Here is a 522,802-nt window from a genome sequence, read left to right as displayed (position 1 = left end):
GTCCCTCTGATGAATTTTTTAGAAGAGATTCCCAGAAGGGAATTAGACAAAGTTAGGAACAGTTTTAAGGCTTTTGATACTTTCTGATAATTTACTTAACAAGATTTGTTGCAAAAATTTACTTACTCTCAGAAACGTACGTTTTAAATAAATGGAGGAGAGTAGAAAAGCTACTTCAAGAGTAACGTTGGTGCCATCAAAGATATGAAGGTGAGTACTCTTATAAAACGTATTTAGGGAGTGATGAATGCATACGTCTGACTAGGGCAAAGGAAAAGACTAAAACCAGACATTGCAGCCAGATCAGAAAGAGCCTTTAATGCTTTCAGATATTTTCCCATAACACTGGAGCCATTTAAGGTTTTTGAAAAGGAAGGTGACTTAGAGCAATTGTGTTCATGTTCAATAAAATCAAACACTGAGGATTTTCCTTTCGCCAGCTTCCTAAACTGGAATGTCAGTAATTCTTTGTTTAAGAAACACTGTGTTAATTTGTATGGAAACACAAAAGACCCCGAATAGCCAAAGCAATCTTGAGAAAGAAAAACGGTGCTGGAGGAATCAGGCTCCGGACTTCAGACTATACTACAAAGCTACAGTAATCAAGACAGTATGGTACTGGCTCAAAAACAGAAATATAGATCAATGAAACAGGATAGAAAGCCCAGAGATAAATCCATGCACATATGGTCACCTTATCTTTGATAAAGGAGGCAAGAATATACAGTGGAGAAAAGACAGCCTCTTCAATAAGTGGTGCTGGGAAAACTGGACAGCTACAGGTAAAAGAATGAAATTAGAGCACTCTCGAATACCATACGCAAAAATAAACTCAAAATGGATTAAAGACCTAAATGTAAGGCCAGACACTATAAAACTCTTAGAGGAAAACATAGGCAGAACACTCTGACATAAATCACAGCAAGATCCATTTTGACCCACCTCCTGGAGAAATGGAAATAAAAACAAAAATAAATGGGACCTAATGAAACTTAAAAGCTTTTGCACAGCAAAGGAAAACATAAGACGAAAAGACAACCCTCAGAATGGGAGAAAATACTTGCAAATGAAACAATTGACAAAGGATTAGTCTCCAAAATAAACAAGAAGCTCATGCAGCTCAATATCAAAAAAACAAACAACCCAATCCAAAAATGGGTGAAAGAACTAAATAGACATTTCTCCAGAGAAGATTGCCAACAAACACATGAAAGAATGCTCAACATCACTAATCATTAGAGAAATGCAGATCAAAACTACAATGAAGCATCACCTCACACCAGTCAGAATGGCCATATCAAAAAATCTACAAACAATAAATGCTGGAGAGGGTGTGGAGAAAAGGGAACCCTCTTGTACTGTTGGTGGGAATGTAAATTGATACAGCCACTATGGAGAACAGTAAACATAGAACTACCATATGACCCAGCAATCCCACTACTGGGCATATACCCTGAGAAAACCATAATTCAGAAAGAGTCATGTACCACAATGTTCATTGCAGCTCTATTTACAATAGCTAGGACATGGAAGCAATCTAAGTGTCCATCGACAGATGAATGGATAAAGAAGATGTGGCACATATATACAATGGAATATTAGCCATAAAAAGAAACAAAACTGAGTGATTTGTAGTGAGGTGGATGGACCTAGAGTCTGTCATACAGAGTGAAGTAAGTGAAGTCAGAAAGAGAAAAACAAATACCGTATGCTAACACATATATATGGAATCTTAAAAAAAAAAAAAGTTATGAAGAACCTAGGGGTAGGACAGGAATAAAGATGCAGACATAGAGAATGGACTTGATGACATGGGGAGGGGGACGGGTAAGCTGGGACGAAGTGAGAGAGTGGCATGGACTTATATACACTACCAAATGTAAAATAGCTAGTGGGAAGCAGCCGCATAGCACAGGGAGATCAGCTCAGTGCTCTGTGACCACCTAGAGGGGTGAGATAGGGAGGGTGGGAGGGAGACCCAAAAGGGAGGAGATATGGGGATTTTATGTATATATATGTGTGTGTGTGTGTGTATAGCTGATTCACTTTGTTATAAAGCAGAAACGAACACACCATTGTAAAGCAATTATACTACAATAAAGATGTTAAAAAAAATAAATAACAACAAAAAAAAGAAATACTGTGTTAGACTGTGTTAGGCTTACAGATTGCTGGAAGGGATTTCCAGAGGTTATCTGATTGATCTCTTTGGCACAAGCCTAGTAAATTATCTTTAAGTCTTTTTCTCTGTCTCTCTCTTCTGTGAAGGCAGAGAAGTTCTCAGTGCAGTGCTTGTAATACCACATTATGATATTTGAAAACAGCATCCTTTCACCTTCATTTCCTAGGCTTTAAAAACTCATTTTCACTTGATAAAACCACTCTAAGTCTCAAGCAATAGATACAATAATATGTGGCTTTACCTTTTGTTTTTCACTGCTGAACCCATCATCTTTTTAAAGTCTCATTTGTCCCCAGTTGGCTTGCTTCAATCCCCCTCATTTGGCCTTGTCTCCACCTGCCCACCAACTCCTGACTGCGATTCAGACCTTTGTGGGGTTTTTTTTAATTTATTTTTTTGGCTGCGTCGGGTCTTAGTTGCGGCATGCGGGATCATTGTTGCGGCGCGCGGGCTTCTCTCTAGTTGTGGCATGTGGGTTTTCTCTCTCTAGTTGTGGCGCATGGGCTCCAGAGCTAGTGGGCTCTGTAGTTTGAGGCGTGGGGCTCTCTGGCTGAGGCGCCTGAGCTCAGTAGTTGTGATGCATGGGCTTAGTTGCCCCACAGCATGTGGGATCTTATTTCCCTGACCAGGGATCGAACCTGCTTCCCCTGCTTTGGAAGGTGGATTCTTTACCACTGGACCACCAGGGAACTCCTGATTCAGACCTTTGAGTTTGCTGTTTCCTCTGCCTGGAAAGCTCTTTCCTTAGGTATCTATACAGCTAGCTTCCTCATTTATTTCAGATCCTTACTCAAAATCTTCTTCTCAGTGAGGCCTTCCTCACAAATTACGGAGCCTCCCTACCCTCACCACCAGACTCCCACCCCCAACCCTGCCCCCCTGCCCATGGGTTTAGGCAGCTGAGGTAGCCAGCCTGTGTCCTGTGCTTCAAGCGTTCTTGTACCTTATTCCTCTTTTCTCACTACTTCTAAAATTCAACTTAGATTCTTTTTCCTTTAATGATATCCCAAGCATACTATGAAAGAGGGCAGTGCAGCCTCCTTTCAAGCGTGAATATCTTGGGTCAGGGGCTCAACTGAATGAATTGCCCTTGGCTTCCATACCCTTTTAGGGACAGCCCTGCTCATCACTATCTATTTTGTCTTACTTATCCTGTATATCATGTTTATTGTCTCTCTGCTTCACTAGAATGTAAGTTCCACAGGGCAGGGAGTTTTGTTGCTTTTGATCATGACTGTATCCTCAGGACGTAGAAAAGTGCCTGGCACATAGCAGATTTTCAATAAATATTTGTCGACTAAATGAACATTGTTCATTTATTTGCATGTCTATATCTCTTTATACTTTAAAATCCTTGAGGAATTTTTAATAAAGCTAACTAATAATATATACATGTTTGGATCACTTACTGTGGGCCAGTGCCTGTCACAATGCCTTGCATAAAGTTATACAACCAATCAGTATTTATTTAAAGGATTGGATAAAAAAGTAAAAATCTAATAACTTTTTAACCATGTACTCAAGCAGGGCAAAGAAATATTATACAGGCGAAAATTGTGTCTATCACTTACTTATACAGACTTTTTAAAAAAGCACTGTGCTGTGAGTTATATCTCAGGAATGCCTCTCTGTGTGAGGCATCTTTTGGGATCTTCCCCTTCTAGGTGATGTTCCAACAGCCGTTTGTAGCTTGACCCCGGTAACAGGCCTTCTAAAATCTAATGTGTGGCAGAATGCATCAAAGTTTTAAACATGTGTATAGTCTTTGACACAGAAATTCCATTTCTAGGAATCTATTCTAATAAAATAATCAGATAAGTGACAAATGGACAAAGGTCTCTAGCAATGCTGTTTATAAAATGGGAATCTGGAAACGACTCTGCATCCATACATTAGTAAGTATGATATGTACAGATATCATATATCATACTTTATAATGGGATATAAATCATACATAAATATAGAATGGTTACTTCTGGTTAAAGATGGTAGAGTAAAGGGACTTTTACTCCACTCTTCCTCAAAAGTCATTCAAAACAAAAAAGATTATAAAGAGGAAGAAAAATTTTTCTCTTCAAGGAAGTAGGTACAACCTCTAACTGGGAAGCATACTCACTAAGTACTGTGAAATCAGGATTCAGTGAAGGAGGAAGATGAGACTTGACATGCTCTCCCAGAGCTAGACACTTTCCTAAACGTATCACAGTTCTGAAAGATTTATCCAACAATCCTTTGATTAGACTGAAGCGATCTTGGTCTGTAGGCAGCTTCAGGATGGAGAATGTCCCCACAGGGCTCAGGTTAATCATTCAAAATGGCGGAGGAGGTGGAGCTGAAGGAGGAGCCAGGCAAGATACACCAGCGGAGGCTGCTGGAGGTACCGCATGGTGAAGGAAGGCGTCTTAGATAGCTCGGGCTGCCGTAAAAAATACCATAGACTGAGCAGCTTAACACACCTTTATTTTCTCACAGTTCTGGAGGCTGAAAGTCTAAGATCGGGGTGTCAGCATGGTGGATTTCTCGTGAGATGTCTCTTCCTGGCTTGTAGATGACCACTATCTTGCTGTGTGCTCATATGACCTCTTCTTGGAGCAAATGCAGAGGGAGGGAGGGAGGGAAGGAGGGAGGGAGAGAGAGGGAAAGAGAGCACTTTCTGGTATCATTTTTAATGTTTATTTTATTTTTGGCTGCATCAAGTCTCAGTTGTGGCACGTGGGATCTTTCATTGTGGCATGTGGGCTTCTCTCCTGCTGTGGCGCAGGCTCAGTAGTTGCAGTGCACAGCCTCTCTAGTTGTGACGTGCAGGCTCCAGAGCACGTGGGCTCTGTAGTTGTGGTGCCCGGGCTCCAGAGGATGTGGGCTCTGTAGCATGTGGGTTGCAGCATGTGGGTTCTCCAGTTGTGACCCACGTTCTCAGTGGTTGCGGCATGTGGGATCTTAGTTCCCAGACCAGGAATCAAACCTGCGTCCCCTGCACTGGAAGGTGGATTCTCAACTACTGGACCACCAGGGAAGTCCCTCTGGTGTCTCTTCTTATAATGACTAATCCTATAGTATCAGCCTCCCCCCCACCCCATGAATTCATTTAACCTTGAATGAGTCCTACCTCCAAATAATGTCACACTGGGGCTTAGGGCTTTAACATATGAATGGGGGTGGGGGGAGGGCACAATTAAGTCCAGATCCGGTGGTGAGAAGGCAGCTCACCTTGGCTCTATGAGCCCCATTGCAAAGGAAATAACGAGAGTATTCAAGACAACCAATCTAAATCAAAGTTGCAGATTGCCCTAGCTTACAGTTCCTCTTTCTATATTATGTTTCAGCAAATAACAAGCCCTATTAAAAAAGAGCAATCAGAAAAGATCCCGAAGAGGATTGCTTTAGGTCAGGGTCTCTAGAAACAGAGCTTTAGAGAGGAATGGTTGTAAGAGTGATTTACTGAGGGAGTGCTCTCTGGAAGCAGAATAGGTCAGGGGAGAAAGTTAATCAAAGATGGCTTCAGCTGAAGTCTGGCCTCAGCCTGATGCCACAGGGAGCTTTGGAGCATGAATGACACCAGAGAGGTATGCTCTCCAACTTGGAGGCAAGGGACCAGGCCTTTGTGCTCTCAAATCCATCAGTCATTGGCCATGGGCCACCCTCAGGGGAACATAACCTCTCAGGCATTGTAGCTCCTGTCACTTAGAGCAATTCTCAGGAGAAAAGACACTTGTGAACCATTAGCAGCCAACACTCACAGCAACTGGCAGATGGATGCACTGATGTGGAAAAAGGATCTGGGCAGAACACTGACGGCATCCATAGTAACAATAGTTCTCAAAGTGTGGTCCCTGGAACAGCAACCTCCTCCTCATCGGAGAACTTGTTAGAAATGCAAATTCCCTAGCCCAACGCCAGATCTATTGAATCAGAAATTCTGGTGGGGGAAACCCATGAATCTGTTTTAACAATCCCTCCAGGTGATTTTGATGCATGTCAAAGTTTGAGAACCATTGTGCTATAGGGACCTATGACTAGAAACTATAAGACAAAAAGATGGGAGGGGGGCCCAGAAAAATAAGGCAGTTACAGGACACTCATTGCAACAGAAATTACACAAAGAACACATCAAGAATGGAGACCCAATAGTTATCTCTCAAAAAGAGGGACGTCCCTGGTGGTCCAGTGCAGGGGATGAGAGTTCAACCCCTGGTCAGGGAACTAAGATCCCACATGCTGCAGGGCAACTAAGCCCACGTGCTGCAACTACTGAACCTGCCCGCTCTGGAGCCCATTCGCCACAACTAGAGAGCCTACGTGCCACAACTACTGAGCCCGCATTCTCTAGAGCCCACGTGCCACAACTAGAGAGAAGCCTGCCTGCCGCAACAAACAGCCGTGAGCCGCAACGAAAGATCCCACATGCTGCAACTAAGGCCCAACACAGCCAAATAAATTAATTAATTAAAAAAAAAAGACAGAGAGCTCAAAGAGGTGCGAAGATTTAAAGAAAAAGAAGACGCAGAAGATGAAAATTGAGCTGGCAGAGCTGAGAAAAGAAATGGAAGAGAAAAATAAACTGTTTCAGAGGTGAAAGCCACATAAGAAGCAAAGGGATGATGATGATAATTGTAGCAGTCAGCATTGAGTTAGGAAAACTGAAATCAATCTAGATATTTAGTTAAAGCTGGGAAGGAAATGATGCAGGCAATTTGTTACAAAGTGTTGAAAAGTCTGGGAAAACAAACAGAAGATGAGAATGTAACCCAGAGCTGAAGCCCATGGGCCACACTCACTGTTGATCAATGGAAGCACCATTACTGCCTCTGAACAGAAGCCACTCCACCACCATGGCTGGTGATCCTAAAGCAGCTACCATGCACAGTCTCCTGCAATCCCTACAGCCAGAGATGGAGAAAATGACTTCTGCCTTCTGCCCACCTTTAATCTCCACCAGTGCTTCGTATTGGCAGAACCTAACCAGAATGCAGCGTTCAGGCTTCTACCTCCTGAAACCCAGAGGAGAGTGTGGAAGAGTAGGAAAGAGTGAGAACCAACAAGCCGTACCTGGAACAATAACAAACACAACTTAAGAAGAATCAGGATCAGAGGAAAAATTTTGAGAAAAATCACAACATGGAATTGAAAAGAACAAAGATTTTAAAAGTTATGGAGAAGATAATAGTTATGGAAGAAAAAAGGATACAACATACCCATAATTGTAGTCCGTGAGTAAGATAATAGAACAAAAGCAACAGAGAAGATGTTCAAGGCAACAAAAAATGTCCTTGAAATTAAAAAAAAAAAAAAAAAGAAATCTTAAGATCGAAAGAGGATGTCGTATTTACCTTAGTCCTTTAGGTCTACTATAACAAAAATAACATAGACTGGGTGACCTATAGATCACAGAAACATTTCCTACAGTTCTGACAGCTGGAAATCTGAGATCAGGGTGTCAGCAAGGTCAGGTGAGGGCCCTTTTACAGGGTTACAAACTTCTTGTATCCTCAGATGGTGGAAGAGGGCAAGCCAGCGCTAATCCCATTCATGAAGATTCCACCCTCATGACCTAATCACCTCCCAAAGGCCCCGCCTCCTGACACTATCACACTGGGCTTTCAGATTTAGCATATGAATTCTGAGGGGACACAAACATTCAGACCACAGCAGTAAATTGTGACATAGAACAACCAACGCTAGACTACGTCTTGGTGAAGTTACTGAACTTCAAATATGAAGAAAGAATCTGACAAGTTTCCAGGCAGAATAAAAGCAAGTAAGTGTCCGGGGAAATAAATGAGGCTGGCCTCAGACTTTTCCTCTCATGACAGCTAGGCAACAGTGGAACAATGTCCACAGATCTCTGAGGTAGAGACTGAAACATAAGAATCTGAAACCCAGCCAGATATCTTTCAGGCTTAAGGACAACAGCTGGTCGTTAGAAGCATGTAAGACTTCAGGGAATACAGGATCCACGAGCCCTTCTTCAAAAAACTGCATACTTGAGACTTTCAATGATGTAATCTATATGGCCAATTGGATATCCTGGAATCGAACATCTAACGATGCTGGATAAAATATTTTAATACACCTTTTGAAGTTAATGGCTGAACTTAGCAGAAATAAAGTTTTCTGTGGCCAGGAACCAGTTGAGAGCCTGACTCTGGGGAGTTGAACAAGCATTAAAGTCACTGGGCCACTCCGAGGGCATCTGCCAATTTCTGAGAGTCAGAGCCTGAGTTTCCTGGGCCTCCTGCCAGGCACATAAGGCAATGTCTTGCATCAGCTAGAATGGGGTGTAGGCTCAGAGTCCCACGTAAAGCCAGGTACCACAAAGGTCATCACCCTTAGAGAACAAGTGAACTAAAAACGTAAACCCTCCTACTGAAAGCAGACCGGCATGGTATTTTGAAGACGATTCTTCAAATCAGTTGAAGTTCTGAAAGCAAACTGTACTCAGAGTGGGACCAGACATTTTAACAAGCTTCTTTTACTTCCTCTGGATAACAAGATCATTCTTGTTATCCAGACCCAAAGAGGTCACCTTCAAATAGAAAAGCCCTTTCTTGATCATGAATTAGAAGTGAATTCAAACTTCTTGCAGTCTCCTGGGCAGGTTTTTTCCCCACCTTTGCCCATGCTGTTTAGCCCACTTGAATGCTCTTCTCCCTTCCCATACTCTTCAGGCTCCCATCCCAGATTATAGAAGTCCTAGGGATCCTAGAAGGCCAAGCCCAGAGGCTCCCACCCCCACAAAGCTTTCCTAGACGCACCTAGCTCAGAAGGGCTGCTCTCTCCTCTGTGCTCTCTGAGCTTTAGTCTTCACTCTAACCCATCAGAGTCCAGCTTGAATTATGGTTATTGCAGTGCATGTCCACCCCCATCCCCCCTGCCCTAGGAGGTTAAGCTGCTGGAGGACCAAAGCTGGACTTTGTCATCTTTGCACCATCACTCAGCACCCAGAAAAGAATCAGTGCTCAATTAATGTCTGAAGCATTACATTGAAGAGAATTGAATTGGAATGTTTGGGATCTATTTTAGCTTTCTGAAAACTCCTCAGTTCCAGCTACTATTATGTGTTTAAAACCGGGATATTTCTATACACTTATAGACGTGAATTGAAGGGGGCCCAAGGGGGCCCAAGGAGGCCATTGTGGAACAATAACGATAGTAACCATAAGAGCCAACACTTCGATGGCATTTTCTCCAAGTCAGGCACAGTTCTGAGTGCTTTATTTATGAGTCCTCTGTGGGGTAGGCCCTATTGATACCCTGTTTTGTAATAGTTCAATATACAAAAGCAGCCAACACACAGCCAACAGAGAGCACAGCTAGGACTCTGGTTTGAAGTTAGAGATGGGGTTTGAATCTCAGCTTGTTACTTACTGGTTCTGAGACCTTCCACAAGTTACTTAACTCTGAGCCTTGGTTTCCTCATCTGTAAAACGGGGCTAATAATCTCCTCTTTGCAATATACAGAGATTAAATAAGACTACATATCTGAAAGTGCCTGTGCCTGATAGATGATTAACAACTATTTTTTAAAAAATAAAATAACGACATTAATAATAACATGTAGCAACTAAGGCAGAGCCAAGGAGAATGTGTTTTCATGTTAGAAAAAATGCTTCCCAAGTCCATTCTATTATGTCACGTTGTGAACGTAATATGGCTCCCATATGGACGTTCTCTGGCAAGGAGCTCACAAGACAAAACCGTGTTAGACAGGTAACACATAGAGACTGAGTGTTCTTCCCTCCAAAGGAGGGCCTTCCAACATATGTTATTTTTGCTGATCAGATTACATTGGTCTATAATAAAAGCTAGAACAAGCTGACACACATTAGAAAAGACAGTGTAAATATCACACTGAAGCCATCTAAAATAGCCTGATATTTTTTAATCATTCTGTATTAGCTTACTGCATCTTGAAACATTTTCTTTCAAATCAAGTCACAGCTGTGTGTACTTTAGGCTGTGGCCGTCATAAACAAATATGAAAAGAGGCAGAGTTAAAACAGATCAATACCAATGGTTATCCATTAGTCTGATGTAATCTAACACAAATGACCATTAGGAGACTTGTGAAGAAATCAGAGAAGCAGAATTTCAGATATGAGCTTCTGCATAACTGAATGACAGCTCTGTAGTGCCTATGGTCTAGCTGGGTCAAGGTTATAATGTTTTTAGGAAGCCAGTCCTCCCCACAAGTGGCTCTTGGTAAGTGAAGATAGTAGAAGATTCCCGGGTATGGAGAGCCAGACTTCTATGAAATATATTCAAAGATGGTAAAGTGAGTACCCGCCTCTTCTACAGTAGAATTGAAGACATATTACCAGGGAAACTCATCTCTCATCACCCCCACCACTTTCTGGTTTAAATCTTTTGGCAAGGGAAGCGTTCCCATTTGTACTGTCTGCTCCCATTCCTACTCCTTTCTCTTTAAATTCCTCATCTCTCTCTAAACACCTGGAGTTATCCCCATGCTTAGTTCTAAAAACCAATCTACTTATTAAATTATCAATTCCATAAATGGCAAATTTGGTAAAATGAAGTTACTTCATTTAAGGAATGCCATAGTGGAGTGGCTGGATGTTCAGAAGGAAACCCAGGGAGTGCACCTGCTCTCACGCCGAGACGTTGTGCAATGAACAAGGTCTCCACGGTGGGGGCAGTGTGGAGTTGTACCTTCTTTAACACTCAGCTCACTTGCAGCTTCATTTTCTCACTGTAACAGTTGTTTGCTTGGATAAGAAAAATCTGGGCTAGTGATTCCGCTGGGGACACAGGTCAAGAGGTAAATGTCAGCTGGGATGGGGGGCAAGCCAAGCCTTGAGAAGACCTCTTGTTGAGCACCTAGAACTGGGGGATCTGTCCAGATTAACTGTGGAGCTTTTCCAGAACAGCACGAACTTCTTCTGGACGGTAGTTCCAAGGGCCAGGTTTACCCTGCAAGAAAAATGAGTCAGCATTTCCAGATTTCCACCTTGCAGGAATAAGTAGGTCTGGAGCTTAACTGAGAAATCTGGGCTGGTGATATACATGTGGGAGTCGTCAGGATGGTGTAGTCAAGGTAGGCACCCATGAGGTGGTTGAGATCACCCGTGTGGAGTGGCACCAACACTTAGTGGGAAGACTGGACAGAGAAGCAGAAGGAAAACCAGAGCAGGTAAAGTGAATAGTTTTAAAAGGAGAAAGGGGTCTATACAAATAAGCTTCTCTTCCACAGTCAGACCTTCAGACCAGCCTTATCTACTTCACCTCTCATCAAGTTCTGCCCACTCTACCTCAAACTACCTCTGCCTCTCCAGTCCCACAGCCCCAGTTCAGCCCTCTTCATCTTCTGCTTGGGCAGCTGCCACACCTCCCCCCACCCCCAGTCCTCAGCCCCTGCTCTCTCCAGTCCATTCTTCACCCAATAGGCCATGATCTTTCTAAAGTACCGATCTGATTGTGCCTCTCCCCTGCTCAAAACTCTTCAGTGGCTCTCTTTTGCCCTAAGATGTAGGCCAAACTCCTTGGTCCAGAATGAACCCTTTGTAACAGAAGTGCCGCCGATTCTCCACTCACACCCTTCCCTAACGTGTCTCAGTGCCTCTCCCCACCCTCTGCCCCATATTTGCAATGGTTTTCACTCACCATGTTCACGTGGCTGGCTTCAGTTGTCACTCCTCTGAAAGGCCTACCTTTCCCCGACATTCAGAAAATTTATAGTCTGAGAGCTAAATCTGTCCTGATGTCTCACGCCCTTTCATTTACATATTGTCTTTGCTGGTTTTGTGCTATAACAGCAGAACTGAACCATGTCGACAGGGATTATTTGGCCCACAAAGTTGAAAATATTTACTATCTGACCCTTTACAGAAAAGCTTTGCTGATCCCTGTTCTGGAGTCTCACAGCACTCGGGCCAAGTTAACGTTCTATTTGTGTCTTCCTTATCACCTCAACTGTGAGCACCTTGACGTAAGATGTGGGCCATTTTAAATTTGTGTTTGTGTTTACAGCGCTTTCCAGGGTAGGGACTCGGTACCTAGCTTGCCTCAATCGTGCCACTTTACTACCATGTCGCAGGAGAGAGGAAAGGAAGAAGGACCTGAGTCCTCGTGCTGTGACCCTTAGCACCCTGAGGATACATCTGCAGGTTGTTGCTTGTTTCACCTGTGTGAGTAGGGCCTGTCTGACCACGTGAACGTGGTGAGGGAAAACAGTTGCACTGCGGCATGATAGCGAAGGGTGTGAATGGAGAATCGGGGGCACTTCCGTTACAAAGGGCAGAGGAGCATCCACGTGGCTGGGCTTCATGTGCTTGCCAAGGCTTGAATCCCTTCAGCAGCTATAAAACTTAATTTCCATCCTCTCAGGGGAGGCTACCAGTGCCCACGGGGTTGGAGGCTATGCTTACTCCCCTCACCCTCGCCAGGCTGGAAGCACTGAAGGGTGGTGACACAATCACCAGAAAAGAAGCCTGGACGTAATGCCTGTCTCGAATTCCTGCTTCAGCATTTCCAGCTCCTAACTGCAGAGTTGGTTCTCTTCTGGCCTCTACACCCCCTTCCACGTTCAGGCCTGTCTCAGGGATTAGCAGCTTCAAACCCTGCCACTCCTATCCCATCCCAGAGGATTTGGAATTGAAATCAGAGCCTGTGCAGTGTGGCCTTGGGCAAGGCAGTTTCCTTCTCTGAGCGTTGATACAAAGTCCTGTCTTTGTCCTCGCCCTCCCTGGCGCCCTGCCCCAGGTCACCACCTTGTACAGGATCCTGCCGTCCTGGAGCACGTACAGCCTCTCAGGCAGCGCTGCATAGAGCTGACTGCTCTGGTTCTTCATTGTGTCCACCACCACGGGGCACTGGGGGCTCCTGTCCAGCAGCAGGCGGGCTGCCCGCAGGCGGTCCTGGAGATGCTGGTGATTCTTGATGTCCACGTTGTTCTTAAAAGCCCAGCCATCTGTAAGAGAAAGGCCGGACAGCAGCCCCACAGGCATGGCACCTACTTCCTGCCGGCCAAATACACCCCCGCCACACACACTTTTAACTGAGAGTTGCAGATGGAGGACTTCTCCAGTTTGGCACTATTGACAACTTGGGCTAGATAATTCTTTGATACGGGGGCTGTCCTGTGTGTTGTAAGGCACTGAGCATCATCTCTGGCCTCTACTCACTAGATGTCAGTAGCGTCCCCCTGCCTTCAATTCGTGACAACCAAAAATGTCTCATACATTACCAAATATCCCCTGCAGGACAAATATTACCCTCAGTTGAGAACCACTGCTGTAACACCATCTCCTCCAGGAAGCCTTCCCTGACACACCCAGCTGTGTGATATTGGGCGAGCTCTTTAAATTCTCAGTTTTCCCATCTGTTAAATGGGATTAACAGAACCTACGTTGCAGATGGCTGTGAGGCTTACATGAGAGAACATTGCAGAATTCCCAGTACTCTGCCTGGTTCATAGTAGGTGCTTGAAAGATATTGGTTTGTTTTGCCTGACTGCCCCCAAATAGCAGACAGGTAGGAAAGAAGCCGGTTTTCTTTTTTTTTTTTTTTTGCAGTTTTCATTCTATACTGCAGGTATTCTACTACTTTGCTCTGGAGATGCCCCACCCCCACTCCCAAACCAAACCCATTTAAGCTGCTTCACTTTAAATGGAAGGGGATTTTCAATTGGCCTCGTTTGCGAGGCCAATTTTAAGTAGGCCATCTGCCTACTTAAAGAGAGGGTACTCATTAGCTAATGGGCCCACAGGTTGAAAAAATAACCATAAACTGCTACTGGCCTTGCCCTTCTACTTGGGTAGAAGGTTCTTTCAGAAGCCACGTGGCTTGCATTTATACTAATAGTTGCCTCCCAGGGTAATATAAGTTGCTGAACTCCATCAGCAGAACTGGCCCCACCTGCTCCATGCTTCCGAGTCCTCTCTGCTCAGTACCTTTCCCCTAGGAAACCCATCTTTCAGGAGAAATTTCTCAGTGGCTTGAGGTGGACAGCCCTGGGTCCAGGAAAGGGTTAAACCTGCTAGTCTGATTCCAGGAGAATGGGGGAGGAGACAGGTATCAGGACCAGAAACAATTTCTGGGAGGATCCAACCCCTTTTGTTGCAATGTGTACTTTTAGAGATCAAAGCGGGATCCTCTACCACCTTATTACTCCAAGTGTGGTCCCTGCGCTAGCAGCCTCAGCACCACCTGGGGAGCTGCGTAAAAATGCCAAGTCTCAGGCCCCTCCGCAGCCCCACTGAGCCAGAATCTGAATCTTTATAAGATCACTAGGTGACTTAAGTGCACTTTAAAGACTGAGCAGCGCTGACCCCACAGGTAAATCAGCTTCGGCAGCGCTTTGGCCATCAGCTATGAGAACATCAAGGCATCGCCTCTTCTCAACGGTGGAGACCACAGACACCTGTAGGTGCCCAAGTTCTCTTTCTTTAATTGACGGCAGCTGCTCTCCCGAAGGGTATTTAACAAAGAGACACATTGTGCTTGCCTTTGCTCTCCTGATACCTATGCTGTTTGTTTTGAATTTTATTTTGGAAATGTTCAAATATATATAAAAGTAGAGAGAGCAGTTTAATGAATCTCCATGTACCTGTTACCCTACGCTAATACTTTAAGTTGCCCCAAAGCCTTACATGAGGATAGAAATGGCCAGCTAAATGAACACAGTGTTAGGTTGAAAGCAGTTCTCCAACCTCTGGGTGCACATGAATTAAGATGCAGTGGGCCTAGGGTGGGGCCCTGAAATATGCATTTTCAACAAGCAACACAGATGGATCAATCATGAGGGATCTAAGGACCACACTGGGGAAAGGGCTGCTGGACCAGCTTTGCTGAAAACTAATCAATAGCAGTGTCTACGCTTACAACACATGGATAAGCCAGCGAGGCTAATACTGGCCTAAATGCTCACTTATTCACCCAACTATTACTGAGCACTGACTCTGTGACATGTACTGTGCCAGGAGCTGTGTGACAGATGATCAAAACAGCCTCTCATCTTGTGGGGAGATGGGTGAGTAAAGGACTCGTCCCACTTAGCCACATGAGCCTTCTTGCCTTCTCCAATCTCTGGGTTTGAGACTTGGGCCAAACTCATGTGTTCAGTCCCCATGAAAATCAGGGAGACAGGGATGTGTCTGACCATCTTATAAAGTTCAAGGGGCTTAGACCAAGCTGTAGAAGTTTCAGGAAGGGACATGTCTGCCCATTGTAAGGAAGGACTTTCTCACAAACAGAGCTGTGCAGCAAAGGAGCAAGATTTCCCATGAGGTAATGAAGATGAGTCATCACCTATTAGGGGCTGAAGAAAGGATCCCAGCTCCAGGTAGAAGCTGGCCCAGAGCAATGGTCCTCAAAGTGTGGTCCCCAGTCCGCAGCTTCAGTGTCACCCGGAGCTGGTTAGAAATGGAAATTCCCAGGCCCCAGCCCAGATCTAACTCAGACTCTGGGGTGGGGTCCGGAAGTCTGCTTTAACAAGCCCTCCAGGCGCTTCTGGTGCTCACTGACGCTTGGGAACCACTGTCTGAGATGAACCACAAAGTCCCTTTGAGCTTGGAGAGGGTTGGAATGGATTTCACAGGTTGCTATAGAGCCGCCATTTCACTTGTGACATTTCAGGTCTAAATTCCTTGCGGCTGTGCTCATATTAGCTCCTCTCCCTTGGTTTCCCTATTTATCCATTCAGAATGTTAGATGCTCTCCCAGCTAGACCTGTCACTCCAGGTTTTCTGCTCTGTGTGCCTAGTTGAGAGCACAGACTGTGGAGTTAGCGAGTGGTGGGTAAACCTAGCAGGGACTGGGAGATGGTAGGTCCTCAACAAATAGCGGCTCTTTCTCTCTCTCCTCCTCTTCTCCCTACCCCCAACCTTGAGCAAAGGTGGGAGAGAGAGAGGGAAGAGATGGAGGCAGGAAATCTTTTTTTTTTTACCTGATGCATGTGCTTCTTCAATGTAAATGATGAGAAAATCTGCTATGGAACTAAAATCGTCAATAAGTCTCTTGAATTGGTCAAACTTGAAAATAAATGAAGGTCAGGTGCAACTTCCAAAATTCAGCACCAGTGGCCTGTTGCCTGAAACAAATAGAATCACGATCAACCAATAATCGACACACAGCATTTCTTTTGCAAGCACCATCTTCACTCCTGCTTTCATTCTGTTACCTTTATTTCCCCTCTAAGATGGAGCCAGGGCACAGTGCGGGATGGAAGCCTAGAGCGCGTGATTTAGCAGAGGCTGGAGCCAGTTTACTCCACTCCAAAATGAGGGGATTCTATCGGGTGGTCTCAGCAGACCACCTGCACTCACTGGGTGGTAATTAAAATAATGACAAGGAGAGTCCCTTTCATGCAGTTTATAAGGCAGGCACACATCTATTCTCTCATTGATGTAATTAGTGTACTACAAGGAGGGTGATTTTTTCCCCCTGGTTTATAGGCTGGCTCCATGTCACACAGCAGGTCAATGATGGAATTAAAATTAACATTGTGGCTTCTAGATTCTCAATTTGGTGCTCTTTCCATTCAAAGCACCTCAGTTTCCTCACCCACAAATGGACATAATACCAATACTTACCTTATAGGATTGTTCTAAGGATTAAATAAGTTAAAACAGAAAAGGGCTTAAAACGGTGCCTGCCCATAGTAGGTGCTCAATAAATGTAAGCTCTTATGTTCTTAGCTCTCATATCCTCCCTGTGAAGTGGGGAGCAGTGGAGGAGACTCCACAAAGGGGAGTGAAGCTTGGGGACTGGCCACATAATCGGCTGGGCCAGGGCAAAATGAAAATGCAGGGTCCCTTGTTCAAAAAGTGGGAGAAAGTGCCGTTAAATACATTAAAATATAAAGTTTTCTTGTGCAGTATCTCTCTTGCCCTGGCATGCTGCTTTTCAGTTGCTGTTTAATGTCATGCTCCCCTGGACACAGGGATATTCATAGGGCGAATGCAGACTCTCACAGTCACCCAGGAGCCCCCAAACTCTGTGCACATGTGTATGTGTGCTTGTGGCTGCTGGCTACCAGCTTTCCTTTCCCTCCAGCCGCCAGACCAATACACCATGCCCCAGCCAGGAGCACAGAAACTGAGCCAGACATATCATCTTCCTACCTGCCATCACCCCAACCCACAGACTGTTGCAACCTCCATGCAGGGACATGCTAGGTACCTTGATGAGGGGAGAGGGGGCAAAAAGCTTCTCCCGCCAAGTCACCCCCAGTCACTTGCCAAGTTGCTTCATGGCGCTGTCAGCCCAGGCTAGGGATAACCACCTCCACGCCCTAGTATGAGATGCGGTGGGATGCCCACACCTGACCCTAACCTTTCCCATACCTTGGTCCAGGCCCTCTCTGGGGCCAGAAGGTGGTAGCAGTCACTGGGTGGGAGCAGGAATGAGGCTGGATAGGCTGGGGCACTGGGAGTGGAGGAGTGGGCCTTAGAGAACATGTTGTGGGCAGGGAGGCTGTGGGAAGCAGGAGCCTGTGTGAGCCAAGGCTCCAAGTGTCCAGGGCATGTTCCATTGTGGAAAAGTCTTCTCTTACAAAATGCAAATTAAAGATAAAACTATTGGACTTCCCTGGTGGCGCAGTGGTTAAGAATCTGCCTGCCAATGCAGGGGACACGGGTTTGAGCCCTGGTCCGGGAGGATCCCACATGCCACGGAGCAACTAAACCCGTGCGCCACAGCTATTGAGCCTGTGCTCTAGAGCCTGTGAGCCACAACTACTGAGCCTGCATGCTGCAACAAGAGAAGCCACTGCAATGAGAAGCCTGTGCACCGCAACAAAGAGTAGCCCCCGCTCGCTGCAACTAGAGAAAGCCCGCACGCAGCAACAAAGACCCAACACAGCCAAAAATAAATGAATAAAAAAATAATACATTTAAAGAAAAAAGATAAAGCTATTAAGGATTTCAAGACAGCTACTGCAGAGCATTCAGCCCAAGCTCAGGGCCTTTCTGAACATGGCACCCTGTATGATTCATTGGTCCCGGGCCCATGAAGTCAGCCCTGGTGGGAGTCTTCTGTAACTCCCCCAGTCTAGACTGGGGGTAACTCTAGGGAGCTGCTAGCACCCCGTGGCTACTTATGACCAGAGCTGACATCGCTGAACCCTTACCGTGCACCTATTAGATAGAGCATGGCAGGTCCCGCACTGTGACGTGGCCGGTTTGTGTCTGTATCCCCCAGGCTACTCATTGCACCTGAGGGTAGGGCCTGTCCCTCATTCTTCTTCATATCCCCAACATCAAGCACACTCTCATTCCATTACAAGCATTTACTCAGCGCTCATAATGCACAAGGTTCTCTGCCACACACTGGGGATTCAGCAGAGAGCGAGAGCAGCGGGTCTCTGCCTGCATGCACTTGGAGTTCTGTTTAATGGGGAGACAGGCAGGAAGCAAGCAAAAGCATCAGTGAAGTAATTTCAAGTTGTGATAAGTGACACAAAAGAGACTATAAAGGAGTGACCTCCTTGAAGACAGGTGGGTCAGGGGAGGCCTCTGAGGAGATGCCATTTATCCTGAGAAACAGGAAGGAGCCAGCTACATATGGGCAAAGGGAGGAGAAGAGCATTCCAGGCAAAGGGGCTCCATGTCCAAAGGCCCAAAGAAGAGCACAGCTTGGTGTGTTCAAGGACCTGCAAGGCCGCTGTGACTGGAACCAGGCCAGGGGCAATGAGAGACATGACTGGAGAGGTAGGTATGGGCCAAAGCAGGCAAGTTCTCCTATGCCTTGTATAGCAGCTGGATTTTCTTCCAGGTACAAGGGGACATCATGGAGATAAAGTAAGGATGCTGGATATTTGTTACATTTTGGCTGCTCAGTCTCTAGCCCTCCTTCCTCCTTGGAATTTAGATTTTGTGTACTATTAATGGGGGAGCGCGCCCAGCCTTGCTCTGTAGAAGGCAGGGGGGCCAGGTCCATTCTCGCTCCCAGCAGCCAGGGCACAGGAAGTGACCCAGGCCGATTGGACTCTCTCACATAGCTCTTTGATTCTGGAGTTATTGAGATGGTAGAATTCATCCACGGCCCAGTGGTAGTGCCCCGTCATGATGGTGGAGTCCTATAGTGGTGACGAATTCCCATGGCAATCACAGTGACAGCAGCTTCCAGGCCCAACTGTTGATGCTAAAAGATGGTCCAGGCCCAGTGCTCCAGCTGTGGTTGATTCTGGGGAGCCTGCAACATCTTTCTAATACACTTTGTACGTGTGTAAATGTGTATGACTAAGAAAATCAGAGTGAGTTTCTGTTGCTTGCGAGGCAGAACTCTGACTGCTACAGTAGGCTGTGAGATGAAAAGTTGTCAGCTTACACTTGAAGATCACTCTGGTTGCTCAGTGGCAAAAGGACTGAGGGTGAGAATGGCGGCAGTTAGGGGGGGTTGGTGGAATCCACATGAGAAATAATGGAGTCTGGGCTAGTTTGTGCGCAGTGGGGAAGGGGAAAAGGTAGAACTGACAGGACTTGTTGATGGATGGGGAGTAGAGGGCATCTTAACTGACTTGTGGTTTATTGGGTTAGTTATTCCCTCACCTCGTTCTGCAAAGGATTTGAAGCAGCTTATACATATAATAAATAAAATTATTTATTTATACATATGATAATAAAATATCAAATAAAAGTTAAAAAAAAACATGGCGCTCTGAGAGGCACAGAACAGGTCTCATGCATTCATTATAACTGAGCTAATATTTGACTCTGAGTTTCCAGGTGGCCAAGGAAAAGGAGAAACATGATTACTTATATATTCCTCATTTTTCAGTACCTGAGGAGGAAGCAGGCCAGTTTCTCTGGAGATACAAAGTTCTCCTCGTCCTTGTCTCACAGATTTCCTCATAGGAGGCCCTAGGAGGCATTGAGAGGGCCTCAGTTGGTCGCATCCGCACCCATGTGAAGGGTTTGCCCAGGTCACAGCAGGAGAGTCTCAGAGGCCAGTCATGGCCAAGTGGCCAGCCACTGGCCCCCAGTGACCCCAGGGAGTCACCCTTCAGATAAGAACAGAGGAGATTTAAGGTCATGACCTGTGCAAAACGTGAGCTGTCTGGAATTTTGTTCTCAATTGGATAAAAAAATTTCACCATCCACTGGTTAGGACACTGGAAGAAGCAGAGCCATTTGTTTAATTATTTATAGTGTGTCTGGGTGCAGTGACCAGTAGTGAGGGCAAAGTTTAAACTTAGTTCCCTGCTTTCCTGCTAGCGGAGAGAGGAAGGATGGGCGCAAGTGGGTGGCTGTATGGGGGGCTGGCAGCCTGCCCATGTCCACAGGCCGCAGTGCAGAGGACACCAGTTCAAGAACATCAGGCAAGACTGTCAAGTTTGTTTGTTTGTATAAGTGGGAAACTTATACAAAGTTTGTTTGTATAAGTGGGAAAACGGCTCTGTGGTAGCACTAGACTCGAACCCACTGTTGGTTAACTTACTGGTTGACCCCCAAACCAGTAAATCAACTCTCTACACCAGGCTCTCTCAGCAGAGAAAGCTAGTTTATAGTTGACCCCTCATAAGTATACCTGGAGAGACTCTAGAAGATTTTAAATGGGGGCTGAAATAAATCCTGTTTCAGATTAACTGCTAGGTTCCAAGAAAAGAAATCATCCAGACTTGCCTTCTACCCCAACATGCCAGTTAATCAATGTTTTGCGGTACATGTGTTTCTGAGAGTGTGTGTATGTCTTGTGTGTGCACGTACATGCAGAGGATAAGAGGTGGCTGGGAATTGCTCTGAGCCTCTGTTGTTTTATCCAACAACAGAATGTACACTAGCTGAGAGTCCTAAGGCTCAAGGCTGGTTCTCACTCTACAAGAACTCTCTGTGTGACTCTGAGCAAGTCCTTTACCTTCCTGGGCCTTTGCATCTGAAAAATGTAAAGGTTGCTTTAGATTATCTGTAAAGAGTTTTCCAGACTTTCCAGTCTGTGACTCTCAAATGAGTTCATATTTATACCCAAAGCATACAACAGAGCTTTTTAGTGAACTGGTGGGTTTCCAAAACACTTACAGGATGTCTTTCTAATAAGCAGAACTGATCATGTTAACTTCCTGCTTGAAAATCTTTCTAGAACTCACCAATACAGGATAAAGGATACCCTCTTTGCTAAGACGCATGAGGCCCCACAAGCTCTGATCCCTGATGATGTTTCCAGCCTCATTCTTCACCCCTTCATACCTCCCACACCCCACTTCTGCCAAACTGACCGAAGCCCCTCCACATATCAGACCTCTGCTGCTCCTCCCCTCTGCACAGCTCCGGTCACCACTCTCCTCTTCCTCACCCACCTCAAGGCTTCTGTCCCTAGACCATCAGCTCACCATCCTCTTCTCCAGGAAAACTTCCCCTGGCCACCTTCCTACCCCACCTGACTCCTCCCAGAACTGCTGGGTCCCCTCTCCCGCTCCATCATCTCCCTCTGTGAGTTATGAGATCTTCCAGTTGTGTTGATTTCTGTGTCGTCAGTATCTATTATTTCAGGGGACTCTGGGCCAATGTGCTGAAAGCCAACTCTATTTTATAAATAGAGTTTTCTTTTGTCTCTCAAACTCCTTCTCTCTCCATCTTCAGTTTCAGGTGTAGCAGCAGGGAGCAGAGACAAATAGAACAGTCTTTAAAATGTACACTGGCTCACTGGAAAGTAAACAGTTAAAATAAGCAAGTGAATGCTGTGAATTGGCCGTGAGGCAAGTTGGCTTTCATGGAACTGATCACTAGACCATCAAAAGTCAGCAAATTGGCCTGGTTCTATCACAGTGCTTGGCACGAGGTAGACGCACAGTGAAGATTAGCTATTACTCTCATTGCTCTTATTATCAGTGGTCACTTAGTGAATGTTTATTGAATAAATAGAGGTCATTTCAGCACAATGGTTTAAAGTCATGAGCAAAAAACTCTCCCCCTTCTGTCTGATTGCAACACTCTTTTCAAGCTATAAAAATCTTACTCATTCTTCAAGGCCTAACTCCAAAGCCACTTCCTCCAGGAAATCTTCCAAGCCCTGTAGGCAAAGTTCATACCTTTGTCTGCCCGCCTCACGGAACTGTACGGATTTGTTTATTACATCTGTCTGTTCCGTGGAACCATACATTCCTCAAGCAAAACAGCAAGCTCTTTCCTAGCTCTGAGTCCTTGGCATCTAGCTAAGGGTCTGGCTCATAGGGAACACTCACAAATGTCTGTTGAGGTGTATTGAAAAAACAGGGTGAAGAAGCCCTGATTCTGGGTCTGACTTGGTCTCTCACTGGCCCTGTAACCTTTGCTCTCAGTTTCCTCCATTTCTGTTTTAAAATGAAAACATTGGATCAGGTCAGCCTTTCCCAGAGGTTGTCCTTTGGAACCAATACGATGATGATAAGATTTTCCTCTGGTGGAGAGTGGGGAGTTGTATGTGTATGTCAGGAAAAGTAGTCAGTGCTGTGTTAAAGTTTTTTCAAGTTTTGTTTGTTTTTAAGCTTCAGGGTGTCTTGGAGCCTTTTATATGTTCATGTGCACGATGAACTTCCAGGAGGAGAGTATAGTATGCAGTGTTTCCCAAACTATTTTGACCAGGGAACTCTATGTAGTAAAGCACATGTGTGGGATTTGGGTTCCAAAAAACATGCTTTGAAAATCACTAGATTAGCCAGCTGCCTCAGGGGCCTTCTCTACTCTGCTGTGTCTGTACCCTGAGAATTCAGAGATGAATCAGACACAGCCCTGTCCCAAGCCTCCCCACTGGGCAGAAGGATGACACTTGAGCTGCGGTAGCCGGGTGCTGGGTAGGAAGGATCAATGTCCAGGAGAGGTGCAGGCAGAGATCCATGAGTTTAGAAGGGAGGGAGAGCGGGCCTCAGTGTAGGGATCTGAGCTGGCTTCACAGGGGGAGGCACGAGAGCAGGACCCTGACGATGAGGAATGTTGGTGACAGAGGGGAAGGGCCAACAACACCAGCAAAGGCAAAGAGAAGGGAAAGCACAAAGGATGTACAAGAACCAGCAGTTCATCTGGAGGCAGTGGGCCTGAGGGGAAGCCTGCAGGTGAAGTTGGGAAGAAAAACTGGAGTCAGATCAGGGAGGACCTTCAGCACAAGGCTGAGCCTGGGTTTCATCCCAAATGCAGATGGGGGCTGCTGAAGGTTGGTGAGCTGGGGTACCAGTCATCCAGGGATGTGCTTGTGGAAGGGGAATCTGGCAGCCATCCACAAGTTCGGTGGGAAGAGATGGCAAGACGGGGAGGAGGAAGGACAAAAAGGGAAAACTGACCAGAGAGGCCTTTAAGAACCCAAATAGGGCTGGTTTGCCTGGAAGAGAGAGAGAGAGAGAGGGAGAGAGAGAATCTTCAACAAATATTTACTGAGCAACTACCATGAGCCAGCAGCAGCCAGGGGGACCTAATAGTGAGTTAGAGGCATGATCTCCACCTGCACAGAGCTTGCAGGCTAGTGAAGGGGACAGACATTAATCAAATACCCACACATGATTACAAACCACAATGGGTATGATAAAGAAAAGTTTAGGATGTTAAGCATAGAAGAGGGAGTAGGCCAGGGGACCAGGGGTTGGCTTGTCTCAGGAAGTGTCACTGGGCAAGAGTGGACCAGGTGTGGGGTGGGGGGTAGAGTGGGGCGGCAGTGAAGAGCATCCCAGGCAGAGTGACTGTGCAGTAAGAGAGGGGCTGAAGGAGCTGACAGCCAGTGTGGATGGTTTGCGGTTTGATTGCCCGGGAAGGGGACAATGCCACTTAGAAGAACAGAACCCAGGAGAGGTGCTAGTTTCAGGAAGTGGGAAGAGGAAAAGAAGCCAAAAAAGAAGCAGCTGGATTAGTAGCATTCAGGCTTTCCAACCCACCTTCCCACCCCCATCAAGCACCCCCATCCAAGCACCTCTCAAGCTTAGACCAGCTTCCTGACCTTGCATGAAGTCCCAGATGTTGCACCTCTGTCCTGACAGGCGGACCACAGGGCAGTTTGGGGCTAGACCCCCTTGCTCCGTCATGTCCTCCAGTCGCTGCCAACGGACCTTCAGGATGAACCAGAAATACTGGGCACTGAAGAAAGTAGGTATCCAGTTTTCACAGGAGAAGTGGGGATTCTTGGCCATGCCAGTCTTCTCACTCATGGCCAGGATGTTCTGCTTGACTCTCCTGGGAAACAGTGTCAGAAGCACTTTGCCCATGGCCACGTGCAGGCCCACCTGAAAGAGCACCCAGAGCCTCTTCAGCCACAGCCCTGGCAGGGGCAGCCCCATTATGGCAGAGCCAGAGCTGGCTCTGAGGCTGGTGGGCAGAGCGGAAACCGCCAGGCCACAAGGGGTGGAGCTGAACAAAGGTGCAGGGTAGCAGCAGCCAACCCGGATATGAAGAAGGTGCCAGGACAGAAGGTGTTTGCCTTCCTGTCAGTGGAATGGAAAATTCCAAGCCAGGTGCTAAAGGTCTGTTCTAATGATCATTTCTGATTCTTTGCCTTAGCCTTTGAGAGATACTTGGACTGGGAAACTTCAGATCTTAAATTCTCCCTCTGATAAATTTTAAACACAAAAACTTTAAAAGGTCACACTTAGAGGGACTCTGTGTTTCTTTAGAAAGGCTCTGCTGTAAGTAAGTTCTAATGTTAAGTAGTCTTTTAATAACGTAAATTGTTCTTTCCTACTGAAGGATGCTTTTCCCACTCACAGCTTCTAGCTGGTGGTTGAGAGTTTCTGGAGGCATAACCCTTCCCAGAGGATCTGGGTCTGGAAGCTCTCCAGGTAGACAGAACTGGGAAATCTGGAACTGCGCCTCCACTTAGCACTGGGGGTAGAGTAATAAATACAACGCTCTGCTCTCGGCAGGGTGCAGTGCGGAGCAGGGAAGCGTCAAGTAAACAGAAAATTACCATTTAGTGTATTAAGTACAGAGACGGAGGTTGAGTGGGGGCTATGGGAGCATGGAGAAGGGGCAGCTTATTCTGTTTAGAGAGGTCAAGAGGAATTCCCCAAGGAAGTGATGTCTATGCTGAAACCAGAAAGACAGAAGAGCAAGCAGTAAACCAGGCAAGTGGGGTCAGTGGTCCTGGTGGAAGGAGCCACACGTCCAAAGAACTACAAGCTAGAGAGAGCCTGGCTCATTGGAGAAACTGAGAGAAGAATCACAGAAGCTCAGAGAGGGAAAGTGTCTTAGAAAACATCGAAAACCACTTTCTTTTTTAAGCAGGGAAACTGAGGCCCAGAGAGGGGAGGTGGCCTCAGGCCAGTTCTGCCATTAATAATTTCTAAGGAGTTAATTCACAAAGCTTAAGTTTACCCCTCCTGAGACAGTTACATACCTGTGTGTTAGGGCAGAAGGAAGAATGACAGGAAAGTGGCTGTCACCTCTAAAAAGTGTCAGCCTTGGCCTCTAGCACACAAACTTTATTTAGAGAAAGAAAAACCGGCTCCGAAAGATGTTCTCTTTCTGAGCATATCAATGCAAATGCCACATGCTGTGCCCACAAAGTGCAGGCACCTGCCTCTTCAAGCCATAATAACCCTCATGTGTATGTAGCATTTTGCCAGGTACAAAGCAATCTTATATCCCTGGTGTCAGTTGTTTTTTCCTGTTTTTGTTTGTTTTTAAATAGGCTATTTTTTGAGCAGTTTTAGATTCACAGCAAATTAAAGAGAAAGTACAGTGAGTTCCCATATACCTCCTGCCCCTGCACATGCACAGCCTCCCGCATTATCCATATCCCACCAGAGTAGTACATCTGCTACAACTGATGAACCTATGTTAACACATCATTATCACCCAAAGTCCATAGCTTACATTAGAGTTCACTCTCGGTGGTGTACAATCTATGGGTTTTGACAAATATGTGATATATACGTATCCACCATTATGGTATCATAAAGAATAGTTTTGCTGCCCTAAAAATACTCTATGCTCCACCTGTTCATCCCTCCCTCTCCCCTGGCAACCATTCATCTTTTCAGTGTTTCCATAGTTTTACCTTTTCTGGAATATCTTATTGTTGGAATCATACAGTAGGTAGCCTTTTCAGATTGGTTTCTTACACTTAGTAATATGCATTTAAGAAACCTCCATGGTTTTTTTGGTTTTTTTTTTTGCGGTACGCGGGCCTGTCACTGTTGTGGCCTCTCCCGTTGCGGAGCACAGGCTCCAGACGCGCAGGCTCAGCGGCCATGGCTCACAGGCCCAGCCGCTCCGCGGCACGTGGGATCTTCCCAGACCGGGGCACGAACCCGCGTCCCCTGCATCGGCAGGCGGACTCTCAACCACCGCGCCACCAGGGAAGCCCACCTCCATGTTTTTTCATGACTTGATAGCTCATTTCTTTTTATCATTGAATAATATTCCATTGTCTGGATGTACCACAGTTCATCTATTTACCTAATAAAGGACATCTTGTTTCCAAATTTGGGCAATTACGAATAAAGCTGCTGCTATAGCCTGAATGCTTGTATCTCCCCAAAATTCATATGTTGAAACTTAATCCCTAAAGATGGTATTTGGAGGTGGGGTCTTCGTGAGGTGATTAGGTAATTAGAGTAGAGCCCTAGTGAATGGGATTAGTGCCCTTATAAGAGAGACCCCAGAGAGCTCCCTTGCCCCTTCACCATGTGAGGAGGCAACAAGAAGGTGGCTGCCTAGGAACCAGGAGGTGGACACTCACTAGATACCAAATCTACTGATCCCTTGATGTTGGACTTCCCAGCCTCCAAAGCTGTGAGAAATAAATTTCTGTTGTTTATAATCTACCCAGTCTATGTATGGTATTCTTTATAGCAGCCTGAATGGACTAAGACAGCTGCCATAAATATCTGTGTGAGGTTTTTTCGTGGACATAAGTTTTCAACTCATGTGGGTAAATAGCAAGGAACACAATTGCTGGATCTTATGGTAAGAGTATGGTTAGTTTTGTAAAAAATTGCCAAACTGTCTTCTAAAGTGGATACACCAGTCTATATTCCCACCATCAATGAATGAGAGTTCCTGTTGCTCCACATCCTCACCAGCATTTGATGGTGTCTGTGTTCTGAAATTTGGCCATTCTAAGAGGTACGTAATGGTATCTCACTTGTTTTAATTTGCAATTCCCTAATGGCATATGATGTTAAGCATCTTTTTATATATTTATTTGCCATCTGTATATCTTCTTTGGTGAAGTGTCTGTTCCAATCTTTTGCTCATTTTTAAATCAGATTGTTCTCTTTTTAATCACTGAGTTTTAAGAGTTCTTCGTTTACTTTAGATAACAGTCCTTTATCGGCTATGTCTTTTGCAAATATTTTCTCCCAGTCTGTAGCTTGTCTCCTCAGCCTTTTGACAGTGTCTTTTTCAGAGCAGATGTTTTTAATTTTAATGAAGTCCAACTTATCAATTCTTTTTGCATGAATTGTGACTTTGGTGTTGTATCTAAAAGTCATCACCAAACTCAAGGTCATCTAGTTTTTCTCCTGTGTTATCTGCAAGTTTTATGGTTTTGTGTTTTATATTTAGGTCTAAGATCCATTTCAAGTTAATATTTGTGAAAGGTGTAAGGTCTGTGCCTAGATTCATTTTTCTTGCATGTGGCTGTCTGGTTGCTCCAGAACCATTTGTCAGAGACTTTCTTTTTTCCTTTGTATTGCCTTTGTTCCTTTGTCAAAGATTACATGGCTATATTTGTGTGGGTCTGTTTCTGGACTCTCTCTTCTTTCCATTGATCTATTTGTCTATTCTTTTGCCAATATCATACTCTCTTGATTACTGTATCTTTAAATTAAGTCTTGAAGTCAAGTAGTGTCAGTCTTTCAGCTTTGTTCTTCTCCTTCAATATTGTGCTAGCTATTCTGGGTCTTTTGCCTCTTTGTATAAACTTTGAAATCAGTTTGTCAATATCCACAAAATAACTTGCTTGGATTTCGGTCGGTATTGTGTTGACGCTATAGATTAAGTTAGGAAGAACTGGCACCTTGACAATATTGAGTCTTCCTATTCATGAACATGGAATATTTCTCCATTTATTTAGCTCTTCCTAGATTTCTTTTATCAGAGTTTTATAGGTGTCCTTGTATAGATCTTCTACATATTTTGTTAGATTTATACCTAAGTATTTCATTTGGGGGGGGTGCTAATGTAAATGGTATTATGATTTTTAATTTCAGATTCCAATTGTTCATTGCTGGTATATAGGAAAGCAATTGACTTTTGTGCCTTAGCCTTGTATCATGCAAACTTGCTATAATTACTTATTAGTTCCAGTAGTTTTTTGGTCAATTCATTCAGATTTTCTTTTTTATTTTTTTAAAAATTTATTTATTTTATTTATTTATTTTTGGCTGTGTTGGGTCTTCGTTGCTGCGCGCGGGCTTTCTCTAATTGTGGCGAGTGGGGGCTACTCTTCGTTGCGGTGCGCAGGCTTTTCATTGTGGTGGTTTCTCTTGTTGCGGAGCACGGGTTCTAGGCACGCCGGCTTCAGTACTTGCAGCATGTGAGCACAGTAGTTGTGGCTCGCCAGTTCTAGAGCACAGGCTCAGTAGTTGTGGCTCACGGGGTTAGTTGCTCCGCTGCATGTGGGATCTTCCTGGACCAGGGCTCAAACTTGTGTCCCCTGCATTGGCAGGTGGATTCTCAACCACTGCACCACCAGGGAAGCCCCATTCATATTTTCTACATAAACAATTGTGTAATCTATGAGCAAAGAAAGCTTTATTTATTTCTTCCTGATCTGTATACATTTATTTCCTTTTCTTTTATTGCATTAGTTAGGACTTCCAGTATGATGTTGAAAGAGTGGTGAGAGGGGATATTGGAAGAGATTACTGAGAGGACATGACCACTGGTTAACCTGTAAGCTGGACTTGGGCAATCAGAAGCTCCTCACCTCCTCCCCTGTCTTTGGAATGTGTGTTCTGCTTGCTTTCCCCATGCTAGAAGCTACCCAAATATGCAGCCTGAGATAGTAATGAGATGTTGAGACCATCTGGATGGTATATATGATTGAACCCAGTTAAGTCCTCTGTATAAACTTTTAAGATAATGGTGGGTGTGTTCAGAGATCTACTTGTCTTGTGGCTGCCCAAGACAAGCCTCGTAAATCCCCTTGCTTATTTAAAATGCTATCCTGCCACCTACCAATCTGGAGTGATCTGCCTCTTTCTTTGGTCTCTCCCTGCCTTCTATATAAGGGGGCCAGTGTGCAAACCATCAGGGTATATTCTTGCCTTATTCCTGATCTTAGCAGGAGAGCTTCTAGTTGTAACGTCATTAAATATGATGTTAGCTGTAGGTTTTCTGTAGACGTTCTTTATCAACTTGAGGAAGTTCCCCCTTTATTCCTAGTTTGCTGAGAATTTTTATAATTAAGCGGTGTTGAATTTTGTCAAATGCTTTTTCTGCATGTATTGATATGATAATGTGATTCTTATTCTTTAGGCTTTTTATGTAATGGATTACAGTAATTGATTTTTTAATGTTGAGCCAGCTTTATATATCTGGAATAAATCTCACTTGGTCATGATGTATAGTTTTTTTTTTATTATTGTTGGATTCAATTTGCTAATATTTTGTTGAGGATGTTTGCATCCATATTCATGAAAGGTATTGTCCTCTAATTTTCTTTTCTTGTAATGTCTTTGTCTGGTTTTGGTATTAGGGTAATGCTGGCTTCATAGAATGAGTTAGGAAGAATTCCCTCTCCTTCTAATTTCTGGATGAGATTGTAGAAAATTGGCGTAATTTCTTCCTTAATTGTCCGGTAGAATTCACCAGTGAACCTATCGGAGCCTGTACTTTTTCTGTTTTGGAAGGTTATTAATTATTTATTCAAATTCTTTAATAAGATACAGGCCTATTCAGATTGTTTATTTCTTCTGGTGTAAGTTTACACAGATTGTGTCTTTCAAAGAATTGGTCCATTTTACTATGTTATCACATGTGTGGGTATAGAATTATTAGTATCCCTTTATTATCCTTTTAATATCCATGGGATCAGTAGTGATGTCCCTTCTTTCATTTCTGATACTAGAAACTTGCATCTTCTTTCTTTTTTTCTTACTTAGCCTGGTTTATCAATTTTATTGATCTTTTCAAAGAACCAGCTTTTGGTTCATGGATCTTCCCTATTGATTTCCTGTTTTCAGCTTCATTGATTTCTGCTCTAATTTTAATTTATTTTCTTCTGACTACTTTGAATTTAATTTTCTCTTCTTTTTCCAAATTGCTAAGGTGGAAGCTTAGATTATTGATGTAGATTTCTCTCTCTTTCTTCTTCTTCTTTTTTTTTTTTCCCTGCGGTACGCGGGCCTCTCACTGTTGTGGCCTCTCCCGTTGCGGAGCACAGGCTCTGGATGCGCAGGCTCAGCGGCCATGGCTCACGGGCCCAGCCGCTCCGCGGCATGTGGGATCTTCCTGGACCGGGGCATGAACCCGTGTCCCCTGCATCAGCAGGCGGACTCCCGACCACTGCGCCACCAGGGAAGCCCTCTTCTTTTTTTTTGGCCACACTGCACTTTTCATGGGATCTCAGTTCCCCGACCAGGATTGAACCCGGGCCTTTCTTTTCTAATATATGCTTTCAATGCTATTAATTTCCTTGTAGGTACTACTTCTGCTGCATCTCACAAATGTTGTTAAGTTGTATTTTCATTTAGTTCAAAATATTTCTTAATTTCTCTTGAGGTTTCTTATCTGGCCCTGTGTTATTTAGAAGTGTTTTCTTCTACAAGTATTCTGGAGTTTTCCAAGTATTTTTCTGTTATTGATTTCTAGTTTGATTCCACTGTGGTCTGACAGCACATATTGTATGATTTCTGTTTTATGTTTGTTTTGTTAAGGTATGTTTCATGGCTTCAGATGTTGTCTATCTTGGTGAATGTTCCATGTAAGCTCGAGAAGAATGTGTATTCCACTGTTGTTGGGTGAAGTGGTCTATAGATGTTAATTACATCCAGTTGACCAATGGTGCTGTTGAATTCTCCCAAGTTCTTTCTGATTTTCTGCCTGCTAGATCCATCCATTTCTGACAGAGGGGTACTGAAGTCTCCAACTATAAGAGTGGATTTGTCTATTTCTCCTTTCAGTTCTATCCGTTTTTGCCTCATGTATTTTGATGCTCTGTTGTTAGGCACATACATATTAAAGCTTATGCCTTCTTGGAGAATTGACCCCTTTATCATTATAAAATGTCTTTATCCCCGACAATTTTCCTTGCTCTGAAGTTTGCTCTGTCTGAAAATAATATAGTCATTCCACCCCTCTTTTGATTAGTGCTAGCGTAGTGTATCTTCTTCTATTCTCTTACCTTTGTTTTTGGAAAGAGTTGTTATGTAAAGTTATTAGAACTATATGATCTACATCTGCAATCACTGGCCCTATTACTTTTTTATTTTTGTTCTTTTATTGTGATAAAATACACATAACATAAAATTCACCATTATAACCATTTTTAAGTGTATAGTTCAGTGGCATTAAGAACATCCACAATGGGGCTTCCCTGGTGGCGCAGTGGTTGAGAGTCCGCCTGCCAATGCAGGGGACACGGGTTCGTGCCCTGGTCCGGGAAGATCCCACATGCCACGGAGCGGCTGGGCCCGTGAGCCATGGCCGCTGAGCCTGTGCGTCCGGAGCCTGTGCTCCGCATCGGGAGAGGCCACAACAGTGAGAGGCCCGCGTACCACAAAAAAAAAAAAAAAAAAAAAAAGAACATCCACATTGTTGTGCGGCCATCACCATAACTCTTTTCATCTTGTAAAACTGAAATGATACTCATTAAACAATAATCCTCCATTCCCTCCTCCTGCTAGCTCCTAGCAACCACAATTACATTTTCTGTCTTTATGATTTTTGACTACTGTAAATACTTAATATAAGTGGAATGATACAGTACTTGTCTGTTATGACTGTCTTATTTCACTTAGCATAGGCCTCAAGTTTCTTCCATGTGGTAGCATACTGTGAAATTTCCTTTTTTCTTAAGGATGAATAATATTCCATTGTATGTATATAAAACAGTTTGCTTATCCCTTCATCTGTTGATGGACATTTGGGTTCTTTTCACATTTTAGCTACCGTGAAAACCTGCTTTCCTTCTGGGAACTTGGAATTTAGGTACATGCTAGACAGAGGATGACTACGTGACCAGCCCCCAGTAGAAACCTTGGGCATTGTTCTCTGATGACATTCCCTGGTAGAGGATATTTCACCCATGTTGTCACAGCTTGTTGCTGGAAGAGTTAAGTGTATCCTGTGTGACTCCACTGGGAGAGAACTCTTGGAAGCTTATGCCAGGTTTTCCCTGGACTTTGGCCCCATGTGCCTTTTCCCTTTGCTGATTTTCTCTTGTATCCTTTCACTGTTAAAGCATAGCTATGAGTATGACTATATGATGTTCTCTGAGACCTCCTACAAATCATTGGACCTTGGGGTGTCCTCTGATACACCATGTTACACAGGCTTCCCATAAATATTTCAAAACTCCAGTAATTCTGTTATTTTCAGCAGTACATCAACCATCACTTTGGAAGCTGACAATTGTTTAGAATACAAAGTAGTTATAAATATGTATAACTGAAATCTAAAAAGTGGTTAAATATGTTTTGCCCTTCCTTTCCAATTGCAGATATGTGTTGGGAGTTGGGATTCTTGGTGCTATAACATCAAAACCAAAAGACAGAATCATTTTATTATTCTAGAAACTAATCCTTATTTTAAATGAAGAGGCAATGAGTTTAATATACATATCTTCATTACTGATTGATCATAACTTATTCCTTTATTCTCACTGAAAAACTTTTCAGGTATGTATTTGTATAAATCAATGCATTATTACTTTTATATCTTATTGTTTATTTTCTTAATTTTTAATAACTTTGATTTTCATTTTATTTATTATTATGGTTACATTCTATTACTGGCAAGAGATCATGGTTTTCCATTTCATGGAGTCAATAGAAGTTTCTCTTCAAAACAAATGTGTTTAAGTTTTAAAAGTGACCTCACAAAACCATAAAAAGAAAGAAGGAAAAGCGGGATCAATAGCAAAATTGCAATAAGTAAATATACATGATGGTATACGGGATTTCATTATATTGTTCGTTACTTTTTTGTGCATGCTTGGAGTTCTGAGTACCAGAAAGGTTAGTTGAGAATTTCATTTCTGGCAGTACGTCAAACTTTTGCTGACTAAACAGTTAGCTTTTCCATGAAATAACTATTTAACGTACTGCTTTCATAAGAGTTAAGGGAATACCTCCAAGCATTCACACATATGTATATACATAAACATAAATAATATCATTGGGTAAAACCAAAGTAGGGAACTGGGCAAAATAGTCCTGGGCAAATAGAAAAGTTAGAGCAGGCCTGAGAGGCGCCAGTATCAGCTCTGTGGTTGTGAAACTAAGCCCTGAACCAGCTGTAGAATAGGAGAGCTGACTCTGAAATTCCTGTATTAAGATGGAAACTCCTCGGGGCTTCCCTGGTGGCGCAGTGGTTGAGAATCCGCCTGCCGATGCAGGGGACACGGGTTCGTGCCCTGGACCGGGAAGATCCCACGTGCCCCGGAGCAGCTGGGCCCGTGAGCCATGCCCGCTGGGCCTGAGCGTCCTAAGCCTGTGCTCCTTAACGGAAGAGGCCACAGCAGTGAGAGGCCCGTGTACCACAAAAAAAAAAAAAAAAAAAAAAAAAAAGATGGAAACTCCTCAAAGGATATGGAAGTGGTCCCCTGTCAGCAGTGACTCCTGGCTTCTGGAAGATGCAATAGCAACTCCTCTATGAAGAGGTATCACCTGTATCTTGGTGTCAAAAATGACCATGTACTTTTGATAAAAGAGCCAAATAGGACTTTTTAGAAAAGACAAAATATTTAGATATTGTGGATTCACATAGATTAGGGTGAAACTAATATGAGCTCACAAAGATTATCAACACACAAAGAAACAAACCACCATGAGTGAGAATCAGCAGAAACAACAACGTTTAGATCCTCAAGAATTTCAGACATTGGAATTATCAATAAGATTATTTAAATAGCTATAACTACGTATTAAAGGTTTAAAGCACTCATAGGCACCAGGGCACCCTGACAGCAAAGATCAGCTTCCACCAGTAAGCTATTAAATCATTTGCCTTCCTGGATTAAAAAAAAAAAGCATTAATAGGCTACCCAAAATGATTTTTAAAAGAGTCAAATAGAAGTTTTAGGAAACAAATACACAATTGTTGAATTAAAGACTGGAGGGAGGGCATCCTGGTGGCACAGTGGTTAAGAATCCACCTGCCAATGTAGGGGACGCAGTTTCGAGTCCTGGTCCGGGAAGATCCCACATGCCGCTGGGCAACGGAGCCCATGTGCCACAACTACTGAGCCTGCGCTGTGGAGCCTGCGAGCCACAACTACTGAAGCCTGCATGCCTAGAGCCTGTGCTCCACAACAAGAGGAGCCACAGCAATGAGAAGCCCGCACACCACAATGAAAAGTAGCCCCCGCTTGCCGCAACTAGAGGAAGCCCGCGTGCAGCAACAAAGACCCAATGCAGCCAAAAATATATTTTAAAAATTTAAATAAAATAAATAAAGATGGGGAGAATGTGTTAAATAACAGATTAGGAGCCACTTGTTCAATAGAGTATTTTATATATATATATATATATATACGTATATAAATATATATAAATAAGCTTAAAAAGCAGACAGGAAAAAATAAATAAAATGAGTTAAAAGCAACAACCAAAATAAAATAAAATGGATGTATAACTTTGAACTAGCAAGAAAAACATAGCTAGTGAAAGAAGGGAAAGAACATGAAAAGATGCTCAACATCACTATCATTAGAGAAATGCAGATCAAAACCACAATGAGGTATCACCTCACACCAGTCAGAATGGCCATCATCAAAACATCTACAAACAATAAATGCTGGAGAGGGTGTGGAGAAAAGGGAACCCTCTTGCACTGTTGGTGGGAATGTGAATTGATACAGCCACTATGGAGAACAGTATGGAGCTTCCTTAGAAAACTAAAGATAGAACTACCATATGACCCAGCAATCCCACTACTGGGCATATACCCTGAGAAAACCATAATTCAGAAAGAGTCATGTACCACAATGTTCATTGCAGCTCTATTTACAACAGCCAGGACATGGAAGCAACCTAGGTGTCCATCATCGGATGAATGGATAAAGAAGATGTGGCACATACATACAATGGAATATTACTCCGCCATAAAAAGAAATGAAATTGAGTTATTTGTAGTGAGGTAGATGGACCTACATTTTGTCATACAGAGTGAAGTAAGTCAGAAAGAAAAACAAATACCATATGCTAACACATACATATGGAATCTAAAAAAGTAGTACTGGTGAACCTAGTGGTGGAGCAGGAATAAAGACACAGAGTAGAGAACGGACTTGAGGACAGGTGTTGGGGGGGGTGCGGAGCGGGGAAGCTGGGACGAAGTGAGAGAGTAGCACTGACATATATACACTACCAAATGTAAAATGGATGGCTAGTGGGAAGCTGCTGCATAGCCCAGGGAGATCAGCTCGGTGCTTTGTGACCGCCTAGAGGGGTGGGGTAAAGGAGGCTCAAGAGGGAGGAGAAATGGGGATATATGTATACATATAGTTTATTCACTTTGTTGTACAGCAGAAACTAACACAACAATGTAAAGCAATTATACTCCAATAAAGATACAAAAAAAAGGTAAAGAAGATATAAAGAAGTAATTAATGTGAAAAAGATGACTGAAATATCTATAGATAAAAATAAATGCATTTAATGTAAGTGAATTAGCAGCACTTCTGGAATGGAAGAATAAGAATCTCTGAAAACCCACTCCTTCATAAAAGCGTGAGAACACTGTCAAAAATTGTCAAAATCAACTTCTTTCGGTATTCTGTAAATTAATCAAAGAAAGGTTTGTGATAATCAGAGAAGTGTCTATTCAATAAAAACAGCTGAATCTTAGTAAGAACAGTGAGCTTTGTGGTGTTTTAACTTGCTCTAGCCCCACTCCCCTCTCCCCGCTCCAAGGTAGCCTTGAAAAACAACCGTTTCACAACCATGGTTGTTGCAAAAATTAACAATTTAGTAACCACTGGAAGGGGAAGAATAGGTTTGGAGCTCTTCAAAAAGTCCCATTCACAGACAATTGTCATTACGTGACTTGTCTGACATCTCCTTTGGAAAGCTCCATTCTCAGGTCTTGGTTTTATTTGAACTGACTCAGAGCTCACGCTATAAAAACAGGGCATTTGCCAAAATAATCAGTGGCAGTTCTCTAACATTGCACCTGAGACAATGATGCAAAGGCCAGCAGCCTTCTCCCTGGTTGGGCGTCACTCAGCAGGTGTTGGAGACACTTTCTGGAGCATGGCTCAGCTGTGGGGTCACCAGCTTTCCCCTGCGGAAAGCCAGGGGACTCTGTCAGGATCACATGCAGCATCTAACAAGGCTCATACTTTTCAGACCGTCCCCTCCACCCCCATCCCTGTCCATCAAAGCAAGGCTTGCTCCTCTGCTTCTCTTCCTCCCGAATTCTTCCCCCATTCTATCTAGGTGAGGGTGGGGTGGGTTCTCTCTCACTGGTTTATTCCCCTCACAGAGCAGTTAGAGCTCTAATTAGTATCATCAGCTGGGCTCACCTTCCTTACCATAGTTGGACAGATGAGTTAATATGAACATTTTGAGCTCAGAGTTTTTCAACCTTGACACCATCGACATTTTCAACTAGATAATTCTTTGTTGAGAAGGGCTATCCTGTGCATTGTAGGACGTTTAGAAGCACCCTGGCCAATAGCACCTCACAAGTCATGACAATCAAAATGCCTTCATAAGTCAGGCAGAGAAAGACAAATATCATGATATCACTCATCTGTGGACTCTAAAAAATGGTATAAAACGGACTTATTTACAAAACAGAAACAGACTCACAGATTTTGAAAACAACCTTATGGTTACCAAAGGGGAAACGTGCAGGGGAGGGATAAATTAGGAGCTTGGGATTAACATACACACACTACTATATATAAAATAGATAACCAACAAGGACCTACTGTATAGCACAGGGAACTCTACTCAATATTCTATAATAACCTATATGGGAAAAGAATCTGAAAAAGATGAATATATATATATATATGTAGCTGAATCACTTTGCTGTACACCTGAAACTAACACAACATTGTAAATCAACTATACTCCAATAAAATTATTTTTTTTAGAGTGAATGATGGTTTTTATTTTTTTTTGTTGCTTTGGGTCTTCACTGATGCACGTGGGCCTTCTCTAGTTGCCGTGAGTGGGGGCTACTCTTCGCTGCAGTGCGTGGGATTCTCATCCTGCAGAGCGTGGGCCCTAGAGGGTACAGGCTTCAGCAGTTGCGGCATGTGGGCTCTAGAGCGCAGGCTCAGTAGTTGTGGCGCACGGGCTTTGTTGCTCCACAGCATGTGGGATCTTCCCCGACCAGGGATCGAACCCATGTCCGCTGCATTGGCAGGCGGATTCCTAACCACTGCGCCACCAGGGAAGTCCCAATAAAATTCTTAAAAAAAAAAATGTCTTCACATATTGCCAAATATCCCTGGGAGCAAAATAGTCCCCAGTTGAGAATTGCTGTTTTAGTTAAACTGGTATAGTTATCTTTGATTCTTGTCTTGTTTTGAGCCAAAACTTACACATCATTATAATTAATATATCAATAAAACTTTTACTTCTGTTTCCAAGAGAAGAAATATATAGTCTAGGTGTTATCACTGCCCCGCCCCCCCGGCCTGACACACACACACTTATCACTAGCAATGGGGTTGTTGTTGCCATCTGACTGGTGAGGAGTCCGGTTCCAAAATTCCATCCTGAGGGCTGCTTTCTGGGGCCACCCTTGACCAACATGACAGTGTGGGTTCCTCATCTCATGTGAGTACTTTATTGGCAAGTGTGAGTCCAAGGATCAGAAGTGAAGGACAGGAGTTGTAAAACAGAGGAGAAAGGAGAGCTATTGCAAGGGGGAATTGCAATGCAATGGCGGAGGGGAGGAAGGAGAACCAGTGCAAGGTGCAATTCTTTGTTGAGGGTGCTCTACAAAGAATTATCTAGTCGAATTGGCCACTTCCAAAGGCATTTGGTTGTTTGATCCTGCAAGACAGTTTGAAAGCTGTATGAAATATCTGAGGAGAGTCTGAGGGGAAAAAGAGAGAAGCATGTATTCATCAGTTACTGACTCCATCGGTCAAAGATTTGTCCCATGAGGCATTGACCGCTCCCCACTTCAGCACTTCTGGCTTGCACCTGTCCCAGTGCTGAACAGTTCCAGCAGTCCCATAATCCCAAGGTATCAAGACACAAGCCCTGATGCAGAAAGCAAGAAGCCCGAGTTATGGACTTGAGGTGAAGCTCACTTAGGTTACAGCTGCTGAAGCTGGAATAAGATCAGTGGTGGTGAAATAAGCAGCTGATGAAGCCAAGAGGATCTGCCATGGGGCATAAGAAGTGTTTGATACATTTGCACACCGAATTTGTGTGTTGCAATTCATTCATGGTACACATTCAACCAAAGTACCCTGCACATACATACGCTAACTTCAGCTTTCTCTTTTTTTTTTTTCTTTTTTGTTACGCGGGCCTCTCACTGTTGTGGCCTCTCCCGTCGCGGAGCACAGGCTCCGGACGCGCAGGCTCAGCGGCCATGGCTCACGGGCCCAGACGCTCCGCAGCATGTGGGATCTTCCCGGACCGGGGCACGAACCCATGTCCCCTGCATTGGCAGGCAGACTCTCAACCACTGTGCCACCAGGGAAGCCCCAGCTTTCTCTTTATAAAATGAGGATAATCACCTCAACCTTGCTGGATTGTTCTGAGAATTAGAGATCTGCATGTATAAAGCCTGATCACAATGTCAGTTCAATAAATACGCTCCGTATGTGTGTGACTATTTATTAGTCAGATGTAATAAGGCCATTCCGATTGACCATAAGGGCCCAGTGTAGTGAGGCCAAAGTCAAAGGTTCCACCTTGTGTAGGCAGTGAATTTGGCTTATGCTGCTCAGCCAGCCAGAACTTGATCGCTCTACAGTTAACCTTCAGTGAGCAACTATCGTGTCCCTGGTTCTGGGCTGCCTTGAGGACCTGGAGACCAGAGTCATTCCTGATCCTTCCCCCCAAAGCACTCCCACGCCGGCAAAGATAGGCAAACAATAACAACTGCCATGGTTTAAGCAAGCACAGGGGACTATGGGCGCAAAAGAAGTCCTGGGAGGCGAAGGCAGGCTTTCCCTAGGTGGAGGAAAGGGTACCGACATCTGGAGGGCTGTGTAGGTGATAACCAAGCAAGACTGGCGGCGGGGCAAAATGTTTCTCACCGGCTCACTCAGTGCAACTTCACCGTCGTTTACTGGGCCCCTGCTATAGTCGAGGTGGTGGTCAGATGCCGAGGCGGGGACAGAGCGGGGAGTGAGGCCAATCTCCAGTCACTCCTCACTGCTCCAAGGGCATAAGGTAGACCGTCGCAGGAGTGAAGGAACAAATTACCACACTTACGGGGGTGTCCCTAGGAACAGACATCATCCTTCCCGAGATCACTGATTCAACACTCGAAAACTAATTGACTCGTTCTCCCTCACTGGTTAATTAAATTTTTATGGCCAAAAAAGAATGGGGGGATTGATGACATTTTTTTCTTTTCACAATCGTCTTCCGTTACGCTACTTTATATTTCAATAAGAAAAGAGGTATAACCAAACATAAAGTAAACCCCACTCTCCAGAGAATTCTCTGCGCCCCCCACCCCCGGAGCGAGGTGAGCCGAGGCGGACCCTCTCAAGTCCCCACCGGTCCGCCCAGCGCCACCTGCCTCTTTAAGAGCCGAAGCCTAGCCCTTCGAGGGGCCGCAGAGGGAGCGAGCTTTGGTACAGTTGCCCGCAGAGATCTCGGGAAGCGGCGTCTGCGGGAGGTGCTGTCTTTTTAAGGAGGCGGGGCTCTGCCCGGAGGAGGTGGAGAAGGTCTGCCCCCGGATCTCCGGTTTCCGGCAACTCGGCGGGACCAAGAGCCTGCGCGCAGAATCTGAGGCCCGAGACTTCCTCACACCAGCTGGACGCCGAGCACCCGGCGAGGTGAGGTGGAGGGGTCTGTGGGGCCGGCCCGGGACTGAGGGAGCTCGGGATCTCCTGCCCACCCGGGCCGCTGCGGCCCAGCTTCTCCTTCTAAAACACTGTGCGTGCTTCTTGGGTAGCTCTTTCCCAGACCGTCCTGGGCTCACGGTGCCCAGGCTGTAGGGTCCCCATCACTCCAGCGCCTACTAATTGCTTCGCTATGCACTAAGCGCCTTACACTTACTTGCCTCAGTTAATGGCACCCAGTATCGTGTAAGTACAATTGTGAACCCATTTTACAGATGAGGAAAATTGAGGCCCCCCAGGAGCCCACAGTCTTACGGCCAGAAGCAGCAGAATCGGGAATCAAACCCAGGTCTGTTCGACTCCAGAGGACTGTGCCCTTAAACCACTGCTAGGCTGACAGCCTTTGCTCTCCACTGCCCTCATAGACACCTGTCTCAAACCCCAGCCTCCCCTTCCTCATTCTTCCATCTCCAGGCTGCACCTGGCCCTTAACACCCACACAGTGAGATTGCATGGACCAATGGAGCCCCCCACCATTAGTTTTTTTTATAACAGTTTTAATAGTATCTGATGCTAAATGGTTATCTTTATATAAACCTATCGGATCCCACTAAAAAAGGATGCAAGGAAAAGCAATACCATTTCTAATGCTGAAATAGATTCGTTTGTAGATTTTTTAATGTTATCATATGAAATTTATTTATTTTTCCTTTTTAGAACTCTGTAAATTATCTTCCTAATAATTGGGAGAAGACCCTTGGCTGAATGGCAGCTGTAGATGACTTGCAGTTTGAAGGTACATCCGTTGGGTGCCCACCTTTTATGATCAGTATTTCTGCAGTCACAGCAGAATTTCCGTTGCTATGCTGGTGCATGTATTAAAGAAGATTATTTCAGACATCTTGGTAAAAGAATGTTTGCCACACTCAGGTTATTCTGTTTGTTCACATCAGCTGTTCTTATTTTGCCAAACAGCCCTTCAGATTGATAATATCATACACTTAATGCAGTGATTACAGAAAATGTTTATAGAGTTCTTGCTTTAGTTCAACACGCATTTATTGAGCACCTGCTTTGTGCTTAGAATTCTACTAGATACAGGAGATCAAAAGATAAAGGAGAAGCTTTTTACACTGGTAGAGTAGATAAAAGTGTAAAAAGATAATTATAATGAAATGTGATTCAGGTCATTCCTTCACTGACTCAGTAAATCTCTCATGAGTGTGACCATGAACCAGGGAATTGTTCTAGTTACCAGGGTAGAAGAGTGAACAGTTTCTTCCTTATGAAGCTCTCAGTGTAGTGAGGGAGACATTTATTTGTTAAATGATCATTTAAATATATATCTATAAACTATGAAAGTGCTGGAGGAAAAGTTCATAACTCATAACCCAGAGCCTGACCTAAGCTGGGGATTGACGAACGCTCATTTGCCTTGTAAACACTTGTATAGTATTTCCTAAATGGCAGGCAGTGTTCTAAGTGCTTTACAAATATTTACTCATTTACTCCTTATGTCAATTTTATGAAATAGTTATTTTATTCTCCCTATTTTACCAATGAGGAAACTGAAGCACAGGAAAATTAAGTCATTTGCTTAAAGGTTATAGTAAGTGGTAAAGCTGGGTTTGAACCCAGGCATCACAACATACGCTATCTTACTACTATCTAAGGAAGAGATACGATGTTTAAAGAGAAATCCACTTCATTGGCCAATACTGTCAGTTCCATCTGCAAAATACAACCAGCATCTGACCACTTCTCGTCACCTCTACCGCTATCCCACCGTGCTCAAGGTCACCATCACCTTATGTCTGGATTATAGCCCCTTACCTTCCTTCAGGTTCTTCCTGCATCCTCCCTTACCCCCCTACAGTCTGTATTTTGCAGCCAGAGTAGACCTCTAAAACCAAGTCAGATCACGTCATTCCTTCTAAAACTTGCAGTGGCTCCCATCTCACTAGGAGTGGAAGGCAGAGCCCTTTCTGTGCTTAGGAGGCCCTACATGATCCAGGCCTCCACTGCCTCTGATTTCATCTCCTGCTACTCTAGCCCTTTCTCTCTGCCTACCCACATGGGCCTCATCACTGTCCCTCCTAGATGCCAGGTACACTAACAGCTTAGGGCTTTTGAGCCATCCTTCTGTTTGGGACATTCTTAGTCCAGATAGCCACATGGCTTGTTCCCTTGCTCTGCTTAAATCTCACTTCATTCCAGAGGCCTCCTTGGTCATCCTGTCTGGGAGCACAGTGCAAGAAAGTTCAAGTGTAAAGAACAGCACGTGCAGAGTGCTTGAGAAGGGAGGAAGTCTGTTTCATTTTCTTTCCCAAGGAATTAAAAGAAGGCCAGAGTACCAGAGCACAGTTGGTGGGGGAGGCCTGTCACAAGGTGAGGTTAAGAGGAAGCAGGAGCCCAGTCACACAGGACTTTCTGCACCGTGTTAAAGACTTGGCTCTCTAGAAAAGAACAAAGGGTGCTGTGGGGGTCATGGAAGCTTCTCCGAGGAAAAATGGTAGTGTTAAATGAAAACGTGAAGGTCAGGGCCCTGCAGGTGGGGAGACATTGTGTCAGGAAAGGAACAGAGGCAAAACACAGCGTAGGATGTAGAAGCAGATAATGTTGGTGGCAGAAATAAGAAACATACAGTCTTGCCCTCAAGGCACTGAGATGGACAAGAATAACCAATACAGAGCAGAATATGTGAATAGTCACGTGCGAGGTACACACATCCTACATTAAAATCAGACTTTCCATCTGCTGTTCTTCACACACGGAACACATTTTCTGTCTTCTGGGTCTTGCTCATCCCATACTCTTTGCCTGAGATGCCATCCCCACTGCCTTCTGGCCATCCTTCTCATACGGCACCTTTTCCAAGTAGCCTTTCCTAATCCCATCAACTAGATGAGTTATCATCTCTTGAACCTCTTTGGACTTGATACCTCTAAAGTGACACTCTCTGTTCCTCCTTCTGGCATGTCATTTCCCCTGGTAAACTACTGTTTTTAAAATATGAAACTTAAATATATCTTCCTTGGACTGATTCCCTCAGGCAAAGTTATAACCATCTTTTTAAATGTCAGTGCCCTGTCCAGTCAGTAAATGATAGCAATAACAGTATTTATTATCTCATATCATCCTCAAAATCTCTCTGCGAGATAAGTATTTTCTACTTTTTATAGTTGAAGAAACAGAGACTCAGAGATACGGAGTGATTTGCCCAAGGTCATGGAGTGCTAGAGTCTTATCTTAAACAGAGGGCCCTCTCATTCCAGAGCTTCATGCTGCCAGAACATGGGGCACTGAAGCTTGGGTAGTTGTTACGGATCAGCCGCCTTATTAACTTCAGTCACTTTAATTCTCTCCATAAAACTATTTGCGTAGCTGAAAGGCAGTAAGATTGGGCTCGGTTATCCAAGAGCCCCATCCTGCTGCCATGAGTGTTCTGTTACAGTGGTGCCCTGCTGGCCTCCTTCCTGAGTCCTGCCAAATTCCACAGCTGCCCTAAATTTTATCTAAGAGCAGCTAAATAAAGTTTGTTAGGATGCCCAGAGACAGAAGTCACAATCATTGCTGGTGGACATGAATAGGTGAGGTTCTTTTGGAGAACAGTTTAGCAGTATGGCTCAAGAGCCTTAAAAATGGTCTGCACCCTTTGACCTGGTGGTCACACTGATAGTGTTCATACTAAGGCAATAACCCCAAAAGCTTTCTCCTCACAGATGCCCCTTACAGTGTTATTTGTACTAATGAAAAACGAAAAGCACCCAAACATCCAATAACAGTGGAATAATTGTGTTAACTTGGGGTGTCTCTCTCCTACTATTCCCACCTCCAGCTGATGAACTGTTATGTAGCCACGTAACTGGTCATTTTAAAGACCGATATAATATGAAAAAAATAATTTTTTATATAATCCCTGGCAGATGGAGCAGGGTACAACATTGTTTACATAGTACTGTCACATCCTAAATCAGTACGTGGTACACTGTAGGCACGCAGTAAATATTTGTTGAGTGAACGATCATCCCTGGCATGAATCTACTCTATAGAGAAAAGGAAATACACCAAAAGTTAATAGTGTTTGCTTTTATGTGGATGGGACTAAGAGTGATTTTTATTCTGTTGTTTCTACTTTCTTTCTTTCTTTTTTTTTTTTTTTTTTTGCGGTACGCGGGCCTCTCACTGTTGTGGCCTTTCCCGTTGCGGAGCGCAGGCTCAGCAGCCATGGCTCACGGGCCTAGCTGCTCTGCGGCATGTGGGATCTTCCCGGACCGGGGCACGAACCCGTGTCCCCTGCATCAGCAGGCGGACTCTCAACCACTGCGCCACTAGGGAAGCCCTCTACTTTCATTTTTGTCCTCGTGTTTTCCGTAGTGATTACATAGGACTTATTGGAAAAAGTAACTTCCATTAAGTTTTTTTGAACTTGAATCAAAGAAGAGAAGGTTAGATTGGTTACTTGCTATGGGCCAGGCACTCTGCTAAGGGCTTTGCTAAGGGCTTTACTTAAGTAATATTCCTAACTTTCCCAAAATTCCTGAAAATAAATATTATTCTCCCCATCGTATAGATGAGAACACTGAAGCTTATAGAGGTTAAGTTACTTACTCAGGCTTAAATACTTAGTAAGTAACTGAGCCAGAACTAAAATTCTGGTCTGACTTCAAATTCTGTTGTTTTCATAATCATTTTTCTTTGTCAGCTTGATTTCTAGATGAGATTTTTTTCAGAGCCTTTTGCCACTTGTCTCAGATAGGGTCTATAGCAAAGCTGAGGTTGTAACAGCTTATCTTTAAATTAAAAGTATGGCATGGGCTTCCCTGGTGGCGCAGTGGTTGAGAGTCCGCCTGCCGATGCAGGGGACGCGGGTTTGTGCCCTGGTTCGGGAAGATCCCACATGCCGCGGAGCGGCTGGGCCCGTGAGCCATGGCCGCTGAGCCTGTGCTCCGCAACGGGAGAGGCAACAACAGTGAGAGGCCCGCGTACCGGAAAAAAAAAAAAAAAATATATGGCATTTCCAGTGTGGGTAAGGTCACTGATACCCTTGTACGCTAATTGATTTCAGAATTTGGTGATACAGCCACTTCTCTAGCGGCAAACCCAGATGCCACCACAATAAGCATCGAGGATCCTGGTGAAACCCCAAAACACCAGCCAGGACCCCCAGGAGGCTCAGGGAGAGAAGAGGATGATGAGTTACTAGGAAATGATGACTCTGATAAAACTGAGGTTTGAACTTGTCTTTTAAATTGTTTCTTTCTTTTAACTTTTTTTTTAACATCTTTATTGGAGTATAATTACTTTACAATGGTGTGTTAGTTTCTGCTTTATAACAAAGTGAATCAGCTATACACATACATATATCCCCATATCTCCTCCCTCTTGCATCTCCCTCCCACCTGCCCTATCCCATCCCTCTAGGTGGTCACAAAGCACCAAGCTGATCTCCCTGTGCTATGCAGCTGCTTCCCACTAGCTATCTATTTTACATTTGGTAGTGTATATAAGTCTATGCCACTATCTCACTTCGTCCCAGCTTACTCTTTTAACTTTCAAAAACCTGGCTCATGCATTTATTCACTGTCTCCTGTGTGCCAGGTAGAATGCCAAGCAGTGGCAACACGAAGGTAAATCATGTAAATCGAGGTAAATCTGCCTTGGGGGAGAAACAGACAAGCGAACAGACCATTGTTACCCATGGGAAGCATGCTGGGGTTGTGGGAGCAGAGACAAGGGGGTTACAGAAGGCTTCCTGGAGGCAGTGACATTTAAACTGAATCTTGTTGAAAGAATAGGCGAACCCAGGAAGAAGGTGTGGAAGGTGATCTGGGCAAAGGGAACAGTTTTGGTGAAGTCACAGAGGCATGAAGGAACATGGTATAGAAAGCACATCTTCCATCTTCATGTACATTGGGAGCAAAATATAGGTGGAGACAGGAGATGAGGCTCACAGATAGGCAAGGACTCAACCCTCTGAGTATGAATTGTATTCTGAAAACTGTTGGGAGCCATTGAAAGATTTTAAACAGTATGACCAGATACGTTTAAAGATATTTAAGATACAGTGGCCCTGTGGAGTATGAGTTGGTGGGAGACGGACTAGAGGCCAGAAAACCAGGTAGGAGACTGGTGAAGTGGCCTGAACTAGAACTGGATACAGATGTTTAGCAGATGGGCTCACTAGGACTTGGTGGAAAAGGGGTGAGGAAGAGAGGGAGGATTCTATGGAGAGTTCTAGGTTTCTGCATCCGGTTGAATTTTGAATATCAGAGCTGTTTTTGATCACAAAAATTTACTTCCATGTACACTGTTGGTGCATTCCAGAAAAACAGTATTTCTAGTAATATTTTATAAATGGATCATGATCGTGATTCACTAGAGGAGTACTCAATTTATAGCAGTGTGTTCACAGGCTCATGAAATAGTGGAGTGGCAAGTGTTCTTCGTGGAATTCCATGAAATATCAAAATAAGTACCAAAGTATATGTCAAATTAAATAGCATTGTGTACTAGATATTGTGGCAAGAGCTCAGACTTAGGAGCCTGAGTTTGAATCCAGGTCTGGCCAGTAGTAATAGCTCTGTGGTCTTGGATAAGGTACTTTAATTTCCCTAGACCTGATTTCCTCTTTGGAAATATAAGAAAATAGTATACTGACTATTGTCATCATTATCATCACAACAGCTAATATTTATTCAGTGTTTAATAGCTGCCAGGTGCCATTTAAAGTTCCTTACTTGGATCATCTCATTTAATCCTTAAAACAACCCTATGCAAGGAACTATTCTCAGCTTCATTTTGTAAATGAGAAACCGGAGGCACAGAATTTAAGTGACTTGCCCCAGGACACACAACTGGCAGGTGCAGATGGAACTTTAAAGCAAGGCACTCTTGAGTCCCTCTGTATTAGAGTAGTGTATGTTAAGTGCTTATCAAAGTTGTTGGCACCCTCAGGATACAGGAATGATTTTTAGTATAACTGAGTGTATTAATTAGTTGCGGTTCTCCAGAGAAATAGATCAATAGGATATGTATATGTAGAGAAAGAGATTTACTTTTTTTTAAAATTGGTTCACATGATTGTGGATGCTTGGTGAGTCCAAAATCTGGTGGAGGATGCTGGCAGGCTGGAGACTCAGGAAAGAGAATTTGAATCCAGAGGCATTGTGCTGGAGAAGTAGGAAGAGCTGATAATTGCAGATGAAGTCTGAGGGCATCTGCTGGAGGAGTCCCTCTTGCTCAGGGGGTCACAGCCTTTGGTTCTATTCAGGCCTTCACCTGATTGGCTGTGGTCCACCCATATTATGGAGGGCAATCTGCTTTATTCAAAAAGTCCACCAATTTAAATGTAAAGCTCATTAAAAAACACCCTTACAGAAACATCCAGAACAATGTTTGATCAAATATCTGGCATCATGGCCCAGCCAAGTTGACACATAAAATTTACCATCACACGGAACAACAGCAGCCATCAAAAGTTTAAGAAGAAATGTATGGGGGAAAAAAATCTTAAAACTGAAAACATTATATCCATTCAGGGAATCGGGAAGAGGTTACCAATATTCTGATAGTGACAGAATTTCTTGACCTAGCTTATGGAACACGGGTCTCTGGTGTTCAGTATCTTGCAATATTAGAGTTGGAAAGAATCTACAGTTTCCTCTACAATAAGTCCCCTACATACAAACCTTCAAGTTGCAAACTTTCAAAGATTCGAACGTGTGTTCGCATGTCCAGTCATGTAAGTTCATGTGTCTGGCGTACATTTTCACGTGTGTGCATCCTCTACAAGTGTTTGTGCTTTTGTGAACTTTACAGTACTGTATAGAGTACAGTATCTTTATTTCAAGCCCAGGATGTCCACAAGCAAGTGTAAAAGCAGCGGTGATATAGCTTGTACAGTACTACCCAGACATCACTGGTTCGTTTTTTTAAGAGGGTAGATAGAATTGAATCCAGCAAGGAACCAGAACCTGTGCCATCAGTGGCAGGAGTGAGTGAAATTGCACCTTGCCCTCCGTGTCCTGTTGCTGAAGATCCTTCAGCTCTACCGTCTCCCACCTCTCCCTCCTCCAGTCAGTAACTCTTCTTTTTTTTTTTTTTTTTTTTTTCTTTGGTTGGTTTTTTTTTGCGGTACGCGGGCCTCTCACTGTTGTGGCCTCTCCCGTTGCGGAGCACAGGCTCCGGACACGCAGGCTCAGCGGCCGTGGCTCACGGGCCCAGCCGCTCCGCGGCATGTGGGATCCTCCCGGACCGGGGCATGAACCCGCGTCCCCTGCATCGGCAGGCGGACTCTCAACCACTGCGCCACCAGGGAAGCCCTAACTCTTCTTGCCTGTTCACTCAGTGCCAGCCCCTGTATGCTGGCTGTTATACTGTACTCCTGTACTTTTCAAGGTACTGTGCTGTACGATTAAAAATGTTTTCTTGGGCTTCCCTGGTGGCGCAGTGGTTGAGAGTCCGCCTGCCGATGCAGGGGACGCGGGTTCGTGCCCCGGTCTGCGAAGATCCCACGTGCTGGGGAGCGGCTGGGCCCGTGAGCCATGGCCGCTGAGCCTGCGTGTCCGGAGCCTGTGCTCCGCAACGGGAGAGGCCACAACAGTGAGAGGCCCGTGTACCGCAAAAAAAAAAAAAGTTTTATTTTTTGTGTTTGTTTTTCATGTATTTGTGTGAAAAGTATTACAAACCTATTACAGCGCAGTACTGTATAGCCGATTGTGTTCGGTGGGCACCTAGGCTAACGTTGTTGGACTTAGGAACAAATTGGATTTCCAAACGCACTCTCGGCGTGGAACTTGTTCGTATACAGGGGACTTACTGTATTTCAGCTTCCCTCTCAAGATATTAATGCTCTCCGTGGTCTGTTAGAAAGACAACACTTGAATACCTCTAGGAGCAGGCCGCTCATGACCGTGTAAAGCAGCCCCTACCACTTTTGGAAAACTTTAATGGTGGAAAATTTTTCCTTTACAGTGAACAAAAAATATCTGCCTATAGTACCTTCCCTCGTCTTGCAAAGGTCCTTAGAGTGCATCTGTACTTTTTGCTGTATGAATCCTCTTCAGATATCTGAGGATGGCAGTCACACTTCCTGGCATGGGGCGTGTATTCTTCTGTAGAGAGCTGTGCTCTTGGTACAGGCGTGGCCCTCCTAGTGCGCCTCTTCTAAATAGGAATTTTGGTGTTTTGTTAGAGCAGTATATTTTAGAGTGAGTCAGTATATCAGATTTTTGAGAATTCAGGTGGTGATAGTAGTGAGGATGTTGAAGCGGAGGAAGGGGAAAAGATATTAACACTGACTGCCTTCTGTAGGTACATGTTTGTGTGTGTATATACATATATATGTTGTTTTGCAGAGTAATTAAGCTAGTCCTTCCTATTATCCTATAAGGTAGATCTTGTTACCTGTACTTTTTATTTCTTTAATTATTTTATATATTTTTTTGCGGTACACGGGCCTCTCACTGTTGTGGCCTCTCCCGTTGCGGAGCACAGGCTCCGGACGCGCAGGCTCAGCGTCCATGGCTCATGGGCCCAGCCACTCTGCGGCATGTGGGATCCTCCCGGACCGGGGCACGAACCCGCGTCCCCTGCATCGGCAGGCGGACTCTCAACCACTGCGCCACCAGGGAAGCCCACCTGTACTTTTTAGATAAGGAAGACTGAGATGAGTCTAGTGATTTGATGAAGCCATCCCCTAGTGAAGGGACCAGGATTTGAAACCTTTTGGTGTGTCTTCAGAACTGATGCTTTTATGTCAGGCTGAGAATTGGGCATGGCTGTGGTAAAATTGATTGATGAATGCAGAAGAGTTTTGTCTTTCGTACATCTTGATTTTCCATTAGACCCTCTCTCTTTCTCTGGGTAGCTAGAATAAGGAAATTGCTTCTGTGTTCATTACGTTTTTTATTTTACCTCTGACAGTTACTTGCTGGACAGAAGAAAAGCTCCCCCTTCTGGACATTTGAATACTATCAAACATTCTTTGATGTAGACACTTACCAGGTTTGTAATCCAGATTTACCTTTCTTTTGTCGTATAATGCAGACTTGTTCCTTCTATGGTTAAACAATCGAGTAACGTGAAAGGTTTTGTATACTGGATATGGTCTTCAAAAGTAAAAGGTCAATTAGCATTTGAAAATACTAAATGAAATAATAAAAATAATACTAAATAAATAATAAAAGCTCTAATCACTGAGTTTCAGTTTTGCAGTGCAAACTTATTAAACTTTAAGAAAAAAAATCTTCAGTAGACTTAACTGCTGTGCTGTTTTGCAGGTCTTTGACAGAATAAAGGGGTCTCTTTTGCCAATACCAGGAAAAAACTTTGTGAGGTTGTATATCCGCAGCAACCCAGATCTCTATGGTATGTGTAGTGCTGTTTTGATTCTTTTCCATGTCCCAGCTAAGCCCAGGTGAGTGTGCGGGTTGCCTGGAAAGTCGGAGAAGCGCACTGTTGGTGGGGCATGTGGTGTTTTATTTGACTCTTCTGAGCTTTGGTAGCAACTGTTGCAAAGAATTTGGAGAAAATGCAATTGTATTTCTGTTAATGCGCTGATGACAAGTAATAGTATGTCCTTTGAAAGTCTTCAAATGACATTACAAATTCAAGACACATTAAGTCACTTGTGTAAGAGGAGATCGTTGATTTTAATTTTAGAGGATTTCGTGGTGGGGGTGAGTGTGGAGGAGCTTCTCTCATGCTTATTCATGATGTGCTGAGTTCCAGCTCTGCACAGGCTGGCTTCCCCTTGAAAGTCTATAAGAGGATGGGCCAGGGGATAATGTCATTCCGACCTCCCTGCTATCCGAGAAGGGATCAGAGGTCCATCCAGTGATCCTGAAGGGAAGGGTTCCAACAACGGTGGCCTGTGTTTGAGGGGAGAAGAGAGCCGGCGGCTCTGAGTGCTTCTGTTTGCAGGTGCCGTACGAGAGACTTGGTGCACACGGGCACACTTAATTCTTGCATCGACATTTGGGTAGGTATTATTATCCCCGTTTTTCAAAAGAGGAAGCTGGTGCTCAGTGGGGTTCAGTAATATATATGCTCAATCCTAAACATTAAGTTTCAGAGTGATTATACTTGTTGATTATAAGAGGAAAAGGAATTCAGGAGAATCCATTGTGTGCCAGTCACTACATACACTCTTTAATCCTTTTCAACAAGACTATGTATTAAGTACTCTTATCCCTGTTTTCCATGTGAGAAAACTAAAACTGGGATTTGAGACATCATGGATGAACTTGGAGGGTGTTAATGCTTAGTGAGGTATGTCAGACAGAGAAAGACAAATGCTGTATGGTATCACTTATATGTGGAATCTAAACACTAAAACAAACTAGTGAATCTAACAAAAAAGATACAGACTCACAGATATAGAGAACAAACTAGTAGTCACCAGTGGGTAGAGGGAAGGGAGGAGGGGCAAGATAAGGGGTAGGGGATTAAGAGGTACAAACTAGTTAAGTATAAAATAAATAAGCTATAAGGATATACTATGCAGCACAGGGAATATAGCAAATATTTTATAATAACTATAAATGGAATGTAACCTTTAAAAATTGTGACTCACTGTGTTGTACACTTGAAACTTACGTAATATTGCAAATCAACTATACATCAGTTAAAAAGTAAAAGTAGGGAATTCCCTGGTGGTCCAGTGGTTAGGACTCTGAGCTTCCACCGCAGGGGCTACGGGTTCAGTTCCTGGAACTAAGATCCCGCAAGTTGCACAGCATGGCCCCCCTCCAAAAAAAAAAGTAGAACTAGCTCCTAGTTCAGTTTTATGTAAAAGCCCCCATTTATTCTATTAGACCGGTGTTTTTAAGCTACAGAACCTTTTCATCAAATGGCACGGATGCCCAATATTTAAAACCAGTCAAAGTGGAGCAGCTCTGATGGAGGTTGAGGAAAGTCTCCCTTCCACTCAGCTTCCTCCTTCAGGGACAGACACAGAAGTTCCATCCAGATGTCCATGGAATTGCTGGAGCTCCAGTGAGCATAGTGTGAAAACCATTGCCTTGGCCCAGGCCTCTCAGCTAAAGGTTGCCAAGGTGGCATTTCTTTCTAGCTCTCATTCATCCTTACTTCTAACCTGAGAACTTCTTGAGAAGCAGACTCTGTGTCTGAGGAATCCACGTCGTCAGCACATGGCAGAGGGCTTGGTGCAGAGTAGGTACTCAAACAGTTTTTGAGCACCTTATTTTGTGCTAGAGACTGAGGATTCAAAGATAAAGTCATGATCTCCATCCCCAAGGAGAAAGAAGAGAGGGACCCAGCGTTTGTTGAGCAGCTAACGGGTGCCAAGCATGGAGTTCAGCACTGTTTTACTGTGTTACACTGTTTTATTTCCCACGCTCCAAGGTAGCCTTATCTTACAAAAGAGAAAAATTGAGGTTTGGGGAGGACAGCCTGCCCATAGTCACAGAGTTAGCAACAACAACAACAGTAATAGCAAACACACATAGAATGCTTGATATATTCCAGACACTGTTACTAGGGAACAACCTGTATTAACTCATGTAATCCTCACAATAACCCCAACTTTATGAGGTAGGTACTATTGTTATCCCCATTGTATAGATGAGGACACTGTGTCGCACAGAAGTCTAGCAACTGGCCTAAGATCACGCAGCTAGTAAGTGGCGGAGGATTCAAATCAGTACTGTAGCTCATAATCCATATTCTTCATCACTGTGTTTGGCTGTCTCTCGTGACAAGGCCAGGATACAAACCCAAAGCATCCTTCTTCCCACAACAGTATTAATCTCATGAGCCCATAGACGTGGTTAAAAAAAGAAGGTACAATCTCGGTAAAGTGTTTTCTAGCAGAGAGGGCTGAGCCTCGTGGGGTGGGTTGGAGGAAAATGGTCAGGAACAAGGTGACAGAAGAGCCAGTCTGCAGAATCTGAGGGAAAGACTGATGAATTTGACTACACTTAAACTAAAATTTAAAATTTCTGGGCTTCCCTGGTAGTGCAGTGGTTAAGAATCTGCCTGCCGATGCAAGGGACACGGGTTCAAGCCCTGGCCCGGGAATATCCCACATGCCGCGGAGCAGCTAAGCCCGTGCGCCACAGCTACTGAGCCTGAGCTCTAGAGCCCGCAAGCCACAACTACTGAGCCCACCTGCCACAACTACTGAAGACTGCACGCCTAGAGCCCGTGCTCCGCAACAAGAGAAGCCACCGCAATGAGAAGCCCGCGCACCACATCGAAGAGTAGCCCCCGCTCACCGCAACTAAAGCCCGTGCACAGCAACGAAGATCTAACACAGCCAAAAAAATAAATAAAAATTTCTACACCACAAAATAAACCATAAGCAAGGTAAAAAATAAATAAATAAACCACAGACCAGAGATAATATTTCAATGCACATAACCCACAAAGGATGCAAAGCAAGTGTACATGTAGGATGCCTACCGATTATGAGAATAAAACCAAGTATAAGTGCTGGGGGAAAATGAGCAATTCACAGAAAAGGAAACCCAAATGGCCAATAAATATAGGAAAAGATAGTTATCCCTACCTGAAATAAAAAATCAAACAGGATATTATTTATGTCCATTATTTTAGGAAGCATACAAATTGGCTTGTCTTCATTCATTCAATTAATTCAACAAACACGGAACACTTACTCTTCTAGGCACTGGAGGTACAGTAGTAAATAACACACAAAAATCCCTGCCCTGAGGGAGTTTATAATCTAAGTTTAACAATAGACAAAGAAAATAGGTAAAATATCAATACATAGTGTGCTAGTGATAAATGCTAAGGTGAACATTTAAAAGGAGAGAAGAAAGACAGTAAATGTTTGTGTAGGTGGGTGGATTTGAAATTTAAAAACTTTTAAAATTTATTTGAGTAAATGCCTGAAGGAATTGGGAGCAATACATATAGGTATCTCAGGGAAGAGCATTTGAAACAGAGAGCTCAGCACGTGCAAAGGCCCTGGGGCAGGAACTTGCCTCATGTGCTCAAAGAATAGTGAAGAGTCTAGTGTGACTGGGCCAAAGTGAACAAGTGTGTCTAGTGGCTGAGGTCAGAGGGACAGTGTGGAGGGGCACATCATGTAGGGTCTTGTAAGCAAGTGAAGACTTTGGCTTTTGCTTGAGTGAGATGCCATCGAAGGGTCTGAACAGAGGAATGACCTACTCTAAGTCAGCTTTTCATAAACATTGATACCAACTATTGCCAAGAATGTGGAGCAAGGCGAACTTTTGTATAATGTGGGTGGGTATGTAACTGGTGCCACAAATTGGAGCAGTTTGAAGATGCTCACACCCTACAACTTAGCAGTTCTACTCCTAGATAAATAGTCTTAGTGAAACTCACATATATACAAGAAGGCATGTAGAAGAATATTATTATTCATTACCTCAGCATTGCTTGTAATAGCAAATATTTAGAAATGACCAAAATATTCATCAGCAGAAGCATGGATCAGTAAATTATGGTGTGTTCATATATGGAATTTTGTAGGTCTTAGAAATGAATGTGATCTATAAGCATCAACATGGATACATCTCAGAACGATAGTCAATTTAAGAAAAAGCATGTTGTAGAAGGATATAAGTAGTATGACAGCATTAGAAAGATTTGAAAAAGAGGCATGATGGGTATACCACTGTTTGTTTTATCATTTTTTGGCTTTTCTGTATGTTAGAAATATTTTATAACATAAAATGCACAATACAAACTAAATTAACGCTCCCTCCCACCCCACCCCATAATTAGAGTAGGAATTTGGCAGGAACGAGGAAGAAAGAAGACAGAATGCAGCATTGTGGCAGGCCTGGTGGTTGTGCTTCTCTAGAGGCCAAGCAGGTGGTTGTGCTTCTCTAGAGGCCAAGCTTCCTGTATGCCTGAGTGCACCAGAGGCAGCAACTGTGTCTGTCACACATCACTGTGTCCCCAGCACCAGCCCAGGGCCCAGAGGATAGTAGGTATTTAGTAAATAATGGCTGACAGGATCCGATAGTCTCTGCTTTCTAGTTATGGGTACTATAATATTTTGACCGCTTGTGGTCGCATGCTTTGATGGTCTCAGCCCATCAACAGCACGTCAGTTTTGTTCATTCAGTAAAGCTTTTGGGGATTTTTAAATTATTGTTGTTGGTTGTAGGGTTTTTTTTGTTGTTGTGGTTAAATATTTTATGTGTTAGTCACTCAGAATAATACAGTGAACAGGATCTAATCCTTGGCTATATCAGGGCGCCTGCAGGCTAGTGAGTAAATGGCACTCCTTGGGAAGCTGATGTTGGTGGCTCTCTGGAGCCTCCCGGTCAAGTGCTTGCGCTCCCTTTCCCACCTTAAGGAAGCAACTTGACTTCGAAAAGTGCTCATGCATTTCTGCTAGTCATCTCCCCCAACACAATAATTTTCTTAATTTTATATGTCAAGGTGCCTGCAGTTATCCCAAAAGATATTGCAGAATATTAGTGAAATTGAAAAATGAAATTCATAAAATTTATTAAAATCTCTAAATTTAAAAATTGTATTTGTTCTAATAGTCCTTTTTCTAGATGGGGAGAAACAAGGATGGTGTTCATGAAATCAAGCGAAATAATGAAAGGGATTTACAAAGCATGGTGCACTCATCCACTTAGTGGAATTTTTTATAATCACTAAAAAAGAATTAGCTGATTTTTATGAATAGCTATAGTAGAATCTCCAGAACATAATAAGGTGGAAATACTTATGCTTGTTAGCGTTTGTATAAAGTGCGTGCACACACACACACACACACACACACACACACACACATACACAAATATGCATTTGCTTATATGTGTATAGGAATCTCTGGCAGGATTCACCAGAAACTGGTTACAGCGGTGAGCTCTGTGGAAGCAAAATGCATAGCTAGGGAACAGAGAGGAAAGGAATTTTACTTTTCTCTATATTCCCTTTTTGTGCCTTTTGAACACTGAACTATGTGCATGTATTACTTTTTGATTAAAAAAAAAAATAAAGACGCACATACACGGTGATTTGTTAGATTAAATGAACCCTTTCCTAAAGTGTTCTGCTTGCCCTACTCTTCCATTTAGACAACAAAGGACCTATCTGATTTAAAATCTTTTTCTCTGGCATTAACATTTGGTACTTATGTAAAGGAAGTAACCTTTGCTTCCTGTATCCTGATGGTGAAGGTTTAACAAAATGTCCATAAATTTTTTTTGATGTTCCTCCAATAAAAGAAACTATAAGCAAATCAGTGTCTTTATTCATCTAATCATGGAAGGTGTTTTGGTCTGTGCATTTCAATCCCCCTTGTCTTTAAGGCAGCTAATTACTGAGTTGCATGTTTGACCTTTTAAAAAAGAAAATCTCCACTAAACGAGTACTGATTCCATCTAAAATTCCTTTTCCCTTCCCTTTAGATTCCATCTAAAATTCATATTCACCTCACATGGATAGGGTGAGGGAGATAAGAAATTATTTTGTGAGAGCCTAAAAGCTGGTTCTTCATTTACTTGTCTGAATTTTCTGGTTTGCTTTGCAGGCCCCTTTTGGATATGTGCCACGTTGGTCTTTGCCATAGCAATTAGTGGGAATCTTTCCAACTTCTTAATCCATCTGGGAAGGAAGACATACCATTATGTGCCCGAATTCCGAAAAGGTTGGTGAATAGCTTGACTCATTTGGAATGCTGTTAGTTGGTAACCGTGAGTTCTTTCTACCCACTGAGCTCTTAGACCCCTGTCTGTAGGTCCTGCAGCCCTTTTTTTCCTGTATTTAAGGGCTCAAAATTAATCATCCGTCTATATAAATCCACATAGTCGTTTTATTTTCTATTGTGGTAAAATATATATAACCTACAATGTACCATTTTAACCATTTTTAAGTGTATAGTTCAGTGGCATTAAGTATATTCAATATTGTGAATCCATATACTCTTGGAAAACTGTAAGGCAAGACCCCATAGCAATCGGAATTTATCCAAAGAAAAATGTACAAAATAAGTAAAAAGCAGTGTGCATGAAAGTCTCCACTGTAGCATTATTTGTATTATCCAAATGTTGGAAACAATAGGGGCATTGTTATTTAAGGCATGATGACTCAGCTAGCTGGGTCTGTAGCCATTAATTATGAAGCATTTAGAGCAACATGGAAAACTCATAATCCACACTTAGGCCGGGGGCTTCCCTGGTGGCACAGTGGTTGAGAGTCCGTCTGCTGATGCAGGGGACACGGGTTTGTGCCCTGATCTGGGAAGATCCCACATGCCGCGGAGCGGCTGGGCCCGTGAACCATGGCCTCTGAGCCTGCGTGTCCGGAGCCTGTGCTCCGCAACGGGAGAGACCACAACAGTGAGAGGCCCGCGTACCACACACAAAATAAAAAAACAAACTTAGGCCAGTGCTGTTAGCAGCTTTGTTAAAGAGAAGTTTACAAATGGTCAGGGCCCAGGAGGGAGAATGCAGAAGTGAACGTGTCCTAGTGATGGGCTTGTGGATGATGTGCTTATTTTAAAACGTCCTTTCTTGTGGCAGTATTGGATAGCTGGGGAAAAAAAACCAAACAGCTTTGAGGGATTTGCAGATGTCAGCCACCCCAAGTTGGAGGTGTTTGGCTCTGCAGGAGATTGGCCTGTGCCACTTTCTCCATTCTCTCCTTCCCTCCCTCCGTCCCTTCTGGCCTGCTCTCCTGTTGAAAGGCTGTGTAAGAGCGTGGGCTCGGGAACCAGGCCATCGGCTTCAGGCTCCAGCTCCACCATTCACTAGCTTCTACCTTGCTGGGCAAATTATTTCATCTCTCTTGGCCTCAGATTCCTTATCAGTGAAATGCGAATAAGAATACCTATATTATAGCGCTATTGTAAGAATAAAGAAGTGATGTATGTAAAGAGGTTAGAATAGTGCCTTGTACAAAAAGAGTTCAGTAAAATTAACTATTGCTATATATGTATGTACACATATCTGTGTGTCTGTAGAGAAATGTATTTACCTGTGTGTATGTCCATGTAGCCTTCCTTTCGTCCCCTCTACCCTCCATGCCCATTTTCCCTTCTTCTCTCCTCCATTATGGAGTCAGACCTGGATTCAGTCCCAACTCCATTTGTCAGGTAACCTTGGTTTAAGTTTAACTCAATAAATGTTATCCATGAACTATCAATATGCCTTCAAGTAGCTCAGTGGTTAAGTAAAGAAAAACAGGTAAATGGATATTGCTGTAATAAATGGTATGTGTTAATTTCTATATCAGAAGCCTGTAGAGGTATATTGACAGAGAAGAGGAGTGAATCACCCTGCCTGAGGGTGTGGAAGCTGTGGGGGGAGCGGGGAGGGCAGAGGTCAGGGGTCCTTGTCTGTTCTTATCCTGTTTGGCTGGGCATCCCAGTGGGAGTCATGGGATGTATGTGCCAGTAAGATAGTCGTTGACTCGATCAATAAATATTTTTCCATTTTATGTAAAGATTATAAGTCACACATCCAAGGTCATGTCCCGCTTCTACCACTTATTAATTATTTGACCCTAACCAAACCACTTAGTTCTCTGATCCTGTTTCCTCATCTCTAAAATAAAGATATAGATTATATGAAATAATGTGTTTATATACAAGTTAACAATATAAAAAGCTTATTCTTGATTGGGCATTTATTATTTATCAATCAGTGTTCTAAATATACGTGTTTTTACTCATTGAATTCTCCTAGTAATCTTATAAGGTAGTGTACTATTATTATTCCCATTTTACAGATGAGAGGCAGGAAGGTTAAGTAACTCACCACCCAGGTCTACTCAACTGTAAGTGGCAGAGCTAGGATAAGAGTCTGCATATACAGTCTGTAGCTCTGACTGTTGAACAATGTTACCTCTCAGTAAAGCACTCAGTGTAATGCCTGACACCCAGTGGACAGCTGTAGTCACTGTAGCAGTTCCCTTCCCCTCCCTTTAGTTATTCAAGAAAAAGGCAGTATATATCAGCAGAATTACATTTGGCTTAATGCTGGAGTTCCCCATGTGAAAAAAACTGCTCTGGGAGCTGAAAATGTTTTGGACAGTCACATATCTTACCCAGAGTCTGACTGTAGTTGCTAGGAGTGCCTTTGTTCTTGCCAAGAGCGTTCAGTGGATTACCTGGTGACTTTCATCTGGGAAGGGCTGGTGTTGCGGACTGAGCCGCTTATGATCCTCCACTCCAGAAGAGGGAGGACGAATCCTCTAGGGCGTGCTGCTAGAGGAGGGGGAGGGAGGAACAGTAATACACTGAACATTGCTCCTCTGAGGAGCCGCTAAGTAGCATTTCCACCACAGAGACTGAATTATTTAAAGAAGAAAGTGGAACTGGAGACTATTCCAAGCAATTCATCGGTGAGCTGGAACTCCCTATTTCAGAGACAGAAGGAACTCTAAGTAGCACGTAGAACAAGTTAATCTGAACCCAGGTCATTTTCGTAAATTTGCTAAAGAAATCAGTGTCAGCTCTTGTTATATTAGGAAGGAAGATGTGTTCTTCCAAGGGGATAGTTGACTTGTATTTGATTGAAATGTTCTGTGTATTTAAACACTTGCAGTATGGCCCTCGGAAGTATTTCAGTTGCATAATTCAGTTGTTTAATACTGTTAGTTGTTAGTAATTAAGTGAATTATAGAAACCATAGGAAAGACTACTGGTCATCACCACAAACACAAATGCTAAAGGGGCATGGATTCAGCACATTTATAGAGCACCTACTGCTGGTTGGGTACTGTGCCAGGCTCAGGGGTTGAGACCAGTAAGACACGATCCCCTGATCCAGTGAGGCAGGTGGACACTCCTGCAGGGAGTAAGTCCAGCAGGTACCGGAAGTGCCGTGACAGTGAGTTAAAGGCATGGTGGAATTAAAACTTGTGTCCTCTCGCCCTCAGTGTCCATCGCAGCCACAATCATCTATGCCTATGCCTGGCTGGTTCCTCTTGCACTCTGGGGTTTCCTTGTGTGGAGAAACAGTAAAGTTATGAACATCGTTTCCTATTCATTCTTGGAGATTGTGTGCGTCTATGGATATTCACTCTTCATTTATATCCCCACAGCGGTAAGTACCACGCTGATTCTGAGTGAGGCCCTGTTCTTAGTGGAAAATTCAACCAGCATCATTATTTCTAGCCTAACACTGATGTGCATCTGAAAAATACCCCTTGAATTTAGAAGTTTAGTGGGAATGGAGGCCGGGGAGCCAAGTGCTTTCCCTGGATCCTGAGCCCTTTGTTAGGAACGCGTTCCCCTCAGTCTGCACGCTGGTGGCGTTTCTCTGGGCTGTTCTGGGAAACCCGAGTGGCAGCGAAGGCCCAGCTGCTGACAGGCTCCTGGGCCTTTATGAACACGTGTGCCTGGAACGAACAAATGCCTCGCTGAATGCCTCCCCCAAGCCCTCCCCGCCCTCCTTTTCTTTCAGATACTGTGGATCATCCCCCAGAAAGTGGTCCGCTGGATTCTAGTTATGATTGCCCTGGGCATCTCAGGCTCTGTCTTGGCAATGACATTTTGGCCAGCAGTTCGTGAGGACAACCGACGCATCGCATTGGCCACAGTTGTGACGATTGTGTTGCTTCACATGCTGCTTTCTGTGGGCTGCCTGGTATGGTCTCATTCCGATGCTCTTCCGGTGCACTTTAGCTGCAAATGCTAAGACCTCAAACTGTTAGGCAGCACGGCTCTTTAAAAATTGGCTCCATGAAATAAATATCGTTTTAAATAGACTGTCCTAGATGAGAAATAATAGTCATGAGAATTTGATTATAATCTCTGACTTCACCTAACTTCCGAAGTTTGGTTGAGATTTGGTGTCTGGCCAGAGGAAGTAGGGGTGGATGAGTGTCTACATATAGAGCTGGGGAGGGGAGGGTCCGGGGGGGCGGGGGTTCCACCTCTGGATGCTTTTACTGGTTTTCTGCACAGACTCAGAAAGAGTTTTGAAATTCAGCGTTTCGTAGGTAGAAAGCTCGAGAATGAAGTCAAAATAGGAAAAAGTTATCTTTAAGATGAACAACATTTAAAACAATGTTTGAATTAATGTGTTTAGGTATCTTTTTAGGGAAACCGTGTGCTTTTGAGTCAGACAGGCCCAGATTGAAGACCAGCTGTGTCACTCACTGGCTGTATGAGCTTGGGCAGGGAACCTAACTTCTCTGAATCTGAATTTCTTAATCTGCAACGTGGGTATAATAGTTCTTGCCACAGAGGGTTGTTCTGAGGATAAAATAAAATAATACATATAAAGCACTTAACATGGAATTTGTCCCATAAATTAGATCCCTTTCCTTTGATCCTAAGGAGACATGTTCTTTGTAATTTCTGTACACATTGTGTGTAAAACTTGCTGCCCATGGCCTTAACAAGGCCTGGTATAGGTTTTTTAAAAAATCCAAATCCAAGACTGTTAAGGTCATGGCTGCCCACAGGAAAATGTTCACATAGCACATGGCCAGACCCTTGGTCAGACTTTGCAGTTACAGGAGTAAAGATTTCTTTGGCACTGTTTGATCTTGAATATTTTCTGTAGACAACCATGGTCTCATTAAGTGCTTGAATAAGATCCCAATACTTTATCATTGAACAAGTCTCATAAAAAGTGCCGAGTTCTTGGTTGACATGCATTTTACATATGCCTCAACTTTAACCCCTTGAGACAGCAGAGTGACACTGTTAATGTCTGGCACTTGGAATCTCTGGGCTGATGCCTAGAAATGCTGCTGTGACCTTCCTGTGACCCTCCTGTCTGCTGAGGAAGAATGTGCTTTGCACTGTGACTAACTCTCTCGCTATAATGCCTCTCACTGGTGTCTTCCCATCTCTCTTTTGAATTTTCTGTGTGTGTGTGTTATGACCTTGTTAAGAAGTTGGTGAGGGGAAGGAGGCAGGAGAAAGGCGTTGCCGTGTTCTGTTCTGTAAAGAGTAGAGAGGCGCAAGGCAGATGGGGCTATGGAGCAGGGAGGTGTTGTTGTTATTAACACGTTTAATTTGGCACCTGTGGCCAGGATCTTTTACCTCCTAGGCCTACTCCTCCCTTTTGGGGTAAATGACACTGAAGTTAGGGTTTACCTGCCCATCTTACTACTCAGGAACTTTCTAAAAGAGAGCATCATAATGAAGTAGAAAGAGCACTCAGTGCTGCTTAGCACTGAGAGCCTAGGCTCTCAGAACTCAGAACCTGGGTTTCCTCATCTGTCAGGGAGATTCATATTTCGTGGGCTTTGGTGAGACGCAGTGAAATGGCTGTGAAAGCGCTTCGTATGCTGTGATAGTTCCTTCAGATGTAAAGAAGTTATTGAACGAGCCCTGTGTCATCAGAAACTGCTAGGGCCACTCTGCTGCCTGTTCCTCCAAGTGCCCCAGTAAGAGCGGTCCCAGGCCACAACTCTAGGGACAGTGCCCTTTCATTGGTGCCCCTCCCTGGCATCTTCCCATCTCTCTCCTGAACTTCTTACACGCGCACACACGGTTGAGAAGTTGGAGGAGAGAAGGAGGCAGGAGAAAAGACATTGCCCTGTTCAGTTTTAAGGGACTCAGGGGAGCAGGGCAGATTGGATGGTGGAGCAGGTAGCTAATTGCAGGTGTAGGACCGCTTCTTGGACGGGAGGCACAGTTTTCTTTCCTCGAGGAAGGGAACCATTTGTTTAGCCAGGGGCCCACTGGGTCTGGGGTTTTGTTGTCTCAACTCCATCACTACCTGCTTTTTTGCTTATTAGTTCACCCCTCTGGACCCCCACCTCCTCACTTAGAAAAAGAAGTAAAGATGTTACCACAAGGATGAATGATATGTACGATTACTATCACTGCAAAGGCAGGGAGAGGAAATGACAGTGAGGGGCACTGGCTGAACCAGACAGCTTGGCCTTCTCACTGTCCCCTGGGGAACACGAATTGGTGTTTTCGCCTTAGTGCAGTGAAGCATATGACAGCCCAGCACCTGCTGTGGGTCCCTTGGTGCTTGTACTTGTACACAATCTCTAAGTTGGTCCTGGAACACACCTGGCAGGGAGACTAAGGAGGCACTAGAGGTTGCATCCTTGGCTGGTATGTTTGGAGATGCACAAAACCTGTGTTTGAGGTGGTACTGCTCCGAGTAGAGGGTCTGTGCCCTAGTGTTTGTGGAATTAATTTTTATTTTCGTGGATTATTTTTTCCAATCCTTTCATTTAACAGATAAGACTTGTCCAAAGTCATAGTGTGAGTTCCTAGCAGAGCCAGGTTTAGAAGCTGGGCTTCCTGGCTTATTCCATCTGGTGAGGGTTTCCTCCAGGAACCTGGAAGATAGTCGTTGTTCTTGCATCCTGGGGGCTTCTTGGCTCAGTGCACCCACAAGATAACTGGAGGGGCCCAACGCTAGTAGCCTGGCCCCTGCCCCTGCTCGGGTTAGGGACCATTCTTCTCCTTCCTCCTGAAAACAGCTGCTGGAAGGGGCCTTGGGGAGGAAGGCTTTTAAAACTACTAGAATTGCCCAGGGGGAATGTGACAAACTAGAGGGAGTCTGCAGCTAGGAACTTTTTGAAATGGATTGTTGAAGACTTAACTCAAAATGAATTATGTTGGGGGAAACTCCAGAGTGTTGTGTTGGCGCCCCCTTCTGGCTGCTAGAGAGCAGAGCTGGTGAGATGGCTCTTGACTTGGTGGCTTTTTATCTTTTTTACCTTCCTGAGGCCCCGGCTCCAGGGGCGGAAGTCATGCGCAGGCAGTGGTCCCTGATTTACTAACGGGTTCACCTGTCCTTCGAACAACCCGAGTTCAAGGCTAAGTGAGATTGGTATTTTCCTGGGCTCACGTTAGGCTTCTCAGACCCCAAAACAGGTGGGAGATCCTCCCTGATGTTTTTCCGTTTTCCCACCTCCTTCTGAATTTTTGATAGTTAAATTGTAGATGGTGAGTGGAAGCACTTACCAAACCTTTCATTTCCAAGTTGAAGAATTAAGAGTGTGAAGGCCTGCCTAGCACTTTCTGGTGAAAGGTCTTTACGGGCAGCCGACTGGTTTGGCAGCATTCTACCTTGGTTCAGTTCATTAATTGATGTTTACACGGTGTGCCCGGCCCTGTGTGAGGGGCTGGTGACGCAGAGACCAGAAGGACACGGTCTTTGGAGGAGAGACTGTGGTGATTGACAACTTGAGCTTTGCAGTCGGAAAGACCAAGCATTTGAGTCCTGGCTGCACCACTTGCTGTGCACCTAATCGAAATGGCAGCCTCTCTGAGCCTCAGTTTCTCCATCTGTCAGATGAGGGTAGTGATAACAACCGCCACCGAGTTGTTAACGAAGATTAAGTCATAGGTAGCAAGTGCTTAATAAATGGTAGCAAAGTTTAAAACGGCAGGTCTCAGTCGAGTAAGAGACAGAAACAAGGGACAGTTCAGTGATGACCAGTGCAGTGGGGGAAGTGTAGGGGCCACGAGAGCCCAGCGGTACTGTCAGCGTGGAGTCTAGGACACGCACCTGGACCATTACTTGTTAACCACCCTCATGGGTCTCCTTTTCCTGCAGGCCTACTTTTTTGACGCACCAGAGATGGACCATCTCCAACAAGCACAGCTGCTCCAAACCAAACAGCTGCAGCAGCCAAGTCCAGCTAAAGGGGAAAGTGAGCGATTATCTTTTCATCTGCCCGCTATGAGGTACAGTAAAAATGGGCAGGGGCATCAGTCCTGCTGCTGTTAGCAACGAAAGCACTGAGAGGGCCAGGCCCTTCTATCTGTCTGCATGATTCCGTGTGGTGTGCACACGCATGTCCCTGTGTGTGTCCCCCTTGCTGAGGCTTCAGTTGGGAAGTAGACCCATCTGGCTTTATACATTTGGGAAACACGAGCTCTCAGAATTCTCCTGTAAGAGGAGTTCCTGCCTTTTAGCCCCAGCATCCCTCTTCTCTACTCCACTGTCCCCTTCCCAGCAGCACAGCATGGGTTTGTTCCATTTGATTACAGTCTAGTGGTTTTCTCCAGTTTCTCTGTGACTTCTCAGGCTGGCCTCAGACCCTGAGTGTGACCGCTCTTGAATTACTCATGCAGTTCTCCGAAGCTTACCAGTTCTCATGCCCAGTTTGTTTCTGGGCCTCTTTGATGATTCCACTGTTGTTGGTTAGCTCAGAGGGTCAGAGTACAGGAAAAAGACCCTGTTCCTTCCATGGCTAGTCTCTCGCCTCCCCGTTCCACCTCCTCTGTGTTCTGAGCCTGCAGCCATGCTGAGCTGCTTGCCAATCTCCAGAACACATCCTGCCTTTGCACTTGCTGATCCAGTTGTCTGAAATGTTTCCTTCCCTTCCAGCAGTCATCACTTACCTGTGAACCCATTAAACCCTATATTATACATCACTTTATTAGTGGTGCTCGAAACACCAGTCACTCACTGTCAGTGTGTCCATCTGCTTATCCGTTTGTTCACGCATTATTCATCTATTTGTCCTCCATGTCTCAGGGTGTCTCCCCATAAGAATGAGGAATGGGTATTTCTCTGTTTCTCTCATTGCCCACCACATGACGTGGTATATACAGTGGGTGCTCAGTAAATGTTTGTGGAATGAATGAATGAAGCCACACTCTGCACATGATCTCACTGTGGGCCAAGAACCTTTACTCTGTGTTGTAATCATGGGCTGGCCTTTCTGCCCAAGCTGCTATCTCCCAGAGCAACAGGGTGTGGTGCAATGACCAGGGCCTTTAGAGTCAAACAGAATGAAAATCCCTGCCCTACCATGTACTAACAGTGTGCCTGGGGCAAGGGGCTGACTCTCTCTGAGCCTCAGCTAACTTACTATGAAATGAAGATGATACAGTCTACAGGCATACCTCGGAGATATTGTGGGTTCAGTTCCAGACCACCACAGTAAAGTGAGTATTGCAGTAAAGCAAGTCACATGAATTGTCTGGTTTCCTAGTGCATATACAAGTTATATTTACACTATGCTGTAGCCTATTAAGTATGCAACAGTATTATGTCTAGAAAAGCAATGCACATACCTTAATTAGAAAATATCAATACTTCATTGCTTAAAAAAATGCTAACCATCATCTGAGCCCTCTTTGAGTCCTAGTAGTAGTGACATCAGAGATCACTGATCAGAGATCCCCATAACAAATAGGATAATAATGAAAAAGTTTGAAATATTTCAAGAATTACCAAAATGTGACACAGAGATGAATGCTCTTGGGAAACGTGCCAATAGACTTGCTTGATGTGGAGCTGCCACAAACCTTCAATTTGTAAAAAACAACAATATCTGCAAAGTGCAATAAAGTAACGAACAATGAAGTGAGGTATGTGTGTGTATTACGTTATAAGACTGTAGTGAGAGTAGAGATCGTGTTTATAAAAGCTGGCACATAGTTGGTGCTCAGTAATAGAATCAAGCTGCGGCCCCTCTGAAAGGGGTTAGTCATCTGTGCTGAAATTTGGTGGTTCTTACTCACTTTACTGTCACCCTTTATTTCCTTTTTGTAAAACAAATGGAGATTTTCCCTCTTAGTTGAGGAATTTAGGTTGCCGACCCTGCAAGGTGACAAGATGTGATTGGTCAAACAGAGGCCTCTCCGGTTGCCTTGTTGGTGCGACAGTCATCCTGGCCAATGGCGTGACTGGGAAACCACTGTAAATGTCAGAGCCTGATTTCCCCGCTTCCTCTCTTCACATTATAGGTGATGCTAGAATCAAAGAAGTCAGAGCCCTTGGAGATGGGATGTACTTCTCATCTTCTTTGTACAATAAGGAAGCTCGAGGCCAAGAGAGGACAGTGCCCTGCCCGAGGCCAGGTTTGGTAGCAAACTAACGTGTATATCACATTCTATGTTACAAAACGCTATCCAGGTCACTCTCATTGGGCCTCATCTTACCAGGCTTGTTGTCCCCCATTATATGGATGAGGGAAGCTGGGCTTTAGTAAGTCCGAGTTGACTAAGATCACCCCTCTCTCAGAGGCAGAGCTGGGAATCAAACCCAGGTCTTCGGGAACCAATTCCTGAGATTTTTTTCCACTTTCCCACTTTTTAGGCTGATGTTACTTTTTACCACGAAAACTTGCAGGCTCCCTGCTGACCTTTGGCTCATTTTGGGGGTGGGGAACGCCTACTTCGCTAATCTAGAGGTCTCCACCACTACTTTGATTGCACAACCTGTCAGTTAAGAATTTGAAGGACTGTATTATCTATTTCTGCCTAACAATATTGCCACAAACCTAGCAGCTCAAAAAACACACAATTCATTATCTCACTGTCTCTGTGAGTCAGGAATCCGGGCGTAGCTTTGCTTAGTTCTCTCCTTCTCCTTCTCCTTGCCTTAGTACTCTCACAAGGCTGCATCTCAAAAGTTAGTTGCCTGCGCCCGGGGTCTCGGCGGGAAAACTGGAGCTGGGGAAGGATCTTCTTCCGAGCTCACATAGTTCTTGGCAGGATTCAGTTCCTTGTGGCCTGCCAGACCAATGGCCTCCTTGCTGATGGTCAGCTGGAGGCTGCCCTCAGTTCCTTGCCACATAGGCCCCTCCATATGAGGACTTTTACTTCATCAAAGCCACAAATGGAGATAATCAACAGAGACTCTGTTAGGAAGATGCAAGTTACCGTCTATGTAACGTAATCACAGAAATGACATCCATCACCTTTGCCGTATTCTTTGGATTAGAGGCAAGTCGCAAGTCTTGCCCACACTCCAGGGGACAGGACACGTCAGGGCATAAATACTGGATCATTAGAGGCCATTTTTATTTTTTAATTTAATTTAATTTAATTTTTCAGCTTTATTGAGGATGAACTGACAAAACTGTAAGATATTTAAAGTGCACATTGTGATGACTTGCTGTACATATACATCATGTGGTTGTGTAATATGGTGTGTATACATCACATATACATCATGTGGGTGTGTATATGTGTGTATACATCACATATACATCATGTGGTGTGTATATTGTGTGTATACATCACATATACATCATGTGGGCGTGTATATGTGTATATACATCACATATACATCATGTGGGTGTGTATATGTGTGTAATAACATCACATATACATCATGTGGGAGCGTGTATATGTGTGTAATACATCACATATACATCATGTGGGCGTGTATATGTGTGTATACATCACATATACATCATGTGGGCGTGTATATGTGTATATACATCACATATACATCATGTGGGCGTGTATAATGTGTGTATACATCACATATACCATCAATGTGGGCGTGTATATGTGTGTATACATCACATATACATCATGTGGGCGTGTATATGTGTGTATACATCACATATACATCATGTGGGCGTGTATATGTGTGTATACATCACATATACATCATGTGGGCGTGTATATGTGTGTATACATCAACATATACATCATGTGGCGTGTATATGTGTATATACATCACATATACATCATGTGGGCCTGTATATGTGTGTATACATCACATATACATCATGTGGGCGTGTATATGTGTATATACATCACATATCATGTGGGCGTGTATATACATCACATATACATCATGTGGGTGTGTATATGTGTATATACATCACATATACATCATGTGGGTGTGTATATGTGTATATACATCACATATACATCATGTGGGTGTGTATATGTGTGTATACATCACATATACATCATGTGGGTGTGTATATGTGTATATACATCATGTGGGTGTGTATATGTGTGTATACATCACATATGCATCATGTGGGTGTGTATATGTGTGTATACATCACATATGCATCATGTGGGTGTGTATATGTGTGCATACATCACATATATATCATGTGGAGGCCATTGCAGAGTCTCTGCCACAAGCACACACCTTCAGTAACACGTTTATATTTGAAGCATTTACAAAGACTGTTGTCAATCCATATAGTAACTATTAAAGCTTACTTCCTTATTTTTGATGAAAAATAAATATTGATAGAAGTTCTAATATTTGCTTCCACTACCTCAGTGGGTTGTTTCTGGAGCCCCACTGCCTTAGAATGAGCACATGGTAGGTGTTTGCATTACTGTTGAATTGTCTGCACATTTGTCCAGCTCATCCTGCAAATGGACTCCATTGACTGTAGCAGAGAAGGCCCAGAGCAGGATGGATCTTCATCTGAGGTCCATGGGGAAGGGACTCTTATTCACTTGGACTCCCCGGTCTTGGCCTAATACCCGCCTAGCACAGACAGGGCGAGTGCTTCGTTAATTGCGTGGTGGATGGTGACTTTGTAAGATTCAGGCAAGAGTCAGGAATGTGGGCTTTTACCAGAAGTGCCTTGGCTCACTGCATCCTGGATCATAATTTACTTTCCTCACTCGATGTTTATTTGAGGCCACTTTGTGGCCTCTGTGAGCTGGGCACCGGGGACCTGCAAAAATCAGATAGTCTGCCTCAAGGCGCCTTGGTCATGGGTAAAACAGCTCACCAGATAAGGACCAGGCGGTGGGCCAGGCTGTGTGAGAAGTGCCATGGCCAAGTTGTGAGTTGATGGGCACTGTGGGAGCACAGAAACACTGACTCATTTGGCCTGGGGGAAGGCTTCACAGAGGGGGTCTTGCGTGAGCAGAAAGCAATTAGTTACCCGTTTTTCTGAAAAGAGTAGTCAACTTCCCGTGGCTTTAGGGAAAGTAAAGACGTAGGCTGTTCATTGAGACACAGTGATGCGCTGTGGGCTCATATCACCTAGAACAAGAAAGCCTGAGCTCAGCTGCAGAGGGACAGAGGGGAGGACACAGTGGCCACAGCTGCCTGGCTCTCTGCCTTGCCTCAGAATACCTGACATCAACCTGGAGAGGGGCTCTCTCAGCCTGATCCTGGGCTGAGACTTCATACATACAGTTCCTTTCATACATTTTGGTTATGAAGTCTCCAGACCAAGTGTCCCAGGTGCTATACACCTTCAGAGAGTCAGAAGCTGGCATCTTGGAAGATCCTGGCCCTTAGGGCCCTTGCAGACCTTCCATCCTGAATTTACACAAATTTGGTACCTATGGGCTTTGCTCAGATCTATAACTTGGGTGTCAGTGTCTCCATTTGGGGTACCAAGTCTCTAAATGAGATAGTGATGAACAGTTATCTTCAGAGCCTCCCTGGCAGAAGCAATCAATCGCTTTGCCAATGAGAAGGGCTGTCCAGAGCCCTGAGCGCTGCAGATTTATGACCTGGCTGTGCCTCCCACTGTAAGCTGTGGACTGCAGCTTTCACTGGAAAAGAATGACTTCTAATCTCACACGATAACTTATCCTCGTGTAAATCTGTGGCAGTGGAGGGCCTTAGCCTGGAAGGATTTACTGAGAGAGCATTAACCCCTTCTTTCCCTAGAACTTGAGGATCACGAGGGAGCCTCCAATTACTTGTAATATCAGGGAAGCTACCTCTACATAAGTCATTGAGACATTATAAAGAACATCTGGCTTTCTTCTTTCCTTCCTTCCTTCGTTCTTTCTGTTTTATATTAACTTATCAACCTGAGGGCCAATGCCAGTTCCTTCTCTGAGCCAGGACCCTGGTGCACCTAGGGAGTCTTACTTTGGCTTGAGAGATGGAGTATCTGAAGGACTGTATTCAGAACTGGGGCTACCTTCCCAGGGGCAATGACAAGTGGCTCTGTCCAGAGGAGGATGGCAGCAGGTAAATATACCGCAGTGTGATAAGGGCTTTAACAAGGGATGAGCAGAGGGCTTCAGGAGACTCCTTTGTAATTAAAACCCTCCTGATTCGATACACAGGGTTTATATGCAATTATCCTTTCACTCACTCATGTCAAGAGTTCATTTATAAAGCCAAAGCTTCAAATGTTCTTACTAGGTTTATACACATCAGTTCTTTATTCTGAAATCAGCTTACTAACTCAATGAATGCTGTAATCCCCTTTAACACAGTGTCCAAACCGCATGATCTCACACCATAGCTAACACTGTTTTCTACAGCCCCTTATTCTTTTCCACACCATGTCGGGAAATGTCCCTTCCCAGAGGAATCCATTTTCAGTTCCTAGGCTATTTCTTTTTCAGTTTTCTTCTTTGTTCCCTTTCTTTGAGGAAATTGGGAGAACCTGGGATGGTAAGTGGGTCAACACAATAACTTTTTATTCTTTTATTTGACTTATTTAGTGGAAACTTTTAAAACATAGACAAAAGTAGAGTGAATAGTATAGTGAATCCCTATGTACCCCTCCCCTCTTTCACTTTCAACAGTTGTCAACTCATGGCCAGTCTTGTCTCATCCATATACCCATATATTCCCCAACTCTTTCCCTGTATTATTTGGAAGCAAATATTAGAAACATCCTATATATTTCATCCATAAACACTTAAATTCTGTATCTATAAAGATACTCTTTTCAGGGACTTCCCCTGGGCGGTCCAGTGGTTAGGACTCTGCACTTTTCACTGCCATGGGCCCAGGTCAATCCCCAGTCGGGGAAATAAGATCCCACAAGCCGGGGGCTTCCCTGTGTGCGCAGTGGTTGAGAGTCCCGCCTGCCAATGCAGGGGACACAGGTTCGTGCCCCCGGTCACGGGAAGATCCACACATGCTGCGGAGCGGCTAGGCCCGTCAGCCATGGCTGCTGAGCCTGCGCGTCCGGAGCCTGTGCTCGGCAATGGGAGAGACCACAACAGTGAGAGGCCCGCGTACCGAAAAAAAAAAAAAAAAACCACAAGCCATGAGGAATAGCTAAAAATAAATAAATATTTAAAATAAGAGGCTAAAACAACCTTTAAAAAAAACAGAAAGATACTCTTCAAAACCTAACCATAGTGCCATAATCACATCTTAAGAAATAATAACTCTTGGGGCTTCCCTGGTGGGCCAGTGGGTAACACTCCATGCTCCCAATTCAGGGGGCCCAGGTTCGATCCCTGGTCGGGGAACTAGATCCCGCATACATGCTGCAACTAAGAGTTCACGTGCCGCAACTAAGAGTTTGCATGGCGCAGCTAAGAGTTTGCGTGCCACAACTAAGGGTCCGCATGCTGCAACTAAGAGTCCACATGCTGCAGCTAAAAGATCCCACGTGCCACAACTAAGACCCAGTGCAGCCAAAATTAAAAAATAAAAAATAAATATTTTTAAAAAAGAAATAACTAATATCAAATACATTTCGGTGTTTGAGTTTCATATTGCAATTGGGTGTTGTACCTCTTAAATGCCTTTTAAATTATAGAGTCCTACTCCATCTTTCTCTTTCCCTTTGCCACTTATTTGTTGAAAAACCATTTATCCTATAGTTTTTCACTGTCTGGATTTTGCTGATTGTTTCTCCATGGTATCATTTAACATATAGCTCTGTCCTGTTTTCTGTGAATTGCTGGTTGTATCTAAAGGTTTGATCAGATTCAGATTGATTTTTTTTTGGGCAAGATTACTTGATATGTGCCGTAAAACCCTTCCATCCATAAACTCATAATGTCTAATTATCTCTCTGTCTTTTTGGTATTAGTAGCCATTAATAAGCAATGCCTAGACCCATTAATTCAGTAGGGGTTTCAAAATGGTGATATTTCAGTTCTATCTTTCCTTCTTTCTTTATTTACTAGTATACTTCTTTACTAAAAATTTCCCTTCATCTGTGTGGTTCCGGTGATACAGTTTATATTAGAAAAGCAAGATAAATGATTTTTTTCTCTTTATTTACCTGCTTTCAAAATAGTAGTTGGCTCGCTAGGATCTGCAGCAATGACCAATTAGTTTCAGTCCATTGCAAATACTATGCTTATTGATGCTCAAATTGTCCTGTATTTGGCCACCGGGAGCCTCTTCAGGTTGGTCCCCGAGTCCTGTCGGCACAACCCTAGGAGTCTCTGGTAACTGCCTTGTTATCTGTTATGACCAAATGTTCTAGGCTCATTTTGGACTTTTCCTGTCCCAGACCCAGACTGAGCCATTTTTCTAAGGAGTCCTGGTCCATTCAGGGAAATAGTATTTCCAGGTCACAATTTGGATGCTAGTGGGTGCTCACTGCAACTGGCTTAGTCATTGTTTTCAGGCCTTTTCAATGTTCAGAGCTAGGAAATATGATTGTTGTTTGCTTGATAGAACATACTGTTGTGAGTTCATACTGATACTTCCAATTCCTGTTTAGTACAGTACTAAACTGCTTGATATCTTATATTCATATCTCCTTCTCCTGTACTGAGGATCTCATTTCTCACTGGACACCATCAATGATAGAATTGGGCTATCACATAAGTACTTACTTGTTTTATCCCACTGTGCCCTTACAGGGATCTAGTAGGAAAAGTACCAAACTACCTCTAAACTACTGGAAATGTTACTTTAAAATCTTTGAAGGGAATTCCCTAGTGGTCCACGTAGTTAGGACTTTGCACTTTTCACTGCCATGACCCAGGTTCAATCCCCAGTCGGGGAAACTAAGATCCCACAAGCCGTGAGGTGCAGCATAAAAATAAATAAAAAATAAATAAATAAAATCTTTCAAGATTTTTTTTTTAAGTTCTGGAATATGCTTTTCCCTCCCTTGTCTGCTTGGAAAACTTCCTATTTATTCTTCAGGGGCCTACTTCAGATACTCTGTCCTTGGTGAAGTTTTTGCTTTACTTCTCCAGGTAATATTACTTACTTATTTCTCTGGGCTATGCTACAGTTCTTTTGTATGTTTCTCTATTGTGGCCATTTTCCTTATGAACCATAACTTCATATAGACTGAGGGTTCCTTGAGGTCAGAGATTTATTTACCCAATTATAGCCCCAGCACTCAGCAGGCATTTGGAGAAAGCTTGATTTTGAACAAGCAAGGGTTATATACATACCATGTGGCACTCAAAACTTTCCTGGGATCATTTGCCAAGCTATTTGGAAACTCTTGTTCATTCATTGAGGACCTACTCTGTGCCAGGTGCTGGGCTACTGGTGGACAATGGAGATAGGTTCTTACCTTCCCAGATTTTACAGCCCAACTTTATATCTCCTGCCATCACACAGACTGGCAGACCTGCTGAGTTAAAAAAGAAAATCATGAGTTTGGGAACTTCTGATTGGAACACCCAGATCAGGCAATGGTGATACTGTCCAGGCTTGGGTTGCAGGGATGGGGGCCAGGAAGGGAGTAGGGCATGCCACAGGTGGGGAGCTAGAAGTGGCCAGGGAGGCCTTACCCTGGTCTTAGGCCTGGAAGTGGCGAGGGAAACCCTGGCTGATGGTGACATTGTGGGCCAAATCTTTCCATATTTATGAAAATAAACCTTTAGTGCCTGCCCTGTGGGCTGGTTTGTCCCTACCTTTACTTAGCATTTCAGAAACCGGAGCCCATGTTTACCAGAAGGCCAATCAGGACTTTAGGTTCTTTCACTCCAGCAAATTTACAGCATCCACCCTTCTCCAACCACTTTTCACAGCTATTTTGTTGGCACTTTTCCCTTTTCTAGAGCCAGTGGATTTAGGCAGATCTCCCCTGCCTCAGCCTCACCTTCATGGTATGCTTAAATGCTGACACTGGTTATGATATTTCCCCCGACGAGGTCGCCAGGGAGACCTGGCTTATTCTCTTAGGTGGAAGGCCATGCATTAGGGACCCCTCTCTGCCACATTCCTTAATCTCCCCTGGATTTCACCGTATCTCTAGCCTCTTTTTCCAAGTTCCCGTCTCTTGCAAATCCTCAACTAGGTGTACCAACAGATGCCTCAAATTCATTATGTTCAAAACTAAACTCATCCCCCCAACAACCAGATCCTCGTTCATTTTCCTGTCTCAGTGAATGGCACTACCAACCACACCGCCTCTGATTTCAGACTAGGTTAGATTCTTTATCATACCCTCTCATGGTACCTTATAATCGTAATCACATAAATAATGTTTTATGTATTTGTTTACTCTGTAGTTTCCCTTGCTGGACTGTAAGTTTCTTGAGAGTTAGAACCATGATTGCCTTATTCATCGTATCTGGTGCCTGGCTTGTGAGTCCTCCATCAATATTTGTTGGATGAATTAAGAAATCTACCTGGTCACCCAAGCTAGAAACCTCAGCATAAGTGTAGATTCCTCCCTCTTATCTTCCACATCTTATCTGTCAGCAAGACTTGTCTGTGCTACCTCTGAAATATTTCTCAAATCTGTCCTATCAGTACCATACCCAGCATTCAGGACCTGATCATCTCACATTTAGACTATGGTAAGAGCTTGATGGGTTTCTCTGTCTCTCTTCTCCTCCTTCTGATCCATCCTATATGTAGCCATAGGGGTCTTTGAAAATCTATAAATCTGATTGTGCTTTTGACTGCATCACTCTTCTACTTAAAAACTTTTTTTTGGCCTCCTGTTGTCTAAAGAAAACCCAGACTCCCTGGATTGCCATGATCCATCCCTAATCTGTTTGTCCTGCTTCATATCCTGCCATTGTCCCCTGTATAACCATATGTTTCAGCAACCACAAACAGCTCTCACTTTCCAAATCTTTTTATGTCTTTTTATGTAAAAAGATATTTACTTTTATCTTTCCTCCTCTAGCACCAAACACAGATCAGTCACAAAGAAGAGAGAAAGGAGGATGGCTGAAGGTAGCTTTGGGATGTGTATCAGAGAGTCATTGGGTTTCCAAAGAAATAGAGGAAAACTTTTTAAAATGTCATTTTCTTCCGTGGAGCCTATAAATCAGGGCTCAAGGCTCTAGGTTTAGGGAGCTGGTGGAGGCAGACTGCTCTGGTGTTGAAGTTATATCTCTAAATCCTTTCTGTATGGGGGCAACTTAATCTTGAAAGTTACTCTTTTTGTTTTTCAGTTCTCTTCAGTGGGTTTTGGAGTATGGTTCTTTCGGACATGGCATCCACTGCAGGAAAGCAGAACGACCAAAGCGCAGGAAAACGGATGGAATGGCCCCAACCCCCAACATCTGGGGGGTGCCACACTGAAGCCTAATCACCTATTTAACAAAAAAAAATTAAATATTGTTGAGTTGAGACGTGTCATTCAGCTCTTCTCTCTCACTGTCACTTGTCATTGTGACTGTGCACTGGTTTGGAGAGAAATACGAGGGGATGGGTGAGGCTGCTCAAGTGCCCTGCGCTTGCCTCTCATGGTCATGTGGTGTGCTTCACGTTAGGTACACCCTGAATCCCTGAAATGGATCCATCCTAACTTGGGTGTCTTTTCTCTGGATCGTGTACAGATTACCTAGGTGAGCCTCTGCTCCCCTTGCCATCCTAAAGTGCCCAAACAGCATGAACTTTGGTTGGGATTCATCAGGAGGCTGAAAATTTGTCTCTGGTGACCTGACTCTGGGCAACTGAACCTAATGGTTGCAAAATAAATACAAAATACAATAATAATAATAATAATAATAATAATGTCTGTGTCTGCACTTCGTGACTTTGAGCTCAGGTTCTTATTTGATGTTTTATCTTCAGCCTGCCGGAGGTTGCTGGGAGTCTGATTTAATGTGCTAGCTGTTGGAGTGCGGGGGTTAAAATGGACATCCGAATTTTTCTTCCTCTAAGCATGGAACAGTGTGTTTAAAGGACATGCTTACCTATAACCTATTTTGACATACAGATTTTAGAAAATTCTTTTAGTGCCCTTTGAGTGCCTCTTCAAGGTGGTGTGGCTTCCTGGCTAGAGACCATGAAAGGGAGAAACCAGTGACACCTCAAAGATACTTGTTTATACTTTGTGTCCAAAATATACACCATCTGGGGCTTCCCTGGTGGCACAGTGGTTGAGAGTCCGCCTGCTGATGCAGGGGACATGGGTTTGTGCCCCGGTCCAGGAAGATCCCACATGCCGCGGAGCGGTTAGGCCTGTGAGCCATGGCCGCTGAGCCTGCGCGTCCGGAGCCTGTGCTCCGCAACGGGAGAGGCCACAACAGTGAGAGGCCACGTACCACAAAAAAAATAAATAAATAAAAAAAATATATACACCATCTGGGAGGCTTAGCTTCTTCTAGGTCAGGATTGCTGATTTCCCACTGTTTCTGTTGTCCTCTTCAGGACAGGAGTTCCCCGTGTATTTCTGAGACAACTACAAAGACACATTTGGACTTAAAAGGATGATCATGCAGATAAAGGAAGCGGCACAGAAATTCAGGCTACAGTGACTTAAGGTCACCATGGCAAACGTCCCATTGAATGCTGACTGTTACCCCCATTACCTTATTCAACAAATATATATTGTGCACCTACTATGTGCTGATCACCTTTCTAGGTACTGGGGCAGCGAACAAAACAGACAATGTCCCTGTTCCCATGGATCTGACAGTCCAGTGATCCCTGCTAAGGGATCACCAGCCTCAGCCTCACCAAGCCAGCCATTCCTCCTGAACCGCTCCTGCTGTTAGAAGCGCCTCTGTGGTTTTCACTGATTGGTCCGAGCTCCAACCCTGGGCTCTCAGATCAAAGTCTGTACTCCTTTCCCTTTGTTAACTTCTGATGTTTGAAAGCAACTGTTCTGCACCCCCTGAGTCCTCTCCAGCTAAATATTTCTTTTGTCTTTAAGGACTCTTCAAAGAACTTGGTATTCATACTTTCCAATCACCATCTGAACTGGTGCTCTGGCTCGCTCTTTCTTTAATACTTAACTCCTGCTGCCCAAGGCAGTGATTCTTATACATGTGCATCTGTGCATTCCCCCGTACAAGCCATCTGCAACCTCCCATTCTTATCTTTTACCGAAAGTGACAGGATTTTTCTCCTATTGAAGAATAGAAGCATATTGTGAAATCATGTATATATATATATATATATATATATATATATATATATATCTCAATATATAAGGTTTCTGCCCCAGTTCAGTTCCTGACACAAAGCCCCTAAAGCCCTTGTAAATAGGGGTGCTAGAGAATCTTTTGTTCTAATATTTGGTCTTTGACCCCACTTCCTGACAGAGAGCCCTTAAGACCCCGAGTGATAGAAGTGACTGACAGAGCTCCTAAATCCTTTGGAATTTCCTGGATAGTGGAGCATTTTTGGTTCTAATTAGGAGACTCTTGGGAGCTCCTGGATGCGGCTGGTCACCCGAAAGACCAAGCCATGATTAGAAGCTTGGAACTTTCATCCCCACCCCCTATTCTCCAGAGAGAGGAGAGGGACTGGAATGGAGTTACTAATCAGTCATGCCTATGTGATGAATTCTCCATAAAAATCCCAAAAGAATGGGGTTTGGAGAGTTTCTGGTTTGGTGAATACATCCATGTGCTGGGAGGGTGGTACACCCCCAACTCCAGATGGACACAAGCTCCTGCACTTGGGACCCTCCCAGACCTCACCCTATGTATCTCTTCATCTGGCTGTTCATTTGTATCCTTTAAAATGTCTTTTGTAATTAACCAGCAGTAGTAAGTTAACTATTTTCCTGGGTTCTGTGAGCAAATTATCAAACCCAAGGGGGTGGGGTCGTGGGAACCTCCAATTTATAAGCCAAGTCAGACAGAAGTCATGGGTAACCTGGGGACCCACTGCTTGCAATTAGCATTAAGACCCCTTAACCTGTGGGTGTGCAGTAACTGCAGGCAGTTAGTGTCAAAATTGTTTTGGGTGGAAAACCCCACATATCTGGTCTCAGAAATGTTGTAAGTGTTCAAGTAAAGAAAAACAGGTTTTTTTCCAGGCAATATAAATATCTGATTTTGAGGTAGAAATTAGTTACTACTAAGTATTTTTAAGTTTGACATGACTTGTACATTTTTCCAAAATTATGTTTAGAGATTCTATGATGCAGTGGTCAGAATTTAATTTTTTTAAACTAATTTGTTTATTATTTATTTTTGGCTGTGTTGTGTTTCCGTTGCTGCGTGCGGCCTTTCTCTATTTGTGGCAAGCAGGGGCTCTTCTTCATTGCAGTGCACGGGCTTCTCATTATGGTGGCTTCTCTTGTTGTGGATCATGGGCTCTAGGCAAGTGGGCTCAGTAGTTGTGGCTCATGGGCTGTAGAGCGCAGGCTCAGTAGTTGTGGCGCACGGGCTTAGTTGCTCCGCGGCATGTGGGACCTTCCCAGACCAGGGCTCAAACCCGTGTCCCCTGCATTGGCAGGCGGATTCTTAACCTCTGCGCCACCAGGGAAGTCCCAGAACTTAATTTTTAAGTAAAGATTTTAGGCACAACCAGCATCATAAATTACCACCATCATCTCGTGAAAGAGAGGACATTAAAATGTCAAATAATCTGGAAGGGCATAATCTCAGTACTAAAAGTTTGAATAAATTTAGTTTATGAAAAACCGACTACATTCATTCTTTCTCACCTACCAAGTACCAGTGGAAACTTCATGAACGAACCAGCATCACCCTTTTGGAAGCCACTGCCCTTAGGAACCCCACGTAGCCCTTAAGAATTTCATTCAGCAGTAAAAGAACCCAGAAAAGCAGTGGCTTAAACAAATTAGTAGTTTTATTTTTCTCATGTAAATAGAACTTTGGAGATAGTCCCAGGTAAATGTTGCTGCTCCATGAGGCCATCAGGGACTCTGCCTTCTATCTTTTTTTCTTTTGCAGTCTTTAGCATTAATTTGTCATCATCTGATCCCAAAATTCCTGCTTCCTTCTCCAGCAAAGTGTAGGCAGTGAGGAGTCCGCCTCTAAGCCAAAAACCTGTGTCATATTTCAGACCCATAGGCAGTTACAAAGCTTTGCCCACAGGCCTCCCGGGAAGGTACATAGCCTGTGCACTGCACTCTCTGAGGGGATTTGCAGTCAAGGGCTCTGGCCCCATCCTGCCATCACCCCAGTCTTAGCCCAGGCTCCTTATGTGGAGAAGGGGGAGCCTAGCCATGGCCTCTCTTAGGTGTCTCTGCAGAGACCAACTTACTGGCTGTTGGAGGGGGGAGGGGGAGAAGGGGGCGAGAGTGGGGCCTTGAAATGTTTCCTCCACTCTGACTCAGTATGCAGTACTTTTTCACTCCTAGCCCTTCCCCCCTTCCTTCTCCCTGCCTCCCTGGTCTGCAAAAAGGCAGGAGCCTTTTGTTCAGGGATCCTTCAGCAGTGAGACAATCCTGGCATCTGTACTAATCCACCTGACTCTTGCCTGGCACTGTTCCAGGGAGAAAAATGGAACATTAGGGGAGCCAGCACTTTCTCCTGTTTAGTCTCTTGCTTATACTGTCACAGTAGATGATTAAATCCTTGACCGTTAGTTTCATTTTTACTACTCTACACAGATGCCTAGCAGCTCAGCTCAGCTTTTGGCAGGAAGAAAGAAGGGAAAGGGCAAAAGGGGTTGGTTGGCCAGCTGAGTTGATCTGCCTTTTGGTGAGCTTTCTCCAATGCCCCACTGATATCTTATGCTTATATCTTATTGGTCAGAACTGGATCACATAGTCATCCCTAGCTGCAAGGGAGGCTGGGAAATGCTTTTTATCTGGGCACACTGCCACACTGCCACCCAACCAGAATGGGTTTTATTTATTTTTATTTTTTAATTTATTTATTTTGGTTGTGCTGGGTCTTTGTTGCAGCAGGTGGGCTCCTTTGTTGCGCCTCACCGGCTTCTTTAGTTGTGGCACGTGTGCTCCTTAGTTGTAGCAGATGGGCTCCTTAGTTGTGGCTTGTGGGATCCTTAGTTTGCAGCTCACCGGCTCCTTAGTTGCGGCACATGTGCTCCTTAGTTGCAGCTGGCGGGCTCCTTAGTTGTGGAATGCAAACTCTTAGTTGCGGCATGCATGTGGGATCTCGTTCGCTGACCAGGGATCAAACCTGTGTCCCCTGCATTGGGAGGTGGATTCTTAACCACTGTGGCACCAGGGAAGTCCCCAGAATGGGTTTTAGATTGATAACTATTACATCTTGGAATCCCCTACTTTTAGAAAAGTTAGTAGATGGTGGTTTGTCCATTGTCTGTCTGATTTCACTGGTTGGCATTATATAAAGAATTGAGAGAAAAGCATTTTGGGAAGATAGCAGTGGCATTTTTTAATCTCCCTGAATTCCACCATTAAAAAAAAAACAAAACAAGCAAACAAACAACAACAAAAAAGCCACAGAGCAATTGGGATAGCAAAACCAAAACCTATGGACATCTATAACAAAACTGGGAGACAAGATAGCACCACAAACTCCAAAATTCATGTAGGTGGAAGCCACTGGTGGCTCGAAGACTTGCATGGTATCAGCATTTTTGTGGAAAGAAGCAGGGGAAGCAAAGAGTGTCTGAGAAATCTGAAAATAAGAGAACCCCAAAATAGGTACTCCCTGGAAAGTACAGTGGGCCAATAGGAGAACAGCAGCTGGAACTGTGGGGGGCAGGGTGTTGTACAACCCTGCTTGCAGCTGATGAGGGCAAGGGGTCCAAAGTAAGGACTGAAGAAGCTGGAGCAGCCCGGGTCCTGTGAACCCTCAAAACCAGACGAAGTGTCTTTGCAGGACACTTTAGAAAGCCACAAGGAATATACTACAAATAGGGTAGGCCAGGGATATTTTGGACAAAGGAAGGGGAAGTCCAAATGAGAGTTGGGGAGGGGAACAGAGCCAGAAGATCTCGGAAAGTATGAAGCCATACTTCTTCTGACCACTTCATGGAAACATAGACAAGGAAGCTGTAGAGCCTTGAATTTAGCAAAGCTATCCTAACTCACTCCTCCCCACTAAATGTGCAGGAAAACTAATTTCATCTAAAAATGAGCAACAGAAAGGACTGGAGTGAAATCTCATAATGAAGTTATTATAAGAAAAATGAGAACAAGGAGCAGAAAAACATCCTTAATGAAATAAAGCATCCCAGAAAGATATGCCCACAAAACCAGGTAAAAACTGTAACAGTATTTCAAAATGAGCTGAAGTAAATTAAGGAAACATTACAAGATATAAAAGAAAAGTACAAGTCAGAATTAGAAAGCAAAAATTAGGTAATCAAACTTAGGAAAGAATTGGAAAGAAAAGGGAAAATTCATCTTACAAGTGAAGACTGAACTAGAAGGAATATAAGAGTAACGTGGTTTTTGCACAACAGATAATGCCTTAAGGGAATAAAAAGTGAAAAGAAGGAAAAAATTTAAATTCCAGAATGAATAAAGAGAAATCTGAGAATTCAAGAGAAAATGACAAATATAGAAGATAGGCAAAGATATCTAAAATTGTATTACACAAGTCCCTGAAGGAGAAAAGAATAGTGGGGCAATGAAGGAGAAATAATATATTTAAAAAATCTATATAAAAGAAACTTCCCTGAAAAAAAAGATTAAAAAGACTCGAGATTGCATATAGAAAGGGCACACCTTGTGCCTGGGGAAATCAACCCAGAAGATCAATACTGAGACATATTCTAGTAAAATGAATGGATTTTAAAGAAAAACTATTTGGGGCATCCAGGCTAAAAGACAAATTCACTTATAAGGGAAAGAAAATCAGACTGTGGTCAGACTTGACAACAGCACTTTATGTTAGGCGACTATAGTGTAACAATATATCTAAGACACCCAAAGAAAGGAAACCAACCCGACCGACTTTCAGGTGTGAAGGCCACAGACAAAATGTTATCAATATGGAAGAACACAGGCACTATTCTCATGAGACCTTTCAGAGGCATCTTCTAGGGAACATACCTCAGACAACCAGACTAGTGAGACATTGACATAACAGGTGGTGAGCACTAAATATACTTACTTGTATAACTAAAAATAAGTGATGGTTATAAGGGAAAGAATATAGTTTTTAATGGTTATGTGCCCTTAAAATAAATATACAGTATAACTAACAAAATAGAAAGAGAATGGGGAGAACATTTATAAGAGGCAGACAAAGCTTGCTGATTGCCTTATAGTTATTAACCAAAATATTTCTTCCAACCCGGGGCTGGAGAAGAAGGGGAGGAGGAAGAAGTTACTAGATAATGTCAATATTGTTCATAAGAGGAAAAAATAGACAATAGTTGCCTTCCCCAAATAGAGGGGATTAAAGATGTAATACAGAGGAAATGATTAGAACAAAAGTACAAACTTTTGTAAATATTAAAACCAAAAAATGAGTGAGCAAGCAAATAAACAGACCACAGAGTGAAAAATTATTTATATAAAAGAGTTGAGGGCTTCCCTGGTGGCGCAGTGGTTGAGAGTCCGCCTGCCGATGCAGGGGACACGGGTTCGTGCCCCGGTCCGGGAAGATCCCACATGCCGCGGAGCGGCTGGGCCCGTGAGCCATGGCCGCTGAGCCTGCGCGTCCGGAGCCTGTGCTCCGCAACGGGAGAGGCCACAGCAGTGAGAGGCCCGCGTACCGCAAAAAAAAAAAAAAAAAAAGAGTAGAAATTTTCACATAGATGTGGGTGTGAATCCCTGCTTCACTTTACCTCTGTCTGCTTGGCTTCCTCTGTAAAAGTCTATATATATGTATGTAGACTTAAGTGCCTGGGAGCACATCTTATTTATATGTGTGTATGTATATATATATATTTTATATATATATATATATATATATATATATATATACACACACACACACACACACATAATATATATAATTGATCTTGAAGGGCAAGTGTTGAGAATTAAATTTATATAATATGATTTTCAGTACCCAGTATATAATAAGGGTTCAACCCAAGCAAGATCTGTAGCCTTTTCAGCAAGGGAGGGCAAAGCTAGGACTTGAAAGTAGGATTGTTCCGGCTATGAAGTGTTGCTCTTTCCCTACTGTGCTCCTCAAGGCAGCACGTATCCACTGAATGGTGGAATTACAGGATTTTTCAGAAGGAGAGATTCCATGCTTCATGGAAGACATGGCATTCAAAGACATAGAGTCCAGCTTAAGTAGAGGCATGAAAGAGAAAACAAGATGTGTTGGTGAGGAGGTGAGGGGTCTGTAAGAGATCAGTTTTAGTGGTCTTAGACCTGTCCTCATCCTTTTTCCAAGGACCACTTATAAATGAAAAACTGATAGTCAGTTCTACCAGATGTATAGTTGAGAGTATGGTTTAGGAGAATGAGTGTCTAAAGATAGGAAGGTCCTGACGGCAGCGACTCCTGCTCTGATGTACACCCCCGGGGCCAGCACAGTGCGTGGCCTACACTCAACCTATACTCATTGCTGAGTAAATGCTGGTGGGGTGAATTAATAAGGTAATACCTGAAAGATAAACCAAGTTTTTCAAGGAGTTTTCAAGCCCTCATCAGGTAACTGTATTTATCTACTCGCTATTTGTATCATTTAGGGTAGGTTAGATTATTCTACAGTAATAAACAACTCCAAAATTTCAGCAGTTTAAAACAAAAAGTTTCATTTCTTGCTCATGTTACAAGTTCATCACAGATTGGCGGGGAAACTCTGTTCTTCGTAGTCACTCAGGCCCTTGGGTTGTTGGAATGAGCACCATCTCATATGTTGTTGGTCACTGTGCCAGAGGAAAAGAGAGCTCTGGAGGGTCTCTCAGTGGCAATTAAATCTTCCACCTGTAAGTGACACGTGTCACTTCTGCTTACAATTCATTGGCCAGAAGTGTCACATGGCCATACCTAACTTTAAAGAAGGCCATGAAGTGCAATCCTATTATATGCCTAGAAAACAAGAGACCTGAAATGCTTGGTGAACAGTATTAATGACCATCACATTATCTGAAGGTGGGTAATGGGGCTCCATTTAGATAGGTAGATAGAAAGAAAGGACAGTGTACACTAGTATCCCCCCTTTTTACAGTTGAGGACACTTGTGCACTAAGAGGTTGTTACTTGCTCACACTAACCTGCTATTAGCAGGGAGCTAGGATTCAAAGCTGCATCTGCCTGACTCTGAAACCTTTACCTGCCTTTGATCCTGCCTTTGATCCTGCCTCTTCCTCATATACTTGGAGATGAGGCACCAAGTAGCCTCACCTTCACCCATGGATTTCATTTTACTGTCTCTGTGTCACTGGCAGAAGGTTAAATCAGACTTTGCGAACAACCCAGGCCAGTTTAAAAAGGAAGAAAAAAGCCATTTCTGAAGCCTGGATTATATACTTTGTTTGTACTGTGTGGATTTTCCCTCAAGGTTCTCCCTGTCTCTTCGTTGCACTTTCCTTTGAAATATAATCCACCAAACAGCCGTCAAGAGGTAAAAGCCTGGCTCCAGAGAGTGGTATCAAAGGAAGGAGGAGGAGTTTGAGCCTCATTTTCAATTTGCTAAACCTTTCAAATCTCTTCCCCAAGGCTTCAGTTTGGTAAAGGAAAAATAGTAATGACTTATGTTTATCCTGGGGAATATGTGTTTTCCATGCCCCTTAGGAAATGTCATCAATGTGTTTTGAATTTATTTTTTGCTGGATTCATCAAAATATTGTTGCACAAGAGACTTTGATGTCCAAAGAGCTGTCTTTAAAATAAATGTCTTTTATTTTGCCTTTGGAAACAGCTAATCACATTTTATCAAGAGTCAGCAGCCTTTCTTTCTTCAAAGGACTGAATTTAACACTAAAAGGGTTACAGATGGGGAGAAAGAGGGGTCATGTGCGACAACCACCCCCTAACATTAACAGGCTATAAGATGCCCCAGGGCTATACAGTGTGAAGGTTTTGAAATGAAAACTTTAGGAAAATGATGGCTCATTTAAAAATATTAGGAAAATTTGAGCAAAAAGTAATTCCCATATTCCTTACCTCGTTGGGAGAGAGTGGTGGTTAAAATGAGAGCCCAGATTCTTCAGGGCCTCCCATTATTCATATGTTAGATCATCTTTGCCTATCTTCTTTATTTATTGCTTTTTAAAATCCTTTTTTCTTTCTTTTTTCATTTTTGTTTGAAAAAATGTTCTTCCCTCTTTTATGGCATTAATCTTCTGTTTCTTTGCTCTTGAGTTCCTCCTAGTTCAACCTTCATTTCTATAGTGATTTTTCCTATATTTCTATTCTTATATTCCTATATATCTGTTTATATAGATACTCTTTCTTTTTTACAGCTATTCATAATATTTTATTTTCAGTAAGACTAGACTCGTAAGGTACTCATTTTATCATACGTGATTTTGGTATGTGTATTTACATTTTCTTTCATCTATCTCTTCAATAAACAAAATTGGCTTCGCTTATTGTCTCTATTAGGGGTCTGTTTCTATTTTCTTTATTTATTTCTTTTTTTTAACATCTTTATTGGAGTATAATTGCTTTACAATTGTGTGTTAGTTTCTGTTTTATAACGAAGTGAATCAGTTATACACATACATATATCCCCATATCTCCTCCCTCTTGTGTCTCCCTCCCACCCTCTCTATCCCACCCCTCTAGGTGGTCACAAAGCACTGAGCTGATCTCCCCTGTGCTATGTGGCTGCTTCCCACTAGCTATCTATTTACATTTGGTAGTGTATATATGTCCATGCCACTCTCTCACTTCATCCCAGCTTACCCTTCCCCCTCCCTGTGTCCTCAAGTCCATTCTCTACAACTGCATCTTTATTCCTGTCCTGCCCCTAGGTTCTTCAGAACCTTTTTTTTTTTTTTAGATTCCATATATATGTGTTAGCATACGGTATTTGTTTTTCTCTTTCTGACTTACTTCACTCTGTATGACAGACTCTAGGTCCATCCACCTCACTACAAATAACTCAATTTCGTTCTTTTTATGGCTGAGTAATATTCCATTGTATATATGTGCCACATCTTCTTTATCCATTCATCTGTCGATGGACACTTAGGTTGCTTCCATGGTCCTGGCTATTATAAATACAGCTTGTAATGAACATTGTGGTACATGACTCTTTTTGAATTATGGTTTTCTCCAGGGTATATGCCCAGTAGTGGGATTGCTGGGTTGTATGGTAGTTCTATTTTTAGTTTTTTAAGGAACCTCCATACTGTTCTCCATAGTGGCTGTATCAATTTACATTCCCACCGACAGTGCAAGAGGGTTCCCTTTTCTCCACACCCTCTCCAGCATTTATTGTTTGTAGATTTTTTGATGATGGCCATTCTGACCGGTGTGAGGTGATACCTCATTGTAGTTTTTGAGTTGCATTTTCTCTGATGATTAGTGATGTTGAGCACCCTTTCATGTGTTTGTTATATAGATATTCTATTGCTATATATTTCCTATATTTCTATTCCTATATATCTATTTCTTCCTGGTGTTCTATATCATAATCCTGAGTTTTTCTAGTAGTAATTAGTGTTGTTCTTTCATCTTTGTATCATTTCCTTAATTAATTTTATTCCATTTTGGAGGATTAGGTTATAGTTTCATCTATTTAGTGCATGTGTCTTTCTAGTATGCTTTTGGTGTCCATAGGGATGCTTTTAAATCTTCTTTTCATATAAGCCAAGAAAGATAAAGTGACTTTCCAAGATCAAATAGCTACTAAGTGGCAGAGCAGGTATTCACACACGTTTATCTGACTCCAAAGCCTGTTAATCTTCTTACTAATTATATTTATCATATATTGAAAATCTACTGTGTGGCAGACAATTTACAACAAAATCTAATTTAATACAGCATCTTGCAACATCTTTTATTATTGATGAAGAAACCAAAGCTTGGAGAGCAACTGCAGATGTTGTGGGCACTTGTGGTGGGTTTCAACAGCTCTAGGGTACTAGCTCCTTAGTTCCTGCTCAACAGAAATGGTGTGGTTTTAACAGCAGTAATGGAACTACCTCAGCAGCTGAGCACTGCATGTGGGCCGATGAGCTCTAATGCAGAGGGAGTAGCATCTTCCTGATATTTGGGTAATAATTCCTTTCTTCCTTTTGCTACTACAACCATGTTCTTTCTCCCCATGTTCTTTTAGCCCTTCCAATACTTTTGTTATCAATTCTTTGAATTAAATCCCCCTTTGATTTAAATAACAAAGTTTGTTTTCCTGAATCAGACACTATCTGATGCACTTACTTGTTTCCATTCATTATTTTGTTCATTTAACAAACGTTTATTGACTACCTACTAATGTTATGGGTATTTTGGAAACAATGATTAACAAGATAGACAAAGTCCCTGCCCTCATGAAGCTTGTAGACTAGTGGGAAGAAAGATAATAACTAAGGAGTTACACAATATGATTTCAGATTGTAGTAAGTGCTGTAAAAATAGAAGTCGGTTAAACAATAAATAATTGTCTCTCTTGTATAAATTAAGTCAGAAGGTAAAGGCAGGTAGCCCAAAATAGTATGATTGCTCCTAGTAATCAAGTCTCCTTTTAGCTCAGTACTTAATTTGCCTAGAGTGTGACCCTCTTACTGTGGTTCAATATGGCAGGCAACACATCCAAGTTCCATGCAGCTGGATAGAGGAAGGGATTAAGAAAGGGGCAAAGACCACGAGCTAGCTCTCTTTTAAGGGGAGGTTTCTGGGAAGCTACCATGCAATACTTTGATTATATTTTACTGGCCTGAACTCAGCCACCTGGCTCCACTTAGCTGCAAGAGAATCTAAGAAATGTAGCCACATGCCCAGTTAAACGTGGGAGCGGGGGTGGTCTACTACTAAGAAAGAAGGGGAGAATAGACACTGGTGTAGACAACTACTAGTCTTTACCAAAGGAACTAAACAAAGGAATATGATTGCAAGTAACCTGAGGTCTGTTTATGGACACTCATTTAGAATGATTCTTCTTTTTTTCATTATTTTATTTTATTTTATTTTTAATTAATTTATTATTTTAAACTTTTGGCTGCATTGGGTCTTTGTTGCTGCACGTGGGCTTTCTCTAGTTGTGGTGAGAAGGGTCTAATCTTCATTGCAGTGTGCGGGTTTCTCATTGCGGTGGCTTCTCTTGTTGCAGGAGCATGGGCTCTAGGCACGTGGACTTCAGTAGTTTGTGGCTTATGCGGTTCAGTAGCTGTGGCTCACGGGTTTCTGGAGCACAGGCTCCATAGTTGTGGCGCACAGGCTTAGTTGCTCAGCGGCATGTGGGATCTTCCTGGACCAGGGCTCAAAACCCGTGTCCCTTGCATTGGCAGGCGGATTCTCAATCACTGCGCCACCCGGGAAGTCCCTAGAACGATTCTTTATAATCTCTCTCCACCACCAAATAGAAGGTTTTCTTCATGGCAGAGACTTGATCTACCTTTCTATTTCCAGTTTGTCCTGCAATACTTCAGACTTGATTGATATTATCATGTTTTTGGAAGTGAATATGATATACAACCTTAAAACAACTCAAGAAACCACTTTTAGAAAACACTGCAGAGCAATATGTGTGATCTCAATTACTCTCACCAGACTATGAGTTTCTTCGAGTCAATAAATCACTGAATCTGTCTTTCTAGAGTACTGAATTTTGTCTGTGGTATGTAATCTGGGTGTTAAAATGTGTTAGCAATATGCCTCTGGGGATCTCACTGAGGCCTAATGCAATCAGAGAAGGATTCATTAAGTGGGACTTAGGCTGGTGAAAAGCCTTTTTTCTCACTGGCAGGAAATTAATGACAATATTTGTATAGCATTTTAGTACATCTTTACAACATCATCCGATGCCATCTTTATTTTTATCCTTATTTTATAGATGAAGAAACGGAGGCTCAGGGAGGGTCAAGATATTCCACTTAGCAAGTGCAGAGCTGGAGCTCGAAATCAGATCTTAAGAGACCAAATGCACCTCTAGGGAAGAGAGTTTTTCATTTCAGTAAAATTAGTACCTTTGTGGAGAGGGCCACAGCATCCTTTGATTTCACTTTCAGGAGGTCGATAAAGTAAGATCGGAAGGAATAAAGGCAAATCATTTTGCCAGGTCTTTCTAATTATAGAATTCTGATAATCGGCACTGTGACTAGAAGCTGCTTTATAAAAGACTACGATTCCCAGCATGTCACAAAGGGACCGCTGGGAAGACTTCGACCTCCCAGCATGCTGTACTTTGGAACTCCCAGTCCCAGAATGCAACGCTCCTCCTTACTCAGAGGGCCGTAGAGACTACAGTTTCCCAGCATGGAGCGCCGCCCCCAGTTTCTGGCGCCCCGCCGGACTCTGCTTCGGAGAGACGTTTTGGACTCCAGAGAGCGGGCTCTGGAGTCCCAGCCCTCTTTGGGGGGACGTGTCTGCGGGGCGGTTCTGGCCCGTTGGGCCCGTCCAGACGGAACCTCGAAGGGATGGGTTTGGGGCCTGGGCCAGGCTTCGCCCAGGCAGCGCCTGAGACAGCCCCAATGGGGCCCTCGGGGGGCCTTCCTCCCTTTGAACTGCGGTGGCGGGTGGGCTCACTGTATCCTGTACCTTTCAGAGTAGGGGCCGCCATCACCATGGCCACTGCTGCGAGTCAGCCTTACGCTGGCGGACCGCGGGACATCCTGTGGCGCGTGAGTGCTGCGCGCGCTGTGGCAGGCGCTCGGCAGCTGCGGGGGTCGGGCTGGGCGTGCGGGCGCTGGTCGCGCGTGCGCGCTGGACGGGGGCGGGGCTGGCTCGAGTGTAGTGTGGGGAGCGCGTGGGGAGGGGGGTGACCCGAGCGACTTATTTCAGGGGTTGTGGGGGGCGTCCTGAGTGCACGCTGGTTACAGAGGGGACGGGCGTGCTAGGAAAGTTGGTTACAAGTTGTGTGTGTGCGGGGCGTCCTGAGTGCAAACTTGTTACGGCGTAAGAGAGGGGTCCTGAGTGGAAGCTGGTCATGGTGGGAAGGATGTCCTGCATGGGAGTTGGCAGAGAATGGGGAAGAATTGTATGCAACTCTGCTAGGTGCACAATTAATAAGTTTTTGATTACTTGGGATAAGAAGCAGGAAGGAATTATCCGGAATCGGAAAGAATGTGGTATGACCTTAGCAGAGGCTGGTCTTGGGACTAGGTGAGCAGGGCAGGTATCTTGTCAAATTAGAGGAATGTGTGCACTGTGGGCCCGAGAAGAGGAGGTACTTCCTTGTTGAAGTCCAATCAACAGTTCTGCCTCCCTTCTGTGGAGGGCACAGAGATATAGGAGTAAGATCCCTTTTAGGACAGCGCTTCTACCCCAGCGGCACGGCCATCTACTTTGTATCCCAAGTTACTGAGTCTTACGTGTTCTTTACCACCTGTATTATCAGTCATCGATGTTCTGTAGATTGTATGTCAGAAACGTGGCTGCAGTTTTGTTTTTTTTTTAACTTGCTCTCTGCCACTGCCTTCCTTCAGACACTGACTATAATCTTTGGCTTGGGCAATTGGGCTGGACTGCCTCCTGTTTGTCTCCTGTCTATGTCTTGTCCCCTCTGATCCATCTTCATTATAGCCACCTTACAGACACAGGGGTGTTTTACCTTCCAAAATATAAATCTGATCGTCACTTGTGTGCTTAAGATGCCTCAGTATCTCTTCTTGTATTCAGGCAGTAAATCTTGTGCCGCATGTGGTAGGCACTGGTGAGTCAGACATGAATACAATGCAGTAGTTGCCCAGTAAGGAGCTCATGTCTAATAAACACAATTACAATATACTGTTGGTTCCTGGAAAATGAATACACTTTCAGATATTGACATATCAAACCTAGAGAGACAAGTATAAGTTGCTGTAAAGTACAGTTGTAAACTAATTGAAACCTCCCTCACCCCTCAAAGTGTGATATTTAATGTGACATCTGACTCTGGACTAAAACAAGCATCAGTTCACTGTTATTACAAGTTTCTGGAGTGATGTGTAGTGTTACTAATAGTAGTAACCATTAGAGTTTATCTATAGCTGCATGGACTGTGATCTGGGTGTAAATATTAGTGATCAACATCCTGTATGAAAAGATAGGATTTGCATAACTGAAATAACTGAAATAGTTTAACTGACTTCATGATTGAGGGATTTTTGTTTGTTTAATTATAGGTTTTGGGCTGGAGGATAGTTACAAGTATTGTCTGGTCAGTGCTGCTTCTGCCCATCTGTACCACAGTATTTGTCATCTTCAGCAGCATTGATTTATTTCATCCTATACAGTGGCTGTCTGGTAAGTGATACTCAGTTTGGGGAAAACAAATTTACAGGACCCACTTCTCAACATAAAAATCGCATTATGTTTTAAATAGTTTATTTTAATTGCTGTATTGACAATGACAAAACATTCACTTTGAGGTATTCTTAAGGCATTCCCTTCCTAACATAGGCCTTTTCACTATATAATAAGATTAGTAGACACATCAGAGACTGTGTAGTATTAACACATGAACAGAAAGATCGTTAGAAGACCACATAAATAAGAACCTAATTTTGTTTATTTGTCTCTTCTATTTGGCAGCTTTATTGAGGTTGTCTTTTTAAGGAAGTGAACTATTCCTTTTATATATTTAAAAATTGTAGGTAGAAAATATGACATACCTTTTTAAAAAGTCTGTCTAAAGTTAAGAATACTTTGGGACTTCCCTGGTGGTGCAGTGGTTAAGAATCCGCCTGCCAGTGCAGGGAACACAGGTTCGATCCCTGGTGCAGGAAGATCCCACATGCCACGGGGCAACTACCCATGTGCCACAACTACTGAGCCATGTGCCTAGAGCCTGTGGTCTGCAACGAAGAGAAGCCACCGCAGTGAGAAGCCTGCACACCGCTACGAAAGAGTAGCCCCTGCGCGCTGCAACTAGAGAAAGCTCGTGGGCAGCAGTGAAGACCCAGTGCAGCCAAAAATAAATAAATAAATAAAATTTAAAAAAAGAATGATACCCTGGAATCTGATACATGAAATATATTTTTTTTTTTTTTTTTTTTTTTTTTTTTCTTTATGCGTTACGCGGGCCTCTCACTGTTGTGGCCTCTCCCGTTGCGGAGGACAGGCTCCGGACGCGCAGGCCCAGCGGCCATGGCTCACGGGCCCAGCCGCTCCGCGGCACGTGGGATCCTCCCAGACCGGGGCACGAACCCGCGTCCCCTGCATCGGCAGGCGGACTCTCAACCACTGCGCCACCAGGGAAGCCCGAAATATATTTTTAAAAATTTCTATATTGTGGTTGATAAAAAAGATGAGAAGAGAGAAAAAGAGGAAAGACTAAGGAAAATAGAGTTAAACTGAAAGATTGATGAGGAGGAAAAGATTGGAGCAGGCTAATGTTTCTCCATATCCTTGTAGATAAAATTATTAAGCTCATTAAACTAAACTATTTTATGTTAATAATAGCTACCAATTATTGCTGCCTACTGTGTGCCAGGCACCAGGCTAAGTACCTTATGTATAATACTTCTTATCCTTCCTACAACCTTGTATAATAATGACATAGCATCCCTACTTAAATGAGGGAACTGAGACTCAGGTTATAAGTCTGTGCAGAGACACAGCTAGTGAATAACTGAACTAGGATTTGAATATTGGTCTCTGACTTCAAACCTATGTTTTTTCCACTCTGCCACACTAGAATTAAAGAATAAAAAGAGAGAAATGTTCCCAGAGTAGGTTTTGAAGTCTTTAAAGTCTTGCCTAAGGCCTAGAAGCACAAATACTCTTGAAATTCTTTTTTTCCCTCCCTCTCAGAAACAGTAACAATAAATTTCTTTTGCTTTGAAAAGTGGGAAGTATGTTGTTAATTTAATTTTTCTGAAGAAATGCCAATTTTCAAAGTTAAAAGCTTACCTTGTGACCCTTGGAGAGATATTGCTGCTAAAGAATTAAAGTCATTTTAAGTTTTTTGTTGAAACATATCAATCACTTCTTGGGTGAGTCTCACAGGTCAAATGAAATTAAGCCATAAGCCAGCACAAGAATGGCAAGTATTTCTGTAACCACCTTGCTGTGTCTGCATCACTCATGAGCTGGGCTGTCTAGTTGCAACCTCAGAATATTTCAATATTGTAATCTAGAGCCGTTACCAATTGTTCAGTATTGGCACTTGAGATAAACACTTTCTGCCATTTCATGGCCCAAGGGTATCCTAGTATCACTTTCTCTTCAGATTGGATTTGATTTATGCCATTTTTCTCATCAAATATTACTTGTATTCTTCAACTTTTGCTTCACAAAGTCTTTACAGAGAAACTGTAGTCCTTCCTTCCTTATTTCCAGTCACATGAATCAGTTCTTTCACTCTTTTAGCTCAGTGTAATGCTTGAGGAGTTTAATTGTGGATACTGAATAAATATTTTTCCATAATTTTGGTCACTGAATTAAAATTTTAAAAATAATTGGTTTCATTATTAAGTCTTAGTCTATTCAACAAACATATATCCTTTTATATCTCTTGTTCATGTTTTTAGGCATAATATATACGTATTTTAAGCTTGACCACATTTTTTAAATGGAATGTTGAACTACTCTAAAATGTGAATGTATTGGTATTTCATAGGGACATCATGATATTGTTTTAATTCGGCTCATTTGGATGATTTATGGATTATGCTATTTCTAGAAATGTTACTTTTTTCTAGCTGTAGGGACCAATTGCATTAATTAAGAAGAGATCTGAAAAATATTATTTACATTTTAAAAAGAAACTTTGTTGGTATATTACTAAATGCAGTACTTCTCTGTTTCATGTGATAAAATGTTTGCATATGGTATTATTTTGTCTGATGTTAACATCTGGGTCATCTAAAAGAAATTCTAGTATAATTTTTAAGGATCTGGAACTTGGTCCAAATAGCTCGTGCTGTATGTAGTTCTTGAGTTGATGTCCTATAGGACCCATCAGCAGTGTATGAGTAAATTTTTAAATAAAAGATAACTTTTAAAATTATAGTTGTGGTTCAAGCCCCTTTTCTATTGCAGTATACTAACATGACTATATAACTGAATGAACTTACTAATTCATCTCTCTTGTGTTTTAGATTCTTTCAGTGATCTGTATAGTTCCTATATAATCTTTTATCTTCTGCTGCTGTCAGTGGTAATAGTAATAATAAGTATTTTCAATGTGGAGTTCTATACAGGTGAGTTTTCAAATATTAACCATCTTTAAAGTATCTGAATTTATTCTACTAAGGGCAGACTCAATGCATTTTGTATGTGGATGTGCACATCAGAGGCTGTATTTTATGTCAAAGTTTAAAAAATGTATACAGAATTATTATATATGCTTTGAATGTCTTACCATAAAATTTATTTGACCAATACATTCTCTGTTTTAAAAAAAATAATTAGAACTCTTAGGACAAATATTGGATGATTCCAATTATATATATGAGGTATCTAGAGTAGTCAAATTGATAGAGACACAAAGTAGAATGGTGCTTGCCAGGGGCTGGAGGGAGAAGGGAATGGGCAATTGTTTAATGGGCATAGAGTTAATGGGTACAGGGGAGGATGGAAAAGTCTGGAGATGGATGGTGGTGATTGTTGCACAACAATGTGAGTGTACTTATGCCAGGAAACTATACACTTAAAAATGGTTAAGGGACTTCCCTGGTGGCCGAGCTTCCAATGCAGGGGGCGTGGGTTCAATTCCTGGTCGAGGAACTGAGATCCCACGTGCCCCGCAGCACAGCAAAAAAAAAAAAAAAGGTTAAAATGGTACTTTTTTTTAATGTGTACTTTATGACATACAAAAATTTAGACCTTTTAATAATTCACAGCTGGTGTTAAAGTTATAATTCAGCAGATATATTATAAAAATAACTCCTTTATAGAGTAAGAGATCAAGACCAGATGATTTCTAAGGTCCTTTTCAAATAGTGAAGTCTATAATTCTGTGGTTTTCCAACAAAATTTAAAATATCAGGGGCTTCCCTGGTGGCGCAGCGGCTGAGAGTCTGCCTGCCGGTGCGGGGGACACGGGCTCGAGCCCTGGTCTGGGGGGATCCCACATGCCGCGGAGCGGCTGGGCCCGTGAGCCACAACTACTGAGCCTGCGCGTCTGGAGCTTGTGCTCCACAACGGGAGAGGCCGCGATAGTGAGAGGCCCGTGCACTGCGATGAGGAGTGGCCCCCGCTCGCCGCAACTAGAGAAAGCCCACGCACAGACACGAAGACCCAACACAGCCAAAAATAAATAAATAAAATTTAAAAAAAAAAAAAAATATCATATGTTTTGCCTTGGGAGAATCACCTGTTAGATTTCAGAGCTTTTTACTTTTTCTCAATTTCTCTCCTTGCTCTTCCTGCCGTTTCAGATTCCTTAAATCTGTCTTGAGGTAAAATGAGAAGCTTTTTCTTTTTTTTTTTTTTTAACATCTTTATTGGAGTATAATTGGTTTACAATGGTGTGTTAGTTTCTGCTTTATAACAAAGTGAATCAGTTATACATATACACATGTTCCCATATCTCTTCCCTCTTGCATCTCCCTCCCTCCCACCCTCCCTATCCCACCCCTCTAGGTTGTCACAAAGCACCGAGCTGATCTCCCTGTGCTATGCGGCTGCTTCCCACTAGCTATCTTTACGTTTGGTAGTGTATATATGTCCATGCCACTCTCTCGCTTTGTCACAGCTCACCCTTCCCCCTCCCCATATCCTCAAGTCCATTCTCTAGTAGGTCTGTGTCTTTATTCCTGTCTTACCCCTAGGTTCTTCATGACATTTTTTTTTTTGAGAAGCTTCTTCTGATACTTCTTTTTTTCACTATAACATCATTCTTCTTTTTAGCTCTTTAGTACTTCCTTGTTAGATATGGTATAAAATTTCACATTGCTCTCTGGATTTTATAGTACACCCTTTTCCTTTGCTTTTCTAATCCCTCACTACTGGCTGATGGATCCCTTTTGCTATTCACGCCATCTACAGAACCCCTTGGTTTACAGCATGTGTTCTTTCACACTGTCCCATGTACCTAGGTAATCTAGATTTAGATGCCAGACAAGGGCTCTCCAGCTAGTCATTCTTTTTTTTTTTTTTGGCCTCACCATGCGGCATGCAGGATCTTAGTTCCCCGACCAGAGATTGAACCTGTGCCCCCTGCATTGGAAGCGAGGAGTCTTAACCACTGAATCACCAGGGAAGTCCCCGTCTAGTCATTCTTAAAGCCTGACTAGTCGCTTTGGCTCATTCCTTATGTATTACTTTATGCCATGCATTGTGTGGGGATAAGAGATGTATGGTCCCAGTTTTCCCCAGAGGATCACAGTTAATGCTGAGAAAGACAGTAATACATGGATAGTATGGACGTATATAGAAGCATCATTTACCCAGCATGGGGAGCTTCCTGGAGGAGGTGATGCTTGAACCAAACCTTAAAGAATGAGCTGTATTAAGTAGACACGGAAGAAAAATGATGTTTTAGGGAAAAGGTGTATCATATAAAAAGGCTTAATGACATGAGAAGGTTTGGTATGTTCAGAGTATGAGTCAGAATGTAAGTCAGTTACACAGTCAGTAGGCCTTGTGGGCATTTCTGGTGGGGAGGGGAAGGTGATAGCAGCCTCTTCCCCAAACTGTAAAGCACCTAAGCCCTCTCCCTTTATACTTAATTTTGTACTTCCCCACAATCTCTTTACTTGGTATGTATCAAAAGGAGAATGTGTACAAAGATAGGCCAGGGAACCCTGTGCCAACTGATTTCAAAAGTCAGCACCCCTCACCTCCCACCCACACTTGCTTCCCCCAGCTCACTTCTGAAAACCTTTTAGGATTGTCAGAGCGGTATTAGAAATTCCCATGTAAGCATTTATTTTAGTATTCAGTGTTATCATTATTTACCTGGTTTGTGGTTTATTTTTCACAGATGGACTATATATTGACAATTTAAAATGCTGAAATAAGGATAACTTGCTGGAGGGCAAGCACTATCTTAAAATTATTATTGTTTATTCCTTTATGGCAGTGAGGGGAGTGCCAGGGTAGGCACTATTTGAGCTATCAGGAAATCTTAATTAAAAAGAATTGAAAAATGTTAATCATACTGTACTTAGGTTTCACCTCTCTAGATCCTTTGGTTTTTCTATTTCTTTGTGCATCTGTTTGTATTGAGTCTTTTTTCAAATTATTTTAACTAAGAATTTTTAACTTGGTATTTTTCTGTACTATACTTTACAGTGACTCTGGGTTTCTTCCTGCCCTTTGGCGTATTTGTGCAAAGATGAGAGGGAATAGTTTAAGTCCTCTAATTTCATATGCTGCAGATTATAAAGCCACAGTCACGTGTTTTGTTTGCAGTTGTGCCTTCCATTCCTTGCTCGAGACTGGCACTGATAGGGAAGATCATTCATCCTCAGCAGCTCATGCACTCCTTTATTCATGCTGCAATGGGAATGATGATGGCTTGGTGTGCTGCGGTGATAACCAAGGGTCAATACAGTTTTCTTGTGGTTCCCTGCACTGTTACTGAGAGGTAATATTACATATATTTTTTCTAAGGGTGCTTGTTTAGTTACTAAGCCCAAAGTGACCTATATACATTAATAGTTTATGGACGTTCTTTACTTTCTGGACTTCAGTAAAAAGTGCTTTTTTATGTACAGTCGAATGTTTTTGATGTTTTATGTTTGTTGAATTCAACAATTTTATTAAACCATTTATTTTGTACAAGGTACTATGCTAAATGCTGTTGGATTTGTTAGAATGATTCACACATGGACTGTAAGCTCCTTGAGAGCTGAGAACAGTAGGGGATTTAAGACCTGGACGCAAATAGATATAATAGGAGAGAAATAGGAATGTATGAGAAATAGTATTTAGTAGGAAGAAAGTGAAATGTGCAGATAAAACATCTGGGGCTTCAGAAGGCAGGGAGGAATCCACACATGGCTTCTTGGAGGAGGTGGTGTTTCGGTTGGGGTTTGAAGGAAGGACAGTATGAGAAGAATGAAGAAAAAAATTTTTAATAATTAAAAATACCTTCTTCAGTAGAGTACTTTTATAATTTTGAAACTTACACAGTTCTTGACCAGATGGCATTGATGTAAATTTCAAGTTTATATTCTGACTTTAAAAGTCAAAAAAGTAATCTTAAGTTCTCTGTTATCCAGTGATAAGACAGTATTCATAGTTGCTACTGAATACTTGAATACTTGATTTCCTTTTGTCCCCCAGTTACATTATATAAGGCAAGTTTTTTTTCCTAATGCAATAAATTTTCTTTAGTGAAAAGGGTCCCCCTGAGGGATTGCCTAGTTCTAAGAGCAACACAGAGAGAAGCCCAAAGTTACAGCATCTCTATCAGGTTATAGCCTTTATTTAGAATTCTTCAGTCCAGATGCAATTTACCAACTCATAAGCACCATTGCTTACTGTCACAGGGGACTTTCTTACCCTTACCAGATTTCTGGAGGAGCAGAGCTAGAGCATTAACTAAAGGTCAAGTTCTCATGCATCAGGGAAAAGGGTTTTGTTAATCTTTTGCCCACACTTAACCCCTTTTTTTAGAATTTGGGGCATTTCTTAAGTAATTAAGTCAAAGCTTTGCCTTCAGTAAATAATAAGCCTGAAATAGTAATATGTGTCCCTGACTGTTGAATTAATAACCTAACTTTTCCTCTTCAGCTTAGATAGCCCTGCTGCACAAACCTGCTTAAATGAGTATCACCTTTTTTTTCTGCTGGCTGGAGCATTTATGGGCTATAGCTATAGCCTCCTGTATTTTATTAACAACATGAACTATCTTCCATTTCCCATCATACAGGTAAGCTATGATTTGAGCATTACTTTATGTCAGAATTTGGCAGAGTTAAAATTGCCTTGGTGTTTGTATATATAACTGGCATCACCTGATTAATTCAAGATTTGATCAGCAAAACTTAGGACTGAGATCCTCAAAATGCCATTTGGAGAGTAGATCTTTGTCTTCATGAGACTTCAGTGTCTGTTTGAGAGCTGCAGTTGCCCTTCCTGCTGCCACTCTCAGAATACCTCTTTGCTCCACTCTTCCCCTCCCTGCTAGGTAGTGGCAGTTGCTGTGACCTAGCAGGGCTGGGGGAGGATGATGATGACATTCATGCAAAGTACCTCTGTGCAGCTGCCAGCGTCTTTTGGAACCTAAGAAGCTCATAAGCTTGAGAATGTACAACTAAGTATAGAATATGTCAGTTACTGTCTCAAATCCTTTTCAGAACAAGGCTTGATGTGCATAAATAAAACAGTTTTGACTGGTTTGAGTGGGACGGGTTTTAAAAATTCTACTAGTTTGGTAGGAGCTGACTCTTCCTCTGGCAGGAGAGAGAAAGTTCGGTTGAGATTTTTCCGGTGCCATCAAGGCTTTCCCCAGCCTGTTGCTGGTATTCTTGACTGTGCTATTATTCGCTTCATGCCTGCTCTAGGGCATGCTGAGGACGGGGCTTTGGAGCAAAACTGTTAGAACCAGCCCCTTCCCACTAGGACGCAGTCCAGTAGGGAGGGAGGGGTATGTAAATAAATGATGTTCCACAAGAGTGTAAGTGTGAGAGTGTGACGGATTAGGATTCTCCTGGTTTAACTAAAATTTTCACATGCCTGTTGCATCCCTGAGAACAATCTGATGAAAATACACCTACTGCAAGGAGACAGTGCTCACAGGATCTGGCCCTTATCTGGATCTGGCCCTTATCTCCCTGCAGTCTGTGAGTGTATAAACAAAGAGTCCTATTTACAAATTCTTCACATCTTGTGAAGGTGAATTAAATTAGAGTGTCAGCTTTGCCACCTCAGAATTTCAAAAGGAGAAAACCCCCCAAAATCCTGTATAGAAATATCCATGGTGAATCAGCTTTGATCCAAACATAGTTAAGAATATAGGAAATGAAGAAAAAAAAATTAGAGAAAAATGAGATTACCCCCAAATATCTTGCTCCTCCACGGACTTGTGTTGAAAGTAACCACCTATTTAACATCACGGACGTGTAAGAGTGAACAAGGGGAGTCCAGGATTGACAGTACTGATAAATTATTGTTTCTACCATGTACTGTTACATTTGTAAAATTTGACTACTAAATTTTTTATAATAGCTTTTGATAAAATCTTAGATTCATTCTTGTGTATTCTTCCAGACCCTTTACTGTACATTTATATATATAGTAGCTATAATACTACATAGTTTGTGGGGTGGGGTTTTCATAAATAGTTTTATATTGTACATATTATTCAGTAACTACTTTTTTCATATAACAGTATGAAAAATTAGATGTTTTTAAAAATCTAGTAATTTTAACCATTTACCATTAGTCCATTAGGGTTTTTTTCTATAAACTTGCCTATGCTACAAAAACCAGTTCTATTGCCCTTATTAAATTCTTAATGACAGACTGATAGGGAAAAGCAGAACGTTGGCATGGAGTAGGGGACAAAGAAATGGATTAATGCCAAGACAGGCTTGGCAAGTTATACGCCAACAAGACTATTTGAAAGTATTAAATGAGATAAGATTTATAGAGCCTGGCACATAGTAAATATTTGAATAGGTACAGGGTAGCTCATAGCCAAATCACAGAAGAAGCCAACAGGGAATTGAAAAACACTTCAGCTTGGGAGCAAGAAGAGGGTTTATTAGCTGTTCTCTGCGAATCTACTGAAATGTCTGCCTGCTTCCTTAGCCTCTCTGCACCCTTGAGAGTGATGATGGAGGTGAGAGCTGCAGTAGGAATAGTTTAGGGACTGTGCCCTTTTTATTAGGGGGTTGAAGTGAGATGGTGGTAGCACCCAGTAACTGCATCGAATAGTGCAATTCCATGTCTTGGAGTTTGAGAATATCTGAATAAATCAGGATACTTCAAGCTGTATGGTTAGTGATCAAGCATTCATTTCACCTGGGCTGCTTTTTGTAAGATGCTGTGGGAATCTGCAGATGTGGTATGAAGACATAACCTCTACCTAAGGACTGTAATTCTTTGCTGTTCTTTAGCTTCTGAAATCCTTAGAGAAGGATCAGCCTTAATATAAACACAGAAGAAGACCAGAATTTGGGAAGTCCATCTTTGGTTCATTGGGTTTCCTTAGATACTTTCCAATGATTTAAAAATTATTTTTTCCATTGGCATTTTTAGGGCCGACAACCCTTGTTTCACGAGAAGTGTAATTTTTTCAGGAAAAACATTTCCTATTTTTTCATATTTGATTCTTTTCTCTTAGATAGTTAGCATTGGAAGGTACCCACTAAGGAGCTGTTTAGCTGGTTCAGCCTTCTTATCTCACAGATAATTAGATAGGAGATGAGGCTGACTTAATGTTATACAGAAAGAGGAAGCACTAGAACTCGGGTCTCCCAATTCTTAGTCTCGTGTCTTCTTCACTACCTCCTATTTTTCTGCAAACAGCATGTGAAATATTTTAGTGTGAAGGCAGCATACATTATCTTTAAGGTTGCAGGCTCTGAAGCCAGCCTGCCTGCATTAAAATCGCAGATTTTTCTTTTGCTAGCTGGTAACACTGGTTAAGTTGTTTACCCTCTCTGTGCCTTGGTTTTCTCATCTGTAAGATGGGGATAATAATAGAACTTCCTTCGTGGGGTTGTTGTGAGGTTTAAATGGATTAATGCATTTAAAGTGCTTGGAACACTACCTGGTATGTGATAAGCATCCAAAGAATGTTAGCTGCTATTGTTGTAATTATTATTATGTTTTTTGTACTTACTCCATCTCTGTAGTCCTTACTATAAGTATAGATTGATATTGTTAATTTTCTCATTTCTGATCTCATATCAATGAGATGTTGTATAATGTAAATATTAAATACTTTAACATCTGAAATGGATGATTTTTTTACCTCTGGAATAAACTTTGTCTTTTTATGCAGTGATTATGTTTTTGTGTGGACTGTCATAGTTATGTGCTTGCTTTGGAATAAAAAAGAACCTTTGTTTGAATGTCATTTGATTCTGGTTTTCTTTTCTTCCACAGCAATACAAGTTCTTGCGCTTCAGGAGGTCTCTGCCTTTGCTAGTTAAGCATAGCTGTGTGGAATCGCTGTTCCTGCTTAGAAATTTCTGCATTGTGTATTATTTTCTTGGTAAGAATTTCTGCTTTTTGATACAGTATATGTATTAGCTCACAGCTCAGAAAATATCAAAGTCATTCTTGATTGTATTTATATATTTCCTACAATTGTAGGTATGTGATTAGCCCAGCTGATTGCTTGTTTCGATTAAGTGTTTAGATTTAGATTCAAATGTTCAAAGACTAGTTAAGAGAGAATATTGTTACAGAAAATGTGGTATATACATACAATGTAATAATAGTCAACCTTAAAAAAGAAGGAAAGCCTGTCACATGCTACAACATGGATGAACCTTAAAGACATTATACTAAGTGAAATAAGCCAGGCGCAAAATGACAAATACTACATGATTCCACTTATACGAGGTGTCTAAAATAGTCAAGGGACTTCCCTGGTGGTCCAGTGGGTAAGACTGCAGACTCCCAATGCAGGGGGCCCAGGTTCGATCCTAGTTGGCGAACTAGATCCCACATGCATGCCACAACTAGGAGTCTGCATGCCGCAACTGTGAGCCTGCGTGCTGCAACGAAGATCCTGTGTGCGACAACTAAGACCTGGTGCAGCCAAAATAAATAAATATTTTAAAATATATCAATAAATAAAGTAGTCAGACTCTTAGAAATAGAAAGTAGAATAGTGATTGCCAGGGGCTAGAGGGAGGGGAGAAGGGGGAGTTGTTCAATGGACATGGAGTTTCAGTTTTGCAAGGTGAAGAAGTTCTGGAGAGCTGTTGTATGACAAGGTGCCACACAGTGTATATACACTTAAAAGTGGTCAAGATGGTAAATTTTATAATGTATTTTTTACCACATAAAAAGATATATCCTTTAAAAAAGAAGAAAATATTGTATATCATTTAGTCATTACTCTATAAATAACATATTCCTTTTTATAACTTTTTGTAACTTGCTAACTAATACAACAGAAATACCCCGTTGCTAAGGGGACATTGTAGAATTTATTAACATGAATTTTAAGCACAAAGATGCAGCTTATTTAATATAATGAACAGTACAAGTTGAATGGAAAACCTTAATCTCAATAGCAACACATATTAATATAAACAAAATCCAGCATTCTAAAATACTGTTTTCAGACTGTAACATTTTCTGGTCCTACTTTTTTCTGTGGAATAATTTTACAAAATTGTTCTATTTGTGCATAGGCCATTCTGTTGTCTACTTTAAAAATTTTTTAGTTTATATAATCCATTTTTCTACATAGCTTTTATAATTGTCATTTTAATGTTAACACTTTGTTGTTTTTTATTAACCTACTGCAGTCAGCCTGGATGTTCCCCTGTTGTTGTATCAATACATTTGGGCTGACGTAGCAGCTGTGTCAACATATCCATGTCAACTATTTCTTCTTTAATTCCAGTTATGTTTCATTCAGATTTCCAGTGTTAACCACTTTTCATTTCTTTGTTGCACTTTGGTCTTTTTGGCCAGTTTCCTCTTTCAGTTTTTCATTTTGGTAAAATGTCATGGAGATTTATCATGGCAGATAAGGAGGCAACACAACTACATGCTTTGCTGTCTGTGCCAGAACTGAATAACAGACGTGAGTGACTAATCACTAACAGACTTTGAAAGAAAGGATGTCCATCTGTTATCTATATACTGATTTGTGTACTACTGAAAAGCTAGAATTGCTATATTCAGTTATGCACAGCTAAGGCTACAGTAACTGAAATTTGAGTTGTGTTGTTGCAGGCTGGTGTTATTAAACCACAGTAACTGAAATATGTACATGTTGGACGTGTGCAAAGCAAGGACTGCCTGTATTTAGAAATTACTCTTTTTCTGCCCATTCCTAATCAAAGTCTAGCATTTTGACTGAGGTCTTGGTGTCTACTTGGTCATCTCATCCACCTCATGTTCCAAAGCATGATTAAGATTTGTTTCATTAACTTTTTATGATTATAGCATGGTGTTTTTTCATTTCAGGCCACATTCCCAAAGCTTGGATTAGCACTGCTATGGACCTTCAGTTAGATGAGTAAGTGATCCTGAAAAGTCTAATTTTAATGCTTTTAATTCTCTCCATCCTTTTAGATGTTTGCTACTTTCCAGATGTTTTATTTAGATTTAGCCTTTAAATTAAAAAAAAAATTGCATTCATTTTTGAATACACATAGTTCACATAATTTAAAATTCCAATGGCCTATAAAAGGCTATATGGTGAATTTGTTGGCCTCTGTCTCTAGTCACCCAGTTCCTTTCCCCAAAAATAAGCAATGATAATTCCTTTTTTGTTAGATACAGCTTTTATATAAGTGGATTTCTTGAGTTGCATGGACATACCTCTCTTTTGTTTTTCTCCTCAATAATCATTCTTTGCTATGTTGTGGTAGATGAGCACCATACTATGGTTTTACTCTAATTTTACCTGTGAGGAAACCAGATTTGAGTCAGGTCATGTGACCAGTTGAAGGTCATAAGTAGCAATGGAGTGACAGCATCGGGGTTTATTGTTCTAGTTATTCCCTATGCACTTTGCACATAGGCAAAGCTTTAATCTTTATTTAGCGAATAAATGTAAACTTCTCTATTAGTATTTGTTCTTTTAATTATTGGTTATTCCACTGTGATACTTTTGTATGATCTTAACTACTATCACTTTTGAGGAGTGGGAATATCGACATTAATGGATGTTTGAGGTATTATGGTTTCTCCAGTGTAGATTTCAAAAAATTCCTAACTTTTAAAAGTTGCTAGGTAAAATTTAGTTTTGTCTTCTGCTTAATCACTATATATGAAACCAAACGTGTGGGTCATTTATTATGTTAGCCCAGGTTTTATACTTGGTCAAATGGAAAGAGAAAAATAATAATGGTATTGATAGAAATTTAATATAATACTTTTTTCCTCCTTTCACCTAAAAAATGTTTTGTTTGTATGGCAGTGCCTGATATTCTGGACTTAATGTATGCCAGGCCCTCAGTGATGCTTATTTAAAAGCAGAAAAAAAACTTTATCATCCCCACCGCCACCCCAACCCCAAGGAATGTCAAGTACTACGCTGGGCACTCCTAACATAAACTGTTTTAAATCTCATAAAAGCCCTAAGAGGTAGAATGAAGAGATTATGCCACCATATGGATGAGGAAACTGAGGGTAGGTTAGGTCAAGTGACTAACAAAATCACAGCATTTACAAATAGCAGAGTCAGAGGTTCTAGTCCTGTTTTCACAATTGCTAAGTATGATTATAGGATTATAATGACTTTGCAAATTGAGCTGTTCAAGGTTTTGGTAAAATTGCCTGCATTCCCTTTATTTAGTATTCTAACAGAGTTTCTTAACTTATTTTAAAAGTAAAGTTTGTTATTTTTAGATAGTACTTTGTGTTCTTAACTACTATGAAACTGTTTATACATATACAGATAGAGCTGAAATCTGGTCCAGGAGAGATGCTAGTCATGCTGAATGGTTTTTAAGTATCAAGCTACAAAACAACAATAATAAAATTTTACCCAGTCTCTAGGAGAGACTTCTTCCGTCATAGAAAGTGACAGTGAAGATTTGGAATGCAAGAAACTAAGAGCTAGTTTAGGTCTGCTCTTCCCTTAAGGCTCCCTTGTGTACTTTATAAGAAGGTATTAGTGAAAGAACTGTACAGGGTACAAAAGGAGAGGAATCTATCACCATTATTATTTAGAAATAGGATTTGTTTGTTTCTTAGTGTAGGGCCTCATGTCTCTTAAATGCTTAGATTGTATTTTTCCTACAGGATTAAATAGTAATTCTGCTTTCACAGGCAGTTTCATAGGCCTCTTGACACTGTGAGTGGCCTCTTGAATCTCTCATTACTTTACCATGTCTGGCTCTGTGGTGTCTTTGTCCTGATGACTTGGTACATCTCGTGGATCCTCTTCAAAATCTATGCCACAGAGGTTAGTATTGAGTTTTTTGTCAGTACTTTTCTGTTTTGGAGTGCGGAGGTTTATTTTTAGTAGAGCACTGATCAGCATGTTGTTGTGCCCAAAGCCATTTTGAGAAGCTGGGTTTTGGTTTTTCTTCTGAGATTTCATAAGGCATATATCTTTCATAACCATCATTTATTTGTATTTTTTTCTGAGGAACAGTGTTAGTGTTCTTAATGTTTGAAAACTAATCTGAATGAACTGTTAGTGGTACTTACTATGTTTTATCTATAGTGTAATTCTCATCTTAAAGTTTCTGTTTCTCTACTGAGCGTATACTAGATCGGCCTGAATTTTAAATTAATTTTACATGCTATTGATATAGATACTGTTGATCAGTATTAAAATATTTAAATATAAGGAAGGCAATAAAATACTTGTTCTTTTTTTTTTTTTTTTTTTTTTTTTTTTGCGGTATGTGGACCTCTCACTGTTGTGGCCTCTCCCGTTGCGGAGCACAGGCTCAGCGGCCATGGCTCACAGGCCCAGCCGCTCCGCGGCATGTGGGGTCTTCCCAGACCGAGGCACGAACCCGTGTCCCCTGCATCGGCAGGCGGACTCTCAACCACTGAGCCACCAGGGAGGCCCCAAATACTTGTTCTTTGAAGGAACTTTTAAAAATTTATATTGAAGAAATGATTTTAAATGAGTAGGAATTGCATTGTCTTCATCATCCAAATGTTTGTCTTAGAAAATGAGTGTTTCTGTTTTATTTTACCATCTCTGTAGGTTTGTACCCTCCAGTGACTTCAGAGAATTTTTTCTTAAATTTGTTTCTATTATTGGAAGTCAGAGATCTAGTAAAATTGGGAAAGTAACATGTTAGAAGGTAGTGTATTTGGGTATATGTAATTTTAATGCAATCTGTTTTTGCAAGGAACACTAAAGATGTTAGTTTGGTTGTATTGTCTCCTTTATAATAAATTTCAAATAGTGCTAATTTACTGAATGTAATTAAGTCATGAAAATAATCATTCCATAGTCTTTATACTTGATTATATTTGATAGGCTCGTCTGTTCCCTGTTCAACCACCATTTTCAGAAGAGTCAGATGAATGCCTCCCGAAAGTTTTAAACAGCAATCCTCCCCTCATCATAAAGGTAGCGGAACTATGCATTTTGTGTCTTTACACAGTCATCTCTAAGTTATCTTATGGAATAGACTTAATATTTGCATAATTAAGTATTTCGATATATTTTTTGAGGTCCTAGAATATTCTAATACTGTAAAAAGTATTGTAAAAATCACCTACATGCTACATTAAATGCTGTTTACTTTTTCAGTTTTCATTCCAAGTGACTAAGATGCAAGTATATATTGCAACATATGTGTATAAGCTAGACTAATTCTATATTTAGGAGAGATATAAAAATATTTCAAGCATGAAATATAATGATATACAACCATATACATTAGCTTTTCACAAATTCTTCATGGTAGCAAAACAAAACACTGATTTTTTTTTTTTTTTTGTTTTTTTTTTTTTTTTTTATTCTGTACGCGGGCCTCTCACTGTTGTGGCCTCTCCCGTTGCGGAGCACAGGCTCCGGACGCGCAGGCCCAGCGGCCATGGCTCACGGGCCCAGCCGCTCCACGGCATGTGGGATCCTCCCGGACCGGGGCACGAACCCGCGTCCCCTGCATCGGCAGGCGGACTCCCAACCACTGCGCCACCAGGGAAGCCCCTGATTTTTTTTTAATCATTGGTTTAAGGTATATTTTCACTCATATAGAATTGTTGGCTGTTATGATCAAAGGAAGTACTTGATAGTGTGTACATATTCAATGAACTCTCTTAAAATTTGAATAATGATAATCTAAAACAAATTTTAATCAAAAGAGTCTAAAGAAGTTGCAGTACGTTTATAAATCCACCTAAGTGAGAATAAGTTGTTTTGATTTAAGTTTCATTTTGAAATTTTAAAAGTAGAACTACAATATATATGATCTTGTTAAGAGGTCATAGTACTTAAAAAAAGAATTAAAATAGAACCTAGAGTTTGGATTACACTCTAGAAAAGTTGTAAACTAATAAGAAAATGACCCACTACGGTTCTGATTACCTTTAAATATCAATTATTACTAATTTATTAGATAAACAAAAATATCAGTTACTCATTTGGTTATTTAAAAGATCTTTATTTACTGGGCAGATGTTAGTCACTGCTAGTTGCTTAGGGTGTAATGATGAATAAGACAAAGCACAGCCTAATGGAAAAGGCAGATACACAAAATAATGAAAATTTACTGTGGTAAGTGCAGTGGGAACCACTTACTCTGCTTAGGACCAAAGCAGGAAACCTTCGCAGAAGGGATGGTGTCTTGAATGATGAGTGAAGTGGTTTGCCAGGGAACAAAATGAAGATTTTGAGTAAAAAAGTACAGCATATGTTGTGTCTCTACTGTGTGCCTGGGCACTGCTTTTGGACGTGGCAGCGAGCAAGACATTGTCCCTGCCTCACAGTTTAGTGGGTGGAACCCGGTGAGACAAGTAAGCAGGCAGTTACAATAAATTATGGTAAGTACCATGGTTGAGAGCTGTGTGAGTATATGTTTTTGCCGGGGAGGCCAGGGAAGTTCCAGGAGGAAGTGGTGTTTTAAGTTTCCCACTATAAGGTGGGAAGGAACACAGAGAGTTCCGTAGTTCCTAGGTAGCTGGAGCCCACAATGACTAGGGTAGCCTACAGAGGGTAGAGGCAAGAAGGTTCTGGAAGTCTAGAAAGGAAGGTTATGGTTCTGAAAAGTATTTCCTTCATGAAAAATTTCAACTGATTTCCCCTTAGATATGTAGTATTGAGCCCCATTCATAAATAAGATTTTATATAGAGGTTAAAAAAATTAAATAGTGTGTATTTTTTTCCCTTTCAGTATTTGGCCTTGCAGGACCTGATGTTGCTTTCTCAATATTCTCCTTCACGAAGACAAGAAGTTTTTAGCCTTAGCCAGCCAGGTATTGCTAAAAATAGTAGACCTAATAGGAACTGAGTATGTGTGTGCAGAAAGTGTTCCACTTAAAGTTTTTGGTGAGCTCAATATATTTATTAAAATATCACACATCATTAAATATCACACATATTTAATAATACTTCCATTAAATGAAGTATTGATTTAAACATTATACAACTGTTTGCATTGCTGTGGTTAGAAATTATATTTCTAGGAAAAGTATTTTTAAATTTTTATATTATTTCCTTCTGTCCTCTCATTCCCTTCACCTGAAGAAATTATGAGGTAGGCTGACAGTTTTAGAGCAGAAAAGTACAGTTTAAGAATCCCAGAAGTTTTAATGCTATAAGGGGTCTTAAAAATCAGATGGTTTAATCCTTATGGAGGACCTAAGTCTCAGAGAGATTAAAATGGCTTAATAAAGTTAATGTCAGAGTTGGAATAAGAAATTCTGTCATTTGACTCTTAAGTGCAGAGCTCCCCCTTCCTGCCATGCAACTTTGCCTTCCTTTTTAAAAAAAGAAGTGAAAAGAAACTATCAATAGACTTGATGGTGATAGGCCCAAGGACACTCTTGGCAACTCTGAAACACTTCTTCATTGTTACTTGCCGAGCTCCTCCAGACTGCAGCTGGGCCAGTAGTGCTCTGCCTTGTTCCTAGAGGGAAAGCCTTCCAGCCCAGCACCAGTGGGGACAGAACCTGGGTAGCTTTACATCTCTGTAATAAGCTCTTCATTATTTTGCCAAACTCGCCAATCCCCACATTATAAAATAAACCTATAGTTACATGTTACATGGAAATAAAATCCAGTTATATGAAAATATAGATGATTGGAGCCACTCTCCTTTTGGTAGTATGAAAAATCCAGTGCTGATGCTGTGGAAAATTAACTGTAGCAATACTTTTCTAGCAGACTGAGGTTTACTTAAGAATTCTCTATACACTAAATGTTTTCACAAGATATTCAAGTAAACCGTACCAGGGTGGCATGTTCTCTGCCAGAGAACATATTATTAAAATGTAACTGGTCATAGAAATAGAGATGAGATTTGTGGTTACCAGAGGCAAGGGGTGGGGGCGGAGGAACTAGATGAGGGCAGTCAAAAGGTACAAACTCCCAGTTATAAGATAAGTAAGTACTAAGGATGTAATGTACAACATGATAAATATAATTAACACTGCTGTATGTTATATATGAAAATTGTTAAGAGAGTAAATCCTAAGGGTTCTCATCACAGGGAAAATTTTTTTTCTATTTCTTTAATTTTGTATCTATAAGAGTTGATGGATGTTCACTAAACTGAGTGTGATAACCATTTCATGATGTATGTAAGTCAAATCATTATGCTGTATACCTTAAGCCTAATACAGTGCTGTATGTCAATTATATCTGAAAACTGGAAGAAAAAAAAATGTAACTGGACCATTACATAGTTCCTTACTGGTCCTGCGATACAGCGGTAAAAAACGTTCTGGGGGGCTTTCCTGGTGGCTCAGTGGTTAAGAACCTGCCTGCCAATGCAGGGGACACAGGTTCGAGCCCTGGTCCAGGAAGATCCCACATGCCATGGACAGCTAAGCCCGTGCACCACAACTACTGAGCTGGCACTCCAGAACCCGTGAGCCACAACTACTCAAGCTGCGCACCTAGAGCCCGTGCTCTGCAGCAAGAGAAGCCACTGCAGTGAGAAGCGCACGCACCTCAACGAAGAGTAGCCCCCGCTCACCGCAACTAGAGAAAGCCCATGTGCAGCAACAAAGACCCAACGCAGCCAAAAATAAAGAAAGAAATTAAAAAAAAAATTGAGGAAAAAAAAATGTCCTGGGGCCTATTGATGGAGTATTTTGTTTGTTTTCAGGTTAAGTGTTATTCCTCTTAAGTTGTAAATGGGAAGAAAGATTTAAGGAGGGACCTAAGTGAAGAGAGAATGATTGTTTAATGCCCAGGATGGAGAAACCAGTTTTCAGTGGACTCCTCTGCTATTCTCAACGCACAGTCGATTTTTGCATGACAGCTATTGGAGATAAAGGTTTTAGAAAATCAAAAGATAATGAGAATTAAGGGAATTTTTAAGAGTGTGGATCACAGTAGTTAAATAATAAGATAGCAGATACATAAACACTCAGTATAAAGTATGATCACTGTCAAATAGTGTGTCACTTCTATAGATGTAATAGCAAATAAGGGCTCTTTTGCAAATGAAAATGTAAGGAAGCACAGTGGGTGAGCCACAGCAATTTAGAGGTCACTGGGGGCCATGGGGTGCCTCTCATTAGACATGTTCATTGTCTTAAAGTCTTCAGTCTGTTCAGTACTGCTAGTGAAGTAACCTGGGTCTTTTTCGCTCAAACTGTGGAACAGTGTTTGGCTTTATTTTAGCAACCAATTTGAGAATGGTTTTTTTTAATGGTAAAATAGCAAATTTTTGCTTGTAGACTTTTAGGAAAATTATTTCATCCAAATATTTATTGAACTCCTGCTGTGTATTAGATGGCATGAGTATAAATGGTAGCTTGACTGAGAAAAGTGGGCCCTGATGCGAAGTGTAATATAGCATTTCTTGCTGATTTTTCTCCTCATTTTGAGAGGAGACCATAAGATTATCTACATTTTAAAAGCTGGTATTTGGACCTCCTAGGTGGACATCCCCACAGTTGGACAGCCATTTCAAGAGAGTGTTTGAATCTTTTAAATGATATGACTCAGAAACTTGTGCTCTATCAAGAAGCTGCTGCTACAAATGGGAGAGTGATGTCTTCATCCTACCCAGTGGAACCTAGGAAATTGAATTCTCCAGGTAATTCCTAATACTACTAAGAGAGGGGAAAGCACTTACATTTTATTTCCTAAGGAAGGTAACCGTAGTTAATGTAAGGATATGTATATAAGTGTGAAGTATATATTTTTAGGGAAAATTGATCCAATATATGGGATATTGTACTGAATCAAGAAAAAGGCCTGGGTACTATTGTAGATTGAAAAAATTAAGTCCAGTGTGGTGGTGGTGGTGTTAAAAAGGCTAACAAAATGTTAATCATCAAATAGAGGACTTCAGCTTACTCTAGTAGAGAGCCAGGTGAATCTTTACAGGTAATACTGGATGCTGCTGTGATTGCAGTATCGCAGAGATAAAAAGTTCCTGGGCAGTGCCCAGAGAGGAGCAACTGCAATGACTCGGTGATTTGGGGATGGGGGCATCATATTCATTGTTTTAAGATAGCTTGATATAGGGCTTCCCTGGTGGCGCAGTGGTTGAGATTCCGCTTGCCGATGCAGGGGACACGGGTTCGTGCCCCGGTCCGGGAAGATCCCACATGCCACGGAGCGGCTGGGCCCGTGAGCCATGGCCGCTGAGCCTGTGCTCCGCAACGGGAGAGGCCACAACAGTGAGAGAGGCCTGCGTACCGCAAAAAAAAAAAAAAAAAAAGATAGCTTGATATAATGTTTGAAAGATGAAAGCTGAGAGGAAAAAGTACAGGTGGAGGAACCTATGCTATTTCACAAAACACCTTAAGTAGACAATACCTAGGAATGTAAGACTGATAAAAAGCCTTAATGTTCCAGTGCCTTTTGGAGCCAGGCATTTAATGAGAATGGGCAGAACTGGCTGGGTGAGGACTGTGGTAAACTTGAGAGCACAGTCTTCATCTGAAATGGGAAGCGGCGGGTTAGCTTCAGTCCATTGTTCCCATATGGAAATTTGGACCCAGTATCTGAACTTCTGGGCTTTTTTTTTCTTTTAAAGAGAAGCCTGAAGAAGTTTTAGGGAAAATCTACCACTTTTAAACATTGGCACCTAATCTTGATATTTTAAAAAAATCACTATATGGGCCAAAGCAAACACATCTCTGTCTTTGACTTCATTACTCTGCTGGGGTCATAGACCAAAAACAGAGATTACAAAAGAAAAGTGATTTAGATAAGTTCATGAATGTCAGATTTTAGAAGATTCTAGAGTGTTTCAGATGTTCTTAGCATTCAGATTAGCATTTATTTATTCAGCAAGCATTTATTGAATGCCTACCATGTACCAAGCACTGTGCTAGAAGCCAAAGAGTTGAAGATGAAAAAACATTCTTGGAACTGACCTTTTCGTGGGAGGCACACAAATGTAACTGCTAAAAGGAAGTCTGTCAAAAAGGAGTCTGAATGGGTAGGATGATGTTTGATAATGAAAGGAGGAGTTTAAGTTTTATTCTTTGGATGTGGCACTGTTAGAGAATTTTGAGTAGCTATAGTTACATCAAATTAGCATGTTAGAAAGATCATTGTAATTCTGAGTTGGGAGAGATCCTGGGCCAGACCAAATATGGATTATTCATTATTTTAAATTGTTGTCATATCCCATTACTCAGTCAAAATTTGCCTCTAATTTTGAGGAATAACTGCAAAACTTAAAAACCCCAATCTTAATTTGTAAATTGATTCTCCAAATATTTGTTATTGCCATTAACCCTTACAGAGTCATGTCATGAAAATTTGGTACTTTAAATGTTTGATGTCTTATGCCAGTTTTATTAAAAAGATAGAATACTAGTATAATTTATTTGTCTATGTGCCTTGTACTAGAGTGGCAGAAAGATGTTCTTCTATTTTTGTACAAGAGACTATAAATTGGTACAGTTATGAGATAAATTTTGAAGAAGCTGTTTACAGATCAGATTTGTAGGCAAATTAGTCTCTGGTGTGACTTCTGTTAACTTGAAAGAACTCTGGGGAAAATGGGATAAGGTTAGCACTCTCTCTGTACATTTTCACACTGTAGATTTGATTCAGCCAAGTAATAGTTACAGTAAGATCATGCAGTAACCCTGGGCATATTCTAATGCAATAAGGTTGTTGCCATTTGAAAAAAAAGTATAAGTTGATAGGTTCACTCAAAGCAGCTTAGAGTTAGAAAAATTGACCTTGAAGATGAAGATACCTGTTTAGAGAAAAAAAACGGGGGCTGTACCACCCTGACAGAAAAAGATGTATAAAGCTCCTTGAGTGGTCACCAAGTTGCAGTAGTAACATGGATGTTGAGAATGTAAACCTAAATGGAAACAATCTACTGAGCCTTGGTTAAATGAGTTAAACAAAGAATTGAGATGTGTAAAATTTGAGAACCTCCACAGTGGCCTGCTTTGATCAGGTTGCCTCTTCAGCACTGGATCTGTTCTTTTACAGAAGAAACTACTTTTCAAACCCCCAAATCTAGCCAGATGCCTCGGCCTTCAGTGCCATCATTAATTAAGACATCGTTGTTCTCCTCAAAATTGTCTACACCAGATGTTGCAAGTCCCTTGGCGACCCCATTTGGCTCTAGTGTAGTGAATCGGATGGCTGGGATTTTTGATGTAAACACGTGCTATGCGTCACCTCAAAGTCCTCAGCTTACAAGAAGAGGGCCAAGATTATGGACTTCGGCTTCTGGTGAGGACTATTTATTTTCTAAAATTTGAAATGTCATAGTTGCAGAGAATCAGGCTAAGTTTTCACCTTCTTGGGTTTTTTTTCTGTAGGTCAGCAAATGACTGAATATTCTAATCCTTCTCCATCTACCTCTGTTAGTGCTGAGGGTAAGACAGTGAGACAGCCCAATGTGATTTATTCATGGATTCAGAATAAACGTGAACAGGTAGGATGATACGGGTATGGGATTTATAGTTACATGTAACATTGAGAGAATCAAGGATCTCACTTAAGTAAGCCATTAGGAATAAATGGGACTTTGGGGATGCTTAATGTATTAAGTTGACCCATATAAAATTGCCAGTATTTGACTGGTTTTGAGTTACAGAAATTGCAATTTCATTTGGCTTAACCTAATACAGTGCCTTTGATCTGTGAATTCTTTCATTTAAGAGATATTTATTGAGCTCTTCATCTATATAGGGTGTGGTTTTAGGTATCGGGAAAACAGCAAACAAAAGTCCCTGACCATATGTTTACATTCTAGTGAGGGGAAAGAGGTGAGCAAGCAAGTGTATTATATTTCTTTGAATATAAAAAATACAGTTTATGCTTGAATAACTCGGGTTTGAACTGTGTGTCCACTTATATGTGGATTTTTTTTCAGTAGTAAATCCTACAATACTACTCGATTGCAGTTGGTTGAATCCACTGATGTGGAACTGTGGATACAGAGGACGGACTGTGAGTTATAGGTGGATTTTCAACTGCAAGAGGGTCAGTGTCCCTAACAACCGAGTTTTTCCAAGGGTCAACCTTACTATTAATTGTAAGACTTACTTTACGTACCACTAAGAAAAAAAAGTTGCCAGTTAAACCGTGACATGCTATTGACTATAAGATGCATCCTGATATGTCATGTGCAAAATATGAAAAATATATGTCTTAAAAGGGAAGAAATTTGATGTCTTACGTGCTATGTAGAAAAATAGAGCAGGTAAAGGAGACCAGTACCTAGGGGAAGAGAGTACTATTTTATATGGCGTGATCAGGGGACATTTCATTGATAGGGTGACTCTTGATCAGAGGCCTGAAGGGAGGGCAGGGAACAGCAAAATGCAAAGGCCCTCAGGTGGGAGTAGGATTGGCTTGTGTGAGGAACGTTGTGGACACTAGTGTGTCCACAGCAGAGTGAGGGGAGAGTGGTAGGTGGGTGGTGAGGTAAGACAGGTAGCAGGCACCCAGAGCTCGTCAGGCCCATTAGCCGTTGTAAAGACTGACATTTTCTCTGAATGTGATGGATAGCCACTGCATGGTTTTACCCACGAGAATGACATGATGTAACTTTACATTTTGAAAAGCGCTGCTATGTTGAGACTAGATCCTCAGAGGGCAGGAGTGGAAGCAGAGGGACAGTAGTAAAGCTGTTAAAGTAATCTAGGGGGAGATGATGGTATCTGTGACCAGAGTGGTTGTGGTGGAGACTAAAATGTGATCAAGGTCTGGATATATTTTGAAGGTAGATGTAATAGGACATGCTTATGGTTTGGTTGTGAAAGAGTCAGTGTTGATTCTAAAGTTTTTGGCCTGAGGATCTGAAATAATGTAGTTGCAGTTTACTGATGATTCTGGAAGAAGAGATTTGATAGAGGTAAGGTAGGGAAATCATGAGTTTGATTTTAGACATGTCAATTTTGAGATACGTACTAGACAACCAAGTGAAAATACTGAATAAGATATTAGACATACATCTGGAGTCTAGGGGAAAGTCCAGGTTAGAAATGAAATTTTGGAAGTCATCAGAATATAAAAGCCATGAGACTCTGTGAAAATTCTTGGGGAATATAGATATAGAAGAAGAGAGATGCAAGAACTGGGACCCTCTAATGACAAGGTCTGGGAGATGAGAAGGAATAGCAAAGGAGCACCGTTGAGGTGAGAAAGAACCAAGAAGTGTTTCAGACAGAAGTGAGTGTCAGAGATGATGCTGATAGGTAGCATGAGACTCAAACTAAGAATGAACTGTTGCGCTAGAAATGTGGAGGTCATTGAGTACTTGACAAGAGCTACTGGGTGGAGTAGAGGGGATGAACACCTGGTTGGCGTGGGTTCAGGAGAGACTGGGAGAGGAATTGGAAACCACAAGAAAAGCTAGATCTTTCGAGGAGTTTTGCTATAAGGGGAACAGAGAAATGGAGTAGTAGCTGGGAGGAGTTGAGGGGTCAAAGAAGGGTTTTATTTTTTAGGATGGGAGAAATAATATCATGTTCATTGATAGAATGATCAATTAATAGAGAGGGCAGAACTGAAGGCATTTTACAAAACTTCAGGATCCCATATGGTTCTATATGCCATAAGTACTGCTATGTCATGAATTTACTTTCAAGTCAGTTGGGGTATTTAGCTTTTAGCTTAATATTAAGAAAATTGTTTTCCCTGTAAATATCAACTAGTAGAAAACCACTTCATGTCTTAAGATCTTTTTTTTTTTTTTGGTAGGGGAAACATGTTCTTTTTTGGTATTAAGAGGTAACGGGTAAGACAGTTGTAGAGAATTGAGAAAGAATATGGTCTTAGAAAATATCACCAGAACCACTTAGAGTTCCTTTTTTATTATGACAGGGCTTAAGTTTGAGGGCTAGACATGTGTACATGGGAATGCAATTTAGGTTAGATGGCCTATCTTGGTTATCCAGTTTATAGTACACAGGTATTTATTTACGTAGTTTACCTTAAATACTGTTCTTCCTTTGTAAGATGTGAAGTGTTTCATTTAAGTTAGTGTCAGGAAGAACCTGGAAATGTGTAATATTATATTTGAGTAGAATTGCAAAATGTGCATGTGTTAATTCTTCCCTTTTTCCAACTCAGATTAAGAATTTCTTATCAAAACGGGTGCTGATAATGTATTTTTTCAGTAAGGTAAGAATATGTAGTTATAGCATTGGGAATGGGGGGAGAGGAAACAAAATAAGAATGAAGTAGCAGGTAGGATTTGACTTCTAAATATTTAGCTTGATCCTAGCAAGCCAAACAGCTTTGCATCATGCTTCACTAAACCTCCCTTTTAACAGTAGCTGCCCTAGACACACATCTCACCTTAGTGGCTTCCTGAGGCTTGGCTCTCGTTGGCCTTCTCAGTTTCTTGGCTGCAGGCAGCTTTGTGCTGATATGTAGCCCCTTGCTGCAAAATGAGTGAATCCATGGTGATGCTTCATGGCTCATTGTCCTGCTAACATCTTTATGACCAATTTGGTGTTCAGAAGAGAGATGACTGGGTTAGATTGCAGATGTTAAACTTGGGTTGGATAAAAGTTGTAATTCAGACCACAAACTAAATGACTTTCCAACTTGTCTGTCAGCTGCCCCAGCTGCTGTAGGGGAGTAAATCTCAATGGTAGAAGCTAAAAATTCATTCCTGTTTTCACTGCTACAGCTGTTGTGTGTCAGTTAATCCTTTGATGAGGAAAACCTTGCCCATTTGTAGGGGAAAGAATTTTTGTTTTAATTATTTTAATCTAGCTTCTCTCTTTCTCCAGATATTGTAGTATTAACTAATAGTGCACTCAGTCGATGCCTTCAAGTGAAACTCTGCATTGGCGTACATTCCTCATTTTTATTCTTTGGGAGTCACACTCTGGTGGGGAGAGAGAACTCAGTAACTCTGATAGAATATAGATAACACATAGCAAAGAATCCTTTCAAGTTCTTGAAACTGTTTTTTCACTGTGGTGGCAGGGAGGATCCACCCAACTAGCAATAAGGCTATCCATTAGAGCCCTGGTTAAACTATCAGACCCCTGAGGAAGGTGTCTCGTCTTCCACCAAGAGGAAGAGGAGTTGTCTGAAGTTTTACTTCAGAGCTTTGTTTCAGAAGGATGGGAAGAAAATTTACCCTTTTGTCTTCTGTATGCCATGCTCTTTTCACTTAAGTTCCCTCATTTAATCTAACAGCATTCCTGTGAGTTGTCTTTTTGTCCTCATTTTACAGATAAGGAAACCTGAGGCTCAGAGGGGTCAAGTAGCTAGCCTAAGGGCACATAGCCAGTAAGTGGCAGAGCAGAGGCTGAACAAGATAAGATCTCCTTTTTCCTTGGAAGTGAACGGCTGCTTTTGATTCTAATTTTGCAAGTGGATCTATTGTATGATAAGGAGTTGTAGACACTGCTACTTAATGTTGGGACGTGTAACATGCTGTTGTACTTAGTAGGCTTCATTGGGTGTATTATGAAATCCACCATTTACACGGGCCAGTTATTGCTCCACACCACAATACCTTGCTGTGTTAAAGAAGGTTGGGTGGTTTTTCTTTGCAGTGGGATTGAGGGCAGATGATTTAAGATAGGTAATATGTATTTAGGCAATTCTTTTGTTTAAAAAAAAAAGAGCATTCTTAATACTTCTCTTAAGTGATCTCTATGCTAATCCCCTGAGGTGGGTTGAGTTGAATATATTTATTCAACTCTTATTGTAAATGAGAAACTGAGGCCCATCGAAATTTAGAGACTTGGCAAGGGTCACACAATGAGTTGGTGGCAGAATGCTTTATTGCAGTTAAATCATACTGTGTAAGAATTTCAGGTTTTAATTCTTCAGAGGCAGCTGTGAAATATTTATTGTTATAGTCTACGTAATTGATTAGATGAAATCATCATTTCAGGGGAACTTACTTAAATGTCTTTATTGTATTTGTAGCACCCAGAGGCCTCCATTCAGGCTGTTTTTTCAGATGCTCAAATGCATATTTGGGCATTAGAAGGTAAGCAATCTCAGTGAACTGCAACTATGATTTATTTATTAGTTAAATATTGAAGTATAATCCGTGAAAGATCAGTTCTGGACTTCGATCTCAATCTTTGAATATTCAGATACATTGTTATTTCTTTGTTTTATATAGATCATTTTTCTTAGATATTTAGGTGTATTTTAATTTAGGCAGAAATTTTCCTTGTGTATAAGTGGATAAACTGAGCCTAGGGTTCTTGCTTCTCTTTCTCTATTTCAAAAAAACTGCAATTAATAGATTGTTTTTTAACCGTCAACTTACGTTGACATAACATGTTTAAGCATATTTAGCTTAGGTTAAATATGAAAATCTAGTTCCTGAAGAACTATTTCTTTTCATCTTACAGATACTGCCTTCTCAATGCTTAAATGATACTTCCTCAGAGGGGCCTTTCCTGACCACCCTATGAAAAGTATCCTCACAGCTGTCACCCTTATCAGGCTTTGTTTTCTTAGCACTTATCACTATCAAACACAATATTATTTTTAAAAATTCTTTTTCCTACTAGAACGTAAGGCAGAGACTGTCATCTTATTCAAGACTATTGCAGTTGAGCACTTTTTCCATGCCTTTTCCAGTCTTTTGCCTATTTTTCTATTGTATTACTCCCTCTTTTTTAATTTAGAAGTCTTTTTATGCATTCAGAATATTAATCCTTTCCCAAATAGACGTATTGCAAGTAGATTTGCCTAATTTTGATTCGCTTTTAACTTTTTTCTTCTTTTCCACTTGAGGTCTGTCTCACTTAGTAGCAGCATCATTTACAGAAGATAGATTTGGAGTTGTCCAGACTACACTACCAGCTATTCTTAATACTTTGTTGACGCTACAAGAGGTAGGCAATGTGTGGGTTGGGTGGAGTAGAGGTCCTGTCCCCTCCCCCTGCCCAGCTTTTTCAGTTTGTTTCTTACAAACATATGTTGGAAGTCAAAATAATGGTACTATTCTCACCCTCAGGCACTTACAATCTAAGAGGAACTAGGAAGATAAACTTTTAATTCATTTATAAGTAATAATTGTATTGTAACAAAGAAAGAAAGTATACTAAACCTGTAGGATATACCTCTGATATTAATCAGATTATTTAGGATATTGGAATTCTGTTCAGTGCTATAAGATTGCATCCTTACATAATTTGTAGCTACTGAAAGTGACTTGAAGTTAAATTACCCTGCAGATAAGAAGTTACCTATTGGCCAGAGGCTTAAGAAGATAGAGCTGGGGCCAGCAGATTCCTGTTTTCAGGCTGGGTGCATAGTTTTAAACTACCAGGTCTTTTTAGTCCTAGACTTAAAGGAAGAAAAATAAAACGTATGCTTCTTGTTTTCCATTAGGCTGCCTTTCCTAACTTCATGTTGGGTGATATGTTTTACACTGCCTTATAATATTAGTTGTATGTCAGATGAGGAATATAAACACCGAGGGCTAGGAGCATTTAGAGGTAGGGCCTTGGGTGTTGTATAGGTTTTCTGGGGGAGTGTTACTGAACTAGGCTTGAAGGATAATAAACTGGTGCATCTTTGGGTCTTGGGAAACAATTTAAGATATGAAGAGAAGACAGGCTTTACTGTTCCTTTCTTCAAATCTCAATTCATTTTACCTCTTAGAAAGTCTTACCCATCAAAACCAGTGATTTTTTTTTTTCTTCACTTTGAGTCCTCTTTGTGCCCACTTTCTCATGTATGTTATTTGAGACATGTTTATACACATGGCTAGTTTTATTATTTGGGTTCTTTTCCCAGCTGCCTTTCTCTAAAGAAAGAATTTCCTACTATTTCTCCACGACTTCTAATATTTGGCTTGTCTAACCACACAATAGGGTAACCATGATTTGGGCATATCTTTGGTACATAGCATAGTTTTTTTTTTAATCACTCTTGCTATGTAGTTTAAAATAAAACTACAGTAGAATGTTCCGTAGTCTACAGAGTGATTTCTTATCATTATTTATTTTGAACCTCAGATCTATCTTGTGAAGTGAGATGGAGGTGTTTTGGCCCTGTTTTGCACATGAGAGGGGCTCGGTAGTGCAGTGACTTACCTCAGGTCTCACACACAAGTCTTGTTAGTGGCAGAGCTGGGACTTGAATGTGAGCTGATTGCAGGGCATTAGCAGTGTAGTAGACCCCAGGGAAAGCTGCAGATCCACATCCTGTATTCTCTCTGAACTTGTCTATCATCTTCTCCTGGGCTTTTATTTTTACATAACGTTCTCTTTAGAGAGAATGGCTCTACCCTTAGAACCATGGCTTTCAAACTTTTTAGACCGTGATCTAGTACATTTACATTAGACTCAGAATATAGAGGTGTGTGGGTGTAACAAGAAACAAAAGATTCTTAGAAGAGTGCTTACCTTTTATTATGTGCTCTGCATTCTAATGCTTTCCATTCTATTTCATTAAAAAAAAAATGCTGGTTGAAACGGAATTGATTTCACAACGATCACACTGCCCTCAAGGTATTCTGCACCAAAGTTACTTTCTTTTCACCTCCCCACCATCAGAATTCCTAATTCTTCATAGTTGGTTATGGGTAGGTATGACAAGGAAAGCAATTTGTTTATTTGGTTATAGTCATTCCTACCTTTGATTGATTGGGAAGATAAGAATTATAGATTTGTCGAAGGGTCAGGCCCTATTTACTTTGAAACAGAGGAGTTGAATGGAGGATACTGTTGAGGGGCAGAGTAGAAAGAGGCAGAGGCATGTTTTTGAGAGTTGAGAAGAGGTAAATGGAACAAAGAACAGGACCAGTGATTTGATACTTTGCTTCTGAGTATAAAAACCCTTCCTAGTGTGAGGCTTCTGGCATCTGTTCTCCCCTAGGCCACACCACAGTCGGCCTTTTGGTCATGCTCTGCAGGCATCAGATTTTGCAAACTGCCTTGCAGTCTTTTTCACCCCGTATCCTGAGGTTGACTGTAGTGAGTGATTCAGTGTCCACGTGGATATTTGTCCCACACTTTGACCTCCTCGCCGGTCTTTTACATACCCATCAGTGTCAGCCTTTGACCATCATCCAGGCCTCGTCATCCCCTGAATTCTCCACCTCCAAAGCTTAAAATTCCAGGATTCTACCCTCTAAGTCAGAATCCTTAAATGTTTTTGTGCCAGAGGTCCCTTTAACAGTCTGATGAAGCCCATGGACTTTTTCTCAGAATAATGTTCTTAAATACATAAAATAAAGTCCTTAGGATTAGAAAGGAAATCAATTATATTAGAATACAATTCTGAAAGTATTAAAATTGTGATACAGTAATGTGTGCTTTTTAATTAATGCATTAAATAACAAGATCTATCAGTGAGTCTACTAACTCATCACTTTGAAGTAGTGATATGATGAATGGTATTTCAGATAATTGCAATAGTAATGTGATATGAAGATATTGATGATATCTGTGTTGGCAAAGTCACAGGAATTGCTAATGCTATTGTGATTTACTGTTTCATAATTGAAAGAAATGCTAATTTTTAATTAGAGCTTAGTAAAGATAAACATGTAATTTTTATCCCAGAGTTCTTGCACCCTGAATTCTATCCATAGATCTGTGGGCCCATGTAAGAGGCCCCCCAAGCACAGCCTCTTATGCCCTTGCTTCTTCTGTACACTTTGTCTTTGTCAATATTTTCACTTCCTTTGTTTTTTGGCTCCCTCCTAGCTACACATATGTCTTTCCCTATCCAGCTTAGACCTTATAGTCTGTCACTTCAACCATTTTGTTACCAATTTTTTTTTTAACATCTTTATTAGAGTATAATTGCTTTACAATGGTGTGTCTGTTTCTGCTTTATAACAAAGTGAATCAGCTATACATATACATATGTCCCCATATCTCTTCCCTCTTGCATCTCCCTCCACCCCACCCTCCCTATCCCACCCCTCTAGGGGGTCACAAAGCACCGAGCTGACCTCCATGTGCTATGCAGCTGCTTCCCACTAGCTATCTATTTTACGTTTGGTAGTGTATATATGTCCATGCCACTCTCTCACTTTGTCCCAGCTTACCCTTCCCCTCCCCATAACCTCAAATCCATTCTCTAGTAGGTCTGTGTCGTCTTTATTCCCATCTTGCCCCTAGGTTCTTCATGACCTTTTTTTTTAGATTCCATATATATGTGTTAGCATACGGTATTTGTTTTTCTCCTTCTGACTTACTTCACTCTGTATGACAGTCTCTAGGTCCATCCACCTCACTACAAATAACTCAGTTTCATTCCTTTATATGGCTGAGTAATATTCCATTGTATGTATATGCCACATCTTCTTTATCCATTCATCTGTTGATGGACACTTAGGTTGCCTCCATGTCCTGGCTATTGTAAATAGAGCTGCAGTGAACATTTTGGTACATGACTCTTTTTGAATTATGGTTTTCTCAGGGTATATGCCCTGTAGTGGAATTGCTGGGTTGTATGGTAGTTCTATTTTTAGTTTTTTAAGGAACCTCCATACTGTTCTCCATAGTGGCTGTATCAGTTTACATTCCCACCAACAGTGCAAGAGGGTTCCCTTTTCTACACACCCTCTCCAGCATTTGTTTATAGATTTTTTATGATGGCCATTCTGACCGGGGTGAGATGATACCTCATTGTAGTTTTGATTTGCATTTCTCTAATGATTAATGATGTTAAGCATTCTTTCATGTGTTTGTTAGCAATCTGTATATCTTCTTTGGAGGAACGTCTATTTAGGTCTTCTGCCCATTTTTGGCTTGGTTTGTTTGTTTTTTGATATTGAGCTGCATGAGTTGCTTGTATGTTTTGGAGATTAATCCTTTGTCAGTTGCTTCATTTGCAAATATTTTCTCCCATTCTGAGGGTTGTCTTTTCGTCTTGTTTATGGTTTCCTTTGCTGTGCAAAAGCTTCCAAGTTTCATTAGGTCCTTGTTACCTGTTCTTCAACTCCATGTTGCCATGTCCTTCAGTTGCACCCATGTGGCAAAACTCTAAGGGATCAATCCCATATCAACCACCCACCCTTTCTCTTGCCCATCCCTCCTGCTTCAGCCTCACTTCAGCCCTTGGCATTTCTGACCTGAATTATTACTATGGCCTTTTGCTCCTCTTATTAACAGGGATCCTTCATTCTGACTTTAGTCACTATCCTGTTCTTCCTATAAGCCCTCTACTCTAATAACCACGATGGACTATTCCGTTTTCCCCCCAAATATATTTTATTTTCTTAACCAGACTCTAACTCTGTATATGATGCTTCTTCTTTCCTTCTTTGCCTAGAACACATTTTTCTTTTCTCTGGCTCTGCCCTGTAATCCCCATTTCATCACTTTATTATACTGCATTTTAATTGTCTGTTTACTTACTTTTTTTTTTTTTTCCGGTACGCGGGCCTCTCCCGTTGTGGAGCACAGGCTCCAGACGCGCAGGCTCAGCAGCCATGGCTCACGGGCCCAGCCGCTCCGCGACATGTGGGATCTTCCCGGACTGGGGCACGAACCCGTGTCCCCTGCAGCGGCAGATGGACTCTCAACCACTGCGCCACCAGGGAAGCCCCTAGAGTGGTTTTTTAATCAAAACAAATTTTTCTTAAATTGTGTTAAAATACACATAACGTAACATTTACCATCTTAACTATCTTTTAGTGTACATTTCTGTGTCGTTAAGAACAGTCACATTGTTGTTTAACCATCAACCATCATCTAGCTCCAGAACTTTTTCATCTTTAAAAGTACTTTTTAAAGTTTTCAGAAAGCCTTCAAGTCTTTGAAAAGTCATTGTCACCTTGATGGTGGGATATCAGCTCTGTCTATTATATTTTTTGCCTTATCTGAAGGTCAAATTTTGATATACTTGGAATATTGAAGTTGACCTTTATGCTATTCACATATCCATTCATCCAATAAATGTCAATTATCAAATGGTTTACCATGTGTTATGATATAGAATGAGAAAAGGCATACATGGTACCTGCCCTCCAGGAGCTTACAGACTATAATATAGAAAATCATACAAATAAGTAACTACAATTGTAATAAGTGCCACAGTATACAAAAATGCAGGATGATCAGAGAACATAAAACAGGCGAGTCTAAGCTAGTCTTGTGAATAGATTGAAAGGAAGTGTGAAGTCATTAAAGGCCTCCCTGAGGAAGTGATAACAGAAGTTAGAAGGAAGAATGGGGAAAAGGAAAGGAATGTTCTTGAGGGCCAGAACTATGGGTTTGAAGGCCCAGAGACCCTTGACCAATATTCTTCTACAAGTCACAGTCCATTCTTTGTTTCTCTAGAATCCTATGCTACTTTACCCAATATCTGTGTAGTACTCCAAAAGAAATGCTCTTTCTTTAATTTTTGTAACAATCCCATAAAGTTAGAATAAGGCTTACTTTGCATGACTGAGGCTCTCTCAAAAAGACTGTATCTGTCGGTATGACTTAATCAAGATCATGCCAATAAATGGTCGAGTAAATTTGAAAACCAGGCTTTTAGACCTGAAGTCCTTTGCTTCCCGCCATATCAAATTACCTCTGTGAGGGCTTGGCAGGAGCATGCATTTCTTAACCTCCTTTTATTTATTTATTTACTTACTTACTTACTTACTTACTTATGGCTGCATTGGGTCTTCATTGCAGCATGCGGGCTCTTCTTTGTGGTGCGCAGGCTTCTCTCTAGTTGTGGAGCGCGGGCTCAGTAGTTGTGGCACACAGGCTTAGTCGCCCCGCGGCATGTAGAATCTTAGTTCCCCAACCAGGGATTGAATCCGTGTCCCCTGTATTGGAAGGCGGATTCCTTTTTTGTTTTGAATTTTATTTTATTTTTATTATACAGCAGGTTCTTATTAGTTATCTATTTTATACATATTAGTGTATATATGTCAATCCCAATCTCCCAATTCATCCCACCAACACCACCCCCCAACCCCTGCTTTCCCCCCTTGGTGTCCATACGTTTGTTCTCTACATCTCTGTCTCTATTTCTGCCTTGCAAACTGGTTCACCTGTACCATTTTATAGATTCCACATATATGCATTAATATGTGATATTTGTTTTTCTCTTTCTGACTTACTTCACTCTGTATGACAGTTTCTAGGTCCATCCACGTCTCTAAAAATGACCTAGTTTCGTTCCTTTTTATGGCTGAGTCGTATTCCATTGTATATATGTTCCACATGGAAGGAGGATTCTTAACCACTGGACCACCAGAGAAGTCCCAGTGCTTCTTGGATTTCAGTATTTAGGAGAAGACAATTAGAGTGAGAAAAGACAATAATTTTAAGCTCTGGCTACATACTGTTTCCTCAAATCCCTGAACCTGAAGCCTTCTTGTCCTTTGCTACAAAAGGAGATTAGAGAGAATTAGAGATGTGTTAAGGACACATTACCTCCAAACTAAGACTTTCTTCCCCAGTGTAACTTTTATACCATTAGGGGCTGCTGGACCCAATTTAATTTTTGTATTTATTTGTGAGCTATTCTACTTATTTGTAAGGATTGATATTCTATGACTTTTATTCTTTCTTAGAGGTCTTTCAAAGAACAAAGAGAAAACAGTCAAACAGAATTCACTCTTTTACAATTATCCTTTGGACCCTTTTAAAATCCAAGATGTATTATGAAATCCTAGTGATTTTACATTTCCAGTGTCTTGAAACAACTTGCTATTTGATCATCCCAGGAATTATTTCATCATTACTCATCAGTTATTCCAATTGTGGTAAAAAAGACCAATAAGAAAACAGAAGAATGATGAAATCATATAGTATTGTATCATCTTTGAAGAAAAGGTATATAGTCTGAACACACATCTTTACAGTTTTTTTTTTAAGCTATCATTGAATGCAGTTGCTAGTTCAGATTTTTAAAATTTACCACCGATGATGGTTAAAGGAAGAAAATTGCCAATATGTTAAATAATTATTTAGATAAATCAGAAGATGAATGTGGAGAGATAGCACTCTAGAAATTTACATGGTTCTTAAGTAGTTACATGCTGAAGGTATACAAAGGTGTATTCAAAAGTGATGGGAGGGGGCCTCCCTGGTGGCGCAGTGGTTAAGAATCTGCTTGCCAACGCAGGAGACACGGGTTCGAGTGCTGGTCTGGGAAGATCCCACATGCTGCAGAGCAACTAAGCCCATGTGCCGTAACTACTGAGCCTGCGCTCTAGAACCCACGAGTCAGAACTGCTGAAGCCCGTGTGCCTAGAGCCCATGCTCCACAACAAGAGAAGCCACCGCAATGAGAAGCTGCACCGCAACAAAGAGTAGCCCCCACTCGCAGCAGCTAAAGAAAGCCCATGGGCAGCAATGAAGACCCAACGCAGCCAGAAATCAATCAATTAATTAATTAATAAGTTAATTAATTAATAAACAAAAAAGTGGAAGGAAATAGGTGATACTGAAATGAAAAACGTCATGTACAATAAAATATTTTTATATTTGATTGATCATTTCAGTTCATCTTTATAAACCTAAGAATGAAAATGTTTTGCACAATTAGGGTACAAAGAAAATGGCTGAAGTCTTCAACAATATTATGAACTGTCAAAAGTTTTTTAAAATATTGTATTTTGATGTGCAGATACAAGAAAAAGAATCAGAAGTAATGATAAACTAGAACCTGTTGGAGATATATCTTCCGTTTGAAATGAGTATTGCAAGATGGCTATGTTCCCGGTTTATTCATGATAGCTGATAAGCAGCTAGTTGCATTCAAAAGACTGCCTATTTCAGACGTATATATCTTCAAAACCTGGAAAATATGTTTATAATCTTATTTAAACATCTATAAAGTTATTTTACATTATCCTGTCATTCTTATTTCTGTAAATTTTTTGTAAAAAAACTAAACTATAAAAAAGGTCCACTGGAAAAAGAAAAAAGGGGAGCTTCCCTGGTGGCACAGTGGTTAAGAATCAGCCTGCCAATGCAGGGGACACGGGTTTGAGCCCTGTTCCGGGAAGATCCCACATGCCGCGGAGCAACTAAGCCCATGCGCTACAACTACTGAGCCTGCGCCCTAGAGCCCGCGAGCCACAACTACTGAGCCCACTTGCTACAACTACTGAAGCCCTGTGCCTAGAGCCCATGCTCCACGACAAGAGAAGCCACAGTAATGAGAAGCCCGTACACCGCAACAAAAAGTAGCCCCCGCTCGCTGCAACTAGAGAAAGCCCGCGTGCAGCAACAAAGGCTTAACGCAGCCAAAAATAAATAAATAAAAATAGATTTTAAAAAAAAGGGTCCACTGGATCCAGGTGTAAATGATGATGATAATTTTGCTGGTATACTGAATGTTAATTAGAAGGTTTACGAGAAAATTGAAAAGGAAGTAACTTTTCCATTATGATTCAGTGTTATTTAATGTTGCTTAAATATGTCATTGAATACCATCTCCCATACTGCCTAAAATTATCTCAAGTTTGTCCCAGTCTTGGGAATCCCTCTTATAAGTTACTGTTGAGAGAATAAATGTTTAAACTTGCAGTTATCATGGCAGACTGAACACACGCATCAGGTCTTGTTCCTTCCCCCTAAACTCTGCTAAACTACAGTAAAAGGACTTTTAAAAAGACATAAATCCAGGGGCTTCCCTGGTGGCACAGTGGTTAAGAATCTGCCTGCCAGTGCAGGAGACATGAGTTCAAGCCCTGATCTGGGAAGATCCCACATGCCATGGAGCAACTCAGCCCATGCACCGCAGCTACTGAGCTTGTGCTCTAGAACCCACAAGCCATAACTACTGAGCCCACGTGCCACAAGTACTGAAGCTCACACGCCTAGAGCCCGTGCTCCGCAACAAGAGAAGCCACCTCAATGAGAAGCCCTCACGTTGCAACAAAGAGTAGCTCCCGCTCGCTACAACTGGAGAGAGCCTGCGCACAGCAACAAAGACCCAGTGCAGCCAAAAATAAATAACTAAATTTATTTAAAAAAAAAAAAAAACAAACGTAAATCCATAAGTAGGAGAGGAGACAACAGCAACAAAGTCTTCAAAGCTGGACAGCAGATGGTTGAGATAACTCACTTAGCAGATTCCAGAGGCAAATCTGAAGTTGGTAGTGGGGCAAGCACCAAGACCCTCTGGAACCAAGGGTGAAGGGACAGGTACCAGAACAGGGAGGTTTGGGTGAGAGCTGTTTGAAAACCAGTTAGATCCCTAGATTTTCCTAGGTGGTGCTTCTCCCTCATTCCAGCAGAAGTCGAGGTTCATCCTCAGAGAGAGTAGAGCACTGGGTCTCTGGACTGGGAGAGTTCACAGTTGTGGGTACTCTACTAAAAAGCGTAGAGGTGTGCTCCATAGCTCTGTTCACCACCTGGCTTCCCTGAGCACTGGGGACCAAGCCCCCCAGACAGGGTACTGGAAGACTTTTCTTTGGGAACTCTGATCAAACCAAGAAGAAAGATCTAAAGTTACTGAGTTGAGCACTTATCCCCAAAAAAGTCCACGCAGATCACCTATTGTGAAGCTGTCAGTAATCTCCAGTTGTGTACTCAAAGCTGTGGTCAATAATCTCCAGTACTCAGAGCTTTCGGTCAGCTCTTTAGGAGGTCCCACTCTCAGTCATGAGCCAAGGATCACTAGATTTTGAAGAAAGTATCCAATACAGAAGATAGAGACCAGAAGAAGCAAAGAGAAGAAAAGTAGCTTGGAAGAAACTATAAGACAAACAAAAAACCAAAAACATAACAAAAATCACCAAAATCCTCAGAAATAAAAGCGGTATTGCAGCCTTGAAACAAAAATAGTATGCTGAAGTAAAAAGTCACTCAAATGACATAAAGAGCTCACTCAAAAGTCACTCAAATGACATAAAGAGCTCTTTTTAAATTTTTTTATTTATTTTTTACACAGCAGATTCTTATTAGTTACCTATTTAATACATAATAGTGTATATATGTCAGTCCCAATCCCCCAATTAATCCCACCTCCACCCCCACCCCTGCTTTCCCCTCGTAAGAGCTCTTGAAATTAAAAACATGATGGCAGAAATCCTTTTAACTATAGTTTTAAGTACTTTTTTGGTGCTTACATCTGTAACTATAAATAATAGACTTATATTATTACTTCTTGTCACTTTAGACATTATCTTTCCTGTAGTAGATTGACGTGCTTATACTCCTCAGTCTTCTCCCTTCTCTTAATATAGTTTATAGCATTTAAAAATTATAATATTTACCTTTGGCTTTTAAAAATATACTTAAATCTCATACTATCAAGTGTAAATAAAATCAGTTTCACTGGTGAGTTCTCTTCCCACCTATTTTTGCTCATAGGTACTTTATCAGCTAGAATTGAAAAGGAAGATAAACTAGTATAGTAAATAACCTTACCCTTGTAAAGTATAAAGTTTGGTCTTCTTTTGGGCTGAGATTTATAATAAAGATGCTCTTACCCGTCTGTCATACATTATAAGCAGAGTAGGATATCTGTGTTTCACTTCCCAGTTTTGCATTTTCAAGGCTGTTGAAGTATAACTGCTTTTTAGAGGACAGATGTGGACTTTTCCCTGGTAACTGCTGAAGTGGCTGAACCTCTTCTCCCTGTTTTTCAAATTGTTTTGACTGTGATCCAAAATAAATATTATATGTCTGTGTGTGTGTGTGTGTATCTGTATCTATCTATCTGAAATGGAATCTCTTTAATCTTTTGGACTAAATTGGCTTTCTTGATAGTCTGAACTAACATGTTTTCTTTCTTTCTTGATGTAGGCAGTTGATAAGTACTTCAAGCTTCCTCATGCTTCCAGTAAACCACCTCGGATTTCAGGAAGCCTAGTGGACACTTCTTATAAAACATTAAGATTTGCCTTTAGAGCATCACTAAAAACTGCCATCTATAGAATAACTACTACATTTGGTGAACATCTGAAGTAAGTTTACCTGTTTTTGTTCCACGATAATTCACTCTCAGGAGTTCACCTGAGAAACAGGTATGAGAATTATAAAGGCTCATAAGTTGAAAGTATTCTTTTGGGACCTTCATGATTCCTACTGGGAACTAACAGCTTGGATTTAGATTTAATATTTACATTTTAAAATTTGGCCTATCATATAAGCTTTGGGGCCTTCTTTCAAATGGGTAAAAAAGAGGATAGAAAGTTATAAAAGCAGCAAATGTAATTATATATTGTTTTTTTTTAATTACTAAAATATCCTTAAGGGAGAAAAAAGGCAAAATGATATTTTCTTCTCCAGAAAAGCATATTAAATATGCTTTGGTCAGCAAACTAAGACTTGGGGTGAGGAGAGTATTCCATAAATGAGTCCTTGGTGCTTTGTGAATCGTGCTGGAAAAGCAATGGTAGATCATACCACCTTCAGAAACGGAACCAGAAAGAAAACCACAAATGCCAAACCTGTGTATATTTAGTTTCATTGATGTTTACTGCTTTCTTTTCATGAAATAATCTACCTAGGCAGTGTAAGGGATACTAGTTTATTAACTAAATTATTTCTGTCATAATTATAAATAAACTTCAAAAGATATAAGAGATTGCTCTGTTTTTTTCTGTATGCAATCAATAAATAGTTTAGAACTTCCTCAGACCACTTGCTTTTAGAAGCAGTAGTGTATTTCCTTTTACTTCCATGAGGCACATACATAAAGCATATGACATACATGTCAACACATACATAAGGTAGCAGCAGCAGCAAGTTTTTTTGGAACACTTTGGTTCTATGTGGGAATACAGAAGAGTTGTAGATAAGCCGCTCTCCTTAAGAGGTTTATTCATTTGTTTAAAAACAAACCAAAAAAAAATCTATTTATTGAGTGCTTCTAGATCTGCACTCTCCAATATGATAGCCATGTATTGCTATTTAAATTTTTTTTGTGTGTGTGGTACGCGGGCCTCTCACTGTTGTGGCCTCTCCCGTTGTGGAGCACAGGCTCCAGACGCGCAGGCTCAGCGGCCATGGCTCACGGGCCCAGCCGCTCCGCGGCATGTAGGATCTTCCCAGACCGGGGCATGAACCCTTGTCCCCTGCATCGGCAGGCGGACTCTCAACCACTGCGCCCCCAGGGAAGCCCCCTTGCTATTTAAATTTAAATTAATTAAAGTTAAATAAAATTGAAAATCCAGTTTGTCACTTATATTGGCCACATTTCAGGTCCTCAATAACTTCACATAGCTAGTGGCTACCGTATTGGACAGCTTAGGTATAAAACATTTCCATCATTGCAGAAAGTTCTGTTGCATAGTGCTGTTCTAGACAATACACTCGCATTTTCATTTACTCTTCTCAAAGAGCCTTTGGGGTGTAGAGATTATCGTATTGTATAGATATGGAAACTGAGACTTGGAGGGTTTAAGAACTTGCCTAATAGTGTAGTCTAGTCAGTGTTAGAACATGAACCTGAAATCAGGTCTTTCTTGCTCTTAAAATTCCACCTTCTTACCCTATACAATACTAGACTCCCTTTAAGATGTAAACTTAGATAAGAAAGGGAGATAGATGACTGTTAAAAAAATTATGAGAATGAAACTCTACCTTAGTTTCTTTCCTTTGAGAAGAGCCATATTTTATACATGTACCAAAATTGATGAGGTCAGTAGAGACTATTTTGTACAAATATAGGACAGAATGGTATAGTAGAAGTTAGATTTGGAATTAAAACATTTGGATATATGCCTGGTTACATTATTGACTATCTGTAGTTGTGGGCAAGTTACCTATTGATTTAAGTAACTGGCCTGAGATTATGCAGCTAGTAAGTTGCAGAACCAGCATTTAGACTCAAATCTTTCTGACCCTAGAATTCTATCTACAAACCTCTGGAAACCATTCTGATACTGTTTACCCTCCCATGAAAAGGGTATGTTATCCATTCCAGTTTGTTTCATTTGCTGTTAAGAGAGATAAAATGGTATCCTACATATGTAAAGCCCACACTACATTATATATTGTTGTGACAATAACTGTTACTACTGTATCATACCTGGTTTATTCATTCCCCAAAACTTCACCTCTGAGAACCAGGTATAAATGAAGTAAACGTTTGAGGTGTGAAAATTAACACAGATCAGTTACGCATTGGAGAAATTCATTTAATACCTATTTACTCTTAATTTAGGCAAATTTGATTTGCTAGTTTTCCAGCCTATAACATATTAAAATATGAGAGGAAGACTGCTGTTAGAGTCAAGAATACTAACAACAGTAAGAGATTGTACAGTGCCTGCTAGCAGAGGGGAGTCATGAGAAAAGCTGTAGACCTGGTGTTTGAAAAAGTTCGGAGCCATTTAGTGAGAGATGACAACCTCACTGGCACCTAGAGGGAGTCCGAACAGTAAAATACACTTGAGATGGTGCAGTTAGTCAGAGAGATGTAAATGTATAAGGTGCTTTAGCGTGATTTGTAGCAAAATTATTATAATAAGACTTGACACTTTTAAAAGTGGCGACCTTCAGTTACCTGGAATTTTATCATTCAGTAATGGTGTATTACTATCAACAACTAGAAAACCAGAATCTTTCAGTATATTCAGTTTCTGCCCAAAAGTTTAAAAGGAAGTTTTATACTAGTTTCAATATATATATTTGCCCCGCTTTTGTCCAGGTAATGTATTTTTGTGGCGGCAAGGGTGGGGAGAGAACTCAGTTTCCCCCTCTAAGACATAACTTACGTTCAAAGGGAAAAGTAAATCTAAACCACCAAGCTATTACCTTTGAAAACGATTAGTGGAGTCTATTGTGTTTTAACCAAACATTTTAGTTTAAAGGATTTTATATTAAAGGCAATTCAAATACTCCACAACTCAAAGATAATGTTGGAATCTGGTTTAAATAAAATAATAAAATCCAGAAAATCTACTGCAAGGCCTGGAACTGCACAGCAGGTTCCACAGCAGAGCAGGTTAAAATTGATGCCTTCACTTGTCAGTCTTAATTTGCTTTGGTCTTTTAGAAGGTAGAAGCATGCTGTTACTGAATGCAAGCCCTCCTCCTCATTAGATTAAGGAGGGTTTTCATCCAGCTTTTTCAGAAGTACTAAATATGTGAAGATTTCTATTCGTTTTTAATTGTTTTGAAAAATATTGACTCTGTGCTCTGTGGTTCACTTAATATGCTTAATGTAAAATAAAGCTTATGCTTTGAATTTATGTTTCATTTAGTGCTGTGCAAGCATCTGCAGAACATCAGAAAAGACTTCAACAGTTCTTGGAGTTCAAAGAATAGTTAAGTAATATAAACTGTGTTCATTACACTGCTGATACAACTACAGATGGGACAGTAAATGTTCAGCATTCTTGGATCAGAAGAAAATGGACTAATTAGATGCTTCCTTTGTCGTGGTGGTTGCTTTGAAAACTATACTTTAATGGGAGAAATCATGGAGAGAAATTCTCAACAGAATAACCGAAAACTGCCTTTTCTGTACCGATTACTTTTTTTGTGTGTGGCATAATAAAATCTTTATTCAATTTTACAGAAGCATCTATGGCAGTAGAAATGTTTGTAGCTTATATAGCTTAATAATAGTAACTAGAAAATTTTTAGAGTTTACTTTTGAGAGGAGTAGAGTCAGCTCAGAAGATACTGATAAAATAGGTTGACTTGATCTAGTCTTCCTTCCTAATCATCCTGAGAGTTTAGCTCTCTGTAAATTCAAAATACATAAACTTTTTTGGAGTAGTTTCTGTTTGCTAAAGGATAAAAAGGGTAACAGTGGAGAAAATTTCACAGAAAATATTGTCTGAAGGACATATTTTGTTAATCTGTTAGGTTGTGTTTTTGTTTTCAGAGACAAATTAAATTTGCATGATTGTCCAAAAAAAGTCTCAATTTACAGATGCTAACTCTATATAAAGGAATGTGGAAAAATTCAGTTCTTAAGTTACAAGATTAAACATTCACATTTGGTTTTCGAAAGACAATTGACCAACATCTATGAATTTATTTTGTATCATGCTAGTAAACAATAAGCATATGGGTATTTTCTCAACTAGTTTTGCTTTCTTTTTCTGGAACAAAACATTAAGTGATTGCCGAGTTTTTCAAGTGAGAGAAAAAGTTTTGCACGAAGTACCAGGAAACTTTCCCTTTTTTTTCCTTCCCTCATCTTCATTAGATCAAATTATTTTGTAAAGCTTAATTGGCCTCACAGAGGGAGCAACCTTTGCTTTGTTAACTGGCTAATTAAAATATATTAGGAAAATCTTTACAGCCAGAAACAACTTAGTCATCAATCAGCAAGTGAAACCAAAATGTCAGAGGGATTACTGTACTTAGGAGTATGTTGTATGTCCCCAAAGTGAGTAGGTAATTTTATAATTTATTAGATCACCTTTGGAGGTGAAAGATTGGAAATCCTACTGGTAGATATTCACTGGACTAGCTTTGGACTGAAATGCTCCCTTGTAATTCTTTTCCCATTTTTTCCCTCTAGTGTCCCCCATTTTTTTCTTTAAAGTCAGCACAGAATTGTATATGAATCTTTAATGTGGTCTATATGTCTACCATTTGTCTGATTACTTGATGTATTATATCTTGATTTATTTGTTGCCCCTTCAACCAGCACATGCCAAATTATAAATGAATCCTGCTGGACTTTAAAGTATCTTTATGAGACAGTTTCCCAGTTGTCAAGTGTTTGGAGTATTTAGGCAGTTGCCTTTTTTTTTTGCATCTGAAGTGGAGTTGATCTCTTTTTTGAATGTAAAAGTTGAATTTTGAATGTGGAAGTTACTTACAGATGACCAAAAAATTGTGACTAGGTTGACTGAGAACTGTTGAGTTCCATGTTTTAAAGCCATTGAACTTTTTATATTCCATTCTCTGCTTTCCCTGGCTGAGGCATTTTGGGAGAAAAGAACTCTTAACCTTATGCTTCCATAAAGAAGAATTTAAACTCTGACTTACTTAGATAAAATGTCTGGCTTTGTTTAGGTTTTTATCATTTCCCATATACTTTGGGCAAATGTATATTTGATGAGCAGTGTGAAAATTTCTGATGTGTTCATCCCTATTTTTTCTCAAGAGGACGTGCTGTGTACACAGTATAGTTCACTTTATGTCTGGCTGGTGGAAATTTGGAAACTGCTTCCCCAAATCTGGATTGTATTTAGTAGATAAGGAAGTCAGTTCCTTTTCCTCATTGTGTTGTTAATCTACACACCATCTGTTGGAGTAGGGTATGGCTCGATCACCTGTTATGAAAGAGAGCTCCTTCGCCTGTGTACAGGGAGGAGGATCTTAGGAAGGCCAGCAAGAGGAGAGAACCATTTCCCTCGATGAAGTCATATCCTGCCTGTGAACCCACTGATACTATACATTGGCCTGAAAATTAGAGGGTGTTCTTTAAAAGCCTTTCTCTGACTGTCAGTACAAAACGTGATTGTATCAGCTCTTGTAATGTTTTCTTGACCCTTATGGAAGGTATAAATCCACGTAACTTCTTTCCTAGAGAACTGGGACACTGTGCTAGAATGTTAAAAAACTTGTATAGTTGAGCGGACGTGGATAAGCAACAATTTGTTACTTTGCTGGGTTTATTCCTTGGTAGTTGTTCTGTGTGTCTTCCAGTAAATATGGTGATCTGTTTATATACTTTTGTATATCACTGATAACTCAATTGGGTAGAAAAATAAATTGACAGTTTTTAAAAATGGGACTATAAATGAAATATGTATATCTGTGAGGTCAGTTATTTAATTTCTGGGGTGTGTGTATGTGTGTGTGTGTGTGTGTTTCCTTAGCCATTTTAATGCAGTCTCAGAGTTGTTGCTTGTAAAACCTGAAACACTTCTTGAGAAATGAGCTTTTGCCCCTGGTTGGACTAATCTGGTAGGTGATCTGTGTTTCATGGTACCTCTAAGGAGCCTGAATTCTAAAAGCCTCTTTCTTCGTTGTCTTGGCTGCCTTTTTTCCGAAACTAAACAAAGGATGCAGGTGCTGAAAGCCATTTCTTAATAGAGTTTTCTTTTCTTGCCAGAATAATGTTTCTAAACGGATCATATTCCACCAGACTAAAAGTTTTGTCTGTCAGCTTTACTTAAATTAGTCTGAACTTCAACTCAAGGTAGTTGAGGTACTATGTATTAAGTCCCTCAACTTTCTTGTGTGCTATCCCAATCCATAGTTATGTTTCCTTAGAACCAAATAGCTTAAAACAAAGATGACTTTAATTCATCAGTTAATAATCCAGCTACTCTTAACAAGCTGCTGACCACCATTTTAAAATAAGCAAAATCGTTATCGTTTTGAGGGGTAAGAAGGGGGGATAGACAGCACGCACCCCCTAGAGTTCTCAGTCATGGTCCTAAGCAGCCTTGGCAGTTGCTGTAGTGATAGGCACGTTGATGTGGAGCTAGCTAATCATCCAAAAATACTCACTGAATGTCTATTATGGCCCAGCTATAAGAAACAAATTGACCTGTGAACAAGAGAGTCCTTGTCCTCCAGGAGTGTATAATCTGATGCAGTGGCATTTGAAACTTGGAATCAGAAGCATCAGACTCACAGGGAGTGCTTATTAAGGTTCAGAGTCTGGGCTCCACTTCAGTACAGATTCTGCTTCAGGAGGTCTGGACTGGTTCCCAAGAGATGTAGTTTGTAACCAATTCCAAGCAGTGGTCTGAGAATTACATTATGAGAAGGGTTTATCTTAGATCAGGAGATCTGATGCATTTAGCATGCATCAGAATCAGTTGGAAAGCTTGTTAAAACACATTACCGGGCCCCCTCTCCAGAGTTTTAGGTTCAGTAAGTCTGAGGTGGGGCCCAAGAATTTGTATTTCTAACAAGTGTCCAGACACTGCGGATGCTGCTAGTCAGGAGACCATACTTTAAGAACTACTGTTCTAGTGGATTTTCTCATATGTGTTGTTCTCTCAGATGAGTGTCTAAAGCATATGAACTATGATTTTCTATAAGGTGGAGTTCTTACATCTGATTCATTTGTTGGAAAGCTTGAAGAATGTGGTTAGATCCCACAGGTAATGCAGGAATGCTGAGAAATATCCAGGCGTGTGGATGATTATCTTGAAACTGCAGCAGGGATCTGACGCGAGTTGCTCTCGCACCTTTATGTGCTCTGCTCACATCGTTCCCTCTGCCTGAATTTCTGTCTTGGCGCACTTCCCATTTTTCACAACGAGCTTAGCTTTCCCTCATGCTCCTGCATAGGTTTCAATGTGTTCTTTCAATGCTTTGTCATTCTTTCTTTTTTGGACCATATCACATTGAATTGTAACTTAACTGATTAAAAATCTGCTTCCCCTTGTAGATTATGAGCTGTCTCTCCTTCCAGGATTCCCGTTACACTTTCTCAATGTATCACTTTAATATTTTTGACTTTCCATGCTTTATTCTGGGTAGTTTCTTCTGACCTGTCTTACAAGTCGTTTTCCTCAACTGTGTCTAATCAGTAAACTTATCACACTAACAATAGTTTCCTGATAACTAAGTGAAAATTAGCAGTCCTTTTTTAGGATTACTTTTAGTTTTCATCTTTAGCAGACCTTATCTACAATTCTGAAATCCAGAGGTTTTTTTATTGGTAAGTTTGGTGACAAAACATATTTGGCAGCTAAACCCGACCTTAACTGATATGAGGTTATTTGCAGACTTAATTTATTCCATGTAGTATGACTACATTTACATTCACTGTAGTGTGATTATAAGGTGCTGTTCTAGACCCCACTAGAGTGTTATGTAATATACATCTTTATTACCTTTCTAAAATCTGAAAAATTCTCTATTCGAAACATCCGGCCTCAGGAGTTTAAGACAAAGCGTTGTAGACCTGTTTTTGTAAAATGCTGTTAATTCTTCCATTTACTCATGCAGCATTTACTAACTGCCTGCTGTATACCAGGCCCTGATAGTACAAACTTACCCCCTTAGAGTTCTTCCTTGTGTGGAAGAAGTAAGTGGAGGTAACCGTTGTTTGCAAAGACCTTTTTTCTACTTATTTACAGAATTGATGTGTCTTGCTATGTGCTGTCTCATTGTTGATTGAGCATCTATTCTGTTCCTAGCCTACCCAGAATGCAGCATCTCTTTAGGTGTCCTGGTGCCCTCCCACTTTGTCTCTTACATTATTTTTCAGGAGCTGTGTGGCTCTACCTTGTCTTTAATTGCTTATGTTCTCCCTGCACACACGTATCTCTTACCAGATACTGTTGAGTGTGACTTGCAAGCGATTCTGTTGGTAAAGTAGTTCTGATGGTAGTTCTGGAAGACCTATGGGATGTCTCTGGCAGAGAAACATTGGAAGATGACCTCTGAATTACATGCTTTTACTTGTTAGTCTTGAAGATATGTTGACTCTTGATTGATTTATCCTTTTTAATCTCTCAACTTACTAGTAAAGCGGTCTACAGTCTTGAAAAAAATTTGAACACTAGTTCCTCCCTTGCTATATGATGATTCTTCGTTGCAAGGACACAGTCCCCAACTTAGCTTAAGCATAAGAAGGGGAGTTGATCCTAAGGGCACAGGAAAGTCTTGGTGAGCACAAGTATAGATTTGCTTCTGGGCCCCATGAAGAACCTGGAGAGCTCTCAGGACCTCTAAATGGTTCTTCTCTGCTTCTTAGTGCATCAAAGATTTATTCTGTCTCTCTGCCCAGTGGCTTTCTGCTACTCACTCCATCTGCCCTCTAACTCCTGAGTTTACATATAATAGATATAGACTGACTATCTGTTTCTGAATGCCAACCAAATTCCTGTTTGAAAGAAATTAGCCTAAATGGATTAAGTGTCCAAGGATCTAATTAGGCTCCAGGGACAAGGTCATGTAGTGCCAACATGGCTTCTGAGAACTTACCTTTGTTGATCAGGATAAAGTGTCAGGTAGGGGCAGTTTCCAGAGTTTTCCAACATAGGGGACAGAATTTGGGATTCAGGGTCTGCAAAGAGGGGCTGGTAAGTCCCCTTGCTTTGGGTTGGAACCCCAAAGGGCTGCAACCTAGAAGGAAGGGTGAAGAGGAAGTCGATTGCATGAGCTGTAGTTGAGTTAGAATCCTAATTAAATTGAATTGCAGTAATCTCTATTTGCCAGTGTTTCTAGCTCCTGGGAGAAGCTATCATGAATCATCTCTGGAGGAAAACAACATCCTGGGTCTCAATTATTTCTACAAATGATTTTTCAGATACAGTGTCTGCAGACAATTGAAAATAACCAGGCACAGGAAGAGACAACATGAATGAGAATAACAAAAGCAACAGACAATAGAATACACCCATAGGGACTCCAGGTATTAGAGTTATCAGACAAAGATTTTAAAAGAATTATGATTACTGTGTTCAATAAGATTAAAAAATGAAATTTTAATTCATTAGAGAACTAGAAACTACATATATATGTAGTAGAAACTACACACACATACACACACACAGATAATTTGAAAAAGTACCACAGAGAAATTCTAGAACAGAAAAATGGAATAAAATTAAGTCAATAGGTTTACCTGCAGATAGACATAGATGAAAAAGATTGACTTAGAAGATCGGTCAGAAGAAATTATTCAGAATAAAGCATGGAAAGTAAAAATATAAAAATACAGACGACAGATTAAGACAGAGATAATATAATGAGAAAGTTTGTAAATGTAATTGGAGTCCTGGAAAGAGATGGTGATCTGATGGAACAGAAACGATTTTGAAGACTTAATAGCAAAGAACTTTATAAAATTGATAAAACGTCAAGGCACAGATTGAGAAACCTCTATGACCCCTAAACAGATAAATAAAAAGTGCACACTGAGGTACATCAGTGCTAAAAATCAAAGTGTTCAGAGTAGCCAGAAGTGAAAAAAAGACCATGTTTAAATGAGCAACAACTAAACAGCTAACACTTCAAGAAAACAATTGAGAATGGAATGGAAATTTTAAAGTACTGGAAGAAATTTACTAACCTAGAACTCCATATCCAGCATTAATCTACAAAAATACTGGGGAAATTCAAACCATTTTCAGACAACAGCTGAGAAATTTCATCAACAGGTCACACTAAAAGGAACTTAATTTGTAAACACAGGGTTTTTTTGTTTTTTCAGGGATAAGAAAGGATAGAGAAGCAGGAAGAAATTAAGAACAACAAAAAGGATAAATATGAATATTGACTTATGAGACATAGTAATGTCTGATAGGGTTTTAAATATATAGAGAATTAAAGTACACAACATAATGACATACGTTAGTATTTGGGATGTAAAATAAGATCTTTATGTTGTCTGGGAAGAGAGAAAGTGCCAATAGACAAAAAGTAGACTTTGATATATTAAAGGTGTACATTGTAACTTAAGGATAACCTCTAAAAGAATAGTAAAAGTTTCAAATGAAGACAGGGAAAGAATGAAATAACAAAAAATGAAAGGAGGAGGAAAAAAGAAATCTGAAATAGGTAGGACAAACAAAATGCACAAAATAAGTTGTAGATTTAAACCCAAGATATCAGGACTTCCCTGGCAGTCCAGTGGTTAAGACTGCACGCTCCCAATGCAGGGGGCATGGGTTCGAGCCCTGGTCAGGGAACTAAGATTCCATATGCTGTGTGGCCACCAAAAAATAAATAAACCCAAGATATCCGTAATTACATTAATATAAATAAACTAATATTCCACTCAAAAAGCAAAGATCATCAAACAAAAAACCAAAATTGAACTGTTAGCTGTCAACAACAGCCACAGTTAAAGAAAGATATATGGAAAATAAAAAAATAGGAAAGAAATACGCAGACACTAAAAGAAAGCCGGTATACTTGCATTAATTTTCGATAATGTATAAGGCAAAAACCCTTACTGGAGATAAAGAGGGGCACTTCAAAGTAAAAGATTCAATTCGTGAGAAAGATAACAGTTCTAAATGTTAATGCACCTAATAACATAGCCTTAAAGTATATTAAAAATATGGGCAAAAGATTAACAGGCACTTCAAAAATGAGGATATTGAAATGGCTTATAAGAGAAGATAGGTATTCAGCACCATCTGTTACTAGGGAAATACAAATTTAAACTGAGATACCACTCAACAAAAATAAGTGTGTGTGCACACCAAAAGTCACGTTTACAAGGATGCTTACAGCAGGATTTTCCACAAAACCCCAAATTGGAGACAATTGTCTGTCAATAGTAGAATGGATAAATAAGTTGTGCTACACTTTTACAATGCAGTTTTACATAGCAAGCAAAAGAATGGACTACTGCTATGTATAACATGAATGAAGCTCATAGACATGGTATGAAGCAAAAGAAGCCAGACACAAAGGAATATATACTGTACGATTACATTTTTATGCATTTCAAGAACAGGTGAAACTTCATGTTATCATCCTCAGTCAGAATAGTAATGGAGAGAGGGGCAGCATATTGACTTAGAAGGGCATGAGGAAACCTGAGGTGCTGGAAATGTTCTCTATCTTGATTTGAATTATGTGGGTGTATACATAAAAGACTCGTTGAATTGGATATGTAAGATTTATGTGCTTTTTGTATTGGTGTGTTGTACCTTAATAAAAAATACACAAAACAAAAACTGACAGCACCATTTACAAGGAGACATAGATAAATCCACAATTACGACAAGATTCTTTACACACCTCTCTCAGTAACTGATAGAAGAAGTAGATTTTAGCAATCAGTAAGGACGTAGAATATTTGAATGACACAATCAGCAAACTTGACCTAATGGACACACGTGAAACACTGCACCTGACAACTAAAAAACAGGCATTCTCTTCAAGCTCACCTTGAACATTTACAAATCTGGCCATATGTTGATCCATAAAGCAAGTTTCAACAAACTTCAAAGGATTAAATGATTTAGAGTATATTTGTAAGGCAGTTAAGGTAGAAATCCATTAAAAATGATAATTAGAATAATTTCCATATGTTTGGAAATTAAGAAATACACTTCAAAATCTCCCACAGAAAATGACACAGGTGGGAATTAGAAAAATGATTCTAAAGGAGCGATAATAAGAATACATGTTGAAACTTGTGAGATATAGCTAATGCCATGCTTCGAGGGATTTATACCCTTACAATGCATTTATTAGGGTACTTCCCTGGTGGCGAAGTGGTTAAGAATCCGCCTGCTGATGCTAGGGCACACAGGTTCAAGCCCTGGTCTGCGAAGATCCCACATGCTGCGGAGAAACTAAGCCCGTGCGCCACAACTACTGGGCCTGCAGTGCCACAATTACTGCAGCCCGTGTGCCTAGAGCCTGTGCTCCGCATAAAGAGAAGCCACCGCAATGAGAAGCCCGCACACCATAACAAAGAGTAGCCCCCGCTCGCCGCAACTAGAGAAAGCCTGTGCACAGCAACGAAGACCCAGTGCAGCCAAAAAATAAATTAATTCATTTTTAAAAAATGCATCTATTAGGAAATAAGAAAGGCTGAACATCAGTGGGCTGAGTAGCGTCTCAAAAAGATAGAAAGTGAATTTTATCACTTTTATCTTTACCACCTGTATATCTTTTCAATGAACATGTCATAATGTATTATAATTAACCAGTTTACTTGGTCTTACTGGAAATGGTGATAAATGAGTTCTTTGGGTTCAAGGATCATGTCTTTTTATAAACCCAGTGCTTGTTGAAGTACCTTGCATGTGGTTGATAATTGTGTTTTAACTGAATTCAGTTCATCCTCAGTGCCTTAGGTTGGTCAGAAACCCAGGGTCTCGGGACTTTCCTGGTTGTGCAGTAGTTAAGACTCCGCACTCCCAATGCAGCAGGCCAGTGTTCAATCCCTGGTCAAGGAACTAGATCCCACGTGCATGCCTCATGCCACAACTAAGGAGCCCGCCTGGCACAACTAAGGAGTCCATGTGCCGCAACTAAGGAGCCCGCCTGCTGCAACTAAGACCCAGTGCAACCAAATAAATAAATAAATATTGAAAATAAAAGAAAAAGAAACCCAGGGTCTCAATCTCGAGCTTACAAAAGGCAAACAGGTGATGTGATGAGTAAGGCTGTCAGGATGGGGAACGCAGCAAACCGGAGAGCACGTGCCCCATCTAAAGGAGCGACTGCTGAGTACTATTCCATTGTGTATACGTACCACATCTTCTTTATCCATTCCTCTGTCGATGGACATTTAGGTTGCTTCCATGTCCTGGCTCTTGTAAATAGTGCTGCATTGGGGTGCATGCATCCTTTCGAATCATGGTTTTCTCCGGATATATGGCCAGGAGTGAGATTATACTCAGCCATAAGAAGGAACGAAATAATGCCATTTGCAGCGACATGGATGGACCTAGAGACTGTTATACAGAGTGAAGTAAGGGACTTTCCTGGCGGTCCGGTGGTTAAGACTCTGCGCTTCTACTGCATGGGGCTTAGGTTCCATCCCTGGTCGGGAACTAACATCCTGCGTGCCACGCGACGTGGCCAAAAACAAAAAAGAGTGAAGAAAGAAAGAGAAAGTCAAATATCGTATAATATTGCTTATATGTGGAATCTAGAAAAATGGTACAGATGAACTTATTTGCAAAGCAGAAATAGAGTCACAGATGTAGAAAACAAACTTATGGTTACCAAGGGGGGAAGGGGGGGTGGGATGAATCGGGAGATTGGGATTGACATATATACACTACTATATATAAAATAGATAACTAATAAGAACCTACTGTATAGCACAGGGAACTCTACTCAGTGCTCTGTGGTGACCTAAATGGGAAGGAAATCCAAAAAAGAGTGGATATATGTATATGTATAGCTGATTCACTTTGCTGTACAGAAGAAACTAACACAGCATTGTAAATCAACTATACTTCAATAACAATTAATTAAAATAAAGGAGCCACTGCTGTTTGGCCCTCGTTGATTGTTGCTGTGGGAGAGTGCTTGCTTGGTATGTCTCGATCTCCCCATTTGTTTTTAAGAAGGCAGAAATTCAGATTTTTGTGAAATCTCCATTTTTAAAATGTTGGAAACTAATTAATTAAAAAAAGATACAGTAAGTGCTAAATCAAACCACGCAGTCCTGTCGTTGCCAGTTTGCAACCTCTGTTTTATTTCATACCTTAAGAGGTGGGAATGTGTTTCATGTCTAAATATCTCAGCCAGTAGACTCTTGGGCAGCCTATTCCATCGTGTTTATTTCTGCCTGAAGAAAAGGGTCGTGACTGCTTCCTAACTGGATTTCTGGGTCATATCTGTAAGAGGTTTGTAGGGTTTTTTAAAGCCTTCCTTGTAGTTGGCTGTTTACCCCAGCTGAATCATACATGTGTTCCCAAAGATTTTTTTCCTCCTTTTGTTGTAATATTCTTAATGATGCCTTCTGACTTTTTCACTCTGTTTTCTACGCATTTGTCACCACTTCTGCTTTTGGATCATCATGTTGGAAAATCTGAGGCTTACATGGAAGATTGATTTTTAATGCCCCTTGCATTGTTTTTCGACTGTAACATTTGCATGTAATTATGACATTTTAAAAATAGGAGACCATGGAGTTTGAAAAAAAGAATCTTCTGGGCGGATAAGCAAATGGAAAGGCCAGCCTTTAATTTTGTTAACATCCCAATTACATTGTGGTAACCCTTGTGATGATTTCTGTACCTTGTAATGCAACACCTGGTTTTTGTTTCTGGGACACGAACCAAGCCTGGCTGGCTCAACCCTTGCTCAGTCGCGAGAGTTGATTGGAAAGCTCATGTTTTCCACTGGCCAGCAGAGGTCACTATTTCAAAGTTGTCAGAGGAAAAATGATAGTCCACACCACTTCTCTTTTGTTTGGGGGAGGTATTATTCATAGAGTACTGGTGGGAGGTTTTCTATTCATACTTTTCCGTATTTTCCAAATGTTCTAAAAAAAATCAATTTTGTAATATATATTACGTTTAAAAGTGCTGATGTAGTGATAACATTTATTGAGCACCTACTAGGTACCGGACCCTGTGCTCCACACTATCCCACTCTCTTATCTTTAATAGCCATCTATCTTCTGGAGTGGTTGTGATGCTTATACCTCAGTTTTCCAGAAGGGGAGCCTGAGGCGAGGAGCGGTCCAAGGGCACACAGCTAATGGAGATGGGATTCAGATGCAGGGAGTTTTGTCTTCAAAGCTCGGCTCTTCATTTTCTTGGGAGCTATACTTTTTCTTCAAAGAAGGAATATTTTAGCAGTCATCTGAAGCAAAACCTCAGAAATAGCTTGCTGTTTTTCCTTGCAAATGTTCTTGAAGAATATAAACTTGGCTTCTTGGTCCTCTTTGAAGATGGGAACTGTGATGTTCTGTCAGCCTTTGCTCCTTCTCCACAGGAAAACAAATGTTAGTAATACATGGTCTCCAAAAGTGTCTCAAGCTTAAGACCTATTTGGTGAGTAGTTTACTAAAAAGATTTCTAATTTCAATTTATAAATCCAAAGGAAAAACTTCCTAACTTTGACAAGAAATAAGCTGTTTGTGAATGAAAAGATAAATCTGTTTTCGTGGACTTTTATTTATTCATGTTTTTAAAAACATTAATAAATTATGAGGATTTTCCATAAAGCTGGAGAGTTATGAGAAGACAGCTGTGTTCATCACCAAATAACGAGTGGTCAATTTGACCCCACCCTGTTCTCACTGAAGAGGTCATATGAGAACAGTAAGAAAAAGCTTTGTACCTCTTGGGCTGCTATAAAAGGACATTTGGTTCTGGAGTCAGTCTTACAAATTGGTCTGACGTACTGCTGTCCATCATTCTTATTTCAAAATTTTTAATGTTTTGTGGTTGCTGTTGACTGTAATAATAATACTTTTTATGATTAGAACAGAAAACCATATACCCTTATAGATCTTCTTAGTTAACTAGTAAGATGGAGCGGGCTTATTTTTGTTGCGAGCAAATATTTAACAAGTTTCCACGTGGATGGCAAGTTGCTCCGAGTAGCAACACTACGGCTGTAGTGGGGGAGAGAGACAATGAATATAAACAAACACCATGTGACGAGTACACAGGGGAACACTTAGACAGCAGAGAGTGGGGGTGGGATTCTATTTTAGATAGGGTGGTCAGGGAACGCCCTCCTGATAAAGTGATGTTTGGCCAGAGGCCTGAATGAGGTAAGACTGGTGATATGTGGGTATCTGGGGGAAGAGTTCCTAAAAGCAGTGAACCTGGAGACCAGAGCATGCCTGATAAGTTCAAGGGATAGCAAAGAGGGCAGGGTGGCGGGGTTCAGTGGGTGACGGGAAGAGCGGTAGCTGTGGTCAGAGACTGAGGAGGGGACCAGATCCTGTCAGGCCTGGTAGACAACAACAAGGACTTTGCTCTTACTCTGAGTCAGGGGCAGCCACTGGAAAGTTCTGAGCGAAGGAGTAACGTGGACCAACTTATGTCTTAAAAAATTAAATCTGGGGCTTCCCTGGTGGCGCAATGGTTGAGAGTCCGCCTGCCGATGCAGGGGACACGGGTTCGTACCCCGGTCCGGGAGGATCCCACATGCCGCGGAGTGGCTGGGCCCGTGAGCCATGGCCGCTGAGCCTGAGTGTCTGGAGCCTGTGCTCCGCAACAGGAGAGGCCACAACAGTGAGATGCCCGCGTACTGCAAAAAAAAAAATTAAATGTGGCTGTTCTATGGAAAACAGGTAAGAATGAAAGCAGGGAGATTGGGACCTCCCTGTCGGTCCAGTTGTTAAGACTTTGCCTTCCAATGCAGGGGGTGCGGATTTGATCCCTGGTGGGGGAACAAAGATCCTACATGCCTCGCAGCCAAAAAACCAAAACATAAAACAGAAGCAGTATTGTAACAAATTCAATAAAGACTTTAAAAATGGTCTACGTCAAAAAAATCTTAAAAAAAAAAAGAAAGCAGGGAGACTAGTTAGGAGGCTACTGCTGTAAAGCAGGTGAGAGAAGATGCAGTTAACCCTTGAAAAATGGGTTCAAACTTTTGTGGGTCCTCTTTTTTTTTTTTACTCCTTTTTAAAATTTATTTTATTGAAGTAGAGTTGATTTACAATGTGTTAATTTCTGCTGTACAGCAAAATGACTCACTTATACATATATATATTCTTTTTCATATTCTAACTTTGGAATTCCTAATGGTTATCCTCTAAATGATGGTGACAGCTCTGGGGATATGGATGGATGACCTTGCCTTTGAGACTATGTAGAGCCAGAGAGGGAAGAAGATCTAAGCCAGCATTTAAGGCTGAATAGAAGATGAAGAAAGAAGGGCCAGGAGTTGCCAGAGAAGCAAGAGAAAAACCAAGGGAGTGTGTGGGTCCTCTTACACGCAGCTATTTTTCACTAAATCTGTACTACAGTACTACACAATCAGTGGTTGGATGAATCCATGCACGTGGAACCGTGAATATGGTGGGCTGACTGTAAAGTACTATGCAGATTTCCCTACTGCACAGAGGGTTGGTGCCCCTGAGCCCTATGTTGTTCAAGGGTCACCTGCAGTGACTGGGACCAGAGTGATAGTGAAAGCAATGAGAAACAGACAGGTCTGGGTCTATTACGAAGAAAGAGTTGATGAGAATTGCTGGTGGAATGGTTGTGGAGTATGAAAGAAAACGAGTCAGTGATATGGACTCTGAGGTTTTTGGCCTGAGCAGTTGGTAGACTGAAATTGCCATTTGCTGAGATGGGAGAGGAATGGGTTTATGGTGGGGTAAGTATGATGGGTTGGTTAAGTGTGGCTGCATATAACTGAAAAACTCAAAATAATGGTGGCTTAAGTAGCATAGAAATTTATACTTTTTTTTTTTCACATAAAAGGAGATCCAGAAATAGGCTGTCTCAGGATTGCTTCCTGAAGTTATCAGGGATTCAGGCTCATTCTAGCTCTCTACTTAGCTAGCTTCTCATCCTCATGGTCCCAAATGGCTGCTAGAACTACAGCCATCATATCTGTATTCCAGGAAACAAGAAGGAAGAAGAGAAGAGAGAATGGTGAATCCCCTCCCTTTCGAGGAGACTTCCTAAAAGTCCACACACTTACCCTTGTATCTTATTGGCTGAAGCATAGTCATGAGGCCAGATCTGGCTGCAAGGGAGCCTGGTAAATGCCTTTTAGAGGTTGTATGTAACTCCTAAATAAATTGGGATTCTGTTACTGGGGCTCTAAATGAATATTAACATAGGCTGTGAGCCGTCTCTTCTCCAGAGTTTGAAGTTTGATTTTGGAAGAAGCAAGTTCTAGTCTGGCATCATCCAGCTGTGTGACTTTGTGCTAAGATTTCATCACTAAACCTCTATTTCAACTGCAAAATAAAAGAATTGGACTGAATGATTTTTAAGTTCCCTTCTAACTAATTTTGCATGAGTCTTTGAGTTTGTCACATAGTAAGGTAAGTATAGTTTTCACAAAAGAGATAAGAAGTCTTAGAAGAAGGTATTATGGTAAGAAGATGTCTATCAAATATCTTAAAATTGATTTTTGTAATTGAAAGATTCATTTAAAACTTATCCACGAATACCATTCCATTCCATTTTTCAGAATGCTTTCTGCCTATAGGTATCAATTATTTTAATACTCAAAAAGAAGCATATGAATTACATAATACTAGTGTATACTGGATGAACTTGATATTTACTTTAACAAATTAAAATATTAATTAATAAAAATGTGAATAATCAACTATCTCATTCCTTACTCCATATATACATTTGTCGTAGCCTCATTTGCCAACTTTTTGACCTCTTCAAACAATTTAGTACATGTGTTCAAATCCACACACCGCTGATTATCTCTCATACACATAGAAAGTCTGTGCCTTCAAGGGGTCTATAGTTTATAATTGGGTATGTAATAAGGCAGAAAATAAATGCTCTGAGAGGGGCTTTGTGTGCTAGTGTTTGGTTGGGAGGGGAAGCCGGTTATGTGGACAAGGGGCCATTTGAGGTGAACCTTGGAGATCTGGATGGGTCCAGGTAGGAATGGTCAGCCACAAGGGCACTCTGGGTGAAAGGAAAAGAAAGGTCAGGTGACAGAGGATGTTCCAGTTCAGTTGGAGATGAGGTACAGTGGCATGACAGGAAGACCATGGCATTTAGGGTCAAGCAGACCTAGGGCTGAACCCTGAGTCTGCCACTTGCTAGTTGAAACCTTGGGCAAGTCACTTAACTTATTTGGGTCTCATTTTCCTCATCTGTAATAGGAACAATACCACTCTCTTCGTAGGTTGTTGTCTGTGTTAAATGTATATATGTAGTGTCACCTGCAGTAATTTACATAAAAGAACCTGCCACAGGGCGCGGTACTCTGTGCTTCCATAAATAACAGGCCCCTTCTGAACAGACAACCCAAACCGTCCCTCACAACTTTTCAAGCTGTCAATTCTTATTGTCTTCATTAGCAGCATTTGATGTGCATTTTATATTAAGTCTGATTCTGTTTCCCTACAAATACGATGATGTGCTGGAAACCAACTAATGTTTTTATGGAAAAGCAGTTGCATAATAATGAGTGAGGAAGGGGTATAACTTAATGACCTGTTAATTGTGACACTTTGCTTCTAGAAAATCACCCTTAAGGATGAAGAATGCCTTGGGCCACCCAGGGGAAGTTCCAAACTCTAAAACTACTTTTCTTCCAGATACTCAGCTTCTCCTTTCTCTTCACTCCCATCACAAGGCTTGTCAAGTTTCCTTCCTTAACAAAGCTGCATTCCAGCCACCTCTCCCCATCTCCACCAACCCTTGGCTTCTCAGCATTTCTCTCTGGGATTATCTCCTCACTAGTCTTCCATTATCCACACTTGCTGCTTTCTCAATCCATTTTCCACACAACAGCTAGAATGATATTTTCAGAACAGATCTGATCATGTCAGTCTCCAACCCAAAGTCCTTCACTGATTTTGCACCCAGCCCTTTCCCTTTCCCAGTCTCACCTGATGCCTTCCCTCCTCTCACTCTGTGGCTCCAATCAGACTGCCTCTATTTTGCTGCCTGGAAGGAATATTATTCCTTTCATTTCAAAACATTTGCACCTTTTGCACGTACTCCTCCATCTTCTGGAAAGCTTTTCCTCAACTATACGACAAGTAACTTCTTATCCTCTTAGATTCTAGTTTAATCATCACCTCTCAGGGAAGACTTCCTTGACCCTTTAGACTCCGTCAAGCCTCCGACCCCCGCTCCCCACTTCACATCCTCTCATAGCATGGGGCATTTCTCCTTGTTTGTAAATATGCATTCATTTGTATGATTAGTTGAATACTTTTTATTTTATTTTATTTTATTTATTGATTTTTGGCTGCATTGGGTCTTCGTTGCTGTGCGCGGGCTTTCTCTAGTTGCGGCGAGCAGGGGCTACTCTTCGCTGTGGTGCATGGGCTTCTCATTGTGGTGGCTTCTCTTGTTGCGGAGCACGGGCTCTAGGTGTGGGAGCTTTAGTAGTTGTGGCGCATGGAATTAGTTGCTCCGCGGCATGTGGGATCTTCCCGGACCAGGGCTTGAACCCGTGTCCCCTGCATTGGCAGGCGGATTCTTAACTACTGCACCACCAGGGAAGTTAGTTGATTTCTTTTTGTCCTCCACCAGTCGGAACCTCCATGAATCTCTGGCACCTAGGACAGTGCCTGGGACATGGTAGGCACTCAATCAATATTGTTGGACAAGGAAAGAGATTGGGATACAAACGGTGCTTCCTCCTTGCACTCTTAGCCATTGTCTTCTGACTTCTCTGAGTTTCTTGAGGGCCTGCACATCCTTTAACTCCTTCATTAACTTACGCATTTATTCAACCATCATTCACTGAGTGTGCATGGATGGTAGGCCCTGTGCTTCGTACTAGAGCTACAGAGGCAAGTGAAACAACTCCTGCCCCCAAAGAGCCAGGGGCACTCAGAAGGCTTTAAGCTAGGAGAGCAATATGGTTGGATCAGTGATTTGGAAAGACCACTCTGGTTGCAGGGAGGAGGATGGATTGGAAGGGCCAGGCTGGAAGCAGGGAGACCCAGATGAGAAGCTGGTCCAGTGGTTCAGGCTAGAGACGATGAGGCTTGCAAGGGCCACACATGTGGAGATGGAGAGAAGGAGCACTTACAGAAGGTACATTGGAAGTAGGAATCAGAGGCCTTGGAGTCTGAACGTAGGTGAAGAGAGAGAAAGGAGCCTAGGATAACTCCCAGGGTCCCAGCTTGGTGGTGTCATCATTCACGTAAGAGAAAACACAGGGTGAGGGGGGGAGAAAGGAGAGCGAGACAGGGAGAAAAATGAGTTTAGTAGAACTTGGCTTCTCAAGCCGTTTAACAGTTTCTATTTCTAGAGAGAGTCTGATTAAACTGAAGCTTCATTCAGAAGAGACTGCTTTTAGGAATAATCAACTTGACTCTTTTGTTTTAAATTTACATACAGTAAAATGCAATGTACATATCTACAAGTTTTGACAAAAGCATAGAATCATGTAAACACCAAGATACAGAACAATTCTCTCACTGACCCTTCCTCCCTCAAATTTCCTTATTCCCTTGCAGTCAAATTTATCTCAATTCTTAATTCCTAGCAACCATTGATCTGTTCTCGGTAATTTTGCCTTTTCCAGAATGTCACAGAAATGGAATCCATACCGTCTGTAGTCTTCTGAGCCTGGCTTCTTTTACCTAGCATAATGCATTTGAGATTCATCCACATTGTTATGAATACCGACAGTTAATTCCATATTATTGCTGAGGAGTATTCCATCCTGTGGATTTACCACAGTTTGTTCTTTCTGCAGTTGAGGACATTTGGTTTCCCATTTTTGCGGATTACAAATAAAGCTGCTAAAAATCTTCATGTACAGGTTTTCGTGTAAACATAGGTTTTCATTTCACTTGGGTAAATATTGGGAATGGAATTGCTGGATTATCTGAGTTATATGATAAGTATTAAGTTTAACTTTATAAGAAAATATCAAACTGTTTTCCAGGGTGGTTGTGCCTTTTGCATTTCTACCAGCAAGGTATGAGAGTTCCAGTTGTTCCATACCCTTGCCAGCATTTGCTATTGTCAGTTTTTTGTTTTATTTTAAAATTTTAATCATTCTGAAGGTGTGTAGTGCTATCTCAATATGCTTATACTTTGCATTCCCTAATGCTGAGCATCTTTCCATCTTCATATATTTTTTGTGAAATGTTTGTTTAAATCTTTTGCACATTTAGAAAATTTGTTTGTTTTCTTTTTTTAAGTTGTAAGAGGTCTTTATATATTCTGAATACAAGTCATTTGTTGGATAAACGATTTACAAATATTTTCTCCCAGTCTGCGGCTTGTCTTTTCATTCTCTTAACAGCCAGTATGTTTTACAGAGCAAAAATTTTAGATTTTTGATGAAGTCCCATTTAATAATTTTTTATTTTCTGGATTGTGCTTTTGGCATCATTATCTAACTACTTTTTTTTTTTTTTTTTTTTTTTTTTAGCGGTACGCGGGCCTCTCACTGTCGGGGCCTTTCCCGTTGCGGAGCACGGGCTCCGGTCGCGGAGGCTCAGCGGCCATGGCTCACGGGCCCAGCTGCTCTGCGGCATGTGGGATCTTCCCGGACCGGAGCACGAACCCGTGTCCCCTGCATCGGCAGGCGGACTCTCAACCACGGCACCACCAGGGAAGCCCTATCTAACTACTTTTTAACCTAACCTGAGATCACAAAGATTTTCTCTATGTTTTCTTCTAGAAGTGATAGCTTTGCATTTTGGTCCATTTGGGGTTACTTTTTGCATAATGTGTGAAGTACAGGTTGAGGTTCGTTTTTTTTTTTTTTATAAATTTATTTATTTTATTTATTTTATTTTTGGCTGTGTTGGGTCTTCGTTGCTGCACGTGGGCTTTCTCTAGTTGTGGCGAGCGGGGGCTACTCTTCATTGCAGTGCGCGGGCTTCTCATTGCCGTGGCTTCTCCTGTTGCGGAGCACAGACTCTAGGCACGTGGGCTTCAGTAGTTGTGTCACACGGGCTCAGTAGTTGTGGCTCACGGGCTCTAGAGCACAGGCTCAGCAGTTGTGGCACACAGGCTTAGCTGCTCCGTGGCATGTGGGATCTTCCCGGAGCAGTGCTCAAACCCATGTCCCCTGTATTGGCAGGCAGATTCTTAACCACTGTGCCACAAGGGAAGCCCTGAGGTTCGTTTTTTTACATATGTATGTGCAGCCTTTCCAGCACTGTTTGTTAAATAAAGGACTATTATTTCTCCACTGAATTGCTTTTGTACCTTTGACAAAAGCATATGGCCATATGTGGTTTCCATAGAATAGGAGTATTCTGTTCCATTGATCTATGTGTATAGTTTTTTTGCCACTATCACAGTCGTGATTCCTGTAGCCTTATAGTGAGTTCTAGAATCAAATAGTGAGTCCTCCAATTTTGTTCTTCTTTTTCAAAATTGTTTTGGCTCTTCTAGCTCCTCTCCATTTTAGAATTAGTTTGTTGATTTCTATTTTAAAAATCCAGCTAGGATCTTGGTTGAAGTTATGTTGAATCTTCAGATTAATTTGGGGAGAGTTGACGTCTTAACAATATTGAATCTTTCAAACCATGAACGCAATATACCTCTTCATTCATTTACATATTTTCTGTGATTTCTTTCATCAGTTTCATGGTTTTCAGCATACGGATTTTGCATGTTTTGTTAGATTAATATCTAAGTATATACTTTTCAGTGCTATTATAAATAGTATTTTAAAAATTTCTTTTCTAATTGTTTATTGCTAGTATATGTAAATACAATGGATTTTTGTATATTAATCTTACATCCTGCAACCTCAATAAACTCATTTATTAGTTCTAGGAGGAACCTGTTTTCGTAGATCCCATGGAATTTTCTACATAGATGATCAGGTTGCCTGCCAACAGTTTTATTTTTTCCTTTCCAGCCTGTACACCTTACTTTTTTAAAAAAACATCTTTATTGGAGTATAATTGCTTTACAATGTTGTGTTAGTTTCTGCTGTATAACAAAGTGAATCAGCTATATGTACACATATATCCCCATATCCCCTCCCTCTTGCGTCTCCTTCCCACCCTCCCTATCCCACCCCTCTAGATGGTCACAAAGCACCAAGCTGATCTCCTGTGCTATGCGGCTACTTCTCCCAAGCTATCTATTTTACGTTTAGTAGTGTATATATGTCCACGCCACTCTCTCACTGCGTCCCAGCTTACACTTCCCCCTCCCCATGTCCTCAAGTCCATTCTCTACGTCTACGTCTTTATTCCTGTCCTGCCCCTAGGTTCTTCAGAACTTTTTTTTTTTTTAGATTCCATATATATGTGTTAGCACACGGCATTTGTCTTTCTCTTTCTGACTTACTTCACTCTGTATGACAGACTCTAGGTCCATCCACCTCACTACAAATAACTCAATTTCATTTCTTTTTATGGCTGAGTAATATTCCATTGTATATATGTGCCACATCTTCTTTATCCATTCATCTGTTGATGGACACTTAGGTTGCTTCCGTGTCCTGGCTATTGTAAATAGAGCTGCAATGAACATTGTGGTACATGACTCTTTTTGAGTTATGGTTTTCTCAGGGTATATGCCCAGTAGTGGAATTGCTGGGTCATATGGTAGTTCTATTTTTAGTTTTTTAAGGAACCTCCATACTGTTCTCCATACTGGCTGTATCAATTTACATTCCCACCAACAGTGCAAGAGGGTTCCCTTTTCTACACACCCTCTCCAGCATTTGTTTGTAGATTTTCTATGATGGCCATTCTGACCGGGGTGAGGTGATACCTCATTGTAGTTTTTTAAAATAAATTTACCTATTTATTTATGTATTTATGGCCACGTTGGGTCTTCGTTGCTGCATGTGGGTTTTCTCTCATTGCGGCGAGCAGGGGCTACTCTTTGTTGCGGTGTGTGGGCTTCTCATTGTGGTGGTTTCTCCTGTTGTGGAGCATGGGCTCTAGCCGCGTGGGCTTCAGTAGTTGTGACACGCAGTCTCAGTATTTATGGCACCCAGGCTTAGTTGCTCTGTGGCATGTGGGATCTTCCCGGACCAGAGCTCAAACTCATGTCCCTTGCATTGGCAGGTGGACTTTCAACCACTGCGCCACCAAGGAAGTCCCCTCATTGTACTTTTGATTTGCATTTCTCTAATGATTAGTGATGTTGAGCGTCCATTCATGTGTTTGTTGACAATCTGTATATCTTCTTTGGAGAAACGTCTATTTAGGTCTTCTGCCCAGTTTTGGATTGGGTTGTTTGTTTTTTTGATATTGAGCTGCATGAGCTGCTATATATTTTGGATATTAATCCTTTGTCAGTTACTTTGTTTGCAAATATTTTCTCCCATTCTGAGGGTTGTCTTTTTGTCTTGTTTATGGTTTCCTTTGCTGTACAAAAGCTTTTAAGTTTCATTAGGTTCCATTTGTTTATTTTTGTTTTTATTTCCCTTACTCTAGGAGGTGCGTCAAAGAGGGATCTCACTGTGATTTATGGCATAGAGTGTTCTGCTATGTCTTCCTCTAAGAGTTTTATAGTGTCTGGCCTTACATTTAGGTCTTTAGTCCATTTTGAGTTATTTTTGTGTATGGTGGTAGGGAGTGTTCTAATTTCATTCTTTTACCTGTAGCTGTCCAGTTTTCCCAGCACCACTTATTGAAGAGACTGTCTTTTCTCCATTGTATATTCTTGCCTCCTTTATCAAAGATAAGGTGACCATATGTGCATGGATTTATCTCTGGGCTTTCTATCTTGTTCCATTGATCTATACTTCCATTTTTGTGCCAGTACCATGCTGTCTTGATTACTGTAGCTTTGTAGTATAGTCTGAAGCCCAGGAGCCTGATTCCTCCAGCTCCGTTTTTCTTTCTCAAGATTGCTTTGGCTATTCAAGGTCTTTTGTGTTTCCATACAAAGTGTGAAATTTCTTGTTCTAGTTCTGTGAAAAATTCCATTGGTAGTTTGATAGAGATTGCATTGAATCTGTAGATTGCTTTGGATAGTATAGTCATTTTCATAATGTTGATTCTTCCAGTCCAAGAGCATGGTATATCTCTCCATCTGTTTGTATCATCTTTAATTTCTTTCATCAGTGTCTTATAGTTTTCTGCTGTATGCCTTTTTATTTAATTATTTTCTTGCCTTACTGCACTTGCTAGGACTTCCAGTATGATGTTGAATAGGAATAGTGAAGGTAGATATCCTTACCATGTTCTGGATCTCAGGGGGAAAGCATTCAGTCTCTACCACTAAGTGTAGTGTAAGCGTGTGATGTTAGCTGTAGGTTTTGTTTTGTTTTTGTTTTTGTTGCTGCCCTTATCTAGTTAAGAAAGTTTCTTTCTATTCCTAAATTGGTTCTTATTCTCTAATCATATATGAGTGTACATATAAAACATCATCTTTGGCCTCTTGTGACTGTGTTCCATATTGGGGTTCTCCAGGTTTTTGTTTGTTTGTTTGATTTGGTTTTTATTTGTTTTATTTTTTTAAATAAAAAAATTTTTTAAATTCTTTTGGCTGCATTGGGTCTTCATTGCCATGCATGGGCTTCTCATTGCGGTGGCTTCTCTTGCTGTGGAGCACAGGCTCTTGGCACACTGGTTTCAGTAGTTGCAGCATGTGGGCTCAGTAGTCGTGGCACTCAGGCTCAGTAGTTGTGGCTTGTGGGCTCTAGAGCTCAGGCTCTGTAGTTGTGATGCACAGGTTTAGTGTCTCCATGGCAGATGGGATCTTCCTGGACCAGGGATCAAACCTGTGTCCCTGCACCGGCAGGTGGGTTCTCAACCGCTGCACCACCAGGGAAGTCGCTGATTTGTTCTTTAAAAGAGCATCTTCAAGTTATAATATGAATTTTAGAAATGGTAGGAGAAGTAAGGTGGGTATTTCATTAATCATCATCATTACCTCTCATTTTCCAATTGATTTTACCTTTTTCCACCTTCCCATTGAGTCTCCACAGAAGCCTGGTGGGTCAGGTACTATCACCTTTATTTGACAGGTGTAGTATCGAGGAACCAGGGATGGTGACTTGCTCGTGTCCCTCAGCTTGATAGCACCAGAGCCACAACCATTATAGAAGCTCTTCTATGGACTGACCCCAGTGAGAGCCCTGAAATGCACTGAAAAGTCTAGGCTTTGGACTCTGGTAGATAATCTTTTAAATTTTAATTACATTAAAAATTTTTATTGCAGTGAAATTCATATAACATAAAAGTAGCCATTTAAAAGTGAACAATTCAGTGTCATTTAGTACATTCACAATGTTGTGTAACCACTACCTCTACCTAGTGCCAGCATTTTTTCGTTACCTCAAAAGGAAACCTATACCCATTAAGCAGATACTTCCCATTGGTCCCTCCCCCGAGCCCCTGTCAACTACTAATCTGCTTTCTATCTCCTATGAATTTACCTATTCTGGATATTTCATATAAGTGGACTCATACAATACATGGCCTTTTGTGTCTGGCTTCTTTCACTTAGCGTAATGTTTTTGAGGTTTATCCATGTTATAGCATGTGTCAGTACTTTATTCCTTTACATATATTTTTTCACAATTTGTTTATCCATTCATCCATTCATTCTTTGATGAACATTTGGATTGTTTTCACAACAATGTTCTTTTGGGCATATACTTAGACATAGGATTGCTGGATCATATGGTAATTCCATGTTTAACTTTCTGGGGAATTGTCAAACTGTTTTCCAGTTGTGGCTAAACCATTTTACATTCCCACCAGCAATGTATGAAGGCTCAACTTTCTCCACATGCTTGCCAATATTTGTTATTTTCTGTTCTTTCGATTTTTAAAAAATAAATTTATTTATTTATTTTTGGTTGTGTTGGGTCTTCGTTGCTGTGCGCGGACTTTCTCTAGCTGCGGGAAGCGGGGGCTACTCTTTGTTGTGGTGCGCGGGCTTCTCATTGCAGTGGCGTCTCTTGTTGTGGAGCACAGTCTCTAGGAGCATGGGCTTCAGTAGGTGTGGCACGCGGGCTCAGTAGTTGTGGTTCCTGGGCTCTAGAGTGTAGGCTCAGTAGTTCTGGCACATGGGCTTAGTTGGCCTGCGGCATGTGGGATCTTCCCTGACCAGGGCTTGAACCCGTGTCCCCTGCATTGGCAGGTGGATTCTTAACCACTGCGCCACCAGGGAAGTCCCTGTTCTTTTGATTTTTAATTTTTAAAATTATAGCCATCCTAATAGGTGTGAAGTGATATCTCATTGTGGTTTTGATTTGCATTTCCCTAATTACTAATAATGTTGAACATCTTTTCATGTACATACTTGTTGGCCATTTGTGTATCTTCTTTGGAGAGACATCTATGCAAGTCCTCTGCCCATTTTTTTTTTTAACATCTTTATTGGAGTATAATTGCTTTACAATGTTGTGTTAGTTTCTGCTGTATGACAAAGTGAATTAGCTATGTGTATACATATATCCCCATATCTCCTCCCTCTTGTGCCTCCCTCCCACCCTCCCTATCCCACCCCTCTAGGTGGTCACAAAGCACCGAGCTGATCTCCCTGTGCTGTGCAGCTGCTTCCCACTAGCTATCTATTTTACATTTGGTAGTGTATATATGTCAGTGCTACTCTCTTACTTCATCCAAACTTACCCTTTCCCCCTCCGCGTGTCCTCAAGTCCATTCTCTATGTCTTTTGCTCATTTTTTTGATTGGGTTGTTTTTGTTGCTGAGTTGTAAGAGTTCTTTATATATTCTGGATACTAGACTCTTATCAGTTGCATGATTTGCAAATATTTTTCTCCCATTCTCTAAGTTGTCTTTTCACTATCTTCATAATGTTCTTTGATGCACAAAGGATTTTAATTTTGATGAAGTCAATTTATCTATTTTTTTCTTTTGTGCTTGTGTTTTTGGTGTCACATCTAAGAATCCATTGCCAAATCTAAGGTCACATAGATTACCCCTATGTTTTCTTCTAAGTGTTTTATGGTTTTAGCTCTTATATTTAGGATGTTGATCCATTTTGAGTCAGTGTTTGTATATGGTTTGAGATAGGGATCCAACTTCATTCTTTTGCATGTAGATATCCAGTTGTCCTAGCACCATATGTTGAAAAGATTATTCTTTCCTCAGTGAGCGATCTTGGCACTCGTATCAAAGATAAGTTGGCCATAGATGTATGGGAGGCAGACACTTTTGACCATGAGAACCTTGGCAAATCAACTTTGAGCTTTTAGTTTTTTCATCTATAAGATAGGAAAGATATCCTCTTTTTCTCAGAGTTGTCAGAATTAAATGAGATTACATATGGAGACCGTCAGCCGTAGTACCCGGCACATAGTGGTTTCCCCAGTGAATGTTAATTCTTCCCTTACTGCAAGAAGTAGAGGCAGGGTAAGCAGAGTAACATCTATCACCTCTATTCCTTCTCCTTCCTCATGTCTCCAGGACATAGGAGACCCTAGACATAGAAATGTCTATTTTATCTGAGTATATGCTTATAAAGGTGGTGAGGGGGGAGGTCACAATAGGATGAAGAAGCACTTAGCCAGAAATTCAGGCAAGCAAAGGAAGTAGTGGTCATTCTTTAATAATTCAATCAACATTCAATAAACACTTACCTAGTGCTGACTTTGTGCCTGAATCAGTTCTAGGCTCTGGAGTTACAAAGGCAAAAGGTGCTCCTGCTCTCAGAGAGCTCTCACTCTAGAGGGAGAGACAGATAGGTCATTATAAAGCAGTGTAACAAGTTCTGAGACAGAATGAAGCAGAGATTGCTGTGAGAATATGTAGGAAGAAAATAATTCTAGCCAGAGGATTCAGGGAAGTCTTCTGGGAAAAAGTGACGCTTGAGCTGGGTATTAAATGATTCTTAGGAAGGAGTGAACCAAAGGGAAAGTGTTAGCATAGGAAACATCATATACAAAGCTATGAAGGCATGAATATGTGTTCTAGGTTCTAGGAGATGAAAAATTTTCTAAGGTACTTGGAACATAGGATAGACCTAAGAGGTGCGGTGAGAAAATGGTTTGACTTTATTTAGATGGCCATTGGAAGTTGTTAATGAGGCTTAAACAGGGAAGTGACATGGTCAGATCTATATTTTAGAGATTTATAGGGAGACCAGTACGGAAAATGAATGATTGGGAAGAAGATGAAGCTGGAGGCAGGAAGAAGAGTTGGGAAGAGATGTAGCAGTGAGGAGTGAGGATGGAGACGAGGAGGACTATTAGGTGTATTCATGGCAGATCAGATACGGGAGTATGGGAGAGGAGGAGGAACAAAGTCAGAGAAGAAATAATGATGTTTGTTTTGGCAGATGGATACAGATGGAGTTACCTAGTAGACAGACCATATGTGGGACCAGAGGGCAAAAATAAAAACCAAAGAGGGCTTCCCTGGTGGTGCGGTGGTTAAGAATCCGCCTGCCAACGCAGGGGACCTGGGTTTGAACCCTGGTCCGGGAAGATCCCACATGCCGTGGAGCAACTAAGCCCGTGAGCCACAACTACTGAGCCCATGTGCCACAACTACTGAAGCCCGCATGCCTAGAGCCCGTGCTCCACAACAAGAGAAGCCACCGCAATGAGAAGTCTGCGCACCTCAACGAAGAGTAGCCCCCGCTCACCACAACTAGAGAGAGCCAGCACGCAGCAACAAAGACCCAACGCAGCCAAAAATAAATAAATAAAATAAATTAAAAAAAAAAAAAACAACCCAAAGAAACCCCAAAACAAGACGGACTGTGTTTGAGCAGGCACATTGGTTAGTGTAAAAAAGCACACATTATTGCCTGGCCTGCTAAAGGGAGAAGTGGACTTTATTTGTTTTGCTTTGTTTTGTTCTTGACAATTAAAATATTAATGAATTTTATTTTCATAATAAAAGTATAAGGAAAAAAATTACAGTCCGTAATCCTACTACTCTTAAATAACCCTTGTTGAAAGGGAGAGAGGAAAATATATATTGTTAGAAAATACAAACAGTTCAGAGAAGTGTAAAATGAAAAGTACAGGCTTCCCCCCAGTCCTCCATTCCCTTAACCACTGTTAACACTTCTTGTGTTTTCTTCTAGGAAAAAAAAAATGTATATACCCGCTGGATTCTGTATATCTGCAAAGAGGTCCTGCCACATACCACGTTTAAGAGGTCTGTTCTATTGAGTAGATTAACCTTCTCATTGCTTTGCCAGGCTTCACAAACCCATCCGTCCTGGTAGGGTGGAGCTGTGAGTTCACTGAGGGAAAGGCAGGATCTCCATGTCCCTAGCTCAGGCATGGGACTTGGATCAGGGTAGGTGCTCAGCAAAGAATAACTAAATGAGCTGTTGCTGCAACCTGGAAATTTGGAGATTCTTTGCCTGCAGTTCCAGTTCATTAAGTGACTTCTACAGCAAATGTTTCCTGAGTTCTGACTAAGTGTGCAGTGCTGTGCGTGTGGGTATGTGTGTGTACGTGTGGTGGGGAGGTAAGGCGGAGGACTTGGTTCCTGGCCTCACCAAAGAGCAGAACTGGAAAGGTCAGTGATCTCCCAGTCCTCTTGCTTTCTGAGGGGGAAACTTAGGTGCAGAATGAGGTCCTGATTTACCTAAAGCTGCAAGGCTTATTGGTGCCAGAACCAGCCCTAGAGCTTCAGAAGAGTGAGGAGGTGGGGGAGGAGCACCTGGTGGTGCGTTGGAGGCATTGGTGAGCTACTCTTACTCCTTCCATCCCTTCCCCTCCTGCCATATAAGTAGCAGTAATACCCAACTCCAGATCCTCGGGTAGAGGCAAGACCTTTGTGCTCTTATGCAGCCCATGGCCCTTGGCCTGTGTGCAATGCGTGGGATTGGCTGACATCCTGTACCTATTAGAGGCATCAGGCTGGTATAGAGGAAGAGTGCTGGACTAGGAGTCAGGAAGCCTGCATTCCAGTGCCAGCTCTGCCACACCCCACCATACTGTGGGCCGGTCACATCCTCTCTCCTCTGAACGTGGGGGTGGGTCTAATGAAATCTCCAAGGTCCTTCCTACCTTTATTGCTCTCTAACTGTAAGATGCTATATTTAACCAATGATAGAAATCAGATTTTAGGATTCTGTGATTCTGAAATCCTGGTTTTCCAAGAATCCGGGGATGCTGCTTGAGGTCTCTTACTCTGTGTGGACTCCTATGTTGTGAGGCCTGACTTGTTGAGTAGTAGGGAGGGGCTCCATATACATTTTTCAATTTTAGACCAAGGCCAAAGAGACCAGACCCCTCTCTTCAAAGAGTACGGAGCCAGGCAGGCTCCTTGGAGTGGGCCCAGATCACCAGTAAACAGTGTGGAGTGGGGCAAGCCAACATGAAATGCAGAGACGGTCTCAAGGACCTGGGTGGAACCTCCAGTAGCCTTGGCAAATAGACCTGGCCTGGGTGAACAACCCCATTTTACACAGGAAGAAACTGAGGCTCAGAAAAGGGAACTGAGCTACTGCTTCCAGTCGCCCTGAGGTCTTGTTCTTGGTCCAGTGTTCTTTGTACACATTGGGCAGGACTCACTGGGACACTGCTGTCTGTGAGGGGAGCCAGAATGCAGGGGAACCAGGTTGCAGGTCCTGGAGGAACTTAGGGGAGTGGGTCTCAACCCCCAGGGCTGTAAGCACCTCCTGGGGGCTCGCTAAAATTCGAGGTGCTGGGACCCTCCTCCCAGACAGATTCACAGATTCACTTGGGGTGTTTTCTAGTTGGGATCCGGGTATCTATTTTTGTTTAACTTCGGAACGAGACCCTCTAGTCTGTTTCCTTTTTGGTGAAAAACACCACAGAAACAAAAACTTAAGACAAGTGGTCTGAGAGCCATGGGTTCGGTCCCAACCTCGCTGCTGACCCGCTGTGAAAGCTGTGGGAGCTCTGGAGTGAGCGGGTTGGATTCTGCAGGAAACCTTTAAAGCACTTTCACATCCATTGTCTCCGCGGTAGCAGGGTTGGCCGGCCCATTTGACCAGGAGAAAACTGATGCTGGACAGGGCAAGAAGGGTCTTGTCTCAGCCACTGGGAAAGGCGGAAGAGAGCCAGGTTGAGCCCGGCTTTCCTGATACCCAAGGCGTTCCACCGCCCTGGCCAGACCAGCCCCGACGACAGAGCCCAGGCCCTGCAGCCCGCGGCGCCGCCCCGCGGGCCTGCCCTCATCGGCAGCCTGAGGAGGGGGGCCGCACAGCACCGGGCGCCGCCGGCCGCCGCCTGTCAAACCCTCCGCCCAGCCTTGCGCCCGGCTGGCCCTGGCCCGAGGGCGGAGGCCCCGCCCTCGCGCCGCGATTGGCCTCGGTGGGGCGGCCGCAGCGAGCCAGTGGCTGGAGAGGCTGTCAGGCCGGCCGCGGCCCCGCCCCCGCCCCGGGGTGCCGCCCCGCTGGACTCTGCTGCTGCTGGGGCTGCGGCGCCAGTGGAGGCGCGCCTAGCCTCGCGCCCCGGGAGCAAGCTGCTGCGGCCGCCGCGAGGTGAGCGGGGCGAGGTGAAAGGGGGCGCGGCCCGCGGCCCGGGAAGCGGGAGGGCGCCCGGCCAGACATCCGAGGCTGGCGTCCCAGGGAAGGTGGAATTGGGGAGCTTTGGGATGGCGCGGGGAGCGCGAGGGGAAAGGAGAGTTTGGGGGCCCGGGGCCCTTTTCCAGGAGGGACGATGGAAGGCCCAAGGCTCTGTGGAGGGGCACGCAGCGCGCGCGCGCGGGGAGTGTGAGACCGTGTGCGGCTGCTAGTGTTGCTGAGAGTCTGAGCGGGTGAATGAGGGTAGTGTGTATGGCACGTCGTGTCCCCGAGTGTGCATTTGCGGGGTGTTTGGTGTGTGTGGGAGCGGGCGTGCATGGGCTACCGACTTTGTGCAGGTTTGCACGCGCGATAGGTTCGTTTTCTCAGTTGCGCGTGGGAGTGTGCGTGTGATGGGTTCGCGTCGCTGGAGTGAGCGCCTATCCTCCGACTCCCATTTTCGCAGCTTGGGTGGTGGTGGTGGGATCTCACAGGGTCTCTCCCCCGGCCTGTGGGTGCTCAGTCCGCAGTCCCTGCGCGCAGCCGGCTCCCAGAGCGCCCACGAGGCGAGGAGTGCAGCGGGTGACCTACCCCGAGCAGTCTCCGCGGCTTCGCCAGAGCCCTGCTCCGGGAATCTCTGGTTGCCGCCCGCTGTGTATCTCACTGGGTGACGCGCACAGGCGCTGTCCCTTCTCCAGGCCTCAGTTTCCCCATTCGTCCAAAAAGGGCTTGGTGGGGGCGGATTGGGTGGCCGGGCCCTCCACAAGCCAGGGAAGAACGGCCAGCCGCTCCTGCGCCCTGGAAGGGGCCTTTTACGCGGATCAGGTTGGTTAGGGTGAGTGTCACGTTAGGGTGAGTGTGGTGGGGCGAACCCATTTCAAAAAGGAGGAAGAAACGGAGGGATGGTGACCTGACCAAACCTCGGCCTCCGGACGAGAAGGGGACCGCTCCGCTCATTCTAACGCGCCTGTGCTTTCTCCCCTCCGCAGGAGCCCGGCGCGACCTCCAGCGGTGCGCCCCGCCCCGGCGCCATGCACTGCGAGGTGGCCGAGGCGCACTCAGACAAGAGGCCGAAGGAGGCCCCCGGCGCTCCGGGTCCCGGCCGGGGGCCCGCTGGCCTCGGCCCGCACATGGCCTTTAGGGTCACGGTGAGCAGCGGGGGCTGCGGGGATGGGGGTCCGCGTGACTTGCTGCCCGCGCCACTGCGCGCCCACGACCTCCTCGAGCCCCAGAGCCCCCGAGACTACGGTCCGTCCAAGGCCTCTGCCGCCGGTAAGGGTAAGTCCGGCCCCGCCGACGTGCCTGGCCGTGGGTGTGGAGAGATTTGGGCTCTCTGACGTTTCTACCGCAGGCCTTTGTAGGAATCCTCCGGAGAAAACTTGGTAGAACTTTCTCCGGAGTTCATCAGTTTCTCTCGAGTTGTTTGGGACTCGCTTGTCATTCTGAAACGATGATTGTTTAGGAAGCATCTAATTTAAACTCAGTAGCCTATATTGGGGAAGATGGGTGTATAGACAGCTCAGATTACATAATTTTGCTTCTGTATGTTTCTGATAAAAGTTGTGTGAAACTTGTCAAAATCTTATTATAAATTAGGATGAGTAGCAACTCGAGTATGTCTATCTCTGAGGCTGCTAAAGGCATCCTTTGAAGTATTCCAGTCTCCCTCAATAACAAAAACCAGAAGCCTTCAGCAAGACCCCTCGCCTGTTGGGACCTCAGTTTCCCCATCTGTCAAGTAAGGAATTAATTATACCAGATGATTTCTGGATTCCTGATGGAAAATTTTATGAATCTATAATCTAGCCTGAGTCAAGTCCCGACTTTAACAATGGCTGTTCTGTATTTGTTGCTTCAGAAGCATAGTTTTGGGTCAAAAGTTAGTTTGCAATACCCTTCCTCTACCCAGTGAGGCTGGTGGGTATAAGGTGCAGGCTCCAGTATAATTAATGGGTCAAAGTCAGCAATGAGGCTGGATTCTCATGAACATGTTCTTCTCATCACAGTTAATTATTATTGAGCCATTATTTATAAGTTTCATGCTGACAGATAATTAACCAGAAATTGGGGAAATTGTTGAGGCACTGTGTCCTCCCCCCTGCCCTCACCTTTTTTTCCCTGGGAGAAACCAAAGCTTTGGGGTTTGATTATTTCAGTGTTTGGGACCTCTTGGTTCTATTTCCAGCTGATTCTTAAGGAAGGAAAAAAGTGTGTTTTATGGCTCTGTAGGCATCACTACTTCAGCATCAATCAGCCCCAGCAACTTAGAAAAGGTAGGGTGGCTTGCCTTTAGAGATGAGAGCTCCTTTTAGGTTAAAAACAAAACAAAAGAAAACAACCCCAACTCCCCAATGCAAAGACTAGTAAAATGAAATAAATATAAACACTTTTTTCTTTTTAATGAAAACACCTGACTTTGTAGGAGAGCACTATTTCTTGTCTCGTTGTTTTATTTATTTATGGCTGTACGCGGACCTCTCACTGTTGTGGCCTCTCCCGTTGCGGAGCACAGGCTCTGGACGCCATGGCCATGGCCATGGCTCACGGGCCCAGCCGCTCCACGGCATGTGGGATCTTCCCAGACCAGGGCACGAACCCATGTCCCCTGCATCGGCAGGCGGACTCTCAACCACTGCGCCACCAGGGAAGCCCTTGTCTCGTTGTTTTAAGTGTCAGTCTCTTCTCCAAGAGATAGAGGTCATTTTTTAAAGGGTAGATATAGAGAAAAACACCTTTAGCATATTATTACTGGAATACACACATGACGTTCTCTTTTACTAGGGAGAGAGAGGGCTGTGCAGCAAGACATGAGTAATATTTGCTGCCCTGAGCCCCCTCCCTTGCCCCACTCCATACACAATCCTCCCTTAAATAGATACCCTCCTGCAACATTTTGTGTTTTAAAAAAAAAAATAGCTGTCAATTGAAGATCGAGTTCTCTGCAGACCTAATAAATGGCTCTCCCAAACATAGCCTTTGTTCCAAGCCGTAGTTAGAGACCTTTCGTCTGGATGCATCGTGTACACCTTCTGACTTCCATTCCCCCAAATCCCAATTATTTTTATCCACACACCCCCAATGTCTAAAACATGAGATCTTTAAATCAAGATTATATTTGAAAGGGGCAGAGGAGGATAAAAGAATGTGAGGAAGCACCTCTTTCTTTGTACCTTAAGATGGTTGTACTGATTAAACTTTTTAAGATGCTGCTGTTTTCTTCATAGCCCCCAGCAAGGCTGGTGGGGTAGGATTTGTCCCACCCATTTAAAAGATGAGGAAACTGAGGCCTGGGTGCGGGGTTTCTGGCCAGCCCATTGCTTGGACCTGGCCTCTGTCCCTCTGTGCGAATTTTTCCCCACAGTCAAGACAGGCAGTGGCCTGTCACAAAACCAGAGCTGGGCAGCCCTCTTGAAAATGCCGTAAAGGAAACCTTACTGCCGCCATTCCCACCCAAATATTCCCTAGACATCGCAACCCTTTGAATATTTGGTGTCTAGCTCCAAGTCTCAGGCTTATTGGAAACAGACAGGTAAGAATACCAACTGAAAAATATTTATTGACCGTGCTGGAAATTGTAAGACTCTGCCATCCAGGATCTGTGGGACCAGGGGAAGTTATTTCCCTTCTCTGAGCCTTAGTTTCCTCATTTGTAAATCTACCGTGAGACTTACTTGGAAAGACTGAAGAGAGCATTAGTGATAGAGTGTGAAAGGGCCGCCTCAGTGCCTGGTTATTTTGGAGATTACTCTTGTAATGTGTTTAACGTTCTCAACTTCTGGTTTTCCATTTGCACGAGAGGTAATAATGCTTCCTCCCAAGGGAAAATGAAACGTTGTTGTAAGAATACTTTATAAACTAAGAAGGAAAAAGGGGTCACTTTTATTAATTCTTGTAGGGCACCGTGTTATGGTCAGCGATACTTGAGATAAAGAGGGTAGGGTGAGGAGGGAGAGAGGTTTGATTTTTTAAATGTTGACTTTAACGACTTTAACTCGGGTGCCCTAGCCAGAGGAAGCTGAGAGGAGCCAAGCTGCAGGTCTTTTGTGGCCACTGCTGCCTGGTGACCGGAGAGAAGACAGTATTGCTTGGTTTGGAATCAGGTTTCAAATGATCTGCCTTCCGTTTCGGACAGACCCTAAGCCGAGGAAGGGAGTGAGCTCTTGAATCCAGCAGCTTGTCCATAAATGTTGGGGTCCTCTGTGTTTCCAGATCTGGAGTTAGGAGGCACTGGGGATGGTGCGTCATCATGGACTAACATTGTCATCATTTACAATAAGAATCACGATCTGTTTATGACAGAGTCCTGTTTATCCAGATTCCAAACAGCTGAAAAGGCCAAATTACCAGATGCTACGTTTTTTCTTTCTTATTATTAAATACCCGACACTCTGCTTTTCGAAGTCCTGACAAGGAAAGAAAGTAAACATCTGGACTTTATGGAGGCCGTCAGCTTTGTGGCGATGGCCCGATGATGCTCGCTCCCTGTGCACAGTGCTTTACAGTTTTCAGCGTGTGTCCCCCACACGTTCCCTCATCTGTCCTCATGCCAGCTGAGCTCTGCCTACCTTGCGGGCTGTTCCGAGGGGACAGATGAAGAAGCGCTGGCTTCTTATGACTGTGATTCCCATTTTATAGATGAAGACATTAAGGTTCAAGGATGTGCTCAAGGCTACAGACAGTAAGTGGCAGTTTCTAAGGCTTCCTGTTCCAAAGTTTGATTCTGGTTCCACAACTTGTACCTTCTATGTGTGTGTGTTGGGGGCCGAGAGCTGGGTGTTCATGACGGCCTCCCGAATGTTCCCAGAGAATTTAAAATATTTTTGCTTTTGGTATTTCTTCTGTCTCGAATCTTTGGAAGTTGGTAACTAGTATCTATGCCATCATTAGATAACTTCGTAGTTTACCAGAAGATTCCGTTTGACCAGAATTACTGCTCTCAGACCAAACCAGATAATGAGCTCACTGTTTAATTCTCAGCGACTCACTGGGCCATTTTCATTGTGCTCTGAGACTAGACACATCCTAGCAATAAAAAGGAGGCTGATGATCATGACAAATGTGGACTCTGCCATTAGTAAAAGGCCATCATAACGTGGCTGAAAATTCCAAAAAGTAATTAATCTTGTAACTTAAAAAAAAGTATATATATTTTTCTTTAAAAATGAAAACAAAAAAGGAAAGCAGTTGTAGATTGCATTAGGGGCATTAGGGGCTGGTGGTGGAAAGTAAGACATGACAGTTTTGGTTGGCATTACCTGGTAGAGTTTCTTCATCTGAATCAGAAGCCACTGTGATGTTCTGGGGAGGCTTTTGAGGGGCCAGCACATCCGTAATAGAAAGGTATGAGTTATTTTGAAAGCATTTACCCCCTCCGGCTCTAGTGGGCAATTTGCTTGCATTTCATCCATTTTAAAGTGCTGGTCCTGTGATCCGGAAATAATCAGATCCAAATTTTTTCAGTGCTTGAGGTTTCAAATAAGGGGGAGAAAAACCTGCTGGCCAAATGTCAGGCTCAGTGAGACAAAGAGAAACATGTATGTGTGTGGGTACACAAATAAGATAGGAACATGTTGCGTCTACAGTCATAAGAATTATGTACCCGACAAATCTTTTATAGACATGTAACGGAAATATAATTCCCAAAGATTCCCTAAGAATCTTGTGTGGCTAGAATTCCTCTTCCCTTCCTGCCTCCTAAGCTCTCTAGAAGCTGCTAAGACTTGGCGTGCAAAATGGAAAGGGGACCAGCACATGAGATCGTAACTTAATTTAGGCTTAGTTGTTTCTGAGTCGTTTACCTGAAGTGCTCAGCTGGGCTGAGGTCTCAGGACTATCTTGGCTGTGGAATCATATCCATAGGCTGTGTTGCTCCATCTGTGATGAAAATACATGTTTCTTTATATGCCGTGGTTATACGCCGTGGTTTTCCTTCACACTTCTCCTCCTTCTGGAAAAAAAAAAAACCTCACCCCATCTTTTAGTTCTTCATCTCCCTGCGTTACAGTTGCATGAGAAGCGAAGTGAGCCAGCACACTTATTTTTACAGTGTGTTAAAATCCCATTACAGGCATAAGTGCACAATGAATCATTTAAAAAAATATATTCTTATGTTCTTTGTTCTGAATGTTGCATAATTATCATCATTTTCTTTGGTTTTATTTTGTGGAGTTTGGCCAGCATCCTAGAAAAGGGGAGAAACTAAAGTTTGGAATGGGGTTTTCAACCCTTTTTTGGATAGGAATAGGGAAAAAAAAACAACAAACAAATAAATACCAACTTTGTTTGTAAATTGACCAGTGATTGTCGCTGATGGTGACTTTTGCATAGAAAGGATAATCTCCCTTCTTTCTCTCAATTTTCTTAGAAAAGCAGTTCCTTGTTTTGAAGGTGATATGGTAGTATTTCAACAACCTCACCTTGTATCTGTGATTATATTCAAAGTTAAATTACAGTGTGTGGTTTGCTATTTTTTTTTCCTAATACAGATTTTCGTTGCAATTAGTTTAGACCTAGAGACTTGCAGTTGTTTCTTCTGGTAGGGGGTAGTCTATTTTTGTGTTTAAAGAAACAAAGACAGTCAGTTCAAAGGGGAGAAGAAATGAAACAAACTCTACCCTGGGCTTTGAAAAATTCAACTGCAGCATGCAGAAAGCCCAGCTGCGATACCAGGGCCAGGAAAAAAGAGCAACCTCCTGAAATACTTGTGCAGCTCGCCTTCCCTGTGCTAATGATTCTAGCAGTTTAAAAACGGACTTCTTGTTTATCAACAGCCGCTGCCTGAATTAATAGTTTACAATGAAAAAAAAAATGCTTTGGCGTTAGAAGCAAAGTCCGGGACTGATAGCTGAGTTACTGAGTTAAGGGAAGCAGAAAAGAGAGGCGAAAAGTTTTGTGGCTGCTTTGGTCTCCTAAAGCCTTATTTATAAGAAACTGAAAGAAAACAGAGACCTGGGGTGGGGTGGGGTGGAGAAAATACAACCCTAACCCAGTGTCTTTTAGTTTAAAGTCACTTGAAGCATCTGTTTTCTCCTTTTCCCCGTCTTTCCCTAAACTCCAAAGGGTTATTCCTTCAGAAGGTTTCCGGTGGATCGAGGCGGATTGTGTTAGCATTACGAGCTGTGTTTTTAAAGTCAGCATTTGAGTCAGATGCACTGAGAGGAGCCCTTCAGTCCGCTCACTGAATAATGCATTTCCTGCATGGCCTGAATTTTTTTGGTGGTTATGGTTGGGACTGTCTGGAGCAAACACACGCGCCATTGTACAGCCTCAATGCATGTGGGTCATGCCCTTGGCTTTGAGTCTTGGTTTCCCCATCTGTAAAATGGGAAGCAGTTCCATAGGATGACCCATAGTCTCTTCTTACTCTGTTGCTCTGGGATTCTACATGAACTTGGCTGGGGCAGTTGGGAAGGATCTAGGGTATGGAAAGAGGTCAGGTTCTAGATTTGATCTCTTTGGAACTCTTGACTCCTGAAGTAGAGCACAGAAGGAACTGGAAGAGGGCGGGAGGTCAACTAATCTTTATTGAACACCTACTCATTGCCAGGCCTAGCAGTTTATAGCTGTCATTGCACTTAATAAAGCCCAACAACCCTATGAGGAAAGGAGGCATTATTCTAAATTTACAGATGGGGGAAATGAGGCTTGGAAAAGTTAATTGATTTGTCCAAATAATGAGCTTACGATGTAATTCACAGTGACTCACTGTCTAGGTAGCAGGTAATAGAGGCTGGAATTTGAACCCAGCTCTGTCTGACTGCAAAGCCTGTGCTTTCCTCCTAAAGCACAGAGCTCTCACGGACAGCCCTTAAAACCCAAGTAGTGGCAAGGAGTCGCTGTGGCTGCAGAGCGTGCCCGAACCCTGGGGGAAGGCAGCAGAAGGCCACAGGCCGGTCTGGATGACCAGTCCCCGGAGCAGACTTCTGAGTCTCAGCCAACAGGCTGAGGTGTGATTTTAGGGGGGGCTCTGCCTCCATTGGGCTCTGCCCACTGCTCGGCTGCAGAAGTGGTAGAAGGACAGTGGTTCCTGGTTGTGACATGGAGTCCTCAGGTAAGGAGTCCGAGACTGGAGGGCCCCTAGAAGCAGCCCCTTCTCAGAAGCAGCACATACACTCATTCCGCCGGTTACTGCAGGTTCAGGTCCTTCTTTGAGCCTGTCATGCAGTTTGGGGAGCTTTGTTGCCCGAGCCCTGGCTGCAGTCGCCCTCCCATCGGTTCTGAAGACATCTGTTTGAAGAGAATTCCTCATGATCGCATCACACGTCATGTGTAGAATGCATGCTTCACTGGACATGATGGTTTGAGATCTATTAAATAATTATTTCTTATTAAACGCTTGGTGGGATGAAGAAAGGCTTGTGGGGAGAACAGGCCAGGGATCAGAGTGAACTTGAGAGTTTGTGGGAAATGGGTCTTTTGTGTCAAATGATGAATGAGTCAAATGACCCTCTATGGAAGGAAGAGGTCCCACGGCTGGGTTGTGTCTGTGGTCTTGCATGGGGGTGTGTGCATTCATGAGAATGTGAGTGTGGACATTCTCAAGGGATCATACTTCTTCTGAAGTGGAAATTGCAGGAGGCTTTATTGCCCAAAGCTTCTTTGCCTTTAGATGTTGACCCTGGGTCTGAAAGGGAGAGTATGAAGGGGTATCAGGGATGGCCTGCTTGCATTGTGGCCCAGTCTCTTCCTATTTGTGTCTTTTCTAGCAGCCAGATTACTCTTTTAGATGTTGTTGCTTTTGTTTTTAAATAACAGGTTTGATGACAAATAAGGCTTTAGCAAGAAACCAGGGCGTATTATAAACCCAGCTTTAAAAATACAGATCCCATTTGCTGTTTTAAGCTCTCCGGAGGGCCTGGAGATTGGGTTTATTTTGGAACGTTGGTGGACTGTATGAATTACTTCTCTGAGGCCTGGGTATTTAATACCTAATAGAAGTTTGTATAAGAGTTGATGATGTATTTTGCCGACTTTCCAACCCTGTAAATAAATTACACGTGCCGGTAGAGGCTGCCAGGATCCACTGTGTCAATTGAAGCTTAATTTTTATCCCAAACCACTTAATACTTTTGTCCTAGTGAGTAGAGAAAATTCCCGGGTTTCGCCCAGCAGCGGGCCCATTCCGAGATGTAGACGGTTTCATGAGCCCACGAACAGGCCTCCGTGGATTCACCGATCTTGACACAGTTTTCAGTGGTTAAGTAGCTTCAGCCCTCTCAAGTCCAACCCCCAAGGCAGAGAATGATAATATAATTTTAAGTGTATCGTAAAAATGAAACTCAATCGCTTCCACTCCCCAAACCTGTCTCGCTCCCCTTTTCTCTGGAGAAAACAGCCGTAATTGTGTGTTTAATCTCAAGACCGCCTGTGCATTTTATCTTATTTGAGTGCAAAGCCCAGGTAATAATGTTGGCATTTCCAGTGCGAAACAAAATCGGGTTTCTAATTTGGAGACACTATTAAATATTTCATGCTTCAACCAAACTCAATTCTTTTTTCCTATAATAAGTTTAAATATTAATTCTCTGGAATGTCAGATGCCTAAAGCTAGGCATTTAGTGATCTGCAGTTTCAAGTATCTCGAAGAAGGTTTATGAAACAGGATATTTCACTGGGAGGGATGAGTAGTGTGTTTCAGAGATATCTGAATTCAAGGCAGTGTCTTCTGATTTACTTTTTAAAGGGAAAGGTCATAAAATAAGTTGCTTTATGTGCTGAAGTATTAAGTGGCTTAGGCTGAAATAACAGCAGAGACTTTACTGTTTTTCCCCGTTATATTTTAACAATGCTTTTTGGGGGAGGGGGTGGGTCATTTTCCCGCCTGCTTGTCTCCTCCCCCAGCCACCCCCCCCCCCCACAACCAGATGGCTTTAATTCTAACCAAATCCCACGCTGAGGCCAAATGATTGATCAAACAGTCATTTGTACTTACGTAGCTCTCTTTGTGAGAATATCTCTGCATTGGAGCTTTTCGCCGGGCTTGGCTCATCTTTGGGACTTCAGATGGTAGATTTCCAGCCTGGAGAGGTGGAGGTATAGGGGTAGGTGGAGGGCAAAAATCCCAGACCTTCAATCCAAAGAATTCCTTGCTTAAAACCTTTTTGTTACTTCCCATCCCTGACAGCAGGGGTATCCAGGTTTTCTAAATACAAGGACAAAAATCGATCCCCTGTCCAGATAGCTGTTATATTTTTAGTATCTGTTGATGGAGAAAATACCTGGAGGTTACTAGTTTTAAGGGCTCTTTTAAATAGATTTATATTTTATCAACCACTCACATATCTGTAGAGACATCGATTTGTTCTATAGACAGTCTTTGCCTTCAAGCTCTCCCCTGAAATTACAACTTGGCATGTAGATTCACAACCAGTTGACTGATGGAAGAAATCTGAGCCCCTTGGTCTGGCGTTCAAGGCCTTCCCGCCAATCCAGTTCCACCTCTTCCTGATGTCTGCTTTGCTTGTCCTCCAGCAGCGTTGGATTTTTCTTTTTCTTTTTTTTTCCTTATAAATTTATTTATTTATTTTCATCTTTGGCTGCATTGGGTCTTCGTTGCTGTGTGCGGGCTTTCTTTAGTTGCGGTGAGCGGGGGCTACTCTTCGTCGCGGTGTGCGGGCTTCTCATTCCGGTGGCTTCTGTTGTTGTGGAGCACGGGCTTAGTTGCTCCACGGCATGTGGGATCTTCCCGGACCAGGGCTCGAACCCGTGTCCCCTGCATTGACAAGAGGATTCTTAACCACTGAGCCACCAGGGAAGTCCCAGCATCGGACTTTTCCTTGCACAGCTTCAGACCTGGAATCTTCTCTTGTCCTTCTGTCCTTACACACTTTGAGCTTCTTTTTATTCATTTTTGTGCCTTTTAAAGTCAATTTTGGAACATAAAATAGTTCATATTCAAATATTCATCTTTGTAGCCTTACATCCAGTACCAGGTCTGGCAAAGTACATATCTGAGAAGCAAATAGTGTGCTGGTTGGGGCTGTAGGTGTGGAACCAAACCACTATGTTTGAACTCTGGTTCCAGGTACAAACTTCGGGATATTGGGCAAGTTATTAAGCTCTTTGGGCCTCAATATTCTTACCTATAAAATGGGGATAATAATAGTAACAGTTTCAAAAGACTGTTACGAGGGTGAAACGAGTTAATACATGTATAAGTGCTTAAATACAGAGATTGGCACATGGTAAGATGCTCAATTAATATTGGGGTTATTATTGTTATTGTTATTGCTACCATGTAAATGTTTGGTAAACAGAATCTCTTAGAAGGGCCTTTCTTCCCTTCCTTTTCACCAATCTGACTCCTACTTATTCTTTAAGACCCAGCTCAGGTGCCACCTCTTCCTGGAAGCCTTCCCTTTCTCCCTTGGCCTGGTTATGCTAGAGCTCTGGCACCCACACCTTTATCCTTCCTTCTGCGGTAGCACAGGTCATACTCTGTGGCGATTTTCCATTTACTTATGTGTCCTTGAGGACAGGGGCAGAGTCTCATTATTCCAGCATCCCAGTGCCCAGCACAGGGCCTGGCTCAAGGTGGGTGTCAAGGAAGGTTGGGAATGGACTCCAACCCAGTCTCTGCCCTCAAGGAGCTTGTAGCCTAGAAAGGAGAAGCTGAGTTTTATGTCTTTGTTTTTCCTACAAGGTTAATCACATGGTAAGGTCTCAGCACATGTGAGACTCCAGTGAATGCACAAGGAGTTCTCAAGTACAGACACAGCCCTATTCTCCTTCCCACACCGTCTTGGGGCACTTCACAACGAGGTCTGTCCTACTTTTCTAGGTGACATTGGGCAAGTCTTCTCCCCTGTCTGGGCCTCCTTTTCCTCTCCTTTCTGGGAGGAGTTGGCTTCAGTGATCACAGATCTTTCTTGGTGGCTGCCAGGCCATGGGCCAGGTGGAGGAGCTAGGGGCCTGACGGCTGTCCCGAGTGACTGACCTGGATCGTAGGCCCACTTTGCCACACACCTGCCCCCCGTCTAGGCAAAGTCCCAGGTGCTTTAAAGTGTGTCTCATCTTATGGTTTAAAGAGCAGGTATTGGTGGTTGCAACACATCTGACCCAGATTTCTCTAAGATGAAGAAGAACCCTGGAAATGAGAGTGAGGAGCCAGCTCTTGGTCACCTGCTGGGGTGGAGAGTGATGTATACACCCTGGATCCCCACTTCAGGACAGGCTTAGACAGACCCCGGGGGGATTGTGTTGGCCTCCTGGCCCCTCTCTGGGTACTGTTGTGGTTTGAGCTTTGTTAACTGTAGAGCTCTGCCCAAATCACTATTATTCATTCAATCCCCCTATGAACAAATGGGAAAACTAAGGTTCAGAGAGGTCATGTTACTGTGCAAAGGTAGCCACATGGCTTTTGGAGTCAGAACTGAGTTCAGACCCTGATTATACCATTTGCTGGAACTTGCTTGGGCAAGTTCATTGGACTCTGAGCCCCAGTCTTTCTCATTTGTAGAATGGAGATAATGCCTATCTCAGAGTTGATGAGGGGCTTAAGGTGAGGAGTCTGTAGAGCACCTAGATCAGGGGCTGGCACATAGTAGGTATGTACCACAGGTAAGCTGCTGTTACTGCTCTTACCGAGTGGCAGAGCTGGGCCTAGGTCCCCAAGCCTGACTTGGTCTGATGCTGTTTCTCCTCTACACTGCGGTATCCCATCCCCTTACTCTGGTGTTTTGTTTTGTTTTGTTCTTTCTTTCTTTCTTTTTTTTTTGGAGAAATTAGAAGAATAAGGACTTTGGGGTTTCATAGACTGAGGTCCTAACCCCAGCACTGGAGGACACAGATCTGAAGCACCTGGGCTTCACTTAGGGTTAGGGGAAGGTTAGGAGCTGTCTATGTCCCTTGCCCAGGTGGGCATGGGCTACCTCAGCACAACTGTCTGACAGTCCTGGCCCTGGGGTCAGTCCAAGACATTCACTCAACCTGTGGTGGCTCTGGTGTCTGGCAGGAGGGGGCTGGGGCTGTTTCTGGGGTGGGTCAGGAGGTACAGACCTCCCTCCCCCTGTTCCTGGTTTATTGGGTTGGGAGTTGCCTTCAGACTCTAATATCCAGGTGAATTACCTTGCTTCTGCCTCCCAAACTCGTGATGCTGTTCCTGTTCTGCTCCCACATCCCTGTGCTTGCGGGTCTCTGCAGCACTGTGGAGGCCTCCATTTGTTGGGCCCTGCTGTGAGCAGATATCCCCTGAAGCCATTCACTCCTTGTGAGGTGAGTATCATCACCCCCATTCTACAGATGAGAAATACTGAGGCCCAGAGAGACCAAATGACTTGCCCAAGGTTCTAGAGCTGGTAGGTGGTAGCTGCAGTCCTGACTCCAAGACCCCGCCCTTTCTCACACCATGCCACCGCTCTGGGCCGTTCCCCAGGCCCTCTGAACTCTGCTGCCTTGGGTCCAGTCTTCCCCATTCATCTCGGTCGAGAAAGTGCCTCCTCCAGCCAGAATTACCGTCGCCCTCCTTCATCTTCCACTGCCCTTTGTCACTTTTCTCCCGTTGAACAGTTGGGTATTATAGATGCTTCCTCCCTGATGAGACTATGAGCTCCATGGAGCGGGGTCTGTAATGACTGCATCTCTGACTTGCAGAAGGAGTGTGGATCAGAGAAGAGAACGAATGCAGGATCCCAGCAGAATTAATCTGTCCCTCTGCAGTCCAGGTGTGGCTTCCTGGGGAGTTCCCCAAGCAGATTTTCAGGACAGCAACCCAGAGTGGCTCTCTATGTCTGAGCCTCAGACAGTGATCTCTGCCTGGCCAATTGTTAGGAGCATATGGGATGAAGTGTGGGGAAGTATCTTGAAAACGGAAGGGCTGCATCCGGGTTTGGTTGTTGCTTGGTTCGTTCATCAGTGTTTTGAATGGCTGCTATGTCCCAGGTATTGGGTTGGGCCCTGGGACACTGTGGTGGGCTAACAGATAGAGCCCGTGCCTGCATGGGGCTCTCTGTCAGGAGGGCTGGGGGACAGTGGGCAAGTGTGTGCAGGTTCCCTCCCAGCCCGGCCGGGTCCCCAGTCCTCACCTGTGCAGCTTCACCACCTCATCACCTGGCTTGCTGTCCTAAGCAGACTCCTGAGCTCCAGACAGTCTGAGACCCATGACCTCAGCCAGTCTCACGGAGCCTTGGTTTGCCAGCTTATAAAATGGAAATATTTACTAGCTAGCTCCCCTTGTGAGGCCAGCGTGAGAATCAGTAATGTCAGCAGGGAAGGGGCTGACTGCGGGGCCTCTGAGGGTGGACGGGAACAGGGGTGTGTAGAGCAGCCCTCTGCAAGGACGCTGGTTGTGGAGCCACACAGGTTACCCAGTCCTGGGGGGTGGGGACACCTTTGCCAGCCCTTTTCCTGCACCTGTTGCCACTTCCTGCTTGCATAAGCCTTCCTCTTGGAGGGAATATCCTTTCTCCTTACCTGTGGCAATAAAAAAAGGCCAGAGGGCTTCCCTGGTGGCGCAGTGGTTGAGAGTCCGCCTGCCTATGCAGGGGACACGGGTTCGTGCACCGGTCCGGGAAGATCCCACATGCCACGGAGCGGCTGGGCGTGTGAGCCATGGCCGCTGAGCCTGCGCACAGTCCAGAGCCTGTGCTCCACAACGGGAGAGGCCAACAACAATGAGAGGCCCTCGTACCGCAAAAAAAAAAAAAAAAAAAAAAAAAAAAAAAAGGCTAGAGTTTTCCTTTTGCAACATGTTCAGAGTCTCTCCTGTCTCAGCCTCACACCCCTCCCTTCTTCTCACTCATTCCAGTCTTTCATTCTCCCAATGACTCTAGCTGTTGGGTACTCAGAATACAGCAGAGCTACTTGCTAGGGAGTCATGGAGACAAGTAAATTCCCATTGTGTGATATTGGCCAGGTAGGTGGGGGCTTGGGAGCTGTTGGGGACCTTCCTTCTCTTCCACCTCCTCCTTCTCATTTTCAGTATCCTGCCGTGATCGTCTTTTGAGTACGGCAAGACATTGGATCATCTCTTTTTTTTTTAATGGATCATCTTGTAATTATCCTGTGATGTAAGTGTTCTTATGGAAGAACTTATGGCGATTTACATTTAAATTAATTACAATTAAATAAAATTAAAAATTCGGTCCCTGAGTCTACTAGCCACATTTTAGTGCTCAGTAGACCCATGTAGCTAGTGGCTACCATATTGGGCAGCAAATATAGAACATTTCCATCACCAGAGAAAGTTCGGTTAGAGTATCTTTCTTTAGTTTATTCATTTGTTCGGCAAACATTTCCTGGAGCCCTATCATATACTAGTTTCTCTGTTAGGCTCTAGAGAAGTAGGTATAACCCAAGCGCGGCCTCTGCTTTGGGGAGCATCTAGTCTAGAGGGCAGGCAGATGGACATACCAGCTTGGAGGTGGGGCCAGCGTGCTGGTTACTGGGCTCCTGCTGGGGATGCAGACGTGAGTCTTAGGGTCTGCCTGCTCTCAGAGAGCTCACAGGCTACCACTGACAAGACAGAGATCAGAGCAGCCTTCCTGGAAAGGTAGCATTTGAATGGCTGGGCCCTAGTGGATGTGTTCTGCTGATTCCCCAGAAAGCAGTCCAGAGAGGGCAGATGGTTCATGCAAGTACACCCCTGAAGCTGGAATCACGCACAGGGTCTCCTGATGGCATCCTGCATAGCCACTTAGATAGGAATGGGTTCCTGCCCTCCAACAAATTACTTGATCTTACTCCTAATCCTTCTTTGGGAAGTGGCTGACCCTTTAAAGATAATTTAATAATTGTTATTTTCCCCACTTATATCAGTAGTATATACTTATTGTAGAAAATTTGGAAACTCTAAAAACATTTAAGGATGGAAATAATCTCACACGCAGAAGTGATCAACATTTACATTTTAGTATATTTCTTTTTAGGCTTTTTTCTATGCTTATCTATATATTAATAGTTTTCATTATCATTGGTATCATTCTGAATATAAAGCCTTGTGTACTTAAACTTAACATTCTAACATAAATCTTTTCCATGCTGTTAAATTTTTTGGTAAACATTCAAAAATGTATTGCATTTTACTACATTTGTTAAATTATTTTGAATAGGTGATACGTTTAAAATGGTTCAAAATTCAGAAGACCCAAAAAAGGGTTCTTAGGAAGAGCCTTCCTTTTCTCCCCCCAACCCCCAGTTCCCCTTGCTGGAGGCAACTAGTGACACCCCCTCTTCCTTCCCCCATTTTTGTTTGGCCTCTCAGATAGTTGATGTGAGTACAAAAAAATTTGTATATATATTACTTGCGTGTGCATGATGCTTAGAGTTTTTCACCTTTTCCTTTAGTATAGATAAAGCTGCAGTGACTACCTTTCTGCAGTAATCATCATTTGCATCTATGATAGTTTTCTTAGGCTAGATTACCAGAATTGAAAATTACTGGGCCAAAGGCTAGTGGCATTTGACACACATATTACCAAATAGCTCTTTAGAAGGTTGCACGAATTTTCACAACTGCAAGCAGTGTCTTAAAGAACTTACTTCCCTGAATCTTCACCAGTGTTTCCAAAGGAATTTCCTAATTGGAAGGTGGAAGTGACAACTGGTTATTGTTTCATCTTACGTTTATTTGATCGTTGGTGTAGTGGAATATATACTGTGTATTGATTCACAGTTCATAGCTCCTCTTTTGCAAGTTGGTGTCTGTGTCGGGGTCTGAACATTTTATGTATAAAATGTAACACTTTACATATTTTAAAGTGTTCAGCAAGTTAGGTATGTTAATATTTTGTTCATATTTTTTGCTAATATTTTTATGAGTCTACTGTTTAAATGTTTTTTATGATGATTTTGAAACAAAAATTCAAAATTTTTATATGGTCTTAATTCCAAGATTTTCCTTTGTCATTTCCTCCATTGCTTTTCTTTTTGTCATTGGCCAAGTCCTATTGTTTGCTATTATTACTATTTTGGGGAGCTTGTTTTATTACCATTCTAAAAATATTTTTATTTTCAGCAAAATAATGTTAAACATAGTTTTAAAATCATCTAATACTGTTAAGACTTTACAGGGAGTTAGTCCCTTACCTTCACTGTCACACTGCTGAGAGGCAGCTGCCTTCAGCCAGGGCTGCTGGGACGCTCACTTCCAGTGGACATCACTTACCCCCATCTACGTGGATGGTGCTCCCTGGACTTGCGCAACACAGGGCTCCTGCCTTCAACTCATTTAGTTGTCATTTTCTAGTGTTTTCTCCCATTTGTCTCAGTTACAAAAATAAAAGCGATAATAGCTAAACGTGGTGCTTATTACCGTGGTCCAGTCATGCTCTAAGAGCATTCCGAACATAATGCCTTCGATTCTCCCAACAACCCCATGAAGGAGTTGCTGTTATTATCCCTGATTTGCAGATGAAGAAACAGACCCAGAGGAGGGAGCCATGTGTCCAAGGTTACACAGCTGGTGAGTGGTGAAGCCTGAATTGCTAGGCTGCACAGCCTCTAAGTAAGACTTAGGCTGCTGTTTTTAGATCGGCTGTATTCATTGGCTGCTGGCTTCTTGTATGATGGGTGAGGATTTAGTTCTCTTGAACGCCCCCCCCCCCCCCCCCCCCAGTTCTTATCCCGCTCGTGCTGGCCCTCTCCTCCCTCCTGCTCTGGTTGTAGCAGTTCAGCCTGTGCACAGGTGGGACTGTGGGGAGCAGGATGCCAGTGTGCGGATTTTGCTTGCTTGGTTCTGGCTGAGCCCCAAGATGATGGGTATTGATAATAGGCATTGGTGCTACCTTCTAGAGCAGGATTTCAGGTGCCTAAACTTAACTCTGGTTTTGAGATCCTTAACTGGCACACACTTTGAGGGTGTCAAAGGGTTGAGATGGAAGAGACGAGGGAGGGCATTTCCTTAGAGAGAGCTGTTGAGAAAGCTGTGACACTTCCTTCCCCGTGCCAGGTGGGTGGGAAGGGGGTTGCTTTCTCCTTACCCAGGACTCAAGTGAGAGGGGCTCTGAGAACCCCACTCAGAGGAACGATGTGTTTTTCCATGCCTGAAAGTATTGAAGATGAAAGCTGTAGGTGGAGCCCCTGCCTGGTGGCAGAGTGAAGGGGGTGGCTGCACTGTGGTTGTGATGGACAGAGGGTTCTGTTCCACGGGTCCTGCCTGGTGGGCATTTTCAGATTGACCCACCCTGCCAGAGAGGACTTCTTGCCAGGCAGAGGAGAGAGAAACTGGAGGTGTCCCATGGGACACAGTGGGGTTCTCTCCTGGGAACCCACGGAAGTGGGCACTGAACACGCAAGTCCAGAGAGCTCCCCTGGTACCTGGCAAGTGAGTCCCTTCTTGCCACTCCAGTAGACAGAGTAAAGGGCACTGGAGACATTGCCCCTCCACCCCTGCTCAGGGGCCCCAGCAGGAGGCAGGCCCGAGCCGGGGGAGGGGAGGAATTTGGCTGTAAATGAAGCTCAGAGTTGAGATTATTAATCTGGATGGGACATCTTAATAACTAAGATGAGACTGTTCTTAGGACTAAAAGTGTCTGGAAGATGTTTTATGATCCAAGAATGGTTCAAAGAGTTAAGGGAACTTCTAGAGACTTCACAGGGGTGGGGAGTGGGGATGGGGAACAAGTCTGCAGATCGGGTTTTAAATAAGGGCCGGTGGGGTCGGGTGGCACGGGGTAATGACATTGTTTCTGGAGCACCCTCTGGGGTCCACTTTTTCAGCGTAGGGCTGGTTACATTTGAAACAGGATGTTGAATTAAGTCATGCACTGTGGGAACTTTCCCTTTGGGGTATAGCATTTTGTTTTCCTGGGGTTAAATAGGGTCTCTTTTTTTCATTTGCTTAGTTTTATATTTATGTATCTATTACCACTTTCCCCTAAATACTCCCATCAGTTTTGTGAAACATCTGTCAGTCATACTTTCTTAAATGCTCAAATGCATCAGGTTATCTTAATTCCATTTCTCATGCACCCCAAAGAAGTGGGGAGCACTTCTATTACACCTCCTGGGTTTGTCACTGATGCTCTCCTATGTAGGATTCCCTACTTCTTGCCTCACACATGTATCACATTATCTGGCTGATTTAAGCAGAAAAGAGATTTTAGTAAAAGGATGCTGGGTGGTTCTCAGAATTACTTACTAAGATTTGGAAGCTACGTAGCTGAGAACTGTACCCCAAAGTCCGCCACAGGGCTGTGCAGCGAAAACAGTGGGTGCCAGACATTGGCAGCAGAGCCCCATCTCTGGTCACTGGCTGTTGCTGACTCCTTGGTTTTGCTTGTGTAGATGGATTTGAGCCATACCCCTAGGTTTATGCTTCTAATTGGCAGAGCCTGGGCCATATGCCCATGCCTCATCTCCAAGGGAGGCCGGGGAAAACACAATCTTTTCACGCAACATATTTTTACTGAGCACCTGCTAGGCACCCTTCTAGATGCTGGGAAAACAAGCAAACAGGCAAGAATCTCTGCACTTACATTTTAGAGGGGGAAGATACAATGATCAAATAAACAATCAAATATAATGTTTACCAAATGGTGGTACATACTTTGGAGAAAAAGCAGGGAAGGGGGCTGGGGACTTCTGCTGAGCAAAGACAAAGTACGTGAGGGATGTGACACTTTCAACTTCTGTGTGCATTTTCAGTGTGCGCGCGTTATGTGTGTGTGTGTGCATGCATGCGTGTGTGTGTGTGTGTGTGTATGTATGTGTGTGTTGGGGTGGAGTGGGGGTTTTTTGCCTTGGAAGGTGAGTGATTTTCCCAGTAGAAGAAAGGTGTTCAGATGCTGAGCACCCAAAAGAAATTCAAATGTCCTTCGCATTGTATTTTCCTTTTTCTTAGTTTAACCCCATAATTTGCTGGAGCCCATCCTCCAATGACTTTGTAAGAAAGGTAAGTAAGGGTGTTTGTCTGAAAAGTGTCTCATTCCTGATTAATAGTTTGGCTTGGGAACTTTAATAAGAAGAAGAACTAATCTTTAAATGCTTATTACCATATGCCAGGCATAGTTCTGAGTGCCTTACATCAGTTAATTCATACTCACAACAGTCCATTGACTGTTATGCCCATTTTACAGACGAGGAAACTGAGGTCCAATGAGGTTAAGTAACTTGGCCATGGTCACACAGCTAGTAAGTGTCAGGGCCAGGATTTGAACTCAGGCTGTCTGGCTTCAGAGCTCATCCTGTTAAGAATTTTGACGATAGTGTCCCATTGTCTCCCAGCTTCCCTCACTGCTGTTGAGAAGTCAATGCCATGGTGATTCCTAAAACTCCACGTAGGTCCCCTTCCCCTCCAATCTATTTTCTAGCTTTTGGGTCATTCTTTTCATCCCTGATGTTCTGAAGTTTTCTAGTGATGTGCCTTGATGTGGGTTTTTTTCCATTAATTGGACGGAGTACTTGTTGTGCCCTTTGTTTCTGAAGATCCATGACCTTCAGTTCTAGATGTTTTTATGTAGCAGGTCTTAGAAGTTTTTTTCCGTGCCGTTTGTCTATTTCTTTTCCTGGAAATTCCACTAGTTGCATGTTTTGTTTTCTGTATCCATCCTCTCATTTTCTTATCTTTCTTTGATATGTAGCTCTTTGTCTTTTTGACCTGCTTTCTGAGAACTTCCTTGACTTTCTCTCCCATTTTATTTAAAATTTTAGTTATTATTGGTTTGCAGAAGTACTTTCCAACAGTTCCCTTTCATGCATTTTGTCTCTGGTTATGGGTACAATATCTTATACCTCTCTAAGGAGATTTTAGGATTTTAAACCATCTTTTCTCATATCCCCTGTGTTCCTGTTTTCTGTTTATGGAGTTCCATTTGTTACTGTTTGGTCTCATTCTTTCAGGTTGGGGATTTCCTCCCATGCTGGTGACAATGACCTGATCTTATGAAGACATCTTGTCTACTAACCTTATCTCTTTTTTGCTGCCCATTGCCCCTTGTGTCTGCCCTCCTTGCCCAGCTTAGAGTCCATCCTTATACTTACTCCTTTCCAAGCAGCTCTTCTCACGTCAGGCCCCAACCCTGGTTCAGGCTGGACCACCTGAGCCTGCCTGTTGATGGGTGCTGGTGGAGACAGCCGTGCTGAGTGGTCGGGTCTGCATCCGTGAGCTCAGCGACAGCGGGCCTCTCTGCAGCCCGGCCACCTGCTCCTCCTCGCTGAGTGCCCACAGGGCCCCTGCTTTGGTCAAGGCCAAACCGTCCTTATTTGTTCTTCTCATCCTGTTCTCTCTCATTTTCCTCACAGACTTTGCTTCTTCACTTCCCTTTCCTGCAGTGTGAATTTCACCCTCTCTAGAGGTCATCCCCATCAGCATACAACCTGCTCCAGAACCTTCCAGCCTGAAAAGCAGAACCAACATTGCTTCCTTGAGCTCACACTCCCTCCTTCTACAGCTCCTTTCTCTGCTTCTGCTGAGGCTGAAACTTCCAGAAGGAGTCACCTCGGTTTACAGTCCTCCTTCGGTCACGTCCCAGTTTCTGTCCTCCCCTGTCTGCAGACTGCTCGTGTCAAGGTCCCTGTGGCCGGAGCTAACCATTGTGCCCATCTCCATCTCACTGCCCACGCAGCAGCATCAGTGCAGTGACCGCTCCCAGTTCTCCCTGGCTGCCCCTTCTCACTGCCTTTGCCGGCTTCTCCACCTGCAGTGCCCAAGTTCTAGAGTCTCTGGGCTCTGGGCTCAGCCCTGCGTCTCCGCCACCTGGTCCGTGCCGCTCCCCGGCACCCCTCTCCTGGGAGTTGCAGCAGTCACCTCACTGGCCCCTTGCTGCCACCCTCACCTCTCTGGAGTCCAGTGCAGGTATGAGTTAAAATGCAAGTCACGCCACGCCACTTCTCTGTTTAAAGCCCCCCATCAGTTTTCTGTTCTGTCCAGGCCCATGAGGCTGACGTGATATCTGCCCTCATACTCTACATCCTCTCTGCCTCCCTCACTGCACTCTAGCCACACTGACCTTTCTGTCCTGTGAGCATGGTAAGCTTGTCCTCTCGTGAGGGCCTTAGCACAGCCTGTTCCTGCTACCTGGCTTGCTTTTCTAGTTCATCTTCGCACGGTAGACTCAGGTGTCTACTTAAGGGTCACCTCCCAGAGAGGCCTTCCCTGACCACCCAGTTTCCTTGTGTTATCTTACTCGTGGGTTTTCATTGGAGCACTTGTTATTACTGCATGTTTTCTTTTTCTTGGGGGGGCAGTGTTGGGTCTTTGTTGCTGCACGTGGGCTTTCTCTAGTTGTGGCGAGCGGGGGCTATGCTTTGTTGTGGTGCGCGGACTTCTCATTACCGTGGCTTCTCTTGTTGCGGAGCACGGGCTCTAGGTGTGCGGGCTTCAGTAGTTGTGGCACTTGGGCTCGGTAATTGTGGCTCGTGGATTCAGTAGTTGTGGCTCGCGGGCCCTAGAGCGCAGGCTCAGTAGTTGTGGCACACGGGCTTAGTTGCTCTGCAGCATGTGGGATCATCCTGGACCAGGGCTCGAACCCGTGTCGCCAGCATTGGCAGGTGGATTCTTAACCACCGCGCCACCAGGGAAGCCCCTACTCTATGTTTTCTTGTTCATGGTCATCCTTCACTCCCAAGAAGGAAAACTCCACGAGATACAAGGACCCCACAGGGCCTAGAACAGGTGGGCAGAGTGCCCTCCCACTGCTCCTGTCTGTCTCGGCAGCGGTCACAACACTGTGATGTCTGTCTCCCAGGAAGGCAGGGCCACGCTTCATCCACCTCTGGGCTCATCTTTGCACGCGGCCTGCGGCTTCCGCAGAGGCGTGGCCACTTTTTGTAGGGAAAAAGATGCATTTCTTTTTTTTTTTTTTTTTTTGCGGTACGCGGGCCTCTCACCGTCGCAGCCCCTCTCTCTGCGGAGCACAGGCTCCAGACGCGCAGGCTCAGTGGCCATGGCTCACGGGCCCAGCCGCTCCGCCGCATGTGGGATCTTCCCGGACCGGGGCACGAACCCGTGTCCCCTGCATTGGCAGGTGGACTCACAACCACTGCGCCACCACGGAAGTCCAAAAAATGCATTTCTTGTTAATCCTGTGTGGGCCTTGGTTTTGATGCTGCCTGCAGCTGGTAGAGTAGAAAAGGTGGGGGCCATTGTGGAACTGAACATCCATACTGTTTTGAGCACTGGGGGCTGCCATGGAAGATCTCTCAGTTTTCTCTTCTGTGAAATGGGGCAATAATTCCATGCCTGGGCTCCCGTGAGGCTCAGGGGAGAAACAGGATAGGAAAGGACTTAAAAAAAAAAAAAAACCTAAAAAGAGGGCGTTTGTCTAACCCATTCTGCAGTTCAAATGCAGTGACCATTTATGAAGCACCTACTGCGTGCTGTACTAAGGGGCTGTTCTCATGTTTACATAATTCATTTAATCTTTCAACACTCTTGTGAGGCTCCTGGTGATCTTGCACCTGAAGAAGCCGAGACTCCGAGAAGATGAATGACTTGCTGATCATTTGTAGAGCTTGTGATACCTGTGTTTTCTTAGGCTCGGCTCAGTTTCCTACTAGTTTTGGACTTTGTCTTTAGACAAAAAAAAAAAAAAAAAATTCTAATTGCTGTTTCCAGTTTCTTTCTTCATTTAGTAACTTTACGGGGAAGGGGGAGGATTGGGGAAGGTAGAGGGAAATGGGGAGATCTCAGGACTTTCCCTGTCCAGCCACATACCCCAAATCCCATCCCAGCATGAAGAGGCTAAGGCCCTCAGGGGACCAGACATCCTTTTGTGAGGAAGCTGTCATACCCCCTCTAGATTCATGTCTTTTCGGGATGAATTAGCCATAATCTTAGGGGCTGTCCCCTTCCCCTCCCTTTTCAAGATTCTCTTCTCCCCTGTTTGTCTTCTCTCGGGCTCCTGAGCATGTGCTCTCTGTCTCTCTATGTACTTGGTCCCCTCTTCTTTCTGTGGCCGTCCCTATTTCCCTCCTTTTCGGTGTCTCTCTTTATACTATCTCTATTTCTGACTTTCCCGTTTTTTCCTTCTGCATTCTTCTATGTCCTTCTATCCAGGATTCTTTCTGGCTCACTTTCTGTGTTTTTTCCTTCCTTCTCTCTGGTGCTGCTTTTCTGGGTCCATATCAACATTTAGGCTCCTGCTACCTGCTGTTGCTGAAAAGTGCCCCTTTGGAGTTGTGTTTACAAAGAATCCACGTGGTGGCCCACGGCCATGGCAGCTCTTCTCTGCACCTGGACTGCCTCGAAACCAGCCCCAGTGGGCAGGTCTGAGAACGACCCTGCTGCCCATGACCATATTCAGCTCGGGGATGCTCCTGCCCCTCCCTCTGTGAAAGTCCTGTGCTGGACACCGGGACATGCCCCACCCTCAAGGGGCCCTTGCTGGGGACACGGACAGGGAAGCTGCTTGTCGTGAGCATCGCTGGGCGGTGATCACGAGTTCCACACACAGGAGTCCTGCTGGGGCTTTATGAATCCTGCTTCGGGTGCAGGTGTCTCAACAGAAGCGTTGCTTGAGCCAGGCTTTGAAGGGTGAGGAGGCCCTTTACTAGGTGGTGAGCAGGGAGAAGGCATTCTAGGCCCTCGCTACTCAAAGTGTGATTTGCAGACCAGCAGCATGGGCACCACTAGGAGCTTCTTAGAAACGCAGAATCTCAGCCCTACCACAGACCTGCTGAAGCAGAATCTGCTTTCTGACAAGATTCCCAGGTGATTCATGTGCGCAAAAGCTGGAGAAGCACTGCACCAGCCAAGACTGTGTAAAGGTCTGGTGGGAGACAGCCCGTGTGTTGGGCAATGGGGAGGAACTTGGTGTTGTAGGACATTGGCTGAAAGTGGCCAGAATGAAGCTAGAAACAGAAGATGGACTCAGGTTGTGCTGGGCCTTAAATAATCCACTCAAGATGAGGACAGAGCTGGAGCCATGCTTGCTGCTTCACAGTACCTGCCAGACCCACAGACCCACAGGCCGCTGTTTCAGTGAAGCCCTTTAGGGCAGGGGTCCCCAACCACCGGGCTGAGGACTGGTGCCGGTCTCCGGGCTGCTAGGAACATGGCCGCACAGTAGGAGGTGAGCGGAGGGTGAGCGAGCGAAAATTCATCTGCTGCACCCCATCGCTTGCATTACTGCCTGAACCATCCCCTCTCCCTCCACCTGGGACCATGGAAAAATCATCTTCCACGAAATTGGTCCCTGGTGCCAAAAAGGTTAGGGACCACTGCTTTACGGATCATCAGATCCTGTCTTCTCACGAGATGAATGGGGAGACTGAAGCCCAGAGATAGCAAGTGACTAGCTTAAGATCACACAGCAAATAAGATGAGGGATGGGATGAAAAATCATGGCTCTCAGATGCCACAGTTCTCTGACTCTTTTGGGAATGTGTTTGCTCGTAATAAGAATGACTACTGCTGGGACTTCCCTGGTGGCGCAGTGGTTAAGACTCCACGCTCCCAATGCAGGCGGCCCAGGTTTGATCCCTGGTCAGGGAATTAGATCCCACATGCATGCCGCAACTAAGAGCCCGCATGCCACAACTAAGGAGCCCGTCTGCCGCAACTAAGATCCAGTGCAACCCAAATAAATAATAAATAAATATTAAAAAAATAAATAAATGCATAAATATGATTTAAAAAAAAAGAATGACTACTGCTTATTAAGGTCATGCTATGGGCCAGGTGTGGAACTAAGTGTTTCCCATTGGATTAATGAAATAGTTCATTTCTCTAATGTGATCTACATTTAACACGCAAGAAACTAAGGCTCTGAGAGGTAAAGTCATTTGCCTAAAGACAAGTGACTTAAGAGACAGAGTTGGGCTCTGAATTGATGTGTGGCTGATTCCAGGGCCTGCTGCTCTACCCACCTGGAGGACAGGCAGAGAAATGTGAGCTTTATCCTAGAGGGGATGGGAAGTCATAGAGGCTTTTGAGCAGGGGAAGGAGCTGGTCAGACCCGGTTTTGGGGAAGCTCACACCAGTGTGGCAGTCCCTGAGGTCTTTGGATGGCCTTGGGTGAGCAAGTCCCTTCTTAGTTTCCTCACCTGTTGGGTTCTAGTAGAGGCTCTGGAAGGTCCATCCTGAGTCCGGCTTTGGGTGTGTCATGCTGTAACTGCAGAGCTGCTGGTGGGTGCTGTGGCCCTGGACCTACCAGCGTGTGGGTTGTTTCAGTCCTGGGGTGGGAGGTGGGGGGTGTGTGTCGTCAGAGAAATGCAGAAGGAGTGGTGGTTGTGCCGGGGCGGGGAGACTGACCAGCCTTCCCTCCAGCTCAGCCACCATCGCCACCTCCGTCCCACATGTGATTCTGATTAGGGGGCCTGTGTAAAAGTTACCTAAACACCACTCTAATTACTCTGTTTAGGAACATTCACATGCGTGGGAGGGTTCCTGGCCCTGGCTTCCCACATGTGCTGGGGGTCTGCGAGGAGGCACCACGTCTGCACGAGCATGAAGGCGCTGTGTCGGAGCTCCGCATTCGCCCGGGCACAGGGACCCTGCAGGACCCGCTCAGGGAGTTCTTCCCGGGCCCTGGCAGGCGGAAGGGTGGGAGTGACTGGTCTAGGCAGGCGGTTGTAGAGAAGAGCTTGTTTCGAATCTCTCATCCTCCCGTGAAATAGGTGGTGTTGTCCCCGTGAGGAGAGACAGCCTCGGAGGAAGGTATCGCGACAGAGCATGGGACTCGGAGTCAGCGAGACAGCCCGTTCACCGTACGACCTTGGGCAAGTGCCCTCACCTCTTTGAATTTCGGTTTCTTGGTTTGTCTAAGACCACCTGTCTTTCAGGCTTGTTGTGAAGATGAGATGAAGCACGTGAGAGGACTTGGACTGTTGTCTGACCAGGGCTGCCGTAGCTCACAGCTTCTCCGGGCTCCACTTGCAGTGAGAGTGCACAGGCTCTGCGGCCACACACAGCGCCTGCGTGTGACGTGTAAAAGGCCGTGGGGCTGTTTATTTCATTTACAGCCTGGTCGGGGAGACAAGACACCTTCCGGCCGAGTATGCCTTAGAGCGCCCCCTGGAGGCGGAGAGGCATGGCATTTGGGGGCCTTGGGTGAGCAGAGAGCTGCACCCAGGACTCTTTGGAGCTTCAGGAAGAAGGAGCCCCCCTCCGAGCTGAATGGGTGGTCCCAGCGGGGGTTTGCAGCTAGTGGGCTGTCAGTGTTTCCCTATTCCTGTAGGGTTGCATGAAGGGGTGTGGGCAGCATGAAAAATGATGACATAGGAAAAGGTTTCTTGTGCCTTGTGCTTCCCCTGCCCAACCTCCCTGTTCTTCTGTCCAAGGATTCCCCTCCCATCCTTCTGTACATCTGTGCGTACTCCCCTGTGCCTCCGCATCTGTCCATCCACCATTCCCCCAACAAGAAGGCTTCCAGATACCCACTGTTCTTTTGCCCACCCAGCTCCATATCCATCTTCATGCCTCTTTGTGTGAACACCCATCAGTATTTATATCCGTCTAGCTAGTCACCCATCAGCCAACACTCACCAGGCCCCATCATGAGCCCTGCTCTTCCTCTGTACTAGATTACACGAGATGAATCAGATTTGCCTCTGCGAGGAATCATTGAAGGTGGTTGTGTCTTTTTGTCTTTGACATCAAAGAAGACCATAAACTCCTTGACCTTCCTTTAAAGATGAATCAGATCAGACAGTAAATCTGAATGAGTCTTTCCCTTCCACCTTTCCTTTCCCTTCCACCTACTTGTCCATTTACTCATTCACGTGTCCATCCATCTTGCCATCTATCCACCCACCTACCCACTCACTCACCCATCTATATAACCCACCATGAAGCCATCTAACTGCCACGAACCACCCAACTATCCTGCGACCCATTCAGCCACCCAGCTACCTATCAACTCATTCACCTTTACACCATCAACAAATCTATTTTCAAGATCCCAATAGGTACGTATGAGGTACTGTATTAGATTCTGGAATACTAGCCTGATATATGCCCCGGGTCAGTTGAGTTACTGGGATTTGCTTTTAAAGTCCCTTCCAGCTCTGACATTCTGAAATACATAGAAGCAGAAGACAGGGATCCTACTCCCATTTATTCAGCAAATCCACATATTCAGCAGTTGTTGAGTGCCTCCTGTGTACCTGATACTTTCCTAGACACTTGGGATACTGTGGTGAACAAGACAGATAGCCCTCAACCTTGCTGAGTTTACGTTCTAGTGGGGGAGACAGACAGTAAAGGAGTAAATAAATTGCAGTAAGTGCCTCTGTGTGCCGGCTGTGGGTGAGGCTCCCTCAGGGAGCTTCTAGTCTAGTTGGCAGTGAGACAAGTTTGGACAAAGATAAAACTCCCAGACTCTGTCTGTGTGTGCTGTGTTCCAAAGTGGGGTGCACCTGTACAGCAGGGACTTCAGGTGATTAGAGGGGTAGCTGAGGAGGACCTCCCGGAGAAGGGAAGCCAGAGTTCAGCCTAGGACGTTACAGTACCCAGGGACTTGCCGCAACACACGGATGAGGTCCCTCAGTGCCGTCCGATTCCCGGATCCAGTGTTCAGTTCACTAAACTTGCTGGATGAAGCCAGAGCCTCACCCACTCTGAGCCCCCGGCCCAGAACCACAAAATGAAGGGATGGAATGAGATGACCTATAAAGTCTTCTGGACCATGACTCTGAGATCTATGAATTTAATTAGTAGGGGAGACATAGTTATGTCATGTTTTATGGTGGCATTCTTTTTTTTTTTTTTATTTTTGCTGTACGCAGGCCTCTCACTGTTGCGGCCTCTCCCGTTGCGGAGCACAGGCTCCGGACGCACAGGCTCAGTGGCCATGGCTCACAGGCCCAGCTGCTCTGCGGCATGTGGGATCTTCCCAGACTGGGGCACGAACCCGTGTCCCCTGCATCAGCAGGCGGACTCTCAACCACTGCGCCACCAGGGAAGCCCTATGGTGGCATTCTTGAATATACCATTTCGAGTAATAATCCTTGTAACAATCTTGTGAGGGAGGAGGTGCTACCCCCATTTTGCATATGAGAAACCTGAGTCTTCCCCCTCTATGAAGCCGCCTTTTAGCCTTTGATTTCCTTTCAAAGCTTCAGGGAGAGCTTCACTGCTGGGTGGATGGACACGTGTGTCTGGAAGCACCTGCCCTGAGTAGGGCACGTGTTAAGAGGTACAAGAGCTCTGCCTTCATCTAGTAGGTATCATCTTTGAAGATGGCAAATGCTTTTTCATTTCTTTTTGAGGGAAGAAGTCAATAAATGGTTTTGAAGTCTTTAAGAGCAGGGACACTGGAAGAGAACATATTGTAATTAACTGCTTTCCTATTAGATGAGGGTCAGACAAGATGCTGGCAGTGGTCACTTGGTCCTAAGTGGCAGAACTGGGACTCAAACCCAAGGCTGTTTGACTCCCCAAGCCTCATCCTCTTTCCCTGTCTCCATTTCAGGGCTTTCTGAAGAGCGTGGGAGAGTGCCAGGGAGGAAGGGGATTGAAAGGGAAGAGGGAAGGTTTTTATCCTATCACCCTCTCCTGTATTTTCCCTATGAGGAAAATGGGGAGTAACACTCCTTCTTTTACAAAAGAAGCTTCTTGGGCCCTCAGAGTCTTTTTGCAGTGGAGATAGCCAGTTTCTGGTCTAGCTGGGAATGCTTTGGAATGATTTAACAGGTGCTGCTGACGCAGAATCTTTTGTTGAAGGGCTCTGTGTGCACTTTCATTATGCACAGGACCAGCTCCAGTCTCTCTATTAATTATGAACATTTAGAAATGTTCCTCACTATACCCAGAGTTCCCGCTTGTGAAACTCCACACAGGTCAGAGGCCACACATGTTTTGATTTTCTTATTTGAGGTATTATGTGTTCAAGGTAGATTTATGCTGCAACCTTTGTTTATTGACTTGTACTTTTCCCTGTGAACCTAATGGAACATGACAGATGATATTTACAAGGCACGTGTTTCCGATTAAATCATGTGAGACATTAAAGCCCGATAAATGAAAGCCCCTTTGAAAGGCCAGGTTCAGAGAGAAGGAGGCAGTCCCTGATGGGGCCTGGATGGTGGAGTCGCCCCTCAGCTGGCTGCAGGAAATGCGGAAGGTGGCAGGCAGTCCCTTTGCTAGGGTGGGACCCATTTGTCACGACTTCCCACATGGGGATCTAGGCTGCATAGAGGTCTGAAAAAAATGGTCACAAAGAGCCCCTCTTACTCTCAACCGCCTGAGGAAGAAGGGAGGGAAAGAGTGCTCCCTTTTGGAGCGCTTACTGTATGCCAGGCTCTCTTGCAGAATGCTTTCCTGCAGAGTCTAGCTGAACCTCGCGACAACTCTGAGGTGGTTACCTTCCTGAAAGGGAATCCGAAAGGCATGGGGTTGAGAATGTTGACTGCAGCCCGCAGGGACTGCTTTCAGGTCCTGGCTCTGCCAATTCACTGTCACTAAGCCTTGGCTGCTTTACCTGTAAAGTGGGGACAATACCATTATTGTCTGTGCTCCATGGGACATGAGCCAGTGTTATCAAATGGAGGCACCGAGAGGCTAACTTGTCAAGGTCACTGCCAGTAGGAGATTACAGCCAGAACCCAGGCCTTCAGGTTCCAAAGCCTTTCCTGATGCTGCCCAGGCTGCTCTGATGGGGCTGTGCTGGGCGGCAGATGGCCAGCAAGGGCCTGCCTGCTGACTCCTGCACTGGGATGTGGGGTATTCCCTTGGCCTTCCTGAGACTTCCCAGGAGCATTAATGGGAAAGCTTGGTAGGCAGGATTAGCCTAATCGGGAGTCTTTCCATGGAGGTCAATTAAAGGATTTGGGTAAATATAAAAAGTGGAAACAGCTTGGGATGGGAGGCTTTCCCTGCCCCCATCTCCCTCCCTCTCTCTCCCTCCTTTCCACTTCCTCCCTACTTCTGCCTCAGAAGGGATTGGGTGGGGGTGGGGGGGTGGCTGCTGACCCGTGGGACTGAGCACAGCCGGAAGACTCATCTTGTTTTCCTTTTCTGGACACCTGGTGGCAGGTGACCTGAGAACTAATGAGAACAGGATTGGATATTTTTCATATTTAAAATTTCTTTTTAGGACCTCTAACTAGCTTAGCTGCTTTATAGGAGCAGAGACTGACAAAGAGGAGAGAAGGAAAGATGCCAACCCCCCTCCACTTCCCATAATAGAAAAGCTTGCTTTTGGAAACATTGATTTCCTTTCTGTGTAAGAGCCTTTATGGACCGTCATTGGCCATTTCCCTGGAGATTAGACATCTGATTTTCATCGCGATGCAGGGGTAAGGCAGGGATCTGTAGAGTAGTGGGGAGGCTGGCTCTGGAATCTGCCCACTTGATTTACCCCCTGGCCTTGCCACTTGCCAACTGAGCATCTTGGGCAGGTTGCTTTCTCCCTCTGGGCCTTGGTGTCCTCATATGATAAATAGTTGGTATGGGAGTCAGATGCCATAGTAGATGTGAAGGTTTTGGACTGGGGCTAACAGCACGTTAGAATTTGCCAGATCTTCCCGGGAAGCAGCAGGGACCTAGGAGAAGCCCTAAGGAGTCAAAGCCTCTTTCATTCACTGCTCAGTGCTGTAGGTGCATGCAGGGAGCTGGTGTGAGTGCAAGCTCCCCTGCTCATTTCCCCTCCCTTGGCCTCCCTTTACTCATCTGCAAAATGGGGATGAGAATCCCTCTTCTGCCTCCCAAGAGGTAGCTCTTATGAAAGTACTTGGAAAACTGCAGACCCTACAAATAAATAATGATAGCAATGATCATGCTATCCCATTGGAAGGTTATAAAGAACATCCTCCTTTAACTTCCCAACACTCGCCTGGGGTGGCTGTCATCTCTCCTCACTATGAGGCAGTACTGGGAAGGGAAGTGATTTTGGGGACTACGAGGTCCCACAGAGCCAGGAGCTAACCTGAGGTCTGTCCCACTGCAGGTCAGACCTGCTTTGTCCCCACCCAGAAGCCCCCACTCTTGCAGAGACCCTGGATGCCTGGAGTTGGGAAGGGCTCATTAAGCAGGAGGTTCCTCTAGTTCCCTTTATCCTAAATGAGCTCTCCTCTTCCCCCTCTCCCTCTTCTCTCATCCTTTCGCCTCCCCCTTCTTCTCCACAGTCCATCTACTGACCCAGGCTTAGGGTGGTGTGGCTGAGTGGTGCAAGACGGGGAGTCCACTGAATTAAAAGCTCTGTGTACGAACAGGTGAATGACACTGCCGCTAACTTTATGTGTCCTTGGGCAAGTTACTGTCTCTCTCTGTGCCTTGATTTCTCCAATAGTAAAATAGGATTGGTAACATCTGCTTTATTCCTGCCACAAATTGTTACAATGGATTTAAAAGTAGTGCCCACAACGTGAGCATGTGAGACCCAGTTAAGGAGTTGTCACACAAGGTGCCCTTATGGCACATTGATCCCTGGGAGAAGACCCTGTGTCTGCAGCCTCGGCTGTGACCAGACATTTCTAAGTGGAGAGAGAAGGATTTTAAAGCCACATATGGTCTTTTTTTAAAAAAAATTTATTTATTTCATTTATTTACTTTTGGCTACATTGGGTCTTCGTTGCTGCACGCGGGCTTTCTCTAGTTGCGGCGAGCAGGGACTCCACTTCGTTGCGGTGCACGGGCTTCTCATTGCAGTGACTTCTCTTGTTGTGGAGCACGGGCACTGGGGCGCGTGGACTTCAGTAGTTGTGGCACACGGGCTCAGTAGTTGTGGCTTGCAGGCTCTAGAGTGTAGGCTCAGTAGTCTTGGCGCACAGGCTTAGTTGCTCCACGGCATGTGGGATCTTCCCGGACCAGGGCTCGAACCCGTGTCCCCTGCATTGGCAGGCGGATTCTTAACCACTGCGCGACCAGGGAAGCCCCCACGTATGGTCTTAAATGCGCAAGTGGGACTGGGGCAGGGGGAGAAGAGTTTTATTTCTTTAGTAGGTAACGCTGATTCTCAGAACAAGCTAAATGAATCCCCCTTTACTGAAGAATGTTGCTCGAGGCTAGGCTTGATTAGAATCGGAAAATCTAAGAGGCTTAAACGTGTGCGGTTTGGAGGGATCCGGAGTGCTTTCCCTGCCCTGCGTCTCCCTGGCCATGGTTATAGGATCAGGAGGCCGCAGAGGGTCTGTGGCAGTGATCAGCCCATCCAGCACCACAGTGGGGAACTGGAAAGCCTTCTCCCCTGGGCAGGCAGAATCCACAGCACCTCCCCTGGCTCTGGATGCCCGGGTCGGGAGGTTTGTGTTGAGGGCTGCATGGCAACCAGTTTGCTCTGTGGACTCTTTGGAACAAGGGCAGTCCTGTTACTCTCAGGGACCCCAAGCCCTGCCCCCATCCATTCAAGGAGAGAGGACTCATGCTTTGAGCAGCTCTAGATGCCGGGCGTCCTGCATACGTGTCTCCGTACACCTCTCTCTGTCTTGTTCTTCTGTCTGTAAAGTTGGGGATCCTGACAGTGTCTACTTCATAGGTGGTGGCGAAGGTAAAGTGAGTTAATACATAGAAAGAGCTTAGAGCAGGGCAGGGCACAGGGTAAATGCACAGTAACATCGGCTCCCGTTGGGACCCTGCCAGGAGGGATGAATTACTTTTTTTTCTCTTGCATTATGGTTTATTTCAAGATATTAATGTAGTTTCCTGTGTTATACAGTAGGACCTTGTTGTTATCTATTTTATGTATAGTAGTTTGCATCTGCTAATCCCAAACTCCTAATTTATCCCTCCCCCATCCCCTTTCTCCTTTGGTAACTATAAGTTTGTTTTCTATGTTGGTGAGTCTGTTTCTGTTTCATAAGTAAGTTCATTTGTGTCATATCTTAGATTCCACATATAAGTGGTAACACATGGCATTTGTCTTTCTCTTTCTGACCTACTTCACTTAGTATGATAATCTCCAGGTCCATCCATGTTGCTGCAAATGACATTATTTCATTCTTTTTAATGGCTGAGTAATATTCCATCACATATATATATGTCACATCTTCTTTATCCATTCATCTTATGATGGACATTTAGGTTGCTTCTATGTCTTGGTTATTGTAAATAGTGCTGCTGTGAACATTGGGGTGCACGTATCTTTTCGAATTATAGTTTTCTCCGGATATATGCCCAGGAGTGGGATTGCTGGATCTACTTTTAGGTTTTTTAAGGAACCACCATACTGTTTTCCATAGTGGCTGCACCAGTTTACGTGGAATTACTTTTTATGTTGAATGTGGATGAAGCTGACAGAGGTGAAGTCATTCGCCCACACTGGTGAGTGGCAGAGAAGGAGTTCGAGCCTGGGTCTGGTCGATTTCGAAGCCAGAGAAGGTCTGTTGGCAAACTAGAGCTTTGACGCCACGAGGCATCTCCGGCTGCAGGAGCATCCCCACAAGGGACACGCTGTCTCCAGTGCCACTTCCCCCGCGAGCCCTGTGGGCAGGCTGGGCTTCTGAGGACGGGAGCCCGAGCATGTGGGAGAGCTTTAGCAGACCGGTCAGGGCTGGCGCTCCGATTAGAGTTTTATGGCCACGCAGAGAATGCGGCCAGAATCTTCTGTGGCTGAAGTCCCAAGGCAGATGGTCCCTTGCTGGCAACTGTTCCTCATTACTTGTTCAGGGCAGACTGCCAAGTGGAGAGCAGCCCGCACCCTTGCACTTTTGCTACCTGGGGTTGCCAGCAGGGGTGCCCTGGTCTGGGCTGTGAGTGTGACTGGGGTTGGGGGTCGGTGAGAAGAAAGCTGGCCCATGGCCGGGTGGCTCAGGGTCGGCATCTCTCTCTCCTCTGTTCCTACCACAGCCAGGAGGCCCTGCCACCCACCCCCCCGGGCTGAAGATCTGTGCTCCCCACACTTTGGAGAGGGGACAGATGCAAGGGAAGCCTCCCTTGTGGGAGCCGATGGTTACTGTACGTTCGTCCTGAGCCTGGCTCTTTTCTAAGCTCCTTCTCTGTGTCAACTCACTTAATCTTCACCGTAACTGTGTGAAGTAGCTGCTATTGTTACCCCATTTTACAGGTGAGGAGAGAGCCTTGGCATCCTCCTGGAGAGGCAGCCTGGCGAGGGGAAGGAGTACTGACCTTGGAGCCAGGACGGAGGTCTAGCGCACGTCCTGTCTTGACCCTGTAGCCCTTGATGGAAGGGAGTGGGAAGGAATTTGAGGTAGAAGCAAAGCTCCGGGAGCAAATGCAGGGAGGGAGAAATGCGTGAAGTCTGCCTGTCTCCTATAAACATTTACTAAATGCCTCCTGTTTGTTGGGCATTGTGTCGGTGGCTGGGGCACTGGGCTGACTGCAGAGGAAGCTGGGCTTTATGGTAGCAGTGATCGCAAGTGGTGGTGCAGTCCTTTAGTTTCCAAACCAAGTGTGTTCCCAGCATTGTCTTTTTTGACTCAGGAGGCAGAAGATGCTAGTGGTTAAGAGCCAGCCAGGTCTCTGGAGCCAGACTCCTAGCTTTGAACCCCAATTCTACCACTTACCAACTTGGGTAATCACTTCTTTCTGTGCCTCAGTTTCTGTATCTGTACAGTGGGGATAACAGCAGGACTTAGGGCAGTATCTGGCACATCGTGAGCACTCTCAGTAAGTGTGCCTTTTTGCAGGAGAGGAGGGTGTGGAACAGGAGGGAGAGGAGGTGGAGCAGATTCTGGGAGCCTCTAAACCCCAAAGTTATTCTTTATGGGAGAAGAGGACTATCCCTGAGTCAGGAGTTCACAGCCCTGCCTAACCACAAAGAGGTGCCGTGGCGTACCCACGAGGATGGCTCTGGTAAAAAAGACAGATGCCAGCGAGTGTCAGGCAGGACGTGGTGAAACCGGAATCCCGTACCCTGGTGGTGGGAACGGAAAATGGTGCTGCAGAAAACAGTCTGCAGTTCCTCCAGAATTTAAACATAGAGAGACCATAGGACCCAGCAGAATTGAAAACATGCGTCTACACAAAACTTGTACACGAATGTTAATAGCAATATTATTCATCGTAGCCCAAAAGTGGAAACAACCCAAAATGTCCATCGGCTGATGGATGGACAAACAAAATGTCGTCTATCCATACAAAGGAATGCTATTCAGCCATAAAAAGGATTGACGTACTGATTATGCTACAACATGGATGAACCTTGAAAACGTTCTGATGAGTGAAAGAAGCCAGACACAGAAGGCCCCATATTATATGGTTCTATTTATAGGAAATGCCCACAGTAGGCCAATCTATAGAGATAGAAAGTAGATTAGTGGTTGCCAGGGGCTGGAGGGGAAAATAGGGAGTGACTCTTAACAGGTATGAGTTTCTTTTTGGGCTGATGGAAATGTTTTGGAATTAGACAGAGGTGATGGGTGTACAGCTCTGCAAATATACTAAAACCACCAATAGTACACGATAAAAGTGTTAATAATAACACTTTAAAAATTCAATTTTTAGAAAACAAATAAGAAAAACAAAACCCCTCCCTGACTTGACCCCTTCACTCGCTCTGGGGACACATCTCTCTCTGTGCTCCAGGCAGTAAGATCTGGTGCAGCCAGGCCTGTGCTCATCTGGTTCTCCATCCCATTCCCCCTTGGCAGGCTGTCTGGGCCAAGAAGTAAACACTTCATAGATGATATCTTGGGAAGAAACCCACGGCTTTGGAGCCACCGAGCCTTGCATTTTCCCATTCGTGCCCCTTCTTCTGAGTCTCAGTTTCCTTACCTGAAAGCGAGGAGGATAGAATCTCTGGCGTAGGACTCTTGTGAGGGGGGAAATGAGGGCAGTCAGTGGCTTGGGATAGGTATCAAGAGCAGGAGCGTCTGAATTCTCCATCGTGCATTAGTTCCTCCAGGTCAAGTGCCTTGTGCATGGTAAGTGTTCCAGAATGTTTAGTGTGGTGTAGGACAGTGGCCAAGGCCCTGGGTGAGCAGATAGCTGGGCTCTGCCATCACCTGATAGAGGCAGCACCAGCTCTGAGTCCCAGCTATGAGTCAGGAAGGCCTAGATTTGAATCCCAGCTCTTCTCTTCCTAGCTGAGTGACCCTTTGCAGATGGCTCAACCTTTCTGTGCTTCAGTGTCCTCTGTAGTAGATGCGGGTTGTCATAGGCATGCTTTGGACTGAATTGTGTCTCCTCTCCAATTCATGTGTTGAAGCCCTAACCCACTAATGTGATGGTATTTAGAGATAGGGCCTCATCTAAATCAGGTTTAGATGAGGTCATGAGGATGGGGTCTTCATGATGGGATTAGTGCCCTTATAAGAAGAGACACCAGAGAGCTTTCTCTCCTTCTCTCTCTTTCATCTTTCTCTGCCATGTGAGGACCCATCCAGGAGGTGGCCATCTACAAACCAGGAGGAGAGCTCTCACTAGAAATTGACCATGTGCCACCCTGAGCTCAGACTTCCAGCTTCCAGACTGTGAGAAATAAATGTCTGTTGTTTAAACCCCCCAGCCTGTGGTATCTTGTTATGGCAGCCCGAGCAGACTACACGAAGACATTAGAAACAGTAGTGGATGTACAATGTGGAGTGCAGTGCTTGGCATGTGGCAAGCATGCCTGCTATTACTCTCAGGTGTCTCCATTTATGACTGTGATGGTCACTAGTAGCTGTGGGGCCTTGGGTGAGTCACTTGACTCTCTGAAATGTTGTCACTTCCTCCTCTGTAGAATGAGGTCAAGACGCTGCCCACTCAGGGCTGTGGCATGGTCAGATAAGATCATCTAGGTCGAGGGGCTCGTAAACTGTGAGATGGCATGCCTGTCGAAGGGGCTGGGTGTTTATGGAATGGAGCTTGGCAGACAAACGTGGGACGGAGTGTGAACAGCACCGTGATGCAGTGGGTCTGGCGGGCACTCCTGACTGGGAAGCTCTCCGTGTGGTCCTTTCAGGAAGTCTCTGTTTTGGCAGCAGCATCTGTCAATACCTATACCCAGGTGGCTGAGCAGAAGTCCCTAGGCTTGGTGTTCTGGGCTCAGTGTCTCGTCACTGAATGGGGAGCCAGGTGGAAGGGAAGAGGGGCCCGTGCCCAGAGGCGGTGGTGTGCGCTCAGGACTCGGGGTAGGGGAAGACCTGCAAACAGCTTGTGACCTTGCCGCTTGGCAGTGTCAGACCCTGAGTAGGGGAGAACCCTGAGTAACAGGGAAGCCTCACAGGCTGAGTCCAAAAGCTGCCTTTGGGGAGCTGAGGAGACCTAGAAGCACCAGCAGAGCTGCCTCCTGATCCTGCTCTGTGACATCAGGAACTCGGAAGTCTTCGGATGGAAAAGCACTGTCTGGAATTCCTTCTGTGTCATCCTCTGGAGCGCGTCCCGAGGGGCCCTAGCCCATTGCATTTGTCTTCAGAGCTGTGGGCTGAGGTCGTCCCCCAGCTCAGACGTCCCACACCGGGCAACGGGAGGGGCGTGTTCCTGGGAGAGTTTATGGGATTTTCTGGTTGGTTCTTTAATCATGTCCTGTTTGTTTGCTGTCTGGTCTGGGGCTGTGGGGTGGGGAGTCCTCGGAATGTTGGCCTGGGCAGTACAGAAGGCCTCTCTGGGGCACTGGAGGGCAGACGTCAGAAAACCGATGTGGAGACAGGGAGGTTTTCAGACATAAGGGGTAGGGGGTTTGGTTGCTAGAATAGCTCTGGTCCAGCCACACCCCATAGGTCCTTGTATTTCAGAGAGGCATTGGCTGTAGTGGTTAGAACCACTGGAGCTGAACCCAGTTCCACCGCCGATGGGCTCTGTGACCTCGGCAAGTTTCTTAACCTCTCTGTGCCTCCATTCCCTCATCTGTAAAATAACAATAGTAGCACCTATCTCATAGGTTGTTGTTAAGATGAAGTGAGGTGATACAGGCAAAGCATTTAGAACAGTGTCTGGCACAGAATAACGCTAAGTAAACCTTCACTGGACTGTGCAAGAGGCATGGAGGACAGGGCGGTCCTTCCAGAAGGACTGTTTCTCCTTCTTCTTCTGAGTTCCTGTTTCGTTCAGCTCCACTGATGCTCACTGAGCCCTTCGCAGGGGTAAGCGCTCTGCTGGGAGTGGATTCAATCCTCTGAGCCTATCTGGGAATGCTCATAGCTTGGGTGAAGGGAGGCTCAAGAACAGACAGTGGCCCCCCCCAAGGGAGGGAGGGATTAGGGAGGCGATAGTGGGCTCTGTTTTGAAGGATGGATAGGAGTTTCCTAGGCAGAGTGGAGGGGAGCAATTGCACTTGTAAGGCGACTAGGTTCTGAAGTGCAAGTGGAGAATTGGGTGACGAGGCTGGTAATCTGTTCACAAAGGGCCTTGAATGCCAAGGTAAGGAAATCTGCGCAATAGGCAGGGGAGTCATTGAGAGATTTCTGGTGTTGTCTTCCCCTAATTTTGCTTAGTGAGCCATTGCATCATTCTCAGGGTTGTATGTGTGTGGCTGTCTCCCCCACTACCTGGTTAGTGTCCCGAGGGTCCTTGTCTTGCCTCCTCCCTTCCTGGTCTTGAGGGAAATAGCCCTCAGTGGTTATGGAGTCCATCTCTTAGTTCATGCAGTGGAATTGGATGCACCTCCTGTAAAATCCTGGGCACCATGCCAGGCACAGTGGAGGGGTGTACAAAGATGAGTCAGTTGCAGGGTGATACCGTGTTGAAGGTGTTCGGTTCTAGTCAAGGTGGCTCTCCCAGGAGGCTATCACCCGAGGCCAAAAGGAGAAGGTCTTCATGAGACAGAGAATGCTGCTGGAGTTCCATGAGTGGGCGACCTGCTCCAGCTCAGGAATCGGGCATTGGTGGGAAGGGAATTCCAGGCAGCACCGTTGGTACGGGCAAAGCCACGGAGGTGGGAAAGCAGAGGGCGTGCGTGAGGAGCAGCCATGGGTTCTGCTTGGCTGGAGAGAAGGGTCTATGGAGGGAACAGAGAGAAATAAGGTTGGAGGGCCTTTTGTGCCAGGGCAAGAGGAGGGGCGAGGGGTAAGGGGAGTTTTGTTTGTTTGTTTGGAGAGCTTTTTGCTCTGGTACCCTTAATTTTTATAGACTATGATTCTTTGGAGAAGGGGCAAGGAGTGAATTTATTGGTCTTTAAGATGGGGGTGGGTAGAAAGGTAACTTGTAATGAAACCATTATAAAAATCCTCAGAGATTTCTGCCTTAATGAAGGAGGCAAGTCGTCTCCCACAGATTCTTTAAAACTTTGGTTTTAAGGGGGGAGTAGCGATACATAGTTTATTTCTCCTGGTGCTTGATCTGAGATCTCATGGGAAAGAATAGGAAGGAATTAGTGAGCTCTATATTACAATTTAATTGCTTGGAGGAAAAATATTATTTTTTATTGTTAGCCATTAGCTGCTTCTAGTTTTATTAAATTCAACCCTCTGCTGAGCACAGCATTAGCCATTTGGAGCTTGCCGGGAGGAAAACCCTCAGAATGGTCCCACCTTGTAAAGCAAGGGTTGCTGCTGGGATCCAAGTGGCCCCGGGGATTCTGGCGTTTCAGGCATCTCTGTACTTGGAGTGCAGCCTCCGGACAGTGGGTTCAGCCCTCATTCTGTCCCCTGATACCGGGAACAGAGGTCAGGAAGGGCTGAGGAAAGGATCCTGGTGCCTGGGTCGGGTCTGGGTCTCTCCTAAGATGGGTGAACTTGGCTGCGTTGCTTAATCTCACATTTTACAAACGGGGAGTTTTCATTTCTAGGGGTAATAGATAGGGATAAATGAGACACTATATGTAAACAGAATACTCTAGTATTCAGTGGTGCTCAATAAATGCCAGTTAATGGGTCCTAGTACAGCACCCTTCTCCAGGCTGTTTCCCCTCCTTTGTTCTGACTCCAGGCTCCAAGCTCTTGCCTACCGGAGCCCTGCTCCAAGGGCCAGTTCCCACCCCACTCCCCATGCACAGGGCAGAGGGGAGAGGCCCTGGCTCAGTTTGACCCCTCCACCGTGCTGGGCAGTTCACTCCCTGATGCCTGCTTTAGACAGGCCCCTGCCCTAGACAGGCCCCTGCCCTTAGGGAGCCCCCAGCTGGATGGATGAAGACAGGTGAGTGAACCACCGTGATGTGCGGAGTGGCCAGGCGGGACCTTATCCTGCCCGAGGGACGGTGGAAGGTTTCCCCACTCTGAGGGACCAGGAGGAATGAGCTCGCTGCGGGAGACTGCCTTCTTGGCTGTCACAGCACTGTGACGGCCACCTTCTGGCTGGAAGGTGTCTGCTCACCCAGCCCTGAAGGCCTCTCCCTGACCTCCACTTCCTCCCTCACCCGGCTCCTTCACTCTTCACCTACACCTCCTCTGCATTTACACACATCTTCTCGGTGGACTTTCACCTCGACCTTGGAGGCTTCTCACCCACCCTTTACAGGCGGGAGGTCACCTAGATGGGCATCTGGCCGCAGTCTGGTAGAGGGCAGCAAAGCCTGGGGCTTTCCTAGACCCCAGCGACCCTAGCAGACCACTCAGCGGGCTTTTTAACAGATATGGGCCTACTGTGGATTGTCACGTTTTCACTGACTTACCTTTTCCCCATTTACTAGGAACCACTTGTTCCCTGGCCTTGGTCCCTCCCGTAGGGGGTGGGAGAGAGCCAGTGTTTTTCTGCAGAGTGGCCCTGAGCAGCCTTCCACCGTGGTTGCCCTCTCCTCCATCCCTGCCCCACGGCTGTGGCTGCCCTCTGCATTAGAGCTGCTGCCCGCACAGCATGTCATGCTTATCGAATGACCCAATGGCCTGGAGTTTTGGAGAAAGCCTCAATTTACTCAGATAGTGAGAATTTACCTCCCACTCCCAGACACTTACGGTGCGTGCAGGACTATGCTGGAGCCTTGTGTAACCTTGTCCAGAGCGACTCCCTTTACTGCAAGTCCGGGGTCTGAGCTCGGGAGTGGCTTGCCCGAGGTCACACAGCCGCTACGAGGCAGGGCCGGGGTCCCCACAGCATCTGTCCAGCCTGGGCTTTCTCCCTGGATGGCATTCCTGCCTCATCGGTCTCCCTTTGGCATCATCTTAATTAATAGGCGGGTCCCAGTTTGGAGCCCAGAAGACTGTGTCAGCAGGGCTCTCCTGGAACACTGGGTCCCAGCCCAGGGAGCAGAGTAGGCAGATGGGGTCCAGGCCACAGGGAGCCAGCTTGTGGAGAGGGAGTGCAGAGCCCTGCGCTTGGACCTGAGTCCATGGGGGCGTGCGGGGATGGGAGCATACTGTGTGCCTTGCCCTTTGCTGCGTCATCCCTCCTTGTCACCTCCCCAGCACCCCAGCTCTCCTTACTCTGCCTCCATCTACACGTTTTTCCCCCCACCCTGCCCTGCCTGGAGGGCCCTCCCCTCCTTCTTGATTTGGCTAACTCCCTCTGGTCTTTTAAGACGCATTGCAAGACCCGAGGAGATCTGCCCTGACCCCCAGGCTGGGTTGGAGCTCTTTCTTGGGGCTCCCGCAGTCCCTGGCCCATCCTTTCGCAAAGCATTGACTCACCTGTGTGGTGATCGCTTGTCCGTCTCCCCCACCAGGCAGCAGATCTTGGGGGCTAAGACTGTGTTTATTCCTCTCTGCCCCCCGCCACCCCAGTGCCCTTCATCAGGCCTGGCACACTGGGGGAAGGCTTGTCCAACTTGATTAGTAATGATAGTCCCCTCGTGTTTGGACTGTATTGTCTGTTTTCCAAAGCATGTTCACGTCCATGGTCTCTTTGACCCACACAACTGTTGGAGAAGAGTTAGGTAAGGCAGCGGTGATAAGGTTCGGAAGCAGAAGCTAAGGAAGCTGCCCACGGTGATGGTGGTAGAGCCTGGCCTCCACATGCAAGGCTCGCTGCGCTGTCTCCCCCCACCGCGTGCGTGTGCCGCGATGGCGCCCACACCCTTGGCAACCCCGAGGCCGGGACTGCTTGTAATCAGATTGCCTTCCTCCCCACTGAGCTCATGCTGCTGAGGGAATGGAAATTTGCACCAGCGGGCGGGGGTGGCTTTGGCTCAGGTGCTGGGGGACCAGGATGAGTGGGGGGTCTGGGTGAACAGACTTAGTGGTTCTGGCCTTCGGCCCTGGGGGCTGGTGAAAACCATCCTAAGTGGTTGGCCAGAGGCCTGCTGCATGTATCTGGGTATCCAGAAGGTTCTGGATGGTCAACAGCAGCAGGGAGGTGGATCAGACTCCTCTGGCCTTTTGAGGTTAGGTTGGCTATGTTGGTGGCCTTCAGGCACTGACTGCACCAGGGAGACCTGGTTCAAGTTCTACCTGGTCGGTAATGCCACTGACTTGACCTGAGGCTATGCAAGTCACTTCCCTTCTCTGTGCCTCAGTTTTCTTACGTATAATGGGGATAGTAGTAATCTCAGAGGGAGGATTAAATTATTAAACAGTGCCTGGAGCATACTGAGTGGCACAGTCATTTCCTTTTCTGGGTAATGGCCTTTTACCTTACTCCGGTCATCTCCTTGGGTTGTTGTGAGGTCCACATGAAGCGGTCGGTACCCTGTGAACTGCTGTGCACCTGTCTTTTCTTAGAAAGAAGCAGGGTGGATGTGGAGGACAGACCCCTGGGAGCCAACCCAGGGCCAGGCTGACAAATGGGCCAGTCCAGCCAGCAAAGACTGGGCATGTCTGGCCAGAGTGTAGGCAGGCAGTTGGTGGGTTCCAGGAAGAGCTGGGGGGTTTCTCAGGGTGGCAGTGTCCATCCGTCCAGAGAACTGGGCCTGCAGGGATTCCCGGGCCAGAGTGTGCTTCCAGCCCAGTGGGGAGAAAGGAGCCTGCAACTGAGGTGGCCTGGATTTCTCTAACTTCCCCTCTCAGCCCTGCTCCTGACTGCAACCTCTAACCCTAAAGCAAGGACAATAATAGCACCCACCTGGCAGGGTTGTTGTGCCAGTTACTATAACCCTGTGAGGTCATGGAAGTAATGTGTGGAGCACACAGTAAGTGCTCAATAATTGTTAGATTATATATTTTTTGTTATTGTTACATTCTTCACATTATTGCTCCATTCTTTCCACACACATCCCGAGTACGTTGGATACCACTTGCTGTTTTATGGTTGGGCTGAGTACTTTCATCCTTCAGGCAATGGAGAGCCATGGAGGGCTTTTGAGCAAGGCTGTGACATAGAGCTGGGCTCCAGGATGATTAACCTGGCAGTGGGTTTAAGCTTCATTACGAGGTGTGGTTAGCTCAAAAAGGGACTTGTTGTTTTATGGTATTTTAAAAAATGACTTTTCAAATCCTTTCCTATTTAGTTGAGGGGAAAGGAGAGGTTGGAGGAAAAGGAAAAGAAGGTTTGTGTTAAGAAAAAAGAAAACAGTTGGAGGAGGTCAGGTATTTAGCAGAGATGGGAAGACCTGTCGAGTGGGCTGAAAGACTGGGCCTGGGGTTGCCAGTGTCCTCAGGTCAGACTGTGGTATGGAATTTCCCCACCCCATCACCCCCATACATGTGAGACTTGAGAATAATCAGAATGTAAATCATCTCTGTGCCTTCAGGGATGCAGACACCTGGGGTGGGGCTGCTTTGAACACGGAACCTGGTATTGCTCGTGGGTGTGACTCTGGATTGGGATGGGAGGAGGAGGGAGGTTGGGATTGACCATGAAAAGAATATAGAGGCCATTTAGAGAAACTGGAAGTTCGATAAGGTGGGGCTGTGCGGAAATGATGAACCCTTGGTTTTTTTTTTTTTTTTTTTAGCAACCCTGGAGCCGGGCTAGTGTATGACTTGAGGTTGGCTGAGCAGGCTGCAGGGATTGGGCTTTGGAAAAGGCAGAGGGGAGGCTGGAGGGGTGTGGGTGGAGGGTGAGGGAGGAGGAGCTGAAGAGGGAGGGAGGGAGGTTTGGGAGGTGGGGGTGGGGGTGAGCAGGGCACTCAGCTCCTCTGAATGTGTGTGCATTTGGGACCCAGGGCCTAGGGGTCTTCCCAGGCTCCTTTCTTGGTGGTTCTGACTCAGGGAGTCCAGGGTGGACCCAGAAATCTGCATTTTCAACATGATTCTGTGGACAGAGGCAAAGACCAGACTCTGAGGAACGCTGATTTAGGTTCACCTCTGGCCCCCGTGGTGGGGAGGGGGATGATGTGGCAGGCAGCAGATGTTGAGAGGGGCTGAGTCTGGGCATGAGGGGCTCCCAGTGGAGGGATGGAAGGGGTGGACCTAGCCTGGGTGGAGGAGAGGGGCCCTGGCCTGGGTGGGTGGGAGTGAGCCTTTAGAGAGCTTTGATTAGAAGCTGGTCGTGAGAGATGGTAAAACGGGTGTGTGTGTGTGGATCCATGAGTTGGATGGGGACTGGAGGGGGGTCAGACCAGGGAATCAGACTTCGGGGGGGTGTCGAGGAGCAGGGGTGCACAGTTAGGGAGACAGAGGCAGGACCAGAGCGAGCCTGACGATGGTGTGGATGGTGAGGACACAGTGGTCTTTCCCAGAGAGATGGGCTGAGGTCAGAGCAGGACCAGTAAGTCGCCCTGGGCTCCTCACTCTGGGTCCCTTAAAACCGTCACCAGCAACTGGTTGGATCCCAGAGCCTGGGCGGGGAGGAGTGTGCTGGGCTGCGGCGGTAAGTGAGGGCTGCCGGCGGGGAGCTAATGTTACAGATAGGGGGAAATGCCGAGCCTCTCCATTCATTCATCCACGTGTTTGCTCATCAAATATGAATTAAGGGCCGGGCGCTGAACAGAGTGCTTTCACATGCTCCTGTACTTTTCAGGAGGCTCCTGGAGCCTGGGTTTGCATCGTTCTTGCTCCTTCCCCTGCCAGCTGCCTTGGGAACAGTACTTGATCTTTGTGTTTCATCTGTAAAAAGGGGGAAAGAATTGTCTCCACCTCAAGGGGCTGTCATGAGGGTGAAGGGTCTGAAGCCACGCGGGGTAGTTAGAGTCGTACCTGGTCTTGATTGTCCTTGCTCCAGGCGCGCCCTTGGACAGCCCGGGCATCGTCACCAGTGTCTCTTCCTGCTGATGCCAGTCCCTCTGCCGCAGTGCCCTCTCTTCGCATCTCTGCCTATTAAGGCCCAGGTCGAGTGTGCTGCCTTCTGACTCATTTCCTTAGCTGTAAAAAGGGGCTAATCATCCCTGTCCTGCTGCCTCAGCGGGTGACAAAGGGACAAGAGACAGCCTTGGCACACTGCACGGTGCTGCACGGCAGAAGCTGCTCTGCAGTCTGACTTGTTTTCCCACGTCCCTTTCAAGGCGAGAAGTCGAGCCTGAGCGGTGCTTACTGTGTTAGAGTCCCCTCCATCCTGGGGTTTGGCAGGTCAGTTCAGGCAGAGGGCACTTTGGTATTTGGTTTTGGGAGGAGACCCTGCCGTGTCCCTGTGAGACCTGCTGAAGCTGTCCCAGCTGCGTCCCGCATTACAGACCTTCGGTGGGCCTTGGACATCACACCTTCCCAATCATGGCGCTGTCGGGGGGACTGGAGTCAGGGGTGTGAGATGACAGACACAGCCCATCCCTGCCTGTGGCCCTGGAGATGCTCCGCCATGGTGCTGAGTGGGTGAGGCTCACTTGCCCGATGCCTTTATTACAGCACATGACTCAGGCCTCAGCTGGACCTGCCTCTTTCTGATGTCTGTTCTCTGTCCCTTCTGGCTACTGCTGGATGCTGGGGACTCAGAGACAAATCAGATCCAGGCCTGTCTTGGGGAGCTCACAGCTGAGGGGTCAGACAGCTGGGTGTGAAATGATGACCACACAGAGTGACTCAGGGTCAGTGAGCCCAGAGGGAGCCAGGCCCAGTGCACGACGTGAGAAAGCTTCGTTCCAGAAGAGGTATGCTGCCTGGAGAGCCAGGAGCCCTCTGTCTTCCCTCCGTCGCTCCCGCTAATGTCTGCACCTCCCGGCCTGGCCTGCCTCTGCAGGTGGCTCCTTCTGCCCCCTCCCCTGGGGGCGAGGACACGGCTGGGCACACAGTGCCTGCTGCACTCTGCCTCGTCTGTCTTGCTGCCTTTACTCCAGTCACACTGAACGGTGTGCTCTTCCCTCACATGGCTGTGCCTTTGCCTGTGCTGTTCCCTCTGCCTGGGCTGCCCTTCTTTATGTTGTTGCCTATTTCCTACCTGCTTTTCAATATCCAGCTTAGATGTCACCTCGATGGGGCCTTCCCTGAGACCGGCTTCCCTCTAACTGGGCCGGTGGCCCCCCGGTGCTCCCACCACCCCCCTCCTTTCTTGGTGTCTGTCTAATTCACTCTCTTGAATTAGACAAATGGATAAACTGTGACTTTGGGCTGGTCTCTTAACCTCCCTCATCTCACAAGGGTGGCGACTTATGGAGACAATGAAATAACCCGAGAGAGAGCACTCAGTGTCACACAGAGTGCTGTTAGAGCCAAAGGCAGTGCTACTGTTCCTGACATTTGTGTTTTATGCCCCCTCCATACCTGGCATCAAGTTGGCCCCTGACCTGGGGGTGTGGATGGTGCCACGTGGACCCAGCTCCTGGGTCTTTGAGGGCTCTGCCAGCAGGTGCCCCTCCAGAGTCCTCCAGGTGCTCACTGAGTGAATTCTCTACCATTCAGTGACAACGGGAAAAGTGTCAGAGTGAGAACATTTATTTATTGACTCACTCGTGAGCAGGGTTTTCCTTACCGTGGTACGTGGTGCTTTATGGGGGCTGTGGGCCTGCTGTTGAGGAGCTTGTGGTCTCGTGGGGAAAGCAAGCATCCGAGAAAGGAGGAAGCTCTGGGCAGGAGGGCGTCATTCCCAGTGGGGGTGAACCCGGGAAGACTTTGTGGAGGAGGGGGCATGTGCCCATGGCGTTAAAGAATGGGAAGGGTTTTAGGGGTGGTGATGGGAGGGAGAGCAGAGGGTGGGGGGGAGGCAGGCATAAAGGTGGGAGGAGGACTGGGGGCTGCTTGGCAGCCCCAGCAGGAGCACCTTCTCTCCTCCCACCTCTTCCCTCTTCCCCACCTTTCCCTTGCTAAGAGCTCAGAGCACGTGTTGTAGGGACTAGTCAAAATACAGACTCAGACGGACTTATCCCCCGTGAGCCCATGGTCGCATTCCTGGGCACAGGAGGGGCGGCGGGCCCGTGGAGATGTTTGCAGAGAAAACAGAGCCTAATGAGAGTCTGATGAGGGGGCTCGCCGTGAACCAGGGGTGGGGCAGGCATCTCCTGCCACACACAGGGCCAAGCTGGCTGTGCAGGAAACTCTGCTTATCTGGCGGTAGGGCCACTCTGGCCTCCTGTGGGGCGGCCCACAGTTCTGCAACCTTGACAGTGTCCTGATGGCACGAGGGAGGGCGGGGAGGCTGGGGTTCTCCAGGCCTGAGATGGGGCTGTGTGGCCCCAGGTGGTCTAGTTTACCTCTGCGACTGTTTCCTCACCTGTAACTTGATGCATGCGTTGGCCTCCCCGAGTCAGGGTGAGAGTTAGATACAGCGAGGTAAGCCCCTGGCCCAGAGCCTGCACCTGGGAGGCTGTCAGTGTCTCCTGCCAGTGGAGACAGTGATCACCATCACCTGGTGATGTGGGGCTGCCATCAGGGCCTGGGGCTACCCACCCGGTTAACTGGAACCCCCATTAGCCAGCACCCCTGCCTCACTGTCATTGCCATGCAGAGGAGTGACCAGATGGTGTAGAAAAGACCCCTGGGCTGGTGGCGGGAGGTGGGGGCTTTGGTCCAGCGCCGTCACTTCTTCTCTGGGTGGATCCATCACTTGTTGAGCAAACCTTGTGGATTGAGGAAGAGAATAAACAAACACATTCTCTAGCTGGGCGACCTTGGCTTGTCATTGGGGTACGGGTAACAGGGATATAGTGGCATCTCCCACGAGGCGTTCCTGTGGGGATTAAACCATGCAAGGGCTGACACAGGGGCCTTGAATTTTGGTGAAAGCAGGGTTGGATGGTTGGACCAGGTAGTAGATGTTGCCTCCAAGTCTCCTTGGAATGGCTGGGGATGAGTGATTAGTGAAAGAACCCCAAGGGAAGGCCTCAGGAGATCCTTACTTTCTTTCCTCCTGCCTGAGAGAGTGTCTGAGAGACGAGGCGGGTGGGCTTTGGAGGGTGTGAGAGGTGATTCGAGCTGGGTCCACCCCCTCTGACGTCTGTCGAAGAGGCCGCCTTGCAAGTCCAGCTCTCCTGCCTGGCTCTGGTTCTGGCTCACACCTCCCCTTGCTCATCTGCCTCCATCCTGGGAACTTCTGCCCTTAACTCTGGAAATGCTGGGTTCCAGGCCAGGCTCTGCCCCTTGCAGGCTGTGTGACCCGGGCTAAGTCACTTGGCTTCTCTGAGCCTGTATCCTCACAGGAAGGACCCTGGCATTGGAATAGCTCTCAGGAGCCTTGTATACACAGCTCTGGAATCCTTTGCATACAAAGGCAAGGGAAAGGCTCAACACTGTCAGGAAGTTCAGTTCGTGGCAGACATAGTGATCCTGCAGGACATGGTGTAAGCTCCCGCAGGCCCTTCATGATCTGGCCCCAGTAAACTTACCGCTCCGCCCCTGCTCCATTCAGGCCATCCTGAACTTTTTCCATTCTCTGAACATACCATGTGCTCTCGTACTTCTGGGCCTTTGCACGGTCGCTCTTTCCTTGGCCGAAGAGCTCCTATTTATTGCTCAAAACCCAGATCTGATGTTCCCTCTTTGAATCCTTCCCATCTCTTTCAGGCAGTCAGTTACCCTGACTAGGTACAAGCAGTATTTTCCCCGTGTTCTAGTTTATCAGCCCTTCTCCTTGGTTCCCTCAATAGGCTTTGAGCTTCCCAGGGAGAGGAAGAGGGCCTGGTCCAGACCCCTTCTGCACCCAGCTCAGGGTCCGGCACAGACCAAGCAGGACCATTTTCCTCTGCTTATGAGGAGCTTTGCTCCATTCCCACCTGCTCTTCTTTTTCCCTTTGGAGGAAGTAGCACTGTAGGTGAGAACAGTGTGCTCTGTCTGGGAGGCATAGGAGCTGGTGGAAAGTAGAATGGGGCTGACACAGGGAGGGGAGAAGTGTGCTTTGTGGAACTGAAAGGTGAGAAGGGGCCAGGCTTTGACCTCCAGTGTGCTGCCTCCATAGTGGGCTGCAAGGGGTCTCCATTCATTCATTCAGTGAGCATTTTGTGAATACCCGACTTCATGTCCAGCATTGCTCTAGTTCCCAGGGAAACAGTGGAGAACAGGAGAGAGACCCTGCCTAGAGGGGCTCACAATCTGGTGGGAGAGATGGAAGAAACAGTGACCATAGGTGGGGCGACTGGGAGGCGGAGGGAAGCCCCCAGGACCCGGAAGCTGAGAGGAGCCAGCCGGCAGCCCGGTGTGAGAGTGAGGCAGAGCCAGGCATGTGAATGATGGGGAGACGTGGACTAGACCATGGGGTCCGGTGGAGGGGAGGGTGTGTTTCCGACAGAACCTGTGGATGCGAGTTGGTGGGAGGTCACAGGTCAGGCTGGAGGGGTCAGCAGGGACGGACGTCTGGGAACGGGGGTGGCTCTGGTGTGGCTGTGGTGTGGGTTGGAGGGGCGAGGCAGGGCAGGAGGTGCAGACTGGGATAACCTGGTTAACCATGACCAAGGCCAAGGCCACCGGAGAGAAAGGGATGGGTCAGGGCCCGCTATTTGAGACTTGGTGACTGACTGGATGTGAGAGATGAGGGTGAGGGAGACAGTCACAGGCAAGCGGGGAAGTGACAGTTGTCTCAGGAAATAACTCGTTGGAAGAGAGGGGAAAAACACAAAGAACTCAGCAGGGATCTCTGCAGCTCAGGGTAATTCCGGCTTTGGAGAGCCGGCCCTGCCAATCAGATTGTAAAAATCAGGCACCGGGGATTTTGCAGAAAATGAAGTAGATCAAAGCCAGGGTCGATCAGGCTCTGATTAAACATGGCTGAGGAGGGTCAGACTCATTACGGAGGAATGTACACAGGCCGGCAGCGCTGACGGGGGATAATAACAGATCGCACCCGGCAGCGCAGACACCACGGCGCTCTGGGGACGCAGCGCTCCGCGGCGGGGCGGCCACAAGGAATGGTATGTCCGCAGGCTCCAAGGGGAGTGAAGGTGACAGGGGGCACGTGTGCAAGTCTCGTCCGCTCTCTGTGGCCTGTCTCTTTCCGCAGCCTCTGCGTGGGGACTGCTCCATCGGCACAGGTCAGCCAGAGCGCTCGCCTTGCCGTTTTCCACCTCTGTGAGCTGGCTTGTGCCCCTCCTGCTGTGTCAAATGCCTCCCTCACCCTTTCCTGTCTTCTGTTTCCCTCCAGGACACCGCTTGCTTGCCCCTCCTCCAGGAAGCCTTCCCTGACCCCCAGCCAGGTCAGGTGTCTCCTCTGGGTCCCCACAGCCCCCCTCACTCAGGGTTGTCATCATCTGTGTCCACATGTGGCCCCCAGTCCCCTCCTGACTGTGAATCCCTCGATGGCACCGTGCCTCTCCATGTCCTACGTGTCCAGCTCAGTGCCGGGCACAGAGCAGATGTCAGGCTGTGTTCACTGATGGGGGCAGAGCCCAATCTGTGAAACCGCACAGCTGGGCAAGAGCAAAGCAAGGTCAGGCTCCACCTGCCTGCCGTGGGAGTAGTCCCAGGACTCCTGCCGAGAGGTGCTCGTGGGGTGGGGACGGGGTGCAGGCCAGGGGAAGGTGTCCCCCGGATCTCCCCCACCTGCTGCCCAGCCGAGGAGAGGCAGGTGGCTCCACCAGGCTGAAGTGCATGAAGGAGACGCATTGGAAGGGATGATGGGAGTGTGGGTGCCAGGCTCAAGAGCGTGGCCTTGACCCTCTGGACACTGGGGAGCCATTGAAGATTCTTGATTTGGGGGCAGTGACAGAAACTGAGCTTCAGCAGGAGCCCAAGTTTCTTCTGCCGTCAGATGGGATCCCTCTGCACGCCTAGCTGCCCTGGTGGATCTGACCCCCACTAGCTGCTTCACTTCGCAGTGCAAACTGAGGCACACCTGCACTGGTCTCCGTGCATGGCCTCAAGGGGCCTGGCCTGGGCCTGCACAGACAGGCCACTTCAGCCCAGGAGTGAGAGGGAGCAGGGCTGGACTAGCCTGAAATCAGGCTGAGCTTGGTTTACACACTCCAGAAACACCTACTGTGTGCCACACCTACTGTGTGAGCCCTGGGGATGCTCTGAGGTTCTGGCAGCCTGGCTCCTTCCGGAGATGGGAAGAGGAGCTGGACTACAGAGGTCTGGGAGGGGGACGCCCATCTGAGGGAGACACGGATGCCCCCAGGCCTGGCTGGAAACGTTTGGGGTTTAGAAGGAAGGAACACAAAAGCCCTTAACCTCCCAGCCGGAATGTGGACACTTCATCCATCCTGCTCTTCTGTCCCTCCTCCAGCCCCATAAACGTCCAATTTGGGGAAAGGATTCAACTCTAAGCCCTGGCAGAATAAGGTTGATTAAGGAACTGAGCTCCATAAAATTGTCCTTGCTCTGGCAGGCTGGTGGGTGGGGAGAGTCACTGGAGCTCAGGCCTGGAAAGGACGGGACAAAGCCCTCCTCCTTCTAATTCAGGCCCTCCCAGCGCCCGAATCCCTTCTGCAGCAGCCCCAGCAAGTGACCACCCGTGTGTGCTTGAGTATCTCCGCCCACCACCACATGGTGTGCCCACTTCAGGACTGTAACACTCATTACTGGACAAGCATTTACTGGGCACCTGGGCCGTTCCTTTGTTCCACGTACCTGCCCTGTGCCAGGCCTTCCCAGTGTTGGAAACACAGATTTGCTCTGGCCAGGACTGGCTTACATCCTTTGTGCACTGTGAGCCAGACACGGCGCTGACTGACTTGTGCGATGCTCTCGTTTGATCTGTGTGGGGACTCTCTGTGGTAGGTGGTACCATCGTATACCCATTTCACAGATGGGGTCCACAGAGGTAGAGTAACTCACCTCAGGTCATGCAGGAAATGAGAAGCAGAGATGGAGCTTGAGCCCAGTATTCTGACCCACGGTCTCTGCTCTCGGTCACTGTGTACCATGGCTTGTTGAGAGGGGGGCCTTTGGTGAGGGGCTCAGGCTCCGGAGACTTTCTGTCTGGGTTACAGTCACATCCACCAGATTCGAGGGCTGTAGAAAGGGAGTTATGGGTGTAAGTGCTTAGAAGAGGCCCCGCACTTGGTAGATGCTTGCAGGTGTTAGTAGCGTCTACCAGCAGTGCAGGTAGAGGAGCGAGGATTTGGACCCCAGACTCCACGTGCCAGGACTGAGCTCGTCTGATCTTCGCCTGGTGTTTCTGGCTCAGTGGAGGGCGCTGCCACCAATACCTCAGAATTGTTCTTGAGGGCAGCTCCCTACTCCCTATTCCCAGTTCCTCTGCAGGCTCTATCCTGTAACCTCCTGGGTCTCTCTTGAGTGTGTCCGCTTGTCTCCATCCGCACTGTCACTACCCCAGTCCAAGCCTCCCAGCTGGGCTCCCTGTCTCCCCTCTAGGTTGTTTCCCTCCCTGTAGTTAGGGTGACCTTTTATTTTATGACACAAATGTGATCCTGTCACATACCCTCAACCTGCTTAAGACTTCACTAGTTTGCTGCTGTTTTCAGAACAGCATCCACATTTTGCACCTTGACCCACAGGGTCCTGCGCAGTCTGGCCCGACTGCCCCCGTGGCTTCATTCCTCCCTCGCTGCCCCCTCACTGTCTGTACTCCAGCCACACTAGTTCTCTTTCCTTCCCTCCCAAAGCACTGTTATCATTGCCTTGGGGTCTTTGCACAGGCTATTCCCATGACCTGGAATGCTCTTCCTTCCTCTTCTGAAACCTTTGCTCACTTAATATTTACTCATAATTCATGTCTTGGTTCAAATGACACTTCTGCAGGGAAGCCTTCCCTGATTTTTCTCCTGTGTTCTCATTGCCCTGTCCACGCACTTCGTGCCACTAACAGAGTTTATTCTGCATCTGTTGTTTGTGCGATTCTTGGTTACTTTAGCATCCTCCCTAGGTGCTAAGCTCAAGGCAGGGACATCTGTTTGGCCCATCATTTTGTCCATAGTGTCCCATACATAGTAGGCCCGCAACCAATACTTGTTGAATATAAGTTCAAAGAAAAGAAATCAGAGTACCTGGGACCTTTGGGAGGAGAGGAAGGGGCTCCAGTGAAGCTGGCCCGGGTCTCAAGGTGGTCAGCATTTGCAGAGACCCTCCCTGTGACAACTCCACTTCTTCTTGGCACCTTGCTGGGGAGCTCGTGGGCTGTGGGCCAACATCCTCCTCCAGCTGCCGGGACCTTTCTGTGGCAGGCAGGGGCAGTGTGGACTAATGAAGCTGGCTTCAGCCTTTTTGCTGGACACCACACCTGGCCTCCTGTCCAGGTCCTGTCCCTGCCTCTCTGTGAGGCCTGGGGTAGCCCCTCTTCTTTCCTGGGCCTCAGTCTCACCATCTGTAAAATGGCAGGGTTGTCTGAGACAATCTTTTTTTTTTTTTTTTTTTTTTTGTGGTACGCGGGCCCCTCTCACTGTTGTGGCCTCTCCCGTTGTGGAGCACACGCTCAGTTCACGCAGGCTCAGCAGCCATGGCTCACAGGCCCAGGTGCTCCGCGGCATGTGGGATCCTCCCGGACCGGGGCACGAACCCGTGTCCCCTGCATCGGCAGGCAGACTCTCAACTACTGCGCCACCAGGGAAGCCCTGAGACACTCTTTGAGGTCCCTTCCTACTCTTTCGTTGTATGATTTAATGCATTACTCCTGCACTTTCTTCGGGTAGAAGACAGATCCTCATAGATTAACCATTGGTAAAAAGGCCTCTCCTAGTTCTTGTCCTCCTTGACTGCCTTCTTTGGCTCTGTGGTCATTGCTTATGAAGAATCAGTTCACAGGAGGTAGATGTACTCTAATAAGTGATGCCATATCCACCCTGGTGAAAAGTTACCAACCCGCAGCGCCAGCACTCGGCGTCACTGCTAGGGCTCTTGGCATCCGCTTGTGCCCCGACGATCCTTATGGGGACACATGTGGAAAGGTAACCCACAGAGGAAGGCCCTGTTCTGATTACGGGCAGTTTATTTTAGCCACATCTACAGGGTGAGAGGTGCATAGCCCTAGGCCATCCCCCCCCAGAGCACACTCTGAGCTCCTTGTGCAGGGACTTGGGGACCGTGCCCGATTCACCTTGCATCCCCGGCCTAGCCCAGGGCCTGCCGCCAGGTGTCAGCTCTACGGACGACTGTTATCTGCGCGGTTCAAGGAGAGAATGAATGGTTGCAGAGTGGGTCCCGCCGTGGGGCTTGTTGAAGGGGTTGCAGAGAAGGAGAGAGGCTCCCCACCTTTACAACAGGAAGCATCTGTGCAGAGTTGGTGCCGAAGCTGCCTGGAATGGCCCCCGCCGGCCAGATGCCAAGAGTTTATTGCAGGCAGCCTAGCAATTTCAAATTTCCTTTATTCTTCAAGAGCTGATGAATTAGTTGAAAGATTAAGAACACTTGCAAAGTAGCCGACAAAGTGGTTTAAGTTAGTGTAGAATAAACTCAGCACAGGAGTGTGTGCGTGTGTATGTGTGCGTGTGTGTGCATGCGTGTGTGTGCGTGCGTGTGTGTATGTGTGCACGTGTGTGTGCGTGCGTGTGCGTGTGTGTGTCTGTGTGTGTGGAGGGGGGTGACAGGGAAGGACCCAATGGCTGACTGGGTGCTTGTGGTTCTATGGAAAGAGATGATGGGAGATCGGAAAACAGGGTTTTGAGTCCCAGCTCCACCACCTACCAGCCATGTGACCTGGGGCACTTCTCTTACCTCTGAGCAGTTTGGGAGGAGGTGGGACGTCTGTCGTAAGTTCCCTGAGGGCAGGGCCGTGTCGGGGCAGAGAGGGTGCTCCACACGTGTCTGTGGGACGGCGGTGGGCCCAGGCCCTTCTACCTGCTCCTCCTTGCTAGTCCTTGAAAAGCAGTCGCCTCCCAGAGGTCTGGAGGTTTTGGGAAGTTCAGCCTCTCACTTGGTCAGCAGAGACAATGTGAATGTTCTCTTTCTTGGCCGCCTTTGATTGGAGACATTGGTCCGGGTGGGCGGCATCCATTTCTCTCATTTTGCTCATGGTTTTACAAGAATTCTCCCAAGTCTCTTTTCGGGTCCCGGTCCCTCCTCCCACCCCAGCTCTGATCAGCATATTCCACCCCACTTGGCATCATCCCTGGAGCAGTGAGGGGACCGTCTCAACAGCGCAGACAAGAGGCCGTGCAGCTCTGCCTCAGTGGTCTTTGCCCCACGGCTGCGTTCCTGGTTCTGATGCAGTTTGTGCCATGTGCCCATCCTAGTCCATTCACAGCCAGAACGCATCATGCAGCCATGAACTCGGAAGAGAACCCTGCTCTCCTGGTGCAAGTGTAGATCCCAGGGCAGCTGGAAGAGTGCTTTAGTTTTCTTCTTTGACTTAATTTAGGAGACTTGGGGCTTGGGTAGACCCAAGGCCGGGAAAGAGGGGTGTGCACGCCTCCCTCTGACACCGGCAGATGCTATCAGTGCAGTCAGGCCCCAGGCCCAGGAATCATTTACCCAGCTGTGTCCAGTCTTGAGATGATTGGGCCAGTGTCCGCTGCAGGGTGAAAGTGTCAGATGGTGGCGACGTGTGTGCCAACTTTTGGAGAAGTTCACCTTGGGTGTGGAAGGGGCGAGCCTCTTGCCCACAGTCAAATCCAAGTCCTCAGGCATCTCGCCCTGCTCTTTAAATGCAGTGTGTGTGTGGGGGGTGGGGTAGGGGGGATTTCCTGGTGGTCCAGTGGTTAGGACTCCGAGCTTTCACTGCTGAGGCCCTGGGTTCAATCCCTGGTCGGGGAGTTAAGATCCCACAAGCTGTGCAGTGCGGCCAAAAAAAAAAAAAACAGGCAGTGGGATTGGATATTTTATTCCTACTGCTCTTAGGGCTAGTTAGTCTTGGCACGCATTCAGATGGCCTGAGGAGCTTTGCTTTTGGAATATCATTTATTTATTCATTCATTCAGCCTGTATGAGGAGCATCACACACACTTGCCTATATCTAACCCTTCCCCGAATAAGACTGATTTGTTTTCTGATCATGTGAGTTTTAAAACTTTCTCTGATCATAACAGGATGGTGGCCCCTCACGTTTCCATGCTGTTTACATTTCATGCAACATCTTCCCTTCCATTATTTCATTGAATGTCCACGAGGAGAGGGGGATTTATTGTCTCTATTTTGTAGGAGAGGGAAACCGAGGCTCAGAGAGGTTAAGTGTCTTGCCCAGGGTTATGTAGCTCGGTCAGTAGCAGAGCTCTGTGGCGGTCCCCTCTCTCTGCACTGTCCCTGTCTGGTGCTGGTGCCACTGGGTGAGCAGTTCCCATGCTCATGACATAGATAGCATCCACTTCCTGCCAAAGAACAGGGATTTGTGGACAGGGAAGTAAGTTCCTAATCTGTTTGGGCCTCAGTGTTCCCATGATGATATCTGTGTGATGGAAATCTCTCTCCTTGCCCTTCCTTATGAGGACATTAAGGGCAAATGTTGTAATTGACAGGAAAAGGTTTAAAGCTATTAGCTGAGACTTGATGGACAGTCAGACCCTTCCTGGAGTGAGTGGAGGCTCCCTCCCTCCCTGCCGTCTCCCTCCTTCATTCAACAGAATGTCGGGGGACCACTGCTCTGTGTCCAGCTCTGGGCCGGGACTGGGGACCAAGAGAATCCGACCTGTACCTGACCTTGAGGAGTTCATAGAACGTGGCAGTGGCCCTTCTCAGGTGGGTAGCCTGGGGGTCGCTCTTTACAAGAAAAGACCAACAGGCTGGAGGGAGAAGTAGGGAAGTGGGCTTGTGTTGCTGTCCTGGAGCCCCCTGGAGCCAGCCCTGGGGCAGGGCCTTTCTAGATCTCCCTGACATGCAGGAAGTGGGCGTGTGCTTTCCAGCCGAGGAGGTAGGCTCAGAGCAGCACAGTGACTTGTCCAGGGCTGCACAGCTGGCATTTGAACTTTCATCTCTGAGACTCTGAAGGCCAGACTTCTTTCTGGGACACCTTGCCTCTGAGTAACCCTCTGCATCAGTGGAGGAAGCTGACAATGGAGCTGGAATGCTGGCTTTCTGGGTCCTGCACAGCCTGTGGTTTGGGGCAGGGGTCTGGGTCTCTGGGTCTTCACTGTCTTGTTCTGGGCGGCCCCTGCTCCCCAGGCGTTGCAGGGCTCCTGCCGGAGCAGCAGATGCTGCAGGTCAGACGTTCAGCCTCACATCTGGTCTCCCTCCTACTTTCATCTGAAACCCAACTCAGATTGTCTCAGTAAACAAACAGTAAATTCAACGGTACAGTCTTCTTGAAATGCCTTGTAGTTATTTTAAGGCTGTTTGGGGGTTTATTTTAATTGCGGGCCCAGCTCCCACAGTCATCCAGCTGCTGCTGGGGGCATTCGTGGCTGCTGCCTCCCTCCCCACTCCTTGTGGACCCCATCACCTTCTCACCAGGGGCCCAGGGTGGCCTGGAGGTAGTGTGGGAGATAAAATGAGGTGTCAGGCCGCTCCCTCCCAGGTCGCTGATGCATCTAAGAACTCGAGGGGCTGCAGTGGCCAAGAGGGCAGCTTTGGACCTGGGCCTGTGGGAGGAAGACACAGCGGAGGGGGGATGACCTCCCAGGCTGAGGAGAGGTCGCTAGGGAAGGAGCAGTCCGGCCCGGTTGTAGGCTTACACTCTGGTTACCAGGACCACAGTCACACCCCACTTTATAGCAGAAATGGGCTGGAGAGTTGGGTCTAAATAAGTCAGTTTCTGGCTAGGGTAGGGCCCTGGGGGTTATCTTGTCCAGTGCTTTCCTTTTACAGTTCAGGAGACTGGGGTTCAGAGAGCGAGGGGCTCACTTCCCCACGCCCAGAGGTTTCACTCTTACTCTGCTCCCTGCTAATTCTGTCTGTGTCCCGGCTGATAGCACCAGGAATGACTGACCCCATGCACACCCTCAGTGATGTTCCATTCAGATGAGTGGCTCTGGAAGCCAGAGCCTTTAAGTCCCAAGGGAACTGGGCACTCAGGGTGGATGTTAGTACTTGGACAGGCTGTGAGCCGATGTGCCATCAGCGTGTCCTGCGTTGACCTCCCCATCATGACTTGGGGTGGCAGGTACCAGCTCTTTCTCATTGGTGTGAACTGGAAAATATTGGGACTGGGAGTCTAGAGACCTGGCTTTCTCCGTGATGCCAGGCAAGTGACCTCACCTCTCTGGGCCTCTTTTTCTTCTTCCGTGTGGTGGGGAACAGCCCGAGCTGCCAGACCTGATGGGCAGTCTTTGTTGTTTGACGACAACTCCACAGCAAGTTTCCTGACAACAAGGTCGGCTCCCTCGGGGGTGTAGCGCGGGGTATGCGGTGTGGATCCCCAGGAAGGGGCGCAGACTGTCTCCAGGGCCTGGTCTGGTGGGGAGCACAGTCAGGAGTGATGGGGGTGCTCGCTGCCCCAGGAGCTTGGGAGGACAGGCTTGGCTGAGCTTCCGGCGATCCACAGCCAGTATGTTTCCCAAGGACCTGAGGGTGCTGGGGAACTGTGGGGCCGTCTCCTAAGTGCCAGGCTCTATGAGCAGGGACTTCAGGTGCTTTTGTTCTTGTAACACCTCTGGCAGAAAGACATCATTTCTCCCATTTTACACATGAGGAGACTGAGGCCCCCCTGCACCTCACAGCAGGGAGGTGGGAGGCAACCACCAGAGGCCTTGCTTCTCCCCTGGGGCAGGGGGAGAGGGACTGCGCAGTTCTTGAGGTGACAGCAGAGAAGGGGGTGGGGAGGGGAGGGGTGCAGCAGACCCCAGGGATGGCGCGAGAACAAGTGAGAAGTGAGAGTACTCTGCGTGGCGCCCTGTGCCAGAGCCAATCAGAGCGGGGCCCAGGCCCGGGGGGACGTCTGGTCTGGGCCTGGCCGAATCCCCTCTATTTATTTGTACATCACCAGATGTAAATTAATTTGTTTAGCAAGAAAAAACACATTTTTATTGCCTTCTAAACTGGGCTGGTTTTCCTCCGGTCGGCTGTCGCACGTTGAATGGCCGAGCTGGGAGCAGAACTTTTGGGAACACGCTGAGGTGTTGGTGAGGCCAGGCTGTCATTTGCGGGGTGTTTCTCCACGGTGGACCCCGGAGCCAGCACCTGGATTCCAGCCCCAGCTCGGTCGCCGCTGGCTGTGAGACTTTGGCAAGTTGCTTGGCTGCTTTGTGCCCTCATTTTCTCACCTTGGAGACAGGGATGACTGCACGTCCCGCGCAGAAAGGGGCTCTGGTACCACCAATCTTGTTCATTGGTGAAAAGCCGTTTCAGCGATCATTAACTCCCATTACAACTAATCCACGCTCTGCACCCTGTTAATGGAACCGTCAGCCCCAGAGTGAAGCCTGCCATACCCCCACGTGCGTTTGTAATTACGAGCTGTGGATAGCGGTGTGCCCTGTCCTCATATGCAGAAACAAGGGACTGTGCCCTGGGAGGGAGGAGGGGAGGAAGGAGAACTGGGGTTTCCGGGGTACCTACTATGTGCCAGTTGCTCTGCTGGGTGTAATCATTAAGTGTTTGTTTGTTTGTTTTTGTTTTGGCTGCACCGTGCGGCTTGTGGGACCTCAGTTCCCTGGCCAGGGATCAAACCCTGGGCAGTGAAAGCCCGAAGCACAAGTCTTAACCACTGGACCGCCAGGGAATTCCCAATCATTAAGTGTTTTGGAGACAACTCCACAGCAAGGTTCCTGACGACAGACAGGCTCCCTTGGGGGTGTAGTGCTGGTACGCGGTGTGGATTCCCAGGAAGGGGTGCAGAGTGTCTCCCGGGCCTGGTCTGGTGGGGAGCACAGTTGGGAATGATGGGGGCACTCACCACTCCAGGAGCAAACTAGGTATTATTGATATTGAGACCCTGCCAAATCGGTATTATTGATATTCAAATTTTGCAGATAAGGCTCAGGGAGGCCAGAGGGCCTGCTCAAGGTTGCATGACTGGTAAGTGGGATTTGGAGGCATGTTTGTCCAAAACCCATACCCCTTCTGGTGTGAGGCAGGAGGGAGAGAGAAATTTTAATAACTTCAAACTCCTCAGTGAGGCCAAGGAAGGGGTTACAGCCCTGGAAGGCTCAGCCTGAGGGTTGGAGAAGGACTGGGGACCTTGCTTGTTTCAGCCTGATTTTTCTTAAGCAATGTGTCTGTGACAGGCCCAATGGGTAGGTGATTTCTGACTGAGAGCCTGATGTGGCCAGGCCTGGGCCTGGCACGGGGACCTGCTCGCAGGGGCCCCCCCGTGCAGGTGGGAGGTGGAAGGATCGTTGGGAAGACCAGGGCAGGCTGAGGGGGGGACGTAGTTGGAACCCTCAGGCTCAGACGTTCCAAATCGGGTGGCTGTACTAGCATCGTCAGGGGTGACGCTGGGCTTTCCTGCGAGCAGCCAGGAGGCTGGTCCAGCACTCTCCTTGGCTGGAGGAGGAGATGGAGCTGGGCAAGGAGGGGTGCTTCTCAGTCCAGGCCTGGACTGCCTGCTCTTAGAACTTTAAGGAGAACCGGGACTCCTGCCTGAATGGTCTTTTTTTTTATTCCCTGTCCCTCAGATAGAGCCATTGAGGCCGATGCCTTTGGGGCCTGTGGAATGAGGTATCCCCAATTGCTGCTTCCCAAAGACTTGACCAAAACTTCAAACCCCAAACTGGAGCAAATGGTGGTAATGTGCTGGATCCCACACCAAACCCAAAGATGAATCTTTTTTCCTTGAACTGTGGACCAAGTCTCCAGTTTCTTCCTCGCAATAAAAGAAGGTTCTGTTCAAGAAGTTTTGCCTCTTAACTGTGTCTCTTTTTGCCCTTCTGCTTTTGTCTGGGGTTCCTTGGCCAGGGTCTTGGTAGCTGCTGGCTCCAGGCTGGACTCCCTGGGCCAGGTAGGGAGTGGAGGTGGAATGGGTAGGGCGGGAGGGCCGTGTGCCAGCAGTGGTTATGGGAGGAGGTTTGGAGAAAGAGGAGGCAGGACAGTGAGAGCCCCGGTGGAAGGAAGGCGCCCTGGCCCAGGAGGTCGAGTGCGGGCTTTGCTGCGGTATGCCTCTCTGAGAGGTGTGAGTCTCAAAGCCTCTGTTGGAATGGGGGAACCCTTGCAGGGTGGTGAGGAGAGATCCCCTGCAGGTGTCTGTCCTTGCAGTCAGGGTGAGAGGTGACCAGGCAAGGACTCCGCATGTTTTCACATCTCCTTGTTTCCGTCTTCTCGTTAGATTTCTCCAGACAGGCCCGGGAGACACATGGTATTTTCCCCGCTGTCTTTGGGGCATCTGGGCTCACTCAGATGGAACTGTGACTTGCCTAATCTGGAACCTCATGTGGGGCTAAGCCAGGCACAAACCCAAGCTTCTAATCGAGGGAAGCAGCAAGAGCACCGGTGGAGCACGGGCTTTGGTGTCAGACCACCCTACTCTGCCTCTCTTGAGCTGTGTGACCACGGGCAGGTCATGTAAGCTCTCTGAGCCTCACCTCTAAAAGCACAGTGATAATCCCACGTGAATGATTTTCTTGTGCTTGCTGGGATTAGCGCCACCTGCACAGAGCCTGGCATAGGGGGTGCTCAGAAAGTAATTGTCAAATGACTAAATGAATGAATGCGAATTTAAGAGTCAGAGTTGGGAAAAGAGGCTGCTTTGAGGAGGAATTCCAGGTTGCTGGAATTATCTGGACCCCCCACTTTTAACCCCAATCCAGCAAAGCAGGGGGCCCAAGAAAACCAGTTGTCACCAGCTGGGATGCTGTGGCTCCTCACCTTGAATGTCAGCTCGTGTGAGGCTCCTGGCCAAGAGCGAGTTGGCCCCTACTGTATGCAGGTAGCCTGTCCCTACTGCTCTTGTGAGGCTCCTGGCCAAGAGCGAGTTGGCCCCTACTGTATGCAGGTAGCCTGTCCCTACTGCTCGTGTGAGGCTCCTGGCCAAGAGCGAGTTGGCCCCTACTGTATGCAGGTAGCCTGTCCCTACTGCTCTTGGGCTGAGGTGAGTGAGGGGGTCCTGCAGTGGGCACTTCTGCTTGAAATCTGCTGCAAATAGAAGCCTGCATCCCAGGCTGGGTGACCTCAGACCAGTCTTGCCCCTCTCTGACCTCAGTTTCCTCCTGTACAAAATGGAACTTGCAGGTTCCTGTAGGTTCCCAGTATCCTTTATGGGGACAGCTTCAGCTCAATGCCGGGGGCATCTGGGTCAGCTGTGAGGTTTCACTCACATGACCCCAGCCACACTGCCAAGCACGTCATTACACCCGCCTCAGTGTTACGTGCCTTTATCCCGAGGCTGAGCTCTGGCGCACAGAACTCTGGAGAGCAGGCTGGGCTGTGTCCCTCCCAGGGCCTCCCGCGGGCTGTCGTCAATTAGTAACAACAGCCTGCCTGCGACTCTCCTGAGCACATTTACATGTCTTATACCCGCATTGCAGAGGTCCAAACAGCAACAGAGAACTTAAGTAACGTAGACCTATGATCGAAACTCGTGTTTCTCAAACTTTCCTATGCAGTAAAATCAGCTGACAGGCTTGTTAAGATCCAGATTCCTGGGCCCCATGTCCAGAGAATCTGTTTCAGTAGGTCTGGGGTGGGGCCTTGGAATTTGCATTTCTAGCAAGTTCCCAGGTGATGCTTATGCCGCTGGATTTTGGCCCACATTTTGGGTGGCCCCAGTCCAAACCACCCTCACACTGGTATTCGCAGTGTTCTCACTCGCATCTCCGCTGATCTTTACCATCGTAGGAGCCAGGCCACTCAGGTTTCCATTCATTCCTGCCTTCATTCAGCCGTTAGCATCTACCTTGCACCAACCATTGTGCTTGGCACTAAGGGTATAGTGGAGGGAGGCTTAATTCTTGTGCTAAAGATGAAAAATAGGCCCAAAGAGTTGAACTTTGTTTGTTCTTTGTTTTTCTATCTATCATCTATTCATCTACCCATCCAACAAAAGCCCACTGGTAGCTCCTCTGCCCCAGGCCCTGAGCTGAGTGTCCCTGACTGGGAAGGAAATCCCAGTGAAGTAGGAGATGCATGGGAAGCTCAAGGAATAGTTGGTGCCCATAAATAGGGGCTGGTCAGGGGCAGGGGGTGGATCAGGGAAGGCTCCCTGGAGGAGGTGACTTGCCTAAGACCACATGGTTGATAAACATCAAGTCAAGGCTTGAAGCCAGGTCTCCCCTGCACTGTGCTGTCTCTCTATAAAATGCTTTTGGCTCATTTTCTCAACATAGTCTAACTGGAGGCATGGATTTATTTTGTTTTTCCTCTGTGTCTGGGGCTGGGTTTTTTTCCCTGGGCAAGTGACCCCAGTGTTAATCCAGGCCCTTTCAGAGTAATTTTATCACCACTATCTCTCGAGACCACTCCAGTGTTTCACTAATAAAAAAAATTCTGTAGGGATGGTGTGGACAGGAGGTTAAAGACATTAACACTTATGGTCCTAAACTGAGCGTGGGCTCAGGGAGCTGGACCTCAGTCTGGGGACCCAGACTGGAACGAGGCTTCCATGACCACTGGCGCCTCTCTGGCCTTTTATAGGCTTGAGATGGTGGGGAACATGGCGTGCTTGCCAGCTCAGGGAATAATGCACCCAAACTGGAGTGACCTGGCTGGGCAAAGACCTGGGGACAGTCTGGCCCGGCTGGGCCTGGGGGAGGGCCCTGCACTGCTGTAGCCTGGTGGGTGGGATAAGGAGTGGCCAAGAGCCAGGCGGCCAGTCCCAGTGGAGGGGAAGGGTAGGGCCACAGCAGCTCCAGGGCACTCTCTCTGCTGTGCACAGATAGATTTGGAGAGGTGTGGTCCTATTACGTGCCCATCCCTGAGCTAGGTGCTCAGGGGCATAGAAAGGAGAGAGAAAACAGCGTTTGTGTGGGGGAGGCAGGGTGAAAGGAGCAGGAGGAAAAGCTGCTCTCAGAGGCTGCAGGGAGTTTCCACAGAGATCTGCAAATGCCATGCTGGTTCTGGGTTGGCAGAGAGGCCTTGTTGTCAATCCAGCTTATCAGTCTGTGCAGCTGGAGACACACAGCACCTGCTCCAAGGCCCACAGTCACATAAGTAATCCAGGGATAAGGGATGTTCTGAGTACTAGAGAAGAACAGAGTAACTCACTCTGGGCCCAGGGATAGGAAGTGATCAGGGAAGGCTTCATAGAGTAGGTGACTTTGGGGCTGGGCCTTAAAGGATGTGTAGCAGTTCACAGACAGGATAGTGAGAGGAGGTTCGGGCAGAACTGTGTGCAGCTTTGAGTTAGGCCAGGTAGATGGAATGGTTCCATTTTGCACAAAGGAAAGCAGGGCTCAGGAAGATGGAGTGACTTGCCCAGGGTGATGGAGGCCAGACCTCCTCCTGATTCGTCATCCGATGTTCTGCCCACTGCCCCACACTGTTTCCTAGGTCCACTCTCAGGCACTGCAGGAGCCCTGGGAAGGCTTAGGATGTGCTCTGGGCGTCTGTTCCACTTGAACTCCTGGACTAGGGGGAATGGCTGGGCAGGGTGGTTTCAGGGCTGCTTGGAGGCAGGGCCTGACCCCATTGGCCTTGGCCCTCCTACCCTGCAGGTGGGCCGCTGCCAGCTTGGCCAGGGCCTGCTGTGTTCCCACCACCACAGCTTATAGATGGAGAAGTTGAGAACTGCCTCATCCTACAGGAGGAGGAAGTCTGAATGAAGACTAGAGTGTATACGCGGGCCTCTCACTGCTGTGGCCTCTCCCGTTGCGGAGCACAGGCTCCGGACACGCAGGCTCAGTGGCCATGGCTCATGGGCCTAGCCGCCCTGCGGCATGTGGGATCTTCCCGGACCGGGGCATGAACCCGTGTCCCCTGCATAGGCAGGCGGATTCTCAACCGCTGTGCCACCAGGGAAGCCCTAGAGTATATTCTTGATAATGAAGGAAATATTTAAGAAGTTAAAGGTCGGAGTGAAGGGAAGGAGCTTTGGAGTTGGGTGGATCTGGGTTCTAATTTCTGCTCTGCCTTGGCTAGCTTTGAAAGCTTGAGAAAACCATTTCACCTTCCAAAACCTCAGTTTCCTCATCTGTAAAAATCTATGAAGATCCCATGAAATAATATGTATTTAAAGTGTATTCCAATTTATACAGGTGCTGAATAAATATAAGTTCTATTTCCCACAGCCTGCATGAAATTCATCTGCTTATCTCCCTAAAATATTTCCAGACTGGAAAATATTCTCCAGTCTGCCCTGAATACCCCTAGTGATGGGGGAGCTTTCTACTTTCAAGACAGTATTGAGCAAAATCTGACCTGTGTAGCTTCCCCCACTGATCCTGGTTCTGCTCTGTGAGGCCTCAGGCACTGGAGGCCAGTGAGCCTTCCCTTATCCAGGAGCCATATCCTTGGGGCCATCAGCTCTGGGCATCCTTCTCAGAAGGCAGGGTACCCACGCTGCTTTTAGAATTTGTTGCCAGAATCTGAGCCTGGTTCCCCAGGTAACCTAGCTGGGCCTGGGAGTAGAGTTTTACGCCTGAATATTTGCAGCAAAAGCAGCTTGAGATCTCAACTTGTAAACTCAGTGTATACAAGCATCTCCATCCCTCAAAACCCTCTATCCTTTAAAGACATCCTCTGCTATTAAGACAGGTTTCCACCTTCTTGTTCTTCTTTAAGTGACTTTTTAAAAAAAATTCTTCACTGATAACACTATAGCAATAACTAATTCCAAATGAGATGCATTCTCCCATCTGAGCCCAAGGCACTTCTAGAGTTTTCCCAGAATTACTCTTTTCATCCTTGTGTAATTATTAAAAGAGTCCCCTTTCACTATCAAAAGTGTTCCTGGTGGGGATAAGTTACAGTAACTTCCTAGTGTTAGTCCTTTTGGTTTGAGATAGGGAGGAGGTGGGAGGGAGAAGGAGGCAGCAGATTGCGGCTTGGGGCAGCAGTCTCGCTTTGGGGGGATTTATAGTCAAAAGGTTTGTTGCCTTGTTTGATATACCTCATGCTACCCAAGTTATTCCGTCTGTTTGGCCCTGCGCTGTGTGACTTGGGAAGCCATCTGCCCTCACTGGAGATGTGAGTTTGGGCTAGGAGAGAACTCAATTCTTGTCAGCTGAGCCATTCTTGGCCAGAGCTGGTTGAGTATTGAATCCAGAGAGAGATCCAGTCCGGAACTAGGATTCCCGCCTGGGCTGTGGCTGCTGAGCCGCTTCGGTTTTATGCTTTGGGTCACTTAGATAAAAGCAAGTAGGAACTTCTGTGGTCATCCAGTGGTTAAGACTCTGTGCTTCCACTGCAGGGGGCACAGGTTTGATCCCTGGTCAGGGAACTAAGATCCCCCCTATTGTGGCACACCAGAAAAAAAAAAAAAAGCAGGTAAAAAGCTTCAAGTGTCTGCTCTGCTGCTGGTCTGACAAAGCAGCGCTGGGCTGCAGGCTGCCCTGGTCAGGAAGTCCTCTCTGGAGCAGATGACGCCCCTCACCCCAATCCTTGGATGCACTGTTTGTTCATTTCAACCAGCAAGTGGTCCCTCAGGGCCAGGCTGGTGCTGGGTGCTGGGTGTGGGCACACAGAGGGGAGATAGACCCCACCTCTGCTTTCAGGGAGCTCTTGGTTCATGTGGGGCAGATACTTACCAGGCAATGACCAGGTGGTGGGAGGAGCTGGGACGGAGGGAAGTTCGGGGGCTGTGGAGCTGGACATCCTGCCAGCCCGTAGGGTCCATGAGGGCTTGTTCTCCACAGTACCTTCAGCCCTCCATGTTGCCTGGTGCAGAGTAGATGTCCAGTAGATATCTGTGAAATGAGTAACTAGGTAGCGCCTAATCCAGCCCAGGTATGCTTGTTAGGGGGGAATCAGTCATCAACCCAGTCTTACCTGGTAGGAAACAATCTTCCCTCCCTCTCTTTGTCTTTCCTTTCTCCCTTTCTTCCATCTATCCCTTACTGAGCTCCTGCTGGGATCCAGGCCCTGTGCTGGTAACTGGGTATACAGAGGGGGCCCCCAGGGAGGAGAACATGGAGCCCTGCTCTCACCCCACCCCATTCCTGTGGGTCCTCCATCGTAGCCCCCAAGACACTTCGGTGTACTTCTCTGTGTCCATGCCTCCCACCTCGAGCTCCTCCAGGATGGGCAAGGGCTTGAGCCCAGGACCAGCAGTGGAGAAGGGATTTGGGAAAGTGCTCTCGAGGGCATGGGGGTGGGTGTACATGATTATTGCCACCATCCAGGGGCTTGCCTGGGCTCCGTGCCTCTCTGTGCTGGGCTTTAAGTCTGCCGGACCAGGGTTTGGATCCCCAGGAATGACAGCAGACGGGTGGGAGGTGGGGCAAAAGATGAAGCTGGAGAGGAAGCAGGCAAGACTCTGCAGGGACCCCAAGAGCCGCCCACAGTGCTTGGACTCTGTCAACCGGTGGGATTTGGGCGCCCCAAGTCAGGGGTTGGCCCTGTCCCTGCCTGAACAGAGTGTCCAATCCAGTGGGACCCGGGATGCCATCCTGGAAGCTATCAATTAAGGGCACAGGCATTGGAGTCACCCTGACCTGGGCTCGAACTCCGGCCTCACCTCTTGCTAACTCCAAGCCCAGGTTTCCTCATTCGCGAGGTGGGAAATCACAACTGACCTGCAACTGGTGGAGGGAGGTTGCAATGCTGTCTGGGCGGTGTAGTGAAGAGCTAGCCCTGGCACATGGCAGGTGCTCAATAAACAGGCGGCTGTATGTCAATAGGAGTGAAGGATAGCAAAGCAGAGTGGGTGAGACCAGAGGCCCTCGGGCCACCTTGCCCAGCTTCAAAGCCTGGCTGTGTGACCTTGGGCACTCTGGTGAGCCCTCCCTGAGTCTCTTTTGTTTTTGTTGTTTTTAATTTATAGTGATGAGAAAAATCGTACTGACCTCCTGGGATTGTTGTATCAAATGAGTTAACGCCAGCTTTCTCTCTTCCCATTCTCTTTGAATCCTCTCCACTCAGGCTCTCACCGCCATCACAGGAGTCACCCAGTCAGGGTCAGCAGTGCCCTCCGTGTTGCTGGATCTGGGAGTGGTTCATCGTAGTTGACCTTTCTGCAGCATCTGACACAGTTGCTCACTCCCTCCTCCTTGAAACACTTTCTTTGTCTGCTTCCAGGACACCTCTTGTCTCTCCCTCCCTCTCCCTCCCTGGCAGCTCCTCACCCACCTCTGCTGGTTCCTCCTCCTGATGTCTGAATGTCCCTGTGCCCCAAGCTTCTCATCTCTGCATTCACCCTTGGTAATCTCCTCCACGCTCATGGCTTTAATGTCATTGGGTGAATTCCACATTTATACTTCCAGCGTGGATCTCACCTCTGAACTACAGACTGCCCTGCGTTTCAACTGGATGTGTCTAATCGATATCTCAAACTTAGCACATCCAGAGTTGAACTCCTGATAACACCCCAGCCTCCCCCATTTTCCTGCTAGTTGCTCAGGCCCAAAGCCTTGGAGTCCCTTCTCTCTCCAACATCCTACATCAAATTCCTCTGCCTATCTTGTTGGTTCTGCCTTCACCACACAGGCAGACCCTGACCCTTTGCATCCCGTCCTTTCCTTGCTGTCATCCTGGCCCACACCACCATTGTTCTCACCTGGATTATTGTAGTTGCCTCCTCTCTGGCTTCCTTGCTTCCATCCTGGTCCCCTTGTGGCCAGGGTCCTGTTCTGACAGGAGCCCAGTGATGTCACTTCTCTGCTCAGAACCCCCCAGTGACTGCACACCAGAATCTCCAGTGAGCTGGGCTCTCCCTGGAATGGCTACTGGGTGGACGCTGTCAGGATATTTCAGACTCTGGCTGGGGCCTGACTGAGTGAAGAGTACATTCCAGTTGTCCCTCTTTTTCTGAGCTGGCTTTCCTGCCCCCTCCCAATCAAGGGGCTAGGGGAAGGCAAAAGGGAAGGGAGGGGGAAGGGAGGGCAGGCTTGGGATGGGGCCACCCGGGCTAGTCTTGTGCTGCTCTCCCGGCTGCTTTAATAGGTGTCTGGAGCCACATCAGAGGAGGCTTTCCTTACGACCTGAGCCCATAAATCATGACTCCTTGTAAAGGCCAGTGCCTGGGGCTGCCCGGCCGCTGGCCCAGAGGGAGCCACAGCTCCGCCTCAGAACATTTTGTCCTCCTGACCCCTGGCTCCGGCACCCTTCCCCAAGAGAGACCTCTGTGGAGTAGGGGCAGCCAGCGTTGCTCCAGCTCTAGCTCCATGCCAGAGCTGCACCAGCCACCCGTTGATGTGCACTCCTCCAGCTGCCCCGACCACCCTTCAGGAAGGCATGGCTCACCCCGCCGGACAGATGAGGAAACTGAGGCACAGCACAGCGAAGGGCCGTGAGGTGGGGCTCAGGGGTCAGCCTCATCTTCCATCTGAAATCATGCTCATGGCTCACCTCTGCAGTCCAGAAGAGAACTCTCCAGCTGGTGGAAAGGAAGGAGCCTGGATCTGCCCAGTGACACAGTTGTACCTGGAGGGGTCCTCACGTGAAAGAAATGGGGTGAGGTGTGGAAAGCACTCAGTCCATTTCTGGCACCCACAAGCCATCCATTTGCTGCCTGTGGCCCCCTCCCCAGCCTTAGCAGCCCCCAGGCTGCCCGAGTGGGTTTGGCTGGGTTCAGTGTACTTGGCGCTCCTTGATGCCAGCCTGCTTTGGGCCCAGCCTTAGGCTGGGCCCAAAATTTGGAAGCCTAGAAAAGAGCCAGACAGGTCCAAGCCCTTGAGTTACTCACCCTGGGTGTGGCAGACAGGTGGCCATACGAGCTGAGGTGAGAGGTGCTGGTGGCCTGGACTAGGGTGATGGCGGTGGTCACAGAGTGGAGATGTGAAGTGCATTTAGGAGATGGGGGGGGCTGTGGTCACAGCGTGGAGATGTGAAGTGCATTTAGGAGATGGGGGAGGCTGTGGTCACAGAGTGGAGATGTGAAGTGCATTTAGGAGATGGGGGGTCAGTTTGTTGGCTCCATTATTTACCAGCTGTGTGACCTTGGGCAGGTTACTTACCCTTTTTGTGACTCTGTTTCCTCAGCTATAAAATGGGGGAGTGTTAACAGTTCTTTATGAGCTAGGGGAGATGGCCTTCAAAAGGGCTTAGAGGATCCCCACATATGTGGTGCTCACATTAGCTGTCATTGTTATTGGTGGCTGATCAGATGGGGGACTGGGGCAGAGGGAGGCATCTAGGATGATGCCTTGGGTATCTGGAGGTGGGAAAGGAGGAGCAGGTTGGGGGTGGGGTCGGAGGGAGCTTGGCTGAATCCGGGGTACCTGTGGGGCAGCCCATGGAGATGCACAGGCCCTTCTGGGCTTGGCCAGGGCTGTTGAAAATTGCTTCTCAGCCACCTCCAAACCAGGAGGCTGATGGCTCCATAGGCGACAGGTCTGCTTTCAGAACCTATGGGTTGATTATTTTTGGCCGCTTGGGGTCCCTGTGGCTGGAGATGGGAGAACAGTGATCATCACCACCATCACCACCACCATCATCATGATAATGGCAATGATAACAACTACCATTTGTGCGGGGGATTTACATTTTACAAAGTGCTTTCTCCTCCATTACCTCATTGGGAACACATGGTTCCAATAGAAGGCAAGGATGCATTTCTCCTGGGTCCTGTGGGGCCCACTCCTCTGAAAGTCTGTTTCAAATGATAATAATGCCGTGCATTTTTATAGTGCTTTGTACTTTGCCAAGTGCCCTCACATCCATGCTTACATTTGGCTCTCACTATGGCTCCTCACAAGGCCCATCAACCAGGAATGAACATCCTGTTTGACAAGAAAATCTGAGGCCCTGAGAGTTCCAGTGACTTGCTTGAGGTGACCCAGCTTATGAGGCTGGGACTTAAGTGGTAAAATGAGGGATTTGTGGGGTCTTCATTTTCAGTTTAGTCTTCCATACAGGGCAGGCCTCCCTTCTGTAGCAGCAGCTCAGCCACTTGATTACATACCTCTAGGGATGGGAAGCTCACTACCTGAGTCAAGCAGAGGTCTGTCCCCCAATCCATGATTCTCCATCCCTCCCACTGGTTCTAGCTGGTCTGGCGATGCACAGCCTGGCTGAGACATCAGGACAGGAGGTTTGTCTCTCCTGATATGCAGCCCTGGGCTGAATGACCTTTCAAATGACCAGATGTTATCCAGGTGTTCCCCCCCGCCCCACCCTGTCCCACTATCCCTGCCTATCTTGCCCCCTATTAGGACACATCCTGGGGCTGTCCCAGAAAGGGGGCAGGATAGAGACCACATGGGGAGTGGTGTGCAAAGGAGCCTTCGGCTGGGCATCTGGGGATCTGAGCTCCGCTTGATCCTGGCACGTCAGTATCTTCCTAGTCCTCCTTGAATCAGAAGGTCTTTAAGGTCCCTCCAGAGCCCAAAAACTCAGTCGTGTCCTCTCTAGCCCCTCCCTTTTAAGGGCCTTCCACCTGTGTGGGCCTGTGTGGAATAGTCTAGGGGAACTTGGAAGACCAGGCCTTTGGAGGGGGGTTCAGTGTTGAGGGATTGTTTTTGATAAGAGCAAATTAGGCTTTTTTGGGAATTTTGTTTCAGGAGAGAGCTCAAATGTGTAGCCAAGCAAACAAGCCATCGTGGTGGGCCTGGCCTGCCTTTTCAACCCTTCCTTTGTCTCTCTGCCCCAGTTCGCTGCCCTCAGTTTCCCCACCTCCATGCTCCTGTGCAGTGCAAATACCGCCTCCTCCAGGAAGCCTTCTCTGACTTCCTTGACTGGGTGAGGGGCCTCTTTTGGGCTCCTGCAGTCCTCAGTCATCTCTCTGTCACCAACCATTTGCTTTCCCATCTTCTCAACAGTCAGGGACCACAGCCTTGTCCCTGACTCCCAAAAAGTGTTAGTATTTCTCACTTGGTGCCTCTCCCAATTATATCCTATGAGCCAGGCAGCACTGAAATATATATACATGTTTGCCCACATATGCATTTATCTCCTTGCTCAATTCTACAACCTGTGGAGTGGGTATTGCCCACGGCCCCTCGGTGGGCAGGTCACAGAGCCACATTCAAACATGGCTCTGCCAGTGCACGTTCCACCCAGCCAGGCCACCTCCCCGGGGAATTGCACTGTGGCTGCTGAGTGCAGTTCCCTCTGCCCGGCTGGGAGAGCGGGCTCGCTGGTGGACTGAGCTTTGATTTGCAGTGACCCACTGCTCGCTTTGTAGTTGATCCTCCCCACTGAGCCCTGGGGGGACACATTCCTGTAAACTTGAGCATCATAGGGAGCCCCCACCTCCCCCAACCAGCCAGATGAGAAGATGAGAGGGAGGAATGTCCAGGCTGGGCTCAGCTCAGGGGTCCAAATCTGCATGCATCCCCTGGGGCCCCACGTTCCCCTCTCCCTGCCCCACTCCAGGCTGGCCCAGGCTCTCCCCTTTTCCCCACTCCTGGCCAGCGGTCAGGTTCAAGGGGACTGTGGTCTAAGCTTTCTCCCTCTTCCTGGGCGGGGGGGGGATCCTTACTCAGCATGGGGTCCCAGGAAGGTACCTGAGGGTGGAGTGTGTGCTTGAGATCCAGTCTCTTTCCTGCCACCTTACCAGAGTGGCCAGGGTCAGTGTGACCAGGGGCCAGTCAGTTCCCCTCTCTGAGCTGGCTTTCTCAGGGTCAGATGGGGTATGCTATCCCCATCCAGGAGTGGCTGTGACAGTTAGGTGAAATTACATAGGTGAAGGGCCTGGTGCCCAGAGTGCTACATAGTAGATGCTGAATAAATGTTAGCTCTTTTTACTGCGTTCATTAGAAACCAGCCTCTTTCTTGCTGAGAATGGGGGACGGCGGGGTGAGAGAGGCATGGGGGCGGGGTGCATTTGAAGTGAGCCAAGAAAGACCTCGCCAGAGGTCTGGAAGATGGGAACAAGGCAGTGGCTCCCTGGCCTCCTAAGGAAGGCCCTAATGCTTTTCGGATGTTCTCCCAAACTGAGGTGTCTGGAAAAGGGGCCAGGCTTCTCCTATGCTAGTGAGATGGCTCCCCAACTCAGAGAATGTCTGGGAAAACCTGAAGTAGATGTGAAGAATTTTTGAGCTGGCTAGGACCTTTGCGATCACTTACACAAATTGCTCACTTTAGATGAGGCAAAGGGACTCAGAGAGGGAAAGAGGCCTTCCTAAGGCCACCCAGCCAGAAGGGAGCAGAGCTGGGTCCTTTCCATTCCAGTGACTCAAATGGTTTAAAAAAAAAACAAAAAAGGCAACAACTGACATTTATTGAGACTTTGCAACATCCTGGGCCTGTTCTGAGTGATTTTTATCTTTTATTTTGTTAGTCCTCACACAAACCCTTTGAGGTGGGACCTATTATTATTTCCATTTTACAGGTGAGCGAACAAACTGAGGCTCAAAGTCGCTGAACAGCTTTCCCAGGGTGGCACAACCCTCTTGGTGCTGCAGAGCCTTGGGGTTAGGATTTGGCATCAGTGGGAAGGGGCCTGGGGGTGTCTGGGGGTGGAGTTTGCCTATAGGCCCCCTCATAAGCATCCCTGGCTCTCTGGGTCAGCTGAGGAGGGTCTATGGGGAGTGCTGTCTTGATTGGGAGTAGGGAGGACAGGGTGCAAGTCTTGCTCTGTCACTAACTCACTGTGTAACCTTGAGCGAGGTCTTTTGCTTCTCCGGGCCTCAGTGTCTCCATGTGCATAATGAGGAAATTTGGAAGACCCTCCAGACCTGAGATTCTGAGGTTACCCGATTGCTAAGTGTCTTGTGATGGGCAGCTCACTACCTGTCCAGTCAGCCCACCCAGCGCTGGACAGCTCTCCTCCATGTGGAACCAAACTCTCTGAGTGCTCCAGAGTTTCTCTGCTGCCTGTTGCCCTCCTGGTTCCCCTCATCTCTCCCCGAGTGTGACAGCCAAGCCTGGGGCCTGACCCTTGGCTGCTGCTTTGGAAACGTTTCCATCCCTTTCCTGGGCCTTCCTTGTCCAGAGGCCTTCTCCAAGGGGCCTTCAGGGCCCAGGCTCATCCCCTAGCAGCCCCAGAAGCTCAGACTCGTGTCTAGTGGGCATCAGTGCACACTACTTTGTGCCAGGCGCTTATGCACTAACCTGCCGCCATCCCTGGTCCCAGAGGGGTAGCTGTGGGCTTGCAGGCCAGCGCCCTGTGGCTCCTTGGTGCATTCTTCAGGCCTCTCTGACCCTCCTCCTCCCACAGTGCCTCCCTAACCTCCCCCTCATTCATTCAGCAACTAGCCTCTTCCTGCTTGCTCTGGCTGGGTCCCCCTGCTGGTCCCTGTCTCTGAGAGGGAGGAGAGACAAGCAACCAAGTTATAATGCCCTGGTGGAGGTCAGCTTGTCCCTAGTCCCCCAGGCTGGGCTCTGTGGATGCAGCAGTGAGTGGGGAGCGGGGTGCGTGAGCAGCACCCATGATGCACTCAGGCGAGTGCAGCTAGCGGGAGTGCAGAGGGCAGCCTCAGCACGGAGGAGGACTCTCTGGAGGAGGAGACTGTGACATCAGCATGATCTTCCTCTTCCAGGAAGTCCTCTCTGGCTACTTGGGCCCCAGTTTCCTCTGCCTTCTCTGACTTGAACTCTTAATCTCTGCTGTGCTGCTTGTTGGAGTTCTTTGTTGGAATTCAACTTATCATGTTTTCCTTTCCTCTAGACAGGTTGGGCCAGGATGCGTACTGAACTTCCTACATCATGCATTTATTTTACTAACTTATTCAATAAAACTCTATTGGATTCTGTGTCAGGTGTCATGTTAACACTGGGCAGAGAGAAACCCAAGAGTGTCTTCCTTTTCTCAAGTTGCTTCTATAATGAGAGTCAAGCGTATAATGACACTATAGGATGGTGAAGGCTAAAAATTCCCAGGGGAGGGAGCTAACAAATGGCCTGGATTTGAGCTGGGCATTGAGGGATGAGTAAGAGTTTGCCAAGAGACAACAGGGAGCAGGGCATGAGGCAGAGGGGACAGCATGTGCAGCAGCAAGAGGGGCTTGCAAGAGTGTGCTCCCTCTGCGGAATAATGAGCCTACAGGTGGGAAAGGGAGTAGTAGGCAGGGTGTTGGAGAGGTGGTCAGGACCTCACAGGGCTTTGGGCACCAGTGAAGAGGGTGGATGTGATCAGAGCCTCAGCTTATTTAGCAAGGTCACTGGAGCCAGAGGGATCTGACTAGTAGGAGACCAGATAGGAGGCTGGGAAGCCAGGCCAGGGCAGCTCTCCAGGCTGAGATGATGAGGAATGAAAGGGAGGGAACAGTGAGTCTGGGGAGGAAGGGGGCAAGGGTGGATGACTCACATAACGAGCCACCCCAAAATATAGTGGTTTAAATCACCAAACATTTCACTGTGTCTCACAGTTTTGTGGGTCAGGAATTTGGGGCAAGGCTCTTCTGGGAGAACCTTCCCACGTGACATCGACTGGGGTCACTTTGGTGGTATTCAGTTGGCATCTGGTCTGATTGGAGGGTCCAGGACAGATTGGCCGTGTGCTGACGCATGGATGAGGGTGACTGGGAGGCTGGGCTCAGCTGGGCTCTTCTGTCTCTCTGTGCAGTCTCCATGGGGTGCCTCCAACAGGGTAGTCAGACTTCTTATGTGGCGGCTCAGGGCTCCAGGAGACCAAGAGGGAAGCCACTAGTCCTTAGAAAGGCAGGCTCAGGAACAGGCTCACTTCCACCATGCTCCATTGGTCAAGGCAGTCACAGGCCAGCCCATATCCAGAGAGGGGACACAGCCCAACTCTTAGTGGGAGGACTATCAAAGAATTTCGGCCATCTTTAATCCACATGCAACTCCTCTCCTCCATCTCCATCAGAGAGATTTGAGTCCCTCTGAGGACTGGGAGGTGAAATCTTCCAGATGCTGGGTGTCAGGCACTTGGTAAAGAAGATTAACTCTGGGGCTTCCCTGGTGGAGCGGTGGTTGAGAGCCCGCCTGCTGATGCGGGGGACACGGGTTCGTGCCCCGGTCCGGGAAGATCCCACATGCCGTGGAGCAGCTGGGCCCGTGAGGCATGGCTGCTGAGCCTGTGTGTCCGGAGCCTGTGCTCCGCAACGGGAGAGGCCACAACAGTGAGAGGCCCACGTACTGCAAAAAAAAAAAGCTTAGCTCTGTAGCACAGGTTTGAATCTCTGACCTGTTAGCACACACCTCAACTCCTGAACCATTCCACACACTTGAACCTGGAGCTTATTAGCATATATAGAGATCATTAGGAGTTTAAAGCCCACCTGTTTCCTTCAGTGCCCGAACAACACACCACTGGTGCTCCAGCCTCAGCACACACCATGAGGCCCCCCAGTGCTTGAGCCCAGGACTGGCAAACAGGTTTCCGTTCTTAGCTCAGCTTCAGTCATTTGCTAGTGCTGCCTGGAGAACTGTGTTGAGCAGCATTCTGAACTTAGCAGGAAAGAGATGGTGTGAATTAGTGATGTCTGCTTTGTGCAAAACAAGGGGAGAAGCAGTATCACTCTTCCTCAGCTCACTGATTCTGTTGGCCTCTTTCCCCTTAGCACCTCCAGGAGCACTGCCATTGTAAGGATCCCTCTAGTCTAGCCAAGTATACCCAGAGGGTCAGCAGATTTGCAAATGCCTGTCCCTTTGAAAGCCTGTCAGCACCCCTCTGCCCCCAACCCATCACCACAAGCTGGACCTCCAACCCGATGGCACGTGCCTGGGTTTTGGATGCACCAGCGCACCTAGACCCTCCCCTGCCAGCTGGTACCTGAGCAGGGCAGACGCTCAGCTTGACGGTTGCTAACACCAGCCTTTATCAGCCTCACACCACATTCCTTAACTTCACCATCTCCCTCTAGCCCCCTCCGACCCCTTTCTCAACCACGGAAGGTTTAATTGTTGCAAATGGAATCCGTGTTCTACAGAAGTCCAATAAATCTGCAGTCTGTCTTCCTGGTAATCAATCACAGATTGCAAATCGCACGAGGAGAAGTCTATAAGATATGTTCTTCATGTCTAGTATGTTGGGTTATTTTCATGTCTTGTGGTTTGAATTTGGCCACTGTCATTTTAGAGGAATTTCCTGCCATCTGCGTTCAATTGAATTTTCTCACAGATTTGTGCTTGCTTGTAAATACTAGGGGCTGGCAGAAAGGGGAGCTTTGTTCTTGGTGACATTTCAGAAATCCGTTAATGCAGGCTTGCCAGCTGATCTGCAGCTCGGCCGGGAGGGAGGCGTGAGATGAAGGGAAGGTGCAGACTCCCTAATGGCAGCGATGCGTCTCTGGCTCAGGCCAGGAGACTGGGTGGAGTGGGGCGGGACGGCCAGGTTAGGGTCTCTGTCCCCTGCAGCCTTTCCTGCCTACAGCCAGGCTCCATTTTCCTCTGTGCTTCTGCTAATTATGAGGGGTGTGTGCATTTGCCCAGCTAATCCTTCCTCTTCTGCTGGGGGGCTGGGCGACATTCAAGCTAAGAGCCAACCCTTGCCCCCCAAGGAGCCAGAATTCGGGCAGTATATTCTGGCTGCACCTCTGTGATGGGGAGAGGCCACTACTAGCCAGGGCACTAGGCATCCGGCTGCCTCAGCGTGGCCCCAGCTCTGCTCTAACTTGCTCTGCGACCTTAGACCAATCACCTTACCCCTCAGAGCCTCAGTCCCTCCCATTGTAGGTGGAATGTTAGTGCCCACCTCAGTGGTTGCTGCAGGGATTAAGTGATGTGCGGCTCACGGTTGGGCCTCAACAACGGTGAGTCTTAATTCCAGCAACAGTTTGTTGCCCACTTGCTGTGTGCCAGGCCCTCTGCAAGGCATTGGCGTTAAAAGGATGACTAGACGCATGGTCCTGGTCCTTGGGGACCTCATGGTGCGGCCCAGTGATCACTAAGGTGGGACACCAAGACCATCTATGGGGTGGGGAAGAAATATTAGAGAGTGATTTATGTTTATGACATAGCTCATTTCTGGTATGGTGATGTGGATGATCTTGCGTGTCAGGCACTGTCCTGAGCACTGCTTGTGTTTTGAACTCATGTGGTCTTCACAACAAACATATGAGGTGGGTCTCTTATGGGTGGGGAAACTGAGGCACAGAGCGGTTACTTGGGCCACGTGCCCAAGGCTGCACACCTAGCATGTGGTAGAGTGTTTTTGATAATACATATAAGAAGAGTAGTTTATGTCTATGATTTAGAAATGAATACATTTTCTCCTGATAGGGATATGAGATAAAAAAAAAAGTCTGATGCCTGCTGGTCTAGAGCAGTGATTGTCATACTTCTGTGTGGGTGAGAAACATCTAAGGAGCAGGCTCAAATGCAGATTCCTGCCCCACTTCAGTGGGTAGAGGAGGTTTTTGAGCAGGGCGCAGGTGAGGAAGGAAGGAAACTCCTGGGTGACTGCTCTGGAGGTGCAGGTTAGCCATTTCCCCTCAGTGTCCTCATCTGAAAAATGAGGACAGGTCCCCCTGCCCACCAGCCTGTGGGATGTGTGGGCGTCAGACTGTGCACTATATGCCCTTCACCTGCTCAAGGACGCGGCCCCAGCAGGCCCCCTGCTCCTGCCATGTCAGCTCTTCCTTTCTGCTGAGTCATTCCCAACCCCACGTAAGCAAGCTGTTTTTTCTACCATATTACAAACAAAACAAACCTCTGGACCCACTTCTCTCTTCAGATACCACCTCAATTCTTTCCTTCAGAGCAAAGCTCTTTGAAAGCGAGTCGGCGGTTCTCTTTGTCCCGTTTCTCTTCTCTTCTCTCTGGGCCTGTGCTAGGCTTTCACACGCACAGCTGTACTGCTGCTGCTCCTGTCGAGGTCCCTGTGGTCTCCGTGTTGCCCAGGCCACCATCACCTCTCAGTCCCTCTGCCCATCAGCAGTGTTCGCCTGTGCTCACTCCCCTCCTCACCGACCCCGCGCTCTCCTGATCTCCCCAACTCTCTGCTGCTTCTGGCCCCCTTCCCTGGGTCCTCCTCATCTCACTGACCTTTCTCCCTCTCTCAGTGACCTCATCCAGGCTGTGGCTGTGAAGCGTATCCATCTGTTGATGACTGCCCATTGTATATGCCCAGCCCAGACCTTCCCCTGGAGCTCAGACGTGTACATCTGGCCGCCTTCCGTGCATCTCCATGTGGTTGCCAGTGGTTGATTATGTATGTTGCTTGCTGTCCATCTCCTCCATTAGAGTGTCCGTTCCACATGGGCAGGGGGTTTTTGTCCATCTTGTTCCCACCCTGTCTAGGTTCAGGACCCAGAACCATGCCTGGCACAGAGGAGTGCTTAGTAAGTATCCGTCGAATGGACGGGTGGAGTGTCAGGACCTTGGAAATTATGAAGTGCTGGCCTATGTGTGCAGGTGACCACCATCGCTGTTGTGCTGAGGGGTTCTCAGCCCCAAGCCGGGTGGGTTTGCTGCTGTCCCTCACAGAAGGATCCCCCTGCTTCTGGCCAGGGTGGTGGTACTTTGTCTGGGAGCCCCTTAGTGAAAACTAAGCCCAGTGGTCCCATGGTACCCATTGATTAGGGTCTGGTCCAGGTGGCACCCTCTCCTTTGGGTGCCCCCCTTCCTCCTCACCCGCTGCTGGCAGCCAGGAGGGCTGGGCCAAGGAAGTGCCAGGGGTGGGGTGGAGGTGTGATGCACGGGTAGGGTGGGGCATGGCAGGGACGCTGGTCTCCCCCTGCTTTGAGCTGGATCACAGCTGAGCTTTAGGTCATGCCCCCTTTCAACAGGGATGTCTGCCTTGCCCTTATCCTCTCTCACTGCTTACAAGCAGTGTCTCCCTGGATAAAGCATCTGCAGACACACCTGTGCCAGCTGGAAGCTAGGCTTTCACAGGGGGACTGGGAAGACAGATGGGCGATGGGGTGGAGGGAAGGAGAGAAGAAAAGAGAAGACAGAGAGAGGCCGAAAAGAGAGGCAGACACCAAGAAAGATGGATAAAGATACCCACCTACTGAGAAAAACAGAATGAGACAGAAAGTCAGAGAGTGAAGGAACCGAGAGATGTCCAGGAAGAGACAAATAGGGACAGCATGGGAGGCAGACACGTGGGCTGGGTCTTTGGGCTGTGATGCACGCTGTTTACAGGCCTTACCGTGGGGTCACCAGAAGCATGTGGGTCTGGGTGTGGGTTTTTGAGGACAGGGCGTAGCAGACTGCCTCCATGGGAGCAGAGGGGACCGAAAACTAGAGGTTTGAGTCTTGCCCACTCCTTCGTTCATTCCTTCGTCCCCAGCCATATGTCCATCCCTCCGTCTATTTATCAGTCCACCATTTACTAAGCTCCCATTCGAGCCAGGCACTGTGTCCACTGCCGCCTTTTCTTTCCCTCCACCTTTTCCAGGCTTGGCGATGCTCAGGACCCCCACTGGTCTCTAGGCTAGCCTCCAGCCTGGGCTCATCCCCCAGGCCACAAAGCCTTGCTCACAGTAGGCGCACAGTAGAAATCGGTTGCGAGATAAGAGACAGAGAGGGCTGGAGAGAGATGGGAGCCTCCTGTGTGCCCAGCACTCCTCATTCCCTTCTTTTAGGTCACTTGGTCCTCTCGGCAGCCCTGGCAGGCAGAATGGCTGCTTCATCCCCACTTACGGATGAGGAAGTGGAGTCTCAGCCCCCTCCTCCGTTTTGGTGGCCTTAGCCGGTCCTTGTGTCACCTAGGACTGGCCCCAGAGTCCAGGTTCTTCTGTGACGCCTCAGTTTTAAGAGGCCTGGGAGGCTTGTATCGTGTGGGGATAAATGCTTCCACCCAGGATGCCCTCCATCCTGAACCACAGGAAACATAGGGAAGATGTTGTTGGGGGCTCATTTGTTTATCAAGAACCATCACTGAGTTTCTGTCTTTTCCTGGCCTGGCTGGGCACCGAGGACTCAGGGATGAGTCAGACACTATCTTCGCCCTCAGGGGGCTGATGGTCACAGGGCCTGAGGGACATGGACATATAAACCATCCATCTCAGGATGGCCTGGGGTTCCTGGAGGGTCTTTGGTTGTGTCTTCCTGGCCTGGCTTCCTCAACTGTCCTGCCACCCCCATTCCTGGTCAGCACTGGTCTGAGTGGCCAGCAGCTGAGGACACCCCTTCAGGAATGGCACACGTGGGACTCACCCATGAGCCTCAGATCCCAGCCTCCTCTGCCCCTGAGCTCCCATGGCATGCCATGCCTCCCGCTCCAGCGAGCTGGCTCTCCACCGGTGCAGTGACCGATTCTTGTCTCTGCATCCTCAGCACAGAGTTGGCTCAGAAGGCAAGAAAGGGCCCAACATCAGATGACACCCTGCTGCATGCCGAGTGTGTGCTGAATTCTGTATTGACAAGGACACATCAAGTTCATAGAACAGCCCCATTTTACAGATGAAGACATTGAGACCATGGAGCCTAGGACATGGCATAGCTGATATTTAATCCATCTGTCTGACTTCTGGTCCTGCAGTCTTTCCCCTTGACCAGCTGCCCCACCGCGGGTGCACCGTCAACGCTTGCTGACCGCATGTCCCTGGAGAGGCCTTGGAGACTTGTGTTTGTCTCATCCACTCCTCGCTACTCTGGTGGAGCCTGGGACCTCGTGTGCCTCGCTCATTCACAGATGGTTGAACAAAGAGAACAGCACCCCATTCACCAGTCCATGGCACCCACGAGGCCGCTGCCCTGCCCAAACCACCTGAAGGCAGCATCATGGGGACTTGGGTCTCGGTTCTGAGTGGATCTGCATGCTCCTCTGGGTTACATGTTTCAGAACAACAACAGCAAGGCTGGGAAAATGTTCTTGGAAATTACGTGGTTAATTTCGTGTTTTTGTTTAGGCAGGGCTGGGAGTGGGAGCCCATAATTATTAGTATAAGTTTGGAAAAAAATACTGAGGCATTCACGGCCAACTGCTTAATAGTTTTCACTGAATTAATTTTAAAATGAGAACCTTGTTTCCCTTATTTAATAGTGGAAAACGACTTCCACATTCTGCCCAGTAACAGCCTGGGTTACGGGCTCTCCACAAACAATATGCACATTAAAGGCATCACTCTGCTCATATGTGGAATGAATAATTTTGTGCAAACTATTTATTATAAGCACACGATGCACTTAAACTTTTTTTTTTTTTTGATTTTCATTTTTTACTGTCGTGGTGACAGATCTAGCCCAGAACTGGAACGTTAAAAAAGACTCTGACTCTTTCAGGTTGTGAAAAAATGGAGTAACATTTGAGAAACACCATAGGGTTGAAAGGAAATTGTTAACTCACTTGGCCCAATGTCCAGGGCTCCCTGGGCCGGTGTGTGATGCTGGAGAGAGGGTGGTGAGGGGATTTGAATAGAGGCTGCACTAATTAGGCCGGTGCTAGCTGAAATGAAACATAAGCATAGGGAGAGGATGCTGGTGGATGGATGGGGTGAGACACTCATTGAGGGTCATGTCCTGCTTCACCTGTGGGTTTGTCCATCTGTCTTTCTTTTTTCCAGTTTTATTGAGATACTATTGACATATAACCCTGTGTAAGTTTGTGTGCAACATGATGATTTGATATATGTATATATTGCAAAATGATTACCACAATAAGCTTAGTTAAAATCATCACCTCACATAGTTACAGACTTATTTTTCCTGTGATGAGAATTTTTAAGGTCTGCTCTCTTAGCGACTTTCATATATGCAATGTGGTATTGTTAACTGTAGTCACCATGCTGTACATTACATGCCTAGGACTTATCTTAAGAGAACATCCATCTCTTCATGCAGAAATTATTTATTGGAGATCTGTCTTGTTCTACATGCTGAATACAAATTTAAAAAATAATATTTATTCCAGCTATAACAGAGCACGACATCACTTACTTGTCTCATGACCCCATGAGGTAGGTGGTGGTGTTCTGATTCCAGTGATTTCCTCCTGGAATGTGGTCCTTTTTAGGTATTTATGTTTTTAATCTTAAATGCATAGAATTGGATTAAAGCCCATTATTAGTTTGTGTCACTGTCTTCTTTGGTCCGTTAATGTGCTCACCTCTCTCTCTTCCCCTCTCCCTCCTCCTCACTGTCCTTTCTCCTCCCCACTCATTCAACCACTAATAAGAAAATACATTTACCTGTGTGCTCTCAGTCACTTTACTGAATTCTGTTCCTGTTATTCCATTTTAATTGTGTTTTCATTGAAGTAAATCTTACCTGTAGAAAAGTGCACAAATCATGTGTACAGTTTGATGAATATCACAATGCGGACATAACTGTGAGACCAGTACTTACTTAGGTCAAGAAATGGAATATCACCATCACCCCAGAAAGCTGGGCTCCTCCCAGTATCTACTCCCTGCCTCCTCCCCCAGGTGAATACAGGCCTGCTTTCCAACACCACAGCCTGGTTTTCCTTGCTTCTGAACTTTATATAGCTAGGGTCATACCGTACATTCTCATGTTTAGTTTCTTTCACCCAACGACATGTTTCTGAAATCTGTTCACGTTGTTGTGTAGCTATGGTTTACTTGTTTTTATAGATGTATAGTATTATAGTTTATTGATCTTTTCTTTTTTTAAAAAAAATTTTATTGGAATATAGTTGAGTTACAGTGTTGGGTTAGTTTCAGGTGTACAGCAAAGTGAATCAATTATACATATACATCGATCCACTCTTTTTTAGATTCTTTTCCCATACAGGCCATTACAGAGTATAGAGTAGAGTTCCCTATGCTATACAGTAGATCCTTGTTAGTTATTTATTCCATATATAGTAGTGTGTATATGTCAATCCCAATCTTCCAATTTATTCCCCCCTGCTCCTTACCCCCGGTAACCATAAGTTTGTTTTCTACATCTGTAACTCTATTTCTATTTTGTGGATAAGTTCATTTGTACCCTTCTTTTTAGATTCCACATATAAGCGATACCATATGATGTTTGTCTTTCTCTGTCTGACTTGCTTTACTTAGTATGGCAATCTCTAGGTCCATTTGTGTTGCTGCAAATGGCATTATTTTGTCCTTTTTATGGTTGAGTAATATTCCATTGTATATATGTATCACATGTTCTTTATCCATTCATCTGTTGATGGACACTTAGGTTGCTTCCATGTCCTGGCTATTGTAAATAGTGCTGCAATGAACATTGTGGTGCATGTCTCTTTTTGAATTATGGCTTTCTCAGCGTATATGCCCAGTAGTGGGATTGCTGGGTCATATGGTAATTCCATTTTTAGTTTTTTAAGGAACCTCCATACTGTTTTCCATAGTGGTTGTATCAATTTACATTCCCACCAACAGTGTAGGAGGGTTCCCTTTTTACCACACCCTTTCCAGCATTTATTGTTTCTAGCTTTTTTGATGATGGCCATTCTTTACTGTGTGAGGTGATACCTCATTGTAGTTTTGATTTGCATTTCTCAAATAATTAGTGATGTTGAGCATCTTTTCACGTGCCTCCTGGCCATCTGTATGTCTTCCTTGGTGAAATGTCTATTTAGATCTTCCGCCCATTTTTTAACTGGATTGTTTGTTTTTTTAAAAAAATTTATTTATTTTACTTGTTTTTGTCTGTGTTGTGTCTTCATTGCTGCGTGCAGGCTTTCTCTAGTTGCGGTGCATGGGGACTACTCTTTGTTGCGGTGCATGGACTTCTCATTGCGGTGGCTTCTCTTGTGGCGGAGCACAGGCTCTAGGCGTGCGGGCTCAGTAGTTGTGGCTTACAGGCTCTAGAATGCAGGCTCAGTAGTTGTGGCGCACGGGGTTAGTTGCTTCGCGGCATGTAGTATCTTCCCGGACCAGGGCTTGAACCCGTGTCCCCTGCATTGTCAGGTGGATTCTTAACAACTGCACCACCAGGGAAGCCCCTGTTTTTTTGATATTGAGCTGCATGAGCTGTTTGTGTATTTTGGAGATTAATCCTTTGTTGTTTCATTTGCAAATATTTTCTCCCATTCTGAGGGTTGTCTTTTTGTCTTGTTTATGGTTTCCTTTGCTGTGCAAAAGTTTTAAATTTAATTAAGTCTCATTTGTTTATTTTGGTTTCTATTTCTGTTACTCTAGGAGGTGGGTCAAAAAAGATCTTGCTGTGGTTTATGTCAAAGAGTGTTTTTCCTGTGTTTTCCTCTAAGAGTTTTATAGTGTCTGGTCTTACATTTAAGTCTTTAATCCTTTTGGAGTTTATTTTTGTGTATGGTGTTAGGTAGTGTTCTAATTTCATTCTTTCACATGTAGCTGTCCAGTTTTCCCAGCACCACTTATTGAAGAGGCTGTCTTTTCTCCATTGTATGTTCTTGCCTCCTTTGTCATATAAATTAGGTGCCCATATGTGCATGGGTTTATCTCTGGGCATTCTATCCTTGATCTATACCATTGATCTATATTTCTGTTTTTGTGCCAGTACCATACTGTCTTGATTACTGTAGCTTTGTGGTATAGTTTGAAGTTGAGGAGCCTGATTCCTCCAACTCTCTTTTTCTTTCTCAAGATTGCTTTGGCTACCTGGGGTCTTTTGTGTTTCCATACGAATTGTAAGATTTTTTGTTCTAATTCTGTGAAGAACGCCATTGGTAGTTTGATAGGGATTGCATTGAATCTGTAGATTGCTTTGAAGGTTACATTTTTTTTAAGTATGGAAATTGAGGGAGCCAGCAGTTTTTATCAAATACCATGTCCTTTCTCCACTCTCCCTTAAATCAATTCAGCGAGTGGGTCTATTTCTGCATTCTCTGTTCTGTTCCATTGGTCTGTTTCTTTTTTTGCCAATTTCACAGTCTTAGTGCAGTTTTCCAATGAGGCTTGATATCTAATAGTGGATGCCACTTCATTTTTCTTCACGATTACCCTGGCTGTTCTTGGATGTTTGGATTTTAATATAAATTTTAGAATTAGCTTGGTGATTTCCACACATGAAAAGACCCTGTTGGGATTTTGATTTAGATTGCATTGACTCTCTAGATAAATTTGAGAAGATAAATGTAGAATTTGCAAATTCATGTTTGGGATCTTTTGGTGCATGAATATGATATATCCCTCTTGAGTGTTAATTTCTCTCAATAATGTTTTGTAATTTTCTATGTGGCGGTCTTGCACGTATTACGTTAGATCTATCCATAGCTGTTGATGTTTTTTGATGTTATTGTAAATGCTATCTAAAAAATTTCTTTTTCTGTTTATTGCAGATAGACACCCAATTGATTTTTGAGGATTCAACCTATGTGTACTGACCTTGTCAAGTTCACTTATTAATGTTGATCATTTGTTTCTAGTTTCTTTTTGTCATCTGTGAATGCTAACAATTTTCTTTCTTTCTTTTTAATTCTTACATATTTTGTTTCTTTTATCCCTACCTAATGTAATTTTATGTTTGTCATTCTATTTCCTTAAAATAGTTTTATCCAAAAAATAATTTTTATCACATACATATGTGTACCTAAACAACATATTGTTTAGTTTAGTTGAATTTGAACTTTAATCTATATTTCTGGGACTCATTTTTTTAAATCCAGTGTTATGTTACTGGTCATGGCAGGTGCCTCTAGTTCATTCATTTTCACTGCTGTGTAATGTTTCATTGTATGAATATACCATTGTTATTATCCACTCCAGTTGATGAGTATTTGGATTGTTTCCAGTATTTAGGCTGTTTTCCAGTCTTGACTTGAGTTTCCTTATAGTCCCAGCTTCCTAACTCACGAAGAAGGCCTTATGTCATCCGACTCCTCTCTCCTGTTTTAGCCTCCTCTTACAGGTGTCCAACCAGACTGAAGCATTCACCTCCAGGCCTTTGCACCTGCTGTTCCATGCATGAGATACTCCTCTTCACCTCGCTCTCCCTCCCATCCCCCTTGTTCACTGCTGCATTCCTCAGGACCAAGCACAGGGTCAGGCATGGGCTGGCAGGTCAATAAGACTTGGACTGAATAAAAACTGGAAGGATTAAATAGTCTCGGGTTCAAATCCCAGTTCTGCCATCTCCTAAACTCTGTGATTATGGGAAAATTAGTTAGCTTCTCTGAGCTTCAGTTTTTCCTCTTGAGTAGAACAGAGATGATGATACTTAGTTTGTATGGTTACCATGAGATAACTTTATGAAGGCACTTACCATGGGATGGCACGGCTCTTCCTTCTGCTCTGGCCTCTGTCTCCAGGATTATGGTTAACAGGGGGTCTTGCTGTTGGACAGGGGGTCCTCACCATCGCTTGTTGCCCTGGCCTACCATCCTGCTCACTGAGGTTGGATGAGGGAGCAGGCAGGAGGAATCACTCAGTCATTCAGCAAACATTTCCTGGGCTCCTGCTGTGTGTTAGCAACTGTCCTAGATGCTGCAGCTCGATCAGTGAGTAACATAGACAAAAGTCTCTAGCTTCCAGGAGCCTATTTTCTAGTGGGTGGAGACAGTTAGTAGGAAAGGAAAATAGAGAGTATGTCACTTGGTAACAAGTGCAACAGATTAAAAAATGAGCAGGGAAGAGAGATGGAAGTGCTGGAGGTGGGTATTTGGTATACCTGAGGAAAGGCCTCAGGGTCCGTGTGATGTTTGAGCAAAGGTCCGAATTGTGGGAATAAGCCATGAAGATATCTGGGGAAGAGCATTCCAGGAAAAGTACGCAGTAAATGCAAAGGCCCTGAGGCTAGAGCATGTTTGGCGTGTGTGAGGGCTAGCTGGGAGGCAGGTGTGGCTGGAGCACTTGTTTGCTTGTTTGGTCAGTCATTTCACAGACATTTAATGAGCACCTGTATGTGCCAAGCTTTGTTCTCGGCACTGAGGAGATAATGGTGACCAACTCAGGTCAAGTGCTGCCCTCAATAATCTCATATTTTTGTGGAGGAGACGAACAATAAACTAACAAACAGGCGAGACAGTCTGCTCTCAACACAGCAGCCCGAGAGATCCTTTTATTCTGAGTCAAATCTGTCTCTCCTCTGTCATTGATCCTTTCTGTTGTGAGATGACTCCCCGTTTCACTCAGAGCAGGAGCCCGAGTCCTCACGGTGGCCTGCAGTACGATTCTGGAGCCCTCTGACCACAGCATCGTTTACTTCTCTCCTTCTTACTTCCTCCACTCCAGCCAGGCACACTGGAGTGTGCCCTCGCACTGTCTGTTCCCTTGCTGGGGCATGCCCTTCCCCCAGATATCTGCGGGACCAACTCCTCCTCTTCTCTGTGGTGCCCACCTCAACACCCTATTTTAAAATGCCCCCCTCGACCCACCCTGTCATGCCTAATCTCATTACTCTGCTCAATTACTTTTCAAATAACTTTCCACATTCTAACAGCCTATACAGTTAACTTATTTATCCTGTTTATGATGTATTATTTGTCTCCCCTTCTGGTATGTAAGCTCCAGGAGGGAAAGCGTTTTTGTTTGTTTTGTTCATTTCCCAAACATCTACTACAGCTTCTATGTATGTAATAGGTACTTAGTAAGTATTTGTTGAATGAGAAAAAAATTGATGTTGTGCCTGGTAGTATGATATATGGTGATTTATAGAAAAGGCAGGGTGAGAGCCTGGGGACTGATAGGGTGGCGGTGCTATTTTAGCTGGGTGGGGATGGACTCTCTAGGGCGGTGGCACCTGAGCACAGGCCTCAGTAGAGTGAGGGAGGGGCCCAGCGCTCTGCAGGGAACAGGCAGCCTGACCGCAGTGGGAGCTAGCGACTGGGGAGGGACAGAAAGAAACAGAGGCAGGTCTGCTGACCCTAAGTGGTGTCTTGTAGGCACATCTTCCAGTATATTTGAGTCGACCTTAATATGGATCCTTGCCCCTTCCTCCACTTTGCCTCTTTTTTCAAAACACGTTGGCCTGGAACATTCTGTGTCAGGGGAAGAACACGGGGCTTGGCATTGGGAGTCCAGGGCCGGGTCCCCAGCTCAGTGAATTACAGGCAAGTTAAGACCCCTCTCAGGCCTTGTTTCTCTCATCTTTTAACATGGAGATAACATCATGTACCTCCTAGCTTTCTTGAGGGATACACTTGGACAATAGATTTGGAAGGGCCTTGTGTCCACTTGTCAGCATCTGTCGGCTGAGGACGGTGAGAGAAGACCCACGGGAGCAGAATGGGGGGCTCACTGTGTGCAGAGCACTGGTCTGCACCCTTCTGCAGCACAAACCCCCATAGTGCTCATGGCAGCTCTTGACCCAGTTCCTGGTGCCGTCCTGACACTGTTCTCCCATATTAGAGATGTGCAGAGTGAGGCAGAGAGCCTCAATAGCTTGTCCGAATCACATAGCTAGTGAGATTTGAACCCACGGCTGCTGTTATGCTGCACCCTTGAACATTAGTGGTAGATCTGGCCTAACTTCCTCCTTCCCTAAGCCCATTGTACAGATGGGGAGACTGAGGCCCAGACTGGAGAGTAGCCTGTAAAACCACACCCATGGGCATAGCAGAGTCTGTACTAGAACCCGGGTCTCTGGGCCCCATCCATTGCACCTGGTTCAGGTGACTCAACCTACAGGGTTACCGGGAGGGCAGGAGCATCTGGGAGCCCCTTCTCCTCCTGAGTCATAATGGACCATTTCCTGTTGCTCTGAAGGGTTGTTCCAAGGGCTTGCTGGGGCAAAGGTAAAACTTTACAGAGCTTCTGGAAAGAAGAAACCTGAGTGTAAATCAGGTTTATGGCCTGGATAATAAAGTGTCTATTCCAACTGATACTTTATTCCTCAGTCCTCTTGATTCCTTCCATATGAAGCCTTCTGCTCTTGGGTCATGGCAGCCCTCAGTGGTTTCATTTGTCAGTTATTAGGAGCCGGGGCTTGTCAGTCTGAGAAGACAGGATTCAGGGGATTCAGACCACAGTCTATGGGCCTCAGATTGTCCTGCCCCTTGACTGTTTGATAGCGAGTGAATGCACGTCTTCAGCACGCATTCTCTGAGCTCCTGCTGGGTTCCAGGCCTGTGCTGGGCACTGGGGACAGAGAGCTTCTAGGTTAGGATGGGACACAAATGTGCAAACTGACAATTACAGCACAGTAGGCAAGTGTAGGTAGTTGGGGGGGAGGGCGGGGCAGCACCCAAGGCAGCCTGGCAGCAGATCAGGGAGGGCTTCCAGAGATGATGTCTAATCTGAGGCAAGAGAGTGAGCTGGAGTTAGAGCTGCAGGGAGAAGGCAGAGGAACCGGCATATGCAAAGACAAGAGAAAAGATGGAGTTTAGCTCATGTGAGGCTGGAGAGACAGGTCTTATAGTAAGGGGAGGGAGTACTTTACTATATGGAGTGCTCAGAAGGCTTCCAGGAAGAGGTGGCATCTGAGCTGGGTGTTAGAGGATGGAAAGTATCAGCATGCAGATAACCTTCGCAAAGGCCTGGAACTGTGAAGTGACGTGGTGAGTGTGGATAGCAATGAGCAGTTCTAGTTCCAGCAGGGTGTTGCGAAGGTGGGGGTGGAGGGGAATAAGTCGGCGGGGTCCCATGGTGAAAGGCCTCGTGTGCCATGAAGCAGCTTGAAACTCCCTAGCAGTGTGCTGGGAAGTCGGAGCAGAGGACCCTGGCTCCTCCTGCCTCTGACGTCCAGAACAATCTAAACTGAGCCACGCTGCTGCTTGCCCCCCATCAAAGCAAGGCGGCTCCCCTGATCCCAGATTGCTGAGCTGCTGATGTTTATAATTACAGCATCCCACCGTCAGAATCTTTGTTCATCAGGCTTCATGAGCCTGATTTGTTTGACGGGCACTGGTCCTCGCTTATAATGGGGAACAGAAGCAGGGCGGCACGCTGCCCGGGGATTCATCAGGGTGGGTGTGGCCTGGCCCAAGGGGCTCCGCTGGGCCCCTGAGGTGTCCTGGCCCTGCCCAGGTGGCCCCAGGAGCAGCCTGTGAGGCCCCATGCCTGGCAGTGTCTAAGGGGAGGCTAGACATGTGATCAAGGAGAGCTTTGGACACAGCCTAGAGTGGGAGACGCAGAAAAGACAGGCTCTGGGGTGGGAGTGCCCTGAGCGTGAGACCTGGGCCAAGCATCTCACTTCTTGGCATCAGTGGCTGTTGCTTTCTGGGGCTGGGGGATTAGCTGAGGTGCTATCTGTGGCAGCTCCCAGCACAGAACAAGTGCTCAGTGATCATTCATTCCCCTACTTTTTTCCAGCACAGGTGAGCAGACTATTCTGTCCTGGGAAGCTGGAGGTGAGGTGGACGTGTGTCAGGAGGGTGTGTTAGGAAAATCACCCTCACTGCACCACTGAGGTGGTGCCTGTCCCATCATCATTCTGTCCCCCCATTGTCCTTATCTATTTAAAGCTCCATAATTCACAAGGTGCCTCTGTACTCTCAATCTCATTTGATCTGTATGACAACCCCACAGGGCAGAAATTGTCACTCATGTTTTTTTCAGGTGAGGAGCCCAAGGCCCCAGAGAGGGGAATTAAGTTTCCCAAGGTCACACAGTTGGCAAGTGATGGAGCCAGGACTCACCTCCAGGACCTTTCCCAGAGTGCTTGGGCTCCTTTGGCCTTCTCTGCCCTCCTCCTTCCCCAGACACCGCTGGAGCACCTACTGTGGGAGCTGAGATATTCCTGCCTTAGAGGAGCTAATGCATGGGCGTCAACAAGTGGGCAGAGTTGTTTCATACTGTGCCACGCAGGGCATGAGAGAGAGGACACCCAGGAGCACAGGAGAGGGGTCAAGGAGCGTGTCTTGGAGGACGTGCACACCGGAGCAAGCCTCCTAGTAAGAGAGGGACTTCTCTGAGGGGAAGGGCTTTCCTGGCAGAGGAAACAGCATGTACAAAAGCAGGAGGCCAGCTTTTGCTGAAGGACCTTGGCCCTTTTCATTCATGGGAGGAAAACTGACATTTTTAGGACATTCTGGTTTTGCTGCTCATGGATGCCTTTGGGGTAATGGCTCAGGAAGGCAAGTAAGGCTCTTTGTCCTGATGGATGGGGTGGACCAGGGCAAAGGCAGCAGGGATCATACCAGGTCTGGGTTCAGACTGTGCCAGCTCCACGACTGACCTGTGTCTTTGGGCAAGTCTTCCTGCCCCTCTGGACCTCTCTGTGAGACATGAGGTCGAAGAGTCTCGTGCGGGAGGGAGTTATGGTCTGAGCTGCCATCAGGTGAGGCTCCTGGGATTTTCCCAGGGCTGGTGGCCTTCGGTTTTAGATTTCTCCAAGTACAAAGTGTTTCTGAGCTGCTCCAAAGGGAAATGGTTGGCCAGATGCTCCCAGGTCAGGCAAGGGAAAAGGCAGGAGGGTGAACAGGGCTTGAGTTGGGAGGCATTTCTGACTTTGTCGGGAGGAGAAGAATAGAGAACACGACAGTTTCTCTGGTTGAGTGGGGAGGGAGTGCTGGGTGTGTGTGTGATGGAGTGGGCACCTGACCCCGTGAGGATTTTCATTCTCAGAGCCCTGAGGATGTTGGATCGGGCAGTTTGCTTCTCCTGTCAGAAAACCTACCCTCCAGGAGTTCTGTGCTTGAACCTGCTGTGGCTCCCTATTGCCGCCGATAAGCCGTAAGCAGCTTGCGAGGCAGGCAGCGAAACGGCTAAATGACAGGCACTGGGGTCAGACAGACCTGGGTCTGCGTCCTGGCCTGGCCTCTTTACATGGAAAGCCCTTCACACAGGAACGGACTCTGAGTGTTCATTTTGAGGGTCCATCTGTTTGTCCAGAGCTCACACAACCACAGCGACCCTCTGGAGCCAGGAGGCCTTGATGCCGCTGGTTGTCGAGTCCCAGCTGGGCCGTTGATTGTTCAGAAGAGCTGGGGGCTCTTTCAAAGGAAACTGCAGTCAATTAGTGGAGAGTGGAATTTGAAAGGCCCAAATCCCTTTTTTCCCCCAAACTTCAAATCTGGTTTTCGTCAGTGGCTTTGAAAACAAATACTGAAAGAACCCTTTTTTTGATTATTTTTTTCCGTCTCCCCTTTTCCCTACCCTCCTTTGCATGTTCTTGTTTCCCAGGCTTTTATCTCTTTGCAGAGTCAGCTCTGGCAGCTCAGCCCGCCTGCCTGCCTTGGCCACACTATGGTGGCCAAGCAGGTGGCCATTGGGGTGGCACAGCCCCCTCCCTCCCAGTGCTGGTGGTTGCTGGGAGAACCCAGTGTGACACTTTTACCTGTGAGTTGCAGTCCCTCCTGAGCCCCTCTGGTGCATCTCCATGTTCCCCGGGCCCAGTCCAGAGAAGGGGTCAGTACGGGTGTCCTAAGGAGCAGTGGGAGGGAGGTGGATGGATAGAATGCCGTCAGGGAGCAGAGAGGACTTCACGGTGGGAGAGGCACAGAGCTTGGTCTTCAGGGAGGTGTTCTGGCCACCCATCACTGCCTCATCCATCTGCTGAGTTACTGACTCATTCATGCCACAAACATCCACTAAACATCCACTGAACATCCACTGACCTGGGCCAGCCCCTGTGCTGGGGACCCCAGGTGAACAGACACAGCATTAGCCCTAAATGAGCCAGAGCCTGCTGGAGGAGAGTATGTAACAGCTGCGTCCACCCAGGGTGAGCAGCGCTGGGATGGAGAGAGGAGCAGCCAGAGCTAGAAGAGGCACCAGCCTAACCTGTAGAAGTCAGAAAAGGCTTCCTGGAGGAGGTGGCTGATGAACTGAGTACTGAAGGATGAGTTAGGAGTTTGCCAAGGAAAAGGGTAAGGAAGGACATTCCGGGCAGATAGGTTCAGAGAGCAGAGGCCCAGAGTCAGTAAAGAGCCAGACCGCTCTGTGGGAGGTTGGGGGTAGCTGTACCCTGAGAGCAGGTCACGGTGAGAGGTGGGCAGAGGCCAGGCTGTAGAGGGCCTTGAGGGACAGGCTGAGGCCTGTGCTCTCTGCATCTTGTTGTAATTCTCTCTGCTTGACTGTCCCATTAACTCCTAAGGGCAGGGAGGCTGTGTCAGGTTCACCTCTGAAACTGTGTCATCTGGTGTAGTTTAATCTATAGGACAGCCCTGTGAGGTAGGTGTTATCCCCATTTCACAGATGAGGAAACTGAAGCTCAAAGATAATAAGGTCACAGTCCTGCTATGAATCTCAGCTGAGCCTAGACTCTGGGAGCTGCCTCAACATAGGCGGTGTGTGTGTGTGTGTGTGTGTGTGTGTGTGTGTGTGTGTGTGTGTGTGTGTGTGTGTATGTCTGTTGTATAACAGAACAGGGTAAGGGTAGGGGCAGCAGAGTGGCTGAGGGGCCAGACTGCCTGGGTTTCAAATCCTGTCATTACCTCTTTGATGACTTTGGGTCAGTTGCTTAACTTTTCTGCCTGATAACGTTCCTCCTCTGTGTAGTGGGCACAGTGCTGGTGCCCCCCACCTTATCAGGCTGTGGGGAGAAGGGAGGGAGACAGCATGAGGCCCAGACAGATGGGCAGAGCGCTGGGGATCTCAGAAACCTGCCATCAGATGAAAAGCTGAGATCCAGGGAGGGGCAGCTCGGGATTTTAGCCAGAAAAGGTATGTGGGGACAGGCCTGTTTTTAAACCAGGTGCGTAGCTTTTTTATATTCCTTCTCTTTGGTTACAACAAAAAGTAGTTGTCAACTTGTTCTGGATGCAGACTCAGATATTTTCCCTACTTACTGGACATTCTTCATGAAGGGAGTTGGTGTTTGCCTGGCCTGAAGCCTGGCCGCCCGAGGAATGGGCTGAGTTGTGCTGGGTAGGCACCTCAACTCCAGCTTCCGGGTGTCACATCCCTGCCTCATGGGATGGGGCCCAGCACAAAGGCACACCCATTGTGGTGTATCTTCTTTTCCTTTTCTTCTCCTTGACTGCCTGCCCTGGTGCCCCCTGTACAGGGGGAGGGGCCAGCAAGTCCAGTGGGCTGCAGAGAAAGCCGTGGAACCAGCTGGAGCAGGTGGCTGACCTCTTCCACATGACGACGACATGCTGTATGACATAGGATGACAGGGTCTGCAGTATGACCTTGTCACAGGGCTAGCCATCCCTTCTCTGAGCACTCAGAATATTATTAACACTAACAGTGACCGTCTATTGAATATCTAAAATGTGCTGGTCCTGGGTAAGCTATTAACGTATATTATTTTAATTTAAATCTCACCTTTCTATGATTTGTCAAGTGTATTATCCCTATTTACAAAATAAAAACGTAAACTGAGGCTTGGTGAAGTGTCAGACCTGGGGCTTGAATCCGGGACCACCAGGAGCAAAGCCTCAGCTTTTAGCCACAGCTACCCTCTGCTGGTTTCCTCAGGCAGAGCCTGGTAGGGAGCTTGAGGAAAATGGAGTCCTATGGGGGAGGGTGTCTGCACACTGGGAAGCCCCACAGCAATGCTGGCCATCCTTGCTACTGGCTTCCCCAAGCCTGGGGGTCTATTAATATGCACTGAGTAAACCTGGGTTTGCTGTCAGCCCAGGATAGAGGGCTGGAAAAAAAACCGCACCCTGTCTCCGAGGTAAGACAGGAAAGAAAATATTATCGTCACCCTCTGGTGGATCCAGGCCCGGCCCCGTCAAATTGGGAATCACCTGAGAGAGTCTGGTTTCATGGCAACCGTAGGAAAGTGCCAAGGTTCCAAGCAAAACAACGTGTGTGCATCTGCTTGGAATTTATTGATTGATTTATAGGGCGGCTCCTGCCAGCCCTGAGGAGATGGACAGGCCTTCTCAGAGTTGCCACCCTGTGGGCCAAGGGGAGAGGGAAGGAGAGAAGCCCACTGGGACCAAGGAAAATGCCTCCGAATGTGGTGAGAAAGCCCAGCTGTGGGCTGGAGAGGCTTCCCCAGAAGCCTGGCCGGATGGCCGCAGACCTGGTGCAGTTAGGAGAGGCAGCGGGGGCCTGGCAGAGCCCACAGACCACATCCTCCCTTAGCCTCCCCTGGGGTCATGCTGGAGAGTGTGGTCATTGTCAGGTAGCTACTCTGCGTCACCTGGTGTAGTTCAATCTCTAGAACAACCCTATGGGGGGTATTATCCCCATTTTACAGATGAGGAAACTGAGGCTTAGAGAGACTAAGGACTTGCTTTAAGTCACATAGTTCCCAGTGGCAGATCCTGGTTTCAGTCCTTTGTTATTCAGGCTCGTGCTGTCAGTGTGAAGCTGAAAGACCCTGGACGCAACAGGTCCAGCTCACTCCCCCTGACCCCAGTTTGTGGATGAGGAAGTCCAGGCACCAAGGTGGGATGTGACTTGCCTGAGCTCTTCTGGTGAGTCAAGGCAGCCCCCTAACCACAGCAGCCCCCTTCCCATTGCTGCCTCTGTTTTCTAGCTGCCTGGACGGGCCCTGCCTCTTCCAGTGGCCTTCCTGACCAGGTCCTCCACGGTCACTTCTGGTTTTATGTCCATTGGCTCCTTCTGCCTTTGGGCTTCTGGGTGTGTGAAATTTTAGGGGTGGAAAGGAACTTATTGACTGCCGTCTGGCCTGAGGCTGCAGTGAGAGGAGCTGGCTAGGGCCACACGATGGTGGCAGTTGGGACGTGGACACGGGACTCTTTGCTCCCAGGCTCTGTGCTGCTTCAGTGGCCCACTGGGGTTGGGAGGCAGCCAGGCTGGGGAAAGAGGGAGGACAGGCCAGGTTCAGGACTGCCGTGGCCACTTATAGACTCTGTGACTCTGCGGTGGCCCCTGGTTAACCCTGTGCGGGTCTTGGCCTTATGGGTCTGCTGAGGGAGGGACCTGGCCTCCTGACCAGCTGGGCCTTTGCTGACATGGAGGAAACCTGTCCTTTTAGGCCAGTATCTGTTTCGCTCAGTCTTTCCTTCCTGCAGCCAATGCCCAGTATAGTTGCTGTGATGGTGAACAAGCCGGCAGGCACTCTTTCCTTTGGATCTTTGGTGTCCATCACCAAGCAGGCCTGTAGTTGTTATCTGTCAAAATGAAAAGAAACACAGAAACCCCCCTTTCCTCAGAGATGCTCTCCCTGGTTCCCCTGCCACGTACACTGCCATGTACACATGCCATGTACAAGGGGTCGGGCACCCCCTTGGACATACCATGGCAGTTACCACCACAGTTATGGATCCTTCTTCACACCCAACCAGAGTGCACTCTCTAAGCCTAAACTGGACACTGGCTCTCTCCTGCCCTCAGGACAGCATCTAAGCTCTGGGGTCTGGCCCACAGGGGCCAGCTTCTCTCACACATGTCCAGTCAGCATCCTGGCATTGGATCCTCCAGCCAGTCCCCCTGAAGCACGAGGTTCTTTCATGCCCATGTCCTCTGCTCACACGTGTCCTGTTTTAGGAACTTTCTTGTCTTTCCTGTCTGCTTGGCACATGTCTGTCCATGCCTGCTTGAGTGCTCAGCAATCTTGGTGGTTATGGTGCCGCTCACGAGGGGGATGGTGACACTTCCTTCCCAGTGATGGGGTCACTGCAAGGCCTCTGTCCGGCGTGCTCTGCCCAGTGCCGGCGAGACCCTCGCGTGTTGGACTGAGTGTCTGTTCCAGCCAGGGGGTCAAGCTTGGCCCTGGGGGGATTATTTTGGATCTTGGCCAGGGTCATGGGTGAAAGTGGACAGCAGTTGAAGCTCACTTGTATCTTTCTTCCCCTAAATCTGGAACAGTTCGATTTTGCCATCCTCAGGATATAGCCCAGATTCTTAGAACCCCGGGGTCCAGGGTGGGCGTCAATGTATTGTGCAATCTTAGGATGCATTCGTGCATTTTTCTAGCAGGAGGGTTCACAGTTCCACACATTCTAGGAGCGACATCTCTGGTCTCATTTTTCCCTGCTGACTCTCACAGTGCTCTACCCGCAGGGACCCACTTGTAGCTCTTCAGCCCCAAACATCCTCCCACCTCCAACCTCCTTTAGACAATAACACCTCTCATATTCTGTAGCTCAGTTTAGAAGCCCCCTCCTCCTGGAAGCCTCTCCTGATCTTACAGGCTGGGTCAGGCACCTTCTTGCTCCCAGTGCTCTGTGTGGCCATTGTCAGCACACCAGGGAGGGGCTGGGTCTCGGCGTGCCCCTTATGTCCCCAGTGCCCCCAGCAGAGGGCCAGTATAGAGTAGCTGCTCAGTGCAGGGCAGTGGGAAGGAAGGAAGAAAGGAAGCAGCTGATATATGTTGGTGAAGCAGGAAGCCCTGCCTGGGAGAGAGTCTTGCTGCTGCTGTCACCTCCATCTACTCACTTGTCGTTTAGTAAGTGGGCTGGGACATGCTGTGTGTGAGGGGCTAGGAGCCCAGGTGGATCAGACCTGGTCCTGCCCACAAGGAGCTGAAGAAGCTGAGGTCGGGACAGTGCAGCTCACAGAAGAATTCGAGAGTGGTCCCAGCCCCCAGCGTGCAGTCTGTGAGGAAGCGTCTTCAGAAACACACCACAGGGCAGAGCAGGGAGAAGCAGAAAATGTCAGGTGACCAGTGGGTTCACAGAAGGCCCAGCAGGCATTCGCTCAGGGCGTAGGGGGAGGATTGAAGACCGGTGAAATGGAAAAAAAGAAAAGACAGGTAAAGCACAGGTTGGAATCAGAGGTGGGAGTCCTCTGTATGAGCTGGAATCAGAGAAACCTGGGTGTGGATTTCAGCTGTATTCATACAGCCTATCTTTTTATTTCTTTTTTTCTTGCCTTTCCATTCTGGCTAGGACCTCCAGAATATAATATGTAAAATTTTTATATCGCACATACTATGTAATATAGTTGGACTGGAGGATGGAGGATGGAAGTCAAGGATGGAGGGTACCCTTCTGCTTCCAGTGTCAACGGGAGGTCTTTCAATAGCTTATCATTAACTGTGAAATTGACTGTTAGCTTTTTCTAAATACTCTTTATCATAGTAAGGAAGTTCCTTTCTTTTCCAGATTGACTAACAGTTTTCTTTTAAAATCATGAATGTGTGTTGAATTTTATCAAATGCTTTTTCTGCAATTATTGAGATGCTCATTTTGTTTTTAAATCTATTAATGTGATGAATAACATTAAATGATAAACCAACTTTGAATTCCTTGAATATACCCAACCTGGTCATTATGTAGTTTTCCTATTTGTGTACTGTTAGATTCAGTTTATTAATATGTTATTTAGAATTTTCCCGTCTATGTTCATGAATGAAATTAACTTGTAGTTTTCCTTCCTCATACTGTCTTTTTTTTGAGGCTTGATATCAGGGTTTTCCTAGCCTTATACAGTGAATTGTGGAGTATTCCCTCTTCTAGTTTCTGGAAGAGTGAGTATAAGATTAGAAGTATTTCTTCCTTGAACGTTTGGTAGAAATCACTGGAAAAGGGATCTGGGCCTGGAGTTTTCTCTGTGGGAAGATTTCAGACCATTTATTTAATTACTTTAATGCCTATAGGACTAATCAGGTTTTCTATTCCTTCTTTAAGGTTTTGTTAAATTATATTTTCCTAGGAATTTGTCCATTTTGACTACGTTTCAAAATTATTGGCATAAAGACATTTAAAATATTGTCTAAGTATTTTTATGTGGCCTGTAGCATCAAGTGTTGTCTTGTTTTTCATTCCTGGTATTACTTATTTGTTCCTCCTACTTTTGTCTTGTGATCTGTCTTGTCTGTTGTTTGTCAATCTTATTTTTGTTTTCAAAGAACCAACTTTAGGCTAATTTATTGATCCCCTCTATTGTGTTTGTGCACATCTGTGTATATTTTCTGTATTATTGATTTCTGCCTATATCTTTATTATTTCTCTTGTCCTGTTTTATTTTGCTCTTTTAAAAAAAATCTTGAAATGAACATTTAACTCATTAAATCTCAACATTTCTTTTCTGATAAATGTGTTTAAGACATTAAAAACCATAAAGTTTTCTTAAGTACTGCTTTAGCAGTATCCCACAATTTTGATATGTAGATTTCTCATTATCAATTACTTCAAAATATTTTCTAATTTCCATTCTATTTTTTGACCCACAGTTACGAGGCATCTTTTCAATTTGCAAACGTATGAGATTTCGAGTTATCTTTTACATTGTGGTCAGAGAATATGTTCTATTCATTTCATTCCTTCGAAATGTGTTCAGACTCGCTTTGTGGCCCAGTTTTGTAAATATGACTGTGGACCCTCCTCTCACTTACTCAAGGACAGCACTGCTCCAATGATTCTCCACTCTTTTCTGTATCAATTTTTGCCTTCCCCCGGGTCATTCCCATCAGCACACATGCCTGCTGTTATTTCTAACTTCTTAAAAAAAAACAAAACCCAAACCCTTTCGTGACTCCATATCCACCTCCAGCCTCCTTCTCCTCTCTCTCCTTCCTATTTGTCTTAGCCTGCTTTCCCCCGACAGCAGACAGTTTCATGCTCTGGGGCAGGTAGTTTCCTCGGGAGGTGATCCCAGGGAGCAGGTATGAGAGCTGAGGGAATGAAACAGAGCGGGGAGGGGACGTGGGGAGAGCCAGTGCAAGAGTGCATTCCTGCAGACTGGTACAGCCACTATGGAGAACAGTATGGAGGTTCCTTAAAAAATGAAAAATAGAGCTACCATATGATCCAGCAATCCCACTCCTGGTCATATATCCAGAGAAAATCATAATTCGAAAAGATACATGCACCCCAGTGTTCATTACAGCACTGTTTACAATAGCCAGGACATGGAAGCAACCTAAATGTCTATCAACAGAGGAATGGACAAAGAAGATGTGGCACATATATACAATGGAATATTACTCAGCCATAAAAAGAAACGAAATTGAGTTATTTGTAGTGAGGTGGATGGACCTAGAGTCTGTCATACAGAGTGAAGTAAGTAAGAAAGAGAAAAACAAATACCGTATGCTAACACATATATATATGGAATCTAAAAAAAAAAAAAAAAAAAGGTTCTGAAGAACCTAGGGGCAGGACAGGAATAAAGACTTAAACGTAGAGAATGGACTTGAGGACACGGGGAGGGGGAAGGGTAAGCTGGCACGAAGTGAGAGAGTGGCAGGGACATGTATACACTACCAAATGTAAAATAGATACCTAGTGGGAAGCAGCTGCATAGTAGCACAGGAGATCAGCTCGGTGCTTTGTGACCACCTAGAAGGGTGGGATAGGGAGGGTGGGAGGGAGACGCAAGAGGGAGGGGATATGGGGATATATGTATACATATAGCTGATTCACTTTGTTATATAGCAGAAACTAACACACCATTGAAAAGCAATTATACTCCAATAAAGATGTTAAGAAAAAAAGAAAGATGTGGTATATATATACAGTGGAATATTATTCAGCCATAAAAAAGAACAAAATAATGCCATTTGCAGCAACATGGATGGACGTAGAGATTGTCATACTGAGTGAAATAAGTCAGACAGAGAAAGACAAATGTCATATGATATCGCTTATATGTAGAACCTAAAAAAAGGGTACAAATGAACTTATCTACAAAACAGAAATAGAAGTACAGATGTAGAAAACAATCTTATGGTTACTGGGGGGTAAGGAATGGGGGAGGGATAAATTGGAAAATTGGGATTGACATATACACATTAGTATATATAAAATAGATAACTAATAAGGACCTACTGTATAGTAGCAGTCCCCAACCTTTTTGGCACCAGGGACTGGTTTTGTGGAAGACAGTTTTTCCACAGACGGGGTTGGGGGTGTGAGGGGTGGGGGGGATGGTTCAGGGGGTAACGGGAGCGATGGGGGGCGGCAGATGAAGCTTCGCTTGCTCGCCTGCCGCTCACCTCTTTCTGTGCGGCCGGTTCCTCGCAGGCCGTGGACCGGTACTGGTCAGCGGCCCGGGGGTTGGGGACCGCTGCTGTATAGCACTGGGAACTCTACTCAATACTCTGTAATGGCTTATAGGGGAAAAGAATCTAAAAAAGAGTGGCTATATGTGTATGTATCAATATAACTGATTCACTTTGCTGTATACCTAAAACTAATACAACATTGTAAATCAACCATACTCCAATAAAAAAGAAAAAAGTGCATTCCTGAGCTGCCTCACCTTCCAAGTGGACTTTAAAATTCCTTTCAGGGACTTCCCTGGTGGCACAGTGGATAAACTCCATGCTTCCAGTGCGGGGGGCCCGGGTTTGATCCCTGGTCGGGGAACTAGATCCCACATGTATGCCTCAGCCGAGGAGCCCGCGTGCTGCAACTGAGACCCCGCACAACCAAATAAATGAATAAATATTTAAAAAAATAAAAATAAAATTCCTCTCAGAGCACTGTCTAGGGGACAGTATTTATTCATGGGCGTCCATACCCACTGGTCAGGGGCACAGCAGAAGCGTTAACCCGCCACCCACTTTAGGATCGTTGTCTGAGGTTGCCTGGCATGCGTGTGTTTTGTAGGAGATGCCGTCAGGCTGCCCCTGCCTGAAGCCGGGAAGCATGCCTGCACCTGGCTGCTGTGGCAGGGGCAGTAGTAAGACGCATGGCCGAGAGGGGTCTGGGAAGACATTTCAGCAAAATGAAAGAGCTGCCTTTGCTCAGCGTCTAACATTGCTCTCCTCCAGTCAAGCTCTCACTCCACCCTCACCTCCAAACAGCTCTTGGCTCTAGCCAAGGTTTCTAGTGCCTTCCATGCGGCCCAGTGGACAGCACTCAGCCTTGGATGCAGTTGACCGCTCTCTACTCCTTGCCGCACCGCCCTCTCACAGCTTCAGGACACGGCTCTTGCTCTTCTACTACTCGGGCTGCTGCTCGTCAGCTCCCTGACTTCTAGTATTGGCGGCCCCGGGCTTAGTCCTTGGACCGCTTGCTTTTCTGTTTATGCTGTCTCCCTTGGTGGGCTCATCTTGTATCACTTTGTTTCAAACACCATCGACTTGCTGCTGACCCAGAGTCATGTCTTGGGCTCTCATCTGGGCTCTGAACTCCAGACCTGTCAATCTAGTTGCTCTTCAGGGTCTCCATTGGCAAGTCTCAAACATACATGACCGAAACAGCTCCTGGAGTCTCCCCAAACCTGGTTCTTCTCCTGTCGTCTTCTTGGTAAATGGCAACTCCGTCCTTACATATCTTCAGGATCAAGCCCTGGTGTCATCCTTGACTCTTCCCTTTCACTCCCTATAGCTGATCTGTCAATAAATCCTGGTGCCTCTACACTCACAGTATATCCAGTCCAGCCACTCCTCACCACCCTGGCTGAAGCTACTACCATCATGTCTCACTGATTGATTGCAATAGCTGCTCAGTTGGGTTCTCTGTCTCTGCCTTTGCCCCCATCAGCCCAGTAGTCAGAGTGATCTTGTTAAAGCAGTGGTTCTCAACTGGGGGCATTTTGCCTCCCGAGGAACAATTTGGCAGTGACTTTTTTTTTTTTTTTTTTTTTGCGATACGCGGGCCTCTCACTGTTGCGGCCTCTCCCATTGTGGAGCACAGGCTCCGGACGCACAGGCTCAGCAGCCATGGCTCACGGGCCCAGCCGCTCCGCGGCATGTGGGATCTTCCCAGACCGGGGCACGAACCTGTGTCCCCTGCATCGGCAGGCGGACTCTCAACCACTGTGCCCCCAGGGAAGCCCAGCAGTGACATTTTTAATTGTCACAGCCGGGTGTGTGTGTGTGTGTGTGTATGTGTGTGTGTGCACGTACAGGCACACATGTGAGCTACTGGGGATGCTGCTAAACATCCTGCAATGCACAAGACAGCCTCCCAGAGCAAAAAATTATCCGGCCTCAAATGTCAGCAGTGCTGAGGTTGACAAACCCTGTGTTAAAATATTAGTGATGTTGCTCTTCTGTTTAAAATTCACCAGAACTCTCATCTCATCCAGATGTGGAGGTAAAGCACAAAGGTCTGGGAGGTCCTACATGATACGCACACACACACCCGTATTCCTCTGGCCTCAGCTCTTTCTTCATGCCCTCAAGCCTGCTCCACCTCGGCCACACTGGCTTCTTGCTGATCCTGGAACATGTTAGGTCTCCTGCTGCCTCAGCGCCTTGGCACTGGCTGTTTCCTTTGCCTGGATGTCCTCCCCCTACAGCCAGACATCCATATGGCTCAGCCCCCAACCCAGGTCTTTATCCAAGTGACACTTCTCAGTGAACCCTTCCCTGAGCATCCTATGTAGAAGTGCGTCCTCCCCTCAAATACTTTCAATCCCCCTTCCTTTATATTTTTCTCATTATCACGAACATACTGTATAATTTACTTACTTATTTTACTTCCCCCATTAGAAGGTGTGCTCCATGAGAGCAGAGATTATTATCTGTTTTATTCACTGCTGGATTCCTAGCACTTAGAAGAGTCCCTAGTGCATAACAAGCACTCAGCAAAAACGTGATGAATGAATGATAAATGAATAATGCTTTGTAAAGTGTAAGTGATACATGTGATATTTGTGATTATTATTACACTGTGGTGCTACTAAGGGAGATGGTAGAAACCCTGCCATAAGGGTCTTGAAAAAAATAACACAGATGGGGACAATTGGTTAACTATTTGGGGAAAAAAATAAAGTTAAATCCTCACCTACATTATCCTGCAAAATACATTCCAGATGGATTAAGGAGTTTAGTGTGAAAAATGAAACCACACAAAAAATTAGAAGGTATTATAGGGAAATATTTATCTTATGTCTGGTTGGAAAAGAACTAGCTTTACTTAAAGCCCATGGAAGTGATCTCAACTAAAGACTGTTGGATTAGACTACTTGAAAATTTAGAACATTTTTATGTGTAAAAATTTATAAACAATAATGAAAGGCAATAAGCAAAATGAGAAAAGTATGTAAGCCTGATGTATTTAATACCTAAGAAAAGCTCCCCCAAAATGATAAGAAAAATGCAGAAAGGATGGGAACAGGCATTTGACAGAAGAAGAAATACGGATAGCCAAAGATATTTTCAAATGTTTGCCCCCACTAGTAATAAAATCCAAATAAAAATGAAGTCTGATTTCAGTCTCACAAATTAGCAAAGCTAAAGGAAATCCTGTTGCTTATTGTTGCAACGTGCAGTGAAGTTGGCCCCCTCACCAGTCACTGGTGGGAATGTAAATGGGGACAGTCTTTCTGGATGGCAATTTGACAGTACGTTCTGTGAGCCTGGAAAATACTCAATCCCTTTGACCCAGGAATTCCTCTTCTTGGAAGTTGTCCCGAGGAAGCGTTCAGAGATGCAGACAGTGATTTATGTTCACGGGTGCTCATAACAGCATTATTTATAAGAGCAAAAAATTGGAAACACCCTACCTGAATGTCTAACAATGAGGAATAACTAGATAAGTTATGGTGAATTCCATGATGGAGTACTATGCAGCTGTTCAAAGGGGGCTTTTGAAGAATCCTTAGTGACAAGGGAAAAAATGCTCATGACTTGATAGTTAGTGTTACAAATACTGAAGTGTCAATGTGTAGTAAAATGTTAAATATGTGTGTGTATGTGTATATGCACAGATACAATCATACACATAGGTGTAGTGGAAAAAAATGAACATTTTAAAACCTAAGCAGTCTGAGGAAGCAACTCAAGTGTCCATCGACCAATGAATGGATTACCAAAATGTGGTATATACATACAGTGGAATATAATTCAGCCTTAAATAGGAAGGAAATTCTGTAATATTCTGCGAGGTGGATGAACCTTGAGGACATTATACTAAGCGAAATAAGCTAGTCACAAAAAGACAAATACTGTATGATTCTACTTATATGAGTGGTCAAAACCATAGAGCCAGAAAGCAGAATGGTGGCTGCCAGGGGCTGGCGGGGAGGGGAGAATAGGGAGTTCTTGTTTAATGGGTACAGAGTTTCAGATTTATAAGATGGAAAGAGTTAGGGGGATGGATGGTGGTGATGGTTGCATAACAATGTGAACGTATTTAATACCATGAACTGCACACTTAAAAATGGTTAAGATGGTAAATGTTATGTTCTGTGTATTTTAACACAATTTTTTATAAAAGAAATCTAAACTGTCTGAGAGATAGGGTTGTGGAATTTAAAACAATTTTTGAAGGTATTTCGTCCCTTAAAATTCATGACACATGAACATGGTGAGTCAGATAGGAGAGGAAAACCCAAGGCTCACATATGAATGGTCTAGGATGGCTTTCTCAGGCCTGTGTGTGTGTGTGTATGTGGGAATGATCAGGAAGGCTCTCCAGGCTTTCCAGAAACCACTTGATTTAGCAAATATTAGTCCCTGCCCTCATGGAGCTTGTGTTCAAATGGGGCAGACAGATGTGAGCAGCCAGAATACTATGTAGGCAGTGGTATGTGCTAAGAAGGGAGATGAAGCAGATGAGGGGTTAGTGAGTGGTGGGGCCTGGCGGCGGTCAGGGAAGACCTCTCATAGGAAGGGAGGTCTGAATGACAGGAAGCAGGCATCCTTGAACTCGGGGCAGAGGAGACAGCTAGTGCAAAGGCCCAGAAGGAGGAGCAACCTCCCTGAGTGGGACGAGGCCAGTGTGTCTGCAGTGGGGCTGGGACAGTGGAACAAGGAGCCGAGTAGTGCCTCCCCTTCTCCTCTGTATCTTTGGGTCATGGCCTGTTCTCCGAGACCATCTCATGCCTTGTTCATTTCTAGGACACCGTTCTGAGCCAGGTGCTTGGCCAGTGAGTCAGGCTGGCGGGAGAAGTGGGGAGAGGCCCTGAGGAGCCAACCGTCCAGTGATGGGGATAGCGGGGGCCCAGTGGGGGCTAATTCATGGAGCTATGAAGCATGGAGGAGTTCAGGGAGGAAATGTTTGAGCTGGACCTTGAAAGATAAGTAGGAATGAATTCCCCAGGTGGAAGTGGGTGAAAGGCATTTCAGGAGAGGGAACGGCATGAAGCATGGGGTGGGGTGGGCTTGCACATTCAGGGCTTATCAGGGGAACGGTAAATAGCTGTTAGGCCTGGACTATATGACTATATGGGGTGTGTGTAGTCTTGGAAGATCAGACCAGAGGAGTGGTTTGGAGCCAGGCTGTGAAGGGCCTTGAGTGTGCCAGGCCAAAGAGGGAGACCTTTTTTTAAAGTTTGGTGGTGGCCAAACACTAGGCTAGCAGCAGGATCGGCTCAGCAGGGTCCTCTGGAGCATTCATACCAGGCCGCTTCCCTGGCCGTATCCCACGAGATTCTCATTTGCTATATCTAGGGCAGGGCCCAGATATATTTTTCATAAGTCCCCCAGGTGATTCTGATGTGCCACAGAGTGTGGGGCTCACCGCTGTGGACGAAGGGTCATTGAATTGTAAAAGGGAGATCCGGGACCCTGTTTGTTCTCTGCCCTGGGAGCCTTCCCTGATGGCCGTCCCTTCTGACCTCTCAGGGTGTTGCTTGTCCCCCTAGGTCGAGAGGGTTAAATTAGTTTATAAGGTGCCTGGTACTCAGATGTAAGTTCCATGTGGGCACTATGTCTGGTTCACGATTCTATCCCTGGTGCTGGTACAGAGAGGGCACCAAAAATGTGTGAGGTGCTTCATGAATATTAGCGTCTTGCCTTGGCCATCCCCCTGCTCTTGGTAGATGTGATGCTCGTATTCAAGGTGCTGGGGCATCAGGGAATGATAAAAACAGCATTGAGCATCTCCTGGGTGGCCATGGGAGGATACAGGAATGGATACGGTCATATTTATTTGAGGGAAGCCTTCTAGGGATATATAACACAAATATAAAAATGCTATAATTCAGGGCACTCTCTTGAGGGCAGAGACCCAGGCTGGGTCCTGACATGATTGTGAGTTCAGGATGTGACCACTGAAGGCACCCCAGGCAGAGGGCACAGCAAGACTGAAGGACCAGCAGTGGAAAAGGGCACTGATCCTTGGGGCACTGGCCCCTTGGGGTGCAGAAGCTCATACACTTGCTGTCTGTCTGTCTGTCTCTCAGGTGCTCTGTGCTGTCACGTTGGGCCATCTGTTTTCCTGCATTCTTTTGGGTGGAAGGAGTAGAGCTTTGGTTTCAGGGAGGCCAGGCTGTGTGGCCTGGAACAAGTTATCTTGGAGTATCTTAGAGTCTTCATCCATAAAATGGGAACAATATTGTCTTCTTCACATGGTTGGCTTAAACAAAACAAGTCATGCCAAGCCCAGCGCCTCGCACACAGCAGGTACATAATTAATGTCGGTTCTTATGTCCCTCCTCCCTTTCTGTCCCACCTCTTCTCTGGTTGATAATCAGCCATAGGAAGTCCCGGTGGATTTCCCAGCCAGGCACGTTGGCCCGGCATTCTGCTATCTCTTCGAGATAATAAATATACGAATAAAACCGAAATCCATTATTAGCTTCTTCTAAACTGTCTGCATGATTTATGGCTTCAAAGTGTCTCTAGTTAATCTGTCGAAAGGGATTTTAAATTTCATCCGTCTTCCCTGCTGGCAGCCTCCTCTACCTTGAATTCAGCTGTTTGACATGTCTAGTACCGGGGTCCCATTTTAAAAACATTTACAGTGGGCCGGCAGGAAAAAAAAAATCAGAGATGGAGCAGCAAGCAGGAGGCTCAATTTGGCACATCTGCTTTTAATTCTACGCATCTCCAAAAGTGCAAATAACTTGAAAGTTCTCCCAGGGAAGAAGTCCGCTGTGCCCACGAGGGCTACCTTAGGTGACTTTAAAGGAGAGATGGATAATTACTGAAAATGAATTGTCACTGAAATGGAACCCTCCCGATTGGTCAGGCTGACCATCTGCTGCTCACATGTGCAGGCAGCTCTCCACACCCCCTCCAGGACAGCGGAGCACTCAGCTCTGTGGTTTTCTTAACCTCTGCCTCCTGGCCGCTCAGATAATGAGTTGTCCGACTCACGCCAACTGAGGTGGGGGCTGCACAGGGCCCATGTGCGGCTGTGACTATTGGCCTTGGAGTTAGGGCACAGGCAGGACTGCCCAGAATTCAGTTCAACAGACCGTGCGGTAAGCCCCTGTGGCTGTCAGGCCCTGGAGTATGTGTGTATGTGTGTGTGTGTGTGTGTGTGTGTGTGTGTGTGTGTGTGTGTGTATGTGTGTGCATGTGCTCGTGTACATGAGTGCCCGCTGTACTCTACTGTCGACAAAGCCCTTTTACATTTATCACAGGTGGGGAAGCTGAATTGCATTCATTTATTTATTCAGAGAAAATGTGTTCATTCAACCCCTGAGGCGTACCAGTCCCTATATTAGGTGCTGGGCACAGAGATGAATCAGCCACAGCCCGGCCTTTGGGCACCAGTGGGAGTGATTTGGGAGGGGTTGGTGAGGTCTGCACCTCTGAGAGATCTGAACAGAGGTGTCCAGGAAGGTTACACTGAGGCAGCATCACTTCAGCTGGGCCTTGTGGGATTCATGCACGTGACAGTTGAATTGTTGAATTCCTATTATTCTGAGGCAGTGCTCTCAGATCTAGGTGGTGATCAAAACAGACCAAGTTCATGAGAGCAGAAAATAAATAGGTGAGTAAAGAAACAAGACGCTTTTAAATAATGATGAGTGCTATAAAGGTGGTCAAACTGGATGGCGTGAGGGTGAGGTTCCCAGAGCATCAGGGAAGCCCTCCCAGATGAGGTGGCTTTTGCTCCAAGATGTGAATGGGGACAAGAAGTTGCACAGACATGAGAGAAGAGAGGCCAGAGAGACTAGAAAAGCAAAGCCCCTGAGGTGTGTTTGGGGACAGGGCATGTGTCTTAGCCGCTCAGGCTGCTGTAACAAAAATACAACAAACATTTAATTCTCAGTTCTGGAGGCTGGGAATTCTGAGGTCAAGGTACTGGCAGATTGAGTGACTGGCGAGGACCCAATTCCTGGTTTGTGGGTGGCCATCTTCTCACTGTGCTCTCATATAGGGGAAAGTAGAGGGAAGTACGCTCTCTTCTGACTCTTAGAAGGGCACTAATCCCATTCATGAGGGCTCCACCCTTGTGACCTTATCTAATCCTAATCACTTTCCAAAGGCCCCACCTCTAACACCATCACACAGCAGGTAGGGTTTCAACATGTGAATTTTGGGGGACACAAACATTCAGTCTGTCACAGTGGGTGTGGCAGGAGCAGAGCAGTGAGGGGCTGATAGGCAGAGAAGTTAGCCTGGCTAGCTCGGGGGTCCTCTGGACGCAGGCTGGTGACCACCAGGCCTGGGGAATGAGGGCCACTGGAAAGGGTTTGGAGCAGAAATGGGGGTCCCTGGGGTGAGGTGGCAGTGTGTAGAGCCTGTGGCTGCCAGGCTGTGGAGGACAGACTTGGCAGGAGCTCCAGAGAGGTGTGGGGAGCTGTCTCCTGGGGAAGCTACGGGTTGTGTCTGCTGTTTGTTTGACTTACTTCTAGATGGATTAACGACTAGCTGCAGTACTGGGAACTTCAGTATTTGGCCAGGGTCTGGTCACACCAAAGGGAGATGTGGGCTTGGCGTGGAAGAGGCTGGACCTTGGCACCATGCCTCCTTTGCACTCTGGGCCTGGTGTTTCCACCAGGAGGCAAAGGGACAGAGCATCTGTTGTCATGAGCGGCTAGAGAGGGGAGTCCGTAAGACCAAGCTGGTGCCCTCCCTACAGCTCCACGGTCACTCAGCCTGGGCATGTGGGGGCTGGCCTGGACCTCTGTGAGGGAAGGTGGCTCCCCCTCTGATGGGAGAGGCAAGTCACGGGCAGACAGGTGTGAGCACTCAAGGGCAGCACTGTGAACACCTGTGCCCCTGTGCAGGTTACAGGGCCTGGCCTGCAGCCTGTACTTGGGTATTGTTTCTGCACAGATGGATGGATCAATCTGAATGGGGGTTTGGGAATCAGATAGGCCAAGGTTTGAATCAGTTTCTTCTCTGAGCCTCTCATTTCTTCATCTGCAAAATGGAGAAAACATGAAAGTTAAATAAGATTTTGCTTATATAGTATTGGGCCCAGCACCTGGCACCTAATAGGAGTTCACTCTATCGTGGCTGTATATCCCAGAGAAAGAGCCAGGGCTGGGAATGCAGTGTGCCCTCTAGGCTGGGGAGACAAGAATGTCAACAGCAGGTGCCCAGTAAATGTTTGTTGAATGAATACTGGAGTCAATGAAGAACGAATGGATAATACAGTTTGCATGTTGGGACTTGGTCCAGAACTGGACCAAGTGATAGAATCTGTGACTCAATTATGATAGAGGATAAAGTCCAAGGTTACTGAAGTGGCCCACCGGGCCCCACCTGCTCCAGCCCCTGCTCATCTAATTCCTGGGCTTTTCCTAATCCCGGCTCTGAAATACTCAAAGCTCCCGATACCTCCTGCTCTTGCATGTCTGCTCCTTGCATTTTTGATGCTCTTCATGCCCTGTCTTCCTGGCAAGTAATCTTTCAGTATTTAGCTTGAGTCATCTCCTCTAGAAGGTTTTTCTGACTTTTTCCTGCTCGGAGGAAAAGGAGGTCCATACAAATGAAGCCAGGTGTGTCATCCAGACCCAGAGCTGCAGGAAGCTGGACTTGTATTTTGTTTTCTCTTCAGAACTGGCCAGCAGGAAGAAAGTCCTTCATTATAGCAGCAATCATTAGCCCTTCAGTGAGTGTCCAGTTACCCACATTCCAATAAGCCAGTGTTGCTATTGTCCCCTGGTTTTACTTTAATTTCTCTGATGATTAGAGATGCAAAGCATCTGTGGATCTTCCTATGTGCATATCTTCTTTTGAGAAATCTATTCAAGTCTTGTCCATTTTTCAATTGGGTTATTTATCCTTTTATTATTGAGTTGTGAGAGTTCTTTATATATTCAGGATACAAGTCTTGTTAGGTATATGTGTAGGGAATATTTTCTCCCATTATCTGCCTTGCCTTTTCATTTTCTAAATGGTGTTTCTTAAAGAACAAAGATTTAAAATTTCTCATCAGTCTAGTTTATCAACTTTTTCTTTTGTTTCCTGCATTTTTAAATAAACTTTTGCCTGTCTTGAGGTATACTCTATTCTAGAAGTTTTATGGTTTAACTTTAAATTTAGGTTGATGATGCATTGTGAATTAATTTTTGGGTACAGTGTGAGATAAGGGTCAAGGTTCATCTTTTCCATACAGGTATCCAGTTATCCTAGCAACATGTGTTGAAGAGACTTCTTTTCCTTATTGGTTTGTCTTGGCACTTTAGGGAAAAATCAGTTGACCATATTAGTGTGGGTTTATTTGTGGGCTTTCTGTTTTTTCCACTGATCTATGTGTATTCGTCTATTCTTATAACAACACCATGCTATCTTGATGACTGTAGCTTTATAGAATGTCTTGAATCAGATAGTGTGAGCCCCCAACTTTGTACTTCATTTTCAATATTGTTTTAGCTATTCTAGGTCCTTAATATTTTCATATATATTTTGGAATTAACTAGTCAAGCTTTACCAAAAAACTAGCTAGAACTTTGATTGGGATGACATTAAATGTAGAGATTGACTTGGATAGAATTGACATCTTAACAATATTGAATCTTCCATCCATGAACATAGTATCTCTCCTCGTTTATTTAGGTGTTGATTACTTTCTCTCAGAAGTGTTAATAGTTTTCAGTGTAAAGGTCTTACAAAACTTTAACTTTGTTCCTAAGAATTTTATGTTTTTTTGATGCTATTATATGTGAGATTGCTTTTTAAATTCTATTTCCCCATTAATTCCTCTAGTATGTAGAATTATAATTGTTTTTACATGTTGACCTTGTATCCTGTGACACTGCTAAATTAATTTATTCTTTCCATGTTTTTCTTTTTGGAGATTTCTTAGGAATTTCCATGTAAGTAATCATGTCATCTGAGAGTAAAGAGTTATGCTTCTTCTTCTATTTTCATGCCATCTTCTTTCCTTCCCTAATTGTACTAGCTGCGGGACCTCTAATATGTTGAATAGAAGTGGTGAGTATGGGCATCCTTATTTTGTTCCCAATCTTAGGAGAAAGCATTCAGTGTTTCACCGTTAAGCTTGATGTTAGCTGTAGTTTACCATTGATGTACTTTATTATATCGAGGAAATTATTTTCTGTTCCCAGTGTGCTGAGAATTTTTATCGTGAATTTTTTTCTGCATCAGTTGAGCTGATTATAAGCCTCTTCTCCTTCATTCTTTGGATTTAGTGAATTATGCTGATTAATCTAGAACCTTACATTCTGAGGATAAACCTCACTTGGTCATGACGAATCATCCTTTTCATATATTGCTGGATTTGATTCATTAGTTTTTTTAAAAGAGTTGGTATCAAATTTGATACTTTAACCATAAATGTGAAATTGTAAAGAGTAAAAGAAGTTGGTTGTAAACCATAAAAAGTACTAAAAGATACTTAAAGTAATAAATAAACTAAGAAGTAGCATAAGCAGCCCTATCACCATTGTGTGTTAATTGCTAGAAACAGACAAACTAAAGTTAACAAGTTTCTTGAGAAATTAGCAAAAGAATCCCCCCCTCCGAAAAAAGTAAGAATAGGCAAAACAGAAAAAGACATTAGATAATGATGAAGGAAATGTGTATTAGTTTCCTGAGGCTGCCGTAACAAATTACCACAAACTTGGTGCTTAAAAAACAACGGAAGTTTATTCTCACAGCTGTGGAAGATTCTGGCATCAAGGTACTGGCTCTGGAGGCTTGTGGGGAGCATGCATTCTTTGCCTGTTCCAGCTTCTGGTGGCTGTTGGCATTCCATGACTTGTGGCTGTGTTGCTCCCGTCTCTGCCCCTGTGGTCATGTCATCTCCTCTCTGTGTCTCTCCTCATATGGATCCTTCTCACTGGATTTAGGGCCCACCAGGATAATCTCTTCAGCTCAAAATCTTTAATTTCATTACATCTGCAAAGACCCTTTTTCCAAATAAGATCACATTCCTGGTTCCAGAAATTTGAAATGGACATGTCTTTTCAGGAGCCACCATTCAACCTACTGCACAATGTAACTTCAAGATTTCCTGTATGAAACACTGACATTTGAAAACTGATAATGAAATGCACTGAATAGTAAATACTAAATAAGAGGACTAAATCAACCCATGATCCTTGATTTTGACCAGCTTAATATTCTTTAAAATGCTGCTCTGAGCACAAAATCAAAACTTATTAACTAAAACTAAAACCATCTCCTCCAACACAAATGGTTGTCATCTTTATAAATGGCTAAAATAAATAAGTTTTGGGTAACTGTTGAGGTAATGTGGGAATGTAGCCACTTGGCGAAGTAATTTGTGGCTAATTGGCTTTTGATGAATTGGTCATTTGACACATTGATTTTCGGCCAGCTGGCACTTGAGAATTGATGTTCGTCAAGTTGGACAGCCTCCCACACGGGCCTGGGGCTTAATGTCTGGGGCCAGGCTGTGAGGCCCACATGGGCGCCTGGCAGGCTGAGTGCTTGGTCAGGGATCCAGAGATCATCTTGGACCGGGAGGGGAGAATCCAGAAGACCTGGCCACTCCCCAGCCTTGGCCACCCGCTTCATCCTGAGAGCCTGCTCTGGGCAAGGCTCTGTGAGATTTGGGGCATACAAATCCTAACAGAATGAGAGTGACCTTTTATTACTGTATTATAAAACGCCTGTGAGCATTGTCTCATTTGCCCCTCGCCACTGCCGGTGCAACAGGTATGATCATTTGTATCTTACAGATAAGGGAGGTTCAGAGAGGTTGGGTTACCTGGCCAAGAACACATCAGTGGGTCAACGGCAGAGTTTGGATTCCAGACCAGGTAAGTTGTCTGTCTCTAAGGCCCATGCTGTTAATCACTGGGCCAAAATGGATTGGATGTAGTTCTTGTTCTCAAGCAGCTGCTGGTGCAGTCAGCTCCTTCATCAAGTATTTCTGAGGGCCTCCTTGCAGCCGACAGTGGAGCCCTTTCCTGTTTCTCCAGATGAGGAGGCTGAGGCCTGGACGAGGTGTGAGTTTTGTCAAAACAAAAGTCACCCGGTATCTGCGTCAGAGCGAAGATTGGAACCAGGCGGGGCCTCGTTCCTCCCCACCCGGCTGCCTCCACCTCCAGCCTGGCTCCTGGATTTCTGTCTTTGTGTTCTTGTCTCCGAAAGCGGGACAGACCCCAGCGGCCTCCTGCCTTCCATCCCCCAGCCCTCCTTGTTTATGTCCATGTTAATGGACCTTTGCAGGCTGGCCCAGCTGCCGAGCGCGAGCCAGCGAGCCACCTGGAGCTGCGTCTGCCACAGAATGTTTACGGTGCATGGAGCCGAACCGAAACAACATCCATCTTGTTGACTGGTCCCAAACACTGCACTCATTCACGGCCTGTCCGCTGACATGGTCCCCGTGCTTGGCAGTGAGCTGCCGCGGCTCACCAGGCAAAACCTGGCAGTGCGATGGTGAGAAGAAAGCAGGAGGGCTTTGGGGAAATCACACCCTGAGCCCCAGGAGGCCCTCTGGCCCGTTTTCTATTCTCCCCATCCTTTAACCAGATTCACCCGTCAGGATGGTACACTGTGACGTCAGGGTTGGTCTGAAGAAAAGATGCTGGGCACTGAGCTGGCATCAGGAATGCAGGTCAGTGCTAGCCACAGGCCTCGGTGAGGACGGATGAGATCATGGGTGTACACGCGAAGTGCCACGTTGTGGAGGCCAGCGACCCAGCACCCTGGAGATGGCCGGGGCTTCACCCTAGACAGACCTGGCTTGAATCCGGGCATGGCTCTCATCACCTCCCAGACTCAGTTTCCTTATCTCTCGATGATCCCTACCTGGCAGAGCTTATGGGAGAAGCTTTAAGATACACTCATAAACCAAGTTGTCCCGTGAATGTCCCATCTCTGCCAGAACACTAGGGAGAGTGTTACCCTCTCCAGCTGCCTTTAAGAGGTAGCAGTGAGGTGCCATGGAGTGAATGCCTGATGGAGACTCTGGAGAACTGGGTCTGATCCTGACTTGGCCACTGGCTGTATAAATGTGGACAAACCCCTTGCTCTCTGTGGGTCTCAGTATCCCTTTTCTGTAAAATAGGAGGCTGAGATTAGATTATCTTTCAGGGCCATTTTAGCCCTGACATCTTATAATAGAGTAACTGAGGGATGCTCCTCAGGGAGTGTGCACTTCCTTCCCCCTAGGAATGGCCTCTCTGGGCCTCTGGGCAACCCTGTGGGTGGGGTGTGGGATGATCACTGCAGCCCTGGCTGAGGACTGTAGTCTGGAATCACCAGCCCTGTGATTGAATCCTAGGTCCGTTTCTTTCTAAGTGTGTTACTCAGGAGAAGTCATTTTGCCTTCCTGGGCCTCAGTTTCCTCATCTGTAAAATAGGCTAATAGATCTGTCTAGCAAGACTGCAGAGAGGCTTGGATGAAACATTTAGCTCTGCCCTCCAAGGTATGGACACACCACTTACATCGTATGGTAAGGGCTGCGGGGGAGTGATTCCCAGAGTGCCTGGGAGCAGCCAACCACGTGGGGAGAGGGTGGCAGAATCAGGGAAGGCTTCATGGAGGCAGTGGTCATGCTAGAGGAAGGATAACAGGAGGCAGGTATGCTCCTTCATCCTTGTAGAGGGAAGAGGATTGTGGACTTCAGTTCTGGCACTGATCCACCCCAGAGTCTTTTTCTGTTTAAGGGTTCATGTCACTCATGAGACTATGGGCTCCTGAGGGAAGCACCAGTGTCTGGCTCACCTCTGTGTCCCAGTGCCCAGGCCTGGCACACATAGGAGCTCAGAGTCGGTGGGTGGATGGGTGCTGACTTCAGCCCATTGCAGAGAAAACCGTGGGAAGTGGCAGGCCTGTCAGGTAGTGAGGAGTCCCGAATGCTAGGGCTGGCGGGAGGGAGAAGTCAGGGTCTTGTTCAAGACCGGCCCCTGCTCTGGGTCATGAGGCCTCTTGACAGGGCATTCATGATGGTTCTTTGGGGTGAGAAGAGAACAGGAACGTTTAGAGACACCTCCAGTCTACTCCCCTTGTTTTACAGCAAAGGAAACTGAGACCCAGGAGCTGGGGGCTGCCCAAGACATGTAGTGAGTCCTCTGGGAAGCCCAGAATACTGGGCTCAGCTTCCCTGTCCAGGGGCCCTTTCCCCGGACTCTTAGCCTGAAGTGTGAAAAAGGGGCTTGGGGGGCTTCCCTGGTGGTGCAGTGGTTGAGAGTCCACCTGCCGATGCAGGGGACGCGGGTTCGTGCCCCGGTCTGGGAGGATCCCACATGCCGCAGAGCGGCTGGGCCCATGAGCCATGGCCGCTGAGCCTGCACGTCCAGAGCCTGTGCTCTGCAATGGGAGAGGCCATAGCAGTGAGAGGCCCACGTACCAAAAAAAAAAAGGGGTGGGGGGGGGGCTTGGGACTGAACTCGAGGGCTACTGCACCAAACACACGAGCACTGATTCATTTATTTTGGATTGAGAACCCAGCTCCCTCCTCATGGAGTGAATTGTGACCTCGTGGACCTTTCTTCTCTGTGACATGTGTTGATGGTATGTGCCTGAATAGGCTGCCCCATCAGCTGTATCTTCCTAGACTCCCTCCCTTGCAGTCTCAGAAGTCGGGGCAGTGTGGTCCTGTGTGGGCTGGGCAGTCCAGAGTAGAGCCCAGGCTGGGCCAGGGGTGGACCTGCAGTCTCCCCGCTCCTCACCGAGGCCTGCTCCTGTTTGGAATGAAAACACTTCTAGGTGCTGCTTCAAGTTCCCTCAATCATGTTTTTGGGAATGTTCCTTATGTTTCCATCCCCCACCTTTCCAGGGAAATCAGTGAGTTTCAGCCAGTAAAGCTGTAATGGCTGGAGTGGAGTCTGAAGCCTGACCGGCACCCCCTTCCCCTCCCTGCCCCGACTAGGGGCCTGTGTCTTTGAGAAAAGGCTTCTGTCCGTCTTGTGTTTCTAGGTCTCTCTTTCCTGGTAGCAGAGGTTCGAGTGTCATTCAAGACCTTGCTCAGCTCTCGCCTGATGTATTCTTTGCATTTGTCCTTCACTGTCATTTAATGCACTTATACATGGGCCACACACACAGTGCAAGGGGAGCTGTGACGGGGGCCACATGGGGCTGGCGTAGCACAGAGGGAGTAGTGAAGGCTGCTCCACAGGGAGATGGCAAGGGCAAGGGCAGCACTTACAGGGCAGGTCTGGGGGGCTGTGAGCAGCCGGGTGCAGCTCTAGGCTGGTGGTGTTGGGAACCTGCAGGAAGGGGACTGGGCAGTGGGAACAAATAGAAGGTACAGGGTTTTGTTTGCCTGGCTTAGGCATTCAGAGGATATCTTGTGGGTAGTGGGAGCCATGGAGGGTTAGGAACAGGGGGAAAACTGGACAGATTTTTGTGCTTTGGAAAGATCACCTTGGCCGCAGTGGAGTGACTATGTCACGTCTAGGTGAAAGGTGGTGGCGGTTTGAACTGAGGCAAAGATGGTGAGGACGGTGAGGGAGGGATGGATTGAGAGCTGGCAAGTGGCGGGCATGGGGGCTGAAGGTGAGGAGAGAGCTGGGTCGGGGGCACAGCAGGAAAAAGGGAAGGTATAGGGTGGGGTGAAAGGGAGTGGGGAGGTGAGCTTGGTCCCAAAGTCTCAAGCCTCAGACTCTGCTCCCAGGCCTGGGAGACTCACCTGCCCGAGGCCCTCTGTCTGGCTTGCCTCTCCCAGGGCTTCCAGAGTCAGCCTGGCACACCCACACCTCCTGTCCCTGGCACGGGGCCTGGGCTGCCCACTCGCCTTCTCTGGGGAGCCCGCATGGGAACCGTGTGCCTGCCTTCCTGGGGGTCCTTATGGGCCCAGGGCTCTCTGTGTGTCACTGAATCCAGAAACAGGTCCTGGGAGTCAAAGACATCATACCAGGCCCATCCTCGGAGTTTCTCAGGGCTGCAGAGTCAGACACACCTGGCTGAATCCCAATCCCCCCACGCTCACCTCACTATGTGACTTTGGAGGACACCTCCCTTTCCCCATCTGGAAAACGAGGAGTTGGCCTGGTCAGTGGTTCTCAGCACTTTCTTCTAACAGGACCCTTTTGTACTGCCTCCTTTACACTCTTGAAATGAAATTGGTAGATAATGGAACCCGTCGGCACCATAGTTCTTAAAAATTCCATATAATATTTCAACTGTATTATAGAGAAGAAATGAAAGGGAAGCAACCCTTAAGTCATGTGTGCTTCCCCATATAAGCGCCTAGAGAAGTTGCCAGTTGCTCACACCTGTGCCCGGCATCACTGACCAAACCTGCCAGCTACAGACGCATAGACGTCACAAACGGAGGGACTGAGGGTGACCTCATTTTCTGAAATGGTGAACAACTGGTCAAGTTCCAAACAAAACACAGTACCATTTTTCCTCCATGTACATCGTACGTAGTTCCATTCCTGGAAAATTCAGTGTATGTTAAAACCATAAAAAAAATACTTTGTGTTTATGTGTAAAATGGGGCTATGTTCTAGACTTAGATGACCAGGTTGCTTGCTTACAGATATTTTGAATATCTGGCAACATATTCAGAAGTTAGTGTAGGGCTTCCCTGGTGGCGCAGTGGTTGAGAGTCCGCCTGCCGATGCAGGAGACACGGGTTCGTGCCCCGGTCTGGGAGGATCCCACATGCCGCGGAGCGGCTGGGCCCGTGAGCCATGGCCGCTGGGCCTGCGCGTCCGGAGCCTGTGCTCCGCAACGGGAGAGACCACAGAAGTGAGAGGCCCGCGTACAGCAGAAAAAAAAGTTAGTGTAGGGCTGACCCACCCTGGGCAGTGAGTTGGCCATCCCTGGCTCTTCCCCACTAAAAGACAGTGACTCCCAGTCATTGTGACGCCAGATATCCTCCCAGGGATTTTCAGTGTGCCCTCTGGGGTGGAACTTCCACTCTGGGGAATCCCTATTGCAATGATGGCTGAGGGAGGGCGCCTTGTGCCCTGGTGAGTAAGGGTGCAGACTGGAGCCCTGGCTGTGGGTCCTCAAGGAGGGCAGAGGAGGAGAGCAGAAAGCCCTATGGGATATGGCTGATCAGGGAGGGCTTCCTGGAGGACGGGCCCTGGGAGCTGAGTGATTTCAGCTCTGGGGCCCAGGAGAGGGGATTTTTCATAAGCCAAATCAACGTCTATGACTTCCTCAGTAAGCTTTGCCAGCTTTTCTGGCCACACTGTGGAACAAATGATCTTTTCCAAGAGTCAAGAAACTCTGAGCCTCTCTGAGGTACAAGGAACCACTCTCACTGCCTGCTCCATGCTGCATCTCTGGATGTACCCTTTTCTGAACGTTGGAACATCTTCCTTGGGATGGTGGTATTTTTTCAGTCATAACAACTGATCCTTCCCCAAGGACCCGAGATGGAGGGAGGGGATTTTAAGGTGCTGGCATCTTGTGTGCCCAGACCTGCCTGCAGCTGCCTGGAGCTGGGCATTTCTCCTCATTGCCTGTATGTCTTCCTTCTTGCTTTATAGATATTTTTAGCAGTTTGAGGGGATGTTTCATCGGTTAGGGGGAAAAAAACTGACATGGGCATAGGAGTTAACTAATTAGCTTGATTTAAGGGGAGGGAGTTAAAAAAAAGGCCAAACATGAAATGTTAAATATATGCCTGACATAAATATTTATGGTCCTGTATTTACTGAAAAAACACAGATGGGATATGTTTGTCTTTGAGAAGTTTTTATAGATTTTAACAGCCATTTCCTCTGGATTTCTTGTCATCCCATTACTCTCTTGTTTTCGTCTTGGACAAAAACAAAGGGGTTTTGGTGACCATAACTATTGCCCCCTGATGATTTAGGCCAGGCAGGGACTAATGTGGGGCTCAGGGCACCCTAGGAAGTAGCAGCCTTTCCGATCCAAGAATCATGGGTTTTTACACCCTTGGAATCAGATAATTTCCTTATGTCTGATCCATAACATCATAGACTCTTAGAACCATAGTAATTTAAATGCTTAGCTTTATAAAATTACATCATCTCAGAATGAGAGAGTCATGGAATTTTAGAATCCCAGATGCATGGAAATCTCTAATCTTAAATTTTGGAACCGTGATGGCTCAGTATGATGAAATGTAGAATCTGAGAATTTTAAGGGCTATCAGAGTTTATTTACTAGACCTCGCTTCCCTTACCCCTGGGAAATACATAAATATGCTGAATATGTACAGTGCTTTGTTCTGGCAGCCCTGGGGCCCCTGCTTTGTGTTGCTCCCTCCTCACTCACTCACTCAACCTGGAATCTGGTGTGTGTGTGTGTGTGTGTGTGTGTGTGTGTGTGTGTGTATCTTCCTGGGCACTCCAGCAGTCATTTACACCTAGTGTAGGTGCAGCCTTTCCGGGGAAGGATCTGAGAGGAGGGGGAGGAGAGGGGGGAGGAGGGAGACTGTGAGATTGCAGTAGGAACAGAGAGAGGACAGAGTTTGTGGCAGAACAGCCTGAGGAGGGGAAGCCCTGGGTCCCGAAGACTCACTGAGCTGTGCATCTCTCCTGTTCACCGTCTTATCTCATGTGAAGGTGCCTGTCTCCTTAGGGCTGTCCTCTTCTGTGAGCCTTCAAGAGGAAGGGTACCCAGGGGTCCTCTGGTCCAGTGTGGGGAGTACCCACACTCCCCCTGCCTGGAATTGCTGGTGATGGGCTGGGAAGGACGGGGCCTGTTCACAGATCCATGTGCTGGACGATGGTCCATGCCGAGTTAGGGGCAGCAGTCTATCCCAGCTCTATCTTTGGTCTATTCTCAAGGACGGATTTGGGCACATTTTTTTAAATTATTGAAACAATATGAAATATTTTGAAATATGTAATACAGAGATTTTAAAATCTTTTAAAATTTATGTACAGTAAAAATCACTAAAACAGCGTGTGTATGAACAGTTCTGTGAGTTTTGATAAATGCAGTCATGTTATCACCATTACAATCAGGAATCAGAATAATGCACTCAATCCAAAAGGAATGGAGGTTTTAGGAAGCACTCTGATAATAAAGCCACCACTCTCCGCACAGGTACTGTTTTTCTTCTTTTTTCAACACAAACTCAGACATCCTTCCACACCATAAGTCAAGTCTGGTCTCTCACCCTTCCACGGCTTTCTGCTACGTTGGTACAAAACCCAGAGCTTCGGGAATTCCCTGGCGGTCCAATGGTTAGGACTCTGTGCTTCCATGCAGGGGACACAGGTTTGATCCCTGGTTGGGGAACTAAGATTCCGCATGCCGCGCGTGGCATGGCCAAAACAAACAAAAACAAAACAAAACAAACAACAACAACAACAAGAAGCATAGTAAAAAAGAAGAACCTGAAGCCTCACCAGGATTCTCAAGACCCTGCTGGTCAGACCCAGCTGGGTCTCATCACCTGCCTCTCTCATCCTTGCTTACTAGGCTCCAGCCACACCTGGCCTTCTTGTGTTCCTACCCTGGAGAACACTCCTACCTCGGGGTCTTTGTACTTGCTGCTCCCTCTGTGTGAAAGTTCTTTTGCCAGGTGTCCACATGGCTCCCTTCTTCCCTTCACTAGGGCATTTGTGTAGATGTCCACCCCTCGGAGAGACCTGCCCCGACTGTCCCCATCTCTCTGCACTTTCTAGCTTCTTACCTTTAATTTAATTCACATTTATCCCTACTTCATATTATAGTATATATTTATGTGTTTACTTTTGAAATTGTCTTCTCTCTGATCAGAATGTCAACACCATGAGAATAGAGATTTTTCTTCTTGTTCATCATTGCATTCCTGTGCCTGGTGCCTGGTGCCTGGTGCCTGGTCCTTGCCCAAAGTAGGTATTCAGTAGACATACGTTAAATGAATGAATGAGTGATTAATGGTTTTTTAAATTTATTTTATTATATTTTATTTTTGGCTGTGTTGGGTCTTTGTTGATGTGTGCAGGCTTTCTCTAGTTGTGGCGAGCAGGGTCTACTCTTTGTTGTGGTGCGTGGGCTTCTCATTGTAGTGACTTCTCTTGTTGCGGAGCATGGGCTGTAGGTGTGCGGGCTTCAGTAGTTGTGGCGCGTGGGCTCAGTAGTTGTGGCACATGGGCTTAGTTGCTCCGTGGCATGTGAGATCTTCCCAGACCAGGGATCGAAACTGTGTCTGTGTTGGCAGGCAGATTCTTAACCACTGAGCCACCAGGGAAGTCCATGATTAATATTTGATGTATTGATTTTCCATTTTTTTTCTATTCAAGTTAGTTTTATGCATGTGGAATTTTGAATCTTCTTTTTATTTAATTCTTATAAATATTTTCCCTTGTAATTAAAACCTTTAGTAAAACCTTTAGTAAATCCAATAAAACTCATGATAAGATACCTTGTGATAAGATGTCTTCATATAAAACATGGCAGTAGCTCCTGTCCCCTGTCCAGCCTCTGCACAAAAGAGTTCTTCTTTTCTCTGGAGGTTGCAGGGAATTATGGGTTAGGAAGTGACTGCATCATAACCATTTGAGATTTTCTTAGTTCCTTGTGTAGTGTGTACTTTGTGATAAGTGGGCTGTTTCTGACATATCTAATAAATGAAAACATCTTTTTCCCATATATTAACTGGAAAAAACACCAAAATACCATTTTAAACTCTGCATTTTAAAGGAATTGAAGATTTTGGACCACAGTTAATTGCATTATGATGGAATTCTACTACATTTAATGGCTACATAAAATTTCTGCTGAGTAACTTTATGTAATCATTTTTCTGTTATTCGATATACAGACTATCTCCTATTCTTTTCTATTATAAATCACCCTGAACTGTTAAAGTAACAGATTTTTTAAAAAATGAGAATACCTAGAGTGGTGAGAGTGCAAGGAAACGGGCTTTCCTGCACTGCTGATGGTATAAATTGATATATTCCTTTTGGAGAGCAGTTTGAATAGCAAGTAGCAAAATTCTTTAAAATTTTGCATGTCCTTTGACTCAGCCATCCATCTCACATCTAGGAATTTATTCTAAGGCTATAAATATGGGTGGACATGAAGACAGGTCTGTAAGGACATTCATTACATGACAGTTTCTGGTTTTAATCTTTTTAAACAATATAAATCCTAACTATGGAGAATGGATTAAATTAAGTATGTACAAGCATATTATTGAATACTATGCAGTTATTAAAATTATATGTTGGAAGGGGCTTCTTGCATCTGTTTATAGCAAATAAGCTTATATCAGACTAACCTTCCCTCTGAATAAAATATAAAACCCAACTGTTTGAAAGCATCATGAACTACCAAGGCAACCAGGACTTGTGGCACCAACACCCTGAAGAGAAGGGAAAATACACTGACATGAATCTGACACTCTGCACAGCTTCTTCCTTTCAGGCATTTGCCAGATTGCAAGTTGTATAGGACCAAGAATTGGAGAAATGAACAGAGCTTTCTGCAGCCTTACTATGCTGGAGATACAAAAACTGGAGTTTAGGGCCACCAAAATAGGCAAATTTTGAGGGGCCAAGGTTCCATGGAGATAGGAAGCGCTGAAAAGTGAGCTGAACATTAAGTGTTGCGTTTCCTTCCAAAATATTTGTTGATTCTTAAGTGGCATAGGCTATACGGCTGAGAAATCAACAGTGTGGCAGTTAAGAGGTTGAGGAACTAAGTGAAGCTTTCAACAGCCTCAAGTTCTGGGAACTTATATTGAAGTTCAGTGTCAACCAGGGAGGAGTCCGGGCCTCCCAAGCTTTCACCTGGGGACCCTGAAGGGCAGCATCCTAGGAGAAAGGATGAACCAGAAAGAGAGCAACCTTTACAAAGCCTAAAACTGAAATCCTAGAGTGGATAAAGATCATCTTCCCCTCTTTTAACTGCCTTTGAGAAGCAAAAGAAAATTCTCTCTGGAGGAAGATATCATCTGGAGCCTGTACAGACTTCATACACAATGTTGGGCATTCAGTCAGAAAGTACCAGGGATACGAGGAGGCAGGACCAATGGGGGGGGGAACATACAAAAACAGACTCACAGGTGGTCCACGTGTTGGATTTATCGGGTACAAGATTTAAAATAACTGTGATTAATGTGTTCAAGAAAATAGATTACCAAATGGAGAATTTCAACGGATATCTGAAAGCTATAAAAATTAATCAAATGGAAAATTTTAAACTAAAAAATAGAAAAATTTAAGAACTCAAAAGATGGATTTAATAGATTTTTAAAAAATTTTTATTGGAGCATAGTTGATTTACAACATTGTGCTAGTCTTAGGTGTACAGCAAAGTGAATCAGTTATACATATACATATATCCACTCTTTTTCAGATTCTTTTCCCATATAGGTCATTACAGAGTATTGAGTAGAGTTCCCTGTGCTATACAGTAGGTTCTTATTAGTTATCTATTTTATATGCAGTAGTGTATATATGTCAACCCCAATCTCCCAATTTATCCCTCCCCCTTTCCCCCTGGTAACCATAAGATTGTTTTCGACATCTCTGACTCTATTTCTGCTTTGTAATTAAGTTCATTTGTACCATTTTAAAAAGATTCCACATATAAGCAATATCATATGATATTTGTCCTTCTCTGTCTGACTTACTTCACTCAGTATGACAGTCTCTAAGTCCATCCATGTTGCTGCAAATGGCATTATTTCATTCGTTTTTTTTTTTTTGCGGTACGCGGGCCTCTCACTGCCATGGCCTCTCCCGTTGCGGAGCACAGGCTCTGGACGCGCAGACTCAGCGACCATGGCTCAGGGGCCCAGCCGCTCCGCGGCATGTGGGATCTTCCCAGACCGGGGCACGAACCCGTGTCCCCTGCATCGGCAGGCGGACTCTCAACCACTGTGCCACCAGGGAAGCCCTCATTCCTTTTTATGGCCAAGTAATACTCCATTGTCTATGTGTACCATGTCTTCTTTACTAATTCCTCTGTTGATGGACATTTAGGTTGTTTCCATGTCCTGGATATTGTAAATAGTACGGCGATGAATATTGGGGTGCATGTATCCTTGTGAATTAGGGTTTTTTCAGCGTACATGCCCAGGGGTGGGATTGCTGGATCATATGGTAGCTCTATTTTTAGTTTTTTAAGGAACCTCCATACTGTTCTCCATAGTGGCTGTACCAATTTACAGTCCCACAAACAGTGTAGAAGGGTTCCCTTTTCTCCACACCCTCTCCAGCATTTATTGTTTGTTTTTTGATGATCACCATTCTGACTGGTGTGAGGTGATACCTCATTGTAGTTTTGATTTGCATTTCCCTAAAAATTAGTGATGTTGAACATCTTTTCATGTGCTTTTTAGCCATCTGTATGTCTTCTTTGCAGAAATGTCTTTTTTTTTTTTTTGCGGTACGTGGGCCTCTCACTGTTGTGGCCTCCCCCGTTGCAGAGCACAGGCTCCGATGCGCAGGCTCAGCGGCCACGGCTCACGGGCCCAGCTGCTCCGTGGCATGTGGGATCCTCCCAGACTGGGGCACGAACCCCTGTCCCCTGCATCGGCAGGTGGACTCTCAACCACTGCGCCACCAGGGAAGCCCCAAAAATGTCTATTTTTAAAAAAATAAATTTATTTATTTATTTTTGGCTACATTGGGTCTTCGTTGCTGCATGCAGGCTTTCTCTAGTTGTGACGAGCGGGGGCTACTCCTCATTGTGGTGCACGGGCTTCTCATTGCAGTGGCTTCTCTGGTTGTGGAGCACAGGCTCTAGGTGCGCAGGCTTCAGTAGTTGTGTCTCGCAGGCTCTAGAGTGCAAGCTCAGTAGTTGTGGTGCACGGGCTGAGTTGCTTCACGGCATGTGGGATCTTCCTGGACCAGGGCTCGAACCTGTGCCCCCTGCATTGGCAGGCGGATTCTTAACCACCACACCACCAGGGAAGTCCTGAGAAATGTTTATTTGGATCTGCCCATTTTTTTGATTGGGTTGTTTGTTTTTGTTATTGAGCTGCATTAGCTGTTTGTGTATTTTGGAAATTAATCCCTTGTCAGTTGCTTCATTTGCAAATATTTTCTCCCATTCTATGGGTTGTCTTTTTGCTTTGTTTATGGTTTCCTTTGCTGTGCAAAAGCTTTTAAATTTAATTAAGTCCTATTTGTTTATTTTTATTTTATTTTCATTACTCTAAGAGGTGGATCAAAAAAGATTTTGCTTCGATTTATGTCAGAGAGTGTTCTGCCTGTGCTTTCCTCTAAGAATTTAATAGTATCTGGCCTTACATTTAGATCTTTAATCCATTTTGAGTTTATTTTTGTGTATGGTATTAGGAAGTGTTCCAGTTTCATTCTTTTACATGTAGCTGTCTAGTTTTCCCAGCACCACTTATTGAAGAGTCTGTCTTTTCTCCATTGTGTATTCTTGCCTCCTTTGTCATAGATTAAACTATGGATGTGTGGGTTTATCTCTGGACTTTCCATCCTATTCCACTGAACTATATTTCTGTTTTTATGCTAACACCATACTGTTTTGATTACTGTAGCTTTGTAGTATAGTCTGAAGCCAAGGAGCCTGATTCCTCCTGCTCCATTTTTCTTTCTCAAGATTTCTTTGGCTATTCGGGATCTTTTGTGTTTCCATACAAATTGTAAAATTTTTTGTTCTAATTCTGTGAAAAATGCCATTGGTAATTTGATAGGAATTGCATTGAATCTGTAGATTGCTTTAGGTAGTTTAGTCATTTTCACAATATTGATTTGTCCATTCCAAGAACATGGTATATCTCTCCATCTGTTTATGTCATCTTTGATTATCTTATAGTTTTCTGGGTACAGGTGTTTTGCCTCCCCAGGTAGGTTTATTCCTAGGTATTTTATTCTTTTGGATGCAATGGTAAATGGGATTACTTCCTTAATGTCTCTTTCTGATCTTTTGTTGCTAGTGTATAGGAATGCAAGCGATTTCTTTGTATTAATTTTGTATCCTGCAAATTTACCTAATTCACTGATGAGCTCCAGTAGTTTTCTGGTAGCATCTTCAGGATTTTCTATGTATAGTATCATGTCATCTGCAAACAGTGACAGTTTTACTTCTTATTTTCCAATTTAGATTCCTTTTATTTCTTTTTCTTCTCCGATTGCCATGGCTAGGACTTCCAAAACTATGTTGAATAAAAGTGGTGAGAGTGTACATCCTGATGTACACTCTTGTTCCTGATCTCAGAGGAAATGCTTTCAGTTTTCCACCATCAAGAATGTTTCTGTGGGTTTGTTGTATATGGCCCTTATTATGTTGAGGTAGGTCCCTCTATACCCACTTCCTGGAGAGTTTTTATAATAGGGACTTAATAGATTAGATACAGTTAAAGAGAAGATTGATAAATTGGAAAATAAGTTAGTAGACAATATCTAGACAGAAGCATGAAAGTTAAAAAAAAGATGAAAAATTCAGAAAAGAGCATAAGAGAGATATAGAACATGGTGAAAAGGTCTAACATACATTGTTGCCCCAGAAAGATAGATAACGGGCAAAAGTAATGTCTGAAGTGATGATGGCTAGTAATTTTTCAAAACAGACAATTTTGCATGTAGGGGAGTGGAGGCTGCTCTTTCCTTAGTGTCAGAGAATTTCCAGGCCTCTGTCTAACTAACCCAACTTGCATTACATGCCTATCTCTGAGCCTGTCACTGTGGCACTGTGGCTGGGGAGATGAGACCATGCTGATGGTCTAACCTACCCTGGAAAATGAACAAGAACAACAGTGAAAGCAGACATTTACATAGTGCCTACTGTGTGCCAGGTGTACTGTTCTATGTACTTTACATTTGGTATATAAACCCATTTTAACTTCATAAACTGTGGCACAGAGAAGTTAAGTCAATTGACTTAGACAAGGCCACAGCTGGTAAATGGCAAAACCAGGATTCAAACCTAGTCAGTTATGCCCCAGAATCTGCATTCTTATCTGCTGTGCTATACTGTCTCTTTTTCTCAAGCCCCATAGATAGATATGGAAATACAGGACCCTATTAAGGCGAGGAAAGGAGGGAATGAATATTAGGTGTTATGGACTGGATGTTTGTGTCCCTCCCCACATTGAAGCCCTAACCTATGTTGAAGCCCTAACCTATAGTGTGGCTCTATTTGGAGATGGGGCCTCTAAGGAAGTAATGAAGGTTAAATGAGGTCATAATGGTGGAGCCCTGATCCAATAGGATTAATGTCCTTATAAGAAGAGATACAGCACATGTGCGCTCTCCCTCTCCTCCCCACCACCTCCATGCATGCACTGGGAAAGGGCACATGAGGGACATAGTGAGAAGGTGGCTGTCTGCAAGCCAGGAAGAGAGCCCTCACCAGAAACCAAATCATCAGGAACCTTGATCATGGACTTCTAGTGTCCAGATCTGTGAGAAAATACATTTCTGTTGTTTAAACCACCCAGTCTGTGGCCTTGTATAATGTCAGTCCAAGCAGATGAATACAAGCAATCAGCTGCATTGACCCTAAATTTCTTAATGATGTGGAGCAATGTCTGGGTCACCACTGCCTTCCAAGTCTGAGAGAGCTGGACTTACATTTTGATTCCACCATTCAACAGATGCATGACCTTGGGCAAATCACTTATTCTTCCTTTGGGAAATGGCATTAGTAATTCTGGCATGGAAAGAGCCTACTACTGTGCATGGCACATAATGGGCACTCTATAAACTTTAATATTCATGATATATTACTAAATGAAAAAAGCAGAATACAAGAAAATAAGTATATCATCCTTCTTTTTGTCAAAAAATTATATGGATGCTTAGGGAAATACCATAGAGGTTTATGTGTCATCATGTCTGCTGGGGCTCTCTGGTTTGTGGTCTTATACATGATGTCTGTTTTCTAATTGTTGCCTCAATACATTTTCTAATTTTTTCTACAGCAAATGTGGGCTAATTTGATAGCAATAAAAGAGTCTTAGGGAAAACTTGGCCCACATATATGTTTATATACGTACCTGCATCTCCACGTGCAGCCAGCCTTGGGCTGCTCACTTCCTGGCCCTGGATGGGACAGAGTTGCAGGCTCACTCTGGTTTCTCTGTGGCGCCTCCATGCTGCTCAGGTTTTAGTGAGCCTGAGGTGAGCCTGCTCAGGTTTTACTGGCCTGAGTCCCCCGTAAATCTAGCTTAGCTTTAAAGGGGAATTTATGGAGCTTTTTGTGACCTGGGGTAAGAGACGCCGGGCGCGTGAGGCCTCGAGCATCAGGCTCTATAGCTCCAGAGGCCCTGGCAAGGTTACAGGCCCCCTGATGGGACCTGGGACGCCCCAAGACAGCTCTGCATTGAGCAGCCCATCTCGCTGGACTGTGGAGACTGGAGAAAAAGCTCAGACGTCCACCTTCCTGCTTCTCCTCTTTCAGAAGCCCCCACTTGCTGCTGATTGCCAGGCCTTTGGGTTTGCTGAGGAGGGAAGAGAGGGCATGATGAGGCAGCATGGAGGCGGGAGGGGCCCTGGAGTGTGGATGCAGCACAGGCTTGGCATCTGCTGAGCATCCTTAGAGAGCCGGCGCTCACCTCCCTGGGCCTGAGAATGGAGCCTGATGCTCCCTGCTGTTTGGGGTCTCTAGTGCCCCTCCTGCTCGAGCCTGGCCCTCCCACTACTCAGAGGGGAACGCTAAGGCTCAGAGAGGGGGCCTGCAGAGCCCAGGCTCATACTCAAGACCCGTTGGCCTGAGGCTGCCCTCTGTGGCCCCTGGGGCTCACTGCCTGGGGAAGTGGGCCACTGTTGCTGGAGAAACACCACCTCAGGGTGCTGTGACCATGTGTCTCCTGCCTGTCAAGAAGGCAGTAGAGGGACTTATACTGAAGTGCTGACTGCACCAGGCACCACACTGCTACATGTATTATCTCATTTACCCCTAACAGCCACCCCTTGGAGCTGAGATTCTTATCTCTGTTTTACAGATGAAGGAACTGAGGCTCAGAAGAGTAAGGCAGCTCATCTAGGGTGAAGCAGCCAGAAAGTTAATAGTGGAGCTAGGGCTTCAACCTAGGTGTGTGTGTGCAAAACCTTGTTCTGTTTCCCCAGGTCACGGTGTCTGATGTAGAGGAAGCACGAAAGTGAACTTTGGATAATCCTCCCAGCCACCCCGCCCCCTTCCCAGTGTTTCCAAGCACCTACTGTAGTTCTAACCGTGTGCGAGGAATGAGGGGAATATCCCCATTGGGGCCCAGGTGTTGAGAGAACCTGCTTGATGTGTGACTAGGACCAGCCTCTCCCCCATCTGGGTCCCTGTTTTCTCTTCTGTATGTGAAGTAAGTTGAACAAAATCATGTGTCAGAATGCACTGACATTCAGCCGCTCTGGAGCTCTAAGACCTTGTCCTGAAGGATTTCACAGACTCTAGATGAGGCGGGACCTTAACCGCACTTACAAGCGTCAATGTGGCCGTACAGAGCATTATAGTCCCCACCTTGTGGTGATGTTGTGGAGATTTAGAGATCAAACATGTCGAGTATTTGGGACTTCCCTGGTGGCGCAGTGGCAAGTTAAGACTCCGCCTGCCAAGGCAGGGGACACGGATTTGATCCCTGTTCTGGGAAGATCCCACATGCCACAGAGCAACTAAGCCCGTGCGACACAACTACTGAGCCTGCGCTCTAGAGCCCAGGAGCCACAACTACTGAGCCTGCGTGCCACAACTACTGAAGCCCGTGCGCCTAGAGCCTGTGCTCCACAACAAGAGAAGGCACCGCAATGAGAAGTCTGCGCACCGCAACAAAGAGTAGCCCCCGCTCACTACAGCTAGACAAAGCCTGCGCACAGCAACGAAGACCCAACACAGCAAGCAAGAAAGAAAGAAAGAAAGAGGGAGGGAGGGAGAGAGAGAAAGGAAAGAAAGGAAGGAAGGAAGAAAGAAAGAAAGGAAGAAAGAGGGAGGAAGGGAGGGGGAGGGAGGGAGGGAGTGGGGGGGAGGGAGGGAGGGAGTGGGAGGGAGGGAGGGAGAGAGAAAGAGAGACAGGGAAGAAAGAAGGAAAGAAAGAAGGAAACCACATGTCAGATGCTGGGTTAGGTGCACCCTAACAGGCAACTATTCGCAGGGGCTGCTGTGTGCAGAGGTGGGGAAGCTTGGGGGAGGGCGGGAAAGACCAAGGAACATTCCAGAAGGAGATGCACTTCTGCTGAGCTCTGAGGGCCCAGAGAGATTTGGGAGGTGTCAGGCACCCTGACTGGAGGGCTGGGGTGTGTACAGCGCAGCAGCAAAGCACTATGGGAGTGGGAGGTAATGCCCAGATAGGGGGTGAGCCCAGGCTGTGGGGACCCCTGAGCCAGGCTGATAGCACCTCCATTTATCAGGTGCCACCAGGGGCTGGCCCTGCAGTCAGAGTCGACAGTGGTTTTCATGTCGTCAACACCCATAAAATGCTCCTTGTTTTACAGATGCAGGAAAGTCTTTCTAACTGCAAAGCCCACCTCTAACTGCTGCACTAGATTGGGGTCAGCATGTTACAGCCCAAGAGCCAGTGAGCTCTTTTTCTCAATAAAGTTTTATTAGAACACAGCCCAATCTTCTGTTTACATGCTGTCTATGGCTGCTTTTCATGTTACAACAACAGAGCTGAGTAGTTGTGGCAGAGAATGTATGGCCTGCAAAGCTTAAAATATGTGTTATCTTGCCTGTTACAGAGAAAGTTTGCTCTCTGAGCCCTACACTTGCCATGTGAGCTTGGGTAAATTGCTGGCCCCCTCTGAGCCTGTCTGGCCAATTTCTGACGGTTGTAGCAAAGCTTATAGGCGATGGCTATGAAATGTTTTGACTGTAAAGGGCAGTACCCTGTCACCAGCCTGGCACCTGGCGAGCACTAAAATTCTGCTTGTCCATGAATGAGGAGCAGTCATCATGTAGGCCTTCCTAGATCCAGCCAATGGCTGCTTCTGGGACAGCAAGGAGGCGGCATCTGGGCCCGAGATGCTGAATGCATCATTGTCCCTCTCATGCAGACTTGGCAGTTTTCAGTGTAAATTAAAATTCCTGTGGGGAGTCACCTTATATGTGGTAATCACTTTATAGCCAAGTCATTACGGTAATTTGCAAAGCTCTGTGGTGTGTAACTGGAGCCATTTGCTTTGGATTTGCTGGCTGTGACCTCATTCAGGCTGCCCAGTTCTGCATTTGGTGACCCCTGAGACTTGGGGGCTTGTCCTCCTGAGCCTGGCCTCAGGGTCATCCAGACCTGACCTTCTTGGGGATAGAATACTTCTCATACAGGCCCTGCCTCCCAGCCCCATCCTGAATTCAAGGATAAAAAGAAGAAGTAATTATCATTATGATCATCATAACTTTTCGAGTGCTTGCTGTGAGGTAGGCACCATGCCAAATGCATTGTGTTTGTAATTTCACTTAATTGTCACCACAACCTTGTGAGGTAGGTGTTAGCACCATTTTACAAACGAGAAAACTGAGGCTTGAAGAGGAAACTAAACCGAACTCTTACCTAGCCCTGGGGGTGCCAGTCCAGGTTCTGCTATGGATTTGCTGTGTGATTAAAGCAGAGTCTTTCCCTCTCTGAGCCCCAGTTTCTTCATCTATTAATGAAATAGTCACTCAGTCCCAGCCCTGACATTCTAGGTTTTTTCTCATCAATCTGTAAAAATGAACAGAGGACCTTCTCATCCTCCAAGCCTCCAAAGAAGCTTGATGTATGTGGGGAGAGTCAGGTCCAGGGTCTGCTCGTGGCCCCCTGTGGCACAGAGGGAGGCATGGCTGCTGGGTGCCAGTCCCTTTTCAGGGCCCCCCCAGCCTGCCTCAGGGCAGCGGGGCTGACATGCCCCTCTCATTCCCCTGCCTTCCCAGAGAAAGACACCATCCCTTCTCCCTGGAGACAGAGAGTAAGCCAGGGTGAGTCCTGTGATGCCCTTGGGGACAGAGAGGCAAGATGTCAATGGGCAGGAAGGCAGTGGGAGGGCCCAGGGTTGAAGAGTGACTGTAGCCACATCTTTCCAGTGGTGACAGCATCGCTGGGACAAAGCCTCTGGTTTAATTTCCAGGCTTTGAGAAAGCAGGTGGCCTGGAGCAGAGTCCAGCATGGGTTTTGGGAGAGCTGGGTTTGGACTCAGCTATGCCAGCAATTGCCATGTGACCTTGGGTGGCCACTTGCCAGCTCTGGTGCTCATGTACTTCCCTCTGTGAGGCGGGGAGGGCAATGCTTTCATCAGGGTGCTGTGAGAGTCACATAAGACAAGGGCTTGAATGGGCTTGGATCCCCGAGCAGTGCCAAACTGTGACCCGAGGGACTCCTTCCTCCCTCCTTCCCAAAGCTGTGTGTTTATTTATTGTAGGAAAACTTCTTACTGTATCCAGTGGAAAAGAAGCCAATAGTCCCCAATTGTTTGTCTGGTAATGACTGTTTCTTCCCCCAGAGGTGATGAGTTTGCATCCCAACTGAACCCCTTACTCCCTGTTTGACCTTGGGTAATGCGCTAAATTTCTCTGAGCCTTCGTATGCTCATCTGAGATGGAGTGGTCTTACCACCTGGCAGAGTTGTTGCAAAGATTGAAGTTTAGCAGTCATTGTAATGGTTGCACTTTGACTTCCCCAAAGGCTCCCCAACATGATCTTATTGGAGTCAAAGTTGTGGACGCTTGTTTGGGGGTCCCCAGTCGTTCATCATTTGGCTGAGAGGCAGCAGGACAGGACTTGAGCTTTGAAGTGTGAGAGATCTGAGTTTGAATTGTGGCCCCGCGTCTTACAGACTCCAGAGCCTGGTGGCAGGCACCTAATCTCTCCAAACTTCAACTTTTCTCATCTGGAAAGTGGCTGTAATGAGCCCACCTCACAGGGATGGACACTTAAAGGAATCAAATGTTCCTGTTGATCAAATAGGAAGGGCTGATGAATAGGGCTTGATATATGCTGGGCTCCCTGGCGCCTTTCTGGGTCCCCCGCCTTCCATCTCTCCATACATCCTCCTGTGGGAAGGAGGGGTAGGTAACCCAGAGGTCCCCAACGGGCCTCGTGGGTCCTTGAAAGAAGCTTGGAACCATGTCCCTGACCCAAAGACGCTGGAAGAAAGACCCTGGCAGAACAGCCCCATGTGGTGATGAAGCTCTTTTTGCGCCAAATGCTATTAACGGTCATAAAATCATCCACAGTTTTCTCAGGCCCAGTCCCAGGGTTTGCCTCAATGGGACAATAAAATCACAAGCAGAAACAATTTGGAAAAGGCAGAGACCGCCTTGCAGAGGAGGAGTTAAATGAGCGGCAGCCGGCTCTCATTAACTCAGGCCATTCACATTTGTTACCAGGGATTTCTTTTTAATTAAAAAACAACCAAGTTATTAAAAAATAAGCTTGTGAGGGGCTGGCCAAGCAGCAGCCCAAACCAGCAGGAGTGAGCGTTCCTCACAGCAGGACATTGGCCCAGTGCTTGGCCTGGGAAGGGGACCAGAGGTCCACTTCTGAGGAAGTACTTGTCTGGAGACTTGTCACCTGCCCTGGGACCTTGAGAGCATGGCATTCTCATCTGCAAACTGTAAAGTGCTCGGCAGGTGAATGCCTAGTGCCTGTTCGGAGCTTTGGGCACGTGGCGAGTAAGCACTGAGCGTCTGACCTTCTGTGAAGGGGCTGCCTGGGGGTGGGGTAAAGCTAGAATTAGGGTTGGGGGAGCCGGATCCTTGAGGATGAGGTTGGACTTCTGTCTTCCTAAGAGGTCACTTTTTATTACATAGTGATTAAGACATGGGTTTGGGTCTGATGGACCTGAGCCAGAGATCCAGCCCAGACTCTTACTAGCTGTGTGATCTTGGGTGAGTAGTTTAGCCTTCCTGAGCCTCTGCTCTCTTCTCTGTACAATGGGCATAATACTGATCTCTCCCTATGAGGGCTGCAGGAGGCCCCAGTGAGGCAGTGGAGTCAGGGCCTGCACATCCTGCTTAGCTTCAGGGCTGATCGTGTACTGGTGTCAGCTCTTTTCTCATCTTAATGGTTTATCTCGCTCAGCGTTGACAGTCCCTGGACAGTCCTTGGGGCTGTTAATAATGTTTTATTGCATCTGTCAGACACTTTATACTCTTCAAAGTGCTCTTTGACAATACGAGCACTTTCCACTCCAGGTGCACCACCTACTAGGCACCTGCACTTGGCTAGGGCTCTGCACCTCAGCTCTCAACACCTCACAGCATCTCTGGAGAACTGGTGTGGCTATCCCCATTTGACACAGGGGGACTCAGCCTCTGGAAGGGACCTGTCCGAGTCACAGACTTGGTTGGGGGCAGTAGGGGCTCCCACTGGGCCCATCAGGCCCCAAAGCCCTTTCCTCCTTAGCATAACCCTGCCAAGTGACTGGGCAGAAAGCCCGAGAAGATAGTCTTCGGATTAACCCTCCTCACACTATAGACGAGAAAACTGAGGCCCAGAGAGGGCAAGTGGCTTATAACAACCATGTCTAACATTTTTGTTATACTTTATATAGTTTTTAAGGGCTTTCAAGGGCTTTATATAGATTTCAAGACTAATTGAGGCACGTCTGCCTCAGTTTGTCTTCCTAAAAGTCCCAGGAGTGGGGCACGGCTGGGCATATGATAGTTAGGCTGTCAAAGAACCGTGGAGGACACAGAGGCGTGAATAACTGTATCCTGTGCTTCTATGGGGTAATGCAATTTGGAAAACAACGTGGATTCAGCTTCAGTGATAAGAAGAACACATGCTGTTTAGTGAGCACCTCCTCCTTGACCTACAGATGTTAGTGATGCTTACCTGGCCTGCTGGGCAGCCAGCCCCAGCCATGGCCTTGCATCTTGTCAAATGAGTGCCAGGATCATAGCTTGTAAGCTCCAAGAGGCAGGAGTGTGTGTCTAGCTCACCATGTTTCCTGCACCCGGAGAGTGTCTGGTATGTTGTAAGTGCTCTGTGTTTGTGTAAAGATCAGTTACCCACTGGAGCTCAGCATCTGCATCTGAGAACTGGGGATTTTATTATTGATCCTGCTGGTGATTATGGGAATTAATAGGTGTCCCCAGTGCCTGGAATGCGGCAAGGGTTCAGTTAGTGTTTCTCAAGGGCACTCTGTCCCACCTGGTACCCCAGTGACTGCCCTCTGCAGGCCATCCTCACTCACTTTGTCTCCTTTTCCTGTCTCTCTCTGCATAGTGAATGGGAGCTACGGCCACTGCACTCCGGGCTCGGAGAAGAGTCTACTGGACCTGGACCTTGCTGAAGGCCCTGGCCCCCCCTGCCGCCAGGGCCTGTTTCTCCCTGCAGGAAGCCCACCACCCCGGGGCCACCCCTCAGCCTGTGAGAGGCTGCTGCATTTCCCCCACCCCAGCAGGTATGTGCTCCGACCCCACGCATCAGCTGCCTTCTGTGGACGGTAGCCGGAAGCTGCAGATCTAGGGCCTCCAGACCTCACCTGGTCTGCCTGGCTCGTGGGACACACAGGGAAACTGAGGCACAGGAGGACCAGAGACCAGCCGGAGCCCAGTAGCACATGGATGGCCGCTTGGTCTAGGCTCTGGCCCCATTGCAAGGCCCCATGAGAGACAGGAGTGGCTTTATTGAGGTGTGTTTCCCTGTTGCAGAAGCTGAGCTGACTTTACAGAGAATCAGTCATTTCAGAAGAAGAAAAAGATTCAGAGGATGGGGGGAGAGGTTGGGGAGGGAAGACCCAGCTCAGGGTTCACGCATGCTGTAGTGAGGAACCCTGGACTGCTCCGGGAGCTGAGAGGGATTCCTCCACCCAGGCGTCTCCTGCCCCAGGAAGCCATCACCCCATAGAACTCTGCCAGGTAACCATCATTCAGTGCTGGTGCATGTTCACCTCTGGACAGATGTTCTGCCAGATTGCATATGGGGCTGAACTCTGCCTCCTGCGGCTTCTCCCAGGATCCAAGCCATGCCTCTGTGCCCTCTGGTTTGCGGACAGGCAGAGGCCAACCACAGACAAGCCTCTGCATCCACCTGCTCAGCCCTAGGGCCCTGAGCCAGTGCCTGGGGCTGCTGGCCTGGGGCCTGTCTCACAGATCACAGAGTCTAAAAACTGGCCCAGTTGCCTGTTTGCAATTGGTTCCTTCACCAGTCATTCATCAGGGGTGGGTGCCTTGGTGAAGGAAGCAGAGATCTCCCCGACAGAGTTTACTTTGCAGTGGGAGCTCCATGGTGGGAGATATTACTAATTAATTAGCAGGATGCTACATGGAACCATTTTTCTTTGAGGATGTAGATTCCCTGTGGCTTTCTTTGGTCTTAGTGAGACTTCTGATTTACAGGAGTGTGTTAGTCTGCTTGGGCTTTGCCATAACAAAACACCTCAGGTTGGGTGGCTTAAACAACAGACATGTATTTCCTCACAGTTAGGGAAGTTGGAAGTCCAAGATCAAGGTGTCTGCAGGTTTGGTTTCTCCTGAGAGCTCTCTCCTTGGCTTGCAGATGGCCACCTTCTCACTTGCTGTGTCCTCACATGGTCTTTTCTCGGTGTGCACACCCCTGGTGTCTTTTCTTCTTCCAAGGACTCCAGTCTGGTTGGATCAGGGCCCACCCTATGACCTCATTTAACCTTAATTACCTCCCTGAAGGCCCTACCTCCAAATCCAGTCACAAAGGGGTTTAGGGCTTCAACCTGTGAATTTTAGGGGGACACAATCAAGTACATGAAGAGGAGTTCAGCAAGCATCGTTTAGACTTGGAGCTGTGCATTGTTTGGTGACAGTCAAATGCATTCATCTGCTCGATTGTTCACTGAGGCCCCCCCTGGCAGCATCCAGTTTCTCCAGTGAAATTCTATCTCCTGGCAGAAGCTACAGTAACCTAGCGAAAGCTGAGGAAGTGGATTTTTGTTTTCTCTTCTCTTTTGGTAGAGACGATCAGAAACATCATTTGTCGTTTTGAATGTCATTTGACAGGGTACAGGAGAGTCTGTACCCAGAACCCTATGCCAGCATCAGTCTGAGTTGCTGCCACCTCTGCTGCTGATCTGGCTCTCCCAAACTCCCTCATTTTCCTAAGGAAACAGAGGGCCCCAGCCCCTATCCCATACCCAGTTGGATTCTATGCCTTCTCCCTCCCGCCAGATTGCCTTGTGTTTGGGGTCTCTCCGTTCATACGGCTCCCTCTGATTCAAACGGATCCAGGTTCACATTCCTGCTCTATCACTGCCTGCCTCTGAGGGCTTGGGCAAGTTGCTTTAGTTTTCAAAAGTGTCAAACAGATAGTAGTCTCTCCCTTGAAGAGCTTGGCCATGCCTTCAGCTACCATGCACCGTTACACTGTTAGGATTCATGAGACGGCCCCTGGGAAAGTGCCTGGAGTTGTCCACTTTTTCTAGGGACCATACTCTCAATTTCTAGAGATGTGATGGGATTTGCCTGGGGTGTACAGGGCTCAGCGGCAGAGCAGGGCCAGAACCACTGCCCGGCCTCACAGGGACACTGAGGGCAAGGGGAGGGGCTGCCTTAGCTGGCATTCGGAGCCAGGAAACCCTAAGGCCTGAGCTGCCCCGTCCCTGCCGGATGCCATTCGAGGTTTTGCTGTTGATTATTCGGGTAACTTCAGTCACAGAACACCACAGCTGTTCTCTTCTGGTGTTGGTTGCTTTAAGCTGGTGCTGTTTTTAAAGCAGTTGCTTCAAACAGATGCTTACCTGGCTGCCCTTCCCCATCCGTGCCCACCTCTGCCGGGCCCAGGATCATGACCACGCAAGGAACAGCTGCGCACTTATTTTTTTTTCAGCTTCACAAAGTCACAGCTTCAAATCCGATCTTTAAGCCCCTCTGAGCTTTCTGCTGGCAGTAGTGGGCCAGGATCCCCAGCCCTGGAGATGGGGGGGTATGTGTTTTCTCCTTCTGATCCCACCTCGTGACCATGCTCCAGACAGCAGAGTTCCTGGGAGGGAAGAGAGGCCTCTGGGGAGTGAGGCAGAGAATTGTTCAAGTGTAGTTGAGAACCGAACAGAAGAAGAGCCCCTCCCCCAGCCTCCTATCCAGGGAGCACTTCAGGTTAGGTCTACACAGGAGAACTCCACACCTGGGAGGGAGAAGGGGAGCCTGGTCCCCTTCTGGTCCCTCCCTGGGAGGGAGTTCTGGTCCCAGCCCTGCTGCTGGTTTGCTGCTTGTGACTGCGGTGAGCCCTGTGCCCTCTTGGTAGCGATGGGGTTGGAGCTGGTGCTCTCGGAGGGCTCCGGGCTCTGACTTTCCTTCTCCCCTGTCCTGTCCCCTCCCTTCCACCTCAGGGCTGGAGCGGAGGATGCCACAGCTGCAGGGAGCCCGAGAGGGAGGGGCTGGGGCTACAGGGCCATGCTGGGAAGCAGAGGGACAGGTGATGGCGCCACAACCCCCGGCTGCAAAGAGCCCCAGGACGGCAGTGTTCATGATGGCAGTGCTGATTGCACCATTCACCCTGCTGTCCTCTTCCCAGAGGGCTGTCACAGCATCTGTTTCCTCCCTTGATCCTGGCAGCCTCCCTCTGAGGTAGGGAGGGTTAGTCCTTATTTCACAGGTGAGAAGACTGAGGCTCGGATGGGGACAGGTATGAGGGCACGTGGGGTATCCTAGTCAGACTTTGGGCACATAAGCAGGCCTCCTGTTCTGCCCAGCCAGCTCCTGGGGCTTCCCGGACCCTGAGCCCACTGTCACCTTGCTGGTCTCTTCCCTTCCCAGAGTCCTCTGATGACCGGCAGGCCCTGATATCTCTTTCTGCACTTATTTGTCCCACATTTGGGAGAGGCCCCTTCTAGGAATGCATGTACCACATGTGTGATGATGATAGCATCTTGGCCAGCTGGGTCCTGCCCATCACCGTCCTCACCCTCAGGAGAACCATTCTCCCGTAGCTGGGCTACAGGGAGAGGCCCAGACCACGTTGCTAAGTAAGGTCCGCTGAGCTGCGAGTGGCTGAGACCTGAGGGTTAAGAGATGTTAACCCAGGTCTCTTGCTGCGCCACCTGGCCTGCCTGCCTCCAGCTTCATTTTGTACATTCATGACCTTGAAATTCTGCACATTCCCCCCAAGAAACTTTTCCTCAGTTTTTCCTAGGATGACCCATCACTGTGATTGTGATTCAAACCCCACCCGCTGACGTTCACAGTGGAAAGAACAGATTGCTTGGGGCAAAACATCACATTTTTAGAAATTAAGAAAGATTACAAGAATTAAGAGAGATTTAAGGGACAAGTAAGCAGAATTTAAAACAAACTGGACCTGGTGTCCCTCAAAGAGCCATCCTCAGCCTTCTTCCTCCAGAAGTCACTAGAAGGTCACGGGAGGGGGACAGGGCAGACCCGGGGAGGCCTCAGTGGCAGGACGGATAGCACTTGCGCTGGAGAGGGTGGGCTGGAGTTAATAAAAGGATGAAATGCGCTCCTTTCTGGCATCCTCCTGGGCACATTCATGTCTCTTGAACCTCTTCCCAGCCCCCTCCTCTTCCTCTCTCTCCCCTTCTCCCTCCACATTCTTCCCTGCTGACCGGGCAACCAGTCCTGGTCTTTCTGCTGCCAGCCCTCAGCCTCCCTCTCTTGCTCTGGGCTTCTCCGCCCCTCGGTCCTCAGGCTCCCCACCGTCCCCTGCCTGGACCTCCCCACTGTGGAGTGCCCACCCTCTCATGACCCCTGTGCACTGTCTTCCAGGTCGCCCAGGCCCCAGGCCACCTATGTGAACGGAGGCCTCCCGGCCACACAGCACATCAAGCAGGAGTCCCTGCCTGACTACCGGGCCATGACGGAAGCTCGCGCACCCCTGTCTGCCCACTGCCGGGCCCCGCCAGCCACGGGCCTGCACACAGACCTGGACCTATCGGGCCGAGGCCTCGCCAACCCCGCACCTTCCTGCTACCTTCTGGGCAGTGAACCCAGCTCTAGCCTGGGGCCACCACCTGAGGCCCACCTGCCCGAGGGTGGCCTGAAGCGCTGCTGCCTCTTGGGCCTGCCCCCCGCATCCTCAGCCTCCGCCTCGCCCTGCGCCTCCTCCGACATCACCTCCATCATCCGCTCCTCCCAGACAGCTCTGGTCACCTGCGTAAATGGACTCCGGAGCCCCCCTCTGCCGGGAGACCCGGGGGGCCCTCCCAAGAGGGCCCGGCCCAGCCCTGCGTCCACCGAGAGCCACGAGGGCAGTTTGCAACTTGAAGCCTGCCGGAAGGCCGGCTTCCTGAAGCAGGAGCCCGCGGACGAGTTCTCAGAGCTCTTCGGGCCTCACCAGCAGGGCCTGCCACCCCCCTACCCCCTGTCTCAGCTGCCGCCTGGCCCGGGCCTTGGAGGCCTGGGGCTGGGCCTGGCGGGCAGGGGCGTGGCTGGGCGGCAGGCGTGCCGTTGGGTGGACTGCTGTGCAGCCTACGAGCAGCAGGAGGAGCTGGTGCGGCACATTGAGAAGAGCCACATCGACCAGCGCAAGGGCGAGGACTTCACCTGCTTCTGGGCGGGGTGCGTGCGCCGCTACAAGCCCTTCAATGCCCGCTACAAGCTGCTCATCCACATGAGGGTGCACTCGGGCGAGAAGCCCAACAAGTGCATGGTGAGTTCCCACGGCCGCCGGGCTGTGCCCCCGCCACCCCCAGCAGAGCAGCACCCACCTCACTGCCCTGGGAGAGCCCTGCCTAGGCTCCTCACCCTGGGGGCTGCTGGGATGTGGCCACAGGTCACAGTGGTCAGTGCCCTGTCACTGGGGACCTTGGCAGAGGGCCAGGTACCCGATCCTCCACCCTCCATGGCCTGGTGTCACACACACTCGTTCAGGTGGTGACACACGTGCTCTGAGGTCAAAGCAGCTCGGCCAGCCTTCTCTCTTACATACAAATGCTCAGTGTCACACCTGCCGATGGCCAGGTGAGTCATGGAGAGTACGCTCTCCCCCAGCACTGGCTCTTCACCTGGAGTCCTTCCCAGGGAGACTCTGGGGCCTCCTGGAGCAGCCACAGGCTTGATTTCCTCCAGGGAGCACTGGGTGCTCACAGACATTTGGCTTGAGAGCTGTGGGTACCCAGGGTAGGCTTTGGGGTAAGGCAAGGGTTAGCAGATAAGGACCTGGATAGCACCTGCAGTGTTCTGGCTGAGGTTGAAACTAAGCTTTCCAGGGAGACACACACACACACACACACACACACACACACACACACACACACACAAAATATAGGCACCCAGGCCTCCAGCCCTTCTAAGTGGTCATTTGCATGTTCTGCTCTCACTGTGGTGGAAATCTGTATCAGAGGTTAGAAATTTAGTCTTAGTCCCTGATATCTTTTTTTTTTTTTGCAGTACACGGGTCTCTCACTATTGGGGCCCCTCCTGTCATGGAGCACAGGCTCCGGACGCGCAGGCCCAGCGGCCATGGCCCACGGGCCCAGCCGCTCCGCGGCACGTGGGACCCTCCCGGACCAGGGCACGAACCCGTGTCCCCTGCATCAGCAGGCAGACTCCCAACCACTGCACCACCAGGGAAGCCCAGTCCCTGATATCTTTAGCCAAGCCACTGTCCCTACCCACAGGGCCCAGCCAGCCCACCAGAACAGGCACCTGCCTGGGGTTGGAAGGGCTGATGGAGCCACCAAGGCCCAGCTCCGTCTTCCCAGCTGCTGGGGCTTGGGTATGGCAGAGGAAGGAGGCAGTGTGTCTGGTCTTCAGGGCCAGTGTTGTAGCCAAAGTTGAGTTCTTCCAACACTTGTGTGCTGTCACTGGGCCCTGCCTCATGGAGAACTCAGTCTGGGAATGGGTGCAGCTTGGGGAGAGGTGCACCTCTGTCCCTGCTCAAAGTGTAGGGTAGCATTTGCAGGACCAGGGAGGGGCAACCAGCGGCATAAACTCCATCCTCCTGGGACCAGATGTTCGCCCTTGGGGCACATCTCCTTGTGGAGTTGTGAGCTGGGTACCCACTCAACCAGCTTATTCAGCTTTGAGGAGGCTGGGTCTTGAGGATGAGAAGAAATTCACTTTGCAGACAAGTGAGGGTCAGGGTTGGCATGCTGGGGTTGTGGGGAGAGGCTGGAGTGAGCAGGCTGAGAAGCTGACTGTATCGTATGTCTTTGGACCGAGAGTGTGCTGGAGGCAGAACTGGTGGCTGGGCCGATTCCTGGCGACACCCCCATTCCTTTGGGGTGTTGTGACATGTGCCTTGTGGGAGGGCACGCCCCTGCCTGGAAGGAGATGCCCAGCGGACATCGCAGGGTAAGACTCCTGGGCCGCAGACAGTCCTGTCTCTCTCTGAAATCCTGCAGTTGACAGCTGCCGGGCTACAGTTCTCCTTCATGTCTTCTCTCCTGGGGTGATCCCAGTGGTGTACGCAGGGTCCTCGAAGAGGCTGCCTGGCCTGAACCCTGGTGTGGCGTGGTCAGTGGCCTTCTCTCACTCAGGCTCCCGTGTAGAATCGCGGCATCCAGGAGTTTCTGTGTTAGACATGAGGGACCTTGGAGATGATCTAGGCCTTCCCTGTCCATTTTCCAAGTTGGGAAATTGATGCCCAGTGAGTGGGTCACAGAGGCTCAAATCACTCAGTGCGGTCTCAGGATCTCTCTGTAGGGTTTCTTCTCTGGGGCCAGCCTGCCAGAATCTCTTTTGGTTCAGCAGATTCCACAGAACACTGGCTTACACCTGGCTCTGGAGACAGACCTGGACCTGCCAAGATCTTTGAGGGCACTCACAGTCAGAGATGCGTGGGAGATGGGTGTGGAGATGAGTGACAGGGTCTAGGATGGAGTTTGCATCGGCCCAGGGAGGAGAGATCTAAAAGGGCTTCATACAGGAGGTGATGTTCAAGCCATATCTGTACTTACCCATGGCTGCGTTTAATCTTTACAAGAGTCCTGTAAAACCAAGGGTTTTTATAGACGAAGAAACAAACCCCACATTGGGGGTCAGTAGGGTCCAGCTGGCCTTCCACCTGCTGCTGTGAGAACACTTCATCTTGCCTCTTAGGGGGGTTAGGATTATGGTAATAACACCAGCAAGCAGCTCCTGAGTGCTGACTGTATGCGGGGGCTATTCTAAGCCCATTGTCCTCATACTCCATGTGGTCCTCACAACAACCCTGTGGGGCAGATACTATTAGTCCCCATTTTACAGATGAGGAAACTGAGGCTCAGAGAGACGGCATAATTTACCCCAGGCCACACAGCTAGTTAGAGACAAACCATAACGACAATAATAATAGAGGCTAATAATCATGATAGGAATAATAGTATTGATAACAACGATAAAAATAACTTGCCCAGGGTTACACGGCTAGTAACCATTGGAGTGGAAGTTGAACTCACATCTTTCTAAGCCGTGATGCTCTTGTTTGTGTATATCTTCTCCTGTTAAACTGATTATTCTCTGGGGTCCAGGTACCAGCCCTGCCGGGTGCCATCCTCTGGAGATGGTAGCAGAGAGCTCTGAGCTCCGCCTTGTCCGCAGTGGGGGTGCTCCCCCTTCCTGCAAGGCTGGTGCAGTAGGTAACCCAGGGGAAGGGGCGGGCCCTAACCCGCACCCCAGATAAATACAATCTCCCTTCCCTGTAAAATTATTAATTTCTCATGACAGGCCTCTGCTACCATGTGCTGTAATAGACAAAGGAATTTTGGACCCGGAGCCTCTGGAGAACAGGAAATAGATGAGACACTTTGATTGCAGAGTAAATGGCCCACTAAAATAGCAGTTAATCCTTTTATTATCTTTCCAGCAGCCGTTTCCACGGTTCTTTCATGAGGTAAGCCTTCCCCGCCCCGTCCAACTGTAACACTCCCATCCTCGCAGCTGGTTCACATTTAGCCTGCGGAGCCTCTGCTTCCGCACCGGGCAGGCCTAGAGGTGCCCTGGAGGAGCCCAGCTCCCCTCTGCCCAGGCCGTTCATCCTCAGGCTCAGCCGGGGACCCAGGACTCGCCTCACTGGCCCACAGGGTGCACCGCCTGCCCCCCACCCTGCCCTTTCCACAGCCCTTCCACGCCGTCCAGCGGAAGCTCCCTAATCTCTTTGCAATATCCTGTTATGTTTCTTACATTGTCGGAGTTGTCTTAGCCTTATTATATTTGGGGTTTCATCTGTGTTACGATAGCAAGGTTACGTCCAACCCAAATACTGACGCGACGCCTCGAAGACGTTAACTTTGAAAAGATTACTTTCTTGCTTTCTTAGGTTGGCTCTCTCAGACGGTTGGAATTCTGATTGTCTGAGACTGCAGAAATTAACAGACTCTGAGTTTGCATTTGTCCACATCGAGAAAAAGACAGGCAGAGGAGAAAGAGGAAAACTTCTTATAACCTTGGGTTTTATGAAATAATCATGACAACAACCCCTGACTTTTGTGAAGAGCTTGACCAAAGCTGTGAGCTCAGCATGAAGGTGTAAAAGGCAGGTGAAAGCCCAAGTCTGGAGTCACACCGACCTCGGGCCCTGCCACTTACCAGCTGTGTGACCTCAGGCAGGTGACTTAACCTTTCTGAACCATAGCATACTCAATTGTAAAACGGGGTGATAATAGTACCTACCTTTTAGGACTGTCGTTATTAGGATTAAAAGAGATGACATAGGGAACTGCTTAGTTAATTCTCATCCTCCCCAGTCACACTCTTCACACTGATGGTCTTAGGAGATTCATACATTAGCCCTAGGAGTTAGGACAGGATCTTTGACAGCTGTTTTACAAATGAGGAACCTGAGGCTCAAAAGAACCTGTCAGGAGTGGAACCTGGACTTGAGGTCAGCTAACTGCTGCAGCCTCTGCTGTTGGTGAGGTGGGCAGAGCTATCACATGTGCTGGTGGCCTTGTGGTCAGGTGTCTGCCAGCGATGCAGAGCCCCTGCTCGGTGCCAGACAGTGGCTGTTCGGGGTAAGAAGGAGGAGCCAGGGCAGAGGCACAGGGAGGAGGCTCTAGTCCCTGCCCTCCAAGTTCTGATGCACGGCTGGAGCCTTGAGGCTGGACTTAACATCCTGCCCGGGTTCCTCTGAGAGCTGCAGCCGCACTGACCATTGGTCCCCATCCCTCACCCCGCCCAGTCTGTCCTAGGTGCCACTGGACCTGGGACCAGGGATATACCTCAGAGGGAGGCTTGACAGGGGGTCCGGGATAGCATCTTATGGGAAGTCCTGAGGGAGAAGAGACCTAACATATTCTGAGACAGTCTCTCTCCAGCTAGGGATTACCATGCCCATTTTACAGAAGAAGAAACTCACATTCAGAGACGCAATGGCCTGCCCTGTATCACCAGGCACAGCTGCCTGGACCATTCCACAGGCCACACTGCCCTCTACCAGCCGCCTTTGCCCAGCTTCTCTATTCAGCAGAGTAGAGCCCTCTGTGCGTCTCACATCACAGTGTGTGGGGTCCCAGGACATCTGCTCCTTCCGGCCCCCATGTCCTGAGACCAGCCTGGTGGGTTGGGCACATTACCAGGCCAGCTGACACCCCTGACTCATCTCAACATCTCAGGCTCATCCCAGGGAATTATCTGGGAGTTCGGGATGTCTGAGCTGGTGGCTTTACCAGTCCATCCTCATCACGTAGGGAGAGGGCATGGGGAAGACAGGTCCTGAGAGGATGGGGGTCTAGGATGGCACAGCAAATGGGGCAGCTTCAGTGGGCAGGGGGGTTCCTGAAGGGGCCGGTAACCAAAATTTGGGGAAGTTAGACTATGGGAAAGTGACCCTCAACTGAGGGAATAATCCTCCCCTTGAGACACTTGCCTCACTGGAGGGACAGCAGCCTCTCCTGTGTGCCAGGAGTCGGGGGTCCAGAGACAAAGATGATGTGATGTGAGACTTCTAGCGCCATGGGAAGGATTCTGCCCTTGAATCTTGCCATCTTATTGCTGGATGATGGAGGGAGGGAGGGAAGCCAGGAGCCGAGGATTTGAGCCTGGCTGCTCAATCTTGTTTGAGTCAGTCAAGGGGGACAGGAACGTTATGGAAATACTCATTGGGTGTTTTTCAGTATTGAGGGCTTCCACACGTGTGTGATCTCAGCGCTCAGAACACTTCCTGGGGACTGAAATTATCCCCATTTTACAGATGGGGAAAGGTTAGTCCAGTTCATGTCCAAGTGCATCATGGGGTCAAATTTGAACCCAGGTCTCAGCCTGACTCCAAGGACTGTGTGCTAGCCATGACCCCAAGCCACCTCCCAGGCAGAGAATCATCAGTCTGCTTGCAAATGTCGAGAGAACACCCAGATCTGAAACTTATTGGGCAAGCTGACACCAAGCGCCTCCTGTGTGCCAGGCCCTGGTGGGCCATGGGGTCACAGAAGGGAATCAAAGCCAGCCTGGCCCTGTGGAGCCCTGATGGAGCAGGGAAGCAGATAGACGTCTGCATTTAACTACTTTTCCCAAGCCAGCGCCCCATGATCTTGAGAGCCTGCAGGTCCCTGCCCTGCTGACATGATGGGTCTTTTGTCCTATATGAGAGGAGAGAACACTCATGGGATGAAAAATAAGACATTTTACCTTTTTAAAAATAAATAAGTCACCTGAAAACAGTCTCCGTTTCTGGAGGCTGGGGTTTCTTGTAAGATTAAAAGGCTGCAAAATTGAATATGGTTTTAAACCCCTTGCCCTGGAGGAGCCTGCTGTACATGAGCCCATAGAGGCCAAGCTGTTCCACCCAGGTCAAGCCCACCCACTTTGGAAACAGGGGCCTGAGCCTCATCTCGTTCTGGGGGTCGGGGGCGGGAGGGACTGGGTAGGAAAACCTTTTTGAGCAAAGGCAGCCATCTAGTTTGCATCCAGATATGCCCTCATTAACAACCCTTACTGAAGTCCCTCCTCTGGGCCTTGGCTTTTGCTGATACCTCTGCCTGGAATGCCTTTCCCAACCCATCAAACTCCTAACCATCCCACACAACCCAGTCCAGTGTCCCCTCCTCGGCACCCCTTTTCTCCGTGTGTCCTGCTCTCCCAGCACATGTCGCCCCATTTATAACAGTGTTCCTGGTATGGCTGAGTGTCTTGGGGACCACATGCTTTTTGGCACCTGGCCTGGCCTTGGAGGCAGAGGCGTTGAGTCTGCTCCCTAGTACAGAGGCTCTGCCCTAGTGGCCATCTGCTCTCTCTGCTCCGACACTGTGTGACGTTGCCCAGACACTGCCCTCCAGAGCAATTTCCCATAAAGTTACAAGAATGGAGGGACCTTAAAGATGGTCACATCCATCCCTAATCTGGTGCTTGAAGTTTTCCTGCAAGAAAGCCTTAATTTGAAACCTGGCTTTTCTACCTAGCAGCCTATGATTGGTGTGCAAGTAAGTTGATTTCTGTAAGCCTCTGTTTTCTTACCTGTAAAGTGGAGGGAATAGAACTGCTGTGAGGCTTCAATGAGGTACTATACATGAGATGTTGCGTACTGCCTGGCACACAGTGAGTGCACAACAAATGGTCTGACTGCTCTGGGCAGTTTGCATTAGGAAAGGAGAAGAGGGAGGGTCTAAAAAGCATAGGGGCCATGCAGTCATGAGCGTCCCTAAAGGAACAGAAAAGGCTGTTGTAAGTCCCAGCTCTGCCATGATGTGACCTTGGATGGGTCACTTAGCTATGCTGAGCCTCAGTTTCCTGAACTGTGCAATGGGATTAATGCCTAGCACTCTGTGTTCCTTGGATGCTCAGCAGATGCTAATGTCCTTTCCCCTCTTGAAGCCAAGGTTCCAGCTCTACAGATCTTGGCTTACACTGGATGCCTTCCTATCTCCCCCAGTTTTTAAAAATCAAATTCAGGGACCTTCATAAGGAGAGGCTTTCTGGGAACTCCAGCTTTGCATTCAACTCAGAGCCCTGAGGGCCCCCTCTCACCACTGTACAGAGGGGGAAACTGAGGCCACAGATGGAAAAGGCTTGCCTGGGAAAGAGGAGAGGAAGGAGACAGGTGGAGCTGGAGACTCATCCCAGCTCTGCTGCTCACTGACTGTGCCACCTTGGACAAGTCACTTCACTCCTGAGCCTCCGTTAATGTATCTGTAAAATAGGGCTTCTGATGCTCACCCCAGAAGAGTCTCTGTGAGGGGTGGACACCTGTGGTCCACAAACTGCAGAGAGCTCTGCAGAGGGGATCAAGTTGAGTCCCCATCTCCCAGTCCAGTGCTCCGGCCTGTAACCCGGCCCCAGAGTACACAATCACGCTCATAGGCGTGTCCCTCCCAGATGGGTTTCCCATCGGGCACAGAACCTTTTAGCTACATGCTCCCAAATGCAGTGCTTGGCCTTTAGGCCTCTGTCTGCAGCTCTTCTAGCTTCCTCCTTCTCTGCTTCACAGTGCCCCCATACGTCCCCCCTCTCCCTTCCACCTCTATCCCCCAGCCCTCCTACTCCCATTCACTTCCCCATCCCTACCTCATCTCCATCCCTGACTCCCCGCCCTCCATCTTATTTGAATTCTGAGCCAGAGTTTGGCGAGCCAGGGTGGACCAATGGCTAAAGGTATAGGATAACTGTCGGGGTTCAAATCTCTGCTCTGACCCTTAACCAGCCGTGAGACCTCTTTGAGCCTCAGTTTCCTGTCTGTGTAAAAGGGAGAGTGTTGTGAGAATTAAATGAGATCATGTATATGGAGCACTTACCTCATGCCTGGCAAAATTCTCCATGCTTGAAAACAGGAGCCCTTGTTCCTTTTTTTTCTTTTTTTTTTTGAGTCATCAAACCCGAGCTCTCATAGAGATGAGAATTCCTGGGAGCACCAAACTTGAGGGTACAGGAACACTGGCCAAGTTTTGTGAACTCCACACTGCTTTATGGAATATGAAAAAAATTAAGGATAAAAAAAACACAGCCCTCTGAATTGAATTTAAAATAATAAAAGGAGAGAAAGCTTTTGAATTTAATGTAAATGGAATTGAAATGATTCTCTTATTGGACTGAGAAAGTCAGATAAAATCAACAGTGACTTGAAGAAAGTGTCCAGAACATGTTTTCTAAGAGGGACATCCTGGAAATGGTAAACTTCATGATTGAGCGTTAATAGGCTCTGTCTCCACAGGATGGCAGATGGGTTATCTGAGCCAGCTTCACGCGCCTCACTTGGCCTGCTGCAGTGACTGACCTCATCCGTTAAAGGGGTGATGGGCCACACCAGCGCTATGGCCTCAGTCACCTCCAAGACCCGGGACACTCAGCTTACCTGCTCCCCTCCCTCGGGAGAGTGCCTTGGGCTCAGCTGTGCTGTCTCCCCCCTCACTTCTGCCACCTTTTCAACACAGCTTTATTGACACCCATACTGTGCCAGGTTTGATGCTAGAGGCAGGAGGTGCAGCATCAAATGAGGAATGGTCTGGTGCCAAAGGAATTAACCAAATGCTGCAGAGGCACAGAGGAGGGAGAAGGCTTCCCCCAGGATGTCATGAGAGCTGGGCTTTGAAGGGAGGGTAGGAGCTTTCCAGGTGCAGACCATGAGGAAAGGCATTTCAAGGAAAGGGAACAGCATATGCAAAAGATGAGACAGTCTTGGCCCTTGAGGGGAGCGTAGGAAGCCTCTTGTGCTTGGAGTGTGTTCTGTGCATGGGGGCTGGGAGTAGAAATGGCAGTTGGAATTGAACCTTATAGGGCCTTGAAGTCCAGTATGAAGAGCTTGGACTCTGTTCTGAGGGCAAGGGAGAGAATGGTGGAAGGGTTCTGAGCAGGGGAGTGGCACGATCAGCATTAACATTTAGAATGTTGGTCGTGTGGTGGATGCGTGCAAGGGGGAGCAGCAGTAGGCAGATGAGGACGCAGAGGCCCAGGAAGGAGCCTTCTTCCCAGGTCCACCAGAGCAGACAGCAGCACCTGGCTGCCAGCCAAGGCCTGGGCACCACGGGCCAGGCCAGCTCAGCCCAGCGAGCCATGCTGAGCGCAGTGTCTGTACCTGATTGGGTACCGGGGCTCAGTCCCCCTTTGGAAACCGCATCCAGCACATTTACCAGTGGGAAATGGGAAAGGCATTTCCCATAATGTGGCTCCGTAAAGTTTGCACAACTGTTCTTTGTTTTCCGTCCATCCCCACAATAAATCTTCCTCCACTGCCAGGACTGGGGCCTCCGTGGTCTGTAAGTGATTACAGCGCTGACTTGTGCAGTGCTGCCCCCTCAAGATGCATTCTTCTGACGTGGGTAATGATAAAATGAGAGTCCATCACTGAGACTCATGGCCTTGCAAGTGGCCATTCCCAAACAGCTGGGAGGTGGCCGCCTGATGGAGGGCAGCCTGCTCTTGCCTCCTGCACGTACCCCCCAAGCCTCCCTTGATAAGTCTGCCACACTGGGAGCATGAGCCTTGGAGAGCAGAGAGGGTGGTACTCCTGGGCTGTGTGTTTCTTGGGGATATTGGTCTCTGCTGGGCATGGAGGAAGGCAAGTGCCCTGTGAGCGTTCAGCTGATGTTCCATGAGCCAGCCTCTTTGTTGTACTGAGCCAGAAAGTGTAGGGTTTTCGAGCTGAAAGTAACATTTGTAGCTTCCCAGGGCATGACCAGGCCCTGGGGTGCAGTTTTGATGGGTGTAGTTCCTGTGGTCGGGGAATGCACAGGGCAGTGGCAGGATCCCTGTTTTATAATGGGCTCGCTGAAATCCACAGAGGGGAAGCTACCTGGCTGGGTGTCACATCTGGGACTCCACCTCCTGTCCCTGGCTCCATGCTCCGTCATCTTCCCACTGCCCACAGCTGCCTTCTGCTCCCCTATTTAACAAGTCTGTGCTCCCCAGAATCTGCTGATGAATCCCTCATTTGGGGAGTCAGTTTGGCCTATGGGGTCATTTCTGACCACGTTTAGTTGCCAAGGAACATGATAGCAATGGGAAGTCAAGAGAGTTTGGCCCCAGGAAGAAAAATGAGTCTGCTGTGCCTCCAATACTTCCCCAAGATCCCACCCCCCCACCAACTGCTCCCATTGCTTCTCCCCAGGTATCCAGGACCAGAGGAGGTGGCCTCGTGGAGGCCACAAGTCCGAATGCCTGTGTTTGCACTTTTGCTGTTTGCTGCTGTGGGAACTGAGGCACGTAGAGAGGGTTTGGCTCATTGAGATCACAGAGCAAAAGAACCAAAGCTCAGGTCCCTTGCCTTCCAGTGCAGTGCTTGTCCCGCTGTGCAGAGCCGCAAAGTCTGTTGAGTACCTACTATGTGCCAGGCCCCATGTTGAGAGCTGACTTGTATTGCCTCCACCTGTACCATCACTGCCTCCCAAATTCTGGAGAACGCTGGCTTGTGTTGTGTTCACACTGGGGAAGAACCTTCCAGGGAATCTCATCTGATGCTGCTCCCAAGCCCTGCAGCACCTTTTGACAAATGGGGACTCGAGGCCCAGGGTGGGGAGGCAGCCCCCCTGGAGGTCACGCAGAGGAGATGGCTGGCAGCTTGTGCAGTCCACACGTGTCAGAATCACCTTCCCTCCCAGCAGGATCGGGTTCAGGCAGCACTGTCCAGCAGGCTCCAGGGAGGCTGTAATCAGCGGTGGGTTTCAGACATCACAGCTCCTTACGTGCATTAGAAAAGCTTGATGATTGATTGCCGTGGGCGTTAGGCCCAGAGGAAGCCTGGCTTGTGCAAAGGCCCACACGGCCCAACAAGAGTCTGCAGCTCCTCTACCCACCCCGACCCCTTCTTCATGCACACGCAGCCACCTGGACTTGGGCCTCAGTTTCTTCACGTGTGTGACAAGGACTTTGATCAGTCCCAAGCCCTTAGGTTTCCTGACCCTGACTCTGGCAGTCTGGGTAGAGACAGCGTGGGCCAGGGCTCAGCGTTCAGTTCCCTCCCCAGCCCTGCATCAGACTGCCTTATGGCTCTGGGAGAGTCACCAGACCCTATGGGGCCTCTCTTTTCTCATCCATAAAATGAAAGGACTCCAGAATCCCTAAGATCCTTTGAACTCAGACAGTTACCTTTCTGCATTCCTGGCAGGGCCCTAGGGGAGGAGGAAAGAGGTGAAGGACAGGGAAGGGGCAGGTGTGGGCCTCTGCTGAGCTCTCTGACCTCAGTTCCTTCCATACTCCTCTCTTGCTCTGCTCCAGCCACACTGGCTCCTGGCTATTCCTCACACATGCCAGCTTCATTCCCACCTCAGGCTCTGCATGGCTCTCCCCTCCAACCAGAATTCTCTTGCTCCAGCCCCACCTCCCTTCACTCAGGCCCATGGAGAGCTTTCCTGGGGGTCCATGTCACCTCGTCCAGGAGGCCTTCCCTGACCACCTGTCCAATGTAATATCTTCATCCACTCTCTGCCCCTCATACTACCCAACACTGTGTGTTTGTCTCTGATCTGTTCCCTCCACTCAACTGTAAGCTGCATAAAGTCTAGATCCTTTTATGTTTTGTTCCCTGTCACGTTTCCAGGGTCTTGAACAGTATGTGATTGACAACTGTTTCCTGAATGAATGTGATTGAGTGAAAAGGGGGAGAGCCGGACTCAGTGGGGCAGAAGTGATGGAGTGTGCTGGGAAGGGCCCAGGCTGAGAATCAGGAGTCTTGTCTTGTAAAATGAAGGTTTTTGCAGCAAACTCACAGGGCCGTGGTGTGGACTGCATGGGTTGCTGTCTGAGGGGCATTTCTGGGTTAGGCTAGATGGGTAGTGTGCCCAGGGAGCCCAGCCAAGCACCCGGTGCACAGTGTTACTTCACTCCTCCTACCCCATCCCCGCCTTGATTTCCCTCCCTCCTTAATCTGCAATATGAGGGTAAAGGAGAGTCTGCACCCCAAGTCCTCCAGCTCATGGAATGTCAGACCCAGACAAGAGCTTAGAAACCATCAGCTTGGAAACCATCTGGCTCAATCCTGTTTGTGGATTTGGAAACTGAGGCCTAGAGAGGAGGAGTTCTTGTCCACATTCCCACGCTTGGAGAGAAATTTACAATCAAGCCCTCCACAGAGTAGAAGCTCTGTAATTAGCTGCTGCTGCTGCTGCAGCTGTTTATCATTAATTCAGTCTCCACAGATCCTGTTTTTATGACCATGGGCACAGAGATAGAGTGAGAGTACAATTTTGCATTAATTGACAACAAAAGGACTATTATAGCCAAGAATGCAGCAGAGGAAATGATTAAACTACCCCAAAGCAGCTACTTTAAAGTGTGAGGAAGGAGGGAAAGTGGCATTTTTTTAGGTATGTGCTCTTCTCCAGATAGCAGATTAAGCCCTTTGTCTTCTCAGTGAATCTTTTGATGTTGGCATTACTGTCCCATTTTATAGATGAGGAGACTGAGGCTCAGAGAAGTTAAGTGCTGGGGTTCCAATCCACAGCCACCCACTGCTCCAGGATGTCCTCTGTGTCATCATGTTTTTCTGTAATTGATCATGAGCTGATCACTCCCTGTTTTCATTGAGCTCAGCCCAGAGAATGCCTGTCAAGACATCTTAATTAGTTACTGTGACTCCTCGAAAACAATCCCACGTAATCTGGACTTTGCATGGATCCTTGCACTTAACCTACACTGTTCGGGGGTGGGGTTTGCTTTATCCAGAATTAGCACCGTAAGCCCAAGGCATCCTTTGCCTCACTTCCCTGGCTTCTTGTGCAGGGAGACAGTGACCTCACAGGTTAGGGGAGGCGTGCGGGGGTCAGAGGAAGGGAGGGGTTCGGGGGCAGCTACCTGTGCTGCTTTTACCCCAGCGGGGATGGTGGTATTTGTCAGGCCAGCTCTGCTCCCGCTGTGGCCCCCGCAGTGAGCCCAGCTCGTGAGCTGAGGAAGACGAGGTGTGGTCCTGAGCCAAGCAGAACAGAGGGTCTGCGGCCCGCAGTCAAGACCTCTGTCAGGAAGTTCGCGGCTCGTGCCTTCCAAGTGCCAGCCCTTTCATTGTCTCCACGCTGTGAACCCAGGAAGGTCTGTCCTGACAACTGGTTGGCAAACTCAGCCAGGGGAAACGGCTCCACCCTGCAGCCAGGAGGTGGTTTCGGCCTTTCAGGAGCTCTCTGAGGTGCTTACTACCGGGTATAAATTAGATTCACCTGGCAAGGCCCCACTTCCCACTAGAATCTTCATGAAAATGCTCCCTTTGGATCCCATCAGAGAGGGAAGTGTGGAGGAGGCCTGGGTCCCCTGGAAGCCAGCAGGTGGAACGTAGAAGCTTCCGGGACTCGTTGGTGAGATGGGTAAAGCGAGCAGGGCCTCATCATGACGTTTGCTGACCCCAGCACTTTTGGCTTCAACCTCTTCCTCCATAAAAAATACTAAAAATGACAATTTATGACAGCATTGGTTTAAAGACAACGAATTAATTTTATGTATTAAAACATTTTCTTTGACCTAAAAGTTCCTTTTTTCTTCTGATTATAAATTAAATTCAAACATTTTCAGGGGCTCCTAAAAGTATTGTGGACTCTATGTACTGTGTATGCTGTACCTGGTGGACAAGGCAGCCCAAAAGCAAGGCCTGCAGAGGCTGGGAGCACTTGAGGTGCAGTCCAGGTCTTGCCTCCCCCTCCCCTTCTCTAGACTTCAGTTTCATCCTCTGTGAAGAGGAATGAGTGGAGGAAACACCGGAAAATCCTGCTGTGATGTTCTACTATGTCCCATTCTGTTCTAGTCCATTTTATTCCTGATCATTGAGTTCTTGTCTTTCATTAAGAATTCACAGGTAGGGGCTTCCCTGGTGGCGCAGTGGTTGAGAGTCCGCCTGCCGATGCAGGGGACACGGGTTCGTGCCCCGGTCTGGGAAGATCCCACATGCCGTGGAGCGGCTGGGCCCGTGAGCCATGGCTGCTGAGCCTGCGCGTCCGGAGCCTGTGCTCCACAACAGGAGAGGCCACAGCAGTGAGGGGCCCGCGTACTGCAAAAAAAAAAAAAAAAAGAATTCACAGGTATTTACTACAAAAGATCTATATGCAGTTAAACTGACATAGAGAAAAGGACATAAATATGTGAAAAACCTAAGCTCACTTAGTTACTGCGATTGAACCCTATATTTACTGGAGCTTCCTGGAAGCCAAGGCAAAGAAGGCAAGTTGTTGAATTGTAGAATTCTTATTGTCTGGGAAAGGAAGAAGAGCAGCCAGCTTGTGTGTTGGGGCCAGTTGTGTCTGGATATCAAATCTTTATGAGGCCTGATGAGAGTCACACAAGTTGATTGCTGGAGGAAGGCTGTACGAATGATTGATGATGATACAGAGTCACTGAACAAAGCCATAGACCTTGTTTTCACAAATAACTTTGCTAATGTTCTTTGAGAAAAGCCAGGGCCAAGTAAATACTGGCAATGAAGGAACCTCACCAGTGTCTTATAGTCTGTGTTATATTCTTAGTCTGTCCGTACAGCAGCCCTCTGAGGTAGCTGTCATTATTCTCACTTTACAGATGAGGAAACTGAGGCTCAGAGAAGTTAAGTGACTTGACCCTGATCACTCAGTGGGAGCTGACTTCTATAGCAAGTGGCCTCTCTCTACAGACTTCATGGGTCAGTCTGTTACTTGGGGCAGACTCGGCCCCTTGCCCAAGGAGCTCATAGCCTAGTGGACTCTGCAGATCTTAAAAAGAAGAGGGCAACACCGTGATACGTGCCTTGAGGGGTGCTCAGGGGTGATGGGGCCTAGTAGGGGGAGCATCTGTCAGCCAGGACCTAGGGTGGAGGAGGGGACCAGAATGACATCATGGAGGAGGTGAGAAAGGGCACTAGCGTGGGCAATGAAGCCTGGATCTGGGTGGTGGCAGAAGGGAGAGAAGCAACTGCCTGCTAAGTTTCTAACTTATAAGCAGCAGAAACCAGCTCTGGCCACAATGAGCCCTGCATCCCCTCCCTCCCCACCCCCTAGAATTTATTGGCAGGCCCTGTGACCACAGACCATTTGTCTAAGGAAAGAGGAGCAGGCTTTGAGGACAGGCAGGATCCCAGGACCCCAGGGGCCTAGAAGCAGGGAACCTAGACCTGCTTCTCCAGACAGCAAACTATCCAAACACCACACTGGGGTCCTCAGCTTCTGTGCTCTCGCTCCAGGGCCAAAGCTGTAGCAGGGCATCCCACTGACCAGGCCTGTCTTGGGTTCCCCCCACCCAGGTTGACGGGGGTTGCCCCCCCTCCTTTGTGGGAGGCATAAATGTCCTCCCTATTCACACCTTCACTTCCCACACTGAAGGATTCTTTAACATGGGGAAACTGGGCAACCAATCAAACTGGCACATCTGCAGCTACAGAAATGATTGGATCTGAGAGATATTTAGGAGAGACAGTCGACAGAAAGGGATGGGAAGCCTGTTACATGTGGGGTTAGAGGAGGAGCTCAGGTTGGTGCTCCACTCTCCCGCCTGCGTTCATTGTGTGGACATGAGTACAAGCCCTGGCAGCACGAGGGAGGAAGGTGTGCTGAGTAGGGAGGTGCCAGCCAGAGGGCCCCAGGGGGCTAGAGATGTGGGAGTCTGGGACTCCTGAGACAGGAGATGGGGGTCATCAGCCTAGAGGTGGGCCTGAGAGCATAAAAGGCTGGAGGATCTGGTCAGGGAGATGGGTAGGGGGTGGGGACTGGAGAGAGCCATCACCCTCCTGACTGCAGTTGCCCATGTCTCCAAGAAGAGATAGCAGGCCAGCAGGCTGGGATGCCTCCTCCTGCTGGGATAACAGAGGGCCCTGACGAAGTCCTCCTGTGCGGTGGCTCCTGCACCATCTCCAGGGGCCCAGGCTGGCACAAGGGCCAGCTCAGAGCAGCCTCTGAGCGTGTGCAGCTGTGCTTGTGTGTGTTCATTCATTTACCATCACGCGCCTGCTCTGTGCTCTGCCTCGTCCTGCCCTGGAGAAGCTCGCCATCTAGAGGGGGGCCAGTCTTTGAACCCGAGTTACAAAATGCCATGATGAATCCCCTGGAGGAAAATAAATGGGAACTCAGAGGAGAGGATTTAATACCGGGTGGGGAGGCCTCCAGGGAGAAGGTAGGTAAGAGTTATCCAGGTGCAAAAGGATGGGAAGGGTGTCCCAAGGAGAGGAACAGCATAAGAAAAGCCTGGAGGTGAGAGTTTCGAATGGCTCAGTGATGGAGTGATGGGGAGAGTGATGGAGAGGTGAACAGGGGTGGTGACAGAGGACCTTGTGTGTCAGATGGAGGAGCTCGGGCTCTGTCCACAGGGCTGCAGAGACCCGAGGGTGAGTTAGAGCAGGAGGGGCCTGAGGTGCATGTGAGCATAGATGTGTGTGTGCTTCCTTTGCCTCTCAAGGGCCAGCATGCACACAGTCATGCCATCAACTAAAATCTCTGCCCAGCTCGTGTTAATTAACAAGTAATGACTTAATTCTAGAGGCTTTTCTAAGAACAGAGTTAGTGCCTTTGGTATTGCAGTTTCCCAGGTCTCAATGACCCCTTTCCTCCAGATTTATATAGGCTGCTGGAGAGCACTGCACTTGCAAGTAGTTTTCCAACTTGGCCCAAGAATCCTCTGTGCTGGGCCAGGGTGTCCAGTGAGGGCCCCTGACAAGATATCAGGTCCCAAGGGGGGCCACCACTCTGCCCCTGGACTGATCACACTGTTTATGGAGAGGCTCCCTCTCAGGGAGCCCAAGGTTTGGGCCGGCTGAACGTACCCCCTCCAGCGGGCCTGTGGTCAAACCCTGGCTGAACTCGGTCCTCCTCTTCTTAGACATATTCACATTTAGGCCCCATGGCTAGGTGGGGATCACAGCGCCCCTTGTTAATGGTACGGCTGGAAGCCCGAATGTGGCTTGGACACGAGGGCAAAGTAGGTCTGCTTCCTTTACCCGTATTAGGGACCACAAGACATTGGGACCTCACCAGCCTCCCAACCAGAGGAGGAGTGGGGGGCTGCCTCCCAGAGCTAACCCCCAAGGGCAGCTGTGCTGTGTGTCATTGGGAGAGTTACTTTACCTTTCTGAAGCTTCCATTTCCTCATCTGTAAGACAGCATTTAGGTGGATGTCCCAGAAGCAGACCGTGAGAGGAAGATTTGTGTACAAGTGATCTCCCAGGGGAGGCCGGGGGTGAGGGTCTGCCACAAGTGGGGGTAACGATGCCTGTCTTCCAGGGTGGGAAGGGGGGTCATTCATTCATTCCACACTCTTATTTAGTCTTTGAAATATGCCCGGCAATGAGTGAAGTGCTGGGGACAGAGGTGAATGGGACTTGGGAGAAAGGCAGGCTGGGTGGAGAAGCTGACCAAAGTCCCGGTGACATCTGGGAAAACTGAGGCTCAGAGCTGTGCTCCACCAGGGCCTCACCCAGCGTGACCTTAGAGCAACTCAGAGCCAGGACCACAGAAGTGGATGTCAGAAGTGCAGACGGTCTCGCTCGCTGGGTGAGGCCCTGCTGGAGTCACAGCGTCCTGCTGTCTGGAGCGCCTGGAGTGGACTGCAGGGGCGGTGTGGGGAGCAGCGGGGTCTCTGTTTGCACAAGCTAACCAGCCTGCGGCAATTGCTGCTCTAACTGTCATTGTACTGCAATTTGTACGACAATTTGTACGGCATGGAAGGGAGCAGAGATTATGCCCTGAATGTCTGTTTATGTCATCTCTAAAAATACCCCTCAGATGCCAGGCTTGCTGAGCAACCAATGGGCGACCTGTGGTCTCCAGCATCAGCCTGAGCTGCCCCCCAGGGACGTGTCCAGGGTAAATCAAGTCCATTTCTAGGAAAGCACAGAGCCCTCCCCGACAAGGGGCTCTGACCCTGGCTCCCCAGCTTCTGGAGTTCTGAGAGCCCATGCTTATGTGTGTTTGCCTGTCTCTGGATGCCTGTCACCAGGTCTCTATGCGCTTGTGGGGGGTGTGTGTGCACGCACGTGCGTGCGTGCACCCTCGCAGGCCTGTGTGTGAGTGTCTGTAGGCAAGTTTGTGTTGTTGAATGTGTCCCCAAGGGCCAGGGTGTTGTGTGTGTTCCTCTGAGTGGGTTGATTTGTAAGTGTGTATCTGGGGTGTGTGTCTGCACATCTCTGTGTGTCCATGCAGCATATGTCTGTGAATGTGGGTTCTACAAGCCTGAGGAAGGTGTCATTCCTCCTGGTCAGGGTGGTCAGGGGAAGCACCACTGAGAAGTGCAGACTGGATTTGGGCCCTGGCGAGCGTGTACAAATGGGGTGTGCAGGCGCTTCTCCTCCCCACTGTTCTTCCCCTGTTCTCAAAACTTGGAGGGAGGCAGCTGCCAGGAAGCACGCTGAGCCCAGTACCAGGAAGGACTTTATAGCACGCAGGACTTTCCCCAGTGGAGGGAAGTGTGGGAGCAGAGGCTGGCCTGCCACTTGGCAATTTCATTCAGCAAACATTCCCTGAAGCGTCTTATTCTTTATCAGGCCTTGCTCTGGGCCCTGGGACAGACGGAATTCAGGTTGAGTTCCAGGACCCACAGGCTAATGATATTAACCCTTGAGACTGGGTCCCAAAAGGCACAATAGCAGTTAAAGTGATGGACCTCATACACTGCTGGGCACCGCTCTAAGCTCGCTAGCACATTTGGGCCAGGTGCTGTTTTACAAATGAGAGACGGAAGCCCGAGTGATGAAGCAGCTTGCCTGGGGTCCCTGCAGCAAGCAGAGGCACAGCTAGGATTGGAACCCGCATCCCTGAGTCAGGAGGACTTGAGCTGCTGGCCCCCCTCCCTTGCCCCAGCTCTAGGCGATGGTGCTGGCCAGGGCCTAGAAGAGGCTGGTTTCTGCCCCCAGAGCTCATGTGCATCCAGGAGGTGCCTGTGCCATCCTGCCTGTTCCCTGCCAGCCATGCTCTGAGAGCTCTTAGCGCTAGGCCAGGTTATTAATCAATAAGGCCCAGAGGCCACAGCAGTGCTGGCTAAGGATTTCAATCCAGTAGGAATGTAAACGTCCCCTGATTGTATGGGGCTGTTGGCCATGGTGCTGCCTGAATCAGTTGCCCCTCTGACAAGGCAGGAAAGAGTCACCCTGCTGCAGCCCACAGGGGTCTGGGGGCACCAGGCAGAAAGGACAGCATAGTAAAAGCAGTAAATTGGGAGTTGGGGGTGGCCTGGGTCCCTGCCTGGCCACTGCCTATGTTTATCACTATTAATAGTAATAATAAAAATAGCAAACCCTTACTTAGTGCTTGATACGTGCCAGATACTGTGCTAAATTAGGATTGGCTCTCAACACCCCAGGAGAGGGGTGTCGCTAACCCCATTTTACAGACGAGGAAACAGAAGCTTTGGAAAGGGAAGGATTTGCCAGGGTCACACATTAGGAAGTAGAGACAACCAAGATTTAGACTACATTTTTAAAAATTATATCGTGTTTGATACATTGAAAATAATACATGCAAATATGTGTAAATAATAAGGCATAGCAAAATGAACATCCATGAATTACTGGAACCACTGTTTATTTTCTGTTTAGGATCACACATATATATCTATAAACAATGTATTGTTTAGTTTTGCTTGGTTTAAAACTTTACAAAAATAGTATACTGTATGTGGTCTTTGCCATATTTTCACTTAATGTTATATTTGATTATATCCATATTACTGTGTGTAGCTATAATTCATTCATTCCTACTACTGTGTAATATTACATTGTGTGAGTAAACTTTAATCATTTTCTTGTTGATGGACATTTGGGTTGTTTCTGTTTTGTGCTGGCTCACAATGCTGCTGTGAACATTCCTCTTCATGTGTCTTTTTGGACGAGTGGAAGAGTTTCACTAGAGTGTGAGCCTAGAAATGGAATTGCTGGCTCAGAGAATGTAAGATGATGCCGTATTGTTTTCAAAAGTGGTTCTACCAGTTTACACTCCCACCCACATGGTGTGTAGAAGTTCTGTTGTTCCACGGCCTCAAAAGCATTACGTAACTCTGTCAGTCTGGTGGGTGTGAAATGGTATCTGGTGGTGGTCTTAATTCTCATATAGATGATTACTAACGAGATTGTGTACCTTGTCATAGTTTGTAGGCCATTCATGTTTCCTCTTCTGTGAAATGCCTTTAATGTCCTCTGCCCATTTTTCTATTGGTTTGTCTCTTTCTTATTGATTGATAGGAATTCTTGGTATTTTCTACCAGTTGGTGACTCATATTTTCTTTCTTGATGGTGTTTTTCTTGAACAGAAGGTCTTAGTTTTGTTGTTGTTGTTGTTTGTTTTTTTGCGGTACGCGGGCCTCTCACTGTTGTGGCCTCTCCCGTTGCGGAGCACAGGCTCCGGACGCGCAGGCTCAGCGGCCATGGCTCACGGGCCCAGCCGTTCCACGGCATGTGGGATCTTCCCAGACCAGGGCACGAAACCGTGTCCCCTGCATCAGCAGGCGGACTCTCAACCACTGCACCACTAGGGAAGCCCAGAAGGTCTTAGTTTTAATGAGTGAGTCTATCAGTCTTTCCTTTAATTGCTTAAATCTTTTCTTTCTTAAAAGAAATCCTTCTCTACCTTGATGTCACGAGTAAATTCTCTTGTATCATAATGAGAGAATTTATTTTTAAGTTTTTAAAGTCTTACTTTCATTTAAGGTTTTAATCCATTGGAGTTAGAGGGTATGGTGTGAGGTAGGAACCCAATTTAATTTTTTTCCATCTGGGTAGCCATTCCCTGAATTACCCATCCTTTGTCCAGAGATCTGCAATACTGCCCTGTCATATATGTTTTTATGTATTTATTAGTCTGTTTCTAGGTGCTTCTGTTCCATTAGTCAATTTTTTTTTAACCCTGTACCGGTATTACACTATCTTAATTACCATAGTTTTGTAAGAAGTCTTTGCTAATATCTACTAGGAGAATCTATCCCCCTACTCTCACTCCAGTCTTCTTTAGGTATTCCTTGGCTATTCTTAGGACTTTACTCTTCCATATATATTTTAGAATCAACTTTAAAATTTCAAAAACTTAACATTTTTTATTGCAATTCTGCTTACAGATCAACTGGGGGAAATGGACCTCTTTATGATATTTATTCTTTCTGTGTATAAACATGGTCTTTGTTAATGATTTTCTGCAAGATTTTATGTTTCTCCATACATGTATTGCATGTATTTCTTTTAAGTATTTATTCATAGGCTTCTTTTGATTTTTGCTGCTAGTGTGAATTACATCTCTTTTCAAATTATCTTTTATGTTTGTTCCTGGTGTATAAAAATACAATTGCTTTCACTATATGTATCTTATACCCAGCTATCTTGACAAATTCTCTTATTATTTCTATTAATTTTTATGTAATAGATTCTTTGGGGATTTCTATACAGACTCTCATATATGTGAATAATGATGATTTTACTTCTTCCTTTTCAATCTTTATACTTTTATCTCTTTGAAAAGAAACAATGATAGTGGATATTGTTGTCTTGCTCTTACTTAAAATACTTCTAACATTTTACCATTAAGCATAAAACTTCCTATCTTGTATCAGATAAAAGGCATTACTTTTTTTAAAAATCGATTTTATTTTTGAGGGAAGTTTTAGGTTCACAAAAAAATTAAGTGGAAAGTACAGAGAGTTTCCATCTATCTTCCGCACCACCCTCCCCCCGCCCCAGTTTCCCCCACTGTCAACATCCTGGACTAGAGTGGCACATTTCTTACAATCAGTGAACCTACACTGACACATCAGTATCACTCAAAGTCCATAGTTTATATTAGGGTTTACGCTTGGTGTTGTACATTTATGAGTTTGACAAATGCATAATGACATGTATCTGCCATTGTAGTATCATACAGAATAGTTTCACTGGCCTAAAAATTCTCTGCTGTGTCTAGTCATCCCTCCCTTCCCCCTAACCCCAGGCAACCACTGATCTTCATAATTTTCCTTTTTCCAGAATGTCATACAGTTGGAATCATACAATATGTATCCTTCTCAGATTGGTATCTTTCATTAAGTAATATGCATTTAAGTTTCTTCCATGTCTTTTCATGGCTTGATAGCTCATTTCTTTTTGGAATTGAATAATATTCCATTGTCTGGATTTACCACAGTCTATCCATTTATCTACTGAAAGACATCTTGGTTGCTTCCAAGTTTTGGGAATCATAAATAAGGTTTCCAAAAACATCCATGTGCAAGTTTTTGTGTGGACATAACTTTTCAACTCATTTGGATAAATACCAGGAGTACAATTTCTGGATCACACAGTAAGAGTATATTTATTAGTTTTGTAAGAAGCTGTCAAACTGTCTTCCAAATTGACTGTACCATTTTGCATTCCCATCAGCAATGAATGAGAGGTCCTGTTGCTCCACATTCTCTCCAGCATTTGGTGTTGTTAGTGTTTTGGATTTTAGCCATTCTAATAGATATGTAGTGGTATCCATTATTGTTTTAATTTGCAATTCCCTAATGACATAGGATGTGGAGCATCTTTTCATATGCTTATTTGCCATCTGTATATCTTCTTTGGTGAGGTTTCTGTTCAGATATTTTGCCCATTTTTAAAAATTTTATTTTTTATTTATTTATTTTTGGCTGCGTTGGGTTTTTGTTGCTGTGTGCGGGCTTTCTCTAGTTGCAGCAAGCGGGGGCTACTCTTCATTGCGGTGCGCGGGCTTCTCATTGCGGTGGCTTCTCTTGTTGCAGAGCACGGGCTCTAGGCACAGGGCCTTCAGTAGTGTGGCTCACGGGCTCTAGAGTTCAGGCTCAGCAGTTGTGGTGCACAGGCTTAGTTGCTCCGTGGCATGTGAGATTTTCCTGGACCAGGGATCGAACCTGTGTCTCCTGCATTGGCAGGCGGATTCCCAACCACTGCACCACGAGGGAAGTCCGTTGCCCATTTTTTAATAAGGATAATATTCCTTTTTCAGATATGTCTTTTGCAAATATTTTCTCCCAGTCTGTGGCTTGTCTTCTCATTCTCTTGACAATGTGTTTTGCAGAGCAGGAGTTTTTAATTTTAATGAAGTCCAATTTATTCCAATTAGAATAAATTATTTCTTTCATGGATCATGCCTTTGGTATTATATCTTAAAAATCATTGCCAAACCCAAGTTCACCGGGATTTTCTCCTAGTTATATTCTGGGAGTTCTATGGTTTTACATTTTTTATTTAGATCTGTGACCCATTTAGAGTGAATTTTTGTGAAGTGTGTAAGGTCTGTGTCTAGACTTTTTTTTTTTTTTTGGCATGTGGATATCTAGTTGTTCCAACACCATTTCTTGAAAAGACTGTCTTTTTGCCATTGTATTACCATCTCCCCCTTTGTCAAAGATCAGGTGATTGTATTTATGGGGGTCTCTCTCTGGACTGTCCTGTTCCACTGTTCCATTTGTCTGTTCTTTCACCAATACCACACTGTCTTGATTACCATATCCTTAGAGCAAGTCTTGAAGTCAGGTAGCGTCAGTTCTCCAACTTTGCTATTCTCCTTTAATATTGTGTTGGCTATTATGAGTATTTTGCCTCTCTTGTGTAAACTTTCAAATAAGTTTATCAATATCCACAAAATAACTTGCTGGGATTTGGATTGAGATTGTATCAAATCTATTAACTAAATTGGGAAGAACTGGCTTCTTGACAATATTGAGTCTTCTTATCCATAAACATGGACTATCTCGCCATTAATTTAGCTCTTCTTTGATTTCTTTCATCACAGTTTTATAGTTTTCCTCATATAGATCTTGTACATATTTTGTTAGATTTATACTAGGTATTTTATTTTGCAGGGGTGTGCTAATCTAAATTCTATTGTGTTTTTAATTTCAATTTTATTTTTCATTGCTGACATATAAGAAAGTGGTTGACTTTTGTATGTTAACCTTGTATACTGCTATAATCACTTATTAATTTTGGTAGTTAATTGATTCTTTTGTATTTTCTACATAGACAATCATGTCGTCTGCAAAAAAAGACAGTTTTATTTCTTCCTTCCTCATCTGTATTCCTTTTATTTCCTTTTCTTATTGCACTAGCTAGGATTTCCAGTATGATGTTGAAAAGGAGTGGTGATAGGGGACATCCTTGTTTTGTTTTAAGGCATTCCTTTTTATTCCTAATTTGCTAAGAATTTTAGAATATATGAGCATTGAATTTTAATCACATGGTCTTTTAAAATCTGTTGAGGTTACCATATATAATTTACTTCAATTTGTAAATATGGTAAGTTAAATTTATAGATTTTTCTGATGTTAAATTGTTCTTACATTCTTAAAATTCACCCAGCTTGGTTATGGTGTGTTATCTTTTCTTTATATCACTTAACTCAGGATTTTTACATCTTTGTTAATGAGTGATATTTGCCTGTAGTTCTCCTTTCACATACTTCTGTCATTTGATTTTGGTATCAGGGTTTTATTGGCCTCATAGAATGTGTTGAGGAGTAGTTCTCTTTTTTCTATCCCTTGACGAGTTTGTATAAGATTGGAATGATATGTTCTTTGAATATTTGGTAAAACTTGCCTGTAAAACTGAGTCTGGTATTATCTTTGTGGGAAGATTTAAAACTACTGTTTCAATTATCTTAATTGGCATAGAACTATTAATGCTTTTTTTTTTTCATCTGAAGTCAGTTCCCCTACCCCTATCCCTCATTCTTTTAAAAAATTTAAAACAATAAAAACTTGCAGAAAAGTTGAAAGTACAGTATAAAAATTTATTTCTGAATAATTTGATAATAAGTTGCCAAATGATATCCTATCAGTCTTGAATTTTAGTATGTGTTTCTTACAAAAAAGGATAAAAGTTAACCATCAAAATCAGGAAATTAATACTGATACACTGCTACCATCTAATCCTCAGGCCCCATTCAGATGTCACCAACTGTCCCAGTAATGTTCTTTATTAAAAAAGGATCCAGGTCAGAATCATTCATTGCTCTTTTTTGTCTCATCTGTTTTGTTTCCCCCAGCCCTCAGACTTTCCTTGACTGTCACGGCCTTGATACATTGGAAGATGACAGGCCCGCTGTTTTATAAGATGCGCCTCATTTTGGGTTTATCTGATGTTTTCAAATTTATTGTCATAAAATTGGTTATAGTGTTCCCTTTAATTTTTAAATCTTTGGTGGATCTGTAGTTATGTCTCCCTTTTTTAATCCTAATATTACTCTTCTTGTATGCCTTTTCTCTTGTTTTCTTAATTCATTTCACCAGAGGTTTGTCTCTGTTATTAGTTGTTCCAAGAACTAATTCCTGGCTTTGTTGGTTCTCTCTATTGTATCTTTGTTTTCAACTCTATTCAATTCTGATTTTATATTTATTATCTTCTTCTTTTTATATTTTTAATTTTATTTCGCTGTCCCTTTTATAATTTCTAAAATGGATTGCCTAGCACATTAATTTTCAGACTTTCTCTTTTTCTAGTATAATCATTTGCAAAATAATTTTTTAATGCTACTTTTACTGCATCTCAGAATTTCTTATATGTAGTATTGGCATTATTGTTCAGTTCTAAGTAAGTATTTTAAATATCCATTATGATGCTTTGATTGACTCAGTAAGTCTTTAATTTTCCAAACATAGGAAAATATGTTTCCCTTTTGGTTATTAACTTGTAATTTAATTTTATGGTTATTGGAGAACATTTATTTATATGATATCACCCATTATGACTGTAATAATGACAGTTTTCTGTAAATGTTCCATGTGCTTGAAGAGAATGTGTTTGTTTTATGTTCAATAGATCAAAAGTCCTGTATTATTCAAAATTTCTATAACTTTACTAACTTTTTCTCTGTTGACCTATTAATAATTGAGAGAAAAGTGTTGAAATCTCCCACCAAGATGGTAGGCTTTGCATTTCTATCACTATTTGCAGCATCATTAGATTCCTAGAAGTTTAAAACTTTTATCATTAGATAACTCCATACCTAATAATTTTTTGGTTTAAATTCTACTTTATCTAATATTAACAGGCTATAGCATCTTTCTTTTGGATAGCATTTGCATGATATGTCTTTTTCTATCCTTTAACTTTCAACTTTTTCATGTCCTTATGCTTTAGGTGTGTTTATTATAATTAGCACACAGTGGGAGGTGTGATTTGTTTTGTTTCTTCAGTTCATTCTGACGTGCTCTCAAGTTTAGTCCATTTTCAGTTATGATTACCAACGTATTTGGACATGTTTCTGATATCTTACATTTTGCTTTCTACTTCTGCTTTTTCTGTGCTTTTTTGTTTGTTTTGCCATAGTTTTCTTGTTGTTCATTTTATTTTGCTTTTTTGATTGATTATGAGAGGTTGGGTTTTTTTTTTTTTTTTTTTTTTTAATTTATCTATTTATTTATTTATTTATTTGTTTTTGGCTGTGTTGGGTCTTCGTTTCTGTGCGAGGGCTTTCTCTAGTTGCGGAGAGCGGGGGCCACCCTTCATCGCGGTGCGCGGGCCTCTCACTGTCGCGGCCTTCTCTTGTTGCAGAGCACAGGCTCCAGCCGCGCAGGCTCAGTAGCTGTGGCGCACGGGCTTAGTTGCTCCGCGGCATGTGGGATCTTCCCAGACCAGGGCTCGAACACGTGTCCCCTGCATTGGCAGGCAGATTCTCAACCACTGTGCCACCAGGGAAGTCCGAGGTTGGGTTTTTTTGTTTTGGTTTTTTCTTCTCCGTATTACTTTTCCCTCTCTCTGCTGGTGTGGAAGCTATACACTCTAGAAGTCTAATGTTAATACCTTAAGCCTTTCCCCGGCAGTACAAGACAGAGGTTGAACAAGACAGAGGTAGAAAACTACCTCTAATTCCTCCATCCAAACTTGTTCCTATTGTTGGACAGTATTCTAGTTCTGTCCTTGTTTCAACTCCACAAATTAGAGAACATTGTTATTTTATACAACAATGTTTTTTTAGCTCCAGCTCCATGTTTACATATTTACAAATTTATTTGCCCTTCATCAGTTCTTGCACATTTTATACCTTCCTTCTGGGATCATTTTCCTTCTTCTGAAATTTATCCTTTAGAAGTTCCTGGAGTAAGTTTGTCTGTCTTGTTTGTTTATCTGAAAATATCTTTTCTTTCACCTTCATTTTGAAAGATAGTTTTTGGAGTACCCATTCTATGTTGACAATTATTTTTTTTCTTTATTTTATTTATTTTCTTATACAGCAGGTTCTTATTAGGTATCCATTTTATACATATTAGTGTATATATGTCAATCCCAATTGCCCAGTTCATCCCACCACCAACCACCCCAACCCTGCCACTTTCCCCCGCTTGGTGTCCGTATGTTTGTTCTCTACATCTCTGTCTCACGACAGTTATTTTCTGTCAGCACTTTGAAAATACTAGTTCATTGCCCCTTGTTTCCATTTTGTTGTAGAAAAGCCTGTTGATATAATTGGCATTTTTTGGTGAGTTTTCTCACAACACAGGTTTTCTCTCTGTTATTTTCTATATAAAGATCTTCTACTTTGGTGTTCTGAATTTTCACTACCCTGTAAGTAGAAGGGGATTTCTTTAATTTTTTTTTTCGTCCTTGTAGTGCTTGACAGTTCTCAGCCATTAGCTCTTCAAATATTGCTTCTTTTCCATTTTTTTCCTTTGCTTTTGAAACTTTGATTAAAGGTATATTATGCCTTTTTTACTCTGGCCTCCAAATCTCTTATTTTCCAGCTACTTATCTCTCTGATCTGAATTCTGTGAAATTTCTTCAGCTTTTCCAGTTCAGCTGTGTCTAACCTGCTGTTTTATCCATTTTGGTTTTAAAAAATTTATTTTAGCAATTACATTTTTAATTTCTAGAAATTCTGTTTGATCTTTTTCAAAGGTCACTGGTTTTTTGGGGTTTTTTTTTTTTTTTTTTTTTTTTGCGGTACGCAGGCCTCTCACTGCTGTGGCCTCTCCCACTGCGGAGCACAGGCTCCGGACGCACAGGCTCAGCGGCCATGGCTCACGGGCACAGCCGCTCCGCGGCATGTGGGATCTTCCCGGACCGGGGCACGAACCTGTGTCCCCTGCATCAGCAGGCAGACTCTCACTGCGCCCCCAGGGATCCCCACTGGTTATTTCTGATAGTCTCTCACTACTTGCTCATATTTTGTGATTCCATCCTTTATTTCTTTAAACATTTCACCCATATTAGTTTATATTCTAGATCTGATAGTTTTAAATTTGAAATCCTTGGGGCGGTGGATGGCTACTTTTGTGATCCTTTGTCTCTTCGGGTTCTTCCTCTGCTTGTCCCCTTGTGTGCCGGGTAGTTTTAAGTGTGAGGGTGTGTGGGTGATCTTTATCTCTGGGTACCCCAGAAGCCTGAGATGAACATGCTTGCCTCCCTAGAGGAAATCTAGAAGCCAGGAGCCCTCAGAACCAGGTCCCCAGGCTCGGTGTAGGAGTTGAAGGTCTAGCCCCCCCACTTGGCTGCAGTCTGGTGTCAACACCTGCTTCAGGGCAACCCCATGCTGTAGCAGTCTATTTTTAGCTCATGATTTCCTCCTTTTGTCTCCCCTAGCCACTGAGATTTTCCTTACCTTCTAGGATACAAGCAACTCAACAAAAACCATGTTTTATATATAACCTGGTTATTTTGCAGCAGAAAGGCCCAGAAACAAAACCTCAGTTTCCTCACCTGTAAAATGGTCACCAGTCATAATAACAATAATAGTTAACAACAACTCTCCCATGAGTTGTTACGAGAATCATAGGAACTCAGATATGGCAAAGCACCATAAATGTGTTATTTTAAGAATCGGCTATTGATATGTTGTTGGTCTTTTACAGTGCTGAGTGCTTTACATGCATTATTTTACTTAATCCTCCAACAGATCTGGTTCTGTCATCACCCCCGTGAGGAAATTGGTTTCAAGGGGTTAAGGGTCATGTACCTCACCATTGCTATTATCACAATTGTTACGTTGTTGGAGGAGAGGGAAATGAGAATACCTGTGGGCAGAGCGGGTCCAAGGGAGTGGGGCGGGGTGCCTGCCTATTGGTTGAAGGGCCGTGCGGTGCAATGGGGAGTGCTGGGCTGGGACTCAGGAGAAAGGGTAGGCTCTTGCTGGGTGATCTTGAGCCAGCTCAGCTCATGGTCTGGGGTGCTGGCTGCAAAATCCCAGCCTGTTCGTCTCTTGGGAGCAGAAGGGTGCATTGTGGGTGCAGGAGCGTTTCCATACATTGTGAGTCACCATGGAGGTGCAACCCCAGTTGTTTCCCAGGTAGGATTATACTTCTCTGATGTCCCCAGGTTTCTTCTGTGTTTCATCTCTGTGTGCAGTAGAATCCTTGGTGCCCTGTTTTCTGTTCACCACTTAGTTTCTTGAGTGGCTGAACTCCTTGAAGGCAGGCACTGATTCTACTTGGCTCTTTGTGACCTGGCAGAGGCCTGGCGCACCGCAGGTGTTCAGCAAATGATGATGACAGGAATTCACAATGGATCTTCTCTACCGCATTGTGCGCAAACCCCATCTACAGAATCTTTGTAAGCCTCTGTTCATTCGTCTCTGGGACGCTCACTCCTTCCCCCAGTATTGTGTTCTGGCATCATCCCACATTAACATGCTCTGTTGCGTTGCCCTCATAACCACACTCGTTATTTGTCATTCCTGGGGGACAGATTTTTGGTTTGGCAAATATGATCTCTGTTACCTGTCTGCTCCAAGTCGTCTCCTCGTGTGTGACATGGAAAAAGCCTTTGGAACTCGGCAGCCCTGGATCCAAACTGGCTTCTCCACTTGCTGGCTCTGTGGACAAATAGTGTAACCCCGTGAGCTTCAGTCTCCCTACCTCTAAAATGGGGAGGGGGAAGCCAGCCTCCCAGGGGTGGGGAGAGATTTGCGTGCCGTGGGCTCATGGTAAGGGTGAGTTCCCTCCAGTTTCCCTGGCCGGCCTCTGGACCTGCTCCGCTTGCTGGCGTGCTCCACACAACCAGAGCACTGTGGCTCCCATGGGCCTAAAGCCCCTTTTACTCCACACCTTAGGATGACGACTCCATGAACTGCTGGGCCCACTGGCTCCCTTCGGCCTCTGCCAAGCCCAGCATGTTCTGTGGCTTCCTGAGAGCTGTCTGGGCCCCAACCCCAGGCCCATTGCTCTAGTTCTTGGCTGGCCGGGAGGCAGCTGCCAGCCAACTGTTTACCTTGGGAACGTGGTGTCCTCTGCAACAGCATTTGCCAGCCATGGAGCGAGGGCAGATTTATGAAGTTGGTCGCACAGAAACGATTTAAGGCCCTGGTTGGCCAACAGTAATGTAAAGATATACAGTGCCTGTCTGCAAAAGATTGCATTTAGGTGCCCACACTTTGGTCTGATTTACAGCATAGGCCGAGGCTCCAATTAGCAGTCATAGCCGTCTTTTAGCCAAAACCTAGCACCTTTCAGGATTATGCAGACTTTCCAGGGCCTGGCCTATGATGAAATTGTCGCTGGAGGCTTGTAAATTCATGTGCCATTTATAAAGGCCCTGCTGTTCACCTTACCTGCAAGGTCTGGGCCCCCGTGGCCTAGCTGCTTGTTAAAGTGACCCGAGGAGATTATTGGAAAGTGGGACCTGGTTTCAATCCTGGCTCTCTATTCCTTGCTGCGTGACCTTGGAAAGTGGTTTAGTCTCTCTGATCCTGAATTTCTTCCTCTATAACTTGACTAGTGTGGCAGGACGGGACTTGGGAAGAGTAGTAGACACTTTGCTTTGTGGGGATCGAACAAACTGGGTGACAGCTATAGAGAACCCGTCACAGTTTCTGGCACATAGTAGGTGCTTGGTGATGGCGTGTACGTTAGAGTTCCTAAAAGGGACAACAATCCAAGATGGGCTGGCCTCTTCTCTGGTACTCCGCCTAGCTGCCTGGCAGGGGCGGGGGCAGGAGCGGGGGACAGGCGGCAGAATGTTACCTATTGCCTGTGGTCCTTCAGGCAGCGAGGCCTGGAGTCCTGAGGGCGGGGTGGGTGGTCCACCCTGGAGTGAGTCCAAAGTCATCAGCATCACAGGCTGCGTTTGAGCAGTCTACTGAGCAGGCTGTGGCCGAGGCCTTCTTAAAGCACTTACTGCGTGCACTACTGCTCCAGTGCCTAGCCCCATGCTGGACTCATAGCCGAAGGCATGGTAAAGCCAGGTATGCTGATGTGCCCTTAGGCCAGCTATATGCTGTCTCCAGTCTCCCCTGCGCCCCACCCCATCCTCCTCACTGCAGCTTCTGCCCTCATGGGGAGGGGGAGGGCTGTCTGATGGGTGTTGGAGGGAAGCTGATGTCAGGTCAGCATGTGGACAAGTTTCTCCTGATTAAAAACTGTCCACAGGTAGAAACCCTGCCCTTCAAGCAGGGAGTGAGCTCTCATCCTGGGTAGGCTGAGTGCTGTGAGGGGATTCAGTCACAGGGAAGATTAGCAAAAGGAGGGACTGACACAGGGCTGAGGACCAGGCCCTTATGCCACATGAAGGCGACCTGAGGACAAGGGGAGCCGTGGGGTGAGAATGGGTGAGAGGAGTAGGCGTGACAGCTGCATACCCGTAGAAGCCTGCTGGACATCATCCCATCCTTCAGTGGCAGGAGGATCAGGACAGGGGCCAAGCAGATGGAGGGATGTTTAGAAGGACAGTTACCAGGACCGAGGTGTTGACAAGCAGTCAAGGGAGAGGACAGAGCCCTTCTACCTTGGGAAGTCTAAAGTCCTGGGCCAGTTCTGGGATTGAACACATGACAAGGTAGGGCTGTGTCCTTGTGGGCTGTGGGGTCTTGAGGTCCTCTCTCCAGTCAGCAGGCCCCAGTGCCTGTCCACTCGGTACCAGTTCAGTCTCTGAGGGGAGTGGGCACAGCCAAGAAAGACTCGGTCCCTGCCTTCAGAGAAGCCAAAGTCTGAAAAGACAAGGTTTATACGAAATGGCCGAGGCCAACAAAGCCCACTGCATTGTGCGTTACTGTTTTCTAAGAAGCCCCAGGTTTCTAAGACCTAGAAAATTTTTCAGGTCCTTCTAGCTCCGGGTCTGGTTCTTCTCTCTGCTACAGCAAACCCTCATCAGTTTGGGCTTTGCATCGTTCCTGCTTTTCGGTTTCCAGGATGGCACAGACAAGTCCAAGACTACGCTCCGTTTACCTTCAGGCCGTAAGGCACTATGACAGGTTCTAGGTGTCCCAGAAGAGCAAAGAATTACACACTAAGGGTGTCCTGCACATACAGGGTCCTGAACCAAGCGAGGTAAATGGCTCACCCAAGGGGAAGTGGGTGGTCCTTCACTGATTGACTCAGCCTTTACCAAGAGCTCCTCTGGACCAGGCCCTGGGCTGGTGCTGGGCACCATGACACGAATGGGCCACCCTTCTCAACCCTTGTCCCAAGTCTTGGGGGGAGCCAAACACTGGAGCAAGGGGAGTGGACATAAGCGTTGGCCCAAGGCAGGGTGGAGTTTATTAGGAGGAGAGGTGGAGGACGGTGTCATGTTGTGGGAATGCCTGGGAGTTTGCTGGGGCTGCAGTAGAAGGCCTGGGGTGGAGAGCAGCAGATGGGAAGGTTGACTGGGGCTGGATCACACAGAGCCACGCATGCAGAGGAACTGGGACATTATCCTGGAGATCCACTGAGGGCCGCTATCATCAGCGGCTGCTTTCGAAAGATCACTTTGATAATGACAGGTGAGGGATGGAACCCCAGGGGATGGCGCTCAGTATGACCCTGGGCCCGCCTCCAGGGGTCATTAAGCTACCCCGCTAAACTGGACCCTTTGAATGTGTCCCTCTGCCTTTCCGCCCCACCTGCATGCTGTCGCACTTCCCAAGCCCAGGCTCCCATCACATTGCTTACACACCTTGTGCGTTTGACAGTGAGCCCTTACAGCCTGACAAGCAGTGCCCACTGCAGGCCTGGGGCTTCCAGCCCCTGCTGGCCTCATCCCATATTATCCGGAGCCCCATTCCCCATCTAATCAGCGGCTCCGTCCTGCTTTGATTTGGGGCTCTCCTAAGGACATTTGATTGGCAGTAACTGGAGTCAACCATAAGCTCATGCAAAAGGGCAGATTATTTATGTGTTTTCTGCTGTTCTGTTAACAATGACTTCAGAAGGGCATATGGAATGGATAAGGGATTATTTAGAAATCAGAAATTTGCAGGAGACTGGAAAGAACTTGATAAAAACCATTTAGGTACTATAATGTGCTTCACTCAAAAAAAGGTATATATTTACCTCGTCTGTCTGATTATACAGGAAGTGAATTAGGAGAGGTATTCAGAAATGTTCTTGGAGTGACAAGATATTTCATGGAAGCTGCTGGACAGCACCGTGTGAGCACGTGCTCTGCCGCGTGTGTGTTTCAAGGCGGACCTGGTGGGCTCAGAGGGTCGGTTCCTCCCCAGCCGGCCTCAGCCATGGGATGTGGTTGCTCTGCATCTGGATACCTGCTGCTGCCCCCACCCGCTTCCTCCACAACCCCAAGAGGCTTTCTGGATGCCTTCTCACCTCCCTGTGTTTCGCTGGTTACCAAATGCTGATGACTCGGACTCCTAAACCTCTCTGTCCAGCCAGACTGCCTGAGTCAAATCCTACCTGCTACCACACTCATCCCTGGAGTGGGGACTCCTCAGCCAACCCACACAGATACCCAAATCTGCAGGTGCTTAAGTTCTTTATGTAAAATGGGCTAGTACAGTCGACCTTCTGTATCCGTGGGTACCATGGATACGAAGTTGGTTGAATCCACAGGTGCGAACTGGTGGATGCAGAAGCAGAGTGTATTTTCCATCTGAGGGAACAGAAGCAAGTTCCATAATGCTGTGTGCTTCAGTTCCTCCATCTGTAAAGTAGGGACCATGATGATATCACCTACCATTGGGGCCATTTTGGGGACTTGATGATACAATGTACAGCGTCCAGGGTGGCCCAACCGTGACCAAACAGATACATTTTGTTTCCAGTCCCAGCCTGGGCTTTAGGGAGGAGAGCGGGTCTGGGCGCTGGGCACAAACCACGCTGAGCTCCAGGCTGGCTATGAGTGATGGATGAACATGGTCTGCAGCGTAGTGCTCTCCTCCCACACCTGGGAGTAAATGCTTCTTTTTTCGACGGATTGCAGCTTCCCAAGGTGCCTTGTTTCAGTGTTGAGGGGCTTTTGTTGCTCAGGCTCTCCCAAAGCAGGACAGCACAGCCCCAAGCCCACTGGGGCAGGGTAACCCGGTGCCCTCATGTAAGCACGCACTTACCCACACACCCTGTTCAGGTCCCCTTCAGTCCTGCTCTGTGCCAAGGCCAAGCCACAAATGAGGTCTGAGGCAGGGGATTTTCAGAATGAGGGTGGCCCAAGAGGCCACTGACACACTGCTTTGCAGGGAAGACAGTGACCTGGTCACCTGAGGCAGGGGCAGGGGTGGCCAATCTTTAGACCTGAGAGTCCCCGTGGAACTTTCTGGAACATGCCAGCCTTTCATCTCTGAGCCTAGAGAAGCTACCCCTGCACGGCACTCAAGTCTGCCCAGAGAGACAGCTGCCAGTCCCTCTCAGATCCCCAGGTCCCCTGCCCTCCTTGTGAGGCCTTATCCATTCTGCACCCCAGAGCATGTCTCCTTCAAGCCTCATAGGCCCTGACGGAGCCTGGGAGATAACAGAGTGTCCTTCACTGGTGGCTTCAGCAGGGTCAGAGAGGCTGTCAGGGGTGGGGAATCCCTCCTGAGCCCCGTGAGACAGTGGCTCTTGGGATTGTCCCCCAGCTTCTCAGAGCTGGCCAGTAGGGCCTGGTAACAAGTCAGGACTGGTGGGGCCTGTGTCACTGCCTCCCTGATGTGACCCATCCCCACCTACACCCTTCCCCAGTGTCCCTATTGCAACAGACTCAAACCTGAGTCCAGATCGACAGCAGAAGAGGAAACTTGCCTGAACTAATGAGCTGCTTGATTAGTCCCGTGGTGCCAGACCTGAGTCAAGTCCTGGCTCCTTCTCAGATTTGCTGTGTGACCTTAGGCAGTCATTTACCCTCCCTGAGCTTTGGTTCTCTAGTTTTATAAGCTAATACATAGAAATAACCTGGCACTTTGCCTGGTCCCTACTGCCTGCCCCTACCTCAGTTATCCAAACATTACCCCAGAGGGCTGTGGTTGGGTTGGCGGGATCCTCTGGATACCCCAGAAAAGGGCTTGGATTCAAATCCCACTCACTGTCTGACCTCAGATGATAGTTCTGCCTTCTTTGTGCTTCAGTTTCCTCATCTGTCAAAAAGAAGTTGTCATGACTGTCCCTCCCTTCCTTGTTTTGAGGATGCTCAGATGGGGCTGCAAATGTGAAAGTCCCACAAAGGCAGGTAATGGAAGGTGAGATGTTATGTCCAGGAACTCAAGGTAGGGTCTTCTGGCCTTGTGGGTGCCCGATGGCGTTCTCTGCACTGACAGGAGTCCTTGAGCCAGACTTTGGGGGAGGCCCAGTGTACTGGTTTCTCTTTAGGGACATCCAGGGAGGGGATGCTGGAACACTGGCCAAACCCTCGTCTGGCCAACAAGGCAGGCCCCTCCACCTCTCTAGACCCTTCTGGCCATCCTCCCCCTTGCCCTCCCTACTTCACTCACACTGGCCTCTTGCTCTATCTCTTTTCCTACCTCAGGGCCTTTGCACTGGTGTTTCGTCCTACCTGGCATTCTCTGTCCCTAAAGCTTAGTGCGCCTGGCTCCTTCTCATTCTTGAGCTCTCAAGTCAAATGCCACCTCTTCACACTACTTCTGTCCCATCACAAGGCCAAGTGCTTTTTCCCATAGCACTCACATGGTCTGACATTATCTTACTTACTTACTTGGCTAGTGTCTGTGTCACCCCAATAGCATGTTACCTGCACAAGGGCAGAAGTCATGTGTGTCTTGTTCACCACCATGTCACCATCAGCTGGAATGGTACCCAGCCTCCTGTAGGCACTTAACGTTAGATTAGATGGGTGAGTGTGGGGATAGATGGGTCACGGTTGGATGGGTCACGGTGGTGGATGGATAGGGAAAGGCTGCCTCAGATCCGGGGTACCATCTCAGCAGGTGTGTAAGCCGAGGGGAATGGTCCCTGGCAAGGGGCCATGGAGTGGATTACTGTTCTTGGGGAAAGTGGATGAAGTAACCCCACAAGTCCCTCCAGCCTTGGCTGTGCTCTCCTGGTGTATCCCAGATCTGAAGGACAACCTGTATTCACCAAGGCTTCCAGGGGTGGGGTTGGCTGCAGCTGCCAGACCAGCCAGTGGGGGAAATGTCTTAAGAAAGGCAGACCTACTAGAGCATGGACTTGAGGATATGGGAAGGGGGAGGGGGAGGCTGTGACGAAGTGAGAGAGTGGCATGGACATATATACACTACCTAGCGTAAAGTGGATAGCTAGTGGGAAGCAGCCGTGTAGCACAGGGAGATCAACTAGGTGGTTTGTGACCGCCTAGGGGGGTGGGATAGGGAGGGTGGGAGGGAGGGAGATGCAAGAGGGAAGAGATATGGGGACATATGTATATTTATAACTGATTCACTTTGTTATAAAGCAGAAACTAACACACCATTGTAAAGCAATTATACCCCAATAAAGATGTTAAAAAAAAAAAAAAAAAAAAGGCAGAGAAGGTTGTTGGTCCCCTTGCTCGGGCTGTGGAGTCAGCTGGAATACCAGCTTTGTGTTGCCTTGGTTGGGGCCTGACACCAGTTGAGGACTGGAACAAGTTCCTTATTACCTCTAAGCTCAGTTTGTTCATAGGTAAAATGGAAATAACACTAGTACCTTCCCGGCCCCCAGGTTGTTAACTGTTTAAGAGGACCGATTAAGCCAACAGGAGTCTTCGGTTCTGTTGCTGAGGAAGTTTGTCTCTGCCTGCCCAACTCCCTCCTCTAGGGTTGATGATAAAAATAAAAACAGAAAACTCTCATAGAGATAGTCTCATGTAGGGCTGCAGCCCAGGGTCCAGTCAGGTCCTCCCTCCGCCCCTTGGCCTCCAGACGGCAGGGAGGGGACCGGAGGAACCGTCCTTGCGAGTGAGCGCGGAGCAGGCTGAGGGGATGGTGAGCAGAGGGGGAATGTTTCTATTAGGCTTTTGGAATGTTTTCTTTTTTTCTCCAAGAACTGGTTGTGGTCATGTAAATCACCCTGGAGAAAAATCAGAGGGTCCCCATATGCATCTGTTGGTTTTGGTTTTTATAAAAAAAAAGAAAAAAAAGACGAAGACAGCAATCTTTGCGGTCTGCTTAAAAGTATTTTAATCATCAATGAACAAGGGAAGAGTAAACCCCTGGAGCAGGCAGGAATGTGGCCAGGGGACCTGAGGAGGCAGGCCCCGTGGGGCTGCCCATCCCCCTGCCACCTGGGTCCCTCTGCACAGAGCCAGCCCACGCACGGGGCTTGTGTGCAGGCTCATGGGGTCCCTGCCTGCTTCCACTCCCATGGGGTCTGCCCTCCACCCATAGAAGTTTAGGGTTAGGGTGTATGGTGAGGCCCGGAGAGCAGGTAGGGGAGAGTCCAGGGGGTTCCATCTTTGGGTGTGGGCAGGGGGTCTGTGAGAGAGTGTGTGTCTGCGTGTGATTGCCTGTACCGGGTGTGTGTTAAGCACTGGGGGGATTGGGCATGCGTGTTTGTATGAACAGGTCTGTGTGGTGTGTGTGCGGGTTGTTCGCAGTGTGATTGAAATGTGTGCGGTTGTAGAGCTCATGTTTGGGATTGGGATTGGGGTGTGGGGGAGGTTTGGTGTGGGATGGGGTGTCCGTGCAGTTAAGTACATACGTACTGGGGTTATGGTTGGGGAGTGTGTGGCAGAGATAGACATATACCCACTGCACCCCCCGTGTATCCCTGTGTGTCAGCCCCCACAGCATACGCAGACACTCCCAAGGCCACACCCGTGCACACATCCTGCACACCCCCGGAGCACACTCTCCAACACCCTCCTCTGGTAGATGTGCCTGTGTGTGTGGTTAGGTGAAGTGAGTGTGAGCGTGCATATGTTTGTGTGGGGTATGAGTCTGAGTGTAAGTTTGGGGGTGGGTGGTCATGGTCTGTGCTTGTGTTGCGGGGAGCAGTTTGAGTGGGTGAGTGTTGTACATTCAGCGTGTGTGTGTGAGGTGTATGGTGTTGTATTGGGCGTTGACTATTTTGGGTGTGCACGTGGTCAAGGCACACGTGTGTTTGGAGAAGTGTATTTGAAAATCTGTTTGCTGTACGTGCGTATATATTGGGTATGGGCGTGTATGTTGGCCTTGGGTTCGTGTGTGTGTATTTCGGTGTGTGGTAGGATGTTGGATGTGCGTTGGGGGGGCGTGTGTGTCAGGTGTAGGGTGAGGGAATAGGGCTCACACTGACTGGGAGAGATGAGTCTCCTACCCAGCCCAGGCTGTGATTTGAACCCAGGAGCCTGTAGCCCCCACTTCCTCCTCAAGTTGAGGACCATGTGAGGTGCTGGAGGGGGCATCTGGGAGAATCTTGGAGGGAATGAGATTGAGCAGGGCCTGGAGTGGTGAAAAGAGCTCGGTGTCCAAGGACTTTCAAGGCAGAGGGACCAGGAGGCAGGTCAGCCAGTGCATCCAGGAAAGGAGTGGAGTGTAGGGGTAGGGGGGCCAGAAGGAAGTGAGGCTTGTGCCATGGCATGGTGAGTCTGAATGTCAAGCCCAGGAGTGGAGACTTGATCCTGTGGGCAGAGGATGGAAAAGATGGAGCAGGCATGACTGCAGAGCTCACAAATGGAAGAGGCCCTAGTAGGGGCGGTAGTGCCAACAGCACTCTCTCAGGTACTCATGGGGTCCCTGAGAAAAGCAGCCCCTTCCTGAGGCTTCACCTTGGTCCCCCAGGGCTCTGAGCTGCCTGCAGTAGATCACTGTTTGACCTGGCCTCTTCCCAGCATGCAGGGAAGCAATAGCGCAGAGGTTGTTACCCCGTTTGGCAGATGAGGACGCTGGACCAGAGGGGAGGCTCCTCCCTCCCCACCTGAGCATCTCCCACTAGCTGTGAGAGACCTCCATCCTGGGGACCTGGGGTTTGGGTGCTGAGTGTAGGTGGGCTGCCACAGTTTCCAAAGAGCTACGTTGTGACGTCCCAAGGGCTTCCTTGCATCCCCAAGAGGTGGGTGTTTCGGGTGTGCTGAATTACTCTGAGTGTGACGTAATCACTTGCTAGAAATTTTGCAAAACCAGAAAGAACAGATGACTCAAACCACCACAGTGGAATGTTTTCTTTGGTCATGAGCTCATCCACGTATGACATGGTGCTTAGCACAATGTCTGGCGCATGGTAAGTGCCCAACAGGGGCGATTTCAGATTCATTGCCAGGATTTTAGAGTGAGAAGGGTCCAAGCTATGGACCAGTCCAGGCCTCATCTCAGATGAGGTGCTTCACTTCTCTGTGCCTCAGGTTCTCAATGGGGTTGTTGAGAAGATTATTAACAATAATGAGCGTTGATGAATTTAGCGCTGGGCCTAAGAAATTTCCCACGATTCCAGGTGCGTCATCGCGATCGTTTTTCATGGCCGTCTTGTAGTCCATCATGAGGACTGTGGTGCAGTCTACTCAGCTTTTCTCCCACTGTTGGATATTAGGTTGTTCCTAATTTTCCACTATTCATATTTGGTGACAAGAATGTTTCATTCACCATCTTCTTGCACAAAGTTTGTCTGATCTTAAGCCTGGGTGGGCGCCCAGAACCCAGACGTCAAACAGCAATGGAACCTGGCACTGTGTGAGCCAGTGTTCGTTCTGTCCCGGTGGACATCTAACCCTCCAGCCCCTGGGGCAAGGCTTTCCCCCTCTGAGCCCTATGTTCCACCAGCACCACCTCCTTCCTGCCCAGGCCTACTGCCGAGAAAGGCCAGGGAGGCTCGCTTGCTAATGTGTTAATGGGCTGGGCTCCCTCTGGTGCTAAGGGCTGAAAACATCACCCATGATTTGCAGTGGGTCAGTCTGCAATCTCCACCCAATGTGAGCATGCATGGCTGAAGGAAACTGAATCCTTCCTGAATAAAATTGAACCCAGAGTCCCTGAGGCTGGCAGAGGAAACCACAAGAAAACCTTGTGAGGTGGGCTCAGTCTTGTGACCCTGTCTCCTGTCCCAGAGTTGAGTCCCCTTTTACGAGTCCCTGGCTGCTCTGCCCCATATCAGTCCAAGGAGGTGTCACTTCCCAGTTTGTCCTATGGCTCAAGGGTTTGCCATGACCTTCCCTTAGTACCCCAGAACTTCCGCTTTGCCCCTTCCTAGGTGGGTGACTTGAAAAGGGTGCTGCTCTGTGACTCTCTTTACTCATCTGTAATATGGGGATGATAACAACAATAAAACCTACCTTGTGGTGTTGTTGTAGGGATTAAAACACTTATTGCATGTAAAGCACTTGAAACAGGGCCCAGCACATGGTAAGCACTCAGTAAATGTTAGCTGTTGTTGTTTTAGCTCAAAAATGACTTTGCTTTTGCAGTCACTTTTCTGATAAGGGACTTGTACCCAGCATATATTAAGAACTCTTACAATTCAATAATGAAAAAGATAAATAATCTAAGTAAAAAATGGGCAAAGGACTTGAATAGACATTTCTCCAAAGAAGATGTACAGATGGCCATATGAAGAGATGCTCAACATCATTAACTGTCAGGGCAATGCAAATCCAAACCATAATGAGATACTACTTCACACCCACTAGGATGGCTGTAATGAAAAAGATGGGCAGTAACAGGTGTTGACAAGGACATGGACAAATTGGAACCCTCATACAGTGAGGATGGGAAGGCAGAACAGTGCAGCTGCTTTGGAAAACAGTCTGGCAGTTCCTCAAACAATTAAACATAGAATTACCATGTGATCTAGCAATTCTGCTCCTGGATATATACCCAAAATAAATGAAAACATGGGTCTTCACAAAATTTTGTACCTGAATGTTCACAGCAGCATTATTCACAATAACTAAAAAGTGGAAGCAACCTAAATATCCATCAACTGATGAATAAAATGTGGTGCATCCATAGAACGGAATATTATTTAGCCACAAAAAGCATGAAGCACTGATACACGCAACAGCATGAATGAACCTTGAAAACATTATGCTAAGCAAAAGAAGCCAGCCACGAAAGACCACATGTTGGATGATTCTAGTTACATGAAATTTCCCTAATAGGCAAATCTATAGAAATAGAGAGTAGATTAGTGGTTGTCAGGGGTTACCGAGAGGGAGGAATGACTGCTAATGGGTATGGGGTCCCTTTTAGGGATGATGAAAATGTTCTAAAATTGATTGTGGTAATAGTTGCACTACTCTGTGAATATACTTCAAAACACTGAGCTGTGTGCTTCAAATGGATCGACTTTATGGTTATGTGAATTACATCTTAACAGAGCTGTAAAAAAAAAGAAAAGAAAAAAATAAAGACTTTATGAAGGGCTCATGGAAGACCACAGGGAAGCAGACACAGAATGACATCGCCCAAAAAACCTGGCCCACTTTCAGCATTCCTCCTGGTCTGCTTTCATAGGGCAGAGGCCATCTAATCCTCATCTTGCCATAGCAGGTCAGCAACTTCTGAACTCATGCAGGCCTGTCCCCAAAAGCCAGGCCCAGAGTTGTGGTCGCAGTGAAAGACAGTGTGGTCAAGTGGGAGGACCCTGAGCTGGGATTACGTTAGCGTGACACCATTGTCATAGGATTAGCAGAAGTCATAGGCGTAAGCATGTGGCCCAGAGCAGGGGTCCACATATCATGTGTGGCCCTCCTCCCCTGCCCCTTACTGCCATGCGAGTGCCCCCCCACACTCCCATCCATGATGGACATGGCAGTGCTAATGGCAGCATGCTACAAGTCTGGCAGATAAGCACCTACTCAGTGCTGCGCAGAGACCCCAGTTCTCCAATTTAGAGACATGCACAAATAGGGCCTTTTGCTGGAAAGGGCAAAGTCCAATGTTGGTGTGAGTACGGATGCCCTCAGAACTCACCCCTGAGCCCTGCCTTCAGGTGCCTGGCGGTGCACACGAGGTGTGGCATGCCAGAGCCAGAAGGGGTCTGTGAGACCATCTTCAGTCCCTTCCCCTTTATTTTATTTTATTTTATTTTTTGGCCACAACATGCATCATGCAGGATCTTAGTTCCCCAACCCACGACCAAAACTGTGCCCCTTGCAGTGGAAGTGCCAGGGAAGTCCCCCTTTATTTTATAGATGGTTAACTGAGGCCCAGAGAAGTGAGGTGGTACAGTGGAAAAGAGGAAGTGCATTTTTGCATTCAGGTCCCGGTCAGCCAGGGACTCCTGTGGCGGCCTTGGACAGGAGTCATCTTTAAAAGGTGGAGTTGCTGAGAAGGTAAAGCCAGCAGACACAAGGTCCAGTTAGAGCTTGGCAGCTGGAGGGGAGAGATTCAGCCCGTGTTCAGCAGAAACCAACCCCGTATAAGGGAGCAATGAGAGACAGACCAGCAGGGAGAAGTCGGAGAAGCAGGGGGATTCTGTCCTTGAGTTTTTAAAAATAAATGTTTGTAAAAGTTTTTATATGCTTGTTGCAGAAAACATGGAAAACACAATAAGCATAGATTTATAAGAAAACAAAAGTCCTCTCTGCGGCTCCCTCACAAAGAGACTCTCAAGTTGGACCTCTTTGGGCTGTTCCTGGCTCCTTGAGGAAAATGGAAATGGACTTTATGAAACATATTTCGAATGAGAAATTACCATCATTCTTCTCTGGTAATCCCCGGCAGCCCGGCTTGGCTCGCACAAAGGGAGAGGCAACAAATAGAATTTGCCAGACCCAGTCTGAGCCCGGTTCACCGAGTTTGTGTTCCAAACTGCACAGTCATTCAAAAGTCAATGAAAACCCATTGTGTTGCATGCAGTTAGCAAATACGTTAGACTGGGCCCGCGGGGTCCACCGGAGGGCTCGCTGGTGGGGAAGTTCTGGGAGCTACCTGTGTCGGCGGGACTGCCTGGGTTAGGGCCTGAGAAATGGGACCTTACAGAGATAAGCAACACCTTCCATCCATTAAAGGCAGGACTGTGAAAGGTGGAGAAGAGCTCGGGACCCAGGAGTCAAGAGCTAGTTCTCTGCAGATGCAGGAGGAGAGGGAGGGGCCACAGATGAGGACCCACTGTTGTTACCATCTTCAGCCCATGTTGAAACTGGAGCTGCTGCCTTTTTTCTGGGTGTGAGGAGGAGAGTGCCCCGAGGCCAAAGGTCAGGGAGCCCTGGGCTGGGAGCCTGGAGTCTGGGCTCCCTGTCTTGGTGTCACCATTGACTTGCTGGGCAGCCTTGAACAGGTCTCTTCTTCCCCAGCCTCAGTCTCCCCAGTATAAAACGGGCAGACTTATTCTAACACCTGTTCCTGTCAGACCTGTGATTTTAAAAAGAGCCTTTTTCTCCTTACCCAGGGTGGAATGGGACATGGATGGCTAACCCCAATTGAGCAGATTGTTTCAGTAAGCAAACATGCCCTGAACCCCTGCTGTGAGTACAGTCTACTGCTGGGCCCTGGGTGAGAGGCCAGCTGGTGGGACCAGCACTATTCCATGTCTGAGTCACAGCCCCGGTGGTGGGAGCAAGGGACCCAGAGGCAGACAGTTACGATCCTGAGTCCTAGGGTCTGTGATGAGGGAAGGCCAGGGCTGTGGGACCCCAGGGGAACCTTGCCCTAACAGTAGGGGAATCAAGGAAGGCTCCCTGGAAGAGGTGGCATATGATCTGAAACTTGGAGGATGAGCAGGATTTTGCCAGGTGAAGTGGCAGGAGAAGGGCACCCTGAGTAGCAAGTGATGGGAGCAGAGGTACATCAGTGCAGGCTGCATGGAGAATGACACCCATGCCTGGCATGCAGTAGTGCTGGGGCGGGGGCCTGTCCACGCCCAGAGGTGGAAGGTCCTGCCATCTCCCTCTCTCTTTTTAATATTTTAAAGTATTGTTGAAATATAACTCACAAGATTCATCTTTCTAAAGTATACAGTGTTTTGAGTATAGTCACAAAGTTGTGAAACCATTATTACTATCTTAATTCCAGAACATTTTCATCATGCCTAAAAGAAACCCTGTACCTGTTAGCAGTCACTCCCATTCTCCCCTCCACCCAGCCTCTGGCAACCACCAATCTACTTTCTGTCTCTATGGATTTGCCTATTCTGGCATTTCATGTAGATGGAATCATACAATATGTGGTGTTTTGTATCTGGCTTATTTCGCTCGCCATAATGTTTTCAAAGTTTATCCATATTGTAGAATGTATCAGTGTTTTACTTCTTTTTATGGCCAAATAATATTCAATTGTATTGATATACTATTTTTGTTTATCTATTCATCACTTGATGGGTATTTGGGGTTTTTTCTATATGATTTGATTTAATGATTTGAAAAATTAAACTTATTATTACTGATTCACTTGTAGGAGTAAGAAATGGTAGATCCCATGCAGTCTCTAATCTCATTTGGCCCTTACAATAAACCTACAAGGAAGGAGTGTTAACTGTTTTCCAGAAGATAGCTCTGGACCAGAGCGGCTAAGTACCACGCCTAAGGGCAGGGGCCAGTCAGCAGCGGAGCTGGGACTTGAACCCAGCTCTGCCTGCTCTAAAGCCCGCAGCCCATCCAGCTGGCTCAGAGACGTGTCCCCAGACATTCAGCTGAGGCTGCAGAGAAGGACGTTGAAGGAGCATTTGCTCCCCACGGCGCTCTGTGACTCACGGCTGCTGCTGCGGCGTGAAAGGCAGCCTTGCCCGCCCCCATGCAGTTTCGTGGTTCGGACCTGCCTATGTGTCCTCTGCCCTAGCAGTGAGCTTGTTTGTGTCCACGTTTACTTAAGCTGGCCGCTCTGTCTCCTGAGACTCCACAGTCATCACTCGTCATCACGTGTGAAACAGCTTGGCGATGTCACTCTGTGAGGAGGCATCCCTCAGTGCATCCCATGGGGTGAGCCTGGGTTCCCTGATGCAGCCACACAGCTGTCATCGTCATGGGCTGTGTCACCATCCATGAAAGTTGGTCACCATCCATGTCTTCCTTGGTCCTCAGATCCCCTCTGGAGGTCATCATGTTGTTCCCATGTATTTGTGTGGAAACTGAGATCAGGGGGAAGTCCTTCGCCCACATCACATAGGACAGGGGCAAGTGTCTGATCCAGACCTGACTCAGATCTTTCAGGCTCCACATCGAGGGTGGGAGCATCCCCAGGTCGTGTTATGCAGGACAGCTCACCCAAAGCCACGTGCAGAATTAAGAAGGAAGTCTAGTTCTTCTGCAACCTAGATCTATCTATGAAAGTATCACACTGGCCACTGTGAATTTTTTTTTAAACTTCAACAAAACAGAGTAGTATAAAGTATAAAGCAAAAGTATAATGTATCAAGAGGTAGAAAGTAGAGAGTAAAGTATAAAGAAAAAAGGAAAAGTTACCTCTAACTATAGTACTCAGAAATAACCACTGTTTAACATTTTGGAGTATTTTTCCAGACTTCTCTGTGTATATGATAATTATACTCTTTACAGGAAGGGAATCATACTAGATGTGTTGTTTGGTAATTTGCTTTCTTCACTGCAGTGTATTTTGGGCACCGAGCCGTGTGCACTTAGCTGAGTGAATGAATGAGTGAGGAAATGAATGAATGACTTGTCTGCTCTCTTGTGCCACTGGACAAGTCAGGCTTTGTGAACTCTGCCCAGACTACCTTTCCAGAGCCGGGAGTCTTCATCTCCATCCTGTCATTGATTCCCTGTCCTCTGTAGCCTTGGACCTCGGTTTCTCTGTCTTCACAGGGGGTCACTGGTGGTGACCCGTGGTGATAGAGCAGAGCCTGGTGCCGATTCTCCACAGCCCTGGGAGTGGGTAACACTATACCATCATTTCCATCCTTGCAATGCCAACAAAGATGTTGAACCCCAGAGAGATTAGGTGATTTGTGCCGCTCATAGGGTGGAAGGGATTTGGGATTTGAACTTCAGCCTGGATGACTTCAGAGCACTCTTTAACCCAGAATGAGCATGTCCTGAGAATCCAGGGGTCCAAAGCTGGGGGCAGGGGCAGCCGTGCCCTCTCTGGGCTGTCGTGATGTCCCCACCTATAACACAGAGGCCTCCGAGGGCCAGCCAGTCCTGACATTGTGTGAGTCTCAGGTCCCCACGCAGCCCAGCCCAGCCACCTTGCTATTACCCCTGAGCCTAGGAGGACCCAGAGAGGAGTCTGGCCCAGGACCTGCCCCCAAAGCCCAGAGCCTCTGCAGAGGAGCCACCATTGGCGCTGAGCCCTGGTGTCTGAGGGAATTCCAGGCTGAGGGAACAGCATATGCAAGAGCACAGAGGTGTAAAGTTCCAAGAGCCCAAGTAGTCCGTGTAAGTGGAGACTAGAGAGGGAGGAGGGAGCTTGGGGAGCCAACCACCGCTGGAAGGCCTGCAGATTCAGATGGTGGGAAGCTGGAAATGCCAGGCTGAGGGCCTGGGGTTGCATCCTGAATGCAGTAGGGAGCCATCGAAGGGTCTTTGCAATGTTGGGGGCAGGTTGCCATTTAGGAGTCTCTCTGGCTGCAGGACAAATGGTGGATCTGGGGGCAGTGACCAGGGTGGAGACAGTGAGGAGAGTGGCAGGATTGGCATATAACTGGCACTGCCAGAGGGAGTGAGTGGTTGGAAGACCTCACCTAGGCCCCACCCAGGCTCCCAACTTGATTCCCCCAGGACGGAGCTGGAGACTCCTCTCTCTGTCCTCAGCCCCCACTAGCAGGGCGCCCCGGCTGGGCCCCAGTGTAAGGCAGTGATTTTTTTTTTTTTCTGTAAATTATTGGTGCCCAAGTCATAGCTGAGTGGCTCAGCACAATGGCATCCTTCTCTTTTTGTCCTCCTTAATTTTAGAATCCAAAGCTAAATGTTTTAATTTTACATTATTCCTGACATAATGCTAATGAGTTCCAGGTGTCCCCCTGAGTCAGGCTGTGCAGCCAGCCATCTGGGCGGGGCCCTGCTCCCCAGGACGCCCCTCCTGCCACCCTCTCGGTTCTCAGAGAAGTGCCTCGCAGCGTGTTCCTCCTTAAGGACCCCTTCCTGCTTTATCATATGGTTGTAATTTTTTTCAGTTTACTTGATCGTTCTTTTGTGTGGTGACCACAGGGTGATTCTCCCTTGCTCGAGGGACGGAAGGTTCCCACGAGAGCCGGACAGCTTGCCTGGCCCAGCAGAAGGCATGCTTCCCTTTCAGACCCCCGAGGCACCAGGCGCAGGTGAGGGGTGGGATGCCTCCCCCAGACCCTTCCAGCGCTTTCCAATCTGTGTTGGACTGAACATCTGGAGAATTTGTGTTTTAAGGGAAATAAACACTCTCAGGGGATCTGAAAAACAGTGTGGTGGCTATTATCGCTAGTATTGTTATTTTCTGGTGACGTGAAACATTTACTTCTTTGTTTCTAGTCATTTCTTGCCCGTGGCCTAATGTTTCCTAAATCTGCAGACCCGTCTGCTTTTTGTTGAATGAGATGTGAGAACAGGGACAGGGCTTTGGCATCAGACAGCCTTGGGTTCAGTCCGGCTGCTGCTCTAAAACCCCTGGGTGCCCTGAGCACAGGCTCTCTGGGAAAGAGGGTGATAGAGCACCTTCTGTCCAGGGTGCCCCGAAGAACACAGACGGCGGTGCACAGAAAGGGGGCCGCACAGGCCGACTCAGAGGTGCACACCTCAGGAGCAGTTTTCCTCCCTTCTGCCTTTTCCACATCCTCGTGACAGGGCAGACAATGGTCTCTATTTTATTCATGTCAGGTCTGAACCTGAAGTCCACAGACTTGAGTGTGAGAGAGTGTAACTTGAAAGTCTTCCTTGAACTCCCATCCTGTTCTGAGTCTCCGTAGCTGAGTAGCAAATCTCAGGCAGTTCACAAACCCCTGCGCCAGTTCTGTGGGTGGGAGGGGCTTGCACTGAACCGAGGGGTCCTCAGAGTCATTTCTCACGCTGGCATCTTCTGAGCCGTCCTGCACCCCACCTTGTCTTTGCCCAGAGCCCAGCGGTCTCCCATCCATCTGAAAGGCTGCCCTGGGGCCAGCTTGGACTCAACATCTGGGTGTGGGACCTCCTGAGAGATCCAGAGTCCTGCCCGCCTGGGAGGAGCCCTGCTTCAGGTCCCACAAGCCTAACTGGGGGTGCTATCAGCACACCAGAGCCTGGCCCCAGGGTGAAAGGGCAGAGCTCTGAGCCTCCCCACTTTGAGGGAGCCCTGCCGTCTCCCCGTGTCTTACTTTCCCTCCAGCGTCCCTTTCCCAGCCAGACATTTTCCAGGGGTGGGAACACAGGAAGCTTTGCTCTTCCTCCCACCTAGGCTTCTCCTGGGCTCCACTAATTTGGAGGGCTCCCTGCCCTGCTCCACACTTCCCTCAAGGTTCGTATGTTTGTTGCTTTCTTCTTTCATTCATTAACAGATATTCTCACACAAGCCCACTGTGTGCCAGGCCTGTGCTGGGCACTCTCAGATGGCTTGGGGCAGAAAATCATTTGAAATATTTACTGTGTGTGACTCATCTCTGTCTCCAGAGTTCTTTCCATTTGGCCCCGAGACCTGAGATTTTGAAACCCAAAAGCCAGGAGTTCACTCCTGTCTGCTCTGCTTTCTGCCAACTAATCTCCTCCAGAAGCACTTGGGTGGAGGCACAACGCTATTACTACATACCCATTTGACAGATGAGAACTGAGGCCTAGCAGGGAAAGGGACGTTCCCAGGACACCTGGCCCAGGGGAGTCCTCTGTGGCTGAACCAGCCAAGTGCACAGCTCCCAGCTGGATGTCTCTTGCACAGTGGGCCAGTTGGGAGGCATGAGCAGTGGCTCGAGAAGCCCCAGAGTGAGCCTGTGAGCCTCAGTCCTGCCTCTGGCGGGGTTGCCGTGTTACTGGTTAGACCAGGGAAGAGAGGTGTCCTGCAGACTGAGGCACTTGGTCACTGGAAAGGTCTGCCCTGTCTCTTCCTTTCTTCTCGTCCTTCTGTAGGTTGGATTTCATTTGTTTTGTTGTTGTTTGTGTACTTGGTTCCTAATGGCAATTGACCTTCCTTCATTAGCTCGAGTTTGAAAGCTGGGCTGTCATCGTTCCTTCCATCCACCATTATAAGTGAGTCCAGGCACTGGGTTCAGTCAGTGGCAGCAGCGAGCAATGTGGAGCCACGTGACCCTCTTCAGTGTGTGGCCCTAAGTTGCCATCACAGGGCCTCACAGAGGATCTGTGGCGGGTGGGAGAGTGGTGACGATGCTGAGGCAGGTCAGCTTGGCCTGTTTATCCCACTGGGCCCCAGGTGTCGGATCCAACCCAATTTAGAGCCATTGGATATCCCCGAAGGTAACTTACGAACCATCTTGCACCCTCCAAGCAGCCCCAGTGAACATGCAGTCACCTGACTCTGTTCCTGAGCACCTGGGAGTGGGTCACTCATGTCCTCTCCAGTAGGGCTCCCCCTGACTGAGCACAGCCCTCTGTGGCTCCCCACACCCTCACTACGACCTCCACAGGCCCCTGCTACCCCCGAGCTACACACACCAGCAGTCTGGCCCAGCCGTGCCCCTCCCCCCTCCCAAGGGGCCCAGAGCCTCACGGGACATTCCTGGTGGGAACTGAGCCCCAGGTGCACATGGGGCAGGTTGCTCCCACCCATGACCTCAGAAGGGAACTTTGCACGTGTACGTTTGTCATGATTCGCACTGACCCGACATGAGGTTTTCTTTCAGGTGATGGGTGGAATGTCTTGGATCTCCTCTCTCCCCGGGCAGCCCCAGGGTGCTGCGGGTTGTACAGGGCTTAATTCACGCAGCCGCCACCTGTGCACTCGCCAATCCTGGGCAGGCGGCCCCGGGTAATTAAGCCCAAGGAAGGCAGGTGACTGGTTTAAGGTCACACAGTAACCTGTGACAGAGCCAGGGCTGGAATCAGGTCTTCAGACCCTAATGTTTTTCACACCATGGACCCACCCTCTGTTGTTTCTCCTTGGAATTCGGGAGAGGAGCTGAAAAGAGGACTGAGCACCTGCCCTGTGCCCAGTACCAAGGCCACACCCTGCTGTCCATCATAGGCCCCTGAGGCCAGGAGTGTCATCCCCTTTGCAGGGAGCGCACTGAGGTTCACAGGGGCCAGGAAGAGGAGGAATTGGACCTGAGACCCAGGCTGTGGGCGCAGGCTTGTTTGGGGGAGAGTTGAGGCTGGAGAGAACCCTTTCATTCATTACAGCCCCTCCCCTCCTCCTCCTGGAGCAGCGCTCACCTGCCTTACCCCCAGCTCTTAGGATCAGATGTTGACGCACCTGGACAGGTGTCTCCTCAGCAAATGGGCCAGGTGCTTCTGCTTCTCAGTTGGCTGTGGAGATGGAATGGGCTGCCGTGTTGCTTTCCCGCCTGTGCCTGCCTCTCCTCTTGGGGGTGAGCTCTAGAGACCGGGCAGCATCTGGCAAGGCTCAGCGGGTATGCAGCGTCTGCAGAGAGGACGAGCAGTGAGAGACAGGCCGTCCTGGCCTCAGCGCATCAGGGTGGTGTCCGGGCGCTCAGGGCAGGGTGGGAACAGGGGCGATTAGGGAAGGCCTGGCACAGGAGGAGGGGAGGGCTGAGGCTTGAGCCAAGACCAGAAGGGCAGGGAGGACCGGACAGGCGGAGGACACTGCATGGGCAAAGGCCTGCGGCTGGAGCTTAGGAAGGGGGAGTGGGCACTGGGCTAGAGGTCAGTGGGGCCAAAGGGTGGCCTGCGGCCCTGTCTTGGAGTTCTCTATGGCCACATGTTCCCTCCCCAAAGCCAAGCCTGTCCAGCTGCCGTGGGAAAATCAGGAGGTACAGTGGGCTCAGCTGGCTCTTCCCACCTGCAGCCTCCTCTCCTGGGCAGCCTGGAGCCATGGAGGGGCATGTGGGAGCGTGACTGTCCATGGGTCTGGCTCTGTTGGGTGTGGAGATGTTGGTGTGAGGACTTGTCTTTCTCCACTGGCCTCTTGGAGGAAGCCTTTGCTGGATTTTGTCTCTGGGTGTCTCTCCCTGTGTGCACACAGAGCACCATGAGGCCATCTGTGTTCTGATATGTGAGCCAGTTTCTACTGTGCTGTACGTGGGGCTGTATGTCGGTGCATCTAGAGTCCACGGAGTTTGTACGTTTGTGCCTGTGGTGGGGTCTGGGCTTGGGTGTCCTTGGGTATATGTATGAGTGAGTGTGTGTGTGTGTGTGTGCGCGCACGCACTGTGTGTTGGTGTCCTGGGGTTCTGTGTCTTTGACGTGTGGCTTGGTTGGCAGAAGAGGTGTCAGAGTGTGTGCATGTCTGCATTTCTGGGTCTGCGGCTGGTGGCTTGCTATGTGTGTGTGCGTGTGTCAGCCATTCTGCGCAGTCTCTGAGCCCTGGCCCCTAGCCGAGCCTCTCTCCACACCTCAAGCCATGTGTCAGCACGGGGAGCCCCCTGGATCCCACCTGTCTACTGGGTGAGCAGACTCAACCTCGCCGTGCACCTCCTACCCTGGGGAGCTCTGCATACCCTGGAAAGGTGGCCTAGCCCTCTTGGCTCTCTCTGGCTGGGAACAGGAACCTGTTTCTTGCCCAGAGAGGGACTTTCTGCTGAAAAAGGGCCCAGCCCAGAGCCTCCAACGCAGTCCTGGTGAGGAAGAGATGGGGAATCTCCAGCCCGCACCTTGCTAGCTTGAGAAATCTCCTCCCAAGGGCAGGCCCAGTCTGACCGGCTCTGGAAAGGAGGCCTGTGGCCCCCTAGCCCAGTCTCTCTCTGCCTTTTGTGTGCCTCCAGCTTCTCTAGGTGGTCATGAAGGCCTAGAGAGCTGAGAGATGCTTGCCTTGGATCTCATGGCACCCCTCGGTCCTGGCTGCCTAGGACAAGAGTGGGCCCAGGCACAGAAGGGCTCTGGAGGCAAACCCAGGCTCCATCCCTCATGAGCTCGGAGTCTCTCTCACATAAACTCCCTGGGCCTCAGTTTCCACCTCTGTAACAAGGGGACCTGTCGTGCTGGTTAATGGGACTAAGGAGACATGTTTAGGGAGAGTTTGGCCCAGTCCCCCACCTAGTAAATGTGATAGCTGCTGTTACAGTCATGGTCTCCCTCCGGCCCCCATCTACCCGTCCATTCATTCACTCAGACGGCACTAGGTACCCAAGGCTGGACCAGACCCTCACAGCCTTCACAGGGCACAGTCCAGGCCAGTGCCATCCAGCCTCACCTCCCAGGACTCTCCACTTTTGTCCCTCCCCTTATTGCCTCCACCTACCTCTGAGGACCCTCGAAGCACAAGGCCCTGAGAAGACCCTCGTGGAAAACCCATGGGGTTCAGAGGACAGTAACTGCAGAGCAGCACCCCTCTCCCGGGGAGCAGGGTGAGGCGTGGACCTCAGCTCCCGGCTGGCTGGCCTTTCAAGCTGGCCAAACAGAATTATTTGACATCTTGGAGAAGGATCTGGCACCGTGCAGCTCTCCCATCCAAATCACTGTTGTAAAGTAGGTTAAAAGTTTGTACGAAAATGAAAAGTTGATCCCTGAATGGCCTGCCAGACTGTTGAAACCCAATATATTTTACCCTTAAACCAGAAATGTGTTTGTTTAGAAGCAAGTCATTGGCAAAGGCCAAAACTGGAGGCATTTCCTCTCCTGCCCCCACCCGTGTGCCCTGTTCCCCCAAACCTCCTCCTTGCCCTTTGTGTCCAGATCCTTAGCCAGAGCATGAGAAAAGGGCCTCCCTCCTCCTTGGCCCATGTCAGCCACAGGGAGGAAACTTGACATTCCTCAGGGACCGCTGTGTGCCAGGTCCCGTGCTGGGCATGTCCTTTTATTTACTTCTAGCAGCCGTTTGTGGTGGCCCCATTTTAGAGAGGAGAAAAATGAGGGCAGAGGTGGGAAATGACCTGCCCAAGCTCGTGGCGGTCGGTGGTGAGTCCCCGGCACAAACTTCTGTCTGCGAGACCTCGTGGCCTTCGGCCTGTGGCACAATTTCCCACACCTCACATGTGACACAGGGCCCTTGATCATCCCCCAAGGCCCAGAGGGAGAGAACAGGCGTGCCCGGCACCAGCTGGCTCCGTGCCGGGGCTGCCCTGAATGAACTCGCTCTGCCCTTTCACAGGTGCGAGAAAGGCTCAGAGACGGCAGCTCGCTGAGTGGGGTGAGCCCAGCCCTGCAGATTCTGATGCCAGACCCAGTGCCCTCTCCTTCCCCCAGCCAGAGTTTGAAGGGTCCTTGGGCTTGGTCTGGAAGGGAAGAGGGTGCCCCCTCCCCAGCTCCCGGGGCGGCTCCTCTCAGGCTTTCATCTCCTGCCCTTGGTTCTGTGAGCTGCATGCAGCGGTAATGGATTGCAGTGGACTTTTTTCAATTAGGTTCTGATTTTCCCCTGCCTGTTACTATAAAACTCCAGATGGTCTAGGGCTTCATGGTTCCCGGGGTATTTTCCCCCGTTATTTGAATCTTCTTTAGTAACACGCCCCACATGTGGGAACTGGGCCTTTCAAGACTCTGTGCCTCAGCCGGGCTCGCTGTTCTCTGCTGTGTTGCCTCGGCTTTCCTTTTTGTGTGGTGGCATCTCCTCTCGGGGGCACCGGGAGGAAGGAGGGCGTCTCCTTCGCCCAGCATCAGCTCTGCATCCAGGGCTGGGCCTGATTTTGCCTGGGAAAGGAACCCAGGATGTGAGCCCAGTTGGAAATCATGGTCATAGTTCCCGAGTACCTGCCTGTTTTGGGTGCTTTCTGTAGGGGTCCCTGAGGCGGTAGCCAGAGCACTTAGGGACACATGTATACAGACTTGCACATCAGCCAGACCTGAGATCCAGTCCCAGCTCTGCCACTTACTGGCTGTGTGACATCACTTAGGGCCAGTGATGTCACTTTTCTGAGCCTCAGTTTCCTCATCTGCAGAGTGGTGCTAGAAAGGAGCGTCACCAGAAGAGCCTGTTGTCACAATTAAATGAAGTACCACACAAAACACATATGGCTCCCGGCTCCTGAGAGGTGACTGAGAGGGTGTCACCCAGTCACTAAGGTCATTCTGAATTCACCCCAGTTTCATCTTAGTACATATTTTAATGTTTATGCCTTCTAAGTAAATAAGAAAAACCCAGCACTCACTCTTACATTTTTCTAGACTGTCAGATAGCTCTTCTCTTCCTTCTCCCCTCTCCGTGTACGCCTTACCCACAGTAGCGACCGTCTCTGTTGCCCATGGCATGTGAGCCTTTGCTTCTGGCCAGATAAATCTGTTGTGTTTGGTTATGTGAACTGGTGTGTTGCAAATTCATCCCGAATAAGAGGTGCCCGGGTAATCCTCTGGGTGCACACAGTTGGCATCAGGGCTCTGGCCGCAGGGTGCTGCATATACCCTGTGGTTCACAGAGAGCACCCACCCACCATCTGCCCAGGTGTGCCCAAGTGGATGCCCCCATTTACAGATAAGGCACCTGAGCTCTGACAAGTGAAATGAACTTGCCCAGGTCATCCAGTTCGGAAGAATGGATTTGAACCCAGGCCAATTTGATGCTGAAACACAGTGGTGGGGGGCGTGGGGGTGGAGGGGGCAGACATCACCAAGCTGTTACCAGGGCCAGGTCGCACCAGCCAGAATGCTGGGGTGAGGGTTTGTACTTGCCCAGGCACTGGGGAGCCATGCAGGGTGTGAACGGGGGTGGCGGGGAAAGGGGGCTCAGACACACCTATAGGCTTCCGTCTTTGTTCTAGATACTGGATATCATGTGGGAATGAATTGGGAGGGGAGGGTGGAGGCAGGATGGCTGGTACAGTCACCTGGGTGAGCAGTGCTGGGGTGTGGACCAGAGTAGTGGGCGGATGTGAAAGATGTTTAAGAGGTGGCATTTCCCTGGCTTAGCAGATGGCTGGATGCAGGGGCCAGGGAGGAAGGAACAGGTTTCTGGCTCAAGCATCCAGGTGGAAGGTGGGAGGTCAGTGGCCGGGGAGTCCAACCAGCAGAAGTGGCACCACAGTTCCCCAAGTGAATAGCCCTGTGCTGCACCGTTGGCTGGGCCATGTGAATGGTTGCACAGGGCAGTTTCTGTGGACAAAGAGTGGAGATCATAGGCAGACTTGGAGGGGTGGTGTATATTCTGGAAACAGCTAAGCATCTGCTGAGCCAGAATGAAGGGGAGGAAGAGAAGGAGATCTAGAAGTAGAAATGGGAGTTTCTGGGGGTCCCTTCATTCAAACCCATGGGGTGGTGATTCATTCTGGAACAGGTGAGTTTGGGGATGTTTTGATCCCAAGGCTCCACACTTGGGGCACACGAGTGACTTTCAGAGCTGTAGGGTTTGTCTGACATTGCTACCTTGTGTTGGAGATGGATGGGTCACTTCTTTCTAGAAGAGACGGCAGTTCTGACTGCAGCCGAGCCCAGGCTTGGTGCCCTCTGGCACGGTGGGGGCAATTACACCTCCTTGCCCCCTTGCAGTGGGAGCAGGGGTGTTCCAGGAGGTGTGCTCTGCAGGTTATACACCTGGACATGGACAACAGAGAGGAGGGGTCTGTCCAGGGCAAAATCTGCCCTAGAACCTCAGAAGACTGGAGTGTTGGGGGAGGAATGTCAGGAAGGCCCCACCCTAGCATGTACCCCGTGGGGTGCAGACCCTGCGGAAGCATCATTACACCCTTGGGTCACCATAGCATTGCCTTAAGGCCCATCCTCCACCCGCCTCAAGCAAACGGAGACCCAAAGCCCGGATGTGCCCGTTGACTCCATTTCTGTTCCAATAAGACCCCTGTTTCCATTCTGGCAGCGTCTGTACCCCATGACACAGCAGTGGTGGGGCACCTCTCTCTGCTGTCCCCCCAGACCCCACACAGTCAGTGCATGGGGCCCCTTCAAGCCATTCCCATCCCAAAAGGCAGCCTCACTCTCTTTGGAGGTGCCCAAAGGGTACTCCACGGGCTTGGCGTGGAAAGAGTTTTAGGGCCACACCAATCAATGGCAAACACATCAACCAGGGCCTCCTATTCTTTACTTCTGGGGTCAGTAAAGCCTGCCCCACAGGGGTGTCCTCCCTCAGGGCAAGACACCACCACCACCAGGATAATAGTGACAACATTGACGTCCTGCGTGCCATGCAGATATGCACATTGCCCCACTGCCACAGCTCTGTGAGCTGCTTCCTCGCATCTTCATTTTACAGAGAAAGAAACTGAGCCACAGAGAGGGCACTGACTTTCCAAGATTACAGAGCCTTCTGCTTTCCAAGTTTGAACCCTTCACCCCAGCCTCTGACACACCAGACCGTGGAGGGCATTGAATACCAGGCTAAGGGGGTTGACCGGATGTCAGAAGGCACAACGAGCCTGGAGGGTCCTGAGCAGGGGTGACCTGGTTAGATTTACAATTTAAAAATGGACTCATAAAGCATTAGAGCTGGAGGGGTCTTGGGGGCTGTCTGGTGAAGCTGCCACTGTAACGCAGCAGAGAAGGACTCATGAGAAACTCAGGTGCCCCAGCTCTAGGATTCCAGACCAGGCCCTTCCACCACTGTGTGAGCCCTGTCAGGTCCTGGCTCCCCAGGGTACAGATGAGGGGCTTGGTGGGGGAGCACACCTGTCCAGGGCACCTGTTCCTTGGAGGTGGAGCCAGGACAGCACTGAGATAACTCCCCATCACAGGAGGTGCTGGGGCACCTGCCCCTCCAGACTGTTCCCCAGTCCCCAGCCTGCTCCAGGCCCCAGGAGCAGGCTGACACCCCTTTGATAGGCCTGAGCCCACGGGCTGGAGAGCCCAGGGTGTGTTGAGAAGGTTAGTCTGGATGTCAGGCTGGAGGAAGAAGATGGGGAGTGAGGTGAGGGGTTAAAGAGTGAGAAGTAGAAACAGGACTATGGGGGGACTTGAGAGCCCACCATGCCCAGCGGGACATCACACACACACGCATACACACACACCCTTCCAACTCCGCAGAGGGCCAGCAGGCCCAGGAGTTGCCACCCCAGGCAGAATGCCACTCCACTACTTACCTGCTCTGTGATCCTAAATAGTAGCTACAATGACGGTATTGAGCAAGCACCTGGTACCGAGGGAAGCACTTACTGTGCAGTCCTCACGGCCACCCTCTGAGGTCGGTAGAACTCACCCAGTTTTACGATGAGGAAACAGGCTCAAAGAATTGAAGGGACTCATTTCGGATCACTCACAAGTGGAGCAGCCAAGACACAAGCCCTGGTCGTCCCACACCAGGGTCCATGTCTGTAACTGTTGTGCTGACTCCCCCGAGCCTCATCTCCTGACAGTGGGAGAGATACTTGCCCCGAGGGCTGCGGAGAGGATACTCGATCATGCTAGAGACATTACCAGGCCTAGCAGAGTGAGCGCACAGGTGCTGAACCCACGAGCATTCCCGTCCTCTTCTCTCTGCCTCTGTTAGCCCATCTCTGGGGTTGTTAAAGGGGGAGGATCGCGGGGACCTTGGCAAGCAGCTGCAGGCAGAGCCCATCTCCCCTCAAGGCCCTGGCATGCCTGGGATGCTGGCTCTGCTGAGGGCGTTGCTCTGCCAGGTGTACCTGTATCATCCTCGTCCCAGACCTGTCCTGATGGGGCAGTTGCTACCCCACCTGCTGCTACCTCTGGTTCTACCTTGAGGGATGGGTCCCCCATCATGGTGCTGTGGCCAGCTGCTTGTTATACCCCAGCCTGGGACTCAGCTCTGTTAAGTTCCAGTGGGGTAGGGGTGGGCAGGACGAGCTGGGCCGATATACACAGGCATGGCATAGGCACAGCACACATGCACAGGTGTGGGGTACCTTGATGAACACGAGGGAGGCGTGTGCACCCCTAGGCTCCAGAACCCCTATTCTTTTTTTTTAATATAAATTATTAATTTATTTATATTTGGCTGTGTTGGGTCTTTGTTGCTGCGCACGGGCTTTTCTTTAGTTTTGGCGAGCGGGGGCTACTCTTCATTGCGGTGCGCGGGCTTCTCGTTGCGGTGGCTTCTCGTTGTGAAGCATAGGCTCTAGGCGCGCAGGCTTCAGTAGTTGTGGCAGTAGTTGTGGTGCATGGGCTTAGTTGCTCCGTGGCATGTGGGATCTTCCCAGACCAGGGATTGAACCCGTGTCCACTGCATTGGCAGGCGGATTCTTAACCACTGCGCCACCAGGGAAGTCCCCAGAACCCCTATTCTTAACCACCATTGGATCACATTTCTAACTCACCCTTTGCCCCATAAGTGAGCTGCTAGCTCTGCCTGCAAGGAACTCCCAAACCCTTAGCCTGGAGGCATGGAGAAAGGGCAAAGGATGTGCAGTGAAAACCTCAGGGTGTGACCAAGGAGGAGCAGGAGGTTGGGAGAGGCTTCTCCAAGGAGGTAGTGCTTGGGCACCATGAGTAGATGTCTGCCAAGTGAGTGAAGGAAGGAAAGGTGTTCCATTCCAAGGGAACAGCTCCAGCAGGCCTGGGGGCATTCAAGTTCCCAACACGTTCGGGGTCTGATCACTCCCGTGTGGCTACAGCATAACGTGTGGGGTGTATGCAGATGGGAGAGGCGTCCAGCCGTGCTGGAAGACCGCGAACACCAAGCTGCAGATCGTGAAAAGTGTCTGGATTGAATTGTCAGCGAACTGGAAGGGAAGGTGTCCCAGGAGGGGCACAGCCCGAACAAAGGCATGGGGGTGGGGGCAACGGTGCCGAGACCGACGGCTGGCCAGGTAGGCGCACAGACCGGGTGGGGAGATGATATACAGATCTCCAGAGTCGGATGGACCCTCCAAAGTCAGGAATGGCACGCGGCACCTGAGGGGTTATTGCCCCTCCGCCTCAGATGTCCACCCTCCCGGCTCGGGCCAGAGAGGAACAAAGGGACCGGCTGGGAGCCGAGGGGCAGCCTGCTCTTCAGCCGCTGCCCCACCTCACTGTGGGTGAACCTGGCACCGGCCTTGCAGGAGAGCAAGGGGGGGCGTGGCTCGTGGCCTGTTTATTCCCCAGACAGGATTTCCTTCTGGTTTTGATGCACGGAAGAAGCATAACATCTGGAAATAGGAAGCGGAACAGCTTCTAAAACCCAGCTGCGGACAGCTTGCCTTGGACCAGCCCCAGCAGAGCACGGCCCACAATTGTGGCCGGGTCTTCAAGGGAGAGGCTCCAGGAGAGCCCGCCCCAGACCGTTGTCTCTGGGTCCTTGTTCTGACGTCTGCCCTGGCCTGAGGGATGGAACCAATGGCTCATGAGAGGAAACCCAGCCTCCTCTGATCTCTTCCTCCTCAAGGGTCACCTCCCCCTGCCCCACTGCCATGAGAAGGCAGCAGGCACAAAGTAGCCACCTGGGCTTTGGCCCCAGATGTGGCCTGCATCTTGTCCCAACACTGTGATCGCCCCTGGAAGCCTCTGTCTCTGAGGTGGGGACATTGAGGCCGCACACGTCCCGGTTGTCACGTGGTTAAACAGCCAGCGCCACAGCCGGATGGTTGGAGCCCGTGTAGCTTCTCCTCCTGCCCACAGCGAGCGCCGTGGGAATGGCGGCCAGTCACACCAGGACTAGGGCGTGCTCCGCGGGCAGTGTTTGAAGGATTTTGAAGGCTGAAGGGGGTTGGATGCATTGTTATGAGATAGGACATTCTTTGCTGAGTGCCTTTCTAGTAGTACAAAGGCTTGAGATTGCCTGGAGGACCCCTGCTGTTTCAAGCCTCTGGTGGGGAGTCAAGAGGGGCTGGAACGTGTGGCGGGCTGAGTGTTTGAATGCCAGGCCCGCAGGACTTCAGGCGGAAGCAACAGGGTCCCTTTCCTACACCAGAGGCTCCTGGGGTAGCTGTGTAGAGAGTAGGGAGGGAGGAGTTTGAAGTTAGAGGATTCTGGGGAGAGAGATGGGAGCTGGGCCGAGGCTGCTGGGGTCAGCACTCTATTTGTTGCTCTCTGCTCACCTCCACCCTGACCAGGGGCGTCACATGTCTGTGCTGTACCTACTGAATGCCCACTGCCTGGCATGGGGCCTAGTGCATGGATGTTGATGGATGTTAAACAGATAAACAGCCAAATGATAAATCAGAGACACTGCGTTTACAAATGTGGTCATTGTTCTGACAGCAATCAGCATTGATGCTGTGTTCCAGGTGGGCAAAGCCCTTTGACAGTCAGCGTCCTACCCCTTGGGACCTTCATATCAGCCCTGAGTGGTGGCCACACAGTCTTAAGTTTGTAGTCCAGGAAATAAGGCACAGGGAGGTCAAGGGCAGTGCCCAAAGCCTCACTGGGACAGAGCCCGACTCATAGCCAGGCCTTGGATTCCAAATCCAGGGCCGTCTGCAATAGATGTATACCTACATCCTGTCCATTCAGGGCAGTGCTGCCATTAGAGCAGCACATCATTTCCAGATGCCGATGGAGGGCAAACCTGTTGAGATCCAGAGTTGGAAAGACCACTTTTTTCTCAAGCCCTAGTGGCCATTTGTAAGTCAGGGGTGTATTTTTTTCTGGACCTACCAGGGCTTCCCAGATAGAGTTTGGGTCCTGAGCACTTCATGGGAAGCTGAACTGGGGCAGCTGGAGGCCTTGGGCAGGGTCAGGGGGTTGGGGGGGAGAGGATGCTGGGGCCCACTTCCAGGCTGGGCGGTGGGCCTTCCGGGGGCTGCAGAGCACCCCTCACCAGCCTTTCCTGCAGTTTGAGGGCTGCAGCAAGGCCTTCTCGAGGCTGGAGAACCTCAAGATCCACCTGCGGAGCCACACGGGCGAGAAGCCATACCTGTGCCAGCACCCGGGCTGTCAGAAGGCCTTCAGCAACTCCAGCGACCGCGCCAAGCACCAGCGCACCCACCTTGATACGGTAGGCCCGAGGGCAGAGGCCAAGGGTGGGGTTGGAGGACGCGCACTCTGCCCCCACTTGCCTAATGCAGGGCAGCAGGCAGCTCCAGGCAGAAACCCTGCCTGCATCCTTGAGCCCTGTTGACATTTTGAGCGGGACGATTCTTTGTGGGGAGAGGGAAGTACTGTCAGTATAGGATGTTTAGCAGTATCCCTGGCCTCTATCCATTAGACAGGAGCGATTTCCTACTTCCCAGTTATGACAACCAAAAATGTCCTTCAACGTTGCCAAAAATCCTGGGGAGGAGGAATTAAACTCTCCCCTAGTTGAGAACCACTGCTTTAGCCCAAGGGTACCGGCCCAGGCACTAGTGTGGGCCCCACTGAGAGGGTGAGCTCACATCCTGCATCCTATCCCCAGGCCTGTCAGTCACCCCCAGAGCAGGTCCTCCCTGCTCTTCCCACCCACTCCCTCCATGGAGACAGGCCAGAGGCTCTCCAGGGCCATTCTGTATCTCCCGGGCACAGTGGGTGAGGAGTTGAGGTGAGAAGGGCCTAAGACTCCAGGCCCCTGGAATAGTGGCCTGGGCCCCAGATGCTCGTGTGTCTACCTCCTTTCCCTTGTTTGTGCCAATGTGATAACCTGCAGCTCCATCATGGCATCGGTCCAAGCATTCTCTCCCGTGCATACAGACCTCAGCGGTTAGCAGAGCACTTCCTAGAACATCGTCTCCCACGATCTCACAATGACCCTGCCAGTCGGGGGGTCACTAGCCCATTTGACAGATGAGGGAAGCGGGGCTCTGGCCACTTCGCTACTCAGCTGGAAGGTGGCAGAGCTGACTCAGCACTGGGCCTCACCCCAGTCTCATAGGGCCTATGTGATAGGATGCACCCAGCCTGGGAGGCCCCCAGCCCTCATGTGCAGCAGGAGACGGGTCCGTAGCCAGATTCCACGTCTGGGCCACTGGCCTGTGTCTCTGCATTTTGTGCAAATGTTTGGGGAACTCTGCTGGTCGGGAACTGGGAGACCTGAGTGGCCGTCCAGCCCAGCCCATCCAGTATACAGACATACAGATGAAGAAACAGAGGCCCAGGAGGGCGACTGACCCCTCCAGGGTAAGTTGGAAGCCACATAACAATAGAGGTCAGAGCTAGAGGCCCTCTGGGGTTTTATAGCTGGGAAAACCAAGACCCAGAAAAGATGGGGGAAGTGGGTAGCAGAAAATAGCAGGAAGTCAGGTTTTGGGGCCAGGCCCAGGCCCTGGGCAGAATGTTCTACACATCTCCCCTGTCCCCTAATATCACACACACTGTCCCTCAGTTTAATCCTAGTGACAAACCACAAGGTGTAGGGGCCTATCCCCATCTTGCAAACAAAGAAACTGAAAGTCAGAGATGAAGTCATTGATTGTGACACAGCTGGTAAGTGGCGGAGCTGGGATGCCACCCAGTCTGCCTGACCCCAAGTCTGCTGCCCCTTGCTGGAAAAGGGGAGAAGAGCCGAGGGGAGAGGGTGGGAAGGGGGAGCCCTCCCGCCAACCTGAGCCCGACTGCTGTCCCCACCCCGCCCCTCTCAGTCTCACTGTCACGGGAGTTGGGGACATGAAGTGAAGAGGTATCTTCTTCCCAAATCCCTCTGCCTTTGTTACCTCCTCACATGCCCAGCCCTTGGGGCCCTTGGCACCTGTCCCAACCCTGAGAGGCATGGCTTGTGCCCCAGCACCCTGGTTACATCTCCCAGAGGCCACAAGGCAGCCTCAACAGCACCAGGCCTCTCTGTACCCCGCTCCCCCCGGGCGACGTCCCTCCAGCATCTCGGGGTCACCTACCCTGACTCATACCCTTCCTCCCTTCCCCTTACTGCACTTCCTGGACCCAGCCCCAAAGCAACATGCCTCTGGCCCCAACTTGGTGTGTGAACAGAGCTCCGAGGGCTGGGTCGGGTCAGGCCCAGAATGAGCTCGCAGGGTTGTCTCAGGCCTGCATCTCCTCAGAAGGTCCTGGTCAAGCCCGGGAGGTGCAACCACCGAGCGCAGCCCCCGCGTACTCCAGCCCCATGGAGACATGTAGGCGGACCCCCCCGTGGCTAGTTTGCTTTCCCAGCGCCCGAGGCTCAGGCCCACTGGGTCAGCCCCATGTAGGCTGGGCCTTGTTTTCCAGAGAGGACCCAGTCGTGTCCCCAGCTCCCCTCTGGCACCAGAGAACATGGGATTCTCTCCGTGGGCAGGAAAGCAGTGGGACAGACTGGAGAGAACCGGCCTGGGTTCTAACCCTGGCCCTCCACCTGGTCCCAGAGGTCCCAGGACCACCACCCATCCTCTCTGGCCTCAGTTTCCTCAAACATCTACCTCACATGAGAGGGATAGGGGATCAACTGGGGTGACAAATGTGGAGCCCAGACACAGGATCTGCACAGCAAACTTGAGTCCCTCCTTTCTTGACCTATGACTCACTGACTGAATGCTGACTACATCCTGCCATGTCCCAGGCACTCCATGTGGGGTTCATGTCCCGACTGCCACAGACCATCCTGCCCTGGCCTCCATTTCCTTATAGGGAAGAAGGGGGTGATAATCTCTCCTTTGCCCACTTCCCTGGACCCTTCAGGGCTGCAGAAGAGAGGGGGCACCCTAGCAGAGTGTCATGGGCACTCCACTCACCGTGAGATCTTGGGCAAAGCATCAGCTTCGATATCCTCATCGGCAAAGTGTGGATGCTTCCCACGGGGTGGGTGTGAGACTGAAAGGAGATCGTGGGTGGCCAGCCCCGAGCACAGGCCTGCACTGTGGGGACTCAGTAGGTGAGGAGCTGTCTTGAACACAGATCAGGAGGGCTCTGTGAGGTGCTCCATGCTCACAGCACGGCCGTGAGCGTCCTGCTATTAATGAGGCTTTGGAGCTGCTGTGGTGACTCCAGGCCCGGGGCTTGGCTTCTGCTTGGGACAGCCACAGGGTTTCCTGAGGGCTCATGAGGGAGCTGGGCCAGAGGAATGTTCTACACACGTCAGGCTCTGGAAAAACAAACACAGAGATGGGCCTTGTGCCCTCTTTCCAGGCGAGGGTGCCTGCACACACGGAGCTCTGTTTGTTTGCTTTTTGACAAAAGCGTGTGGATTTGTATCAGCGTCCCCAGGGGACCGGGCCTGGGGCAGGGCAGGGTAGGGCCCATGAGAGAAAGTGTGTGTGTGTGCACACATGCACGCACGCGTGCGTATGTTGGGGTAGGGAGCAAGCCTGTGTGAGAGGGACCCTGTAGCGTGTCGGTCTGTGTCTGTGTCTCTGTGTGGTTGTGTAGGGACAGGTCTGAGGCCTGCCTTCCACCCTCCCGCCCATACCTTCCTTTCAGCAAGGCAAGCCTCTCACTGCTCTGTCTCTCTCTTTTTGCTCTCCTCCGTTTCTTTAACCTGGCAACTCTCCGTGGCAGCACCAAGGTATGGCCGTCTCTTTCTGCTTCTCCCTCCCCAGGAGGTCTAGCAGGGCTGACTCGCCTTGAGGTTCGGGGAGGGGGGGGCAGTTCCAGTGGGCGTGTCTGACGGGGACATAGGCATCACCTCCAAACGTCCCCTCCCCATGACGTCCCCTGCAGTCGCTGGAGGCCAGAAGGCCCCGAGAAATCGGAGCCACTAGATGTGTTCAAAAAGGGCGCCTTAGGGACTTCAAGTAGCAGCTGGAGTCCGCAAGCAAGGTCTTGTGGAGGCCCCTACAGAGAGCTCAGAATTCAGTTAGAGCCACAGGGTCCCTGCCCTGGGTCAGACCCTGAGGCCTGAGACGAATCAGAAGGGAGCCTCCCCTGAGGAAAACTCACCACTGAACAGACCCAGCAGTGCAGGTGGACAGCACTGCCTCTGGAAGCTCGGGAGGTGGCAGTGGGAAGAAGACTCGAGGAAAGGTTGGAGAGGAGGTGACGAGGGCTGGGCGGTGGGTGTGCAGGGGCAGGGAGAGGGGTGAGGACTCAAGCAGGGCCCAAGTCACAAAGGGCCTTCAGTGCCCGGACGTGGGCTGTATCCAAGGGCACCAGGGAGCCAAGGGGGGTTAGAAGGTGAGAGCATGGCCAGGCCTGTGAGAAAGGCCCTCTGGCTGTGAGTGTGAGGGGAGGTTGGAGGCACAGAGAGCAGGGTGGGGTCTGGACAGGAACCAGGGGAGGCGGTGGGCATGCATTCGTTCTAGAGGAGGGATGGGGCTCTGAGGGGAAGGGACGCAAAGGGCACAGATGGAGGCACAGCCTCCCAGGGCTGTGTCTGAGATCCAGTTCCCTCTGGTCTCCTGTGACTGTTGGGTCAAGGACCTGTGATTCTGGACCCATGGCAAGTTTTGGTCAGTTGCTCCCAGCCCGGGCCCTGCCACTGTGCAGGTTGGCTCCATGTTTGCGCCCGCCTTGCCCTGCGCTGTCGCCCTCTCCCCCCTCCCCCTCTCCCCCTCTCCCTGCCCCCATCCCCCTCCTCCAAGGCAACAACCTCACTTTACTCATTCTCCACTTGCTGCTTCTCTGCAGCCATAAGCCCCAAAGGGTGTATTTTCTCCGAGCTAGTATTGGAGCTGGAAGAAAGAATCCTTAGGACTCAGTTGGCCCCATTATGCAGAGGAGAAAAGTGAGACTCAGAGAGGGGAGGCGACTTAGCCGAGGTCCCAGCATGAGGGTAGAATGGAGACACAAACCCCCTCCTTCACTGCCAGGCCAGGCACCTTCCCCGCACCCATCGGCAGGCCTGGCTGAGTCAGACCCCTCCCGGCCCAGGACAGAGAGGGAGGGACAGGGTGTGAGCCTGCAGCCGCCCCTTGCTCAGTCGTCCCCCCCCCCACCACTGCAGGCCATGCAGCGGTACCTCGGGCCTGGCAGATGGACCCTCACTCACCCCACCTCTGCCCTCTGATGTTACAGAAGCCATACGCCTGCCAGATCCCTGGCTGCTCCAAGCGCTACACAGACCCCAGCTCCCTCCGCAAGCACGTGAAGGCCCATTCAGCCAAAGAGCAGCAGGTGCGTAAGAAGGTAAGAGGGCTCCGTTCCAGGCCCGTCTCTGCAGATGCCCCCACCCGGCCTCCCGGCCGCCCGTCCAGCATCAAGGCAGGTACAAGCCACACTGCTTGCGTGCATTCAGCCTTCCACATCCAAGGGTGCCTCCGTCCCTTGCCCTCCATCTGCCTCCCACCAGCCCAAGTGTCCAGACAGTCCCCGACTTACGATGGTTTGACTTATGATGGTTCAACTTACAATTGTTCAGCTTTACGATGGTACGATGGTATTTTTACAAATTCAGTAAAAGCATACTTCGAATTTTGAATTTTGATCGTTTTCCAGGCCTGCGATGTGCAGTAGATCCTCTCTTGTGACGCTGGGCAGCGGCAGTGGCCACAGCTCCCAGTCAGCTGCACAGTCACGAGAGTGAACAGCTGATATGCTAACAGCCATTCTGTTCCCAGACCTCCGTTCTGTTTTTCACTTCCAGGACAGTATCCAATATGTTATATGAGCTATTCAACACTTTATTATAAGATAGGCTTTGTGTTCGTGTAATTGTTCTGAGCACATTTAAGGTAGGTGAGGCTAAGCTATGGTGTTTGGTAGGTTAGGTGTATTAAATGCATTTTTGACTTGTGATATTTTCAACTTACAATGGGTTATTGGGGACGTGATCCCATTGTAAGCTGAGGAAGATCTGTACTTCCTCACCCTCGGCCAGTGGACATTTATCCACGCACAGACTGTCCACCAGCTCCTCTCTCATCCATCTGCCCACTGACCATGGCTTGTTTATAAATATTTGATGTTAAGCGTCAAGGATGGAAAAATACAAAACCATGGTCCCCACCTTCAATGGAGACCTGGCAGTGAGAAACAGACATAAAGAGATATGACAAAGACTGCAGTAGACGTGTGCAGAGAACAGTCAGGGCACAGAGAAGGGGCTCTAGCCCGTCAGGGTGGGAATGGGTGGGTCGTGGAAGAAGTGACATGGGGCCGGGGGTGGGGGCAGTGGTGTGCGCTCTGGCCAGCCTGCGGGCTCACCGCTACTAGCCTCATGGCCTCGGGCATGTGTCTTAGCGCCTTTGTTCCTCATGTCCTCAGCTGTCAGATGGGGCAAAGAGGACTTGCTTTAAAGGGTTGTCATGAGGATTAAATGAGTAAATCTATGTCAAGGGTTTTGAACAACACTTGGCCAAAGTAAAAGTTCAGAACAGAAGTCGGTGGGTGTTGTCATTAAGTCTTGAAGAAGGAGTAAGCGTTGGGCCGGTGAAGACCGTGCGCAAGAGAGGAACTGAAGCTTAAATCACTATGCGAGGACCAGTGGGCCCCCTACCTGTCTCGGAGCTGAGCAGCAAGCCACACAAAGGGGAGGTGGAGTGACAGGGCGACAGGACAGCCCAAAGCCCTGCAGAGGAGTCTGGGCTGTCCTGAGGACAGGGGGTGCCATCGAGGGGTTATAAGCAAAAAAGGGACATGTCACCCTGAAAGATGGCTCTGGGGCCTAGTGGAGAATGAATGGGTCAAGGTGGTTGGAGGGACATTCAAGGCAGGGAGGCCACTGCTGGGGAGCAGGGGAGACAGTGGGGGCTGACCTGGGGCAAGGTGGGAGGGGATTGGGTTTGGCGACTACTGGGCTGGGCAGTGGGGGGACTGGCAGAAGGAGCATCAGTGTCAGACGTTTGGGGGCAGGATGGACGGACGGATAGTGGTCCCCTTCACCGGGAAAGAGAATCTAAGAAAGAAGCAGGTTTGCAGAAGAAAGCAGCAGGTTCTGTTTTGGACAGGCAGTGTGTGAGCCGCTGGGTTTAACCCACATCTCCTGAGGACCACCGGGGCCACGGGTGCTTGAGTGCCAGAGAGGGTGTGGGGGGAAGAGAAACACCAGGGGCCAATCTGGGGACATGAACATGACAGAGGAGGACAGAGGGGGGAAGAGCCCATTGATTTGTTTGGCAAGATTTATGGAGCAGCTCCTGTCCTCCAGGCACTGTTCTCAGAACTGTGGATACGGCGTGAATAAAGCAGAGAAAGGCCTAGAGGCTGGAGAAATAGACTGTTGTAGTCTGTGGGATGGGTGTATACAGAGATGAGGTGCTAGAAGCAAGCAGGCCTCAGTGGCAAAGACAACTGAGGAGGGGACAGACAGGCTTGGGAGCCCCTGGAAGCAGTAGAGCAAAGAAGGGACATGTTCACAGCATGGGCCACGAGCTCACCATGAACACACGTTCACCCTGAGAAAGGAGAGACGAGCCTGGTGCTTCACAGACTGTATCTCATCTAGTCCTCACTATAACCCTCAGTATAACTAGGAAGTGGGCAATTTTCCCCCCATTTTACAGATGTGGAAACTGAGGCTCAGAGAGGTAACAAATCTCCCCAGAGTTGTTCAGTGTGGGAGTGACAGTGCCAGACCCATCTGCTTCCAGGACCAAGCTCTCTCCAGTGCTCTCAGCTTGAAGGGCTTGGTCAGGGACAGGGAATGGCCCAGGCTCCACGCCAGGGGGGCTTCTGTCCCAAGCGGACTGGTGCCCAAGGGCCAGAATCCTGCCCTGGTTTTCCCAGGCCCTGTGCTTGGCTTGCATTGAGCCCCAGGGACCTGGGGCCGCAGATCTGCAAACTTCCCAACAATAAGCGTCCATTAAAAGCCATCGGGGATGATGTATCTTTCTGGGTAAAGCGACCCTTGTATTATGACAGCTCTTTGGCAGCCCTGCTGCGTTTCAGAGAGAATTAGAAATGCTTTTCTTCCTTAATTCTCCTCTCCCGCTGCTCCTAATCCGATCGACATTGCGGTCTGTAAGAACATGCCTTGGCCCTCTTTTGCCAGAAACTTAACTTACATGGAAAACAGCTGCTGGGTCAGGGAGCCGAGAGCCCATCGGGAGGCTGGGCATGCCTTCCCCAAGCCTGGGTGCTGGCTTAGCTGGCCTGAGCGGGTAGAAAAACCTTCAGGGCTGACTCCCAGCTGCTGTGTGACATGCGACAAGGCTCTTGCCTTCTCTGAGTCGGTTTTGTCCCAGATAAAATGAGGGTTTGGACAAGTCAATCTTCAGGACTCTGATGGTGGTCAGCTTTGGGATTTCCCTGGGAGAAGGGACCCTCCCATCCTGGTGCATGCCACACACCCCCCGCCATTGCCCGAGGGCCCCAACCAGCCCCTCCCTGTGCCCATCTGGCCCCATCTGGAGACGTGAAGATGGTCTGAGGTGTCGAGCTCAAGTCTGTCTTTAGGGACAGCTGAGGGCGGTTGGCCAAAGACTTGCCCACCCAAGCATACTCTTAGCCAACACCCTCAAGGCCAGGTATCGACCCAGCGAGCCCACTGTCATGTGAGCCTGGGGGACTCTGCCAGTGGAGCCAGCCAGCCCTTGACACCGCACCTTCAACAAGCGTTCATGCCCATCCTCTCCTCACTTCTCACAGCAGCCTGGCCTGAGGGGTATTGTTGCTTATTACGGGCAGGGGAGGGGAGAGCCAGAGAGGAGACACTTAACTGCACGTGCCCCCTGTATCTTACTCCATGGCATCAGTCACCCCGGCAGCAGCCCCGAAAATGGGCCTCACAGAGCTCCAGCTACTTGGAAGGCCCCAGCTGCTGCACTTTGATGCCTTCTCAGCGTCTGTGCCGAGGCCACCCCTCCTGCGGGCGCTCCCAGCCAGAGACTGAGCCCGGCAGGCCCTGTGGGGATGTGAGACCAGACCCCTTCCTGGGAGACTTGGATCCCCCTGACTCCCAGCAGACTTTGGTTCCCTGAGGACTCCCTGGTACCTAGGCTCCCAGTCGAGGAAGCTTCCTCTCCTTCCCTCCTTCCCTTGGTCTGACGGCTCTCCCAGCCTGCCCAGCTCTCCCTGTTTTCTCTCACACAGGCACTCTCCCTATTAAAATCCTTGCATGTTCAACCTTCCCTTAGCATCTGCTTCTCAGCCCTGAACTAACACAACCTTAGCTGTGTACATAATTAGCTCCATTTGACAGTTGAGGAAACTGAGGTACAGTGAGGGAGGGGTCGTGCCCTGGGACCACTGTCCTTCCTGCCCTGTCCCCTAAAGCAAGGGTTGCCCATGGGCAGGTGGTCTCGCGCTAACACTCTCTCTCTCTCTGCTCACTCCCCAGCTGCACATGTGCCCTGATGCTGAGGCCGATGTCCTGACCGAGTGTCTGGCCCTACAGCAGCTCCATGCATCCACACAGCTGGCTGCCAGCAATGGGAAGGGTGGCCGCACCCTGAGCCAGGAGCTGCTCCCAGGTACGCAAACAGGGAGGCAGGACTAGGCGCACAGCCTGGAGGGGCCCCTTCCTGTACGCAGCCCTCCAGGAGGATGGCCAGGCTCTCTGGGCAGCGGGGGCCATGTGGGCATGACCTGCTGGAGGGCACCCACTCCTTGGAGCTTACTGACTCTGCAGCTTATCTGACCAGGTGTATGTTTCTTCACACTCCTCTGTGGCTCCCCACTGCCCTTGGGATGAAGCCCAGGCTCCTCCCAGCTGGGCCTCCCAGGCCTCACGGGGCCTAGGCACTCCTGGCGGCCTCCTGCCTCAACCTTGGCATGTTGGATGCAGTTCCCAAACACCCCGTGCTCCCTCTTGCCTCTAAACCACTGTACACACCGTGCCAGCCTCCACTCCCCTCACCTTCACGAAGGCAGCTCCTGCACTTCCTTCAGGACCTGCCTCAGGGCTCAGGCCTGAACCCCAACTTAAAGTCCCATGTACTCCCCACCATGACTCCTTGCTTCAGAGGAGAAAACCGAGGCTCTGAGAGGGTGGGCAGCTTGGCCATAATCAGTTCCAGCTCATCATAAGATAGGGCCCGCCAAACCCCTGGAACCCTGCAGCCTATCCACCCGGACACTCAGAGCCTCTCTGGTCCAGCCGAGGCAGGCGGTGTGTCCCTCCCAGCTGCCGCGGGCCATGGAGCAGGTCTCAGGCCCTGGCAGGGATTCCTAGATGCTTGGGAATCCAGCCCAGAAAAGGGCAGTGTGGCCTGTGGATTCCAGCTGATAATACTTGTGCTCTACCCGCTCCCCAACCCCCAAAGAAACCACAGTATCAGAGCAGAAAGCTTTTCCCACCCTTCGGGATTTCTTGAATTACCCCAACCATTTTAAACATTTTTTATTTTCTAGTTTTTTAAAATTCTCCCCCCACAGCCTTAGAGTTGCAGCAAATTTTTGCAGCAAATTTAAAACTGTGTCAAAGCACTTTACCAAACAACCTCAGGAAGAGAAGGCGTTTCCCCTTTCTCTAGGTAGCCCTTCACAGGGTCTGTGCTCATACAGGTCCACAAAGGTGAGGACACCCCAGGAGGATGGGTCCATGGAGGAGGGACCACACCCACCTGCCTCCAGCTAGGGGGCCCATCTGCCATGGCTGCTTCTCATAGGGTCAGAGTTGCTAAAATAGGGACCCTAGTAGAGAAGAGACCCTAGGGATGACCTAGTCTAAGGATAAAGGTTTGCATCTCAAGTGCCAGCTGCCTGTGGCTGGAGTTGTGTGTTGAGAAGGATTCTGAGGCTCAGCAGGAAAGAGGGCTGGGACTGATTAATAATGGCTACTCTGGGGTCGAGGTCCTGCAGCTGCATCATTTTTACCCTGGGAAGACTCAGGTCTGGGCAGGAAAAGGACTGACCCAAGGTCATCCAGAAAAGTCAGCAGATCCAGTCTGTAAGCCTGTTCTCCCAGATGCTATCCCAGGGCTTGTCCCAGGGACAGCAGTCGGAACCAGCAACAACCATCTCTTGAGCACCTGCTTGGGCCGGTCACTTTACAAACATCATCTCATCCAGTCGCCAGTGAGCCCATGCTGCAGATGAGAAGTGAAGTCACTGAGGCAGCATCGTGGACGGGACGGGCACTGGGGTAATACCAAGCCTGCCCAGGGCTGCTCCGACAATGCGTGAGGGGTGTCTCCCCTGCCCTGAGCCTCAGTTCCCTGCCCCGTCCCACACCTGCTATGGCAACAAATGGGACTGTGGATGTGATTCCTTATATGAACCCATGTGACTGAGAATTTTATCATTATTTTTGTGTCTCGTGGTGAAGGAGAAGAGTAACTATTTACTCATCCATCTCCTAATAATGCAACAGCCAACATTTATCGAATGTGTGTTGCCAGGAGCCGTTCTAGAGCCTATACGTATGTGTGTTAACTAACATAGTCCTCAAGCCAGCCTCAGAAAGTACATGCGCATATGCCCTTTCTTTTCCAGATGAGGAAACTGAGGCCTTGAGAGCTTAAGCAACTTTCTGCTGAGGTTCCACAACCAGTAAATGGCAGAGGCCAATTTCAACCCAGGCCATCTGGCTGCAGCCTGTGCCCTTAACCAAACCGTCTGCTGCCTCCCTGCTGCCAGTGCTACACCTCGCCATACTGAGCACCTACTGTGTGCCAGGCTCTGTTCTAGTCCCTGTCCTTGAGCTGCTTCCAGCACAGTGGGGAGAAAAGGACCAGCCAGGCAAACCCAGGAGTCCTGGGTCCCCCTGGGATTCGGCCGTCAGGTTCTTCTGCAGACCCTACAGCAGATAGATGCCTGAGGCACAGTTGGGAACAGATGTTGGGGCCAGAGGTTAAGTGCTCACGGCTGGTGATTGATGACACTGCTTTACAGGCTGAAGTGGTATGTTCTGGGGAGAGAACGGGCAGGCCTCACGTCCACATACTCAGCCGCCTACCGTGTGTTCATCCTCAGGGGGCTGTACAGAGAGGGACCTGGCCCAGGCAGGGCAAAGGCAGGGGGAGTGGCACAGATTCGATGAGTGTGGACAGAAGAGTCCAGAACAGAGGGGTGAGGTTAGGGAGAGGCTGGTGAGGGCGGCCTCAAATCTTCATTTGTCTGACTCTAGGAAGCTCCCTCTAGCTTGTCTCTCACCAGGGAGGACCAGCTCTCTTTACAGGAAACCCCTGGCAGGCCTCCCTCAGCTGACCCTGGTAACGTGATGGGCAGTAGGACATGAGAAGCATGAGGTCAGCACGGCTGAGGGAGAGGGAACAGGATTTATCAGGATTCTAGGCCTTCCCAGCTGTCAGACTCCCAAATGAGTTCAAGAAGGCGGGTGCGGAGGTGCCGTAGAGAGCGGTGAGCGGAGCAGGCCATGAGCAGTGCTGAGCCAGGCCCCATCCGCAGAAACCCGCTCCTGTGCCTTCCTGACCAAGCTGGGAGGGATGTATGGCTGAAGGAGACGGCCGATGGATGTTGCCCGTGGGAACAGAGGTCCCCGAGACGGAGCGGGAGGGACTGGGGCTGAGAGGCAGAGGCTCCCGAGAGCCCATTCAGAGCCTGGGTCTCACAGGCGGCCCACAGTGAAGCCTGGACCAGAGCCCCCTAGCCAGACATCCAGGCTACAGCCTGAGCTGGAGCCCCAGGCCATTTCCTGGGCCTGGCTCTAAATGGACTTTCTCTTGGTATCACTTGGGAGGCCTGATTAGCTGCCCATTGCATGACTTGGGACAAATCACTGAAGTTCTTAAGACTGAGTTTCTTCATCTTAAAATGAGATCATATTATCTGCCCGATTGACAGTTGCTGAGATGCTTAAACTTGATACTGTGGAAAAAGAGCTTGACGTATAGTATATTCTTAATTAACTGTTGTTAATAATAGATTAGAATTTCACCTAATGGAACCCTTCCATAGGACGTCTGTTGCTCTAACTCCTGGCCAGGGGTTGCAAACTGTTTGGTCTACAACCTGTGTGGTGCCACAGTCCCCTACCGTAAACCCTGCCAGTTCATTTACTTTGCTCCCTGCCATGCCACCTAAGGCATTGAGCTTGCAATCCCTGCCATAGTCCTGCTCAGTTCCTGGTAGTAGTTCCCTGACTTGCCGGCCTGGGATGGACTAGCCTTAGAACCACCTAAGAAGGTAAAAGTTCCTCCTTTACTGCATCCATGAAAAGAGTGTGGTGTGTTCTCAGATGGTCCTCATGAGGTGCTAAGAACATTGGGTCTGGATCCACGATGACCAGAGTGATATTCGAAATGTAACAGCTGACAGAGTGGACACTGCATCAGTGCAGCTCGGGGCACAGCCCCCAGGTCCACAGAGTCCTCCCAGGGCATCAACTTGATGAACTGATTTCTGGGAAAATGATGTCAATTTCTATTAATATTCAAATAAACATGGCCAGATTAAAGAAGGGGTGCAAAATTGGCCTCATTTTTTTTTTTCAGATGAAATAGGGAATGTCAAAACTTGCAGCCTTTGCTGTGACCTTCTCAGGCTCTAGTCCCAGAGTTGGGGTTCATTCTCCCCTCTAATTGGGGTTCCTTGGTGAAGGCATTTGGGAAGCAGTGGCCTCAGTAACTACTCTCAGACCCTCAGTTGGGACCCTGGACTGACTAGTGTCCCCCATTTGATTCATTAGCCCACCTGTCTTCTTAATAAGGGTAAGACCCTTGAGAGTAAAAGGTGATAAAAGGTGGTACTACCCTGCAGGTGTCTTCTAGAGGTTTAGAATCTGAGACTAGATCATGGCTGACACCTCTCCTCGGTCAGGACCCTTGTGCAGTGTACAGCCTACACAGCCATCTGTGGTATCCCTTCTCCCAAGTCTCCCAGGCCAGCCTGCCATCCAGCTAGCATAGTCATCCTCTCTCTAGAACCCCTCACAGCAGACATCCCGGCGCTGCTTGCACATCTCTGGGATTGGGTAGTTAATTTTCTCCAAAGGCAGCCTGTGACCCTACAGCAGCTCTGCCTATTAGAAGGAACGGCCAGGCCTGGAGCTAGAGTCTGCTTCTCTCAAACTTCTCTTCATTCCAGGGTCTCTGTCTACTGGGGCTACACAGAGCAAGCCCCTTCTTTCCCAGAACAGCCCCAGAGGTTTGAGGCAGCCTGCTCCATTCAACGCCCCTCTGCCCCAGTAAGCACACATGTGCACACACACAGCCCGACCACCCCTGCCTCTGACAGCTCCTGTCAGTCCACCTCTGCTCTCAGCACAGACCTCAGCCCCGCACACAGCCCTTCAGCTACAGCATGAACAGAGCAGAGTGGGGCCATCATCTCCCCCGTTTAGGCCCCTAACCTTCTATGAATACAACCTCGCTGGTTTCCCTTCTTGTCTTTCTCTCTCCGCAGGCACACAGCTTCTGGGGCATCCACAGCCATCTCTAGGGAGTGGCCGAAGCCCAGTGATATTTGTTTGCTTCCCTGCAGGCGTGTATCCTGGCTCCATCACCCCCCATAACGGGCTCGCATCAAGCATCCTGCCCTCTATGCACGATGTCCCTTCCAGGCACCACCCACTGGACGCCACCACCAGTTCCCACCACCATCTGTCCCCTCTGCCCACGGCTGAGAGCACCAGGGATGGGTATGTACAGCAAGCCAGTCCTCCTCCGGGACAGCAGGTGGGCACCTGCACGGACAGCAGGTGAAGGCAGGCGTCCCGCACACTCAGTGGTTGTTACTAATAATGAAAACAGCCAGCATTTACGCAGCACCTACAGGCACTGCACTCTGTACCAAATACTCGCCGTGCACGGTTTCCTCAGTGCCGCACAGTAACCCTACCAGGTGGACGATAGCGGTACGGGGCTTCTCGGTGCCTCACCTCGTGCCCCTTCCGCTCCCTGGGGGGGCGGCCCTGGGAAGATGCTGCATCCCCACCCGACCCTGCATTCTGGGCTTCCACAGCCAGGCCTCCTTGGGAGCCTCACCCTGACTTCTCTTTGGCTTGCACCGTGTATTTGGTGAGCAGACTGCCCACTGCCCACTCCAGAGTGGCCCGCCTGGTCTCGTCCCCACTTCTGGCCGATGCAGCTGTGACTGTTGGCCGGCCCGCCAGGGCTGTCCAGAAGCCCTTTCTGCAGGATCACTGCAGGGAGGGGGCCTCTTTCTACATTCAGGGTGGTTCCCACTGTGGCCATTTAATTGGCTGGAAACGAGGAATGTGCTAATTGCTGGCCCCTAATGCTTCAGAAATCTGTTTTCCTTGCAAGTGGGCAGAGGGAAGCCTCACAGCCCTACCGCCTGCCCTCCCTGCCACTTTTGCTTGATCAAAACTTGTCCCCCAAGTTTGACTTGATCAAACTCATCCCCCAAGGCCTGGTCCCATCACCTTCCTCCTCCCCTGCCCCTCCTTCTCAAGGCTGCAGCCGTGGCCTGCCTGTGCGTGGGGCCACCAGCCTGAGTTCATTACCAAATTCGCTGTCCAGGGCTCCTCTTGCTACTCCCTCATCTGTTCATTCAGTGTCCAGTTATTGAGCCCCTGATGAGGGCAGGGCCCTGGGCCTGGTGCTGGGGCCACTGATGCCCCCAACCAGCCCTGGTGAAGCTCCCTGTGATAGACCTACAGGGATTGAGGACGCGGGGCAAGTGCCCTCAGGGAAGAAAGCAGAAGGGGCTGTGGAAGCCCAGAGAAGAACCCAGTGTGGTGGGGGAGGATGTCAGGGAAGGCTTCCTGGAGGTGGTGTTAAGCCGGGCCTCCAAGGTTAAGTAGGAGCTGGCCGAATGGAGAGATTGGGAGGAAGGAGCAGCCAGAGCGTGGGCAGGTGTGGTGAGAGCTTGGTGTGTTCTGAGAAGCCTGAACCTTTGTGTGGGGTGATAGGCTCAGGAGAGCGGTCACCAGGGCCAGATCACAGGGCCTGTAACAGGACTCTGTCTGAAGGGTGTTGAGCAGTGAGCAGGTCAGGTTTGGGGATGAGAAGACACAGCCTGCAGTGTGGGGCTGGACTGCATCGTCCAAGGTGGGTGGATGGCAGCCTGAGCCAGCACCTGTGGGAGAGAGGAGGAACGCTCAGAAGACATGAGTGCCATGGAATGAGCAGGACTTGAGGACACTCTGGCTGGGTGGGGAGAGGAGGGCTGGTCAGAGATGAACCCCTGGGTGAGCAGGGAAGACTGGCTATGAGTAGGGGAAGAGCCACAAAGAGGCAGCATGATGGAGTGCAAAGGGGGACCCAGAAAACCAAGCCCTCCCCGAGCCTCAGTTTCTTCTTCTGTAAAATGGGCATTAAAATACTCTCCTCTAGGAAGGTGGTGAGGATCAGCTACACATGCCTGACATTGTATGTGTCACCCGGTACAGGTTCCTTGGACACTACCCACCTGTCCCCCACCCACTGGCTCAGTCCACCTGTTCACCCACAGCCAGCCCCAAAACATCGCCAACCAAAGAAAAATAAACCAGAGTCCTTTCCCCTCTCAGGCCTGTGCACTCTGCTCCACCTCATTCGTCACCTCCCTGCCGCCTGCGTAAGTGCCCATCAAGAATTCCTGCAGCGAGAGGCAGAGTGATGACAGGACGGAGACAGGACCCCAGGCCCGCTCAGTCACCCGTACCTGCAGGAGCAACGGGCAAGCCATCCCCACCAGCCAGGTGCCCAGGCTCCCCTGGGCTGCTCGAGAGAAAGGCCCTCATGCCTGACACCAGGCCCAAGCCCAGCTTGAATGGGTTTCTTTTTTCAGCCCCTGAGAAGAGGCGAGGAAGGGGGGAAGGCCTTCAGCCTCCCCTTCCTGCCAAAGTCAACATGGAAGGCCACTCGCAGCTCCCTGGTGGTTTGCTGGGACGTTAAATAGCTTGACAGAATTATCTGATTCACTCAAAAATATGCTAAGAGGGCCTGACTTCATGACCAGATTTGTTTACCCTGGCTCAGAGAAGACGCTCAATAGGGTGGTTTTTTCTCCCCAGCCCTGTACGAGGTATGAAGCCCTGGTCTGCCAGGCCAGTGAGGTTTTATATTAATTTTTATAGGTTCCAATTGAAGCAAAAATATTTGATTTAGGGATCATTTGCATGACTCAGAAGAGGAGCTCCAGATGATCTTTTTTCCTTTTAAAGGGTTCAGGTAGAGCAGTATAACCTCAACCTTCACGTCTGCTGAGGGGAGAGTCGTGTTCTGTTTAATTTCACTGGCTGTGAAGGTGGCAAATGGGAATTTATGGCAGGTTTGAGACAGGAGAAACAAACTTTGAAAATGCATGTTTTTTCCCCTTCGGATCTGGTTCTCCTTAAGTCTGCAGTGCTGTTAATCTCTGGATTTTGTAGCTGAGTGATTCAGAAGCCCATTTGTTAGTATTTATCAGCTGTTTGCTATGTGCCGGGCCCGGTGCTAAGCAGGGAGTAACTGAGAGGACCAGGCCTGGCCCTCCCCGCAGGGGCTCCCAGGGGAGGGGACTGACAGGAAGTCGGGGAAGAACTGGGCTGTGGGTGCCAGGATGGGGTGGGCATAAGACAGGAGGGTACCACCCAGCAGGCTGGAAGGAGGAAGACCCACCCTCCTGGCCACGCGTGGACCCAGCCTCAGCCGAGAGAACTGGTTACGAGGACCCGTGGCTTGTGCACAGCCCTACACGGTTTATAGAGCACAATTGTAGACCCACTTGATGGCCCTGTGAGACAGGTCTAAAAATATACACGTTGATGATAATGACAATTAATTCATGGAGTCTTGATGACCGTCAGTTCATCAACTTCCGGAGGCTGACGCGTACCTCCAGGGCCTTAGATGCTGGGCCTGGGGACCAGGGACCCGGCGTGGAAGCCCCTTTCTGCTGTCTTCAGCATACTCACACAGTGGTGGGGGTCCCAGACATGCAGTCCCAGACATGCAGTGTCATCACAGGGGCAGTGACAGCAGGATGCCCAAGTTAGAGCACGTGGGGACCCTGCAGAGCTACAGACATGAAGCCCACCAACCTCTCCCCAAATCTTTCCTTGTTTTGAGGCAGTCCTGCTCCCCTCAGAGAGAGGCACTGATCTGTCTGTTCACACCTCTTCATGTGTTGGAGGGTGGGCGGGGGTAACATGCCTAGCCTGAAAAGGTCACCTGGAGCTTCACCTGGAGCTGTGACATTGAGTTCATAGGCTATTCTAACGTGAACGGTCCAACATAACCATTAATGCAAACAAGAAAATAAAGACTCTGAGCCCTCACACTCGTCCTCTTTCTGCAGTGCACATAAATGCTTCATAGGCTGTGAGCCTTCAGCCAAGTCTCCCTGACCCCAGGGTCATTTGGGTTCCTGTGAGCAGACCTCAGAGGCTTAAGAGGGCGGCAAGAGGAAGGAACCTGGCGTACAGTGACGTGAAGCCTAGTTAGACAGCCCACTGGGGCTCAGCTGGGTTCAGGGCGGCTGCACAGCTCTCAGCCGCTGCAGGCTCGTTTCAGAACGTGAGCTTCCAGAGAGTACAGGCTGAGGCCTACACCCCTTCAGGCTGTGTACGAAGGAGGTGGTGAGTCCCCCATCACAGGATGTGTGCAAGTGGAGGAGAGATGGCCAGAGATGGAGACAGAAGGTCCCTAAAAGTACACCATGCAGAGGACTAGAGGCCAGTTTGGACATCAGATCTAAGCGTTAGTTTTCCTTCCTTTCACCTTGATGATAACGCTGATAATTCACAGTGTGGCTGAGAATGTATCTGACATCATACTGGGTGCTTTGTCTACATTGCTTTACTTAATTTTATCCTCACCATAACCTATGGGGTCAGTGCTGTGTGGCTGGGACTAACTTGGGCAGCCTCTCTGAGCCTTGGTTTTCTGATCTGTGAACATGTCTCACAAGGTCTGGAACGAGGCAGAGGTTCAATGAGTGAATGGTGACTGTTAGTGCCTTGGAATGTTCTCCTGCTGAGAAACTGCCCCGGCTTTCAGTGGGGCTGTTCCTGGACCCATCCTGCTGGTGGCCAGAGCGGCTTGCACAGAGTTAGGGTATGGGGATCCAGCAGGGGTGGCTGGTATTTAGCCCTGGGGAAAGAGTTTCAGTGGAGTTGCAAGGTGGAGAACACAGCAACCCTGTGAGGAAACCAAGGCTCAGAGACATTAAGCATTTTGCCCAAAGTCACGTGGGCACTGAGAGCAGATGGGGTTTTAAACAGTTTTGTTGACTCCAGAGGTTGTGGTTATAACCAGTGGTCTTGACTATCAGTCCTAAATACCAAATAGAAGCTTTTCTTTACTGGTTCCTTTGGACTCTAAAGCTTACAGGATTTAAAATTTTAATTCCGGTTTGAACATAATCAGAAATAAAAGCTTCCTCTTCTAACTGCACTGTTGTAAGTTAGAACAGGTCAGTGAGTGAGCTCACCGTTGCTGGAGGGGAGCAAGAAGTGGCAGGCGTGCCTGTGGCCCCCACATCCCCCAGAGCCCATCCTGCTAAGGGCTGTCTCTTCTCTCCAGGTTGGGACCCGGCCTCCTCTCGCCCATGGTCAGCCCACTGAAGGGACTTGCGCCACCGCCGCTGCCACCGTCCTCCCAGAGCCATTCTCCAGGGGGCCAGTCCTTCCCCACGCTCCCCAGCAAGCCACCCTACCCGCCCTTCCAGAGCCCTCCGCCCCAGCCTCTGCCCAGCCCGCAAGGTAAGCTCTGGCCAGGGGGCCCTCTCCATATGTACCCACCGATTCCACTCAGGCTGCCCGAGAGGCAGGAGACACTGGCCTGGGGGTGGCAGGTGGGTACTCGGAATGATGGCGGGCACTGAGGGCCACACTGGGAAAAGCCGGGAGGCAGGGCTGAGGAAGAGTTTGTTCCATCGACCAGGCATCAAAGGGAACAGCGTTCCCTTTGATGGCTGGGGGTGGGACTGGCCTGCTGCTTGGAGGAACAGTGAGAGATGGGGTTTCTCGGAGCGGAAGTCGGGGGAGCGCCCACAGTCCCTTCCCCCCAAGCAGACCACCTCCCCCAACCCCATGTGGGGCAGGACCCCCCGCGCCTCCTCCACCCTGGGGCTCTGTTCACTCATTCACACCCCCCGTGCCCACAGGAGTTGGTGGGGGGAGCTGAGCACTGCAGTGGGGGACCGTCCCCTCCCTCCCTGGGCATCTTCCCTCTGAATGCAGCCCCCGCTGCCTCCCCCTGCAGGCTACCAGGGCAGTTTCCACTCCATCCAGAATTGCTTCCCTTATGGTGACTGCTACCGGTCAGCCGAGCAGGCCACCAGTGGGGACGGACTGGCCGGGGAGGCCCACGGTTTCAACCCACTGCGGCCCAATGGCTACCATAGCCTCACTGCACCTTTACCTGCCACAGGTAAGCCCCGCCTGCATGCCTCCTTTCCATTCCTGTGCCGCGTGCTTCGTGCGTATTGTCCCACAGCCTTGGGACGGCCCCATGAGGTAGGGTCATCCCCACTTTACAGAGGCGGAGCTAAAGGTGCAGGGAGGTCCCAGGACCCCACAGAGTGGGGATTTGCACGCTGCCGGACCCCAGCTTCAGTGTTCCTTCCACACTCTCACACAGAGAAGAATCAGACTAGGAGCTCCCCGTCTAGCTGATGCTTCCCTTTAAATATTTATTGAGCACCTACTGTGTGCCAGGCACCATTGTAAACCCTGAGAATACAGCAGGGAATGAGACAAATACTGATCCCCATTTAAGAGATGAGGGAACCGAGGCCCACAGAGGCCACACTGTAGGAAGAGACAGAGCCTAGAGGTTGTGCTTGTTCCTTATGCTGCATCTGTGTCCCCCTCAGGGCCCTGGACCTTCCTCGAGTAATGCCCCCAGCTGGGGTGGAGAACCCGGTGAGAGGGGAAGGCTGCGCACAGCCCAAGTGGAGGTCTCAGACCCCAGGGCCACGCCTGGTCAGAGCGGGGACATCAGATGGGTGGTACCGGAAGTCCCCAAGCCAAGCCCACCCCAGATCAGCCTCGGGGCTCAGATCTAGCTGGAAGCTGCAAGGCCTGGGCAGGATGGTGGGTCCCCGGACAAAGGGGAGCCTGAGACCCTTCCCCGAGGCCCCTTGGGCAGCTCTGGGTGTGTGCAGCTGGGGGTGGAGGGATAAGGACCAGGGACAAGGCCACAGCCAAGCACACACAAACCTGTGGGTCACCTGCGTGGGGACCCGTGTGTTCCTGCTCACACACACGCTCCGGGTCTGTGCATGTCTTCTTTCTACACGTGTTTGTGGGGCACGTCTTTGTGGCCATGTGCATGCGTGTGCATGCAGGGCCAGCACGGTGGGTTCCCGGTAGTGTGAGCCCCCCATGTGTGTAAGGAGTTCGGTGGCACGTGTGTTGTGTCTGCAAACATGTGCTCCACATCGTGCTTGTGCTGATGTTCATGCCGCGTCTGTGCACACGTGTGTCCTCCTCCTGTGGTTCCCCTCTGTGTGTGTACACGTGTGTGTGCACAGTTGTGTATTCGCCTGTTTGGGCCATTTCATATGAGCATGCTTGTGTGCAGGTGTGTGCCTGTGTGCTGGGGCACAGTGTACATATCTCTGTGAGTGGACATGTGTCACACGCATGCACGAGAGGCAGATGTGAACCTGACCACAGGTCCGCGGGGGGCGGGGGGGCGTGTTCCGTGTCTGCTTTTGCACGTGGGTTGGTGCGTGATTACACACCTGCCGCCACCGTCTCCAGCGCTGCCAGATCTCACCACCCCAACCTCCCCCTGGCCCCATCCAACTCTAGGCGGGATCTTCTTGGTTTAGCAGCAAGACCTGAAATAAATAGCTCGGGGGGGGGGGGGGCGAGAAGCAGCCTCCATGCCCCCACATCTGGGTAGGGGGTTCTTTTGGCCTCCCCTCTCCCTTGCTGTCTGGGTGGCAGCCCAGCATCCAGTGCCCTTGCCCACACCTCATCTGCCGGGCTGAGAGCAGACTCACAGGACTGAATCCGGACCAACAAGGTAGGGCCATGGGGCCTCAGGGTTAGTTTGATCTGATCCCATTGCACAGACAGGAAGACTGAGACCCATCTGTCTCAGGTTATACAAATTCATGACAGCAGCTCAGGGACAGAGTCCTTAGGGCAGGGAATGGATAAGACGACCTCTCTAGGCCCCTTCTAGGTTTCAGGCCCCCACCCCAGAGACAGTGTGTCCAATGGAAGAGCCAGGTGTCTCGGAGCCAGATGGACCTGGGTTCAAATCCCAGCTCCCCTGCTGACTATGGCCTGGGGCAAGGCGCTTGCCTTCTCTGAGCCTCTGTCTTCTCACCTGTAAAATGGGAATGAATCCACCTCACAGGATTGTCGTGAAGCCTAAGTGAGACAAGATTTAAATGAGCTTTGGGTAAACGCCCAATGAGTGCTGGCCCCCTCCTTTGGGTTTCTTGTGTCTGCTGGGGCAGAGGAACCTGAAAGGGTGGCGGTGGGCTGGGGTCCTTCTGCCAGGAGAAAACCAGCCCTTGAGGGCTAGAGCTGTGATGTTCCCACCTCGACCTCCCCTTCCTCCCCACATTCTGCACCACAGTCCAGCACTGGGTGATGGACTGCCCCACGCCAGCCCTTGCCTCTCTCCCCAACTGCCCTGGGCCCCTTGGGGGTACAAGGCCTAGGGAGCCTCCTCCCAAGCCCCCGCCCCGCCCACCAGCTCCCCTACCTGGAAGAGCAGAGGTCTCAGAGCACCCTGCTGAGGGGACACCGTGACGAGGGACCCTGGGCAGGAGGGTGGGGTCTGGGAGCTGGGAAAAGATGACAAGGCATGGCCCTTGAGTTCTCCAGTCTGGACCCTGTTCCCCTACACCCACAGGCTACGAGGCCCTGGCCGAGGCCCCATGCCCCACAGTGCTGCCACCACAGCCGTCGGAAGACGTCGTGTCCAGCGGCCCCGAGGACTGCGGCTTCTTCCCCAACGGGGCCTTTGACCACTGCCTGAGTCACATCCCCTCCATCTACACAGACACCTGAAGGAAGGCCTCCCACACCTGCCTGACCTCCACCGCAGACGCTCCCTTGCCCACCCTGTCGTCTGTTCCCACCTTCGGGGCACCCAGCCCGAGCAGCCAGGCCACTGCTCCGCAGAACGCAGGGTGCCTGGTCTGTGGCAGCTGCAAGCACTGGCCGGGAGTGAGCCTCTGAGCCTGAGCCAGGTGCTCAGAGGTGCCCTTCAGGATCCGTGACCTGTGGCATCCCTTGACTGTGTCTTCCTTTTGTTTCCCCAATGGTTTCGAAATCACAGACCTCGTGTATATAAAATGTACAGAACTCGTTTTCCATTCCCCTGCCAGTTTTATATTTTTGGTTTTACAAGAAAAACATTAAAAACTGGAAATGAGACTTGGGGGCCCGGTTCTGCTTTGTGATTCAGCCTAGAGGCCGAGACCAGGAGAGCAGTGGGGGAGTGTGTAACAGAGCCGAGGTGCGGAGCCCAGCTTGGTCCCTGGGTTCCCTCGGCAGGGACGGGGGCCCGCATCACAGGGCCGCCACCACGTGCTGTGGGCCTTACAGACACCAGCACTGGTCCCAGGACATCAATGAAAGGCAGGCTTATCCCCATTGGCAGACAAGCAGACCAAGGCTGGGACTGAAATTGGAATCCCTGTATGACCCAGACCTTTGCTCTCTGCACTGACTCCTCAGCTGGTGGAAAAACGTGCTTCAATTCTGGCACTGGCTTTGGGTAAACGGGAAGCCAGGGGAGGGCAGAGCAGGCCTTCCAGGGACAGAGCCCGAACAGCCTCCAGGGGGCAAGGGGCAGAGGCAGGGCCCCTACAGGCAGGTGGGGGTGGAGAGAACATCCTTTTTACATAGAGCCCTACCCACCCTGAGTGGCCCAGCAGGGAGGGAAGAGGAGGCCGGTTCGGAGGGCACCAAGGCTCCCACAAGGCGGCTGCCCTCCCCACAGCCCAGGCCTATGCAGGTGCCCTGAACAGTGTCCTGTGTCTCACCGTATCATCCTGAAGGTCAGCTTGTTAAAAACAAATCCTCAGGGAAAATTCCTGCCTCGTTACTGCTGCAGTGAAATAAAGCAAGGGAGGTCATGTTTACTGAGCACCTACTCTGTGCAGGGCTCTCCTCCCACCCCACCCCACCCCACCCCGGCTCTGGGAAACAACCCTGTGGAGGGTCTTTCCCCATTTAGGTGAGAGGAGCAACCAGGATTCAAACCCAGGTCAAAGGGACACCTCTTCGTACTGCATGGCTGCGTTAGCCAGAGCATGATGGAAAGATCCAGCAACCCCTTCTTTATAAAGAGAGAAAACTAGGATTCAGAGAGGCCACCCAGCCAAGTGGCGACAGAACCTGTGACGCGGGCCTGGCTTTCCCCCTGCCATAATCTACGGGGGTCTGTGAGTGCCGCTCTGCGCCAGCCTGAGTGTGCTTCCTGGGTCAGCTCGCCGACGCCCGTTCACCCCAGGTAGACGCTCTGCCTGCCCTGTGTCCGGGGCCAACCTATCTCTGGGGCTCCCTTCGTGCTGGCTCCCGGCTGGCTGCAGCCAGTGAGGAGCACAGCATGGCAGGGAGGGCAAGAAGGAGGGTCCATGGCAGGCTATATCTTCCACTGAAGGTCAGGGGCCCTCTCACGTGGCCCCCAGCCTATGTGTTCAGGCAGGGGCTGGCACTGGAATTGCTCCCACTCTCAGGGAAGTCAGCACACTGCACTGTCTCTTGCTCGCCTGACACCCGGCTCACAGCCTTGCGTGTAGTCCCTTCATTGAACCCTCCTCAGCTGCCCAAGACTGAGAGGGCCATCTGCTTCCTGCCAGAGCTGGACTGACAGTTCCTCCCATTTTACAGATGCAGAAACTGAGGGACGGTGAAGTTAAGTCACTTGCCCTCACAGCCAGCAGATGGTGAGCTGGGATCCAAACCTAGGCCTCGGGCTCCAGAGCGTATGCTCTCACCCAGTGCACCTCTGACCGCTTGAAGACTCGGGGGGACCTGGCTCCCACCTCCTCTCCCAGCTCCAGCCTCCCGGAGCAGGCCAGTTCCTCCCCAGTGACATCGGGAGGAACGGGCATGATGTCACTCAGCACACTGGCATTATGGGATGGGGATCCAGGGCTCTTGACTCCCACCCAGGCTCCCCTCGTCCCCTGGTCCCGTCCCCCACTGGTTTTATGGAACTAATTAGGTCGTGGTAAAATTCCTTTAACAGGGATGCTCAGGAATCAATACTGCATGTCATTGTGAGAGCTTAATCCACTCCAGATAAGCAGAATTAAGCTGTACAATGAGGACATATTTCTATTAATAATGAAAAGGGCTGAGTCGTGAGCAGGAGAACACACGGGGAGCTAGCAGTTGGATCCTATTTAATTTCAGAGAGCCAGAGAAAGGGAGAAAAGGAGACAAAGAGACAAAGTCAGGAGAAGCAAAGGACAAAGAAAGAAAAAAGACAAGTGAGCTGGGGGCCAGGCGGGTGCTGAGAGCCGGCACGCAGTAGGGCTCAGTGGGTCATAGCTTTCATGAGCGACCATGAGCTAGAAATGTGATTGCTCCCCTCCCCTGCTGGGATCTCCTCAGAGCCTCCGCGCCTCCTCTTGGCATCCTCAGGGGATCCTCTGCCCTGATTCCCCAAGCCTGCAGGGTCTCTCCAAGTCTAGGGGAGCACAGCAGCAGGCAGGGCCCACTGGGAGACTGAACCTGAGCGCCTTCCCAGCCAGTGCTGTTTGCATCCCTTATTTAGAAAACACGGAGAACCGTAGCCCCTCCTGAGCTCTGACCCTGTGCCAGGGACTCTGCCGCAGGAGTCACGCCGTCACAGGGGGCATGGGGGTTACCGCCCCTAATGAGGAGGCGTGCCTGCTGCCCACCCTCCCAAGGGAGGACCCGGGCCAGGTGGAGGGCGTGGTGTTTCTCACTTGGGGAGCCCGTCCAGGGTGGCCAAGGCTGGGGGCCCTGTGGGGTCTGTCTGTAGGGCAGTGGAGCTGAGTCAGCCTGGGGGCCCTCAAGGAGGACCCAGAGTGCAGACACACAGGCCTGCAGAGATAGTGACCACGCTCCCCTTCCAGCGCAGCCACTCCAGACAGCCCCGCAGCCCTAGCCTTTGTCCAGGCCAGGCTGAGACTGCCTGCCTCCCTTATGCCTGGTCTCTGTCTCCATCGGGGCCCTCTGTCCTCCATCTCCCTGTCTCTCTGTCCTCTGTCTCCCTGTCTGTCCTCCATCTCCCTGTCTCTCTGTCCTCCGTCTCCCTGTCCTTCTGTCCTCCGTCTCCCTGTCTGTCCTCCGTCTCCCTGTCTGTCCTCCATCTCCCTGTCTCTCTGTCCTTCGTCTCCCTGTCTGTCCTCTGTCTCCCTGTCCCTGTGTCCTCCATCTCCCTGTCTGTCCTCCATCTCCCTGTCCCTCTGTCCTCCGTCTCCCTGTCTGTCTTCTGTCTCCCTGGCCCTCTGTTCTCTGGCTCTCCTCCCCCCCATTTCCCTCTCCCCGTCTCACCATTTCTCTGCAGCGCCCTTTTTCCCTCCCTCCTCCTCCAATTCTCTCCTTCTTCCCTTTCTCAGCTCCTCCCAGCCCATTCCTTTTGTTTCTCTTTTTCCTCCATTTTCTCTTGCCCTTTCTCTTTAAATTTCGAGGTTTGATCCCAGATAAGGAGGCTTCCTTCTCTCTCTCCCGACCCTCCCATGTGTTCTTCCTTCTTCCTCACTCACCTCTGAGTCTCTGTGGTCCAGGGGCCGAGGGCGTCTTGCCCAAGGCCCCATCGAGCCTTGATGGCCAAGGGGCAGAGGAGGGCTGAGAGGCAAGCCTAGAGGAGGTTGGTGGGAGAGGTTTTTGGGGCAGCGGCCAGTTGGGTTTTTCCCCAGTAATATTTTATGCAGCATTTATATGTGTTTGGAGTGGGGATGGTAGAGGAGCGTGGTGTCAACTCAGATCATCCTCTGTCACAAGTGGAATCTCCCAGCCCTGTGCTTCGATACTTGTTTTCTTCTGTGGTTAAAAACCAGCCCCCCGGGGCTTCCCTGGTGGCGCAGTGGCTGAGAGTCCGCCTGCCGATGCAGGGGACAGGGGTTTGTGCCCCGGTCCGGGAGGATCCCACATGCCGCGGAGCGGCTGGGCCCGTGAGCCATGGCCACTGAGCCTGCGCGTCCGGAGCCTGTGCTCCGCAACGGGAGAGGCCACGGCAGTGAGAGGCCCACGTACCCCCCCGCAAAAAAAAACCCAGCCCCCAGCCAGTTGTTGTTTCAGTCTCAAGTCTCCTCTCTGGCCGCCCTACCCACGCAGGTGCCCCACAGTGGCAATGATGGTGAGGGCTTCTCTTGTGACTTCAAATCTTCTGATTCCTCTGCCTGCAAGTCCCCCACACCCACATTCAGGCCTCTGCCCATGATTCCTGGTCCATCCATCCCGGCACTGCCGGCAGCAGGCCCAGAGCAGTGTGAGTTGCAGCCCATTTGGTTGAGTAGGAGGCAGCAGGACTCGGGTGAGCAGGAAGGACCACCCCCTGGTGGTGGCGGCAACATGGCCCGCATCCCTTGGCTGGACCCTCTGCTGTCCCCGGGCCCCCAGCGCTTCTAGGCTGTTTCACCTCTGGCTCCCTGAGCCACCGCTGACCCCTGCTGTGCCACTGCTGCCCCCAGCTGCCCTATTTCTGCCGCCGGGACTGGAGCCCATGACATTGATGCCCTCCTCAGCCTGAATTCCACCTGCCAGGGGTCTCTGGGGTGAATGGGTTTTATGACCTCCCCTTTTGCCTTCATAGCCAGGCCCAGGGTTCCCCTTGATGCTGAGCACATACCTGGATCTGCCCTCCAGGGACTCCCCTGCTTCCCCATCCTCTGTTCCTGGTGGTCTTTGTGGTCCCCCGTGACCCAGACCATCAGGGCTGAGAGCGCCTGCTCCACCCTCCTCACTTCACAGATGGGGAAAGACCCAGAGAGACTCCATTTCTGCAACCGCTTCCAGCCTCCACCCACACTCCCTAATCCAGCCTAAAGGGCGTGGAGAATGGGGCTCCACGCAAGGGAGCAGTCAGGAGGGGTGCGCCAGGTTTATACCCGAGATGCCACCTCCCGCCCGTGCCCGTGGAGGAACGGCTTGGGGAAGCTCCCACTAGAACGTTTGCCCTGTGAGGGCAGGTCCTGACCTGCCCTAGGACAGCGCTGGGCACACAGAAGTGCTCAGCACCTATTTGTTACCTACGTTGATGGAGCAGAGAGACGGGAGCAAGAAAACAAGGGCCCGTCTACACAGAACCTCGCGCACAGTATGGCCACGACAAATACTTGTTAATTCAACTGCCTGACCAACCCCTCATTTTCAAACTGAGGAGACAGGCCCAGAGGGGATGTGATGTGTCCAAAGTGACAGAGCAGGTCAGTGACCATCAGGGGAGAACCCTGGCCTCCTGGACCCAGCCTGTGCTCCGTCCACATACCCTGCCGGCCCGGCTGCTGCAGCCCGTGTTTTACGGCTCCGACGGCACTTGCCTGATGTTGCTGTGACATGCTGCAAGGTGAGTGCGATGGCCCCATTTTACAGAGGGAAGAACTGAGGCTCAGAGAGGTGGCTTGCCAAGAGAGGGCAGACAGAGCTGGAATCCCAGTGTGGGTCCTGGGGGGCAACCAGAGGAGCTCTGGCACGTGCCCCTCCACGCCATCCAGAGGGGACCATGATGCTTTTACAAGTGCCAGTTTATATACTTTCCTGGGTCGTCAGCCCTGCCAGGGATTTATAAGTTTCTAAGTGATCGTGTCTCTGGGGGAAAATGCAAATGGAAAGTGAACCGGGCAGGAGTTGCCAGCCCTCATCAGCCCCAGGGCTGTGGAGCCAGAGCTCTTCTTTGATTTATTCCCAGGGGTCCCGGGGGCTGTGGTGTAGCCGGACCCTGCAGAAGGGCCACCAAGAGGCCAACGAAACAGCCCCCCGTTGCAGGCTTCCACCAAGGACATGTGTCCTATCTGTGCAGGAGCCTGGGGGCTGCCTGAGCTCCCACGGGGCCAGGGCTTGGACTGGGGTCTGGTGGGTGATTTTAGGGTCTAGGAAGAACTGGAGCTGCCAGGTTTCGACGTAATTTGGGGAGGGGGGAGGTGCAGAGGGGATAGAAACAGGCTTCACCTTGAGTTGAAAGCACTGAAGCTGGAGGAGGGTCCACTCCACTATTCTCTGGGGGTCCATTTTACTTCTCTGTAATTTTGGGTATGCTTGAAATTTTCCAGAAAAGAACTGATGTGGTCCTGGTGTGGCCAGGCTGGGATTTTTCTTGCTGGCCTGGCAGCCTGGATGGGTCCAGGAGGCAAGTCCAGGCTAGGGCCCTGCTGGGGGAGGGGCTGGAGCCTCAGTTCACCTTCCCTGTATGACTGTCTTGTCACTGCAGGGACCGTGTTGGGGCCCTGTGTCCCCAGTGCCCAGTGCAGGACCTGGCCCACAGTTGGGATTTAGTTAACGCGTCTTTGTTTTGGTTAATATGCCAGTGACATACATGTGTGTGCAGAACTTGGGCCAGGACAGGGAGAGGTCTGCTCACCTCCTACCTGACAGGGGCCGCATGTGCTGCAGGCATGCTCAGGAGACCTTGGCCCCAATCCCAAAGCTCTGCGGGGAGCCCTGGAGAGAGGGAGCTGGAGACCCTCAAGCAAGCAAGACTGGGATGCTAGGGAGTGGGGCTGGGGGCAGATCTCAGATTTCTAAAAGGCAGAGCCCTCGAAAGCAGAACGGACTACTTTGGGATGAAGTGAACTCCTCATCCCTGGGGGTGTACAAGCAAGAGTGTGCAGGAAGCCATGAAGCAGTCCTGTCACTCGGTCAAAGGCTGGACTGCACAATCCCGAAAGGCCTCTCAGGCTCACTCAGGACTCGGAGGCAGCCGCTGTCTCACACCCACACAGGCTGCAGCAGGGCCAGCCTCCCAGCATCGCTGTCCCTGAGGCTGGACAGAGGGAAGCGCGTGTCCAGGTGATTAACTGCACACCTGCAGGGAAAGCAGGTGGCCGAGGCTTGGGTTACTGCCTCAATATTTCTCAGAGGTTCAGGGCTGTCAGGCCTCAAGCCCAGGACAGAAGCAAGGGGAGACCAGGATGGGGCCTCTGCTCTCAGCCGCCTCTCGTTCCCCCGCAGGCAGCCAGGCATCAGGAGACTACACCTGGCCTGGAGGCTGCAGGGAAGAGCAGTGTTGACCCAGGGGCTGCACACTGAGCACATGAGCGTCTGTCGGCCTTTGGAGCCTTGGGGGCAGCCAGGCCGCAGTCGGGCAGCATCTCCCAACGCCCTAACTTCCCAGATGGGGAAACCGAGGCTCCGAGGGGTCAGACTGGCCCTGAGGTGAGGGATAGGTATTATTGACAAGAGGAAAATTAAGTCCCAGAGAAGGAAAGGCTGTGCCTGAAGCAGCTCAGCCAGTCCCTGGCAGTGAGGCCAGAGCCTCCCCCGCCTGGGCACCCAGCAGCTCCCTCAGGAACGAGCCACCTGAGGGCAGCCGAGTCTTGGAGCAGCAGGGACAGGAGCCCAGACGACCTATGGGTCACCGCGCTGCTCAGAGACCAGCTTACCCACCTACCTGATGCCTGATGCCACGCAGCCTCCTCCGCCGACTGCACGGCTGGACCATCCGAGAGCCTCCAACAGCTTCAGTGCCCAGGGAGGGAGGGCTGGGGATGCTGGTCCTGAGATTACACTAACGGCTGTCCCTTAGCAGGGGCCGCACCGTCAGTGCTTTACGTGTGCAATCTGTTTAATCTCCACGCAGCCCTGCAGCGAAGGTCTATTCTCATCCCCGTTTTATAGATAAGAAATCGAAAAGCCGGAGAGATGAAGTCAGTTGCCCAGGATCACACACGGCCAAGCCAGATTTTGGACTCATGTCCTTCTCACTGCAAAGCCCTCACCCTTGGTCAACCTCCGAGCCCCAGTACTTTGCTCTCCCCAAACTCCTGGGGTGAATGGCACATGCCAAGTTGAGATGAAATCCCAAGGTTGGGAGTCAACCCCAGTTTATCACCTGCCTCTGCCACTGACTTGTTTCACCCTCGGGGCGTCTGTTTCCTCATCTGCAGAATGGGAATGATACTCACAGCCCTCCTGGCTCCTGGAGAATCAAGAGCTCTAATGGAACAGGAGACCTGCTTGGCAAACTGGGAAGGCCTGTGCCGGGGCGAGCTGGCGCCTTCACAGAAGTTTGGCACTTTGCACTCACCCAAGCTTTCCTCTGGGTCAGTTGTGCCTCCACCCTGGACGGTGAGCAACCTGTGACAGGGCCCAGGCGAGGGGTGGGGAGGTGGTGGGTGTCTCCTGCTACAAAGCAAAGGGGGAGGTGGGGGGCGGCCCCAAGTTGAAGTCATAAGTTCTGCGCGGGGCGGGCTGCCGGGAGCACAGGCTCGTGGTCCCTCCCCAGCAGGTGCTGCGTGTTGTGTAGCTGTCTCCATGGAGCCGGGTTTTACAAGGTGCCTGCATGCCCCAGAGAGGCCTGGAATGCGACTGGCACCGCTGCTCTACTTTTATTGATGGAGAAACTGAGGCTTAGGAAGTCTGTGGCTCTCTAAAGATGGTGAGGCCCGGAGCACTGACAGCAGGGCTTCTAGTGTCCGCAGATCTGCTCAGACTGGGGCCCTGGGCAGGTCTCCTCACTGAGTCTGGGCTTCTAGTCTGTAAAATGGGACGATGGCCCTCCCCTAGTAGGCAGATTAAATGGGGTGATATTGTCACATAGTAGGATCTTAAGAAATGTAACTATTTTCTTCCATTTGAGGGCTGCCCATTCAGATAAACGCCCTGAGCATTCTCCTCATAACTAAGTTCAGGGTCATGATACAAGTGGGAAACTGAGGCCCAGGAATTGGTCTGACTTGGCTGGGGACACATGGTAACTTGGTGGTGGATCTGGTTTCAGGGCTCCAGGGCAGCACTCATCACCCCATGTTGTCTTGGGCAGAAGCCTCATTGGCCAGAACACGCCAGTCTCTCTACCCAGGGCTTGGGACCTCCATTCAAATTCTGGATGTGCAGCCTTAGACAAGCCACATGCTCTCTCTGAGCCTTAGTGTCCTCAACTGAAAATGAAAACCATGATTACACATAAGGTTGTGCTGAGGAAGACATGAGAAATCAGAGACGGCAGTTATTTGGTGACCGTGGAAAGCCACAGTGGTGGTGAGGGATGAGGAGTCAGCCTCCATCTACCAATTCAGCAACTGAGTAACTCACTATACATCACTTGGTTCTAAAAAGAATCTGAAGATGCTCCAAGTATTCTTACACTCAGCCAGCAAGGTAGGCTTCTGTAAAGGTGTTTCAGGGACCCTCACCCGGAAGCACCCCCAACGTGACCTACCTTCCCATTGCTTACAAGTCTCTCCTCTCAATTTCTCTCTGTGCATTTAACGTGCTCTTGAAATAGACTTTCCTCCACGGAGCCCTCCTGGTGGCCACTGGACATATGCACAGGAACAGGCACTGCTTTTAGCATCTCCCTGAGTACGTTGATAATTAAGGAGGGAAAATCTTGCTGTTGCCAGAAACAGAGATAGAATGCAACCTTGCCAGCTGATGAGCCTGGGCTGTCCAAAGGCAAGGCCATCACTCCAAGGTCAAGACATCTTCTACAATCCAGACTGCTTACTCCCTCCCACTGGCCAAAAAAGAGCCTGCCTTAGTCTCCCCAACTTTCAGACCTTGTGTATGACAACAGGAGTTTTTTGAGCCCCCTCTGTGTGTCAACCACATGACATACGTTAACTCCTTCACTCTTCAAACAACCTAGAGAGAAACAATCCAAGCTCAGAGCACCAGACCAGGGCTGCTAGACCCTAAGATCGCTCCTCTTCCTCTGAGTCCCACTTCCTTCAAGTTGGTCTGTTTTTTTTTTTTTTTTTTGCGGTACGCGGGCTTCTCACTGTTGTGGCCTCTCCCGTGGCGGAGCACAGGCTCCGGACACGCAGGCCCAGCGGCCATGGCCCACGGGCCCAGCCACTCCACGGCATGTGGGATCCTCCCGGACCGGGGCACGAACCCATGTCCCCTGCATCGGCAGGCGGACTCTCAACCACTGCACCACCAGGGAAGCCCCTCAAGTTGGCCTTTGTGTTTTGTTCACATGCAGCTTCCAGCATCAGAGCAGAGTGAATGCTCAACAGCCCACATGACAGCGTGCAAAGGCTCTAGATGAGCTCACGGGGTCATGGACTCAGAGCCAGGAGAGACAAAGGGAAGTGGGGCCTGCACAGGTCACTCTGCAAGTGGGAGAGTGGCAGAGGCTGGATGCACGGGCTTGCTAACTCCCAGCCAGGACTCTGGGATACACACAGCCCCTCCAAGCTGGTCAGTCTTTCCATGACCTTTTTCTCAGGGCATCTCATCTCCTAATGATGGGAGTTCCTTGAGGCCGGGTCATTCAAGTCTTCCTTTCACACAACGAATGCTCAGTATGTCACACAGCATGGATGCCCACAGTTTGGCTGGAGATCCCCATGTGGCTGTCAGGCTCCACTCAGGGAGATGGCCCCAACTCTCGAATCCCAAGGCCTCCAGTTCTGTCAACAAGACCCAGAGTTTCACCCAGGCCTTCTCAGAAGGGCTTGAAGGGAAATCAGTTGAACCCCCATTTTACAGATAGGGAAGGGCAGGGTCTTGCCACTGAGTGTAGAACCCAGGAAAGGAAAACAGGAGCCACTTCTCAGGCTTCGTCAACTGGTCACTCTCCTTTTTCCCTTCTCCCCCAGGCAACAGTTCCAAGACTCTGTTTCCCTACCTGTAAAATGAGAGGATTGGGATTTATAGTTGCTACGGTTTTCTTTAGCCCTTTTTGGGTTCTAGCATTCTGTAACTAGTATTTACAATAGGTAGCATTTATTAAATGCGGAAAGAATAGTCTCTTCAACAAATGGTGCTGGGGCAACATGCAAAAGAATGAACTTAGACCCCTACCTCACATCATATACAAAAGTTAACTTAAAATGAATCAGAGACCTAAAGGAAAGAGTTAAAACTATAAAACCTAGAAAAAAATAGGAGTAAATCTTCACAACCTTGAATTTGGCAATATTTCCTTAAATATGACATTAAAAGCACAAGCAGCAAAAACAACAAAGATAAACTGAACTCCACTAAAATGAAAATTTTTTGTGCTTCAAAGGATACCATTAAGAAAGGGAAAAGACCCTCTGACACCCTCTCCAACCAGGCTTGGCCTAAACCCCACCGACACACCCTCACCCAGGGCCTTACCTCCAAACTCCAGAACTCCACACTACAGAGGGCCCCCTTCGGATGTGCTGCCTCTCCCCTTCCATACAGGTCCTAAGCAGAGGCTGCGCTCCACGCTTCAGTGTTGCCCTGCCTAGGCCCCGCCCCCAAGGCCTTTTCAGCTGCGTGGGTCCTGAGCCTAGGCCCCGCCCCACCCTGAACCCCACCCCTGCCTAAAGGTAGTTTAGTTCTACCACCTGCCTAAACTCCACCCCCATAGCCAAGGCCTTTTTTTTTTTTTTCTTTTTCTTCTTTCTTCTTTTAGGTTGGAGTTCTGTTTTACCTTGTTGTTGTTGATTCATTTATAATTTTATTTTTTCTAATAAATCTTTTATTTTTCTAATTTTATTTTATTCTTTACACTTTGTTATTGTTCTGCTCATTTTGGCTTGTTCCCCTTTATTTTTCTTTTTCTGTTGTGGTTTTGTTTTACCTTGTTGCAGTTGATTCAATTATATTTTTGTTTTTCCTAATATATTTTTTATCATTCAAATTTTATTTTATTTTTTAGTCTTTGTTGTTGTACTGCTCCTTTTATTCTTTCTGTTTTTTTGTTTATTTGTTTTTGGTTTTTGGTTTTGGTTTTTTTGTGGGGTTTTTTGCCATGCCATGCAGCTTGCGGGATCTTGGTTCCCAAACCAGAGGTTGGGCCCGAGCTCCTGTGGTGCAAGCACTGAGTCCAAACTGCTGTACTAATGGAGAACCTCAGACCCCAGGGAATATTAATCAAAGTGAGGCATCCGAGATGGCCTCATCTCAGCACCAAGACCCGGCTCTACCCAACTGCCTGCAAACTCCAGCGCTGGATGCCTCAGGCCAAACAATTAGTAAGAGAGGAATACAGCCCCACCCATCAAAAAAAAAGTGAAACGACAAAATAATATGTTGTAGACAAAGGGGCAAGGTAAAAACCTACAAGATCAAATAAATGAAGATGAAATAGGCAACATACCTGAAAAAGAATTCTGAGTACTGATAGTGAAGATGATCCAAAATCTCGGAAACAGAATGGAGAAAATACAAGAAACGTTTAACAAGGATCCAGAAGAACTAAAGAACAAATGAACAGTGATGAATAACACAATAACTGAAATTAAAAATACTCTAGAAGGAATCAATAAAAGAATAACTGAGACAGAAGAACAGATAAGTGAGCTGGAAGATAAAATGGTGGAAATAACTGCTGCGGAGCAGAATAAAGAAAAAAGAATGAAAAGAATTGAGGACAGTCTCAGAGACCTCTGGGACAACATTAAATGCACCAACATTTGAATTATAAGGATCCCAGAAGAAGAAGAGAAAAAGAAAGGGTCTGAGAAAATATTTGAAGAGATTATAGTCAAAGACTTCCCTAACATGGGAAAGGAAATAGTCACCCAAGTCCAGGAGGCACAGAGAGTCCCATACAGGATAAACCCAAAGAGAAACACGCCAAGACACATATTAATCAAACAATCAAATTTAAATACAAAGAAAAAATATTAGAAGCAGTAAGGGCAAAGAAACAAATAACATACAAGGGAATCCCCATAAGGTTATCAGCTGATTTTTCAGCAGAAACTCTGCATGCTCTAAGGGAGTGGTAGGACATATTTAAAATGATGAAAGAGAAAAACCTACAACCAAGATTACTCTACCTGGCAAGGATCTCAGTCAGATTCGACAGAGAAATCAATAGCTTTACAGACAAGCAACAGCTACGAGAATTCAGCACCACCAAACCAGCTTTACAACAAATGCTAAAGGAACTTCTCTAAGCGGGAAACACAAGAGAAGAAAAAGACCCACAAAACAAACCCAATTCAATTAAGAAAATGGTAATAGGAACATACATATCAATAATCACCTTGAATGTAAATGGATTAAATGCTCCAACCAAAAGACACAGACTGGCTGAATGAATACGAAAACAAGACACTTATATATGCTGTCTACAAGAAACCCACTTCAGATGTAGGGACACATACAGACTGAAAGTGAGGGAATGGAAAAAGATATTCCATGCAAACAGAAATCACAAGAAAGCTGGAGTAGCAATACTCATATCAGATAAAATAAACTTTAAAATAAAGACTGTTACAAGAGATAAGTAAGGGCACTACATAATGATCAAGGGATCAATCCAAGAAGAAAACATAACAATTATAAATATTTATGCACCCAACATAGGAGCACCTTAATACATAAGGCAAATGTTAACAGCCATAAAAGGAGAAATCGACAGTAACACAATAATAGTGGGGGACTTTAACACCCCACTCATACCAATAGACAGATCATACAGACAGCAGATAAATAAGAAAACACAAGCTTTAAATGAAACAATAGACCAGATAGACTTAATTGATATTTTTAGGACATTCCACCCCAAAGCAGAAGAATACACTTTCTTCTCAAGTGCACACAGAACGTCCTCCAGAATAAATCACATCTTGGGTCACAAGTCAAACCTTGGAAAATTTAAGAAAATTGAAATCGTATCAAGCATCTTTTCCAACCGCAACACTATGAGATTAGAAATCAATTACAGGAAAAAAAAAAACAGTAAAAAACACAAACACATGGAGGCCAAACAGTGCACTACTAAACAACCAAGAGATCACTGAAGAAATCAAAGAAGAAATTTTAAAAAATACCTAGAAACAAATGACAATGAAAATGATGATCCAAAACCTATAGGATGCAGTAAAAGCCTTTCTAAGAGGGAAATTCATAACAATTCAAGCTCACCTCAATAAACAAGAAAAATCTCAAATAAACAATCTAACCTTACACCTAAAGTAACTAGAAAAAGAAGAACAAACAAAACCCAAAGTTAGTAGAAGGAAAGAAATCATAACGATCAGAGCAGAAATAAATGAAAAAGAAATGAAGGAAACAATAGCAAAGATCAATAAAACTAAAAGCTGGTTCTTTGAGAAGATAAACAAAATTGATAAACCCTTAGCCAGACTCATCAAGAAAAAACAGGAGAGGACTCAAGTCAATAAAGTTAGAAATGAAAAAGGAGAGATTACAAATAACACTGCAGAAATACAAAAGATCATAAGAGACTACTACAAGTAACTATATGCCAATAAAATGGACAACCTGGAAGAAACGGACAAATTCTTGGAAAAGTACAACCTTCCAAGGTTGACCCAGGAAGAATTAGAAAATATAAACAGACCAATCACAGGTAATTAAATTGAAACAGGAATTTAAAATCTTCCAACAAACAAAAGTCCAGGACCAGCTGGCTTCACAGGTGAATTCTACCAGACATTTAGAGAAGACTTAATTCCTATCCTTCTCAAACTCTTCCAAAAAATTGCAGAGGGAGGAACACTCCCAAACTCGTTCTAAAAGGCCACCATCACCCTGATACAAAAAACAGACAAAAATATCAAAAAAAAAAAATTATAGACCAGTATCATTGATGAACATAGACGAAAAATCCTCAACAAAATACTAGCAAACAGAATCCAACAGCACATTAAAAGGATCATACACCACGATCAAGAGGGATTTATCCTAGGGATGCAAGGATTCTTCAATATAAGCAAAACAATCAATGTGATACACCATGTTAACAAATTAAAGAATAAAAACCATATGATCATCTCAATAGATGCAGAAAAACCTTTTGACAAAATTCAACACCTATTTATGATAAAAACTCTCCAGAAAGTGGGCATAGAGGGAAATTACCTCAACATAATAAAAGCCATATACAACAAACCCATAGCAAACATCATTCTCAATGGTGAAAAACTGAAAGCATTTCCTCTAACTTCAGGAACAAGACAAGGATGTCCACTCTCATCACTATTATTCAACATAATATTGGAAGTCCTAGCTACGGCAATCAGAGAAGAAAAAATAAATAAAAGGAATACAAATTGGAAAAGAAGTAAAACTGTCACTGTTTGCCGATGACATGATACTATACATAGAAAATCCTAAAGATGTCACCAGAAAACTACTAGAACTAATCAATGAATTTGGTAAAGTTACAGGATACAAAATTAATGCACAGAAATCTTTTGCATTTCTATACACTAACAATGAAAGATCAGAAAGAGAAATTAAGGAAACAATCCCATTTACCACTGCAACAAAAAGAATAAAATACCTAGGAATAAACCTAAGGAGGCAAAAGACCTGTACTCAGAAAACTAAAAAACACTGAAGAAAGAAATCAAAGATAATGTAAACAGATGTGGAGATATACCATGCTCATGGATTAGAAGAATCAATATTGTGAAAATGACTATACTACGCAAAGCAATCTACAGATTCAATGCAATCCCTATCAAGCTACCAATGGCATTCTTCACAGAATTAGAACAAAAAATTTTACAATTCGTATGGAAACACAAAAGACCCGGAATAGCCAAAGCAATCTTAAGAAAGAAAAACGGAGTTGGAGGAATCAGGTTCCCTGACTTCAAACTATACCACAAAGCTACAGTAATCAAGACAGTATGGTACTGGCACAAAAACAGAAATATATATCAATGGTATAGATTAAGGATAGAATGCCCAGAGATAAACCCACACACATATGGGCACCTAATTTATGACAAAGGAGTCAAGAACATGCAATAGAGAAAAGACAGCCTCTTCAATAAGTGGTGCTGGGAAAACTGGACAGCTACATGTAAAGGAATGAAATTAGAACACACCCTAACACCATACACAAAAATAAACTCCAAATGGATTAATGACCTAAATGTAAGGCCAGACACTATAAAACTCTTAAAGGAAAACGTGGGCAGAACACTCTTTGACATAAATCACAGCAAGATCTTTTTTGACCCACCTCCTAGAGTAAGGGAATAAAAACAAAAATAAACAAATGGGATCTAACGAAACTTAAAAGTTTTTGCACAGCAAAGGAAACCATAAACAAGATGAAAAGACAACCCTCAGAATGGGAGAAAGTATTTGCAAATGAAGCGACTCACAAAGGATTAATCTCCAAAATATACAAGCAACTCATGCAGCTCAATATCATAAAAACAAACAACCCAATCCAAAAAGTGGGCAGAAGACCTAAATAGACATTTCTCTAAAGAAGACATACAGATGGCCAACAAATACAAGAAAAGATGCTCAACATCACTAGTCATTAGAGAAGTGCAAATCCAAACAACAATGAGGTATCACCTCACACCAGTCAGAATGGCCATCATCAAAAAATCTAGAAGCAATAAATGCTGGAAAGGGTGTGGAGAAAAGGGAACCCTCCTACACTGTTGGTGGGAATGTAAATTGATATAGCCACTATGGAGAACAGTATGGTGGTCCCTTAAAAAACTAAAAATAGAACTACCATATGACCCAGCAATCCCACCACTGGGCATATACCCTAAGAAAACCATAATTCAAAAAGAGTCATGTACCACAATGTTCATTGCAGCACTATTTACAATAGTCAGGACATGGAACCAACCTAAATGTCCAACAACAGATGAATGGATAAAGAAGATGTGGCACATATATACAATGGAATATTACTCAGCCATAAAAAGGAATGAAATTGAGTTATTCGTAGTGAGGTGGATGGACCTAGAATCTGTCATACAGAGTGAAGTAAGTCAGAAAGAGAAAAACAAATGCCATATGCTAACACATACATATGGAATTTTAAAAAGCAGTACTGATGAACTTAGTGTCAGGGCAGGAATAAATACACAGACGTAGAGAACGGACTTGAGGGCGCAGTGGGGAAGGGGAAGCTGGGATGAAGTGAGAGAGTAGCATTGACATATATACACTACCAAGTGTAAAATGGATGGCTAGTGGGAAGCTGCTGCATAGCAGAAGGAAATCAACTCAATGCTTTGTGACAACCTAGAGGGATGGGATAGGGAGGGTGGGAGGAGGCTCAAGAGGGAGGGGACATGGGGGTATATGTGTACATATAGCTGATTCACTTTGTTGTACAGCGGAAACTAACACAATATTGTAAAGCATTTATACTCCAATAAAGATGTGAAAAAAAACAGAAAGGGAAAAGACAATCCACAGAATGGGAGAAAATATTTGCAAATCATATATCTGATAAGAGACTTGTATCTAGAATACATAAAGAACTTTTACAACTCAATAATAAAAAGACAACCTAATTTTTTTTTTTTTTTTTTTTTTTTTTTTTTTGCGATACGCGGGCCTCTCACTGTTGTGGCCTCTCCCGTTGCAGAGCACAGGCTACGGACGCGCAGGCTCAGCGGCCACGGCTCATGGGCCCAGCTGCTCCGCGGCATGTGGGATCTTCCTGGACCGGGGCACGAACCCGTGTCCCCTGCATCAGCAGGCGGACTCCCAACCACTGCGCCACTAGGGAAGCCCCAAGACAACCTAATTTTAAAATGGGCTAAAGATCTGAATCAACATGGCTCCAAAGAAGATTTACAAATGGCCGAAAAGCACATGAAAAGATACTCAACATCACTTGCCCCAGACAAATGCAAATCAAAACCACAATGGAATACCACTTCACACCCACTAGGATGGCTGTCATCAAAAGTCAGATAATAACATGTATTGGTGAGGATATGAACAAATCAGAACCCTCACACAGTGCTGGTAGGAATGTAATAGGGCAGCTGCTGTGGAAAACAGTTTGGCAAGTCCTTGAACAGTTAAACATAGTGTTAGCATGTGACCTAGCCACTCTACTCTTACATAGAATAAAAACCCAAGAGACATTAAAAACATGTTCACACAAAATCTTGTACATGAATGTTTACAGCAGCATTATTCATAATAGCCAAAAAAATGGAAACAATCCAAATGTCCACCGACTGATGAATGGATAAACAAAATGTGGTATATACATACAATGGAATATTATTCAGCCCTAAAAAGGAATAAAATATTAATACTGCCACAACATGGGCGAACCTTGAAAACATCATGCTAAGTGAAAAAAGCCAGTCACAAAAGACCATATATTGTATGGTTCCATTGATATGAAGTGTGTAGAATAGGCAAATTCATAAAGACAGAAAATAGACGAGTGTTCATCCAGGAATGAGAGCTTGGGGGGAATGGGAAGTAACTGTTGATGGTTATAAGGTTTCTTAGCGGGGGTGGTAAAAATGTTCTAAAATTGATTATAATGATGGTTGCACAGCTCTGTGAATACACTAAAAACCATTGAATTGTACACTTTAAATGGGTGAATTGTATGGTATGTAAATTATATCTCAATAAAGCCATTATTTTTGAAAAAGAGAGTCTCTGTGTGGAATTTGTTCTTATAAACCTAGAGAAATGGTGGCAGAACCCATGCAGTCTAATTAAGTGACGTCTTGGCAGCAGCACCAAATGACTAATCTGTTATTTTTCCCACTGGCACTGCATTTCTCATCAGTATGCAGCCCTGTCCCTTGCTTGGTCAGCGCTCTCACCTCAGAGACAGAAAACTAACAGGTCAGGTACTAATTATTAAAAAAACTCTCCTTGAGCAGAAGAAAGGAACAACAGGGAAACATGTGCATCCCAGGTACATACTGCAGCAAGCCTTTATTTTTTTTTTAATTTTTAAAAAATTATTTTATTTTTTAAAAAATTTTTATATTTTATTTAATTTATTTATTTTTATTTTTGGCTGCGCTGGGCTTTCACTGCAGCGCACAGACTCTTCGGTGCGGGCTCAGTAGTTGCAGCCTGTGGGCTTAGTTGTCCTGAGGCATGTGGGATCTTAGTTTCCCGAGAAGGGATCGAACCCACGTCCCCTGCATTGGAAGGCAGATTCTTAACCACTGGACCACCAGAGAAGTCCCTGCAGCAAACCTTTTATATGAACTAAAAGAATTAAGGTCAAGTGTTGATCTCTAAAGAAACCTCAAAGAAACACCATGGGAAAACATGCTCTTACAGACACAAGGGCTGATAGGAGGTGAGTTGGGTGCTTTTACAGCTGTGCCTGGAGACTGGGTAGTCTTTGTTCTTACAAGCAAGTTTTCCCACAACTTCTTTTGTTCTTTCTCCAGGGGAACAGCCTGTGCAAAGGTGTAGAAGTGGGAGAGAGACAGTGGTGTGAGCCGAGCACTGAGGTCGTTCAGGCCGATGCAGTGGGCAGGGTGGGGAGGGTGGGAGGCTGGAGAGGGCAGTGCACCAGGACCACCCAGGGCTCTGACGCCAGCTGACGAGTTTGGATGGTCTAGCTGGGTGACCTTGGGCAAGTCACCGACATCTCTGAGCCCAGTTGCACATCTGTAAGTGTCCTCGGAGGGTGGTAGTAAGAATCCCATGAGATAATACATTGTAACAGGATTAAGAAGGTTCTTGGAAGGAGCAAGCACTGAGTAAATATTAGCTGTTACAAGGATGATGATGTTTCTCTGGCTTCCCCAGATTGCCTGACACAGGGAAAGTCTAAGTGAAATAAGAGAGGGAGCCTTGATAAGCATTGATCTCATCTCCTCCTAAAACCCCATTAAGGTGACAGGACAGAAATAAGAAAGACCGTGGGAACAGGAGCGGAGCCAGTGGAAGACAGGGCTGATGGGGCCGTGGAGACTGCACTAGCCGGGCAGAAGTAGCTCCACGTCTGAGGAGGGGGCACTGCTGGACATGAACAGGGTCTCCCATGGAGCCCCAGAAACGCTCAGGACTCAGAGGCACCAGATATTGAAGAAGGTGGGGGCTAGGGGTGGATTAAAGAGAAGGGGAATGGTGGAAAGTCAGTGTGGGAGAGTTAGACTTCCTGGTACCCCCTTTCCCAACCCTAAAGCCAGGCAACTAGTCCTCTCCCTACCACTCACCTCCCACTCCCAGGAGACCAGGAGATGAAGGTTCATTCTCCAGAGACAAAGAACCAGGGTGGCTCCTGACCCAGAAACATCCTGAAGGACAGGAGGATGGAGAGTCCTCTCCGGAGTAATTGGTCTCTAGAACCCTCTCCTCGAAAAGCTAACTTGCTACCAGATCACCCCAATGGAGCCCACAGTCAACAATTGTGCTCCCCGCCATCCTGAAATCAGGTACACAGTTTCTTGTTTCTTTTTTTTTTAGTGTCTGTAAGAATCACCAGGAACAAACAGGGACAAAATAAACCCCGGAGGAAACAGACAATTCAGGCAGCAGGGCAAAACTGAAACAACAAACAAAGGAGAACTGAAATGAAACCCTGGACAGAAGGTTTGAAAGGTAACATTAAGGAAATCCTTCAGAGAGTCGGCAAAAAGTATAGAAATAGAGAATAGGAAAAGATAAATAAGAAGGCTTGAAGATCAATCCTGGGAGTAATATCTGACTAATAAAAGTTCCAGAGAGAAAAGAGAAAATGAAGGAAGGGAAACTGTGAAAGAAGCAGTATAAGAAAAATTTTCATAATGGAAGGATATGAGCCTCCAACTTGGGAGGCCAGGACAATGGATGAACAAAAGAGCCTCACCAAGACAGGTCATTTGAAAATGTCTGAAGACCAGGGATGAAGGAAGGGTCCTAAAGAGAGGAGGAGGAAGTGGAGGCTAAAAGGAGCAAGGAAGCCCCATACAAAGATACAGGGTCAGAACGTCATCGAATTTCTCAGAGTAACACTGGAAGTCAGACAACTGTAGAGACAAGTCTTAAAAATTCTGAATGGAAACAATTTTCACCCTAAAATTCTATGCCCAGCTAAACTAGTAATCAAAGGTGAGTGTGGAATAAAGATATTTTCAGACATGAACTACAGAAAGAAATATTTTCTATGCACCACTTTTCAAAAAGCTACCAGAGGACAAGCTCCACTAAACTAAGGAAATAAAGCAAGAACGAGGAAGGAATTGGATCTTGCAAACAAGGAAGCCAGCGCAGGAGAGGTCAAAGCCAAGGCTAAGTGGACAGCTGTGCAGCAGGGCTAGAGGAGCAGAGGGCTGAACTGGAGCCTCTGGTGCATTTGGCAGTGTGGACAGTGCTATGGAGAGGTGACATACGTGGCTATCAGAGGGTTTGGGAGGGATGAGCAATAGGAACATAGAAAACTAGACAAATGAGAAAACAAGGCAATTATTAATTTCAGAAAACAGTAGAAGTATGAGAAAAAGAAACTAATCAGAGTAGAGTACTTGGATTAGTAAATATTTACACAGTCACGATAACAAAACTCCAGAATATCTATTTAATGAAAATGTATGTGCTATAACTACTGGGAGTTTGGGGAAGAGGGAAGTGGTGGAAGCATCAGAAGAACGCCAGGTCATCACCGTCCCCCAGGAAGCCAACAGAAAATATCTCAAAGTGAAGAGGCAAGAAAGAGCAGTTAACGTATTGTACTGAAGTGTGAAAGTGAATACAGAGGGAAAAGCTTCAGGATTTGACTGTAGCTGCCCCTGGAAAGTGGAACTGGAATTGAGGCTTCTTGAGACTGGGATAATTTGGGGACTGTTGATTTTTCTTCTCAGCCCATAGTACACTACTTGATTTTTTTTAAAAAACAATGTGTTTATATTACTTTGAGAAAAATTAAAATGAAGGAGCAGTAGGTATAATTAATCCTCTTGGTAGGTGAAGATACTGATGCCCACTAAGTGTAAGGGGCGGGCCCAAGACCCCAGTGCGGCCAAGTTAGGACAGGAGCTGGGTCCCCCGCTGCCAGGTGGCTCTCGGGTACCAGTGACTGTAAGCCATGGTCACGGGAAGGATGAAAACGGGAACGTTACCATGTTGAATCTCAACCTTCCAACGCCGGAAGGACCATTTGAAAAAAGTTCAATCCATGTATGTTATGGCTGGTGAAGCCAGTTGAGGTCAGGAGAGACGTATGACCAGAATTTGTATTTATTTGATCCAAAAGCTTGACTTTCAAAGAGGGGGAAATATGGGACCATGGGAAATTCTTCTCAGTGACCGTGAATTCTCGGGCCACATAGTAGAGGAGACAATTTCCATAATATTCCACCTTATTCTGTGCACGCTTCCAAGCAGCCTTTGAAGCTGCAGTTTAGAAAGCAACCGAGAGCCTCTTGCTCTGAAACAAATCAGCTGTTTCCCACCTACCCCTCCCCAGTGCCCACCCCCTCTACCCCACCCCACTGCCTACTTTTGCAGCCTCAGCTCCCAGCAGCCCCCTCTCAACCTGCATTCCAAATGGGGGCAGCTCAAATGTAGGGTGTGGGGTTTGGGGTTGCCGGGGCTGGACCGGGTGTGGTGGCTTTGTGAGTGCCCTGGGCACAGGGAGCCCCGCCCGGACTGGAAGTCGGTTACTGTTGACAGAGGGAGGAAAGGAATGAACGTGTGAGTGCCGGGCTCGGAGGTGCATCCAGCCAGGCGCCCTGGACATGCTGCCTTCGCCTGCAAAGTGGTGTCTCATAGGGTTGTCTGCAGGTCCCCTGGTTCAGAGCCACTGGGGGCCACTGGTACAAATGTAGATTCCCGGCTCCCTCTCAGGCCCTCTGAGCTTTGCAGCCCGTGCCCCAGGGCTCAGCGCCCTTCCTCCAGCCGTGGCAGCCTTCTACTGGGCTGAGGTGTCTACTTGCGGCCCCCAACCCTGGTCCCAGGGATGTGTGCCTCCTGGCTACTCACAGAGCAGGGTGAAAACAGAGCCCAAGGACCTGGCACAGCCTCTCCTGGTGGGGGCATTTTGGGGCAGGTGGCCTCGAAAGCATTCAGTTCCTTGTGCCTCAGTTTCCACACCAGCAGAGTCAGGGCCCTGACTTCCCAGAGGGGTGTGGGGATTGGGCCAGTGTGGAAACATCCTCAGCAAACTTCAAAGCCCTTCAGAGCCGGGAGGCAGCCTCCTGGCCGAGAACGCTAGTGGAGGCCGCGGTGGGCAGTGGGTAGGTGGGTCCAGGCACAAATCACTGCAGGGTGGGGGGCTAGGGAGGCACAGGCGCTGCTGGGCCCACCTCCCTGCACTTCCCACACCCACCCAAGCGAAGCAGGCACCACCATTGACCAACAGGAAACAGGCCTGACAGTGCTTGCGGGGACTTTACCCAAGGTCTCTGGCAGAGCTGGGAACCGAGCTGGGCCTCCTGCCTCCTCTCCAGGACGGGAGAAGCCCTACCCCATGACAAACTTTCAAGTTCTCATTGCAGCTAATAGCCGCCTCGAAATATAGTTAGGTAGAGACTATGGAGCCCTCTCTGCGGGAACAGCCGGTTGGCTTGGGTCCTGGCGCCCCCTCGTGGCCATTCCTTCAGCTTTCCCCAAATGCACTTGGCAGTCCAGCTGCCTGAACTGCTGATGGGAGGAGACGGGGCGCGGGGGGCGGGGGGGGGGCGGTCCCCGCCAGCTGCAAGGGGTTATCCCAGGTGGAGGAAGGGGTCAGAGGCCTGGATGCCTCTTGGATTCACTGTGAAACCTTGGACAAGCTCCTGAACGCAGCCAAACCAAATTGCCAGGGGAGATTAGAGCAGAAGGCACCCTGGAGACTACTAACCTGCCCCGACTCATCTTACAGGGGAGCAAGCGGGCCTAGAGATGCCAGGCAGGTGTGATACGGGAGTGGACACGGGGGTGCTGGGGAGGGTGCACCATCATGCACTGGCTGGCTCTGGAGAGCGGGGCTTCCAGAACCAGGAGAACGCGCCCTCCCCACTCTCACCCCCAGCCAAGGGCCCAGGGTCTTCGGGCCAGCCACTCTCCTCCCCCCTCACTGTCTCCACCGTCCTCCCTCCCCACAGCCTGAACCCTGGCTGCTCTCCTCCAGCCCCAGCCCCTCAGCACTGCCAGGACGGTTGCTGGGCAGGCTAGGGGCAAGCTGGAATTCACGTCCAGCCTCAGTACCACCCCAGCCTTGCCCCTGGGACCCCCTCCCAGCTCCATGCCCCTCTACCCATGCAATGTTCACACTGAGGACCCCATGGGCCACGTCCTGTCCAGGTGCTAGCGGCAGACTCTCCTGGACAGGCAAACCTCCTTCCCTCCTCCCTCCCAGACCCCCAGCCACAGGCCCCCCTCCTACTCCGCCAGAGTCGGGAGTGCTCATGGCCTTTTTGACCATCAGAGGGCCCTCTTGTGACAGCTGGCCCCAAACCCCACAAACTACCCCCATCCTCTGCCTCCTCCATCTGTAGTAGCCTCTTTGCTCTTTCCTCATCAGCACTTAAAGAAGTTCTCAGCTAATCTTAACACACACACTCACAGACCCCCTTCCCTCACCAGCTACTTCCTACTTCTTCAGAGCCCAGTTTTCAAAAGAGCAGTTACACTCATTATCTCTCCCTTCCCGCTTCACAGTCACTCCAAAGCCCTCTTGTTCTGAAATCCATTTGACACTCTTTAGTCCACTCTTGACCCATTCAGCTCAACCAGCTGACCCAGGTCCACCCACTATGTCTGTCCTCTCAGGTCTCCAGGACTTTGCATATGCCATTCCCTCTGCCTGGAACACCCTTCCCTCCCTTCCTCACAATATTAATACCTTCTTATTCTTCAGCACCAAGCCTGAGTGTCACTTCCTTTGGGAAGCCTTCTCTGATGCCCCAGGCTGGTCTGGCACATCCTCTAAAGGCCGCCCGTGATTCATATGACCTGGCCCCTGGTCCTCTCAGCCCCAGGGAATTTCTTTCAGTTTCTCAAATGAAAACCTTTTTCCTACCTCAGAACCTTTACATGTGCTACTTTTCTGCCAGGACCCATATCTACCCACCCTGTCCCCGATTTATATCTGGAAAACTGGTGTCTCCTCTTCCAGGAAACCCTCTCTGCCTCTTCAGAGGCCTCCCTGGGTTCCTGAGGTCCCAGGCTTCCTCTGTCACAGCACTGACCCCTCTGGGTATCACAGAATGCATATGTCTTCCTCCTGTAAGCTTAATGGCTCATCATTCCTGGGCACCGTTCAAAGCACTTTGTATATATTAATCCTATACTGTATAGAATAATCCTATTGCTATCCCTGCTTTCACAAGTGGAGAAAGTAAGGCCCTGTGTCCTTCATTAAGGCCAGAGCCGCACACACAGTCTGCACCAGGCAGAGCTTCCCAGATCCAGAGCTGAGAACCGACGCCTCCAAATCTGGTTTAAATGGAAAACAGCCTCTGAGCAGCTCCCCACCCTCCCACCAGCCCTGGATGAAGGCTCTGCATCCCCTTTCATGCTTTTTATTCTTTTGAACAAATTGTGAGTTTTATAAGACATTCAAGGCCTGTGGTAGCAAACACATGTTCCCGTGGTGAGAGTCATTGGACCTGCTGGGCAGAGGGCTATGAGTACAGACAGCCCAGCCACCTAGCCCTGCTCTTCCTGTCCCTACTCTTCCGAGAGCTGTGGACGCCCTCAAGCACCTACAGCCCCTTGGACCACTGGAGAGAGAGGCCACAGTTTCATCTCCGCAGCTCCCTGATTCCACCCCCCGCCAGCATCTCCTTCACATCCATGGCTCCCACACTCCAAGGAATGCCCCCCAACCCCACTCTGCAGCAGCCGGAGCCTCACAACACTGCTATCATCTCCACTCAGCAGGGAAGGAAAGCGAGGTTCAGAGAGGGGAGGTGCCTTACCCAAGGTCACACAGCTGGTTAGCCGAAAGGTTTTGTGCCCCTTGTACCTGGCACATTGTACTCCACGCATGATGTCCTGGAAAAGCCTGAGGCTCTAGGAAGCAGGGGCGCTGCACTCTAGGCCTGACTCTGCACCTTGGGAAGTCACTCACCTCCTCAGGCCTCAGTTTCTCCTTCTGAAGAGCAAGGGGGATGGGCCCATGGAGCTCTGCAGACCCCCACGCTTCCAAGGAAACAGCTTGGCCGTGTGGCCTCAGGCAGCCCTCACAATCATCAGGTCCACCCCTCTGAATGCTGACCCTGTCAGTGAAAAGACTCTCTCTATCTCTTTTCTATCAAATTTACAGGTAACCCTCAGAAGTGTCCAAAACAACGGAGGTTTGTTTTAGTCTCACAAGCATTCTCCAACCAGAACTTGGTTTTCCAACTAAAGTAATTGGACCAGTGCCCCATAGAATGTGACACTACGTAAAGATTGAGGGATAAATTTGGGGGAATACCTCGTATTTCATCATGTACGGTAGCTGACCCTCCCCAGGGGCCTGGGGGAGCAACCTGGCTGAGGAAACAGCAGGTGCAAAGGCCCTGGGGCAGGGATGAGCTGGGAGTATGTACTAAGGGGCCAGAGTGGCTGGCATGAAGTGGGTGAGGGGAAGAGTGCTAGAAGGTGGGCCAGCAGGGGCCTGGGCAGTGAGGTTCATAGCAGCACTGCCCCCTACAGCCAAACCTGCACACCGAGTGCCAGCAAGAGGGACAATGTGAGAAACCTGGGACACCACACAAGAATATCACATAGCAGGTAAAACGAAAGGGCCACATCAGCCCACAATGATGTGGGTGAGTGTGAAGATATATTGTAATATTCGGTGAAAAAAGTTCACCCCAAAGACTACAGCCTAAAATAACTTTAAAAAAACATTTAGGAAGACGTATGGATGTGCTGAAATAAAAAAAGGAAAGCCAGGGTGCTGGCTACAGTGAGTGGGGGAGGTGAGGGTAGAATTGGGGACCAGATGGCTGGATGGATACTGTCAAGGGCCTGGCTTTTGTCTGGAGAAATGGAGTGATGGGTGCTTATCACATTATTAAAAACAAACAAGCAGATGGAAGTAGGCAGTGCGTGGGCCAATGATGAATTTATCTCATGTACCAGCCTGGGTGGTGACCATTTGATTCAGAACCTCAGAAACCAGGTCAAGGAGTTGGGGTTTTACTGGAAGAGCAATGGGAGCCACTGCAGGGTTTGGGGCCGGGAGTGACCTGATTTGATTCATATTTTATAAGGATCACTCTAGTTGCTTACGGAGAGTGGAGTGGGGAGGGGAGGCAGGGCGTCCAGTTAGAAGGCCACTGCCATCCACCAGGCAGGAGGTAATGCTGGGGACAGGGGTCAGTGGTGGCTGATAAAGCTGAGAGCTCTGTTTTGCTATGTCCAGTTTGAGATGTGGAGCCGGTTACTCTCCCTTTGCATCTCACACACAGATCCCTTCTCCACCCTGTGTCCAGAAGGGCTGACCCCTGTGGACAGCGTCTCCTGGGCTCCTTTGCTCTCTGGCTTCCAGGAGGAGACCAGAGGATGGGAGGAGATAGAACTTGGGATATCTCCTCTACAATGAAAGGTATGTAGCTCCGTGTGGTACCAACTACCACCAAATAAGAGGCGTGGTGCTAAAGGGGCCTCTGGGTCTTAGAGGTTGCATACACCACACCTGGGGGTGCAGCTGTGACCTACTGACTGGGGAACTGGTACGCCTGCCAGTTTTGGATGGGTCCAAAGTAAGAGCGGGCTCTGCATTTGGTCCAGACTATAGTGCAAGCTGTCCTGCCACACGGGCCTTAGGACCCAAGAGATCCAACGGGACTTGGGGTGATGGGGGCCGAATGGCGTTGGGTGGTGTCCCTGGCATGGCCCCCACAGAATCACAGCACAGACCGCTGAGGTTTGGGAGCCCAGCTTGCTCTCCTCCACTGACAGCTCTTCAGGCTCTGGGAGAGACTGGACCCCGTGGCCACGGGACACTGAAGGGCTGGGTGACGAGCTGTTGGCTGGATGTCCTCCTGCTGCCTACCCTCCACTGCCCCTGTCTTCTCCCCTGCTCTGTGCCCCGGAGCCTGACCTGTGTGGACTGTATCAAGGGGCTCCTTTGTCCTCTGCCTTCTGGCTGAACTCAGCATTGAGGAGCCCCAGCGGGAGATTGGAGGGGGGAGGGGAGAGGGGTCAGAGTGGAGTGTCCCTGGGAGAGGTCCTTGCTCTGTCATAGCAAATTTCTCTACCTGACTCCTTCCATGTCCCACTAGCTGCTCTGTCCCCTCACCCCTCAGCCACCCCAGGGATGCTAACCGAGCTCTCTAGGTACTGCACTACTGCACTTACTCCTCACCAAGCTTTTCTATTCATTCCTTTACTGGGCCCCCTTAAATTATCTTAATTTGAGCATGCTGTTTCCTATGGGGACCCCGTATGATAGGTGTGTAGGCAGAATTCTAAAATGACCCCGGGAGTCCGCCCCCTGGTGTACATGTCCTGTAGAAACCCCTCCCTATGCGTCTAAATATGATGGGATAGTCACTCCCGTGACTACATTATATAAGACCCTATCATAGCAGACTGGAGAGACATCCTCCCGCTGGCTTGGAAGAAGTAGACGTTGTGAGACGCCCACATGCCTGGGGCTGAAGGTGGCCTTTAGGAACTGAGAATGACTCACCACCAACAGCCTGCAAGAAGACCCCAGTCCCACACCTGCAAGGAAGCGAATTCTGCCTGGATGAGCTTGGAAGAGGACCCTGAGCCTCAGATGACATCGCCACCCTGGCCGACACCTTGATTTCAGCCTGGCGAGACCGAGCAGAGAACCCAGTCATGCAGTCACCCAGCTTCTGACTTACGGGAACTACGAGACAATCGACGGGTGTTGTTTCAAGCCACTAAGTTTGTAGAGATGTGTTATGCAGTCATAGAAAACAAACACACTGGATTTTCTCCGCTCCTCCAAACCATAAGGTTGAGTGGGAGAAGCAAACATGTGCACAACACTGGGCTGCAGCGGGTCCGAAGGCATAAGTGAGTCACGCGGACGCTTGGCTTACACGCCCATGGAACCTGCCGCTGGGCTCTGCCATCTCCTTTGGGGAATTTCCTGTGACCAGTTAGCAGAAGAAAAGCCACTAGGAGCCTGATTTACAAATGGGGGTGCATGGTGTGTCACCACCAGCCGGAGTGGATGGAGGCTGCATTACAACCCCATTCAGGGGCTTCCCTGCAAGTGGTGAAAGGAGATCCTCCTATGCGCAGGGCTTAACTTGTACCTGATGCCCACGTCAGAGGAAGGAGGGACAGCCTGAGGTACGGATCTACATTGATTCATGGGCAGAGGTGTATGGGTTATCTGGCTGCTCAGGGTTTTGGAAAGAACAAGATGGGAAAACTGGTGGGTATGTGGCTGGACCTCTCCAAACAGGCAGTGTGTGAAGATATTCACTCCCAGGAAATGTGCACCAGAGGGTAATGACTGCAGGTGAGGCTCTCAGTAGCCAGAGGGACAAGAGGACCCATCTTGCAGACGTCAGTTAATCTCTCTCCCCAGTTCAATGGGCTCATGAACAAAGTGAGTGTGACAGCAGGTGTATTAGTCTGCTTGGGTTGTCGTAACAGACGGGCTTAAACAACAGAATCTACGACACAGTTCTGGAGGGTGGGAAGTCCAAGACCAAGGTGCCATCGAGGTAGGTGCCATTCTGAGGGCTCTCCTCTTGGCGTGTAGGCAGCGCCATCTTGCTGTGCGTTCACCGGACCTCTTCTCTGCATGCATGGAGAGAAGGAGAGAGGGAGCTCGCTGGCGTCTCTTCTTATAAAGACTATTCTTATGGGATCAGGGCCCCAAACCTATGACCTCATTTAACCTTAACTACCTCCTTAGAAGTCCCGTCTCCAAATGCAGCCACACTGGGAATTAGGGCTTCAACATATGAATTTGGGGAAGACACACTCAGTCCATAACAGCAGGGAGGAAGGCTTTTCATAGGCTCAACAACATGAACTCCCCCTTACCAAAGCTCATCTGGCCGCTGCCGTTGCTGAGTGCCGAGTCCGCCAATAACAGGCCAGTTGCTGGCCAATGGTGCCCAAATGGCACCACTGCCCAGGAAACCACGATGATGGCAAGTTGATTACCTTGGATGTCTTCCACCATGAGGACTGCATCAATTCATCCTCATGGAATCTGGGAATAGATTTGCTTTCTCTGCTGGATACTTCTGCCAGCACCACCATCTGTGGTCATACAGAATGCTTTCTCCATCACCGTGGCGTGCTGCACTGTTGCCTTCCACCCAGAAGCGCAATTAATAGGGAGAAAAGTGTGGCGGGGGCTTGTACCCAGCAGCTAGCCTGAGGGGATGGAGGAATGGCTGCTGAGGGCCCAGTTACAGCACCAGCTGGGAGTCAGTACCCTGTGATGACGTAGGGGATCCACCGCTTAGGATGGGGCGTGTGCCTTAATCAGCGACCGACGCACAGTGCTGTCCCCCACCAGGAGCGTCCCCACTCACTTTTAAAGACAATAACAACTTTATTGTTTATAATGCACATGCCATATTATTCACTTATTTAAAGTGTACAATTCCATGGGTTTTGGTTTATTCATAGTAGTGCAGCCATTACCACAGCACACTCGCGGTTATCCCTTCCTAACCCACTTAGGACGTTTTGGCTTCCCGTCCCTGCAACATAACAGATCATGTTGGAGCTCTGCCCAAATTCCCTCAGATTCCTGTTGTCCATGTTTGGGTCCTTCCTGGGTTCGGCGTGTTTTTGCTTCCAACAGGCACATCTGAGACCTTTTCAGAGAACATCCCTTGGGCTTCCAGAGCCTGCTTGGTCCAAAAGCTCAGACAGCTGGAGGTGCCTGGGCATTTACATCACCCCCGGGGCAGTCCTTAACCAGTGACTGAGGGTGAAGGAGTGTGACAGCCCGGTTCTCTGGCTCAGCTCCCGGGCTGAGGCTGAGGGCTTGCCTGAAATGGCATCCTTCCTGGTTTCTCCCCTTTCCCTGTCCTGCTCTCCCCTCTCCCTAACTGGTCTCTCCCAAAAGCACCTCCTTCGGGCTTCCCTGGTGGCACAGGGGTTGAGAGTCTGCCTGCCGATGCAGGGGACACGGGTTCGTGCCCCAGTCTGGGAAGATCCCACGTGCCGCGGAGCGGCTGGGCCCGTGAGCCATGGCTGCTGAGCCTGTGCTCCGCGACGGGAGAGGCCACAACAGTGAGAGGCCCATGTAACGCAAAAAAAAAAAAAAAAAAAAAAAAAAGCACCTCCTTCATAAATCACTTCTACACTAACCTCACCTTGGGGTCTGCTTTGAGGAATCCAAACTACGACAGCGGCCTTGGGCTCAACAGGCTGGGGGGGTGCCAGTTCTCAAGGCTTCCACCAGGAAGCACTGCCACGGTTCTGCTAAATTAGAAGCTGGGCTTCCTCTTGGCCACTTTGGGCTCCGTGTGCTATTGAACTGACAGGCAAAGAGTTGCCGTGCTGTCCGGAGTGGGTGACCACAACTACCAAGGGGCCACGGGGCTCTGCTGCACACAGGGAAAAGAAAACCTGGCCTGGAACCTGCAGAGCCCCTGAGGTCGGGGACAGACGCTTCCATATCCTCTAAAACAGTAGGCGGAAAGCTGCAGCAAATGACAGTGACGGGCTGACCGAGGACTCGGGCCACGAGGAGGAAGAGCTGGGTCACCCTCCCAGGCACAGAGCTCCCCCAAGCTGCGCGGCTGGCAGAGCATGAGGGGAGCATAGAACGGGTGCTAGAAAGAAGCACTAACGACGATTTGCCTCCGCCTCTCAGCCAGCCGCAGACATGGCGAGCACCACCACAGGCTGCGTCTTTTGCTGACTAGTCAGTTTCTTTCCCCTTTCCTGCCATCTAGCTGATGCTCTGGTTTAGGTTCCAGGCTGGAGTGTGACTGAAGTGACATCACACCAGGACGATACAGAGGCTGATGGCTTGTGTCCCTCCTCTGATTTTGAAGATGAGAGTTTCTTGCTCTGAGAGAAGGGCAAGATGCTGAGTGGCACGGGGTGGGCTGTGGCTGTGACTCTCTGTTTGCCTCCCCCCAACTATGCTCTACCCTTCTGCCCTATTCTGTGCCCAAGGGGCTAAGCCACAGCACTGTGAACTGCATCCCACCCTCACCCCCAGTGCCACCGCCGCCCACAGCTCCTTTGCCCTGTGGCTTCCAGTTGGGTTTGGCCAATGGAAAGCACCGGCAGGAGATCAGAGGGTGGGAGGAGAGTGAGGTAGGGCTGTTTCTACCCAGTTCCCTCTACGGTCTAAGCTATTTTGGGGGGACCAAAGTTATATCCCTCCATGACTGCAGCCCCCGCAGGCAGACCTGCCTCCACAGGCTCCAGCTCACTCTGGGAACACTATTTTCTAGTCTAATCTTGAACCTTCCAAGCTGACTTCTGTTTCCTGCCAGGACACCTTTTAGACATGCAGGGAGAGAGGTGTGTAGACAAAGCTGACACAAGTGTGGAGCCCGGGCCAGCCCTTCCAGTGCACTAGACTGAGTGTAAGGACTTGTCAAGACAAAAGGAGGGTCCAGGGCCTGCCTGAGGAACGCCACCATCCAGAAAGCAGGCAGAGGAGGGGGCAGAGCAGCAATGCAGGAAGGAGCAGCAGTGAGGCAGGAATCAGGAGAGAATAGCGTCCCAGGATCTAGAGAAACGTGTAAAATGCATCAGGAGGTCGAGGGAGCAGAGGACAGAGAACTGACCCCCGGATGTGGCCATGAGGCTATCACTGGTGACCTGGATGGGTGAGTCAGATGTCATCCTTACCTGTGACAAACCCACAGAAGAGGCAAGTGAGTGCAGTAATGTCTTGGAGGGAGAGGTACAGGACTCACCTGGCAACAAAGGAGAGCAAGACCGGACTTCCTTGGGAGGCTCAGAGCGGCTCCATGGAGGTGCCGATGAGGCCCAGGGGAAGGGTGGCCCAGGCAGAGGATGCTGTGTGAGCAAGGCATTTGGGGAAATCCTCATGCAATGGGGGCAAAGAGGCATAGAAGACTCTGAAATGGTCAGCTGCACTGTGGGTTGTGAAAGGCCTGTAGGCCAGCCCGAAGAACTGGGCCTTGCAGCAGTGGAGAGCGAGAGGAGGGTTTCATGTCGGGGAGTGCCCAGGCCAGGGTGTGGGAGGGAAAGAGCCACCTTATCCTAGGAGCCCAGCACAAGGCCTGGCCCATTGCAGGCACCCAATAGATGCATACTGGCACTGCGGACAGAATATGGGCCACTGCTGATGTTAAAGATGGTGGCTGACATCACCCTATGACTAGGTTGGTATACTGTGTTAGCAAAAAATTCATTCCAAATTGGAAAAAAAAGGCAAAATCCAGATGTTCAAAAACACTGACAGGGCTTCCCTGGTGGCGCAGTGGTTGAGGGTCCGCCTGCCGTTGCAGGGGACACAGGTTCGTGCCCCGGTCCGGGAAGATCCCACATGCCGCAGAGCGGCTGGGCCCGTGAGCCATGGCCGCTAAGCCTGCACGTCCAGAGCATGTGCTCCACAACGGGAGAGGCCACAACAGTGAGAGGCCCACGTACTGCAAAAAAAAACAAAAAAACAAAACACTGACAAAGACCGACAGTGAAACAGCCAGGGTTTCCAAACCAGGTGTGTTTGACACATTTCGGAACGAGGTGTTATTATCTCTTCTTTCCCCAAGTTGGGGCTGGGGGGAGCAACTCTTCTAGCAAATGGCTGACAACACTGGGAGGCAACTCAGTGTTTGCTGGTACCTGGAGTATAGCTGGGAATTAATTGTCCGTGAATGCGGAAACGCAGCCAAGTCCACACAGAGTGTTCCATGGACAGCATCTGCTCCCAGGAAGAAAGGAAGGAAGGGAGGGAGGGAGGGAGGAAGGAAAGAAGGAAGGAACGAAGGAAGAAAAGAAAGAAAGAAAGAAAGAAAGAAAGAAAGAAAGAAAGAAAGAAAGAAAGAAAGAAAGAAAGAAAAAGAAAGAAAGAAAGTCCTGATTCCAATTAAAAGAAGAAAAAAGATGAAGACACCACCCAGCAGCTAATTACTGACAGACCAATGCCTGTGTTAGCTCGAATGCAAGAGCTGACATGATAGAATGTTAGCATCTCGCGATCTGCTGTTAATTAAACGTAGCACAAAGGCGCAGAGGAGCCGTACATCTGCTCACAGGATGCCGCATGGCTTGGGGAACCCTTGCTGTACCGCTTAGCCGCTCGCTCACCGGGGCTGGCATGGAACCCCCAGCCGGGGCTTGAGGGCAGGGGTGAAGGACTCTATGGTTGGAGGTTGGACGGCCCCAGAAGGAGTGACAGGTGGGCTTGAGCCTGCTCACCCAGATGCCCTCTGCAGATCCGCTGTGTGTGTGTGCCCAGCCAAGGGTTTCTCTGAAGGCGGAGGGGTCAGTTTGGTGGCCCTGCTTGAGAAGAAAATCTTAGCCGGAGAAACCTTTAAAATTTTAAGTTAGCAGTAAGAGCAAAATATTGGAAACAACCTAAAAGTTTCGTAGCGGGGCACTGTTTACATAAATTAAGGTGCATCCAAGCAGTGAAGGACTACTCAGCTGCTAACAAGAATGAGGCCAGGAGGATCTCCAAACTCAGATGCGGAAGTTCATAACCAGGGTCCGGAAGAGAATTAAGGGCCCTGTGAACTTGGCTGGGGGAAATTACATATTGATTTTCACTAACCTCTAACTATAATTCAGTGTTTCTGTCAATTATGAGTTCAGGCCACCAATCCCAGTAAAATTAGTAGTGACTTGGTCACCAATAGAAATCACAGATTTCCTCATATCACTTTACAATGGTTGCAAATAACTCAAAGTATCAATTATATCACTACTTAAAAACAGCTAATAGGGCTTCCCTGGTGGCGCAGTGGTTGGGAGTCCGCCTGCTGATACAGGGGACACGGGTTCATGCCCCGGTCCGGGAAGATCCCACATGCCGCGGAGCGGCTGGGCCCGTGAGCCATGGCCGCTGAGCCTGCGCGTCCGGAGCCTGTGCTCCGCAACGGGAGAGGCCACGGCAGTGAGAGGCCTGCGTACCACACACACACACAAAAAAGCACCATTATTGATAATTTTCCTATCTACCTTGTGGAAGGGTATATATTTAAATTTTAATATACCTCAAGTACCCATTTTTTAAAAATCAACTTCACGCTTCTTTGCTCATTTTCAAAATGAAAATAAAAGGTCTTAATTAATTTTATTCCTTGTATAAGATCTGAGCTACGTTGTTCTTTGTGTTCAGCCTGTCCACATGCCTTGAAAGCAGCTAGGCTGGGTGGACTACAGCTGGGCAGCAAGTCTCGGGGGACCCATGAGTTCCCCAAGACTCCCAACTCTCCCTTGCTGAGAAGCAGGAGAGGCCAGTATGGTTGGGAACTTAGCTCTGGACTCAGGTGGAACTCAGATTTGATCCTGGCTCTGCCACTTATAGACTGTATGACCAAGAGCAGGAACTTAACTTCTGTGGGCCTCAGTTTTGCCATCTGTAAGATGGAGGAATTACGGTGCCTGCCTGGAGGAGTCGCTGTGAGAATTCACAGAGAGAATTGGTGGAAGCACTCATACAGTGCCTAGCACACGGGGAGCATCAGGAAACAAAGAGCCACAGCTGTTAGCCTTTGTGATTCTTAGCCTCCCGACACAGACTCAGAGGATGCTGCCTTCAATCATCTGACCACACGAGTTACCATATACTGTGCACTGAGAGGTGGCATCGAAGGCGTATTTCTCATGAGAGCTCCCTGCATCCTCAGCACAGCCCTGAGCCAGTGCTAAGAGGGCAAAGGGAGGCTCAGAGAGGTTATGTGATGTGCCCAAGCGCACACAGCTAGGAAGAGGTAAGGAGGAAGAGTGGAGCCCTAAGACCTTAGGCCTTGGCCAAGGAGAAGCAGCCACGGCTCATTCTAGGGCCTCTGAGCAGCTCTCTAGTAAGAGCGGCCTAGGTTCAAGCCCACCAAGACCATGGCATCCAGGAGTGGAAGGAGCTGTGATAATCCCCAGGGCGGCAGGAGACGAGGGAGAGAACCTCGTCTCCTGCCCTAGACCCAGAAGGGCATGTTTAGTCTGCAGTAGATCCCTACCCCACTCTCCAGGAAAACTGGGAAGGTCAAGGTGGGAGGGCTTCTCTCCAGTAGGGTCTGGGGGGCCAAAACCTACAGGTGCAGCCTTAGAAGACACACCTCTGTCCTCCACTCTGGCCACAAAGAACAAGCCTTCTGTCAGTCCCAGCTCACACCATGGGGCTTGAGGTGAAGCCCAGGCCACAGCAGGGGCTCCAGCAACAGGAGGTGTTGACTGTCTTCTGGCCCAAAGACCCCAAGGGCCCTTTCCACACTGGTCACAACAATGCCTATTTTAGCATTCTCTCAGGAGGCTTTGGATGCCGGGGTCAGTGAATAGATTGAGCCAGTGGTTTTAGGAGGCAAAAGTCCTCAGGCCACTCTCTCTGTGCTGTGCTAGAATCTGCCCAGAAACGAGGGTGCGTTCAGGTAGTCTGTGTTCAAAAAAATCTCAAGATGGTAAGTCAGAGCTAAATGGATATTAACAACTCTGTAACTGGTGCCCAGGGATGTCGTCCTCTGTACGCCCACCTCGGCCACTTATAAGATGTGTGACTTTAGGCGAACACTATCCCTCTCTATGCCTCACTTTCCTTCATAAAACAGGGATGATATGGGCTTCCCTGGTGGCGCAGTGGTTGGGAGTCCGCCTGCCGATGCAGGGGGCACGGGTTTGTGCCCCGGTCCGGGAGGATCCCACATGCCGCGGAGCGGCTGGGCCCGTGAGCCATGGCCGCTGGGCCTGCGCGTCCGGAGCCTGTGCTCCGCAATGGGAGAGGCCACAACAGTGAGAGGCCCGCCTACCGCAAAAAAAAAAAAAAAAAAAAAAAAACAGGGATGATAACATACCTCTTCCCTGGGTTGCTGTGGGTATTAAATGAGGGAGGGGTGCAGGGCTTGGCACACAGCAGAGTTTCAGTAAAGGCTGACTCCCTGCTCCTCTGCCCCCGTGTGACGCCCGAGGAGATAGAGCACAAGTGTAAGGCAGAAACGCCGAGTGAGTGGCCACAGACAGGGTAACTCAACCCTCCACCCAATAATGCACAAAATGACCCTGAAATTCTGCAACTGGTGCTGGATAACTGTAGTCCTAAGCAATGCTGAGCCCACCTGGGAGTGGGGACACAGAGACAAATGAGACCTTGTCATTGCCCCTCAGGAAGCTCACGGGCTTGTGGGAGGGACATCTACTCGGTGGGCTCAGTGTGATGGAGGGCAGCAGAGGGCCTGGACAGGCCCCATAGATCCTCCTAACCCAGGCTGAGGAGCCCTGGAGGAGGGGTCACCCGGACCAAGTCGGAAAGGGATAAGTAAAAGATGAGTTAGGTGAAGCTGGAAAGTCTAGGAAGAAGGCTTAGCGTGAGCCAAAGTGCAGAAAGGAGAGAAAGGGTGGGGGGATACGTCATGGGACACTGGGATTGGGGCTGGTGTCTGAACACAAAGATAGTAGAGCATCTATTTCAAGAGCAGGGCAGAGCGAAGGCGATTGCTGAGAGGTTGGTGATCATACAGCCCGGGGTAGGGGCTCATCATTTTGAATTACCAGGGAGATCCCAGGTCTCCTGGGAGCGCTGCACGCCTACTCCTCCAGCTGTGCTTGCGGAGTAGCAGCCACGGACCCGCGCGCTTCTGCGGAGGCCAGTCGCTAAGCAACAGGCCCCGCCCCTGCAGTTGTCTCGCCTCCACGCGCCCTCTCCCGGTGGCCCCTTGCCAGTGCATCCGGGGTCAGGGAATGCCGCCTGCTGCCTTCCAGAACGTTCTCCCAACTCATAGACAAGTCTTGGACGTTTCCGTTGAGCGATGGTGCCCCCGCCTACGGTCTCTGCTTCCAATCTTTTTCTGCCAGGATCTGGCTGACTCCACCCCTGCAGGACCTGGGCTGGGCCAGCCAGTGAGGGAGGCGGCCAGAGAGGCGGGCAGGCAGGTTGTGCCGAGAACATTGGTCTCAGAGCAGTAGGGAGCCATGGAAGGTGCATGAGCGGGACAGCGACATGAGCGGATCTGGTGTTTCAACGCTCACGCTGAAGCTGCTGGAGGACAGCCTTGTGGAGCAGGGCATTCAGGGAGCACGATTAAACTGATTGGAAAGGCTACAGGCAGCAGGGGTCAACTGCGCCCGCCAGGAAGTAACCATGGTGACGGCACACAGGAAAGGGCAGGCTGGGGCTCTCAGAACTTGGGGTTCACATCAAGGGGAAGGGAGCTAGGCAGGGTTCCACCCTGCCCCATAGCTGGTCTTTTCAGCCCCAGCAGGCACCCTCAAGGCTGCAGGAAAGATGCTGACCAGTCTCTAAGACTCGTCAGTTCACAGGTCTGCAGGACAACTGAGCGATCCTCCCCTTCCAGGAGTCCTCTGGACATGGATCCCTGGAGGACCAGGGAACATTGCTCTTCTCCACAGGACAGAGCTTCCCACCTCAACTCTGTGAGCAGGCTAATTAAACATTGGTCTGGCATGGTGTGGAGTCCCTGTGGTCACAGGCTGCCTCTTACTTGTGTGTGTTGATCAGAAATGCAAAAACAGCTTTATGGATTAACGCAGTTTGGTTGAAAAATCTTTCAAAGCATGGGGTCTACGATAAAGCAAAGTGATGAAAAATTAGGGTCACTGATCCAGCCCCACCTGGCCATACTGTCAGAAGGTCACAGGTCCAGTGAGGGCAGAGTTCCGCCAAGTGGAACCAGACGCCGGGTCTTCTCCCACCCTCCTGGGGTTCCTGCAGCCCTGTGGACCCAGGGGCAGCACCAGCATTGGGGTGGCTGATAGCTTTAGCCTCAAAGCCAGGCTAGTCCAAAATCGCTGCATCACCAGGTCCAGACTGAAGCCAGTGTGACCTGCAGGCCTCAGTATGCCTGGTTCTGCTCTGCTGAAAGCACTGTCTATAAAGCAGTAACTGAAAAATTCCTGACTGTACTTGCTCCAGTACCTTCCAACAGAACAGGCCCAGGCCCTTGAACTCCAGCCACCACACTGATGTCGAGAGAACAGTTAGAATATCACTTCTCAGTGTTCTTCCTGCCACCTGTCCTAAGACGCCTGGCCCACAGGCAAGACAGGAGGCAGGTCGGCCTAGTTTCCTGGGTGCCAATCCTTCCCAGACAGAGAACAGGACACCGTCCCTCACCCTCAAATCTGTCACTCCAGGTCTCCTACCCTTTCTACCTCCCTCCCGAGAGTGCCTACCCTCAACTAACTCATTCTCGCACTTGGAGATGCAGTCAAAGCCCCAATTTTTCCGGAAGGCTTTCTCTCCCCCACCCCCGCCAACAGCCCCTTTACCTCTCTCTGTCCCATGGCAATCCCACTGGACTGTCTATTTGTCTGTTTGTCCCACTAGATTCCATGCTTCTCATGGGCAGAGCTGATTGTCAGGTTCTGAATCCGGCAGAGATGCAGGATGCTTTTTAAATGACAGAGGAAGTGAAAACAAGGGAAGAGAACCAGGACCCTAAAACACAAAAATGGGATCAAGTTCTGATTTTTAAAACCATGTCACTCGGCAGGGACCATGAAAGGAGCTAGGGAAGAGAAACTAAAAGAAATCTTTACATTTTATGTGTCTGAATCAAATTTCCTTAAGAGGTCTCTACTGCTTAAAATAATAATACTGATAGTAAAAAACCTACTAGCCTGGTCCAAGGCTCTCACTTGGTAACTGAAGTAAAGGAAGGGCCTTGCCTAACTACACAGAAAGAGCAGGCCAACAGGCCACGAACCCCAGCTCCCGACTCCCCTACCCAATGCTGCCCTCCACAAAGATTTAAAGAGACGATAAACCTTCCACAAGGATTTCTACTGCCAATTTTATTTCAATAGTCAACTGTTCCCAGAGAAGAAACTGCTGGTGCCACAGGTGATGTGGAAGAACCATCCTCTTCTCTGAGAACTGCATCAGCACTTATGAACAGGCTACTTTTTAAAGCTAGCAATCACTATAAAAACACTAAATAGTCAAACTTTAATAGATTTTTTTAAACCAGAAATGATGCCTATAATGGCTTAAACTTCACGGAGAACAAGTGAAGCAGCCCTAGCGGCCAGAAGGCTTATAGTAAAGGCTGGAGAAGGAGCGAGGGGCAGTGGCCAGGCTGACTGTGGGGGACAGAGCAGCAAGGAAGGATGCTGCAGAACCTGCTGTCAGCACCCTGGTCCTGGCTGCTCGTGCCATCCTGGATGTGCTGGACGCCTGATGTCTGTGTGGCCCCCAGCTGGGGACCAGGGAGAGGCAGCGGAACCAGAAGGCTGGAGTAGATGGTGCCTCCTGTCCTGGAGCGGGACCTATGGAAATCAGAGGCTGCCTCTGGGGGCGAGTCTGATAACAGCAGCACAAACCAGAGATGGTTAAATTCATTCCTTAACGTGAGCTTCCACCAGTCCCCCACTCCTTACAGCCCTGGCTCTGCCCTCCAAGCTCCTTTTCAACCGCCTGTTATCTCAGGATTGAGAGAACTTTAGCAATCACCTTCCTTCCTCCAATCTTGAAATGGGAATTAACTGTCATCTTACGCCTATCACTATCCTTCCTCCCTACACATCACTGAACAGAGACAAGAAAATCATTGCTGTTAACACCCCCAAGGCCCCACTCTGCTGGCCTGAGGGCCGGGGCCTAGCCGGACTGCTCCTGGGACTAAGGCTGGCTGGGCTCCCACGGCCCCTCCGCATCCTGGTCATCTGTGAAGGACAGAGAAGAGGGGCTGGATTCAGCAAGAGGAAAAATTACCTGTTTTCAGATGTAAGTTTTCTCGAAGGCATTCCCATCATTCCCAGTCCCTACGGAGAATTAGTTATTCCCACAGCCACCTTTAATTTGCTAGGAGTCAGGACACTGGAATTCTAGCCCTGGCCACATGACACAGACTCAAGTTCAAACTCCAGCTCTGCTTGTCACAAGCTGGGTGGGAGGAAGCAAGCTACTCCCAGCTGGGAACCTCGGTTTCTCCTTCTCCTCAGCTTCTCCTTCTGTCAAAGGAGATGATGCCGTACTTTGCAGCATCAGGGGATTAGGTGAAACACTAAATGAGAACGAACTTTTACTACCGCCTTTATCGTTTCAGCCATCTTCAGGATGGCCTCGTGAAGTAAGGGACCCTCATTAGTCCGCTTGTACAGATACTGAAACTGAGGCACACAGGAGTGAATTAACGTGCCCGAGGTCATACCGTTGGCAAGCGCTGGAGTCAGGACTTATACGCAGGCTGTGCGGCACCAAGCCACACTGCACCATCTGCCCAGCTAACAGAGCTAGGTGTTGCACACGCAGCAAGTGTACAATAGGCCTCAGTTTCTTTTCCTGTGGAGCCTCAGGGGAGGATGGAAAGGGTAAAAAAAAAAAAAAAAATCCTAGAACCTTTAAAGCTGCAAGGGCCCTCAAAAGAAAACCCAAAGCATTTTCACATCCAGAGTTGCAGTTGACCCTCATAGTAACCCTGTGACAGGGCCTGTTTTACAGGTGAGAAGACTGAGGTCTAGAGGAGGGTGTGAGTGCCCAAAATCACCAAGTGCACCAGTGGCAGAGCTGTGAAGGGCAGGTCCTCTCCAGAGTGGCCTGGGGGAGAGGAATCATCCCCACCAGCCCCCAAACTGGCTCCAGCTGCTGCTCCAGGCTCAGCACGTGCTGTTTCCCCAGCCAGAGAGGCCCGGCACCTCTGGTCTTCTGAACACACCACATGCGTGCCATCCTCCAAGTCTCTGCCCACGGGCACTGCTAAGGTGAGGAAATTAGCATTGGACCTGGAGCCAGGCAGAGAATTCTGTTGAAATCTGAGCTCCGCCATGGACATATAGGAGAACCTCTCAGGGTTCTGTCGGCTTCCTCACCTGAGAATGGGGACCCACCTCCCCTAGATGATCACGGATGGAATTTAGGGAGGGGTGCAAGGAAGAGCTTACCCAGGGCCCAGCACATTTAAAATTCTGTTCTCCATTTCCCTTCTTTGCACATCCATTTCGCAGTAGGACCCCCTTCCTCCAGAAAGTCTCCCTGGCCCCTCGGCAGCTGGAAGGTGGGGGCTCACTCACCAGTGTTCTCCTTGTCCGGGTCAGACACGATGGGCAGCGAGGACGACGGGGGCGGCGGGGGCACGCAGTGGAGCAGGTACCGCGGGGGTAACTGGGCCGGCGGCAGCAGGTAGTAGCGGGTCTGGAGGTCTTCCACTGGCTTCTCCACCTGTGGGGCGCACACAGCAGAGAGCCAGAGGGGAGAGAGTTGGCCAGAAGGGCCAACCTAACGTTCATTCTCCTGAACGGGGGGCTCCCCGTGGGGCAGATTCACCTCCATGGCCCAGACCCCGGGGCACAGGGTGCCCGGAACAGGCTGCTTGGCAAGCACCTGCCAGATGACTGAGGCAAGAAGGAACAAAGGCACACCTCAGATAAGCCCGGGAGCAGGCGCACTTGCACAGGTCCACAACCTCCTTCCATCCTTACGACCCTAGGAGGGAGGTTCTATTACTGTCCTCACTGTGGTGACCCAAAACTGCATCAGTGAGATGAAGGTACAGGCCCAGGGCCACAGAGCTGGTGAGTGGCAGAGGCAGAACTGAATCCCGAGTCGGCCTGACCCCACTGCTTTGCAATGGAGAAGGATCTACATGCATCCCGACTACGTGTGGTCCCACCTTCCCCACGTGTAATGACTCAGACTCCAGGGTCGCTGGGCCTGGGGGGTGTCCCCCTTCTAACCGGACAGTGTCGTGCAGCCGTTTCTGAGGCAAGGGCAGCTGGGTGACCTCAGCAAAGTGGCTTCGGCAATCAGCCCTTCTGTATTTCTGTTCCTTCTCCAGAAGATGGAAGCTCACCCCACATCACAGGACCCCAAGGCTGGAATGAGGGGACGTGGAGGGGTGATGACTACACAGCTCAGAGAAACTTAACTGGAAAGACATGAATGTGATAGAAAATTATGAATTTCAGGTGTGGGTCCTATTGTTTACTTCTCCATCCAGATGCTTCAGAGCAGCCCTTCTTAAGCTGTGCTCCAGAGAACTCTGGTGTCCTACAAGGTATTTCTAAAAGTGCTCTCAACAGTGTTCTTTGTCAAGGGAGTTTGAAAAACACTGCATACCACCTCCACACTGGTGAGTCACACACAAGCATATTAAAGGCCTCCAGGCAGTCTGCAAAAATCTCCTTAGGTTAACCGAGCACTTCCTAACTTAATTTGACCACAAGGAAGGGAAGATAAGCCCACTTTTGAGTACCTGCCATGTCCCAGACCCTGTGCCAGACACTTTGTACGCACTCACACCTTATTGCTGGAATCTATCAATGGCCCTATGAGATAAGACTCTCACCCCCATTGTACAGATTAAGAACCCAAGCGAGGTCCTCAGAGGTTAGGTGACATCCCCAGGCCATGTGGCCAGTAAACAGCGGAGGTAGGATTGGTCTTTAGGTCTGTGTGATTCCAGGCCTGTGCTCTTTTGTGGGAAGAGAAAAGAGGAAGCAAAGAAGTAACAGGTGGGGCAGGACAGGAAGAGAAGGTGGAAGGTGGCTCGGGGCGTATCTAGGAGGCTGAGCAGGGGCCAGGAGGACAACGATGAAAGCAATTCATAGGCTCTTGGGTTCGAAACAGCTTCACAAATAAATGCCTGGTCCTCTATCCAGACGTGAAGCGGGTGGGAAGGGGGGTTATTAGTGCTTTAATTCCAAGCTGCTCAGCGGAGTCTCTCCCTGGATCACAGCTCCTGCCTGGGGCTTGTGGTGGCAGCTCAGGCCCAGATAAAGCAACTGAGATCACACTCCTAACAAAGGCCGTCTGGCAGGCCTGTCAATCAGAGCCCTGCCCCGGATGCCAGGCCCCAGGCTTCTGTGTGAGCAGACGGTGGGTGTGTGCTCCATTTGGCCAAGGTCCCTCTCTTTGTGTGGAGGCTAGAGACGCCGTGCTCTCCCTGGGCTGCAATGGGGTGGCCGGCAGCCCCAAATTTCAGGCAGGTTAGGGGTGGCGGTGAGAGTCAAGAGCCATGTTTGCTCTGCCTCTGTCCTGGCTCTGTCACTGACCAGCTGTGTAATCTGAATCCTAGTCCCTCACTCCCCAGTCCTGTGACCCTGGACAAATACATAACTCCTTGGGGCCTTCTTCCTCTGCCCTACAATGAAATAACATGCACCTCGAGGGCTGACATAAGGGCCAGTAGACACCCTGGAAATGATCAAGACCAGGGGTGTTCCAACTTTTCCCCCTTGAATGAATGGAAAATGATTTCTAAATAAAACTTTAAAAGATCTGGAACAGACAGAGGAGATGCTGCTGAGGTGAAGCAGGAGTGGGGATCCAGCCCCTGCGTGCCTGACCTGCCTGGTCACAGCTGGAAGGAACCCCACTGAACCAGCTAATGACCTGTGGCTAATGACCTCATTATGTAAATGCCAAGCTTTTATCCTTTCTCTTACTCACTTCCCACATTAAACCAAAGAAGCCTACTCTCTACTCGCTCTTCTCCACCCTCCACCCAAGGGAAACATCTCTGTAACACCCAGCGTTAGGCTTGTAGCTCTGAGAGAGACAGTAAAGGTGACAGTGGTCTACATTTCCCTGAACTTGAACTGCGTCTGAGCCAACCTCCCCCACAGGTCCAGCCTTATGGGGTCAAAGTCAGGACTGGTCACCCAGGCCTCTCACTATCCTGCAGTCCTGATGGCCCTCAGTGCTTGCCAAAAGGGAGACGGGCAGAAGGAGCTGGTAACCAAGGCCACAAAACCTGGTCCCCCAACCTGTATCTCACACAACGGTTCTGACTTTTACACATCCAGCACTCAAAACTCCAGGCTCAAAAGCACACCAGTTAGTAGCCCACCATTGATCTTATAAAAGGATTAAATTTCATCCATTCTTTCAACAAATATCTCCTAAGGTGACAGGTGTTTGGGGAAGGTTTCCATATTTTTCATGACTAAGCTTAAATGCCACTTCCTTCTGAAAGCCCTCTGCCGTCTCCGGTGGGATATACCTTTGGGGCAGGGGACCTACGTCTGCTCCTGGCTCTGCCCTCAAATGTGTGGCTCCAGGAAAGTGATATTTCCTTTCTGGTACCCAGCAAAATGAAGGGCCCTTCTAGCACTGACATTCCATGGGTCAAGGCTGGTGGTCACTCAGTGTTACTGTGTGGCGGTTCCCCCCGGAGCCTTTTAACCCACGCCACAGCCCAGGCTGACTTGTCTACATGTGTACAGACTTGGCTACACATGTGCATTCCCAGAGGCGTACACAGTACAAGGTCAATGCTGTATCCTTCTGACCAGTGCCCAGGGCCTGGTACAGAGTGGGCACAATGGCTGGCTTCCTGGGACTGAGGGTCTGTAAAAGCAGCCAGGGTAACCGGGGTAAGGAGGAACCTCGAAGAGTCAGGGATGGTACTCACCAAGCCTGCTCCATTGTAGTGGCTGCAGGACACGTGCTGGAAGCCCTGCTGCAGGGGGACCCGCGGGGTAAGGGATGCATCCTGATAGCCCAGCAGGAACGGGTGGTAGGGGTGCACGCTGGAGCAGTTGTGGTACAGCTTGGAAGGCTCTCTTTCCAGGTACTCAGACCCCACCACACGATCTGAGTTGACGCTCAGAGGGGGCCCTGAAAAGGGACACAATGAGGGAAGTGTTAAAAACACACAGAGCTAGGAAACAGGGCATCACATTACTGTCTGGAGGTAGCAGTACAATAAACACTCATATCCATTTACAGAGAACTCCCACATCCATTATGCTTTTGACCCTCCCTGCTCTTTAAACCCTTCACCCATGTTCCACTCACTGTTCTTAGGAAAAGTCCTTTGGCACAGCCACGAAGCCCCATGTGGGCTAGTTCCTGCCTCCACTCCAGCCTCCTCATTCCCGAAAATCTAGCAGCTCCTTTCTCCTCCACCTCAGGGCCTCTGCAGATGCTGTTCCCTAAGCTTGGAAGGCTTTTTCTCCTGACCCCACTCTGCCTCCTGAAGTCCCCAGTACTCAGCTCCTAATCTTCCTTCTGACCACAACTAAACCATCGATTATTAGAGCTCTATACACCAATCTGTGCGACTCTTTGATCAGTGGTGTCCCTCTCCCCGGGACAAGATCCTTGAGGGCAAGGAATCTGACTCATCCTTTTCATCATTAGTGTCTGACACATGGTGCTCAGGGCTCAGTCCCTGTTCTTTGAGAGATGGAACAAAGAAAGGCACTGTGGGGCTTCCCCGGTGTCACAGTGGTTAAGAATACACCTGCCAACGCAGGGGACACGGGTTCGAGCCCTGGTCTGGGAAGATCCCACATGACGTGGAGCAATTAAGCCCGTGCGCCACAACTACTGAGCCTGCGCTCTAGAGCCCGCATGCCACAACTACTGAGCCTGTGGCTCCGCAACAAGAGAAGCCACCGCAGTGATAAAACCATGCACCGCAACGAAGAGCAACCCCCGCTCGTTGCAACTAGAGAAAGCCCGGCCACGACAACGAAGACCCGATGCAGCCAAAAATAAATAAATGAAAGGAAGGAAGGAAGGCACTGCGTCCATGGAAAGATATCGTTCTCCTAGAATTGCTGTTTCAGATCTGTCTTCCCCATCTAGTTCTCTGGGGACCTATATTTTCCTAGAATGCCCCAGAAGGCAGAAACGGGCTTCAGAGAGCATCAGGCCAATCCCCTTAGCATACAGAGGGGAGAGACCGCCACAGAAGGAAGGAGCTTGCCTAGGGTTACAGAGTGAGCAGGCCCCCAGCGTCCTGACTCAGACTTGCGCTCTTTCTACCACACTGCCATAGATAAAACCAAGAAGACACGTGTCTGCACCCAAAACGAGCCCCTTTAAAAAAGCTTCAAATGTACACGTGACTTGAAATTGTAATAGTGAAAGCCACAAGACCTAGGGAACAATGTAATTTATGCATATGGGGGGAGGGGAGAAAAAACAGGCAACAACAATCATCTCAATAGACTGTCCTCCTGTAGTGTGCAGAGCTCGCATTCCCACCCACGCCTGGGAAAGGGCTGGAAGGGCTGAACAGACAGACCCATTGGGGCAGGGAACGGGTGAGGCTCGGGGCCTCTAGGGCACAGAAACGGAGGGGACGGTGCGCAGGCAGTCTTGTTGCGCTAGCCCACCCACAGGGACGTCCTGGGGAGGAGCCTCCAGCCCAAGAAAAGGGCGGGAAGAGGCGCGCAAGCGCAGTATGGTCAGGCTTCCTCGAGCCTCTCCGTGGAGGGGGAGGGGCAGCAAAGTCGACTGGGAGCCATTTTTTTCCTTTCAGGATGGAAACGCAAAAAGCTGTAGCTAAATGTTAAAAGCCCTCAGAACCACCCATTCCTTTATCTCTTTTACCTTTTTGCAAAAAGGCACCGAACCCAAATGACTACTCAGAAAAGGGTATCCCAAAGCAAGGTTACCTCTAGAAAGCATCTTCCCCACCCCCACCCCTTCCCCGCGGGATCCGAGTGGGCCTGGGACGCCGGCGTGGGGAGCGGGGAGGCGGCAGCCTGGAGAGGAACCAACAGCAGGGCAAGGCCGCGCGGGGCCCGCCCGGGAATCTTACCGAAGTCGGCGAATGGCGGGCTGAGCACCGGCCGAAGCGGCCTGCTCAGCTCCAGGCGGCTGGGGCAGCCCCGGCCAGCGGCCTCCGCCCCGAGCTGGGGCCTCAGAGAACTGGGCATGGCCGCGGCGGCTTGTTTGCTCGGCCCCACGTGGCCGCGGCCTCCCAGAACTGGCTGGAAGGTGCTCGGGCCGGGGCTCCAGCCCTGCTGGGGTCTCTCGAGGAAGCAGGCGGCCGCGCGGCGCTCGGGGCCCGGGTGCGCGTCTCCCGAAGCGGCAGGCGGAGGCAGCGGGCGTAAGCTTGAGCCTGGGACAGCGGCCGTGTCCCCGGAGGCCAGCTGGGGCCCTTGAGCGCACAGGGCCACCTCCTGCTCCTCCTCGGAGACTTGCTTCTGGAGTACCTGCTGCGCGGCCGTGATCTTCTGGCGCTGGGTAATCAGGTAGCACTTCTTGCAGGTGCACTGCTTCCAGCGGCACTTGCCCGCGTGTCCCTTGACGGGCACCAGGAAGCCATGGTTCCGGCACCGGGAGCACCTGGGGGCGCGCAGCATCTTGTCGGCCAGCTTGGCAAGGTCTGCCTCCATAGCACAACCGCTGCCTCTGGGAGCTGCAGAGCGAGTGGAGCACGGATGAGCAGTGCCCCACGAGTCGCTGGTGCTGGGGACTTTGGATACACTTGTAACAAAGCGACTCCCAGTGCGTCCCAGGAACTGCAGCAAGACCCTTGCATTTTCCCTTTTTTGGGTGCAAAATTTGGAGAGTTTCTATCCCTTGGTTAGTAAGATGCAAGGGATTGGGTTGAATAAGTTCTTCATGTAATGCTATTGCATATATGTCATCTGGATTATCTGACGCTTTAGGCATTTAATTTCCAAACTCTCTATTCCCGCCATCCCACAGACAGAAGCTATTTCGTAGTTTCAAAAAAAAAAAGGCGGAGTGATATTCAACGGTGCACAGATTTAAAGCTCCAGAGGAACGTATAAACCAACCCATTCCGGTAGAAAAGCATTCCAAAAGGCAAACCGTGTTTCTCCTTCCAAAAGCTGCTGCTTCTGCTGAATTTAATTTGTCTCCCCTGCAGGGAAGCAGCCGTTCACAGCGATGCTTCCAGAATATTCTCAAGAGCTCAGTGCAGTGTGATAGCTGCTCAAGGGTGTGCCCTATAGTAATTCCCATTTTTTAAGTCTTATTGGTATAGGAATGCATTTCTGGAAGATGGCATATTGCTGTTCTTGATGCCTTCCAAAGTGAAGCATACTTAGAATGCTTTAAAGTAAAATAGACTTAGGATATTTTAGCATGAGCTTGAACCATTGCTTAACTGTGCCATGAATTTAGTTACCTCTGTAAAACAACCCAAATCTCGGGACACCTAAAAAGTTGCCACAAACTTCATAGCTTCCCAAGACTACTAAACTAATTCATTTTTTTGTTTTATAGAAATTTGTGACTCCGTGAGGTCTTCCCCCGCCCCCCTTAGGTCCAAAAAAGAAAGAAAAAAGCTTGTGATCATAGGATCAATCATTTTCTTTAAGGAGGTAGTTATGGTTAATACCTGGTGAAAACGTGTGTATTTTTAACTGCCCTCTCTCTGAAGTTCTCTCTTTCGGGTAGCAGAATGGTAGAAGCTGAGAGCCAAGGCCTGGTGTCCACCTTGATCTTCCTGAGCCTCTGGTTGCAGCTGTATTTTGTATTTCTCACCAGCTGCCTGACAATAGGAAGTGGTTGCCAGTCTGAGGCTGATTATGTACTGGAAAGCTGAAAAGAGGTTTCTAAAATCTTTTTCTGCTTTAAGGAAATATATTCCTCGGGCTTCCCTGGTGGCGCAGTGGTTGAGAGTCCACCTGCCGATGCAGGGGACACGGGTTCGTGCCCCGGTCTGGGAAGATCCCACATGCCGCGGAGCGGCTGGGCCCGGGAGCCATGGCCGCTGAGCCTGCGCGTCCGGAGCCTGTGCTCTGCAACGGGAGAGGCCACAACAGTGAGCGGCCCGCGTACCACACACACAAAATATATATATATTCCTCATCTTAATAAGAGGGCAAAAAGTATATTCTTCCTGTATTATTTGGCCCTTTAGGAATTTCACTGGTAATTTAAATCCATTTAAAGAGATCTAGGTTTGTCTTTGCTTTGCTCTAACACCCTGTATCTTAATTTTTGATTTAAAAAATATGGTCCTATAGATACAAGGACAGGCAAGCTCTTTTTCTGACTCTACTCAATTCAGAATGTCTAACTTTTTCACCGACCTTGTCAATTGAAAATGTTACTTAAAAATCATATTTTCAATACTACTGTCAAAAAAACTGGGGCATAAGCTGCATTGTTTCATTATGCTGCAAATTATAAGGTCATTTTCTGCATTATCAAATTTAAATTTTAACATCAGGTGACATCAGCTGGTAAGGCCTAAACAAGAAAACTACTCTCATTTACACTTTCATGCTTGACCACCCAAGCTCTCTTCATTTTCCTATTAATGATTTAAAGGAAAATCCTATTCAAAGACAACATTTGAATTAACTTATTTTAGCCTTGTTAAGGACAAAATGCTTCCATATCTATTTCATAACTTTAGGGGCAAAATTTACCCAAGGTGATGTGAATTTGCATAGTGCTTTGAATTAATAAACAACCATATGTCTTTTTAATCAGTAGTCACGTTATAAGATGCAGAAACCTCATAAAGTAAACAAATAAGAAACCTTATATAGTAAACCTCAGAAACCTTATATAGTAAACAAATAAGAAAAAAATATACTAGTTTATTTCTCTCTTCCCCGCAAAGTCTCAATCTGTGTAGGTAAATTCCAACAGAGCTTTATTTATTTCACTCTTGGAAATTCAGGCAAATTGATAGTTTTGTTTTATTTAGGTTGATGACTGATTACTTCTTAGGCTGCTGCTGCTAGATAGAAATAGATATACTTCTTTAAATTATTATTTAAAAAGATGGTAAGATGTAAAAGTGAAAAACTGGAAGTCAAAGAAGGATGAGAGCAGTAAGTGCATAGTAGACCCCTTCCTTCCCCACACCTAAACCTTTGGATGTTATGTTTAAGAAAGTCTGCATCATTGTAAGCAGTAGTTTATAAAATGACAAGTTATAGTTACTGGGGAGTCACCAGTTTGACTAGTTAACCACAAAGGGGCTGGTTGATGGGCATATCTGAGTTCCAGCTTTAGATATGGCTGTATTTTCCTCGGAGTCCCAAATTTCCTACTTTGAATGATGCCTCTTCTCTTCTGTTAATATGATTGCTATTGGTACTGTTTAATTCATATTCATTTTAAAGAGCCCTGTATTATGCAGTACACAGGGGTATCATTTATAATCATTAAATATTGCATGCACTATAATGTTTCCTCACTGGTAGCACACAGGAGTAAGGAAGGGCTTTTTTGCCTATAGCATCTTTCCCCCAGCGGCTATAACCTAGATATCTAATATCTTCTTCTTCAGGCTCTCTCTAGTGAGCAATGAAAACTTTATTGAAGATTTTGTAGGGGATAGAGGGGAGGATTTACATGGCACATCCTACAGCAGATGCTTTAAAATCCTGCCTTAGCGTTTCTGTTCTCTCAAGATCCTCTTCTGCTGTGCCACACCCACTGGAGAGGAACTGGTCTGGTTCCCCACCCACCCACCCCCGTCTCCACCACCTCCCACCCCCACCCCAGTACCCAGCCTCTCTAGCTTTTCTCGCCTTGATTTTTGAGAGTTCTGTAATGGATGTGACTATCTTACTTTTCTTTATGTCTAGCTCAATATAGACATTCAGTAAATATTTGTTGAATGTACAAATGAATCTTACCTCCCTCTCCTGCCAATGTCAGAGTCATCTCCTTTCTTACCGGCACAGTAAATCAACTTGAATCCACCAACTTTTACCAAACATCATACAAAACAGAAAGGCCAGAGTGAACAGGACTGCTCTCCCGACAAGCAGAATCTGAGGATCAACTTTGGTTCCTTGAGCTTACCCCTTATCCCTGATGGTTTCATAACAGTAATAATACCTACTAGCACTTACTAAGTGTTTGTATGTGCCAGTAACTATTAAGCCCTTTATGTGTATATATTCATATAATACTCAAAACAACTCTCTAAGGTAGGTACTATTATTTTCAGCCCCAATTTACACATGATGAAACTGAAGCCTACAGAAGTTAGGTATCTTGCCCAAGGTTTTCAGCCATGAAGTGACAGAGCCATGATTCAGAACCAGGAAATTTATCCTCAAAGTCCATGTTCTTAACCATATATCTGCTAGCTCAATATTTCTTCTAAGCAAACACAGGGAGAAGAGATGGAGAGGTTGAGCAGTAGCCATGTGGAGGAAGTCCTTAGAGGAAACTATAGCTGTCACTTTTGAAACTGAGCAGGACCCTGCAGGGCCCTCCTGGGTACAATAGCCCCTCCATGTCTCCCATTTCTTATAAAGAAAAAGGCTTTATAGTCTCCTAGGCCTTCCCAGAGTTCCAAAGAACAGATGCAATCAGTTACTAATTAGGAAAGTGAGGGAATGCAGAAACAAAGGAAAAGCTGTCACGAAACAATAGTTCAGCAGGAAAACAGAGTCCTAGTTCCTCCTCAAGGGGTACATGCAACAATCTGACACGTATCTTGGAGTTATTCTGTAGTAACTGGAACTAAGACCCCCCCACCCCGAGTGGAGGATGGTGATCACAAGCTGAGCAGGAACACCTGACCCCGGACTGGTTGGAATCAGAAAGTTAATGGTTAAGATTCCTGAAACACCACCCTGTTACCTCACCACCAACGAATCAGAAGAAAGTCATCCCCCTGCAACCCTCGCCCCAAATGTTGCCTCTAAAAGCCCTTCCCTGAAAGCCATCGGGGAGTCCAGGTCTTTTGAGCATGAGCTGCCTGTACTCCTTGCTTGTCACCCTATAAAGAAACACCGTACTTTCCTTCACCAGTAAACTGGCTCTGCTGTCCAGCAGGTGAGCAGACCCAAGTTCGGTTCAGAATCACTATCTAAGACTAAGGAGTGGAAATGACATGGCAGAACCAGGCCACACTAGAACCCACATATCCAGACATCTAGTCTCTGTCCTTGGTTTTTCTTTCAGAGGGTGGAACAATAAGTAACTAGGACTCACATAGGTATTGCAAGATTAAAATAGAGCTGAGTGGGGTTTTCTTTGGGGCAGTTGTTCCAGGTGAGGCACACACTTGAGGCCAGTCATGGCCCTGTGCTAGCACTGTGCTAGGCAGGGTTGTTCCTCCTAACCCTGGGGCCCTGACCGATTCATATGACTTCTCCTAGGAATCTTAAACAGACGAAGCACCAAAGCAGCAGTGATGGAAGACAAAGGAGTGAGAGAAAAGAAAAATGAGATGAAATCAAACAGAAAGCAGTTGAAGAGATTGTGTAGATAAAGACTGGAACAAACAATTCTGTGGAGCAGATAAGAATTACAGCATCTGGGCAGAGGGCATGCTCACAGTGGCATTGCTAGCTGAGTTAGGCTCAATAGCCCTGACATTTGTTTGGTTTTTACTTTGCTAATTTGATGGAAAAAAAGTATTTTTACACACACAGAAACTTTCACAGTATATATAACTGATCACCTGTACTTTTGATAGTACTGTCCAATTTCCATAAATTTCAAGAAATTTTGTCTTAAAGGGTGACATGTCCCTGTAAGTACAGTATTAAAAGTGGCTAGTAGCTTTAATATCTCTGTCCTTTGTTAAAATGCAGATTTGTTTTAATGCAACATGCGTGAATTTAATGCCAATATATGCAGGATACTGTTCCCTAGTAAAATCAGAGTAAAAAGGAACAAAGGATACACCAGAAACTAGCACAACATTGTAAATCAACTATACTTCAATTTTTCAAAAAAGAGAGAAAAAAAGAACAAAGAAAAATTTAATCTTCCTTTCTCTATGTATGGTCCTTGTCTAGTTTCTTAAAACAGTAAATTCTTATTTATCAAAAAAAAAAAAAAACACAAAACACCCAGTATTTTTCCCTGAATTCTGCTTCTATGAGAACAGCAAGCAGACATCGGGAATTTATCTTTCAAAAGACCTTTTCATTTTATGTATAACGTCAGTACAAATTCAGTCCATGTTATAACTGTAAACAGATGGCAAGAAATACTGCTCTAGAGACAGGCAAACTGGGTTGAGAACCTGATCATTACTTATTAGCTGTGTTACTTTGGTTGTCATTTAACTTCTTTGCACCTCAGTAGTAGTAGCGGTAGTAATGTTTGTATAATTGCTGCAAATTCCGAAGTGTCCCACATTTATCCCATTTAATGATATTAAGATTTAATGCATGCTTACAGCTTTGCAGGCAATGCAAAACGTAAAGTGCAAAATGTGGCCTCATTTAAACCACAGAACAACATCTATAAGGGAGGTACATTTATTTTGTCCATTTGACAAATGATAAAACTGAAGCTTAGAGAAATGAAGAAATTTCTTACCCAAGGTATACAGGAAGTGTCAGAAATGTGTATGAATAGCCTCCAAGTCTGTATCTTAGCCACTACACTATAGTACCATCATTTAGTTATTTCATTTACTTTAACTATAAAGTAAGATCTCTGATTCTTGCAGGATTCATGAGATAAGGCACTTAGAATGTCCAGCACGGCAACCAGTATCTGGCACGTGGTTAGCGTGCATTATGTGATGTCAAGAAAGAGGAAGGGGCAAGGGAATGGAGAATGAGGAGAGAGACGTAGTACCTCTGGCTTACCCAAGGCTACCTCTAACCAGAAGATTCGATTCAGCTGCACACCCTTTTTGTGGTGTCAGGCTCTCCAAGCATAGATTAAACCCAAGCTGTCCAGTACCATAGCTATGACCCCATGTGGTTATTGAGCACTTGAAGGGTGGCTAGTCCAAATTAAGATATGCCGAAAATAAAATACACACCAGATTTCAAAGACATAGTATGAAAAAAAGAATGTAAGTATCATTAATAATTGTTTATATATTGAAATAATGATTGTTTTGGATGTATTGAGGTAACTTTTTTTTTTAATGTGTTTTTTTTAACTTTTTTAATGTGGCTACCAAAAAATTTTAAATTACATATATGTCTCACATATTTCTATTGGACAGCTCTGAAAGAGAGATTTGTCCGCTCAATCCTCCTTCCACTTCTGAAGACCAGGTTTTCAACAGCAGCTCAAATTCAAGCTGTTTGGCCATTGTCATGAGGAGTACGCCGCTTTCATACGTTCCTTCCTCATGTTGGCTACATTACCTTCACTAACTTGAATGTACTCCTGGTCATTTCGGGATCAAAACGCTCATGCTTTACAATTGGAAATATTTATCTGACTACTAGAATACGTTAGCTAGAAGTCTAATAAAGCTCTAGTTTGCATTTTGAATCTGCAGGTGCATTGATGTTATTTTCATAGGAATATTTTCATATTTATCTTCTTAGCTATAAATTACCAATAAATTGCTGTGTAAACTCGGAAAGAAAGAAAGGTGTCATTATATACTAAGGTTACACCATTACTGTGAGACATAGTCCATCAGATTCTCCTAAGATTCCTATTGAAGGGCACAGGTAGATTATGTACATGCTGCTTGATCAGTGGAGTTCTTTGGAGATTTAATATTGTTAAGAACTCTGGAAATTTAAAAAGTACTTGATGTATGTACTTCCCTCTCCAGAACCCACCACAGGTAAACAGTTATTCCCACTAGGAGCACTAACGTTGCTTCACACAAGTACTTCCTTAAACAAACAACAAAAAGGCATGAAGATCTGTCATGAGCGATTTTCATCCAAACATATAGGGATTATTACCTCCCACAACATTCTCTTTAAACATGGTTAGACTGAGTTTAATGAGTCTAGAGATTGTTGCTTTTCCCCCTTTAACTTGCCAGATAAATCAGAAATATTTATGTTAAGAGACAATTTAAAGAACTCCGTAATTCCCAATCTGACAGAGTTTTGCAAATAAATCTCAGTTAAATGCCTGTCATTGTTTCCAATCTGGTCAAGCAAAAAAAGGGGAAAAAGTATACAATTCTTTAGAATAATTAGTTGATTGGGGTTAAATAATTCTAAGAATAAACATTTGACCCCCTGGCACATCACAAACCTCCTGGAGAGAGGAGGATTATAAATTAAATGTACAAGATTTAAAATGGTCCAGATACACCCTGAACATTATTGCAGGCATGTGGGACACATTTAGATAAGTTAAAACCAAGTGTGGGTTTAGAGTTTAGCCATCTTTGATCAGTGGTTTACTAAAGCTTCATTGCTTTGGTGTGAGGATGGGGGGAATGCAGAGCAGCGGGTAGAAAGAGTGGAATAGTGGCAACAGTGCCCCCTGCTGTCCAATGGGCCACCTCACTTCCTTGAATCAGGGATTTTTAGAGACGTGGTATCCCAGGGGATAATGAAACCCTCTTAAGTATGTGGAAGTCAGGAAGGAAAGAACTAACATTCACTGAGGGCCTATAACATTGCAAGCACTGTGCTATCATTTAATTTAGTAATAATAGGAAGTTCATTACAAATTCAGGAAAGAATAGGATGAAGTTTACAGATCTAGAAACTGCAGTTCAAGAAAGATAACTTTTATAAGATTCATAGCTAGAGTTACAATGAGCCAGGATTTGGGCCCAGGGCTGCCTGGCTCCAAAGCCAGTGATTCTTATGCCACAGCACACTGGTAGTGGCTGGAAGCCACCAGCACAGCTCAGACTCCTGTAAGTACAGTGACCAACTGTCCTGATTTGCCTGAGACTGAGAGGGTTCCAGGGACACTGGACTTTCAGTGCTACAACCAGTAAAGTCTGGGACAAACTGGGATGAGGTGGCAGACCTAGCTAGAATTCAGTTGAATAAGGCACTAGGCTGGAAGAGTCACTTTGGAAAAGGAAAAAGGCCACCCAGTTGTCTGTCTTGTTCCTCTCTGTGGCCCCCTCTGCTGTGCCACAGGAGAGCAACCTCTGTCCCACTTGTTTTATGCCATGGCATGTCCTGGGACATTGTCAAAGAAGTTCACACTTCTGTCACTTAGAATTTCTTCAGTTCCTGTCCTAAACCGTCTAAGTCAGTTGGAATTTAGTTGACAGAATAAATCATCCACTCAAGTGGAGGGGAAAGAGCAGAGACTATGGCATCACAGAAACATGGGTTCTGAGAGGATTAAGGAGGACCAGAAAAGGGGGACAGGTAACAGAATTGACATTCATGGGATGCTCATTAATGCACAGGGCACTGGGCTAGATGTTTTGTGTGCATACTCTCTTCTTATAAGAACTCTAAAAGGTTATAATTAGTTCTAATTACAGATGTCAAAAATACATACATAAATTGGAGCTCAGAAAGGGGCTAAATAACTTGTCTAAAGTCACACAGCTAGAAAAAAAGGTGAACTCAGAATTTATTTCTGCCCAAAGCATGTGACTTTTTCCACTGTACATAGTGTGCTTAATAAACATTGAATTCCCCTTCCCATTCAGTTCCTAAGAACTTAAATTTATTAATTTCAATGTCCTTCATGTGCTTTTTTTAAAAATGACATACCAAAAATTGTATTCTCTAAATGTTTATGATGGATATAGAGATTTACGATGGGGGATGAAGTTACCTGCTTAAGTTCATTGTATATGTTAAAGCTAAGAAAATAACTCAAGCAACTACTCCAGTTCGCTCTCACCGATAAGTGAGTTGGCCAATGCCCACGGAGACTGGATAGAACACCGAATCATGACCTGAAACATAAACAAAGTAAGCTGTGTTCTTACAGTCTCATCTGAAGTATTTCCTTTACAGTTTTTTAAAATGGCAATTTACCAGTCCAGATTAAATACAAATGAATGTCTGGCAAACTAAGCTGTAATTACCAGAAAAACACAAAGGAGGTAGGTTAATAAAGGAAAGTTTTCTGACATACATACTTTGCCTCTGATTCTGAAAAATGACATGAACTGGCAGAAGAAAGTGGAAAGACATACACAAACACATGGACATAGGGGTAAGGACATCGTGCACAGATATATACTTGTGTAACTGGAGCAGAGAAACCATCAATGGGCATAAGTATTTATGGCCAAAAATCAAATACCCTACCTGCAAGTTAAAATGTCATGAGAAGAAAGTGAGCAAATATGATGTAGAGATCACAGGATATCTGCTAGATACCTGAACAAACAGAGATTCTGTAGCAAAGAGGAATAGGCAATTGGTTTTTGGGTAGACAACAGTGTCCGCCATTTATATTTATAAAATGGGAAGAATATCTATCTTGTACAGTTGTTGTAAGGATTAGAGATATTTACATCACCTAGAAAAGAGCAGGTACTTGAGAAGTGTTTGCTGTTTTATCTGGGAACTCTGTGATTCTGTTTTAGAGCTCATGAAAATTCTGTCTGAGGGCAATGTAGATTATTAGCTCTGCTTTGGTATATGAATTCAAAATATGCCTGGCACATAATAGAAGTTTAGTAAAATTCTGTTGAATGAATGAGCACATTTTAACTTTCTTCTCTTTAAGTATAACAAATAAGAAAACATAAAAGTCTACATATGGCCCTGGGGAAAGGTCTACTGTTCAACTCAAGTTAGCAGGGAGAATACAGCAAAAGTGTAATAATGATTTCAAGACAGAAATGTTGCCCTACGTTACGTAAGTACCAAGGAGATAAACTTAATAGTGGTGGTTTTTGTGCTCTGTAATGCCAAAATATTTTTATAGGCTACTTCCAGTTGTTTCTGACTTTATGGCTTAGTTATTGAACTAAGAATTGTCTAAGAAAATTCTGGTCCTGAAGATTTCTAGATTGGTTTCTTCAACTTGTACATTTTATTTAGCAATATCTTAATGGTAAAGAACAAGTATCTCATATGAATGAGATAAGTTGATTTAACCTCAGTTTTCACAAAATAACTGGTGACCTGTGTTACATGTTAGCAAAACATACAAGTTGCACCTTTAGGAAACAGAGGCCTAAGTAAATGGTAATTGCTATTATTACTCTGGTCCTCTTTACTCCTTTTTTTCTCTAAACTTCATTTTTGGATAGAGTTCAGCAGTTCCCCAAATATGCTCCACGGAAGACTATGTCTGTGAAATGTGAATAGGTATAATATAAAAAAGGGCTTCTGAGATCCAGTAAGATTAGGGAACCCTAAGTTAACAAAGTAAAGTTCTTTACTATAGAACGTCTCTTTAAGAAGGGAATCTGCAAGAGGAAGCTCTAGTGTTCCTTAAGCTTTTATTCATTATTGGCCTTCCCTTCCCACATCCTTTTTAGACTTTCTTTCCCTAATGGCCTTTTTCTATCCCCCTGACCCTCCCTGCTCTCCTCCCCCAACCTGGAAATGAAATAACAAGGAATAAGATTTTGTTGGGTAGAGTTGAGTTTTGGAAGGTCTCAAACCACCGTACTAAGATTTTTTGGCCCCTTAAGAACCAATTTTCACCGCCTTGGGGAATAATATCACCTCAGTTGAGAATGAATGCTCTAGTACGAAATGCCCCTAGAACTTGCTGGACCACTGACCTTTTTCAAGTGGGCCAATATCCTCAGGAACATACTTTGGGAAGCCCTGATTTCATCAGCATGGGATATTTTAACACTTCATTGTTCTCTTATGACTCAAGGAGAGAGTCTTCTCTTTCATACTGAAATTCCTGGTGTTAAAAGATAAATTGAGGCATACTAAATATTCTAAGAGTTTATTTGAGCAAAAATGGATTTTTTAAAAACATCTTTATTAGAGTATAATTGCTTTACAACAAAAGTGGATCTTAATCAGCATCGTTTAGCAGCACCAAACAGGAAGTATTTAGAAGTGCTCCGGTGACAGGAACAAGGGGAAAGACTTTATAGAGATGCTGAAGCAGAGCAAGAAAATTATTTGATTGGTTATAGCTTAAGCGTTTGCCTTATTTGGAAAATCAAAACCAATCACAAACAGCCTAGCTGCTTGGTTTCCTTACATAAATTGCCGAAGCATTAAAGTCCTCTCAGTCTAAGGGCCTTGTTTAATTAATTAACATTGGTATAGGACTACAATAGGGGCTTCCCTGGTGGCACAGTGGTTAAGAATCTGCCTGCCAATGCACGGGACACGGGTTTGAGCCCTGGGCCGGGAAGATCCCACATGCCGCGGAGCAACTAAGCCCGTGCACCACAACTACTGAAGCCCGTGAGCCTAGAGCCCGTGCTCCGCAACAAGAGAAGCCACCGCAATGAGAAGCCTGTGCACCGCAACGAAGAGTAGCCTCCACTCACCACAACTAGAGAAAGCCCACGGGCAGCAATGGAGACCCAATGCAGCCAAAAATAAATAAATTAATAAATTAATTTAAAAAAAAATGCTACAATAAGGAAATGAGTTCAATAAGACTTGTTGATTGAGAAGTCTTGTATCTGCCTCTGCTTTCTCTCTGGCCATCATCCCTAGTTCGTGGTTAGAATTTTATACCAGCCAATTTTTAAAAAAATAATTATGATATAACGTGTAAAGTGTGTAATGAGCACTAATCTTCAACGTACAGCTGGATGAATTTTCAGAGTTGTATACACATCCAGGATATGTGTTGAATTACTAATCAGAGAACCTTAAAAAAAAATTCTTGACCTCCCATCATCTACATTCTGTGGCTTTCAAACTTTAGTGAAGTTTCATGAAGAGTCCACCCAAGGGAGCTTATTAAAATTGCATAGTCCTACTCTCAGATTCTCATTCAGAGGGTCTAGGGTGTGATCAGGGATTTTAAATGAAATTCTCCAGATGATTCTGATGCAGGTGGTCTATGGATCACACTTCTGAGAAACACTGGCCTCCCTACATGATAAAAGTCAAAGTCCTGAACAGGTATTAAGGCTTTCCCTAATTTGACCCAATTCTATTTTTTTCAGACTCAACCCTTGCTGGTTTCCACCATGCCACATTACTCACCTCTCCTCAGTGGGTCATGCACTCATGTTTCCCCTAACCTGGAATTATCTTTCCATTTTTCTTTATATAACTGACTCCTACTCATCCTTCAAGACCTCTGAGAAGTCTTCTTAAATTTCATCAGGCAGAATTAGTTGCCCCTCATTGTTCATCCAGAACTTTATTCAAACTCCTGTCATGATACTTATCACACAATACCAATTTTTAATCTCCTTGTTTAGACGTAAGCAAGAATATGTCTGGCTCTTTGCTAAACCCCTAATCCTGCATAGGGGCCACACACAGTGAGTGAATGAATGAATATATGCTACTTATTTACACGTGGAGCCATTTAGTTCTCATTTTCCAGGCCAATGAGACTGCAAGCTCCCTAAGAGGAGAGAGGATTTCTGACTTTCGTAAACTCCAGAATCATGGCAGGGATTCAGTAGTCAATGAAAAAAATACCTAATGAATGAAAATAATCAGCACCCTCTCTCAATTTAGTGAGAACCTCCATGTTTCCTAAACCTTCACAACTCTTGGAGGGAAACAAGAGTGGAGTGTGGGTGTTGGAGGGAGATATCCTATCCATCTGCAAAAGGATGTTAGGTAAGGCCGGAAGCTGAGGGACTGGGCCTCCAACGCCAGGTTCCTGGTTCTCTCTGCCCATTCCCTCCATAGAACACTCTGTGGCCATGGAGATGACCATTACCATAAGCGGGCAGTTGAGTGAGGACTCCAGAAAAGCCTTTCAGGAAAGCAACCGTGCATGGCGACTCTTCGCCCTCTCCCTCACCTCCTTATCTATTTACTTGCCTATTCATGTGTTTACTCATGTTTGTACTTGTTGATTTACTTTTTTAGCATCTTTGTATTAGACTAAGCGGCTGAGACGGACAGAAGCCATTCTAGGCACGAAAAGCCTTACCCACCAGCGAAAGTGAGACCTAGGGGCCACTGACCATTGGCTAAGAAGGGCTGAAGGGCGGGATTCCTGCCGTTAGCAGAAGCCCATTCGCCCGAAGGCATGAGGGCGGGGCGAAGGGCGGTCCTGGAGGTGAGGGGCGGGGTGATGCCCCTACTTAAAATTTCAGGGGCGGGATTGCAACCCCGAAGCAGCCCAGCCGATGGTAGGGGGAGTTACAGGTGCAGGTACAGTGCAACTGAAGCCCTGTGGGCGCCGGCCGGCCTGTCCCTCACCCTGACCTTTGGGTTGGCGGGCTCTCGGGGGTAAACTCAGATGCATGCACAATGCACCGGGGCCCCTGAGGGAGGAAGGAGCTCCGGCTGAGGGGAGTGTGTGACTAGACCGAGCTCGGCCATGTGTGACGCTGGCATTTACCGAACCCTGCAGGTGAGAAGCGTGGGCCGACTCAAGGGCAGGTCCTGGGCGGCGGCTGCGGAGGAACCCAGCTATGCGTACGGCTCCTCGAAGTACCTGCAGCTGTGCGGCCTGGGCGGGATGCTGAGCTGCGGGCTGACGCACACGGCCATTGTGCCCCTGGACCTGGTAAAGTGCCGCATGCAGGTGGACCCCGGCAAGTACAAGGGCATCCTGAGTGGCTTCGGCGTGACGGTGCGGAACGACGGGCTGCGCGGCCTGGCCCGAGCCTGGGCCCCGACCTTCCTGGGCTACTCCCTGCAGGGCCTCTTCAAGTTCGGCCTATACGACGTCTTCCGTGTAGATCCGCTAAGCGCAGCTCCTGGGCCAGGAGAAGGGCTACGAGTGGAGAAGCAGCCTGTACCTGGCCGCCTCGGGCCGCGGCCCCCAGGATGTACGGTGAGGAGGACCGGTGGGCCTTCTACAAAGGCGCGGCGCCGCGCTGGATGCGGCAGATCCCCTACACCATGATGAAGTTCGCCTGCTTCGAGCACACCGTCGAGGCGCTCTCCAAGTACGTGGTGCCCAAGCCGCAGAGCCAGTACACCAAAGCTGAGCAGCTGGCCGTGACCTTCGCGGCCGGCTACATAGCTGGCGTCTTCTGCGCCGTCGTGGCCCACCCGGCCGATTCCCTCATGTCCGTTCTGAACAAGGAGAAAGGCAGCAGCACGGCCTTTGAGATTCTCCGCAACCTGGGGTTCGGGGCCGTGTTGAAGGGCCTGTTCGCCCGGATCATCATGACTGGCACCCTGACCGCGCTGCAGTGGTTCATCTGTGACTCGGTCAAGGTCTGTTTCAAGCTGCCTCGCCCTCCGGTCCCTCAAACACCCGAATCCCTAAAGAAGCGAAGTAGGCGTGGATTGGACGACTCCTGTGGACACCGTTGGCCAGTGTTTCGATTGGGTGCGGGATTGCATTCAAACAACACTAGTGTGTAGGAATGTTAACGTTTGTGGAGAGGTGACCTAACGTGCAGACCGACTTTTCTTTAAGTGATTGATTCCTTCTTTCTGGCAATCCAAGAGAATTGCAACCGTTTCTTTTGGCGGTTTGAACCATTATCTTTGGGGAGTCGGCATGGTTGCTTTAACTCAATAGCTTTTCCACAATCATAAGGAAAAAATTCTTAACAGGAAGTAACGTTAGGTGATTTCGTGCCTCCTCTAGATTGCATCTTCTTTGATTCACCATTAGGTGGAGATTATCCAAACATCACTACTGAATAGCCTACTAATGAGGGTTTAAGGTCAGCACGACTATGTGGGACAGAGAGCAAAGTAAAATTCTGCTACATGGTGCTCGTCTCAGTAGAAATTGTGCACCTATTGAATAGATAAAGGACCCATTCCATAGTTCCTGCTCATGTCCATTACAGGTAAAAATTATTAAACGTTAAATTGTGACTTACATTGCCTGATAGCTTAGAAAGCATCCACTGTTTTCAAAGAGCATGACATGAAATCTGCATTTTCTCATTTGGCTTTGTCCTATTCTCTTCCTGATGTTGCTGATTAGAACCTAGCTCGCTCCAGGAAGTGCTACAATTGGATCAATGTGGAAAACCAAAACGAGATGAAGGGCAGGCTCTGGGAATAAGTATGTAAAGAAAAGTCTCTGTTCTCTAAAGATTTCTTTTGTACAACTCAGCTTTCAACAGCCATACATCCAAAGAAAATCATACCACCCTGACATTTAAACACACACACACACAACCCTACAAATTCCAACAAATTTTGGTTAAATATTAAAGAATGGTTTTTGTAATTTTGAAAGGAAAAAACCTCACTTTTAATGTAACAAATGTCATTCATTTAATGTGGTAGATATTTCATTGATCTTTACAGTGGTTGAGGTTCATAAAATTTATTGAAGTTATAAGGCACGTTTTCAGTTTTTTGTAGCCTTCACATCTCTGACTGGGGAAACGATAAAATTAGTGAAATTCTGTGAATTAGAGATGTTTGTAGAATGTGAATAAGAAATAAACTTCATATGATATTTGATATGATTTACCAAAATGTTACACAATTGCCCTAACAACTTGTATTAAAAACCACAAACTTGAGCTTCTCTGGTGGCGCAGTGGTTGAGAGTCCGCCTGCCGATGTAGGGGACGCAGGTTCGTGCCCTGGTCTGGGAGGATCCCACATGCCGCGGAGCGGCTGGGCCCGTGAGCCATGACCACTAAGCCTGCGCGTCCGGAGCCTGTGCTCCGCAACGGGAAAGGCCACAACAGTGAGAGGCCCGCGTACAGCAAAAAAAAAAAAAAAAAAAAAAAACCCACAAACTTAGGATATGTTAATGTTTTAACTATGTAATAGTAACTGTTTAGTGGTTAACAGAAAAAAAGTGTCTAAGTATGTTTGAACGTCTTGACTGGATAATAAAGAGCTTGGAGGAAAAAAGTCAGAACTTGTGAATGAGATGCAATGAAATTTATATTTAGTGCTCCTATTTTGTTAGGGAGGATGCAGGAGACAGGTCATTATGTATTTTTAAGACACTTTCACTTTCCCTAGGAAGTTAGTGTCCAGGTTTGTGGAAAAGAAAAGTTCTCAAGGAAGGAGAATGATAAATTTTGAGGAAATAAATTGTGCAGTTTCATTCTTGCAAAGTTTTAAAACATATTTTTGACTAGTGTAAAATGTTTGTAGGAAGTTTCTTTGGTCAATAATTTATTAAGTAAATTGCTTTCTAATGTAATGTAATTTAAGGAATTGCTACAAAATCTATGGAGTTTTAAGAAAGTGGGAGACCGATTATTCTGGTCTGTGGTATTTCATGATTGTTCTGTTGACAACACCAGATAATTTCTGTAATATACAATGTGTATGTTTAGACAAGTATAATCTAAGGAGAACTGTTTGGCATGATTCTTACTGTTATGGACATGGTTGAGAGGATGGATTTACTTAGTTTGGGTCAGAGTTTTCATATTCAGTCCCTAGATTTCTTTTTTTTTAAATTTATTTATTTACTTTTGGCTGTGTTGGGTCTTCGTTGCTACGCACGGGCTTTCTATAGTTGTGGCTAGTGGGGGCTACCCTTTATTGTGGTGCGCGGGCTTCTCATTGCGGTGGCTTCTCTTGCTGCCCTTGTTGTGGAGCACCGGCTCTAGGCGCGCGGGCTTCAGTAGGTGGCATACAGGCTCAGTAGTTGTGGCGCATGGGCTTAGCTGCTCCGTGGCATGTGGCATCTTCCCGGACCAGGGCTAGAACCCATGTCCCCTGCATTGGCAGGCAGATTCTTAACCAGTGCGCCACCAGGGAAGTCCCAGTCCCTAGATTTCTATTTGCCTTTTTTTGTTCATGGTAGTTTACAAGTGTCTGAATAAATAGGGACCATGGTAGCTAACAATAAAGAATAAAACATAATTTAAGAAAGATAATGTGAGTTCAGAGTCATGAGGTGCTTTTTCTAGTTACTATTCCTTTGGAACAATTTAAACTTCTATTCAGTGTTTTACCTTGTCTGTAATTACCACTCTGTGAAATTGTGCATATCTGTTAGAATTAGAAAAGCCATAGATTATGTCTGGTATTGTTAGACATTTTATATTCGTTTTCATGCAATCTCAATCTTTGAAGTAGTCCATTTTATATGTAAAGAAACAGACTCAGAAGCTAGGTAACTCGCTCATAAAGCAAATAATTGATACAGTCTGAATCAGAGTCCACATTTTCTTCATCACTCTAGCTCAGCACCTTGACATAACCAATGACTATACTTTTCATAAATTCCTTTTTCTAATACCTCAAAAAATATATTTTTCAAATCTTCTGTTTGTATATACTATAAAACTTTACTAATTTTGCACTAATGGAAAGTTTGTGATGTGTCTCAATTGTGAAAAACCTATTGTGTAATAACTTAGAAGTGATCAAACTGCAAAATACTTAAATACATTTAATTTAATATTTAAATTATTTCCGGCACGAGGTCAGTGCCTCATCCCTAACTTGAAGGGACTGATGATCATAAAAACAGTGATTTTCATTTTTTAAAAATTTGTGGTACTGCAGTTTCAACAAGAGGCTTTACCCTATCACATTTTCTAATTTTTTCCTCTAAGCTTTAGTTCCTACAGCTAAAAAAGCTAGCTTGGGCTATTTCTCTTTTCCCCCAGGTGGTGATTAAAAGTAGCTTTTTCAAGTATTTGAGATTAATTTCATGATAGGAAGCTGTAATCTTGTCCATTGATCTGTCTTTTGAGAAGTGAATAAAGAGAGTAGGTAAAATCTTGAAAAACAAAGGCCATATTTACATGTTAAACCACACTGATAAAGATTGGAGAGAGTCGGAGTATTAATGTTATGAGTATTTTTCCTTGCAGTACAAGTGTGTCTTTAGAAAGTTTTTCTTTAGATCCTTTCAAAGGCAAGCATAATTTTCTGAAGTCAGAAGATCACATTTTGATAGGCAACCATTCAATTAAAGTATGCTTGTTTTATGTGGTCTTAAAGATCAATTATTTTTTTAATCATGAGCAAAGAACTATTTGAAAGGAAATTTAAATTTTGTTATTATTTATAAAGCTTTGTCTTGTTTTACCGAATGCTATTATTTGGATGGGTCAGTGAGTAGAGAGGATGCTAACAATGTAATTATAACTAAGATTTGTTTGTACGTGTGTCCATTTTAGTTAGCATATTTTGAGACCTTCAGTTATAGAGTATCCAAAATTTTAGAGGCAATTTGCTAGTTCTGCCCATACCCCAGTCTATAACACTGTTGATCAACATCTACCACGTGCCAAGCATTGTTCTAGGCAGAAGAGTTCTCATGAGGAGCACAACACGCGGTCTTTGCCCTTATGGAGCTTAAAGTCTAGTGGAAAAAATTTACAGTTGTGCAAATGCTGCAAAGAAGTGTAGGGTGTTGTAAGGTCGTACATCTAAGTGACATTTGAGATGATACCTAGAGGATAAGTAGGAGGTAGACCAGCAAAGAGAAGATACACAGCACAGTATGTGCATTTCCCCTGAAGAAAGAGAAGGACTGATGGTTTTGAGAAACTAAGACTTCACCTTGGCTGGAGCCCTTCAGTTGCAGACAGCGTGATGTGAAGTGAAATAGGAAAAGTAGACAGGAAGACATTCGCTGCAAGCTCTGTAGTTCTTGTTGAAGATTCGAACTTAGAGTGTTCTTAGAGCCATTGGAAAACCCCCGAAGGACTATGAGCATGAAATGACCTTCAATTTGCTGTCTGGAGAGAAATGGAGCAGAGGGAGAGAGGTTAGTTAAAATGTTCTTGCTGGGGACTTCCCTGGTGGCCCAGTGGTTAGGAGTCCGCCTGCCAGTGCAGGGGACGTGGGTTCAAGCCCTGGTCCGGGAAGATCCCACATGCGGTGGAGCAACTAAGCCTGTGCACCTCAACTACTGAGCCTGCACTCTAGAGCCCACGAGCCACAACTACTGAGCCTGCGTGCCACAACTACTGAAGCCCACATACCTAGAGCCCGCGCTCCGCAGCAAGAGAAGCCACAGCAATAAGAAGCCCAAGCACCACAATGAAGAGTAGCGCCCGCTCGCCACAACTAGAGAAAGCCCACGCACAGCAACAAAGACCCAACACAGCCAAAAATAAATTAATTAATTTAAAAAAGAATGTTCCTGCTGCAGTCCAGGTGAGAGAATGGTACCCTGGACTAGGATGATGACAAGTGAAATGTTAAAATACCATGAGAAGCCAAAAGGTGGAAACAACCCAGATGTCCATCAGTGGTTGAAGAGATAAACAGATTATGATATATGCAGGCAATGGAACATTATTCAACCATAAAAAGGAACGAAGTACTGATACATGCTACAACTTGGATAAGAAAGAAGCCAGACACCAAAGGTCACATATTGTATGATTCCTTTTATATAATATGTCAAAATAGGCAAGTCCATAGAAACAGAAAGCAGATTAGTGATTACCTGGGGCCGGGGTGAAGGGAATGGAAAGTGCTTGTTTAATGGATATGAAGTATTTTCCCCTGGGTGATAAAAGAGTTTTGAAAGTGGAGAAAAGTGGTGGTTGGACATTGTGAAAAATTAAATGCCACTTAATTGTATACTTTTAAATGGTTGTGTGTTTAATGAATCTCATCTCCATAAAAAAAGCTATCACGTGCTGCTTTATGCATAATAGCCCCAAAGTGGAAACAACCCAAATGTCCATCAACTGATGAATGGATAAAAATGTTGTATATCCATACAATGAAATATTTGCACCATAAAAAGAGAATAAAGTACCATTTGCCATAAAAAGAAGCGAAGGAATAAAATATGTGCTACAACATGGGTGAACCTTGAAATCTTTATGCTAAGAAGCTAGACACAGCCACATGTTGTATGATTCCATTTATATGAAATGTCCAGATTAGGCAAACCCACAGAAAGTAGGTTAGTGGTTGCCAGGGGCTGGAGTGGGAGTTGAGGGATGGAAGGGAGGAATGAGAGTGACTGATAATGGGTACGGGATTTCTTTTTGGAGGGATGCAAGTGTTGTGGAATTAGTGGGATGGCTGCGCTATTTCGTGAGTATAGTAAAAGCTGTTGAGTTCCACACTTTAAAAGGGTGGATTTCATGCTATGTGAATTATATCTCAATAAAGCTGTTATAAAAATATCATGAGACTATAAAATGCACCTTAAATATCTATTTCTTCCTTAAAGTACAGCCCTTACCTCTATCTTCCTCAATCAAGTGAAGACTACAGCTCCAAATGTAAGCTGCTGTCTATGACGTGTTAAATTCCATATAAATGAGTAGGAAAAAATCCACCATGTTGTGAAGGCTGGAAATTGCCTCTAAGGAATGAAAAATCTCTTGGTTTCTAGTGACACAGAGATGATTAATTTTGGAGAATCATCTCACAATGTAAGGTGTTGAGCCACCAACAATTTTGCCCTCTATGGTAAGGAAGAAAGGGGAACAGATGGATTTTGAGAAAAGCAGGTGTGTGTATAGTGTCCAAGAAAACCTCAGTTAACCAGAAACATTCAGGAATTGGTGGTTTAAAATCCCCTTTTGTTTATAATCCTTGATTAATTTCTCTTTTATAATGTACTGAATATGATGAATAATTTAGGGATTATTTTGTAAATAATTTTTTGTAAAGCCTCTGCACAAAGCTTTGTAAAGCCTCCTGGGCCATCAGCTATGAAAATCAATGCTTGTTGAATAGCTCTAGCAGGTGTAGGGCTTTTGTGGATGGATGTACACAGACTCTAGACATAAATGGACATGGATGTGAGTATGCGTGTGCGTGTGTTTAATCCTCAGTGTTAGTTTGAAATCTTGTCATTTGCCTCTACTAAAACATAGAGGGAAGGAAAATATCTGGTTTACTCTAAGATTATTTATTGAGTATCTGCTATATGATATTACCTCTGTTAGCTAGGTACTTTCGCATGTTATTTTACTGTATTTTTACTTTGTGTTCTAGTAGGTTGTTTCAAAAATTGGTGATTTCATGTCTAATCTATAGGTAGTCCTGTGAGTTACCACAGTGCTCCAAAATGGTAGGCTATTTCTAAGGAAATGATATTTCTAAATTATTATATTTTTAATATATGTATATCAGTATTTCTATCTTTCCTGCGATAAAGACATAAAACGTGTTTTCAGAAAATACTAGTAAAACTTGGTATTCTGGAAAGAGATTCTGTGAGTTGAAAGAACTCTGCCCCTTTGCAAGGCTGGTTAATTCACGTAATTGTCACAAATACACGTAATTGTCAGGCTTCAGACAGGAATCGGAGCTGCTGACAGGGTGATTGTCCGTTTTTAAGAGGATGGATGGAGACCCGGCAAAGAACCACGGTCCCTTCATCTCCAGTAGTGCTCGAATTCTGGCTGTAGTTACATCCTACTGCCAGATATGAGGATTTGTCACTGTCATCATTTTCTCATACCTTAATGTCTCCCCGACCCTTACCAAGAATATAAAGCTTTTTGGTTGCACTAAATCAGTTATCATTCATCTTATTCATCTGTGTTGTATTTTGAAACTTTTGCTTTTTTAGATCGTTACCTATATCTGATAAATGCTGTTACTAATATTTATAGCAACCATTTACTGTACCAAGCGTTGTGCTAAGAACTTTACATACAGTGTATCATTTATTTACAAAAATTTTGTGAGTTTGTTACTTGTATAAGTTAGGTTGGTTTTTTTTTTTGGCTGCAAACAACACAAAATCTATTACACAACAGGTTAAACCATAAAGACATTGATTTTTAACAAGAAATCTGGAGACAGGCGGACCAAGGTTGGTTCAGTAGATCAGTGTTGTCCCCAGGGACCTAGGCGCTCTCGGTCCTTCTTCTCTGCCGTCTGTAGTGTGTCCGTGATGTTTCCCCTTGTGTTCAAGAGATGGCTGCCACCGTACCAAATATCACGTCTCCGCAACAGCATCCAGATCAGGAAGCAAGGAAGGCAAAGGCAGATGGGCTTTCTCTTCACGTGTCTCTCTTATCAGAGAGAAAAATCTTTCTCACAAGCTTCTGACTGACTTCCCCTTTGGCCTCATAGGCCAGAATTAGGTCACATGCTTTCTTGTAGCCCCTATAAACCAATCACTGACAACAAGAACGGAGGACTTAGATCAATGTGACACATCTGCGGGGATTAGGCACGTGGAGTCCTGAGCAAATCCAAGATTTTCTGTTGTCGTTGTCATTAGCAAGGAAGAGGAGGTAAATGGCTGTTGGGTAGGCAACCAGGGTTTGCCCTTATATTCTTTTCCTTTTTTCACAAAGGAGGCAACTGAGGCTCAAAGTAAGGTAAAACCATAGTGACAAAACCAGGATTCAAACCAGATTTGCCTGCCCCCAGACAGTTTTGTTGTCACATTACTTCCTTTAGCTTGGAAATTGCTCTGAGACAGAGCTACTATAGATCATATCACAAGGGATTTATTACTGAAAGTGCCAGAAAAACTTTCTAAAAGCGACTAATCCATAATGAAGTCTCAAAACCAGAAATCTGGACAGTGGCGGTCCATGGATAATGAGATATGATTAGATCTAAAGTTTGCTCTCGTGCTCTGTAAAAGAGAAACCAGGTGAGAAGAAACACACAAAGAAACATCTTAAAAGAAAGCAAATGTTTGTAAACCTTTTTTGTAGTCACCCTCAGTCTTTTCTTTCTGCACTTTTCTCTCCACTGACTTTCCAGAAATGGCCAATTTCTTTCAAGTGCTGCGTACCAGAAAAATGCAAAGGATTCGTCAGATGAACAAATTTCAAAGAGCCACTACCAATTTTTTTTCTTAAGAAATACACCAAGCCAAAAAAAAAAAAAAAGAAAAGTTATGAAGAACCTAGGGGCAGGACAGGAATAAAGATGCAAATGTAGAGAATGGACTTGAGGACATGGGGTGGGGGGAAGGGTAAGCTGGGAGGAAGTGAGAGAGTGGCATTGACATATGTACATTACCAAATGTAAAATAGATAGCTAGTGGGAAGCAACCGCATAGCACAGGGAGATCAGCTCCGTGCTTTGTGACCACCTAGAGGGGTGGGATAGGGAGGGTGGGAAGGAGATGATGCAAGAGGGAGGAGATATGGGGATGTATGTATATGTATAGCTGATTCACTTTGTTATAAAGCAGAAACTAACACACCACTGTGAAGCAATTATACTCCAATAAAGATGTGGAAAAAAAAAAAGAAAGAAATACACCAAGCATCCGATTTGCTGCTGATAAATCCTCCGTAAGTAGCATTATAATTAAGCACACACAAACCCATTTGTGTTTCCAAGAATACAGCTGGACTGGCCCTGAATCGGTGATAGCGCATGGGCACCGAGAGGGAGGGTTCCATTGCATCTCAACTACCATGTACCTTCTTTGTGCAGCCACCAATCTGTCTCTCCCCCAACACATCCTCTGAATCACAGGCCATTGCCCATTCACCCCGTGTCTGTCACTGAGCTAGCTTTTGGCCACCTTCATTGAGCCTTGAGACTGGCTGTCCTGCTTCCAGGCTCCAGTCAGAAACAACGGCAGGAAACTGAGTGGTACACCTTTCTCTGCATGAGTCCCCACCACCTCAGATCCCCAGACTCGGCCCTCGGAAATGGAACAATGGTCTTGGCAAAACTGGAGAAAGAGAGACAGTGGAGGGCGGGGTGGCAGGAAAGGGTGGAGCAATCAGACCAGGCTTCCAAGCCTGGCTTCACCACTGGCTTTTCATGGCTTTGACAGGTTACCTTACCTCCCCAAGTCATAGTTTCCTCATATGGAAAATGTGGAACCACAGCACCTACCTTGAAGACTGATTGTGAGAATTAGCAATAAATCATGTAAAACACATGGTATAAAATAAAAGCTCAGTATGTTATAGCACTTATTATTTTACCAGTTCCTTAGTAAAGGAAGGCGGTTAGCATGGAAAGATTTAGCCTGTGTTGTGTTGTACTGTTGTTATGGTTGTTCTTGGTTATATACAGGATTTATTTGCTTTCATTTTTAATGCATCATAAAGTACATAACCCTTTGTGGGAAATGCAGTGTGTAGGGAAATGAAAAGCAAGTAGCCTAGTCTGTTGTGAGTATCGAAGCCTACGCCGGCAACCCCACGTCTCCCTGGCCCCTAGGCAAACAGTTTCTTTCACAAGTGTGTTTTTGGTATGCAAATCACCCTATGCAGATTTCTGTGTGCAAAATACAACATAGAAAATGGCCCTCTTGCCAAGGGAGATAGGAGATGTTGGCTGCCATCAAATGAATCAGCTGCAAAGTTTAGATTTCTTTTCCTACTGCTCTTTCTAACAATGTATGGGGTGAGCATATTTTTGGCACATTAAACCGAATTATCTTGGCTTTAGATTGTGTGTTCTTGTGATAAAAGTGTGTTTATTGAAGCCTGTAACTACGTTTTGAAATTTAGCATTTCACAACAGTGTACCACCTCCCGTCAGTAAAAATGCTTGTTCTGAAGCCACAGATGGCTTCCATCAGAGGTTAGGCTGCTCGTCTCCACGTACTTCCTACTTTTCTATGAAGATTTGTGCTTATTAACAGATTTAAGTTTATATTTTGGAGCGTGTTTTCTCCCTAATTAATGGATGTCTTAGTAAGTGAAAGGAATACATTTAACATTAAAATCGTCTTCTTCTTTGGGTGAACATGGGAATCCAGCACTTCATTCACAAGGCCGTATTTTATCATCCAGGCAGAATAATAATATGTCTCTTTTATGGTGTTTCTCACCATTTTCAAAGTCTTTTCCTTTTGGCTCCTCTTGTGAGCTAATGGAAGCGGGTGAAGTAAAGCCTTTGTCTGAGGTCACTTGTTAACAGACAAGCCCAGGGCTGGGTGTTTTGTTTTTCCTGATCATACTCAGGGAAAACTGCAACTGCAGGCCAGCGGCCCCACCAACTTTCCCCTCTCTCCTCTTCTTTCCTTTCCCTTCCCCCAACCATTTTTTGCTTGGTCTGAATGTTTCAAACTTGCCACATGAGACACTCATTAATTTTACAAAAACAAAGTCTAAATTAAAGGCATTTTTCAAAGCAAAGTACCTCATCAGAGAGAGAAAGACAAGTGTAGCTTACTTCTGTTGGACATCCGAATGGCTGGAAAAGAGAGAGGAGATAATGTCTTCACTCACTCATTTACTCATTCATACATTCAGGCACGTGTGTGTGTGCATTCATTCATTCATTCATTCAACATCACGCCTAGCACCTGTCAGGCATTGCCCTAGGCACAGGAACACAAAGATGAAAATAGTCCCAGCCATTGAGTTCACTGTCTGTCAGGGAAGATAGATATGTGTAAACAAACCGACATTGGTGTTGATTCCCCAACAGAATTATGTAAAAAGTATAAAGGTGGCACAAAATGGGATCATTAACTCCATCAGTCTTGTACTAAGGAAACACTTTTTGGAAGAGTTACATCTGAACAAGATTTTGAAGGATGAATAGGTGTTCTCCAGGTCAGTGGGAGTGTGGAGAAGAAAGAGCACTTGAGGTAGAGGGAATAGTGAGTATGAAGCACAGAGGCCTGAATCAGCCAAAGATGGGGAAGGGCTTCCCTGGTGGCTCAGTGGTTGAGAGTCCGCCTGCTGATGCAGGGGACACGGGTTCGTGCCCCGGTCTGGGAAGATCCCACATGCTGCAGAGCGGCTGGGCCCGTGAGCCATGGCCGCTGAGCCTGCGCGTCGGGAGCCTGTGCTCCGCAACGGGAGAGGCCACAGCAGTGACAGACCTGTGTACCACAAAAAAAAAAAAAAAAAAAAAAAAAGATGGGGAAGATTTTCATCGGACAAATTTCTTTGGCTTAAGAACAGGGAAGGAGAGAGGTATGGAAAATATTCTCAACATCTCATAGATCTGTTTCCCCCTTTTATTGCTACTTCACTACGTGTGCAAGGTTACTTTATGGCTTGTCCAAATTATTGCCATAGGCTGGTCTTGTTGCCTCTAGCTTCTTCCTTCCTTAACATAGACGAATACTTCAAAGGCCCTGCAGTATTCATCCCACCCACGTCTGTTCCACTGGGCAGAAAATGAAGCCCAAGCACCTTACCCCAGAGCATCTGAGGCCTGTTATGACATGGTCCCTCCTGGCCCCTGGCATTGATTGTTCCCACGCCACTGCCCACACCTCGCACTGTCTCTCAGGTCCCAGGCTCCAAGCCTGGCCTGCCTGCTTCTACCTCCCTTCCTTTGCCCATGTCAGTCCCACTGATGGGGCTGTCCATTCCTCACTGATCTTCATTTTAGTCCTTCAAGAGTTAGCTCAGGGACACTTTACCTGGCTGGAATTGGCTCCATCCTCTGTCTGCCAATATTGTGTCAGAGACTGAACAGGTTTTGGGGTCCCAAGATGTGGGTTCCAATCCTGGCTCTGGCTTTAGACAAGTTTCTGAGACTCAGTTTCTCCAACTGTAAAAGATGATGGTTTACCTTGCATAGTGGTTTTAGGATTAACAGAGCACACTGTTTGAGTGACTGACACACAGTCAGTCCTCAGACATTAGAGCTATTATTATTGTTATAATTTAACCTCTTTGTGAAATTCAAACAATTGTAACTACCTTTTTTTTTTTTTGCTTTTTTAAAATATTTATTTATTTGGCTGCACTGAGTCTTAGTTGCGGCACTTGGGATCTAGTTCCCTGACCAGGGATCAACCCCTGGCCCCCTGCATTGGGAGCGTGGAATCTTAACCTCTGGACCACCAGGGAAGTCCCGTAACTACCTTTCTAATTTGCCACGAGGATCATATAAGCTGATGAGTATGAAATTTCTGTAAACTGAAAAGCCCTTAGATAAAGCTAATTACTATTTTTATCTCCTATTAGTGCATTTTTGTCTACTATTTGTGTCTCCATTTATGTACTCATTCATCTTTTAATTCATTCCTCCATTTACTCATTTAACAATAAGTGAATTCCCAATAGTTGGTACATTGTAAGCTCACCATGGAGGATATAAAGATGAATTAGAAATGCCCGCAAAGAGTACAGGCCTTATGAGAGAATCAGACAGGAAGGCAGTCACATCTAAAACCAGGTGGGGAACCCAGGGACCAATATGACTACGGAATGTGGGAAGGCTGAGAGCTCAGGGATGAGTTAAAGAGCAGCCCTGTGCTTGGGTCTGGATGGATGTTACGAGGTGGGGAAGGGTAAGGGAACTGGGTCAACCTGGGCCGGGAGTGTGAGACCACTTAGGGTGTCGGGGAACTGCGGTGAAGGCAGGCATGGCTTTCAGTCATCCCTATCCCCCCGCAGTCCCTGCAGCACACAGGGCCCAGAGCTGCGCAGTAAGTCGTGATGGGACGTTCCCCAGTGCAGCAAGAAAAGCTGCCCCGGCCACCATGCCAGCTGTGCCCCCAGGTCCCCCAGAACTCTCCCTCACGGCCCTGAGGGTGGAGGTGGCGTGTTTTTGCCAAGGAGCTGCAACATCCATCATGTAATAATATGAGTCAACGGGAAAATAGGGTTTGTGCTACAGAATTTTGCTTTGAGTCAATTTTGCTGCAATGTATATATAGTTACAGAGGGACTGTCTGCCCTTTAAAGTCTGTGGGACAAGGGTGACACCATGGAGGTGTTAAAATAAGCATTAAGTTCATGATCAAAAGATGGGCTATAGGGCACTGACTATAAATTGTCAGAGGTTGAGGATTAATGACCTTTCCTGCCCCATATGTGGAGAAATAAATGCTTAGAGCTGAAACATGCAGAATTCAGAAAGGCCTGGTACTATGTTACTACCACCCTCTGAAATAAGGTTTTGAAAATAAACACTTGAAAGTCTGCCCAGATTGTTGTAATCTTATTAATCTAACAAAGAGACTCAGTAAGTGCCTCAACCAGGGGGATGGTGTTTACCATGTAATTTGCAACAAGCTGATAAACACACCGTTGCCCCACTTGCAGGAAACTCTGATGTTCCCTGCAAAGAAGCAGTCGGCAGGAACACAGTAATAAAGGATTAGAGACCCAAAAGCCACGGTTTAGGTCCTGAGTAAATGTTTGTTTATCTCCCCTACACCCCAGCCTCCCAGCCCCCTGCCATTTCCAAGTGCAGAGGTACAGTGTGTGGTTCATCCCACTCTTGCCCTCCTAAGGGTTCTGCCATGATGCTTCGGCCCTTCAGAGCAGTCTGCCAAGATCTCCCTATGTGGAATTTCTGCCCTGGGGTCTTGCTGGGCAACTCTGAGGTCATCCTGGGTTCTTTGGTGGATTTGGGGGCTGGCTTCTTTCCACAGTCTGAGGAGATTGCAGAGGGCAGTGGTCCCTCCCCCAGTCTGTAGGGGCCGTGTTGTTTGACAACACCGGTAAGCATGGCTCCTCATAGAGTTCTTGGTTGCGAATCACAGGACGACCTCTGGCTAACTCAGCAGAAAAGGTATTTATTGGAAGAATAGTAGGCAGGAGCTAGGCAGGCTAGGCAGCCGGGGTCATGCCAACTCACCACAGGCAAAGTCTGGCTGCCCCATCACACAGCCCAGCTATCCCTTCCTCAAGGCCACCAGCTCTGCAGAGCATCTCTAAGCATGGTCACAACCTTTGTCTGGCTCCCTCAGGACTAGGATTCCAGGAGGGGGCATGCATTTGGCTGCCCCCCAGGCCCAGCTTCTGCCTTCTTTGTGCAGGGTAAGCCCTGCCTGCCACCAGGACCCACACAAAAGGAAGAGATTTGGAGGTTGGATGGTCAAACAATGAAATATCCACTCAGTCCTCTGAATAATAATGGCTAACACTTTCTGAACACTGTGTCAGGCCCTTCGGATCAGCGGTCCCCAGCCTTTTTGGCACCAGGGACTGGTTTCGTGGAAGACCATTTTTCCACGGCCGGTTTGGGCGTGGGGTTTGTTCAAGCTGTAAGGCGAGCGATAGTGGTTCAGGCCGTAACGCGAGCGATGGGGAGCGACAGATGAAGCTTTGCTCACTCGCCCGCTGCCCACCTCCTGCTGTGTGGCCCGGTTCCTAACAGGCACCAAATGGTTGCAGTCCGTGGCCCGGGTCGTTGGGGACCCCTGGTCTACATGGATGAACTCATCGAGTCCTTACAACAGGCCCATAGGAAAGGGCTTCATTTTACAGATGAGAAACTGAGACATGAAAAACTGAGTTAACACGCAGCTAGGAAGCCACGGAACTGTGAGTCAGACCTCACCGTGGGGTTTGGACAGAAGTCAGTCACTGTCCTCAGAGGCTCTGGAAAGCTACGTGTAAACCTCACCTGAGATGAGCCTCTCTCATATGAGCTGGCTGACCCAGTTTGCTCCTCTAACCTGCTCTCCTTCCTGTGTTTTGCTCTGTTTCCAGGCCCACCTGCTCCCTCATCCACCTTGTCTATCCAGGCTCTCGCCCCCATCTGTTTATGCAGGACCCCTCTCTTATTTAACGCTGGTTCGAAAGAGTGTGTGGCCCACTCTGGAAATGCACTAGGACATCAAATGCCAGGATTAATTCTACGTGATGAATTCTTCCACTATATTTTAAAAATGGTTTGTCCTTATGAGGGTCTGTTCCAGGATCTGAGTCACTGAGTAAAAAAGCATATTAACCTTTACAAATCTAATAGTCCTAATTTTAAAAAAATGTGTCTTATCAATGAGTGATTGTAACATGTATAGCAATAGAATTTGACATTTAGGGATTTCTATTATTTTTCAAATTTTGCATGCTTGGAATCTTGTACATGGTGGCACGTGATCAATATTTGCTGTATTAAGGAATGAGAACCAGAGGACTGTCACTCTGGTAATTGCCGCCTTTATTGAAAGATTGACATTCTCTTTGTGAGTATGTTACAAACAAAGCCTCCTTTTCAGTCTTAAAATACCCTAAAACTTTAGTCCTTTATTTCCCCATTTCTTACCTCCTTTTAGATTACTGATTACCTCCACTTGCACTGTTGGGAAAGGGTTTTTTCTTTAGACGTACTTTTAGTGACACCCCCCACCTTGAATAAAAAGCAATTGAAGATGTAGGACTCCAGGAGCGACCCAAAAAGGAAGGGAAAGGCCTCAAGACGCGTTTCCCCAAATCGGAATGACTGAATTCGTTTCCACCAGCTTGATCCTTTCCTGAAGGCGGTGAACTAGAGCGTGTGCAGTCCCCCTCCAACAGCTCATCAATCTCCTGCCACAAAAATGAGTCAGGGCTGCAACCAGATCCTCATCCCGCTTCCCCTCGGCAGAGCACCTGCCAGGCTGCGTTAGGAGTGAGCGATGCCCGCACAGATGGAGGTCTACACCTGGCGCTGGGGCCTCAGGAGGAGAGGAGGAGCCCTCACGGCACACACTGCTCTCCTCCCAGAGCCCACCGCTCACACGCCCTCGGGCTGGTCTGTCACATCCTGTTGTCAACAGCTGAGCAGCAGGCAGATATGAGGCGCTCAGACCACAGAGACGCTGTCATGACGGAGCTGCTCCCGGGTCGTGTTCCTGTGAGAGGGTAACAGTTTCTCAGCAGGTGCAAGCCTGGCCCTGCTGCTGGTTGTTTAGGGGGCTTGCCTCTCCCAGGGGTCTAAACCCCATAAAATCAGTCTCCCTAAAACTTCTCTAAGGTTGCTGTTCACATTGCAAATTCCTTGGGGGTACCTACCTGGACCGTCGGGGTGAATTAAACATCTCGTGTTGTCCACGGAAAACTCTGTGGCCCAATAGCAGTGATCCTTTTTTCTGCCTGGACAGACTGAAGGTCCCTGGGCCTCCCTGTGGGCAGATAGACCTGGGGTCAGCAGCTGTGCGTTCAGATTCCAGCACAGCCACCCGGGCGGGTTTCCTAACCCATCCAAGCCTCGATTTCCTCATAGGAAACGTGGGGATAATAGTACTCACTTCCAGAGGTGGTTTTGAAGCTGAGAAGTGCACATGTACGGCACCTAGCGTGGCACCTGGCACACTCTAGGTGTCCTATTTACTGGACTTGTCTATTGTTAAGATCTTTAAAAAGGTGGCCAGTGTGACACATTTGAGACACTACCCTGAGAACAGAAACAGAGATGGCATTAGGGAGAGAGGCCTCCCCTCCTCCCGAGTGCACGGGGAATTCTCCTTTCCCTGAGCTCTCCAACAGTATTTAAACTCCCAACCAAGCCCTGGCACTTGGACCTAAACTCCATCGTGGGTGAGCTTCACTTGCCCTGTGAGATAGCTTGCAATCTGCCCTATGACCACTTCTCTTAAACTTTCTCTCCTTTGATGTGTTCTCCTTTCATAGTTGGCATTAATGGCTTCAAAGAGCCGGAAGGGACCTTGGTGCTCACCTGGGTCATGGGCAGAGTAACAGGGGCAGTGGCAGAGGTGTGGGTGATATCCCTGCGCTCCTGGTCCAGCACTCCTGCTGTCCTCCACTCGGTCCTGGGCGTGCGTGTCCTGAAGTGCGGCCGCCCAGGGAGACACTTGCTTGGATGAGCTCCTCCTGCTGATCCAGCAACACAGCCAGCCTCTTGCAGGAAGGAAGAGGGGCAGCAAACGCTGTGCTTAAAGCAGCTGTTTTGGGGTCTGGCCCCTGTTAACTGCGGAGCCCCCTAAAGTTGAACGCGGGTCATCCTGGCACCAACAGTTACTGTCTGGAGAAGTTAATGACGTGAGCCTTGTCTGTGGCTTCCTTCAGATCCTGGAAATTTTATAGTCTGTGAATGTGTCCTGGCCCCATGCTCCGTCCTCACCAGGCCCAGACTCCAGCCTCACACCTGTGCCCCAGTCCTTCCCCGCACCCTCCTGGCAAACCAGACCCAGGGACAGTCCAAGAGTCTCCCTCGTCCATGCCTACCCGGGTGACTGGGCACTGCTGGCTTCTCAGCACTTCTGGATGTTCAGAACTGTCATTCTCCCCACTCCACCCAGCCTCCAGTTCAACCCCTCAGTCCTCTCCTGAGCCTTCTGTCCACAGCCCTGTCCCCTGGCTCCAGCTCTCCCTGGGAAATTTCAACCTCGGTGTTCCAGGGCTAAATTGCTGGCACCATCAGCAACTCCCCGGGTGTCCCTTCCCACAGGCTATCCATTCTCTCTTCTGAACAGGTCTTGATGGGCTACCTTCTCTATCACGCTGGTTCAGGTCATGGTCACCTTTGGTCTTGGTTCCTACACTAGCCTCCCGGGCACCCTGCCCCCAGCTTCACCCCCTCCTCTAGTTCTCCCTCTTCTCTGAATGGGTTATCTCTGCAAGTCAGACCTCCTTCCCCCATCCATGACCTTCAGGGCTCCCCTAGCCCCCTGGGGGGAATCTACCCCTGGCTTTGGCAATACATCATGACCCCCTGTGACCTGGTCTCTGCCAACCACTCTAGCCTAGGTCTTCCCTTTCTACCCCTCTGACTTCCTGGGTCCCTCCTCCTGCAGGTTCCCTGCCTGGCAGGCCTACCTCCCCCCACCAGCCTCCTTCTTCAACTGGCTGACTCCTCACCATCCTTCCAGACCCAGCTCCTGCATTGCTATCTCTGGGGCCAACCTCAGCCTCTAGGGTTAAGGTCACAGCTCCTAACTGTCCTTCTTTCTAGCCTGGATCTTAAGGCGCTGTTGCTGTCTGTCTACACATGTCTCCCAGACAACTAGAGTGTTGTTCCAAGACAGGGCCATGCCCCTTCACCTTTGGGTCCCCTGAGCCTAACAGATGGGCAGTCAGTGGCTAACTTGCAATGGCGCTCAGGCTAGGATGTGAAGACCCAACGCCCATGCCTCTGGCTTGGGCAGACAGAATGATGTGCCCTGCTCATGTGAAAGGACCCTATCTCCAACTTCACCTCCTACTCCTCTTCAACTCTGGTGACAAGAGCAGGACTGCAGGGTCATCTAGCTTCAAATACTGACTCAATGACTTACTAGTTTGGGGACTTTGGGCAAGACACTTAAACTCTCTGAGCCTCAGTTATCTCATGTGTAGAGTGGAGTTGATGAGTAAGGCCCTGCACATAGTAGATACTTTAAAGTGGGAGATATTATCCCAGTGGCTTTTTTGGTAAATACTGTAAAATTAAATGCAGTAAGACTGATGTATTATTGCATTAGCTATAGAAACATACCAGGGGTTGATGGAGTGAGCACCGGGATAGGAACAAAAAGATCCCAGTTTTACCTCTGTCACCGAACCAATGTCCTCCATGGCTTAAAAAAAGGGGGGAAGATTTGATTAAATTGGTAACTAGATTCACTCCCAGCTCACAGATCAGCTGATTCTAAGATTCTTTGATTGGACAGTTTTATGAATTACCATGTGTAGCCTGAGGCTCTATTGAGGTTTTTAAGGGGACATGCATTCAAGACTTAATTCTATTGAAGGGCAAAAGACCAGCATTGGAAGGCCAAGTCAGGTGGCAAGTCCTTACCTACAAATATTTCCCACCCGCATGAGAAGGTGACTTGCCTTCTGAGGGATTCAGAGGCAGAGATGCTCAAAATGCCCATTTGTGAACCCCAGCAAAGCTCAGCATTCCAGCAGTCCCTGTGAAGGGCTGGCAGGAGCTGATGTCTGCAAAACACAGCCTTCTAGATGACATTGGCAGGGAAATAAAGCCTTCAGACATTACAGCGTTTTCAAATATCATTATTACTGCTCTATAAATATCACACGCCCACAGTGTATCAGGTGCCACATGGGAAATATCGGATTCGGTTGGAGGTTTTCTTAAAAGACACACAACAGTACTGTATGCCAGTCATCTTAGTTAGTATTTATGTACATGCTGTAGAAGCAAAGATTAGCTGTGTCAATATGTATAGAAAACCCTCACAAAAGAGAGTCTGTGGGATGTGTATTATCTACACTTATGATCAAAAGCATTTGCCTAATTTTTTTACTTCTTTAAGAGCTATTTCACCCATAAATTATAGAAAGGTTGGAGGAGTGAGGAATTATTACAGCAATAATCAGGGGGAAATTATCAGAGATGCCTGGGGTCTCCTACTGGGAGTAGTTCAGAGCTTCTACATCTAAAAAGAGCAGTTCCAGCCAGACCTGTGAACACCAATTAACCCTTCCATTTGCTTTTAACTAATGGGATTCAAACATAGTTCATTCCTTTTCAATTATCCTCACCAGCATACCAAAAGGGAAATTGCTTGGAGGAAAAAACATTTTTGATGAGAGACATGCAAGAGAAAAAACTACTCTCACTAATATGATTCCAAGTGCAAATTTACACATGAGTACTATGCATAGAACCAGTCAGCTGTTTCAGTATCTGGGTATATGGACTGAATTGTTTCCCCTCCTAAATTCATATGTTGAAGCCCTATCCCACAGTGTGATGGTATTTGGAGATGGGGCCTTTGGGAGGTATTTAGGTTCAGATGAGGTCATGAGGGTGGATCCCTCATGAAGGGATTCGTGCCGTTATAAGAAGAGACACCAGAGAACTTGCTTCCTCTCTCTCTGCCATGTGAGGGCACAATGAGAAAGTGGCTGTCTACAAGTCAGAAAGAGAGGCCTCTCCAGAAACTGACATCCTAGCACAATGATCTCAAACTTATAGCCTCCAAAACTGTGAGAAAATAAGAAGCATCCATAGTTTAAGCCACCCAGTCTACGGTATTTTGTTATGGCAGCCTTAACAGACGAATACAATGTAGTTCTTACACTCTCAGCTTTCATCTTAGACAGTGATGAGATAAAAATTCAGGATTACATTAAGCAAAGAGCCACATTCAGTGACTATGTAGGCAGTGAGGTTATTGCCTTTGACAGGCTGGTAGGGGTGGCTACCTCCATCTCCCTATTTTCTTGATAGAGCTGGTTGTTACGGACTGAAAGGATGTGTGACTATCTGTTGGGGACTCAATCCGGAGCTAAAAATATGAAATTGTCCAATTATTTGGAGAACAGAGAAGTACTAAACAGCCTAATGCCAGCAAATGGTTTGAAATTGGGAAGCAATATTGTGGAGCCCCGGCGGGTGGAGGGCAGGGAGAGGGAACAACTTAGTTTATCGTGAATTGCATTTCTCTTTACTGCACAGTTTTATTTTTAATTGCAAAATGTCTGGTTGAGCAGTTATTAAAAGCTCTCTGTTGGGGCTTCCCTGGTGGCACAGTGGTTGAGTGTCTGCCTGCTGATGCAGGGGACGTGGGTTCATGCCCCGGTCCGGGAAGATCCCACATGCCACGGAGCGGCTGGGCCCATGAGCCATGGCCGCTGAGCCTGTGCGCCCGGAGCCTGTGCTCCGCAACGGGAGAGGCCACGACAGTGAGAGGTCCGTGTACTGAGAAAAAAAAAAAAAAAGCTTTCTGTTAAATCACAGTTTTATTAACAGTGATGTGAACTGGATTTTGCTGTAATATATAAGATGCTGAAGTGCTTTTAAATTTTGGAAAAAAAAAAAAAAAACTACAGCCCACCCCAAATCTTAATATGACTGTTAGGCAGGAAAAACAGTGACCTAATTGGATTGTCTGAGAACTCACGAGGTACCTTTGCTGAACATGCTGAAGGCTTGGTTGGCTTCAGGAGCCCGGTGTTCTGGTCAATTCAACCCCAAATAGCTACGTGCCCTGGGACAAGTCCCTTCCCCTCTCTGGGTCTTAGTTTCCTCATGTGTTCAAAACAAAACACAAGGAAACTGAATCTTTCTGCTCGTACATTCTCCTCAGGAACGCTGTCCACTCAATAGCAGGCAGCTCTGAAAGATGAATCCCCAGATCTGGCAGCAAATGAAGGGTTAGGGACAGAATTGAAATGTCAAAACCATTTACCCAGGTGTGGAGGCCCCTGTTTGTCTCCAGGTCATGGGAGGAAGGGCCCAGACTGAGCTACTGCAGGGAGCCTGGCACAGAGGTGCCCCCTGGACTGGTCACTTGGGCACTAGATGAGGACTCTGTGCTCCTGGAAGGGCTGGGCAGGTGCCAGGGGAGCCCACGGCACAGCGTGGCTCCTCCCACCCCAGCCTGAGCCACTCACGGCAGCCACTGAGGCCGGCCTGAGAAGTAGCAGGGAAAAGCTGCAGCTGCCCTCCCTCCAGCGGGGCTGGTGAATGTCCGGGTTTGGGCGTCTATCCTTTCGCTAGGGCTGCCATGACAAGGTGCCACAGATGGGATGCCTTCAACAACAGAAGTGTATTTCTCACGGTTCTGGAGGCTGGAAGTCTGAGATCAAGGTCGGCAGGGTTGGTTTCTTCTGTCGCCTTCTCCTTCTGTCTTCACATGGTTTGCCCTCTGTCTGTCTGTATCCAAATATCCTCCTCGTATAAGGTAGATTGGGGCTCACCCTAACGACCTCATTTAATGTAACCACTTCTTTAAAGACTTTATCGCCAAATACAGTCATACCCTGAGGTGTTGAGGGTTAGGACTTCAACATACAAATTTGTGGGGGGAAACATGATTCAGCCCATGACCAGGCGCTGCTGATACTTTCGTTTGATAGGGACCCTGTATTAGTTTCCCAGGGCTGCCGGAACAAATTACCACAGACTGAGTGGCTTAAGACAACCCAAATTGATTTTCTCTGGAGGCTTGAAGTCTGAAATTAAGGTGTTGGCAGGGCCATACTGTCTCTCCGAAGGCTCTCATAGAGGTTCCTTCTTTGTCTCTTCCAGCTTCTGGTGTTTTCTGCCCACGCTTGGCAGTCCTTGGCTTGTAGACACATCACTCTGATCTCTGTCTCCATCTTCACGTGACATTCTCTCTCTGTGTGTCTGTGTCTAAACTTCCCTCTTCTTCTAAGGCTTACCCTAATCTAGTCTGACCACACTTAACTTGATTATACCTGCAAAGATCCTATTTCTAGGGAATTCTCTGGCGGTCCAGTTGTTAGGACTTGGTGCTTCCATTGCCGGGGCTTAGTTTCAATCCCTGATTGGGGAACTAAGATCCCGCAAGCTGCGTGGTGCAGCAAAAAAAAAAAAAAAAAAAAAAGCCCTATTTCCAAATAAGATCACATTCACAGGTCCTGGGAGGTAGGACTTGAACATATCTTTTTTAGAGGACACAGTTCAACCCACAATGGACCCTGTCTCCTTATGCCCCTGCCCTCCTGCCCTCAGAGCTGCTCAGGTACCATTACTTTGTTTGAAGGATCAGGAAGGATACTAACTGCCTCCCCTTGTCCAATGCTTTTTTAAATGCCCAGTATCTTTCTCTTTCTCTGGTACCTTTTCTCTCCCTCTCTTTGTCTCTTTTCTCTTTTCTCCCTCTCCCCCACCTTGCCCTCCCAGGTTTTTGTCTCTCTGCTCTGCCTCTCTCTCCCCTCACTTCCCACTCTCCTCATCCCGGACCCTCTCCCACCCCACCCTCCTTGCTCAAGTATCTGCCCAGAGGACACCATTTTTTCTCAGATGTGATGAGCAGGAAGAATATTCTCAGTTGTTATAAAAATCCTAAGTCTCTGCTTTGCTTTAGTGGCCACACAGAGGCTTTCTTTCCCAAACCTGTCATGGATTGGGTCTGCTTTTTCCAAGCATTTTATAATAATTATTTGGCTTTTTCACCCTTCTGAATTCTCTATGGAATTAAGAAAATAAAAATTTTAAAACCCACTGGTTGTTTCCTCCTTCTAAAAGGAAGCCCCAAATGGAGATGGGTCAGTTAATTCAGCAGGAGTCCACTCTGTGCCCAGTGAGGGGACAACCGTTGGTTTCTCGTTAATATATAGGAGCCCATTGTGGGCCCCATGTGGGTTTGCACACGGATACAGGCTCGTGCAATCACATCGTTTCCTAAAGTCTTGTTGCTGGAGCCCTGAAGCTTCTACCAGATTTTTTCTAGGTTGCTCTTGGCTATCTGGTCAGTCTATCCTGGGTCCAAATCTTGGTTCACCACCCTCACTAAGGAATACAGATGCTTAAGTCCTAAGTAAACTATTAGCAAACCAAGAGTATTCAAAGAACAATAGGCCATAACCGCATAGGGCTTATTACAGGAATTCAAGGAAGATTCCAAGAAATGAACCATCAATACATGGTTCATGTATTGATCTCAGAAATCATTATTCTGAGTGAAAGAAGTCGGACAAAACATGAGTGCATAGGAAACTCTAGAAGGTGAAAACTACTCAACAGTGACAGAAAACAGACTGGTGGCTGCTTGGAGGAGAGGGTTACCCGGAAGGGGCCAGGAGGAAGCAATTTCAAAGGGGCACGAGGAAACTTTTGGTGGTGATAGATAAATTCACTCTAGTGATGGGAGATGGTTTCACAGAGAGTATGCATATGCCAAAACGTCAAATTGCATACAAAAAGAGATCAATGATTCTACATTTAAGAACTCTTTTAATGCAGCCAAGTGTACGAGACTTGGTACAAGGGGTCGAGACATAAAATGGAAAGGCGCATGGCAGATGGGCAGATACAGTGATCACCCTGTCAGTCATTCCCACGCAGGTTTGTTCAAGGACAGTGGATCCTGGAGCCCAAAGTTCCCCTGAGTTCTCACCCTACCTCTGCCTGCGGTCGTAACTTGGCCACTTGTTTTGGGGCTTTGAGCCTGTTTTCTGAAAATTAAGGATAATAACTGTGGAATGAGGATAGTCACAACCAGACTTGGAGTTGTCAGTGTGAGAGGTAATAAGAGTGAGGTGCTTGTGACAAAGTAGAGCCTCCATAGCTGGTAACGGTGAGAAAAGGATTATTCCTCACACTTTCTCCAGGAACCTTCTGTGTGCTCAGTATTACCTGGCAACCTGGATCCTGTGAGGAGAGACATGGTTCCTGCAAGAGTGTATGTGCAGGAAAAAACAAGACATCCGCTGGGCGCAGAGACCAGCCCACCTCAGTCCTCAGCACACTGATTTTTCAGGGTCTCTTTTATTCACTCATGAGTCCAGCCCAAGATCCATCCTCACCAGCTTCCCAGAAATTGTTTTGGGATCCCTCAGGGGAGGGAGTCCTTTTCTCACAAGCAAACAAATTTTAACTGTTTGAAAAGTGTTTCGAACCTGCATTTTGAAAGCAGGGTGTAACAATAAACACAGGATAATAAAACATATATTTGAAAGGAAATTCACCTATGCATTTGATAAGGAAGTAAGTTAGTATTAATCCAGAGCAAAGGAGAGCATGACATTGAGGGAGAAAAACATTAAACACATGTTTTGTTAGTTGAGTTTTTAACTTTTAGGATACATACTAACGTCCTTGCGATTTTGGAGGGCTTGAGGCCCTCATCAACACCACCATCCCTTGTGGAGGCAGAGACCAGCCATACGGTGCGAGGAGGCGCCCTCAGCGGCTGCACTGGGACAGCGACAGGTAGAGGTATAGTTGCATGGTGGCTGGTGGACGCAGTAGCCCATGTGTAGGTAGCTGCATGAAGGAGCAGACCCGGTCTTGCGTCTGGTCAGGTTGCAGAAGGACAAACCCCTCCCCCCCCATCATCATCACCATCATCGTCACCACAGCAAGCTTATACTGAGCGCTCACCTTGTCCTAGGCAATGTTCGAAACACTTTCTGTCTTTCATGATTGTCTTGTTGAATCCTCACAACAGTTCTATGAAGGTTAGTACTATTGTTATCCCTATTTTACAGATGAGAAAACTGAGGCATAAAGAGGTTAAGTCACTTGCTCAAAGTCTTGCGTGCAGGGTCGGGAAGAGGCGGGGAGTTGAGATGCCAGCAAGAAGAATTAACAGGGGGGTATTCTTGTTAATGCACCAGTCATCTAAAATTTTGATTTTAAGGGTATAGACTCCCTAACCTCTAAAAGGATGCAGGCCTGGGGACACTAAACCGGTGTGTGTGGGGGATGCCTATTATCCCCATTTAAATGATGTTCAGGAGAGGAGTAAGGGCAGGGCCAAGCAGGAGGCATGGGGTGATTCCTCCATTTGTCTGCTCACATAACTTCTGAGTTACCTCACACTTGACAGATGAGGAAACTATGAGTCCAGAGGAGCTAAACAGCTTGGCCAGGGCCCCACAATGAGTACAAGCTGGGACTTGAACTTGGGTCTTCCAGGTGCTAGCTTCGCCTACAGCTAAGAACTGTGAGAGTCTCCTCCTACTCAGGCCCCCAGGACTGAGGCCCCGGGAGGTGAAGGCTCTTGTTGAGGGCCCAGCTGGCCAGAGACAGGGCTCCGTGTCTCTCTGTCTCTCTCATCCTGTCCTTTTGTCTCCTCCACATGGGCCTGGCTCCCCCAAGGCCAGGCACTGTCACTATGGGTGGAGGGTCTTTCCCACCACGGTCACCCACACCAGGAAGAGAAGTGCAGACCCTTGCAGCTGCCACCCATTTGGGCAAGCAGGGGTCCTCACGTGTCGGCTGGTCCAGCTGAGGCCCCGCTTCCTCTGCTCTGCTCAGCAAGGGCAGGCATAATCCAGGAGAGTGCATGCAGCTTTTTCATAACCTTTAATACCTGCACATTGAAAAAAAGAACATCTACACAGAGAAAATTAAATGAATGCTCTGTTCAAAAGACTTCGGTTGGGGAAAGCTCTTGATCAGATCTGGGAACGCAGCCAGGAAAAAATCATTTCCACAGCCTCGCTGGGAATGGCAACAATGACCCAGTTAGAGAAGCCCTTGGGAAGGGCCTGTCCTGACTGTCCCCTCTGGAACTGGCCTTGCCACCCCTTCTCTCCCAGAACCACATCCACACAGTACTTTAGGACCTTTAATCCTTCTCCCTTAAAAAGGAAGGGGGTTGGGTGGTCTCTCCACTGGGGCCTGGGCTGAACTAACTGTGGCACATCTTCATCAAGGAATGCCACTCAGCATAAATAGTAGTGACCCATGAACACATGCAACAGTGATGAATCTCAAAAACAATATCCTAAGTGAAAGAAGCCAATCTCGGAAGGATACATGCTGTATGATTCCATTTCTGTGATATTCTGGAAAAGGCAAAGCTACAGGGATAGAGAGTTAGAGGGGGACCAGTGTGGCCAGGGCTGGGGGTGGGTAGAGCATGAACTGCAAAGGGTCCCCAGGGAACTTCAGGGGATAACGGAAATGCCCTATGTTTTGTGGGGTGTGGCTACACTTTGTCAAAACGTCTCAGACTGTGTGAAATAGGTAAACGGTATTGTATGTGAATTTTATCTCTACACAACTGGTAGATCACTGAAAAGTGAGGGAATGAATGAATGAAGGGCAGCAGCCACTGGCTGTTTCTGGGTCCCAGTCTCTGCCTTCGTGCAGGTGGGAGGGGTGCCTTCAGCACCCCTCTGGGGAGGCGCAACCCTGTGGGGAGCCCTCACCAGGCCCTGCGCCCACTGGCCCTCGCATACGTGTGAATGAATGAGTCCAGAGACAGTTCCCCCAGGAGGGGCACCTCTGAGCACAGCTCTCACAGATAAGGCAGGAGGCCGGTGCCTGGCCTCCGCCCAGCAGGCTGCCTGGTAGACGCTGTCCTGGCGGAGTTCCCGAGGACAGCCTGCTTCTCTCACCCACCCCGCACTGAGCCTGTCTTTGGTGCCAGACCCTTCCCTGGAGGGGCTCACACTTCGGTGGGGGGTGGCAGGGCCAGCTGCAAACAATTATGACAGGCAGGTCAGAGGAAATCCCTGGATTGTGGAACCCGAGGAGGGACCGGCCCTGATGGAAGGCCAGAGGGACTTCCTGGCAGAGGTGGCAGTCAGGCTAAGCTGGGCCAAGGGTGAGGAGGGGGTAGCAGGTGAGAGGCCTGGGGAATGCCCTGAGCCAGGGCAGGCATGAGGCACCTTGGCCTTGGAGAGGAAGGCTGGGGGTTGGCAGCGATCGGTTCTTCCTGGAGAATAAGGAATGAGGCAGCTGGTAAAGGCCCTCCCACGTCTTGATGGCTCGAGAGCCTCTTGGACTTTGGACTCTCCTGAGGCAATGGTGAGGTCCCAGAAGAGCAACGTCATCAGACTTTCATGGCAGAAAAGTCCCTGTGGCGGGGCATTTACATGAGCCACACCAGCAGGTTTAGGGCGCGTGTGGCTCTTACAGGATTCTTACGTGAGTGCCGTCCAAGAAACATCTACAGAGGCACTTTGTGAATTTATGTACAACGGTCATGGCCCCCTTCGGACAACCCTGTGAACCACGAGTGTGTGAACCCCACCTCATGGGTGGGCAGATAATGTAGAGAGTCCCAGTCATTCTGTGGCGGGTCCAGGCTGGAGGCTGGCACGTTCCTCGCCACCCTGCCCGCTGAAGAGGGAGAGGAGAAAATGTCATTCACGCATTTCTGTGTTCAGCAGTTGGGTGCCATCTCCCCTGGCGTGCTACCTGCCCACACCCAAGAGGACTGCCTGGCAGGACTGGAAGGCCTCAGGCCTGAAGAGCAGAGCAGTTCTAAGATACATCTGCCCCCTTGAGCCTCTGTCTACATGGTGGAGGCCTGAGCTGGGCTGGACGCCATTCACGACTATGGCCAGCAGGGGGCGCCCCAGGACAGATGACTTTGGACTCGACCGCAAGGATCACACAGGAACGAAGTCCTTCATACACTCAAAACCAGTGTGCCTGCTCTTCCTCTTTTTCCTAAAGCCCAGATGGTCAGATATCTTCAGTAAATCACGTTCAGACAAGCCCTTTTGCACCTGACACACTAGACCAAGCCCAGTCTTTTGGAGTGAGGGATCCTTGAAAAGCCCCCGCCAGGAGAAGCTTTTTCCAAGATCACTAGTTTGCCCTATTTATGGAGGAAGGGGGATAAATAATCTCAGGGTGAGGGCTGGGGTTTGCTGATTGGAAGAGGTTCCCAGGGCATTCACCAGAGCCATTTCTCAGAGCCCACTCAACGCGTTCCCTCATTAGGCCCCTCCCTCCCAGGGGCTCTGCGTGCCGGGAGGGGTGTCAGGATCGGGGAGCCCCACTCCCAGGACACCTGTACTGGCAGGTTTGGCCCTGACCGAGCTCAAGGGCTCAGGTCGGTTCACCCTGAAGTCAGTTCCAAGGTTACCTCAGAACCGCCCTGGGAGGGGCACAGGGTGCTGTGAGGCTGCGGGGAGACCTTCTCTGGTTATTTTAAGGTGAAAGCAGGCAGCCTTGCTCAGGAGCGCGCAATGCACTGTGCAGATAAGCGTCATATGAGCAGCGTTCAGCGCTGTAATTAAATACTACATACAACAAAGTTAATCCCACACTTACTTAAAGACGTGTGAAGGCGATTGTGTAGCGGGATTAATTGGGCAGAAATAGAACATGTGTCACGTAAATGACTATAATTAACACTGCTTTTGCTCAGCAAACCTTTCTACAGCTTCCTGTCCTTTGCCAGTGCTTTCCTGTTTAAGGCAGGGTTGACATCAGCTTCATGTCCTTCTTACCCACACTGACAGAGACAGTGATTTTCCTGGAGGAACTTTCCTTCCCCTACTTGCAATCCATGTGATTTTGATAGTGCTTGACCCTAACACCTAACTTCAGGGGTGAGCCTGTGACCCAAACATGCCCCAGTAGAACACTGCCCACACCTGTGCCCCAGTGACTAGTTTAGGAATGGGCGTGTGACCCAGTCACAGTCAATGGACTCTTAGACCTGCAGGGAAGGAAAAAATCTCTTTCTGCGGGCCCTGATGCAGGGAAAGTGAGGCCATCCCAAATTTATACTGGTTGATGAAAATAAAGAAAGCAGAGAGACCAGGTCCTATTGACATCATTTGATCTCCTAGATTCAGCCAGGCCTGAAGCTACTGCTGAAGCTTTTAGTTATGTGAGCCAATAAATTCATTTTTTTGCTCAAGTCAATTTCAGTTAGCTTTAGGTCACTTGCAATTAAAAATCTCCTCTCTGCTACACGTTAGGGAAGGTTAAGGCCAAAGGAAGATAGATGGGGAATGGGAAGGAACCTGAAGTTGGACAGGTGCTAGGGAGAGAAAATTGGACAAATCCAAGAAGAACTTAACAGGCATCAACTATAGGACTCCCTGAGTGACTGGATTTGCTAGGAGAGGGAGAGAGAGGAGTAAGGATGAGCCAGGGGGCCAGGGTCATGCTGTTCACCGAGCCAGAGAGTACGAGGAAGAAGAGAGGGTACACAGACAGACACCAGCTTCCACTGTGCAAATGATCCGTTTGGGTGCCCGTGGCATCCGGGCACTCATCCAGCGGACTGCTGGCTGTGTGGGTCTGAGCAGGCACCTCGATGATCAGCAGAGGGAGAGTCTGGGAGCCTTGAGAGTGGAGTCATTGCCCAGCGAGGGGGAGAGGAGGACAAAGGAGCTGGGCCGGGTGCCGAGGGGCACCCGCATAAAGGGAGGATGAAACGCTGGAAACAGAGAAGGAAAGGGTTAGGAGATGACAACTCTGGAGAGCCCCACCAGAGTCATTGCCAGTCCCCTCATTAACCTGGCTGCCACCAGCCTGTCTAAGGGCAGGGACCATGTCTGATTCAGTCCCCAGTGTGCCCTCAGCACCAGCCTATGCCTGGCATGTGATGGTAGCTCAGTATCCCCATCACATTTGCTGGATGAATGAGTGAATGGAAAAGAAAACAGCAGAAGGGCTGATGGACTACAGAGAGGAATTTGGTCCAACTTCTTACCAAAAAAAAATCAGATCAGAACATTAGGACACCAGGTTGTCTCGTTCCTTGGGGTGGGCACTTTGTCTGGCACCTCTGAGAAGGCCTCTAATTTCGGGGCCAGAGTCCTCCCCCACTCCCCTTCTCTCCCTTATGCCGTCTCAAGTCCCAGCCAGGAAGGAGCTGGCAGGGAAACAGGCCACTGGCTTTCCTTTTCCTTTTCAAGAACCTGGTCTTCCCTTACCATAGGTGCCTCTCGGCGCCTGGCACTGGCTCCCCGTTCTCCTCTCCCCCTCCCTGGGTAACAGCTCCACTCTCAAGGCTCCCAGACTCTCCCTCTGCTCATCATCGAGGTGCCTGCTCAGACCCACACGGCCAGCAGCCCGCTGGATAAGTGCCCGGATGCCCCAGGCACCCAAATGGATCATTTGCACAGTGGAAGCTGGTGTCTGTCTGTGTACCCTCTCTTCCTCCTCGTACTCTCTGGCTCAGTGAACAGCATGACCCTGGCCCCCTGGCTCATCCTCACTCATCTCTCTTTGTCCCCCGCCCCAATCCACTTTCTCATCCAGTGCCTTTGATGCCACCTGCTAAGTTCTCAGATCTGCTCACTTCACTTTTCCTCAGTCCCTTCCAACTTCAGGCCCTTGAATCTGGCTCATCCTTTACCCAACTTCCTCTGGCTGCCAAGCTCCTCTGTTGGAACTGCGGGTGGGAGCGGGAACCAGCCTTGCCCCTGTGCCTGGAACCCCTGGACCGCAGGGAGCTGACAAAACGGAACTCCCAGTGGGCGTGGTGTCTTCTAATTTGCATGTCCCTAATGACCTTAATGATCTTAAGCATCCTTGCATGTACAGTACTCATTTGCCCTTCTTATATCTTCAGTGAAGTCTCTGTTCAAATCTTTCCTCAGTTTTTAAAATTGAGTTTTTATCATCTTATTGAGCAAGAGCTCTTTATATATTCTAGATACAAGCCCTTTGTCAGATATATGTTGTTTTTGTTTACAGTTTTTTGGAGATACAATTTACATAACATAAAGTTCACCCTTTTAAAATGTATAATTCAGCAGCTTTTAGTATATTCACAAAGTTATGCACTGATCACTATGTCAGATATATGTTTGCAAATATTTTCTCTCAGTCTGTGGTTTGCTTTTTCATTTTCTTAACATATCCTTCTGAAGAACAAACCTTTATCATTTTGATGAAGTCCAACTTACAGATTTATTTCCTCTGTAATTTGTAGTTTTTGTGTTGTATTTAAGAAATCTTTGTGAAACCCAAGGTCATGAAGATTTTCTACGTTTTCTTCTAGAAGTTTTATAGTTTTGGCTCTCATATTTAGGTCTATGATCTTCTTCAGGTTAATTTTTGTATATGGTGTGAGATAAGAGCCAAAATTTACTTTTTGGTCTTTTTGATCATACAATTGTTCCAGAACTGTTTGTGGAAAAGAGCATCCTTTCACCTTTGTTGAAAATCAAGTGACCATATATGTATGGATCTTTTTCTGAACTTTCTAGTCTGTCTCATTGATTTATTTGCATATTTTTATACCAGTACCACACTATCTTGATTACTGTAGCCTTATAAGTCTTGAAACCCCGTAGTGTATGTCCTCCAAGTTTATCCTTCTTTTTCAAAGTTGTTTTGGTTATTCTAGGTCTTTTGTATTTACATATAATTTTGGACTCAGCTTGTTAATTTCCACACACTTGCAAAAAAAAAAAAAAAAAGCCTGCTGGGTTTGACTGGGATTGCACTGACTCTATAGATCAGTTTGGGAAGAACTGACATCTTAACAACATAGAGGCTTATGATTCATTAACATGGTCTATTTCTCATCTTATTTAGGTCTTAATTTCTCTGAGCAATGTTTTGTAATTTTCAATGTTTAGGTCTTGAATATCTTTTTAACACATTTATCCTTAAGTATTTTATATTTTTGATGCTATAGTATGATATTACTTTTAAAATATCAATTTCCAATATTTTATTTCTAGTATATAGAAATACAGTTGATTCTTGTATATTGGCCTTGTATCCTGCAACCTTGTTAAACTCTCTTATTATTTCTGGTAGCTTTTTTGTAGGAGGTATAAGATTTTCTACATAAATAAGCGTGTCATCTGTGAATAAAGAAGTTTTACTTCTTCCTTTCCAATCTGAAAGTATTTTATTGCTTTTTCTTGCCTTATTGCACTGGCTAGAGCCTCCAGCATTATAGAAGTGAATAGAAGTGATAGGACATCCTTGCCTTGTTCCTGATCTTAGAAGGCATTCAGCTTTCTCCTAGAAAGCATTTGGTCTTTTGTAGATGTCTTATCAGGTTGAGAAAATTCCCTTCTATCCTTAGTTTGCTGAGAGCAATTTTTGTCATGAATGGAGACTAGATTTTGTCAAAACTCTTTCTTTTATTAAAATGATCATACGTTTTTCTTTTTTACTCTGTTAATATGATGAATTACATTGATTACAGTTTTTGAATATTAAACTAATCTTACATTCTCAGGATAAACTCCACTTAGTCATGATATGTTGTCCTTTTTATATATTGTTGGATTCCATTTGGTAAAATTTTGCTAAGAATTTTGCACCTATGACTGGTAGGAACACAAATGATTCCCTATGTTGTGTGAGCTCTGGATGCTGTGTCTCCTGCTCCTTTGGGGCAGTTCTTCCCCAGACTCACATAGTCTCCTCACACACATGCCCTGATCAGTTCTCAGCTGAAGGCATGAGCGAGGCAGATCTGCAGAGCCTTCTCTCTGGGCGGCCCCCTCTCCTCTGACTCTGCCCTGAGAACTCTGGTTGTCTCAGCTCCATAGACTTTTGTTCTGTCTCTTTAGCTCAGGGGGACCAGGTGCCACCTGGGTTCCTCTTCCTGCACCGAAGCCAGAAAACTCTCCAGACAGGAAGCTGGGACAGTCAAAGACTCACTCCTAGGGGTATCTCCTCTCTCAGGGTGACTGTCCTGCACTGCCTCTTGTTCAATATCTGGAATCCATTGTTTCATATATTTTGTATAGTGTTTTAGCTCCCTTGGGTGGGAGGGTGTCTAGTTCCTGATACTCCAGCTTGGATGGAAGTGAAGTTCCAGTCTTTTTTTATGTGAGAAATTTTGTCAGTTTTTAGGAAGTCAGCATCATCTCTTTTTCTCACTCAATATTTTAACATCAGCATTTTCATGGGACTTTAAACATTCCATAGATGTCACTGTGAGAGATGCAAAATATTCTGTCAAGAGTGTGGCCAAGTTTCATTGACCCTGCCTGTGAGTCTGGACAAGGCCCATCCCAGCCAAGTAAAAGGAGGTGCAGCTCTTCCCACACCAGGGGCTCCACATTCCCTCCCAGACTTTTCTCATCGCTCTGATGCACTTCCTCAGTGGAAGACATTCTGTACCACAAACTTCAATGAGGTAGTGATTAAGGAGTGCAGAAGAAGCATTTTTAAAATTAAACCTATTTTTTTCTTGAATGGAGCAGGTGTCTGTAAGTCACGGTTACAGGAATGAAAAGGATCACATTATTCACAAATTTCCTGTAATTAAACTCATCCACTTTCTGAATGAAACCCTGTGCCCCAAATAATAACTATAGCTCTCATTTGGGGAGTTCTGTCCATGCACCAGGCACATTCCTGGGCACCAGAGCCAGGCAGTGGTTTGCTCCAAATACTGGTGAACACCAAGAAGGCCTCGGCCTGGGAGCCTAGAGCAGGCCAAGATCTGTTGTTAGCTGAACTTCTGCTCTGACCAATCTTTTTCTCTCTGTGCTGGTAGAGACCTGGGGTAGCAGATAAAGGGAACCTGTTAGGAGGTGATTGATAAGATAAACTCAGCAACAATGTAATACTAATTACCACGATTTATTAAGACTCAGCGCTAGGGGCTTCCCTGGTGGCGCAGTGGCTGAGAGTCCGCCTGCCGATGCAGGGGACACGGGTTCGTGTCCCGGTCTGAGAAGTTCCCACATGCCGCAGAGAGGCTGGGCCTGTGAGCCATGGCCGCTGAGCCTGCATGTCCGGAGCCTGTGCTCCGTGGCAGGAGAGGCCCTAACAGTGAGAGGCCCGCGTACCGCAAAAAAAAAAAAAAAGACTCAGTGCTAAATACTTACTCTTCCCCCAAACCCTGTGAGCACTAGATTGGGAAATTACAGCTCAGAGCAGTGAATTAACTTGCTCAAGGTCACACAGCAAGTTGCTAGTATTGCTGGGATTCTAACCTGGACACTCTAACGACAAAAACCTTTCTGTTAACTGCTATGATTTGTTTAGCTAACAGAAGCCCCCCCACCCCCCACCAATACCTATCCACCCTTCTCTCCACAAAAATCCAGGGGAGCTTGGGTGGCTGGGGTAGCCTGAGAATTGCTGAGCCCCTAAGAAAATGCAGTCCTGGGAACTGACTGCAAGGGACCTGAGGACTCCTAAAGCCAAGAGCCACACAGAGGGCATGCTTCCATCCTGGAGGGAGCCGACTGGGCCCTCTGCCCAGCGCAGGTCTCTCCTGCCCCCATGCCCACACCCTGCCCCCAAGTCCCAGAACTCTTCCCCTGCCCTGAGGCCTGAAAGAACCAGAAAATTCTTTTTTTTTTTTTTGTAAGTCTTCTTCCAATTTAATCTAATACTTTGCATTTGTTACATAATCTAATCCATTTTTACCATAGGCATAAGAGTGTGTAAGTCCCTGATTAAAAAAAAAAGAGGGAGGGGTATTTTTGGTTTCTGGGGTTGCCTTCCCAGAATGCTGTTTAGGGTTTTGTTCTATCTTTTAACAAGCAAAAAGATGTGATGCACTGTTAGAGTTTTTTTTACTATTATCACATATTTTTGTTCTCAAATTTTTTATTGAGGTATAGTTGTTTTATAATATTAGATTAGTTTCAGGGGTACAACATAGTGATTCAAAATTTTTATAGGTTATACTCCATTTATAGTTATTATAAAACAATGGCTATATTCCCTGTGCTGTACAATATATCCTTGTAGCTTATTTATTTTATACATAGTAGCTTGTACCTCTTAATCCCCTACCCCTATCTTGCCCCTCCCCCCAGAAAATTCTTTAGTGAGTCTGCCATTGTCTTGCCAACCAACACTCCCATTGTGGTGCATTACAGTATTCTCTTTTGGACTTTTCTGGGTGTTATTCTTCCAATTTTACTGATGAAGAAACCAAGGCTAGGGGGTGGGGGATGATATATCCAAAGAAAGCAAAAGAACTAAGATTTGAACTGGGGTGTGCTGCAGATCCTGCCATACTCTGCTAAAATATGAACCACTGGTGGTGAAATTCTTCCTCATTTATCACGAGCCTTCATATCCTTTTGTGAATCTACAAGTACTTATGTAGCAAGTGGAAAACAGAAGGCGCTCTGTCCCTCCCAGGGGGCGTGTGGTGGATTAGACAGATAACAGATATTACACTCCTAATCCGAGGCAACCCTGACCACACAAATGGATTCTGAAGCTTCCTCTAAACCATTCTGTGGATTAATTATGGCATGACCCCTCAGGGTCTTGGTTAAGGACAACAAAAGTAGACTTAAGCAACTTGAGCAGAAAAGAGGCTTGTTGAAAGGATATTGCTTTGAGCCAAGGGGGCCAGGCCACAGAGGACCCAGCCACAACCGTGCCTGGCATCAGTGTGCTTAGGGTATCCCTGCAGCATGACTGGGGATCCCGTGGAAGACGTGCCTCCATTGGCAGGAACTTGCCGTCACCACCATCACAAACAGCGGCATCAGCTAACCTCCACTGAGCCCTCACCAGGTGCGGGCACGTACCGAATTCTTTACCTGTACTTACTCATTTTACAGACGAGGAAGCCGCGGCACAGAAAGGAGAAGCAGGTTGCCCAAGATTAACAGCCAGTAAATGGAAGACCCAGGATTCCACCATGTTGGCAATTTCCAGACCCCATACTCTTGGCCACCATGGTTTGCTTTCTTGCTACCATCCTTGTTGGTTCCTTCTGCTTTGTGTCACTCCTTCAGGATCCAAGGTCCCAGCATAGTTCTGAGCTAAGCCCATGGCCCAGCTTTCAGGGAGAGGAGAGGAGACCGTCTCTCTGCTTCAATTTCCAAAGTGAAGATTCCCCCACATCGGGGTTCAGATGCCGGCTGACCCTCAAATGCCAATGACCCCTACAGGCCTGAGATAGCTCCTAATAAGGACTGTCTGCCATGTCGGGTCCTCAAAACCTTCGGACCCCTAGCTGGGGGTTGAGTTACACAGACTTTGGGCTCCTTAGCAAGTAGGGTCTTCCCCGGTTTCAGGGAAGAATGGGCAACTTGCAGCCTGAGCTAGTGGTCCTTCATGGGGACCTCTGGGCTGGGGTTCCCCAGATGCTCGCGGGCCTTTTTCCACACAGGATGGGAAGCCATGCTTCCCAGGACGGTGTCGTCATCCCTCACTCAATTTTCCCGAGAGATACGGCGGCTGCCTGCCCATCCCTGGAGGCACAGCTCAAGGAGAGCAGGGCTGCTATCTTTGGCATTTTTCAATGTCAGCAGCAGAGAAGCAAAATCAGCCCAAAAGGGCTGTTTAATTGCAGTATAAAAAATCATGCTTTTCCAAGGGAAAAAAGGAGCGTTCTCCACCCCCTCAGTTTCCAGTGCAATACCGTATCTGCTGATTCAGTCTCATTCAAATCCAAACAAGCACGCTCATCACTGCGAAAAGTGCCATTCAAGTGAACGCTCTCCGCAGGCCTGTATTTCGCCTCGAATGTTCCCAAGCCCAACTAAGCCCGGTGCAAACTACTGAACCCCAGCAGAGGGTGTGTGGAGGGGAGATGCTACAATGCCTCCTGAAACACACTGAGGCAGAAGCAAGTCACCAGGAGCCTTGGACTGAGTCTAAGGGTCTGGCTCAAATGCCAGCTAAGACCCAGGGCGTGTCCTTTCCCCCCTCTGGGGCTTAGTCTCCTTTCTGTAAAATCAGAAGATCGGGCTGGATCAGGGGTGACAAGCGTGAACCTTGCACCCCCATTCTTCCTTCCCTTGCCCATGCTGACAGCTCTAATTACTCAAGGCTTTATTTACTGAGCCCACATTTGGTCTCAGAATCCTTCTCAAAACAACACTTCAGGCAGCTGGCGCTGAGATGAAGTGTGATGCCACCCCTGGGCTAGAAGAGCCTCCTGGGTCCCTTCCAGGTCACACACTTCAACTCTGAGAGTAGTATCAGTAACCGACAGACCCTTGCTGTGTTCTTCCTGTGGGCCAGACAGTGTTCTGAGCGCTTGGCCCATGGCAGTACTTATTTGGCCCACTCAACAAACTGGTGCGTGTTCCAATGGCCTCATCTTATGGAGGAGCCAGGCTGGATAGATAACTTGCCCAAGGTTACACAGCCGTAAGCAGAGAAGTCGGGATTCAGACTCAGGCCGCCAGGTTCTAGACTCAGAGCTCTTAACCCCTCACTGCAGTGTAGGTTCGTCAAAAAAGGGCCAGCCTCTGGAGAGAAAGGAGGGCCACACCTGGGTCATCTTCATGTCCCTAGCACTCTGCACTCAATATGTGTTTGTAGACGAAGCGACTGAATGGGTGAATAAAGTGAAAACAAGAAAAATGCTGCGAACTACAAATAATAATGATAATAATGCCATTTATTAAGCACCTACTGTGTGCTGAACTTCATCCCCCTCCTGCCACTTGGGAGGAGCTCAGTAAATACTGGTTGAAAATGGGCACAGTAATACATGTCTCATCCAGTACTTTATCCTTTTCAGGTAAGACCCCCACGGCCTCATTGCACGAAGGCGAGAATGTTCCCTAGTTTCCTCTGTTAGTAACGGGCAGAGCTGGGCTCTGTGTCCAAGTCTGACTCTAAATCCTGTCCCTTCTGGACTCTGCCTATGTGCTCTGGGAGGACCAGGGAGAGGGCAGCTGAGAACTTGGAGGGGGTGTGTCCCCATCAACCCTGCCCAGGGAACCCCCTCAAGCTGCTGAGACAGTGGAGGTTAGGAGGCCAGCCCGGGGCAGCCTCCATGTTTCTGCCATCCACGTCCTGGGCTTGCTCTGCCTGGCAGCTCAATGACAGGAGGCGGGGGCCTGGGGGGAAGCACACAGAGTGTAGCGGTGCCCTTGGCATCCCCCGACCTCTGCTCTTGCCCTATCAACACTGGCCGGTCTCCAGGGAAGAAACAGCCTGACCTCGCTCAGACAGAGGCTCTCCAGTCCTTTTGACTGTGACCCACAGAAAGAAATCGGTTTTACACACACACTTTAAAACAAGTCCTACAAGACAATATTTACCCTTTCTGATTGTGAGTATTGTGATAACTTTCTGTTCTAGCAAAAGAAAACGCTAGTGGTGACGCACTAAGTTGATTCCACGGCCTGTGAGTGGGTTGTATGACTTGAAAAGCCTCACTCTAAGGTAACACATTGATAACAACTAATGTTAACGGAATGCTCACTACCAACTCTGCAGCTAGGAGCCGATCTCACTCACACAACAGCCCTACTAGGTAGATCATCACTGTCCCTGCTTTTCAGATGAGGGAACTGGGACCCGAGGCTGGGGTAACTCAGCACTATATCCCTGATGTGTTGGTCAACCAGAGCTGCAGAACAAGCAACCTCAAAACCGCAGTGGTGCCAGGCAATTGGCATTTATTTCTCCCTCACTTACACGTTTGTGGGTTGGCTAGAGTGGCTCTGCCCCATAGCTCTCACCCCATCCTCATCCCAGGCCAGCAGCCCAGCTGGGACACATTCTTTTCCTAGCAGTGGCAGGGACACGCAAACCCCACCCACGCGCCCCCCCCGCCCTCCCCCCCCCGCTCCCCGCCGAGCACATTTCAAGCCCCTTTTTGCACCACACCTGCCAACTCCCAAGCCACGGCGATGTGCTGTTGCCCTTTGAATTAAGGCTTTGGGCTTTTCAGAAGAAGGGAAAAGACACAGACCTACATAATCAGCACAGCCGCTCTGCACGTTCTGCGTGCAGACTGCTTTTTGGGTTTAGAGTCAGACGAAAACGTCATTTAAATATCATCCCTTCACATACTCCATGGTAAGACTTATAATTCTTTGTTTCTGTGCTACCAGTGAATTAGTTCCTTTAAGAAGAAAGGAAGGAAAGAAGGGAGGAAGGAGAGAAGGAAACAACGCAGGCAGAGAGAGAACCCCAAGTGTGGACATGTGGGCAAACGGGCTCACATCTCTGAAATTTCTTCACCTTGAAAATGATGACACAGACGAATGCATTCCAACATGCTGTTGAGCGACAAAATCAGGTTATGGCACAGCATGTAGTGTTTCATTTCGCAGCTTTGTATTCATATTTAATATATATGCATGTGCATATGTATTTAGGTGCACAGATGTCTGAAGAAGGTTCACCTAAATCTTGCAGTGGTAGGATTTGGAGTGATTTTTAATTTCTTCTGTTTACTCTGTGTTCTGAGTGAATGTTTTTACCAGGAGAATGTATTGCGTAGAGCATCAGAGAAAGCAACAAGGGCAATCCCATTTGCTCAACAAAACCAGAGGCACCAGTGCCTGTGTGCTGGCCCAGTGCACTCAGATAGAGGCAGCGGCCGCCCCCTAGCTGGCCCTCTTCTGGAGCCCAGCCCTGCTTATGGCCCAAACGGGTTCCAGCCCCCACACACTCCCTCCTCATTCGGCTGTATCCTTGTTCTTCGTGCTCACCACCCTGGACACTCTGGACATCTTATCTTTCACGTTCCATTTCCCTTCCCTGTTCCCGTGACCCTAACAACGCGGAGTTAATCTTCACTAACACTCTATGAGGTTGGAATGCATTCGTGCATTCATTCATTCGTCTTCCACACAGGCACTCATCTTTCCATCCCTTCATCAAACATTCACTGGTGCCTGCCCCGTACCAAGCTCTGTGCTGGCTGCCAGGGACCCAGACATAAATCAGATGCCAGCCCTCAAAATATCCCAGTCTAGCACGTGACACGTACTGGCTAACAGTAGCCTTTACAATATGCTACAGGAGCACAGAGGAAGACTTTGAGTCTCCTGGCCAAACCCTCCAGTTTACAAATAGAGAAATATTATCCCTCCAATATACAGAGAAGCACAATGAAGGCCCCAGTGTCAGAGCTGGAAGGCCCTTAGAAGCAGCTATTAGGAACTGTAAATACGTGGCGTATGTAGCATCACCAATCAGATTGACCATGGCAAACGTTACTGATCAGATGGGCATCTTTCCCCGTGAACCTGGGGCACCTTTGAGTCAGCGTCTGCACTCGTTGCTGGGCAGCCCTACCCGGGAACTAGAGCTGGCGTGTGTGTTACCAAGTCCAACCCGGGTGGGGAATGGAGACTCAGAGAAGCTCAGAGGCGCTGAAGGTCACTCAGCAAGTTAATCTCTGGACCCCTTGCGTTTAGACACAGAGGGAACTGCCCACAGAGAGCTTGTGTCAGAGTTTACTGTGCGCTGCTCCCCCTGCAGCCCTGCACCGCCGGCGTCGACTCTCGGCTTCCTCTGTTTTCTGCCCCGTGCCAGGCAGGGGGGAGGGATGACGCTCAGCTGAAAAAAACCTCGGAGGTGTTGCGGCAGGCGGCCTTTTAGCGGGCCTGTAAACTGCCAAGTGGATTAGGAGGGATAGATAAGCCGGAAGACTCCGGGCCCACACACGGTAACGGGCGCAGCTTGCCCGGATTTCATTTCTGATCACACCGGAACGGAGCAAGAATTGCGGACAAAGTGCATGAACCTAAGCAGCCGTGCCTGATAGTTTACCCTCCTCACTGTCATTTTTAATGCGCCATGTCTGCCTCCCTCCAACCTGGGAAACGCTAAATCCGGCCGCTTGAAGAACCACTTCACACTACAATATGCCAAGAGTTTTCCTCAAGACTTGGCTTGGTTCCCATGGGAGCTTCCGCACCGCACCCCACACACACCGTGGCCCTGCTCTGGGGACTGAACAAGAGAACGAGTCTGGCAGAGGGGGCGCTTGACACGCGGTCTGTGTTAGGCACAGGCCCGCAAGCCCATACCCACACCCTCCTCTCCAAAGCCCCATCACACGTTAGGCGTTAGAACAAGTTGGGAGCACAGGCTCTGGGGTCACGTGGACTTGGATTTCAGTCCTAACCCCAACACCTATGAATGATGGGACTTCGGATAAGGCACTTAATAGCGCAGCCTCAGTGCCCACATTTGCAAATGGGCTAATGAGATCTACTATGTGGGGTGGTGTGGGCTGGCCATGCTGAGAATATGTGTCTGACACTTTGCACAGTTCATGGTACCCAGTTAATACTTTGAGTATGAGAGTTAACATCATGGTTATTGTCCAGACAGGATGCTGGACCTTCCCCCCCACCCTGGGGCCCATCTGAGATGCCCTACAAGCCAAGGTTCACAGAGTCCCCCTGCCGGACACAGAGAATGGACTCTGTATGTACTGGATGGATGGACAGATAGATGGATGGAGGGGTGGATGGAGAGGTATGTGGATAGGTGGGTGGATAGGTGGATGGATGGACAGGTGAATAGCTAGATGGAAGGATGTCCGAATAGGTTCTGTTTCTGGCACAGAGACCATCAAAGCAGGGATGTGAGAAGGCCCAAGTTTGGCCTCCTTGATGGCTATCTCAAAGTTAACATGTCCTGCTCCCCTCAGTAACCCGTCACTCACCCACCATTAGAGAATTTCCCTAAACTCTTCCCAAACCTACCCAGATCCTCAGCAGAACTACAGAGGCTCCACCCTGCCCCTGCCTTGTTCTGCCTCATTCGGTCCAAAATCCTTAACTTAGCACTTGAGACCACTGTGGCCAGGCCAGTCCATCCAGCCCCTGAGCTAGGCACAGCAAGGTGCTCCACGGAGGGAGGGCTGGCTCTGGGAGGTGTCGGGAGCTCTGCTCTGGGCTCAGCAGTTAGAACTGAAGCATCTGGGGAGGATGCCCAGCAGGCAAGTGTGACTGGGATGAGGTTCTGGGCCTCTTCGAATCAGCTCAGCTGGGCCCATGGGCATCATTCCTTCCCAGCTTTAATCAAAGGCTTGCTGGGCAGCCTACCGTCTCACTCAGACGCCCAAGGCGGCACAGGGCGGGGCCTTCTTTGTATCTCCTGCGGTCACTTGACACACAGTAAATTGCTTTTCATGAACTCAGGCAGGAGGCAATCCAAGGGGAGCCACTGCCTCATAATGAGTGACATTCGTAAGGTGCAATCTTCATTCCACGCAGGCAGGGTTAGGGCTGCCTGGCATGGAGAACCCGCAGCAGTGGGGGGGGCTGCTGTATCCTGGCACTGGCCTGGGGCTAAGTGCATCAGCCAGCGGGGGTCTACTGTGGAGATGTCAGCAGAGACACAGGTGGAGCTGGGTGGGGTGCCCTGAAAAGACCGGTGCCAACTGCCCACTGCTCGTTCCAAGCCTTGGTTTCCTCCTCTTTAAAATGAGTGCAATGGGGCTTCCCTGGTGGCGCAGTGGTTGAGAGTCCGCCTGCCGATGCAGGGGACACGGGTTCGTGCCCCGGTCCGGGAAGATCCCACATGCCGCGGAGCGGCTGGGCCCGTGAGCCATGGCCGCTGAGCCTGCGCGTCCGAAGCCTATGCTTCACAACGGGAGAGGCCACAACAGTGACAGGCCTGCGTATAGCAAAAAAAAAAAAAAAATGAGTGCAATGGCTCCTCCCACTTTACTGGGTTATTCTGAGGATCAGACAGAAGTCACAGCAATCATAACAATGCTTGCATTTGTACAGCACGCTACAGTCAACAAAGGCCCTTCCCTTGCCAGGAATACAATTCGGTGAATATTCTCCCCTCACCTGTGAACTGCTGCCTAAAATTCTACCATGAGACTGGAGTTCTTGATCCTAATCCATTATTGCTCCCCTCCTGCCCCTTCCCAGAGGGCAGCGCTTTGAGTGCTCCAGGATGGAATGTTCGAGAAGGAGAAACAGCAGCTGCTGGCTTCCGGCTAGGGTGCTCGCCTCTGCGCCCTGCCGTCTCTTTCCATCCTTGCTGTGGCAGGTTTAGTGAGGAGCAGGAAGGTGCTGGAGGCCTCCGCACGGGGGGAAGGGCCAGGGAAGGGGGTCTGGGATGCCACAGAGGAGGCTGGCTCTTCTACCCGGGGGAGGATGGGAAGGAAGGGAAACGACCCTCACAAGGGCCAGCTGTTCCCAGATGTACACTGGGTGTTTCACAACGTGTCGTCTGATGCTCCCACAACCACTGCTAGGTAGGTAGGGATTAATATCCCTGTTTTACAGGGATGGAAACCGAGACCCAGAGAGGGCAGGGAGAATGCCCCAGCCACAAGGCTAGGAGGTGGCCAAGCCAGTACTCAGATCTGCTCTGTCTGAGGTGGGAGTTGGGGGAGCGAGGACAATTACATGGTCTCGGACATGTCGACCGACAGACGAGTAAGTAGCAGGTGGAAGGGTGGTGGATGGTGAGGGATGGGATTAGGAGAATGCAGGTTAAGCCATAAGTTACCAGCAAAAGATGGAGTCAGGCTTCATCCCTGTAGCTAGCTCATTGTTCTAGATTCTCCAGTCTGGGCCTCGCTGGGCCCCTAGTCACAGGCAGGAGAGGCCTTTACCTGGGCAGGGTCTCCAGGAAGCCTGGGTGGGCCTCCGGGGTGGGGATGAGGCGGCAAGAACAGTAGAGAAGGCTGACTTCCTTCCGCTCCGACCATGGAAGGGCTCTCCCTCTGCCTGCGACCCCACCAACCCCAGCCCCTGCTGCCCAGGGACAGAGGGACCATCTGGCAGGAAGTCCTGCCCTTGTGGAAGTCGTCTTGAGAGGCTCCGGGCTTCTAGAATAGTCACAGCATCACTTCTGCCGGAACAGAAGAAGCCCACCGGGGGAAGGGGTCCCCTGGGAGTCCCAGAGTGGCCAACGCAGAACTGTTTCCCACCCTGGTTTCCAGCAGCCTCTCCTCATCAAAGGCTCAGCCTCCTCCATTATTCACCAGGCCCGGGCTGCTCCCCCAGATCCACGGGCACTGGGGTCCACTCCTCCCCTGGCTCCTTTCACCTGGGAAGACTTGCACATCAAAAGCTACTCTCTCTCTGCGCTCGGTTTTATTTTTAAATATACTTATTTCCTTCCTCATCTCCTAATTCATCTGCAGGGACAGCTTTCCCTTCCGGTTACCCAGGCCAGAAACCTTGGGATCAACCTGGAAGACTCTCTGTCTCTCCCACCCACATCCAGTGGGTGTGTTTACCACTTGAACACAGCTTGTCATTAATGTTTGGGGATAATGTCTTCTAGCCCCTTTTGTTAAAGTTTTTATAGCAAGAACCATGAATTGCTTATCTACTCCAGACCCTGTCCTAGAACATTTCCAAATATCGTCTTATTCTTTTTCGCAACAAGCCATGTGGTAGGTATTGTACGTAATTTTCAGATGAGGAAACAGAGGCCTAGAGGGATGAAGAAACTTTCTCAAATTTAAACAATTATCATAACAACTGTGTTAGTACTGGACATGGCAATTTTTATCCTGCCTTTTTCACTGAACTATATTATTATCATGTCCCCATGTCATTAAAACTATTTGTAAACATAATTTTTAATTGGCTACAGAATATTCTTGCCAGACAGCATGTTCGTATTTCCCTAACTAATCCCTTATCGTTTAGAATTTTGGATATTTCTAACTTTTTATTATCATAAATAATAAATGAATATTCTTAAACATAAAGCTTTCCCATATTTTTGATTATTTCCTTCATCTAGATGTCAAGAAAGGAAAACTCAGGGGTACAGTTGTACAGACTTTTAAAGAAAAGTCTCTAGATGCCTGTTACCAAATGCCATGTTGACGTCTGCAACTGGACTGGTTCCGAGTGTGTGTGTGTGGCGGGGGGCAGGGGGCTCATCTCAGATATTTTCCTGTGGTGTCTTTGTCGTATTCATGGCCAGAATGGCTCACGTTTCTCCGGGCAAAGCCCTCGTTCATTATTGAAGCCCCAGCCTCGGCATGGCTACAGCCATGGCCTCTGGTTCACCACATTAATATTGCAGGCAGGGCTCCTGAGGACCTAAATATTTGATCAGATTGTGTGCTGGGCTGTCAGTGAGCCATATTCAGAGCAAATGAGACCCTCCTTCCCTTCCGCACCTCCCAAAGTGGCGCTGAGGCCTGGCCACACTCAGACAACTTGGTCAGTTGTCTGTGGAGAGCTAATCACTATGGGGAAGACAGGGTAAAACAATAATGGCATGTATTAATTACCACAGCCTCAGAATTCACTCTTCTTTTTTTTTTTTAAATAAATTTATTTATTTATTTTTGGTTGTGTTGGGTCTTTGTTGATGCTCATGGGCTTTCTCTAGTTGCAGCGAGCCGGGGCTACTCTCTGTTGTGGTATGTGGGCTTCTCACTGCAGTGGCTTCTCTTGTTGTGGAGCAAGGGCTCTAGGCATGTGGGCTTCAGTAGTTGTGGCATATGGGCTCAGTCGTTGTGGCTCGCAGGCTTTAGAGCACAGGCTCAAGTAGTTGTGGCGCACGGGCTTAGTTGCTCCGTGGCATGTGGGATCTTCCCGGACCAGGGCTCCAACCCGTGCCCCCTGCACTGGCAGGTGGATTATTAACCACTGCGCCACCAGGGAAGCCCAGAATTCACTCTTTATGTCTCATTCTGACAGCCTGCAATAGCATTCTGCAATCTGGATGGGAGGGAAAGGCAGGGTCCACGACCCCCAACCAAGGCCTGGTGCACACTAGTTCCCCGTGCATGTTTGTCTGTGAGTAGGTGACTTGTCCTTGGAAACTAGGAAGGTTCATTCAGTTCATTCACTCACCACTTATTAAGCACCTACTGAGTACCAGGCTCCATGCTATGTACTTTGTAGTGATAATTTTTTTTTTTTTTTTTTTTTTTTTTTATGCGTTACGCGGGCCTCTCACTGTTGTGGCCTCTCCCGTTGCGGAGGACAGGCTCCGGACGCGCAGGCTCAGCGGCCATGGCTCACGGGCCCAGCCGCTCCGCGGCATGTGGGATCCTCCCAGACCGGGGCACGAACCCGCGTCCCCTGCATCGGCAGGCGGACTCTCAACCACTGCGCCACCAGGGAAGCCCCTGTAGTGATAATTTTAATTGCACTTAGTACCGTGCCTAGCCATAGTGTTTTTATTTTATTATTTATTTAGTTAGTTATTTATTTGGCTGCGTCGGGTCTTAGTTGCAGCACGTGGGATCTTGGTTGCTGCATGTGGGATCTTTAGTTGCGGCATGCGAACTCTTAGTTGCAGCATGTGGGATCTAGTCCTCTGACCAGGGATCGAACCCGGGCCCCCTGCATTGGGAGCGTGGAGTCTTAACCGCTGGACCACCAGGGAAGTCCCTAGTCATAGTGTTTTTAAAGGGTTAGCTATTATACTAATAACAAAAATGCTATTACTTATTTGTTATTATTATTTATTACCTCAATTGTGTGAGGGAGGCATGATCACATGAAAACAGAGGCCCAGAGACTCAGCTAAGGAGCCAGGAGGTTGACCACAGACCTTGACCGTTCATTCTAGATCTAGAACTGGACCTGGATGCCATGGCTCTAGCTCAGGCTCCGGGGCTGCCTGGGACTCCATGCTTGTCTGTCCAGGTTCCTCCCGCCCTGGCTTCAGCCCCAGGTCTCCGGCACCTGTTCCTTGCCCAGCTTGGCTACAGGGGGAGAGGGACAGACAAACTCCTTGGGCTAGTGGACAGGCATGACCCTGAGGGGAGAAGACAGTGGTATTCACGGAGGAGGTCCTCTTCTCAAGCTGACATCTAGCTTCTCACTCATAATGGATCTCCAAGGCCTGGGTGACAAGGGCCTGGAAAGAGAACAGAAGCGAGCTGCGGGGGTGACTGGGGGATGATATAGCACAGAGGATTGTGATGGAGGAGGAGGCCCAAGGCAGACTGCTGGCCCTCAGGAACACTCTTGGCCATGTGACACTAATACAGAGCTGGCACCTTGAGATAAGGCCACCTGGAGCAGCCTTGTCCTGCACGCCAGTGAATAGTGAAGGTCTACCCTGTGCAGGGGCCAAGGGTAGGGGCCAGACTCACCTGTCAGGTCTAAGGGTCACCACCTCATTACTCTGGGCAGCCTTCTGACAGATGTGTCCTGCTTCCCACGTTCTCCCAGTTCTCTCTGTAACACCGAGTCACATGTCCCAAGAATACTATTATTCTGTGAAAATAATCAAGGGGGTGCGTAAACTTAGTCACACTGGTGTTCATCGTGGTGGTGATAACAGTAATGCTATATCCGTATGACTAGACCCATTCACGCACACAATCACTGATTCTCTCATTCATTCATTCACCAGACATGCTAAGAGGGGCAGAGTATCAGTCCTCTACCTTAAATCCTCCACTGACTTCCCATCACACTTAGAATAGAAATCAAACTCCTCACCTGGCCTACAAGGCCCTGAGTAATACACACTCTGGTCTACCTCTCCCATGTCCTTCTCTTTCTCCAATAGCATCTGCTGTTCCCTTTGTCTGAAACATCTTCCCATCATCTTTCAGTCTCAGCTCAACACCCCGTCCCTGGCAGCCCTGGCACCTGAGGTGGCCTACCTACATGGGGTCCCTCTACTCCATCACCCTGTTTTCGTTTCTCAATAAATTATTTCATTTAGTAATTTACTTGTTTGTTGTTCACTCCGATTTTCAAAGCCCATGAAAACAGGGCCTTGTATTGTTTACTGGCTGTACCCTGAGTGTTCACACTCCTGCCTGCCATTGATGAAGAAAGAAAGGAGAGAGGGAGGGAGACCAAGCAGGTCCTCAGTGCCGGCTCTGAGCCTAGAAAGCAGAGACGGGGTGGGGGGAGGGAAGGACGCTGCATGTACCAGGACCCACTGTGCTCTGCGGGGTCTCTTTATCTCAAGAGATGAACAGGGCAGGTGTGTCTTTGCCCTTGTTACACGTGAGCCTCTTTAAAGACAGGCCAGCTCCTCCCCTCCCCCAGCATTCTGGGCCGGCCCCTCCTCTCAGTCAGGTGCCCGGCTCCCACTTCGGGAGCCCGCCTGCCCTGCTTGTCATTCCGGCCGCGGCTTCCTTTGCTCACGCGCTTCCCACTGCGCCAGGAGTGGGTTTCTGATAACGTTCGAATAGATTATTTAAGAGAGTTTCCGCAAGGCGGGGATGAAACTCCAGGCTGATAAGCGGGTGGGGGCGGGAGGGGAGGTTCAGGACTCCTGCGCGGGCAGTGGCGGTTCATCCCGCGCCCCCTGCAGGTGGTTCCGCGCCCGCGTTTGCGTGTTAATTATACCCGCGGGCGCGGCGGGGGATGGGGACGGTCTCACTCTTGAGCTCAAAGAACCATTGAAGAACCACGGGGCAGAGAGAACAGGCCGGGGTCACAGGCTGAGAGGACTGGAGAGAGCCCCTCAGAAGCCCCCCAGACGGGAAAGGGGTCCCGACACAGGCAGGAAGCGGGATGGGGCGCCCCTGCGGGAATGGCAGGAATGGCGGGCAGGGAGGCGTGCGGTAGGGATGCCCTGTGAGAGTGGAAGACCTCAGCCAGGGATGTGGTTGTTGCCTGAGGAAGCACCTCTGATTTAGGGGCAGAAATAGAGGCTGGACCGTTCAGGGGCCTATGTTGTCACTATGGGGACCCAGGTGTGCCTGTGGGATGCCAGCCCTCTTCCATATGACTGGACAGGGGTCCTAACCAGGGCAGGGGGCTGCAGGCAGGTTGCTTGCTTTCCCTCCGCGGAGGAAAAGAGCACAGCCCCCTCAGGTCACCCGGTGTGGGGAGGTGAAGTAAAGCATGGTCTGGTGACCATTGAGTGGAAGCGGGTCAAGCCCACATGCCCAGGTGTGTAATACCTTCCTGTTTTTTCCAGGAAAACTTAATTTGCCCCAGGTGGTGAGAAGAAGGGGCTTGTGGCTTAGGCTAAAGCACAGATTGGTCCCCACCAGTCACTGTCCAGTTGTACTGTCCCCAGCCCCTGGTGCTGGCAGGCCTCTGGCTCTGAGGCCTTGTTCGGGTGTCTGGAGGGGCTGGAATCATGTGTCCAGTCCTGCCTGAGGTCCTGTTATTTCAGGACCTGTGCCCCACCCCCACCCGCCCCAGCGAGGGCTGCTGTCGTTTCCCTCTGGGGAAATTCCTTCCTTCCCTCTCCCCAAGCTTCCCTCAGAGGGCCCCTCACAAGCATAATTTCCTGAATGAGCTTTTGAAATCCAAACCATGGAGAGAAGAGCCCTTGCTTGAAAGAAGGAAGAGAGGGGAGAAATACCAGGAGAAAAACATAAACTGGTATCTCACATGATATTCATGCCTCCTGTAATCCTAAGTAGCAAGTTCTTGGGGACTGCCAAGGTTCTTCTTCTGCTCTAGGTGGGGGACAGAGCGGGCTGGTGGCTGCAAGGGGCGGGGCAGGGCAGGGCCCAGGAGTAATGGTGGGAGGAGGGGGTTCTTGGCTGGGGAATGGGTACTTGAGCCTTGGGTTTCTTTCTAAGTCTGAGGAAAAGTGGGTGCCTAGGTTCGTGGGCTCTGTTCAGGGCATCCCTGAACAGCTTTGTTTGGGAGATTATTTGGGGCAAAGTACTCAAGCCAAGTGGGTTCAAGACTTGGCTGCCATGTGCCAGCTGTGACCCTGCCATGGACCAGTGTTCTGAGCCCTCTGAGCCTCCATCATCTCATCTGTAACTTTAATGTAAAGCACCCTCAAGCTCCACCTCCCATGGCCCTACACTGGCTGGGGCTCAGCACACAGGACGTGTTTTGAGTCCCAGAGGACTGGGAGGTAGAGAGCTGGTGCGGTGGTTGAGGTGCTAGTCTGGGGAATGAGGTGGTCAGGACTGAGGCCTGGCTACAGTGCATGGTGCTGTGTGATATTAGGAAGCCGTGGCCCCTTCCTGGGCCTCAGTTTCCCATCTATGGTTGGGAATCATAGTCCTTGCCCTACCCACTCACAGGACACAGATAAATAATAACAACTCATCCTTATCGAGTGCTTCCTGGGGGCTCTGCTGCCCTAAGAGCCATTCATGTATATCTCATTTAGCCCACACAATAGTCCTTAAGGGTAGGTACTATTATCCCACTTTACAGATGAGGTCACAGAGGCACAGAGGGTTAAATAACTTTCCCAAAGACACAGCCAATAGTGGCTAAAGCTGTCTTCGGTGCATTGGTACGGATGGGGAGGATTTGCTTTCCAAGTTCTTGGGTTGTCAAAGCTGACCCTTGCCACCCCCCAGACCCAGACAGTGGCAGGACATGCCAAGGCCCCAGAGCCTGGTGGTGAGCTCTGCTCTTTCCCCTCAAAGTGGACCTGGAGGAGGCTGAATCCAAGAACGCAGACTGCTGGAGTTGTGGGTGGGACTGTGGGAGAAGGAAGGAGGGGAGGTCTGGGGGTGTGTGTGGAGAGGACAGACTGTCGGCAGCGGCAGCAGCCTCGCCCCCACCCCCACTCAAGGAGCAGATCTGCGTCACCGGCACTGGGGCCGCCTCCCGCCCCCTGCCAAAACCCAGCAATTGCTCCCAGGTGAAGAGCAGCTGCTGCCCTGGGAGGGATGCCTGCCGCTGATGCCACGTGGGAGGCTGAGCCATCAGGGCCCACCTGCCTCCCAGTTGGAAGGGTGAAAAGAAGGAAGCAGCACTCCCCCCCCAAAACCTCGGCTGGGCCAGCCCCAGAAAGCACTGCCTTGTTTTCATTTCATCCTCACAACAGCCTGCAGTGTGCAACTGTGTGACAGCCCAGTTAACACCAGAGAAACTGAGGGCTAGAGAGTGTGGGAAGAAAATATGCAATTGAAAGCAAAGGGGACAGCTGCGCATGGAGAGTTCTCAGGCGCTGCAGGTGACGCACAGTTGCACACAGGCTAAGGGCTCAGAGCCAGCATTTGCTGAGCACCTATTTTGTGCCTGGGGCCATTAGCTCCATTTTATAGACAGGTAAACTGAGGTTCAGAAAAAAGGAAGTGGCCAGCCCTGGGTCACGCAGCAGGCTGTGTCAGAGCTAACAGTTCTCTGCCCTCCTGGAAGTTTTAGTCTGGTGAGGGAAACAGATTCATACCAGACCAAAGCAACTGAGCTGTGATTGAGATATAAACTCCCCTGGGAGACAGAGACAGGCGGGAGAGTGCCAATCAAAAGTACTTAGTGAAGAAGGAGAGGGAAGTGTCTGAGTGGGACATCTGGGCTGCTGAGCACCGGTTTAAATGGCAAGATGGGGGAGGGCATTCCAGGCATGGGAGGAGCAGGAGGAAAGTCCTGGAGGCAGAGCGGGTCAGGGCGGCTTGGAGAACTGTGGGGTGTCCTGGGAGGCTGGAGCACTGGCCAAGAGAGTAGGGAGGGGAGGGAGGCAAGGTGGCCCTCTGGTGGGGTCTCCTGAGGAATGGAAGTCTCTCTGAGGTTTGGAGAAGGGAAAGCCTATGGGAAATGGCTGGGAGGAAGAGAAACAGGGCACAGGCCACAGAGAAGCAAGAGGGGAAGAGCTGGAAGTGGAGGGAGACATTGTGGGTAGGGCTCCTGGGTTCAGCTGGGCCAGTTGTCTTGGGCTTAGGCTCTGGCATCAGGCACACCTGGGTTTGAGTCCTGGCTCTGCCCTTACTTGCTGTGTGGCCTTGGAAGTTGCTTGCCCTCTCTGAACCTTGACTTCCCCCAATATAAAGAACTGCCTCCTGGGGTTGTTGTAGATGGCAGCCGTGAACCCAGGGCTTTTCATTTCTCCCTTCCAACCTAGGAGGTAGGAGCTGTCATTTCCCCCATTTCACAGAAGGGCAAACTGGTGACTGATCATGGCTAGGATGTAAGGGTCCAGACAATTCTGGAAATTTTCCACCATGGAAAATTAGATGGGTCGTTTCGGCTCCAGGGGTGGCTGAAGCTCTGTTGGACCAGCATCACCGTCTAGCTTCTCTACCTAATCCTGCTTCCGCCTCGTCCCTTCCCCAGGTGTTGATCCCTAGTAAATACCCTCCACATCAGACTCCCTCTAGGGCTCTGCTCCTGGACAACCCCACCTGCAACAGGGTGGCCGAGTCCTGGCTGTGCCCACAGACTCCTTTGTGAGCAACATGGCTCCGGTGGCCAGTTCTCGAGCCCCACCCCCAAAAAAACTCTAGGAGGAGCAAGGATGAACCCATGAAAATGAGGAACCTGTGTGCAAGGTGAGGCAGGAAGATGCCTGTGGAGCCAGCCACACTGGGCCCTGTAGTGGGCTGAATGGTAGCCCCCAAAGATACTGCCATGTCCTAATCTCCAGGACCTGTAAGTCTTGTCTTATTTGGAGAGACGGTCTTCGTAGACATTTAAGTTAAGGATTTGGGGATAAGGAGATCATCCTGGATTATTCAAGTGGGCCCTAAATCTAATGATGTGTCCTTGAACAAGTGAGACAAAGGAGAGAGACATGCATAGACAAGAAGGTGATTTGAAGATGGAAGTGATGTGGCCACAAGCCAAAGAAGCTGGTGGCCACCAGAAGAGCCAAAGAAGGAACCCCATCAGAGCCCCTGGAGGGAGTGTAGTCCTACCTTAATTGTGGACTTCTGGCCTCTACACTGGGAAAGAATATGTTTCTGTGGTTTTATGCCACTCAATTTGTGGTAATTTGGTACCGCAGTTGCGGAAAAGGAGTACAGGCCTCATATCCAGTTGGAAGCTTGGGGAAACTTTCCAGGAGATCCCTGGATGTCCCCGAGGTTGGGCACTCCCAGCCTGGGCTGGGGGTCAGAAGAGAGGAGGCCGGCTCTTCGGAGGAAGTCTTGCCTATCCTGGATTTTGACCTTGAGTAGGAAGTACTCCTCAGGAAGGGAGGGGAGAAGACAAGCCAGGGAGAGAAACACAGTTTGCAACAGCCCAGAGAACTGAAAACCATAGTGCATTCCAGAAAATTCAACTTGTAGATATCGTGGGAGTAGAAAATTCCCAGAGGAGAGAGGAGAGAGACACAACTCAACAGGAGGCAAGGGCCCCATCTCAGAGCTCTCTGGGTGCCCACGTGAAGCTTGTTTTTCTAAATGTTATATTTTAAAACAGTTTTAACTTTCTGGAAAAATTGCAAAGGTAGCACAGAGAGTTCCCATACACCCAAATTCCCCTATTATTAACATCTTACATTAGTATGGTACGTTTGTTACAATTAATTATTCAGTACATTAAGTCAAGTCCATACTTTATTCAGGTTTCCTTAGTTTTTACCTAATACCCTTTTTCTGTTCCAGGAGCGCATCCAGGATCCCACATTACATTTAGTTGCACGTCTTCTTAGGCTCCTCTTGGCTGTGACAGTTTCTTCTTCTTCCCATGTTTTTGATGACCTTGGCAGTTTTGAGGAGAACTGGTCAGGTATTTTGTAAGATGGCCCCTCTGTTGGAATTTGTCTAGTGCTTTTCTCATGGTTAGACTGAGGTTGTGGGTTTTGGGGAGGAAGAGCCCAGAGATAAAGGGCCACTTTCATGACAGAACAACTGTACTTGCTGCCAGCAGGACTTAGCACTGTTGTTGTTGACCTTGATCCCCTGGCTGAGAGTGTTTGTCAGGCTTCTCCACTATAACTGTGAAGTTACTCTTTTTGCCCCCTTTCCATAATGTCTTCCTTAGCAGCAGGTCATTCTGCACAGCCCCCCCACCTTACAGGGTGGGAGGATAATGTTCCATCTCCTTGAAGGTCAGGGGTTTTAAGCAGGAAATGCACATAGTCAGGTTTTCTTCTTAAAGCCCAGTTTTGACAAAGATGTGGGGAAATAGACACCCTGATATTCTGTCGGCGGACGTGGAGATCAGAACAGTGTTTTGGAGGCACAATTGGACACATCCGTCCACATGTTAGATGCACATGCCTTTAGGCCTAGCAAGTCAACACTGCAGACGTGCCTGATCGCGGATGCAGTGATACCTGGACAGGAGTGTCTATGGCAGTGCTATTGGTAGCCATCAGAAACGTGAAACAACCGAGCGCCCACTGAAAGGGCAATGGATGAGAGAATGAGGTAGATCCATCTCGCAAAATACCAAACAGCCATTAAAAAGAAAGAGGTAAATCCCTGCATGTGGACCCGTGAAATTCTCCAAGATATATTACAAGTGAAAAAAGTATTCGCAGGCTCATATGCATGAATGAAGCCATTTGCATGAATAAAAAAGATGTGCATTTATATATGCACATGGGAATGGAAAATGTGTGGCAGGACCCATAAGGAACCATCACCCATGGTGACTCTGAGGAAGGGGTAGAGGAGGAGGGGCTGTTACTTTTCACTTTAGACCTCTCTGACATTTTGCACAATAAGAAAGTACTGCTTTCATGATAAAATGTTTTTAATATTAAAAATATTTCTTTGGAGATTTGCATTGTAAGGAGTCCACTGCAGTTTCTTGTGAAGGATGAGTATGGGGAACCAGGGTGGAGTGGAGAGACCAGTTCAGAGCTCTCAGGGCATTGAGATGACAACTCGAGGAAGGGCAGGAGAAGAGGGTGGATTTGGGGGTTACTTACGAGGTACAGATGAGAGGACTTGGTGACTTTCTGGTGGAGGGGTGGGAGAGGGGAGAGGGTATTTCATGAAGGATGCTGGCAGGAAGCTGATGGTGCCCTCAAAGTGGGTTACGGAGGAGGGTGTAACAAAGGGACTGCTTACAAGTCCAGGCAGGATAAGGGAAGCAAGCGAGGGGTGGTGCCACACCCGGGCTAGGCACATCTGGGAGCCATCACCACCCCCAGGCCTACGGCAGAGGGAGGGCAGGGTCCCTGGAACTGGGCAGGGCAGCTGAGGGGGAGGGTGCCTGATAGGAGCTGAGGGTCAGAGGGACCAGCCTGCCTGTAACCTGGCAGAGAGAGAGCCTGGGGAGCAAACACCCCAACCTCACTCCTGCCTCTCCCAACTGCCACTGCACATGGTACCTCCCACTGGCTAAACCCACCTGGAAGCCAGAGGGCAAGTTCAGAGCAGGGTAGAGGAGGGCGGGAGGGGGCCCAGCGAGCAGAGTGTGGGGTCTAGGTTGACGTCCAGGCTCCTGGCTTGGGTGCCTGATCGATGGCTATGCCCCTTGGAGACGGGGAACACAGAAGGAGGAGCAGGTTTTTAGGATGCAGAGTTCCATTTGTGGTCTATTTCAGCCAGCCTAGGCTGCTTGCATGACAAACAGCCCCAAATACGTTGGGGGGTGGGGTGGAATATTGGGTTGGAGCTTAGATCCCAAATGGTCTAGCTTCCTGTGATGGTCCCCCTGGCACCCTTTGAGGTCACCCACCTTCCCCACTACCTGCCTGGAGCTCTGCCCAGGCACATAGGCTCCTGCCTGAATGTGGAGGGTAGACTCTGGAGGACTTCTGTTGGGGGGCACACACCAGGGGTGTTGGACCTGCCACGGTTCTGCAGGGTCACCAAGACGGCTGCTGGGTGACCCGTGGGATCTGTGGGCGTGGCCAGACCCTAGGAAGGCAGCCTGGGGATCTAGGGCCTCGGAGCTGGGTTAAGCTTGGTGGAGGGGGGAGGGGGTTACCCAAAGCTTGCTCAGACCAGCCTCAGGCTGGGAGGTCTTGAGCCACCTTATTGTCCCCAGGTAGGGGGAGATCTTTAAAGAGGGTTTGGTTTTTTGTGGAGGGGTCGGCTGTGGGAGACGTGTGGTGCGGGGGGTATCATCCCACCAGCCTGTAGGGGACTGGAGATCCTCCAGGATGGCAGCCAAATCCTCACAGGAATGAAGACCCCGGAACAGCGCAAACAGGGTGTTTGCAGGGAAAATGAGGCACCCATTGGCACTACCAGCACATTCCATCCACAGGATTCTATAATCAGATTAGCTCCCAGGAGGGATGAGAAAATGGGGTGGGGAGAGAAAGTGGGCAAGGAAAAGGCCTCCACTCTGAGCTCTCCTATTCCCACCCGGCACTGTTCTAAATGTTTCACCATCTAATTGCCCTCCTCGCTGTTCATATGGGGAAGCTGAGACCCAGAGAGGGAAAGGGACTTGTCGGGGTCCACAGTGTCAGGGATAAGTCACGCCCCAATCCTGCCCTTCCTCTGCAGTGTGCTGTTTCCCTGTCCCCTTTGGTGACAGTTTCATCCGCCCCCACAGGAATGGTACATAATTTGCAGGACCCAGTGCAAAATAAAAATGTAGGGCCCCTCATTCGAACATTATTAAGAATTTCAAGATGATGGTGACTGCAGAGCTTGAAGGCCCTCTGATTGCAGTTTCCTGCTGATGGAAGTTCACAATACTACTCATGAAGTTTTTTCTAGAAAATGAGCATGAATACGATAAAGTCTCTAGATCGAAGCACCAATTTACAGGAAATACAGGGGACAGAGGAACATGTTAAATAATGTCACTGGTAAGCAAACAAGAAAAATCCAGATGGTGAAAAAAAATAGAGGCGAGAACCTTTAGATCAAGAGACTTACATACATCTCAGGATCTAATGCACTGTGTGGACCTTATTGGGATCTTCATTCAAACCAACTGTTAAACAAAATCATGAGATGATTAGAATTGGATATTTGACAATATTAAGTATTTCTGTTTAATATTTTAGGTGTTATAATAATATTACACCTAAATAAATAAATATAACTCTGTCTTCCCTAGTTTGCTCAGACTGCCACAACAAAGTCCTACAGACTGGTTGGTTTAGACAAACAGAATTTTATTTTCTCACAGTCCTGGAGGCTGGAAGTTTAAGATCAAGGTGTCGACAGGATTGGTTTCTTATGAGGACCCTCCTTGGTTTGTAGCTGGCCCTTTTTTCCCTGTGTCTTCATATCTTCTTCCCTTTCTATGTGTCTGTGTCCTAATCTCCTCTTCTTATAAGGACACCAGTCCTTTTGGATTAGAGTCACTCTAATGACCTCATGTTAATGTAATTACCTCTTTAAAGACCCTATTGCCAATACAGTCCATATTCTGAGGTACTGGGAGTTAGGACTTCAACATATGAATTTTCAGGGGACATAGTTCAACCCATAACAGTTGTGATTGTTTTTTTAAGAATCCGTATCTTTTAATATTTTATTCTGAAATGTTAATGCATTAAATGATATGCTATCTGGGGGTTGCTTTTAAATAGTCCAGTTTGTGGGGGAGGGTTGCAGTGGAAGTAAAAATGAAACAAATTTGGCCATGAGCAGATAATTGTTGAAGTTTAAAGACAGGTACGTGGGGTGAATTATTCTATTCTCTTTACTTGTATACAGATTTGAAATTGTCTACAATAAAGTGTTTTTTTAAAAAAATGCTAACCTTCAGTCGCTTTCCATCATTTACGGAGTAAGCTCCAAGTTCCTAGCCTGGGACTCTTTCATTCCACCTGTCTGCTTCCTAACCGCTTTTCAGCCTACAGCTTCCACCAAACTCCCTGCAGTTCCCCAGACATAGCAGGCCGATCCTCATCTCTCCACCTTAGCTCCTGTTCTCGCCTTCGCTTATCATGCGCTTCCCCTGCTTTTCTTCTCCTCCTCCAGGGTTCCCACCTCCAAGAAGTCTTCCCTGATCTCCAGGCTGGGAAGGTTACCTCCTTTGTGATTCCTCACCCCCATGTTCCCTGGTGCCAATTGACTTATGCAGTCACCATCGGCTTCTTTCCTCCCTCTTCTCCTTCTCTACTCCCTGACCCACAAACATTCCCCACCGCCGTCCACATGCATGCGTGTGCTCCTACCCCGCAACACACACACACGTGCACGCACGCACGAACGCACACGTACATGCACGCCCGCACACACGCATGTAAGCCTGTGAACTACTTGAGGACTGTGACTCACCTGATCAGGTTTCTGGGTCCCAGTGAGGTAAGCATGTGGCCGAGGGGAGCAGGGATGACTGGGAGATGCAGGCCTTCATGTGGCGGTTGTCACTCTTGTGATAACACAAGGTTTCACTGCAGCCCATGGGCAGCCACTGAGGGCAAGGGTGACTTTTAAGGAGCGCTGGTGTATACAGGGGGGGAAGAGGTTGCTCCCTGCCTCTTCCCCAGGGAGATTCTGGCCTGGTGTCGGGACCTGGTATCACTGGAACCCTGGCTTTCAGGAGCTGCTTCTCATGGACAAGTGTTGAGAGGTTCCTAAGCCCCTCCTTTGCTCCTTGGGACCCTCTCCCAGCTTGATAGCCCCTTGCACAGATGAGGAAACTGAGGCTTGACAAAGAAGTCACCTGCCCACTTTCTAGCTGTGTGCCCTTGGGGCCTTAGCCTCTCTGAGCTAAATAGTCAAGATGTGTGACACGTGCCTGCTCACGATGACTGTTCCTCTCCCCGGACAGAATTGAAAGACCCATCGTAGATCAATGTTCCCAGCCTGCCAATCCCTTTATTAGTTACATAGCATGGGGTAAGTCCCTTCCCACTGCCAGTCTCAGTGTTCCCATCTGCCAAATGGGCATGTTGGGGCTTGCTGGTCACTGTCTCCCTCATTGTCCTGGGGCCGGGGCAGTGTGAGGCACCCAAGCAAGAGATAACAGATCCAAGGGCTTCTGGGTCTGCTCCCACCTGAAACAGTGGGGCTGCCTGCTGGAAGTGAGACTTCTGCAGACCCAAGTGTCCTGGCCAGAAGAAATGTGCTGTCACTTACAAATACCCACAGGCCTGGGGTATGGGGTAGACCCCTCAGGAAGCTCACAGACTAGAGATGATGCACCCCACCCCATACCAATGAGGGATGCCCAGTGGCTGCAGTCTCAGAGGAGCCCCTGACCCACCTGGAACTGAGGAAGGCTGGGACCTACCAATGATGAGTGATGGGAGGGGGCGATTCACCAGGTAGAGGGAGAGGAGTAACAGCACCAGGGAGCACTGAGCAGGGCTGGGTCAGGGCGGGCTTCCTGCAATCTGTGCACTCATTTTGTGCTGTTAGTGGTCATCGATGAACATTGACTAGAGCCATCAGCTCATTAAGGTTTGCAAAATGAAGATATTCTGATTCTATTATCCTATTATCATCTTTCAGCTAGACTATTTCTCCAAAGAGAAACTTCCCTTTATTAAATATTAGGTTACCGTTAGAAACGGTCACTGCAGGTGACTAAGCAGGTGTGTGATAGGGTCAAATTCGCCTTTTCTGAAAGAAAAAGTTAAAAGGCCAAATAGCAGAGAATAAACAAAGGACATTGTTAAAGAGTTATTCTCTAAAACCACCATACTCTAAAGGTTTTACAGAGGCTTCTTCTAAGCCTTTAAGGGACAGATAAGTTCTATTGAAGTACACTGTTCCAGAGCAGAGAGGAAGGAAAGCTTCCCATTATTACCATGAAGACTGTTTAACACGGATAACAAAACACAACAAAGCGCAACATAGAGCAATAAATCAATCTCACATAAATATTGGGGGAGTGACTATCCTAAGTAAAATAATAATTATAGGAATTGTGATGGTTAATTTTATGTGTCAACTTGATTGGGCCACAGGGTGTCCAGATATTTGGTCAAATATTATTCTGGGTGTTTCTGGATGAGACTAACATTTGAATTGGTGGACTGAGTAAAGCAGATTGTCCTCCTTAATGTGGGTAGGTCTCATCCAATCTGTTGAGAGCCTGAGCAGAACAAAAGGCTGAGGAAGGGGGAATTCTTTTTCTCTGCCTGACTGTCTTCCATTTAGGACACTGACCTCCTGCCTTCAGATTTGGACTAGAACTGGAACTTAAACTATCAGCTCTCCCATTCTCAGACCTTCAGACTCAGACCAAAACTACATCATCTGCTGTCCTGGTTCTGGACTTCTCCGCTTCCATAACTACATGGGCCAATTCTTTATAATAAATCTCTCCCTCTCTCTCTCTCTCTCTATATATATATACACACACACACACACACACACATACATATATATATACACATACATATATATATATACATACATACATATATACACACACACACACACACAGACATGCACACATATCCCATTTGTTCTGTTTCTCTGGAGAACCCTGACTAATCAGAAATATCATTCAGTGTCCAGAAGCACATTAATAGCACACATCTGTAGCTAATCTTTGCATGGCTCAATTTTAGAAAACCTAGTAATGTATATTAATATAAATAATGTAATATTATAAAATGTCATCATTAATAGATCAAAAGAGGAAGAAAATTGTTATCTTCTGTATAGATGCTAAAAGGGCATTTGATAAAATTCAACATTAATTCCTGATTTTTAAAAACTTCTTGATAAAATTGGAATAGATGGATACTTCCTTAATGGGATCATGTATATCAAGGCAAAATCCATCAGCATGTGTAATAGTGAACAACTTGAAGCCTTCCCCATAAATTCATGAGCGAGGCAAAGACGTCCCCTCTCCCTAGACTTAACATTACTCTAGAGATATTAGCCACTAAAATTTCACAAGAAATGAGGAGCATAAATATTGGAAAGAAAGAGACAAAAGTATTGTTATTGGTATATGATATGATTATACACTTGAAAAGCCCAATAAAATAGAATAATTATTACAAATAATATAACTTGGTAAGATAACTGGGTACAAAATTAAAACATAAAAATTAATAACTTTCCTATACCTGTACAGTGAGTTATAGAAGATACTTAAAGGAAAAATCCCATCTATGAAAATAGCAAAGAAGACAAAGTACAGAAGATAAAGTGTATAGCAACACATTTAATAAGAAAAATGCAAGATATATATGAAAAAAATTTAAATGCTACTGGAAACCTAAAACAAAACAGGAATAAATGGAAGGGATAATTTGTTCTGTGTAGGAAGACAGTAAAAAGAAATCAGTTTTCCCTATATTATTATATACATTTAGAATGTTTCCAACAAAAATAAAAATAGGGTTCTTAGGAGTGTATATTAATTAGAGTAGGCTAATTGCTTTAACAAACAAACCCTGAGTATATAATGGCTAGAACATGATGGATGTTTATTTCTAACTTACATAAATCCCAAAATAGATGTTCCTGATTGGTGGGCATCTATGTGTGTGTCTTTCTCAATCAGAATTCTTTAATCTTTGGCTCTGCTATTTTCAACACATGGTTTCCAAGGTGACTATGCTCATCTGCCTGAAGCTGGCAGAGGAATATGAATGATTCAGCATGGCAGGTTTTCATGAGCCAGTCTGAGAAGTAATACACATCACTTCTACTTGCATTCCATTGGCTAGAACCCTATCACATAATTATATTTAATTACAAGAGGCTATGCTATGTTGTCCGAGTGCTCAGGAAATAGAGGAACTGAGTTTAAAGCACTCTTTGTCATGGGAAAATTGACAGATTCTTAAGTTCACATGAAAAATGTACATGGGGGGGCTTCCCTGGTGGCACAGTAGTTGAGAGTCCGCCTGCCAACGCAGGGGACACAGGTTCGTGCCCCCATCCGGGAAGATCCCACATGCCGCGGAGTGGCTGGGCCCGTGAGCCGTGGCCTCTGAGCCTGTGCGTCCGGAGCCTGTGCTCTGCAATGGGAGAGGCCACAACAGTGAGAGGACCACGTACCGCAAAAAAAAAAAAAAAAAAAAAGTACATGGGGAACATTATAAACAATTTTATGCAAAATTTGACAACTTAGATGCAGTGGACAACATCCTTAAAAATGCAACTCTAGGGCTTCCCTGGTGGCGCAGTGGTTGAGAGTCTGCCTGCCGATGCAGGGGACGCGGGTTCGTGTCCCGGTCTGGGAAGATCCCACATGCCGCAGAGCGGCTGGGCCCGTGAGCCATGGCCGCTGAGCCTGCACGTCCGGAGCCTGTGCTCCACAACGGGAGAGGCCACAACAGTGAGAGGCCCGCGTATCGCAAAAAAAAAAAATGCAACTCTAGCAAAACTGACAAAAGAAGTTATAGAGAATCTAAATAGCCCCATATCCATTTTAAAAATGGAATTTGTAATAAAAATCCCTCCCACAAAGAAAATTCCAGGCCCAGATGGGCTTCACTGGTAAGTTTTCTCAAACACTTAAGGAAGAAACAATAGTGATTCTACACAAGTTCTTTCAGGAAATAGTGCTTTTAAAAATCAGCAATAAGGGACTTCCCTGGTGGCGCAATGGTTAAGACTCCACGCTCCCAATGCAGGGGGCCCAGGTTGGATCTCTGGTCAGGGAGCTAGATCCCACACACATGCTGCAACTGGGATTTCTCATGCCACAACTAAGGAGCATGCAAGCTGCAACTAAGGAGCCTGCCTCCCACAACTAAGACCTGGCACAACCAAATAAATAAATAAATATTTTTAAAAATCAGCAATGAATGTTGAATTTTATTATCTATGGAGAAAAATAATATGAGCACTTCCCGACTTGATTTAATTTCAGTTTTCTTAAATTTACCAAGGCCTGGGTGGTCCAGTGGTTAAGACTGGTGGTCCAGTGATTAAGACTCTGTGCTCCCAATGCAGGGTGCCGCGTTCAATCCCTGGTCAAGGAACTAGATCCCACATGCATGCCACAGCTAAGAGTTTGCATGTTGCAACTAAAAATCCTGCACGTAGCAATGAAGATCCCACATGCTGCAACTGAGACCCGGTGCAGCCAAATAAATAATAAAATTTTTAAAAAAATACTAGATAATGTCAATTAAATTTTAAGAAAATGTACCAAGGTTTGCTTTGTGGCCCAGCATGTGATCTATCCTGGAGAAGGTTCCATGTGCACTTGAAAAAAACGTGTATTCTGCTGCCTCTGGGATGGTAGGGGTGGAAGTTGGCTGGGAAGGTGCATGATGAAATCTCTGGGAGGATGGAAATGTTCTGTCTTCTCTTGAGGGGTAGTTACACATTGTATGCAACTGCCAAAATATAGTGAACTGAACACATAAGATCTGTGAACTTTATTATATGTAAGTGATATCACAAAAAACACAAAAAGAATAGCTGGGTAGATGATAAAAAAAGAATCCAAAATTAGACACAAACACATATTAGACTTTAATTTGATACAGGTGTCGTTTCAGGTGAGTGGGTAAAAATGGATTATTTAACAAATGATACTGAGATAACTGGAAAAAAGTAGTTTGGAACCACATATTACTGTTCACACCAACATTAATTTTGGATGGATCAAAGATTTAAAGGTAAATAAATGAAACCATGAAAGTACTGAAGCAAACGTTGATGATTCTTTTGTGGTTCTGAGTTCGAGAAAGGGAAAGACTTTCTTAACATGATTCAAACTAGATGCCACAGAAGAAAATATGAATATGACCACTAAAATTGAACATGTCTGATTTGAAAAAAAACCACAAATAAAATTTAAAGAGAATGAATAAACTATCATATAAACATGAGAGACCACATGTCAATTTTTTTAAAGATCAAAAATCTGAAAGAAAAATGGTCACAGGACATGGACAGATGGTTCACAGAAAGTGTATACAAATGGCTTCTAAACATATGCAAAGATGTCCATGCTCAGCTACAGTAAGAGAAATGCCAACAAAAACTACATCAAGTTACCACTTCCCCCTAATAGATGGCATAGACCAAAGTTTTTGATAATGTGCTGTGTTGGTGACAGTGTAGGGCAGCAAGCTCTCTCATGTATTGTTGATGGGAGTAAAAATGGTTACAATTCTTGAGAAGACAATCTAGAGATATCTATCAAATATAAAACTGCATATACCCTGTGACCCAGACATTCAACTTCTAGGAATGAATTCAACAGACACACTTCCACATGTCCAGAAAGATGAATGATGGAGATAACCAGTGCAGCCTTGTTCACAGTGGCAAATAATGACCATCAAGAGGAGGCTGGTTAAATAAATGACCGTGTCTGGATGTAATGGGATTCCATGACACTGCTTGAAGTAGATTAATGTGGTCCCTCAGAACATGGACTCTAGAGCCACAATGCCTGAGTCCTAACCCCAGCTTTCCCACTTACTGGCTGGGGGACTGACCTTGAGCCAGTTACCTAACCTAACCTCTCCGTGCCTCAGTTTTCTAATCTCTAAAATGGGATAAGTAGCAGTAATAGTAATGTCACCTACCTCAAAATATGCTGAAGAGTAAATGAGTAAAACTGGTCTTACGGCATTTAGACCAGGGTGTGGCACGTGGTAAGTACCAGGTACGGATAGACTAGAATTATTACTGATCTGAAACCATCTCCAGAATGTATTAAGTACAAAAAACCAAAATGCGGTTCCAGTGGTATAAAACCAGGGTGTGCAGGATAGTTCTACATATTTATGCTTGTATATGTATAAAATATCTCTAGAAGGAGGCACTAGAAACTAGAGATTGCATCTGGGGAGTGATTGGGGTGGGAGAGAGTTCTCAATGAATAACTTGTATACTTTTAAATGTATTTTTTACAAAGTGTGTGTATTATCTATTCCCAAATTTTAAAATAAAAAATGTATATTTTGAAAAGAAAATCCCTTGAAGTGATGTAACTCTCTGTGTCCTGATTACGGTGGTGGTTACACAAATCTATACATGTGTTAAAATTCATAGAACTGTACATAAAAAGATAAAAGTAAATTTTTCTGTGTGGTAATTAAAAAATAAAAATTGAAAAAAAATGTCCCTTTGGCTCTAATGCATAATACAGAGCAAGCCTGGTCTTCCAGGAGGCCAGTGAGGAGCTGATTGCATTTTAGGAGAAAAGAAATTCTTAGAACCTGGGGAAGGAGCATCAGCGGTGGGGACAGAGAGGAAAGAATTCAGAAGTGTAGAGGAAAAAGACTTGTGCTCCATTCTTTTTTTAAAAATAATTAATTAATTAATTTTTTGCTCTGTTGGGTCTTCGTTTCTGTGCAAGGGCTTTCTCTAGTTGCAGCGAGCGGGGGACACTCTTCATCGCGGTGCGCGGGCCTCTCACTGTCGCGGCCTCTCTTGTTGTGGAGCACACGCTCCAGACGTGCAGGCTCAGTAGTTGTGGCTCACGGGCCTAGTTGCTCTGCGGCATGTGAGATCTTCCCAGACTAGGGCTCGAACCTGTGTCCCCTGCATTGGCAGGCAGATTCTCAACCACTGCGCCACCAGGGAAGTCCTGTGCTCCATTCTTTTATGGAATATACCCCGACTTAGCACACACTGTTTGCTGGGCACTGTGCGCTTTCTCCTCATAACAATCCCAGAGGATGATGTTTATCTTTTGTCATCCCAATTTTCCAGATGAGGTAAAAGTGATTTGCCCAAGGTATAAATGGCAGAGCCTTTGAACCAGGTCTGACTCCAAAACAGGTTCTTTTTGAAACTGCACTCCTTCTCAGATGGGACTTGAACCCAGCTGCACCTCAGATTGGGACTTGAACCCACAATCCCTGATTTAGGAGGGGACATGAACCCACTGTCTTTTAATTGAAACCATTCACCTGGTGTCAGGACTTACTGAAGCTCAGGTTCTTTTATCTCATGGCAGAAAGAATTCAGTGTGAGGCGAAGAGATGGGCAAAGAGTGGGTTTATTAGCAAAGGATGCTAGTGAGAGATACAAGCGAGCTGGCAAAGGAGTGCAGCCCCGAGAACAAGGAGGGGTACATTTTTATAATCAAAGAAAAAATGGAGAGGGGAGAAGACCACCTTCTTCCTCGTTCTTGGGCAGATGTCAACACTCACATCATTATCTCCTCTTTTGACCCTGCATGGTCTAAGCGGGACTGTCATGGCACTATTTCAATAATATGTATTTTAGCAAAAGTGTTGCACCATGTACTAAAGTATGGTCATTTATCTCAGGTTTAGGTATAATGTTCCCTTTCCCCTACTTTTTTTCTTTTTTTTTTACCTTTCACCTATATTCCTGTTTTGGCTACATGCAGAAATGCTACTCTTCAAGGACTGTTACCTCTCTGACTTCATGTAACAAGATTCAGACCCCATATCTATTGTCTTGTGTTTTAACTATCAGGGTTTGTGGCTTGAGTGTGCCTGGTGTTTGGATGCACCTGGTCTTCCTACAAGGTAGTGTAGATTGTTGCTAGGTTACTGGATTCTTTTCTTGAGTGATCATTAGCTTACAACAGTCTCTCAAACTACCTTAATATCCCCTTTCTGTGTTTAATCCCCTAGTGGGATTTCTAAACTAATTATTTAATTATCCTACTCTATCCCTATCATTTTCAGCTCAAAAGACTTCTTTTCCCTAGTAAACTAGATCTGGGGAAGTCTGGGAAGGCTTCACGGAGGAGGTGACATTTGAACTGGGGCCTTGAAGTTTATCCAGGATTCTATCCCGCACAATTTCAAGTGCTGCCATTCACAAGGTAGTCTCGGGCTCCCCCTGTAGTTGTGCAGGGCAACTCTGAGTTCTTCACACAGAAATGCAGAAGGTGCACCAGTTAGACTTGGCTGTCTAACAAATCACCTCCCAAATTCAGCAGTTGATTTAAAACAATAAGCATTTACAGGTCAGCTGGCTAGTTCTGATCTCAAGCAGGCTTATTCCTGTACCTGAGTCTGCTACTGAGTCAGCTGTAGGGTGATCGACCATCCTGGTTTGCCTGGGACTGTCCCAGTTATAGCACTAAAGGACCCGCCTCCCCGGTGACCCCTCAATCCTGGACAAACTGAAACAGCTGGTCACCCTAGTTGATTGGGGCTGTTGGGTCTAGGTGGGCCTGGGTGAGGATGGCTGGCGCCTCTCTGTGTGGTGTCTTTCATCCTCCAGTGGGCTAGCCCAGGTTGTTCTCATGGCAGCAATGACAGAGGTCCAAGAGAGCAAGTAGACACGTGCAAGTCCTGTTAAAGCCAAAGCTCAGAACTGGCACATCGTCACTTCTGCCACATTCTGTTGATCAAAGCAAGTCTTAAGACCAGGGGTAGGAAAATAGCCTCCCCCTCTTTATGAGGGAGGCACATTGCTAGGGGCATGGATATGGGAACAAGTGTGGGAAATGGGCCAATTTCATAATCAATCTGTCACATAAGGGAAGTCCTGACTCAGGTGTAGCAATAAGCCTGGCTGACCTGTAAATGGTTGTTGTTTGAAACCAGCTACTGAATTTAGGAAGTGGTTTCTTACACAGCAAAATCTAACTGATATACCCCCAACTCATGGGGAATATTTGGGGAAGGGCAGGAAGTTCAGTGTGGCTAGAGCATAGTGGGCTGTCAGAAGATGGGAGAGAGATAAAAATGGCTGGGTCTGTGTGTTTTCTCATCTCCTGGACTGGCAAATGAGGACAACCGGAGAGGGACCATGATTCCTTTTTACAGATGAGAAAGACTGGGGCCCAGATAGGGCAGGCACACACCCAAGGCCACACAGCATGGGTAAGGACTGGAACCAGGACTTTCCCTGCTGGGCCAAGGGAGGCCATGGGAGGAAGGGAGCTTGATGGTGCTTTTGCAAATCTCTTACTTAAGACCAAGAGGCCATCAAGTATTCGTAAAAGAATGGGGAGGGGTGGCCTGATGGAGATGGGTGGGTGTTGAAATCACCAGAACCCACTGGCACCTATACTTCTGCAGGACTGTGCTTATTTATTCCCTCAATTTGAATGACTGGATTTTTCCCCTCCAGATATTCCCTGGGGCTTCCTCTCTATCAGTAGTAGCAAATGGATTTACAGGTGTCTAATTAGGCTGGAAAATTATAGACAGCCGGAAGCCTTGACCATGATTCTCCCACCTCCTGGGGAGGCGCCCCTAGACCAGGAGATCAGCCCAGTTCCGGTGAAAGGGCCTTCCTGCTGATGAAACGGCCAACCAGGCCCCTGTAAATCCACTGACCTGCCACTAACTTATTGTGTGTCTTTGGACGGGCTGCTCTTCTCTATGGGCCTTGGGCTCCTGGTCTGTACCGTGAAGGAGGGGACGAGGGGAGACACAGTGGGGGGGGATTTGAGAAAGCAAGGAGACCTGGAGGTGGCAGGGACAACCACGAGCTGTGCAGAGGACATTACGGGTCCCAGAGTGGCTGCGAGGAGCGGGGTGGCCCGTGGAGCGGGGAGGAGATGGGAGAGGCTCTGTCCTCTCTTGTAAAGGGTAGATGATATTCCTCTTTGACCAGCAAGCCCACTGTGTGCCCAATTGCACATAGTCTGCACGGCCTCACTTCAGCTTCTCCGCACTCCTGGAGTGGGTGTTTGCTACCGTGATGGACAGACGGGGGAAGCCACTGCCCTGTATCACACAGTAGGTGTGAAGCTCGCGCAGTCACACTCGGATTCCCGGCTTTCTCCGCAAATCTGCTGAATGTCTGCAGCCACCCTCCCACCTCCACCTGCCCGGGATTAAACCAGATGTGCTCCACTGGCCCTGCAGACACACCCTCTGCCTTGCCCTCTGTTCCACCAACTGCATCGCGTGAGCCCCCTCGCCTCCGACTTCCGGTTCCTTCAGCCCCCGGGAAGCAGCAGCAGGAGCTCGGAGGGTGGGGGGTGGAGGTGAGGGAGACTGGGGATTTGTTCCCCGGGCCCCTCCCTGCCGGGCCAGGCTGCATCCTCTGTCAGGTGGCACCCCCCAGAGCCTCAGCCCTCAGGGCCCTGGGCAGGGCTGCCTTCACAGGCTACAGGCGCTGACTGCTCCCCACTCTTGCTAGGCTCAGGGTGTTTCACCACCCCTAAACCTGTCATTGGACTCATTTCCATCCTGACTCTGAGAAGGACCCTGGCAGACACCCCCGCAAGGCTGTTCCTGCCCCCAAAGTGCCCTGTGCTCTGTCACCCATAATTCCTCCTTTCCCCTCTCCCTGCCCCACAAGGCCTTCCCCTGTGGACACAGGGTTGGGAGGAAAACAGACTGATCAAGCTGGTTCCCAGCAAAGAAGTGTTTCCCACCCATCGGTCCCTGCAAATCTCCAAAGCCAATCTTTAATATTTCACTTTTATCAACTCTCTTTTCTGTAAAAACTTAAAAAAAAATTGAATCTGAGTTTTTAGAATAAATTTTTAATTTTAGAACAGTTTTAGGTTTATAGGAATATTGTGAAGGTAGTGCAGAGACCGACCAACTCTCTTAAACTTTATTTTAAAAGGAAACTTTTCATTATTCCTGCAAATGAAACCAGCATGATGTGCCTCAGCCTTTAATCTTAAAAATGAACAATGAAAACAAAACAATGTTATTAAATTTTTTAAATTAAAATAAAAAATTAACAGCCCAATAGAAGTATTAATAAATCTGATTGATTTATATAATGCATTTTGCATGCAGAATTGGCTGGGATCTGTGCGTGTGTGTCATGAAGCGCTCCCCAGTGCAGGGCCATCACCAGGCACCAGGCTGTTTTCCACCATGATCCACGTCAGTGCCCTGCCAAGAGTCCTCTGAGGAATGGACCAGCTATAGCACAGCCAGCATTTATGGAGTCCCGCCTCTGGTGGGGCACTGTTCCAATGCCTTACATCTATTAACTTGTCAGAGCCTCAGAATAACCTGATGAGGTACTAGGTACTATTATTACCTCAATTTTTAGGTGGAGACACTGAGGCAGGTTAAGGAATTTGTTCAAGGCCACAGGCCAGAGCCACACGGGAGTAGTCAGGCTCCCAAGTCTACATATGGCTGTGCTCTACTACTGAGAGCAGAGAAAACAGGCATTTTCCCCATCCCACTGCAGCCTCCCCAGACCACGGCAGCAGCACCGAACTCACCTCTGTTCTCTCCCGCCTGTCCATTCTTCGCTCTGCAGCCGTGCGCTCTCAAACACGTGGAGCTCTGTGTAATAGAGCTGCCCTTTCAGACCTGCCCTTGCTCACCATTGCACAGTGACATCCAGCACTCCTCAGTTTTATTCTCCCCCAACCAACTTTGTTCTCTGAAATTCCTCTGTTACATAGAAGAGGTGAAAGACTAGAAAATGAACACCCTATATCCTTATCCAAAATTCAACAATCGCTAACATTCTCTCTCTACCTGTGTGTATTCTTCTATTTTGAATTGAAACAAAGCCTTTCTTCATGTGTCCTTGGCAATAATACCAGGTTTGATGTGCTTGTTATTTTTTTCTAAATACACTTGAAAATAAATACATTACTGTGAAAAGAAGACATTTGGCCATGTATCTCCTAAAATCACCCTGTGCACCCCTCCTGATATGACCGCCACACACTGGGGAAATCAGTCCCTAATGTGGGATGGATCTCCGTGGACCTCCATGGTTGTTTTCAGCAAGGATGCCACCTAAACTCACCAGTTCCCTCTGGTGGCAGGGCTGGGAGCTGTGTAGGGAGATTCTGTGGGGTC

General features: G+C 47.3%; 5 protein-coding genes and 1 pseudogene across 11 annotated transcripts; 4 read left to right on the top strand and 2 right to left on the bottom strand.

Moving 5' to 3' along the window:
• Window positions 1–9,361: 9,361 nt before the first annotated feature.
• On the bottom strand, window positions 9,362–24,417 carry DIO1 (iodothyronine deiodinase 1). 2 transcript variants are annotated; one of them, XM_032629435.1, is made up of 4 exons: window positions 24,035–24,417; window positions 16,083–16,226; window positions 12,907–13,106; window positions 9,362–11,110 (listed from the first exon to the last, which is right to left on the bottom strand). In XM_032629435.1, the coding sequence occupies exons 1-4, from the start codon at window positions 24,369–24,371 to the stop codon at window positions 11,042–11,044; spliced, it is 750 nt and encodes a 249-aa protein (XP_032485326.1). In that variant the 5' UTR covers window positions 24,372–24,417; the 3' UTR covers window positions 9,362–11,041. The 2 variants fall into 2 exon arrangements, with proteins under 2 accessions (XP_032485326.1, XP_032485330.1); XM_032629439.1 differs by lacking the exon at window positions 9,362–11,110 and adding an exon at window positions 11,119–11,297.
• Window positions 24,418–40,085: 15,668 nt separating this feature from the next.
• YIPF1 (Yip1 domain family member 1) lies at window positions 40,086–64,751 on the top strand. The gene is given in 11 exon segments (XM_032629429.1): window positions 40,086–40,189; window positions 40,471–40,544; window positions 40,913–40,991; window positions 45,264–45,427; window positions 50,123–50,203; window positions 50,479–50,566; window positions 56,709–56,825; window positions 60,059–60,225; window positions 60,586–60,768; window positions 64,663–64,693; window positions 64,696–64,751. Coding segments are annotated over 9 exon segments (918 nt in total). The 5' UTR covers window positions 40,086–40,189; window positions 40,471–40,544; window positions 40,913–40,960.
• Window positions 64,752–89,878: 25,127 nt separating this feature from the next.
• NDC1 (NDC1 transmembrane nucleoporin) lies at window positions 89,879–137,300 on the top strand. Of its 3 annotated transcripts, none has more exons than XM_032629414.1 (18): window positions 89,879–90,264; window positions 91,747–91,867; window positions 94,666–94,767; window positions 97,925–98,099; window positions 99,251–99,389; window positions 102,575–102,683; window positions 104,621–104,672; window positions 106,433–106,568; window positions 107,607–107,699; window positions 109,468–109,549; window positions 112,186–112,344; window positions 114,717–114,962; window positions 115,052–115,167; window positions 117,813–117,863; window positions 119,637–119,700; window positions 120,462–120,562; window positions 131,396–131,556; window positions 134,803–137,300. In XM_032629414.1, the coding sequence occupies exons 1-18, from the start codon at window positions 90,061–90,063 to the stop codon at window positions 134,864–134,866; spliced, it is 2,175 nt and encodes a 724-aa protein (XP_032485305.1). In that variant the 5' UTR covers window positions 89,879–90,060; the 3' UTR covers window positions 134,867–137,300. The 3 variants fall into 3 exon arrangements, with proteins under 3 accessions (XP_032485305.1, XP_032485311.1, XP_032485315.1); XM_032629420.1 differs by having other exon boundaries at window positions 89,946–90,264; window positions 114,819–114,962; XM_032629424.1 differs by lacking the exon at window positions 89,879–90,264 and adding an exon at window positions 90,528–90,538.
• Window positions 137,301–164,855: 27,555 nt separating this feature from the next.
• GLIS1 (GLIS family zinc finger 1) lies at window positions 164,856–390,769 on the top strand. 4 transcript variants are annotated; one of them, XM_032639779.1, is made up of 11 exons: window positions 164,856–164,919; window positions 165,930–166,218; window positions 301,783–301,960; window positions 306,249–307,131; window positions 367,709–367,870; window positions 372,730–372,840; window positions 376,931–377,063; window positions 381,976–382,132; window positions 386,946–387,124; window positions 387,627–387,794; window positions 390,243–390,769. In XM_032639779.1, the coding sequence occupies exons 2-11, from the start codon at window positions 165,972–165,974 to the stop codon at window positions 390,398–390,400; spliced, it is 2,376 nt and encodes a 791-aa protein (XP_032495670.1). In that variant the 5' UTR covers window positions 164,856–164,919; window positions 165,930–165,971; the 3' UTR covers window positions 390,401–390,769. The 4 variants fall into 4 exon arrangements, with proteins under 4 accessions (XP_032495670.1, XP_032495678.1, XP_032495685.1 ...); XM_032639787.1 differs by having other exon boundaries at window positions 164,890–164,919; window positions 372,730–372,828; XM_032639794.1 differs by lacking the exon at window positions 372,730–372,840 and having other exon boundaries at window positions 164,890–164,919.
• A 39,985-nt stretch (window positions 390,770–430,754) lies between these two features.
• On the bottom strand, window positions 430,755–438,196 carry DMRTB1 (DMRT like family B with proline rich C-terminal 1). The gene is given in 6 exon segments (XM_032638684.1): window positions 430,755–430,819; window positions 432,167–432,314; window positions 432,420–432,487; window positions 435,386–435,443; window positions 435,508–435,713; window positions 437,650–438,196. Coding segments are annotated over 6 exon segments (1,092 nt in total).
• A 13,696-nt stretch (window positions 438,197–451,892) lies between these two features.
• LOC116757132 lies at window positions 451,893–452,890 on the top strand (annotated as a pseudogene).
• The last annotated feature ends 69,912 nt before the right edge of the window (window positions 452,891–522,802 follow it).

This window comes from Phocoena sinus, chromosome 1 (assembly GCF_008692025.1).
Source record: "Phocoena sinus isolate mPhoSin1 chromosome 1, mPhoSin1.pri, whole genome shotgun sequence".
Lineage (NCBI taxonomy): Eukaryota > Metazoa > Chordata > Mammalia > Artiodactyla > Phocoenidae > Phocoena > Phocoena sinus.
The sequence above is the reverse complement of the archived record's forward strand: the minus strand, read 5'-3'. Positions and strand labels throughout refer to the sequence as shown.

Bases quoted from the DNA above. Each gene is read 5' to 3' on its own strand.
- NDC1 (XM_032629414.1), top strand. From the start codon at position 90,061: ATGGGTTTGGGGCCTGGGCCAGGCTTCGCCCAGGCAGCGCCTGAGACA. The intron at 115,168-117,812 runs GTAGGATGATAC...TTTCCAACTCAG, and splicing joins TTCAGAATAAACGTGAACAG to ATTAAGAATTTCTTATCAAA. The intron at 131,557-134,802 runs GTAAGTTTACCT...TGTTTCATTTAG, and splicing joins ACATTTGGTGAACATCTGAA to TGCTGTGCAAGCATCTGCAG.
- GLIS1 (XM_032639779.1), top strand. From the start codon at position 165,972: ATGCACTGCGAGGTGGCCGAGGCGCACTCAGACAAGAGGCCGAAGGAG. The intron at 367,871-372,729 runs GTAGGCCCGAGG...CTGATGTTACAG, and splicing joins AGCGCACCCACCTTGATACG to AAGCCATACGCCTGCCAGAT. The intron at 387,125-387,626 runs GTAAGCTCTGGC...CTCCCCCTGCAG, and splicing joins GCCTCTGCCCAGCCCGCAAG to GCTACCAGGGCAGTTTCCAC.